The following is a 555387-nucleotide window of genomic DNA, read 5'->3' on the forward strand; positions in this document are numbered from 1 at the left end:
ACTAAATAACAGATGTGAGAGGCATAGAATGCGTAGACATGAGAAAGATTTGGTTGAGAATAAATACAAATACCACATAAATAATGATATATACCTAATTTTTTTTTACCCAAAAAACTCGGTTGGACTTGAGCCCAACCAATCGCTGCCTTAGATCCGTGCATGATTGTAATCAAAGTGCGACATTGATCTGCTAAAAAAAAGTACTATATTGATTTATAAGTGTGAGTACTTTTTTGATTTGTGAGTTTACTTTTTAGGCTAAATGTGTAAGATTCGTCTATGGTGCAGCGCTGCATACCATACATACTGAATCCAACAGTGGATAGAGGGTGTCTTAAAATGCACGTGGGGTCCGTGAGATGTATGAATGGTAGATTAGAAGCGTTGCACGCATGCAGCGCTGCACCATAGAATTTCCCAAATTTGTAAGTCATAAGAGGTAAGTTTTTCTATTGACTTTCAGTCGAGTTATTTTTGTATTGTTTGCTGAATTATCAATATCATATGACCTTCGAATCTATAGAAAAAATAAAATAAAAGAACAATTGACTAATTTTTAGTATTTGGTTGCGGCCGTACGAAGCCCGTACAATTCACCCCAACATTTTTACACATACTGACATACGTGATACATCCTTTTACAGTTTTACTTTATAGTGATATACTGAGAACGTTATGCCGTTGCCATAGTCCACAAGCAACATCGATCCGCATTCCATTTCTTTCTCTTTTCTTCCTACTCTGTTTGATCTGTATCCTGATAGAAAAAAAATAAAAAATAGTGACTAAGTGGCTCTCGCGTACATTCATATATGTGTTCTTGGTTTGCCTATATATCCTGGTGAGGTCACTCTGGGTGAGACTATATGTAAGTTCTTTTGCTACTCAATTTTTGGCTTTCTACTTTTACGTGTACACTCAAATGAAGATGAATTCTCTTTGTTACTTACCTTTTGAACTGCTTAGCTCAACAACCTGGCGTCTGATATGATGTAATACATGTACGTTTAAGGACATTTTTACTGCTTTGAAGGCTCCATTTGAATTATCGCTTTTGAACTCTTATGCGACCTCTGTAATAAAATGAAATTAACCTCCCTCATGCATGTACTTACAGATAATTGTTTGAATTCAAAGAAGGTTGGCTCTTTAAAATATTTTTCGAAATCTGATAAGAGTCTAGAATTTCTATCAATATGTTGAGTTCGTCCCCCCTTAGGACTACTCTATTTCGTCAAGGAGAAACGTCGACCGTGTTGTTAAAAGGGAGAGGTCAGCGTTCTTTGAGAAGACAAGAGAACGAATCCACGATATGATGAGGTCATTTTAATTTCACACACTTTTGGTCCCTTTTTCACATGACAAATTGACAATATATGAATCTTCCCCAAATTATGGTATTTATTTCATCGTTTCTGGTTTGGAAGCTTGCCTCGTACTAGCTTGGGATATATTCTATCTGAGTGAAGAATACTGGTAATATTGCCAAGTATCCTCATCATAATTTTAGAATTAAAAGTCCAAAAATTTGAAGTTGGCCGATTTCATCCGATAATTTTAATCGACACCATGTAGCTAGCTGGTTTATGGAAAGAATAATGTTTATTAAATGCTTTACTGTCTTGAATTATTGCATGGATAAGATAGATACGTAGCATGACCGGGTTTGAGTTATAATTAACATGCAGCACGTACTCATTTTAATTCTGCGCACACTGAAATTGCAATGTTATTTTTGCTACTTAAGGATATACGGGAGAGAGTCAACCACGCCCTTCGAACATAGGTGACTTGTTCTCAGAAGGGTCTCATGAATCCATATGCATTTGGTCAAGGTACGTAATTTGATTTTAACCACCATGCATTCTATACATGATTATACTTCATTTGTTAAAGTAATTAAGAACCAATTCTTCATTCAGATCTACCGTACGTCTAATTAACTTTGAATTGTATAACTCTATGGTGAAGATATATATGATTGTACGTAAATTGGTACGCTAACTTTTCTTTCTCAGGTTAGATGCATAGTCTTTCTGTGTAATCTTCAAGAAGAATATAAAGTACATATATACACTGTACTATACACTAAACATAAATCTCTATATATGATACCTCCTACAGTCCTACGTACTCTTCTGGTCTGGCCAATGTATACATCTTTGCTTCTCTTGTAAAGGGTTTGCCGTTTAGATTTGAAGCTTACCAAGTTATCATCAACGTTCATCTCGAGCGTAAAGGTTGATGTAATATTACTAAAGGCAGATTCAGTTTCCATTACATATGTTATAATGTTAAATATATAGGGCCTGCTAATTAATGTTCCAGCATTCTATAATCTGGTATATATTTTGATGTCTCTTCCTCGATCTCTTTGGTCTGATGATTTCACAACTATAGACAAATGATACGAGCTATAGTTTATGTTAAAGACTTACGGAAGACATGCTGATATATATAAAACAGTAGGCAATGCGCATTAAGCTTGGTTGTTGAGTTGAAGGATACCGACGTTACGTTTGATGTAAACCGCCACGATTCAATATGATGTCGTGATGTTGTTCATATTGTGCAACTGTTGTTTCAGGTTCAATAACTGACTCCAGTGACTCGTCCTCTGTCTTTCTTTCAGGTTGAGATTTCTTCATCAGCAGGTTTCCAGGGAAGTTCTACTATGAATGAGCACTCCAAACATAGTTGTACTATGTGAAGAAGACTAGCAATCAATTGATCGAAGTTTATGTTGTCACCATTTGGTCAAGTGATATGCGCATTAAAGTTAAAAATTACAATGTCATATTGGCCCTAAAAAGATCGAGGATTACCGACACCATTTTCACTGCATTATTTACGTTATTGAGACTTGTCGGAGTTAATTTCTGATACTCGGAGTTGATTTGTACGCGAGCTGTGTTAAGAGGCTAGTGATCGCGAAGAAGAACAATGTGGCCTTCACTCATTATAGGTTGAATAAGTCTAGGCCGAAGGCACAAAAAGTTGAAGCGGAAAAGGGACTTGAAAACTCTAAATGAGCGTCGTTGTCTTACAAAGACTTGCTTCTTAATTGACATGTTTCCGTGACACCCACCCCTAACCCACATGATGATTGCCACTAGGCGTTAAAAGGTCGCTCAGAGTTTTTGTTTCATATAGACGTGATATCAATTAATTTTCCAAACAACACGATACAATACCTTATGAGGCTCAAAATTACGTTGACGAACATAACTAGCTCGAACTCGGTAACTCACTTTATTTAGAAGAATGAGGTTTAGCAGGTATAATTTTTTTAAATAAAAAATTGGGCAATATATATTACTCCAAGCTATAAACTTATAATAAGAAACACCATATTAATTAACCGGCTAAAGTAACAATGAGCTTGTACAATTAAATAAGTGTTCCTCGATCTTAACTAGCAATGTAATTTTAGATTTATTTCTCATTATAGAATAGATATATGATGTCGATTCATTGTTGGACGTAGAGAGTTGTTTTTTATCCAATTCGTATGAACCAATAGAAATGACAAATGATCTCAGATGAACAAAGGTTGTGTTCAAATAGGAATTACCATGTTGATTCTAAAAGTCATCGGTGAGAAAGATAAAAACGCTCGCGGAGTCGTGCATTGATATCTCTTTCGATCATGTCTCCAATGACGTCAATTTTTTGGCAGATGGTGTCACGTATGTGGGTCATTTTCTTAGTTCCCAAACTCGTTAGAGCAATAGAGTTCCTCCTCAAGTCAATATGGCACACCTTTAATTATTAAAATAAAAAAATTGGTTCAAAAAGCAAAAATGATCTGTTATGGAGCCAAAAACACTCATTAATAAAATTAGAAAGTCATGTCATAATATAACTGAAACTGATCGAATTATCGCAAGCTAAACAGATGTGACTACATTTAAATTTTTACCTTAATTTTTTTTATTGAACTTTTACCTTAATTTTATATTTAAGCGAACCCTCATCTTTGCAATCTGTTGAAAATAACAAAAATATTATAACTCATGAGTTGAAAGCATTAGAAAAACAAGAGAGGGGTTTAGAAGCCTGAAGTTGGATGACGAATAAAAGTTGGATGACGAATAAACTCAACGCGGGAATGAACAGGTAAACGAATCATTTTCCCTAATCCGCGTGTAAAGATTACCTTGTGATTGTGACCCATTCATACCCATCAAATGTCCCCATAAGACTAGGTCTTTGATTAACCTATGTATCTCTACTTTAGTGATAATATACGGTAAGAATTAGTCGTATACCAAAATCTATATGGTTCTTTTTTATTCCGACAAGAAATCTATATAGTTCTTGCTTTTATGTCCCTTTCGATTTGATATTTGCTATGCCTTTCTATCTCGTTTGCGTCATGCTCATGGATTTAATGTTTTGTAGACGTGGTACAGGTGCTAGTTGTAACGTGTGCATTAGTAAATAATTAATAAGATGTGGACTAAAGTGGTGTGATGGCTATGTGCAAAATGAGTATACACTCGGTACTAGATGAAGTTCTAAAGTTTTGTAGTTTAATCTAGTTTAAATGTATCTTATCCGACCAAACAAGTGTTATTATATACGTTTAAGTACTCGGAGAAGTTGCTGTAAACAAGAAATTCGACTATATTATATTTTAACACCAAAATTGAAATACCAAGTCTCCAGTGATTATACAAATGTGTTCTCCTTGTTTTAGAATGACTTTATGGCCTCTCACCAATATCAAACATAATTGGCTCATTTGGTTTTGTTAGCTTCTGTAGTATGTACTATGTACAACACTTTGTCACCATCTTTTACTGATCGAATGGTCTCCAGTACTTGCTGGGGAAGGAGATAATTTAAGACCCGTTTAAAAGAAACACACCTTATTTATACCCAATAATTCATTAAGGTAAAACATTACTATTAGGCTATGAAGCACGGACACGCCATTTGGGTCGCGTGTCTGACACGGACATGGACATGGTCGGACACTCAAACTAACTTTGGATACGACTGGACACGCTGCAATACGTAATGGACACGCGAGTATCTGAATCGGACACGCGAGTATCCGCATAGGACATGTGGACACGCACCAACTCATGATAAAAGTGAAAGTGTTTAAGGTGAGATTCGAATCTTGGTCATCCAAGACACCCAACAATTCCAACAGATTCAGTTTTTGTTATATTTATGCACACTTTAATATATATAAGGAGAGAAACTCATGATAAAAATAAGAATGTTTGTGGTGAGATTTGAACCTTGGTTATCCAATATACTGATCAAGTCCTTAGCCATTTCAACAAGTTATGTTTTCTTCATTTTAATGCACAATTTGACATATATATACATCTAAATACTTTTAAATTTATAAATTTATTTTTAAATAATTATATATATTTAAAATAATATTTAATTAACGTATCAACCACGTGTTTGTGTCCAAAAAAATTTTATATGCCGTGTCCGTGTCTGTTTTTGTGCTACTTAATTACTGCCTGTTACTGCCTACTGGGAGAATGGGAGGTAGTGTTTCTCCGATCATAATTGACAAAATGTTTTTTTTTCTTCTAAAGGTGCTGTCAGAAAAGCTGTGGCTAGCTGGCCATAGTCGTTTTCTATTTTAGCATGATTATAATGAGAAAATATACTCGTACAATGTATGTGAAATGAGTACGTGAACAGTGTTCTAACCCTTCTAAGTTCTAACCCAGATCTCATGGCCCCGAGAGATCCCGATATTCTGATACAATAATTGGCTTGATTTTCTGGATGCAGATAATAAAAAAGAGTGACATTATGGCAATCTAAAATGAATAAGGAGCAATCATCTGACTGGTTCAAACGAGATTTTCAGGCTTTGTTATTGTGTGAGGTACTAAAGAGGCCAGCACAATCATCACTTCTAGGTACAAAAACTACAAATTTCCAACAAGCGCGTGGAAGTTTCCAGCAGCCTCAAACTCTTTCCAATTTTACTCCCCCTATAAATACCTCTTCCCTCCCAAAACATATCAAAACTAAAATTTTCATCTCACACATAAAAAACAAGTCTTGCAAATCTTTGCAAAAATGGATCAACAGCAACCCACCACAGGCTTTCGATTCTACCCAACTGAAGAAGAGCTCATCTCTTTCTACCTCCTCAACAAGCTCGAATCCAACCGCCAAGGCAGCATTCGTCGCGTCATTGCTGAGCTCGACATTTACAGCATCGAGCCATGGGAGCTCCCAAGTAAGCCCAGAACTCCATTTCACTGAAATTAATCCCACCAAAGCTTGGAATGAGCAGTATAGCTACTACTTAGTACATTCGTACTGAAACTAACTAACCAATTTCACTGTAGGATCTGCGGCGGAGTTGTGCCAGGGAGACACCGAGCAGTGGTTCTTCTTTACGCCGAGGCAGCAGCGAGAAGCGCAAGGAGGGCGACCTAACCGGACTACGGCTTCCGGCTACTGGAAGGCGACTGGCTCGCCGGGGTATGTTTACTCATCGGATAATCGGGTCATTGGAGTGAAGAAGACGATGGTTTTCTACAAAGGGAAAGCTCCGACGGGAAGAAAGACCAAGTGGAAGATGAATGAGTACAGAGCCATTGAAGGAGCAGCAGCAGCAGCAGCTCCCGCAGCTACCACTAGTAACATTTTCGCTACTTCTACCATTCCCAAGGTGTGTTTCTATCTTCCAATTTTACCCATCCCATTTTTTGAATGATTACCCATTTTGACTTCCTCTTCCTCCCATCATACAATTACTTACCCACTTTGGACAATTGTTTTACCTTCATTTTTGACTTAAGTCTCTTAACCCTTTTGCTTTCTTCCGTACATGTTTAGTGACGTTTTCTTGTGTTTTACTATCATTCAGTTGAGAAATGAGTTCCGGTTGTGCCGAGTATACATAGTCTCGGGGAGTTCTCGAGCATTTGATCGCCGCCCGTTAGAAGCAACCGGAGACGCATCACATCGACAAAGTGATTTCACGAGGGCTAGTGCAACTTCATCTCACCATGCAACGATGGTAATGGAGAAAACAAGCTCATCATCCGATACTCATTCAAATTCAGGAGACCGAGCTGATCTCATAGCAGAGATTAATTACTGGGAAATGAATGATGATTTCCAACAACCACTGTGGGAATGGGAGCAGCTAAACTTTCTTTGAAGCAAGTGAGAACTCAGTTAAAAAAAAATTTCAAGTTTATAGACATCTGAGTATATTTTAAGTCGGAAGAAATGTGTAATAGTTCGGATGTCTTGAGATTTAACTAAATATCAATTTGGAGAGAGCAAGTAATGATAGGCGTACTTAATTTAGGTGTAGTTAGGTACTTTTGTTGTAATTAAGTGTAGTTAAAATTCAATATTTTTAACACTTGTTATCTTCAAGTGATCGGTAAAAATAAATGTACTTTCACATGAAGCAAGTAAAGCCCTTACAAAAGTCAAGTAAATGTAAGAAAATGTGTGGACAGAATCTAAAGACGCGTACGTGTGCAATTCCCAGCCATCATATCTACAGAGAACATTTACTTGGGCTTTATTCACTTTGGAAATTCATTTCCCCCACTTTTTATGGGCCCATTTGTTAATCTGAAAAGGTCAACAAGAACTGTACGTCACTACGTCTGTACTCTTGACGCGGTCAGAAAAGATTTTTTTAAAAACAAAAAGATAAAAGGCAAAAAGCATAAAACGTTAGTTGGAAGATTACGTAACCAATCATTTTCCCGTAGAAAAAATAAACATCGATTAAACAAAGTTAACAGATCATTGGCAATTTCTCGACCTGACTCAACAGTATACTGTTTACTGTTTATAAAGTTCCGAAGTTATAGTGTTGTACGCGTTGGAAAATTCTATGAACATGTCATGGACGTAAATTATAGTTCTTAGTTTTTATTAGTGAGTCATTAACATAACTGAGAGTTGTTAAGAATTGAATAATGCTAAGTGAACTACCTTATAAGATATTAGAGTTCACGTTCAATGATCTAAATAACAGTTATCGGTATCGTATCAGTTTTGTAAAATAAGGATATAACGAGAATATATCGAAATATATCGAATTTATCGTTTTTACTAATTTTTAATTAAATTTAATATATTTATAAACATATACTTCAAAATATGTCAATAAACTTGAGAATTTAAAACTTATATTTCAAAATGTACCAAATAAACTTCATAAACAAAAAATATTTGATTTTTTGACAATTAAAATATATAAATAGTATTAATTAATAAAAATAGAGATAATCATTCATCATAAACTCTCACATCATCGAATGCTATCAACGAATTTTTCATTTTCTATAAATTATTTTTTCAAAACGACGTGGTTTAAAAAAAATAATAATAATAATAGCACCGATATATCGGGTCAAACTCGGTTTGACCCGATATTATTGCATTTTGATTTGATTTTTCGGGTTGACCGATATAATAGACCGATAAACAACTTATCGTATCGTTTTCTTAATATCGGTATCGAGGATATATCGTGATATTTAGAACATTGTTCACGTTATATGTCAGACTATATGACATATCAGTGTTTTATTAAATCATGTGATTGTGTCACATAAAATAACACATAGTATTTTTTTTTGTATAAGTCAATTTCATGGATGGATCCATTATAATTTCACAAAAAATTACAAGACATGCATGACTCGACCATGAGCTAATTAATCGTTCATATTAGAAATTAATCAAGGCATGACTTGTGAGCCAAGGCATGCCCCCCCCCCCCCCCCCCCCCGCCCTTCTTTTTAAGTATTTAATTCAAATAGATGGATAACATTTGTGATCGAGTTTATTTATGAACTAGCAAGATAACCTGGATATATGTCAAGGACATGAGCTTGTTGAATGACTTGAATCGCTTTTCCTCATTATTTGACGACTTGACTCCGAGATGATTTTAATTTGATAATATTCAAGTGATTGTATGGCTCAAAAACTGATATCGATATAGGAAGAGGTCAGCTCTCCAACCACAGCTGGCATTTTAAGGACTCTTTCATCATCCCAAAATGTAAGTTATGTACGTCTCCTATTTATATTAAAGTTCAACATGTTAACATTTTTCACCTAATCAAATTTTTTTTATCTAAACGAATATTTTCATTTTGGCGAAATCACTGTTGTCCTTGAAAGCAATAAACCTCGTTCTAATAAAGTAAAATAAACACATATGAAATATACAATTTTGACTAAATGTACATATGCAAGCAAAGAGAATTTTACGCAAATTTAAATATTTTTGCGACGCATTTAAGGACATCAGATAAAATTTATTTATTCAACATAATTACAAATACACAACCTATAGTCTTACTCTTAGGTAAACAGCTAAAGTAGTTTAACTACTCATAATTAAAATAAATACAAACTTACTTGTAATGAAAGCACTCCACACTATATGATTACAATTAAAAGATATTGTACACAGAATATGCACACTCACACTCAAACTATCTATTTCTTCACACTTTGTAATCTTACTATACTAGAACACTAGACTCTCTTCTTTTTCTGAAAGGTGATTTGAACTTCTTTCTTCGTTTTAATGTCCCTTCCCAAGGAAGTTCTTCCTCATTTTATAGCAATCAGACCCCAAGCGGAATTTAAAACCATCTCAAAAAACGGATGGCAGCGAGAGACATATTTATTTTTTGTACAGTAAAGTCAATTGTCTTCATGCATCGACAACCGCACCATAAAAGCGAAAAAAAAAATATTTTTTGCTTGGATGCGTCGGAAGTTCTTACTTTTCCATCATGTTCGTCACATTGTAATATTCCTTATTTGCACAATCATAATCTGCCAAAGAATCTTGGCTCTCATGGTTGTTTTCTTGCTCTATGTCCTCTTTCTCTTCACCATTAAATCTGAGTCATAGGGAAAAATCATGTATTATTTCTCTTTCTCCACTTTTTTTAGCCACGCTGTGGTTTCTAAAGTTCCATATATTTCATTTCTCATGATAGTAGAGAAGAAATCACAGACATCTAGTGGATGATGATTATAACATATTACTATGACCTTTTCTCCACTAGCCAAAAGGCTAAACTCATTATCTCTTCGGAACATATTTTTGAAACACATATGGACATGGCCTTCATCCATGAGATGTTGTTGGAATTACCATTTTTCCCTGAATTTCTTGAACTTCTGATATGACTTTGAATTATCCTCACATAATGATAAAGAGAGATGTAATTTTTGCGTCCGCCTACCATTTCCTATTATGGAGGAGTAGAAATAAATTTCAATGTCAAGATACATCCATCTGGTTGAATATTCTTGACTACTTGAATTATTATTTTTGGAAGATCATCCAAGTCATCATTAGACTTAGTCCAAAGATTATGCACAAATCCATTGTCTATGAGCCATAATATTTGCTTATGCGGATGTTCTGCTTGAACATCAACAAGATATCTTCTATAATAAGGGTAAGAAACTATTTCTAAGGTGGAAGGAAGCATTTTACCATCTCTAATCTTGTAATGAAATTCCCACTAAGATAATTCTTTTAGGGCTGAAATAGAAACTCGCGCGCTTTCAGTACTTTCCAAATACTTCACTGTTGCACTACTTTCTTTTAGAGTTTCTTTCTCTTTTTCTTTTGCATGGACTCCATACAATTCTTCAGTCAGTACATTGAGGCTTTGCAAACATATATTCTTCGTCTTCCCTGTAGAAAGCTTGGAGAACATTGTCTATGATGATCTTGTGTTTGAAGGCTAATAGCCTTTTTGTCTTAAACACTAGCTCTTTAAAAATCTTTAAAGAATAGCCATGAACAATTTTCTTTCCAGTGAGTTTAGAAATTTTTCCCCTAAAAGGGAGTTTTTCTGTTTTTTGGCAAAGCAACAGCCTTGAACGGACTTGAAATGCCTATATTGTTTACCATTTGAGCGGGCTAGCCGGTCTTTTACCATGAGACCAATCAGTTGAGGTTGTATATCTAAGATACAACAAATACTCTTTACAAAGATTTTCTTCTTCATTAGGATCTTCAGCATTTGACTCGGACTTTTGTTCCCATCCTCCTGGTTTAATTTTATCATAGGCCGTAGACAGGGTTGATTCTGCTGTTTCATAGGATACAATGAATCGATAACTTGGTCCGTCATGTAGAGGTCCAACAGTCTGGTCTCCACTTTTGTATATGTTCTAAATACTCTGTAGTTCAGATCTTTTGCTCCTAGGATTTCGCCTTTTATCTTCATCTCTATCTTCTCTTCTGAATGTTGCCATCTCTCATGTAAGAGCGTCTAGAAAAAAGTTTTTGTTACATGTAATCATTTCAACATCATACTCATACTGAGATAAAAACATTTGTTATCTCAATATTCTTCCTCTATCTACTGCATCAGTTAATTTATAGTTTTTTTTTATATTTTTAACTCTCTTGTTGTCTGTTCGAACTACAAATTTATTTCCTCAAAAGGACTCAACGTCTTTGATGCTTTTGATTAGAGCTAACACCTCTTTATCCCTAGTGGAATAGTTTAACTCTACCGCATTAAAATTTCCTGACAGGACTTATAAATCTTTTATTGATTTGTATTTGGGGTTATTGCCAGAACTACTCTTGCCCAGTAATAATCATGTACATCTGTCTACATGAGTGATTTGGTCTCCCTCTTCTGGTAGCTGCAAAAGGGGTAGACTTCTGGTTAACTCCTTGATCTTTCTAACAGTATTATTGTCATATTCTGTGAAACACCATTTCGTCTTAGAACTAGTCTTTGGTGAGAGTAAAGCAGTGAGGCCACTAACCTGAGGGATAAAATCCCTGGCAAAGTTGACAACTCCTAAAAACCTCTACAAAGATTTTGCATTAGGGATTTGATCTGGGAATTGGCTGATTTCTTGACAATGTGTTCTTGGAGACGAATCTCTCCATCTAACATGAATGCCTAAGAAGTCTATTTCTCATTTGATTAGATGTATTTTCTTTTTTTTCCCAAAATGATTCACTTCCGAACAATGAGCTTGCACACCTGCTCTAGATGCTTCAGATGTTCATCGATAGTTCTTGAGAAGACTAAGATGTCATATATATAAACTATACATAAATCTGAATAGGGCTTGAAAATGTTATCCACCTTCATTTGGAAAATAGACAAAGTCTGTTTGAGACCAAATGACATAACCAGCCATTTGTAATGCTCTTGTGGTGTGTTCCAAAAGCTATTAATGATATGGAATCTGGGTGCATTTTTACTTGCCAAAATCCTGATTTAGCGTCAAACTTGGAAAATATCTTACCTCCTTTAAGTCAATTGATGAGGACTCTCACTTGAGCTATCTGATAACCGTCTTTAACTGTTTTTTTATTGTTGACATCCTTATAGTCAATTACCATCTTAGTTTTTCCCCTAACTTGTTTTGCATAATTTCTTACTAGGAATGCTGGGGCATGATGCGGGCTATTTGAATGTCTAATTAACCTTTTCTCAAGCAGTTCTTGAATCTGACTATCCAATTCTTTCATATCTTTTTCCTTATTATGAGGGATATCTTTGACATGGAAGATGACATTAGCATCGTGCATTTTAAGCTACATTATACAGGGTGTCTGTCCCAGTATAGTTGAGGATCTTCACTAATTACTGGTTTCAGCAAATTCTCTATTTCTGCAAGTGTTGGCACCTTTTTCTGCTCGACTATGTTAGCGTACACCTTTAAGTTATGCTCTCTGATATATTCATCTTCTCCATCTGAGCTTTCTTGACCTAATGTACCTAAATCAGATCCATTAAAGTCATATTCTTCCCCTGACTCAGGGTTTTCTAATTCTATGTTTCGCACTAGCTCACTGTGATCTTTCGAATGGTCTTTTAACAACAAAATTGGCCCTAGAATTGGCTTATAATCACCGCTCTTTGCTGTCAATCTTTGATATTAATCTGTAAACCCTTTTCCGTTGATACTTACTATTTATTTAAGGTGAAATTCCCAAAAGAACTTGTGGTTTTTCTCAAATCTAATCATTTGTGGATTTGGATCATAGTTTGTTGGAGAAGGAAATCGTTTCCTTTTAAAACATTTGCTCCTTGACTTTCACATTGATAAATGACCTTGACGATGAAGTTCCCTCCACCGAGGGCAACCTTAACATTGCAATCCATAAGGTTCATCATTATCTCATGTTCTTGGAGCCTTTTCCCAATATTCATCGGGGATAACATATCTTTTTGCAAGAGTATACCTTGAGCCTCTCTCGATGAATACATGCAAGTGATATTTTTTATATTTGGGAAACTTTAATCATATGGTAATGTAGTTGCTGAATTTACTAGTCTGAACTTGTTTGATTTGTTCTTTTTATCTTTGTGCAACATGCAACTTCATGAAAGTATTAATTCTTTCAATGATAGGATTTTCGACAAGATGATCTATTGTACCCTTCTATAGTATTAAGAAACTTTGTTAACTTCTTTTTCTAACTTAATGAAGTTACTAACCTCATCCTTTTTAAGTCTTCAAGTCTGACATTTTTCAACTCTTCTTCTTGTTCTATTGAATCATAGAACTTTTTATATTTATGTTCTACAAGAATATGGACTTCCTTCACTCATGTTCTACGTCTTAACTCTACTATAAAGCACTCTTGATGATACATTTTCCTGTATCTTTACAATACATTAGAATAAACTCACTTTCTTGGATTGGGATGTAAATAACTGATGAATATCACTGGTGAATATTCTTGGATTGGGATGTAAATAACTGATAATATCAATATTCTTTTTCCAATTGAGAAGTTGTAACACAAAGATAGGACGATGTCCTGTATCGTCGTCTTCTTTTGAACTTTCTGAAGAATTACTTTCTTACTCATCATCTAATGGGTACTCAAAAGAACAGACTGAATCATTCTCTTCATCAGAATATGTAATCTCAAACCCCATTAGGTTTGCATACTCAATTGCTTCTTCATATTCTTCAATTAGGGCTCTTGATGATCTATTATCCTTTTTTGGACATTCATTTGTATAATGTCATTATGCTTTGCACAACTAACATCTACATTTCTTCACTTATCTGGAAGATCCTGAAAATTTGTTTTTCTTTTTGTTGAAAAATCTTTTTCGAGTAGTAGATTTTCCTCTTTCTCCTTCAGACCATCTTTTGAAGTTTTTCCGGAATTTATATTTTTTTCTAGAAGAGAAATTATTTCCTACTTTGTTGCTAGAGAACTTCTTTTTGTATTTTCTTTATGTGTGACATCCTCACTGCGTAGGAGTCTCCAATATCTTTGGAGACATATTTTCAACTCCTCTGAATTGTTTCTTCGTAGTTTTGGATTTTGTTCTCTACACATTGCTTCTTCAGGAGATCCTTGACTCTTTCTATAATTCCTCTTACCGTAAAGAATGGTAAGGGATTTTCTTTTAGAGATTGTGCTACTACATTATTTCATGATTCTGGTAATTTCTATAGTAGGTCCTTACTAGATCTTCATTATCCATGTTTCCAATAGTGTAGTAGTAAATCTGGAATTCATTTGTGTATTTTTCAAAATACCTCATGTTGCAGATGCTGAGTTTTTTAATATTTGCCTTAGCTCTTTCCTTTGACTGTTTGCTATGTCCCGTAACGTCTTCGCCAAATTATGCATAAATGAACATGTAAAGGCTAGAGGATTGTTGGTTTGAGCCAATTTAGCTGCCCAATCAGGCCATTGAGCGCTCATTTTGAAGGATTGATACCATTTTTGGACTATTCCGGTCAGGGTCGACTTGTAATATGCATGAGCTTCATGGTATTCGTATTTTGAAAATACTAGGGCTTGGATTACCCTCAAGCTAGCTACCCAATTATCTATGGCCTTTCTTTTATCTTCGACTTGATCGAGATCTAGGTATACTCCTCTTTCATATACTAACTGTCCCCATTTGGGTTCAGTAGGAATGAACTTTTGAGAACTCATTTCTCCAGGTTTTCCTGTAGGAGCTAATCATTTGGGAAACTTGATTTTATTTTCTCTGATGATTTCCGTGGGGTTGTTCGTGATATTCTACAATATGTCCTTGAGGAGTGTCTATATTTATGATAAAAGGTTCACCAGACTCTAGCTTAGCTTCTTGATAAGAAAGAATCTTTCTTTTGGGTTTTATTTTAACTTGAGAAATCTTTTTCATGATTTCTTCTAATTCTTCTACTGACTCATAAGTCTCTGCTCGTGCATAAAGCCTCTTTAGTTCTTCAAACCTGAGCATCTTCATAGGTCTCTTTGTATCTTCTTCCTCAAATGATTCTTTGAGGAATGTAGATGACTTGGTTCCCGAAATGCTTCCTTATTCATAACTAGAAACTGACTGTCTATGGAAATGTAGGCTTATCTTTCCTCCCATGTCTTCATAGATTGAAGCATTATTGTTCTCTACTTGCTTGACGAGAGGTGTCAGATTCCATTCTCTTGGAAATGTCACTTCATTCTATTTTGTGACATGCTTCTGCTATGTATGATTTCTTGGATTTGTGAGGATGGATGTAGTGATCCCGGGAATATTGAGAAACTTCGTATTAGGAGCTACATTAAAACTCATAAATGTATCATAGATTCGGTAATCTATGGCAAGCGCAATCATTCCTCTTTTCATAGAAATTTCATCTGTCTTGATTCTCAACTGAAGATAGTGTGGTGCATCTTTGAGGTGAGTGGTGAAGTTTGGAAAAAGTTACTTGATTGCATATGGAAGCTTCCACGGTTCCTAGCAGATTTTTCTTGAAGTCTGTTATCCTGTTATCTTGTAAGAAACATATATAGGATAGAGTAGTCTATCCTATCTCTGGCTATGAGTTTTATTCCTACTTTTATTGCTCCAATATGCATGTATGAATAACCCTTTCAAACTGTTTCACCAACCTCCTTTTGAGTTATTAGTCTGAGATCTGTTTCTTCACCTGTTGCTGGGACAGTTAGTTAAAGAATCTTGAACCTGTGAGAATCTAAAAGGAAAGAACCTTTTTTTATAGATCTCATTGAGTCTAAATTTAGGAACTGATGCGCTTAATTTTATCTCATTATACTCAAATTCTTGAGCATTGATGAGTTGTACAGTAATTGTGCTTCTGTTGCTTAATACTCTGCTTAATATCTTCATGTTCCTTTTTTCAGTGGAACTTGAGGATTTCCATATAAGAAGCTTAGGTTCACTAAACTCAATCTTGCTTATTCTCTTGACCAAGTTGGTATGATTACTTTACTATCTACATTTTGAGATATTTGTTCTTTATCGATTTTTTCTGTACCGGCTTCAACTTTAATCTTTTCTTCACTTTTTTTCTAAATTGTCCTTCAAGTTCTATACCTATCTCTTGAAGATATGTAATATTATAATTATGCTGGTGAATTACGACTTTTAAATTTTTAGCAAGAGCCTATGATATAGGGATATAGAAGCTTTTGGCTTCTTTGTTCCTTTCTCTAACCTTTACCTCAACCATTTGGTTCATTCGATTCGGATGATTAGACCTTCTAAATGCTCTTTCAGGATTTCCTGAGGGTCTTTTTTAGTTCGAACGTTTGCTCTTGAATGTTGTTAGTAAGAGTTTTTCGGACTAACTTCTTTTCAATATCTAGTAGATATTTTCTTTATGTAATCAAGTTTTATTTCAAGCCTTCCAATTCTTGAATTTATCTCTTCAAGTTGGTTGATCTTGAGATGAAATTTCTCAAGTTGTTCAAGCAGCTTTTCTACAGTCTTGTTCTTGGATAGATGTAACGACCCTAAATTCTAAACCATAAAATTTCAAAATAATCTCAATGTAATTGAAATTACAATACAACTGTTGAATATCAATTCTAAGTTCAAACAATTAACTCAGTTTACAAACTACATTTTACATTGTCACAACATGTACAAATGTAAATAAACACAGCTTGCAAATTCTCTCAATCCTCACCAAACAAAAAGGAAATGACAACAAGCAATAGACTGATATCACGCTGCTCAATTATTCAAATGCTACTATGTAAGACCTGCAGCGTTATCCCTACACCATTGATTGGTACACCGGAATTGCAAACACAACCCGGTCAACTTTATAGCTGGTATGAGTAAACTCTAAATAAAAATACTCAACAGATAAACAACAACAATTTATCTCTACGTATTTTGCAACAATAGCTATAAAATGATAACAGCAAGAATCCACAACAATGCAATCAACTCAACCTCACGTCACTACCCACAACCATCATAATGATATCACCTGCCACTTAAACACTGCAACAAACACACAAACGCAAACTATACCACTAGCATTCTCATAAGTGATAACAAACAATTGAGCCATTCACGAGTTCTGCACTTTGGCCCATGAATGATGCCCACACAAGAAAACTATTCATGAGTACACCCTGAATAGCTGACACACACTAGAAACTAATCACGAGTTCTGCACTTTGCCCCATGAATAGTTGACACTGCTACTTACACTTTGGCCACCACAAACCACGAAAGCACATCAACAACCAACTCCACACTTTCTACAAACTCACCACTCAACACACAACTCACAACCCACAATGCTCACTCACACCAGAAATTGAAGGAAGAAAACAGATAGTGAATCCTGCATGAAAGTATAGTTCAAGAATTCACACATAAAGAAGAAAATCACAGAAGAAAAATTACTGATTCCCGCATAAAAGCGTAGTTCGGAAATCACTTAAACACACATAGATATATAATGTATAAATCCCTATATGAATTTTAATTCAGGGAATTTCACGTTAAAAAAAACACATAGTAAAGTTTAGTGATTCCTGCATAAAAGCTTAGTTTATGAAATCACTAAAACACACATACACGACTATAAAATAGGAACTCACAAACATCGATTACACTGCAACTCAACGTTTAACATGACCCCTAACCATTAACCATTGAAACAATTTTAATTAAATCTTGTTTTACTTACCATGAACTGTAGTCGATCAAGTCTATATATTTTAAAAACAAAACATATTTGAAGAACAATTTTATTGGTTAATGATCCTAGGACTATGTTAATTCACCCAAGACTACACATCCACAACCATACCAACTCACCCACACCAAACAAACTCACTCACACCAAACCAACTCACTCACACTTTTCTTTTACCAACATGGCCGCCAATAAGGCAAAACAGTTTGGATTCAATGCACACCTCTTCACACACCACAACTCAATTCATTAATACTCAGCAATATTGCTGGAAGGTACATTTTATTCTCTAAGGGAGTCGGTGGAGAGAGAGAGAGAGAGAGAGAGAGAGAGAGAGAGAGGTGAGCGCGGGCTGAAAATGAAACTGAAATATCTAAGTGTATGGTTTCCATTTCTCTCTCCTCTCCTTTTATAGTTTCCTATTCGGAACTAATTTCCAATTATAAAAACTCTCTCATACCACTTCCGAAAGTGCCGCATGTCTACGAACTCGTATTGACGAGTTCTACAACTTTTGTGAATGAAGTTTTATGAAAATAGCGACGAATTAAAAGTCAACTTTTGAGTTGATTGAATTTAATCAATTAACGACTTATTGGTTCTCAAAACCAATTTCTACTTTGAACAAAGGCTAATCAAATGGCGTAGAGAAGATTATAACCAAAATGTAATTTCATTAATCTATAAGGAATTACAAGAAATGACAATAGAAATTTGGGTTATTATAATAGATGATTTAGGAATTCTACTAAACTTGGTCTTGATGGATCAAGTTCCTCGACTCCTAATTCTCGCTGCAGATGAGAAACTTCGTCGTAGAGTGTATTTAGTACTCTACACGCGTTGTAACGACCCTAAAATTTCAAGCTTAAAAACTCAAAATTTCAAGTCGTTAAACACTAAACAATTTCAATGAAATCGAATTCATTAAAATGCCACAGTGGATCATCTCTGAGTTCAAAATACAACTCAGTTAAATCGATTATTACAAACCAAATTATAATTCAACATTATAATAAATGGAAATGAATAATCCTCACAAGATAGTCACACAAAATTCCCACACAAGCTGGAGGTAAATAACTTCAAGTCCTCTGAGCGGTCCGTCAATTCCCGCTAATCCACACCTGCGGAGTTATCTACTACACCATCGAATTGGTGCACCGGGATTGTAAACACAAACCCGGTAAGCTTTACAGCTCGTATGAGTAAAATGAAAATATAATTCGCATATCAATATATATGAAAATCCAGAAATCAACAAATATAAATGCACTCATGAGTCAATGGACGGCCCATCTGGTCGTCCCAAGAAATATGAAATAAAACGCTCATGAGAAATTAAGTAACCCTTCTGGTTACCCAAATGCATTTATATTACGGGTATCAAGAACGCTGGTACACATCTGTTACCCCTCTCGTAATACACCGCCAATATTGGATAGCCACCCGCTACCCAACATCCAAAACAATCTGAGTACCTATGAGCAGATAACCACCCGTTACCTCACATGCAGTACTAAGGCAGACAGAGTAGAGCTCTAACTGTATCGTAACTTTCGCCTGGCCAAAGGCTAGGTTCCGACTTGCCAAACACGTACAATAATCTCACATCATATTGTACCAAATCACGTTCGAAGACAAATCAACATTTTAACAATCTCAATGTTAAAATCACGTACAATAATCTCACATCATATTGTACCATATATATATGTACATATTTACCATTTATACAATATATATATATATATATATAATCCATTATATCATATACATGTCCTATTTCATAAACACGTCCGAAGACAAAAACTCGTCCGAAGACAAAACTCATTCAAAAACAAAACTCGTCCGAAGACAAAACGTTTTAACAAACACCATGTTAAAACCACATACAATAATCACACCTCATATTGTACAAATTAAATCACATGCTCAATATTTAATTCTCGTCATCGAAATGACAAATCCAAATGAATTTATAACAGTGTATAATATAGCAAACTATATATATATATATATATATGTACTTATTACCATTTATACAATATATATATATAATCCACTATATCGTATACATGTTGTAATTCAATATTAAAAACTCTTGTAAAATCTTGAATCTCCGCAAGAGTAGATTCGTAAACATGTGAGATTTTACTCACATTATCGACTCGAGCGTGATTCCACAATTTCCGAAGATAATTCATTTCCTTGATTTATTGATCACCTTGAAAAGATAAGAAAAGAATTTAGAAACATTTCGTAAACCTTTAAATGCCGAAACAGTTATAAAATGTTACTATTCACGGGTACTGTTCATGTATTACTGTACAAATACACAAATAATACGTATTTCTGTATGTATACATATTGTTTACGTATTTCTGTATGTATACATACTGTTTACGTATTTCTGTACGTATACATACTATTCAAATGTAAATACAATCTCAGTAAATAAAATTTACTAAATTACCTTTTATAAATTACTGAAAGTAATTTATATTTATATTTACCGTACGTAAAATTTAATTTACATTTACCGTACGTAAATAAAATTTACATTTACATTTACCATACGTAAGTAAATTACTAAATTACGTACAGTGCCAAGCTTACTATAAGAAAATAATTTGGGGATATAATTAACTAGATGAAATATTAATTATACATATATTGCCTAGCTATCTAGCTGAAAAGATAGTACATAACTACATATGATCGGTTATGAGATTTAAGCTAGCATATTTTCATATTACACCTCACGAAATTGGCTGTACAACACAGCTTGTGCGTAATATAAAGTTTATCATCATAATTAATCCCACATATACTCCTATCGCAAGCTAGAGAGTACAAAGAGTTAACTGATCAGATAAAGAAAAACCCTATATGGTTGATATTATTGGTTTCAGAGATACACGTTCCTTGAAACTAATTAATTCACTCTAAGTGAAACTGGCCGACCTAGAATCAGTGACCGTCGCTAAGTCATCGGTCAGCGGATCAGAGCCAGAGAGCACCGGAGTGCTTGAGGAGAGGGACGAGGTTGCCGTTGATGTGGCAAGCCATGAGTGCCTCCACTCCTCCCAAGAACTTTCCCCCTATGAACACTGCCGGAACCGGCTGCTGCTGTCCCTGCTCATCCGCCAGCTTGCGGAGCACCTGCCTGATTTCCGGCCCCTCAACGTGGCGGTCCACCTCCACGGTTACTGTTCATGTATTACTGTACAAATACACAAATAATACGTATACATACTGTTTACATTTCTGTACGTATACATACTATTCAAATGTAAATACAATCTCAGTAAATAAAATTTACTAAATTACATTTGACAAATTACTTTTTACAATTACTGAAAGTAATTTATATTTATATTTACCGTACGTAAAATTTAATTTACATTTACCGTATGTAAATAAAATTTACATTTACATTTACCGTACGTAAATAAATTACTAAAATACCCTTCTGGAATACTGTTCACACCGCCGCACGTGGCGGCGCGTAGGGTGCACGCGCCACCTCTGGCAGGCCGCGCGTGGCGCTCACGCGCCACTCACTGTGGCATTGCGTGGAGCACACGCGCCGACACCAACCACGGCGAGCATCACGCCACCGCCGGGTCCAATCTCTTCTCCTCCTCCTCCTCTTCCTTCCTACAACTTCATACCCCTCCTACGCTAACCCACGCACTCCCACGCGCCGCCTCTAGGCGGCGGTAACCCCTCCTCCTCCTACACCTCCGATTTGCTCCAATCAATCCACAATTCATCAACAAACACAACCAACCCCTCAAATACAACAAATCATACCTTAATCGAAGCCAAGAACTCCAATTTGGCTTCGAAAGAGCTTGGATCGCCGACAGTTCTTCGATTCCTCGGGGAGGGTTCGAATCGTGGGGTTTTGTCCCTAAACCGATGGCAGAAGCTCCAAGGGCGTCGATCGGCGTTGTGATGTTCTCCTTCGTGCCCTCGCGTCGCCAAAGTGGTGCTTTTGTAATAACCCGAATTTTTAGAAACTAAATGTCGAGTATTTTTTTAAGTGTTAAACTTGTGAAATTAATTCAAGACGACAATTGGAGGTTTGCGACATTTCAAAACAAAAACGGAAACGTTCTCGGATCGTTTAATTAGAAAACGTAACGTTACCGCAACGTATAGATCGACTTTTATTCCGTCGCTCGGTTGCAAAAACTTCCTTCACGAAAGTCGTAGAGCTCATCGATACGAATTCGTGGACACATCATGCGTTCGAATCGGACGTCAGATGCAAAAGTTATTAACGTTGGAAGTTCGTTTCCGATTTTGGAAATAGTATAAAAGGAAGGAGAGGAGATTAAAAATCAGAAAATCAGATTTTTTCTAAAAATCAGATCGGGGTATTGTTCACCCGAGCTCGGGTACTGTTCACCCGACCCAAAAACCTTCTCCGGCCGATTTCTCCACCATCCGACGTCGCCTCGTGTCGTGCCACCTATCAAACTGACGGGCTTGACGAGCTCCATCTTTTGGGCTACGCCTTGCACTCCGGCGACAACCACACACGGTGTAGCAACCGCCGGAAGTTACTGCTGTGGCGGCGCCGCCTCCTCCGGCCACCATGGCTCGAGTATAAAAACTCAAAATTTCAAAGTCGTTAAACACCAAACAATCTCGATGAAATCGAAAGCATTTAAAATGCCACAGCGGATCATCTCTGAGTTCAAAATACAACTCAGTCAAACCGATTATTACAACCAAATTATAATTCAACATTATAACAAATGGAAATGTATAATCCTCACAACAACCTCACAAGATAGTCACACAAAATCCTCACATAAGCTGGAGATAAATAACTTCAAGTTCTCTGAGTGGTCCGTCAATTCCCGCTAATCCACACCTGCGGAGTTATCCACTACACCATCGAATTTGTGCACCGGGATTGTAAACACAAACCCGGTAAGCTTTACAGCTCGTATGAGTAAAATGAAAATATATAACTCGCATACCAATATATACGAAAATTCACAAATCAAACAAATATAAATGCACTCATGAGTCAGTGGACGGCCCATCTGGTTGTCCCAAAGAAATATGAAATAAAACGCTCATGAGAAATTAAGTAACCCTTCTGGTTACCCAAATGCATTTATATTACGGGTACCAAGAACGCTGGTACACATCTGTTACCCCTCTCGTAATACACCGCCGACGTTGGATAGCCACCCGCAACCCAACATCCAAAACAATCTGAGTACCCATGAGCAGATAACCACCCGTTACCTCACATGCAGTACTAAGGCAGACAGACTAGAGCTCTAACTGTATCGTAACTTTCGCCCGGCCAAAGGCTAGGTTCCGACTTGCCAAACACGTACAATAATCTCACATCATATTGTACCAATCACGTCCGAAGACAAATCAACATTTTAACAATCTCAATGTTAAAAATCACGTACAATAATCTCACATCATATTGTACCAAAAATCATGTCCGAAGAAAAATCAACATTTTAACAATCTCAATGTTAAAATCACGTACAATAATCTCACATCATATTGTACCAAAAATCATGTCCGAAGACAAATCAACATTTTAACAAACTCAATGTTAAAATCACGTACAATAATCTCACATCATATTGTACAAATCAAAATCACATGCTCGATATTTAAATCTCGTCATCGAAATGACATAAATCACGATAAAATCATAACAGTATATTATATAGCAAACTATATATATATATATGTACATATTTACCATTTATACAATATATATATAATTCATTATATCGTATACATGTCATATTTCATAAACACGTCCGAAGACAAAAACTCGTCCGAAGACAAAACTCGTCCGAAGACAAAACATTTTAACAAACTCATGTTAAAACCACGTACAATAATCACACCTCATATTGTACAAAAATCACATCACATGCTCAACATTTAATTCTCGTCATTCGAAATGACCAATTCCAATGAATTCATAACAGTATATAATATAGCAAACTATATATATATGTACTTATTACCATTTATACGATATATACGTAATCCACTATATTGTATACGTGTCGTAATTCAATATTAAAAACTCTTGCAAAAATCTTGGAATCACCGCAAGGGTAGATTCGTAAATAAGTGAGATTTTACTCACCTTCTTTCCTGCGTGCAACTTCCACGACCCTGAAAGTAATTTCCTCACTCGTTTCGTCAGTCACCTAATAGCACGATAAATGCTTAGAAAATGATACTTCAAATATCAGGTGACGAGTTCAGTACAGCTAAATGTTGTTCATAAAACATTGTTCACGGAACACTGTTCATGTTTACTAATCACTGTTTTTACTAAACCACTGTTCACAGTTACTGTTTTACCAAAACACTGTTCAAAGTTAATGTTGTACCATGACACTGTTCATGTTTACTGTTACAGATCACTATTCACAGTTACTGTTACAGAACACTATTCATGCGGATTTACTATTCACAGTTACTATTCATTCGGCGTTACTGTTCACCGACCGCCACCAATCATCACCAAATTTCACCACCACAACCTAAACAACATTTCCAACAACTTCCTAGTTGACACCAAGGTCTAAATCCGAGTCTAAACAGTCCAAACAACGAAGAACATGAAATCGGCACTATTCACAAACCCTAGAAATTGAAATTTTGATTCGGGTACTTACACTTCGATTTGGCTCGATTCCTTTTGTGGGAATGTTGCTGGGACTGAGACAAGCAAAACCCCCCAAGAATCTTGAGCCATGGTGGCCGGAGGAGGCGGCGCCGCCACAGCAGTAACTTCCGGCGGTTGCTACACCGTGTGTGGTTGTCGCCGGAGTGCAAGGCGTAGCCCAAAAGATGGAGCTCGTCGAGCCCGTCAGTTTGATAGGTGGCACGACACGAGGCGACGTCGGATGGTGGAGAAATCGGCCGGAGAAGGTTTTTGGGTCGGGTGAACAGTGCCCCGATCTGATTTTTAGAAAAAATCTGATTTTTTTGATTTTTAATCTCCTCTCCTTCCTTTTATACTATTTCCAAAATCGGAAACGAACTTCCGACGTTAATAACTTTTGCATCCGACGTCCGATTCGAACGCATGACGTGTCCACGAATTCGTATCGATGAGCTCTACGACTTTCGTGAAGGAAGTTTTTGCAACCGAGCGACGAAATAAAAGTCGATGTATACGTTGCGGTAACGTTACGTTTTCTAATTAAACGATCCGAGAACGTTTTCGTTTTTGTTTTGAAATGTCGAAAACCTCCAATTGTCGTCTTGAATTAATTTCACAAGTTTAATACTTAAAAAAAAACTCGACATTTAGTTTCTAAAAATTCGGGTTATTACATTTGCCACCTATTATAATCATTTTGTAATACAAAAGGACTCTTTTATTGGTTAAGAGAAGCCAACTTTGTGCCATAAGCCTTTTTGCCTACCTGCTCTTGAGCAAAGCAGAGTCTTATATCAGCTATGGCGGATCTAACCGATGCTTAAAATGTTTAGGGGTTTCTAATCTTCCTCGAAAACTTCTTCAAGAACTATGATATTTTCTCTAGTCTCGTAGAATGTACGTTGAACTCTATAAATAATATTCCAATCATTTGTGGTTTTTCTAGAAAGGTTATCTCTATATTTTATTAATTTTTTATATTATTTCTTTTATTCTTGGAGTTCTTTCAAAGAAATTTTTGCAAAAATTAAAAGCTAAAGTCTAGAAGCTATTGAGTTTGCAATAATTATAAGAAAGATAATTGTTTATATTCGAGTAGAGAATGAATTTATATATTTGTAGTATGTTAAATAAGCAAATTCAAAAATCAAGACCCACCATGCTCCGTCAAATTATTATTATTATTTTACTTAAATAGTACTTAAGATAAAATGCATAGGTGAATAGTATATGATGTATTGTATGCAGCGCTGCACTGTAGATGAATCCTTACATCAAATACTTTGATTTAATTTTCATTAGCTAGTCAAATTGGCCTCAGTTGTGCCGTTGTATCTCATTTTGAAATGATTTGGCATAGACGGAAGTTCTTTGGCATTTGATCTTTGCCGACATCGATCGGGCGTCATGACGAGAAGATCCGCTCAGCGCTACAGGCAAAATATGGTAACGAGAGCAGATATATGTACGTTCTGGCGAACTGGTGAGAAATAAACCGGCTAGCACCTTTATAATACCTAAACACAGTGCCCTAACTTGCTTGGCCTAAGTTACTTCTACAACTTTTTACGCGCTCCAGCGCTGTTTATATATCTTGATGTAAGTGTAGTATAGGAGGATGCCAATTAACTTCAATGATCCGAGGGGTCCGCTGCCTAGGCACCAAACCTCTTTATGTATTATGTAGAAACCATAGGTCATATGTCCATTTCAGCATTTGTGAGTTGTGACCGGTGGAATTCTCTCTCTCTCTCTCTCTCTCTACTTCATTGTTGTAAAAAGAATCTAGGAGATTGCATTCCTTTATGTGAAACAATCATCGAAGTTTCAGAGTTAGTTTTGAAATCTATTGCAATTCATGCTGTTTATGGTTTCACAGTTTCATTTATCAGAACTCGTGAAAATTGATATGATGATGAAAACATGCATGGTGGTAAACATTTAGTTTCATTTCGACCAAATCAGCAGCTCGAATGCAACATCCAGTTTCTTTTTGTGCCGAACTCAACATCTTCCTTTAATCAGACTAAACATTGGTGAATAAATTTTCTAGTTAGCTTCCAACTTAAAAGGAAAAACTCTGGTACTTGCAATCGAGCTGCTCATATTACCGGAGTATCTTACCTTCACGGCCATGAACATACACGGCCATTTGCAGCGCCTATAATTGGAATAATGAATGACGGTTTTAATCGATGGACGTTAACCACTACTTGAAAATAAAACAAAACGTAGTGATTAGTGAAAGAATGTTTTACTATATGCTAAACCGCTCTGAACGACCCTTCTCTCCTAACTCGACCAGTTTCCTCCTCTTGAATCACTACTTGAATCTAAGACTACTGGTTTCCTGTGAATTGGCATATTGTGATGGCGTACAGTGGAGGTGGATGTTACAGAGGATGCTTTGTGTTCCCAGCTTTACTTTTGCAGAATGAATTGAGATTTCGCAGCTACCGCACATGAGTCAGAAGGAGAAGCCACTTGATAGGTTTTAGTATAAGTGTCAGAATGTTTAAATTTTGGTGTGTATCATTGCTTTTAGAAGGGGATGATGCAGACCGCAACTGCAAGCTACCGAGGATTTGATTTGATCATGCTTGGTGGATAACTGGATTGTATTAGAGTGAACCACTCTTCGCCACTATTAATATATTGGTTCTTGATTCTATGCTATTACCATGCTTGTAACTGTAACTGTTGAGGCATATAGGTGTATAATCTGTATTCAATTATATCAAGGAAAATTCATTCGTTGCCCTTGAATGTATATTTCAAATCACATGAACATTGTATCCGAATGAAAATTGATTAACCGAGGTTGTAGTTACTGAAGTTTGGTGCCATTGAGTACTTTTGGCATCTTACTTGGAAGATATGCTTCCTCATCAGCAATTTTCTGCTGCCCGGAACTACGAAAACGGCATTTGCATTGTAAATCGAAACTAAAGGAGGTTTGATCCTCAATTGCCAGTGACAGCAAACATTAAGTGGGAAATTAGAATAGAAATCCAGCAAGCCTGACCGACAATTGATTATTTAAGAACTGTACTGACATTCAACATGAGCTTCATTGACCGTCATCAAGCTCAGGAACTGAAGTTCTTCAACTTCAGTAAGCGACTGTTCTATTCCTCAAATCAGCAAGGCACAGCAATCCAACTCTTGATTAAATGCTAAGTGAGCTCAAACTGAATAATGTTCTTCCCTTTTATAAAATGGATCTATTTGAGGCCTAAACCTCAATTCTTTAGAGAATAATTACATTTTCTATCTCACAAGAAGGTTTATTTTTGTGTTTAGGTTACAAGCAAAGCATAACTTTTGATTTATACTTCTTATTTTCATCAAGAATTCTTAATTTCTTGATAGTAGATGTTATTTACCATAGTGTCTATAATTCTTTCCGACCCTTATTTATTTTAGAGTAGTGCTAGAAATACCAAATTTTCATACCAAATTAGGATACCAAATATGCCACATCACTAGTTTGACTTATCTTATATTTATTGTAATTTATAAATTTTAGAAAAAAAAACTAAAAGTTCTAAAACCCTAGCCGGCATCAGATTAGCCATAAAACCTAGCTATGCCGCTTGCTTTTCTGAACGAAAGAATTCTTATATTTTCAGTAAATGTGAACCATTGGAGCAAGGTTAATTGGTATCATCTCGGCGATAATATCAATCGATAGCTTGAAAAGTATATGGGAAGGCATCTAATGGTGAAAGAAGAAAAGAGGTAGAAAAGAAAGAGCAAACGGAGGTGGAAGAGATACATAATTGGTGAACTCTAGCTAGCCCATAATTATGGTTATAATGATACTGTGAGAAATTGGATGATGAATTTATGCTCACGGGAAGGAAGAAATAAAATTAAACAAGGTTGGGAGATCTTAATTATGCAGCAATGAACTGTATTTGCAGGGAGATAAAAATGGAGAATGTGACTGATGGGGGTGAGACGATGAATGAGAGTTTTCTTGTTTCTTATTTCATATTCTAATAACTAATATTTAATAACTTCTCATAAAACATCAAAAATTATTTAGTAAAACAAGGTGGATATTGATTAGGGTTAAAATAATTCCATGTAGATTCTACATCATTTGGTATACACGTTTTGGTATAAAATTTTGAGGTCTTTAGCATTTTCCTTTATTTTATTAACAAACTACTAATAAGTGCCAGAAAACATTTTGGTTTTAAAAAAACTCACTTCTTAATTTAATAGAGCAAATTAGGATAAAAAGTTACAAATAAGGATCACATAATGACAAGTTGTCACACGTCATATGATATTTTATTTTTTTGCCCCTCTGTTCCCATCACATTTAAGAGAAATCAAAATTCATTCTCACTACCACATATCACACTACTTGTGTACCTGCTACTATCGACTAAGAAGATACCTGCTACTGTCGACTAAAACATTACTCGCTACTCTTGACTGTGAAACTAGCTGCCACAGTCGATTATGAAACTAACAACTACTATCTAATTAAGCAACATGCGATTGTCGAGTATGAAACTAGCTATTACTGCCGACTTGAAAGGTGCTACAGTCGGCTGGGAAGGTACCGCTACTGTTGACCATGAATCTAGCTGTTATTGTCGACTAGAAAATTAACTGTTATTGTGGTTTTAGGTGAGCAAAATTCGAAATTTCAAAGTTAAAAAAATGTAATATGGTACTTAAATGAAAGCCCATGACGTAAGGAACAACTTTATATATTGGCTCATTTGTAATTTGGTGGTTTGGCCGAAAAATTTAAAATTATTGGAAAAAATTAAAAAATGAGCAGATAAAAATTTGTTCGATCTGGGCATGACAACTTGGTGATTTTTGCGAAAATAGTGGTAGTTTGGACATTTCAGCATTAATTAATTAATCAGGTTTGAGTTCACTTATCTTTGTGCTTGACCTTATGTATTAATTTATATAAGAAATATGAAAAGTGAGTTTTTAGTTAATTTAAATGTTGTTTAATAATATTATGTAATTTTCTATTATTTTATTTTCTTGCATCAAATAAATTATATATGTTAGATAATTTACTCACCAGTACTAACAATATTTTTCTCTTATAATTTCAGTCAACAAGAAAAAAATTCAAATACACCGTATTTATGAATTCTGAATCCGGCTCACTTGTTCTCTGACAAGCCATATCTTAAAGGCTCTGATGCATACACCTGTCTCAAAAACATGCTGACAGAAGTATTAAGACCCCCGTATAAAACGCCGCGTGGAGCCGTGGACTCACCGGTGACAACAAACTTGATCATATTTCCTACTTTTTGTAGCTTAATATCAAACTTTTTAAATTTCCATTACTACTTGTTGCTGTAATATCCCAATTTTTTCTTTTTTAAAAAGAAAAATATAAATAGAGTGAGTCAATCGGAATTCAAATCTGCTCCGTGAGACTTCGATTCAATCCAGATCGGAGTAGAGAGCTGCCCAGAGCCCTCCTAGATGGCGATACTCTACGCCGTTGTTGCTCGCGGCACCGTCGTCCTTGCCGAGTTCAGCGCCGTCACCGGCAACACAGGCGCCGTCGCTCGCCGTATCCTAGAGAAGCTCCCGCCCAACGCCGATTCCAGGGTTTGCTTCTCTCAGGATCGCTACATCTTCCACATACTCACCCTCGACGGCCTCACCTTCCTCTGCATGGCCAACGACACCTTCGGCAGTGAGTTTTCCAGCTTCAATTCATGTCGTTTTTCAATTTCCGGCAATTCGAAATCGGCTAAACTGTGGTTGATTTTTTGGTGCAGGGAGGATTCCGTTTGCGTACTTGGAGGACGTGCATATGAGATTCATGAAGAATTACGGCAGAGTTGCGGCGTATGCGCCGGCGTATGCGATGAATGATGAGTTTTCGAGAGTGCTTCACCAGCAGATGGAGTTTTTCTCTAGTAATCCTAGTGCTGATACTCTCAATCGTGTGAGAGGCGAAGTCGGTGAGGCAAGTAGTGTTGTTCTTTTGTTTGATTTTTCGGTTTTGAGTTGTGGAATTATATGTGTTTGTTGAGAGTCACTTGCTGTTTAAGAAATGATATACATTGCAAAGGTTTTGTGTTTTTGTAAAGTGTTAGATTGAGCTAGTGTTGAAGCTGATATGTGACTGTAGATTTTTGGTTTAGGACTCTAATAATAAGGAAAAGTTTGCATTGAAAGCTGCAATTCGGTTTCAGTAAGTAATAGCGTAAGCTAGAGATGAAATTGACAATATGACATGTAGAGGTTTATTCCAAGAGTTGAAATGACAAGCAAATGCCAACACTACAAGCAGCAAATATTGATAACAGATGAAAACGACATGAGGAAAGAACATGTGGCGATTGTCTTTAGGTTCTGGAGCTAGTTTGCATTGGGAGAAAAGGATTTTGACTTTCTGATTCTGCTGTCTCTAGCATCTTCCTTTTATTGCTTTATGTGTGGTTGCTGACTGCACTTAGGATGCTTTGTTTATTCTAACACTCAGTTGGTTATGACATCCAGATACGAACTATAATGGTTGACAATATTGAGAAGATATTGGAGAGAGGCGACCGAATTGAACTTCTTGTTGACAAAACTGCAACTATGCAAGACAGTGCATTTCACTTCAAGAAACAGTCCAAACGCCTTCGTCAAGCACTATGGATGAAAAATGCCAAACTCTTGTAAGTACTTTCGATTTGCAAACATACCATAGACTTAAACTAATTGTAGGAGGTAGTTGTCGGATAAATATGAAATGATGTGCTTAAGAGACATGAAAAGACACCAGACTTTAACAGTAGCAAAAACTATCAAAAGAGAAATAGAGAAAAACACCATCAATGGGATAGTGCTAAAGAAAATGCTGTATAGTTTTCAGGTGTCTTCTAGACACTGTTCTTTTTGTTGGATCAAGCTTGTCCTTTTTTCTAAGGGATGTCCTTTCAGTCATAGATAATAAGGTTTATAGCATTCCTAAAAGTCAGTAATTAATATAATCTTGGTCTATATTTGGCATCTGTAAATTTATATAAGGATCGTTGTTACTGTCTGGAATCCAGTAATGAGATTGCAGGTGATTAATATCAAACAATCTTTCTCAAGTCTCAATTAATTCACTTGAACCCATGGTCTGATTCCAAGAAACCTTACCGCGTTGAGTCTTTCGTCTTTTTATTTATGTCCATAAGCTTTGTCACCAACACCCGTCCCCTAGACTTCACTTTATAAGACCTGAAAAACAGTAATGTCTAGGTATTCCTACATCACATCATTTCTTCGCTTCAGTAAGGAACTCAACTGGTTCAAGTATAGAGCCAGACCAAGGGTAGATTCATTCGCCCCAGTCTATTTTATCAGAAATGTCTTGTTTCCGACTGGAGCTTTGTGGAGGCAAAACTTAGGCAGAAGTTAAAATTCACAAATTTTATGTATCCCCAAAGTATTGTAATATTATAGCATGGTCTCACCAATTCTTATCAAATAACCAAGGTTTCCTCAGAAGAATATGACACACTTAGATGGGTATTTCATGCTTTATCATGTTTCATAGTGTCAACATTACCAATGCTGTTATAATTATTGGTGCTTGGTTTTCTTGACACACCCCCCCCCCCCCAAAAAAAAAAAGCTTATGTTTTTCCTCTTCCAGACATGTTATTTCTAAGCAATTTGAATGCCCTTTTCCAAGAAACTGATCGTTTGAAATAAAATTAACTGATTGATTGCCTTCATATTGCTTTTGCAATCTTGACAATCTAGAAAATGATAGATCTCCACTAGTATTTGTATTGTTGTAATTGATAGAAGAATTTTTGAAAAAGAGTATGAATTTTTTTTTTGCTCTCATACCAATTCGCTGTGACAAAGGAAGACTCTTTGTGACTTGTGAGTATGGTTATTAGGAGTTTAGAGATATAGAAATACCAGGAAAGAGAATAATTTTAAGAAAAGCCAGAAAAGCCAGGGAGAAATAGTGAATGAAGGGAAGAGAAGAGAGAACAAGGTAGAAGGGAAAATACCAAGGCATCAAACCTCCAATAATACTTTTTATTCATTACCAGTCTGCCTTGGGTGGCAGCCAATCGACTCATTTATAGTCTTTAACTACATCTTCCTTACACTTGTAGAAAATCCTAAGCAGTGAGACTAACAAGTGACCCATTTTTTGGGGTCTTTAGTTAATGAGTCTTTAATAACTAAAAGCGCATTAGTTTTGTACCAATAGCTTTTGTCTCCTGCTTCCATAGAGGGTTCTTCTCTTCTAACCGACTTTGTCTACAAGACAAATATAATGCTAAAACCGTTCCACTGTTAAAAAGGTAATTACAGATGTAAAGACTCATATTCCTAGAGGGGAAGAAATGAGCTCTTTTTTCTCCAAGATATGCACTCTGGAGAAGTTATTAGTGTAATGATGAACAGCTAGAAACCTTGAAAGCCTGCTATTTAATCAAGATTGGGAGGATCTAAATGAGTTTTAGGATTTAGAATGAGGTTAGGACTGGCTTTAAATTTAATCCTCTAAAGATAGGATGAGATGAGGTGTCTGTAGCAGTTATGTCATTTGGAAGCTTCCAACCTTATTCTTTTAAAACTTACTAGTGTTTTCACTGAAGCGAAAATTTTGTTACTGTTGTTTTGAATATATCAGGAATTTCTCCAAATCTTTTATGGAGAAATATTTGATTATGCTTTTCTATTAGTGCTTAGAACTCAAAATATCAATGACTGAACAGCCCAGAATCTGTGGAGGACACAACATCATTGAATAGGGGTCATCTATATTCTAATATTTTTCTATAAAGTATATTTTTATTCAGTTTTGTGGTGGAACAGCTTTGCGTAGAGTGGTTATTGTGTTTTGTGTTAGTGACAAAATTATGTTCTTTAGAATAAGAACATATATAACTATGGGTGGCGTGTCAAAACTCGATGCGTTTTGTTATGCTGAATTTTCCTGCTGGTAACAAACGTTTCTAGATGAAAGTGAATCTGTGACCGTTTCTGAACATTGAAAATTGAATTTGGACAGGGCTCTGTTGACATGCTTGATTGTTGTGTTCCTGTACATTATCATTGCTGCTTGTTGTGGAGGAATTACGTTACCGTCCTGCAGATCTTGATTAATTCATTTTGTGTATGTAACAAAGACTGTTAAGATGAACTCTGTCGGTCTTTAATCAAAGGGATTTATGTGCTTAAAAACATTTTCTTTTTTGAGGTGTATATGGAAGTAAATGATTTGTAGCTTGCAATAATTCTTTGCAACTTGGAGTGTCTGGTTTCTCAAAAGGCCTGTGCAGTTGTTCTTTCAGCGTGAAATTATAATATTATTTATGTATTTTTTAAACACAGGATACTTGATGAAGAGCTTCGCTTATTATAAATGAAAATCTTAAACTACCGGTAGCTGTATTTGATGATTCAAGTTTCAAGCCCATCCATCCCAGTCTCATTTTATTTTAACACTTTTGAAAAACCTTCCTTTACAATTGCTCATCTTGTATATGGTGAACCCAATTGATGCAGCATCTGATTTGAATGAACACAGTTGATGTAAAATTGAGGGTGTCAATTTCGCTCCCCTACCCCAAAAACACTACTACTCGCTTTATCAGCTTGGAGTTTTTTGGAATCTTGAGGACAATTGCCACAATCACAGGATGATTCCATTCGTATTTATCCACAATTGTTTTCTCTGTTTTTGTATTTTAGATTCAAGTAAAAACAACAACATCAAGCTAGACCAGAAAATGAAGAGTTTTTGCTTTCCCTTTCCATACCCACCCATGTGGTGGATCGGATTGATACCAGCTTACCAAATCAGGCGGCTTCAATGGTTTCTTTAACGCATATGAGTGCTCGACAAATGGCCCCGGCACGTTTTACCTTATTCAAAATTTTCCAACAAATGCTGCAGTACCGAAATTTTGAAGAAGAGCATCACTTTCATATTACCGCTTTAGATTCCCATTCTGTCTGTATCTCCTGTTCTATTATATAAATTCCGTGTTCTTCTCTTCTTTGCCATCTTCATTCCACTCTATAATGGCCGCTCTTGTCAGATTGTTTTCCCCGCCACCACCTCTACCAACCAAGATCAGTCAACTCTTCCATGCATCCACCCCTCCATTTGCTTTCCCAAAACCCCATCACACAAGAAAGAGACTTTCCAGAGTGCACAGCAGCAAGTATGGGAATTTCCTGGACTTGAAACCAGAGCCACAACCTGAAGTGTTGGATTTTGATCTGCCCCGGCTGGACCCGAGCAGCCGGTCTCGGGTGGATGTGATCGTCATCGGAACAGGGCCTGCTGGTCTTCGTTTAGCTGAGCAAGTGTCACAGTATGGAATCAAGGTATGTTGTGTTGATCCTTCACCTCTTTCTATGTGGCCAAATAACTATGGTGTTTGGGTTGATGAGTTTGAGAGTCTGGAGCTTGAAAGTTGCTTAGACAAAACGTGGCCTATGGCTTGTGTTCATATTAATGATAGTAAGACTAAGTATTTGGATCGTCCTTATGGTCGGGTCAGTAGGAAGAAGCTCAAGAAATTGTTGATGGAGAGGTGTCACTCCAATGGAGTCAAATTTCACAAGGCTAAGGTTTGGAAAATTGAGCACAAAGAGTTTGAGTCTTCGATTTTGTGTGATGATGGGAATGAGTTGAAGGCAAGCTTAGTTGTTGATGCTAGTGGTTTTGCCAGCAGTTTCATAGAGTATGATAAGCCAAGGAACCATGGCTATCAGATTGCTCATGGTATTTTGGCTGAAGTGGAGGGTCACCCTTTCGATTTGGATAAGATGGTTCTTATGGATTGGAGGGACTCCCATCTAGGAAATGAACCTTACTTGCGTACTGATAATTCTAGGTTCCCCACTTTTCTGTATGCAATGCCATTTGATTCCAACTTGGTATTCTTGGAAGAGACTTCACTGGTAAGTAGGCCGGTTTTATCTTACATGGAGATTAAGAAAAGAATGGTGGCAAGGCTAAGGTATTTGGGAATTAGAGTGAAAAGAGTGCTGGAGGTTGAGAAGTGTTTGATTCCGATGGGAGGTCCTCTTCCTCGGATACCTCAAAGCGTTATGGCAATCGGAGGCACGTCCGGGATTGTCCACCCTTCAACTGGTTACATGGTAGCTCGGACAATGGCGCTAGCACCAGTACTAGCTGAGGCCATCGTTGAGTGCCTTGGTTCGACTCGAATGATCAGAGGAAAGTCACTTCATGAACGAGCTTGGAATGGTTTGTGGACAAGTGAGAGGAAACGTGCAAGGCAATTCTACTCTTTTGGGATGGAGACTTTGTTGAAGCTTGATCTTAATGGAAGTAGAAGGTTTTTTGATGCTTTCTTTGACTTGGATCCTTATTACTGGCAAGGATTTCTCTCCTCAAGGTTGTCGCTTAGAGAGCTTGCCTTGTTGAGTTTATCTCTGTTTGGCCATGCCTCATTTCCGTCTAAGTTTGATATTGTATCCAAGTGTCCTGTGCCCTTGGTTAAAATGATTGGTAATATAGCACTAGAAACCATTTAACATTGTATGAGAGGAATTACCTGCATTTATGTTTTGTTCTCCTTTAAGCTTAAGTTCGATAGTAGTTTGGAACACTGTTGGTTTGATAACAATCTGTTGATAATTTAGAAGTAACATGCACAATCGATTTTGAATAAATTATACTACAACCAATTCGTGCACTTGCGAAGTTTATTATATTGGACAACAGGAATAATTGAGAATGTTGATTCAACAATTGACTAGAAATTCATCCGTCGTTGAGGACGGGATGGGTACCTAAAAAACAACTTATATGGTTGAATGACTCAATTTTTTGTAAGCGTGTTTTAGCGTAGATATTATTAAATATGCAATTCTTATTTCTTTCAAATACTACATAAAAAGATGAAGAAAATTCATCAACAGTCTATGAACTCATGTGGTAAGGACAATCTGATCTCTCACCTTTAAAAATGATCAAAGAGATAACTGAAGTCTTATTCTAATATCAATAAGGTACTTCTGTCAAAACTTTTGGAATATTCCGTTAAGATATTACTTTTTCTATTAATTTTGTCATTTTGTTAAATTTTTGACGGAGCATGGTGGACCTAATTCTTAAAATTTATTTATCTAAGCAGTTTACTAATCTTTAAATCTACCCTCTATACTCAAAGGTAAACATTTATTTTATCATCATAGCAATTATCATAGCTTCTAGACTTAGGCTTTTAGCGTTTGCTAAAATGTCTTTAAAATAACTGCAACAAGAAAAAGAAAAATATAAAAAACTAATAAGAAATAGAGAGAACCTTCCAAGAAATACCAAAAATTACTGGAATATTATTTACAGAATACAACATAGAATCTACGCATCCCAAGAAAATATCGAAGTTCTTCAAGAAATTTTTGAAGAATATCAAAAACCTTTTCACATTTTGAGCATCGGTTAGATCCGCCATAGCTGGTATCAGAGCTTGTTCGCTCAGAAACAAGTGAAGATCAGGCTTATGCCACAAAGTTGGTTTCTTTTATCCAATAAAAAAGAAGTCAAACCTAAAAATTACTAGTCTTTTTGTACTGAAAAAGCTGATAAGTGACAAATGTGCTTTCATTCAAAACATATTCAAGAAAGCCACCAAAGAAGAGTTCTACCCAATGCTTTATTTATGTCCTAGTTGATCATGATTCGACATTAGAAGTATATTGATTTTTCCCCAATAACCGAATACTTTTGTCTCATAGAATACGTTTGTAGAATATTAAATACCCTATACGACGAACATAGTCATCTCCAAAATGAGATTGGAGTAGCATATATTGATCCGTCAAGACCTAGCCTGATTGAATTTCTAGATTATCTATTTAGAGAAAAAAGGCAATAACAAAGTTGCAGAACAACTCGAAAGGTTTAATCTTCGATTAGATCAACTCAAAAAAATAAATTCCCAACTAACAAATAACAAAATGATAAAATTAACATAAAAAGTAATATCTTAACGGAATATTCTAAAAGTTTTAACAGAAGTACCTTATTGATATTAGAATAAGAGTTCAGAGATCTCTTTGATCATTTTTAAAGGTCAGGGATCAGATTGACCTTATCACATGAGTTCAGAGACTGTTGGTGAATTTTTCTCTAAAAAGATATGTATTTGACTTATCACAATTTTTAATGGATTTTTTCTACTCACTTAACTTTTGATTCGAGCAGGGGTGCTAGATTCACCACTGATGAGTATATGCGTTGGCTTGACTGCCGGCTTAGCACATGCGTAATCTTATTTATCAGCCCGTGACCATAATATTACGACAACTATCATTCTCACGTATTAGCTCACATGAGATGTCTCATTCTTTTGGACAAACTGAAGGGACTTATCCTAACATGCAAGATTGCAAGAAATGCAACAATAGTTTCAATGATATTTCCAAATGGTATTTGATATTTGTAACTTCGCTCGATTCTTATCAACCATAACCTACAAATGTCATCATACCTCAATAGCATTGCTTGATATGAACGTTGAAGAATTTGTTTAGCTATAATCAGAAAAATATAAAGTAATTTTCTTGAGAAAATTTGATATAAAAAAAAGGAAATAAAAAAGGTCTTAGAAGCTTGAAAACAAATTTCCAATATAACAACAAAAGAGGGTCAGACCAAAAAAAAAAAAAAAACAAAAGAGGGGCACTCTTTGGCTACAACTTGCCTCTTCTTCCTCCTCCTTTGGCAGTTGGCACCAATTCATTGTCAGTCTCTGCCCTCATATCTTCGTCTCAAGGTTTCTGTGAAGATCTAAAGTCTCTATTCTTATGAGGCCGATACGTCTTCCAGAGCCGCCCAGCCCCAAAATTGGGACGCCGGAAATCTTCGAAGGCGGTATCTCCGGCGTCATTCGCCGCGCCGTCGTTATCGGCAACGGCTTCCCTGGTTCCGAGAATCAGAGCATCGGCTTGGTGCGCGCTCTCGGCCTCGCTGATAAGCACGTCTTGTATGTAAGTTCTCGATCGTTAAAACCCTAAATCAATATTTAAAAAGGAATTAGTCTTTGAATTGCGCCAACTAAAGTTGTGTTGAATTGTTGTAATTTGAAGTTACTAGAGCATATTAAGTTGAATTTGATTATGAGTTAAGTGTTATTGTTAGCTTAATCGCCAAGTGATGTTCTTGTTTTGGTGTCTATGTTGGGAATTCAAATTTCGGAGACTTGAGTATGCTTGCATGTATGATTGGTTGCGTTTTTGTTATAAGAGGAGTGATGTGGATCAGTATTGTAGGTGTTAAAAAACTCCAGAAGCATCCAACCCAGATTCGATTTGGGTTTGCTTTAGATTAAAGTTTTGTTCTCTGTTCCTTTTAAGCAAGTCTGGGGTCTCTGCTAGTATTTAGTTTGTCTTGCCTGGTTTGGGCAAGGTCAATTATTGAGTTGCGTTATACCCATTAGAAATTTGATATCAGAAACGTTAGTGAAATGCATAAAACAAGGAGTCCTATTGAGTAGAAACGAGGTGTAATCGGGTAAAAGCACATGTATGCTTAGAAGGAAAGCTTATGCCTCTGAAAATAGGTCTGGTGTGTGCCTCTTACTGCGTTTGAAAGCTGATATGCTGGTGCTCTTGCAACCCTTGAATTTGCTTCTATATGCGTATATGGAAACCATCATCACCACAGTAGCCAAGTGCCACTAGATCTGTCACATATATCATGTTCAATGTTGACCATATTTTAAGTTTGAACTTCTATGAAAACTAGGTTTGATTTAGAATTGGATTTAACCAGAAGTAGCCTAACAAGTGTACAGCATTCCAAATTCTGAATAGTTTTTAAGATGTAGGAGATGCTATTGGTCAACTTGAGATAAGCTTTGGTGATCAGTTTTCACTCTTGCGTGTATTTGGTGTTAAGAAGGTGGTGCCAAGGCTATGTCAACTATAAAAATATTAATGTTTCTTTGGCAAGAGAATATATTAGATAAAGATTTTGTTTAGTTTTGTTATTCTCTGTGTGCAAATGCGCACTACCTCATCATGGATCTTGCTACAGTAATTTCTTGTACTATATGTATCAGGTGTTCATGTGCTTATAAGTTTTTGAATTTTTTTCTTTCAACTGCCCAGTCACCAGTGGCGGATCTTGGACGGGTGTTTAGGGGATGCTTGATCTAGAATTGTAATTTATGGAGGATTTGAAATTTGGCCGAAGGCAAAAATTTTTTTTGACAATGTACTCAAAATACTATGTGATTCACTTTTGAACTGATTGTTTTATATTATCTGCATCAAAATACCTCCAAACATATGTAACCGAGGGTGGATGGAAAGCAAACGAAGAAAGCCAGAAATCCCAAATGGAAAAATCCCCAATTCAATCATGACATCCAGTGCTCACTAGAGGAGTGGAGGCCGCGAAGTTAATCACTCTAATTTAAGAATTAGGCTTTAGTTTTTAGGGTTAGAGATTTAATTTTATAGAAAAAAAGAAGGGAGAAGAAGACACAAGAGATAAAAAGAAAAAAAAATTGGTGGTCCGTGTGAGATTAGAGAAGTTGGTGTGGGAGGAGATTGGGTGTGGGTGTGTGTATGTATAGGTGTTGGTGGAGGGATTGAGTGTGAGAGAGAGTAGGGGATGCTAGTCCTAATTAAAAAAAATTAATACCAATTTTTTTTGTCTTTCTAAGTGACTTGGGGATGCTTGAGCACCCTAAGCTTGTAATAAGATCCGCCCCTGCCAGTCACAATAACTTCTATGGTCTGATGTAAATGTACAACTTATTAACATAGCTATTCTGGTTCAAAGATCACTCTTTTCTGGTCCTTCAGTCTAGCAACAACTTTTCTCTATTTTTTGTGGCAACTGCAGTTTCAATTATATAGTTTCATTTTGTCTTTGAATTGTTGATGCAATGCAGCGAGTTACAAGGCCAAAAGGAGGGTTAAATGAGTGGCTTCACTGGCTTCCAGTTTCTGTTCACAAGAAGTTGGATTGCATCATAAGAAAGATGTGTATTATATTAATATATCGGGGGAAGAAAGTTGGGTCCCTACCTACAGAAAATGGTGGCGGTGTTGGTTTGAAATGTATTCTAGAAGCTGATGTCCAGGAGATTGTAACCATGGCTCGTCGGACATTTGAAAAGTAAATTTTGTATTCCTTTTCTTATAAATTGAGCTATCAGTAGTACGCTCTTTAATAGCTTGCTAATTAGTGTTGCCTGGAATTAATCATTTTTCTGTCCAGAATAAACTCTTCTCAGTATTAAATACATGGATCTCAACTTGTTAAATTTTCATTTTTGGAACTTATCCTCTTTCTTTATTAGGGATGGACCCATACTGGTGGTAGCTTGTGGCAGGGATACCATTTCCATTGCAAGTTCTATCAGACGACTAGCCTCTGAAAACGTCTTTGTTGTTCAGGTCTGTCAATGAAACCTTTATATTTTCACTTCTTATTTGTTGGCATCAGTGTGTGGTTAAAGTCTATAATATGCTCCGAAATGAGTTTTAGAATTTTTTTTATATCATATGACCTGAATAGATGCTTATCTAGCAAGAAATGGAATATTTCAAAAAATTGAGACTTACTTTAAACTATAAATTATACGTTAGACACTGATGCTAGAGCTCCATGGTAATTACTCTGCATGTCTTGACTGAAGTTTGATAAACTATTAATTATAAGTTGGGCAGTGGCGTAAGAGCTCCAATTATAACACGGTTACTTGTATTCTAATTTTAAGTTGTCAAAATTGGATTGCAAGTTTGAAAGAGGAATGCTATATTTTTTTCCTAACAATATATTTCTAAGTGCTGGCAAGTATTTAGTTTACTTATTTTTTTCTGGAATGTAATGGATTTGTCCCCTTTTTTTTTTTTTTAATTTGAACTTTGTGAGGTGATGGTTAATGTGCTCCATTAATATCTAGTGGCTGGTTTCTTGGCTCTATTATGCCTTCAAATTGTATATACTGATGACCAGTTACTGTTGTATGTGTCTTCTTGTTCTTGTGGTACTTGCTACTTTTTAGGAACTTAAGAATGGTTCTAAACTGTTACTGTTACTTTTTCATGCCTTTGGTAGGTTTTTGCTAAGATGTTGTTTCCTTTAAGCTTCTGAAATCAATTGTTATCTTTTATGGCCATATGATTAAACAGAATGGATCCATTTCAATATATGGAAATAGACTTTAAACATGAAAAATTGAACTTAAAATTGGCAAACCTTATGTTCTATATGTTTTGTTAGAGCTAATGCTTGGCTGTATCCGACTGCTTTAGATGCATTGTCCTTAATATACACCAAATGCAATTAGTATACTGAGACGAGGCCATGAAGAACTGCTTTTAAGTCAAGCAAAAAGGAATGTAGTTTAGTGGTTCGACACTTGACTTATAGATTTCTTCTCTACTTTTCAGACTGATGAGAAAGTTAGACTATGTGCCAGATCATGCTGAGAATACTGCGGATCTTAGATTATGTTTGACTAAAGAACAGTTCTAGTCTAATGATTTCACTATGTTCTTGTCTCAGCTAACTGATTGCTTTTGGTATAGTTCACGTAATTTGCTGCTGATGTTTCTGCATTAATTTCGTTTCCACTATTATCTTTGTCACCCTGTGTGATTAGTAAAGTTTTTGGGAAGTCATGTTTGGGCCGCTACATTGAGTGGTTTTTATGTTTTGATTCTATAATTTTCTGTTCATTATGTGCTAAGCTAAGAGAGGTCTTTCAACTGAGAGTCTCTTGATAGTTGATAAAGTTAGCTGCAAGAGATGATAACTCTAGAAGACTATTTTTATGTCCTGTTCCTTCATTGCTGCCTTTTGTAATGTTGTGGTTACAGTAGTTCACTTTGGAAATAAAATACTATAATTTTTCACAAATTTGGTATTCTTTGTTAGAATTTTACTCTCTTTCATTATAATGGTATAAATCTCGGGTTTACCTTTTGTAATGTTGTGGTTACAGTAGTTCACTTTGGAAATAAAATACTATAATTTTTCACAAATTTGGTATTCTTTGTTAGAATTTTACTCTCTTTCATTATAATGGTATAAATCTCGGGTTTACAATTTGATTAGAGCAATGTAAAGTTAACATTGGAAATGTAGTCTGAATTGTGTTTTTGTATCTCTAGAAGATTGTGACCAGGTCTATAATATTCAGTAGTGCATCCATTTGTTTTTCCTCATGTTTTGGCTCATCATTGATGTCTTATCATTTACACACCTACATATATATAGTTATATACACATGCTTGTTTATATATACAACATGGGTTCCTCATTATGCTCCTTCTTTCACAGATACAACATCCAAGGTTGCATCTCAATAGATTTGACTTGGTTATTACCCCTAAACACGATTACTATCCTTTGACTCCTGAAGCACAGAAGCAGGTTCCTCAATTTCTACGTGGGTGGATAACTCCCCGTGAACCTCCTGACAGGCATGTGGTATGTAGAATGGCCTCCAATGATAAACACTTGTTTGCTGTGTTTTAGAAGTATAAATCTTATTTTATATCAACACACAACCTAAGACATAGTCAAAACTTTTATTTTAGGTCCTCACTGTTGGAGCTTTGCACCAAATTGATGCTACATCCCTTCGTAATGCTGCCAGCGCATGGGGTGATGCATTTGCAGCTCTACCAAAGCCCTTACTTGTGGTAAACGTTGGTGGTCCTACAAGTAATTTTTCATACACTGAATCTTTTTTGCTTGTTACTCATAGGATTGGCATAGAAGTATATGATTACCATGCAGCTTGCTAGTTTCTGTTATCCTTTAATGATTTAAATGATTGCGTTCATGTTACGTCATTCAGCTCTTTCGAATGATATTAAACAATTAGTTGCTGTATAGGAAGAATCAGATTAGCAGTGACTCAATAAGGAAATTTTCATGGCACAGAGTAGGGATTGCCTTTCAAAAGGTTATTTCTACTACTGGCCTGTCAGAGAAAAGTAAAACATTTATCTTTAACTTTTATCCTAAGAGATTATGTTACTGAAGTTTTGGGAATATGTTTACAACATTGTTTGAGGGTAACTGCTTAAATGTTACAGTTTGCTAGAGGACATACTAACCAACATCCCTCAGGGAAGCCGACGCAGGTTGGAACTAGTTACAAAAATCAACATAAGAATTGTTGCATGTTTTGGGAAACAGTTATGAATTGGGTGGTCCATCACACTTTTTGATGATGTTTTCGACATGTGCTGTAGTAACAGATAATCAATATATTCTTTTGTGTTGTTCAGAGGTTTGATACATTTATTTAAATCATATATTGACCAGTTTTCAGTATGTCTGTGCTGTTCCTTCGCCTACCAATTTGATAGGATTTTAGTTTACCATCCAATATACAGTGTCAAGTTCCTAGAATTTTTTAATTCTCTTAGGCATGGTATAACATCTAGAGTTAACCTAAGAATTAATAATCAATACCATTTTGCAGACCGTTGATATCTGTGATCTTTAAGATGGTCAGACATCTTTCAAAAAGAAAAATGGTCAGACTAGAATTTAGCTATTGAAGAAAACAGACTTGGGTCGAAAATGTTTGCTTGCTGATTTGTATTAGGTTTGACTTTAGATCTCATAGTTGAAATCATAATGCCTAGTCTCACAATACAAGAATAAGTGATCACATGCCATACTGGGTTCAGGTCAAATCATGATTCTTATATTTGAAGAATATTATGTTATTTAATTTCGAGGGTCATGTTTTAATATTTTGAATTCTGAATTTTGTTGTTGTTATGAATATTCTATTTATGAGTCCACCCTTTCCCTTTGTAGGAAACTGTCGTTATGGTGTGGACCTTGCAAAGCAATTGGCAACCTACCTGCTTAGTGTTACTGTAAGCTGTGGAAGCATCAGAATATGTTTCTCTAGTAGAACACCAGAAAAGGTATTGAAACTATTGCCACAGGGCCAGAGACGGATACCGGTTTCTTAGAAATTAACTTTGTTACTTTTTTTGGCACTCATTATTTCCCCCCATTGGATTTCTTCTACAGGTATCCAATATTATAACAAAGGAGCTCGGAGGTAATCCAAAAGTTTACATCTGGGATGGTCAAGGTAATGTGTGAAATTCACTTCAAGCGGTTTTTTAGTTGAGGGTTATGGGTCAAATTCTGTATAGGGAATGAGTAAAACTTGTTAATGACTGACAAATCATTGTCATCTCCAGAGCCAAACCCACACATGGGCCATCTAGCGTGGGCCGATGCTTTTGTTGTCACTTCAGATTCTGTTAGCATGATAAGTGAGGTTTGCAGCACCGGGTATGGCTGAGATATCTGCAGGACTGATTACTTGTGAAGTTTGATTATAAAGTTAGTGTATATATGGATTTAATTGTGTCCACCTGTATTTCCAGGAAGCCTGTCTATCTAATGGGATCTGAGCGTTGTAAATGGAAGCTTTGCGATTTTCATAAATCACTCAAGGAGCGAGGAATGGTTCGACCATTTACAGGCTTGGAGAATGTAAGTAAGCTGAATAAAAAATTGATAAACATGTCTTAATGATGGCTTTTTAGAGATGAATGCTAGATATGCTGCTTTTTCTTGTAACAGAGATTACATAATATGACAGTTGTTGTTGCTTGTAAATCTTAGTTCAAGACCTTGTGGTCTGTTAAGAATTGTCCAGTGTTAAATGCCGCATCATGTTAAATGTAAAAAGCAGTGTGGCCATTGAGTCATTTTCCTCGTAATATTGCATATACAATAAATGCTTTTGAAATGAACCTGCATGACCAATTTCCATGTATTCCTGATTTCCATGTCATGATGTCCATTTGAATATGTTATGATCATTTGGATGCCAGCTTGACCCTTTGGTGGTCCATTCCTCTCTCATCCAGAACTTAGTTTATTTGTTCTGAAATTGATCCCATATTCAAGTAAATGAAACTAATTAATGGCTATTTTGTTTTGGTAGACTGTTGGTAACTTGGTATAAAGTAGAACCGTCTGATATGGTTGTGATGCATCCTGGCAATTATGTATATTAATGTTCTAGTTTGGAGACAAGTTATTCTGTTTCTGTGATCTCTTCAACTTCATGTGATTTATGGGCCATATAGAATGTTAAATGATTTTTAGTCTTGTAGTTTTTCAGTGGCATCAATACTGGTTAGGATGATATTTTTCTTGTGGAACTTTTATTAAGTTATATACTTGATTATTATATTTAGGAACTGGTTTCACACTCGATTTTTTTTTTTTGCTTGTATGCATATTGATTCTTTTCTTTAATTCCTTTCTATTCTATTTTACAGATATCAGAGAGCTGGAGTTATCCACCGCTGAATGAAACTGCAAAAGCAGCCAATCGAGTGCATGAAGCCCTTGCTGAGCGGGGATGGAGATTGCGGGTGTAGGCTGTTGATAATTCTTTCTTTGTAAACAATTTTCCATCTTTTGAACACCATGAAACAAAACAAGAAAAAGCTTTCATCAAAAGGTATTAGGGGTTTTCTGATATCATGTATAGAAATGACAGCTAAAGGGTATGATAGGTTATACATTTGATGCTTCTCCTTTAGGGGTCTTGAGATATGTAGAGCATGCGGCTTGTAAAATAGGAAAGAGGTTGAGCTCTTCTTTTGGCCGAGGGTGGGTTTGTTTTTGTGAAAATAATTCTTTTGTTGCAAAGGGAAGGAATGAAACTGAAAGAAGCATGGATAACTTATCTTGACCATGTAGTGCATTTGGATGAAACTCGTTACGTATTTCGTGACTGCCAATTTCAACTTCCAAAATATTTTGCTTGAATGATAGAAATGGCTTGGACATCGTCTGTAAGTGGAGTCATAAGTTTTTCATTCTATAATGAACATATACCAGATCTATTACCCGATCTGCTGACATATGGTCTTTAGGATTCTATACATCCATCATATTTACTCATTTCTCATTTGGTTGATGATTTCGACCAAAGTGGAGCAAATAGGCATCTATTTACAATTAGTATTTACGTCGCCATAGCAAATCACTATATACTGAGAACTATCCTGTTAACTTGATTCTCTTCTCCGGTCCTGAAGTATTTTATACCTGTGATACTGTCAACAATGTTCTCGACCCACCCAGCACTTCTGCTGGCACATGAATGCAAAGTAATGCCTTCAATAATTAGTGGTGGAGGTCTCCAGGCACATGAAAGGAAACAATTGAATTTTATCAGCGTCATTTGTAAGTTGCAACACTTCTACCCCAGTCTTTGTTTTCCAGTCTCAACTCAATGTAGATGCAGCCTATATATTCCACACTTTGTAGATTCAGAACTACAAGCATATGCACCTACACAATGGAGATCATTCGATTCTTCAGGCCTGTATTAATGTGTAGCTGTCTATTGTAATAGTATTTGTTGTGTACTGCCATGATGATTTGAGAAAGACTAGCTTGAAACCCTCGGATTATCGAAAGAAGGGATGAGATAATAAATGTCTTGCATGCGCATTTTCATTTCTTGAACATGAAGCCATGAATTGTACGTGGAAGTACTGGTCAGCGAATGAAAGTAATTGTATCTAATTTATTCATGAGTTTGTGATTCCAGTTCTGTGTTTCGACCAAAAAAGCTTAAGAATTCAGATAGATCATGGATAAATACGCTATTGAATATTCAGTATCATGTTTTAATTTCAAGTCAACTAATATTGTACAGCTATGTATTATTATTATATGCAATTATGCATGTTGACTAACATTATTACAGCTTCAGCTTCTGAAATTTATTAGTGATCCATTACCAGCAGCTTCGGGGGATTAGAGATTAAGAATCAAACTACTCTGTGGAACGTGGAACATAAAAAAAAAAGTATTTACTTAATCACAAGTGCAGATTTATCATCATCTTCTTCGGGAAATCGTAGAGAATGCCACCATTTGCTCCAGTCAAATCTGCTATCACATGAAACCAAACCAATTATCCCTTATTTCTTTCCTTTGATAATTAGTGTGGAGATCCCCAGCCACATGACGAAACAATTAGATCTAATAGTCCATCTCCTATATATCCGGTCATCGGGAAACAAACACGGCCATTGAATGGATAAACCTAGAAAGTAGAACCTGGTGCGCTTCATCAAGCCTAGCCAGCAGCAGACACTAATTCGTTGAATTTTGAACCTCTTGTCAGAATGTTCTACATTTCACCATATTGATATATGCCAGCAAGCTGCCGAGGAACTCATCTTTTCCCGGTTCCTTTTGCTTCAAAGTTCACACTGAATCACTGGTATGCACGGATTCCTTGATTCAGTTCATATATATATTGACACAACCATGTCCTTGTTTCTAGCAACGAAGAATATTAGTTATCCACCACTGTTGCCTATTCTGGATGGAGATCTCTTGACCCTTATATGCTAATGAATTATAATTAATGGAGACGTTTGGAGAACGCTTGGCAATTAGACCCGGCCTTTTTTGTTTTTAAACACGTACTGATTGAGATGAACTGATGAACATAGAGTTGTATCACTTGTATATATGATATTAATTATAGAATCAATCAGTTCGTCTCTTACCTTTAAAATGTGACAAGTTAACAGAACTAGTCCTATTCGATAATATATGTGCGAAGAAAACTTCACGGAATTAAACGAAAAATTCAATAACACTTTTGAAATACATGCATGGATGCAAGAAATTGGCAATTAGGCATATTAAAGATTATTAACGTGCTCTTAAAACTAGGTAGTGGCCAGGGAAAAATATACTGTATATCCAAATGATACAATTACGTGCAAGGTGTGAGGGTTTGTGTGTGAATTGTAATAACCCGATATTTTGGAACAATTTATTGGATTGTTTTTAAAGTTTGTGAAATTCATTAAACGACATTTGGTTGCTTTGCGACGTTGTGAAACGAAAACAGAAACGTTATCAGAACTTTTATTAAGAAAAACGTTACGTTTCCGCAACGTGAGAATCGACTTTTACTTCGTCGCTCGTTTGTGAAAACTTTCTTCACGAAAGTCGTAGAACTCGTCGATACGAGTTCGTGGATACATAAAGCGTTCTAATCGGACGTCGTACGTGAAAGTTGTTAACGATGGAAGTAGTTTCCGATTTTAGAAACAGGTATAAAAAGAAAATTAATGGAGCTAGGGTTTCTCTTTTTGGAAACCCTCACCCCCGCCTCCCTTTCTCCTTCTCTCTCTCCCTCCCCGAGCTCTCTCTCCCTCTCTCGAAATCGCCACCGGCGATCCATCCCTCCGGCCGTCTGTGTCTCTCACCGCCGGTCTAGGAAGCATCGCACGGCCCACTGCGACAAACCCCGAGGTCGAGACGTCCTCCCTCGCCGCCGTGAGTCCCCGCGCAGCAACCCGAGCCTGCGTTTTCCTTCCGCCGCTGTCGAGCTCACTCCGACGACTCTCCGGTGCTTCCACGACTTGAATTAGGTAAGGGTTGATCGATTTGAGTTGTTGTGATGTTTGTTGGTGTGATTTTGGATGAATTTTTGGAGGATTGGACGAGATCGGAGGAGGAGGGGGCGATGAGGGTACCGCCGCCTTAAGCGGCACGTGAGGGGAAGTGAGGTAGCCTAGAGGCGGTCTGAGACCGTAGGAGGGTAGAGGAGGAAGAGAGGAAGAGTTTTTGGGCGGCGGTGGCGTGCTACGCGCCGGTGTTAGAGTCGGCGCGTGGGCCCCACGCGCGGTCGTCGGAGGTGGCGCGTGAACCCCACGTGCGGCGGCGCGTGAATAGTGTTTTCAAAACAGTAAATTTGTAAAAATTTATTTTTACGTCGGTGAATGTAAAAAGTGATTTACGTACAGTAATTGTGAATTTCTTTTACATACGGTAAATGTAAATGTAAATTACGTTCAGTAAATGTAAATGTAAATTACGTTCAGTAAATGTGAAAGTAATTTCAGAAGGGTAAATTAGTCATTTTTATTTATTGGACAGTATTTACTGTGAATAGTACATGGATGTACAGAAATACGTAAATAGTATGTATACGTACAAAATACGTAAAGATTGTGTATTTGTACATGAATACGTATTTAATATGTATTGAATAGTAATTTCGTGAAATCAGAAATTGCTGAGCAGTAAAATAATATTACTATTTCGGCATTTAAAGTTTACGTAACGATTCTAAATTCTTTTCTTATCTTTTCAAGGTGATCGATAACTCAAGTAACGGATTTATTTTCGGAATCGTGGAATTACACTCGAGATTATAAGGTGAGTAAAATCTCACATTTATGAATCTACCCTTGCGAAGATTCAGGATTATGCTGAATTGTAAAGAATGAAATATGATATGTATATGATATAGTGGAATATATATTTGTATAAATGGTAAATAGGTACATATATATAGTTTGCTATATTATATACTGTCATGATTTCGTGGTGAATATGTTCATTTTGGTGATGAGATTTTATATATCGAGCATGTGAATTGATTTGTACAATATGACATAATGATTATTGTACGTGGTTTTAACATTGTGTTTTGTTAAAACGTGATCGTCTTCTGACGAGTTTATGTCTTCGGACGTGTTTTGTCTTCGGACGTGTTTATGTCTTCGGACGTGTTTGGCATGTCGGAACCTAGCCTTTGGCCGGCGAAAGTTACGATACAGTTAGAGCTCTAATCTGTCTGCCGGGGTACTGCATATGAGGTAACATATGAGTTATCGGCTTATGAGTATCCATATGTTTTTGATATTGGGTAACATGAGGTTATCCAATGTCGGCGGTGTACTACATGAGATGTAACAGAGGTGTACCAGCGCTCATGAGTACCCGTATTATAAATATCTTTGGGTAAACAGAGGAGTTGCCCAACTTCTCATGAGTATATATATTTTCACATTTTTAGACAACCAGATAGGCCGTCTAATGTGTCATGAGTGCATGTATTGTAACGACCCTAAAATTTCGAGCCTAAAAACTCAAAATTTTAAAGTCGTTAAACACTAAACAATTTCAATGAAATCGAAATCATTTAAAATGCACAGCGGATCATTACTGAGTTCATGATACAACTCAGACAAACCAATTATTACACCCCAAATTTATAATCCATATTACATAAAAATGAAAATGTAATAATCCTCACAATCTCTCACAAAACCATAAATAAATCCTCACAAGTTCTCACACAAATCCACAATAGAACCTCACCACAAGCAGAATAATGAATGACTTCAAGTCCCCAGAGATGTCCTTCGATTCCCACTAACACAAACCCGGTAAGCTTATAGCTCGTATGAGTAAAATGAAAATATAATTCGCATATCAAGATATACAAAAATCACAAATCAACAAATATAAATGCCCTCATGAGTCAACGGACGGCCCATCTGGTTGTCCCAAAAAAATATGAAATGAAACGCTCATGAGAAATTAAGTAACCCTTCTGATTACCCAAATGCATTTATAATACGGGTACCAAGAACGCTGGTACACATCTGTTACCCCTCTCGTAATACACCGCTGATATTGGATAGCCACCCTCTACCCAACATCCAAAACAATCAGAGTACCCATGAGCAGATAACCACCTGTTACCTCACATGCGGTACTACGGCAAACAGACTAGAGCTCTAACTGTATCGTAACTTTCGCCTGGCCAAAAGCTAGGTTTTGACTTGCCAAACACGTACAATAATTTCACATCATATTGTACAAATCAAAAACCATGCTCGATATATCTTGTCATCAAAATGACATCATCACAATAAATCATAACAGTATATTATATAGTAAAAAATATATATATATATGTATTTATTTACCATTTATACAATGCATATATATATAATCCACTATATCATATACATGTCATAATTTATAAACACGTCCGAAGACAAAACGTTTAACAAACCCCATATTAAAATCACATGCTCGTCATCGAAATGACCTATTTCAAATGAATTCATAACAGTATATATTATAGTAAACCATATATATATGTACTTATTACCATTTATACAATATATATAATCCACTATATTGTATACATGTCGTATTTCAACATTTAAAACTCTTGCAAAAATCTTGGAATCATCGCAAGGGTAGATTCGTAAATATGTGAGATTTTACTCACCTTATCGACTCGAGCGTAATTCCACAATTTCCGAAGATAATTCCTTTCCTCGATTTATCGATCACCTTAAAAAGATAAGAAAAGAATTTTAGAAACGTTTCGTAAACCTTAAAATGCCGAAACAGTAATAATCGGTTACTGTTCAGCAATTTTCGGTTTTATGAAATTGCTATTTACTGTACACTATTCACTATTTGTATATTACTGTACAAATACACATCCAATACGTATCTCTGTACGAGTACATAGTGTTTACATATTTTTGTACGTATAACTACTATTTAAATGTACGTACTGTTTCAGTAAATAATAATTACCGAATTACCCTTCCAAAATTACTTTTTACCTTTACTAAAGTAATTTAAATTTATAATTACCGTACGTAAATAAAATTTATAATTACCGTACGTAAATAAAATTTATATTTACCGTACGTAAATAAAATTTATATTTACCGTACGTAAATAAATTACAAAATTACCCTTCCAGAAAAACACTGTTCATGCCGCCGCACGTGGCGGCGCGTGCGGTACACGCGCCACCTCCGGCAGGCCGCGCGTGGGGTCCACGCGCCGACACCCCCAACGGCGCGTATCACGCCACCACCACCCCATTTCTCTCCTTTTCTTCCTCCTCTTCCTCCCCACGGCCTCACGCCGCCCCTAGACCCTCCCACGCCCTCACACGCGCCGCCTAAGGCGGCGGTACCTCTCCATCATCTCCAACCTCCGATCTCCACCAAAACATTACAACTCCACACAAAAATTCAACAACAAACCTAGGCTATCCTCACCTCGATTGGAGCTCGAAAACCACCGGAGGCGAGCTTAGATGCGGCGGTGAGAAAAACAGAAACTTGGAGACGTCCGAGCGGCTTCGCGACGGCGGGGCACGGGCTGGCGAGCTGGAGGGTGGCTGTGGGAGTCCTTGCGACGACGTTGGGCTGGGCGGTGCACGTCGCGGCGGCTCGGAGGGAGGCAGATCGGCGAGAGAATTTTCGGAGGGTGAGAGAAGGAGAATCGGGGAGAGAGAAAGAGGGAGGGAGGCGGAGAGAAGAGAGGGAATGGGTTTCCTGAAATGGAAACGCTAATCACCAAAATATCATATTTATACTTGTTTCCAAAATCGGAAACTAACTTCCGACGTTAATAACTTCCACGTCCGACGTTCGATTAGAACGCGTCACATGCTCACGAACTCGTATCGACGAGCTCTACAACTTTCGTGCAGAAAGTTTTCGCAACCGAGCGACGGAATGAAAGTCGATAAATTCGCTCGGAAACGTAATCGTTTTTCGAATTAAACGTTCCGAGAACGTTCTTGTTTCTCATTTCATAACGTCGCAACCACTCACAATCATTCTAATTAAATTTCACAATTTTATAGAATTCAAATCAAACTCAAATATTGTTTGAAAAAATTAGGGTTATTACATGTATAATTGATGTTTGTGGATTTTCGTATATATTTTTATGCGAGTTGTATTTGTTGTTTTACTCATACGAGCTGTAAAGCTTACCGGGCTTGTGTTTACAATCCCGGTGCACCTATTCGATGGTGTAGGGGATAACTCCGCAGGTGTGAATTAGCGGAAATCGACAGACCGCTCAGAGGACTTGAAGTTATTTATTCCCTTCTTGTGGTGAGGACTTTGTGTGGATTTTCTTGTGAGGATTTTGTGAGGATTATACATTTCCATTTGTTATAATGTTGAATTATAAATTTTGGTTTGTAATAATCGGCTTGACTGAGTTGTATTTTGAACTCAGAGATAATCCGCTGTGACATTTAAATGATTTCTATTCATTGAGATTGTTTTAGTGTTTTTCATGATTTCGAAATTTGAATTTCATACTCGAAATTTTAGGGTCGTGACAGTTCACGGCTGCCATCAAAATCATGATCTCAAGGTTCTTATGAAGTAATTTAGTCATACTCTAATAGGACAAAACATTATGTACGTATCACTTAATTGTATTCGCAGGTCATTTTGCTGGTCAAGCTGAATAAGATCAAGGTAATGTTTTTGAAAGACGCTGCCAGAGTTGGGGTGTTGAACCGTTCTCTTGTTTAACAAGGCTTTGCGGGCTACATTTCTATTGAATGTTACTGAATTCTGCACTACTGAAGTGTGGAGTCTGGACTGCACAGCCTCCCTATTATTACAATTAACATAGCTATAATTTGAAAGAGATAAATTATGCAACTGTCACGACCCCAAAATTTCGAGCATGAAACTCAAATTTCGAAGTCATGAAAAACACTAAAACAATCTCAATGAATCGAAATCATTTTAAATGCAACAGCGGATCATCTCCGAGTTCAAAATACAACTCAGTCAAATCGATTATTACAAACCAAATTATAATTCGACATTATAACAAATGAAAATGTATAATCCTCACAAAAACCTCACAAGAAAGTCACACAAAATCCTCACACAAGCTGGAACTAAATATCTTCAAGTCCTCTAAGCGGTCCGTTAATTCCCGCTAATCCACACCTGCGGAGTTATCCACTACACCATCGAATTGGTGCACCGGGATTGTAAACACAAACCCGGTAAGCTTTACAGCTCGTATGAGTAAAAACAACAATAAAACTCGCATATCAATATATACGGAAATCCACAAAAACATCAAATATAAATGCACTCATGAGTCAATGGACGACCCATCTGGTTGTCCAAAATATAAAAATGAAAGTGCTCATGAGAAATTGGGCAACCCCTCTGTTTACCCAAATGGATTAATGAACACTGGTACACCTCTGTTACCCCTCACGTAGTACACCGCCGACATTGGGCAACCTCCTGCTACCCAATGTCCAAAAATATGAGTACTCATGAGCCGATAACCCATCTGTTACCTCACATGCAGTACTCCGGCAGACAGACTAGAGCTCTAACTGTATCGTAACTTTCGCCCGGCCAAAGGCTAGGTTCCAACATGCCAAACACGTCCGAAGACATAAACACGTCCGAAGACAAAACTCGTCCGAAAACATCAAATCACGTCCGAAGACAAAATGTTTTAACAAACACTATTTTAAAACCACATACAATAATCATCACATCATATTGTACAATTTAAATCACATGCTCGATATATAAATCTCGTAATTCAAAATGACATAATCACAATAAGATCATAACAGTATATTATATAGCAAACTATATATATGTACCTATTTACCATTTATATAATATATATATAATCCACTATATCATATACATGTCATATTCCATTCTTAAAAATTCTGCAAAAATCTTGAATCTCCGCAAGGGTAGATTCGTAAATATGTGAGATTCTATTCACCTTATCAACTCGAGCGTAATTCTACAATTTCCGAAAGTAATTCATTTCCTTAATTTATCGATCACCTTAATAAGATAAGAAAAGAGTTTAGAATCGTTTCGTAAACCTTAAATGCCGAAACAGTAATAATCTGTTACTGTTCAGCAATTTTTCTGGTTTACAAATTTACTGTTCATTGAGTACTATTCAGTAAATACTATTCATGTATTACTGTACAAATACACATCAATTACGTAATCATGTACGTATACATACTGTTTATGTATTCCTGTATGTATACATACTATTCAAATGTAAATATTGTCTCAGTAAATAATAATTACTGAATTACCCTTCTGAATTTACTTTTTACATTTACTGAATGTAATTTATATTTACATTTACGGAACGTAAAATAAATTTATATTTACAGTATGTAAATCACTTTTTACATTCACCGACGTAAAAATAAATTTACAAAATTTCTGATTCGAAATCACTGTTCACGCGCCACAGCACGTGGCGGCGCGTGGGGTACACGTGCCACTCGCCGGCGACCGCGCGTGGCGCTCACGCGCCACTCATTGTGGCAGTGCGTGGGGTCCACGCGCCGACCCTAAGGCCGGCGCATAGCACGCCACCGCCGCCCTTTTTCTCTTCCTCTCCTTCTCCTCCACCTTCCCACAGCCTCATGCCGCCCCTAGCCTCCTCCACGCCACCACACGCGCCGCCTAATGCGGCGGTAACCTCCCCTCCTCCTACACCTCCAATCTTCCTCCAATTAAGCCAAAATACAACAACAATCACAACCAATCCATCAATTACATCAAATCATACCTTAACTGACGCTAAGAACTCCGATTTGGCACCGGTAGAGCTTGGATCGCCGGTGGTGTTCCAATTCCTCGAGAAGAACTCGGATCGATGCGGTTTGGCCCCCAGGTTAATGGCAGGGGGCACCAAGGCGAGGATCGACGTTGAGATGCCCTCCTCCGTGCCCTTGCGTCGCTGAAGATGATGGGTCGTGCAGCGGCGAGTTGCAGTAGCTTGGTATCATCGGAGGAGCTTCGGCATGGCGCACCCCGGCGTGTCGCGTCCAGGGGTGGCTGCAGGAGGTCGAGCGGCGCCCTTGGGATGGGCGGTGAGACTCACGGTGCCCGGAGAGACGAGATCGGCGCCGAAGGAAGAAAGGGCTCGGGGAGGGAGAATCGCGTGGGGAGAGAGAGAGAAAGGGAGGCGTGGGTGAGAGAAGAGAGGAGGGTTTCCAAAAATGGAAACCCTACTTCAGAACAATTTCCTTTTATACCCCTTTCTAAATCGGAAACTAACTTCCGTCATTAATAACTTTCACGTACGACGTTCGATTAGAACGCGTAACATGTCCACGAACTCGTATCAACGAGCTCTACAACTTCTGTGAAGGAAGTTTTCACAAACGAGTGACGAAATAAAAGTCGATATTCACGTCACGGAAACGTAACGTTTTTCTAAATAACGTTCCGATAACGGTTTCGTTTTCGATTTCCGACGTCACAAAGCGGAACGAACACGATTTAAAATTTTCGAAAACTTATAACTTTAGAAATAATCTATTAAATCGTCTCAAAAAATCGGGTTATTACAGCATCTTTCTCTAGCTTTTGGAAGATAGGCTGTCAACCCCTCATAATGTCATCAGAGAATACCCTGAATTGAATGGTTAGGTTTTGGCTTTACATTAGGTGATAATGAAAGAAATTTAACATTCAGTCATATTCAAGTTATTTAAACCCATTTCTGCTGACGATTATTCAATTTATAACACTTATTAACCTGATCCATCATGCAATGTACTAATGTATAGTCAGTGCGGATTCGATACATAAAACAGTTAATTACATAGTGGATTACGTCATACCTACACTTCATTCATATTTTGGTTCATAATTTTGCCCTAAGTGGAGCAAGTAATGTACCAACAACTCCTGTTCCTCAACATAATAACGATTATTGGAGTAAACTAACCCATTAACTGTATTTACTTCTCCATATCCTATAAATATTAAACATTTCATGCCAATTTTCTTCAATCTATCTCTCACATTCGAAACTACATCCTATCATGGACTCGAAAGAGAGTGAAAGTATAGCAGTTACTGATGCAAAGGCCGCAGCCAAAGGAAAGGCTGCAGAACGTGCTCCTTCGACTGCTGTGGTCGCCACGAAATCCAAACTACAGACTAGAAGAGGAACAAAAAGAGGTCTAGCAATCGTAGACTTGGTCATGAGGCTTGGTGCCAGTGCAGCTGCTTTTGCTGCTGCTTACACTACAGGCAATGCTGAGCAGATCCTTCCCTTCTTCACACAGTTCCTCCAGTTCCATGCTCAATACAATGATCTCCCTACTTTCACGTACGTATGCAAATTTTAGAGATTGCTTTGGCATTGCCTTTGAATTCTTGAAGCGATACTGTTAGCTAATAATGGTTAAAGATCGAGTATTGAATTACAGCTTTTATTGATAACTGCAGGTACTTTATTGTTGCAAATGCTATAGCTGTTGGCTATATAGGCTTCTCCATGCCCTTCTCCATTGTATGCATCATTCGACCACGAGCTACAGGACCAAGGCTTCTACTAGTTATCTTTGACACGGTAAGCTCTATATCCATGTATATGACCGGAAAAGTACTCAGAACAATTTATTTTTCCTCTTTCGAACCCTTTGGTTGAATATAATCAATATATTGCGCCTTGTTTTCAACTTTTCATGTTCTATTGCCTCACTGTCAATTTCATGCTTTCATCAGATATTTATATTGATCCCATTCCTCCAGGTGATGATTGCTCTATTGATATCTGATGCCGGAGCTTCAACTGCGATTGTCTACTTGCTTCATAACGGAAATTCGGACTCCAATTGGCTTGCTATTTGTTCGCAATATAGTGACTTTTGCCAGACACTTAGTGGGGCGGTTGTGGCTTCATTCGTCGCTGCGGCATTTTTCTTTTTGCTGGTTGTGAATTCTACATTTGCTCTAAAGAAGTAATGCATGAGAAGGGAGGCATCTTGTTGGGTATGATAAACCTTCAACAGAAAGAAAGAAGCCGTGGAGAAGACCCACCGTGAAAAGAGAAACAGCAAGAGTTCTTCTATGTTTCCGGCTTTCATATTATTACGTGTGGTGTGTTAAATCAATTGCATGGTATCCGAGTGATGTACATTATTAAAGTAATTTATGGGAAGACCACTAAACGCAGAAAAAAATATATCCAACATTAATGGGATATCTATATTGAATACGGACCTCCAATAATCACTCAAAAGACACCGGAAACAAGAAGCAACAAACTCACAAAACATGACAAATCCATACCTCAAATAAACTGATATTATACATAAAACATACACTCCCTTACAATAATTACAATATTCATATATATAGGGATTACAATACTTGGAATACAAGTAGACTAATAGAATATGGAAAGCCATTATAAGTAAATGCTACATAATTGTAATATATTCCTTAAGAATCGTAAATAATGAAATATTAAGGATTGTAAATCTATAATTAAATAGCTAAGTAATACCTTCATGTTGCCCCATAAATGCTTATGCATCAGACTCCTCTGGTTGGAAAGAATTCACCCTCCAATTCGCGCCATTGATTGATAGGCATCCTACAAAATCTTCCGGTGCTTCATATTAGCTTGTGATTGAATTCTTCCCTTCCAAATAAATAAATTCTTGGAATACTTTCCTTGTTTGCCCTTGAAAGATCTGCTCATCATAATTAACTTCGCCACCCTCCTCTCTTGATATGATTCACAACATTAATTAATATCTTTGGAATCTCAAAGAGGAATGAATTAACTCCAACGAAGTCGACATATTCATGCGTAATATTCTCCCACACAATAATATTGTTTGTGTCTTTATGGTCGTCCTCATCTTTAGTTCTTAACTTTCCATATGTGAAATCATCCTTCATTGAGCCGATCTGCTTGTTAAATGATTCTTGCTTTCCATTTGAATTTCCTTCCATAATGCACAAAACACTTTCGTTCCATGAGCATGGCCGGCTAGTGATTGACATGCAATTAGCAGGTATGTCATTTGAATCATAGTTAAGAAGAAAAACTAATTTATGAAGTGGTAAGTACTTGATCCTTTACGAACGCATAGCTTTCACCTTCTCGTTCAACACATTAATGGGGTATCGGTATCGAACACGGGTCTCTAATAATCACTCAAAAGACACCAGAAACAAGAAGCAACAAACTCAGAAAACAGGACAAATTCATGTCTCAAATAAACTAATATTATTCATAAAACATAGGCTCCCTTACAACAATTACAATACACATATGGATTATAATACTTGGAATACAAGTAGACTAATAGAATATGGAAATTAAAGCCATTATAAGTAAATGCTACATAATTGTAATATATTCCCTAAGAATCGTAAATAATGAAATATTAAGGATTGTAAATCTATAATTAAAATAGCTAAGTTATAACTTGATGTTGCCCCATAAATACTCCTGCATCAAACATCAACATGGCTATTGTAATAACCCTAAATTTCAATACATTGTTTGATTTAATTTGAATTCTATAAAGTTATGAATTTCAGTTTAAATGAATATAATTGTTTGCAACTTTACGGAACAGAAACGAAAACGTTCTCGGAACGTTTAATAAGAAAAACGTTAAGTTTCCGAACGAAATTATCGACTTTAATTCCGTCGCTCGGTTGCGAAAACTTTCTTCACGAAAGTTGTAGAGCTCGTCGATACGAGTTCGTGAGTACGTGACGCGTTCTAATCGGACGAGGTATGTAAAAGTTATTAACGTCGGAAGTTAGTTTCTGATTTGGAAACTAGTATAAATAGGTTAATTGTGTGTTAGGGTTTCCATATCAGGAAACCCACTCTCTCTCTCTTCTTTCCGCCTCCCTCATCTCTCTCTCCCCGATTCTCTTTTCTCTCTTCCTCCAAAAATCTCTCCCGCCGATCTGCCATCATCCAGCCTTCCGTGTCATACACCGCCACTTCCCCGACCCTCGCAAGCCTCACCGCGAGCAACCCTCGTGCACGACGCACCTCACCTCGCCGCCATAAGCTCCCACGCGACAACCCGAAGCCTCGCGATTCTTCCGTCACCCAAACACTCCACCGGGAGATCAGGGCATAGGGACTGCAACACCACCACCTCTCCTTGCCCCTAGTGCCTCCGGTGACAAGATCGTCGATCGAGAATCGCGCTAGACACCGCCGCATCTCAACTGCAACCGTCGGCATCTCGAGCTCATCGACGTCGATTTGACGATCCAAGGTCTGATTGAGGTGAGGATTAGTGTAGATTGATTGTGTGATTGGATTGTTGTTGTTTTTGGTTCGATTTGTGGTGATCGGAGGAGGGTGTGGAGGTGTTGAACACCGCCGCTTTAAGCGGCGCGTGTAGGTGCGTGGGGAAGTGTGGGGTGGCGTAGGACCGGAGGGAGGAAGAGGGGATAAAGGAGGATGGTTTTGGGGTGGTGGTGGCGCCACACGCGCCTTGGTTGGTGTCGGCGTGTGGGCCCCACGCACTGCCACAGTGAGTGGCGCGTGAGCGCCACGCGCGGCCTGCCGGAGGTGGCGCGTGCACCACACGCACCACCACGTGCGGCGGCGTGAACAGTATTTCCGAGAAAGGTATTTTGGTAATTTACTTACGTACGGTAAATGTAAATTTTTTTTACGTACGGTAAATGTAAATTAAATTTTACGTACGGTAAATGTAAATATAAATTACTTTCAGTAATTGTAAAAAAGTAATTTGTAAAAAGGTAATTTAGTAAATTTTATTTACTGAGATTGTATTTACATTTTGAATAGTATGTATACGTACAGAAATACTTAAACAGTATGTATACGTACAGAAATACTTAAACAGTATGTATACGTACAGAAATACTTAAACAGTATGTATACGTACAGAAATACGTAAAAAGTATGTATACGTACATAAATACGTATTATTTGTGTATTTGTACAGTAATACATGAACAGTAACCCTGAACAGTAACTTCGTAAAACCGAAAATTGCTGAACAGTAACCGATTATTACTGTTTCGGCATTTAAAGGTTTACGAAACGTTTCTAAATTCTTTTCTTATCTTTTCAAGGTGATCTATAAAGCGAGAAAATGAATTATCTTCAGAAATTGTGGGATTACGCTCGACTCGATAAGGTGAGTAAAATCTCACATATTTACGAATCTACCCTCGCGGTGATTCAAGATTTTTGCAAGAGTATTTAATAATGAATTACAACATGTATACAATCTAGTGGATTACATATATATTGTATAATGGTAATAAGTACATATATATATAGTTCATTATATTATATACTGTTATTAATTCATTAGAAATGGTCATTTTGATGACGGAAGATTGTGTATTGAGCATGTGTTGTGAAATATGACATGTATAAGGTATAGTGGACTATATATATATATATATTGTATAAATGGTAAATATGTACGAATATATATAGTTTGCTATATAATATACTGTTATGATTTTATTGTGATTATATTGAGCATGTGATTGAATTGTACAATATGATGTGAGATTATTGTACGTGATTTTTAACATTGAGATTGTTAAACTGTGAATTGTCTTCGGACCTGATGTTTGGTACAATATGATGTGAGATTATTGTACGTGTTTGGCAAGTCGGAACCTAGCCTTTGGCCGGGCGAAAGTTACGATACAGTTAGAGCTCTAGTCTGTCTGCCAGAGTCCTGCATGAGAGGTAACGGGTGGTTATCTGCTCATGAGTACTCCTGTTGTTTTGATATTGGGTAGCGGGTGGTTGCCCAATATTTGCGGTGTATTACGAGAGGGGTAACAGATGTGTACCAGCGTTCTTGGTAACCGTATTATAAATGCATTTGGGTAACCAGAAGGGTTACTTAATTTTCTCATGAGCGTTTCATTTCATATTCCTTTGGGACAACCAGATGGGCTGCCCATTGACTCATGAGGACATTTATATTTGTTGATTTGTGATTTTTCGTATATTTTGATATGCGAATTATGTTTTGATTTTACTCATACGAGCTATAAGCTTACCGGGTTTGTGTTTACAATCCCGGTGCACCAATTCGATGGTGTATGAGATAATTCCGCAGGTGCTGATTAGTGGAGATTGAGTGACGACTCCGGGGGCTCGAAGTCGTTCGTATCCTGCTTGTGGTGAGGTTTTCTAGCAAGGATTTGTGTGTGAGAATTGTTGTGGTTTTATTTGTAAGTTTTGTGAGAGATTTTGAGGATTATTACATTCCATCTTATGTAATGTTAAATTATAAATTTGGGTTGTAATAATTGGTTTTCTGAGTTGTATTGAGAACTCAGTGATGATCCGCTGTGCACTTAAATGATTTCGATTTCATTGAGATTATTTTGTGTTTAACGACTTTAGAATTTTGAGTTTCTAAGCTCGAAATTTTGGAGTCGTTACAGCTATCAAAAGCTCGAAACCGTTCTTGGCCTAGCAATCCCAACACTGTCATACAATGAAGCTTCAGTTACCCGGCTTGGAGGGAAATTAAAGAATTCAAAGTCCTCTGAGATATTCACTCTATCTTTAGCAAGCACCATATACATTACCCTCCCTATGAATATGCTTAACACTCAGAAACTCAAAGGTGCCTAGCTTTAGCTCTGATTCTTACACATCGACACAGTTACAGTTGACTGACATTCAGGGTAACAGCTTATTGTAGACAATGAAACAACCCACTGTCCCCAGCCTTCAGCTTGCAAAAATTCACCAAGCACCAGCATTTACCAAATTCATATGTTCAAATTCCACAATTATCTCTAATAACTAGTAGCGGATCTAGGATTGAAATGCCACTAGGGCTAACTTTTTATGCGAAATGTAAAATTACTTTAATTTGCGCAAAGCGCAAAAAAAAATTTCTCCTTAGGTATGTCGATATTTGTCATCAGAATTGAGTTGTTTTAAATTAATCTCTACACACCTCTGTTTTATCTTTCATTATGTATCTATCTCGCCTGATATTAATTAATAAACTTCACTACTTTGATTCTAATTTCCAAATAGGCAAATAAAATACTCAACAAGGCTACGGGCAATGACGAGTGGTGAGTGGTGACATGCCGGCTTGAACGAGAACTCGAGAAGATGATTAAAAGAAAAAGCTAGCAGATCAGCAGAAGTAGACGAGAAAGTCTTCAGAGATTGAAAGAAGAAGACACGAAAGTGTGAGAGACAGAGAGAGATCCGTGCTAATGTTTTAATTTTTTTTAATAGAGGATTGGGTTTTTTTTTCTGGGCTTCATTTTCACCTGGACTGGATCTGCCCCTGCTAATAACCCCTACCACCAGTCAATTCATTACTAGATCTCAAGCCGTTTATGACCTTGAAGCACCGCATACTATGATTGTAGCAAAATTCCATTTCAGCAGGCTACAAATAACATTCTTTCACTCATTAGTATAATTCAGGATAACCTCAAATCATATCAAGGCATCATAAATCAGGGTCGGGCTTAGTTGAAGACGCCATTATTGCAAGTTGATAGGATCAGAGCATATAATGCGACGTTCTTAATATGATATATCTCTCATTTATTTTAATTATTTTCTTAATAATGTCTATTTTAATTTACCTTATTGTTTTTAGGTATATTGGAGCAAAATAAGTGGAAGATGGATTGAAAGAAGCAAAAAGAGAAAATAAATCTGAAATCAGGAATCTGCCTCTGTAGAACAGTCAACTTCGACAAATCATAGCAGAAAATCTACTTCTGCATAATATATTAATGAAAATACCTATGAGTCTAGTTTTCAGAAAAGTTAGAATCGCAGAAATCGAATATTTCTAGAGAAAGTTAAGTGCGATTTAGTGACCAGAGGTCATACTGTCCGAGAAAACTGATATTGGACCGGTTTGTGTAACTGTAACCCAATTCACTTCTAAACAGGTTGTGCACGATTAAGGGAGGTCTCCTAGCCATAAAAGAAAGCTGATGTGGGTGTAGATTATGTTGGGATCTCTCTAAAGCAAATCCAGCCATCCAAAGTCATTTAATTTCAAGGGTTGTGATCTAATCTCTAACCCTGACTTCTCTCTATATATAGGGGCTGAAACCAATGAATTTGTATAAGTTCTTGCCGCATTCAAGATCAGAAAAACCATATTCTCTGTCTTTTCTCATCCCCTCGAGTCCAAGAAGCAAAACCCTAGTGTAGGCGACTTTAGGACTTCTCCAAGGTTGTCGTGCATCACCATCTTCTTTCTGGGGCTACTCTTTGATGTCTTCAAGTCCATGATCTTTAATTTATGTTTTTCTACGTTTGTTATTGGATTTCAAATTCATTGTATGAATGTTGTGATTGGTAGGATTTTTGATTAGGACAAGGATGGGTTAAATTTCATAACTTTTACTATATGATCTCGGGTTATTGATGATATAATTTCATGCTTGCTGGTTTTCTAGAGACTTTCATTAAGTACCATGCTTGTGTATAAGCAACTTCTTGTAATATGTTTGCATTTCGTTCTTATTAAGCCTAATGATTCATGTTGACATTATGTGGGTGCTCTTCAGTCTAAGTATGATGTTTGCATGGAATGACCTAGGTGATAGACTTCTCTAAAACCTAGGATAATTAAGAAGAACCTTTAAGTATATAAGCAACTTGCTTCGGGATTTGCTGTTGATAACTAGTTGCATTATATTCTATTGTTGAATTGAAATATATTGTTGACATGTTGGAACTGTTATGGTACTATGTTGTTGATTGTGAGAAGAAGTTGATTATGTGTATATATGTATAATTATTTTCTGTTTTGCATTCTTTTATATCGTAAAACTAAATCTCATTGTATGCATTCTCTTGTAAATATGTAAATATTTTTAAATATTACTTTTTGACTAACCTTCTTTCTTGCAAAATACTCTTTATCTCCGGCCTATAATAATACATTTTCTTACCACTATCTCAATCATAACGATACCCTTGTGAACATGTCACTTTTCTTCCTTGTCGCACCTGTACTCGTTAGTTTTTTCCTTGTTATTGTAAGTTCTGTGTACCAATACAGTTTAGACTTTATTTTTATTTTTATTTTTTGTAAGAACAGGTTTGCCTTCGGCAAGGACACAGTGAGTTTTCCATATGGAGAAATAACATTTGGAACTTTTTATTCTTTCGTTGTAAGTCCATTTTATTTGACAGTCCATGTTTCCTTGTCATATACTAGGAATTCTACTATTCAGTGTGCGTACCTAAAATGGAGTTCCATTTTTCTTCTCTTTCCTTGTCCTACTAGGACTCTTACTATTCAAAATACGTTACACTTAGTTACTAGTTATTCAAGCAATTAATTAAGAACTCCCATTTTGACTCTGTTTTCTTTTCCCATGTAGACTTCACTTCTCCCGTCGTTCATAGGTAGCCTATATAAGGCACGTCTTGGTTTCTCATTTCGTATTCACAGAAGCCAAAACTGAAGTGAGAGAAAAGAAATTGGATATTGAGAGCATGAACTCGTCTGGGTCGGAAAGTAAGAAAAAGATGATATTGGTGTCGTCCATCGCTGCCGGAGTGCAATTCGGGTGGGCATTGCATTGTCTTTGCTTACACTCTACGTGCAGCAACTGGGGGTCCCAAACAAATGGGCCTCCGTTGTCAGGTTGTGTGGGCCCATTTCCGGTTTACTAGTGCAACCTATCGTCGGTTACTATAGCGACCGTTGGAGTTCTAGTTTCAGTTGCCACCGACCATTTATAGTTGCGGGCGTTGCACTTGTTGCCATTCCCGTCTTTGTTATTGGATATGCCACCGATATAGGTGTAAGTTGTGGCAATTCGTTGTATGAACATATGAAGCCGCGAGCCGTCGTTGTGTTTGTGATCGGGTTTTAAATGTTGGACGTGGCCAACAACATGTCACAACTTGTCGAGCTCTTTTAGTCGACATCTTTGGTTCCGACACGAAACAGATGAGCACAGCCAATGCATGGTATTCATTTTTCATGGTTGTTGGAAATGTGCTTGGCTACGCCGCTGGATCGTTGAGAAGTCTCCACAAGATGCTCCCTTTCACCGTCACCAAAGCATGTGATATTTATTGTGCAAATCTTAAAAACTATTTCTTCATAGCTATTACTTTGTGGGTTAATCTACTATACATCAATGTATGCTATACATCCCACATCCGATGGTTGACAACGGATATTATTTTTCTAACCCCACTCACAAAACAATATCGACCGTCGGATATGAGATGTATAATATGCATTGATGTATATTAGAATTTTCCTTACTTTGCTTGGACTACTTACTATGTTGGCTTAGGTGCACGTACGTGAGGAAACAAATGATGATGATCATGGTACTGAAGAGAAAGGAGAGGGAGGAGTCTTGTTCTTGAAAGAAATTGTGAGTGCTTGTAAAGAGTTGAAGAAGCCGATGTGGATATTGCTTTTGGTCACTTGCTTGAACTAGATTACATGGTTCGACTTCTTACTATTCGACACAGATTGGATGGGAAACGAGGTGTACGAAGGTGAAGTCGGGAAAGGGAATTTGTATGGCATGGGAGTTAGCAGGGTCGGCCCTGAGATTTTTGGGGCTATAGGTGGAACGAAAAGATGAGGCTCCTTACCTTTAAATGTAATCACAATTTTTTTTTCTACAAACGCAAGATAGTGTGCGAATTGAATTTTACAGACAAGATATACCTACAAGTTGAATTCAATAGTGTTTGTATTCACAAAAAAGAAAAGAAACTACAAATGAGCCTCCCTAACACGACCGTTAAGAGATAAATCAAGCTGAATAGTTGAATTGAAATTGCTATTTCTCTATTGCCCAATTCCCAAATATGTTGGAAGCTAAAAGAAAAAAAAATCTTTCATGGAGGAGTAGAGGTGGCAAATGGGCCCGTTATTGTAGTGAGCCGGGGTGGGCCTAGATATTTTAGCCCCTGGGCCCAGCCTGTTTTGGGTGCAGTACGACCCGGACACCATAAATTTATAGGCTGGCCCGTTAAACACATAATTTTATATTATTTATATAAATATTTAAACAATTATAATAATGAGAATTTAATATTAGATCTTTTAAATATAAACCTCTTGATTATTTCATTATTTTAATTACATTATGTCACAAATATCATCAAAGTAATGATAAAAAAATCATAGTTTTGACATATGTAACATTTTAGAAATAAGATTATCAAATGTGTTGTAATATTTTATTAATTTTACTATTCTAAATCATTATATAAAATAAATATTCTAATTACACAATTTTTTATGTTAATTGTGTCTGATAATGCTAATAGGCCGGGTCGGCCCGCTTTTTGGCTCGGCACAGGCCCAAACTTGGCCTGACATGGGCTTGAGCCATGGACCGGGCTTAATATTTAAGCAAATAGATCGGTCCGAGCATGGCAGGGGCACGGTTTTAGCCCGCTTAAAATGGTCCAGGCCGGGCCGAACCGACTAGTTTGCCACCTTTAGATGATCAAATAACGAACAATTACAATAAGATAAAAATAATTATAGATATAGCCAACGAAATAGCAGAATCAAAAATATGACTGTATAAAATTGAAAAGAATTACCTAAAACTTACTGAATCGCAGCCGTAAAGGAAAATTTTTAACTAAAAAATATACATGCTTTTTTCTGGGTGCCTATCTGGGTTGGGGGCTCTAGGCGGCCGCCTGCTAGGCCTAGCCCCAGAGCCGGCCCTGGGAGTTAGGGCTGGTTCACTTGTTCTCATGCTCAACTCCGTCATGTTAGGAAATGTCTCTTGGGATAGTTTACTTGGTTCGCAGGGAAATGGCTTACCAACTTTGAGGAGTGGTAAACTTTGTGCTATTCATGACCGTACTGGTCACTAAGTTGGCCGAGAAGCATCGACATGGTGTTGTTGATAAGGTACTGCCTCCCCCTGCAGGTATCAAGGCCGGTGCATTGCTTATATTTGCTGTGTTGGGGATACCTTAGGCGGTGACCTACAACGTTCCCTTTACCATAGCCTCCATATTTTGCAGCAACTCTGGCGGAGGACAAAGGCTTTCGTTGGGAGTATTGAATATTGCAATTGCCGTACCACAAATGTCACTCTGACTCTCACTCGGACCTAATATATATATGTGGACTCTCACTTGGACCTAAATGCGAACGTCTGGACAGTCCGTACCGTGCGGATTCAGCGATTTGGCCACCGGCGATGCACAACGATGGCGCCAACCAACACAGCCGCACTTCCCTCCTCCCGGCGCTTCTGTTTGTGCCGACCGGAGCTGCAGCGTCGGCCAACGGCGGCCGGAATCTCAAAATCTCCGCACGGTGCCCAGAAACTTGAAATTTCGAGATTTCGGCCGCCGTGTGCCGGCACAGACAAGAGTGCCGGGAGGAAGGGAGTGCGGTTGTGCTGGTCGGCGCCGTCGTTGCGCGTCGCCGGTGACCAGAATCGCCAAATCCGCATGATGCGGACCGTCCGAACGTCCATAGCAGAGACGGACTGTATATATAATCCATGTTAGGAGCTAAAGCTTTAATAATAATGAACACACAACATTCATAAACACACATCGGAGCTGAGGTTGAAGTTGAGGTAGATGCATGAATTGAAAAGCTTTCAGCCTACTTTTGTGCTTGTAATCTCATATCTAATTCCTTAACAATATCGAGGACAACAACGACTGGCTGGCAGAAAGTCATTCAACTGATAAGATTCATGAAGTACGGGTCAAATTGAAATCTAACTTCAGTAGTAGCCTATCAATTTTATCTCATCTTGTTAGAGTTTGAAAATTTTGTTCGTGGGATTCAATGATTGCTATTGCCTGGTATGTGGGAACATATGTTCTTAATTAGTTCACATTGACCACTGAATTGGATCAATGGCAATAAAGCCAATACATGATCTACATATGTACATACAAAATGAGTTCAAGATGTTCTTTAGTGATGACTAATATTTCGGCAAACAGTCACAACCCACAAGCCAATGTTCCAAAAGGATCGTAATTTTGTAATCTACAATTTCTTTCGCACCTTTTTCTTAAACCACAGTTTACTGTATAGTACTCGACTGTAATGGTGTAAAATAGTTTTAGCACAACAGCAAGATCCAACTGCAACAGAAAGATCCCAGCCACAGTCAAGAACCACCTCTCACCGGCTGAAACAATGTGGACGGGAAGATTATGGCCACAAAAGTAACAGACATGATCCCAACCACGCCGGCAATTACCCATCAGAAAATTTCGAAGGGGACAATAAAAACACACTGCAAATCTGCAATTACACAAAGTAGCAATGTCAGCTAGCTACATCAAAATCTAATATATATTCTAGTACAAAGCCCCTTCACAAGGTAATGGCTCTTGTTAACTACAAATACGTTGGTGAATACCATGACTGAGTCTAAACTGAGACATATCCAAAATTCTTAGAAGTAATGGGATTACCATTAGCTTCGGCAATCTTAAAAACAATTAATAACTTTTCAACACAAAATTCAATATAAAGATTTTCTGGCCCATGTTTTCAAAATCTACATAAGTAATGGTAATATGGTACAGGCCTTGGGTGTTGGCACAAGCTTTTCGCAGACCTTTATTATAAAACATCTATCTGGCAACAGGTTCAATGAAAAAATACGTCCAAGGACTTACCAAAGCTGGTACAGACAAACAGGGAGTAGCCATACAGGCAAAACAGCTATACGAGACCTACTGCTGCCGAGAACTATTGAAGGATTTCATACAGCACCTCAGGAACAAGAACAATAGTTGAGGTAACCACATTAATGGCATATGCCCACTCTTGACTCTTGACTTGTGTGATAATGCCGGCTGCCACACATATTAGGATGGTGCATATCCAGAAGGTAAGTTCTGGTAAACGCCTGCTCTCCGAGCGCCGCTGTCAGATCTCCGGCTTTCGTTACCGCTGCTACCACTAAGGTCCATACCAGGAAATCATTTGATGTTGAGATCAGATGACACATGCAACTAATTATGGTGAATTATAACACACAGACAACCATTGGCTTATATATCAAAGCATAAGCATCAGAACAAGATACAGGTTTTCAAATTGTGTCTGCATCAAGAGTTACATGCCTCTAACATCACAGCAGATGAAAACCAAAACTGTAAAACAACAGTCATCTTATAATATCCTGGAAAAAAATTGTACCCAAAGAAGTCTGGATGAAGTTTCAAAACCCCTCACAAATGGCATTTCTAACTTTTCTCGTATGGTTTATCAGCTCTGAGGATTGGGAATAACCATACAGAATGGAAATGAAAATATGGAGAGCTGAATGATTCCAAACCTAACATTATCCCCTTTTAAGTTTGCATACCTAACATCTACTGTTTTTTAGTTCATCAGTCCACTAATGTTATTTAGTAATTTGAAACTGCTAATAAGTGGACTAACTTATTAGCAGTTACAAATTACTAAAATAACATCTTTTGGCTATGGTCTTGTTTACTCTCAGCAACACAACCTATAACAATTGCTACTAAAACAGTGATACAATCCAGACACGCTGCATATTATGAACACTTAGATCCCTTCACATTTCCCACTAGCCAACCTCGCATTCCTCGGCATCCATTAGTATCCACCTAATTCCGTATCCCATGTTTCCAAAATAATTAATCATTGTCCGTTTCAGTTTTCAGAAAGATTTTTTTCGCCAAATAATTAATCATACTCAAATTCGTACTCCTAAAACAGACAATGAAAATCAACCATCACATCATCCTTTGCACACTACAAAGCCAAACTTCCAAAGCCCTTAGGTACTGAATTGCATTACACAACTAAGAAAACTCTGAAACAATGTAGGAAAGTCGTATACAAAAGCAAATGCCTATTTAGGAAACAACACTAGGAGCAGTTCCTAGTAGAGATCTTCTGTTGTGCCTCAGATGGAGGAAATGTCTGAGGTGCGAATCTGCAAAGATTTAGATCAAACATAAATACCAATGCAAAATGATCTAATCTCGCATCCGAAAACTTAATACGTCACAAATGAGCTAGACTATAGGACAATGACCTCTTCTCATCATGGTTCAATAGCATACAATACCCCATTCACTCACAATAATGCTTATCCAATTGCTATACCTTGGCTACTGAAAAATTAAATCGCAAGCTAAAGACATAAGAAATAGAAGAGCTTCTGAACACAATTGGAAAACAAAAACTGGCTGTTTCTTTCTATATAAAATTAGATTTTGATTTCTTTTTCTTCAAATTCATGGAAAACAAACAAAAATTAAGCCGGAATGAAATTAGACCTTGGAATTTGACGGTGAGGTGGCCTGGATCTGGAACCGCCTGCAAAATCAGCTGAGATTGATCCTGAGGCGCTTTAGTTATCAATGCTAGTTCAATTTGATTAAGAGAGATCGATAATTCTTCTGATGCTTCACGTCTCAACCAGTTGTGAAGGAGGTGAGTGGAGATTGATAATCCTGTCCAGGGGCTTTCTCTTGTTTTCTAAGTGCATGTATGCTTTAACTATCGAGCAGTGTTAGATAAACTTTTAGTATCATTTCAATTCATTTCGTGACTTTTCTATATATCCTTGATGAGACAACCCCTAATCATTATTGTAGTTGCTAAGATACCAGTGAATAAACTGCTGTAGGCCAATATCAGTATGATCCTTAAGACATACTGCAGACCAAAACCAAATTGAGTTGCATACCAGCTCAGGAAAAAAAGATTGAGATTTTACTGTGCTATCCATTCAGTCAAAAGAAGCTCCAGTTGTCTATACATAACCACACAAAACCATTCATAGAAATGTTCACACAGAAAGATACTAAGAAAATGCTTTCAGTTCTATAATGTTATTTTACTAGCCATTAGGCATACTTTCTCAAGTGCTACATAACATCAGACAAGTAGCCAATTGTGGCCTTGTGGGTAAGATTAAAAAGAAATCTTCTGATAGATATTCTTTTTTTGCAGTGTAAAGTTGAGTTATGTTAGCTAGCAGGAAGGCAGGAATGATATGAACATACAAGACAGAGAACACACTCAAACAGATTACGCAGAAGATATGAATTTCTCCCAACAGAAATACAGGACACAATGAGACCATACAAAAGTAATACACATATTGTCTATCATAAAAATGGCAATCATAAGGTGAATAGTAAACTATAACATTCTACTACATATAATGGGTACTGGCATGAAGAATGTAAAAGAAGGTAGAAAATGGCATTGAAAGATGAAGGCTTGAACAAGATAGATCTATTTTCATTAGAGGCGGAACATGAAACTTGAAGGGTCAAGACAGATGAACTGAAACATGTTGAATAAATTAAACTAAACCTCAAGCCTCTCACTTCACTGCGGCCGCAGACAACTACAAAGGTAATACAAGCAAAGGGTTCAATTACTAACCACAACTAGTCAATAATGTGCCCCTGTATTTTTCTCTCTTTTTTTATTGAATGTAAGTCTACATTACTAATGTAATTGGTGAATTTCTTTCAAACTACAGCAACTAGTTAGCTAAAACATGGTGGTACCAGGGAAACCACTTCAAACCAGGCAGGACTTGAACACCATATGTGTATTATAATATTATCTATGTACACACATTAACAGTGAACATTGACCATCCACATGCAGTGCTACAGGTTCTCAACTTAAGTGATGACCAAAGAGGTTCTAAAACATAAATAATTGACGAGTTGGAAAGTCATTATAGAATACAGAAAACAGTACCGACTGACAAGAAGAACAATTACTGATTCACAAATTTCCATTCATACAGTACCATTATTTGAGAATTGAATTAGATAGCACGAAAGAATAATATGAACTTACAAGAATTCTTCTAAAGTTGAGTAATAATCAGGTCATCAATCTTCCAGCCATACATGGTAAAAAGAGTAGCAACTTCTTATACAATCTTCAAATCTCAGTGGATTACACAATGAGATTCACCATGATGTCTGAGATTGTCAGGCTAAATAAATGGCATCCTCATACTTCGATATTTAATGTCAAACTGATAAGATTGGAGTATAAGTATCTCAAATGTTAACTATTGGAACACTGCATGTCAAGGAAACTTTACTCTGCTCCATCTCAACTCAATGATTGTGTAATGGTCCGTAGAGTTCGGAAAGCTTCTTAGCAAAACTAAAACCCTCCGCTTCGAGCAGAAACTGTACTGTCCACTATAGTTTAGACGCAGCCAAAACAGATGTATCTCTCTATTCAAGTTTCACTACAGAAATTGACGTTCATAGCAGCCTAGCAATCCCAGTTTGTCCTCACTTAGGGATTTAATGAAAACAACTGAAAGCAAAGTAGCACCTCATGCAATACATCATTCATAATAGTGGCACATTCATCTTACTACATCCACTCAGCAATCCCATATAATTTAAACTGTGATCCTCATAAGTTGAGAGATATAATTCAAATCACATATGTATCCAACAACAGACAGTTGATACAACTCTTGAACTGAAGTCGGAGGACATGTACTGAATTACTCCCTGTTTACAAAATGCAAAGCATTTAACAATGCCTTGTACGTCTTTTCATTCATGGCTCTGTCCCTGCCCCTGAAATTCTCTAGTAGATCAAACGCCTCCTCTCCTTTTCCATCCCGGCACAATCCTTCCAATAATGTCTTATAAGTCAACAAATCAGGAGACATACAATTACTCAACGTATCAAACACGACATCACTCGCATCCTCATATCTCCGCTCCAAAGCAAGACTGCAAATCACAACCATAAAAGTACTACTACTCGGCACCAAACCCTTCCCTCTCATTTCCTTGTAAAACCCTAAACCCTGACCGACCCTCCCCTTCTCGCACAACCCTTTCGCAATATAACCATAGGTATAAGCATTCGGCTCACATCCGTACAGCCCCATTTCTCGAAACACCTGAAGCGCCTCATCAACTTCCAAACATTTGGAATAAGCCTTGATGATCATATTCAACACGAAAGTATCTGGAATCACACCGGAGGCCTTCATCTGCTTGGACAATGACCTCACCGACCGCAAATACACATGACAAACAGTCCTGTTATTAAACCTCCTAAGCAAAGAATTCAAGAGCAATGCATATGTCTCCAATGTAGGCTTACAATTCTTAGAGTTGAACATTTTCTTATACACATCGAAAGCGCGATTAAAGAGCATCTTTCTACCACAACAGAATCTAATAATGGAGTTATAAAGAGGAACACTAATCTCACAAGCTCCGGCGACCACCTCCTCCAGTAGGGTTTCGGCGTGGCGGTAGCGGCGGCCGTTGATCAGGATCTTGATCATGGTGAGGTAGGTGGTGTGGCTGTGCTTGTAGTTGCGCTGCTGGGCGGTCCACCGGAAAATGTCGAGGGCGAGGTCGGGGTCCGATTGGGCTTTCAGGGCGGCGTCGACGTCGGGCGGGCCGAATCCGGGTTTGAGCTTGTGGATCCATGTCTCGAATTGCTTCTCGAGAGGGGTTCGGGTTCGGAATGAGTCCGGAGGGTTTCGGGCGGCGGAGGAGGAGGAGGAGAGGAGGCGGGGATAGAGTGACGAGTGGGTGGACGGAAATGGAGGGGAGGGGATGACGTGGCGGGAGGAGAGAGGAGGGAGGATAGTGGGGCATCTGAGAGCAGCGGTGAGAAGGCGGCGAAACAAAGTCGCCGGCATTGTCGGAGAGGGAGAGAGTGAGAGGATCACTTTTGAGTGGGTATTTATAGGGGTGGGTACGGGACGGGACGTGGGATGAGATCGGGACGGAATCGGTACGAGATCGAGACGGGAAAAGAGTTTTTAAGAATGCATCTCACCCGGGATTAATTCCGGTTGGGACGGGACGGAATCAGGATGAGACGAGACAAATCCCACATTCCTATGAAGTTAAATAAAAACCTATATTTTTATTTTTTTCATAAAAAAGTAACATTTAATAATGAAATTTTAACAAAAAAATGCATATTATATTCAAAATATTATAATTTTGTTCCGAGAGAATTACTATTTTACCCTTGTGTGTGTCTTAGCCTAATAGGTTTCCTGTTAGGAGATAGATTAGCATCTCCGTAATAAATTAGGACTCCGAATCCTACGGGATTGTGGTTTTGTAATGCCTATATATAAGCCCCCATATCATTCAATAATACACAATTATTTCATTCTGCATCACATTATCAGCACGTAGTTCTAACCCTGCGTTCCTAGGTCTAGAACCCTATTTCTAAAATATTCCTTGGCGGAGCTCTGCCTCCAATTGCAATTTTGGTTTCGCTCTCTGTAAAACTCATTCACTATGATGACGTCGTCATCGCTGAAGGAGCTCGATGACGAAACGGTGCGCAGCATGGCCATCGGCACCGTCTTCTCTGACTTCGGTGGGAAGATAAACTCACTCGATTTTCATCGGAAAGAGGATTTACTTGTTACTACTAGTGAGGATGACTTTGTGTGGATCTATGACATTGCAGCTGCTAAGTAGCTAAAGACCACATATCATAAGAAACATGGAGCTGATCGCATATGCTTTACTCATCACCCAAGTTTTAGGATATGCTCGTCAAGATATAATTTGGATTCTACCAGAGAATTACTGCGGTATTTGTCAATGTAAGATAATGGATGCCTTTGCCACTTCAAAGGCTAGAAAGAGAGAATTGTTTCCCTCTGAATGTCACCTATCAACGATAGCTTCATGTCTGGTTCATTGGATCAGAGTGTCCAAATATGGGATCTTTGTGTAAATACATGCCAGGGAATTTTACATCTACGTGGTAGACCTACAGTGGCCTATGACCAACAAGGAGATAAGCGATCCGGATTCGTCTTACCCCAAGCCGACCCGTCTCGGTTTGGGCCTATGGCCAGACGAGCCCGATAGCTCTTTAGGCCTTTAAACTATTTCTTTTTTTTTCCTTTTTCTTTTCCTATTTGCTTATTAAATCGTTTATTTGCACGTTTTTGTTTTCTAACTATGTTTCACGTGCTTGTATAGGAAAAGTGATCACTCGTCGTACTATGGTGATGACATTCATGCCGAGATGGACAATACTTTTATCATCTACATACGATTTTGATCGTATCCTCCCAAGATTTTTATGTCATCAGACGAAGATCGAAAATGAATTCATCAAGCAACTTCATGCATGACGATCGATTTGAAGAGCAATTTCATTATATGCTGCTTTTAAACATATATATATAAATTATCGGGCGCTATTAGCCTTTTTCATGTCTTTTTTCCGGCATTCTTATTACGCCGATGAGACCAAAGAGGGATATGATTCCCCTCTTGGTCGACGTTTTTCGTGTGACGGTCCCGGGGGAGTCACGTTATTATTTAAAGGGAAGAAATCGATTTCGTGTGGTCGCCTGAGTGCACCGCTGTTTTGGGTGCGATCATGTGAATCGCCGATATACATCGATTATTTTGTGACCATATACATCATAACCCTTCTAATTCCGGTTACATATTTGAATAGTTTCGATTATTCGAAACCTATACAACCCTCATTTCTTATGGATGCGTCGCCATCACGACTGTTATTTGAATGTTTGAGTTTTTTTAAACTCATGTCTATAAACGATAATCCCAAGGTCTACATACTCATTTATTTGAGTTGATTCATTACTCTGATGCAGCACTATTTGCTGACAAAAGATCCCAGAAATAACGAATTCTATGGGACACACTTAAAGTGATTTAATGAACGTCTATGACGTTGTATTATCAAAGTTGACCTTGATGCATACTCCACATCCAAGAAACGCATGCTATTTTTGGCACCTGTATCTATTTCTTGAGGGCATTTTGGAGATGGAAACGTAATATTCTTCCATTCTCAAGTAAGCACATTTTTGAGCCCCAGGCTAAGGCTCCGCCCAATCCGATATGCAAGATTTTGTTGCTACGGACTTTTGATTAGTCAATCTATTTTGACTATGTTTTCTGCTTACTATTTTTCAAGTATGACGTTGGCATTGTCATTATTATTGCTCGACTTTAGCTTAAGTCGTCTATTGGAATTGGAAGCTTGGTTGTCTTGTATTAAATATTGGCATATTCAATAAAATTTCTCGTATTTCTTGTTTACAAGATGGACTCGTGAGAATTTTATTTGTCTTGGCTTAGCATGCATGGTCAATGTTTGCAACTCACGTGGTTTTTAAATTGGCTGCTTTTGGGTTACATGGGACCCCAATAGCACTACATTGTGATTTTGGACCTTCAAATTTAGAAAACGGACCTCGGAACGTCAAAATTGACATCGTTTTTTCCCAGTTACTGTTCCGGCGTTTCCAGAACGTTTTCCGGCGTTTTACCGGCGTATTCGCCGCCTTCCGGCCATATTCCGGCGTTTCCGGCACCGCCACCCGGTTCCTATCGGCGTCCCCTGTCGGACCTGAAATTCTGACCGTCGCCGGCCGGTTTTCCGGCAATCGGTGCCGCTGGTTTCCGACGATTTTTTCGTCGTTTCTCGTCATTTTTCCGGCATATTTCTAGCCGTTTTTTCTGCCACGTTTTCCCTATCCAAATTTCACCCGGTTTTGAGTTCTTTTGACATGGTTTTCCGGTTAATTTTCCGGTTTTCTCCAAGTCGTTTCATCGCTCAAACGATTTTATTATTATTGGTGACCACCCGCACCAAATGGATGGTTTTCCACCCAAATTGTTTGGTATTCAACTGCTCCAATACCATGTTTTTCCAACTTTTAAGTTGAAGAATGTAGTTTTATTGTCATGTGATACACTCGATGGGATTACACATTTGTTTCAATCCCCCCTCTTACAATATCCTACGACGTATTGTCTAGAGAAGTTCACCGCGTCGTTGACTCTCTTAATCTTCATTTTGAGAATGTCCCGCCGTGAAATCGAGTGTCATGCTAATTGCATAACCACCCACACTGTCCTACGGCGCAGGTAGCTATTTTACGGATCTCGTGCGGAGATTGTTTTATATCTTCGTGCCTTGCTAAGTTTTAAAAGGCCATGTATGACAATGATACATTTTCATCTTGATATTTGTGTTAAGAATGGAGAGGAATAAATCAGTTAGATTTCATTGACAGTAGCTTTTTCAAGCTTAGACAGTAGCTTTAATAGCTTGCAGACATAGCTTTGCTTTCCTGCAGCAGTAGCTTTTGAATCATGGGTTCGGTTTTGTTGTTTCCTCGGTTTTGACATGATCATTTTTTTTGGTCATTCTGAACAAGATATGATGATTCGAGTTCTTTGAAATTCACATGATCATCTATTTTTCATGCTCACGAAGCGATTGGAGGACCACCTCACCCGTGCTCCACACGGTGAGGTCGTGCCTATCTGTGCCATGCACAGTGAGGCCGAGCCAGCCCCTCCCGGCGGCTCCATGGCATTGATTGGATACCGTTGGAGAGTTCAACTATGATCATCATCCTGAGGGCTCACCACCCTTCCTATCCTCTCAAATCTATTTGATTGGATACCGTTGGAGAGTTCAACTCCACGACTTTGATGATTTCATTTTGCATGTCTACTGGGATCGTCGTTGAACATATTATTCCTCATGTTCATTCACTGTACGATCTTGCAGAGCTCAGACTTGGTTATGGGTACTACCTGCCGATTTTTGCATAGAGATATGTAATGATGTTGCATGCAGCGACACTTATTCGTTTCAGACCCACAGCTTGCCAAGCGTTTAGTGCGTACCAGATGGTTACTGGATACAATCCCAACATTCTTTTCATTAAACGCCTATTTGGTTAAAGTTGTTTATGTGCATCTATTGTAGTTATCTCAATGGGTCTACTTGAAACGATTAAGTATTCTGGTTGGTTATGATTTATGAATCACCAACACTTGTCCGCTATTTCAAATCTACAATCGTTGATCTCATCTTGCGATATTAGCAGACGATCACTTTGATGAGACATACTTCCCGTCATTAGGGGGAGATATGGAATGCTCCCATTCCGTTTTTAACGCCAGGAGTTGACGTGGTGTGGCACTATGTCTCATTAAGATCTCGCACTACTCAAATTGAGCAAATGTGCAATGCATTATCGACCTCCAGAAAGTCAAAGATTCGATGCTCAATGACTTTACCGATATTGCGAAAGTGACGAGATCGCACAAAAAAACTGTGATGTGCCGGTAAGGTTGGAACTCTCAGAATATGAGAGAATTTCATATGACCTGGTCCTAGCATCGTTGGCACCATCCCTGACAGTGGGATGGCACCATCGTACGCTGTGGTGTTGTCGGCGCCCGTGGTATTGCACCACAAAACAAGGGCGGCAAACGCAAAGATGGACAAGTAAGGGTCATAGCTTTGGTGTTGGCTCCTACCTAAATGAGGGGGAGACCATTATTCTCTGGAATCAAAACCAGAAAGAAGCGAAGTGCGTAGGCACAAGTATTTCGCCCATCATCAAGAGATATTCTCTAAACATATGTATCAATTAAGTTTCGGTGGGACGCTACAGACTCCTTTTGTTGATGTTAGAGAAGAATAGAAATCTCACGAATTGATCGTATACAACGTGTACATGTGTTTAATGGATTGATCTCCCATGCTTGATGATGTATTCGCTTATTCTCTTATTCCGTTGTAAAGCATCAATGATGAGCAACTTGACTGAAGTGGAAAGAATCAATACAGGCTGAACTAGACTTGTTATGTTGGTCGTTGTTCGTAAGTGTAATGAGAAAGATGAAGTCATGCGATATATGCAGGACTTATGGCACAAAGATTGTCTCATTATCCTAGTATTGACTACGATGAGTTATATTCTCTTGTTATGGACATAATTGCTTTCCGCTACTTGATCAGTAGTAGTGTCCATTAAAACTGATTTGCAGCATATGATAGTGGTCATACAATATCTGTAAAGGGATCTTGACGCATATATGAGAGTGCCCGAGGGACTTTAAATACCTCTAGACTACGAAGAGCTTATGTAATCAGATTGCGACGTTTGAGAGAACGTAGTACAATCGGTTGCAAGAAATCATACCCATATGTGTTCATATTAAAGCTAATTCTTGATTCTCTATTCCGTCTAAGTATAGATGATGAAGAGATTCAATGAGCTATAGATTCATATATGTAAGTGTTGTTGGGACACTATTGCTTTCATTATGACGTGATTAACTCTGCGCCTTGCATTGTCATTGGACTTGCATTTCTTCTTTGACATGGGTTTAGTTCTATACTTAGTGAACCAACACAAATCCTATTCACACCAACGCCGCCAACAGCTCCAGCAACATCAACGTACGCCTTGGTGTAGCAGTCGACACTGGTAGCGTAGAGGATGCTACGGTTCCGTCTCGGACCCAAATCAATCATTCATTGGTCCATTCCGCCATTCTTTTTGCGAAAGACACATTGAATGTGACAAATCAGAATCTGTCCAGTTTCGTATGTCAACTTCAACGAGACCTATAGGACAGCTCGCTCAATGAAATATGAAGAAATTGATACCGTTATAAAGGTCTATGTGTCTACTTTCCAGGGACACCAACCATTTGTTCATAGCTATCATATTGAGTGAGTTATGGCTGTTTTAGCAAAGTAGGACAGTTCTGTTCGGAAATTTGTAAGTCAGTCAACTTCGACAGAGAACTGTGAACTGCTCCGATCGGATTAGGTTGTGAACTTTATGTCATTGGAAAGCCACGGGTATCTACTTTGCAAAACATTTTACGGTTCGCTGATACCTATTTAAGTGAGTGAATGTCATTCTATCCGAGAATTTGATCTTCATTGCAAACTCTTGTTTTGAGTTGTTATGCAATCTTGTTTCCTAAGATCTAAGTTTGGCTAAGTATAGCATCTATGATCTAAGGATGTGTGGCTAGATTAATGATTAATCATTAGCCCTAAATTGCGTTTGAGAAGCATGTAATGAACGTTGTATACGTTGTTTTTGTACTCCATGATTATGACACTAATCAGGGGGAGTTGTTTCGTAGACTTCAGGGGGAATCCACCTCACATGATGCTATCAAATGTAGACGGTGCGTTGTGCTCTTTTTCCCTTCGATCAAGCTTTTGTTTTTACTCAAGAGGTTTTTATTTTGCTTGACAAGGTTTTTACCGAGGCAACGATGTGTGCACCATGCAACCTAGGCATGCGACACAAGGGGGAGTGTTCCGGGAAAATTACTATTCTACCATTGTGTGTGTCTTAGCCTAATAGGTTTCCTGTTAGGAGATAGATTAGCATCTTCGTAATAGATTAGGACTCCGAATCCTACGTGATTGTGGTTTTGTAATGCCTATATATAGGCCCCCATATCATTCAATAATACACAATTTTTATCCTGCATCAAATTTACCATTATTATTTGAGTTGATATAATTTTGGAGTTATTAAGAACATAAATTAGTTTCATTTTGATACAAATATATAAGAATTTTTAAGTTTTCATTAATGGTGGGACATGACGAAACGAAGTGGGATAGAAATTATTCGTTCCACGTCTCATCCCACTATTATGAAGCGGGACGGAATCAGGACGGGACGAACGTTTTTAGACCTCCGTCCCGTCCCGTCCCTATATATTTCGGGACGGGATCAGATTTCCGTTTTTTAAGTCCACCCCTAGATATTTATATAAGCTTGAGAAGGAGGGAGGTTTTCCAATGCGGGTCAGTTTCCACGGGACAAAAAGGGACAACTTCACGACAGCCACTAGATTATTAATAAATTGATCAAATACACAAGAAGTCACTTTTCGAATTGATTTCTATGACTCTAGTTGATTCATCTTTGGGTAAGTTTTTTCAATCATATGTCCACTCATTGACCAAAAAAACAAAATTTGAAGATGGGAGACTGATGTTGAAAAGAGTCATGAAATTCCTAATGTGTTGTTCTAAATCTTAAAGGGATTAAAACCCGACATAAACTTTTTCATTTCCCATCTTTACTCAGTAATTAGGTTTTTAGAGAGAGAGATAACTTGAAACAATGTTGGTGTGAGATCACAAACTCTTGAGTTAAGAAAGGGGATCAATTTTGAATGAGTTTCTCTCTCAAGTTTAGACTTTGTTTATGGCTGTGTGATTTTTTTTTTCAAAAGGATTGTATATCGGGGTCGTACTCCTTTATAAGTCATCCATTCCGAGTGTTTGACAGCCTCCGTAGAGGGTTGACTCTCCCAACACATGGTGCTGCATCCACAAGGTTTCAAATTCGAGACATTGCTTAAGCCACAACAGTCTGTTAACACTACTGCATGCATCTGTTAGTCTTTATTTATAGCTGTGTGATTATTTTTTTTCAAAAGGATTTGGCGGCTGTGTGATTTGAATTAGTTGCAACAATTTTCTGTGAATATTTAGTCACTGTTATGGAAATATTTCGTTTTCAATTTCGATAGATATCTTGTTCTCAACTCTGTTTGACAGATTATAGGTACTAAGAAATTTGATCTTGAATCAAAAGCTTTTGTTTAAGATTGAGACATAGAGGAGAGAGATTTCTAGGTAGATAGACAGTAAAATGAGAAGAGGAGATAGAGGGTGGGACTCAAACGAAAATGTGTTTAATAGTATGGCTAGTACGTATGTTCCGTCCGCATTTTAGCTATTTCACGGACGTTTGATATCGGTATTAATTAAGCCAATAAGACTTATGAAAATGTCAAGCATCACTTGCCGCAAATGCCCTTCTTAATGCTAATTTTCCAAAAACGTGATTAAATAAAAAAATGATAAAACTGTAAAAAAGTATTACAAAAAAGATATCAGGTGGAATTTGAATTCCTAAAAATCAGCTGCTTGGCATTATCACACATGAAATGCATATATAATTTCTCCACCATCTTCTTCATGTCTTCAAAAACTTATCACCCCGTCCACCAAAAAAGAGAGCCACAGTGTGGAAGATTTTGGAGATTAAAATATTGCTCCTAAAGACGGGAACTGTAGTAAGACGATCAATTTCTTCGTCTCTTTTTTCTCATACTATGGTATGTGATTAAAATTTGTTAGTTGTTACATATGTTGAAAAATTTAGATTGAAATTTTTTAGTTTCCATGTTGAATAATATAGATATGAAGGGATATAGCATATGTCTTATTTGGATTTGGGTTTTCTTCTATGGAATTCGTTTACTTCGCTTATCTCTTCCAAGAGGGAGACAGAAATATAAAGAACAGAGAAGTACAGGGGAGGGCTCACAATACGCTCATAGATTTCAACTAAATTTTCCATAGTGCATCTAGGAGAGAAAGTGATCAGCTTTGTCCTGATTTATATAACATAGGGTTAGTATTTGTAGAATATTTCTAGGTTTAAAATTATGAAATGAAGTAGCATGCACCAAGATGGCATAAATCTTTTTCGTTATTTGTTCGTTTTTGTGTATACTCTTACATTCATTTTGTGAAAATGTGAATTAAAATATACGGCTAGTGTTTATTAAATTGACTCGTGATTTTTTGTATTTGGGTCTATTCGATGATACAATAGAACATGACGATATATCATGAGATTTTTTTTCTAAGATTAAAACCGTACAATTAGGGAAACAATTATATTGGATAGCCGAAGTTTAGACTAATTGGGTTTGAACTTCTAAAAGCCTAGATGGTCTATGTTTTGTGATATTTCTAATCCAATTTGAATCCTCATTCACCCAAACCTTATCCACCTAAAGACCTCATAGTGGTCTCCAATTCGTTTTCCAACAAGCTGTGCGATCCCAAATTATCCGTTTCTTGCGCTATCTTGATGTGAATGTTGTCGAAAACTTCATACCGACTAAACATAATCCTTTTAGGGCTTGATTGTGTTCATCTACATCGCAAAGGAACAAATTGTAGCGAAGTTACTTCTTCTCCAAGATAAGAATTCAAGAGGCACGTTAATCGTATTTTGAACTTGCTAAACCCTAAACCTAAAGGTTTACTCGCTCTAACAACATGGTGAATTCAAAAGCTCTAGATGTATTCCCTCTTGGCTTCCGGTTCCACCTATCAGAACATCAACTCCTCTCCAATAGTTGAACAAGAAATTCAACCCAGCTATACAGTAGGTAGAGGACCGAGCTTAGTTTAGAGATGTGAAATTCGTCCCGGCCCGCTAAAAGCCTACAAGACCAGTCCCGTAAAAAACCGCCAAGTAATAAAATATTATACATACATATTCTATTTTAGAATAAAACTATCGCATTATGAAGTGACTATATGAATGAAAGTTCTCAGGATCGATCGACACTATCCGATATGATTGGTATATATATTTAGTGACCCTATAAAAATTTCATCCAATTCGGACCTCGTCTGATCCTTAGAATTTCCTGTAAACCAAAAACACCACTAATATGCCCTAAGGGAAGACCCATTACCAAGATGCGAACACCGAAAGCCGTTTGCATATTTGAAATCACATAATTTTTGTCACTGATCGTGTGCGGTCACACCAAGGAAACTCATTTGACGAAGCCCCGGTCAATTGGGTTTTAATACGTCAAAATGCCTCTTTTTTTCTTGATCGTAGGTAAGAACGGTCATACCATGTCTAAAATAGACGAGAATTTTACGGGATCCCTAAATATATATATATATATATATCGATCACATCTGCTTATGTCGATCGACTATATTTTCGAACTAGAGCTTTCGATCGCCGAAATGTCCACTAATGTATCATAATCTTTATATTATATTAGGTTTAGAATAAAACTATCGCATTTTGAAGCGACTATATGAAGTAAACTTCTCGGGATCGATCGACACCATCGATGTGATCGGTATATATATTTAGTGACCCTATAAACATTTCATCAAATTCGAACATTGTCTGACCGTCGGAATTTCTGGTAAACTGAAAATACCACTAATATGTCCTAAGGAATGACCTATTACCAAGATGCGAACACCGAAAGCCGTTTGCACATCTAAAATCACCTAATATTTCAGCGATCGGGCACGGTCGCACTGAAGAAACCCATTTGGCGAAGGCTCGGTCAATGGGGTTTTAATATGTCAAAACGCCTTTTTTTTTGTTGACCATAAGTACGAACGGTCAAACCATGTCCAAAACAGATCAAATTTTTACAAGATCTTTAAATATATATACCGATCACATCTGCTGGTGTTAATCAACCATATTTCAAACTGGAGTTGTCGATCGCCGAAGTGTCCACTAATATATCATAACCCTCATATTAGGTTTACAATAAAACCTATCGCATTATGAAGCGACTATATGAAGCAAACTTCTCGGGATCAATCGACACCTGCCGATGTGATCGGTATATATATTTAGTGACCCTATAAAAATTTCATCCAATTTTGACCTCGTTTAACAGAATATTACTATTCACCATATTGTTCACATGAATTTATTTTTACAAATATAAAATATAGTACAAAATTAACACTTCACATAATTGAGATTTTCTCAATTCCTCGGCAACGTCGCCAAAATGATAGAGCGTTAATTAAAACGTCTATTATAAACCCTGTAAAACATCATCGTTAGTATAGAATAAGCAGAGATCGTTCAGTCAGGGAAATTGAAGGGGGGGGTTTGACATTGAATATTAACTACTAAAATAAAACCTAAATTATTATTTACATGATCGACTTCTCTTTAACAAACTTAAACCAAATTTTTCATTACACTACATAATTACAAGTTTGGTTTTATCATGCATTCTAATTCATCTAATTACATACTTTTAGACACCAATACAATTAGAGTCTTAGTGGAACATCTAATCCTGCAAGATTTCTATTGACGTTTAGGTTGACTTAGGGCCTCACCTAAATTGCATGCAATCAAGTTTAACAACACTTAGGTTAGAAATCAAACAAATTACATTTAAGCACCAAATCTTTGTTGGAGACATGTTTCATGTATGGCGTCACCTACCATGGTTTCACATGCAAATTTCCAGAATTTTTACCACTTTTAATCAACACAAACCGAACCTACTTAGGGCATGATTCGATTTGTGTCAATATGGTTGATGAATCTAGCACTCAAACACAATCTTGGGGACTGCATCTAAGCACTAAATTCATATGCCCATATCTGAAAATTATCTAAAAGTATGAGAAAGATGATCAGAACACAACAATAGAAATACAAACTTCAATAATTATAAGAACATAGATTCGGTATAGTCTCAAAAACATATCAAATTCAATCTGAAAATTCTAAAACAAATACAAACCAATACCAATATTTCCACATAAACAACAACTTACAATCTTCATAGACAAAGAATTGTAGATTAACACAAATAGACGAAGCCATGGAGATGAGTTGCGAGAATCACACATTGTAGGAACCTTAGAGGTACGGCTGCAATAAGTAAAACTCAGTGGATATGATGAAGGTTTTAGGGTGGACGGCTTGGCTAAGTTGTGAGGGAAGTTTATGGTGATGTTTTTGTAGAGTTTTGGCTCTTGAATACTAATAAGAAGTGATATTATTTGAGAGGTGAAACCATGTATATATAGAAGAAAGAGGGAAGGTAGGCTTGGTTTGAACTTGCCTCTTTCTTCCTATTATAATGTCATGTTTTATTCCCTAAATCATGTCATGTTTTATTCCCTAAATCATGTCATGTTTTATTCTTTTAATGATCATCTTCTAGCTTTTAGGTTGCATATGCATGGCTCAATCTCTCTTCTTTTCACTTAATTAATCTTCACATTTATTTCTTCATTCTTCTTTTATTCTTCCCACGGCAAGGACTCAATCTCTTAATTCTCTCCACTTTTTTTTCTTTTCTATTTAATTATTGCATGACTTGTTAATGATAGGACTCCATGTGCATGACTTCTCCTTGTTTTCCTCTAGTATTATCTTTTAAATCCAATCTGAAAATAAGAAAATAAAATCATAAGTAAGAGATAATTAGTTTTGAAACCTAACAAGGATTCCTAGTGCAAGAAGGACTCTCAAAATATCGTCAATGCGACCAAAATGTGGAAAGATGAAGACTCCTAATCCAACTAGGTTTCCTAGTCCTACAAGGATTGCTATTCAAACTAAGACTCTAGACCAATTCTGCGTTTTTAACTCATGTAAGCACAAAAATGCATCTAATACCGCCCAATACTCTTACTACAACTCAATGACTCAATAATATAACAATAAGGGCTAAGTAAAGTACAAATTGAGGTAAAAACATATTAAGAACGTCGCATAAAGTGCTCCCATCACTTACGCCAAAGGATTTGTAGATATATATATATATATATATATATATATATATATATGTATATGTATATGTATATGTATGTGTGTATATATAAAGGTCCTCGCTAGGACATCTTTATTTTAAATATTGAGGTTTTTTATTTCACAATAGTATATGACTAAATTTGATTATTTCATCCATTCATCATCAAAATTCTCATGTAAGAATGATGCCTACAAAAAATCGACCAATTATGTAATAATTTGGTAGTTTAAAATTGTGTAAAAAAATATAAACCATTCGATAAAATAAAAATAAAGGTTTTGCTAATCAAATTGTCAAACTTTTTCCACTATGACAGATATTTTGTATGATACATGTATATAAGTATCTAGTGAATGGTTGATACTTTTTTGTGTCTGTAACCATACAATCACCAAATCATCATTTCTTCCACTATAAATAAAATAGAAGAATGGAATAACATATATATAACAAAAATAAAAGGGTTAGGCTTTATATGATTTAAATTTATGGAATAAGGCATGTGCAAGGGACTTGTTATATATATATATATATATATATATATATATATATATATCCATATATGAGCAATGGAGACTTTTAGCTAATGTCCAGCAAATGAACAAAGTTCTCTTGCTTCATTGATTTTCCTTAGAACTCATTATTTAACTTATTTATCATTTACTCTAAATGAGAAGAAAATTTATTCCCATCTACAATCTTCCCTTGTCCTTCAACTGCATGCAACTACACCCAAAATTATGAAACTTAGTTAAAGACTGCAACTTTGTAAATCGAACTACATAATAAAAATAATGAAAAAGAACATTAATTACCTTGTAAATGGTGTCAAACCCTCCTAACCAATCTCGTTCCTCTGGCTGAAATTTTGTGTAGTATATTTTCATTGATTGAAGGTGACAAACTTCTCTAGACCTATATCTACTTTTGTTTTCCAGAAAATTTATTAGAGATGTAAGCTAAAGGGAACAAATATTCTTGAAAGAGTGAATAATTGTCAAATGTTGAACAACGATTTGATTAGCACAATTTTCGTTTATATTTTATCAAATAGTTTACATTTATTTGCACTATTTTGAACAACCAGATTATAAAATTAGTTGATTTTTTGTAGGCATCATTCTTGCATGAGAATTTAGATAATGAATTATCGAAATCATCAAATTACATCATGTACTAGTGTAGAATAAGTTTATGATAATATGTAAAAATAATATTGTGATGTAATACTTAACGTTTAGCGAATAGTTGTATTTTATATTAGCTTTTGTGGTTTGCTATTCTTCTCTTCTTCGCCCATTTGAATAGTTGTATTATAGATTAGTTTTTTGTTGTTGAAAAAATGGCTCATTTTGTGTTGGATCATGTTCTAGCCCTTGGGTATTTAGGGTTCCTCACATCCAAGTTTCTAGTTCTTGATGTAGTATTGGTTCACACCATGTTGTTTTATGCATTTGGATTTCAGGATAAACAACAAGATAACACCTATCACGGGAAAGACATTGACTTTTATGAAGATAGATATGTTGTTAGCGTTGTTGTCTTACAAGATTAATAAAATGTCAGCCTAATGATGTCTAGACACACAAGGAATATAAGACTTCTTAACTTAGAAAAACCCTATCAATGTAGTAAGAGTAAGTACGAGTTTTATCGTTCACAATCGAGGACTAAGGGTGCTCCAACATACTACCAACGATCATTCACTATACATAATATAAAATTTACAAGGTATAAAGATTTACAATTTGGTTTTGATCAACAACTAACTTTCACACAAAAGTTCATAGTAAAGATGGATGAGGAAGAAAGATGCAACTACGATCTATATACTCATGTTGATTATTCTTTACTTATAACATGTTTGACATACATATGCATAATATCATATTCAGTCAATATGAAAAGTGTAGTCTCGGTTAGGGGGCACTCAACTCTTTAAATCACCTCCAATGTTAGAAAACCTATCTCCCTAACCAGAATCTTCTATCAATCATGAATAGACTAAATGAATCGTGACTTCACTAACCTACACATAATCAACGTATAAAATACTTTGAAGTTAGACCGAATAACAGAGAACTCAATCTCTGATTTCTAAACCAATGCCTGATATTAAGACTCACTCTCGTGTTATCCTAATACTAGCTACAATACGCACCAACTAATCCCAACATGCATTATAGAATCACTAATATGTAGAGATAAATCATCCCCAGAAAATTTCAGTCATGTATGCATATGTCACATTACAAATCAAGAATCCTAAAACCTAAACATATAAAAATCGTAAAACCTGCATAATCCTACTTCATTCTAACATGAAATTGAAATAATCAAAGAACAAATTCTAAAAAAAATTATATTCTATAAAACTAAAAAGAATTCGATAAAAGCAAAAGATATGAGATTAGAACTTTGTAATTGAACATAAGAACAAAAGAGGTAAAAATCGATGGTGATGACCTCTTCTTGTTGAAAGGGCTTCTTGATCTCCTAGGGTTGAACGCATGGCTAGAACAAAAGGAAGGATGGCGTATGAGTTTGGTGTTTTTGAAAATTGTGATGTAAAACTCATCATTTTTGCCTTATATTATTGGGGATGACAAGCATAGGTTACCCCTTCTCCAAATTACTTCAACCAATCTCAACTCATAAGAGAGTAAAATCCAAATCCTAGAGGGAAACAACACCTTTTGTGTGTCATATCCTTATCCCCTTTCTTCTAGGACTTGATTCTCTCCCTATGCAATTAGGACTCCTTATATGCTTTGAATTCAACTTCTTGTTTTTTCTTTGCTAAGCCTTCATCAAATCCTAGTATGGTTTGGGCTTTATCCATCATCTTATGCACTGATAGTCTTGTGCAAGTCATGTGATCTTCTAGAATATCTCATACTCAATCTATAGCAAATCTGACACAAGAGAGCTTTTCTAGTCGATTCAAGATTCCTTCTTGGACTTGGATTTCATTCCCTGATTCGATTTGGACTTCACCTTCGAGATAGATTCATTCTCCTAGTTTCATTCACTTTACTGATTCAACTAGGAAAATATTTCCTAGCTACACTCAGACACAATTCTCCTTGCATGGCATCACCTTCTCCAGTCATCTCTCTTTGTCGATTCTTTTACTTAAGAAACCTAAAACACAAAAGTAAGTCAAATTGATAAAGATAAGGGAAGTAACATGCCAAAATGTAGAGCGTAATGTTCTAAAAACATAAACAAATTTACGTTGATCATAACCGATCCGACTTTACTTTTTGGGTTGAAACCTAACCCGGAGGTGCTGGCTTGAGTGCAGATTTCGAGTTGAATCCTATCTAAAGCTACTCACTACTCTTCACCTGGTCGGGGAGAGGGAATCTGAGGCCATTAAATTTTCAACGGAGTTAGAAGTAAAGTGGTTGTTAGAAGTAGAATGAAATGTAATTCAAATACTTCTCACACAAGATATTATTTTGGTAAATACATTCACTTGAAAATTCCCCAAAATGTAATTAAGTTGGTGGTATTAATGATTTAAGACATCAGTTTGAAAGATCTGCTTAAGAGAGATGTCAAAGTTCAACCTGGCCAAGTAGTTTATAGAGCTAAACGAAGAAGATGGTGGTGATCAATTGGGTTGTGGGGTTAATATGTCTCGATTTTTTTTCACCATTGGGGCTGGCTCTAACAAAATGTTTTCCTTTTCTCCTAAAAAAACCTCGACTAGACCTGAATTTCGTGATGAGACATAAATTGCATAAACCATTTTCTAGGAAATGAATGACCACATACTCTATATTCTTGGTCGAGTTCTCATTACTGGTTCAAATTTCGAGGCATTTTTCTATTAAATGAAACTAGATTGAGTTGCTAAAGCTTGCTTATCACTCGATTGGTTGCTATTTTTGTCCTCTAACAGATGGTGACGATATATTTTCTCTTGGGTCTTGCATCGAATCCTAATATCACCCGTTTTATCCTTACTAAAATGACATGGGAGATGTACTAAGACCCCGTTCTTTCTTTCACCATTGACCCACTCGCTTGAATCATCTATCTCATCTGTATATAAAAAACTCTATTATGCCTTCAACTAGTTGGAATCCAAAAAAAAAAATCCAATATTCAATACGTATACCACGTTTAGGTCAATCAGTTTTTCTTTTTCGTTTTTTTCTTTTCCTATATGAATATGTCTATTATGACCATTTAATCTATTTAAATAAGATTATGTGAAAAATAAAATATCGGGAATGTGTATTAAGAGATATATGATGTGTATTTAAAACCTGTCTACCATCTAATATGGGCATGCAGTGTAAGAAAAAGAGTAATGCTACCCACACCAAACCATTTTACGCAATGTAAATCCAAAATGATGTGACTTAAAAGCATGTTCTAATATATGTACTAACTCGCAATAAAGCCAAAACCAACTATATATGGTCGCAACGGACAACAACATCAATCCCTAACTGAGCCTTTAGCTAACGATTGTGAATGGGAATCAGAAGTTCAGAACATATAGCTAGTTCGCACTATAAACGACTATCACTATTTTGGATTCTTGAGCTGTTGTTGTTAACAAGAGAGAAAATACTCAAAATAGGAAGTGAGGATCTTTGTCCTCCACACGCGTGAAGAGAAGTAGACACGTGCGAATCCACAGGTGTCTGACTAGCCGTAGCTGGTGAAGTCCACGTCACGTGGCCGTCTCTCACCCCCCGTTAAAACGCATCCTCCCATTTTTTCTCTTCTTTTTCTTCGTCTTCCTCCTCTGATCCTCCTCTTTGGCTTTTTCCCCCAAATTCATCTAAACCCTAATTTCACCTCTTCCAATTTCCTTTCCCGATTCCAACTCCTAATTTCAAATTCGCTCCGCCCCGATCTCACACTCGCGCTCGCTTCAAGCTTCTCCTCTTTTGTCTTCGTTTCTCAGGTGAGTCTCCAACTCGTGCTGAGTCGACTCTAGGGTTTTCGACTGCAGTTGGAAAAATTGTATGCCTTTTTGGGACGGGGTGGTCTTTTTAATTTGATGCGAGAGCTTCTGGAAATCTTTAATTTGATTGAAGGTTGGGGAAGGGGAGCTAATTCAATTGAAAAAGTGAGCTGATTTGATTGATGTTTATGTGTTCCTCTGAATAAAGTAATCAGCTTTTATCTCAATTCCGCTTAGTTGGCTGTGTTGTTGATTTTCTTTGTTAGTTTTGTTGTGGGTTTTGTGAGAAGTCATGGAAAGATGTTGCCTTTTGTTTTATTTTGTTGATTCTATTTGGAAATGTATGGTGTTGCTTGCAGCTTGAGGGGTGAATTTTTTGGCAATTTTACGGGTATAAATTCGAGTAGCTTTAGAGGGTTTTCTTGTTTAAAGTTCGAGCTCTGGGTCTCATGAGAATTGTTAGGGGAATGCAGAGATTGTTTCGCGAGGAGCAGAACGTGTGTGGCTGGAAAATCTCCTTCAGCCAAGGGATTGGCGTCACTGTGCCCAAGGCCAGAACGCGAGACAAGCGTAGCTCAAAGTTTGGGGTTTTGTGAAGGAAGTTAGGTTAGAGTGTTTGTTGGAGAATAACAGAATTGAATGCAATGACTAGGATTCTGGTTCAGCGAGGTTCCTCCAGTGGTTCTTCTTCCATCCCAAGCCGCTCCTCTTCCTTGTCCGGTTCCTCCTCAGGATGGTCTCAGCCACAGATTAATAGTCCTCAGGTTCTTTCGGCTGTGAAAGATGAGGAGATTGAAGAGGAGCCACAGGAACAAGTTACGGTGGATGATCTCACAGAGAAATGCGGGATTAGTGACAATAATGGCGCGAAAAGTGATGATGTGTTGATGGAAAACACTCATAATGATCACACTCCAAGTTCAAGTGATGAACATTCTGAAGTTGAGGGAGCGACTAACAATGATATTGTCGGACCAGGGGAGTTGATGAAAGGTTTAGGTGGTTTAACCATATCCGAAAAGGTGAAAGCTCACAATGTGGACTCTGGTGGGGATAGTTTACAAAATGTGATTGGGAGTTCACAGCCACCACCTCCTCCTGTTCCTCCCCCGAAAATTACTTCACCAACCTCAAATTCAAGGAGAACTATTACTGGAAGTTCAAATGCGGTCCGGATAGGACCGTCTAGAAGAGCAGTTGCCTGGCCTGTTGTTTCAACTAGGACGTCACCAACAGGGTCACGGCCTTCTTCTCCCAGGTCTCATGGTGAATGTGAGGGGTACAATAGTGCTGATGAGCAAGGTCCTTGCTTTGTATCCTCCTATGGTGATATTGTAAGTATCTGATCATTATGAGATCTTCAGTAGATATCCTTTCTTTAGTGCTTTATCACAAAAATGCCCAGTGGGTTAGAATGAAGTGAAACCCGCTGCATCTCATTTGCTGTAATTGGATTTTTTATTTACTTGCATTCTAAATTGCCTCGGGTATATTTCAGGAAAGAGAACGACAGTTTGAAATTGATGTTAGACGTGCGAAAGGTTTTGAAGTGAAAAGAATGTTGGAGGATGGCAATTGTCTGTTCCGCGCTGTTGCAGATCAGGTTTATGGGGATTCGGAAGCGTATGACTTGACCAGACAAATGTGCATAGATTATATGGTAATGGCTTCCTACCTGCAATTCTCACTGATTTATGCTTTTAATGTCAATACTTAGGCGATGCGAAACACTATATACAAACAGATGTGTTATTTAGTAACTCTGTGAGAGTGAAGTATGTGGTTTCTTTGAAAATGCGGCTTTTCTTTCAAATGGCATAACAGCTTTACGGTTTTGTTCTGTAGAAATCCTAATAATGGCTTTGTTTTGCTGTTGCTGAATTGTATATCATCTCAACCATTTGTTTTCTGTTGATCAAAAGTTCTAAATAATGCATGAATAATGAGGAAATTAATGAGTGAAAGTATAGGAATTGTGAAGTACATCGATTAGTAGCGGCAATTTGTTTCACCAAGAAGAAGAAAAGGAAAGTAAGAAGGAAATTGCAATGTTTTTGGTTTTATTTAAATAAATTTTGGAATGTAAAATTATCCATTTTTTCTTTTGGAAAACAATGCCCCCATTAATTTTATAAAACAAAGACCATAGGAAGAAAGTCTTCTTCGTTGTCCAGTAACACATTTAGTTCTAAAAGTTGCACAATCACTTAAGTTCATGCTTAATGTTATAACCAATCATGATAGTCTGTGATCCTATGTGCCCAGGAGCGAGAGAGGGATCATTTTTCTCAATTTATTACAGAAGGTTTTACATCTTATTGCAAGAGGAAAAGAAGAGACAAGGTATGTAGTTCTAACATCTTTAACTGGCGGATGAGGGAAGGAGTATTTAGCCCCATAATTTTTGCCTATTGGCACTGTTTGTTCCTGTGATTTATCCTCAAAATGATGATGGCTTGGAAGTAAATGCTGATCCGAGATATTTGTTGGTTCCACCATCATGTTCCAATTTCTTTCCTAAATTTTATATTTTGTATTGCCATTTGCATAATTGGCCCAGTGATGAGGTAAATTTTTGCAGTATTAGAGGCCAAAGTTTCAGTTATGTCCCTTTGGTGCTTGTGCATGTTATGTAATTGAGTCAATTATGGGAGTGTCTGCATCGTCAAGACTAAATTTTTAGTATGTCTGCTCATTGATCAATATACTGTGCACGTACATTCTACTATAAAACGCATGTAAACTTGGAACAGATGGATAAGAAGGGAATGGCTTAACTGAGTAATATACTATGCACATACTTTCTACCATAAAACGCTTGCAGTAGAGTTGCAGTAGTGTCAGCATTTTCAATTAAGTCTTGACGATGGAACATGCCGATTGATTAAAAGGTTTTTAGCAATAGAGTGGGAATGTGAATCCAATGCCTTTCATGCAGGTTACCATTTGACATTCACTTTAAATTCCCAAAAATGTATGGAAGCACAGTTTGAGTTTTTGGTGTTAGATGTTTATACAATTATACGTTTATGATGTTATGCCAATACTTCTGGTGTGAAATGTGTGATAAATGATGCACGTCTTTCCAAGGATAGAGGACATACATATGTAGAGCATCAGTATGTCTGCTCATTGATCAATATACCATGCATGTACTATAAAATGCTTGCAGTAGAGTTGCCATATGTAAACTTGGAACAGATGGATAAGAAGGGAATGGCCTAACTGAGTAATAGACAATGAAATTGCACAAATGTGTTTTAAATAGTGTAGGAGCTAGTCTGTAGATTCACGTGGTTCATCAAGATGTAGGATCCATCCCAGGTCAATTGAACACTTCTCACCTTCAAATTGTAACTCTGCTTGTACTTGGAAGCTATTTTCATATTTAGCTTTGCATTCTCGTATGAGTTGTTTACATCTAGTTTTGCACCCTGTGAGAAAAAGCTGCCGTGACTGGCCAATTCATCTGGAGTATAACAGTGATCAGTCCCAGTGGAACTCATAGGCTAATTTTCTCATAGTTTTTATGCAAGTCTCTTGTAAAGTCTAGAAGCTGGATTATTGCACATTGATATTATGTGATTGGTGAAACATACCACTACCTAATGCTAAGGAACAAAGTCTTTTGGAACATAGATGTGTACATATTGACATGTGACTGTTGTGCTACCTACGGAGAATGATGCTTTAAAGACATTGAGCTCCGTAGTGTTATCCATGCATCACCATCCTAGTTAGGGGCGGAGTAAATTGCAATCTTAAGCTGACCAACTTTTGGTAATCCAAAGCCAAAAGCAGAGTTGATTTTGCGATTGCTTCTGCATCTAGGATGGAGAGCAGCCAAGTGTTAACTTGCCTATCAACTAATGCACTATCGTACCATCTGTAACTTTTATTGCCATACAATGTTTCTAGCTCTGTCCCTTATCCTGGTTAAACTTCTGTAGCCTCTGTATATTGTTGGCTTTGCAAAGTACTGGTGTACCAATTTTGTACCAGAATGAGTATGAGTCAACCTTATTGACTTCTCTCCATACTGATATCTTTGTTCATTTTTCAATTTAGGTCATGAATGTTGTTGTATTCACCTGTGTGTTCCTTTGATTATCAATTTCTACTACTGTGCAATATTAATTGTGTGATGGCTATTTCTATCCTTCTTGTCAGGTCTATGGAAATAATGTGGAGATTCAAGCCTTATCTGAAATGTATAATCGGCCCATCCATATTTATTCCTATAGCATAGGTACTGGTTCTTGGCAGAATAGCTATATTTGCTTTCTTCAAGTAACCTCTGTTGTTCTACTTCTACAATTTCTGACATGAAGAATGATGCAGAACCTATCAATATCTTCCATGGAAATTATAATACAGACACACCACCTGTACGGTTAAGCTACCACCATGGGAATCATTACAATTCTCTCGTTGATCCTCGTCGCTTGACCATTGGTGCAGGACTTGGGTTCAGCAGTCTTCGTGGGGTGCGTATATGTTCTTAACTAGTCTCTATTCTCATTTGGCTTCATTTTTGTTTACAATTTGACCACACATGTGGTTATGATAGGTCTGTTCTCTATTTTTTCTGGATAGGAACAGGCTATACAAGAAATAGGTTTGGACACTAATGATATTTCGAATAAGACAAAAAATGACAACCCCGGCATGGGGAAGTTTCCTCAGTAATCAATCTTGGACAGTTTTTTCGAATAAGAAATAGGTTTGGACAGTTTACTTCCTGAATATTTATGGTTCTTCCTCTGTTTCTACCCGTCAACTGATTATTTCTGTTCCCTGAACCTAGTTCTCCTAAATCTCTTCTGATTCACGTCTCTTCCCTCTTTATCTTTCCAAGATATTTATCACTGCTGCCAGAGCAGTTGGTGAATAATAGGCAGTCAATGTTTAGTAGCACCCAGAATGGGAAAATGTGTTAGGAAGTGCAACTCTAAGATGGTTATCACCATACCCCAGCGGCAACTTTCTCTTGCATGCATATTTAGTGGAATGAGCTGGTCGTGCTATGTGATTGTTTGCTCCATGTTTTTCTTGCTTCAACTGATGGTTGCCTCATCTTTTTCTTGTTTCAGACAAATGCTGACAAGGATCAGGTCAAGGCTGCCATTAAGGCTCAACAAGACCAACAAATTGATAATGTAAGCAGCTCAACTTTTCTAACAGTATGAAGTTCACTAATATCTGATAGATATCATCAAATAGTGATTAGATCTTGTGTCTTCCTCTTGTATGAGCAGGCACTTTTAGCTGAGGGGCGATTTTACTCGGATCTTGAGCTTACTGAGAAAGAAATTGAACGCATGGTGATGGAAGCTTCAAGGGCCGAGTATATTGCAGATGACACATTCAAGCAGCTTGGCCGTAGAGAATCTTCTACTTCAAGCTCTGAGCCTTCATCTTCTGGAGCTAGTGAGTAGATCCCCACTTCTTTTTGTTTCTCGTTCCACAAATGGTCTCATATACAGTGTATTGAGTTGATTTTGCATATTGTTTGGCATTGTTGTTGGAATTTGAGTTGGTTTTGTTGGTGGCTAATAGGATCATCAGGCAGTGAGACTAAGCCAGGGGGTAGAGACCAGGGTGGCCAGGATTGCACCTTAAGCAGTAGTATGCAAATAGTTCTGTCGATGGGGTTCAGTTACCTGCAGGCTATCGAAGCTTACAGCATATTTGGTGACGATGTAGATTCCATGGTTTGTTACTTGTTGGAAACTAGCAGCAGCAGCAGGCGCAAAGGCAAGGCAACAGAACGATGACGAAATAGAAACCATAAATGAAAAGAAGGAAACACTTGGGAATGCGCACGAGATTATGTTGGCTTTTCTGTTGGAACTAATGATTCAATTGAATGAGGCCTGTGAATCTTTAATATATTATCCAAGTTCAGTCAATAAGAATGGATTTACTTATTCCGTTTATACACTTTTGAGATTACCTCTGATCTTTGATAATCTGAGTACGTAGGCAATTTCGGGACCAGTACGGAGTAGCATACACTTTTGCATCGATACGTGTGAGAACTCTGAAGAGCAAGGGCTCACTGATATTGGTGTAAACTGTAAAGGCCAGTTGAAAAAGCGCTCATCAATCAGTCATCTCAAGTAGAACGAATGCAAAATCTAAATTTTCTTATTACGGCAAATTTCGAGTAAACGACAGCATTTTGCGACTAAAATGCACTAATACAGGGCTATATGAGCCTAGGTCTGGCTACTAATTCTGGCATGTCGGAAGTGTACTGCAATTAGTTCCTGAAGAAAACAAAATTGGACTTCACCAACTTTGCTTTGCTTAACTATGGAACTCGTAACGTGAATTCTCCTAGTTATTCCTAGACAGATTTAGATGTTTGTGATTACACATGGTTTTTGGAATATTTGCAAGTGCATAGCTTCTAAGTTGTTGGTCCTTGAGGTTCCATAGGCATTTATTATTAGCTGGGAAAATGTATAGGAAAAATCACATTAAACAAGAAAAATAATTCTAAAATGAGCTATTCCTTCCAAGAAACCAAACAAGAATGTCATTCCATTTTGACATATCCTTTTATTAAAACATGATATATACACGTTTAGAACCAATTTCTCATATATCAATCCACCAAAAGCTGTCAACTATACAAACCATAACATCACCCATACAACACAAAAAAACCAAAATCAACACAATTGACATCCATAAAGCACCTAACTTTTCCTATCATCATACAATTCACAGTAAAGCAAATTCTTTATGAAATTTTCTAAGCTAATCGAACAATGTGGCGAAACTTTTGACACGAAACTGGAAAATTTTAACCCTAATTTAACATAAAACTCAAAAATCTCAAGATTTCTAACCAGCTTGTATTGGTTTCTGTCGTACTGTAACACCTTGTAATGATGCCGCCGAGTTCTCCCCTTGCCGGACATCTTCACCATCTCCCCGATCGGCTTCGCCTCTAGCTCATCATCCTCCTCTTCTTCTCCTTCCTCCGACGCCGTTTCAGCCTCTTCGTCTTTAACTTTAACTTTAACTATAGCTTTTAGTAAAAGTCTCTCTCAGTACATTATAAGGTTTTTATTCTGGTGATTAATGTGTGCAAGTAAATGCTCTTAACCACTAAAATATTATTTTATCAAGTTCAATGAGTCACGACTAATTGAACCTTTCAATTTCACTCGTTAACAATTTGATTTCGATTGAAACTGAAGAAGTGAAGAACCAATAATTAAGGGAAATATTGTCTCTCATTCAAAATTTGATGTTCCGGGGTACACTGAGGTATCATGCCAATTACATAAAGAAAGGGATTGAAAGATCACTGATATTTTTCTTCTGCTCATTTCTTTCAGCGAGTTCCTTCAAGCTAGTCCATGACTTTCTCCTTCGCTTGTTTGTAGTGCTGGCGGAGTTATCTGCATTTTCTGGGGCAGCAAGACTGTTTTCGGGTTCAGCTTGTTTCTTGGAGGCCGATTTGTTTTTCCTTTTTCTCTTCGAGTCTAACAGAGTGATTACGGGCTTCACCATTGGAGTTGTGGGAATGTCCAAAATGGGATTCTCTTCTTCTAATGTTGAAGAAGTGGTGCACTTATTCACAGTAGAAACCTCTGCATCCACATTTGGAGTTTTGGTTTTCAATTTACCTACATTATCGTCACGTGCAGTGCTCTTCTTCTGGGTAACAAACGTCAGGAAAATAGATTTAGCAGGTTTGAAATCTGAAGTTTTTTTTTATCTTTGGAGGGCATATGGCTTCCATATGTCCGCGTGAAGTCCCTCTCTTGACATTCCGTTCAGAACATAAGTAACATGTATACACTACATTGTCCTGAGTGAAAGTAAAGTTAGCAGGCTTCTTACTTCTCCGCCGTGCCTTTGCTCTATTCTTTTCAATCCGAATAGTGCAGTTGAAGCTAGGCTGAAAGATTGTTTCACATCTGCAGACCAGTAAAATACTGATCAGTGTTGTGTGCTTAAAAAAAGTTGAAAAAATAATTCAGTTCCTACAGATCCGACAGGTAAATTACTGATGCGTCTATATAACATATCTGTTTCTACAACATTTGGATGCGGAATGATGGCCTATGCATCTTGCTAATAACTGGATCTACAAATTTTGAGACTAAAGGTATAAATGACATAACTTTATAGAAGCCTTGAAAAAACATCAACTGCTCCAAATATATGAACACCATATCAATAATGAAGCAAAAGCCACAACACAAGGCGAGCAAAAATGTCATAGAGTAAGAACTCTGTTAGCAATCGACAGTATCAAAGTAGATGCAACTAGTACAATATTTATATGTACAAGTTCGTAGGCATTTCAGATATTCGAATATTTATGAAGTTCTCGCAAGCTGTGATGCATGGATACGTGGGAAATTTCGAATGCCCGTATCGTACCCATATCAGATACGAGTACGGGATGGATATACTATATTTACATATCGTTGGTTGAAAATACGTACCCAAAATATGTAGTGTATAGTCAACTCACCAGATACGGTTAAAATACATTTTGGGGTATAATTGTCATTGCCACGTTAAAAAACTCAGAATACCTATATCTAATCCTCAGCCGTATTGTTTCCATTTCACAAAGAGGGAGTGAGGGTCTGAGGGATTGACGCCAAATCACCATCGTCTCCCGAGTTCCGACCTGCTAAGGTACATATGTATTACTACTTATTAGTTTGTTGACATGGAGTATCAGTTGCGTCTTGCACTTCTATGTACACTTGCTCTCCCACATTTCAGCCTTCTGCCTCTGATGACTTACATCATTTAACTTATCAATAAGCTTGGATTCATACTCCCTCTTCATGCTAGAATATCCCAGGACTTGTTGCCTCAGAAACTCGATTTATGTATCCTGTTTGGTATTGGTTTCCACAAATTTTCCAACTCTTTTCTACAACTCTTTAACATGAGCTATTGCTTCATCTCGCTCCTTGGAGACATCTTCTGTTTCCCTTAGCAACATAGAGAAATGGAGGCAAGACTAAATAATAATCATCAGATCAGTTGCAACTATTCAAACAAACACATAAAAGTAAACTGATAAAATTCTGGAGGACGATTACTTACAACAAGGGCATGGTAGGCTAAGTTCTGCTTCAGACCACCATCAGCATATGTTGATCAAACGTTCTAAATAATGCATGAATAATGAGGAAATTAATGAGTGAAGGTATAAGAAATAATGGTATCACTTAAGTAGGAGCTAGTCTGTAGATGACTAGATTCACGTGGTTCAAATCATAGCTTCTGCATGTCTAGGGGAATACCAAGAATCCAAGATCATGTTCTAGTCAAAGATTACAGTCTTTAAGGGAGTTGGAGACATTAGAAACAAAGTTATAATAACCTTCCTCTTGTAATCAAACCATACGTCTCTTGCAATGTATCACAATATATTTGATAATAATCCACATCCGGCAATCCCCGCCAAATCTTCCACCTTTGCACAGTTTTGTGCTAGTCAAATAGTACAGTCTTTAATGTTTGTTTCACTGCATGCCACTCTCTTGTTGATATAGTTTATTAAGTTTGTACCTTTATGTTTTTTTGGTATCCTCAATCCCTTGTTGTGTGTCTGTGTTTGTGTTGAGCTTTCTTAAAGTTATGTGATATGAGTTACCAACTGTAGTCTGCAGGTCTTCTTCTCTGGAACGAGACTAGGCAGCGTTGGGTAGGTAGCAAAAAGCAAAATGAGTGATCCGTCTAGTACCTCCCCTGTAGGTGAGAGTGAAGCCACATGGGATAATAGAAAGTATTCTCCCTTGTGAATTTATATATATATAATATATAATATATATATATATATATATTAAATATTATTTTACCAAACGTATTCAAAACACTATATTTTAGAAAATAACGTATCCGTACTCGTACTCGTGCATCATAGCTTGCAACCTGCAATACGAGCCTATCTATATTCAGAAAAGTTCCAATTCAGACAGATCATTCCACCTTTTTCTAATATATTAAGAAACTCACAGGCTAAGTTATTTGCTAAGTAGAAAAACTTGTTTCTGAAATATGTTCTACATGTATATCCAAAGAAGTTTCCCTGATTTTGGTTTTGCTACACACTCCTGTATCCAAAGGGAATTTTCATGACAGGGACAAGATGAGAGTGGAGAAAGCTATCCGCATGCGTTACAGTCGATTCTTTTACCGGTTTCCTAATGGGGAATCTGCAGCTGATGTTTATGACAGGATCACAGGTCTGGTTTCTCTGTATCTTATAAATCATTGTACTGATCACATTGGGTTTATTATGACAAATGGTTTCCAGACTTTGAAGCATTATACTGTTGTCATTGCAGGATTCAGAGAAACACTGAAATTGGATATCGATGTGGGACGGTTTCAGCCTCCGGGGCAGAGGAACCAAAACATCAGCCTGGTGTAGTCTCACATGGTCCAACTCTACGGGTACGTGTTTCTGATGAGATGGTACAAATGGACAGTGGAGCAGTTTGAGAGACTGAACAACTTTAGTAATGGAAGCATGGTGGTAATGGAAAGAGGCTATGGTGGAAGGTACTTATCTTCCTACTTTGGACTTGCCAAATATGCAGGATCCTCATCAGTAGTGCTACTTAACTAGGAAAGTAAATTTCAGGGAAAAAAAGTGCAGAAAGAAATTTGGGAATTAAATCAGGAATTGAACCCGACGTGAATCGAACACGCAACCTTCTGATCTGGAGTCAGACGCGCCACGGATCCCTTGATGGTAGTGTTGTCTTCTAAATATATTAATCTGCAAGTACAGCTTGTCCATGCACCACACAGAAGAAGAGCTAAGAGAGTTTGGATTGTCAGATGAAATGCTAACCGATCAGGAATGGTAGGTGACCCAGAAGCTAGTAGATGATTACTACAGCTTTGTTGCTCTCATTGTTCTAACTGTGTATGTGTTTCCTCTAAAGTTTCAATTAACTGATGGTTGTTTGTTTGTTGGGTTGTAAAAAAATGGTGTAGGCAAATATGCAAAACCTGGGGAGCTGAACTATGATTGTCCAAACGATCAATTCCTTCTTCACTCACTTCGGTGAAGATGATGATGGTGCATCCAAGGACCGGTACTAGTCAAAGTGTCAAACAACATACATATAGATTAGAACTTAGAAGTTTGTTTATACCATTGACTACTGAAGCAGACATCATATCTATCTAATTATTCTTTGTAGTTCTGTATGAACATCCAAATTCATTAACAATATATTACTGAAGAAAAGCCAGAAACCACAGCCCTAGAATCAATCACTTCTTTTCTACCTTGCGAATGACTGAATGCCGTGATTCCTGCAAACTCAATATGCACTGTATGTTTCAGTGTTTTGGAACGAAACATATTTTTCTACCGGTATGAAAAAGTAAAACAAAGCGAGCGCTCTACCATCTGAGCTACACCCCCATCTAATAGTTGCTTACAGATTGGAGTTTTTATACCAATATCAGGACACCACATAGTGTGTATACTTGTTGCAAAAGGAAATTAAATTTCTGCATAACTAGATATAAGAACTAGCTAGAGTATGGTCTTTTAAAAAAAAAAACACTAGCTAAAGTATGTTTTTTGATACGAGACGAGGTCTTGATCCCAAAAGAGAAGAAGAGCAATCTACGATGAGTGATCTGTGCTATATCTGCTTGGAAATCTTGAACTCGGAGGGGACAGCTTAATGAGCTTATTGTAAGCATAGGCTTCAGTGATTCATGTCCATTTTGCAGGAGGAGGGCGACTCCCACCACATTGCTGCCGCGGCAGGAGGAGTCTGCTGTATACCTTTCCTTAATTAAGCTTCTTCCTCATCCTTCTCGCGATCGCCCTTGTCATAATAGTACACATGTTAGAGTCTCAGGGGATTCATATGTTTTCGGGAGGTAGGGAAGCAACGATTCAACGTTATATTGTATGACTAGTTGAGGAATTTCCTTAATCCAATTTTTTTTTACTAATTATATGACTTATTTTATGTGTCGTGCATTAGTATTCTTCCAACTCTTCGTAGGATTTCTGCTTTACTTGTGGCAAGGCTAGCTTGCCTGTGCTGAATATGAGTATAAAAACAAGGCTACTGTTGGAACTTGGAACGTAAGGCAGCCACAAAATTGGTTTAGTGCTCTCTTTGGAGCCTCAGCTGGCTCTGCCCTCTAATGGCACTAGCACTTTTGCCGGTGGAACTTAAAGATTCAGAGATGTCTGATGAGAAGCGAAAACAATCCATGAGGATGATCTGGAACTGAGCAATAGAAGTTAGAATAGAAACACGCTTCTGTGAAGTGTGTGCAGGGAAAGAAGATAGACTGGTATATGCCACTGAGGCTTCACTCGTACAACTAATCAAGTTTATGCATTGGTTCAAGTTTATACTGCCCAACAGATAGGTATGCTAGTTTTGTGTGTGTATAAAGTCGAAGAAACGTCCTGGTGATAGTCAAATCCAATGAATGTAAGCTATTCTTTAGAGAAGATGAAAGGAAAGAGAGGCCCTATAATCAAGTTGAAACTAAGGATACAGGGGATGACACTTAGCCGGAGAAGGTGTAAGCATTCATTCTGGTAACTCGGAATTACAGGAATTTGAAAGACCTCAAGAGTCCTCACCAGTCTGTTAAAATCTAAAAAGTGCGAGCACCTCATAACCAATATCCCCAATAGAATCACCGTATATTAAATCCACAGAAAGCTCACACTCAAGTTGTTCAGCTAAATTACTAAAGAAAATTTAATTGCATTCCAACACCAAACACCAGCTCGGTTAGTATATTGGCAATAGTATTGTTCTTTGTCAACTTGATCTGAGACAAGCTGCAATAATCCAATATGAACCAGCAAGTTTTCTGATGACCGTGGAAGCACCAGAACACTTGTCTGTAGCTGATTTCCAAATCTCGGTCAAAATCCCAATTATTCTCTAGAGCTGCACAAATTTAAGGGAAATGTTAGATCTTAAACGTTGCAAGCTGCAACCGAATAATACAGTAACAGCCTCTATTCTCACTAACAAGGCTTTTCTTGCAACTACAGTTCCATGAGCTTATTGTTGCACAGTGAAAGAAAAAAGGGGGTTAATGAATGACACACAAACAAGATATACTTGGATCAAACTAAACATAATTGTAAGTAGGCAAACTCTGGTTTTATTAATGTGACAAAACTAAATGATACAAAGTACAAGCTTTTCCGTAGAATTGCAAAATATCGAAAGAAAAGCTCAAGAGATCAACAACAGTGTATGATGTGCATCCATGTATAGGGAATTAGGGATGTTCAACACCAACAAAAGAGCAACAACACAACATCTCCACAAGGGCAAGGTTTTTTTTTCCTCCCTTTAAATTGAACACACTACTTCAGCAAGGATACAGATTTACATCTCAAGAGACACGTCCACTGCCAACAACCAAATCAAACCATCTTTTTTGCACTTTTGAACAACATAACAGTGGTAACATTGCCAGAATCAGTTACGGAAACCAGGATATGACCAAATTACATGTTAAAATTATCAAAAACGGTATAGAAGCAGCAACTCCCCATGTAGAACCACCGGCCAAAAATCTCATCTCATTCAACATAAAATCACTATAATAAATCAGTCCCATACTTCCATATAACATGAACTAAGAAGATTCATACTTCCATCAAACTGGACTTAACTCTGAATTTGATCTCAAAACAGAACAAAAGTTGAACAAACATAACTTATGTCCCTATAGCCTTTTCCAACCTCACCCCGGGTCCATCCAATCAAACTAGAACTTCATCGGGGAATTCCCACCTTGGTTTAGACAGTAAGAAGACCACAATATCACCGCCTAAGATTAAATGAGACCAGTGAACAGGAGGAGGTAGAGAGAGAGAAAAACAGACAAGCAGATCAACATTTCCTGCATACTGGACTCTATTAACTTCTCTTACTTCTCAATGGTTGCAGCTGTGATTCGTAATGGTGGTGGTCTTTCCTGCTCCCCATTCCGATTCCAAAAGGACAGCCTCCACCAAAGTTCAAATCCTCTTCGAACCTTTCAATTTCACTCGTTAAAAATTTGATTTCGATTGAAGATGAAGAAGTGTAGAACCAAGAATAAAGGGAAATATTGTCTCTCATTCAAAATTTGATGTTCCGGGGTACACTGAGGTATCATGTCAATTACATAAAGAAAGGGATTGAAAGATCACTGATATATTTCTTCTGCTCATTTCTTTCAGCGAGTTCCTTCAAGCTAGTCCATGACTTTCTCCTTCGCTTGTTTGTAGTGCTGGCGGAGTTATCTGCATTTTCTGGGGCAGCAAGACTGTTTTCGGGTTCAGCTTGTTTCTTGGAGGCTGATTTGTTTTTCCTTTTTCTCTTCGAGTCTAACAGAGTGATTACGGGCTTCACCATTGGAGTTGTGGGACTGTCCAAAATGGGATTCTCTTCTTCTAATGTTGAAGAAGTGGTGCACTTATTCACAGTAGAAACCTCTGCATCCACAGTGGGAGTTCTGGTTTGCAATTTACCTACATTATTGTCACGTGCAGTGCTCTTCTTCGGGGTAACAAACGTCTGGGAAATGGATTTAGCAGGTTTGAAATCTGAAGCTTTTTTTATCTTTGGAGGGCATATGGCTTCCATATGTCCGCGTGAAGTCCCTCTCTTGACATTCCGTTCAGAACAGAAGTGACATGTATACACTACATTGTTCTGAGTGAAAGTAAAGTTAGCAGGCTTCTTACTTCTCCGCCGTGCCTTTGCTCTATTCTTTTCAATCCGAATAGTGCAGTTGAAGCCAGGCTGAAGGATTGTTTCACATCTGCAGAACAGTAAAATACTGATCAGTGTTGTGTGCTTAAAAAAAGTTGAAAAATAATTCAGTTCCTATAGATCCGACAGGTAAATTACTGATGCGTCTATATAACATATCTGTTTCTAAAACATTTGGATGCGCCATGATGGCCTACGCATCTTGCTAATAACTGGATCTACAGATTCTGAGACTAAAGGTATAAATGACATAACTTTATAGAAGCCTTGAAAAAACATCAACTGCTCCAAATATATGAACACCATATCAATAGTGAAACAAAAGCCAGAACACAAGGCGAGCAAAAATGTCAAAGACTTTGAGTAAGAACTCTGTTAGCAGTCGGCAGTATCAAAGTAGATGCAACTAGGACAATATTTATCCGTACAAGTTAGTAGACATTTCGGATATTCGAATATGTATGAAGTTCTTGCAACCTGTAATGCAAGCCTCTATATGCAGAAAAGTTCCAATTCAGACAGATCATTCCACCCTTTTTTTAATATACACTAAGCTCAATCAATATATCAAGATTACAATATATAAGAGCCACAGCGTGCCAAATATTTTTGTTTAATAATCAAATCCCAAGAACCACTCCTCATAAATTCATACAACCCTTTTGTCATACAACCTATCAAACAGAAACCAAAATCGAGCCAAAAAAAAAAAATCCTTAAATTCAAATGTGCTTTGCAAACAACACAAAATACACTCTTTTCAAGTATGTTATTTCTTCGGATCACATTTCATAGTGTTGCATAATGAATTGAAGGAAGCTAATGAAATGAACATATCTCTGGCAATGAAAGTGACACTCAATCCCAAGAACCACTCCTCACAAATTCTTATAACTAAAAACGATAATACATACAGCCCACTAAAACAGAGACTAAAACAACCCCAAAATACATATTTTCTCAGATTAAATTTCATGGGGTGTTTGATAAATAATTGAAGGAAGGTAAGAGATTGAACACACCTCTGACAAGAAACAAGAGAAGGGTCAGGGGGAACCTGCAGAGCCTCTTGAGTAGAAGCTAGCTTCTGCCCAAACAAGGCCCCCAGAGAAGGAATAGAAGCTTCCCCACCGCTCCATAAAGCTAGCCGCTGCAAGTGCTCGAGCTTCAATACTGCCTTCGGGTTGATTGTTGTGTTTGATGCACTCTTGGCGCCTCCTCGCTTGCTCATTCCTTTTGGGTTTTGCTGCAAGTCGATCGAAAGCTGTAAAGAGACAGAAGACACGGCTGTGCTTTCTTTTCTTTTGTCTTACCAGTTGGGCCTATTATGTATTTATACTCTCTCATTCTCTTACGAGCACAATATATCAGGAAATTAGTAATTCCAATCGCACCACCAACTAACATACTATAAACTACTACAATAGAACCTGTCATATATCAAGCTGTTTTGACAACGAGAACAACAACCATAATAATAAAGTATGGAGCTGCATTGCTACATGGCCATATTCATATTATTTTGTCAATACCAAAGATATAACCTAAAGGCAGTCATTAACTTAGTAATATAACAATAACAGATAACTTTTGTCACCCCTTATATCAGCTGAATGTTCTCAATGTAGCTCCAGATACAAAATGATTTTACATCAATAGACCCATTATTATAAACTACTATCAGCCGATTGAACAAAAACAAATATCTTTATTTGGTCATAATTTTGTATTTTGTTAGATTACAGTTTTAAAATTCAAAAGCTCAGGGACTAAAAAGGGATTGTTATTCACTGCCTATCAAAAGATTCAATCAGCAACATAAAAGTTTTATTAGTTTATTACTAAAGAAACCATTAGAAAATAGCAGGAGATTACAATGTCATTCAACTAATTCAATAGACACTCCTACCGTAGACCTTTCCCTAATAACAAGTTATCCAACTACAATAATCAGTCAAGCTAAACAGTGAGTCCCTCAAGAACCCAGCGGAAGCTGGGCCCGGTTCCTCTTAGATCAAACCCAGATTTTATAGACAAAGAATAATGATGGAGTTGAATGAATCAAGAACATTTACCGGAAAAAGAGGTCGGAAAAGAGTGACGGACGTCTCTGGGTTCGCGGTGGTTTTTCTGGGTTCTCCCAAGAACAACACTACAACTAAACGCGGCAAGCCAAAGAAGAAGAACGAGGATCAACGCAACCTCCTCGGCCTGGTCACCTCACTCGCCCACTCCTTCCTCTTCGCCATGGTTTTTCTGGGTTCACCTCCCTCAGTCTCTCTTCGAAGCAAAACGAAAGAGAGAAGCAGAATGAGATGCGGCTGATTAGTATAGGTTTTTCTGATTTTGGATGGTAAAATGACAATTTTCCACTAACGTATCCAGAATCGTATCCGGACAGTATCTTTTAGGTTGACTTTCCACTATATAGTTAAGATACGTTTTTCATCCATAAATGTATATACTGTGTATTCAGATCGTACCCGTATCCAACATACATACACAACTTTCCCGTATACATGCTATATAGATAGCTACGCCATTTTCATTGGCTACAACCGTTGTGTTCAGTATTTTAACATACTTAGAAGTTAGAACACTCAAAACACAGTAAAAGAAGTTCATTTTTAGCTGCACCCCTTTTCTGTTTACATCTCTTTGTTTGTTGTTGAAATCATATTCAGAACAAATTCCAGGAATACCTCAATTATATAAAATAACCTATGATTGCAAGTAGGGTTTCAGGCCAGATCTAGTTTCCACAACTCCAGAAAAGAGAAGGAAACAACACTTACACTAAAGAAGTTCACAAAGGCAGGATCATCAGGAATATCTGTGTCATTCGATGTAGTTGACGATGATGGCTCTAAAGGACCATCCGTGATCGGGACTGCTTCGAGTTCCTCAAACTCACTAAAATGAAAAGTTAATAAACATATTCTAACTTTAACTGTTATATCGAAGCTCATCACAGAAAACGAACATTCAGAAGGGAATGCAAAAGACTGTTAGTTATCTTGTCACATAAAATAAAGGAAAAATCTACTACACTGAGTTGAAGATGAGGAAGGACACACCAAAATTAAAATTTAAGCAACTCATGAGATTACTTAATCACATCAGTGGCTCCTCTTTTTGTTGTTGTTTTTGACTAATATCAGATCAGTGGTTCTATGAATATTTTTTGACCATAATTGCTGGTGCTTATGCAATTTCATTAAAAGAAGATCATAATCTGACTAAAGTGTATTGATGAATGAACCTTGCCACCATCTGCAAGAGACATAGAAGTAGTTTCTCTCATCTATTTTAACCAAGATGGTTTCTAGGTTTTGAGTAAATATAGAAATCTCATAATTCTTAAAGACTATCAATAACACTAAAGACGAAGATTTAATACAACGTCATGAACAAAGATTAAGGGGAAACAAATTGTAAGGTTTCAAAGGAAACAACGCAGTCGATAACAAGTATATATCGGTGTCCTATCATAGTGTTATTTCTTCGGTGCAAAGTATGAGTGAGCTAATTACCTCTTTGTAGTGGGTAATGTTGACTTTTGAGGCACCTTGGAATATGCACCAAGTATCCTGGAAATCGGAAACAAACCAATGAGAAAGTTATAGTATCTTGGAAAGTGTAATGGCTCATTGTTATGTGTATACAGTATAACAAGTATATTATGTGTATTGATAAATAATGTCCATTAACTACAAATGTAGCAAGCAGGTCCTATATTCTTATCAAAGTATCAATAAGGTTACATCGTACAATTTTTACATATAACAATAAGGTCCTATATTACCCGGTGAAAAGATTAGCCACCCCTTCACACTCAGCTGCATTGTAGAACCATATACCATTCACCTCTCGCGCCGCATTTCGATACAGCAGATAGGGAAGCTGGACTTGACATTCGAAATCTCCCAAAAGGTCCTCCACCAAATTTTCTGCACAAACTTACTTTTAACTCAAAATCAATTCAATGATTAATCCATCCTCTGATTCAAATACACTCCAATTCAGTTCGAGGCTGACCGGTGCTGAGGCGGTTCATGACAATGAACTGAAAGCGAGGCTGGGAGGTCCTCTTGACGACGAAGAGAGATCCCTCGACGTCCTTGCGGCTCCATTGGCTGGTGTTGCTGTCCAACTTGTACAAGGTGACGTGGGTACAGGTCATCAGGATTTCATCGACGCAAGGGTCGATTCGCTGGAGGACGGTGAGGCTGAGCTCCTTGGTCGTCTGCTGGTTCAGATTCGGCGTTAGCTTCCCGTTCTGATTCGACATTTTCCGATTTGGTTTTCAAGCCCAAATCACCGACGGCTTTATATTTATATATATATATATATTAGAGAGAGAGAGTAAAAAAAGATGACACACATAGAAGTGATCGTCACGACGTCGTTTGCTCAAACCTTTCCTCGTGAAAGTATTTGAATTATGACATCACACAAGTTTTACATACCGGGTCAAGTGACAATAAAATGGCTTCGTCTGTCGAGCACCGGACTTCCGAGAGCCTGGCCTTTTGTCTTATTACGTGTCAATCTGAGATTGGGCATTACTAATTCTTTTTCGATGGTTGAATATTATAGGTCTGTTTTGCCCTTCCAAGCTCTGTTGTTGTTCTCCGTTAGTTTCTGTCGTCCCAAACAAGATCATCAAGTTAATTTTCTTCACTTTCTTACGATCTTTATCTTCTTCAAGATCTTCAACCATGTTCACTTTGTTTCAGCAACTCCTCTCTGTTTCTCGCTCCTCCAATACCAACACCCAAGAGGATAAACCGACCCGCTATGACGACCCATCGATCATGTTTTCAAGCCCGAAGCTCACCAATTGGAGGTAGTTGCAGATTGATGCTTTGAAGGATTCCGCTATCGACTGAAGTTCTGATGACCTCTTTGTACAGGGCTCACTAATCCTCATCTCTTTTCTTCTATTCCATCTTCAATTTTCTAATTTGGAGTCAAGATGATCTTTCCCATTTTATGGGTCAACACCATCGCACTCCGCCATCAATTTTCTTTTCCAATGCGACGCCATGGAGCTCAAACAGCCTGGGTTTAGCATACGGTAATATGAAGCTTCAAATTACGGAGTCCTCTTCTGCCACTGCCATCGTCTCTTTGTCGAGCTCATGAGACTGATTCTTCAATCCCAATTACACAAACACCAAACCCCAAACTCATCTCTCTTACTCACAGTGGAAAATTCATGTGTAGGCCTGGATTTTATTGTTTCCCTTTGATTATCTAGATTAGCAGTAGGCAAGCTGCATCAAAATGGCTAAAAAAAGGGAAGAAGACGATATGCAGGTGTCAAAAACTCCAAACGGCGTCGTTTGACCTTTTGGTAAGGAGGCACCAAGCGACGTCGTTTGCATGTCCGCATGCATGCATGTCAAATTTATAAGGTGTGTTTAAAAAGAGAAATTATAGTGAAAGAAATGCCTAAAACAAATGCACTTTTTCTTTTTTAGAAAAGATGTCTACGTCATAGTCATAATAGGACTTTGACTAACAACCTCGCCCAAATATAGGACGCGCTTATTAGTTTGATTACAGTGTCAAGACCCTATACAATCGAATTATACAATTGACTTATTGGTGTGATATATATTCAACGGCCTACATTCAATTATGTTTCAAAAGCTAACACTATGCAATCAATTTATGCAATCGGATAAAGAGTTTATCTACAATCAAATTTTATGCTATATTCTAGCTATATATTATGCTATTGAACACCCACCGCACAGATTCATGAGTCATGAAGACACATTTTATTTTTATTAGATTTGATTAAAAGCTTTATTAATGTACAAACTTTAATGGACACTACATCGCACGACAACCCATGTTCGGATTACGTTCAATCGTCACCAGCTAATGTAATCGGTACATATTATTAGACATCTTAGTAAAAAAGTTGTTCAATTTGTACTCTGTTAGACAATAAGAAAATCTGATCAACCCAACACATATCTTTATCCATCACGAAACCACATTGACCAGCCCAGTCTTAATGTCCGACCCACAAGTTAGCTCCATTACGAGGTCTGGGATATGTAAAATAGTTTCAGCCTTAGCACCCCGGAAATAGGTCCACGTTAGGAAATATTGGTGGAGTTTTAGATTTACGACATGCCGATGGTGAAATGGTGTCCAAATTCAACGAAATTTTTAATGTGCCTAAATATATGTAAATAATAATATAATTGATGTCTAGACTGGCCTCCATGTAGTCAGTTCATATTGTGGACCATTTATATCTAACATAATATAAATGTTATGCTAATTTAGTGAATAATTCGGTGATCAAAAGCCTAAGTTATTGATATGGTCAATCAGACCGTCAAATGTGAAAGGTTCATATTTTTAGGCATCATGTCAAAATTTTATTAAGTTTGGATCTCGTATGACCATCCGAACATCCAGTCAACCGAATAATAGGCTTTTATCCATCACAAAACCGCATTGACATGACACCTCTTGAATAGGACTATGGATTACTCCTGATAAATACATGGTCTAAGATATGTAAAAGAGTTTCAGTCTTCACATACGAGGAATAGGTATACCCTGAGGGCGTATTTATAGTATTTTTTTTAGTTTTTACAACGTACGGATGGTCATACGATGTCCAAATTAGATGAAAATTGTACATGACACCTGAATATATATACCGTAGACATCTAAAGGTCCAATTGATGTCTAGACGTTGCCTTTATATAGTTGGTTCATAATGTGGCACCTTTATATCTAACCTAATATAAATGTTATGATACTATAATGGACAGTTCGATGATCTTTGTCTAAGTTACTGATATGGTCAATCCGATCGTCAGATGTGAGCAGTTCATATTTTTAAGCATCCTATCAAAATTTCTTTCAGTTTGGAACTCGTATGACCATCCGAACATTTGGTCAACAGAATAATAGTCGTTTATCCATCACAAACCACATTGACTGGACACCTTGTAAATATGACTACAGATTTTAAGCGCACAAGGTGACTCCTCATAATTAATTGGTATGTGGTATGAGAGATGTAAAAATGTTTCGGCCTTCGCATCCCAGGAATAGGTGTGTCCTTATGCGTTTTAGTGGTATTTTCGGTTTATATGACGTGCGGATGGTTATACAAAGTCTAAACGGAAATAAATTTTTTTAGGACGCCTAAATATATAGACCGGAAACATCTAACAGTCTGATCGATCATATTAGGAATTTAGACTATAAATCACTGAATTGTCAACTAAAATATTTTAACATTCATAAAAGGTCATATATAAAGGTGTCGCATTATGAACTGATTATATGGAGAAACCGTCTACACATCAATCACACCGTTCAATGTTTTCAATATATAGATTTAGGCGATATGTAAAATTTTCATCCAATTTAGACATTGTTTGACCGTTCTCACGTCATAAAAATCGAAAACACCACTAGTATGTCTTAGGTTGACCTATTCCTGAGATGTGAAGGCCAAAACTCTCTTATATCTCTCAGACCACGTAATTATGGGGAGTTAACTTGTGTAGTCAAAATTTGTAGCCCTATTTACAAGGTGCATGGTCAATGCAGTTTTGTGATGGATAAATGTCTATTAATCGGTTAACCTGATGTTCAAATGGTTATACAAGAACTAAATTGAATGAAATTTTAACAGGGTACCTAAACATATGAATTGATCACATCTGATGGTCAGATTGACCATATGAATAACTTAGGCTTTTAAATTATTATGTATATGATTTAAAAAATAAATTAAAAACTAATGCAAATATTAGGTGTAAAAAAGGGTCAGCCTTAAATATTTTTTTTATTTCTAAACTTTTCCTCGCCACATTTTAGGACTTAAGTTACTCAGCTTGCATGGTTAGTTACAAAAGAAAACTCAGCTGAATAATTGTGTGATTAAAATTAGTAAAAATAAAAAGGGGGGGGGGATTAGTCCAACCCGGGTTGCTTCACAACAATCTTATCACCTTTGCCACTTCACCCATCATGGATAAATACCTACGTCTGCCATATTAACAATTATAACTTGTTATCTGCGGCTTCTTCTTCAGCCTCAAGACCATCGTAATCTGGATTTTTTTAAGCCAATGATTTCTAGAAACTAAAAGGTAAAAACACAACCCCTTCAATACAAACTCCTCCTCATCATGAGTTCGGGAATTCGGCGTAATTCATATTCATCTCCTTCATATTGGTATATAGAATCACACGATTCATATTTCAATCAACCAATGGTGTACAAACCTTCTTCTACTCCTCCGTTGGTGGCTCCATCACTGTGCCCATCAGAATGGTTTTTCAAACACCTTACTAAACACCAAACCCAATCTCATCTCTCTTACCCAAATTCTAAACCCAGATCCCGTCACCTATCTTCCATCTCGTCATCGCCAATTCGCCATGACCACCTCCAAGCAGAAGAAACCTCAAATACCAGAATAAAACAGAACAAAGTGTTAGATTTCAGAACCACAGACCATTTTTAACACCGTCTATTTGGGTCGCTAGTGAGAGTGCAAGCTTGAAAGGGTAAGTACGGGAATTCGAACCTTCGGCTCTCGGAGATCCGGTGCATTCTAGAATGCTCCCAATAAAATTTACCAAAGCAGTTCCGAATCCCTAATGGCGAGTTCTGTTAAGCGCCTTCGCACCAAGAGCCCTAAAGTGAAATTGCTTATGTGTCCACTCGTGATAAGGCGCGTCATGTGACCCACCAAATGGCCCACCATTTGTGAGTTAACAGACGGACGGACGTGAGGAAAAAGAAGGACACACTGTAGGCACGTGATTCGTCTAAAGTGAATGGACGGGTAACTCAAGGGCACGGTTTAGTAAACCGTAATAGGATTAAAAGGGAATGGGATTGAAGAAGAATAGGAGAGAGGAGGAATGAAAGAGACGAGGAGTCATTCCATATCGTCTGTTTACTTGTTATTAGGAATCAGAATCAATCTAGGGGTTGATTCTTATTCATGTGTTTACTAACATATAGGAATTAGAATCATAAGAAAATGAATTACCGAAATGTCCTTACGTATAACATTGCTGTTGGGCTATATATTACTATATCTGAAAATATATGCCAATGTTATCACATTCTAGACAATTAACCTGCTCAGAAAATAAAGTTAACTGATATGCTATCTAAGAACCCCATATATTTTACTAGTAAGGTTACTAAATCCGTTGCTACATTTTATTTTTATCTTTCAAGTCATACACATCATGCTCAAATACACCTATAAATGAATGGATCTTACAACACTGTTAAGCAAAAGCTCAACATCTATAAATGAAGTTCAGAATTTACATTATTCTGAGCTGCCGAATTAGGATAGTGCAACATGAACTCTCATCTCAAGACCCTGCAATCCAGAGTGGCTGGTCGTTTTCTATCTTGTCTGTGAAATTTTCTATCAATTGTGCCTTCCATAAATCCATATATATGAATATGAGTTCACCAACTTTGAACAATGGACCTAAGTTTATCAATCATAATTTGGCAATGATAAGAGCAACCGTAAAACACCAAACCACCCCATAATACACAAATTTTGCGATCGCATTTGATGAAATCAGAAGTCTCCAGTCTAAATCAAATTGAATACAAATTAATCCACAACCACAACCCAACACATCAATTAAGGGTCACTCAATTGCATCAACACCATAACGCAAAACATAAACCAGAATTGAATAAACTAGAAATCTCAGCCATTGGGAAGTATATCTTGATCAAATCAAAGAAACCAGCTTGCGAGTCAGGCAAACTCCTACAAGTCAAAAGCTTGAGCAGGTATCCAAAATCATACCCACTATGGAAGGTAACCCAATGCACAACATCATTCATAACAATCCCTGAAGACATCAAGAGCTCGGCGGACCGGTTCACATCAATATCATTCTCGTTGTTCTTCTTAAAGTCAATGAAGAAACAGACGAACCAACATGGAGAGAAGAGAAATTTTATGAAAGAGAAGAAAGAACTACTAAAGAAGAAAACGAAAAAGAGAAAGAAAGAGCTTACCTAGGCAGACAGAAGAAGAGCATGAGGCAGACGAAGAAGAGCGGAGGTAAAGATGACAACATGAAGACCCTTCCATTTAGGTTTTTTTAAGTGGGGGTATTTTAGAATTATCGTTAAATTGTGAGGATATTTTGGGGATTAAAACTTTGTCCGGAATCAATACATACTCCTCCTTCCAGAATCATATTGGGGGAGTGATTAAGGATTTTCTAGTGGGACCCACGGCGTTTTCATTCCGAATGGGTTAGTAAACACATTTTTTAAGGGGAAACGGAATGAATCAGGAAGGAATGACTCCCTTTACTTGAAAGTAAACACGCCCCAAATGGGGTTGGGTAAGTTTGACTTCAACTTCTGTCTCAATTGACCACACGTGCGTAGCGTAGTCAATATATTTTAGGTTTAATTCGTTCCGTAGCTGGAAAATGGAATAGGAAGAATTTAGTTGGTGTCTCATAAGTATAGCCTGGCGGAGCAGCATGTTGTACCGAAAGTGGGCAGTTGTGATCCCGCCATCCATCTACCATTCAGGCAATCGGATTAGCCAGATCTGAAATGGATGAAGAGGTTAGTATGGTTAAAGATTATCTGTAGTCTTTTTGTAGTCATGTTGTGTTCTAAATTTAGGTGAAAATCTATAGATATACGAAATGAATTGCAGATTGGTACATAGAATTTTATAGTTATGGGGTTGCGGTTGAAAATCATTTTATTTTTGTTGTATATTGTAATGTTAACAGTATTGCGTGAGGTGATGTTGGAGGTGGGTGATGGAAGTCTTCGGTTCAATGAACAACCATACTAGAGTCCACATTTTTCCGACGATGAGGAGAATGATCTCAGAAATGTGGTGGAGGATGAGAATAGAGTTGTTTGGGGCGGAGGTCCAGGGAGCGAAGAAGATGATTCACCCGGAGATGATGGATTTAGTAGTGGTTCAGATGGTGATCATGGTGGAGATGATGTAAGTACATGTATGGAAGATAGTGACATTGTTAGGGAGAATGGAAATAGAAGCACCGAAAATGCAGACCACGAAAGATTTATCAGGGTTGACGATTCAGAAGAGTTGGAAGAATCGGGGCGTAAGCTTGCAAAAAGAGATTGCTGAATACCAAGTTGTCGTTTGAAGATATAGGCCCCCTGACTCCCGGTAGCCTGTGGTGTTCTAGTTTGAAAGGTAAGGATGTGAAGACCATCAATATAGGGGATTTTGATAACATAACCTTTCCGACCATGGAGGAGGTTGAAAAATTCTACTATTATTATGCATTCATGATTGGTTTCAGCGTGAAAAAGTTTAGAAAGAGATACGCGAAGTTCGAAACCGTATGGAGATCTGGAGGAGAACTTGGGCCTGCTCGAATGAGGAGTACTGCTACAGCAAGAAGGATCCAAATACTGATATTCCACATCCCATATTGTTCGGTTCAAATGGATGTACGGACCAGAATGGGCAATGTGGAGATCCTACAGTTGGAAAGAAAAAGAAGAGAAAGGGTGTGGCAAGGGGAATGAAGTACACAAGGACTGGTTGTAAAGCGAACTTCACCGTTAAGATGGATGAAGAAACTGGGCTTTACCATGTGTTCAGATTTGAAACAACCTACAACCACTGTGTTGCAGTCATATCATAGTGTCACTTTCTCCGTTCATTTAGGAAAGTGACACCAGAGGACTTGGTAGAGGTGCAGGCACTCGAGTCAGCAGGTTTGAGGGTTAGCAGTTCTTTATATTTTATGGCAAGGCAAAATGGAGGTGCCCTTTTGGTTAGATTTATGTTGAAGGACTTATACAACAAATTGGACAGTTATAGGAGACTTAATAGCGAACTTGGTGATGCAGAAGCAACCATGAACTGGTTACGCATAAAAAGATTGGAAGATCCTAATTTTTTTTGTAGGTATATCAGAGATGAAGATGGGAGATTAGCTGCTCTGTTTTGGAGGGACCATGCTTTATTCTTGGACTACCAAGCATTTGGGGATGTTTTGATCATAGATAGCACCTACAAAACAAACATCTATGGAATGCCATTGGTGTTGTTAGTCAGTACAAACAACCACCAAGCTAGTGTGGTATTTGGTTGTGCTCTCGTTCGTGATGAGAAGGAGGACACGTTCCATTGGTTGATTGAGCGATTCGTTTCTTCAATGGAGAACAAGGTCCCAATAACTGTTGTAACAGATGGGGATGAAAGGTTGCACGCTGCACTTCACACACACATGCCAAAAACAAGGTGTGTTCATGGCACATAGGGCGGAATGTAGGTCAAAATATAAAAGACGAAAAAGTTTAAAAAGTCTTCGGGAAGCTCATATATGGGTCATACAGTATAGAAGAATGGGACATGATGTGGGTGAAGATGATAGTGGAAAACGACTTGGGGGACAATGAATGTCTAAAGACACTCCATGATAGGCGTGAGCGATGGTCGAAGACATTTTTCAAGTAAATTTTCTAACCATTTCAGCATTTGGGCATTATGAGGCATTAGTGCGACATGTGTTTACCGTTGGAACAGGTTATATGCACATATTGGTACAACACATCTTTGTATATATTCTTGCGTTTGAGCATATTTATTACAATTCTTATGCTAATTTGTTAGATTTATTTACCTAAGTATTTTAAGTAGTGATGTTATTGTTTATGTTTTGTAATGAACTATGTTATTTAACTGAAATGTGAACTAGTGAAGTATGTTAGAATGAGTATACAGATTTCGGAAATGGTAATGTGAATGAATTTGTCAATTTAGATGGTCTTTATTTTGCAGAGGGACATCATTGTGGCGGAATTTGCAGCACACAATGGTGTGAGGGTATGAATAACAAGGTTAAGACAAAGGTGTGTGCTTACGTCAAGCTGGTTCAATTTGTACCAAGGTTGTACCACAATGTTGGGCGGTTGAGAGATCGGTATATGTTGGATGACTTTAAGTCCCGCAATTACCACATGAAATTTGAATTACCAATGAAGGCCGTTGAGGAACAAGTATTCAATATCTACACGGACGACATCTATTTAGTCATCAGGGGCCATATGGTGTTTGAGAATGCGTTTAATGTCTCCACCCGTGTTGATTACGAAGGATCCAAAAACCTGACATGCTACGTCACACAGTACGGTGTAGAAGATAAGTGTTGGTTAGTGACTTACGCAGCCGGCAACACCGAAGGGGAGGGGGATACTTATAGATGTTCCTGCCATCTGTTTGAGTCAGATGTGATACCATACTGCCACATTTTCTCTGTTTTAAACGGGAAAGTGTGAAGATCTACCCGAAATCTCTTAATGCCCGAGGTGGATAAAATACGCAGGTAAGAAGTCATGTGTTGATAAGGTGATAATTGACAATGGTTTTGGGGAATCTCAGGCCCGTCGTTATGCCAAGTTAATTGGTCTAGCTAAAAGAGCTTGATACAACATGTCACTGACCGATGAAGGATTTGAGAACGGCACAGTTGATTTGCACATGCTTTTAGGGAAATATCATGTGAGCCCCTGAAAATTTTCTTTACTTTTCCGGCATACTGACACGCTTACCGACATTTCTTTAAATAGTAAATTTTTTGTTTCTTATTTTTGTGTCAAACTACACGTTGTTATGAGTGCGGAGGTATTCGCAAAATATTTTTCCGACTCTCGGTTAATTTTCTACGCGTTTACGACTTCTAAATCATATTTTCAGAAATTCCTATTTTCCATTTTTATAAATCTTGACCGTCCATTTGAGCGAATTGATCTTGACCGTCTGATCAACCTATAAATAGCCAACTACAATACACACCCATGCATGAGAGCCGCTCTCTCTTCTTTTTCCTTCGGCTTCTCCTCTCTCCCTGAGAGTACCCAGAAAAGGCTGTAGCCTTCTCTTCCACCTAGCGCCGCCGTCCGGCTAACCCAGACGGCGAGACCACTAGCACGGTTACCGCCTCTCTCCTCTCACTTCAACCATATCCTCGCAATTGACATGCAACTTCGATCCGGTGAAATCGGATCTTGTGGCAGTGAGCTCCGACGTCGGGTTCCTCGACTCCGACAACCTCTCCTTTTCCTTTTGCTGGTAAAGCTCGGTCCTCTTCATTGATTTCTAGTTCAATTCTTCAAGACAAAGCTTGAACCTTTTTGTTTTCTTGGTTTTGTCTCCAGCGTGTCCCATGAACTCCGGTGATCTTGTTCTTGGTTTCTCGGATTGAGTTTTGGACTCTGGAAGAGGAGGTGAGCTCGAATCAGCAGCAACAAAATTTGGGAGGTGGACAATACGTCCTAGCAACTCGGATTAGGAGTGGAGGATTGCAACGGCGATGGAATTTCTTTTCCGTGCTTCATTGAGGTATCAATCGAACCCCAATTCTTTTGATTTTTTGGTGTTATTGTGTTCGTAACGTCGTTTCGATTCGTTTGGTATTATTGCATGTTGGTTTTGGTTGGTTTTGATCGAAGATTGTTGGTCGGAAATTGATCGGAGAAGATAGGGTGAAAAAGCCTGGTTTTACTATTACCGAGTTACCTTTCACTATTTTACTGCCAATATAAAATTACCAAAATACCCATGTTGACTTCAAGAATTACAGTCTTACCCCTAGTAGTAAATAAGTTGAAAATTTATTGTTTTACCCAAACCTAATTTACCTTCTACTTTCTTTTTTTAACTTTAAGATTTCTGATTTAAATCGGAATAAGGGATTTTAGTATTTTCTGCTAAAACGTATTCCTAGCTCTTCGATTAAACGTCGAACTTGATTTTCACCCGAATCAGAAATTGAGAAACTTTTAATCGTGAGAGATTTAAATGCCGGAATAGTAAATTAAACATTTCCATCTTTATCGGTAACCTCGCGTCATAAATCTAAGATATGAATATCTATAAAATAAATTTACACTCACGTTTGAAAAAAATCAACCGATCATCCCGATACCTCGACTCGGGTGGTCAAATTGGTCAACCGTCGATAATTTGTTAAACCAACTATAAGCACAGTAAACCTTATGCTCATTTTTCCATTACTCGTTGAGCTACGAGACGAACTCGAGGGACGTGGTTCTACGCATAGCACGAGGAGCGAGATCTGGAGCAAGAACTTCGGCACTGCAATCTCAAGTAAGGGGTGAGCCGCCCACTAGGGTAATCCGTTATCTTTCCGAGTTAGTGATATTTATCGTTATTCGTGCGGTTCTTTAGTCGACGTCTCGAGCACTTTACTCGAGTTAGACGGTAAATTTATTGAGATATTGTATTATCGGTGATTCTGTCGTCCTGATATTCGACACCGTGTCTTATTTAGTATTGGTGATCCGTTGTCCTGATGTCCGACATCATACTGTATTCTTGTTGATTCTGTCGTCTTGATATCCGGCACCGTGTCTCATTTAGTATTGGTGATTTCCTTATCCTGATGTCCGGCACCATATTGAATTATCGGTGATACCATCGTCCTGGTATCCGGTACCGATTATGTGTATGTATGGTGATTCTATTGTCATGATATCTGGCGTCGTATACTTTATTGTGAGTGGTACCGTTGTCCTGATTTCTGGTCCCGTGACTCATGAAAAGGGTAGTACTAGATGCATAGTTCACAATCACTCCACATTCTCACTTCCTACTTGAGCGCTCATTTATATGTTTTTACATTAACGCATTGCACCCTTATCATATTTACTTTCTTTTTCAAACCCTACCTCGGTAGGGTATCGGCCCTAAAATGAGTTAGCGAGGATGAGTGCTCAGCCTCTTGTTTTGCTGGTGCCTAGTGACGTTGGTTTGGAGGCTAGTGTCCGGTTTGTTAGCCTTCGGGTATCATTGGTTGCTTCTCATTCCCGAGGATCTTAATTCACAGTGTTTCAGCTTTCCGATCTCTGATGATTGCTCGATTACTCGACATCAATATTTAATCATGTAAGCATCGTAAGTAGTATAAAGCAAGAGGGTATCGTTCACAAACCAGGGATCCATCCAGGGCTTAGAATCACAAACAATTAACACGAATTCATAAAGATATAAAGGAGTTTGATATATATATATATATATATATAGGATCAGATTGAAAGATAAAAACAGAAAATAAAACCTAAGCTAATATATACATGTGATCAACAAACCAACACATAAGCAATCACAAAAAAATATCATACAAAGCTAATGAAAATCAGATTCTAGTCCTCCTTTAAGAGTCATGCCGAGAAACTATCATGAATAACTAAGGTTGGATCATGCAATTAAGGTCCCAAGCAGTAACCTAAACACATAGACACTTAACACATTCAATTCATTCCAAGCGGTTCTAATCGAAATCTAACATACTTATCCTACCATGCAACTTCAAAGCCACGCATATTGAATTCATTAAGCATGTCACTTACTTAACCAACAATCATGCAATTCTGAAAATCACAGAGAAAAGATAAACATATTCATAGCATAAATCTTTAATCTAACAACCTAAATATCATGCTACAAGCGTATATATGACACATAGATACTTTCGAAATCATTCTAGAATAGATCACGGCATAAACCAAAATTCATAGAACTAAAAACCTAAAATCGTAACTTTATATAATTTGAAACAAGTAAGTATCTCATAGATAAAATCGAAGCAACTTTACACTACACAAATCACATACACAACCAAGAATAAGAAAAACCAAAAACCGAATTAAACATAGAGAGAATCATGGTTACACTTTATCAATCAAGCGATCTCACAAAGTATAGTTGTGGCCATTTAAGGGGATGGAACTTCTTCTCAATCGTACTTTGAAGATATAGATTGGTGGAGAATGGTGGACTCGGTTTTAGGATTCCTTGGAAGGTTGAGGGATTGATTCGGCAGAGCTATGGCTTGTGCTTGTGTGCAAGGTTAATGGTGATTAAATGGGGAGGCCGAGCCTCTTTATATAGGATAAAATAAACCCTCTTTTCCGTCCCTTGTAGGAGATAGAATCCAATTGGGAAGCTGAAATCTTCTTTGTTATGGATTTTGATTCATGTACTCCAAATCCAACTTGATATAGGAAACCAAATCCAATAGGGAGAACACATATGGGCTGCACGGCATCTCTCCATGTTCAACTAGGAATAGCTAGGCCAGCCTCTTCTTCTCCTTCTTCAACTCGGACATGATTTTCTTGTCTCACTAGGAATGCATCACAGCATGACTACTCATTGTCCAAATATGATTTGTCTTTCCTGAAAAGAATCGACGATTAAGGAATAGGAAAGTAGAGTCCTAATCGAGTAAGGAATCCTAGCTCGATAAGGATTTATAACACTTAGCACAATTTCATCATCAATTAATCTAAATTCGACATAGCTCTACTTAGAACAAACAAATGACAAATATGAACCTAAAACAACTAAATAAGAAGTAACAAAGTATAAGAATATGACATATATACATTAAGAACGTCACACTTCGTGCTCAGAGTTACGTAAACAGGTAATATAGGTACGTGACCAGAGTTACGTAAATTCAATACAGATGATTTAGGTTCTTATGCATAATTGATCAGTAATTGTTTACTTGCTTTGGTCGCTTATAAGTGGAAGAAAGAATGGACTCTTGGACTAGAAGTAATGCATGTGGGGAACTTAAAAGATTATTATATCTATAATCCTACTTAGATCCAATAATGCTTGTCTTCTGGTGGGTGAAAACAACCCCTATTGTGTTATAGTGTGAGAATATGAGCTAATTAAATAATTTGTGTTGTGTTTATTGGTTTATAATTTCTGCTTGGAATATAGGATGTCTGATCATCATTCCAAAAAGTGATTGAAGACACTTTTTTCTTTTTATAAGAAAGATGTTGACAATCAAGCACCTACATTAGAGACACCTATGCCATGTAATGATTCTCCTAATTCTTTGCCTATAAATGAAATGGAAATTCCACCTGAAATGGAGACGGGTAACCCTCCAATCATAGTTGATGCTCCAAAAGAGTCTCCTATTCAAGCTGATCCTGGATTACGTCAGTTGATTTGTACATTTCCGGTGAACGAACAAGATCGTATTCGAATGGAGTATCTCCTTATGGGACCTCATCAACCAAAGTTAAATAATTATCCACAAACTTTTGATGGACGTGAGAGGCGTCGTTTTCAACATAGATGGTTTACACTATATTCTTGGTTGGAGTGTTCAGAAGTTATAGATAGAGTATTTTGCTTTCCTTGCTTCCTTTTTGAAAAAAAATCCACCAAGGTATCCTTTGTTCACTGTCAAATGGTGTTGCAATTGGGGTAGAATGTTGGCTGGGAAGAATGGAATTTGTGGACAGCATACAGGAAAATTAAATTCTACTCATCAAAAGAATGTTCAAAGTTTGGCTAATTTATTGAGAACTTCTCAACACATTGATAGAGTGATTGACAAACTTCCACCAGAAATTGTAAGACAGAATAGGTTGCGTTTAAAAACAACAATAGCAGCTGTGCAGTATCTTGGAAAAGAAGGCTTGCCTTTTAGAGGTCATGATGAGTCTTCTAACTCTAGTAGTAGAGGGCATTTCATTGAGATGATAAAGAGTTATGCAAGTATGAATGATGAGATTGCAAAAGTTGTTCTTGAAAATGTTCCCAAACATGCCATGTAAATTGCACCATCAATTCAGAAGGAGATTCTAGATATCATTGCTAAGAACATTCGGAATAAATTTCGTCAAGAAATTGGAGATGCGAAGTTTTGTATCCTAGTTGATGAATCACTTGATGTATCTCACAAGGAGCAAATAGCAATAATTCTAAGGTACGTTAATTCTTTTATTTTTTTTATTTTTTTTGTCATAACCCGAAATTTTATTGATACGTATATTCTGATTATTCTTAGGTTTGTTAATGAAGATGGGTTTCTTCAAGAGAGGTATTTTGAAATAGTAAGTGTTGAAGACACTACTTTTGCTAATCTCAAGAAACATATATGTGAAGTGCTTTCTACAAACAAACTCCAAGTGTAAAATATGGGTGGTCAAGGATACGATGGAGCTAGCAATATGCGTGGTCAATTTTATGGATTGAAGACATTATTCCTTCATGACTGCCCTTATGCCTATTATGTTCATTGCTTTGCTCATCGATTACAATTAGCTTTGAATGCATGTGCTAGAGATGTTCCTGATATGCAATTGTTTTTTCAAATGCTAAGCTCCATTGTTGCTTTTGTTGGCTCTTCATCAAAGCGTACAAATCAGTTAAAAGATATTCAAGAAACAGAACTTGTAGAAAGTTTAGCAGATATAGATCTTGAAACTGGAAAAGGTCTAGACCAAATTCATAGTTTAAAAAGAGCAGGTATGACTCGATGGGGTTCTCACTTTGCTTCGGTTACTACTTTGGTTCATGTGTTTAAAGAAGTTACTCAACTTCTTCAAAGTATGATGACTGATAAAGACCTCACTGGAAGTATAAGAGGTGATGCAAAAGGTTTCCTTAAGGCATTGAGGGCATTTGAATTTGTATTTTGCTTGTTGCTCACTAACAAAATTATTGGAATTACTGATTTACTCTCTCAAGGCTTGCAGAAGCAATCACAAGATATTGTTAATGCTATGAATTTTTTTTCAATTACAAAGACAATTCTTCAAGCATTGAGGGATGATGGTTGGGATAGTTTTTACCAAAATGTCCAGCAATTTGGTGAAGATCATGGTCTTGAAATGCCTAATATGGATGTAGCTTATTCAATGGGTACTGGTCGTGGTTGTCAACAACATGATGTTGTTACAAATGAACATTACTATCATTTTGATGTGTTTAATGTGATTATAGATGTTCAGATGATGGAGCTAAATGACAGGTTCACAGAGCAAAGAATAGAACTACTTACTTTAAGCTCTGCATTAGATCCTAAAAATCAGTTCAAAAAGTTTGATATGGAGAAGATTTGCAGACTTGCAGAGAAGTTCTATCCTGAAGACATTGATGCATCAGAGGTTAGAGCTTTAATGTTACAATTAGAGAATTATAAGTATCAAGTAGTTTCTGATAAAGATTTTCAAAAATTGTCTTCTCTTGCATAATTATGTAGACGATTAGTTGAAACAGACTTAGCGAAGCTTTTTTCCTTGGTTGATAGATTGATTCGTTTGGTCTTGACACTTCTGGTTTCCACTGCAACTACTGAACGTGCATTTTCGGCTATGAAAATTATAAAAACTAGGCTTAGAAACAAGATGGAAGATGGATACCTTTCAGGTTGTATGATGCTTCACATTGAAAACGAATATGTAGATGATATTGATTCAGAGGTAGTGATTGATCATTTCGAGTCTATTGGAGATCGTAAAGCACAGTTCAGATAGAGCATCATACACTTGTAATGCTTCTTATGGTATTTTGATTTACAATTCTTGTATCTTTTTTGATCGATTCTTGATGAATACTATGTAAGAATTGTGTTTTAACTTATCAAGAATTCTTACCGGTTATTGATAAATTTTTTTCCGCTCACCTAAGTTTTAAACATTGAATCCGCCACTGATATTTTGTAGGATAATCAATTCATTGACATAGTCCATCTTGCACTTCTTAAAGCACACCACTCATAATCCATAATGAGAAGCGCCGAGCGCGGTAGTTGGCCGAGCAGCTGGACCCTACAATTTACAGAGATGAATTGTTTGTGTATCATATAGTTTCTACTTCGCTTTTTCAGATAACATGAATGTAGAGTATCTCTTCTGGTCCTCTAAAAAAAAAAGAGCTCTCATTCTTATGAGCTCACTCGATATATGATATACAATTTTCTGTAGCTTTTACCATGTTTAAAAGGTCCTCTCGAGATTCCATCTTTAAGATCAGCGACCCATTAGAAGAAGAATGAATACTAATATACGCAGATGGCCTACAGAGTTGGATTTGTTGATTTTCTAGGATTTCCTTCACTTCTTCAGATTGTTCGAAACGTACAGAATCTATACCCTAATTCTTACGAGAGATCCGAGTTTCTTATCTTATATCAGCTGTTTAACCCAGCGAGGAAGTAGACATTGCATCTTTCATTTCGGGTGTGACGGCTATAGGACTATTGACATTCAAAGACGAGTGTGTGGTTCATAGGAAGTTAACATACAACAGCTGAGTTGTAGACTTGATAAAAGAAATATGCATGATTAGGTATTTAGGTAGGTAAGCCTCAGGCTCAGGATTAGGTGAATCATGTGTAGACGTAGCTCTATACAATGTACGCTTGCTTATGAAGGGCGCGCTGCAAGTGATATACTTTAAGAGACTGCATTCTAGTAAGCGACTGCAACATATAGTTGTATATAGAGTCATGCCTGCATCAAGTCTCAGGTGAACAAATCCATTTGAGTATCATCGAAACTTAACGAAGATAGAGCCACGATTAGATTTCAAGTGGAGCCTTCACAAGTAAAGTGACAAAGCAAAAAAAATTTAAAAAAATACATTGTACAAGCTAAAGCTGAAGAAGAAAACATCAGGCAAACAAGAAATGAAAACAACATCATTGATTAAAACGATCGAAACGAGTTTTAGGTAACTCGGCATAATTAACCAGAAAAATGACCTGCGAACATTATTAAATTAGTGCGACTCCAAATTACTTCATAAGAACATTGAGACCATTATTTTGATGGCAGCCGTATTTATAAGTTTCTACACCTGGAGCTCTAGCTTTTCTATCTGTTCCATGAACCAGGAGTTAAAACATTTCTCCAAAATTAAGATTGCTCAAACATGCAAAACCGTGGGTTGACAATAGTGTAGCCTCCGTCTATTACAAGATTATGCCCGCTAACATACTTAGACTCATCACTTCCCAAGTATAGAACAGCCTCCGCCACATCTTCAGCCTTCAGCTCCGCCCCTTTAAGGTTGGAGTAAACTTCAACGACACTCCCGTCGTCGAGCTTGAAGAATTTTGCGACCAACGGCGTCTTCACCACAAATGGCGACACACAATTCACACGTATCCCGTACTGCCCGAGCTCCACCGCCGTGTTCTTCGTGAGCCCCTCCACTCCATGCTTCGAACTCGTGTAAGCATGCGTGGCGGCGCCCCCTATCACAGAGCAAACGCTAGCTGTATTGATAATGGTTCCTCTTCGAGCTCCCATCATCACCCTGGCCGCGTGCTTGGTCCCCAAAAACACACCAACCAGATTCACTCCGAGGATCTTCTCGAACTCGGCCTTGTCGTTGTGAAGGATGTTCGGCTTGGCCGCTTCAACGATGCCGACGTTGTTGAACATGATGTCTAGCTTTCCATACTTGGCGGTGGCCCTGTTCACGGCGTTTTCGACGTCTTTTTCGTTGGTCACGTCGCAATGGACGAAGGTAGTGGAGGAAGGGTTGAGTTCTTTGCAAACGGATCGGCCCAAGTCGTCTTGCACGTCGGCGATCACAACTTTAGCTCCGTGTTTGGAGAAGAGTCGGGCCGTGGATTCTCCAATGCCGCTGGCGCCGCCGGTTATCAGTGCTACCTTACCTTCAAGCCTACGTACAATATTATTCCACAAACAAGTTTAGATTTCGTCTAATATGGCGCCAAAAAATATAATCTCTATTAGCTAGAACTAATAACCACATGATAATGTATACCTTCTTGCAGCAGCGGAGAGTAAAGAGAACCCCGCCATGTAGTGCTCAAGTATTTGAAAACTCTCTTTGCTGTAGTAATGATCTGATCGATGGTACTAAAGCCTATAGCAGCTATGTATATACACACACACACCCTCACACCTGCCTTGTGCCTAATTGTATCTATTCGATAACTTGTACGCGTATGTAATCGCCAGCTAGTTTTCAGAACATAGAATTGCATGCATGGATTTCACAATTTCACATACCGCGTGTTTTCCTTCAAGTTTTCTTACTGTCATCGAATACGACTAGCTAGTTCTATAAACTTGTCAGGTTTTGAAGGTAGGAGATGCACTAATCGATTCAATATATTATTCTATAAACTCCATGTTCATCTCAGTGTTTTGAAAAACAAATATTGCCGGCCGGTCTGGTGCTTAGCGGTCTCCAAACGTCTATGATTAAAAATCATATATTAGCATAAAAGGGTCAAGAGAGCGCGCTGGATGGATTAGGCAACGTACAGTTGTGAATAATATTCTTCGTTACTAGCTAGATAGAAGGACATGGTCGTGTCAAGGTCATGTCAATATGGACTGAATAATCAAGGGGAACACATGCATGGTGATACCAGTTTGGACTTTGAAGTGAAAGGAACCAGGAAAATATGAAAGTTGAAGCTTTCGATCCTCCGCAGCTAGCCGACATAATCAATAAAGATGGTGTAATATATATATAGACCATGTTGACAAAAGGTTCAAAATTCAACGAAAGTGTCTGTTGCTGGCTAGGCTTGATGAAGCAGGTTTATCCCTATGGAAGAGAATTCATGTCAAGGAGCCAGGCACTAGAATGAAACAAATTTGTGGCTCATTCTTACCGTGCCTACTTTATACCCAACTCACAAATAATTACAAGTGTCTCTTATAATAACCATACTTATAAATTTATTGAGAAAAATAGTACTTAATATTTTTTTGTGAGGTGGGCATGAAGTGGGCACGATAAGGGTGAGCGAAAATTTACTTCCGTATTGGAAGATCAAGATTTTTTTTATCGAATATAGATATGTACGGGAGCATGATATGACTCCAAGAATGATAAATGCCAAGAGATTTTGGAAGATCAACATCTACATAGTTTTCACAGTTAATTTGCTTCCGCGATTGAGATCTATGTCATAACAAAGTTTAAAATCCTAAACTCAACAGATTATGATGATTTTTTTCTTTTTTGTTAATTGTTAAGGCCAGAGATCTAGAAATGAAGGATTGAGAGAGAGGAAGAGAGGAAATGAGGGAGACAGAAAAGATAGAAGCTGATATATTCATTCATTTCCAAAATAAGAGATACATAGCAGCATATATGTTGTCTATGATTAAGGCCACGTTACCCGAACACAGTCCCTTAGCTGAAGATTTCGACTTAATTAAACATACTTAATTAAAACACTAACTTCCTAGTGAGACTCGAGGAGATCATAACATCCCTGCCACCTTCAGAAATAGCTTGTCCTCAAGCTAGTCTTTGAAATCAGGGAACCGCTTAAACACTTCATCTGCATCCATCTAAGTTGCTTCTTCCAAAGCTGAACCAAGCCATTGAACCAGCCACTTCACCCATGATGCATTACCCTTCTTGTATAGCTGTCTGTCCAGTATTTTGGCAGGATACCACCTTGGATTGTGAGGTAGATATGCAGCTACCACAACAGCATCACCAATCTTCTTTTTTAGCAAAGACACATGAAATACTAGATGTACCTTGGAGCTGGGTGGTAGTCTTAGCCGATATGCAACCTTGCCAATCCTCTTCTCAACTTGGAAAGGTCCATAATAACGTGGAGCAAGCTTATGAAACCTTCTTTTTTTTCCACATAATGTTGCATGTAGAGTTGTAATTTGAGATACACCCAATCCCCCACTACAAACGCCCTCTTAGTGTGATTTTTGTCATAGAACACTTTCATACGATCTTGTGCCAGCAACGATCATCTACTGCAGCTACATCAGTATCTCCAACTTCATAAGGTCTAATGGCAGGTGGTTCATACCCATATAGAGTTTTAAATGGTGTCATACCAAGAGCACTGTGATATGCAGTGTTATAGCAATATTCAGCCCAAGGAAGTGTTTCCACCCATGCATGTGGTTTCTCCCCCACTACACACCTCAGATATTGCTCTAATGTTCTATTCAAATTTTCAATTTGACCATCACTCTGTGAATGATAAGCTAAGCTGCGATTCAAAGTAGTACCCTGAGACTTGAAGAATTCTTGCCAAAAGTTGCTCATGAAGATTGGATCTCTATCCGAGATTATGGAATTAGGCATACCATGAAGGTTGAAGATGTGGTGAATAAATAGTTGAACAATTGTTGAAGCAGTATAAGGGTGAGCGAGAGGGATAAAGTGTGCAAACTTAGTGAAACGATCAATCACTACCATGATTACACTCTTACCTTCAGCTTTAGGCAAACCCTCTATGAAATCCATTCAATTGTCACACCAAACTCTCTTTGGGATGATATTAGGCTATAAAAAATCAGGAGGCTTAATGGTCTCATAGTGTCTCTGTTGATACTTGTGACAAGAAGCAACAAAAGTTTGCACATCCTTAGCAATGCAAGGCCATGCAAATGATCTGGACACTCTTTTTTTGTCCTCAACGTACCAGCATGCCCTCCATTATAACCATCATGGAACTCACTGATGATTTTTGCTCTCCAACCACCCGATTCAGGATCAAACATCTTACCCTTATACATGAGCTGAGAATTAGTCAAATTGAACCATGCATGGGCTGCACTGCCACTAGCAAACTAATCCATTTTGTTTCTTGTTTCCACTTCATCTAGAAAAGCTTGATGTATGCCTGCAACATAAGAATGCACAGGGGAAGAGATTCCAGTTGCCATAGACAATGAAGCATAATTGGTGATCACATCACTGTGAACCAAATCCTCCCTTCTAGACAAAGCATATGAAGTAGCATTGTTTTTGCCTGGCTTGTAATGACTTGTGTAATTTTACCCTATTAGCTTAAGTAGCCACTTCTGTTGAGCTAGGGTAGTGATCTTCTGGTCCAAGAAATGTTGTATGGTTATGTGATCAGTAAATATCCTAAAATGCCTGCCTAACAAGTATGGTTTTCAATGTTGTACTGCAAATACCACAACTAACATTTCCTTGTCATATACTGAAAGTGCTACATGTTTTGGTGCCAAGGCTTTGCTTAGAAAAGCAATAGGATGGCCATTTTGAGACAACACTGCCCCAATACCATTACCAGACACATCACATTCAACATCAAACTCTTTTGTAAAATCTGGCAAAGCTAGAACATCAGTGCTCATCAATGCTTGTTTCAAATTTTCAAAAGCCTCTTTTGCCTTAGTCGACCAGTGAAATCCCCTAATCTTTAACATATCAGTGAATGGTTTAGCTATTATCCCAAAATTTCTCACATACTTCCTACAATATCCAGCTAATCCCAAGAACCCTCGCAGCTCCTTCACAGTGCTAGGTTTCTTCCAACTCTTAATGCAAGCAATCTTGTTAGGATCCACTGCAACCCCCTTTCCACTGACAATATGACCTAAGTACTCTACTTGATACACTCCAAAGCAACACTTACTCTCTTTAATCTTCAAATAATTCTCAGCCAATTTCTGAAACACTTTCTCTAAGTCTTCCACATGTTGCTCCATTGTGGGACTGTAGATCAGAATGTCATCAAAGAAAACTAATGTATTCTTTCTCAACAGCTCACGCAAAACATCGTTCATCTCTAACTGGAATGTGGATGACGCATTTGTAAGACCAAATGGCATTACTAAGAATTCGTAATGACCATTGTGTGTCCTGAATGTCGTTTTGCACACATCTGAGGGTTGCATCCTTATTTGATGATATCCTGAGCGTAAGTCCAACTTTGTAAAGATTGTGGCTCCATGAGTCTCATCTAACAACTCATCCACCATAGGAATAAGGTACTTGTCCTTGATTGTAACTGCATATAAGGCTCGATAATCAACACACATGCACCATGTCCTAGCTTTCTTCTTCACTAGCAACACATGAGAAGTGAAAGGGCTAACACTTGGTCTATTGACACCACTTTCAAGTAGTTCTTTCACAATCTTCTCTATTTTTGCTTTATGAAAATGTGGATAACAATATGGCCTCACACTCACAGGAGGGGTATTTGGCAATAATTCAATTTTATGATCACACTTCCGAAAAGGTGGGAGACCAGTTGGTGCTTCAAACAACTCTTTGTACTTGTTCAACAATGGTTGAAGTGGTCTAGCTTGAGAGCTAACTACTCTTTCAGTGGTCACTGGTTCAACTTGCACCAACATTGCATCTTTCTCCTTCTTGAGTAGCTTAGTCATAGGTTTACAAGTCATTATAGTGGTCTTAGGTCTAGTCTCTCCCTTAAGATGACACTGAGCTCCCTGAACATGAAACCACATATTCATAATCTCAAAATTCCAAGTAATAGTACCTAAAGATTTGAGCTATTTAGTGCCTAACACAATGCCACAACCAGTGACTCGTAGAATATAAAAGTTGTCCTCGAATTCATATCCCTGCAACTTCAAGTACACTATGGTTTCACCACTAGTCTTCATTTTTGCCCCACTTGCAAGGAGCACATTGAGTGAAGAAATTTGATCAATATGTGCTTTAGTACCCTTGATTAGCTGAGGGTGAATGAAATTGTGTGTAGCTCTAGTGTTAATTGTTATTAAACTTGCCCTTTAGCTGCATAGTAGAAGAATCCTCCCCATGTATAGATTGTAACATGATTCGAGGCTCATTGATGTTAGTGATTGGTGGTACTTCTTTCCCTTCCTCAGGTTCATCGAGCTCTTGCTCATCCTCATTGCGCTGCACGATCATTATCAAGTAATATTTCAAGACACATGAGTTGTCCCTTCTTCGTAACACATTTGTGCCCTACAAAAAATGCACCACCAAAAAACCAACACTGCTTATTCTGCCTTCGAGTCTCAAATTCTGAGTCAATAAGAGTCACTCGAGATGTAGAGTCTTGTGTAGGTCTAGTTGATAGTTGAGGGGAACTGACAGCTCGTGGTCTAGACTGTTGCATAGATTTTGGACCATGTTGATGCACCACATTAAACCGAGAAGTGTTGTTGTTTGGTTTAGCATAATGCCTTCTATTGTCATTATTGGTTTCAAACAACCGTGCAAGGTCACAAGCTTCATAGAGTGACCAAGGTTTAAAGGCCTGCACATATGTTCTCAGGTTCTTATGTAACCCACCAATGAAAAAAGATACTAACATGTCTTGAGGAAGGTCAGGACAATGCCTTGACAATTTTGTAAATCTTTCCATAAAGTCCTCAACACTTCTCGTCTAATTCATCCTTGCCAACGTTGTATGGTAGTCAGCCCTATTGTAACTACTGAACCCCCTCATTAAAAGATCAGCAAGGCCTTTCCAAGTATGAGGGAATTCATGCATAAACATATACCAACGATATGATGTTTTATCAGTTAAGTGCATAGAAGCAATAGAGAGTTTATTATCCTCTGGAATCTGATAGAACTCGAAATACTGATCACACTTATTAAGCCACTCAACCGGATTGCCACCACCAAACGTGCTAAACTCCAATCTCATTTGTCGCATAGTAGGCAAATTGCTCTCAGAATAGTCATTGTGACCATTGTTATTGCCTGGTCCCGTTGAAAAATATTGTTGATGTTGTTGGTGGTTATTGTTGGGGCTAAGTGGAGGTGATGAATGTGAAGTATTCACCATAGTCGTATACGTAGGGCCTGCAGTGGCAAATTGATGCGCTTGCGACACATTAAGGTTCATGGCTGAGGCCGTGTAGGCACCATAATAGCTCATAGAACATAAGTCATTACCACCTTTGTTGTAGAAGGAGGAAGCTGCATGTGTGTTCACATATGTACCAAACAGTGGAAGATGACCCAAAATAGAACTCGAACTAGGGCCCGGAACAGGTTGGTCCGTACCAAACACAAGTAGAGACATGCTCGTAGAGCCCCCTATGGCACCAACAGTCGTAGTAGCAGGCATAAAATTCATACTGGAATGAAATAGTGAGCTAGTAACATCACAACCATTGAGAAGGAGTGAAGTGGTATTACCCTCTAATTTACCCATCGTCGACGAGGACCCACTGCGCGGCGAAGTCAACGGCGACGAGTTCGTAGAAACCGCACCGACTCCGATGTGTTGCTGGAACTTATCCATAAGAGACTCTTGGAATTTCAGCAAGGAAGTCTCCATAGAAGCATGTAACGAGGATTCCAGCGATTTGTGCAGCGTGGCCTGCATCTCTTGAATACGCCCCTGAGTTTCCTCACGGTGAGCCTGCATCTCCTCCTCAAGGAAGGTCAAATTACCCGAGACCAACACTGGTGGTTCCGTCGGCCGCTTGCCAGATGCCCCAGTCCCTCGGCCTCTCCCCGTCATGATCGAAAAGGCTCTTGATACCAGATGTTAAGGCCAGAGATCTAGAAATGAAGGATTGAGAGAGAAGAAGAGAGGAAATGAGGGGGAGAGAAAAGATAGAAGTTGATATATTCATTCATTTCCAAAATAAGAGATACACAACAACATATATGTTGTCTATGGTTAAGGCCACGTCACCCACACACAGTCTCATTCTTAACAAACCTTAGCTGAAGATTAGGACTTAATTAAACATACTTCATTGAAACACTAACTCCCTAGTGAGACTAGGAGAGATCATAACATTAATGGTAAAAGAATCAAAGTAAATAACATTATAAACTGAGGACCATAGGGCAATCATATCAACCCAAGAAGATCGAGGACGTGGTGTGGCTATACTGGCTATCTAGGTTAGCGATATATTGTAGACGTATGTAGCTTCATACAATTAATGTACGCTTATATATGAAGGGCACTGCAAGTGATATACTTCAAGAGACGTACTGCAAGCTACAACCGACTGCAACATATATAGTGACATATAGAGCGATACAGCCCATACCTAGTATCATCGAAACTTACAGAGATCTGATTTGATTTCAAGTGGAGGCGTGGAGCCTTCACAAGTAAAGTTAACACAACTTAGCTAAGAAAAAAAAAAAGTATTTTGTTCTTGTAAATAATTAACCAGCAGCATACAAGCTAAAGCAACATATATTATTGGGGCGTGAAAAGGTATTCTGATCCGTACTGTAGCTCAAGCTCTACCTAGCTATGCCATGAGTCAAAAAAATTTTGTGAAGACCTAGAGCAGATGTGTGCACGTTTCTGGTGGGGGATCGGAGCACGTTGGAGCAGCGTAAGATACATTGAAAAGATGAAATGTTCTCTGTAACCCCAAAGAAACCGGAGGCTTGGGTTTTAGAAGCTTGTCAGATTTTAATACGGCTATCGGGCTATGCTTGCAAAGCAAGCCTGGCGTATTCTAGATGAGCCAAGGTCATTGATTGCTCGAGTTTATAAGGCTTGGTACTTTCCGAGTTGTTCTTTTTGGGAGGCACCATATCATTCCTCGCCTTCATTCTATTGGAGGAGCATATTTTTCTACGAGGGAACAGTTGAGGCCTAATGTTTACTGGTAGATTGGAGAAGAACGAATGTGAGCATTTGTTCTGATAACTGGTTGCTTGGGCACGAGTTACATCACCCAGCCCCTGACCTTAAGATTAATCAAGAGGTTGAGCTGGTTAGTGACTTAATTGAGGACGTTGGACAGTGGAATGTGCCCAAGGTTAGAAGTTTGTTCTCTCCCTCTGATGCTTCATTAATTTTGAATCTACCTCTCAGCCGTAGAGTAGTCCCTCATAGGCTATGTTGGAAATTGGCAAAGGATACTAGGTTTTCGGTGAAGTCATTGTACAGGTACATCGTTCTGAACTCCCCTAGCTACTCTCTTGTTGATCACATGGTTGGGGATAAGTTCTAGAAATCTCCTTGGAAAACGAAGATTCCAAACAAAGGTGTACGTGTGGAGGGTTTGTATCGATTTTTTACCTTCTTTAGAGCTAGCTTGGCGGCTCGACATATTGATGTTGATAGCAAAAAAAAGTGCTGGGTTCAATGACGGATCTATAATTGAAATTCCATTAGGACTAATTTTATGTGAAGTGTAAAAAAAAATTCTCCTTATATTTTAAGTATGTCGATATTTGTCATATAATGAAGCTGTTTTAAATTAATTTCTACACACTTCTGTTTTATCTTTCATTATGTATCTATCTCGTCCAATGTTAATTAATAAACTTCACTACTTTGATTCTAATTCCCAAATAGGCAAATAAAATACTCAATCTCTGATCAATCACTACTCATTCTGTAACAGACAATAGATACTAACACCCAATTTCGATTCCAAATTTCAAATCATTCTATATCAATACTTTAACCAATAAACCAAATACCCAAAATTCCAAATCATTCCAAATCAAATCAATCATTCCATATGCTAAAATATGATTCAATTTTGAAAGAGATTAGAGGAAAAGAGCTAAACTTGTGGACTGGTCCAGAGTTTCAGCGGCGTGTGCGGGGAAGTGGAGAACGGCGACGGGTAATGCCAAGTGATGAGTGGTGACATGTAGGCTTGAACGAGGACTCGAGAAAATGATTAGAAGAAAAGGCTGAAGAGCAGATTAGCAGAAACATATGAGAAAGTCTTCAGAGATTGAAAGAAGAAGACGCGAAAGTGCGAGAGACAGAGAGAGACCCATTCTGATGTTTTCAATTTTTTTTTAATAGAGAGTTGAATTTTTTTTCTGAGCTTCATTTTCACCTAGGCTGAATCCGCCCCTGACTGGGGTTTCATCCGATTTGTGTGGTTTTGATGGTGAGTCTACTTTGCATGTCCGACCTGATTGTCCTTTTACAAAAAAAGTGCTGGGTTTTCATCCGATTTTGAAGTCTATATGTTCTAGATGGGGTACTACACATTTAGATACTTTATCTTGGCTGGTTCAGTGCTCTACGGATCTCTCTCTTTACTATTATTGGGAGTTGCCTTTTACTTTATGGCATGCATATTTGGAAAGAGATAAACGAGAGGGTGTGGAATCAAAAAAGCAAAGAGGCTGTTGATATTCAACTAGAACTGTGTAGTCACCTTCAGTCAATGGTTTAAATAGCGGTTATTGTCATCGTATCGGTTTCATAAAATAAGAATATAACGGGAATATATCGAGATATATCGGATTTATCGTTTTTGTTAATTTTTAATTTAAAATTAATATATTTATAAACATATACTTCAAAATATTCAAAATATAGCAAATAATATTAACTACTAAGTACTAATTGAACAAAAACAGGTGCACAAAAGATAGATTGAGATATTGATTATGCACTCATGCATTATAAACTCTCTCATCATCAGAATCAAAGTCAAACTCATCTTCTCCATTATCTTCATCCTCATCTTCATAAATCACCTTCTGCCTATTTACGTTGAAATTCCTCAAAACGACATCGTCTTCTTAAAAAAAAAATCACCGAAAAAAAAGTAACAAGAAAAAAAAAGTCAACAAAAAAGTCACCGAAAAAAAAGGTCAACAAAAAAATCATCGAAAACAAAATCCACCGAAAAAAAGTCTTCTGAAATATCGGGTCAAACTGATATATTGACCGATATATCGCATGTTGACCCGATATTTTGAGTTGACCGATATATTGAGGCGATATGACATTTATCCTATCGGTTTCTAAATATCACCGATATATCGCCGATATATCCCGATATTTAGAACCCTAAGTATAGGCGTCATGCTACTAATTAAGCATGTGGTTCCACACTTCCATGTGCTCCTAAAGACCTTTTTTGTTGGAAGGTGCTCCTGTGGGGTTTTCAAAGTGAATATTAATGGAGCATATCACCATGCTACTGGTAAGGTACTTTGAGGGCGGAGATTCTTCCCTCCACCTAGTGGAGGATCACTTAACATTATGTTAACTGACGGACTTGACCAGGTAAAGAAAAAGACAGTATATTTATAGTTTTTTTTTCCAATAGGATGGCATTCAACTCTGCCTCAGAATTCCAGAAACCATGTCTACTTGCTGAAGCCTCTTAATTTCTGCTATCTGAAAGATCAAGTTTCGAAAGAAATAATTTGAATCAAGGTGGCTCATATAGATAAGCAGGTATTAAGTATGGGATCATTCTATATCAGAACATAAGATCATTTCAATTCTAACATAAGGAAGTAATTCAAGTATATCACAATATAAAAGGATAGGAAATTTGGATTTGGAAATTGAATACTGAACATGAGGAAGCATGTTAGGTATATTCCAACTACACAGAAACCCAACCACTTTCCTAATCGATCTAGCATCATAAACATGAACTCATGTTCTGCAATTATCAATGACTCCAAATTAACTCAAGGACTTGACTAAATGACATTCAAGACACCACCACCACCATCACTCATGTTGCGGCAGACCACTACCCAAAACTCAGATCCTCAATATCTTCAATCCTCAACCGAATAGAAACCCAATCGTACACAGAAAACCCAATTATATACAACAACCCGTCTCTGATCCCTCAAATCCCTCCTTTCTCATCCTCGCCCCGCTTTTCTCGCCACCGAGATCGAGAAGGTGGCGGTCTTCGATTTTGTCTTCCCGATCCAAGCCATCACTTCGTCAAATAGGTCCGGCTGGCATCAGATCTTGGTCTACTAGAGAGGAGAATTGTTCACCATGCCTTCAAGGCTTCAACAAGCAAAAATAAATGAATTAGTTATGGAAGCTTTCGTTGATTTCACCAACCCTTTTTACCAATAGTTTTTTTTTCACCTTCCACTTGTATTCAAAAATACGTTAACAAACCAACGTCAGATTTAGTGTTTTCAGAAGATGTGGCTGTAATTGTGCCACGTAAGGCAAGGTGAAGATTCACCATGTGAATGGAAGAATTTTCGCTTTGAGGGGGGAGATGACATTTAATGGGGTTTTCAAAATCTCTCGGGATAAGTCCTTTGTTTGGCTAAAAAATACGACGGAACTTTAAAAAACCGGGACTTTAACACAGGAATATTAGGGGGAATTTGTATTAAGCCGAATCCCTCCTCCAAATTACACCTCTTCAGGGGGAACCTTGAAATTCCAACGCAGCGTCGATTTCTCGCTATTTTTTCCGGCTCCATCGCTCATCTCTAGGTTTTCTCCACTCCATGGGCTTTCATTTCTCATTGAATTTATAGGGTTGAATTTGGGTTTTCCGACTTTCAATTTGGGGATTCAGTTATACTTTTTTTGTTCTTCATTTGCTTTGTGATTTCTCAAACAAATTTGATATCAACTATCGGCTTGCATTCATTCAATCCGAGGGATGTTGATTGTTTGCAGTGTTTTGAGTTATGAGTTTCAAACATGTGAGTAAACAATGTGCTCAATATTCATCATTTGATCTTCTAAAGCCCGGGTTGTAAGTTTCAATATTATAAAGCTCAGTCACAATTTTATGAAAGGTTGCCTCTGATACTCCTCTTAGCCATAGCCTTCAAGGTTAAACTAAACCAGAAGCAATTGTTCTGCTTTGGTTAACGTGGACATCATTATCTCAAAAGCAGTTGTGTCTTTGCTTAAGGGTTTATGCCCCACTAGGTTTCGGAGAATGGTAAGGTAATGATGATCATGGAAATGGATAGAGGGGGGCTTAAGGATGTGGCTATATATAATCCCCAGGGAAACACGTTAACAAATCACAACTACTGATTACAAGAGAAATCAAATGTTCCTTCTAATAATCTAGAGTTATTCACAGGTTAAACAAAATTACTACAATCTGATTTTCTCTTTCGAATTGCTATCGTTATTGTGGTGTAGTTTTGCTGAATTATGTGTTTTCTGGTGTGTTATGACGATGTGTTGTTGGTGGCTTAATATATAAAGCTTTCTGCTGGTTTGAGTTTGAAAATTTAAAAGTAGTGAATGTATAATAGAAAACTGGACTGAACATACACAAGCATTTTGATACAATTCAATACTGACTAATAGGATTAGTGAAGTAGTGCAGATGAAAATAGTGAAGTAGCTTGTGCAAATGAAATTCTACTCATCTGTTGTCAGTCATGCTTGGTGCAACTTCCTTGTATAAAGTTAAAGAGTTGTTACAATTTTATCAACTACAATATTCAATTGTTTCGGAATTTAGTATGTATAGTTTGGCATATGATTTCTTCCTCACTAGTAAATTTTACATAGAATTAGTCATTCTTTGAATCAATTATTTAGAAACTAGAGGGTCGGTAGGGGTACCCTCCTTGTGCATGCATTTGTACTTATAACCCTATCAAATTATTAGTAGAGTTAGGAGACATCTGTGAATGGCAGTCTAGGAAGAATTCAACCTTTGTACTTTATAACATTGTTTTCATATTTCTAGTGCGTAGTTAGATGTGTTTTTTTTTAATCTATTGGCATAGTTGTGATTTTAAATCATTTTTCCTTCACCATTTCAGTCATTCTTTATTTGATTGAAGTTTTGTTCTTGTGGGCGTAGTCGTGCAGGTCCTAGAAAATTTATGATGGTCTTTGTCATAAGCGTGCTAGAGAAGAGTATGAGGAGGAGGAGGAGGAGGATGGGGGGATAGTCCAGAGCATATGAAAGCATTTTTGGTTGATGTAACTGAATTTGTAGCAGCAATAGTAGGTTGGTATCGTTGTAGGTCACTCACTAAAGAGCCATTGCCTGATTGGGATGTACATAGACGATTCTATATGAATCGATTATGTGGAACTGAAGTTGAGTGTATGGAAAACTTGAGGGTTAGCAAGTATGGTTTTTCACGACTTTGTCAAGTATTGTATGACAAAGGTGGATTATGAAGAACAAAGCATGTATCTATTGAAGAATCGATAGCTATGTTTCTAAATATCCTTGGACATAATGTGAAGTATAGATCCATTCATCTGAACTTTTATCGTTCAAAAGAGACAATAAGTCGACTCTTTAATAGAGTGTTGCAAGCAATATTGAAAATGAGTAAGGAATATCTAAGGTCTCATGATTGTATTCTTCATGGAGATGACTTGATAAGATGGAGATGGTTTGAGGTATTACATCTAAAAAAATTCTTGAGTTTATCTTATTTTCACCTACTATAATAACTCACTAGTTGTGTATGGTTTCAGAATTGTCTTGGAGCTATAGATGGAACCTATGAAGCATTAAATTTCATTTTCAATATCATTTTGATGTTCAATTTCGATTTGATTTTCAATCTATGGATGGATTTGAATGGATTTGAGATCTAGTTCATTTTAAGATCTAGTTCATAGTTGCAGGAATGGTGATTTGTAACTAGATGAAGTAATTATCCTTACCTGTACCTAGATGAAGTCATTATCCTAATCATGAAAAGTATCTAAAAGTATATGCTCAAATATAAATATCTAAAATTATTGATATTAGTATGGCACTTTGATATCAGTATTCATCTCTCACTGATGAATACACTTATGAACTGCTGTTATGAGTTTATGGTGATAACGATCTATAATCTTAACCTGCTAGTTTCATAGGCTTCTTTTGTTTTTTTTTTTTGCCAATGTTGGTATTCCAATGTAAAGGTCACAACGTGATAGCTCCTACTTCATAGGCTTCTCTCTCTGTTGGTTTTGCACTCCTACTTCATTATAATGTGATAGCTCTTGGTATAAGATGAAATTATAAACAGTCTTGACGTGTAACATATGCTAAGATATTATAAGTATAAGTATATATCAGACACACCTTGTTATGCTATTGTTTAATACATTGTTAGTGATGCGAGTTATGCGAATTTTATTTTGAAAACGCTTGGATATTATAATTAAGTATATATTAGTAATTTTTCTTAAATTCGGAAGTTATTTGGTTACGAGATGCCAGTGGACTGGGAAAAATATACAAATCAGTCTCATGTCATATTTGGTTCCTTTTCCTGATTGCATCTCTGGTTTTGATGTTCTTCCTTCACTCTCTTATGTTTTGAGACATTTTCATTTTCTCCATGTGTTGGTTTGTACTGTAACTCCATGTTCAGTATTAATTATGGTTAATTGTTTATCAGCCTTCCCTGTAGTAGTTTCTTTTGTACTCCACATCTCACATATTACCACAACTGACTGGTGTTATAGTACTGAATAATTGAATGGGGAACAGTGGAACACAAATAATAATATTAACAATATTTGGTATTATTTCTAAGTAACTAGGGAACACAAATAATTGAACAGATTTCAGTATCTTTACGTTAAAGAAACTATATTGGCATATAATCAAAGTCCAGCTTTTTCGAAAAGTGAGTGGCTAATGCAAAATTAACTCAGTCTGGATCATGGGATTAATTTGTGGATTTTGCGTGCCGTGTAAGGAAGTTTGGGTTTACTATTAATCTAGTATCTCAGTATGGATCATGGGATTAATTTGTTGATTTAAATTAAACAAATATGCATTTAAGAAGAAGGAAGAAGAACAAGAGTTTTAGAATCCTAGATCTGGAGCTCTAGCTTCTTTATTTGTTCCATGAACCAGGAGTTGAAAATTTTCTCCGAAATTAAGATTGCTCAAACATGCAAAACCGTGGGTTGACAATACTGTAGCCTCCGTCTATTACGAGATTATGCCCACTAACGTACTTGGACTCATCACTTCCCAAGTATAGAACAGCCTCCGCCACATCTTCAGCCTTCAGCTCCGCCCCTTTAAGGTTGGAGTAAATTTCACCGACACTCCCGTCGTCGAGCTTGAAGAAGTCTTTGGCCAATGGCGTCTTCACCAAATATGGGGACACACAGTTCACACGTATCCCGTACTGTCCGAGCTCCACCGCCGTGTTCTTCGTGAGGCCCACCGCTCCATGCTTCGAACTCGTGTAAGCATGCGTGGCGCAGCCCCCTATCACTGAGCAAACGCTAGCTGTGTTGATAATGGCTCCTCTTCGAGCTTCCATCATCCCCTGGCCGCGTGCTTGGTCCCTAAAAACACACCAATCAGGTTCACTCCGAGGACCTTCTCGAACTCGGTCTTGTCGTTGTCGAGGATGTTCGGCTTGGGCAGTTCGACGATGCCGGCGTTGTTGAACATGATGTCTAGCTTTCCATACTTGGCGGTGGCCGTGTTCACGGCGTTTTCGACGTCTTTTTCGTTGGTCACGTCGCAATGGACGAAGGTAGTGGAGGAAGGGTTCAGGTCTTTGCAAATTGATCGACCCAAGTCGTCTTGCACGTCTGCGATCACGACTTTAGCTCCGTGTTTGGAGAAGAGTCGGGCCGTGGATTCTCCAATGCCGCTGGCTCCGCCTGTGATCAGTGCTACCTTACCTTCAAGCCTACAATATAAATCCACAAACAAGTTAGGATTTTGTCTCCATATGTATAACAAAAGAATGGCGCCAAAGTTGTAATCTCGATTAGCTAGAACTAACCACCTGATATAGATAGTGTATACCTTGTTGCAGCAGCAGAGAGTAAAGAGAAGCCTGCCATGTGGTGCTTAATTTCTTGAAAGCTCTCTTGTTATAGTAATGATTCGATTGAGGGTACTTATTGAAGTTGAAGTTAATGCCTAACAGCTCTATAATATATACACACACACAAACCCTCACACCTTGCACATAATTATTTGTATATATTTGTCCACTGGCTTGTTTTAAGAGCACGTGAATAATCTTTAAATGCCACATTAATTACCAATTTCTTGCTTGCATGCATGCATTTCACATTTTCATGTACCACGTGATTTGAAGTTTTCTTAATTCCATCAAGCTTTCTTCCCACATTTGTTATCGAATAGGACTAGTTCTATTAACTTGTCACATTTTAAAGGTAAGAGGCGAACTGATTGATTGTATGAAATCTAGTCTCTATGTTCATCTCGATTTAAAAAAAAAAACACAAATAAGGTATGTCATGACAAAGTCTAAACCCTAAACTTATAATAATGATAAGCTAAAGCTCCTAGGACAACCAACACTGCTTATAATATGGTGCAGAAAAGCTCTCGAAGAAGCCTTGGATACCCTAACATCCCAAGAAAACAACAGTGTGGCCAAAGTTTGCGATATATAAGCATCAACCACAATATTGACAACTGTATAACCAAATCGAAGGAAACGCCGAGCCCTAGAAACCCAAATAGCGATGAACCAGATCCTAACCAGATTCTGTCATCCCAGCGAAGCGGATCCCTTGACCCTGGCAGGGGGGCTTCAGCCTCATCCTCACCACCGCGCTTGAAGAAGCCCTATTCACCACCGCGCTTGGAGGACTTGGTTCAGGAGTTGATAGGGAACCCACCGCCCTATTATTCACTCGTGGTACTATTTCGTCCCACATGGGGAGACGAAAAGAAGTAATTTGGCTAGAGTGAATTCATTCGATCATGAACGTGAATACATATACAAGGACTGATGATAACCTATAAGGACACTACCTTTACAATACTAACTAAAATAGGAAAAGATATATGCAGCTAATAAGATTCCTAATATGGAAGATATACAAAGTCAATTTTCTAACACTTTCCCTTAAGTTGGAGAGTGAATGTCTTAAACTCCCAACTTGCGAACCATAGATTGAAAATGTCTTTGCCCAAGGCCTTGGTGAAAATGTCTGCCAATTGATGTCTAGAACTCACAAACTTTGTGACGACAGATCCATCTTGGACCTTATCCCTTATATAGTGACAACCCATCTCAATGTGCCATGTTCGCTCATGAAAACAGGATTTGTTACAATATGCAATGCTGCTCTATTATCACAGTTTAGGTATGTGATTCCATGGTGCTTGACGACTCACTCGTGTCCCAGTTCGCTAGCACTCTTGCAAAGACAGAGGCACGATCTTCACAGCGCAAGTCGTTCCCACCGCTACGCCGCACCAAGTCCAAGTAGTTAGCCTCCAATTCACTTGTCCACGACCAGGAGGATGACGACGCGGACCAACTTCCTTCTGCAGACACGGAATCGCTGTCAGTTAGTATATTTATCCTAGGCATTACGCCGCAGCAAGCAACACCGAAGTCAAAGGCAAACAACCTAGAACTAAAAGTCAGAAAGTCAGTCAGATCTATCCTACGAACCTCGCAAGAACGAGTTTGAAGAACATGAAGAACACGAAGAACATGAAGAACATCAAACCCAGTTAACGGCGAAAACCCATCCGCACCGCCCGTACAAACACCCCACTTTGCCGGAAAACACCCATCCGAAGATTAAATAGACCCAAAACCCACAAATCTGCCGGAAAAACCCAAACCCAAAACCACTGATTTACCCTATAAACACAAATCTACCAACAAACAACCAAAGCCACAAGCCGTATAAAGGAGATTCAGATCATAAACATACCTCGAAAAACCGATTCACACAAAAATCCCGATGAGTTTCTTCCAAACGTGAAGGGGAGCAAACGAGAGCAAAAGAGAGGGAACGAGAGAATTTAGATTTCGAAAACTCGGATATGTCGATAGTGACAGCCATTCTATCCCTTTCACCCTTTTATAGTAAAATCCATCTAACATCTCGCCTGTTGATTTCTCAAAAGCATTCCTTAGCCGTCAGATCTAGAAAACCGTTACTCACATCTTAGTCGTCGACCCAAGAGACATCGCTCCAGATCTCGCCACGTGGCATGAGTTAGCGAGGCAACGTTTCGGTTACACACGCCTTAATTACATGCAATAACTGTCTTCTCGGATAACGTCACCCCACGAAATTGAATCGTTCATGAAACATCCGCTCAATGCATGTACGACACGTGCTGCCCACAGCGCGAATGGCGCTGCTCTCAACCTACAAACATTATGCTCAAAGATAGCGATAAAAGACGTCCTACGCGTAAGAATTTACTACGCTATGACAGGCGCACTATGCTCAAAGATAGCGATAAAAGACGTCCTACGCGTAAGAACTTACTACGCTATAACGGACGCATTATGTTCAAAGATAGCGATGAAAGACGTCCTACGCGTAAGAATTTACTACGCTATGACGGACGCACTACGCTCACAGAGCGATAAAAGACGTCCTACGCGTAAGAACTTACTACGCTATGACAGGTGCATTACGCTCAAAGATAGCGATGAAAGATGTCCTACGCGTAAGAACTTACTACGCCATGACGGACGCGCTACGCTCAAAAATAGCGATGAAAAGTGTAAAAATTTACTACGCTATAACGGACGCATTACGCTTAAAGATAGCGATGAAAGACATCCTACGCGTAAAAATTTACTACGCTATAACGGACACATTATGCTCAAAGATAGCGATGAAAGACGTCCCACACGTAAGAATTCACTACGCTATGACGGACGCACTACACTCAAAGAGAGTGATCAAACGTACTACACAAAACACAACTTGGCATTCCTTAACCGGGGAGTGGGGGGACTACGAGAGGGTCAGTGAGACCCATTGCTGATTATGGCAAAACACTCAAATATTAACTCCCCAGTCAAGAAATTATCTCCCTAGACTGGGAACTTGGGGGGACTTGTTGGCATAGGCTTATGTCCGCCATAATCAGCACAACTATCAGTGCATTAAGGCTAATGTATAGCACAGTCTTACAATTCTGACAGCAAGTCAGCCGCACTAGCTACGCAATGGGCCTCCCCGCGGTCCAAACTGACTACGGACGCGCCCTCACGCGCGTCTCAAAGAAGACTCCAGAGAACACCTTAATCGGACGTCGTCCCACATCGAAAGAAATGTAAACGATCTACCTCAACTCAACAATAAAAGGTCAAACTCTTGACCTCATAAGGTAAGTACACTAAATCTCCTACTGTAACTCTACGTAAATTACCACCATCCTAACTTAAGCGTCGGAGAGTTGAAGACCACGCCGCCGTGGTCTCTACTTTGACGACGTGTGCCACTTGTGACAAGAAAAAGACAAGGAGTACGGCGTATCACATCCACAAGGAATACGGCGTACTAAACCGAGTGTAATCACAACATTAACATGGGGCATTTTTTGTGGAATGATGCTAGCTGTAGACATATGAATATGATTCAATGGGTTGGTAGACACCTTGAGGAGTTTCAGAAGTACCGCCCGAAAGCTGTGCAGAAGAAGAAGAGACCTATGACAAAGTGGGAGTATCCTCCGCGTGGCAGGCTGAAAATTAATGTTGATGGAGCTTTCAACAATGATAGTGGGAATGGAGGTGTTGGAGTAGTGGTTAGAGATGCAAGTGGCTTGGGTATCGCCGCATTAGTTAGGCATATTACGCATGCACACTCGATTCTAAATATGGAAGCGGAGGCATACAGAGTTGGCTTGAACTTTGGGATTCGCCAAGGATTGTCAGATATTGATATTAAGAGCGATTCAGCCATTCTAGTTGCTTCTCTACACAGGGAGACGGAAGATTATTCAGATATAAGTCGGGTTATTGATGATTGCAAAAGTTATCTGAAGATTTTTCATTTTGTTAGAATTCGGCATATATACTGTGAAGTAAACGGTGTTGAGATAGATTAGTACACACTGCTTGTATGTCTTATATTGATGATGTTTGGTTAAAAAATACTCTTGCTATCATTCAGGATGTACTCTACAAGGATATATCGCATATTTCTGCTGTAGCACGGGGTTTATACTCTATCCCCCCCCACCCCGATGCAAAATATATCTATTAATATAATAAATAGAACCATGCGTGTGGATGGTTCCAAACCTCTTTAAAAATATTAAAAAAAATAAATGACGTCAATTGATCTTCATCATTTTCATTATTAAAAAAATATTGAATTTTTGTTATAACATACTATGGAATTCCATGCAATTTTATTAGAAATTTTTTGGTATTTAGATATATATATATATATATATATTTATTTATTTATCGATATAGGTGGGGCACTATTTTTTTCGCACATAGCATTGAATCTTTCAGGACCGGCCCTGCCACATACCAAACACACTTGACAAGGGCCACTGCCGGGTGGCCACTCAAGCTCAAGTGAGGATTCAAACCCATACCTTCTGATTAACAAGACAGAGTTTTCCACCACACCATTTCCCAGGTAGTTCCAAACACTACTAATTAACTTAATGAACCTAAGCTAAATTAATTAACTGGTTATATTTTTTTTTTGGTAATGAAAATATTCATTAAGGGAACAAGCCCTAAATTAACTGGTTATATAATATAAAAGAAACGAGGACATGGTCCTGATGGTCGTGTCAATATATATTATGGACGGCATCACGGGGAACACATATGCTGCTATGATATGCATACCTGTGAGGCAGTGATACTAGTTTGAAGGCAGTGATACCAGTTTGAACGTTGAACCGAAAGGAACCGGAAAAAGATGAAATTGAAGCTTTCTCGGCAGCTGGGAGCTGGCCGACGTCAATATGGCGGAATACAGACCATGTTGACAAAAAGCTCCAAGTTCTACGTAAGTCTGTTGCTGGTTTGGCTTCATGAAGCACACTAGTTTCTAGGTTTATCCATTCAACATGTTTATCCCCGTCAAAAGAGTATTTACGTTAAGGAGCCAGGTTGGAAGACTCAATAAATTTTTTGATCTAAATGTAGATCGATTTTGTACGGGAACATGATATGCCTCGTCCGCCTCGAGAATGATATCTCGGATATGCTAGCTGATCAAAAGTTTATTTACTAAATGGACATGTATTTTGTTTACAAAGCTTGGTTCCATCAGTTCCATGATTGGGATTCTATGTCATGACAAAGTCTAAACCCTAAACTATCATTATTAAATAGTAAAGCTCCTAGGACAACCAACACTTATAATATGGTACAGAAAAGCTCTCGAAGAAGCCTTGGACACCCTAACATCCCAAGAAACAACAGTGTGGCCAAAGTTTGCGATATATAAGCATCAACCACAACATTGACTTCTCTAATGATATGAGTGAATAGGTAATACACTAAAAGCTACTAGTAACACATTTAATATCCTTCATCTAGTTTTTCAATCGCCAAAGTGGCTGCATAACGCCTAAAAATAATGATGGTTGGTCGAGCCAGTTTATACTTTATACCAATTTGTACCTCGCTCCATACAAGCTGAAATACGGAGAACAATAATATCACATCCGATTATCAAAAAAGAGACGCAGCCAAAGAAATAACAGTGGTTCAGTTATTCCTTGTATCTCCGTGCCACACTTTCTGAAGTCGTTCGAATTAAAACATAATGGAAATCGACACCGGTGAACATAATAGAACATAACAGAAAAGCGTAACATAGGTTCAATAATGAAAATTAACCGGAGAATCAGGCTTGTACAAGTCATAAAGTACAACGTATCACCTTAAGTAGTTCATATAGAACATGAGCTGGATCTGCTACTCTGCTATGCCACTGCGCCACTCCGCCAACGAGAGGGCTGAGAAGGCAGAGGCAATGATCGCGTTGCCATTGGTCACAAATCCAACTGATCGGAGACCATGGTTACAGGTAACGAAAAAGTCACCGGCTCCGGAGTCCCTTTGGCCCCTTGGTAGCCAGTTTTAAAAGGTCACCAATAAGTAGAAGCAGAAATCATGTCCAAAAAAAAATTAGAAGCAGAAATGATCAATAGCCAACAGAGGGTTCGGGACAACATGCGTTCAACAAAGAGGACGGACCCAAAGTGTTGATTCACACTAATTCGAAGTGTTGAGAAATAGTAATACCGTGACACACTACGGACCAAAAGTGTTATTCGAACTATTTAAAATTCCGCATTATACACACTTCAATAGGGTCAGAAGCTTAGGAACGAAGACAAGAAAGACTAATCTGCTCATACTAAAAAGATCACTCCGTAAATTGGCTACTCATAACCGTGCTACTGCAGACGAAATAATTTAACAGCTAAAAACTGCATTCATTGCTACATCTCGGTCATGTAACTAGTAGAACTGTGAAAAATCATTCTATCTTCCACCATTTGACCATCTTTTTGGTTGGTGTTACATCGTCATGCACAAACCTTAATAGTAACTTCAACGAAATATATCTCAACAAAAATGTCCTCGTGGTGTAGATGGTTCACCTTGAGTTCTCAGTTTGGTTCAACCGGTCATAAATTGTAAGCCTCTTCCCTAGTACCAACAGCTGGATGATCCCTCATAACTTAAGCTAACCAATACAACAAGAATGGAAGCCTCTCCCTAATACCAACAGCTGGATGATCCTCATAACTTAAGCTAACCAAAACATCAAGAATGAAACTACTAACGACTCAGCAATCGAAATCTATGCCATATAGACCCTTCAGTCTTCAATGCCAAAAAGAAAAGAGCAAAGTTCTGACATATCTCTGCTTTTGCTAATCAAGCTGTTTTCACTTTGCGTGAGGGAGGTCGTCGAAACAAACTGATTAGATCATCAAGACCCTGCAGAAGCAATCACAACTTATCCACCTAGTCTCTTGCAAAGTACTACAAATAAATGAGTGGCATTGAACATGTTATAATTTCAGGATTAGAAATAATACCCTAGTTGTGATGACAAGAAAACTGAAGAGCACTATCAGATACGATCCCAATACTAGAAGCAACAGCAAGTCGAATGTCACACTGGCCACCTAAAACACAGACGGTTGAAAAGAGATTGTGACATAGATAAGTAAGTCTGAACATAAAAGATATTCGAAAGGGAGTTACAATTAAGCATGAAGATTATCATATTATGGCTTGTTCAGAAATAAAATAGTTAGAAGAGCAGCAAAAAGTTCACCATCATTAAATAATTACCAACAAGGTACATTCAAACACAGAATTCACAGTTACTAATATGGAATGATTGGATTCTATCGGTAAGATCCGAAGATGAATTTTCATCTAGAAATGTAGCTAGTGGCGAACACATAACAACAAATGAAAAGTAATAACATGAAAAAGTAACCTCAACTACACTATTAAAGCAACCACACTGATTTCGTATATAACATTGACACCTTTCTTCTCCTCATAATATTGAAAGTAGTACCTGATATACATTAAGGTTGGCCCTGGTTGAATCATAGAATGTAAAGATTCCATCAAGAACCTCATGCTGCACATTCACCTCATCAGTATGATCTTCCAATTCCTGTGAATAAGAATAAACAATCTGATGAGAAGCATTACAATATCGCAGATTTAATTAACATCAAAAATTTAAGTTTTCATGCTTTTATCAGTCTTGCATACAATGTGCCATTGCCAGCACATTGCTAGCTTTTCCTACTCCCCAAATTCTTTTATTTATTTCTGGTTTAACGAGATAAACAAAGTTTAGCAACAGATAATATAGGGGGCAAGGTGTCCACCTTTCACCTCTAAGAAAATCTAAACCATCTGAGGAAACAGAAGGAGGTGTTCATATAAAAGAGCCAAATAGCACAAAAAGCTTCAGTATAAAAGAACACCAAATTCCAATTAGATTAGACGATCTATCTCTATATGACGTCCAAGGGAACAAAAATATATTGAACACTATTCCACAGGTAATCTACCTCCACACCCCTAGCTCCTGAAAGATCTCCCAGTTCTGTTCTCTGCAAGCCACCTGAGAACCCAACACTGCACATCCTCCGAGCACAAATTTGATCTTCCTTCCTCCGAGAAACTTATATGTTTCACACAATAAGGCCATACAAGTAACAGGGAGTACCATCTCACATTACACTCCATAAACTAGTTATGTCATAACACAACTGCAATTGAGCAATGATGCTGAGATGGCCATCCTTGTCCATATCAATATCAAAGATGACACCTGAGGAGGTGATATCTTAGGAGGCACATCAGCTTTCTAAGTTCCAAGAGAAGACAGCAAAGAGTTGTCCATTTATTGCAAGCATGCTAACTTCCCCCTCTTTGATCAAGTCAATTTGGAACCAGTGAACTTGGAAAAGACAGCAAACTGAGCAAAGAGTTGTCCATTAATTGTTAGCATGCCAACATCCCCTTTTTCTGATCCAGCCAATTTGGAACCAGCAAAGTATCTTCTAAACGAACCAGTAACTGGCCGCAATTGAGCAATGATGCTGAGATGGCCATCCTTGTCCATATCAATATCAAAGATGGCACCTGAGGAGGTGATATCTTAGGAGGCACATCAGCTTTCCAAGTTCCAAGAGAAGACAGCAAAGAGTTGTCCATTTATTGCAAGCATGTTAACTTCCCCCTCTTTGATCAAGTCAATTTGGAACCAGTGAACTTGGAAAAGACAGCAAACTGAGCAAAGAGTTGTCCATTAATTGTTAGCATGCCAACATCCCCTTTTTCTGATCCAACCAATTTGGAACCAGCAAAGTATCTTCTAAACTAACCAGTAACTGGGTCAATTCCCCATCTATAATCATTTTAACCTATGATTTTTTTAAAGTTTTGGCATGCTTGAAGTTTAGCCATAGCAGCACACAAAGTTTGAATATCAGAAAAGCTAATCCATCCTAAAATAAGCCAAAGAGTAATTATTTGTTACATAAGTCTCATGCAAGTTATTCGTAGAGGATGCTGCAACCTTCTGCAGGTTGTATGCAGAACATTGTCATCAACCGTATAGCTACATGTTAAATTTGCAACAACTAGTTTTTTTCATACATATAAGTGTGTGTGTGTGTGTGTGTGTGTGTGTGTGTGCGCATCATGATATACATCCACCAAGTGAACTTTGTAAATAGAGCCACATCATACCAGTGGTGTATCACAAGACTCAAAAGGTACAAATAGTGTGGTTTAACAAGAGTACACTCTTCAGAATCAACTTTAGATCAGACCTACACACACAGCGACATATATGTATATATATGTGTTTTGCTCGGGTGTGTGTGTATCACATATATACAGTGTGCTAAACTTGTTTTCCACACACTAAGAATTAAAAAAAAATTCACACACCACATGCCAAACATAAGGAAAAAAACACAATGATGATAAATGGATCGAAGTAGACCTTTTTCAACGCCAAGATAAATGGATCATTCTTTGATAAAAATGGTGCCACTCGAGGTGTTTGCGACAATAGATCCAACCATGATTTTATGTATGAAGGATTAACCGCCAAGCTGCTGTTTTCTGCAAATATTTGAATGTCCTTTCCTTTGTGACCATAGATATGCCTCTGCATATGGTAAGAGAAAAACAATGTGTTAAAGACTGCAAACAACTAAGCTGGACAGCTGGACATTCAGTTTTAGGGCATATATTAGCAATTTTTGTATTTAGGAATTCATCGGTCGCTTAATTCTCGTTCTGAAAACTACTTTTGTTCATGCGTACACATGCACTTTCCATGTACAAGAAATAGCAAGTCTTTAAATGTCTTAATGCAAAAGCTTCTAATGACATGATACCCCACTTTCGATTGCACTAAAAGCAAGTCACCCGTAGACTTCACAATTCATTATGTATCTTCAGACGTATCAGCCCTAGCTATCTAGCAGATAGAATATTCCAAATAAATCTGACGTCCTCTATAATTCAGGATTTCACTTGGTATAAATATAAAAATCTACCTCCGTAAATATAATTTAACAAAAAATAATAAGATATTAAATTACATCATATACAACCGAGATGAGGTACACCACTCAAAAGCAAAATTGTACCAAAAATATATATATTCTAACAATAAAACCTTACCGCAAGGCTCTCAGCAACTAACTTGACACTTTTAATAACTGCAGTTTCATTAACAAATAGCCTGCAGAGAATCAAAATTTCAACAAAATACTCTTATAGTATCACTAGTATGAAAAGTGGGTTCAACAATAAATAACCTGCCATCAAGCAGACTACCAGTGCTTTCTAACAGCTCAGGAGCAACTGAGAGTTCTGAAAGTGTGGCAGCGGTAACTCTCAGCCGTGAAAATTGCTCATGTTCCCAAGCTACCTACAATAGGTATAATAATTTACCACCTTGTTATACACTCTGGAGTGTAGGCGGACAACAAAGAAACATGTATGGTCCAGGTTCACAAAAAGACAAAAAGATTGACAAGCACAAGGGAAGCAAACACCACATAGGTTTATGTTGTTGCCAGAACCAGAGATTACCAACAAATAGTTTTGAAAAACAGATGAGCAATATTCCAACTACAAGAATATAAACCAACCCAGCAACCAGGGATAGAAAAACAAGTTCATGACCTAGACAACAATTTATTATTGCCAGTCTTGAGATAAATATTCACTATTCTAAAGAAAGAAAATGGAAATTCAATCAAAAAAAAAATACTGGAACTGATTGGACATTTATAGGTTATCCAAATTGAGGCTTTCAGCATGAATTTTAAGCATAGAAATCCCTGTTATAGAACATATTATTCTTATTTTGTTCACCACTAATATGGTATAACACTATAAATGGTACTTTATTATCAACTTACTCGAGAATTTGAAATATTTATTTTCTTGTGCTTCAGACCAACTGTAATGCCCAACTCTTCTGCTACATCTGAGAAACCCTACATAAATAACATAAAATGTTGAGCAATGCTCTCAATTTCAACAAATAAATGTTCTCATCCTGAAAAATGATGTTAGCTTACTTCAAAAATTTGCTTTATGTACGCATTTTCTGGAGGCTTAGACACATGAAGCCACAAATCTTTGTCCCATGAGCCAACACTGTTCAAGCAAATGGCGTAGTCAACACTTTCACGCAGCCGTTGATCAAAGCTCCGGAGCCACTGTAAAATGCAGGCAGCTTAGAAAAGTAAGGACAAGAGATAAAACCTCTTCAGTAAAAGAGAAAATAAAAAAAGAGAGAGAGCGAGCGAGAACTGGAAGTTAAAAGAAAATAGTAAATCTTCAGCAACCTTATTAGTTCCATTGTAGTTGTACGGTCCTCCAGATGTCAACCCGAAAAGCAAATTGTACCCGCCTCTCGTCTTGGGATTTGAGTAAAGAACAGAAAATAACCTAGCAATTTCAAGCAGGGCGACAACACCGCTTCCATTGCTATCACTTCCCACTGATAATGACTACAAAAAAAAATTCATAAGCTTGATACCACCTGATTTTTCTTTGAGATTTGTCACTACATGTACTTACAGGAGCTGCCCCAAATGTGTCATATGATGCTACAATAGCAATAGTTGGAAGTTGATTTGTGTCTCCATCACTTTTCAACCCTGACAACCATCCCTGATTCAAAAGAAACATTACACTTTTAAATGAGACGAAGCCAACTAAACTCTATCAGTTGCACCTTAAGTCTCCCAGAGAAAAGTTCTAATTTAAAATAATGCACAAATTCAAGACCTTATTACTACTTCTCACAAAATATTAACTAAAAACAATATCGTATGCCCGATTATCATTACAGTGCCACATACTGTTAAATATTGAGATCTGACATGGATTGACAAGTAGCTCATACAAGTTAATATGTATAATAATATGTGGATCCTATGGGCCAGATTATTGCTATTAAGAAATGCTTAAAACTTCATGGTGCAGAAGGAAGTCCAAAACTATATCCTCAAATACTAAATTGACAGTACCACATACAATCGGAAACTGAGATCTGATGTGGACTGACAAGTAGCTCCTACAAATTAATGTGTAGTTACTATGGAGCTCCCGTGGCCCTGATTATTCCTAATACCAAAGGTTTAAAACTTCACTTGGTGCAAAAAAAAAATATATATATATATATATATTTTTTTTTTTTTCTCAAATCCTAAATTAACTAATAGGAAGATAATTACGTTAACGTTCAAGGTAACCACTTAACATCATGAAGTCAGTTACTAAGATAATCAATTAAATATTAATAGCCTTAATTTAAGAAGCTAAGTCAAACATAAAATTAAGAGTATTAACTATAAAACTTCTGCAGCTCACAGGTACCCAATAAGAAAACTTGTTAAAAGAGATGACCTTTGTTGATAAACACGAGAAAATGCAGAATAACACATAACCTTGGAGAAATGCCAAAATATGAAAAAACACAAAAAAAAAATTACAAAATTGCAAATTTTTTAAAAAATATATATTTGTGCAACCAGGTGCATGAGGGCTGTCAAACCATTGCCAAAGGACATCCTAAAGGTCTTTCAGAACCTTGGAATTTAATGGATCCTATTATGATGATTCAAGAACAGATGGAAAATTAATACCATGACACTATCATTTAATCACAAATAATCAAGATATCCAACTCAACAAAAGCTGCCAAACAGTAGAAAAAGGATGAAGGAAATAAGAAGCAATAGAATTTTTTGAATCAGCACCTGAATGTTTGTTATGGTGGGTGACACACGTTTCTTAGGTTCTGGAACTGAAACAACCAGCTTGTATCTGCAATATATCATCACAAAAGGGATAAGAGGTTTAAAGTTCTACCAACTATACACAATCATCACAACAAGCTCATTCCAACCTGGATATACAAATGTGTTGTTGGCAAGTCCAAAAGCTCATAAACATTGCCATTCAGCCATTAAATATTAACAATTCTACTTTTTAGGATTTACTCCAAGCACAATAAAGATCATTTAAGAGGATCAACAACAGCTAAGGCATCATATCATATTTAATTGGTTATGGTGACATGAACAGATGAACAATGAGTTTGACTATAACCAGTGTGATGATTATAATACTAGATGATGAAATACAAGAAACAAATAGGATAAACCAATCAAAATGTTCTACAGTTCTAGCATCCAGCCTCCACAGTGGATGGAGACGTCTATCAATCAAAATTCTGAAGTTGCAGACTGAAAGCTTCTCAACATAACAATCTACTGTAAACCAAAGGATGCCTACTTTGATGATTACATCCACAGATACATTCACAAATAACTCATATACAAGGTAAGTAGCAGACTGAAAGAGAACAACAACAAAAACTCCAATAAACGCCCCTACCACTCCAAACACACTTAACAACCAATTAAAACTGTCCTACTGAAACTGCAAATTTGAACAATTATCAGATATCTCTTTGTGATGATTACAAGTATAACTCCTCCTCTGGGCCATATCCAAAGTCCACCAGGGAAAGATTCTACTTTTCTCGGTTTATAGTTTTCCAAATCAACTTATTCAGTCGTAATAAAAATCCAATCAGTTACTTATCCTTTAAAAATTTGGCAACACTTATAGGTCCACAGCCATTGTTATGCTGGAACTACATTTTCAATGAGTTCCTATAGAAATATGAAATTCATCTCATCATAGATAATTTTCATATTGTCTATAAAGCTGTTTGTTTAAAGACAAGATCTACAGTCACACACATAACTATTTACTTACCCTCCAGTAGTGGCAGTAGCAGGCTGTCCAGTGGCATCATTCCTCTTCACATCAGCCAACACAGCCATAATATTATCATCTTCAAAAGCAAAATATACAGGATACTGTAACAGAACATACCACCAAAAAATGCTCTTAGACAAACAGACTTTAGATACACAAATGAAAAATTATCGAAAATAATTAAATAAATAACTAAGAATAGTTATATCAGTTTGACTTACAGGTATCTTGGAATGTATAAGTAGCTTTTCAAGTTCACCCAAAACATTCTTTAATAGACCATCTCCACCAATATCATGACTACTTTTTGTCGATTCAATATTATCTGGCCTAAACGTTTGAGGAACCAAAATCAGCAAGCCTCCCAGAGGCTGCTTCTGCGTAATATAATCTGCACACGATCAACCATCTCAATCAGAAACTAGCAACTGGACGGTCAATACATATTATCCAACAAACAACGGCACTAAAGTCACAGTTCAAGAATTAATTGGATCACATCTTCATGACATTCATCATTGAACCTGAGATATCCCAGTGAGTAACTAATAAGCATTTGTTTACTAACGAAAACTTGCTCATTTCACCTACGCAAGCCGCCTGTATAAGAAATCAAAGGCTCCGAGAGTACATGTACTAACTCGAAACTCCACATCTAGTGAGTGAAAGTATTAAGCTTTAAGCACTTCTACTAATCATTTGATTCATTCTAAATACATAGGGCTTCTCGGCTGCAGACGTCCGCAACGTCCATACGGTGCGGATTCGGCAATTCCGGCGCAGACCAGCACAGCCGCACTCCGGCCAGCACAGACAGGAGCGCCGGGAGGAGGGGAGTGCGGCTGTGCTGGTCGGCGCGCAACGCAGGTGGCCGGAATCGCCAAATCCGCACCGTTCGGATGGTGCGGACGTCCGCAGCTGAGAATTTTGATATATATATATATATATATATATATATATATATCATTCCAGCATACACATCCAAGTCAATCCTCACTCCGAAACAAACCAGAAATTAATACATACATACATGTTTCTACTGAACTAATCATCCTTCCGTATTTCTAAATAGCACTCTAAGCACTTCAAAAAGAAGCACTTCTCAGTTTCGCTTCGTTTCGAAAACAATAATCCACACGAGAACCTAATCACACTAAGAAATTGAGATTGATGAGAGCAATAGTAACCTTTGACGAAGGTGATGTTGAGCTCACGCAAGGGGATGACGAGGACCGTGCGCGAGAGATCAGAGCCAGGCGGCGAGTGAAGAGAGCCGGCGTGGTGGTTCAGATTGGCGAGGCGAGATCCGAACTGAGCACCCGACATGTCGTATTGGATCAGGCGGAAGACGTCGACGACCGTCGCGGCGTCACCGAGCTCGACGCAGGCGACGAGGATGAAGAAGAGCGCTATCACCGAGTAGACCGACTCCAATACTTGGCGCGGGCCGGGCTTGTTCCCATGGCCTCCTCCTCCCATTGATAACGATCTGCTCTCTCTCACTAAGCTCTCTTACGGTTTGGGATCGGAAGAGAGAGAGAGAAGGAGAGCGATGTGGGAGAGAAATCAAGGAGAGTGAAAGTTTAGGGTGGGCCACTGGGCTGACTCTCACTGCAACTCCGCTACTCTTGCTTCTTCTACTTATCTCGTGATTAATTATAATTTGTATATTAGGATTTTTATTTTTCAATTTACCTCTATTATTATTATTATTAATTCATTTTTCATAACAATTATATCTGATTTTTTTAAATACGAAAATAACAATTATATCTTATGAGTGTGAGTTTCATCGAGTCTATCGTCTTGATTACAGTTTTCTATTGGTCACTGGTGTTGAAAAAATGGTCGTCCATAAGCGAGATCAGTGGGCTTGTAATCCATTTTGGAGAACGTGTTATTGGTTTGGGCTTAACCCGAATTTTATTATATCTTTAATTTAAGTAAGTGCAAAATAAAAGAATGATGAGTCTGAAGGAGCAAAATCTACATTTACAGAATAGTCAATTTTGATGAGCCATAGTGAGAAAATTATATAGAGGAAAATTATGAGTAATATATTGATGGAAAGTTCTATGAGTTTAGTTTCCAGAACCATTAAGCATGCATCAATATAATTCATTTACATGAAGTTATGCTTGATTTGATAAGTAAATGTCAGTTTGACCGAGAAAGCTAATATTAGACTGGCTTGTTTATTTGACACTCACTTCACTTCTAAATAGCTTATGAACAACTAAAGAATGTCTTCTAACCAGAAGTTGATGTAGGTGTGGATTATATTAGGGTCTCCTTAGAGCACAATACGGTTGTTCAAAGTCATTTAATCTCAATGGTTGTTATCTATTCTCAAACCCTAATTTCTTCTCTATGAATACAAGGCATCAATCGTGTATTGGACCTCCTTTTGCTGCACAACTCCTTCTGCCCTCTTCTGCCTTCTCTCTCTTATCCATCATAAAATTAGTTTGTATTTAGGTTTTCTTCTTTTTCTTGGCCGTGAGCCACAATTTGTAACTAGTTGGGAGTATCCTTGGACTTCTCCAAGCGTGTTTTAGAATATATCAAAGGTGTAATGGTAACTTAGTCTGTTATATGATTTCAGATTTTATATTTATGACTATTCTTATTCATTCTTCTATATTTCTGACCATGCAAGTTTTTTTTATAGGAAAGGAATTCATTCATCTCATCATAAAAACTTACAAACAGAGCAAAATTGGTCTCGTTAACTTTTCAAACAAAGAGGAAAATTACCACTCTAACTTATACAACTTCAAAGACTAGCATCAGAAATTAAAAATATGACTTAACCACTCAAGCTCCATCAACCACCAAATTGAAGGAAAAGGAAGAGATAGAGCCTCTTTAGCAACACAATGTGTTGCTTTATTACAACCTCTCGGGACATACATGATAGGACGCGCGAGCGTCACACAATTAACCCTATAAAATATCGTCGTTAGTATAGGATAAGCAGGAATCGTTCAGTCCAGGGAATTGAATGGAACTCTAAACTTTTAATATTACAAATAATGGGGGTTTGAGATTGATTGTTTTAACTACTAAAATAAAACCTAAACTACTATTTACATGATTATCTTCTATTTTACCAAACAAAACCAATTTACCAATGCACCACATAATTACAAGTTTGGTTCTAACATGCATTCTAACCCAACTAATTACATACTTTTAGACACCGATACAATTAGAGTCTTAGGGGAATATCTAATCATGCAAAATTTCTATTAACGTTTAGGTTGACTTAGGGTAGGGCCTCATCTAAATTGAAGGCAATCAAGTTTAAAAACACTAGAGTAGAAATCAAACAAGATCACATATAAACACCAAATCTTTGTCGGAGACATGCTTCACGGTAGCGTCACTCACCATGGAATACATGTAAATTTCCAGAATTTTCTACTTTAATTAACACAAACCGAATCTACTTAGGGTATGATTCGATTTGTGTCAATATGGTTAATGAAGATAGCACTAAAACATAATTTTAGGGATTGTATTCAAGCACTAAATTTGTATGCACAAATCTGAAAATTATCTAAAATCATGTCCATGAAAAGTATAACACAACAATAAAAAGACACAATAATTGTAAGAACAAAGGTTCGATATAGTCTAAAAAATATGTCAAGTATAATCTGAAAATTCTAAAGCAAATACAAAACCAATGATTCCACATAAACAACAAACTACATTCTTCATAGACAAATAATTTAGAATAACACAAATAAGCGAAGTCATGAAGATGAGTTGCTAGAATCACACGTTGTAGGAGCCTTAGAGGTATGGCTGCAATGGGTGAAACTCGGTGGAGATGGTGATGGTATTATGGTGGACGGCTTGTTGTTTTGTGTGGGGAGTTTATGGTGGTATTTTATGTGTGAATGATGTGTTATTTATAGAAGTGTTTTGGCTCCTTAATTATTATAGCTTAGACTTTTTCTCCTCAGTTTATGGGTTGCCGTTCTCTCTTTCTCTTATTTCTTCCTTTAGCTACATTTTCTCTCATGTGCACCTTTCTTTTTGTTTACTTAATCTCTCTTTTATCTCTTCTTTTTTTTCTCTCTTTTGCTTTCACTTATTTTTGTCATTGGTGGGTGCAATCTCGTTTAATCAATTCATTCTTTTTCTCCTTTAATTTGGTTGTCTCCTTGATTATTATAGCTTAGACTTTTTCTCCTCAGTTTGTGAGTTGTCGTTATCTCTTTCTCTTATTTATTCCTTTAGCTACACTTTTTCTCATATGCGCATTTCTTTTTGTTTACTTAATCCCTCCTTTATCTCTTCATTTTCTCCTTCTCTTTTTCTTTTACTTATTTTTGTCATTGGTTGGTGCAATCTCCTTTGATCAATTCATTCTTTTCAATCGTGTTCTCTCTCATTTCCCCTTAAAATATGCTCCATGGTTTCCTTATTTTAAGGGTAGCACATCTAGTCTTCTCTTCTTCTTTTTCTCTCTTTTATTTTGCACGACATTCTGTTCTTTCTCTATTGCATTATCTATTAATTCAAATATGGAAGTAAGAAGAAAAAAAAATTATAATACATTAAGATAAACTTGTTCTAATCTAGACAATTGTTGTCTTAAAAGACACATATGTAATAAATAAGCTCGTTTAGATTAGAAAAGTTTCCATTTTCACAATAGAGAACTTGCTCGATCAAGTAAGTTACTAGATTTGGAAAGTTCAATTTGGAAAGTTACGGAATAAGAGTTTTAGTTCAAGTATGTCTTTCCAAATTGGTACGATTCCTAGTCCCAAAGGGATTCCTGATGCAAAGAGGATTCTCAACTTACCACAAATGTTATAGAAATGTCGAATAATGAAGATTCTTAATCCAACTAGGTTTTCTAGTTCCACAACGAATCCTAGTATAAATAGAACTCTCGACAATTTCTGCGTTTTAAACCAATTTTATGCAATCAACGTCACCAAAGACTCCTAACTCGACTAAATGACTCAATACTATAACAATAAGAACTAAGCAAAGTACAAATGGAGGTAAAAATATGTTTAAAACATCGCACAAAATGCTCCTATCAATACTATCATGAGCAAAAGCACTTTGCCAACATTTTCGCCTCCTTCATTAAGCTTCCTACCATACTTAGATCTTCTTCATTATCAAGCCCAACAATATATATATATATATATATATATATATATATATATATATTTGCATCCCCTTCCACCAAGACATGGGAAAAACAAGCTTGAGCACAAAAGTGGAGACCATTAACCAGTGTTGTAGCCTCATAAATATCTACACTAACAAAACCAATTCCTGAAATTGCAAACACCCTCAAACACCCATCTCACATCATTTCAAACTACTGCCCATCTACCATACACTCCTCTATTTACAATCACGGCTATATCAATATTAACCTTAACAAATCCCGCGTTTGGTGTAAAGGCGTTGGGCCCGAATTTACTACCACATCATTATCACCTCCATAAGCTTTAAAATAACCCTCCCACCAAGCTCGAGCCTTCTCTAATAACTCATAAGCCATCATGCCCTCTTCTCCATGAATATGCTTGTTTCTAGTGTACCACAACCGGCATGCCACTACCCAAAACAATTATAGCTCCTTGCATTTAGCTACCAATGACACATAGAGGAATAAATAAATAAAAATCTCTCTCTTTCCAAATTGTACATACCTCTATTAGGAAGGAGATAGAGATTCCACACTTTGCAAGCTAGCTTGCTATCCCACAACTCATGAATGATGGATTTTTCAGCACACCCCCAAAAGCATCTACTATCATCACCGACTTTCCTTCTTTAAGCCAATGCACCAGGCAGTAAACCAATGCAAGCTCTCTAAAGGAACACTTTTATTTTATTTGGGAGTTTCAGAGCCCATAACCTCCATCACCATTTCATTTGCCTATTCTCGCCATGATACATGTTTCTAGAAACCACTAAAGTTCGTCTATCCGCGTCTTGTGCAGCCACCCAATACCTCGACTTGACAAAAAAAAATTTGTTCTTCTTATATTGCCACACCATCTTGTCAACGCCACCACTCCTTGCTAATGGGGTAGACAAAATACACCTAACTTCCTAATTTAAAAATTGACTTCAGACCAAATCAACATTCCATTCACCTGGACATTGTATGAAAGAAGTTACAGTAGCACTAGGTGGTAGTACATTTTGTGAAAACACCTTCAACTGGTAAGGCTAAGGCAACCACTTGTCCTACTTGATCCCTCCGCACCCGTGGCTTATAGTGTTAGCTACAACGTTCATTTAGATCATTTTTCTATTCCAATAACTGAAGTCACTGAAAATAAGGTTTTCATATGCTTTGAAAGTTAGCAACACTAGCTTTCTATTACCATTACCATTTATTACTTACTAATCTGAGACCACGTGCATACATTATCAGCCTACAATACAAGCTTTTAGATAACACACATGTGGAAGATTTTCTTATCTTTTTATCCTTATTTTGTTTTAGTACCTTTCTCTATGCTTTAATTTCTCTTCCATTACATCATGTATGCATGATTTAAGCTACAATGGGTGAAGGATTTACATGTTTGTTAATGTCAAAAAAAATTGTTTTAGTTTTTCCCTAATAATAATAGGTTGGCACTTGACACAAATTAAGATATGAGTCCTAAATCCTACTGGCACATGCATGGATGTAAATCATTAATAGTTTCAATATAGTCCCACCTAGAACGTGAGAGAACGCAAGACACAAGTGGTCAATCTTACTATTCTATATGGTATGTGACCACAAATTGTTTGATAGGTCCCTTTTTCATTTATATTTTTCTTAATAAATGAGCTAAACTATATATATATATATATAGTCACTTAAAAAGGATATTCACATCATTTATTTAGTTATGGGTCCGTGTCCACATGCATGTGGTTCATCAAAACGAAAATTGCCTGAACTTAAAGAGAGGCAAGCTTTTGGCTATTTAGGATTTTAAGCAAAATAGAGCTGCGTTTGTACATGTAGCTCTAGCACTTTATGTGACCTTTGTCCTTTAATTTTGTTTCTTTTTCGTTTAACACTTTGACTAAAGCCTAGATCAGTTAATCGGTGCCCCAGTTAACTATTAATATTTTATAGTTTTCAGGGTTTTAGTTTAGAAAGATATTGAAACAAATTGGTTTAGATCAACTCTTTACGTTTGTATCATATGAAATTGATGTCAACTCTTTACTTATAAATAAACCCCATATCGAGAAAAGATAAACCCGAGAACTTGAATAATAGGTTACATGTAAGCTAATTATATGGTAGAACAAGGTTTAACCCGAGAACATAAGTTGTTGGTCACACTGTGAGTCTTTTGCAGTGTCATAGATTTAAAATGATTAGCGTACAAATTAGAAATGGATGAGAGACACTCTCTTGAGGACAAAACTCAAGGCATATGGATGTGATATGTGAATCTATTATAGCTATTTAGGCAGTCTAAGTCGATCGTAAAAAGATTTTGGTTTTGTATTATGGACATTGCTAGTCCCAAGCACAAAATGATTGGCAATCTTTTAAAAAGTAACCAAATAGGTGCATTGTTGGATTTTCAAAATCAATAAAAAGTTGTGTAATCATTGTAATGTGCACAAGTTAATTTACTCTAATTTTTTAATAACCTGAATTTTCGATTTCATTTCTTTTAATTTCTCAGAAATTAAGGGAATGGTAATGTGATTCAATTCTCATTCTACGTCTTCCATTTAGCCTTGGAGTGAAGTAGAATTGAGTTTCGAGAGCCAAAAGCGTGTTTTCTCGATTTAAGTCACTTTGACAAACGAGTTGACTTTTAAACTGTAGTTCGTTTCAGAAAACTTCCTTCACGAAAATCATAGAGCTTGTCGATACAAATTCGTAGACACGTGACACATTTTATTTGGAGGTCGTATGAGAGAGTTGTTATAATTGAAGAGGAGAAAAGGGGGAAGGGGTGAAAATTGGAAACATTTTTGGGAAAATATCTCTTTTCCCACCTACTTATTTTTCTTTTTCTCTCTTTCTTCTTCTCTTCTTTCTCTCATTCTTTCTTTTGCTTTCTCTTCTATCAGCAGAAGCTCCCAGCTCCCATCGACTCTTCTCTTCTTTGTCTCCACAAATTCTTCTTCTCCTTTGATCTTCTCACCCAACGACCGTGTTGCTGCTACTGCTACTGCTACTGCTGCTGAACGAGACCAGCTGCTTGGGGAGTGTTGTTGCAACTATGGCCGGCGGGATGAGGCGTTGAGGCACTAGTGAAGCTGCTAGTTGTGTGCGCCAGTGGTTTGGTTGGTTGCTGCTGATTTTGGGCAGTGACTTAATGAGCTCAATCTTGGTAATTTCGATTTCCTTGGTCGTTATATAATCTTTCTATTTGGTGGGTGTTCTTAGTGGTAAGGGTGAGTTATTTGAATATTAAGAGGTATAAGTTTTGGTTAGTTGTTTGGCTTGTATTTGTGGTGAGGTGTGATTTTGCTGTTTTAGGTGAGGGTTTGTTCTTGTGATTCTGAAGGGTGATGGTGGTAGATGAGGCCGGAAGCACGGCCTTGGTGTGTTAAGAGGGTGTAGTAAGTTTTGAAGTACAAGAGAGGTTGGTTTTGGATGTGTGTTTAGAAGTGGTTAAGTCACTGTTTTGGTTAAGTCTTGGTTTGGAGGCCGAGAGGGTGTTTTGGGTGTCCTTAGTATTTTTGTGATTATTTGTAGTTTGTTTTGGTTCCTTTTTACTAAGTGGAACTTTGTTCAATTTATGTGTTTGAGTTAGAAACAAGTTTTCAACTTGTTGAGTTAGAAGTGAAAGCAAGCATTTAGGTGAGTAACCTCACATTTAAGCTAGTTACCCTTGGCAGTAACTAGACGTATTTCATTTTAAATACTTGTCGTTGTTTATTTGAGATTGTGATTATAATTGGATGATATATATATATATATATGGATATCTAATTGATAAAAGGATATATATATATTATAATTTATGATATTTATGGTTACGTTATGCTTATTTATCATTTTGAGATATTGTGCATTTTTGTTAGATTATATTGTGTGGCGGACATGATCAAGAATGAATAAAATATACCTCTCGGTAAATTGGAGGTTTGTGGATGGGATAACTGTATAGTCAAAGTATTTGTTTGCGTTTGTTTAACCGAGGGGGAGAAGAAAATGTACCTCTCGGGGTTATTGTTGTGAGTTGTGTGTGTCTGTAAGTTTTAGTGGTTGTTTATGTTGTTTGACCAGAAAGGAATAAAATATACATTCCGGAAATATTGTGGTATGTGGAGTGGTGTATACTGTGTCCAAACTGTTTTGCCTTAGAGGCGGCCATGTTGATAAAGGAAAAGTGTGGCTGTATTGGTTTGGTGAGAGTGAGTTGTTTTGGTGTGGTTGTGGTTGTGTCGATATTGCTATGTGGTTGTGTGTGTTATAGTATGTGTTGAGTGAGTTAACATAGTCCTAAGATCATTAATCTTTAAGATCGTTCTTAAAATATATGTTTTGTTTTTAAAATATATGGAGTTGATCGACCACGGTTTATGGGTAAGTAAAATGAGATTTTATTAAAAATAGTTTCAAGAGGTTAATGGTTAAGGACTATGTTAAAATGTTGAGTAGCAGTATTATTGATGGTTTTGGTTTCTTTTCATTAGTCTTGTATGCGTGTTTTAGTAATTTCCTGAACTACGCTTTTATGTAAGAATCACTAATCTTTATTTTATGCTTCTTTCTATGTGTAATCTCCTGAAGTAAAATCTATGCATGGATTATACTTCTTATATTTATTTGTTTTATGCATGAATCACTAATCGTTCTTCTATGATTTTCTTCTATATGTGTGAATTCCTGAACTATGCTTACATGCAAGATTCGCTAATTGTTTTCTTGATTTTTCTGGTATGAGTGAGTGTTGAGTTTGGTGGGGTGTGTTGTGAGACTAGTGACGTGATGTGATGTATCGTTTGTTGTGTGGGTTGGTTGACATGTTGCAATATATCATGGTTGGATTGATATGTTTGTTTCAATCACAATACACCATGGTTGGATTGATGTGTTAGTGTTAATTACATTATATCATAGTTGGATTGATATGTTGTAAGTGTGTTTCGCAGTTAGAGCTTTAGTCTTTATTGCCAAGCTATTTTTAGGGTGTAACTTAGAGTTGTTGTAAAGTCAGGAGTAGAATCCTTGTGAGTGGAATAGATGTTGATGATGTAAGTGTTGTCGTGGAGTGTGTTGTTGCGGTTGTTGATGTGATAGATGTTGTTCTTGTTGTGTGGTTATGTTGATAACACTGTTGTAAGATATTGTTGTTATATACATATGTTAAGTGTTGCTGAATATTGACATGTAGTTGAGTATTCATGTTTAGAGTTTACTCATGTTAGCTGTGAAGCTGACCGAGTTTGTGTTTGCAATCCTGGTGTACCAATCAATGGTGCAGGGGTAGTGCTGCAGGTAATACGTAACAATAATCAGAGAATTGGGCAGCTGGGCAGTAACTAGTTGTCTCGTAGCTGTTTATCTTTCAATTTTGACGAGGATAGTGAGACTATACAAATTATATTTGTTTACATTTGTTTTTGTAATGACAATGTAAATTTAGTTTGTGAACTGATTTGTTTGTTTATACTCAAGTTGGATGTTCAACTGCTGTAATATAATTTCAATTATATATTGAGGTTATTTTAGAGTTTTTCGCATCCTTGAATTTAGATTTTTACTATTCAAAATTCGGGGTTGTGACAAGTTTCTACAATGAATTAGCTAGTATTTTTACATATAATAATTGATCAACATTAATCTCATGTGTACGTACATAGTCAATCAAGCCACCTTCAAAAGGTTTTGATAAAAAAGAAGGAAAAACATTTATCATCAAAACTTGTCATTCATTAGTAAGTCCCCCATTTGGTTTCACAAATCACTTTTTATGATCTTCATAGCAGAAAATGATCTCTCCACAATGACAATTGCAACCGGAAGAATCGAGGACAATGTTATGAGTAAGTAAACTAAAGAATCAACCTAATATCTTTGTGTCTGAACAATATTTTCTCTAAGTTCACTAATTCCTTTTAGTTATGTAAACAAATCACGACTCTATATATCTAATATATAAGTGTCGAATTCATTTTCAAGAGCCAAGAGTGATACTACAAAAAAATCTTAAGAATAATATTAAGCAAGACGAATTTTCTTTGCTGAAAGCTAAGAATGAATTAGCTGGACTGAGATATGACATTCAAAGAAGTAGCTACGTAGTATTCTTTGTAAAATGATCATTCGGCTCTTAAAGTTGCATAATAATGACTATAGTGAATAATTCAACCCGATATCTATTCATATTAGTGACTTTTGGAGCTCTACACTGTGATTTTCTGGAATAAAGGGAACATCATCCATTTTAGAAATGTCAATCTCATACTTTTTCCAAAACTTGACCTAAAAGAGAATCTTATTCATTGTCTTTCATGTTTTGTAATTGCTTGTTGCAAACATTAGCTAACTCCATTACATTCATAATATATTGGTCTCTTATTTCCAATGCATGTGATGACATTTATCAAATGTAGACTAAATACAAAGTCAAATGATTCCAGTGGGTCTAACAACCTACTTTCATCTTGCTTCTAATCACTAGATGATCCATCCTTTTGAATTTCCTCAAACAATTCAATTAAAGAAGGAAATAAGTTGATAATACTTAACAAAGTACCATAATGAGAGCTCCATTTTGTATCACAAAGTAATTGTAGGATAGTTATTTATTCAAACCTCTCCCACTTGAAATAACATCGCTATTAAGTTCTTCAATTATCTTGGTCACTTGCTATCTAAAAGAGAATCAAGGCGTTTACATGAACTTCCAGCAATATTCACTAGCGTACCAATGAATATGAACTAAGAAGAGATCAGAGATTAAGATATGATTTTTTTGCGACAACCACTATAGCTAGCTGAAGTTTATGAGTAAAGCAATGAACATAAAACGTTGACGGGTTCTCCTTCAAAATAAGTGCTTAAAGACCATTAAATATTCATTTCATATTACTAGCTTCATCGTAACCTTGACCACAAATGCTAGATATGCTTAAGCTATTTTATGAAAAGAATTGATCAATGGTTGCCTTAATCGATACTAAAGTAGTATCGGTGACATGTTTTACACAAACAAAACGCAATATAATAGCTATTTGCTCTTTTCCTGATACAACATGAGACTCATCAACGAAAATAATGAAGAATGCATTACCTATGTCTCTAATTATGATATTGAGAGTTTCAATTGCAGTAGTCTTAACAAAATCATGTTGAATATCTGGTTATGTTATTTGATGATTTCTTGGAGCATTTTTCCCGACAAATTTTTTTATTTCATCAACTTTATTAGAATACCACTTCAAAAGCTCCTTAAATTTCCCTTGATTCTGTGAGTAATCAGATTCATCATGACCATAAAATGACAAATCGTGTCGTGGAAAAAAACGACCATAGTCAACTAATGCATTCAAACGAGTATGATACTTAATCTGATCTTGCTATGTTTGGTTCACCAAAATAGGGTCAACATGTTGTCGTTAATCTAATAAAACTTGACACAATCTTCTTGCATTGTTGTGAGCACTACTAGTCTCTAGGTCTGAGACCGGTTACAAAATACTAATGTTTCTCGGAACCGGAATCAAAAAAGAAAAAATGGTCCGGATTTAGCGCCATCTACTTCCGGAACTGGAATCAGAATCAAATCGCAAATATCGGGTCGGATTCCAGGTTTTTACGGTTCCAAAATTTTACTGTAATATATATTTATCTCCAAGCCTTAAATAATAACCATATAAAATACCAACTTCAAAAATGGAAATACAGAATGTCAACAACCTCTTTAGTATAATTACCTAATGATCAACAATTAACATACTCAATTATTTCAAAAAGAATGGAGATAGAGAGAGAGAGAGAGAGAGAGAGAGCGAGACTGCAAACCTAGACTAATTTGGATTTTAGGGAGTAATAAAATAATAGAGGAAGTCAGGGCGTCAGACAAGCCAAATATGTTTTTTTTAGTTTATATAGTGATTAGTTAGAGTCTAAGAAGTAAATAAAGAAAAGTGGTGAGGGATACGGCGACGAAATATGTTTCTTTTAATTGTGAATACTTAGTTCTAACGGTTCTAAAATTATTTTCAAAAATAGAAACCGGAATCGAATCAAATTGGTTGTTTCGATGCGGTTCCTTTAGGGTTAGTAATTTATTTATTTTGGAATCGAATCAAATCAACCATTTTGGTGCAGTTTTGACGACTCTAAACGGTTCTCGGGTTTAAGTCCAAGACTTACTAATCCTTCCCACATGGTCTTGAACCTTGTCCATTTTCTTCCAATTTTTAAACCTCATACCAGCAAATACATCACCACATGTTTGGTCTCCAATATTTGGTTTGAAAAGATAACAATGCAAACAATAGACAACATCCTTGTCTTTAATATACTCCAACCAACTCCAATATTTCTTGAATCATTTAGTGTCAAAGTTTCAGTTACATCGCCAAATTTTATTTGAGGAAACTTATAATTTTTCGGTTGATACGGACCTTGCAATAAATAATGTCGTCACACGCGATCTCGAACATTAAGATGATAATCTGAAATTTGAGTTCAAAGTCTTGGATCTCCAAGAAGGTCTTATATGTTAAACTCATTGGCTGATTTTTTTTATGTACCAATATCTTTAGATACATTACTTGTTAGATGAGCTTGAGAAGGTGCTGACTGATTTGTCAAGTTTAATTTGTCAGGATGATATTCTAAAGTTTCGTCATTGGATGTAACTCTGATCTTAGGAGATTCAAAAGGTGTTAACTGATTTGCTGTTTTTTTGTTATTAAATTTCTCAAATAAAACATTCATAACTTAAAATCTGTCAAGTATGTTTGAACTTGTTGGTAGTAGAGAAGAATATGAGAAGGAGAAGATAAAAGAAAATTTAGTCATATATATAGTGGAAAAAAATGAGCACCATTAAATCATAGTTTGATTAGGAAAATATATTTAAATCTTTAAGGATATTTTTTTTACCCACGTTTGAACAAAAGAGAAATATCAAACAATAATTATTAGTATGTAGTGACATATAATGACGTAATAAGAAAAAATGGTCTGGCTCCCTGTCCCAAATGGACAAGAATGCAATCTCATACTTTAATTATTTTAGAAAAAACTTATTGTTTTGATGACAGAGGGGTAAGTTGTTGTATCAAAGTAGACTATATCTAAATTTGACCAACCAATCACAACAAAGTTGCAAATTTCATAAGGGTCAATTGACCATTCTTGCCCCCACGTAGCTACATCTATGGCAACAACTAATTATTCAATTTCCTAACAACACAGCCAGAGACAGAGCCAAGAATTCAAAACAAACTGGGCTAAATTTCATTCTATAAAAATTTAGAAATATATGAATTAATCTCTTTAAAGTTTCCGTCTCCAAAAACTCCTTTTGTTCATAAATCAAATTAGTATTATTTGTAAACTCTAATTTAATTGGTAACCTCATATCCAAATTTAAAAAACATTCAAGTTGTAATTCCACCATCAAAATTCTAAAATAATATAATTTAAGAGAAAAACAAAATACATCTTGAAAATTTTTCGTTGACAATTGATATCAGGGTAGCCGACTTAATTGTTTAGAAATTGATAGTCCTTGTAGATGAAAACGAAAATAGAAATGTCTCTAACCTTTACCAATGATTATGAAAATTTTTTATCTTTGTTTTTTAGTGGGGTTGTAGGTGTTCTTAACGTAATCAAATAAATCAATTAAGCTTCCCGACATGAAAAATGTTTGGGCTAGAATACATAGGCTGGGTAGTATATTTAGTAAAATTAAACTTGTATAGATATGAATGAAGTTATAGAGACTTGTATTGAAATTAAACTTGTGTTGAAATTATAGAGACCCTAAGCTAGTTTTTAGTTTTAGAGGAATGAAGTTATTTTTTAATTTTAAATACAATCGAAATTCAACGCATTTTCCCCAAAGAGATGAGCTAATTTAATAAATAAGAAATACGTGCATTATTATTGCACACATTATATATAAAATAGATCAACATTAATTCTATTACAGCTTTACAATTAAACATCGATTTTTAAGCTTGAGATTTAGGGAACTAGCTTAAATGAACTCTTTTATATTTACAATTATGTACGTAGTTTCTAACTAAATTGTTGAAGCTTTAGCTATGAATTCCCATTTGAGCTCTACATGGAGATGTCATGATATTGATTTGAAAGAGCTACAGTCACCATGTCTCCCCTCCGTCATAAAACCTTGATTTCACACATTTGTATTCTCAAGAATTGAGAGCGAAGAAAAGCAATTCACTAAACACTATTTATCTCACCTCAAATGTACTATGTAATTAAGTTGTCCTTCTACAAATTCAATTTCCTTATTTTTCTGCAGATTTCTTTGTCTCATTTTATGTAGTCATATTGTCTCAATTATTCTTTGTTGTTAGCTTATTTGTTACTTTGTTTGGATTATAATTTTTATTTTTATTTTTGTGCTTCTGTGTTAAGATGAATGCTCAAAGATCCACGATTGCTTGAACAAATTTTTTCTTCTTTCACAATTACATTAAACCTCAACAAATAAAAAAGTCAAATAACATGAAAACTTCCCACAACTTGTGAACCATGAAATCACTGCTATTTTTCAAAAGCTCGAATGAAGGTTTATGTTATTTTTATATTATTCTGCTTGTTGTGAATTTTTTTAACCTGGTAATACTGTTTTTTTCTTTCTCTCTTGCTAGTTTTCGTCTGTGTCCGGCTTGATTAACGGTTATATACCAAGTGATTGCTTAAATGTTATCTCATATCCAAAAGTTAGACAAATTGTTATCTCTGCTTCTGCTTGTCAAGAGTTGTTTATATTTGGTAAAAATTTGTCTTCTTTTGCAGAGCATAGATGAATCAAGTCGATCATTCAATACAATTAGATTATAGAGTTCAGCCAAACATAGTATAAAAAGAAATTTTTTGCAAGTACGGAATGACCAAAATCAAAGATTTAGTTTTGCATAATCCAGAGTATCGACCCACATTTTTTTTTTCCAAATTTGTGACAAGAATGTGAGCTTTTGCACAACAAATTAATTGGAATTGTTAACAAGAATGTGCTCACCATCATTTGTTATTGAAGTAATAGTGATAGTAAGATAATCATCTTCATGGAAAAAGTGGCCAAGTCCCTTAACCAATGGTGTACCGGAAATGAATAATATTAATCTCCCTTGTGATGGTCTTGCTAAAGCCATGAGGTATGATATTTTCAGTTGGAGATATGTAAAACTCTTTATTGTTTCATTGTTTTAAGATACGAAACTTATTAGGTTTCTATTTGTAGAGGATTTCTAGCATGTATTATTCATACAAAGAAATCAGGAGGGCATGCACTGATCAACCTGGATGATAAGTTTTGTGTGGATGTTGTGCTGAAAGTTTTCATGCTCACAAGAACTTGTAGATTTGTTCTAGTTGTTCAATTTATACGATTGAGAAGCTGCTTGGAACTGACATCCCAAAGAATTTATATGCTTCTTCAAAGTTTTAGAGCTCCATTATATGGAGGATCAATAAGGTTTTAGTTAACTTTTTATTTAAATTTAATTATGAGTAAATATTAATGACTAACTAATTTCTATGTTCATCAACTTCCTAAACATCCATCATTATATAATGTGGATGATTTTTATTCAATAAAAAAACTGTTTAGATATAAATATTGAAACAAATAACAATTCTCATTTTATTGTCTAGACCTAAGTGCACGGACACGGAAAAAAGTGCCAAAGGAAAAAAGAAAGATGATGTGAGTGAATCCATGGTTTAAACTTTACTAGCTATATCTGAGAGTAATAAAGTTTCCAATGAGATTCTTAAAAAAAAAGAGAAGAGAATCATCATGCCGAAAGTGAAAGAATAATGACTTTTAAAGAGGTAAAAGAGGATGCAAGGATAATGAAATGCAAACTTATGATTGTTCTCTGGATTTAAAATAGTATTTCAAATATTGGAAGAGAAAGATAAGAAGGAAAACCGATGTTAATACAAATGCGGATTGTTATATGCCTCCTTTTTAGGAACAACAATCGCCACAATAGAGTGTTATCTTTTAATTGTATTTTTCTTAAATTGTTACGTTGATTCTATTTTGCATTATTCTATTTAATGAAATAAATGCACTGATTATTATGACTAATAATAGTGAAGTAATTTTCTTTTATTTAAATAAAACAACAAAGCATACATACAACATTATTGAAGTTTAATAACCGGTACATACACACATTGTTAATATGAATCACCAAATCATCTGATAACGCCTTATGAAGATAGGCAAAACGTAATTGGAAATTAGCATCTAAGAATGCAGGTAAGATTTCTCCCACCCTCAAAATCGGTTCATGGTGGATAACGTTATATTTCTCATCCACCGGTTATTCATAGACGTTTCCCAGTAACAGATGCAAGCTATCTTCTTCATAAGGCCCCTTAAATTCTTCATCGACAAAGTCATCTTCAACCAATGTAATGGCTTGAGCATGTTTGACTGAATCTACATGATGTGTTCTTCATCTTCTTTATCTTCTTTATCTTCTTCATCTCTCACTCTCAAATAATTTATTATATGATCCATGAGAAAAGTGAGAAGTGAAATAGATGAAAATATCTGAATCTAGAGAGTGGAGATGAGCTAGATGAATGTGTGAATATAGAATGAGTTTGAAGTTTATCTAATGACGTTTTTAGGAGACATTGTTATCGTCTACACACGTGGCATGTCGTGATTGGTTTCAAATCCAATTTGAAAATCGTCTCAATTATTTTGAAAGATAATGATATTTGAAGAAGACATGTATCGTATGTTCATTGGTATAACCTTATTGAAAATTTTAGATATTTATGAAAGATAACGATATTGATATGAACTCATATATTTCCAACATTGGCCTTTGATGTCTTGAAAATAATTCAAGCTTAATATACACACACATGTGAGCTATATAATGATTATTGAATATATGTAAAATTATATATATATATATATATATATTGTGTATAAATATATTATTAATGAATACAATAATAAAGTAAAAGACAATAATTATTTATTCATAAATAATTTAAAAAGTTGAATAGTAATTGGTTCTCATATTGGTCTCATTGTTGTATCATCAATCCAAAGAATAATGACTTATTTGAATGAATAGTGTATTAACCCGGATTGAGGATTAGTCTAACCCACCCAAAATGGGTGTATTTCCTCTCAGCAATGTTTCAAGCTTTGTTATTGTAATGGATTAGTTCAGTGGTTAATCACATTGCATTGATAAGTAAATTAACAAAAAAATATCGTGCATAGATATCTTGAATAGTTTTCCCAAGATTTGAAGATAAAATGCTTTTGTTCCCATTATGTTCCTTTTCTATTTTTTTTGGGGGGGGGGAAGGATGCGAGCTAAGCGCTTGTCTCTGTTATTTAATTTAATATAGAAGTATTTTTCTCCAGAGGGGACATAAACCTCATACTCTGTGCTATAAGATTAACATGACTAATATCCTTGTAGAGAGCATCCTGAATAATATGAGTCTCCTCAAATCAAACATCATCAAGAAAACTAACACTCGCTAGGTGAGCTAATATGTGAGCACCTCCTTTGTCTCTCTAAATATGTGTCACATATTGACGAATTGAAAAGTTTGCATGTATCCTCTACAATCCTCTAACACCCTCCTCACATCAAATAAACTAGCTTCTACTCTACGTAAAGCTGTAATAAGAGGATAGAGTCACTCTCAATGTCAATATAAGTCCAACCCCAGTGAACACCAAGCCATAACCTAGCCCTATAAGCTTCCATTTCCATGCATAAAGCTGAGTTGCCTTGTGAGAAGGGTCTAGTAACTACTGCAATTCCCACACCTTCTTAATTACGAGCAATGATGCCAATACCGCCACACCCCACACTTGAGCTAAATGCCCCATCAATATTAATTTTGAGACGACCACTCGGGGGACATTCCCTTTTTGTGGGGAACTCTCTTACGCTTGACAACAACTTTCGAATGATACTTCTGGTACTCCGAAAGATACCTATGCGCCCATTGTGCCGTAAACACTGGATCTCAAACCCTATATTGTCATATAATTTTATTCCTTACAGACCAAATTGACCAAAGCGACAAAAAAATAAATCTCGTGTACCTAAGTCAACGACGTCCAAAATGTCCCAACACCAATCCACCATCCACCATACTAGCAGCCGGAGTAGAGAGGGCCATACTTCCACTCATAGATGTTGTCCAGAACCCATGCATAGTCATGCATTCTTTAAATAAATGCAAGCTCGTCTCTGGTAGATCACCACACATCAAACAATTAACATCATCTATCTCCACTCTCTTTGCATTGAGAGCAGTACGTGTAGGAAAGCAATTCTTCAACACTTTCCACATGAAAACCTTCACTTTGGCTGGGACATTAGAACTCCACACCTTCTTTTTTTTCTAATAGTTACCCAACACACCACCCACCATCAAGCTAGAAGAAGAGGCCACCGTACCAATCTTTTGAGATTATTGGAAGACATAATACCTACTATTAACATTGTACACTCCTCTACAATCGAAATGACACACTAGACGATCAATAGAGAGACTAAATCATAGAGGAATGCGGACTATGGCCTCCACCTCCGAGGGTGAGAATTTCTCAATTTAAAGATCATACAACCATGTTCTATCATCAGGATCAATTAAGTCTTCTACTACAAGATCTTCAAAACCCTTAATTGGAGTAGAGAAAGGTTGAAAGGTATATGCAAAGGGAATCCATTTATCATACCATACAAAAATATCATTAGCTCTACCCACTTGAAATTTGATACCATTCTCTAAGACCTCTCTACCTGCCTATATATTCCGCCAGGTCTATGAAGCCCCAACCTTCACTTCATCCTTCCTAAAACTCGTCAAGGGGAACTACCGAGCCTTTAGGACTTGGGCAAGGAGAGCCTATGTCCTCTATAACAATCGCCAACATTGCTTCGCAAGAAGCGCAAGGTTGAAAACATGCAAGCCCCCATCTTTCTTTGAAAGACACAATTTTTCCCAAGCCCAATGAATCTTGCTCTTATTCTCTTTATCTCCCCACCATAACTGAGTCATAAGCCTATGCATCTTGCGACACAAATGAAGAGGAAGCTCAAAAAAATTCATGACGTACGAAGGAATAGACTGAACCACTGCCTTAATCAAAATCTCTTTCCCGACATTACTTAGCAACTTTTCTTCCTAACCCTCTCCACAAGATACCCAAAAGCTTCTTTCTTAGAGTAGTTCACCTCAATCAGAACACCGAGATACTTGTCATGCTTATCAACACGCCTTACACCGGACACACTAGCAAATCCCTCTTGCTCAAGAAGATTAACATTCTTACTAAATGGAGCCTTTTTGCAAATTAACTTGCTGCCCCGACTTCAACTCATAATAATAAATCACAGCCTTTAAGCTACCTACCTCTTCATTTTCCTCCAGGAAAAAAATAAAAGAGTTATCCGCCAAGAAAATGTGAGTAATACACGGAGCACTAGTACAAATTTCTACACTCCTCAAACCACCACCCATCTCAGCCCCCGAAATCAACCTAGAAAAGGCCTCCACACAAAACAAGAACATATATGGAGATATAGAATCGCCTTGTCTAAGACCTCTTCCTAGCCGAATATTCCCTCAAGGGACACCATTTAATAAGGACTAATAAATAGTACACATAGCCCATCACCCACTTTATCCACTACACATCAAACCCTATTTTCTTCATCACTGCCTCCAAGAAGGACCATTCAACCTTATCATACGCTTTAGCCATATCCAACTTTAGCGCACAATAACCCTTCTTAACACTCCGCCTTCGTTTCATAAAATGAGCAATAAAAACACCAACAAAGAGTTATTGGAAATAAGCCTACCTGACACAAAAGCTCCATGTTAAGGAGATATAATTGAATCCATGAGAGGCTTAACACAATTAGCAAGCACCTTCGACCCAAGCTTATAAAGAACATTGCACATGGAGATACGACAAAGTTGACTCATATGCTGCACTACATCAACTTTAGGAATCAATCTAACAAAAGTCTTGTTGATTAATCTTAACTTATTTCTCGACACAAGGAAACAACGAATCACCTTTACCACATCTTCCCCAACAACCTCCCAAAAGGACTGATAGAAACACAGAGAAAATCTGTCTGGTCATGTTGACTTTGCAAGTTGCATTTGATGAAGAACACACATAACTTCCTCATTAGAAACCTCCTATAAGAGTTGTCTATTAGCTTCATCAGAAATCAACGTGGGGACATCAATTATAATGCTATCAAAACCAGAGGGTTGAGAGATAACAACATGTGATATATATATGTGTATTCAATAAATTGGGATGTGTCAATCAAACGTCTCTTATAGAGAAATACCATTAGATTAATTAATAAGGCCTCATTTTTGTTTTGTTAAATATTATTTAGTGCTTGTAATTAAACATCCAAAACGGAAGGAGGGGCGAAAAATATGGATCAATGAGCATGATTCTTTGAATGCGAACTTATAGCATAACCTATGTTATGGTCTTCTTGCCATACTCAAGATATCTATTATACAGATGAAATTAGGATGATAAACATAACAATTTTGATTTATGAATAAGAGCCTATGTTTTGAGATACATACGCTCGATCTTCAGTTTTATCAGATATGGTAATCAGTCATTCTGAGCATTCTTAAGTCGTCTTTCTTAATCTCAAATGTTTTATTAATCTTGATTCAATTGGATTCTTGTTCAATTTCTGCATATTCATTTTGTCATACTGCTTAGTCGACAAGGAAAGGTGAGGCTCACCAAATGGTTTTCAACTTACTCACAAAAGGAACGATCTAAGGTACCTTCAAAATCACTCTAGTTAATAATCTTTATATTTTTTGTGTGTGCATACACACGTTTGTTCTTTTGACATGGCTGCTTGATCTATATATAAATGTTTCTTCTAAAAACAGGGACTATAATGATCAATCCCCACTTTTACCGCAATGTCATTTTTGAAGACATTTTATCAAACATGTTGTATATAGTAATCTTAAAACTCTAAGCAACAATGAAGGATAACTGTATATCCCCTCTTTTTGATAGTTATTAGCTTTTCGAAAGTTTCTATATTAGATCGTTTTATTTGGGTATATATAACAAAACAATATATTGGATCAAACATGTCAACTCTTGGTGGCTGGTATTTCATTGCTTGAAAACTTTTGAAATCAATTAATTGATAACACTAGTTATTCTACATCTAAGTTACATCCATCTATATATGCTTCTTAAATCTTTATGAGAGAGCAATTTGCATATCCTTGAAAATTTTGAAGAGCTAATCCAACTAATGTATTTCCTAGATGTACATACATTGCTTAGAAAGAAGTACTTGCTTTCTCAATGTCCCCTCGAGATGATTGTCAGCCTAAGAGGTTACACAACACCTTCAACCTATGGGTACTAGTGTAGTGTGGTGTAGATTTTCAAGTTTTTTCCTTGTTATTGTCAATTGTTCTAATTATAAACTCTTGTAAAAAACAAAAAGGTAATGCGTGAACTGAACGGAATAATACTCAATCGAGGACCCAAGCTATGCAACTTTATAGAGTGGAGAGGACTCAAAGTTGTCTATAAAAGGTGTTGCGCCTATATATTGTTGACCTCATTTTGAACTTTAACATTCTTGCTAAATTTAGTTGCTACTGTGTTGTTGCTTACTTCGTTTCACTTACCTCGTTTATCTGGTTTGTAATGCATTGAAAATACACTTGATCAGATACGCCAGCTTGTATTTCTGCATGTGTATTGACCAAGATGACAATGAACTGGAGATACTTCAACTAATTCACCACTATGTTGAGATACTCGATCGTTACTTTGGCTGTGTACGTGGATAAGTTTTCTTAATTAGATTTTCAAGCCTTTAAACAATTAAAAGGGAGCTATATATGCTTTTGTTAGAATTGATAATTGTGATATATTTTGATCTTTAATGGGTCCTGGTATAACAATTAGGTTTGTGAGCTGGATTTGATATTTCACTTCCATAAGGTATTCTTTTTTCTTTGTGCATCTTCATATATCTCTATTATCTAGTCTCTTATTTAGTTTTAAAAAAAGAAATAATTACTTCAAACTTATTGTAGGCTTACTATATATTGGATGAACTTCTACTTGCTGGCGAGCTTCAAGAGTCAAGCAAAAGAGTAGTAGGACGAATGGTAGCTATCCACGTAAGTATAGTCTTTTTTTGTTTTTTTTTACATTTTCTTTGCTCGAAGTTATATATTAAATGTACATAAAGATAATCATATGGTCTAAATCATGAAATTAAAGAAATAGAGCTATATTATGCCTGAGATATAGTTGTCATTTATTTACTTCCAACATATTATATTAAGTTTGAAAACCCTCAAATAATATATGACATAGATACATTGTTTTGATGGTTGGGTATACACATACAACTGTTTAGTTTCGATATAACCATAAAGATATAACAAAAAAGCTTAAATGAATCCAGGATCGATTTGTGGAGGCTGCTAAAGAGGAAGCTAGTTCAATTGGCAATATAATCTCACAAGTCACCAAGTAGAAACTTCATATCTCAAGGAGTGCTACATTTATTTGACTATTGCTTTTTACTAAAACCTTTTTCATCCTCCATCATTATTATATTTACCAATTGAATGGTTATTTTACCTTTTGAGTAATTAATGTACACCAAAGTAAACATTTGAGGTGTACATAGAGCTTTCTACTATGTATGGTTCGAAAGATAAACTAGACTTTTTTTTCTAAAGAATTATGAGTGATTGAATTTTTTAATGGAATGGTATAATATCATAAATCCCAAACACTGATTTTATTTTACTTTTTATGAAAGAAAGAAATCTATTAGATAGAGAATCCCCCATGGCATCCTGAGTTTACAATGTCAAAGAGCAAAGCTCTTGACGCCTCTCTTGGTACTTTCTCAACCCATTGATTCGAGGAGGAACATCCAATATTAGTCATAGCATCCACAACAAAATTTGTCTTTCTAAAGACATGCTTAAAGCTAATACAGCTGAATTTACGTAGCTAATGATCAGATACCATGAATAATTATCTGAATCCTCCAAGGAGGTTGAACAAAGCCATTAATAGAGTCAATAACCATATCAAAGTCTCCCTCCAATTTAATAGCATGGAAACCCTTATGAGCAGCCGCCTCCAGGCCATCTCTAAGCACTCAAGCTTTTGTAATCAAGGTAAAAGTGTTGCCAAAATTTATAGCAGCATCAACAATAGGTATCCTTCTTAATTTTGGATAATAAAACCTCCAGCAGCAGAGTTACATTGTATCCAACCATGAAAATTAATTTTAATATCTTCCTAGCAGAAGCATTCCACACAATAGTTGAAGGTTAGGTTGAGACTTGAGAGATTGGTGCCCCTTCAGATTTGTTGTCTAAGATAATAGCTGCATGTATGCTAATAGATAAATGATTAGGGGTAGAACCCCTGAAGATAAGATCATTTCTAGCCTTTCAAATAAGCCAGCAAATTGTGATAATTTTTTCAAAAAGTTTATTATCATAAGTGTTGGTTGCATCACGTAAGATTATTATATATGTTTATGTGTGAAGTTACTTATTTCCAAGATTAGGAGGTCAAGTTTTAGTATAAAAGAAAAAATTAAGAGTATCGTGCCCAAAAGATTGAGTAACTCCATCGTAACTAGATTACCGCGAATACAACCTAGAAAACACATGTAAGTCTACATTTTTACACTTTAGTGATGTAAGCCCTTTGGAAACAAACACCACCAAATGGTAATATTTACAATTGAGGGTAGTGAGACGGTTGTTGAATTTATTTTGACTAAACTAAAATATAATAAAAATAAGGCAACTAAACTAACAAGTGTAGAGAGTAGATCAGTGACAAGAGTAAAGACTTAGGCATAACACATACCCTTACTCATGCACAAATGTAACTCATAATTGATTGAAATATGTTTGACAAATTTCCCCTAGTGCTTTGGTGAAACTACCAAGAAACCAACTAATCATACAATTTAACAAAGTCTTTTGGGGCCAAGTTAAACCACACAACCTTAGTCATAATTATATTTCCTTATAATACAAGTAGGCTATGTACGACAAACATAATACCCCCTTAGAGTAATTACACTCATGACACAAGCATTAAGTTCAAAGTAAAAAATCTAAGCAACTTAATATTTCCCGTAAGAAACACTAAGCCACCAGCTAAGGGCTACTCATGCTACAGATTTAAGAAATTGTCAATTTCAAATTTCTGGTTCATTAGTTTAGTTAACATATTTTCAAGGTGACAAAGCTAGCTAACACATTTAGTAGCATTAAGTATAGAATCTAATAGATTCAAACATGCATCAACTAGAAATTAAATAGAAAATTACGTTGTTGCACATAAGTGTAGGTGAGACTAGCCTAGCCTCAACTCCACTACTCACAATACATAGATAAATACATAAAATCCATAATAAAGTAAGACATCATGAAAGCAAGATATGTGAAAAATAACCACAATACCCATGAGCTTCCTATATGTAAACTAAGAGGATGTGAAACATCAAAAAATAATATTTTCGGTTTCTCAAACCGAAAACACTATACAAATCTACATACACAAAAAAAAAAGATTAAGAACAAGGCTTCATGAATTTATCCACAATTGTAATTGATCAAGAGGTGTAGAATCTTAGGTTTTGGTTATCAACTCAAGATGCTATACCTCTCTCTACACAAGGGTTACACTAAGCTACATGAAAGATGAAGAACTATGATAAATGAAGAATATGGAGAGCGGAAGAGTTGAAAGTTTGGGATAAGAGAGTTTTTAGAGTTGCCATCCAAAATAAGAGATGAGTGTATAATAGGCCTAGAGTGAAGAATCGGGGGTGAGATGCAAAGAAATGAAGGATTAGATGTGATGGACAAATGTGGAAGCACACATAGTGGATCTAGTCTCATAACATGACCAAAAACCCTATATATATTTTGGTGGAGAAGGAAAAGAAAGAGTATGAGAGTAATTGGCTAAGGACAAAACCTAGATATGATCCCCTCACTTGTCTTCATCTAATTTGAATTTAAATCCACAATTTATGATTTACCAATGCATATTTGACTTGTTGACTTCAACCACCTTGCTATCACCTGACTTTGACCACCGTTGATCGGTGTTGACAGTTAATTTTGTCTTGTAATGACTTTTCTGCTTTTGCTCATTTGGTTCCGATTTTTCGCTCAATTCCGGAATATGCGCTAAATCCACTCATTTTGACATGTTTCTGATCATTTCTTCATTTTTCTAGCATGAATAGGAAACATAATAAAAAATAGATAAATATATAAAAAGATAAAACAAAAGAATACAAATAAGCAAGAATTACTAGGTTAATATTGACCTAACAATAATGTTTTCCAAAGTTCTGATCAGATCATCTTGATCAAATGAGCTAGTAGGTACTTTTGAGGCATCCCAAACATGTTTAACAAAGGAACACGCATAGAACAAGTGGTTAGCAGTCTCATTGTCTTCATAACACTGGTACTTTGTTGCTAAAGTAAATACATAACTATTCGAACTATCGTACAATTCCACTATTGTTTTCAAATGCGGAAAGATAAATACAAGGCAATCCCAAGTGAGTTTAGATTTTTCTTTCGATGATACAAAGAAAACATGAAAGAAGTGGTAGGTAGATGGTTCGTTAATGGTGAACTTGTAAGTAAGAGGCACAATTACACAGTCTAAAATGAAAGAACAATGCAAAAATTCAGTCATATAGAGACCTAAAATCATTATAGTCGAGAGATATACCATCATTTTAGTCGAGTCATGCCAAATGATAATTTTTAATGAGACAAGTTTTATAGATTGATAGAAAAATAGCCAAACCATCAAATTTACAACCGGTGGCATTGCCGGACTGACAATAGTGGATCTCATGTCTTGTGCGTGGTGGTGGTCATGGAGAATACTTCGTCGAAGTGCTAAAGGTGTGGGGGAGGATTTGTCAAGGCTGTGATGTGTAGTTTTATCAGAAAGACATATCAGATGATGCCAGAGTTGGAGGAGCCTTCTAGTTGCAACGTAATCCTAACAAGGATACCAAGGAGTTCGATGGCTAGATCGAATAGATGAGTTCTGGTACGTTTTTTGTTGCTTGGTTCTGATCTGGGTTTTGTGATTATCCAAAGCAGGATTGGAGGGATCAGTGATGAGGACATGGCCCGACTGGTGGGAAGGTGGAACGATGACGGGTGTGGTGGAAATCTGACAGCGGATTCGCGACTAGCAGAGGTTGGCTACATCACTTTAATCGCTGCCTCATGGTTCTTGGGCCGGGGCACTCTCTTTGGGACAATTTTATATACTTTGTTAATTATTTTCATGGTTTGTTATAACTCCCCGTATCCTTGAAATACATTCCTTAATTTAAGAACTTTAGGCATTAGTATTTTATTTTGATGTATCGTTAGATTAGCATTTCACTTTTATTTCTTACCTTAGTGTCAACAAAGATTGACTTTTATTCATCGACGTTCCGAGAAACTTTCCTTCATTAAAGATAGAGATTACCGAGTTCGTAGACATGTGACACACCTAGTTTTGGTATCATATGTGAAAGTTATGGTCTACCAAATTTTAAGTGTCGAAATTGGATTAAAGCTTTCGCACGGGCAAGAATGTATTTTCACAATGGGTACCTAATCTTTCTAATTTCTTTCTTCTTCTTTCTTCTTTGGTCAGAAGTCCCTTCTCCAGCCACCACTAGAGATTGCCACCACCATCATTGGATTCCCTGTCTAAAACTGAGCCTAGTCTTATAAGCATCAGATGCATGCAATAGCCTCTGCTACCTTCACCTTCACCAGCCGATCCACCACTGAGAGGTCTCCTCTTCCCGGTGATTCCTTGATACTACATCGTTGTCGCACAACTTCGAAGATGAAGAGGAGTGAAACCCAGAAGCTGGAGCATCCACCGAGGCCGAGAGGTCACACCAGGCGATGATAGAGCTCCGAGCTCTCAATTCTTCGATCTTCATCTTCTAACAACAATCGGGCCTTGCCATCACCAAATTCGGAGTCAGCACCTCTTGTTTATCAAAACCCCTACTCTTAACCTCTATTTCATGGCAGCTCTGTCGTGAGCGGCTGCTAGGTTTCCAAGAACGAATCCGAAAAGGTAATTCTTGCATCTTCTCTCATTTTGGAGCCTCTGTTTTATATTGGATTGAGTTCTAATACAATATTTTGAATTTCTAGATAAATTGTGAGGATTTTGTTTATGAGTTTAGAGAACCTGAGAAAGCTAGAAGAGTTTTGGAATCTGGAATGTTGTGTTCTGGTGAGGCAGGAGTTGCAGAGCTACTTTACATAAAATATGGATTAAGGTAAGGACAATAACGAAGGAATACGTAATCAATTAAGGGTTGACGTTGATATTTTGAATATCGGTTAGGTATTAGATAAGTTGTGGTGTTAAGCATCAAACAAGGAGAACCGATCACCATGAGTGCACATGTGTATGACCAGTTATTCCCTTCTCCCGCTCTGCTCTCAACATGATTGCATGACCAGTTGTTCGCCACACTGTCTATTTTGATTCAATCATTGTATGTGCATGACCAGTTTTAGTTTTGGGTACAAGTTTGATAATACTTTGAGTTTCCAAGTTATTTTTAGTGATCTTGTTTCCAAAAAGTATCACATATATCCTCAGCCTTGTCTTTCTAATGATAGTTTCTATTCATATTTTCGCTATGAGTTTACTAAATAATACAATTCTTGAAGACTTGAAGTATTTCACATGTTTTATAACTCAACGATATATCTTCCCTAGTAAAGTTTCATTACATGCAGACAAAAAAGTTTACGAAAGAGAAATGATTTTAAGAAAATTAAGACTTGTGAAAAGCAGTTTTATTATTAACTTATTTTTGTCATCTCACTGAGTTTATCTCACGTTTTCTATGTTTTCTTAGGGTTTTTTGGTTTTCTATTTTGCATTGTCATTGCGTTTATCTCACGCATTGTCAATAGATGGTGGTCTTGTCGACAACATATTGAGAAAACGGTCTTACTTGTTTTTTTGTTCTCTATAAGATTTAGTTTTCCTGTATGTTACTATTGTAACGTAAATTGAGTTGCCCAGATGTCTGCTATGTTAACATTTGCTAATTGGTGCATGTTTGAATACATTGGATTAATGGACTCTCTATGTCTTCCTCTCATTACTAATTATTCAGGATTTAGAGTTTACGTCTCCCATTGTATAATACAATAGGCAGCCACCTAGTCCGTTTTTAATAAAGACTTCGGGCAGCCGCATCCGCGCTTAGCTAGAAAGAAAATATATGTACACATAATATCCTTTACTAGATTCCCAAACCTAAACCGGCCGACCGGGATGAAGTAGTAAGCCCGCTAAGCCGGGCTGAAAATCTTTGCCGCCCCTCCAAAACCAACTGCAAAAGCAAAATAGCAAAGCAGAGCGTCTTAGAGAGCGAGGATGAAGCGGTTGAGCTTGGATCAGGTGCTCAAGGACAACAACACTCGCGACCCCAACTCCATTTCCTCTCTCGTCCTCACTCACCGCGCTCTCTCCGATGTACGACTCGTCGTCTTTCTCTATGTCTCCCTCTTCCCCTATTCTCTCTATTCTGACCTATATAGTTCTTGAACTTTGGGTATCACCAATGGCTAGGTTTCGTGTTTGAGCGAGCTCAAGAACTTGGAGCGGCTCGATCTCAGCTCCAACACCCTCACTTCACTCGAGGTAACTCGCTTGCCTCATCGTTGTTTCTGTTTGTGTAATTTGTGCGGGCTGTGAACTTGAATCTGTGCTGAATTCAGGGGTTGAAGTCATGCGTCAATTTGAAGTGGCTATCTGTATCTCAGAATAAGCTGGAAAGCCTCAAAGGAATTGAAGGACTTTCTAAGCTCACCGTAAGTAGTACTATACATTTCCTCTTTGTTCTTTGAGTTATCTTTATGCGTAGATGGATGTACAAGCACTGATGAGGGAGCAATGCAGCTAGTAAGTATACTAGATTCTATTTTGCGTAGACTAGTGAGTATCCAGGGCCCTAGTTCTCATGGGTCTTTACTTCAGAAGTATATCTTTTTAAGGATTACACTTGTATTGTTATTGTACTCGATATGTTTTTGAATGGAAGGCTCGTGAGTGCTGTGGCTGCGGAAGAATTTTAAGAAGGAAATGTGTTCGGTAGGAAAATTGTATGGTATTATACAAGTAGATTGAGAAGGAAAAGAAAATTTCATTTGTGTGCCTTGGAATTGTGCCATAATCCAGCAACCTACTAGGTGCGGTTGTTAAAGTTCATTATAAGCTCAAGATCATCTACATTCTTCCTAATTTACGGAAGTATTAAGTCGTAACTGTCAATAAGGGTTTGTTCAAGAGTGCTTCTTGCGTACTCACTTGAATGTGCCTCCTGAGGAAGCACCTGATATGTACTTCTCCGAGAAGCACTGCAAGTGCCATAGAGGAAACACACCGTTTACCCCTTCCACATTTTATAGAGTTCACTAATGTCTCTTCCGGTGTGGAAATCAAAAGCACTGCGCTAATTAAAGACTTGCAAACACTAACATGCGTGAAGATAGACATGAGAAGTTGTATTGAACAAAGAAGTGTGTGACTATAATCATATCAGTAGATGGTATGTTCAGAAATTTCTGTCTTGATTCTGGAAAAAGATCTAGAGTTTTCCCAGGTGTGGTTTTCATGTCTAGGGAATAAGTAGAGAGATGCCTTCTATACTTAGGACATTATAGTATCGAGTGCTTTTTCCATGTCTTCGAATCAATGCTTTACCGCTTTGTATTATGGGATACCGCGTCTACTGTTTCTATGGATCTGTTAGCAGTTGTATAATTGAGGCTTCTTTTGTGTCCTGGACGTTGTCACCATCCTGAATTGTTATCTTCTCTTAAAAAGAAAGGATCTTAACCAAAATAGTTAACAGCTGTCAGACCCAGTAAAAAAAAAAATTATAAACAACTCCTTGTATCTGCAAATCTTCTATTTTCTGTGAGCAGTATAAGGTGGCACCCTGATAGAAGTGCTTCTTACCATTTAATTTGTCTACTTCCTTGAAACACTGTTTTAGACGGGTTTTAACCTGCACATGCACTTGTATATATTTCTCGTGAGCCATTTGATTATTTATATTCCCTTTTTCCTTATTTAATTACTGTAACTCTAATTCCAAATCTTCCTGAATCTCTGTAAATCAGGTCTTGAATGCAGCCATGAATAAGCTTACAGTGATGGATGAGGTCAAGTCTGTTGTTAGTTTGCGTGCATTAATTTTAAATGGTGAGCTTTTATTTGAACAAGTTAATAGTAATCTATTTGCTTTCCTCTCTTTTTCTTCTTTCAGTGTTTCGTTTGTAAAATGTCATAATGGAAATGAGATACAGTAATGAGCAGTCAACAATTACTGTGGATAATTACACAAAATAAGAAATTAGTATGAGTGAAATTATAAGAGAATCTGCAAAGAGAATACCTAGGTCAGTTTAGAACAGTAAGGCAGATTAGAGGACTCTGATCATAAATTTTCAAGTATTCCCAAACCATTATCTTACAAGTATTTCCACACCAATATCATATTTTTCTGCTTTTAAAAGTGTGCTAAGTTTGCCTCACATTTATATAAAAATATTAGGCATGCATTACAAGTTTCCAGTTCTTGATTCTAGAAAATGCTGTGAGGTATAAATACTCATGATTTAGTGTTTAGTGTTTTCAAACAATTGCTCATTCAATTCCTTAATTTTGTCCTTTTGAATGGAGAAAGGCTGAGATTGGGAATAACATATGTCATGATTCGACGGAAAGATGCACACATAATTCCTACAACCTTAATACTCCTATGCAAAGCTAAAAAGAATCTGAGCTATTTGGTTACATGCCCTTCAAAGGCCTATACATGTATGCTAAAATTAGATCTGAATTTGATCTTCTAGACTGGGGCTGTGTTAAAGTACTAGATGAGTGTTGGTTTTATTTATATGTTTCTGCTGACATTTGAAAAAGTTATACATAAAATTAGTATCAATCAATTGAGGTGTTTGTGGTTGGCTAATATAGTATTGGTTGGCCGGAAATTAGAAAAAGACCCACTTAATCCTGCCTCTTAATATTATGATTATTCTTAGGCTGAAAATCATAGTATATGCCATGTTATACTTGCTGAGAGCTGTTCATTTCTTATGTTTTGTTTATTTATCATAACGATACTTAAAATTGAACCAAATTACTTTTTCGAGATTGATATGAATTTTCGATTCCTTAAAAGGATTCACTTCAAGAAGAGTTGCCAAGTCAGTTAAGTAGAAAGAAATATTATTAGCTAAAATATATATGTTCGTACAGCCCCATTCTGAAGCTGACAATTCAATAAGTACCTTTCAATTTAAGCAATGAGGTTTGTTTTGTTAGGTTCCCATGTTTGGATGTCCACGTCTAACACCCTCTTGCTGGTTGTATCTGTCTAGCTATTGACAATTTAAACCTCTTTTGCACAATGGTTGTATGGGTTGCACAATGGTTGTATGGTCTCTGTCCATTTGAAGTCATTATGCTGAGGTGTGTCTTACCGCATAGCAACTCATGTTGAACTTTTGTGGTTCCAAGTACACTATGCATTAATGTACAATGCGTTATAACTTGATAATTTATAATAACATCTGGCTTCTTATAAGTCTATCACTTATTATTCAGCTTGGTACACACTATTGGATTATTTTCTAGTACTATTGCCTTGAGTTGCAGGGCCCGTGATTATTAAACATGGTATCAAAGCATTGGCCGCAGGAGATCCAGGATTGAAGTCCCTCCAGGGCCCGATACTGTCTGTATGCATAGTCATGGCTCAGCAACTAAAGCAGGCTGATATTTACATCGTTATACATTTCCATATTATTTCCTTATAGCTTATGCTCTTAAGGTCACTTTCATCTAACAACACTAACCACCTCAGCGTGTTGACTTGGTAATATGTTTTAAGTGTCCCTCACAATGATTTCTCGTATCTGTTGACATGGCAATATGTTTTGATAGTCCCTCTCAATGATATCTCGTGTATCTTGACACGGTCAATTCTAGAGATGGAAAATAGAGAAGTATTAAACCCATGACCTCAACCATGTCAGTTAGGCTAGCTAACCAACCAGTCCACGGCTCACCAACAAGCATATGAACATATGATTGTGTGTGCACACATAATCATGTTTTTAAAATTTTTAGGGTTTGAGATATATTTTAGAATTTAACTACAGTGAGTATCATGTTCTCTTCAAAAGTTATGTTGCGTCAACTCTAGTTAGCATGGAGCAGATGGCAAGTTCTTTTGCCTTAAAAACTACTATTACTCAGTGGGTATGTTACGGATACACCAGTAGCTCATGCCCTAGAAATTTGGAATGCTATACTCTTGTTTATTTCACTAGGCTTGGGAAATTCTTTATGGTGCCGATACTACTAAATTGCTGATAATATCTGCCTATCCAGTTTGCATTAGCTCGTGTCATAATTTCTCTATTTCTATTTCCGCTCATATTTGAAGAACTGCTACTAATTGTTATAATTTCTTGGTTTGTAGACAATGAGATTGCTTCAATTTGCAGACTTGATCAGATGAAAGAGTTGAACACTCTGGGTATGATTTCTAAGTCTAATCTATTGTTTCATGAATTATATTATTAGACTATTAATTTCAATTGTGATCCAACTTGTAGTTTTCCTCTTTTTTTTATTGTATTACTATGTTTCTTTGTTTTTCTTTATTAATTTAGTTGAGATTGTTAGTTATTTAGTGCATCCTCAATGATTCTTCTAAACATTAGTATCAACTATGTATGAAAAGTTGTTGTGATTGGCTAAGAAGTCTTCCAGGCTTTTTCCCTTTGAGACTATAGAGAGATAAAGGTTTTTAGGTAGCTATACTATACTGATCCCCAGAGACCATGGTAAAATTTTGTCCACCAAGTACTTGTAATAAAGGGATTCTCTCATAGACCTCACCCTAGTTCCTTTAAGGCCACATCAGGGAGGCAGGAGATTTGCATCCAGGGCCTACAGTCTAGTATGGTTGGGTTGCCAGGAGCTTCAATATATACATTGACCTGATAAAATGAAAGTTTTGCATTTTCTTCATATGTTTTCTTTTATTCTTCACATGTACAGCTTTAGCATTGAAATAAAATAGAGTTTTGATTTGGGAAACATCAATTACTCATAACCTCTTGTATATTGTTTTTACTGTAGTTCTATCTAAAAATCCAATTTGTGAAATTGGTGATTCTCTGATGAATGTCAAATCTATCACAAAGGTAAGCATCTTTCTGGTTGTTGACTGTCTTTGGGTACTTTGACTTGATATCTGCTGAAAGATCTCAAATTTTTCTTTTCTTCCAGCTTTCTCTTTCTCACTGCCAACTTCGGAGTATAGATTCTTCGCTGAAGTCATGTGTTGAACTGAAAGAACTTCGGCTAGCTCACAATGCTATTGAGGTTTGTGCTGATTTATGTGCCTGTTGGAAAACATTCTTTGTAAAATGTAGATTGTATATAGAGCTTCTTTGTCGTAATTCTTCTTTTCTGCTTCGTCATTGCAATTACTCATTTTGCTTCCAAGAGTAGGCTTCCAACTGTTTTCAGTGATGATCACATGTTTATCTTTTCACTTTTATGCTGAAGCTTAGTTTGTTTGTTCGTTATGTGACTACTTTAAATGTAAATATATTTTGTTCAGGGTCTTCCTGCTGAGTTGGCTCAGAATAAGAGACTCCTGAATCTGGATCTGGGGAATAATGTGATCACCAGATGGTCTGAACTCAAGGTTAGAAGCATGAAACTGAACCTTTTAAATTTTTTAATTGGCTTCTTTATTTTTAATAGTCTTCTTAGTTCTTACCAAGGTTGTTTATTATATTCTGACTTTCTGAGGTAGGTGCTTGGTTCCTTGGCCAATCTGAAGAATCTCAGTCTCCAAGGAAACCCTGTTGCAGAAAAGGATAAATTAGCAAAGAAGGTAATAGTCAACATCTTGCTGTTTCCTTTTTGGATCTCTGTCAATTCCAGTTTGTTACACGTTCTCATGAAAACAATATATCTGCAGATTAAAAAGATGTTGCCGAACCTGCGTGTTTTCAATGCAAGACCAATAGATAGATACAACAAGAATGAGAAGGTTGCCCGGGTTGATGCAGTTGATGAAGAACAAAAACATAGAAACGTAAAACATCATGAGTTCAGTGAAACTAAGGATAGTAATCTTGATAGTGCTAAAGAATTGGATATGAAGAGGAAACGGAATATGGAGAAAGCAAATGAGAATGTCTCGGACCAGGAAGTTTTGGTCCGGGGGGATGAAGGGGATAGCATCAAGAAGAAAAGACATCAGGTTGTAAATGAAGATTTTAGTAATCTTAAAGATGCTGCTGATTTGGAGGAATCAAAGGGAAAGAAACTGAAAAAGAAAGGCCATAAAGACGACGACGGCAAGGTTAAAAAGAAACTGGATAAGACAAAGCAACAAAGTGAACTTGATATTATTGACGATGCAGACACTCCATTTTTGGAGCTCTTTTCGGATGACAAAGTGGTCGATGCTGTGGATGATGGAAACCAAAGTAAAGTCAAGGACAAGGCTAGTCAAGACACGAAATTATCAAGCGGCGTAGTAACCATCACTTCAAGTAAAGCCAAGAATCGGAGCACAGGATCCACTTTACCACTATTGCCTGTAGATGAAATTGGAGTTGGCGGTCCATCATCATGGGACGGATGTAATGTAAAATTTTGATTCACATTCATGTCTACAATGAGTTATTGGGTTTGGCTTTTATTCTGTAGCAAATCATAAGTTAAACTTAGATTCCACATTTCTTAAGTTCGGGTGATTTATTTCAAACTCGATGAATGAGTTTTGTTTGATCTCTGTTTGCTGTTGGTTAAGCAATTCTTATTGTGGCCTAACTTCAAGTTGCAAATGCTGCATGGTATTTATTTACCCAGCCTAATTTTGATTCCAATCCTGTGGGTAAACGGCTGAGATTTTGAGTCATCTCCTCACTTTTCATATGTAATCGACAAAAAAAAAAAAAATCTCATCTTCCATATCTATATTTATTTACCCAGCCTAATTCTGATTCCAATCTTGTGGGTAAACGGCCGAGATTTTGAGTCATCTTCTCGCTTTATGTATGTAGTCGACAAAAAAAAAATCTCATCTTCTATATCTATTTATTTCAACTACTATAATTAGAAGCCCTCCTTTGGTATGGTATTAACAACCTCACCAATCTCCGCTACTATAACTAAAAGCTCTATTTTGGTGTCAATAACTTCACCAATTTTTTAAACTCCCTATATTACCCATGAGAGATAAAATTTGACATAAAACAAAACAGATAAAGCATGTGTACTACCATAAAACGCAAACAAAAGTAAGTAACAGAATTATCCAAGAAATAAGGAGGAAATAAAAGGAATAGAATTACAACCCATCGCAAACTGCACGAACTCAACACAAAACTCGGACACTAATGGCAACATGGGAGGTTATTGGGTTTAGAAATTGCCGGAGTACATATAGCATCAAACTTCTAAGAGAAGCATGCATCTAGTATATTGATTTTTTTTTTTCGTTCAGTCTTATAATTGTATTGGATTTGCCAATTTGTGCTATGATGGTAATAAGGATCTGAGCTTCGTGGTTTGGATGGATATGTCAATTGATAGATTTTGGAGTTCTCAACTTCTTTCTTTCGTTATCTTTGAATAGAATCTTGCAGGTATCTCATGAGTGGTATAGTTCCAAATAACCTCTATCATCTACTCCTCAACTAATTAGGGTTTCCAATTGCACATTTTTTTTTCATTAATTAGTTCTCTTGGTTTGTATGCATAATCTCTTTTTTTCTTACGGTTGTTTTGAACTTTTGATCTCAGAAAGATTTATATGTCGTACGATTGTATTTTCCTACAAAATGGGAAAAAAAGTGAAATCCTGATTTCCCTATGAAGTTAGCAGACGCCCATGACCACTTTTCAAGGAAGAAGAAAGGAGTTACGTAAAATTAGTTACAGTACTACAAGTTCCACGTTCCAAAAAAGGAATTCAGAAAGTGGATAATTTAGGATTCAATTACAATGATTCATACGAATCTATTAATGAAATATAAATAAAATAGTTCAAATACAATGCGTTTTTGGAATAGTTATCGGGAGAGAATGAAATAGAAAATTGCATTAACACATCCTATGAGAATTTGATTTCGCACGCGCGAGAGTGCGGCTCTGCACGTGCAGGAAGGTTAATGTTATATTAAATCAACCAAATTTTGTTAACTAAAAGCTACGTGAAGTTACATATACATCATTTCATCATATGCTAATTCGAAAATTCTTTTTATAATGTAGGGGTAAAAAGATAAATAATAAAATCAAAATAGATTAAAATTTTAGATATTATTCACATTCTCTCTACATATAACTACCTATTAGGCTATTACTATTCTACCAGATCGGCTGATTGTCATTATCTTTTTAACAACTGCTCATTATCATTTTTTTTTCTAAATTTGTTTTTTTACTCTTACACATGCAAAGCACGTGTGTTATAACTAGTCATCTCCTTTAGTGTTAACAGCTTCACAAAAAAATATGTATGCCATAAATATCCATGTTAGAGAGAAGGATAAATTGAAGCAAAAAATGTGAAAAAGTAAAATAATAAAAGAAAAAGAGAAAAACAAAAATTACAAAAGATAAAAGACAAGAAGGTTAATTCGTGCAGTTGCACTAGTAGCATATATAATAGTTTTGCTAGTTGATCCCGAAGCACTGCGTGTGACGAAATTAAGTTTGGTTTCTTTTAAGTTTCGGGAGCAAATGAGTTTTACAACCTCATGTAAAAAAAAAAAAAAGAGTTTTACAACCCAACCGAACCAGCTTTGGAACCCAGCCGGTGAACATAGAAACCTTTGCAACCTGAGATGTCTTTTGTCGGAAAATCTCCATTGAAAGGGGGTAGAGTCTCCATCTTGATAAAAAATCTGGATTTTTATTTTCTTTCTTGTATAAGTAAATTTCATCTTCTTTTTATATATACTGGAATCCATGTTCTCTTACTAGAATGGCATCACAAGCCCTCTACGGACCTTAGAATTCGAAGCTCCATCCATAATCCAGATTTGGAGTCGGATAGGTATGACACTTTCTTACAATTTGATTCTGATTTTGAGTTTTTGTTTCTGGGTCTGGTTATAATAATAAGACAAATGCTAACAGTCAAATCATACATTTATTGTAGACGTTTAGAAATTACAGACTTTATTTAAATAATAATTAGATATATATGACATGATTATCTTTACAAAGTTTGTGCTTTCATATCAAAGCTTTGCTCATAGGAACGGATTGTTGTAGTACTTACTAAGAATATACATAGTCGTAGGTCAGTTAAGAAGTCAAGAACGTGTCGGGCAGTATCCGAATGGGCAAGTCTTCCCAAGGACATTCTCTTTTCGGTGTTGTGCAAGTTGTTCGAAGTTCGAACCCATTGACCATGTTCGTCTGGCTACTCTTTGCAAGCATTGGCAGAAAGTTTCCTAGGAGCATAATGATACAACTAACCTCTAGCGCAACCTACTTCCAATGCTCATGATCTCCCTTAGCAGCACTACAAACCCAATGGTTTATAGCATTTTCGTAGGCAAAACCTATACAAACATTCAATTATCGGTGCATCGCAGATGCGCGGGCGGGATGAGTTGAAGAAGTGCTACGACTACTACGTCCGTAAGGTTGTATTATCCGCCGACCCCTGTTTGAATCCGGATAATTATGTGGCTGTGGCAATCTATGACTATCATGGCTGGTTGGCTTTCATCAAAGCAGGACAAAGAGTTTGAACTTACATTTAGGAACCAACATGTTTGTGTTCTGATGCTATCTTTTACAGAAATGAAATTTATGCAGTTGGATGAGGAGGAATGATTATGTCAATTGATGTCAATAGTAGTAATGATCCTTCGCGCTCGCCAAAACCAATTAGACTGACACCCCTTAAACCAATGGTACACCAAGAAATAATCTGTTCAATTCAACCTAGAATTAGCCTATATAATGAAGTATAATCTGTAAGTGAATCACCAAGCAATAATCTGTTCAATTCAACCTATATCTAAAAGGATGAGTCTCAGCAGGAGAGTAGTCTTCAGGCACCGGCTGTCGTTTCCAGTCTCACTGTTCATGCTCGTTCTCTGGCACCATCTCTTCCACCAGCAGCTTCCGCTCCCCTTCACCGACAAGGACCACCACCAGGTTTTGGGAATCAGCCTCGTCCTCCTTGCTCTTATTGCCATGATTCCAACCATGCTCGTGCGACATGTTGGAAATTATATCCACACCTTAGGCCTAAGAGGCCTCATTATCGACCCCAGGCGAAAGCAGCTCTTCAATTAGTTCCGGAACTCGATATCTATGGTGTGGTTGGGCATGATTATCATACTGCTGGAGGAGCACCTACAGTCTCCATCGTTGGCCGCGGTCCAATTGGTATGTTTTTTAATATTTCTCACTCTGTTAGTTTTGATACATGGATTATTGATTCTGGTGCATCTGATCATATGACTTATGACAAATTTTATTTCACCGTATTGTCCCATCCACCCGTACCCTATGTTACTAATGCTAATGGTGAGGCATTCCCCGTGTTAGGGACAAGGTCCGTTCGTATTACTCCCACCATAGAGCTTCACAATGTCCTTTATGTACCTGCTTTATCCCATCATTTGATATCTGTTCCCCAATTGAACGCTGATGCTCAGTGCTCTGTGACCTTTTTTCCTATGTATGTGATATTTCAGGATCTTCTCACCGGACGGGCAATTGGTCGGGGGTATCTGAGGGGCCGGTTGTTTCATCTGGATCTGACATACGCAGGGAAAAAACCAGGGGGACAGTCTCGGACCGCTTTACTCTCCACTTCTGACAAGCTAAGTGAAGTTTGGTTATGGCATCGTCGCTTAGGGCATCCATTTTTTAGTATTATGAAAAAATCCATGCCTACTTTATTTCTTAGTGTGGACGAGTCTTGTTTATGTTGTGAGATATGTGTTTTAGGCAAGAGTCATCGATCTACCTATTCCCCTAGTACTTCTACTAAAAGTTCTCTTCCTTTTGAATTAATTCATTCTGATGTTTGGGGACCCTCTAAAGAGTCTACTGTGTCCGGAATGCGTTATTTTGTGTCCTTTATTGATGATTGCACACATATTTCCTGGATTGTTTTTCTTAAAAATAAAAATGAGGTTTTTCCAGCATTTCGTGCCTTCTATGCCAATGTCCAAACACAATATAATGCTACCATTCGAGTTCTTCGTTCTGATAATGAGGGGGGAATATGTGAATCATGACTTTCAGGAGTTCTTTAACGCACACGAGATTGTTCATCAAACAACATGTCCTTACACACCTGAGCAAAATGGGGTTTCTGAAAGGAAAAATCATCATTTACTTGATATGGCTCGGTGTATTCTTTTTAGTGCCCACATGCCTAAATACCTTTGGGGTGATGCTGTCATTGCTTCCGCCCACCTTATTAATCGTGCTCCATCTCGTGTTCTTCAAGGGAAAGTTCCATATGAGGTGCTTGCATCTCATGTCAAATTATCCTCTTTTCATAATCTTCCTGCCCGTGTTTTCGGTTGTGTTGCTTTTGTTCATCTTCCGCAACATCAGCGGGTCTAAATTAGATGCGGGGCAGTTAAATGTGTGTTTGTTGGGTACGGAGGCCATCAGAAATGGTACCGGTGCTACCATCCCCCTACTCGGAAGTACTATGTCACTATGGATGTTACCTTTTTTGAGGATATGAGTTATTTTTCCTCTTCTGATACTGCTCTTCAGGGGGAGAATTCCTATTTTGAAGAGCTCTATCATGGAGAGGGGGAGACAAGTAAGCCAGTCGATATGGTAACAAGTTCTGTTGAGATTACCAAAGTGTCAACCACACAGGCACCACCGGAGGTCGTCACTCAAGAGATTCAGGCACCGGAAGCTGACAACACAACTGCCCCTCATGTATCTCGTACTACTGTTTATACCCCTGATCAATGCTCTCCTGGTACAGAAGATCACTCATCTGAGGTTAGTCATTCTATTCAGGCTAATAGTAGACAATATGTTTTGCCAAATAGGTCTACTCGAGGTCAACCAACAAAAAAATATGAACCTACCCTTCAGACTAAAGCCAAGTATCCGGTGGTCAATTTTATATCTACCAAAAGATTATCTAAATCATATGAGTCATTTGTGAATCAAATATCTACTGTATCAATACCTAACAAAGTGCAGGATGCATTAGGCGATCCAAAATGGAGGAAAGCAATGGAAGAAGAGATGGAAGCATTACAAAATAACAATACTTGGGAGCTTGTACCTCCACCATATGGCAAGAAGACTGTAGGATGTCGATGGGTGTTTACAGTAAAGCATAATCCAGATGGGTCAATAAGCCGATATAAAGCACGCCTAGTAGCAAAAGGGTTCACCCAGACATATGGCATAGACTATGATGAGACATTTGCACCTGTTGCAAAGATAAACACTATCCGGGTATTGCTCTCTATCGCTGCTAACTTGAACTGGCCACTTAGGCAGTTTGATGTTAAGAATGCATTCCTTCATGGAGAACTAACAGAGGAAGTATACATGAATCTTCCGCCTGGATATGTGACCGCTTCTCCAAGTAACTCTGTATGCAGATTGAGAAAGTCTTTGTATGGTCTTAAACAGTCACCTCGTGCTTGGTTTGGAAGATTTTCACAATTCATGAGGAAAATTGGATACATGCAGAGTAATTCAGACCACACATTATTTCTCAAACACCAACAAGGGAAGGTAACAGCTCTAATCATATATGTTGACGATATGGTAGTTACTGGTAATGATACTATTGAGGTGGACATATTACAAAAGCAGCTAGCCACAGAGTTTGAGATGAAGGACCTAGGTACACTCAAGTACTTCTTGGGTATTGAGGTAGCCCGGGGAAGTGATGGTATCTATCTATGTCAGAGGAAGTACATCCTTGATCTACTAACAGAGACAGGCATGTTAGATTGCACTCCAATTGATACTCCTATTGAGCAGAACCATCGGTTAGCAGAGTATTCAGATCAAGTGCCCATTGACAAAACTCGTTATCAGAGGCTAGTTGGACGCCTGATTTATTTGTCACATACCAGGCCAGATGTTGCGTATGCAGTAAGTGTAGTGAGTCAGTTCATGCATAATCCGAGTGTGGATCATATAGATGCTGTTGTGAGGATTTTGAGATACTTGAAGTCCGCTCCAGGGAGAGGAGTAATGTTTTCTAATCACAACAATATCCTCGAGATTTGTGGCTTCACAGATGCAAACTGGACTGGAAATATTACCGATCGGAGGTCCACATCAGGGTACTTTACCTTTGTTGGAGGCAATCTTGTTACGTGGAGGAGTAAGAAACAAAATGTGGTAGCTCGATCTAGTGCTGAAGCAGAATACAGAGGTATGGCTCAGGGAGTGTGCGAATTATTATGGCTTAGAAGTTTGCTACAAGATTTGGGTATTAAGCCTGAATGTGCTATGCAGTTGTACTGTGACAACAAGGCAGCCATTGATATCTCCCATAATCCGGTGCAACATGATCGTACAAAACATGTGGAGGTTGATCGTCATTTTATAAAGGAGAAGCTAGAGGCGAAGATCATCAGTTTTCCTTTTGTTTCTACAGAAGAGCAACTTGTCGATATGCTCACAAAAGGAGTGTCTAAAAAGGTCTTTTATGATTCACTTAGCAAGTTGGGCATGGTTGATATGTATGCGCCAACTTGAGGGGGAGTGTCGGAGTTAGTGGAAATGCCAATGATTTGTGGAAATTAGTGGAATAGTTAGTGGAAGTTAGTGGAAATTAATAGGTAGAATAGTGCTAGAATTAGCCTATATAATGAAGTATAATCTGTAAATGAATAACCAAGCAATAATCTGTTCAATTCAACTCCTATGTTCCCAACCACAGCAATCTGGGCATATTTTGTTGAATTAACCAATGGCGAGTTGTTGCATGTTCGAAGGTTTTTGAAACCAAAAGAAGGTATATATTAATCAAAACCTGGGGGTTATCAATTTCGTGGTGTACAAGGTGTTGTTCAACGAGGACGATGGGAAAGTTGTGAAGCAGGATCCGGTAGACAGCATCGGGGATGATGCTTTGTTCTTAGGTCATAATTAATTAATCATTCAATGGCCGTTTTGGCTTCAAACTTTCCTAGGTGCCAACCAAATTCTATTTACTTCACAAGTTACACTGGATATGGTGGTTCGGGTATCTATAATATTGCAGACAAAACTGTCACACAACACTACCCGGCCTCCAGATCCTAGTGAGACCTGCATCCGACCCTTGATATGGATTCTGCTACCATTTAATGTTCTTGGCTAGCTTCTTCTCACATATTGCAATCTTGCTGCAGTCTTCAATTGTTGCTCACAGTTGTATGATATGGATGATATTAATATTGATTATAATTTTTTTTTCTCTTTTGAGACAAATAATAATGATCATTGTATGATATACTTTTTCTAGCATGCCTTCTATGTGCTTGTTCAGAGAAGTGTCGTCGTGTGAGTAGACATTCTTATGTCATGGTTCTGGTGCATTTACTTTTGAACAAGAAACATTTGTAACTTCTTACAGGCTGATTGCCCTCAGGATAGTGAACTGCATGGTATTCTGAACTTCTAATTACATTTTTTCTGTTCATTCTGCTCTAGATTTTGTTGATGATAAACAAAGAGTCATGACAAATTCTTCTCAATAGTATCAGAAAAGGAAATCGCTGCTAAGGAAGAGAGTTCACTAAAAGGGGAACATGCCCTTTCCTAAATCCCCCAACTTGGTGAATACCATGAGAAAGGCTCAGACTATATCTCACGGGAGAGGCTGTAACAGTTGTCCAGTTTCAGTAACTGTAATATGCAAAAACAATGTACATGAGACATACAGATCCTTCCACACAAACTCTGAGTTGGGTTCTTCTGTTGAACTGAAAGAGCTCCGGCTTGCTCACAATGTTATTGAGGTTGGTGCTGATTTTATATGCCTGTTAGAAAACATTCTTTGTAAAATGTAGATTGTATACGGAGCTGCTTTGTTGTTCTTCTTCTTTTTTGCTTGTCATTGCAATTACTCTTGTTGCTTAGTCTTGGCAGTTACTTTTTTTGCTTGTTTGCTATTCTAAGTACTGGCTTCCAACTGTTTTAGTGATAATCACATGTTTTTCTTTTCACTTCTATGCTGAAGCTTAGTTTGTTAATTATGTAAGTACTTTAACTGTAAATATGTTTTGTTCAGGATCTTCCTGATGAGTTGGCTCAGTATAGGGAACTCTAGAATCTGGATCTGGGGAATAATGTGATCACCAGCTAGTCTGAACTTAAGGTTAGAAGCAGGAAACTGAAGCGTTTTATATTTTTATAATTTGCTTTATTTAATAGTCTTCTTACCAAGGTTGTTTCTTATATTATGACTTTCTGGGGTAGGTACTTGGATCCTTGGCCAATCTGAAGAATCTCAATCTCCAAGGAAACCTGTTGCGGAAAAGGATAAATTAGCAAAGAAGATAATAGTTAACATCTTGCTGTTTTTTTTTTCTGGATCTCTGTCAATTCCAGTTTGTTACTGTAGACACATGAAATTTAATGAAGTAAATCATCTTCATTAAATTATTAAATCGACTAAAAGCCCGATAAAATTGCACACGTGGCCAAAAGTCAACAAAGTTTGTGTGGATCCGAATAAAATTTGTGTCAGTACATAAACAGATGATCGTAATCGAAGCTACGTGATTCCGACGTAAATCGGAAAATTGAATGTCATTAACGATTCGAAATGGTAATCGGACATTTGATTAAATTAATAAATTCTTTAACGGTTATAATTAAGTCAATTATTTTCTGTTTAATTTAGTTATGAGAATAACTAATTTTAAATTAATCGGAAAATACATATTGATTTAATTATACAATTAAAGAAATTTATTATTTTAGTGTCATTAAAATATTCTATAAAATAGAAACATTGACACTATAAATACCCCTTTCAACATGAAGAGAAGGGGGATTTTTAGACTTGAGGAGAAGAAGGGAGAACATCACTTGAGTAAGATCACTCTCGACAAATCCCGAAGTCTGTCAAATCCACGAAAAACCATCAAGCGGCCAAATCGCTCGTTCTTCATCAAATCCAAATCCAAACTCAAGTCCACGAAGAATCATCAAGCGGTCAAATCGCTCGTTCTTCATCAAATCCAAATCCAACCACAAGTCCACGAAGAATAATCAAGCGGCCAAATCGCTCGTTATTCATCAAATCCAAATCCAAATCCGAACTCAAGTCCACGAAGAATCATCAAGCGACAAAATCGCTCGTTCTTCATCAAATCTAAATCCAAATCAAACTGAAATTCTCAAGATCAAGTGCACGTCACCCTTGAGCCAAGTCATATACGGAGATAGAATCAGAGGAGTTCACAAAGATTGTAACCCCGCGCTTGATATTCAATAAATCACATTTTATTTGTACACGTGTCTGCATTCTCTTATTGGTTTTCAGATTCTCGTTCTACAAATTGGCACACCCAGTGGGACATTTTTGGCCTCTCATCTCCTTCTCCGAAGAAATCTTTCATTTGTGCGATGGCTTCCAAGAACAACCAAGCCGTTCCACTGAAGAAATATAAGTCCACAACCGCGAGGTCAAATGGAGAGGCCGAACCGGTGAAGAAATCCAAACGAGCATTCTCCAAATCAAAGAGTGAACTAATTGCCCTTGTCACCCGGAGCGTGGCTAGAGCTCAATCCACGACGTTTATGGCACTTGCTAGTAAGACTCGTCAACCAGTCATAACCTTGGAGATCTTGGGAGCAATAAATCATGCCTCTCAAAGTGGGAGGAAGCAAGTGTCAAAGGAGAATGATCCAAAGGAGCAATCTCCTCTATCCGTTCATGGTGATGGCCCTATCCTGGAAGACGTTTTCTCTGATGACGAATCAAGCACGGCATCATACCATGGAAGTCCCAAAGAAGATGGCGATAACTTTCATTCTATGACACATGAATCCTCTTCTGACAATACGCAAGTCTTGGTGACGGGGGCATCCACAGTCGAGGAGCAACTCTCCAATCTGTTGGAGATGGTTGAAAAGCTCACCCGAACGGTTGAAGAAAAGGATGTGCAAATCGCTGAGCTCTATAGCAAGTTGGAAGATCACAATGATGAGAACTCCACCAAAGGGTCGCCTGGCAGGAGCAAAGTAAATGAAAAGGGAGAAACGTCCAAGAACGATGGCGACGCGCTTGGTTCCTTATCACTCCAGCAATTGCAGGACATCATCACCAACTCAATTCAGGCTCAATATGGAGGTCCTTCTCGTGACTCCCTTACTTACTCTAAACCCTAGACGAAGAGGATCGACAGCTTAAGGATGACGCTGGGGTATCAGCCACCAAATTTCAACAATTTGAAGCTAAAGGGAACCCAAAGCAACACATCGCCCACTTTGTGGAGACTTGCAGTAACGCCGGGAGAAAATGTTGTGGACTTCATTACTGGAAGAATTATACAATGCTATGGTATACCGCGATGCATCATTACAGACAACGCCAAGTACTTCTCGAATACCGCAGCATGAAATTTGAGCAAGAAATTTAACTTCAGGCTTCACTTCTCTTTGATGTATAACGCTCCGGCAAATGGATTGGCAGAAGCATTCAATAAAACGCTATGTAACATTTTGAAGAAAACTATCAGCGAGAAGCAGAGGGATTGGGATGAGAAATTGGGCGAAGCTCTCTGGGCTTACAGAACGACGTATCGGACAGCCACAAATGCTACACCTTATTCTCTCGTCTATGGTGTCGAATTACCATTAGAGAAAGAAATCCCGTCATTAAGAATCGCTTTGCAAGAAGGTCTCACAAATGAAGAAAATGTCAAGTTGCGCCTGCAAGAGTTAGAAACTTTGGACAAGAAGAGGCTTGATGCACAACAACACCTGGAATGCTACCAAGCTCGGATGTCACACGTCTTCAACAAAAGTGTTCGAGCACGGTCATTTCAAGTTAATGATTTAGTCCTTGCTGTTCGAAGACCCATCATTATGACGCACAAGTCGGGCTCCAAATTCAAGTCAAAGTGGGATGGTCCCTACGTCGTCAGAGAAGTTTACACCAATGGAGCTTATAAAATTGTGGCGGAAGACGGTTTGAGGATCAGTCCCATCAACGGTAAGTTATTGAAGAAGTACCATGTTTGAAGACAAAAAAAATGCTCCAAGTCTGCACGAGCCTAAACTGCACAAGACACAAAAAAAAAACAAAAAAAAATGCTCCAAGTCTGCACGAGCCTAAACTGCACAAGACACAAAACAAAAACAAAAAAAAGCTCCAAGTCTGCACGAGCCTAAACTGCACAAGACAACACCATAAAAAAAACCCTTGAACTACATGATGACTTGATTCCTTCTTTGGAAAGATACGTAGGCATCTTGAGAATAACAATCTTAAGTTCAGTCACATAAAAAAAAAGGGTTTGATTGAAAAAAAAGAGAGAAGAGATGAGCAAATCCTGATCATTTAAGTCAGCTGTCACATCCAGATCAAACCCTTGAAGCTGATCCGACGTTCTTCAAAACTGGCTCGTAACTTCTTTGTCTCCTCAATCTTTATTGCAGTTAGTTCTGAAATCTCTCGGATTTGGCACTTTTTCTGTTCTAAATCAACAAGTCTTACATCGTGAAGAAAAAAAAAGTTTGCATCTAGCAAGTCCAACGTCTGCTCTAGAATCTATTGTTGTTCCTTCAAGTTCTCAAGGGAATCAAGCATAGACTGACGTCGATCAAAAGTATTTTTCCGAATTTCTTGGGTTGTCGTGATCAAGCGAAGCTCTACAAACGTCTGAACTTAGCACCTTGTCGCCTTACCTGGGCATTTGGTATCTGGCTACTTGACGATTCACAGCGTAAGTCCATTGCAAGACAGGAATTTAACTGCCATAGAATAAAGCTTTAAAAGCAAATGGCCTGGTAAAAGAGGGATATACGATTAAGGTGGCACCATCATGTTGCTCATCTTCGACATCGTCAAGGATAGTGATCATTCCGTCCTTGAAACTCTTGAAAGCGGCCATGGTGAATGTGATGTGTAAAGCCTAACACGCTTTTGTTGACTGTCGTCAAGTCTATGAAGTGAGAGCAGTCAAGCGATTAGGTCGTTTACGTTCTTCAAAATCTTGAAAGCCGCCATGGTGAATGTGATGCGTAAAGCCTAACACGCTTTTGTTGACTACCGTCAAGTCTATGAAGTGAGATCAGTCAAGCGATTAGGTCGTTTACGTTCTTCAAACTCTTGAAAGCCGCCATGGTGAATGTGATGCGTAAAGGCTAACACGCTTTTGTTGACTGCCGTCAAGTCTATGAAGTGAGAGCGGTCAAGCGATTAGGTCGTTTACGTTCTTCAAACTCTTGAAAGCCGCCATGGTGAATGTGATGCGTAAAGCCTAACACGATTTTGTTGATTGCCGTCAAGTCTATGAAGTGAGAGCAGTCAAGTGATTAGGTCGTTTACGTTCTTCAAACTCTTGAAAGCCGCCATGGTGAATGTGATGCGTAAAGCCTAACACGCTTTTTGTTGACTGCTGTCAAGTCTATGAAATGAGAGCAGTCAAACGATTAGGTCGTTTACGTTCTTCAAACTCTTGAAAGCCGCCTTGGTGAATGTGATGCGTAAAGCCTAACACGCTTTTGTTGACTGCCGTCAAGTCTATGAAGTGAGAGCAGTCAAGCGATTAGGTCGTTTACGTTCTTCAAACTCTTGAAAGCCGCCATGGTGAATGTGATGCGTAAAGCCTAACACGCTTTTGTTGACTGCTGTCAAGTCTATGAAGTGAGAGCAGTCAAGCGATTAGGTCGTTTACGTTCTTCAAACTCTTGAAAGCCGCCATGGTGAATGTGATGCGTAAAGCCTAACACGCTTTTGTTGACTGCTGTCAAGTCTATGAAGTGAGAGCAGTCAAGCGATTAGGTCGTTTACGTTCTTCAAACTCTTGAAAGCCGCCATGGTGAATGTGATACGTAAAGCCTTACACGCTTTTGTTGACTACTGTCAAGTCTATGAAATGAGAGCAGTCAAGCGATTAGGTCGTTTACGTTCTTCAAATCTGCCAAAAATCAACGCGTTTTGAAAGCAGTGAGATGGCTACATCGACTGCGACTCTCAAATTTGTCTTCAAAATCCTACAAAAACAAGGTAAAAAAAATCAGTCAAAAAAAAAATAAAAAAAATCAAACCATGTGCAAAAAAAAAAGGAGTCAAAAATCAGTCCATGACCAAAAAAAAATATCAAATAAAAAAATATCAAATCCTCAAACCGAGCCAAGCTGATGAGCTGAACCGAGATGAGGAGCCAAGCCGAGGAGCCGGGCCGAAACTTTAAAGATGCAATCATGACTCTCTATTTTTTTTTCTCCATTTTGTCTCCCCCTTTCGTTTTCCCTCCCTCTCTCTCTCCCTCTTTTTCTCTTTTTTTGTCTCCCAGTTCTGTCTCTCTCTCTCTCTCTCCTTTTTCCTTTCTTTTTCTCCCTCTTTCTTCTCATCTTCCAATTCCGTGTCTTTTTTTTCTTTTCTTTTTCTTTTTTTTCCCTCTCTCTCTCTCTCTCTCTCCCTCTCTCTCTCTCTCTCACGACATCTTCGTCTTCATCTTTTTCTTCTCATCTTCTTCTTTTCTCTGTCACTCTCGTTTCGATTTTCTCGAACAAAATGAGGAAGCAGAAAGGAGAAGGAGCTAGGAGCAAGCCCTGTCCTTCCAGGTTGGCGGCGTCGCTGCTGTCGTCCGGTTCTACTGCCTCGTTTGGCTTCGGTGGCTACGTCGACAACTCCCACCTCGGTGCTTCTTCCTCCTGCGGTGATGATTCTAGGCCTTATTTGGAGGTGGATAGTGTTCTGTCTCTACATTTGAAGAGGCCTACTTATTGGTGAACTAGGCAAGTGCGATGAGTGTATTACAAGCTGTTAATTAGATTGAGTGGCAGTCATGATTGCCCACTACTGATAAAGAATCATTTGAAAAAAAAAAGTGTGTTGTCGATGAAAAAAAATACTAATCAGATTGGTTGGCCTTCATCATTCCACTACTGAAAAGAAATTAAAAAAAACTGCAATTGATGAATATCTTATGTCTAATAGACTTGAAGAATTTCTTGATGATGCTGAGGAATACAAGTTGTCAAACATCCTATGGTAAAAGTGGAGATAAAAAGAATTACTGCGAAATTGGCGGAGCCTTGGAAGCTAGCTCCATAAATTTTCCAAATCAAAAGTGCATACTTCAAGATACGTCTTCGGTACGTGAATGACGACATACCTGCATCACGACTTGAAGTGGGGGCATTTGTAGACACATGAAATTTAATGAAGTAAATAATCTTCGTTAAATGATTAAATCGACCAAGAGCCCGACAATATTGCACACGTGGCCAAAAGTCAACAAAGTTGGTGTGGATCCGAATAAAACTCGTGTCAGTACATAAACGGATGATCGTAATCGAAGCTACGTGATTCCGATGTAAATCAGAAAATTGAATGTCATTGACGATTCGAAATGGTAATCGGACATTTGATTAAATTAATAAATTTTTTAACGGTTATAATTAAGTCAATTATTTTATGTTTAATTTAGTTATAAGAATAACTAATTTTAAATTAATCGGAAAATATATATTGAGTTAATTATACAATTAAAGAAATTAATTATTTTAGTGTCATTAAAATATTTTACAAAATAGAAACATTGACACTATAAATACTCCTTTCAACATGAAGAGAAGGGAGATTTTTAGACTTAAGGAGAAGAAGGGAAAAAATCACTTGAGTAAGATCACTTTCGACAAATCCCGAAGTCTGTCAAATCCACGAAGAACCATCAAGCGGCCAAATCGCTCGTTCTTCATCAAATCTAAATCCAAACACAAGTCCACGAAGAATCATCAAGCGGCCAAATCGCTTGTTCTTCATCAAATCCAAATCCAACCTCAAGTCCACGAAGAATCATCAAGCGGCCAAATCGCTCGTTCTTCATCAAATCCAAATCCAAATCCGAACTCAAGTCCACGAAGAATCATCAAGCGGCCAAATTGCTCGTTCTTCATCAAATCTAAATCTAAATCAAACTCAAATTCTCAAGATCAAGTGCACGTCACCCTTGAGCCAAGTCATATACAGAGATAGAATCAGAGAAGTTTACAAAGATTGTAACCCCGCACTTGATATTTAATAAATCACATTTTATTTGTACACGTGTCTGCATTCTCTTATTGGTTTTCAGATTCTCGTTCTACAGTTACACGTTCTCATGAAAACCATATATATGTAGATTAAAAAGATGTTACCAAACCTGCATGTTTTCAATGAAAGACCAATATACAAATACACCAAGAATGAGAAGGTTTGCACGGGTTTATGCAGTTGCTGAAGAAGAACAAAAACAAGGCCCAAAACATCAAGGGTTTGGTAAAACTAAGGATAGTAATCTTGATGTTTGAGTCCAATTTAACAAAAGGTTAAATTCTAAGCGATTTAGTCCAAAGACCGATACTTGTGGTCTAAAATATTTTTATTATTTTTATTTAACAGGATTTGTGGAATCCTATAGAATCCTATGAAAATAGGGAAGTTGTTCGTTGAAATCATAAGTAATCATGAACTGTCAAAGTCGGCAAGAAAGTGAAAATCTTTGTTATAATCAGAATCTAACTCTCTATAGAAGTAAATCTATAATCCTTTAAGACGAAGAAATCGCTGAAATTTTAATCAAATCACTGTATAAAGCGGTGAAGAGCACATAAGAATACATAACTCTCAATATACAAATCAGCACATCTGCTAAACAAAACCCCTCGGGCAAACCTTATTCTCAAGACCTCTCTAAGGCAACTATTGAATTAGCTTCCAAACTGCTAAAGACCTCACGTTCTTAGCAACAACATCCACACCGCTAAAGACCTAACGTCCTTAGTAAGATTCTCCAATTTACTTATTAAAACTATGTTTACTCGCATCCCAGCGAGTAAGTATCGATAGAAACTCGTAGCGAGACGCGAAAGAAGACTTAGACATATCAGACGACCTTCACGTTGGACTGATTGAAGGAACGTTCTCAACCTTCATCACATTCGCCGACATTAGAAATCAAGACAACACAAGTCAAAATCAACGCATTCATTCTCGTACGCAAGTACTGGCACGCCTACGCATTAGCTCCAAATAGAGAACGTTCTACAACTCGAATCCACCAGCAGCTAGAACACTTGATAGTGCTAGAGAATTGAATATGAAGAGGAAAGGGAATAGGGAGATAGCCAACAAGAATGTCTCGGACCAGGAAGTTTTGGTCCAGGGGGATGAAGAAGGGGATAGCATCAAGAAGAAGAAGAGACATCAGGCTGTAAATGAAGAATTTAGTAATCTTAAAGATGCTGCTGATTTGGAGCAATCAAAGGGAAAGAAGGTGGTGAGGAGTCCCTATGCCATCACTTCAAGTAAAGCTAAGAAGCGGAGCACAGGATCCACTTTACCACTATTGCCAGTAGATGAAATAGGAGTTGGCGGTCCATCAACATGGGACTGATGTAATGTAAAATTTTGACACATAATAATTTGCTCCATGTCAAGAACCCTATAGATATGTGGGATAAGTTTTAACCATTGGCATGCAGGCTACAATGAGTAATTGGTTTTGGCTGTTATTCTGTAGCAAACTAAATTATACTTGGGTTCCACATTTCTTAAGTTTTGTTTGATGTACTGTTTGCTGTTAATTAAGCAATAAGATATTGTGGGTTAACTTTCCAGGAAAGCAGTTAGGCTGAGGACAATATCTTGTTTCTTAGTTGTGCTGATTCCAAGTTTGATTGACTAATTAGTTAATGTATACCTGCAGAGAGGACTAACTAAACATGTTAGGATTCTTTCAATCTTTCAGGTCAACTTTGGAGATTGCTAACCTTTTCATTGCCTTTGAATCCAAGTATGAAATCGCCATTCATTATCTTTTTAAGAAATGGGTTTCTCTGACCTTTTTAGTTTCTCATAAGATTATTTAGTGTTTAGTACCAGCAGAGTTTGGTGGTGAGTGCGACTTTCTATGGTCCTACATGTGGATACTTTGAGAATTTGAGGCAAAGTTCACACTGTAGCCAAAACCAGACAAAGTCATAGTCTGAGACTCAGGAGTGTTAAGAATCTAGTTACAAACGTGCTGGGCATGTTAAGCAATTTATTTTTTGTTATTGCTTTGCTCGATAGTATATTACACTTTGTTAATCACAAGTTGGGTCTATCAAATAAAAATGTTATTAACGGACAAAAAGTAGAAAAAAATATATACTTATCCAGGGAAGATGATGATATATTAATACATTGAAGGTAAACATAATAGCCTGATTCGATAAGTAAACAAACTGTCTTAAACTCAAAAACGAAAAAAGGTCAATATCAAAACTGTTCAACTAAACCTATAGGTGGAAAATTGGCCCAATGCCGGCCCGAGCTCATTAGCGGCCCGGTCTGAGTCCATTATTATAATGGACCGGGTCGGATTGAGATATTTTGATCCATGAGTCCGGCACGGCTTTAGTTCGTTTTTAACCCGGTATGGTCTGGGCATGATAAATTCATGGGCCGGCCCGTTAAATACATAATTTTATATTATTTATATAAATATTTAAACAATTATCATTATTAGACATGAATATTAGACTTTTTTAATTAAAATCTCTTAATTATTTCAACTATAATATTTCACAAATATTATCAAAACAGTGAAAAAAAACGTCATTGTTTTGACATACGTAACGTTTTAGAAATAAGAAATGAAAGATGTTGTAGTATTTTATTTATTTTTTTTACTATTCTAAATAGTTATATAAACAAATATTCTAAGTGCATAATATTTTTGTATTTTAATTGTGTCATATAATGCTAATGGGTCGGGTCGACCCGACATAAGCTTGGGCCGTGGCCGGGCTTAATATTTAACCAAATGAGCCGGCCCAAACCCGGCATAATAAATAAATGTGCCGGCCCGAGTACGGCATAAGCACGGTTTTGGCTATTTTAAAATGGGTCGGCCGGCCAGACCCGGCTCGTTTGCCACCTCTAACTCAACCTTAATCGGGTAAATTTATGATGAATGGTTGTTAATGACAACGTAACTCAAAAATCTATTCAAAGGTCAGGTTGGAATTGGATTTATTAACAAACTCGAAAATTCCATAGATGCTGCTACTATATGTGGGAGATCAACTTTGGTTTGCAACTAAAATCTCTAATAAATTAGTGTGTATTAGTTGTTTTGTAGTATTTTTCTTATATATACAAAAGAAAATTAACAAATGGTAGTCAAGAAATGCAATCTAAATTGCGGCTTTGACGTAGAATTATCAAAGAAAAAGTCTAGGATGAGGGCACATACAGGCTCATTCATATGATGCGATGTCATGCACTTTGATTGAAGAGGAAAGCTCCTACTACATGATGATATTGAAACAAATTCATCAATTCGAAGGCAAAAACAATCACGGTTACTTCGATCATGATTATCGCAATTTAATTTCCAAATTGGTAGGCTACTGCTTGAACGTACTATTAAAGCAAGCCGGCGCCACAAGCTCGATCTCAATCCATATCAAATGTACGTTGATAATTCTCATGTCCATCTACAAAGTCTGCTAGAAATCTCACCATCCCATCAAAGGAAAATGCAAATTAATAACGCGATTCTAAACTGAAAAACACATGACATGCGTGACACAAACAACGCACATATATAGATTTAGATAAAACTTATAAGTTGGCTAATATTCTATGATCCACAATCAGGTCAATAGAGAATGTCTTTCCCAGACTTAGCCTCTGGTTTGCATGCTTTATCTTCTCGGTTAGATGTAGAAGTCGCTGTGCAACCCACAATTAGTCTGTTGTCTGCATGTTTCATATGCAGATTTCATAGATCATCCATATTCAAAGATATCGATGTCAATCGACTTTGTAGTCGTTAAGCTAGCTTCATTCGATTAAGATATTTATAGTAATTTATAACATAGTTATGTGCATATGTAGATAAGCAGTTAAGCACCACACTGCGTTTAAGATAGAACCAACTTAATTTAATGATGGAGATATGTTAGCACAATTTAGTCAGTATGCATCTAATGTTACATACTTAGATCGTGGAACATTACGCTGTAATGCATGAAAAAAAAATTGTAATCATGTCTTGATATATAATTTGATCCGTCTTTTGTTATTAGATAGTGATCTTTGTGGTCGGGTAGCTAGGTACTAATTAATTAGTAAGCTTTTCTCCAAATCAAACCCAAATATGTCTTTGAAATGTTCATATGTGCTTGCCTTTATGGCAAATCTAATAAAAATTTATGGATTTCCATCGGACTTGCTTTCTCATTGTATTATTAGTCTGTGATCATGACTTGGAAGCCGACTGAATCAAATTTGTCCCTAATACGAACTGCTCTTTGGTATCTTTCTCCTCACAATATTGATTTGATAAACCACCGGCCTAAGCCGGGAATGTTTGGTGAATCATATGCTAAGACATACTAACCGACACATTTCTAATTTCCCTTCTTGACAGCTAATGAGGTAAATTGGCCTGTGCTTAGGCGGACGTCAATCTCATAAAATGCTTGTATTGGTTTTTGATATAAAATCGATTTATTGTACGCCTCGAATTACACAGATTAGCTGACGTCCGAATAGTAAATGTACACTAGTAAACTATGTACACAGATCGAGCTAGCTCATACTCGATTATATTCTATCCAAATCTAACACCCCACTCTGACTTGGATACAAAGATTTCTTTCTTTACCAACGTACGAAAACACCTTAGTTTCCCACTTTCCCCTGCTTAACTATGATATCCCACAAACAAATTAAAGAGCACTCATTTGAATAATGACTTTACTTTCTTGGGACACAAACAAACTGCATGTCTTTAATTTCAATTAAAAAACAAAACAAAACAATCTAGTCTGAATTGGCGGATAGACATGGGAAGCAAATCAACTCATCCATACTTATCCTATGCACAGTCCATATTTCAAAATGAAGCTGAACTTGTTGATACTGCTTCAAAGAGAGTCAGCCAGGCGTCACTGCCGTCTATTAATGTATGCATTAGTCATTAGTAGTCTATCATCTTAGAACATATAAAGCAACTACAGTCTACAGTGCATATATAAGTGTATGCCAAACTAGTATTGATTTCTCACACTTTGACTATTCCATCCACGAGAGTCAAGTAAGTGCAGACAACCAAATTAGACCAACCACCCGTTCGTTATGACTTGGGCAACTCGCGTCATCCAATCTGTGATAACGGTCTACATTAGATTAGGGCTCAAGTTCTAGTCAATCTAGCTTTCACAAAGCTAATTTTTTTCAATATTGGCCGGGTATATTACGTACTAATTAAGTATGGTAAAGTAATTAATCGGTGAACTATTTACCACACTGATTGTCACATAGGTATGAATGTGTTAAGAAAAACATAGACAATTATATTACAGGGTTTAATGTTTACCATACTAATTGTCACAGGCATGCTAATTATGCACGCAAAATTAGGATTGTTTTCATGTAGACAAAGCAATTCTTTTTTGCGTGGAAAACCAAACACAAAGCTAGATCAGTATAATTATCATCGAGTTTGGTGGCTAGTTTTGTTGCTGACCTAGTCAATAACAACTACTCCTACTTGGTAACTAATAATTGATTCACTCATGAACTTTAAAAATAAGAGGTACGTACTTTGTTTTTTTTTTTTTGGATAATGAAGAGGTACGTACTTGGCTTCGCCCCCCGACTGAAAGGGACCAAACAATCTAAGCTATATCATACACAAAATAAAAAGAGTCAGTCTCAGTCCCCAAATTAAAAACCAAAATAAAAAGTGTGGGGTATTTATTTAAATAGCTAAAGGATTTGATTAATACACGATTGAAAATGGAGAGGATATGAAACACGCTTGCGTTCCAACCTCCAAATAAAATATAAAATTCGAAAACGAAGTTCGGAGGAGATTTGCCTGCACCTTCACTCCAACAAGTTTAGATTAAACTAAACTTGGAAGCCGTTGTTGACTCTCTTCCACCAAAGACCACCCTCCCCACTATATATCAAACCCTCCAACCCTCTCTTTGTCATCACTCCTTCAAACTCCAAGCTTGCCTCTCAGATTAACACAGAGCTAGAGATCAAAGAGGAACGAGAAAAATACTTCTACAATAGTTGATATACAAATGGCTTCTTTCACAGCCCCGATAGTCGAACAGGGCAGCGACGCTTCCATCTCCTCCCTCCACTCCGACATAATCACCTCCCACATCCTCACTCGTCTCGACGGCCCCACCCTCGCTGCCGCCTCTTGTGCTTCATCGGAACTGCACGCACTCTCGGCTGATCAGACACTCTGGAAGGACATATGTGACGCCACGTGGCCTTCCGTCTCCGATGAACGTGTGGAAGGTATCATTTCCACGTTCCCGTCCGGCCACCGTTCTTTTTTCTCAGATTCCTTCCCGCTTCTTGATCACTCGTCCTCGTGTGATCCCAGCCTTTTGGCTCGGTCGTCGGAGCTGATCTCCGCCGTGGATATATTCTACAAGGGAGAGCTGGTTTTCTCCAAGGTTCAAGAGACCGAGACTGAGACCGGGTGGTTCTTATGCTCACCCTTCAGAATCGACTTGCTTGAACCCAAGGAAACCGTCCCAACTCCTATAAGACACATCGGAGACACCAACGAGTCCCTTAAGCACCTGGAAGAGAACTTAACATTGAGCTGGATCGTGATCGACCTAGCGCAAAAGCGCGCGGCAAATCTCTCCAGCCGGAAGCCAGTGTCGGTCACCCGGCACTGGCTCACCGGCGAGGTACAGCTCCATTTCGCAACAATTATGCCGGGGTATCGTCGCGGGGAGTTTGTGCAGTGCGGAATGGTGGTTACGTGCAAGGGGAGCGACGGAGGGGAGCTTCACGTGAGGGAGGTGAGCATGCAGATGGAAGCCATGGAAGGAAACCACCTGAACGGGAAGGAGAGTTTGATAATTCTGCAAGGGGCGATTAAGGGAGGGGAGAGGAAGAGGGAGACGGAGGATGGAAGTGAAGGGAAGGCGAAGTTTGGGGAGTTTCTGGAGATGAAGAGAGAGAGGAAGGAGAGGACGCAGAGGAGAGAAAGGGCGTTGGATATGATCTGCATTGCTACCGGGGTTACTTTGTTCATGGCTTTTTGGTCCTTCGTCTTGTTTCGTTAGAGATCGAGTTACAGCCAATAGAGTTTCATCAGAGTAGTTCATACAAAAGGATCGAGTACAGAATTCGATACTAGCTAATTACGATTGTTTCATTTCATTTTTTTATACACATGTGAATATGAAGCTGTGTACACAGTTATACACCATTTGATTGGTCACAAGTTCTCCAAATCAATGAAAGCTGTATTTTAGCCATTTGTCTGTTCCATTTTTGCGTCTTTTTTCTATGATGATCATCATCTTTCAAGCGAAATGCAGGTATTATTAAGAATATAATTAAGAATAGAAATCAATTTTATTACACATTATGAAGAATAAAGTTAACGATTCATGCATTTCTCTTCATCGGAAAAAGAAAAATATAGTATGTACTTCGTCAAGTAAGATATCAATGATCTGATCGACTTGATTTGTTAACTAATTAAAAGACAATATGTGAATATCGATCGCAACATCTCTGTATAGAGTATACGATTGGACTTGGCATTGATTTCCTGGTTTCTCAAGAATTATGATAGGTTGCACTTGCACTTGTTGTAACATAGTTTTTGTTATATTAATTCTCCATCGTGGGATGATAAGTAATTTTTGTACAGCTTTGCTTCCGATCAGCTAGTATGCAAATCATCATTATGTAATGCATCTGAGATGTGAAAATTAATTGTTGAAGCATTACGTTGAATTATATAAGCATGCATTATTTGAGGAAGCAAATTTGCGGACAACCGTTCGTTTGCACACTCTTTTAAACTCATGAGATGTGTCTTTTCTCAACTCATATTTAGATAATAATTGAACAATTTAACATATGTCATGAGTTTATAAAGATAAACACAAGAATGATAGTCAGCAAATTTATTTTCATTATTTGACTAATTCATGTCAAACTAAATTTTTTTAGCTCGATAACAAGATGTTAAATAGTTTCTTCACTTAGCTCATTGGTTTTTAGAATTTGATAAGCTTATTTCCACTTATAGGAATACGCTAAGTTTTGGTTATGTGCGTATTGAGTTTTGTTTCTTTTGAGTTTATTACTTTAGTACAACGGTGAGGAAAAGTCAAAGAGGTCAGACAAAGGAGCCGCCAGTGCATTCATTTGACTTTGAAGTTTGAACTCTAATATTGGCTTCGTGGCAATCATTTCCTCTCTCTCTCTCTCTGCATGTTTCTTTTTTCGCTCATGCCTCGCGTCTTTAACTAAAGTAAAGAACTTGGGCCCGTACGGATTTTGACTTAATTATTGATTTAGGGCAGAGCCGGGTCAATGCTTCAAAATAGGGGTGTGCACCGGACGAGATGGGACGGGACGGGATTCATCCCACGTCCCGTCCCACTCATTTGAATTGGGACGGGATCGGGACGGGACGAGGGTTTTTAAGAATGTATCCCATTCGGGATTAATCCCGGTTGGGACGGGACAAATCTCGCTTTCCTATAAAGTTAAATAAAAACCTATATTTTTATTTTTTCATTAACAAAGTAACATTCAATAATTAAATTTTAACAAAAAATGCATATTATGTTCAAAATATTATAATTTGCCATTATTATTTGAGTTGATATAATTTTGGCGTTATTAAGAACATAAAGTAGTTTCATTTTGATACAAATATATAAGAATTTTTAAGTTTTCATTAAAGGTGGAACGGGACGGGACGAAGCGGGATATAAATTATTCGTCCCACGTCCCATCCCACTATTATGAAAAAGGACGGGATCGGGACGGGACAAACGTTTTTAGACATCCGTCACGTCCCGTCCCGTCCCTATGAATTTCGGGACGAGATCAGGATTTCCGTTTTTTATGCCCACCCCTACTTCAAAATATGCAAGTCTCACCCGTTTTAGAGGACCATTCTACAAGACTCGGGCCGGGCCAGCCTAAAAAATTAGGACCAGGCCAGACTTTTATTTAATTCTAAATCAATAATTTCTCAAAATTATCTCTTTTAATAAAAACATAAAGAAGAATAGAAGAATGAATGAAGCGGCGGGTGAAGTACTGGATGTTAGATGAAGTATTGGGGTAGATACCTAGGGTAAGTCTCATCATTTAGCCCGCGGAGGCCCGCAAGCCCGACGGGCTTTTACCTGGCCCAGCCCGCGAGAAAGCCCGTCAAAAGCCGCTTCTGTGGGTAGAGAGTCGGACTTAAATTAGAGGTGTGAAACCGGGTTAGGCCCGTCAAAAGCCCGTATGAGCCGTAAGGCCCGCCCCGCCAAAAGCCCGCAAGGCTGGGCCCGTAAAAACCCGCCAAATAATAAAATATTATACATACATATTTTATTAGGTTTATAATAAAACTATCGCATTATGAAGCAACTATATGAACGAAACTTCTCGTGATCGATCGACACCAGTCGATATGATCGGTATATATATTTAGTGACCATGTAAAAATTTCATCAAATTCGGACTTTGTTTGACCGTCGGAATTTCCGGTAAACCGAAAACAACACTAATATATTATAAGGGAAAACCCATTACCAAAATGCGAACACCGAAAGTCGTTTGCATATCTGAAATCGCCTAATTTTTGTCACCAATTGTGTGCGGTCACACCAAGGAAACTCATTTAGCAAATCCCCGGTCAATGAGGATTTTAATATGTCAAAACGCATTTTTTTTGTTGACCGTAGGTACGGACAGTCAAACAATATCCAAAACGAACAGAATTTTTACGGGTTCCCTAAATATATATACTGATCACATCTGCTATTGTCGATCGACCATATTTCGGACTACAGTTATTGATCGCTGAAGCATCCACTAATGTATCATAACCCTTATATTAGGTTTATAATAAAACTATCGCACTATGAAGCGACTATATGAAAAAAACTTCTCAGGATCGATCGACACCAGACGATGTGATTGGTATATATATAGTGACTCTGTAAAAATTTCATCCAATTCGGACTTCGTTTGACCGTCGAAATTTTCGGTAAATCGAAAACACCACTAATATGCTCTGAGGGAGGACCTATTACAAATATGTGAAAGCCAAAAGCCGTTTGCATATCTGAAATCCCATAATTTTCGTTACCTATTGTGTGCGGTCTCATTGAAGATATCTATTTGGCAAAGCCCCGGTCAATGGGGTTTCAATATGTCAAAACGCCTATTTTTTAGTTAACCGTTGGTACGAACGGTCAAATCATGTCCAAAACAGACGAAATTTTTACGGGTTCCCTAAATATATATACCGATCACATCTACTGGTGTCGATCGACCATATTTTGAATTAGAGTTGTCGATCGCCGAAGTGTCCACTAATGTATTATAACCTTTATATTAGGTTTATAATAAAACTATCACATTATGAAGCGACTATATGAAGGAAACTTCTCGGAATCGATCGACACCATCTGATGTGATTAGTATATATATATTTAATGATCATTTTAAAATTTCATCCAATTCGGACCTCGTTTAATCATCAGAATTTCTGGTAAATCAAAAACAACACTAATACGCCCTAAGAGGGGACCCATTACCAAGATACAAATGCGGAAAATTGTTTATATATTTGAAATCATCTAATTTTTGTAACCGATCGTGCATGGTCGCAACGAAAAAAACCATTTGGCAAAGCCCCGGTCAATAAGGTTTTATTATGTGAAAACGCATCTTTTTTTGTTGACTGAAAATTTCAACGGTCAAACGAGATCCGAATTGGATGAAATTTTTACGGGGTCCCTAAATATATATATCGATCACATCTATTGGTATCAATCGACAATATTTCGAAACTAGAATTTATTTTTGACTTTTTTTTAGAATGTTTTCTAATAATTCTTTTATTGTTTCAAACCCTTAAATTAAAGTATTATATTTTTTCTAATACAAGCCCGCAAGGCCCCTTTTAAGTGGGCGGGCTTGGATATTCGTATTTGTGAAAATAGCCGGCCCACCATTATTTAAATTTATTAAGACCCGGCCCGGCCCGGCCCGTTGACGAGCCCTAACCTAGGGCTAGAGTTTTGACAAAGTCCACTACGACAATGTTGGCTAAAATGGGCCTCATATATTAATTGGGATGAGTTCATTAACATTACCTAAATGACCAATAGCCTAATATTGTCACTGCCCCATAATACTATGTGATATGATGTCTGTAATAAATAATAACCAAATCTAAAAATAAATTAAAAATTATAGGAGAAAATTAGTGATACACCCATTTTCAATCACTCTTTTGAGTCAAACCCACACTCAATTTCTTTTTCAATTCACACCCAATACTTATTGCAACCTTTCTAAAATAATTAACATATTTCAATTTTTTGTTTTGGTATACATTTTTACCCTTCTAGTTGAAAAAAGAAAATAAATGCATAAATATAGCTATCATAATTTATGAAATGCAATACTCTAATTTTATATCAAACATTAATGTATGCATAATTTTTGTATTGATTTGCTGAATTAATAGATAAATTTATGTAAAAGAATAGTCAAACGAATGAAAAATGCAACTTTTTTTGTCTTAATTATAGAGAAAATCGTATATAACTTTTTCCTCTTCCTTAGGTATGTTAGATTTTGTTATTTGTTTTATCAAATGTTGACAAATAATCTTCATAAGGTATATATGAAATTATTTTTTGGGTTTATATTCTAGGATATAAGTGTATAATTCGTCCAAATATATCCATCTTCTATAATAGAAAATGTGTGTTTGTGGCAGGTGAGTTAAGTAATATCCTAAAGTTTTCATAAAACCTTGTTAGTTCTCTACCATCATTGATAATGTTCATGTAATGTCTACATTTGAGAACTGTAATAAATATTTACCACAAGAATAAACACGAGATGCACACTTCTTAACAATAGGTATAAACAATACACACATTTCATACCTTACAAGTATATCCTTCTTATAGAGCCAACATGTATAAACATTAGACACATTTCACCTCACATATATATTCTTCCTATAAAGCAGGACGAAAACCACCACCCCCACCTATATGAGAAAAACACTACACTCATTCTAATAACAACCTGATACACATACGTTACCTATTCCGCAGGAAATAAACCACTACAAGTGCATAAATTACCTATCATATAAACCTAGCATCCTACCACAAAGGTAAAATATTCGAATTCATAGGTAATACCAACATGATAAATAGGATTCAATCTAAAGCACATCGTACGTACCTATTCACCAGAATATAAATAAGAGGCATACATATGGCTCAGAAGACACACCACAAATCTAGACCACAATACGAATAATTTTTTTATACCTAACGATTAGAAGAAGTAGAAGTTGTGTCGACGATGCAATGCAAATCACTCTTTAATAAGTTGATCAATTTATATCAATAAAAAAAATAACATATATATATCATGATAAAAACTGATGATTTCGAAATTAAAAACCTCCAAATCTCCTCGTATTGATTTCTATTGCTTTGATCGTGGATGAGATTTGCATCAATATTAGATACTACAATCAATGACCCAATTGTATATCAATTGATTTATGAATGAGTTTCGAAACACATAAGCTTCAATTAAGCTAAATCATGGATCTGGATTTTGTATTAGTTGGGTGGTATGTTTAGTAAATATCTATAACATAAGGTTCTGTTATTTAAATATGATATATATTATTTTAATAAATAATTAACCTATAAATAAGTTTGGGTATAAATCTAAGAGGTTGGTGTAATCTTAATCATGTATACATTTTTGGGTCTCTATCTAAATCCCCCAAATTATAGCGTTGGGTAGGGCTATTAGGGTCGGGCTGAGGTTGACCCTAAAAAGCTCAATAGGACTGGGTTTGGGTTTTAGGATAGGGCTGGGCTCTATTTGTATAACCCTTATCATGTCTTAATGAAAAAAGGCTTGGGCCGGCCCTTGCATTAGGACGGGCCGAACTGGGTTGGGCTTAGCCTTTTAGGATCGGGCAAGCTTTAGGGCAGGTCGGGGCCTTAGGACCGGATGATGAGACCTAACTGAACTGTATGCTACATTCGATGAAGATTCCCAGCAGTATATATAAAATCTATGAGGATAAGATATCGGTATAAAATAAACCAAAAGTAACTAGACCTATGTATTCTGTTGCTCTATTATTAGAAATTCTGAAGCAGCCATGAAAACTTGCAGGTGGCGTCTGCAAGTTCATTAAAATTAAGGGGTATTTTAATGTATACCCAATTTTTAGAAGCTCTTTTAAAAGAAACCCACTTATTTTTTTCTTCATTATGTACTCAATTATAACCATTTGTTTAAATCTAAATTACAAAATGCCACTATTAAAATTTGATAAAAATTAGTGAATAGTCAATCAATAAATTGTGTTCTCATTAACTGCCTTAATTATGTTGAATATTTATATTAATATGCATGTTTCTATCTATTAGGTAACAACATAGAGTGAAAAAATATGAAGGTTGAAACCTATAACAAAATTACTACACGAAAAATATTCATGGTACAATGATACGAAAAGAAAAGATTTGAGAAAACACATATATATATATATATAATGGATAACATACGTACCTTATTGATAAATTCAAAATATTGAAAAAAAATGACGAATAATACAAGTACACAACAAGCTTTGTGTTCTCTCGTACGATCTATAAAAGCTGGAGTAGTGTTTGTATTCTGAAACTCTCATATGAGCTATATAAAGAATTTTTTCTCAACAAAAAAATTGAAATCAAATATTTCAACAATTTAAAGTAATGAAAAATCAATGGTATGATTTAAACATGTATAATAAATAGATGCTACGATTAAGGAAAGTAAAATGCTCAAAAGGGCAAAATAGGGTTGTAGAAAAACAAATTTGGGTTTAGATTGAAAAAATATTTAGGTGTGGGTTTGATTTAAAAGAGGGACTCCAATATTGGGTATATCTTTGATTTTCTCTAAAATTAATCATCTATTTGGACAATTGGAATGAGATAATTATTCTTATATATTAATAGCCTGAGCGACCCTTTTCCTTGCATAAAAATGAAGTTGCTAGACCATATATGATATATCTCTTACGCTCATATACAACTTTATAGATCGACGAGGGCAGCTATACTTTAGAATTAGATTCAACATGTTATTCACTCGATATATTTTACTTCTCTTGTTATAGTTCGTCAGGGTATTTATGTATACAGTTAACAATACGAGATTTTGATTAATTTTGATGGGGTTGTTACGTATCCAATTTTTTCTGTTAGTACAATTGTGTACATTATAGGAGTGCATGATCGAGGAGATAAGTAATAAGAACGAGGGTTTTATCATTCAACAATTATATATGGCGTTTATGCACCTGAAGCATACATGGCTCGAAGAGGGTGGTGAAGTCGTGAAGAGTTGGAGGGAGCATGCTCTGGTTATCCATGAACAAGCTCCCCCTGGATCTGTGAAACTGAATGTTGATGGTGCTCGATGACTAATGGTCACATTGCTGCTGGTGGAGTCCTAACATGGATTGGATATGCGGTTTTCAAGCTAACTTAGGAATTGGTCAAATAATGATGGGATAACATCTACTTGCAACATCCCGCTTGGTGCTATCCTTAAGAGTTGAAGACACCAGCTTCCCCAGTTGATGTTGTTTGAACGTCATTCATATATTAAGAGAGTACTGTAACACCACTGCGGATTGTCTCGCTAATATACGGTGGTGTTGAGTTTGACTCCTTCCCCACAGTGTTTATACTGCTTTCCATTGAAGATCTGTGCAGTTTTTTGATTTAAGTCCTCGATCTGTTAGACCTGTAACTTAGGTTTTTTTTTTCTTTTTTTCGTTGCAGACTGCCACCTCACAGATCTATTCTTTTTGTTGCTGGCTATGGGTCAGAAAAGACCTCTTGTAAACCAAAAAAAGGAAAAACACCGCTTGTATTGCAGTCATCGAAGTATGCTGTCTACCTAAAGAGTAAATATGAGTCCAAGTTGTCAATGGCAGAATGTGTCATTGCATATGTGTGACGGATTTAGCAGAGATCAATAATTCCAACATCACCAGGGTTTTGAGAATTTGGTTCTGTTGCCTCATTGTTGTTACCTCAGAAACTTGCATGTTTTTTTTATCCTCCATCTCGGAGTTTTTCCTTGTTGAGATTTCAAAAATTTTGATACAATATCTCACTCGCTAATTAATTGCCTACGTACTTCAACTTATTCAAGTCGACCGCGGCCCCATCAGAGAACCAGACATGCCGGAACCAATTTACTACTCAAATAGCGTGGTTTGCTCCGTTCACCCCTTTTATTCATCCTTGCTTATAGTTACAGTAGAATCGAGATACTATAAGTCTTGAATGAGTAGAATCCGGTGTTGGAATCGGAATTGATCTTTTATTGTTTGTGTTATGTTTGAAATAACTCCTATATTAAGGTATGCAGATAGGATTTGACTCATTCCTATAATCGTGTACTACGTACGTGCGTTGCGTGGGTTACTTTTGTTTTTCAGTTAAATCTTGTAGGGTTATATATGCATGTTCTGCACTTCTGCTTAAAATGAATACAGAGCGTGTCGTATTTCTGCATCAGAGCCCATCAAGAGAGTAAGAAACCACAGTGGAACCTTATAATTACGTCCAGAGGAGGAAATCAATTATTCGTGCAGCCTTCCATACCTAGTTGGTCTATGCTTTGGAAAACGTCACTTGATTCAATGATTACTGGGATTACATTGAGATCGGGATCTCGATGTAGCCACAAGGAACACCCATGGTTTCAATGGAGTTGCATGGAGCATCCACACCGACAACTTTCTCTTCAGTGGTATCAGGAGGAGGGCAACCTTATGAAATACAGAGCAAATAGATAGTGAATCAGCGCAAGGCGTTTAAAGAGTGCAAATTAAAGGATTTGAAGGTGAAAAACTATTTGTTCCAGGCAATTGATCGAACAATTATGGAGACGATTTTGAATAAGGAGACGGTAAGACTATGAGACAGTTACAAGGGTTCCACTAAGGGAGTTTGAGATATGGGAAGCATTTATTTAAGACGATCCTAAAGTTACACTACAAACAAATGAACTTTCAGAACACAAACGAGCTGCTGGGGGGGGGGGGGGGAGTGGTGGTGAGAGTTTCACATCACCCCTAACATCCAGCTATTGCAACTCTAATAATCTTTTAAAAATATTATATAGCAGCAGCATTATATAACCATGAAAGAACCATATCACGTCCATAAAATTGCATCTGAGCTTAATCATATCCATCAGTCTGCCCACTTTCTAAAAAGCATGAAGGAAAAAATGGAATGTAAAACCATCAAGAAGGCAACAGTGACTTCTCGATTAGTTCAAACTATATCATATCTATCTATAAGACTGATAAGATAAGTAAATAAGATAAGTAAATGAGTGTGCTACATATCCGATTCCCAGATATGAAACCCAACGTACTAAACCTTGTTCAACTAGATTCTTGTGAGAGAATTGAGCCCAAGAATTCATCAATATACTCCTAGAGTTCTAGTTGTTGTCAGAAACTGACTTCATATCATCAACATGCATGCCATGTCCGTAAACACGAACAAGAGCCGCGTAGATGTCAACAATTGGTTGAATCGCATCAATTAACATGAGCTTGCAAGTGCGCAAGAGTACTAAGGTAAGTCAGGTTGGCTGCAGTTTCACACAACCTTGTACAATATACTATAAGTTTGGCAAAACATGAAGACGCAAATGAAATTCAGCTATGATATGGACACGATATCTAACCAAACTACTAAATGATATCGAAATTGTATCTGGACAACTCAACTTTAATCAATTAACAACAACAAATTGTTAACTGTGGACCATCAAGCATGAAAGCACTACACCAAGCATTCAAGTTGCAATTATATTGCAACTAGCAACTGAGTTTCACTTATAAGGGTTTGGCATCTCATTGTTTCATATTAGAAACATTTCAGACCTAAACATGCAAAAATGAAGACTTACAAAAAAACTCAACCATAATATAGGCAGGATATCAAACCAAACAACTCTAAGTTGTATCAGAACAACTCTACATTAATTAATCAACAAGTGTTAATTGTGGAACATTAAACATGATAGCACTGAATCAAGCATTCAAGTTGCAAAAATATTGCAACCACTAACTTTGTTTCACTTATAAGCTTGGCATCTTATTGTTTCATATTAGAAACATTTCAAGCCTAAACATGCAAAAATGAAGACGTAGAACAAACTCAACTATTATATGGGTAGGATATCAAACCAAACTAGAGTCTTAGAATACAGTCACTATTGTATTTGGGAAATTCTACATTAGTCAATCAACAACAAGAATTGTGAACTATGGAACATTAAGACTAAAAGCACTGAATCAAGCATTCAAGTTGCAAAAATATTGCAACTACTAATTGAGTTTCATTGATATACACCTATTTACAAAAACAAAGTTGGACGTAATAAAACTCGAGAAGCCTTAATTCATAAAAAATATAATCCACAAGCATTTAATTTGGCCACCAAACCACCTGATCCTAGTCTCTGGATTTAAGTTATCAAGCTCCTATTGTCAAAGGGTTGATTATCACCCTCTATATGTTTCACTTGATTATCACCCTCTGTCGCACTTCCCCAGGAGCATATATAATAACAGAATAGTTAAATATATATTTAAAAAAAAAAAGCATGAAATTTATTCTCACACCCATTGGCATTTTGGCCCATGTATGTTTTCTAACTTCAGCCTACCTAAGGGACTTTCAAACGACAGACTAAACCACCAAAACGGATAAACCGCCTTTTTTCTTAGGTACTACAAACTAGGGCTGGGCATATATCGGTTCGGGTCGGTTTTAGGCCCAAACCGAATCCAAACTATTTCAAACGGTTTCCTAATTTTCCAAACCGATCACCGAATTTGAATGGGTCGGGCCGAATATTTCAGTTTAACCAAATTTTCAGTTCGGGTCGGTTTCAGTCCACATTGGAATGCAAAACATTTTTGCAATTTGCAAGAGGTAGGATTCGATCTCCCAACCTCTTAGGTGCGTCGCAAGAGGTAGGATTCGATCTCCCAACCTCTTAGGTGCGTCGCAACACCCAAACCACTACAACAAACATATATTTTGTTAATATTTATGTATAGTGTGTATATTTAGATCAAACAAATATATGAAATAAACTATTAAAATGCGAAAACTAATATTCGAACCCATAACTAAATATATATCAACCTCCTTGCGCCCTACCTATGTGCTAGAAGACATTTTTAGATGTATTTTGTTTACTAATAGTATATATCTAGTATTTGTTAATAATTAATTTAAATTCGGTCAGTTCGGTTTTTAAGCGGTCGGTTCAACCACCTAAACCATATTCAAACCATTTTACCCGGTTTCGGTTCGGTTTTTGTCATTTTCCAAACTATATTACTTCGGTTCGGTTATCCAAACTATATTTTCAGTTCAGTTCGGTAGGTTTTTCTTGTCAAATCAGTTTTATACCCACCCCTACTACAAACTACTTCCCTACACTAACAAAATAAATAAAATAAGAGATTTCTTACGATGCCAAATATAAAGCTAGACAAATGGCAAGCTATTAAAATGTTGTCCAACTTCTGACCATTCAGCTGGAAATTCACATTTCCAGATTTCAAGATATAGTTCTTAAACATTATGAACATAGTAGCATCTAATCAATCTTGTGCCTAAATTACAATGGTTAAAGGATAACTTAATATGTGAGTCAAGATTTAAGCAATTGTAATAGTAGAAAAAACATAAAATTCCAGATGACAGAAACTAGATAATCTTGGCATTCTCGAAGAATTATATAGAACAGACCTATGTTGTGGGCGTGCGGTTAGGGTTATGGCTGTGAGAGTAAACCATTATCAGTCCATACTCAATAGGCAGCCACCAGTAGTCCAGTAGACCAAACAAAAAGTAGGGTTGTCGTATATTAATCTTCTAGCTAGATCATTACTAAACAATTATAATATCTCTCAAACCTTCATATGTACAAGTATCAATGCAATAGAACCCTCTACTAAACCCAACACAGCAGCTTAGTGGCACCAATCAAATTAATGTTAAAAAATTTATTCTCTGAACACCCTTAGTTTAGTGAGTAAAATTGTTAACCCCACCTCATATGAGGATTCGATAGAGAAATATAGAAACTTAATTAGTGGGTATATGCATAAATATGGAAACTAAATGTAGGAAAATTTCAAATACTGAACCATTCACAGAAGCCAAAAGTAAGGAAAATGCATTTTCCAGTAACTAGGTTTGAAGCCTCTCAGCAAAATCACTCATGCCTTGATGAATAATAATGAGAGCCAATCTAATGAACTTACACGACGATTATCTCAGCAGTTTTTCCTACACTATTGCATCTATCCTGATTGCTTGAAAGGTGACATTCGAAGGATTTTAATTTTTGTAGATTGCTTGAAAGATCAATCCCCAGTGGTCTTTTAAGCTCACTGCTTTAGACACTTTGTATCTCTCCAATAATAGATTCTCAAGACTTTGGATTCAATTAGTACCCTTCACAATCCCTAAGAAATTGTGGAACTCATGAAAAAGGAATCCCTCAGATAATGTTACTTTTTCATCATTAGGATATGCATTACAAACATCACATTATCTCTACAGCATACAAAGACTGTAAATTTATTTTCTATCAAACAGACGGATTGCAGGCTGAGTAGAATATATATTCCTAACACAATTTATCTCACAGATTCATAAGTAGCTAGGTCACAGACTTACAAACTTAACCTATCAGATCGTAAACCATTCAGGTGATAGTGAAACAAGTAAGCCACTTCTTACTTGTTAGAGGACTTATTTTCCAAATAGTAGGGCTGTATGAAAGGCAATGGATCCTTATCTTTGATTCCATATAATTCCTTTCTTGACTACATTTCCACAAAAATAAGAGACAGGTTATCAGACTGACTAAGAGCTTTCTGTATTCACATAATTTTAGCTAAAAGTTTTTTATTCTACTTGAAAATACAACCAAATGTAGATTTTTTCCACTAAATCCTTAGACAACCCATTTAGATTTTATCGATCAGGGCATTACCATGAATATTTCTCCAAGTATTGAAGATAAATTCAATATAAAAACTGTGGTGCGTCTACAAAGCATAAAATCGAAAAAATGCGACATCCAAACACTATCATGTTTACTCTTTTGGATGGGATCAACCAGCAAGCTTGGCACAATTCTTATACTGCAACAAGCAGAAATTGCAAGAATGATGAAGAAAAATAAATCCCTCAGATTCTGGCCTGGACAACATGCTATCATTACATGTTTAAATTGATTTTTTCTGTCAAATTCAATATATCATGTTAATGTACTCAATGAGGCAGACATAAAGACAGAACCATCTCAAATATATTACATCATCCAAAGTTATAAACATATTTTCTCCTAAGCAAAGACAAAGCCAAGGGTCTAATCCAGATTGATAATCATAAGCCAAACGCATTTCCCCAAATTCAATATATCATGTAAAAAATGTAGTCTCTATGCAGACACAAAGTAATAACACTTTAATTCATTATATCATGTCAACATATTCTCTTATAAGCAGAGACAAGACAAGGGTCTAAACCAGATTGGTGATCATATGACAATTGTACTCCTCAAATTCAATATATCATGTAAATGCACTTTCTAGGAGGAAGACACAAAGCAAAGGCACCTCAAATTCATTATATCATGCAAGAATATTGTCTAGTCTTGGGTCTAAGAAATAAATGGTATCTCTTTACTCAAGCCACAAAAAACACTCATGCTAAGTACCATGGTGCATCTGAGTATCTGAGTAGAAAGATACATCAAAATCAAAAAGGGTTTTAGTTCTTAATGAAGTATCTGAGTAGAAAGATACATCAAAAGAGGACAATGGTCCCAGGCATTCTTGGCAGATGAAAACCTTGTGCTTCGCAACCTCCAGACACTATCACAGAAACATCTGGCTACTCTTTCCTTACAAGGCAACAATGAGATTTTTAAAATCTTAAACCGGAATCGAAAGGCAACAGTGTGAGTAGTATCACAATAGCTTGAACCTCAAGTTGGGCAAAAAAATCACTTGAGTGGTTCCAAGAAAGGCAACATGTTTTGCAACTTGCTTTTCTTTTTTTCTTTTTTAATCTCAGAGGCAACATTTGATGGACCAATTGCGACTAAATCGCTTTAAAAGTTCCGATTGGATCAAAGGGCAACCTTGATAAAATTCTTACTTGGTAACAATAATCGTGGGACTAACCCCTCAGAATACGAATGAAACCCAATTCAAAAATGGCTCCTCAACCCCAAAATAAGAGGGAGCACCAATACTTTGGATTGAGATTTCACCCATCATTCTCTCATGTCACTGGGGTAAATTTACCGAGCCAAATCCAAGGGTCAAATCGAGAAATACAGATTACCGAAAGGTCATATTTACCTAGAAAAATCGAGGCAACCACTGAACATCTAAAACCCACACCATCCGAAACCCACCGCCTCAAATAGAAATCTGCAATTGAATCAAGAAAAACAAATTTCAAACCCTAGAAAATCGAAGTGAAGGGAATCAATCAAAGATTGTTAAGTAGAATTTAAAACTGACAGCATCGAACAACAGGGGGAAAAGGGGATTCTTTTACCTTGAGGACGTGAACCGGAGAAACAACGAGCCACAGCGGCGGTGACGGCACCGGAGCGGCTCTGGGAAATCCAAATCATTTTTGAATTTCAAATTGAAATGAGAGACCCATAGAGCATTTGAAAGTCGGGTCTCGTCTACTTATTTCAACCCTGAATGTAACGCCGTACCTACAACGTAATGGTTGCTTTGGGTTCAAGTCCCTCTCAACGAATCAGACTGCGCCATCTGTCTCTCTGGTTACTCAAAACACACGTGTTAACCCAACTACTAATCTCATGTATGAGTACAACTTAAAAGCAAATTAAAATCACATGTGCTTTTAATTCAGACTTTATAAAACTTTTTTTTTTTTGGCATTTAGACTTTATGCAGTTAAAAACAGTGCTTTCATCTCCTCTGCTCCCTCTGAGTTCACAAGCTTCTCAGTTATGGTATCCTCTTCCTTAGTTGCACTCTCTCCTATAACATTTTCTTCCTTCTTTGCTTGAGATACTGCTGCAGTTGGACCCATTATTATTCCCAAAACAGAATCAGTTTGCTTTGACAGATCACTTGTTGCTTCCTTTATATATCTGCAAATTAATGAAGACTGCATAATGTTAAGCGGAAGTGATCCTGCTGCTTTATCATTGTCAACATCTAACACTTCTGGAGTTGCAAGCCCCGATTCAACATAAGTTGCTTATGCTATTTTTCGTGACTGCAATCCAACTCTGTCTACCAAATCAGACACTTCTTGAGATAAGATTTTTCCAAGGGTAAAGCATTATATTGAATGACTTTTGACTGTCCAAACGCATATTCCGCAAACTGATGTGCTTGCACAGTGTCAGAGCCTACACACTTTTTCAGAACAGGCTAAAAACCATTACTACGAGGAAAGTCGGAAACAATGAAGACCTTTATCCACCACTTTTTCCCCTCATCAATTTCTTCAAAAGTTTCATACTTAACCTGAAAATTCAACACCAGCAATTATAATTCATATAAACACTAAATTAAAAGCCAAAATTTCTACGAAAATGAAGGCCACAACAGTAGATATGTAAGACTATGTTTGAAGTTAACAATTAAATGAAAATACCAGTGGTTATAAACAACAACAATATTCATATGAAAGAAGATTCCCAGTAAACTAAACATTAATAAATGTACACGGAGACTTTAACAGAACGGGGATAAGAACAAAAAGAACCATATAGCATAACAGAATGGGGATAAGAACCCAGATATTGTCACAACTGCATTAAATAAGGAGAATTTAACAGACTAAATCCATTGAGACTTTTTTTGCTTTCAAATTTCTCATTTTCTCTGAGAGGTAAAAGGTTACTCAAGCTTTTAATTACTGAGTCAAAACAAGAAGGAGAAAGCAAATAAGTTTAGAATGAAGGCGTTTCAAGATGAGGAACAATCTATATTTTCCCAGAAACCTCAGTACACATCTCAGATATTTGAGGGGCATTGATGGTACTTAATCATGTTTTAGACTTGAATTGGCGTATGGCATATATCGAGATATCACTAACTACATTAAGTTTTCTATGAGATCTGAAATTTGAAAAGGTTCATAGTTACCAGATGTAACTATTTCAAGCTTCCTTCTTTAACGCACTATCCAACTTAATCAAAATTTCATTTCATCACGAACTCACCTCTAAAAAGAAATTCCCACCTCCTCCCATTCCTTCCAATTCCACTAGTACTTTATTCAAATTCCCTACAAAAGCACATGTATGTTATTAGCTGGAAAAAAAATTAGAGCATCACTCCAAGATTAATTCCGCTAACACTAGTAATATTGTTTCTACTGGAGATCCTACAAGCTTTTACTACAACAAGGTGTGTAATTCCATACTAGCAGCAACAGCTCGTAACAACAAAACCACATGATGGGTTCATTTTAGTAGTATAACAACTTAACAAGCAGGATTTATTCGTAACAAAAATGTACTAAAAAGTCAACCCAGTTCAACAATCTGACAAGAAAATGATCTATTATTGCAAGACACATAGACATACAAGTAACTTAGCCAATTTTTACCCTCACAAAGGCAGTCTAGGCTGACGCCTACATTCCCCATGCGCTTACGTCTGTTTCAATCCCAAGCAGCAACCTTTTTTCTTTCGGTGATGAAACACTTCATTAGGGACAAGCCCAAATACAGCAACCTAAAATGTGAAGCCAGATATCAGAAAATTCAGAGCTGTTTGATAACTTAAAAGTACTCCAACAACTATGGCATAACAACAAAACTTCAAATTGAAAATCTGAAGTACACTTTCATTCATTGAATTCTAGTAACAGAAAAAGTACTCCCATTGTAACATATCGATAGATTCAAGCTTCTAATGTGCAGTGAACAAAGCAATTTCCAGAAGCAGAATTTTCATGCACGAACTAGGTCCTCATTACACAGAGAAAATACATGAATAGACGCAAGAGAATTTTGTAAGCAAATACACCAGTACAATTTCAGTATATGTTAACCTGAAGATTTTATGTTGGAGGCTGCTTGATATTAAAATTGAAGTCCTCATTCCGTGTTGGCTCTTTCGTCCTGCCAGAAATTAATTATTCGTAAACAAAATCACTTATGGTTGAAATGAGGAACAAGTCCATAAATTTATGGATTCATCGAATTTCTGACCAATGATATTTATGCAGCAAAACATGAATACAACTGAAAAGTCTCACATTTTTCAAGATCCTACGCTCCTTTCCAGTATAAGGTAACAATGGAAACCAAACAATTTCACAATCAGCAAAGAATATGTGAAGTTCCATCATCATATCATATAAAACTTAACCCCATTTAATCTTGCTCTTGACAACTTGACCATCTATTTGCATGATCACATATGGATCACTTGTTCCCTAAACACGCACCAAATATCAAAACAGATCGGCAAAAATGCAAGAAGATTGATAGCACAACTCATCACAGTAACTAATCATTGTAAAACACTAATGCAGCAGGAGGACTGATACTGATAACCAACCCAAGGATCTAGGGCAGGAAGATCGACGTCTTACTTCAACTTAACTGGTAGTCGATTAAATCTAGGATCTTCAAATCAAATCTTTTAATACTTGAAGGTAAGGAATACACTACATCTCATTCTAACAGAGAATAGGTTCCCACTGATTGAAGAGAATGTGAAGGAATGGAAAAGACACGGCACACCCCAAAGGTCACTTAAAACCAGTAAAAGAGACAAGGTGATGGCAATGGGAATAGCAGAAGACTTCATATACCTCAACTGCAACTCATCCACAGCATTGAGGTAAGCTTAGAATTTTACATAAATAACAGCAATAATATTACTAAGCTGCAAAAGTCATAAGCTAACTCTACAAATTCAGATATGGCTAAGAAAGGGCACAACAAAAAGTGGGGAGAATTTAAGCAAATAGCCGGATCACAAGAATCCTCACAGCCAACGACATTATCTTATCTTATGTTGTACTGAGGCGGGGCTAATCAAGGTTTTTTCATTACGCAAAGTCTCAAACAAACATCTAACACCTCAACAAATACTGCTGCATTCTAAATTCCAAGGGTAGACTCCAAACCATATACCAAAAGATGACTATTTAGCAATATACATAATGATTATACAATATTATAAATCCTGATTTTCCAGATAATTTGAAACTAAAACAGGGATGGATCCCCCTGTAGCACCAAGTTTCAACAACCAGCTCAATCAGCAGGAGCAAACACAGATGGCTATGTGCCTATGTGTAATCTAAAATTTATAAACTTTTGCTACTGGGCCAATACAGAAATGAGATTATTTGTATATACCAATGCCATGTTACTCTATCTAAAATGGAGTATTGCGATTTGATCATGATTCCTAAATAGCTTCAAATAAACAGATCACAGTCCTTTTTTACAATCCGAATCTCTCATACTAATCCGCCTCTGTAAATGCAAAGAGGATGAACAACGCTGTTGCACCACCCAAGTTGTGCAGGGGCAAATAAGTAAACAGCCTCAAGTTCATACAATAGGATACTAGTTTGACAATGCAATCCAGCCTTCAACACATACCAAACAACAAGAAAGAACCGTTGTGAAAACATGAAATATATCATGTATGAAATTATTGGTTGAAACTAGTTTATCATATGCATTGCAATTATCTACATGCGGACTAAGAGACCCTTTTAAAATCAAGTCAACAATGATTGTCACACAAAATCTGTCAATGGTGTTAAAAAAAATGAAGTGCAGCGCTGATTTAAGGTCTGTAACCTTAGATTGGATTTAGTATCATGAATACTAAAAGAGCCGCAATAACTTATAAAAAAGTTGAAAAGTAGTAATTTTAGAGTCTGTTATCTATAAAAATGCTGCGGGAATTAACTTTTAGTCTACTTGTCCTTTATGTATTCCTGGATCCTCACATTACAGTAGAAAATGAAAGATAATAATGCAATACGGAGGTCAAATGAAGGTTGAGCTTCAGACAAGAAGTCAAGAAGTGACCCAGGTAGCATACCTCAGACATGGCTGCTTCCTGCTTTCAGTTTACTTGTTCTTCTGTATTAGTTTTCACTTCATATTGGTGAAAAATTACCTACAATGTCATGAAGTAAGTGTCAGGTGGTGGAGGGGAATAAACCATGAGTGAATCAGATCATATCAGGAAGCAAAATTCAACGGTTGAACTACTACTAGTGCAACCACCAAGTAAATAAACATTAACATCTACTTTCTCACTGCTGGTACTGCATTTATAATGTACAGGGAAGCGAATGTGGCATCATTCATGAAAATACTATGAGTAAAACTCCAATAGAATATTTCGTGAATTTTTGGAATGTTCATTACATTTGTTGTTTTCTGCATCCTTTGCAAGCTCTTCTACATATAAGGTGTCTACTTAATGAAACTGGGGATTTTTGAAACAGAAACGAATCACTCAGACCAGTGAATTTCAAAAAGAGTTCACTGTCGTTCATTTAGGAAATCATGAAGTTCCTATATACTGTGGTTTTTTTACTTTTAAGTTTGTGATCCAATATATAAGCACTATTACATTGGAGATGACCTCTGTGATCTTAGATTACAGACTAAATTGTGAGTCACTAATACCTTCTACACCATATGAAGCACAATTACTCATTTAAACCAGAAAGTAAGTCTCACTGTAGCAAGCTATGTGAAATATTATTTCAGTTATTTGGGATTTTCATGAATATTTGCAGTTTAACAGAACAAGAAACTTATGTAACCAGCCTCTGATGCGTGACACAGAGAAATAGCAAATAGCTCAATTGAATAATAATGGTAACAAACTTGATTTTGAAATCAAAGCAAAGCACAGATACAGAGAGAAGAACCGATCCAACATAGGAGTGTGTATAACCCATTAACTGGTTTCCTTAAGAATGAAAAAAACAATGTACAGAAATGTACATAGAGTAAAACATAATAAGCTATCTAACTTCAGACTATGAACAGATTATGCAATAATTGGTTTCTAGCTTCAGACTATTCATTTAGACCAGCAACTGAGAAGGAAGACTCTGATCATCATTAGTATTATGTTCATGCATTGAGCAAAAGATACAAAAACTCACTACTTTCCTCCAGACCAGAATGATCATTATCACTGGATACCAAGTTGAAGTTATTGCTGTCGTAGCAAGTTGGAGTCTGTCCAAGCAGTTCATCAACAGTAGAGAAATCAGGATTATTGTCAACATATAGCTCAGGGTAAAACTCAGGATAATAACAATCTTGATCAACTTGAAACTGATTGGGGGCCGACACTTCTTGAAGCAACGGATGATCTTGATCCCACTCGAAATCGATCTGTTCCATTTTGGGTTGTTCCATATTAGGCTCATCATCAACACTGCTGTCATCTTCTTCCTCCTGGACACAACTCTGTTCCCTTCTACGCCTCTTTGGTTTAGGCTGATCCAGAACAGCTTTCCCCTTCTTTCCATTAATCCTGGTCTTTCTCTTCCGAGCAGTTGAGGTTGGTGTCGCCTTTCTAGGGCTCTTCCTTAAAGAACATACCACAATATCACAATCATCGTCAACAGTCTGGTATTCCTGCATCAACCAAGCGTTGTTTTGCTTCTCGTCACAACCCTCCTCGTACCTAAACTCCCTCCTTATCCCAATGACAAGACCATCAGCGACAATATCCCTGGGATGTTGGCCGCTCCAGGTTCCCGAGCCCACTTTCCTATCGAACCTCTTGGCGGTTGGACTCAGCCTTTTTCGACGGGTGAAGAAATAGAGACTATGTTGTTCATCCTCGCACTCATTGCCGCCGTACATGTCCCATACAACCCAGGGCTCATTTTGGCCGAAGAAATCAGCACAATCGTGGATGAAGTCGGACTGGAACTCGTCGCCGTTAGCAATCCGGTTGTGGAGATAGTAATCGACGATTTCCTGTTCGGTAGGGTGGAACCTCAACCCCACTGCGATACCCAATTTGCTTGTTGATGACCGTCGAGGTCGAGTCTTGGGCTCTTGTTTCTTGTTGGAGGGGATTGGAGGCCTGGATCTGGATCTTAAGGTCACCATATTCAGAAACAGAGGAATTGATTTCTTCTCTCCGAATTAGGGTTTCGAGGAGAATTGAGAGAAAATGAGAAACAGAGAAAACTAATTGAGTGAGGAGTGGGGAGTGGGGAGTGGGGAGTATTTATAGAAGTAGGGAAATCCTAAACGGAAACGGAATTACCAAAACTCCTTAACCCGCTGACACGCGGTTTTGCATCTGTCAACGGATAGGAGAGAAGTCCTAGACTCATTGGGTTTCCCATTGAAAGGAGAAAAAAACGACAATAGTTTTCTACTTTTCTTTAGTAAATGGGAAGTCACACATAGAAGCTTCTTCTTTAGTCCAGGATTGATTCTAGATAATTACTCAATATACGAAATTATTATTACTCAATATATTAAAGCAATAGACAACCAATTAAGTGGGCTGATAGACGTGGAAGCATATAAACATAACATATGGAGACTACGAAATTATTATTACTCAATATATTAAAGCAATAGACAACCAATTAAGTGGGCTGATAGACGTGGAAGCATATAAACATAACATATGGAGACTTGACCCGCTCAACTAAAACACATAACCCAGCAAAAAAGGCTCATCACTGTAGCATCAAATTGTTGTAGTTAAAGCACTTCACAGTATATGGTAAGTCCATGTATAATGACGGTTATACTCTTAGTTATGTATATATCTTTGGAGGCCTAGATCTAGATCTTCATGCCACCATGTTTGTAGAAACAGAGCAAATTGCTTCGGGAGAGAAAAAAATTAGGTTTTGAACAAAGAAAGTGGAGTGGAGAATCGAGAGAAATATATAAAATTGGAATGGGGTGACTGACGAGTGAAGACTTAAGATGAATTTATAAAGCAAAGCGATTTACCCTAATCCTAAACGGAAGATTTAACTAAACACGCATTTGGGAGTTCGGATACGGTTTTGCATCTATCAACATACATCCTAACATAAGTAAGAAGGTTTCCTTATATTAAAAGGAGAAAATAAAAAAAAAATTTAAGAAGAAGGGATTGTATTCCATCGACAAGTGTCATCACGACCAACATTGATAGTTCAAACATGGAGCAAAAGCTTCTACATGAAACTCTATGAGGGTTCAACACGACTACAATCGAATAATGAAAAACAAAAATTTAAAATCCAAAAGGTGTCCAAAAACAACGTTGACAACTAAACTCTAAAACCAAAAGAGAAAATGCAGAAAGATAACTACACAAACCTAATTATCCCCGTCTATTTTGAGTAGCTTGGGGCCTATGGACATGAGCGGTTGTTAGGGTCATTTTGTAAACAGGTAGCTTGATGGCCTGATTTCCTCTTTCTACCCCTTCTGAGTTCGGGACTGGGTCTAAAGCTTCAAAACAGCTTTGTTGTGTTTCCCCAAATCTCCCATGCAGTAGAATTAAGTTGCTGTGGTGGCATGATATGTATTGGCAGGAACTTCATATGGATTTGATAATGAACAAAAAACATGAAGGGGCATGCAAGAAGGCATGTGGCATGGGAGTTAAAGTACATGATTTGCAAAAGACGAGATGCTTGCTACTATAAATGGTTGTTGAGGTTAATCTGGTGTAGGGAAGATAGAAGAAATTTGAGGTGCATGGTTAAGCTTATGGCTGTCTAGAGCTTGAAAATAGTTTTGGGTTGGAATGCTTTGCTTGTTGCTTGAAGTTTGCTTATTGGATCTGGATGTATTGCTTGAGGTTATTGCTTGGGGGAGTTCTGTGTTTTTCTGCTAGGAAGTTTTGTCCGATTGCAACAACTATAAGCCTCATGGTGTAAAACTTCTGGACATCAAAGGGAATCATAATGTTCTAAATATCCAAACAAGGCAATAACCACATGGCTTAGAGCTGCTTTATTGTACTGTTAGGTGGAGTATGAAATTGGAGCAACATATTTCTAGATAATGGCTACTATGTGGTCACAATCTTGATGTTGGTACAATTGGAAGGGCTTGTAACATGGTAATACTGATAATAGATATAAGAGGAAGTCAAATGTGGGTTTTATATCTGATGCATAAGAATGTGGGTTATTGTAGGGTAATTGTGAGCATAATTAATGGTACTGCTGGGAAAACTAATTGTTTTGTGGTAGCACTTGTAATTGTGTTTAAGCATGTGGGCTTGAATTTCTAATCTTTGCATGCCCATGTAAAGATTAAGATTATTGGGCTCGATTTTGGTCCTAAGTCTAAAATCGGCAATAATCGATATCTAAAATGGGCCTCATGTACTCCCATGACCTTCCACACCACATCCAAACTTATAGCCCCAAGAGCGTGATTGTGGCTTAGGTCCACGTGCGTGGCATGCCGGATTGAGAAACTATGTAATATTTTGGCTTCCCGGATGTAATTATGCATGTGTAGATTTTTATTGTGTTTAGAGTATGTATACGGCATATTTGTGCTTTTTTGGGTATAGACAACGGTGTTCGTCAGCTCATCAAAGCAGTAGACACGCAGCTTCAGATTAGGGGCATGAGGTGCCAAAGTTGTGCATGCCCATATCATTTGAGCTAGTCTCATTGTAAATGAGAGTTCGTGTTCAACTCACAACAGGCACATTGTAGCATATATGTTGCTCTTGATTCTTGAAAATTAATGAAACTGAAATTAAATACACACAAAACTAACCCTGACTTAGATTTCCAAGCAAAATGAGGCTTAGATTTTGAACACCGATGACAAGCTTAATGATGCCTATTAATTAAAAGGTTAGTGAAAATGGTAAATATTTTACCATGTGAATACAATTCTCCCGAGTTATTTCACAGTCACATTGACCGTTCAAAAAGTATGGGTAAATCTACAGCTCAAATCATTTCTATCTCAAACTTATACTAAATGTCTAAACTACTCTGGTGGTATTTTCAGTCGTCTGCTTAATTGTATAGAGAGACTTGATTATATACGCAACATAGCAGAGATGATGTAGGTAGATTTTACAATTTGTTTTTTAATTGATAATTAATCTTCATTTGAGGATGACTACTCCCACATTTTAACTTGTCATCCCATTAACATGGCCAATCCAAAGTATTAGAGGGTATGGTGCGGAAAAAAATCAGACCTTTCGTATTTATGAAAAATAATAGTAATTATAAATATCAATATTACAAAGAAAGTTGCATATATTATGCTTGTAAACAAACTTTGTAAGATTCATGGTAATTCAAAACTTAACTACGTCAACAAGGAAAAATAACTATTTCAATTAGCTAAAAAATTGACCTCCTTGCACTTTATCTGCAAATTCATCAATCAATTTTTCATAATCAATTTCTTCTAGGACTTCACTCTCAATTGAAATCAAAGATAAAGTATTCAATCTAGTTTTGGACATATTCGATCTCAAAGTGGTATCTACAACAATATATAAACCAAACAGGTCTCCCTCTACAAAAATAACAACAAATTCCTTTCTTCTTTTCTTCAAGAGAAAAACACTTACTAAGTTCGCTAGAATTCAAGGTCTAGTGCTAGACTCTTGGATTATTGATAGTTGTATCCTGATAATCAGAAGCCTAACGAACTACAAGCACTGAGTAAGGGCAAAATTCTGTCTAAAGGACATTGCCAATTTCCAAGCCTCTATCAGAACCTTGCTCATGTTGTGAATGAAGAAGTTCCCAAGGCAGAAGGAGATTATCCTGGGGAACAATTAAATGGAATTGATGCATGGAAACATTGTGAGTTCCTCTTTGTAGAAACTATATCCTAAATGGTCTGGATGATGCATTGTATGATGTGTATAGGTCATACAATATTGCAAAGGAACTTTGGGAATCTTTGGAGAAAAAAATACAAAGTAGATGATGTTGGTTCAAAGAAATTCATCATAGAAATTTATGAATTATAAGATGGTGGACATCAAAATTGTTGTTAGTCAAGTTGGTGAACTCCAAGTGATCATTCATGAACTTTATGATGAAGGTATGGTTATTTATGAAAGCTTTCAAGTTGGTTCTATTACAGAGAAATCACCACCTTCTTGGAAATATTTTAAAGTCCATTTGAAGCATAAGAATAGTGAAATGTTAATGGAGAATTTGGTTCTAAAATTGAGAGTGCAAGAAGATCATTTGAACAGTGAGAAACATGATGATGACACTGGATTTGAAGCCAAGGCTAATATGGTTGAGGGAGAAACTTCCAAGCCGAATTCAAGGGTCAAAAACTCAAAAGCAATAAACATGTTATCAAGTTTGCACCAAAGACCAAGAATTTCAAGAAAATTAAAGGTAGTTGTTGGGTGTGTGGAAAACTTAGACATGAGGCACAAGAATGTCGTCACAAGAAAGATGAGACTGCTTCTAATGCGAATAACAATAACCAAGCGAATGTGGATGTAGATATGGATAATTTTGTGGTTGTTGTACATTTATGAAGTTTACTTGGTGAATGACAACAAAGATTGGTGGATTGATACTGGTGCGATAAGGCATATAAGTGGAGTTAGAAATATGTTTACCACATATCAACCACTTAATGGTGAAGATCAATTGTTCATGGGAAATGCATCTGCATCAAGTGTTGTTGGGAAGGGAAATGTGGTTTTGACATTGACTGCTGGGAAAAACTCACTCTTATTAATGTGCTACATGTTCCTGAAATTAGAAAAAAAATCTTGTGTCTGGACATTTTGTTGAGCAATAAAGATTTTAAAGCTTGTTTTTTGAATCTGACAAGTTCTTCTCACTAAGGGAGAGACTTTTGTAGGAAAGAGCAACCTTGTAGAAGGGCTCTTTAAACTCAATCTGTATGTATATGATGGTGCTAATAATAATATAAATACGTATTATACCTACTTGCTTGAGTCTTCTAATGTTTGGCATGATAGATGTGCAGGTCGTAATAGATCGACTATCATGCTAGTTCTTGCTCCAGCATGAGAGTTCCATTTCAAGGAAGGACGACGTACCATGATACTTTTTGTTTTTTTTTGTTTATTATGGTAGTTCAAAGGCACTCTTCCTAATCTGAGTTGAGATAGAATAAGACCCAGACATAGAGTCCGCCGGAAGGGGTTTTTTCCATTGATTTTTTTACTCCCTTCTGGCCGGTTCTTCTCTTTCCCCACGACCACGAGTAAAAAGCCCCTTCCAGATGGAGTAGTGCATTTATGTCTTGAAAGCCAGATAGAAGTTTTGATCTCTAGTTATGACATATTAATTTTAGATCTTTGCATAGAATGATTAATCTTGGCCTGCTGCCAAAATGTACAATTGATGCTGCACATAAATATGAAACTTGCACATATTCAAAATTTGCAAGGCAAATTTCTAAAGTAGTTTTTGGCAAATCAAATGAGGTGTTATGATTAATTCATAGTGACTTATGTGGCTATCAATCCACAGCAAGTCATGTTGGAAAGAACTAATATGTTACTTTCATAGATGATTACATCTATATTGTTATGTCTATCTATTGCACAGTAAAGATAAAACATTGAATTTGTTTAAGAAATATAAAGTTGAGGCTGAGAATCAATTTAATAAGAAAATTAAGATCATACGATCTGATAGAGGTGATTATGAGTCAAATGCATTTGCTCAATTTTGTGTTTTACATGTCATCATTCATCAAACAACTGCACCATATTCCCCATAGCAAAACGTAGTGGCTGAAAAAGAAACAAACATTTAAAGGTATGATAAACTCCATGTTAAATATTTCTAGACTTCCTCACAGTATGTGGGGTGAAGCATTGCTTACTGCTATTGCAATCTTAAACAAAATCTCTCAAAAGGCAACTACTACGTCTCCATATGAATTATGGAAATGGAGATTGCCTACATACAAACCGTTGAAAGTGTGGGGGTGCCTAGCTAAGGTTCAAATCCCTTTACCAAAGAGGACAAAACTAGGACCTAAAACAATTGACTATGTGTTTATTGGATTTGCCGATAATAGTGCTGCATATAGAATCTACGTATTTAAATCAGAAGTTGATGGTATAAATGCAAATACTATCATAGAGTCTGTAGATGCATAATTTTTTGAAGACACATACAAAACTAGAAAATTTTCAAATAAAATAATGAAGCATGATTCAAGTCATGTTGACAAGTCTAGATCATCTATAGTCAAGGTAAGGACTTGGAATCAAGAAGAAGCAACATAACCAAAATTACAAAAAGACTATGGACCTAATTTTCTTACTTATATAATTGAGTAGAACCACAAACATACAAGATGCAATGACATCTCCAGATGCTCCTTTTTGGAAGGAAGCAATATACAGTGAAGTGGAATCCATTTTACATAATAATACTTGGGAATTGGTTGAGTTACCTTCCGGTAATAAGCCGATTGGATACAAATGGATCTTCAAAAAGAAAATAAAACTATATGGTACCATAGACGAGTATAAAGCTTGTCTAATTGCAAAATGATATTGTCAAAAGGAATGGTTGGATTTCTTCTAGAATTACATCTATAAGAATGCTAATTGCAATTATATCGGTGTATTACCTGGAAATTCACCAAATGGATGTTAAAACAGCATTCTTCAATGGTGAATTGGATAAATCAATATATATGGAATAACCGGAAGAATTTATTGTAAAAGGACAAGAAAAGAAAATCTATAGACTTGTTAAATCCTTATAAGGGCTGAGACAAGCTCCTAAACAATGGCATGAAAAGTTTGATCACACAATGCTTACACATGGTTTTAAGATCAATAAATGTGATAAATGTGTATACATAAAGAGTTTTAAAAATTCGTGTGTCATTGTATGTTTATTTGTCTATGATATGCTCATCTTAGAATCTAACTTAGATGTTGAATTCTCAATTCAATATGAAAAATATGGGAATAGCAAACGTTATTCTTGGCATTCGTATTCAAAAGAGCGAAGAAGGATATGTTTTAACTCAATCCCATTATGTAGAGAAAGTACTAAATAAATTTGGTCAGTTTGATATCAATCCTGTTGTAACTCATTTTGATGCCAACAGTTGGGTAAAGAAACATATTGGTGAAGGTGTATCGCAATTGGAGTACTCTCAAGTAATTGAATGTTTGATGTACATTAAAAACTATACTTGTCCAGATATAGCTTATTCCATATGTAGGCTCAGAAGATACACCAACAACTTAGGAAAAGATCATTGGGAGGCTTTAATACGAGTATTAAGGTACCTAAAATATACCATTGATTATGGGGTGCATTACACAAGATATCCTCTTGTGTTGGAAGGTTACACTGATGCTAATTAGATTTCTTATAGTAATGAATCTAAATCCACAAGTGGATATGTCTTCACACTTACATGAGCCGTAGTATTTTGGAAATCATCGAAGTAAACGTGTATAGCACGATCTACAATGGAATCTAAATTCGTAGCTATAGATAAAGCTAGAGAAGAAGCAGAATGGCTTCGTAATTTTTTAGATAACATTCCATTATAACCTAAGCCTTTTACTACTATTTGCATGTATTGTCATTGCATGTCAGAAATAGATAAAGCAAAAAAGGCCATATATACAATGGAAAATTGAGGCACATAAGACGTAGGCATAATACAATCAAAGAAATGATTAAAAATGGAACTATTTCCATTGATTATGTTATATCAAAAGAGAATATTGCATATCCTCTTATAAAGGGTATACCTAGAGATCAAGTGAAGTATACATCAAGGGGAATGGGTTTAAAGTGAATCCATTGAATTAAACTTGGCAGAACCGTAAACTAGTTGATGATGCCATGGTCTAAGTTCAATAGGCAAACAAGTTGAGTAAGATTCATAACATTGAACACACAACATAACTCATTCCTAAGATGGGAAGTGTGTTACCTGTGATGAAGAGAAAGGTTGAATTCTAGTCTTAATGACACTAATCTCTTAAATTTCAGGAGGAATATAGCAGGGTATTCATATATTAGGTGTCGCGCCCCGGTTTTTAAAGGAATTTTTTTTTCGATCCGGTGTGTAAGCTAAAAAGAAAAAAAATAAACTAAACAACATAAAAATAACACATTTTAAAGAAATTGACTTCTTATTCTAGTACAAAGTTACAAACAGTCTACTAAGTAGTCACTTCCTAAACGATGCTATTACATAATTAAAGGTTCAACCAACTCTAACTGCTCTCTCTCACTAAACATTGTAGTTCTCGATCTAATCCTGCAAAACTGTAGAGGGAGTGAGCTATACCTGTGGCTCAGTAGGAGTTATTCCTCTCAAACAAATATATTTAAGCAATTAATATATGATACATGTATGTATGCATGTTCTACTCCAGTTAATCCACATAGAAGAATACATTGAGCCTATATGTCACATGCCATGTATTTTACCAAAAATGTGACTTAGGGCACTCAACCACATGAACTCACTTCCACCAAATATCAATCTCCTAGTCATCTTTTTCTAGTAATCTTGTCCATTCCCCTTTCTCTAGCCCCGACTTACATTTTCACATCATATACTAATTGCGCAATAATCGTGGGCATACATGGATGCATGGTTACTGCTGAGGTTACATACTCAACTACGCAAAAGATAAATACCATACTACCTTCACCACCATTATCCTTCATATATCATTGCATAATGATGCATCACTATATAATTCAAAAGTGTATGCATCAAAATATTCAATCAAACAAGCAACAAGCATCAAACATGTCAACGAACACATATTCACACAATACAAGTGAGTAGAGATTCCCCAAATTCCCCTACATTTGCCAAGTAATTGAAAATGCACATGCTCCTAAACTCTTTTCCCTTTCTCCACTGCTTAAACACCCTCTCCCTCTTGGGTACTTAACAGATTCTATGAAAAACATGTAACTCGTCATATTTATATGTTTTGGGGAAGAAGCTAAAACGTGGACTCCAAGTTTGAAGAAGCAAAATCAAATATTTTAATCAGATTTCTATCCACTTAAAGATCTCTTCCATTCCATCTCTTGCTAGATAAGCTTTGACGATTCAACGACTTAAACTTGATCACCACAAAATATGACACGTCCTACTTGTCTATGGCGGTTTCTAATCGGTCAAAGATGGCTGCTAGGTTTCTAAGGTGGTAGGAATTCATTTTCAGACTGTAATGGAAAAACACGGGAAGAAGAAGGCGGTGAAGAAAAAGGGGGATCAAGAAGAACGATGAAGAAGAATGTCAAACGACAAACTTTTATGTTCTACGACAAAGAAGATTTAAATTTGGGCTTGGGTTCTTTTTTCTGGTACTGGATCATGGTCTTGTCTAAAATTTCTACTAAACCCAAAACAGAAATACAACAATAAAAAAAACTATATACACATATATATATAAACATAAATACATATATATATTGATAAATGTATTTAAAATTCCAGGATGTTACATTTATGAGAATTACATGGGTAAGTTCTCTAAAGCTCTCATGAATCCGGGATTTGTTCATCATGACCAAAATGAACACAAATATATGAACTGAAAAAGCGTCAGAAGAGATACGTGTGATGCATATTCTCTTGGCTTACTACAACGGTGAACAATTCAAGATTTCATATCCACTGCGTCACCAAGGATGTCTGATAAGTACTTACTAGGGTAGGTTCAACTCCAAACGACACCTCTCTCGATGCGTATTAATTCTAAATTTCTCTCGATATATTTCCATACAATTCTACAAAATTTCCTATCTTTATATATTTATTCAAATGTGGGTGATTGTTAAAATAGAACTCAATTATTCAGATTAAACTCAAAAGGACAAGTCTGATCAACTTACCTTTTGATTTTGAATGAGAGAGATTACTGAAAGGATAAGAATAACCAACTCACCTCTTCAATTAAAAAGTAAAGCGGTACGTACAACAATATATAAACCAAACATGTCCCCATCTCCAAATATAACAACGATTCCTTTCTTCTTTTCTTCCAGAGAATAAAAAACACTTACTCAGTTCACTAGAATTCAAGGTTTGGTGTTAGGGCCTTGAATTATTGATAGTTGTATCCTGGTAGTCAGAAGCCTAACGAACTACAAGCACTGAGTAGGGGAAAAATTATGTCTAAAGGACATTGCCAATTTCCAAGCCTCTATCAGAAAACAAGTCAGTACTCTTCCATTTACAATTCATTTGTTTCATCTTTGTAATTGTGTACTGTAATCTATATACTACTGTATAGACAATATTTGTCTTACTATAAGTTTATATTTCAATTCATTGATTATATTCCAATACAACTAAATTCCAAACCAATAGACAGGTCAGGATAAAAATACGTTATGCGTAAATCGGAGCTAAGCATCCCAAAATCTTAGGATTTGCAGCAGGTGGCACTAGGCTACGGTCATTGCTGCAGGATCTCCGGTGCGTTAGCTTGTTGGTGACTGTTTTCTTTCGAAGGATGGAGGCTATGTTTTCCAGGGAGAGGTGGTCGCCGAACTGAGCTGGTGGCTAAAGCCTCTATGGTGGTCGAAAATCAGATCTACTGATGAGAGAGGAAAATGGGTGATGGGCTGTGGACCTGGTCTTCTGGGCAGCGATTGTGGTTTGATGGGTTTGGGCCTAATGCACCCATCCTTATCTTTCACTTTTATTGTTTTGGATCTAGTTTTTGGCCTCCAATGGGGGTGAAAAGATCATTTCTATCATTTGCCTTGTTTTCTTTCTTCTGGTGTAGGGTATACAATTGATGCCTTACACCTGATCTGGTTGAGGGTTACTTGGTTTGGGATAGATAGTTATTATGTTTTAGCTTTGGTTCAATTGTTTTTTATGAACTTTAGTATTGAATAAGCGCGTTTGTGCACCGTTATTTACCTAGTTTAGCATGCATTTAGAGTGGTTATGTCACTCTATCTGTTTGGTCCTTATGGCCGTACATGACTGCTACTAAATGAAGTCATTCATTACCCTAAAAAATAAATATAAAAATCTAAACTCCAAACCAAAAGATAAAATGCGGGAGATAACCACACAATCTCAATTCTCCACATCTAAAAATTAGTAGTTTGCGGCCTATAGACCTAAACGGTGTACATGTTAGCGCACTAAATCAGTAAACGTGCGACTTCAAACTAAGTGGCTTGTTTATCAATTTAACCAAATCTCCTTCAAATATATTTGGCGTGAGGCTAATTTTGCTACAGATGCAGTTGCAAACCTGGGACATTCTCTATGTCTCGCTAGCTGGAGCTCTAGTTTTCCGAATGATAATACAAAAGCAATCTCCTTTGATATGTCTGGTGTAGGTTGTAATAGGGGCTTTAAGCTCTAGTGTTTGTTTTTCTTCTTTTCTAAAACAATCACTACCAAAAAAAGTAACTTAGGTGACAACCACGAAAAATCTTCGTCACCTAAGAAAAGGTAAGATGACGAAATTGGTTTCACCACCTAAGTAAAACAAATTGTCATCTTAGTGGAACTCAAATGACGAAAACTAGTATCGTCATCTAAGTGAGCACACTAAGATGACGATATTGGTTTTCGTCGTCTAAGATGGTAACTAAGTCGACGACATAATTTTTTGTCATCTAAACACAACACTTAGATGCCACACTATTACTTCGTCGTTTTAATGATACTTACGTGACAAGTTGGTTTTCTTAGATGACAAACTTATTATTACAATTTAATAATACCTTACATACCTACATTGGTCAATATATGGTAATTAAGGTATTATGACCAAAATTTCAATTTACTTAGCATAATATAATAATAATAATAATAATTAAGACTGATACTATTTTCAAATTTCAAGGCTATGGATTATTATGATTGATACTGGTGAATTTTAGTTCATTCATTTCATTGAAGATTTATGGATGATTAAAACTAATTTTAAAAACTTGCAATTAATAGTACGTGTAAATATTGTCTCATTCCATTAAGAAGATTTCTTAAAGTACTTAATATAAATGGAGAAGTTTAATTGTATATTTCGAGTAAGAAGATATGTCAGTAGATTCAGTAAATTGATAAAGAGCCACGATAGCATATTATATTTATTTTAATTATATTGTGGTTCGTAAGTGCGTTTATTTTTATTGATGCTGAAGGACAATTAATTAAGATTCCATTAAAAATACAATTAATTAAGATAAATTTATAGTAAACAATTTAATACAATTTAAAACAAGCTAATAAATTTTTTTTTGTAATATTAATTAATGAAAGATTTTATTTTGTATTGATATTTATTAAATTTAAAATTTAGTGTATTAATTAAGATTATTAGTCTTAATTGTCCTTAATCACCGCCACCTATGCTATCACATCAACGTCGTTGAAACCACGACCACCACCACCATCAAACAAAAACCACTGCGTGCTACCTCGTCACCGTATCTTATATTTGAAATCAAAATATGACCACCACCAAAGCCACGAACTCACCCTAAAATAACACCACTACCAAGATCGACGACCACCCCAGATCGAGCAAAATATCATATCTGAAGCCAAACCAAATCCCAATTAAAACTTTTAATGAATGGTCTATCACCTATGCCACGAACTCACCCCAAGACCACACCACCACCGAGATCGATGACTACCCACATTAAACAAACCTTCAGATCTAAAACTTCCCAGTAATGGTGAGGGAGGTCTATACTGTGGCCGTGCTAGATCTTGATGATATGATGATGGATCTTAATTAGATTCGGAATAGAGGAGTTTTAGGGATCAAAATCGAGAAAAGAGTGGGAAAAAAAATGGAGAGAATAGATCTTAATTGATGATATCATAATTATGAATGATCTTGGGTTGTATTTGGAAGAGAGGGGTTTTAGGATTACTGGGTATAAAAGAGGTTTCGATGAAGGATAGATCTTGATGAATTAATTGATCAAAATCGATTATAATAGAGAGATAGAGAGAGAGAGAGAGAATGAAATAGTTGAGTGGAGTCTGGAGTGAATATGGATCTCGTTAGATGTAGATTTATCCAACGGCAACAAAGTCGATCTACACCATGGTTTTTAATTGGACAGTTTTTACAACTGATCCACGTCTTCATTAATCTTCTAATCGTCAACGACAATGATGAAATTTTATTCTATATTTTTGAAGTACAATAGTGGAAGCAAATAATTGAGCTTACTCTATTAGTAAATATATATTATATATATATAATTACTACAAATATTATCAAAATTCCTTACCTTATTTATCTATTTCTATATAGTATTAAATTGTCTATTATAAATTTAGTTAATTAATGAAATCTTAATTAATTGTCCTTCAACATCAATAGAATTTAACGCACTTACCACCCACAATATAATTAAAATAAATATAATTTGCTATCGCGGCTCTTTATCAATTTAATGAATCTACCAACCTATCTTCTTACTTGAAATATACAATTAAACTTCTCAATTTATATTAAGTACTTTAGGAAAGCTTCCTTAATGGAATGAGATAATATTTACACGTACTATTAATTGCAAGTTTTCAAAATTGGTTTTAATCATCCATAAATCTTCAATGAAATGAATGAACTAAAATTCACCAGTATCAATCATAATAATCCATAGCCTTCAAATTTGAAAATAGTATCAGTCTTAATTATTATTATTATTATTATTATATGCTAAGTAAATTGAAATTTTGGTCATAATACCTTAATTACCATATATTGACCGATGTATGTACGTAAGGTATTATTAAATTGTAATAATAAGTTCGTCATCTAAGAAAACCAACTTCTCACATAAGTATTATTAAAATGACGAAGTAAAAATGTGTCATCTAAGTGTTGTGTTTAGATGACAAAACATTAATTTGTCGACTTAGTTACCATCTTAGACGACGAAAACTAACATCGTCATCTTAGTGTGCTCACTTAGATGACGATAACAATTTTCGTCATCTAAGTTCTAATAAGATGACAATTTATTTTACTTAGGTGGTGAAATCAATTTCGTGGTCTTACTTTTTCTTAGGTGACGAAGATTTTTTGCAGTTGTAGCATATATGTTACTTTTTCTGGTAGTATAAAGTCGTGCAAACCCAATATCATTTAGTATAGTAACATAAGTCTCTCATTGTAAATGAGAAGTCATGAGCTCAATTTGCAATAGACTCATTGTAGCATATATATTGTTGTATTTGATAAAAACAAAAAGTCAATTTTTATGTAATATTTTTCTCTCTTTGCATAGTTAAAAATATCCATGTTGTCGACTTGATTATTTTTAATCATTGGTTACTTTAAATTATTGTTATGTCCATTGAATTTAGTTTTATTAATCACATTATTTAATTGATAGATAAATGCTAGATATAGCACTAGGGATAGGTATGTTGTCAAACCCTCTTTTTCCACTCCTTTTCTTTCGTCTCATGGGTGTTGTTAAATATACGCAGCAAAGTTTTAAGTAAACACAACATCTAATAATTTATTATTTGATTTCTTAAATAACCTTGGTTCCAGAAACCCAAATCCAGCCAATTTGTTCCGCAATCAACCATCTCTATTTCTCTCATTGGCCAATTCGAGCAACACCTAGCTTACTACAAACAAATACATGTAGTTCAACGACATATCAAGAATTGTATAGAAGTTTATAAATCTGGAGAGAATGATGGACAATTATGGATGGTCTTTGAAGAACCCATAAACTGACACTTATTAGTGAAGACCGAAGAGGATGAAATCATGTTATTATAGAAACAACATTATTCCTCCCCAATATCCTTTAATTATTTGCCGGTAAACATCATTCAGCATGCTTGATTAAATTAAATTTTAATGAGCGACACAATGTTAGGGTAAATGTAATGTACATAACTATCAATACTTTTGAGAAGTTCTCGTCTTATCCTCATTTATCACATCCAGGGGCGGACTCATGTGAAGGGTCGCTTGGGCTGCAGCCCATAGAAGATTTTGGCAAAGAAATCCCTAGTATATATATACATATCAGTCCATACAAAAAAACCCATATGTAGATTGGTAGTGTTAGTGAGCAAAACCCAGAACCAAATTATCACCAAGACCCATGTTTTGATTTGCAACAGCAGCAAAACAAGAGGTACGCATTCTTTCTACAGCCTCGTTTCATTCTCAGCCCTCCAATTCAACCAGATCTACTAAAAACCTCGAATCCCAGAGTCTGATGATATCCATCGTACCCTAAACGTCTTTCATGAATTACTCTATGTCTATCCTCTTCCTTCTGCTCACTATTTCAATCTGATTTTGGCTCAGATTGCCAGATAAATAATTGGTTCGTGAGTTAAGAAAAACACACCTAGTTGAGACATTATCGTATGGTTCATCTGCATTTTGTTCAATCCTTCCACATAAATAATTGGTTTTGTGAAACAAAGCGAGCTTTATTTCACTCTCACCTTCTAAACGCACACCACTATTCGATGAAATTCCCCACAGAAACTACATCAACTTGCTCATCAAGCACAATCACAACGGCTGCAACCATGAAGCAGTCAACCTCTTTTTGGCTGTTTTCCGGGCCGGTTTACCGGTCACTATGCTGGTTCTGACGTTAGTTGTCAAGGCTTGCGGAAGCCTGTGTGATCAAGTCGGTGGTAGATAGTTGCATTGTCAGTGTGTCAAGTCTGGGCTTGGTGAAGATCTGAGTGTTGGGACATCGCAACTAACCTAGACAATTTTTGGATCCTGGATCCGCCTCTGATCACATATGTACAATTCTATGATCATTCAGCATGCTTGATTAACTTAAATTTGAACGAATGACGCAACGTTAGGGTAAGTGTAATGTACATAACTATCAATACTTTGGAGAAGCTCTCGTCTTATCCTCATTTATCACATCTGTACAATTCTATCATGTTTGAATATGAGCGTTTTTGAAATAGCTCCTTGAAGGTATTTGACATTCCTAGTCAACCTAAGAGATCTCAAGTTGATGACAAAGCCAACCTACAAATTGAAAACGAGAAAATCGAATTAGATGTCATGGATGTCACAATCTCTCAAATATGTACATCTCTATTTGCATTCATAGTTATTGACATAATTGTGTTTATAATTGAAGATGTAATTAGCTTTAGAGTTATGGTTTGATTTGGTACAATCTTTTCTTAATAAATTGTCACTGAGAGCACTATCATCGATATCTTATCGAAAAAAAAAAAACAAGTGTTACCTAATGATCCATGACATTTACTAGCTATATAGTATATATATACTAGTTATATATATGCTTATGTTCCTCAGAAAAGAATGGTACAAATTGTCTCTGAATCATAAACTCATAGAGTTCTAAGATCTAATGTATAATTAATTAGACAAACATTGCAATTCCAAATACTTCTTAATCCATCATCTTTAGATACAAAGATGGAGATTTAATTCCTAATCCATCTGAACTATAACCTAGAAGATGTGGTTGGCCGGACTTCTGTCGGATCTTCTAATTTTCTCTTACTTTTTCCGGCTGATATCACAAATATCTATCTAAGCAGTTATTTGCAAATGTATGGCTTATCATGTTACGACCCGAATCTTTTACGATTCGTGGCGATAATAGTTTAATCTTTTACTCGGAACGAGAGTCGTACTAAGTGTAACGACTCTAAAAGTTGACTTTTCGATGCGTAAGTTTTTCGGGAAAACCTCCTTCATGAAAGTCGTTGAGCTCGCCGATGCGATTTTGTAGACATGAGGCATGCCCAAATCAGAGTTCGTACGAAAAAGTTACGATGTGATCTGAGTCATCGATTTTGATCGATTAAATCTCAGCCCTTGGATTAATAAGTGGGCTGGTGATATGTATAAGGAGATGGGGAAAAAAAAGAGGAGGAAAACAGATCGAGTCTTCGCGACTCGACCCAGCTCTTCGCGACCCAGAGCATCGCACGCGTCGCCGCGTCGTTCGCCGCCGTCAGGCCGTCTCCGGCCGGCGCACCGACAGCATCGTGACCGCCTCCTCGTCTCCGTCCTCCCTATGGTCGTGCCTTGACCAATCGCCGCCGGAGGAGAGAGAATCGAGGGAGAGAAAGGCCGACTGTTCTTGGTTTCTCCAGCGATTTTGCAGCTCCTCCCTATGGTGGTGGTTTTGTCCTATTGTCTCCGGAGGTAGGAGAATCAAGGAAGGGAAGACCGGCCGCCATGGATTTTTCCCGTGAACCTTGCAGCTTTTTCCGGCGAGTCCGGCTATGGTTTGGGATCCTCCTGGTAATCATCTTTATCTCCACTTCTTAGTCTACCATTTTGTGCCATTAGCTTGTCAATTTGATTAAAATCTGACAAGTTGCATTTCTGGGTTGTGCTGCTCCTTTTCGACGCCAACATTCTTGCGTTTTGGCTGTGTTCTGAGATGATTAGTAGTTGATACCGAGTTGAATGAATTAAGAGAAGCTATGAAGAATATCCTGCTTACGGAGTTGGAACTTATTCATGGTGTTAATTTTGTTATTTTGGAGTAATGGTGAATGAAGCCAAGAGAGGCTGAGAGGGCTTCTGTGTTACCAACTTCATCAGAAAATATTCTGGTATTGTGAAAGGTAATAGCTAGTATTGAATTTGAACTATTACCTTGATCATTGTTACCTGGGAATTTAGTTGATCGGAATTGGAACCAAAGTTGGTATTAATCAAGTTTTGAAATTTAATTGCTTGGTGATTCCATTGGGCTGCCACCAACTATGCATGATATCGAATTTACAAGTTGGTTCCATTGTATTGATTGAAATGCCTCCTGTGGATATATGTTTAAGTTGACGTTGGTAAACAGTTACAGAAGAAAAGGTTGTTGGAGTGAAGGTTGTATTATGTCCAATTTGGTTAAAATAGAACATTTTGGTTAAGGAGGTTGTGTTCTTTGATATTGACTTTGGTTATTGTAATTGAAGATTTCAATTCCGGTTATTGTAGTGCTTTCAAGGTTAGTTCAATTGAAAGTGAGGTATTGGAAATATTGAATTTCACGTCAGAAATAAAATGGTGACTTATTGAATTTGTACGTGTAATTATTGATTTGAAGTCTTACTATAAATGGATGAGATTATGATCAGAAACTTGATCATAGAACCTTTCAAGGATGTATACTGTACTGATGAGAAGAAATTGATGTAGTTGTTGGGTGTCCATAGTAATAGGGCACATCCTTCTAAAGGGAAATTATATGGGTGTCCATAGTAAATTACTATGCGACGGAAATTCAAAGTATATGCATGTTGGCCTTGCATTATCAGTTGGTATTCCATGACTGGAACTAGTCTTGTAATTGATGGATGTTTAGATTGGTTGTGACATGGTCGAGTATGTGATCAATATTGAAGATAAAAGTAAATAATTGAGTATCCGCCGATATTACATTATCAAGTGGTATTCGTTGAAAGCGTGTTTTCGCTTTGATTTAGTCAATTCTCGGATTAGATGATTATTAGTCGTCGTGATTGTTTATGACCGTGGTCAAGTCATTAATGACTATTAAATGAACTACGAATGACTTGATCCCTTGTAAAGGGTACGTAGGCAGCCCAATCAAGGTTTGAGTGCAGCCACAATTATTTTAGATTAGATTTCAGTTTGTTGGTTTTAATTTAATTTTGAGTGCGTAATTAGGTTAATTTTGGGACAGTCTTCTCATATCACGGATCAGTCACAGGTCACAAAACTTTCGAGCATGAGGTTACTGATGTAGCACTACTTGTGGTATTTGATGAACGTGTCCCTACTTTATCCATGAACTCCAAGGTGGCATAAGCTCATTGAAGCACAACGCATCCATACCATCATGCAAATCCAACCCATCTTCCACAAAATCTCTATCTGAAAGAGCTGACAAAACCCTACCCCTTCGAGTTCCCAAACCACCTCCACCTACGCTTAGAATTCCTTATTCTGACTCGACCACATTCCGAAAACTCAGAGAGAGAGAGAGAGAGAGAGAGAGAGAGAGAGAGAGAGAGAGAGAGATGGCGACAAGCTTCGCAACCGCTTCAACCGTCGTTGGCCTCGGCAGCTCGCTCTCAAAGAGGGCATGCCTCTCTTCAGGTACTTATTAACCATATCGATCAATCAACGTACTCTTAACTTGGGCTGCACGCCCTCTCTGAAATGTGCCATGCTCTAATGCTTACCTTTTGATAATAACAGACTTTGTGAAGCCTGTCATGGTTAGGAGCTCTCTGAGGCAAGCACAAGCTTCTAAAGGAAGGTTCACCTGGTAAGTTACTCTGTTTAAACAAAACGATGAGTAAATGAGTTACATGTTTGATGTTGTGTTACTATGTGTATCTGATGGTCAAATGCATATGCATGAATAAACATTATAGCATGAGCTTCCAGAGTGATTGGTTGAGGAGGGATTTGAATGTGATCGGATTTGGGTTGATCGGTTGGTTGGTGCCATCGAGCGTTCCGGTGATCGACGGCAAGAGTTTGACCGGGCTCTTCTTTGACAGCATTGGAACCGAGCTCGCTCACTTCCCCACACCTCCAGCTCTCACTTCCCAGTTCTGGTCAGTAACACTAGTCTACACTACTCACTCTATTGTAACGTACCTTCACTTTAATTTTTTTTTGTAGCTTATTAGGTTTATACAAAAATAAAAATAAAAGTAGTAATTGCTTACCACTGTAAATGGTCAATTTGAAGGAAATAATAAAAAATTAAAAACAGGTCCCACTGAGATTTGAAATCGGGTTAATGGATTCAGAGTCCAATGTCCTGACCACTAGACCATGGCACCAATGTTGTTCAACTATTTTTTAACAGACAGAAATGTCACTAGAAAGGGGAAAAAAAACAAATCTTAGGCTCACATGATGCATGCGTTGTGTTTGGTTGTTTCTAATTTACTTCAATTAAACTTGTTATATATTTGTACCAGGAATTCAATCTAAATTCTTTGTTTTGAGCAGGTTGTGGTTGGTCTGTTGGCACTTGGGGCTTTTCATCACCCTTACCTTCGGGCAGATTGGTTTCAAGGGAAGGACTGACAAGTACTTTTGAATTCCATCCTTCTTGATTTGGTTATGTAAAATCTGTGTTTAATGTCAATTTTCTTTATTTCTCCCAACTATCTGCTCCACTTAATAGCCAAACTTATTATTTCTTGCCTTATTATGTATTCATGTAAATAATGAGAGACTTTTCACGTTCTTGAATATATGTCGAGAGTGGTTAGATTTTAAAAACTCTAAAACAGTAACCGAGCTCATTAAAATTGGGACCAAGTCTTGTAGGGGTGTTAATTGAAAACTGAAAACCGAAAAATAACCGAACCATAATAAAAAAAAACCGAAGAAAAAAAACCGCACCAAACCGCAAAAAAACCGCACCAAACCGAAACTTTTGGTGTGGTTTTGGTTTGGGATGTTTGAAAACCGAAACCGAACTGAAAAAACCGAATATATATATATATATATATATATATTATAAAAAAATTATATTATTTATAGATATATTTAATATACATAATTAAATATGTTATCGATCGAGACCCAAACTTTATCAAAATTCGGTGAATTTTTTACCATATCTGTATTTATATATGCTAATTACATCTGACGGTCGAAATTTAATAATTTGAATTTTAGATATTGGAACCACAACATGTCTACTAATGTGGTATAACTTGTTTAGTGGTCTTTTTGCAAATGTATGCATTTGTGAAGCAACTATATCTTATAAATAGAATTTTGCAAATCTGTCCGCATGATGCGTTACGTATAGTGAAATATGGTTATGGTAAAATTCGATAACGTTTGTGTCCCGATCGAGGCGGTCAACCCTTTTTACGCTTATTATTCCCTATGGGTAGCCTTATCCCTGGAAGGTAAAATTTTTTGAAAATTTTACACGAGCTGCTACATCACATATATATGAGAGTGTGTGCGTGAAAGAATCCACCAAAACTAGTCAAGAAGGAGGGGGTAAGAACGAATTCACACTTAATTATATGAAATTAAGTTAATGTTGACCACATCGATCGAGACCCAAATTTTATCAAAATTAGATTAATTTTTTACCATATCCGTATTTAAATATGCTGATCACATCTGACGATCAAAATTTAATATTTTGAATTTTAGACATTGGAACCACAACATGCCTACTAATGTGGTATAACTTGTTTAGTGGCTTTTTGCAAATGTATGCATTTGTGAAGCAACTATATATTATAAATAGAATTTTGTAAATTTGTCCGCATGATGCATTACGTATAGTGAACTATGGTTATGGTAAAAAAATCACATATTTTCGATAACGTTTGTGTCCCGATCGAGGCGGTCAACCCTTTTTACGCTTATTATCCCCTATGGGTAGCCTTATCCCTGGACGGTAAAATTTTTGAAAATTTTACACGAGCTGCTACATCACATATATATGAGAGTGTGTGCGTGAAAGAATCCACCAAAACTAATCAAGAAGAAGGGGGTAAGAACGAATTCACACTTAATTATATGAAATTAAGTTAATGTTGACCACATCGATCGAGACCCAAATTTTATCAAAATTAGATTAATTTTTTACCATATCCGTATTTAAATATGCTGATCACATCTGACGATCAAAATTTAATATTTTGAATTTTAGACATTGGAACCACAACATGCCTACTAATGTGGTATAACTTGTTTAGTGGCTTTTTGCAAATGTATGCATTTGTGAAGCAACTATATTTTATAAATAGAATTTTGCAAATTTGTCCGCATGATGCGTTACGTATAGTGAAATATGGTTATGGTAAAAAAATCACATATTTTCGATAACGTTTGTGTTCCGATCAAGGCGGTCAACCCTTTTTACGTTTATTATCCCCTATGGGCCTATGGGTAGCCCTATCCCTGGAAGGTAAAATTTTTGAAAATTTTACACGAGCTGCTACATCACATATATGTGAGATTGTGTGCGTGAAAGAATCCATCAAAACTAGTCAAGAATGAGGGGGTAAGAACGAATGCACACTTAATTATATGAAATTAAGTTAATGTTGACCACATCGATCGAGACCCAAATTTTATCAAAATTAGATTAATTTTTTACCATATCCGTATTTAAATATGCTGATCACATCTGACGGTCAAAATTTAATATTTTGAATTTTAGACATTGGAACCACAACATGCCTACTAATGTGGTATAACTTGTTTAGTGGCTTTTTGTAAATGTATGCATTTGTGAAGCGACTATATATTATAAATGGAATTTTGCAAATTTGTCCGCATGATGCATTACGTATAGTGAAATATGGTTATGGTAAAAAAATCACATATTTTCGATAACGTTTGTGTCCCGATCGAGGCGGTCAACCCTTTTTACGCTTATTTTCCCCTATGGGTAGCCTTATCCCTGGAAGGTAAAATTTTTGAAAATTTTACACGAGCTGCTACATCACATATATATGAGAGTGTGTGTGTGAAAGAATCCACCAAGACTAGTCAAGAAGAAGGGGGTAAGAACGAATTCACACTTAATTATATGAAATTAAGCTAATGTTGACCACATCGATCGAGACCCAAATTTTATCAAAATTAGATTAATTTTTTATCATATCCGTATTTAAATATGCTGATCACATCTGACGGTCAAAATTTAATATTTTGAATTTTAGACATTGGAACCACAACATGCCTACTAATGTGGTATAACTTGTTTAGTGACTTTTTGCAAATGTATGCATTTGTGAAGCAACTATATATTATAAATAGAATTTTCTTTACAAAAAAACCGATATAAACTAGAGAAAAACTAAACCAAACCAAACGGAACACAATTGGTTTTTGAAAAAAGAGTGAAAAACGAAACCGAATCAAACCGAATAAATAGAACGGTTTGGTGTTCGGTATCACCTATAAACCGCACCTTTCACACCGATTAACACCCTTAAAGTCTTGTAATTGCTCATCTTTTTAATCTTTTTTTAATCGAAAAAGAAAGGCAAAGTTTCACGAGAGTACCCCGACGTTTACAACATTAAAAACTACGGCTCCAACCGCAGCATAAGACACACTATCAAACTAGTGTGTATTACGTACCTAGTTAATGACCTATGTTTTGATAGAGCGTTGGTTAAAACGTCTATAATAAACCCTGTAAAACATCATCGTTAGTATAGAATAAGCAGGGATCGTTCTTTCCGGGGAATTGAAAGGAACTCTAAACTTTTAGTGTTAACAAATAATGGGGGGTTTGAGATTGATTATTAACTACTAAAATAAAACCTAAATTACTATTTACATGATCGACTTCTCTTTAACAAACTTAAACAAAATTTACCATTACACCACATAATTACAAGTTCGAACCTATCATGCATTCTAATTCGACCAATTACATACTTTTTAGACACCAATACAATTAGAGCCTTATGGGATCATCTAATCATGCAAGATTTCAATTAACATTTAGATTGACTTAGGGCCTAATCTAAATTTGCATGCAATCGAATTCAATAACACTTAGAGTAGAAATCAAACAAGATTACATTTAAGCACCAAATCTTTGTTGGAGACATGTTTCATGTGTGGCGTCACCCACCATGGTTTCACATGCAAATTTCCAGAATTTTTACCACTTTTAATCAACACAAACCGAACCTACTTAGGGCATGATTCGATTTGTGTTAATATGGTTGATGAATCTAGCACTCAAACACAATCTTAGGGATTGCATCCAACCACTAAATTCATATGCACATATCTAAAAATTATCTAAAAGTATGAGAAAGATGATTAGAACACAACAATAGAAATACAAACTCATTAATTATAAGAACATAGATTCAGCATAGTCTCAAAAAAAATATCAAATACAATTTGAAAATTCTAAAACAAATACAAAACCAATATTTCCACATAAATAACAACTTACAATCTTCATAGATAAAGAATTGTAGATTAACACAAATAGACGAAGCCATGGAGATGAGTTGCGAGAATCACACGTTGTAGGAACCTTGGAGGTGTGTCTTCAATAGTGAAACTCGGTGGAGATGATGATAGTTTTAGGGTGGACGGCTTGGCTAATTTGTGAGGGAAATTTATAGTGGTGTTTTAGTAGAGTTTTGGCTCTTGAATGCTAATGAGAAGTGATCCTATTTGAGAAGTGAAGCCATGTATATATAGAGGAAAGATTGAGGGTTTGAAATTGCTTCTTTCTTCCTATAAACATGCCATGCTTTAATCCCTAAAACATGGAAAGTTTTATTCCCTAAAACATGTCATGCTTTAATCCCTAAAACATGTCATGTTTTAATCCCTAAAACATGCCATGTTTTATGCCTTTAATGATCATCTTCTATTTAATTGTTGCATGACTTGGCTCCATCTTTTTTCTTTAATTATCTCTTCAATCCAATCTGAAAATAAGAAAATAAAATCATAAGTAAGAGATAATTAGTTTCAAAACCTAACAAGGATTCCTAGTCAAACTAGGACTCTAAACCAATTATGCGTTTTAACTCATGTAAGCACAAAAATGCATCCAATACCGCTCAAGACTCTTACTACGACTCAATGACTCAATAGTACAACAATAAGGGCTAAGCAAAGTACAAATTGAGGTAAAAACATGTTAAGAACGTCGCACAAAGTGCTCCTATCAACTACCCCACACTTGGCTTTTGCTAGTCCCTTAGCAAAACAAAACTAAATGAGACACTATTGCCCCTAAATGATTGTCTCAGAATCTCAAAACACATAGTTTTCAAGTTTAAGCATTTGAATGTAAGAACATAAATTCCAAGTTTCATAAACATGCTTTATAGTATGAATTAGTCAGATACGAGACAATAAACATTTAACATGTTTAGTCAATTCAATCCTCATCATAATGCATACTCTCTTCTTTTCACTCAGATTCATGGTTATCATTCACACATAAGTATATGCAAGAGAAAAGATATTAAGGCATCAAATAACTTGCATATTTCAACAAATGAAAGCACTTTGTGAATAACATAGGAAAACCTCATTTAACAACTAAGTGCACAAATGGACCAAAACCATATGCTCAACTCTTGTGATCATCCCCACAAACCAAGATTTGCTCATTTTAAGAATCATTAGGATCATTAGATAAGGTAAATGTTTAGGCGTAGCTAAAGACATGGAATATCAAGGAATCACAAAGGTAATCCTATAGACTTAGAAGAATAAACATCATTCTTATGACACCACACACCATTAGGGGCCGAATATAACAAGTATGGCACAATCATCATTCTAACCACAAAGTGAACATGGACAAAGGTCAAGTAAAAATGTTTAGACCTTCAATTACAACTCAACTCCAAATCACAAATGGAAGACAACATAACATTTTTTCTTGAGGGAATTTTGGAGATGGAAACGTAACATTCTTCCATTCTCAAGTAAGCACATTTTTTAGCCTCAGGCTAAGGCTCCGCCCAATCCGATATGTAAAATTGTTTTGCTACAGACTTTTGATTAGTCAATCTATTTGCCTATGTTTTCTGCTTACTATTTTTCAAGTATGACGTTGGCATTGCCATGATTCTTGCTCGACTTTAGCTTAAGTCGTCTATTGGAATTGGAAGCTTGTTTGTGTTGTATTAAATATTGGCATATTTAATAAAATTTCTCGTAATTCTTAGATGAACTCGTGAGAATTTTATTTGTCTTAAACCTAGCATGAATAATCAACGTTTGCAACTCACGTGGTTTTTAAATTGGCCGCTTTTGGGTTACATGAGACCCTAATAGTACTACATTGTGAATTTGGACATTAAAATTTGGAAAACGGACATCGGAACGTCAAAATTGACGTCGTTTTCCCCAGTTACTGTTCCGGCGTTTTTCCGGCGTATTCGCCGCCTTCCGGCCATTTTCCGGCGTTTCCGACACCGCCATCCGGTTCCTGCCGTCGTCCCCTATCGGACTGCAGTTCCGGCCTCCATACCGGCCAGCTCCGGCCACCGCTGGCCGATTTTTCCGGCAATCGGTGCCGCCGTTTTCCGGCAAGTTTTTCTGACGATTTTTTTGTCATTTCTCGTCATATTTCTAGCAATCTTTGCTGTCACGTTTTCCTATTCGAAATTTCACCCGGTTTTGAGTTATTTTGACATGGTTTTTCGGTTAATTTTCCGGTTTTCTCCAAGTCGTTTCATAGCTCAAACGATTTTATTATTATTGGTGACCACCCGCACCAAATGGATGGTTTCCACCCTAATTGTTTGGTATTCAACTGCTCCAATACCATGTTTTTCCAACTTTTAAGTTGAAGAATGTAGTTCTATTGCCATGTGATACACTCGATAGGATTGCACATTTGTTTCAATTCCCCCTCTTATAATATCCTACGGCATATTGTCTAGAGAAGTTCAACGTGTCGTTGACCCACACTGTCCTACGGCGCAGGTAGTTGTTTTACGGATCTCGTGCGGAGATTGTGTTGTATATTTTCGTGCCTTGCTAAGTTTTAAAGGCCATTCATGCCAATGATGGATTTTCATCTTGATATTTGTGTTAAGAATGGAGAGGAATAAATCTGTCTGATTTCATTGACAGTATCTTTTTCAAGCTTAGACAGTAGCTTTGTTAGCCTACAGACATAGCTTTGCTTGCCTGCAGCAGTAGCTTTATGTAACTCAAGATTCTTTGAATCATGGGTTCGATTTTGCTGTCTCCTCGGTTTTGACATGATCATTTTTTGGTCATTTTGAACAAAATATGATGATTCGAGTTCTTTGCAATTCACATGATCATCTATTTTTCATGTTCACGAAGCGATTGGAGGACCACCTCACCCATGCTCCACACGGTGAGGCCGTGCCTATCCGTGCCATGCACGGTGAGGCAGAGCCTGCCTCTTTCGGCGGCTCCATGGCATTAAGGCCGTCGGTGGCGGAATCCCCTTCTTCATAGGAGCTTGTGATATATCCTGTGTTTTCTAATGCCTTCATGGCAATCTCTGATGCCCATCGCTCATTTTACAAAGCTTGTTCTTTTGCTCGATTTCAAGGAAGTCCTTACTTGCTAAGGCTCCAACCGAGAACATTCCATTCTTACAAAGTATTTAAGGTGACATTAGTGGACCTTATCCAACCGAATGAAAATATTTTTCGGTTTTTTTTTTATGGTATAGGTTAAGAGCATCAACGCGTTGGTCACACGTCGCTTTGCTTTCCACAAGGAACGCTGCATTTGCTAAGTTTTTAGCTATGATAATCATAATAAGGGCTCACCACCCTTCCCATCATCTCAAATCTATTTGATTGGATACTATTGGAGAGTTCACCTCCACGACTTTGATGATTTCGTTTTGCATATCTACTGGGATCGTCGTTGAACATATTATTCCTCATGTTCATTCACTGCACGATCTAGCAGAGCTCAGACTTCTTTTCATTAAACGCCTATTTGGTTAAAGTTGTTTATGTGCCTCTATTGTAGTTATCTCAATGGGTCTACTTGAAACGATTAAGTATTCTGGTTGGTTATAATTTATGAATCACCAACACTTGTCCGCTATTTCCAATCTACAACCGTTGATCTCTATCCTGCGATATTAGTAGACGGTCACTTTGATGAGACATACTTCCCGTCGTTAGGGGGAGATATGGAATGCTTCCATTCCGGTTTTAACGCCAGGAATTGACGTGGTGTGGCACTATGTCTCATTAAGATCCGATACTAGTCAAAGTGAGCAAATGTGCAACGCATTATCTACCTCCAGAAAGTCAAAGATTTGATGCTCAATGACTTTACCGATATTGCGAAAGTGACGAGATCGCACATAAATGCTGTGACAGTGGGAAAGAAGCCGGCGATGGCACCATCGTACACTGTGGTGTTGTCGGCGCCCATGGTATTGCACCACAAAACAAGGGCGGAAAACGCAAAGATGGACTAATAAGGGTCATAGCTTCAGTCTTGGCTCCTACCTAGATGAGGGGGAGACCATTATTCTTTGGAATCAAAACCAGAAAGAAGCGAAGTGCGTAGGCACAAGTATTTCGCCCATCATCAAGAGATATTCTCTAAACATGTGTATCAACAAAGTTTCTATGGGACGTTACAGACTCTTTTTGTTGATGTTAGAGAAGAATAGAATTCTCACAAATTAATCATATACAGCGCGCGCGTGTGTTTAATGGATCGATCTTCCATGATTGATGATGTATTCGCTTATGCTCTTATTCCCTTGTAAAGTATCAACGATGAGCAACTTGATAGAAGTGGAAAGAATCAATACAGGCTGAACTAGACTTGTTATGTTGGTCGTTGTTCGTAAGTGTAATATGAAAGATGAAGTCATGCGATATATACAGGACTTATGACGCAAAGATTGTTTCATTACCCTACTATTGACTACGATGAGTTATATTTTCTCGTTATGGACATAATTGTTTTTCGCTACTTGATCAGTAGTAGTGTCTAAGAAAACTGATTTGCAGCATATGATAGTGGTCATACAATATCTGTAAAGGGATCTTAACGCAGATATGAGAGTGCCTGAGGGACTTTAAATGCCTCCAGACCACGGAGAGCTTATGTAATCAGATTGTGACGTTTGAGAAAACGTAGTACAATCGGTTGCAAGAACTCATACCCATATGTGTTCATATGAAAGCTAATTCTTGATTCTCTATTCCGACTTAGTAAAGATGATAAAGAGATTCAATGAGCTATAGATTCATATATGTAAATGTTGTTGGGACATTATTGCTTTCATTATGACGTGATTAACTCTGCGCCTATGCATCATCATTGGACTTGCATTGCTCCCTTGGTATGGGTTTAGTTCTACACTTAGTGAACCAACACAAATCATATCCACACCAACCGCCAGCAGCTCCAACAACATCAATGTACGCCTTGGTGTAGCAGTCGACACTGGTAGCGTAAAGGATACGTACGGTTCCATCTCGGACCAAAATCAGTCATTCATTGGTCCATTCCCCCATTCTTTTTGCGAAAGACACATTGAATGTGACAAATCAGAATCTGTCCAATTTTGTAGGTCAACTTCAACGAGACCTACAAGACATCTCACTCAATGAAATATGGTGAAATTGGTACCGTTGGAAAGGTCTATGTGTCTACTTTTCAGGGACACCAACCATTTGTTCATAGCTATCATATTGAGTGAGTTATGGCCGTTTTAGAAAAGTAGGACAGTTCTGTCTAGAAATTTGCAAGTCAGTCAACTTCGATAGAGCACTGTGAACTGCTCCGATCGGATTCGGTTGTGAACTTTATGTCATTGGAAATCCACGGGTGTCTAATTTCCATAACATTTTACGGTTCACTGATACCTATTTTGACGAAGAAGTTATGGCCGTTTAAGTGAGTGAAGGTCGTTCTATCCGAGAATCTGATTTTCATTGCAAACTCTTGTTTTGAGTTGTTATGCAATCTTGTTTTCTAAGATCTAAGTTTGGCTAAGTATAGCATGTATAATCTAGATTAATGATTAGTCATTAGCCCATGACTACTTTTGAGAAGCATGTAATAAACGTTGTATACGTTATTCTTTGTACTCCATGATTATGCACTAATCAGGGGGAGTTGTTTCATAAACATCAGGGGGAGTCTACCTCACATAATGCTATCAAATGTAATCGGTGTGTTGTGCTCTTTTTCTCCTTCTATCAAGCTTTTATTTTTATCCAAGAGGTTTTTATTTTGCTTGACAAGGTTTTTATTGAGGCAACGTTATGTGCACCTGGACTAAGGATGTGTGGCTAGATTAATGATTACTAATTAGCCCAAGACTACGTTTGAGAAGCATGTAATGAACGTTGTATACGTTACTCTTTATACTCCATGATTATGCCACTAATCACGGGGAGATGTTCGTAGACTTCAGGGGGAGTCTACCTCGCATGATGCTATCAAATGTAGACGGTGCGTTGTGCTCTTTTTCCCTTCGATCAAGCTTTTGTTTTTACCCAAGAGGTTTTTATTTTGCTTGACAAGGTTTTTACCGAGGCAACGATGTGTACACCATGCAACCTAGGCATGCGACACAAGGGGGAGTGTTCTGGGAGAATTACTATTCTACCCTTATGTGTGTCTTAGCCTGATAGGTTTCCTGTTAGGAGATGGATTAGGACTCCGAATCTTACGGGATTGTGGTTTTGTAATGCATATATATATATACCCTATTATCATTCAATAAAACACAATTATTTCATCCTGAAACAAAATTAATTATTTCAACCTTATTTATAGGTTTTGTTTCTATAATATATATTTGTTCATTTTGAATGGTTTCATTTTTTTTACCCTTCTGGTAGAAAAACTGAAACAATTCCTTACAATTACCTCTATTTACTTTCGAATTTAGTTAACATATAATTGATTCCACCATAAAATGAAAATTGCAATTTTAGTTTGGAGAAACTTAAGAAAATGGGGTATCAATATTAATTTAGAGTAATTATAGAATACACAAGAGTGAAACAAAAGTATAATTGAATAAATTCTGATTTTTTTTAATTAAAGCGAATAATGATTTGAATTTGTCATAAATGAGCCTTATATTGGGCCCTTAGAATCTATTCCTCCATCTCTTGAGGTCTGTTTAGTCTCCTATCATTTTATGTTCCCATCAACGATTTTTTTCATATACCTGAAATCTTCTTTTCATTCTCCCACCTATTCAGCAAATTGAAAACATCTATACCTCATGAACCAAAACAAACCTACACACTATAATCTAAAAAATATAATGAAGGCCCGATAACTACCTCATCCCAACACTACAGATGCAATTCTCACTACCTACTAAATAATTATCCACTCTACATATACTTGTTAAACATATGCAAATCATATACATACTAAGTAGATTCTAATGGCCAGTATAATAGAAATTCTTACCTCAACTTTAGACACACAACAAAACCACACCTAATCTATAAATACAAATCCCAACCAAATTATGGCACCCATCTTTTCAACAAAATTATGAAGCCTACAAATCCCAACCAACATACAAATAATCATATTAACCCTCCCACATATTTAACAGATTTAAGGAAAAACATATATAATTCGTAAAATCACATACCCTATTTAACAATAAGGATTGAGCTCTTTTGTCGACTACAGAGGTTCTTCAACCTTAGTACGCACAAATTTTTTTTGTGATCCAAGGTGTGAGCTAAAAGAAAATAAACTAAATAAATTGAAAATAGAATGACACATTCTTAAAGAAATTGACTTCTTATTTTATTATAAGGATACAAAGGTACATAAAACTCAAAAGTACTAAGGGTGTTTACACATCTACAACGTACACCAACTAACTCTAATTCTTTCAACCACTTATCTTCACAGTTCTCAGCTTAAACCTACAAAACTGTAGAGGGGTGAGCTCAACCTGCAGCTCAGTATGGAGTTATTCATCTAAAACAAAGATATTTAAATAATCAATAAATGATAGATGTATGTATGCATGTTCTACTTCATTTAATCCACATAGAAGAATACACTCAGCTTACATGTCTCATACCATGTATTTTACTAAGAAGGTGACTTAGGACACTCAACATGAACTAACTTCCACCAAATAGCAATTTCCTAGCCGTCTTTTGCTAGTCATCTTATCCATTTTCCTTTCTCTAGCCCCGAATTATCCTTTCACATCTTATACTAATTGCGCAATAATCATGGACATACATGGGTGTATGGTACCTGTTGAGGTTATGAACACAATTACGGAAAAAATCAATTTCATATTTCCTTCACCACCCCTATACTTCACATGCCTTTGCATAATGATGCATCACTTGATAATAAATAATTCAAAATGTATGCATCAAATATTCAACCAAACAAGCAACAAACAACAAGCATGTCAACCAATATATATCCACACAATACAAATGAGTAGCAATTCCCCCGATCCCCCTACCTGGATTCCAAGCTATTGCATAAATATATGTTCCTATATAAAAAGAAATATATATCTTAGCAAGCACATATCAGATTTCACATATCCAATCTATAAGTACACATTACACAAGCTTTAGATGAATAATAAAAAATGGTGCCACATGCCTAATTGGAAAACTAAGAATGTCTCAATACAAGTTGTGATCAAATTAAACGAGTTTGATGAAGAGAAGCTACTAAGATCAAATGGAACAAATCAGTAACTTAGTAACAATTGCAGACTTTCTTAATGAATACCAACAAATTCGAAAAATCATAATTTATTCTACAAGAATCTTTTTTATGAGATTTCAGTCCTCACATGATCTTTCAGATGCCTACTACAATTTCTGTGAAGACAACAACTACAAATACACAACCAAAACATACAAGTTTTAGTAAAAAGGTGACTGGTTCTAAAACTGATATGCATCATTACTGATGCAGACCTTTAACTTCCAAAATTCATAACTTGACATAGAAAAATCCATTTCAAATGATTCCAACTTTGAGATGATCTCAATTAATAACTATAACTGTTATGAAGACAACAATTTCAAATGCCCAACTAAAATATGTAGCTTTTTAGAAACAAAGTTACAGGGTACAAAACTCAAAATAACTAACCTGCATAATTTCCTGATCCAGATGCTTAACTCTAAAAAATCATAACTAAATCTAGGAAAGCCCTTTTTAAGTGATTCCAACTCTAAATGATCATTGGCATGCCTACTACAAATTCTATGATGACAATGACTTCAAATAACCAACATAATTATACCTAAATCAAGTTGACATGAAACTGGCTGTAAAACTCAGAAACTGTTTTGCAGAATGCAGAAGCTGAACTTTGAAAAATCATAACTTGATCTAGAAAGCTCCTTTTCACAAGATTTCAACTCTCAAATGATACTTAACATGTATGCTAAAACTTTCATGAAGAAAATAACTTCAAATTCTGATCCTAAATACACAGGTTTTTAATTATAAGTTGCTGAGTTCAAAACAAGAAAACTGATGTGCATAATGCATAACCATTTTTGACACAAACTTGACCAATGAATTTCAAAATGAAATTGCATTAAACCACACAGAATCAATCAACATATATATAAGCTTTCAATCATGCAAATGGTTACTGAAACAAATACCAAAATCAAAGTATATGGTTTGCTCAAGATCAAATGATTATGGAACAGAAATTTCCCAAATGAATGTTGCATCAGTTCACACCAAGTTTATGGTTCTTAATCTACAATATGGACATATAATTGATCATATAGCTAGGGTCCCTGGTCACTCTAAAGTCTAAACTCTTATTCTATTAAATGAAGAATCATAAGCTAACAATAACCTTAGAATTGATCAGGACACCCAGATTTATATAACAATGTTACTGAATGATCGTAATATGTTTCTATGCTTACAATATATATAGGAAACATGTAAGATATTAACTGGATAGAAGCATGAGCTAATTTATACAATTACTAGGCTAAACATAACAGCAAATATAAGATTTAAAATAGCTGCTTGGAGGATTGAATTCACCTTTGAATCCCAAACCTTATGGATTCTGTTTCTGATTCTAATTTTGATTTTCTTCTGACCTCTATCTTCTATCTCAATTCTTCTGCAATTACCTCTTTTCTCTCCCCACACTCAATCTCACTCTCGTTCTATTTCTATTGTTCTATTGCAGAGTGTAAAAGAAACATATATGCAGCTGCTATTTATACTAGACATGACCATCAAGGTAAAGAATTCTGGAAATTCTTGGCCATCAAGTAAAACAAACTGGTCAAACCTTATCACCTTGATTGGTGATCAAGCAAGCACTGAAAACTCATGCAATCTTATCTCCTAGTAAAGCCTTCACCAGCAAGCCCTATTTCAGAGATATGTATGTAGGTTCTTACCTAGAAATCGGACACCTCCTGCTTGCCCATGACTTTTCAACGTTTCTGAGGCGGTTACTAGCTTTCTCAAGGCAGTTGGGAGTTCTTTTCAGATTAGGGATCGGAATACCGGAGGAAAAAGGCGGTGTAGAAAATGCTCAAGAAGGCAAGTCGAATGACAACAGTTTCTATGACAAAGAAGCTTTAAGTTTGGGTTTGGGTTACTGGTATTGGATCATGGTCCCAGGCTCGTGTAAAACTCATACTTAACCCAGAACAGAAATACAACCAAAATAATAAGTGTACACACACATAGACAAACAAATTTATTCATAAGTATATATTTATTTATCAAAATTTCGGGATATTACAAAGGCACTACTCGAGTAAGAGATTTGGAGGTGCCAAGAGATCTCAAGATGGAAGGGATACAGATTATGAAGTGATGGGATATTAAATCGAAGCTATAATTAAGCAATTCAAATATATATCAAATGTATTTATACTAGTGATACTCATATCCAATTTTAATTACGTCATCATACCCGCATCAATTCCCGTTAAAAAATAATGGGTATTCTCCGTCCCCATATCCGTTGGGGATTTGTTTTCCATACTTGTCTCAATATCTGTTAATGATATTTTGTCATATTATATAAAAATTCATATGAAGTATAGAAAAAATGTAAAAATCTAAAATGAAAATTAAATATCATGATGAAAATAGTTTTTTACATTAATCCAACTTAAACTAATACAAGTCTAGTTCAAAATAAAATAATAACTATAAAAACGTTTTTATTTACATAAATTAATTAATTAATATTAAAACATATATAATATATTTCTTATTGGGTGGGGATGGAGATGTGGATCAAAATATCATCACCGCCCGTTACCTGATTTCATATTTCGAATATAGAGGATCCACATACCCGTTCTCCGTTTTTACCCATCACATAGTCTCATTAGGATCGAATACCCGTGAATACCCTACCCGATGGGTAATATTAACATCCCTAACTAGTGACAAAGAAAGTAATTTTTGTCAAGAACATATTTTGTGTCTTATAGAAAATAATTTTTTATTATTTCTTGTTCAACTTAACCAAAAGAGTCTTAAGAGTGAGATTAAAAAAATGTTTTGATTTTTGGGTCTATAATCAATTACCCCTTTTTAGTGTCGCTCATATGGGCATTTTTCCTGTTCGTCTATATAACTCTTGTTAAATCAGTTTTGTACGTAAACCATGTGTATCACACTTCACAAATTTCATGATGAACTTATTGAAATTAGAACTAAGTTTTTCTTCTCTTAAATCTTAGCTAAAAGGCCGAGAAAGGTATTAGTCGTATTACACAAGTTTCTCAGATGTACTCATGTAAGACATTATGTAAACACCATGATACCTATATGTTAGTAATTAGACTACTAGTAGGTGGAGCCGTGGAGGCAAGTGGAGGTAAGAGTCTTGTCTCATCCCGATCATATAACTCATTTTGAGATGAGGATTAAGCATCATATATACATGTATCTCCCATTTTAAGATTGAGCTCTACAACACCCATGAAATTTGCAACTATTTTGGAGATAAACGCTCTCAATTTGAGACTGTGAGAAGCCTGTAATTAGCCAAATGTATGAGACTGTATTGGAGGTTTTCTTATGCGTGACTACTGGTAGTTGTAGGCTTTGAGCTTATAGGCGATTTGCTCGATGAAATATATTTCATTTTTTCTAATTAAATAAAGAGACAATAAAACATATATTTTTTTTATTTCCAGTTTTAAGACAAATCTTATGTGGGGCCCAAAGATAAATCTAGTAAGGAAAACCTTCAATGCTCCACAGTGCTACACCGTTGCATACCGAAGCGGATGAGCCAATCCAGAAACCAGACATACCTTCGACCGTGGGACTAATCCTTGACATAAATATATATATATATATATATAACGGAACATATTGTTTTTACTTTGGTTTCATAAACTTCATAAAAGTATGTAGATATGACATCACAATTAGAACATCATACTAAGTAAAACGATTTACATAAAATTTATAGAAAAGTAAATATCTAAGAAATAACATATTTTTTTTTAAATATGGTGAGTGGGTCAACTGATTAGCTATGCCATGACTCCATGAGTGCGGTAGTGGCTGCAGACATGATGGTGGTATTAGGGGTGGGCATAAAAAACGGAAATTCCGATCCCGTCCCAAAATTCGTAGGGACGGGACGAGACGGAGGTCTAAAAACGTTCGTCCCGTCCCGATCCCGTCCCATTTCATAATAGTGGGATGGGACGTGGGACGAATAATTTATATCCCGCTTCGTCCCGTCCCGTCCCACCTTTAATGAAAACTTAAGAATTCTTATATATTTGTATCAAAATGAAACTAATTTATGTTCTTAATAATTCCAAAATTATATCAATTCAAATAATAATGGTAAATTATAATATTTTGAACATAATATGTATTTTTTGGTTAAATTTTCATTATTAAAGGTTATTTTGTTAATGAAAAAGTAAAAATATAGGTTTTTATTAATTTTATAGGAAGGTGGGATTTGTCTCGTCCCGTCCCAACCGGGATTAATCCCGGGTGGGATTCATTCTTAAAAACCCTCGTCCCGTCCCGATCTCGTCCCGATTCAAAAAAGTGGGACGAGACGTGGGATGAGCCATGTCCCGTCCCATCCCGTCCCGTGCCCACCCCTAGGTGGTTTGCTGATATTGGACATAACACGGAACTTGACTCAAGTTTGAGAACTCTTGTGCCCACATCGTTTGTACACTTTGATTTTGCACTGTAGTGAAGTCTGCATTGTAATTCAGTATGATTCGAATTCCATCTAAAATTATAAACTCGTAATAATAAAATCATAACATTAACATAATTTCAACTGCTTATCAAATTTATTCAATGATAATCAATCACGAGATGGAAATAACTCTCTCTGTCTCTCTTATTTAATTGAAACCATACGATAAACGAATTTTTCAGCAAGTACATTCACAATGTCTAAATCCTCCACATTTCTTAGGGTTGCCCCCTTTTGGGCAGGCGTCTTTGCATTGTCTGTAGCATACAGTCCACGACTAGATTTGGCGCTAGTGTAATCTTACTAGGAACACAGTATATCTGTTAGTCTTCACTATCGGCAAGCCTACGCAAAATGAATCAATTATCATATCAATATTATCTTAGTCTATGAAGCACCGATACACACTAGCGTCTGTATTCAACACAATACGATACGAGGACACGATAAATAATTTTTTTTTGATACGGACATGTGGTGGACACGTTAATTAACTATAACTTTTTAGTTTTTTTTTAATTTATATATATAGACACACATATTTGAATAAAAAACTGAAAACATATAATCTATGAAGCACGGACACGGCTTCTAGGGTCCGTATTGCGTGTCTGTCACTCGGATACATGAACTCAATTTGGACACTGCCCGGACACGCGAGTGTCTGAATCGGACACACGGACACGCACCAACTCATGATAAAAATGAAAGTTCTTATGATGAGAGTCGAACCTTAGTCATCCAAATCATCCAATAACTCCTCAACCATTTCGACAGATTCAGTTTTTGTTATATTTATGCACACTTTAATATATATAAGGAGATAAACTCATGATAAAAATAAGAATGTTTGTGGTGTGATTCGATCCTTGGTCATCCAAAGCACTCAATAACTACTCAACAATTCCAACAAATTCAGTTTTTGTTATATTTATGCACACTTTAATATATATACATCTAAATACTTTCAAAATTTTAAATTAATTTTTAATATATATATATATATATATATATTAAAATAATTTTAATTGACGTGTCCACCACGTGTCCGTGTCCAAAAAATTTCTATATACCGTGTCTACGTATCGAATCGTGTCCGTGTCTGTGCTACATAACATATAATGCAAAACTTTGAAAATCTCTAGTTTGCTTCAGTCTCTGCCTTTCTCTCTTTTTTCACCATTCTTTCTCACATCCCCCTCATCCATATTTTTTTTTTAATGAAACCACTTAGTTTATAAAAAAGATGATCAAGGCTAGAATAACTATTACATATTCCTCCACTACAAGAAGTTGTGAGCATACTCACATGATATGTAGCATATGTCTACTCATTCTAAATTAAACACGACTTATTCATCCTACAACTATGAGCAAACATAATTATAAAACATTATTCAAAATAAACAAAAACCTTAAATTTGATCATTACCATTAACACCCCTCATCCATCTCTATTCTAAATCTGGTGGCTTTTTAGTTTCCACGCCATCCAACAAAGAAATAGAGCACCCACATATATATATATATATATATATATATATATATAATCCCTATCCAGAATGAAGCTTCACTCTGGAATTTCAGAGTGAAGTTTCAATTTTGACACACTTTTCGGTCAAATGTTTTCACCATAAGCGATTCAATATTTAGGTATGCTATTCAAGATCATCTTTACAAAATTTCATCTAATTCGGACATCGTTAAGGTATTGAAATTAGATTAAATCAATGAATGAATTAAAACTGTTCAACATGAACCGTTTGTGTAAATATCAATTTTGAAAGCTCAAACTATTGTCAAATTGGATGAAATTTTGTAGAGATGATCTTGAATAGCATACCTAAATATTGAATCGCTTATAGTGAAAAAATTTGACCGAAAAATGTGTCAAAATTGGAACTTCACTCTGAAATTACAGAGTGAAGTTTCGCTCTGGATATGGACTATATATATATATATATCAATCTCATGATAATTACCTTCTTCTTCCCTTTCCTACCCACCTTCTCCCTAGATTCACCTACAAATCTCACAATCAATCAAAGACCCGCAACCACAAAGCCTCTGAACTCAAACACACATGTCCTAACCCAATAAACCCCAATTTAAATAAATACCCAGCAAACCCAGAACAAACCCGACGCAAGCTTTGATCCAAGTCTCCAACCCAATTAAAGTAAGGATCTCTCACCACTAGAGGACTACGTGAAAGGCGGCAATTGCAAATCAAAGATTAGAGAGAACGAGGTTCACCACTGGTTTGTATTTCGTTTTTATTTTAATTGCATGTCCACAACAAATCCGTATCCAAATAAAGTACACATGTCCATGCGTGTCTACATGTATTGAAATGTATCTTAGGCGTGTCCATGTCGGACACGTGATACGTGAACAAAATGACGTGTCCGTACTTCTTAGCTCTTAGACATCATTTACCATAATATGATTACCATATATACTTTCAAAACAAATATTGTTACTATCAACAATAATCAACTATGTTGGTGTATATGAATCCCTATTATATAAATTTGAAATCTTAACTTTCGGCTCGAACACATATAATCATTAACATATTTATAAACACTCATCATGACATGTAGGCACTTTCAAATTGATTGTTTTATCCATTTCTATCTGTTTGGTTTGTAAATCTATTGTTATTAATTGATCATATATATTTAGTACGTGGTTGTTTTAAGATGATTTAGTGGTTCTAATTCAAATTTTGAAACAAAATGTCAAAAAAAAATGAAAATTTTCATGAATATAGTAGGTACCATAAATGTAATGTTTCCATACACCAAAAGCCTATTTTGATGGGTTGTCGAATTTTTAAAAACCAACAATCCATTCAATAAATTAACTAGAATATCAATATGGGCAAAATTTAATGAAAAGTACATGAACTATCTTTCACTGAGAATTAAGGTTAATCAATTTTTAAAACTATCACCTAAGTACATGTATTGGTGAATTAGACACAGTTTTAATACACCCCGTCAAAATTGTGTTACTTTTCATACGTCTCGTTATTTTTGTAGGGACAATTTTGTCTTCTCAAGGAGAATAAAACATTTCATCTCTCTCTTTCTCGCGATTTCCAGCAATGACTTATGTATGAGGTCTAACACTTGACGATTGTCATGCTCTATGTGTTGACATAATTGAGTTTTGAGTTCACAACGAAAATTGAAGGAATGAGTTGATGATTTGGGTATCGCCAACCTTGATCGAGGTTAGTTTATGTTGGCATGGGCTCATGCCTAACCACAATCAGCACTGCGAACAATACAAGTAGGCCTAAGTACAACCCAAGTCTGCTACGCAAGCCTCAAACCAACCTCGTCAGCTACGTGACAGGTCACGCCGCGACCCAAACCCAGTGCAGATGCGTCCGCACACGCATCCCAAAGAAAGCTCCAGAGAGCACATTAAAAGTGGATCAAATCCCACAATAGAAAATGGATATATGCATTTGCTTTGCTCGGCTATTAAAGGGCTAAGCCCCTTACTACTTAAGGTAAGTGACCTGAACCCCATACTATTACCACTTATCTGACTTAGGCATCAAATAGTTGAAGACCACATCGTCGTGGTCTTCGCTCTGATGAGCTATTATTGCTTATGACAGGAAGGATTACGAGAACACGTGGCGAATATCACATTCTAATAGTGGAGTGTATTAATAATGTGAAATTTTAATTAAAACTCGCAAGTGCACGAATCGTCGTTAGTATAGTGTGCAAGTATGTGGTCGTTCCAACTAGGGATTGAGAATTGATTTAATCCTAACTTAATTGCTCTAAACGAAGAACATAGATTTTAGGTTTTCAAATAATAAATTACAAAAGAAACAAACAAGATAGAACCTAGGATATCATAATCAACCACTATCAATCACCATTACTTCAGGTACAACAATATTGCAATTCACAACTCTTAATCACAAGAATTTAAGTTGAATTATATTGTAGGTACGCCTCAAATTCATCTTCTAATTACTAGATGTAAAGCCCTAAGGTGATCAATCAAATAACTTAAACATAAAACAACAATTCAAATAGTGACTAAGAATTCATCATAAAGAAACTATAAATCGATCTATCAATTAAAACATCAAATTACATAAACAATTATATAGGGAATCATCCTAACCCTAGAAAAAAGTTTAACAAACTACGACTAAGGAAAACATAACAAAAACAATAAAAGAATGGAATGGGAAAGATGGATGGATGGTCTCTGCTCATTTGGCGTCTACATTGTGCTCTCGAGACCTCTCCTCATATAAAATTGGTGCTCCCTTATATAGAGAAGATTCTTGTTATCTCTGACTTCAGTTTCCTTGTAAGACTTAATTTCAGACTCCTAACTTAATATGGAATGGGAAAACCTTGAATTATCGCTTGTAGATTTAGGAATAAGCTCATCATTGAGTCCACATCTGAATCAACTTCCTTGGAGCATTAGAATTTGATGATCTTGTGCCACATAACTTGAAAACTCCATGAATGTCAGCAAATCCGAGCAGATTACTGCACCGACCTTCCTTCACTCAAACGATTATAACTTTCTCTCAAACTATCGAAATCAGGATCCGTAAAATCCTACAGAAAATAGACTTCTGCATCTTTCCAATGGTATAAAGCTTGTGGTCTGATTTGACATGTAACTCTCTCAGGACGTCGGCAACGGCAAAGTTTGATGTTCTGTACAGGCAGATTTTGACGATGAATAATATAATTGTCATTTAATATTTGTTAATTCATTTTAGTTTATTTTCTTATCTCTTTGACAAAAATCTACAAAGACACTAAAATAACATAAATCAATCATAAATTGGAGAACTAAATATATAAACCAAGAATATGATGCATAGAAAAATTGAATAATACAAGTACATCAATTAATCAGTGGCAGTACACAACATTAATAGTTTCCTTTTGTTTTATGATGGATCTTGCCACAATTGGAGATAATTGAGGTAAAACACTAACTATATTCATCCAGTTTTACACGATTATAAGATTGTAATTGACATTGTTGAAATTTGGAAAAGTTGATTATCTGGGTTTTGGGTGAGCAAAACAAGATTATAATAGAACTTGTGCTTGAGCATGCCACAATTAACTTTAATTTTCAATTGGTTGCCTATTTACTATACTCATACTGTTCTAGTTTGTATGGGCTAATTGTATGGTTGAAGCAAGGAGTAAATAAGATTCAGTTTGAGTTCCATCACTTCCATGGTTTGGTGACCCCGATCTTGGAGAGACGAAGGGAAGCTTGAGGTTAGAAGTGATGTTTGTGTCCAAATACAGCTCTAGGAGCGATTGCATTTGCTGGGTTTGGTACCTAGCGAAAGACGAACTCTGTTCTTCAAGGAGGGCAGGAGAAGCCATGCTATGATTAAGAAGAATAAGAACTATATGGATGAGGCGGCCGGTAGGGGTGATAAGCTGGTCTTAGCCTGGGTATAGCATGCAAAAGACCATTTTGCACCCTTCATTTAGAATGTACGGAAAGTGGGTCGATATAATAGATGTACTTATGCGATAGTTTTGGAAATTAACCGATTTTAATTCTTAGTGAATGATAGTTCATGTATTGTTCTTAAAATTTTGCCTATTATCGATATATACGTGAGTAACTGAAAAACAGAGAGTTACTTACAACAAACAATGAGTACGAGGGTTGTCATCACCGTGAAAATTGATCTAAGTGCAATGTTTTCCATCTGATTCTATATAACCAAGTAAAACTGTAAGGAGTGTTGTATATCAAGAAGTAAGAGAATGAACCTCATATACTAGTGCACAACTTAATAATAATAATTATTTTGTAGAAATTTTACCTATTAGCTAACAAATCTATCATGAGATTAAGATATAGATTTTTTTTAATGAATTACATGGCTCCACTACTCCTTTTTCATCTAGGATTTATCTTTCCTGAAAAGAAATCGATAATTAAAGAATATGAAAGAATGAAAATAGAAAAGTAGAATCCTAGTCAAATGAGGAATCATAGCTCAATACACTTAGCACAATTTCATCATCAAAACACCCAAATTCGGTATAGCTCTTCCTAACATACTAAAAAGTATGTAATTATATTAAGTTCTCTCACCAACTAAAGTCTGAATTCTAAAAATTTTAAGCAATATTTTATGCTCATTGACAAGCAAGTTTTGCTATACGACTGTACATGTAATTTAAGGTCTGACATTATGATTTTCACTTATTATTAATATATAAAATGGTGTTTGTTGTAAATTTAAGATTTTATAAATTTTGATCGAGTTATTTTACTACATATATAATTTATTTAAAAAAAGTGGCCATATATATGAGTGTCACGGGCCTCATTCTACAGCTCGTCGTGAGCCCTTGAAATCTGAGGGCCGGCACATATATACTAATATACTGATATTCTCTCCTAAGAGCTAACTCAAAATTTCAAAATATCCTTTAGCCTTATAATTGGCTTCAGTAACCAAGATTGACTAAAAGGGTCATGATAATTGTCTAATCTTATAGATTTGTATTAGTGAATCTTCTGCGTCAATTTTCTATCCTCCCCACCACCACATGTGGTGATACATGCATGTGCATCAAGCCATGAACCCTACCCATATATTTGGTTTTAATTCAATTCACTAGTGTTGCTAGGCAGTTCAAGAACATGGTTCTTTGATTGTAGCATCTATGCTTCTGCTGCCTCCATCCTTCTCAACACACCTTATGCCATGGTAGCTTCACTTGGATTTCTTTTATTCAAAATTCGAACCAGGAAGCCTCCAAGGACCACAAACAAGACCATAAATGATATGATTAAATTGGGAAAAAGAGGACATGATCATATGGGGGTACAGACTTGAGGGCCCTGGAAGTAGCAATATTATGTGGATGTTTTTATTAAGACTTTGTTTTTCTGGTAAAGCTCCAAATGCACAGCAAGGAAACTCCAACGATTCCAATACACATTGAGCCGTTAGTTGGGCACCACCTTCTTGGCGGCTCTCTTGGTCGATTTTTTATTTATCTTAAGAACATTTCTTAGGGGCTTCGTTATTGTTTTGATTGATTGAAAGAGATCATGTGAGCTGTACTGGGTTTGATGATAAGATGTTGCGAATTATTAAGTTGAGAATATGTATTAGTTTAGTTAACTCAAGATTTTGCCCTATTGGTTTCGTCAAGCTTCTAAGTTCATGATTTGTTGGAACTTCTATCTTACTTTTCATAGTTCTATCTTTGACTTACTTTGCATTTTGGAAGATTTACACACATCGGGATGTAATCATCTTCCTTTTTATTATTTGATCTTTTGTTGAGAATTAAACATAACTAACATAAGTAAAATTACACATTCGACTGTAACAAAAAAATTACACATTACAATGACTGCAAAGTCCATTACTAACGTACTTTAAGTAAATAATTAATGTTCGGATTTCTCTATTGAATTCACCGGGTTAGGAGTCTAACGATTAACTTGTTGCTCCCTTGCCAATAGGAAAAGTCTCATAATAGTCTCCCTACGATAATTAGAGTATGACCAAAGCAATATGACGTTTCACCTAACACTTAAAAGTTTTTCATTGAAGCACTAAAATTTGATAAGCATTTAGTCATCTTCAATCTTTGCTATTACCACAAGAATCTACTTCCAAATCGATTGAAAAACTTCATAACAAGCGCTTTTGGAAATACACACAAAGAAGTAAAATGTTTCCCAGGGAGAAATAATCAATATGATCTTTGGCAGCCATGTTATTAAGGCCTGTTATGAAAATGCATGAAAATGTGACATATCAAGCAATTGGAATGTAATCTATCCTATGTCCCAAATTGAACATTATGTTTTATACACCAATCAGTTTCTTGATATCATCATTACAATGCCATTCTTTTCCTGATTAATGTTTTAAATTTAGAGTTTACTAGAATGAAAAATCAGGTAAAAATTTACAGAACAATAATGGAAAAAAAAATACTGCGGAAAATTTGTGAGCAGAGGTTGCAAGATCCAAGAGGAATGAGGCAGGAAAATGAAGAACATTCCAGCAGAGAGAGAGAGAGAGAGAGGAAAGAGACAAATGTAAATGGAAATGCTCAGAACCTAGTCAATGTTTGTGGCCCTTCCATACTTCACACTTACACATGCACCACCCTGATTGAATTGCCCTCACATGTTCCCACATCATCTTCCATTTTTTATTTTTTCAAATATTAATCAAATTTTTTTAAGAAAATGAATGAGAAAAGAAGAACCCAAAACTCCAACCACGAGAGGGGCAGTGAGGTAGAAAATCATGTCTGCCGTTTGAATCCTTGCACTAGCTTGGGTGGCCAGCCGGGGTGGTTCTTAGTGTGTGTAGCATGTGAACATCACATCACATCATTAGTCAGACTCTACTGGGATAACTAAATGGGTGTGGGTTACCTAATTTAACTAAGACTAATCCCTAATAAAAAAACAAACAAAAAACCCAAACTCCCAATATCAGAACCCAAAACTCCCCCATGTCCCACAACAACTATCACTCTCTTCTTCTTTTCCCCCAATTTTTTCCCTCTCAACAAAATTAGAGACTTTAAAGCTTCCATTTTTATCAAACACAGACAGACAGACACACAAAGACACAACCTTTGACACCTTTCCAAGCTTCCCCCTTGATCTTCTTTAAGACCACATACCCTCACCCTCTTCTGAACTCTTCTTCCTCCTCCCAGAATCTTTGACAGTCTTCCCACACTTTTCCAATCACTGAATTCAAGGCTGGCACTTTTGTTATGGAAAGCAAAATCAAATGGGATATCAACTGACAACCTCCTCACCAATGTACTTCTTCTTTCCCAAATATTCTCGCTCAAAATCTTGAAGAGAGATTCTCAACTGGGTCAAAGCCATCATTGCCCCTCCAAGATCAAAACCGATTCCCCATATGTCTTTGCTGAACCGCCACGATTTGATCGAGAGGCAATGCAAGATCAGGAAGCGAGGCTGTTCGTCTTCGTCGTCGTCTTCGTTGGTGCGTAGGTACAGACTGAAGCGGGCCATTCTCGTCGGGAAGCGTGCCGGGTCGAGTACTCCGGTGCCTACTTGGAAGACTTCGACCAGCCCCAGATCGCCGGCTAACTTTGCCGCCATGCCGAAGAAGCAAAAGGGTCTTCTTCAGCAGCAGCAGCAGCAGCATTCTTCCAAAGATGATGGGAAGGGGAAGGAGGTGATGTCAGTGTCGGCGAGGAAGCTTGCGGCTACGTTGTGGGAGATCAATGAAGTTTCTGTCTTGAAAAGTAAAGAGTCTAAGAGAGAGGAGGGTGTTGCTCCAATGCCGCCGAAGTTGGCAGATCCATCTTATTCTCCTATTTCAGAGGTAGTTTATTCTGCCTTCTTTCTTTTTTTAATGTTAATATGATCGACATTTATGTGAGAATTTTGATGAACTTAATTTGTGTTTGTATCTGCTTGTTAGAAGGTAACAACTAACAAAGATTCATATTTGTTGAGTTCTGTTTCGTGTTGATTATCCGTTATCGAAGGTTTAGTTGTTACTTTGTTATGATCTGAGAATATTTATATTTGTGTTGGTGTTGCCATTTTTGGATAGTAACACAAATTGTATGTTCTTTAGCTGAAAGAGGGTGCAGTATGGAACTCCATTATTTATTCTTGGGTCTGCAGATATGAAATTTCTTTAGTTTCTCTAGCTGGGAAGAGTTATGTTCATGATGATATCTGATGATTGAATGATACTAATTTTTATTTACTTTGATTTTGGTAACTTTGTAGAGGAAAGCTGGATCTGGAGGTGGACACCAGAGAAGATTGTCGGCTGTTTCTCATAGAATACAACTGACTGATCACTATTTGGGAGAGTTTGAGACGCATAGCAATCGAAGTGTAATTGAGGTAAACCGATCACTTTATCACATAATAGTTAGGAGAGAAATTTGTTAAAAACATGGACCAAGTGTGACCAATTTTTTTAATAAAATGACAAGAAGATGTTGGCAGTGAATTATAGATATTGGTCCCCCAGAGATTTGTTTGATAATAGCTATCTCATTAAGATTCAAAATCAGTTTTTATCATTGGTCATTTTCAAGGACTAGTACAAGTTTTCGATAGTTCATACCTATCAGTCTCATGTACTCTCATAGTTTTCACTGTTAAAACGGTCAATTTTTCGTGGAGTATGGACCAAACAAATTCTTAATGTTTTACTTATTTTTCTCTTGCTGTTGTCAGACTCATTCTTGGCTCTTCAAAGGACCAATTATGTACATTTTTCTGATATATTGAGGCACAGACGTTATTGATCTAGATTTTTTCTTTTTGAGTTCGGCAACATAAGTTTTGAAACTTTGGATATGTTAAAGCTACAGTTGATTGCCGAAGCACACATGTTGATTTCATATCATAATCTGCAGGTCAAAGATCAATCACATGGAAAAACTGATCGAAAATGCCTCAATACCTGCTTGAAGGAGGTCGGCAATGGCCTTACTACATCAAAGGAGCTCGTAAAAATTCTAACTCGTGTTTGCTGTCTTGAAGAACAGAAAAATTCCTTATATATGCCCTTGCTGACAGCTTTACAAGCCGAACTCGATCGAGCACGTGTCCAGGTTCATCAATTTATCCGAGAACAGAGGTCAAACTGCAAAGAAATTGAGTACCTGATGAAGCATTTTGCAGAAGAAAAGGCAGCCTGGAAAAGCAAGGAGCGAGAGAAAGTACGTGCTGCTGTAGCATGTATAGCAGAAGAACTTGAAGTAGAGAAGAAGCTGAGAAAACAAACGGAACGGTTGAACAAAAAGCTTGGCAAAGAACTGGAAGATAAAAATGTAGCTCTGTCAAAGGCAACAAAAGAACTTGAGAGGGAGAAGAGAGCAAAGGAGATTTTTGAGCAAGTTTGTGATGAGTTAGCTGTAGGTATGGGGGAAGATAGGGCCCATGTTGAAGAACTAAAGAGGGAGTCGGAAAGGGTGCGGGAAGAGGTGGAAAAGGAGAGAGAAATGCTGCAGCTAGCAGATGTGTTGCGTGAGGAGAGAGTTCAGATGAAGCTCTCAGAAGCAAAGTACCATTTTGAAGAGAAAAATGCAGCTGTCGAGCAACTGAAGAATGAGCTAGAGGGCTACTTGAGATCTCATAAGGGTGAAGGCAGTGGTTACTCACCAGACATCAAAAGAATCAAGGAACTTGAGGCTTACTTGAAGAAAATAAATTTTGGGTCATTTCAGACCATAAAGGAAAGAGATCATAAGAAGGAAGTTGCATTCAGAGAAGAGTGTGATGAAGAAGATTCAGGTGATGATTGTCATTCCATAGAACTAAACATGGACAATAGTAATAGGATGTACAAGTGGAGCTATGCTTTTGGAGACGATGCTGAAGATGATTCGAAAAGGAGTTCAGTTGATAAACAATTTAAAGGAAGAAGGTCTCTATCTGAAAAGATACAATGGGAAAACATATGCTTAAACAAAAGTTCCACAGGCACTGATTGGGGATTTGGCTCAAAAACAGAAGAACACGAAGATGGGGATCACACACAAGAACGTGAGACTGAAACAAGACAAACGGATCATCTATGTGTATCATAGACCACATTTTATGTGATTCAAAAGTATGACCAGTTTTAAAGATTTGCCACAACTTGCTGTTATCAGTGCTTGCCTACGAAGGATCTGCGAGTATGAAGTCATTAAAAGAGGAAGTTGTACGGCCTTGCCAAAGAGTGTTTCAATGCGTAACATACAACTGCCAAGGTCAAGTTAACATAAATGTCTTTTTGTTGTATAGTTTCTCTGAGTAATGCTTCTCTTGTTTTCTTTCTTCAAAGCTTTATACAACCTAAATTGCTTGCATCAATCAAATTCAATGTTACAGATAGATCAATTGTATATACAATTTTATACGATGCTATATGTATTCAATATAGTTTATTTTGTAGAATTTGGTCTTTACTAAAGAGAATGTTATAGGAGTTCGTAGATACTGATAATTTGCGTTAGTCATAAGTCATAACTGATAATTAAGTGTTTGGGCGAAGTAAGAATGCATTTTCTTCTTCTGATCCATTCGATGGCCACCTTACTCCAACTCAATATCTCTATTGTTCTTCAAAAATCCTCTCAAGCATATCGGGTTTCAGTTAGCAGAGCTTATCACCTTCCTCACTGTCTCTCTGATTTCCTCGTTAATGCATGTTAAAGCTCTAATAAGTTCTTGAACTATTCTGGAACATAAAACTGTAAGATGTCCTTTTCTGTAGCATCATGAAGACATGAATATAAATCTAGTCGTTCTCAATGCTCTCAAATCAAGCCTGGTCTCTCCCTGTAACTGATGATCCTATGCGTCCGATGTGCTTAAAGATTAACTCTACAAGCCGGTTGTTACATGCAGTGCACATATGTTTGGAAATCCTAATCCTTTTGCAGTTCTTGGTGAAGCATGTGGAAGAGAAGGGTTAACAGCCATGAAAGAAACATACTGGAGGCGAAAGTGGTGGCCTGAGGATGGGGACGAAATACAACTGCCTTCCATTGTCTTCAACACGAAAGCAGAGAACTACATTACTGGCTACTAAAAGTTGTTTTGAGCAATCATGCGAGTCTTATTCTCAAAGTGAAGACTCCAATTGATATGACATTAAGTTCTGACCTATAGCACTATGCAGTTTGATATTCAAGATTTGCTCGAAAGTTTTGCGAATAGGTTGAAGCAAGTCTCGAGTTCTATTGCACACCAACGCTTTGGTGACAATTGGAGTTACGATCATTGATGTCCTTACTACACTTTTTTTTAAAGCAATTTGGTATGATTATCACATCTCAAAGAGTTTTTTTTTTAAATCACATCCCAAAGAGTTTCAGTGTAATATTTTGCTACTACATCTAACAAATCATTGTGACCAAGTGATGCAGCGTGGAGTGTTGCTACTGCACCACTAAAGTGTTTTCCCAACTTCTATTAGATCAAACAAATCCATACATTTGCTACTGTATCGAGAAATATCGAACCACAAAAATACCGAATTATCATGCATACTTCAATCTGCCTTGAGTTTTATTCTTTAGATGAAGCTCGAGCAGTTGCTATGCGTGCAGGGAAGAGCTTCAACTCCTCCCATACGCCGGAGCTTCACCAAAAGCAGTAGCACCATACACATTGCCTTTAACCTTGAAAAACCAAGTCGTTGCCGGAGCTCTTTGTAGCCTACCTCGTTTTGTGAATTCTCACCCACCCCGGCTTTGTATAAAACAAGAAGCAAATCAAGTTCGCAAACAACATTGCATTGTTCAAGGCCGTATGACAACTATTTGCAAAGCCAATTTATAGATGGGCATCTCTAATGCTGTGCAATTCAGTTCAAGTGCCTCGATTTGGCTTGTTTAACAACGAAACCTGCACGCTTAATGTGTAAATTCTTAACGAGTCATTACTAGGAAATGAGTCCTGCACAATTTAGACATTTATACAAGATGTCTTGCACAAATTTGCTTCCCGGTGTTACTCACCTGATGTGACATACCCGCAAATTCAAGTTCCAAATAGTCTTAAAATCTACCCACACGAAGAAATTTCAAACCTAGACTTGATTGTAATATGAAGCGAGTACATAAGCCCATAAATGAGTACAATACACGTTTGATCAAATTCAGAAGCACGACATAGCCGGGCTAAAACAAAGATACAACAAAAGCACAGAAATATCTACAAACGATCATCAGTGAACAAGCTTACATTTTGATTCAATTAGGATTTTTCCAAGTCTTCAGTCTTTGTGGAGGCTGATGTAAAAGTAACTGGCTTTGCTGGATGGTCCCTCACAATCAAGCTTAGCACTTCAGGCCGTGCATAGTGTCCTACCACATCGAAATCAAACTTCGCTCTTGCTACATCTCCAAGATCTAAGCACCATTTTAGCCAGTAACAAAATCAGATATCACAAAGAATCCAAATCAAAAAGGAACTATATCTAAGATTCAGAGATCCATTCTGATTTTTCACTCTTCATTCATATTGATAATTTTAGCAGAAATGAACACCCATGCTCTATATATTTGATTATACATACTTCAATGAATAAAAAAAAGAAATTTTAATATTCACTATGTTAAGGTCCTAATGCTAAAGTAATTTTTGTTGGAATTTATGCTATTTTGTTATAGATTGCTTTTGAGGTGGTGTTATGGGAACAATATCTTAGAGCAGGTCATATATATAACTATCAAAGAAAAGACACTTGTACTAGTCAAAAAAAGATACCTCACAAAAATCAGTAGAGCCATATTATCAATCAGACCAATTACTTCAAAAATCACACATCTAAAAGCATGAGGCTAGGAATACACTGTTAGTATAACACAAATTTCGTGCACTGAAAAGATAGACATTCTACTGTATTCAAAAACAAGATTTAGATTCCCTCCTAATTCTGAATAAAGGGAAGAATCTTATGAATTCATGGGGACTGTCTCTTGGCTTGCGGTCAGCACTATGTTGTGGGTAAGAGTTGACTTAGTTACTGTTGTTGAGCTGATCTGCAAATATATGCCCTCCTTTTCATGCTGATGAGCATGGCTTTTAGGCTGCCTTTGTACTTTGTACTTTGTACTTTGTACCCAAACTCCCAAAGAGTGCAAGCTTTAAGGCTCTGAGAGCAAGTGCAAGCTTACCCATTTCTAAAAGAGAGAAACTATGCAACTAATATACTTGCTAATTATTGGCTCTCTTTGGACCCTAGATGTATCTCTGGGCTCTACTCCTAGTTGTGCTTCACTTTCATTATTAGGGATATTATCAGGGTACCTGGGTGTCATGAGGTCCTTAGTTTAATCTATTATGTGAGGCTTCTATTTCCGTTACAGCAAAATTGAATATACAACGATCCAATTTGTAATAGAGAAACTCATAGAAATTAATTTCTTCATAGCACAGATAGCTGATAAACAATTGGAGAGCATATAAAAAAAATGGCATACCAAGATCAGCTGATATGAGTGCCTCCCCGTCATAATTTGGCCCAGCAAGTATACTCCCCGATGGTGACATGATGACACTGCCTCCAGCACAGACAACAGAATCAGGAGTAAGCTCCTCTTCTGTGCCTGAAAATATATAATCTGGTGGAGGGGGATAGTCTTTCCTTCGACAGAATTGGTTAGCTGATAATACAAAGCACCCACCTTCTAAAGCAATATGGGTCATTGATGCTTGCCATAGATCCCTAGAATCAGCTGTAGGAGCACAATATATTTCAATGCCTACAAAACAAATGAAATAGTGTACATCAAAACCAAAAAAACAATAATTGTATAAAGAGAAGGAACCAAGACCACATTTATACTCAACCCAGCAATAGCTCGTAATCAGGTTCATTTATGTGGAAACGTCAAACCTTGGAAATGGTATCCAGTCAAATTGAAAATGCCAATCAGAATGAATGCATAGTAATGGCAAGTACTTGAGCGAGATAATGCCACATACATTGAAAGAAAGGCGACATACTGTTATTGGTATAAAAAAAATGTATCCAGAAGTAAACATACTATACTTCAGAAGTTCAAATATCCAAAACGTACTAAAACGCTGCTCAGTGCAAAATCAATATTACAAAATAGTACTTTAGCAACCACCCAGTTGCCCCTATTAATCTATCAATCTAGGGTGGTAGCGCATTCCATTTTCGGCAAAGTATTAACATTTTCACTCCATTTCTAAATAGTTGAAGGTGGCATTTCCAAACACTGCCCTTAATATATACCAGATGATATAAACTCTAATTGGATTTAAAACATGGACATAAGGCAAAGAAATTTGAAGGTCTCAATCACCGTTAAAAGCAAGAAGAAAAGTGATTATGCCTTCTTGTGACTCTCCTGAGAAAAGCTATTCTTTACCTTATTACACTGAACTATATCATCAGTATATGAAACTTAACTATATCACTATATGAAACTTAAATTATTACACTAGATTATATAAAACTTAAACCTAGAAGAAAGGAGAAAGTTCAGCAGAGCTGGATTAAATCAACATATTTAGCAAAAAGAGTTGAGACAGTTAAATTAAGTACTGCTTCTTAAGATTATCAAGAGACATGGCTAACCTTTAGCATACATTGCTGTCCTTAAAAGTGGCATCTTATTTTCCCAACAAATGGCGGCACCTATTTTTCCAATTGGAGTATCAAACACAGGAATTGTGGATCCATCTCCAAATCCCCAAATTATTCTCTCCAATGCTGTTGGCATTATTTTTCGGTGCTTGCCTAGGTAGCATCCTTGAGAATCAAAAAACACAACAGTACAATAAAGAGTATACCCTTCTTTCTCTATCACACCCATTACCAAGAACACCTTATATTTTCCAGCCATTGATGCCAATCGGTCAACTTCAGGACCTGCATAAGTTAATAGATTCTGTGAATATACAAATTCATGATGTTTCCTCATAAAAAAATAACAAACCACTAAAATCATGCAGCTTCAAAACTGAAGCATTTGACAATAATTGTTATAGCACACAATACAATAGAATGAAAACAATACAATATGTTCGTAAGATATAAATTGTCGCGCCAGAAGGCACTTGGAAAAGAAACATACAATATGTAGTAAGCTATAGAGAACTACTTGCATTAAAGTCAATCTACCTCGCCTTGATCAAAAGACTTCTTCAAACCTTCCAATCTCTTATCAACATTCTCAAACACATGATTATGAGACAAAGCACACTTATGTACAGTCCTTTAACTTCAAGAACTTATGAAACCCAGAATCAACAAGAAAAAGTTTATATCATTTATAAATGTTTCAAATTCTTGTTTGAATACCACCATACTTGTATACATACAGTAATTCTTCTTTTATCGAAGTAAGAAACTAATAGCAACGAATAGTTTAGTTTCCAGACATTGTAATTCAAACCAGCACTGAGTTAATCTCTCACTCTAATGCATCAGAAACTAACCAACAAGAAACAGAAGAGTAGTTTGTACCAGGTACATCAATGGCGGCGGCATGGTACTTCCGGAACTCTTCTTTGCCCTTGTCGGTTCTGTTCCCAATGGCAACTCCGAAATTGGAGCCACGCGGATAGCCCCCAACAAATGCTTCAGGAAACACAACCAGCTGCGACCCATACCCAGCTGCTTCGGCCAACAACCTCTCAGCCTTGTCCAGAGTGGCAGGAGTGTCGTAGAAGATGGTGGAGGCTTGGACGACGGTGGCGCGTACGGTGGGGGCGGAGGAGCCGTCGCCCATGTCAACCTCGGCGAAGACCGGAGTCTCCTTCACTGATACCAAAGCCATGTTTTGTTAGTCTGATCGTTTGTTTTAGCAGCTTCTCCCTCACTTCACCACCATTCGATTTTCTGATTTGTCCTTTCGTTTTCACTTTGGCTGATTTGGAACTGGCAAGGTTCGGTTTCTCTTTCCTGTTTTTTTTTTAGTGATTTTTGAATATTTCTGATTTATCATTCTTTATAGATAGAAGGAAAGTATTATGACAAAAATCAGAAGTACCAGGGGTTTCTAGTGTGGCCAGTGATGTCACAAAGTCATTTAACAAATATCGACCGAGAAAAATTACTTATTGGTATTAGATTATATTTAAATTAATTCAAAATTCACTTTTTATATTTGTTATATAAATTAAGACATAAACTCAAGTCTAAAGAAGAGTTTTTTTCACCAACAGTCCCTCAACTCTGGTGTACCTACCAATGTGATACCTCAACTCTTAATCGTACCAATGTGATACCCAGACTCTAGTATTGCTATCATTGAAGTACTTCCGTTAGTTTTTTTTTAACTTTTCCGTTATCTTGGTGACGTGGCAGTTACGTGAGGCCCACAAAGAGGGTTAAAAGACAAAATTAACCTCATCTGAGAGGAGCAATGTTTTTCCCGCCCTTTACCTTGAGAAAGACACCCAACAATTCCAATTTTGGCGCCAATTTTCCCTCCCTACTCCTTAATTTGTGTCTCTTATCTAAACTAAAGAACTACCGCCAACCAGTCGACCACAATCTGATAAAACCTAGATCAATCTCATTTTCTATTTTTACCCTAGCACTTGTTAAACTAACAGAATAAATATAGAAATGTATATGGAACATCTCATTTCCACAATCTCATAAGAATAAAAACACATAACTTAACGAAATTCAAATACATGTTTAAGTACCATTTGTTGCCACCTTTTATGTTGATCTGCCATGATTTTTACTTGTAAGAACTAATGGTACATGTAGTTGAATTTCGTTAAGCCAGAGGGAATAATACCAGCAGATAAAGCATTGTACTAATGGTACTTAAAAGTTCTTACAAGCAAAAATCATGGCAGATCAACATAAAATGTGGCAACTAATGGTACTTAAACATGTATTTGAATTTCGTTAAGTTATGTGTTTTTATATTCTTATGAGATTGTGGAAATGAAATGTTCCATATAAATTTTTATATTTATTCTGTTAGTTTAACAAGTGCTAGGGTAAAAATAGAAAATGAGATTGATCTAGGTTTTATCAGATTGTGGTCGACTGGTTGGCGGTAGTTCTTTAGTTTAGATAAGAGACACAAATTAAGGAGTAGGGAGAGAAAATTGGCGCCAAAATTGGAATTGTTGGGTGTCTTTCTCAAGGTAAAGGGCGGGAAAACCATTGCTCCTCTCAGATGAGGTTAATTTTGTCTTTTAACCCTCTTTGTGGGCCTCACGTAACTGCCACGTCACCAAGATAACGGAAAAGTTAAAAAAAACTAACGGAAGTACTTCAATGATAGCAATACTAGAGTCTGGGTATCACATTGGTACGATTAAGAGTTGAGGTATCACATTGGTAGGTACACCAGAGTTGAGGGACTGTTGGTGAAAAAAACTCTCTAAAGAATAAGTATAACAAAACTATCAAATGTCACTCCTACATTATTAATGCAAAAATATCCAAAATATCCTTATTTTCATGAAAATTATCAAATGTCACTCCTAAATCTAACTAATTTCTCTCTCCTCATTTTTTTAATTTTTTTTTCCGTTAAATTTAAGTTTTCTAGCCAAATCACCGGCAATTTGGAGATGAGCCAATATATAAAGTTGTTCCTTATGTCATGGGCTTTCATTTAAATACCATATTGCATATGTTTTAAGAAATTTTGAAATTTCAAATTTTACTCATCAAAAATCACAGTACCAGTTTGTTTCTTAGTCGACAGTAGCAGCTAGATTTATAGTTGACAGTAGCAGGTACCTTCCAAGTCGACAGTAGCAGTTAGATTTATAGTTGACAGTAGCATGTACATTCAAAGTCGACAGTAGCAGGTGTCTTCCAAGTCAACAGTAGTAGTTGGTTTTTCATTTGACAGTAACAGTTAGTTTTTATAGTCGACAATAGCAGTTAGTTTTTATAATCGACAGTAGCAGTTAGTTTTTATAATCGACAATAGCAGATAACTTCTTCATTGATGGTAGCAAACATTATAGGTCAAAGAGGGGTAAAAAAAAAAATTTATGACATGTGGCAACTTACCATCATTTGGTCATTATTTATAAATTTTTGTCCTCATTTGCTCTATCAAATTAAGTAGTGAGTTATTTGTAAACTAAATTGTTATCTGGTACTTTTGAGTAATTTTTTAATTAATTTATGCGTGACCCTTTTTCGATAAATGTTTTTTACCAGTTATGGTTCAAAACATGATTCTAAAAAACCCCGTTTAGGCCCAACTAATCCCCGCTTAGGCGATAGGCGGTGCCTCAGCGTTTGGATTATGACATAGTCCCCGAAGCTAAGCGTTAGGCTAAAAATCGACCGCTTAATCCATCTAATCGACCAACTAGTCTGCCTAATTGACCGACTTGTCCGCATATTTGACACCTAAGTTGTCGGCCGATTATAGACTATGCCTTATATTTTTATGTTTACTACCTTCTAAGCTCTAAGAATTCGATGTTTCATTACTGTTAAGCATTTCATATATTTTTTAAGTATATTAACTATTTTCGAACATTATAATACTTCTAATATTTATTAGTATATATAATTTTATGTATTATAAATTAAAAGAATAAGAAAATATAAAACCGCCTAGTCCCCGTCTAGTCCCCCGACTAGTCCTCTAGGCGCTAGTCTCTGGCTTTCCGCCCGACTAGCGCCTACCATTTTTTAGAACCTTGGTTCAAACTAAAAACTTTTTATTACTATGAGAATTAATTTTGCAATATGTGCCCCACTTATAACTTAGCATAATTTCGATATTTCCAATAAATTTAAATTTTGTGTACCTTTTAATATAGTTTTCTATATAATTAAATTCAATTTCACTACCTTCTTAGTTACACCTTTCATGATTATTATTGTATTTTTCATTCTTCATGTCTTATTGGGTCATGGATTAAATAAATAAAGTAGATTATTATTAATTAATTCTCAAATGTTAAGTATGTATCATATCATGTTAACTTATAATGCAACTCACTATAACTATAAATTAATGTTTATACCAGATTCTCTATGTGGTATGAGATTCTAATAATTAAACTTTTGTACAAAGTCCTAATAATTAAAATTTTCCTTTAAGTTGTTCTAAATCACTCATGCAATTTCATGCTCAATGTATCATAGTCATATGTATATAATATGTGATGGTCTATCATCCCTTTGGGTTCGCAGTCATAAAAAAATAGATGTTTAAACTTTACAGTGTCAATTTTTTAAAATTCTCGATGACTATTTCACCTTACTACAATTCATTATAGACTAATAGTTTTACAATATTCTCTTATGAAATATAGTAGATAATTGATCAAAGAAACATCTTTCAAAATTTCAATCAAAATTTTCATGTTTTTATTCAAATTTCCATCAATTTTGTCAATTATTTTTCAAGATTGATATTTCTCCGAACTTTCCGTCTAAATTTCCAATTTTTAGACCCTCTATATTTCCAATTTTTAGACCCTCTATATTTCTGTAATTGCTGAAATTTTATTCCTTGGTCTCAACATTAGCAGTATTCATAGTTGACAGTAGCAAGAATTGTGAGCCCCTGAAAAATTCTTTTATCTTTCCAGCATTGTTGTCACGCAAACCGACATTTTTCTAAGATGTCAAAAATATAGTTTAATATTTTTGTATTAAACTACGCATCATAACGAGCGCGGGAGTGTTTGCGGGATATTTTCAAACGTTCGTTTATATTTCTACGAATTTCTATAGTTCTGCTTTGTTTGAAATAGTGTTACATAAAGTACATCTAGGTTTTCTTTTGGTTTTGGGTCTGGAAGAGGCCCAAACCCGAGTTCGGGCCCGAGCCCATCCTTTTCTTTTTCTTCTACTTCTCCTTTTCTTCCTCTCTCTCTCTCTCTCTCTCTCTCTCTCTCTCTCTCTCTCTCTCTCTCTCTCTCTCTCCTTCCTTTATCTTTCTTTCCCTTTTTTCGTTCTTCTCTCTCCCTCACGTTTCTCTCTTCTCTCTGTTTGAAATAGAGAAATCCAGAAAGGCCGATTGCTTCACTTCCACCTAGCGTCGTCGTTCGGCCGCCGTTGGCCGGCACACCACCACCCCTTTCTTCATTTCAACGAGATCTTCAAGACCCAGTCCATGCATGCAAGATTAAAGCATCTCTCCAACGAAATCGAAAATCAAGGCAGTGACACCGACGAACTTCTCGGCGACGTTTCCCCCCTCCTTTCTGGTAAATTTGAGTCCCTCCTTCCTCACCTTCTAGTCTCCATCAATTTGTGATTAAACCAAGCTTTAACCCCATTGTTTTCTTGGTTTTTGTCTCCGGCCAATTCCGATGACCTTTTTCTCCGATTCTAGAGGCAAGCTTCGGACTCCGGGAGCTTTGGGGATCTTAGAGAGGCAGCATGAACGTCTGGGAGACGGAAGCAAAGCCGCAACAGCTCAAATCAGAGGTGTTGCAGCTTGGAGGCGACGGGAGCGAGTTCGGGACTTCGTGGAGGTTGTTAAACTCAAAGCACTAAAACTCTCTGAATGGGAGAATGAAACTGTATTATTGAATGATGAAAAACAGGCTTATATATCAAGCCTTTACAACTGGAAACAAAACATGAACAACCCACGTTTACCACTCCTAGAAACGTGGTTTAGTGAACAAGGAATAAATCAAACCTAATCTCTTAATCCTAAAAACTAGGACTTATTTAACAGAAGACAGTAAATTAAATTAGTTCCATCAATTCCTCCCTTAAACTGCATTGCTGCTATCAAGCAGTTTAGCCACTTGGTACCTCACATATACCCAGCAAGCCACGCAGCTTCTCAAATGCATCCATTTTCAATGCTTTTGTCATAATGTCTGCAACTTGATCTTGAGAATTGCAATACCTCAACTCAATTACATTTTGTTTGCAAAGATCACGCAGAAAATGAAACCTGACCTCTATGTGCTTGCTTCTGCCATGCATAACTGGATTCTTTGCCAACTTAATGGTAGACATATTATCACAATATATGACAGTAGGTTTACCTTGCTTGCAGTCTAGCTTTTCGAGCACCCTTCTCATCCAAACTGCCTGACAAGCACAATGAGCTGCTGAAATGAACTCAGCTTCGGTTGTTGAAAGTGAAACCACTGGTTGTTTTTTCGAACTCCAAGAAACTGCTCCACCACTTAACATAAACACATAACCAGAGGTGCTTCTTCTATCATCAAGATCACCAGCATAGTCACTATCAGAATAAGCTATCAACATCTCATCACTTGCAACTCCCTTCTTGTAGCAAATTCCTAAATCCACATACCCCTTCACATACCTTAAAATTCTCTTAATGGCCTGCATATGCAAACTTGTAGGCCTCTCCATGTATCTGCTGACCAAGCTAACTACAAACATAAGATCTGGCCTCGTCACTGATAAGTACATCAAGCTACCCACCATCTGTTTGTATTCTGTCATGTCCACACGTTTTCCATCTTCATTCTTCATAAGCTTACTTCCCGGCACCATTGGATTACGTACGGAGTTTGCATCATCCAAGCCAAACCTCTCTAAAATTTCCTGAGCATACTTTTTCTGGCTTAGATATATCCCTTCATCATTTTGTATAATCTCTACTCCAAGGAAGAATTTCATCTTGCCTAAATCAGTCATATCAAATTCCTGTCTCATTGAAGCTTTAAAAACTTCAAACATCTCTTCATCACTTCCAGTAAACACCAAGTCGTCCACGTACAAGCTCACCACCAAGATCTTCCCTTCTCCTTGAGTTTTGACAAACAGAGTATGCTCACTTGGACATCGAACAAATCCTTCCCTCATGAAATATGACTCAATCTTACTAAACCAGGCTCTTGGTGCTTGCTTTAAACCGTACAAAGCTTTCTTCAATTTGAATACCTTGTATTCCTCTTCCTTCTTCTCATAACCAAGAGGCTGCTCTACATACACATCTTCCTCCAAATCTCCATGAAGAAATGCACTTTTTACATCTAGCTGAAAAACACACCATCTTCTTTGTGCAGCCATAGCTAGAATCATCCGAATCGTATCCCATCTTGCTACTGGTGCAAAAACCTCAGTGTAGTCAATTCCATGTTGTTGTGCATACCCCTTTGCCACAAGTCTAGCCTTGTATTTATCAACTTCACCCTTTTCATTGAGCTTTGTCTTGTATATCCACTTTACTCCAATCTTTCTTGCACCCTTTGGTAATTCAGTTAGTTGCCACGTACAATTTTTTTCTATTGCTGAAATTTCATTATCCATGGCTTCTCTCCATTTCTGATTTTTTGAAGCTTCCTCATAGGTATATGGATCTCCAGCTGAAGTATAGAGTACCATATTTTGAGCTTCCTCTGCCTCAGATAGTCCTTCACCTATAACATAATCCTTAGTCCAATATGGTGGTCTTCGATTTCTAGCACCAAGTTGGTTTGGCTCATTGCTTCCAACTAAACTTGATGAAGACGGACTGATTGCTCCGACTGCTTCATTTTGCCTGCTTCCGACTGAACTTGATGAAGAGGGACTGATTTCTTTGGCTACCTCATTTTGCTCTTGCTCCCAATCTTCATCTTCATTTTCTTCAAACACCTCTTTGGTTGCACTCTCATTATCACCCCACTCAAGGAACACACTTTTATCACTTTCTTTGTTTTTAGCTCAATCCCAGCTTTCATTCTCCTCAAAGACTACATCACGGCTAATTATCAGCTTCTTTGTGATTGGATTGTACATTCTGTAGCCCTTGGTTTCTTCACTTACTCCCAGCAAGACACACTTCAAACTTTTTGGATCTAGCTTTGTTCTCTTTTTGTCTGGAACATGTACATGTCCAATGCAACCAAATATTCGGAAGTACTCTACTGAAGGTTTCACTCCACTCCATGCTTCTTCAGGTGTGATATCTTTAACCACCAATGTAGGACTTCTATTTAGCACATGCACACACCAGTTCACTGCCTCCGGCCATAATTCTCTAGGAATGTGCTTTTCAAATAACATGCTTCTAACTAAATTCATGATTGTTCGGTTCTTCCTCTCAGCAACTCCATTTTGTTGTGGAGTATATGCTGCAGTCAACTGTCTTTTGATCCCATTCTCACTACAATAATCATTAAACTCTTTAGAAGTAAATTCACCACCTCTATCAGTTCGTAAACAGAACAACAATGAACCGGCCTCTTTCTCAACTAGACTTTTAAACTTTTTAAACATACTAAGAGCTTCCGATTTTTCTGACATAAAGTAAACCCAACACTTTCTACTAAAATCATCAATGAAAGTGATTAGGTACCTCTTTCCGCTGTTAGATTCAGGATTCATAGGCCCACATATGTCTGAGTGAACAAGTTGCAACTTGAATGATGCTCTCCAGTTGCTTTTCTTTGGGATTTTTTCTCTGTGTTGCTTTCCGGCTAAGCAGTCAGTACATACCTTCATAGGAGCGTTGAGTGATGGCAACCCTTCAACCATTTTCTTGTGGTACAATGTTCTTAAGCCCTTGAAGCTAAGATGAGCAAACCGACTGTGCCATAGTTGTGCTTCACTCTCTTCACAAACCTGAAAACAATCTGATTCCTTTGGGGGCAATGTTGCTAGCATAGCAAACATCTTGTTTGTGGTCATGTTTGTCTCCATAATGAGGCCTTTAGTTGGGTGAAATATCTTGCATGCATTGTTCTGAATGAGTATTGCTAGGCCTTTCTCTTGTAATTGACCTATACTCAACAAGTTGTTCTTCAACTCAGGGATGTAATAAACTCCACCAATCTGCCGCATTACTCTAGCTATATTCAGCTTCACACAACCCTTTCCCATTACCATCATTCTCGAATTGTTGCCTAGCTTAACTGTGTGCCTGAACCCTTCATCTAACTCAGTAAACCACAACTTATTCCCACTCATATGATTACTGCAACCAGAGTCTAAAAACCATACCTCCTCTCTGGTGGATTTATGAACCTCCACGTGTGCCATAAGCAACATCTCATCTTCCTCATCCAATTTTGCATAGTTGACAACCTTTTCCCAACTAGGACACTCATAGGAGAAATGCCCCAATTTGTGACACTGATAGCACTCAATGATGGCTTTGTTGAAGGGTTGTCTTCCCCTGCCTCTACCTCTGCCTCTGAAGCCTCCACGACCTCTGCCTCTGAAGCCAAATCCATCATCCTCCCTTGCTCCAGACCTTTCTCCATTGGAAACCTTGAGAGCTTGCTCTTCCTCTGTATACCCTTTCATTCTTTGCTCATGCACAAGCAAACTGCTCTGAAGTTCATCAATGGACAATGTGGCAACATTATTTGATTCCTCAATGGAGCATACAACATAATCAAACTTTGCCGTCATAGATCTCAAAATCTTCTCCACAATGACAGTTTGCTCCATACATTCATCATAAGCTTTCATCTTGTTAACAATAGCAAGGGTTCTTCCAAAGTAATCATTGACACTTTCACCTTCTTTCATTCCAAGGAGCTCAAATTCCCTTCGTGATGCCTGTAGTTGAGCCCGCTTCACCTTGGTAGATCCTTGGTACTTCAGCCGCATGGAGTCCCATATGCTTTTTGCAGACTCTGTGTTCAAGATTGTCTCCATAATGGAACGATCAATGGCTATGAACAAGTAACTTTTGACTTTAAGATCATTTAGTTTCTGCTCTTCTACTTGCTTCCTTTGATCTTCCATCCGTTTTTGTTGCATTTCAGTTTGTTGTGATGGTTGTGTCGCCTCCACAGCTGCCAAGTAGCTTCTTGCGACTTCTGGAACCTGTTCAACCCCTTGAATCTCTTGTACACCATGCTCAATCAACCCCCAACACCGCTTTGATCTGATGAAATTCTCCATTGTCATCGCCCAGTGATTATAGTGTTGACCATCAAACTTGGGAATTGCCAGATGATGATCATCATCTGCCATTGCTACGATCTCAACTTCTTCGTTCTTTTCACTCTCTCAATTTTCTACCACAAGAACACTGCAGGTTCTTTCACTCTCTTGATCAGGCCCCAATGAAGGGGCTCTGATACCAATTTGTTAAACTCAAAGCACTAAAACTCTCTGAATGGGAGAATGAAACTGTATTATTGAATGATGAAAAACAGGCTTATATATCAAGCCTTTACAACTGGAAACAAAACATGAACAACCCACGTTTACCACTCCTAGAAACGTGGTTTAGTGAACAAGGAATAAATCAAACCTAATCTCTTAATCCTAAAAACTAGGACTTATTTAACAGAAGACAGTAAATTAAATTAGTTCCATCAGAGGTATCAAACAAACTCAATTCCTCTTATTTTTGGTATGGTTGTATTGGAAATCTTGTTTTGATACTCGTAGTGTAATTGCATGCCGAATTTGGTTGATTTGGATGAAGAAAACCGCCGAAAAACCAGTCGGAGATTATGGGATAAAAACCCTGGTTTTTACTGTTACAGTTTCACAATTGTACTATTTTACTGCCCCTATGAAATGACCTATCTACCCCTATTGACTTTCAATAATTACGGTCTTGCCCAAGTAGAAAATAAGTTGAAAAGTTACTGTTTTACCCAAACAGTAATTAATTTAGTTTTTACTTAAATCTCATTTCAATCTTTTGACCTTTAGGTTTCTCGATTTAAATCGGATTAAGGAAATTTAGTAATCTTTCGCTAAAACCTAATTTTAGCTTTATGGTTAAACCTTAAACTCGATATCAGCCCAAATCGGAAATTGAGAAACTCTTAAGAGTGAGAGATTTAAATGCAGGAAAAATAAATTTTAGATTTCCAATTATCGATCATTCGTATCTTAAATCTAAGATACGAATATCTATAAAATAAATTCACACTCACCTTTAGAAAAGTCAACTAATCATCCCGAGACCTCGACTCGGGTAGTCAAACTAGTCAAATCGACAATCAATAACTAAATCGACTAAAAACGTTGTGACCCTTACTTATCACTTTTCGTTATTTGTTTAGCTATTAGACTTGCTTGCGGGACGCAATTCTACGCGGAGCACGAGGAGCGTGACTTAGGGCGCAGACTTCAACACTACTATGTTAAGTATGGTGAGCCGCCCACCAGGGTAAGCCGGTACCTTCTGGGTTAGTGGTTTTCTATATATAAAATGTATATGTTATACGTCTTCATTGCATGTTGCATTCATTGGCACTTTACTTTGGTCATATTGTCTCAAGGCTGACTCTTTTATTTTATATATGATTATAAGTCGGTGATTCAGTATACTGATGTCTAGTACCGCTGTTTTATTATTATATAATGAATCTCGCGTTCTAATGTCCGAGCACCATGATTTATTCATGGTGAATCTGTTGTCTTGATATCCGGCACCGTGTGGTTAATTACTATGGTGATAACCATGTCCTGATGTCGGGCACCGTAGTACATTATTGGCTCTCGGTTCGTCCGAAAGCGAACCTTAGAGCCAGTCGGGCTTGATATACCCCATCGACACATTTGATATTTTGAGCCAAGTCGCATATTTTACCTATGTATGATTTTACTTGACTTGCCATAAACCTTGCGAGACTTGTTATAGTCTCGGTTGGACTTTCGTTACTGTTATATATATATATATAAAAATGGTTTTCAAACGTAACTACGGTTGGGTCGTCTCACCCGCATCGGGTTAGAGAGGACGAGTGCTCACCCCTACTTTTCAGGTACCTGGAAGCCGGTTTGCGAGGACTTGGACTAAGTGCTAGTGGCGTCGCATCGCTCATGGTTCACTTTCAATATCGAGGAGCCAACTTCCGGTGTGACTTCTTATTTACTCGATCTCCGTTTCTACTTCAACAATCGCATGACGCGTACTCTGTTACTTTTCATTTCAGTCGTGCAATTATTTCCTTTGGCCCATATTTATTATGATGATGCACATTTCTCATGTCATACTTGAACATTCATTTTATTTGCTATCTTTCGCTTATTTGTATTTATTCAGTAAATTGAGCTTCTTTTGTTTTTAACCCAAATTTACTATTATTTAATTATCCCCATAGCCTTGTAGTCGTAAGTTGGCATTGTCAATTCGTATGATCCTGTATCGATTGGTACTAACTTAGGACTACGGCGATTACTGCTGCATTTCGGAACCAGGAATTGTCCCGGGGTGTGACAAGTATCTTTCAAGTGACAGTAACAGCTCTCTTCCAAGTCGACAGTAGCAACTAGCTGCTAGTATCATAATTGACAATAATAGGTGGCTTTCAAGTCGATAGAAGCAACTAGTTTCATAAACTACCGTTGCAGATAACATCTCAGTCGACAGTAGCAGCTAATTTCACAGTCGACAATAGTAAGTAACTCTCAGTCAACAATAACACATTTCAAGTTGGTAGTAGCAATAACTCGGAACCATATATATAGATGTGACATGTCGTAGTGAAAATGAATTTTGAATCATGTTAGATGTGATAGGACAAAGAGGTGTATAAAAGTAAAATATCATATGACATGTGGCAACTTACCATCATATTCTCCTTATTTGTAATTTTTTTTAATTTGCTCTATCAAATTAAGAAGTGAGTTTTTTATAAACTAAATTGTTGTTTGACACTTATTAGTGGTTTGTTAAATTATATACAGTGTGGGGTTCATGTATTTGAACTTTTATGATTGAAAAGCTTTGCTAATACTCTTCTCATACGCATCATCACAATTTATTTTCATTTTCATGTGGGTGTACTGTGTATGAGCAATTCACCTAATCATCTCTTTATCATGAATAATTAAAGGAAAAATGACTTATTCATACAAATTTGGACCATTTATTGACTATTTGAATGACAAAATTAAAAAATGTGACCATTCACTCCAAGAGTATTTACAAATATTTGATCAAATAGTATAAAAACTATGATCTTGTATATTTTTGAGACTATTTTACCCTCATCTATCTAAATACTTATAGAGAGAAAGTTGATGAGAGAAATCACTTTGCTAGAACATTGTCGGACTCCGGTCCTCGATAGTCTGAATAAATTACTAACCCCAGTAACCTACAATTATAAATTCCTGACCCTGAGTAATCATGTTACTGACCCTCAGTAACCTATAATAATAAATTACTAATTCCTAGTAATTATATTACTGACCCTTAGTAATCACGTTACTGATCCCAGTAACTATAACATTTAGTCAAGTTGTTTCACATTGAACACCATCGATAACCAAAGCCCCAAAATCACACCCAAATTCAGCTTCTTCTTATCTTGATCTTCCTCCTCTTTAAACCTACGAACCCCTCGCCTTTGATTCCAACCTGTCTCGAGTACTCTGAGGAGCCGTTGTAGCACCACGGACACCCACCACTTCAAATTCTTCATCAACCAATTGTGAGACGGCGACAATGAAGAGGAGAGTGGACTCCGCGGCATCGTGGCTCGGTAGCACAAATTGGAATGGAACTCACCTCATTCTCTTGATCGAAATCATCGATCCCAATGACCAATCGAGATCTTTCGCACCATATCTAAGCTGCCACACCAGACCAAACCTCGTTGGAACAAGCTCACCTCACCGAGGGAAGAGGGAAGAGAGAGAGAGAGTGAGGGTGTCGTCGAACGTCCAAGCTTCGTCAAGATTGCAGTTCAATTACAGATTTCACATCTGATGAAATCGATTTGTCGGACGTCGAGGTATCGGCAAGAACGTCATTGTCATCATTTGTAAGGCCGGGTCATCGTGGTCGGGGAGTTATCATTGCCAGCGTCAAGTGTATATTTGGATAAGAGAGAGGGAGTTGGAGAGAGAGAGAGAGAGAGAGAGAGAGAGAGAGAGAGAGAGAGAGAGAGAGAGAGAGAGAGAGAGAGAGAGAGAGAGAGAGTAAGTGGAAGCGGTGGCGTGTCACCGTCTTCACCGAGGCCGCATCTTGGAGGAGAGAGAGGTGTCGGCGGTGCTGAGGTAGAAGAGAGATGAGAATTCTCTGTTTCAGATGAGGATGGTTCTGAGGGGTTATTCTTGTCATTATGAAAAAATTATTGGAATTGACACACACATTTGAAAGGGGTAAATTTTGAGCTGTTTCTGTTGATTTGGTCATTATCCCTTTATTAAAAGAGAGTTTTTATTTATACCTCTCAAAAAAGCCATTGGAACTCCTCCCATTTACTTTTATAAAATATTAAAATGCTATTTTGACCAGCATATTTTCTCAAAATGTCCATAGTTTAATTAGAGGAGATTTTATTTAAAAATTTGTAAAGAAAATTAGTAATTACTTCTCTTTCAATTTTACAAGCCCCAATAGGCCTCATCAAATAGCCCTTGGGCCCTAAAGCTCGCCTTACCCGGTAGGGGCGAAGCCCGGTCCGACCCTCCATTAGGGCGGGTCAGCCCGAGCCTCTTTCGAATAGGATAGGATAAGGGTCGAGCAAATGAAACCCGGCCCTATTGAGCCCTATAGGCTCATGCCCGGCCCTAAAAGCCTGTCCTAGCCGGCTCTTTTAGGCGCCTTAATAATTAAGTTTTTAAATATATTTCTCATATTTTATATACAATACACCTTACTATGTTTTGTAATTGATTCTATATGCTTTATTTCTTCTATGTCTTTTTGTTGTGAAAAATAATAATTGATTTTAAGTGATTTATAGAGTTAATATATAAATATAACCAATTAAACATATACTTATAAAAGTATAAAGTTGAATTTAATGTCTATATATATGCAAAATATAAACATATAAATAAAAAAAGTCTTGTACTACTTGTTTCAACCCATATAAACTAAATCATGAGGTAAAAAATCATATCAATTGTTTTTTTGTTAATTAAAAAAAAGGTCATGTTCGGCCCTATTTAGCCCTATTCGGAGGGCGGGCCCGACCTGCCCTCTTAGCCCTAAAGGCCCATTTAGGACCTTTAGGGAGGGTAAGGGTTTGAAAATCGAAGCCCTAACCCGGCCCTATTTATTGTTGACTTAGTCAAATTCCGACTTGACCCTACTCTAAGCCCTAAATTTAGGGTAGGGCTTGACCTAAAGGCCTAATGAGGCCTAGCCCCAAACACACCATATGGGTGTGAAAAGTGAAAAATAAAATTCATCACTTAACTGAACGTGTTAAGTTATACACGTGTGACCATCTCGTAATGGTTAGGAAGGTAAGTAAAAAAACTATCTGAATCCTAAAATTCATGGTCATGCTAAGGAGAATCTTGGGTGGGCTGAGCAGTGGCGTTTTTCGAGATTGTCAAGGTCTATATAATTTGTTTTCTCAGCTCATGAGTATAATTATCATGATAGAATTGCAATTTCGAGTGGGATAGCAGTGTATAGCTTGAATATGACTTTACATGTGTGGTAAAATACTTTTTTAAGCCACATTTGTTCCCATTGTAGTTATGCATCCTGTGATTTTTAATTAGAATTCGTGCCAGATAGATTTTGAAGTTTAATAAATAATGATATTTTTTATTAGAAAGTTAAAAAAAAAACAGGTAAATTCCTTCTGAGTGTCACATAAAATCTAATTTCAGGTAGCAAAGTGTTCTCTTTAAAACATTAGGTACCAAAGTGTGTAATTGACCATACCTTTTTTTAGGGGAATAAATTTACTTCATTGATCAACGATCATTACAGTCAGATGTTATAATCTCATCCACATACGGAGGGATTACATTAGAAAAAACTAAACTAAATTTTGAAACTAAACCTAATTTAGCTAAAGAATGAGAAAACCAACTAAGCACATACTTAAACGAAGATCCTCAATAAGAAAACCAAACTCTGAGAGATCTAACGTACTTATCTGAACAACATCTACCAGAACCTGACAGTCAGACTCAATACCAGAGGAGTACGGGCATATTGCCTAACAAGCCTTAATCCCTCCATTACAGCAAGGAGCTCAAGATACAAAGGAGACTGGGCACGGTGCCCATACAACGTGAACAGTCCCAAATCAGAAGTGTCATCAAAAAGTTGAAAGGCAATATCAACATTCAATTTGAGAATACCAACCCGAGGAGGTTTCCAATGGAGGCAAACCTGAACTCTAGTATCACGTGGAATTGTATTCACCTATTTATACTCATTCCACCACCTAATAATCGAAGGCATCAAAATAAAAGCAGCTTTAGCATCATCATCCCAAACCTGCGAGTTCATGTTACTCCATATAGCCCATAAACTCATCAACAAGAGAGGAAATCCATGTGGGTTAGTAGCCTGACAATTCACTAACCAATCATACACACGTGACTCCTGGCCCATAGCCACAATATGTGCCTCTTGTAGACAAGAAACTGCATGAGTACAATCTTTAAGAGCATGCACCATGGATTCTACTTCCTCATCACAAAATGGGTACTGGGTATCAATATCAATACCTCTTTCATTGAGCCTACTCCGGGTGGGGAGAATATTAGAAGCCGCCTTCCACACACATATCTTCACCTTCTTTGGAACATAAGCCTTCCAGATTTATTCCACAACAAAGAACTCGGATTGGGAGAGGAAGGTTCCTCCAGGATCCTACGCCAAGCCAAATGATAAGTAGTGTTAACTGTAAATTGACATTTCCTATCAGCACCCCAAATCCAATGATCTCTATGAGACCGAACACTAATAGGAAAGAGCAAGGATCTTGCTGACAATATATGCCGGAAACAACTCCGTCAATAATACATAATTCCATATACCAAGTTAGGAAAACATAGAATGAATTTTTTACCCTTAACAAAGCCATTCAACTCTCCTTCTCTTAGGATTACGTTACTTCACTTATTTGAATGACAATTGTTATAAATTAAAAAACAACAAATACTTGAAATCATGATGTATATACTATATATCAGTTGCACATTGACTCACAGTCAAAATCACTATCTGCATCTTGGGGAATCGAAACATGATACGAACGATTGCATCTTCTTACTTTGCTCGCAACACAAGAGGTATGCCTCATCGTCTCCACTCTTCTCCCCTTGTTTTTGTCAACAATTACTTTGCCTCTTTTCATTCTCAGCCCTCAAAACCATTCAAATATAGACCCAACAATTGAGAAACCTCGAACGAATATTAGATCGGTTTATTTTCGACCAAATGCTTCATAGACATCCCCAGCCTTTGCTTCTCCATTTCATCCACATACTAGGTGAAATTGCCAAATTGAAACATTATTCCAAAGGTGTCTCTGTTTGTAGCCAAATGAGTCTATTGGGAATGGACCCTAATGTTTGTACTCTGCACATTCTCATTAATTCCTTCTATTGTTTGAGTCAAATGGGGTCAAGTTTAGCTGTCTTAGGTAGTTTCTATAAGCTTGGTTTTGAACCCAATGTGAGGACATACACATCTTTGATCAATGGTTTTGTTCCCCAGAACCCAAAATCGAATGGCTAAGGCTATAAGGTGTTGCTGAAAAATGGCCAAGGCGGGTTGTGTGCCTAATTACATTTGGTACATTTATTAAAGCCTTTTGCAGAATTGGGAACACTAGTGTGGCTATTCAGTTGCTTAGGACTATGGAACAAGAAGCTTGTAGGCCTACCATTGTTGTTTATAGCACAATTATTGACGATCTTTGTAAGGATAGTTTGATTGTCGACGATCATCTGTGCACCTCAAACTTTCTCTCATAGAAATACTTTGGACAAGATATCCGTTTCAACTCCTAACAGAGCTCTACCATCCTTAATTACCAATTTTTAAATCTTGCTCCACTAAGTTGCATACAGCCTTATAAGTCCCAACTTCATATCTAGACCGAATGCTCTCTCCTCCCAAACATGTCAAATAGTTATCAGTCTACTTTCTAAATTTCACCTATCAGTCACTTCACACCTCTGATTTAAAATAATTTTCAGTTTCAAATTTTAACATCAATGAACTCTTAATACATTGTTGCTATCTAACTAAGGTGTACATGTTTGTGGTCTTATTATCAGTAGTCGGTCCATGTTCGACAACCTTGCCAGTAATCTCATGCCCAACAACACAAGGCTAGCAAACAGAAGCTCACCCTTTATAACATGGAGATCAGAATGGCAGACTCCACAGGCTACAAACCAAAATCATAGAATCTGAAACAAAACAATGTCAGAGACCACACCAAGAACACTAGATGAATCAATCAGATTAAAATGCAGCACCCGAATGAGAAAATAAAGGGAAATGACGGGCTGAACAATAGTCAACATACCCTTGGTTTTGATGAGATTTCACAAGAATTGGGGCAAGGGATGTGGAACTCTTCAATGGTGAGAAGCTTGTTTGGTTCCTAGAAGATAGCTGCTCTCATGTAAGAAGGAAGCCCAATGGGTGATGAGGTGGTGCTGCTACTCTTGCTCCTGCTCTTCTGAAACCCATGGAGTGTTTGATCAACAAAGCTTGAAGAATAGCATAGGTAAACAAAAACGCCTTCACCTACTATGGTACAAGTGAGCTGTGCTAAACTAATAAGGCTTACGTTTTTTTAGGAAAATAAAACAAATTCATTGGCGACAATGCCATGCGACCACAAGGGTCAACTTATCTAAAAAAAGTAAATAATGGCGCATGTAGCGCATAAACAAACTAAGAAGAAAGCTTAGTTACACTCCACTACACATAGAGTTCTACAAATCAAGCAAAATATTGAGCCAAACATCAATTGTGTCGGCCATGTTTAATTCGAGAAAGCAAGATTTAGGGGAGGATCTTTCTAACAAAGCTAGAATACTAAATGCAGACAATAGAACCTTAATTCTCCACAAACAGCTTCAAATTAGGACTGCGGGTAGCTTAACTTGTGCATGGCCAAGTGGAATAGATGAAGCAAAGGAAATGACCAACAAAAGGACAAAATGTCCAATCGATTAGCCCATCCTAAGCCCACCCAACCACCTAGGGCCAGTTGTATGATAAAGCCATCTAGGTTTAAAGAGGATTTGCATAAAGATAGAAAAGTAAATGAAAGGGAGTTCAAATATTTTCATTGATTGATTGTTAGATCAGCCAAGTACAATATATGAAGCTAAAAGGGTGGATAGATGCCACAACAAAGTACAAAAGGATCCTACATCCTAGGAGGCCAAAAGAGTACAGCTAGACTTTGTCTTGAAATAGACATTGTAGATGAAGGAGACAAATCAAATTAGCAAGTGCTTAAGGAGGGCTTTTATTCCAGATAATGAGTGTGGTCATAACAAGTCCCACCCCTTAAGAGAGTGCTTGCCCTCAAGCACCAAAGTTGGGGTACTTATCAACAAAAGTGCTGGCATTCTCCCAGGTTGCATCTTCCTCAGGTAGGCCGAGCCATTTCCCCAGCCACATAATCACTGATTTGTTCTTGGAGCAGTGTATTGCTATGCCAAGAACCTTGTCGGGTGTCCACAGTAATTCACCTTGGTCATCAAAAGGAGGTAAAGTGGTGAAAACAAATTCACCATCGCCAACACGCCACTTGAGCAACGATACAGGGAAGGGGGGATGGATATTTTAGCATGGGGGCAGAGCTAAACAATATGCAACAGTTCCAACCTTAGCAAGGATGCAGAATGGACCATAAAACCGCGGAGCAAGCTTGTGGGAAGGCCTCTTAACCAACGATTGTTTCTGGTAAGGGTGTAATTTTAAGAAAACCCAGTCACCTTCTTCAAACACACACTTTGTCCTCTACTTATCAATTTGTTGCTTCATGTGATTGCGAACTAGTTCCAAATTTAGTTTCTGTAGAAAGAGCAATTTATCACAGTTCCGAAGAGTAACATCCATGGCATTAACCGAAGTAGAACCTGGTAAGTATCGTGTTATTGATGGAGGGGGCTTCGCATACAAGGCTTCAAAGGGTGTCATACGGATTGAAGCTTGAAAAGTGGTAATATACCACCAGTCAGGCCATGAAGAAGGTTTATCCGCACCATATCAACGCAAATAATGCTCCAATGAGCGATTGACCACTTTGGTTTGGCCATCCAATTATGGGTGATAGGCTGAGCTATGGCATAACTTCGTGCCCTACAATTGATGAAAAGTCTTCCAAAATTGGCTAATAAAGATGGGATCATGATCACTTACAATTTGTTTAGGCATCCCATGTAAACGAAAGATTTCTTTTGTTGAAGATGGAAGTAATATCGGCCACTGAATACAGATGAGAAACCGAAATGAAGTGTGCATATTTCGAAAGCTGATCAACTACAACCATGAGAGCATTATGGTTTTGAGATTGGGGCAAACCATCAATAAAATCCATGAAATGTCTGTGAAAACCTTTTTTGGAATTGGTAAGGACTGAAGTAAGCACGGTGGTCTGATGGTTTCATAGGATTGCCTTTGACACTGATCATAAGTAGCGATTAATTCTTCAATATGCCATTGCATTCCAAGCTAAGCAAAGCTGCGTGTAACCCTTACAAAGGTACACAAATAGCCAGAGTGACTAGCCTGGGGAGAAGCATGAAGGTCTAACAACAATTGCGAACGAAATTCAAAGGAAGCCGAAACAAAAGGTCAGTTTTTATAGTGAAGCCGATCATTGAATAAAGTAGACCCAGCCTTGGTCGGAGAACCCTTCTTCAGGGCCTGAATAATGGTCTGAGCCTCCTCATCCCGAGAAAACGTTTGGTCTAATTGATGGATATAATCAAATACAGAGATTGAAAAAGTAGTGATGACACAAACCTCAAATTGCAGTTAGAGAGCATCTGACATTGTATTTTGCACTTCGACATGATATTCTATCACATAATCATAACCCAATAGCTTGGATAACCAATTATGTTGTGATGGTGTAGAAATTCGTTGATTGAGGAGATGCCGAAGAGTTTGGTGATCTGTGAGAATAGTGAACTGCCTACCTAATAGATAATGACGTCATTTGTTCACCTCATAGATGATAGCCATCATCTCCTTATCATACGTTGATAGTTTCTGATGAAAAGAAGAGAGGGCTTTGCTGAGCTAGGCAACCGGTCTCTTCTCCTGAGACAGCACGACACCGATTCTGTTACTAGATGCATCAGTTTCTACAATGAAGATCTTGGTGAAATCGTGCAAGAACCGGTGTCCAATGGAACTGATTGGGTTTGAGCATTTCAGTGAGGGGTTTGGCGATTAAGCCAAAGTTGTGTACAAGACCACGGCAGTAGCATGCCAAGCCGAGAAAACCCCTCAATGCTTTAAGTGATGTGGGTTTGGGCCATGACTGTAAACAGCTAACCTTGTCCGGGATGGTAGCCACATCTGAACCTGAAATTACATGGCCCAGATAATTGACTATGGGGTGCGCAAACACACACTTGGACTCTTTTAGTATAAACTCATTAGCTTGTAGAAGAGAAAAACCGTCTCAAGATGTTGGAGAAGAGAAACCAAGTCTTTGCTATAGACCAATATATCATCAAAAAACACCAAGACACACTTATGCAAAAGCGGCTTTAGCATGGAGTTCATGGCAGCTTGGAAGGTCGAAGAAGCATTAGCAAGACTAAATGACATAACCACAAATTCATAGTGCCCCTCTTGAGTGCCGAAGGTCATTTTGAGGAATGTCACCCTCATGCATACGAATTTGATGATAACCGAAACGAAGATCAAACATTGTAAAATAAGTAGCATCGTGAAGCTCATCAAGCAATTCATCCACAACCGGAATAGGAAACCGGTCCTTGATAGTCACAACATTGAGTGCCCGGTAATCGATGCAAAAATGCCAAGTGCCTTCTTTCTTCTTAACTAGCAAGACCAGAGATGAAAAAAGACTTCGACTAGGCCGGATGAGTCCTTGTGAAAGCATGTCTCGAACTTGAGCCTCAAGTTCCTCCTTTTGAGAATGAGCTTAATGATAAGGTCGGACATTTTGACCGGTGGAGAATTAGGTTGTAAAAGTATACAATGATCGAAAGCACGATGTGGAGGCAACCCCATGGGTGTAGAGAAGAATTCGATGAAGGCCATAAGTAGTGCTTGGACCTTAGGGTCATGGGATTGGACATTGTTGACTGTGGACCGAGTGGGCAGGTTAAGACTGTCCAATTGCTCGGAAGACAACACAACGCACAAAGCATTCTGATCAAAGCTCTGCTTCTTGTTTGTAATACCTTGGAGAACATGAAAACGACCTTTAACTGTGAAAGCTATAACCTTTTCGACAAAGTTCAATCCAATGAAGCCAAGGGTATCAAGCCATTAAACGCCCAACAAGAGATCACAATCTTCAACATGTAAGCAATAAGGAATTAGATAACTCATACCCTTGCATAGGTACTTTCACATTCTCAGACGTGCCGGAAGGATAAACTAGTTGACCAGTGATACACCGGAATTTGAGGGGCCCTAACGGCGGCTATCGCTGGGTTTAGGAAGCTGATTGCAAAACCGCAGTCAACAAAGATGCGAATTAGGTGGTCATTGACTGTGCCATGGAATTGCATCATATCATGGATTTTGGTTGTAGCAATTGCATAAATTGGGAGTGGTTCCTTTTGGTTTGGTGGAGGTGCCTCTTCCTCATGGTCTTGCTTGACAAAAGAGTTACAAGAGCCATGACAAGTCATTTACACACATGGTTATCTGACAATTTTTGTCATAATGGAGGCATAAACCTTAGGGTTTGCAGTCTCGTTGGTGGTTGGAGGACGAATGACAAAAATTAGTGCCCACTGGTGGCCAAGGAGCTGAAGGTGATGGTTGAGATTGTGGGTAAGTGTTTGGGGTTTGGGATTGGGTAGTGTGGGATGTGTTTGAGCTTGAAGTAGTATTGGAAAGGGATATGGTAGGGGAAAGTTGATTTTGGCGGTGTTTGTTTTGCCAAGGAAAATGACGGTACGGGCGGTGCAGATTTTTGTCTTGGAGCTTCAACTCAAATCGCTAAGCCAATCGTTGGGCATGTGCCAAGGTTGCTGGATCGAATAAACAAACTTCATGTTGGATTTCCAGCTTCAAGCCGCCAAGGAAAGCTGAGAGGAAGTTATCGTTAGACCACTCCGAAATCCGGCAGGCTAAGAGTGTGAACTCAGAGATGAAAGCATCGATGGAGGACTTTTGCTATTTTGTAATATGTCAGAGTACCACCACAAAAATGAGCGAGAAAAGCTTCTACACATTTTTCCCAAGTTGCATTGGGTTGCCTATGTTGAAGAAGTTCATCCAAAGTGATGGATTTGGCCCAAAATTGGCTGCCACAGCGGCCACGTGCTCCTCCGACATAATATGTTGAGGATTGATGTATCGCTTGGCCATGGCGAGCTAGCCCACAACGTCGTCGCCCCTGAAGCGAGGTAAGTCGATATTTGGTGGTCTGCAAAACTGTTGGTGTTGTTGCAAATTAGGTTGGTGGTGATGGATTTGTGGTACTTGTGGATGAGGTTGTGGGAGCGAAGGCAGAGGATTGAGGTTTGGTTGATAGGGTATGTGTTGATAACCCAAAGTTTGGGAAATGGAGAATGGAGGTAGTGAGGTAGTGGTGGAATTGATTGCAGCAGCAGTGGAGTAGCTAGGGGTGTTCGTAGGGCGGCGGAGGGTTGTAGTGGGAGCTGGAGTAGTGGGTGTAACCATGCTTATTGAAGAGAAAGTGCCAAATGTAATGCCTAGATCGGGAGAAGATGGGCTCACTGGGGGTTGTTGAAGGATTATGGATTAGGATGAAAGAGATTGGAAGATGTTGGCTTGAAAGAGCTCTATATTGGCTGCCATCCGCTCTTCAAAATCCATGCAGCGATCGACGGCATTGTCAAGGCCTTGGTGAAGCTCATCACGAAGCATCTACATTGCTTGCCAGAGCTCATTGAGCTAGGGTTGGGATACTTCATCATGTTGAAAAGATGAAGAGAGAATGCGATTGGTACGGTTTTAGTGGAGGTGGGAAGAGGCGGAACGTGAGCAGTGGGGAGAGGGGTGGTGGAGGGTATTGAAACTTGAACGTTTCTTACCTGAGCCATACCGGCTCTGATACCAGATAATAGAGCCACCTGGGTTTAAAGAGGATTTGCAGAAAGGTAAAAAAGTAAATGAAAGGGAGTTCAAAGTATTTTCATTGATTGATTGCTAGATCAGCCAAGTACAATATATGAAGCTAAAAGGGTGGGCAGATGCCACAACAAAGTACAAAAGGATCCTACATCTTAGGAGGCCAAAAGAGAACAAAAGAGTACAGCTTGACTTAGTCTTCAAAGGGACATTATAGATGAAGAAGACAGATTAGATTAACAAGTGCTTAAAGAGATCTTGTATTCCATGTAATGAGTGTGGTCCTAACACCGTATGGCCTAGTAGAAAAATACTCCGCCGACCATCAATGCTGCCGGTCGACTTCAAGTGGTCTGACCCGACCCTTCACCATTGAGCGGAATCACCGCCTACTCACCAAACCAGTCGATGAAGATTGATCAGTGTTCCCCAAGGTCCTCGAGATGTGAGTCGCCACTTCTTGGAAACAGATGAGAGGAGATCTGGGCAGCAACCCTAAAACATAAAAGCAACAGATAAATGAGACTGCGAACTATCTTCATTATAAGTTGATAAGAAACAAAGTGAAGCAATCACACCAATATAAGCATCTTAAAAATAAAGGATATACACCAAAACACTACGATAAAACTTTGACAAACTTATAAGGAAATGGATACCTGGAAGTGATGTCTCATACTCACAAACACAAACACGTATCATACCCAAGAGAATACCATTCATGTAAACAAAATTTTAATGCAATAAGACTGTAAGAATATAAAAATGCACCAAATGTGTACTAGTGACTTCATTTAGAAACTTTACTAGGGTGCAGCCTCTGTTAGGAGTACTGAAAAAGATTCCAGAAAAAATGCAGCCTTTATGTTTGAAATGTGAAACTACGTCTACACAATTTCCATTGAATTCAAGCTTGAACAATTACAGTTTTTATTTTCTCAGTCCAAAGCCAGAAAGCATCATGCCCTACAAAGAATGTAGCATTGTCAGACTTGCTCACCTTACAATCAATTTGATCGGAGTGGGAAATTGAGGATTTGATCTTCAGACCCTCGGCAACAACAATGATTACTTCCCTTCATGTATCTGAATCAATCCCAACAACTAGATTTTATAACGCAAACACATACCTCAATCTCCAAGCACAGAGACAATAACACAAGAAGCAGCTCAAAGAGAGAATATTGTGTAGCATTTGAGTGGCCATAGGAGAAAATGAAGAACAAGTAACTATTTCCTAAAAGCTAGCATGCAAAACCAGATCAGAGAATAGAAGATGGTACATTTATGCTTTAACTACACCAATTCAAGAAAATCAACTTTAGATTCAAAGCTATAATTCTACCTTCAAATTTCCCAAATGGCAGAAGCTTCCTCACGAATTTGGTGAAGCAAAATCCGTCAAGGTAAAGTCGAATAATTAAATCAGCTTCTTGATACCTCACCAAGCTGCATACGAAGCCTAATGAATCCTAGAATTGACATAAGAGTCTCCAATTTTTTAAGAACAACACCGAGCAGTAAACCCAGAAAAATTCAAAATCGAATTAGTGAAGAAATCAATCAAGATAAATCACCAGGATGATGAAGACGACGAGATGAATGATTTCCATACCAAATTAAATTGAATTGGTGGCTGCAAACGCAGGTGCCACCTTGATGTTTGACACTGTTCAAGGCGATTTCTCCTTCTACGATCGCCAATCGGAAAAGTGAAAGCCGGAAACGCGTCGGCGACATCGAAATAGGTTGAACAGAGGCGGTGCAGCGGCCGGAGCGAAGCGGAAGGCGTAGGAAGGACGGTGGTTTGGCGCGTCGGTGTCAAGTCGCGAAGAGGGAGGTTGGTTCGAGAGCTCGATCTGTTTGCTCTTAATTACTCTCCAATACACATACATAGTCTAAATGATCCAATGGCTGAAATAATTAACCAATTTCTACGGCCAAGAATGCACCGTAACCATTTTCTGATTTTCCAAATAATTCCTTTAAATTTCCCAACTTTAGAAAAATCATATAAATAGCTCGCTAATTCTTAACATTCTTGTGTACTCGACGTGATGTATACGACTTTTAATTCAAGAGAGTCTTATCTGAATAACTCTGAAAAATATTTTTGAGCATTTATTTTAATTAATCACCGCGATCGTAAATAATTACTAACGATCTCAACGTAAATCGTTAATAACTTCGGAGCCCACATCCACTCTTGGTCTGGGTATTCTACTAACAACGAGAAGAACAAGAATCGTGTGTTGGAGAAATGTTTTGTCAAAAATATCGATAGATCTAGGTGAGAATGAACATAGATAAGGTAATGAGTTAATCTAATGGCGCCCGAGGGTTTCTATATGTCGTAGTATTTCATAGATAAAATAAAGAATCTTAAGAGAGTGTTCTACTATTTGTCTTGGAGAAGCAATGGTATTTTACCAACAAAATATACATTTGGTGTAGTTTAGGGACATATATAAGTCTCTAAACATGAGTGTGGATATACCTAAAGTGTTTAGAGACACATAAGTGTGTCTTTTGCATATATAGGGACACATGATTTGTGCCAAATATATATTGAGGGACACAAGCTAACATATGTCCCCAAAATACAAGAATATAGGAACACTTGTTTATTTGTTCCTAAAATAAATGTCCCCTGACCCTTAATTTTCTAGTAGTGTATTTAGTTATAAATGGTGAGATTCCCTAACAAATTAAAACCCGGATAAAGCTTTGTTATTGTCTGCATGCACCTGATGCAGTGTCTTTTCAACATCCCGATTAAATTAGAGTAGGGCTCATCAACGGGCCGGGCCGAGTATTTTCTCAAATATCAAGATCCAAGTCCGTCCACGTAAAGAGGGGCTTAGGCTTTTGCGGGCCGGGCGTTGCGGGATTGTATTAGAAAAAAAAGGGTGAACATCCATTTAGTCCCTAGGGTCTTAGGTCAATATTCGTTTAGTCCCTTAGTTTTTGTTCTAATATGTTTAGTTCCTGAACTTACATTTCCTTCTCTAAATAGTATTTATGTTAAAATTTTCTGTCAATTGTTTAAATCAACTGTAATTTGACCATTTGACCCCTAGTTGAATTTTAAGAGTGTAAGAAAAAAAAGGTAAATCAGTACTTTAGTTAAAAAATAACGGAGAGTTAATGGAGAATTAACGGTTTAGAGTGTTTAGGTTACGTTTTGAAAGTTTAAGGACTATAAATTACAACTGAAGTTGAAGGACTAAATAGATCAAGGTTGCAAACCTTAGGGACTATACAGATTTTTACCCAAAAAAAAAACATAATACTTTTATTTAATGGTTGATCAATAAAAGAATTATTAAAAAATATTTTAAAAAAAGTCACAAAAAAATTATAGTTTCGAAATATTGTTAATCGACACCGATAGATGTGATCGATATATATATATTTAGGGACCGTGTAAAAATTCCGTCCGTTTTAAACATGGTTTGACCGTCCGAACCTACGGTCAACCAAAAAAGAGCCGTTTTGACATAATAAAACCTTATTGACCGGAGCTTTACCAAATAGGTTTCCTCGTTACGATCACGCAAAATTGGTGATAAAAATTAGGTGATTTCAAATATGTAAACAGCTTTCGGCATTCGCATCTTGGTAAAGGGTCATCCCTTAAGGCATATTAGTGGTGTTTTGGGTTTACCGGAAATTCCAACAATAAAACGAGATCCGAATTGGATGAAATTTTTACAGGGTCACTAAATAAGTACCGATCACATCGGCTGGTGTCAATTAATCCTGAGAAGTTTCCTTCATATAGTCACTACATAATGCGATAGTTTTATTTTAAACATAGTATAAAAGGTTATGATACATTCGTGGACACTTCGGTGATCGAAAACTCCGGTAATACAGTCGGTCGACACCAACAAATGTGATCGGTATAGATATATATATATAGACCTCGTAAAAATTTTGTTCGTTTTAGACATAGTTTGACCGTCCGTACCTACGGTCAACAAAAAAAGTGGCATTTTGACATATTAAAACCTCATTGACTAGGGCTTTACCAAATGAGTTTCCTCGACTGACCGCGCACGATCGGTGATAAAAACGAGATGATTTCATATATGCAAACTGATAGAGCGTTCGTTTAGAACGTCTATAAAATACCCTGAAAAACATCATCGTTAGTATAGAATAAGCAGGGATCGTTCAGTCCGGGGAATCAAAAGGGCCTCAAAACTTATCATGTTATTGGGGGATTTGAGTTGGATTCTAAAACTACTACTTAAACTAAATCCTAAATTACTTATATACAATTGATCAACCATTCATCACATAACCAAAACACGAATTCAACTCAAGAAACATGTATGACACGCATAGAACAACATATATGCAGCAAATTATTTCGATTCTTCTTAAGTCCATTTCAATTCCAATTCTAATTAGAGTCCGAAGCGGTTCATCTAATCGTTAAGACTTCTTAATTATTTAGAATCAACGAAGCGTTCAATCCTAAACATATGCTAAAGAGAGTTCAACATAACGAAGTGTTCTAGTTAAACAACAAAGTAGCACATAAGCACATTAAGTCGAATTGAAGACATGTTACACAAGCATGGCGTCACTCATCTTGATTAAACATGCAAATTCCTAGAACTATCACAGCCATATATAAGTATCCATAATTGAAACACGAAGCGCATATTCAATCAATGAACACTTTGGTGAATGAAATCGCAACCTTAGGAGAACCATGGCATTGGCTTCCTCAAGCATTGATTTAGATGCACAAATTCAAGGAATTAATTGACATAAAACCTAAATAAAAATCGGAAATCCTACTGCCCATAGATGCTACACACGACATAAACACATATTCAAGAGTTCATACAATCAAAACATAAAACCAAAGAAGTCTGAATTTATGTTCTTCATATATAAAACCGAAAATAACATCCAATGATTCATACAATGAATTCGAAATTTGCAGAAAATAAAAAGAAAGATTACAAGCCATGGATGAATCACACATTAGAAAACCTTGAAGGATGGAGGAAGATGAATTCGAATTGGTGAAGGAGGAAGATGAGCACGGCTTGGTGATGATAGATGAAGGTTTTTGACTTGAATTTTCTGGATGTATTTAGGCAGCAATTCGGCTTTGTTTGTAAGAGAATGGAGATGGTGAATTGTGAGGGAGGCCATGCCTTTTATAGAGGAAGGAGGAGAGGAGGGGCTGCTAGGGCTTTGAATGGGCTGATCCATGTATTTCCTTTTTTTTCTTTTCTTTCCTTCTCGATTGAATGATGATCATCTTTGTTAGTCACATGCATTCTCCCTTCTTTTAGACCACATGCATTCTTCAGAATTATCTCTTTGTTCTCTCCTTCATTTTTCTTCTTTTGTTTCCTTCTTTTTTTATTCTTTCCATTTAATGGCCGGATGAACTTTCCCTCCTTTGAGGCTGCATACTTATTCCTTTTCATCTTATTCAGAAACTAAATTACTTGTTTCTTTTTTTCTCCTTTTGTTTCCTTCTTCTCCTCTTTCTTTCCATAATTTCCAAGTCATTATCTCACATTTAATTCTGAAATAAGGAAAGGAAATAATAAATATAAATCACAAATGTTACAGAAATGTCGAATAATAAAAATCCTAACTCAATTAGGTTTCCTAGTTTGATAAGGAATACTACTCTATGTACTCTTGACAATTTCTGTATTTTACACTCGTTTTAGCACCAAAAGGGAACGAACGTCACTAAAGACTCCTAACTCGACTTAATGACTCTATACTACAATAATAAGAGCTAAGCAAAGTACAAATGTAAGTAAAAATATGTTAAGAACGTCGCACAAAGTGCGCCTATCACAAACGGCTTTCGACGTTCGAATCTTGGTAATAGGTCATCTTTTAGGGCATATTAGTAGTGTTTTCACTTTACCGGAAATTCTGACTGTCAGACGAGGTCCGGATTAGATGAAGTTTTAACATGGTCCCTAAATATTAGTACCGATAACATGAGCCGGTGTCGATTAATCCCGAGAAGTTTACTTCATATAATTACTTCATAATGCTACAATTTTATTTTAAAATTAGTATAAAGTAATAATATAAAGAACTAAAAATTTTAAATCTTGTATTATTAACATATATAATATTTTATGTATAATTATTACAAAAAAGACATATAATTGATATATGTATAATATATTATATGTATGTATAATATTTTATTTTTTTGGCAGGCTTTTGGCGGGGCGGGCTCACGGCTGGGCCGAGTTCACACTTCTAAACTAAGTTCGGCCCTCTACCCACGGAAGTTGGTTTTGACGAGCTTTCTCGCTTGTCGGGCCGGGTAAAAACCCATCGGGCTTGCGCCTCTCTGCGGACTTTTTGAATCCGCAAGCTAAATGATGAGGCCTAAATTAGAGCTTAATTATCATCATCAACATATTCGATTAATGATGAAATATCAATCTCAAGACAAATCACAATTTTCTCAACTATAGGTGGCTAAAGAAAAGTAATGAATATATATATATATATATAATATATATATATATATAATATATATATATATATATATATATATATACACCTGTGTACTATAGCTAGGCCGGCGCGGCTAGTCCTTAGATGTTACGCAATTTGTTCATCGATCTAACATCTGGCTGGTGTACCTATTCAAAGTGGATGGCAATAATCATGGCATGGGAATTGAAAGATACAAGATGGAACAGTATTCGATCTATTAAACTTAACAAATTTGCTAAACACTACTCAAATATATATCATCTTTTAATAGACTGTTGAAAGATAACGTAATTGAGAAAAATGTTAATTGACAATATTTCATTATTCAGATCATAGGTGGTTAGAAAATTCGATAAGCTCGATTGATCATAGACATCAGACTAAATATACAATTATTCAGAATAAACTAAAGCGGACAATTACGTCTGCTTAAAAATTGTCCGCTTAAACTCAATCAAAGATGCTCGAAAGTTTATATATAATTCATGTTGAAGCGTTCTGGAATGTTATCCTCTTACTCATTTGTATCAATCCATATAGAACTATACAAGCCAAACGCCATGATTATCTAGCTTGTAGGCGTGCTCAAAATTCAAATGCATTTGTGATTCATTTCATTCTCATGAGTCATGAATCAGCCAGACTCCATTCCACGGTTTCCCTAATAGGAGAAATTTTCTTCTTTTTCTATTTTTCAGGTCAAACTTAGTCACCTACGTTATTGTTCATTTATAACTAATCAGTCTAATTGATTATATCGGTCAAGAGTAACACGAAAGCTAAGTAGTAAGTACCCCCTAATTATAACTATTAACGTCAATATATCTGAGTTGGGTGACACCATCAAAGCCATGTAACTTATATTATTACACTACTGCACGTAGCCTAGTTACTCAGCTCCTCTCAATTATGAAAACGCGTTTCTCCCTCTGCTCTCTATTCTATGGCGCCGGCCCTCTTTCTCTCTTTTGGTGTCTCTTTGTTCTTTAATCTCCTCTTCAATCTTCATCAAACTATTGTAGTATAAATACTACTACCCACCCAACCCACTCAAGACTCAACTCTCTCTCTCTCTCTCTCATGGCTTCCTTCTTGTTCTTGTTCTTCTGCTCCCTTTTTCCTCTCTCCCTCTCCGCCACCACCCATCTCTCACTTTCTTTCCCTCTGTTCACTCCAGACTCTCGACCCCCAAGCACCACTGCTACCAACTCTCTCCATGACTCCCTTATTTCTAGACCCAACAAAGGTGGCGCCCCCTCCTACAACTACAAGCTTCCGTTCAAGTACTCCATGGCTCCCATCGTCTCCCTCCCCATAGGAACACCTCCCCAGACGCAGCAGCTGGTTCTCGACACCGGAAGTCAGCTTTCCTGGATTCAGTGCCACAAGAAGAAGCCCGTCGTCCGGACTTCTCCTCCGGCAACCATGTTCGACCCTTCTCTCTCCTCCACCTTCTCCAACCTCCCTTGCAACCACCCCATCTGCAAGCCCCGAGTTCCCGACTTCACCCTCCCCACCACCTGCGACCAGAACCGCCTCTGCCACTACTCCTACTTCTACGCCGACGGCACCCTCGCCGAGGGCAATCTCGTCAGAGAAAAATTCACATTCTCCAGGGCCACCAGCACCCCGCCCCTCACTCTCGGCTGCGCCCAGGACACCAGTGACACCAAGGGAATTTTGGGCATGAATCTTGGCCGCTTGTCCTTTCCTTCCCAAGCCAAAATTACCAAATTCTCATACTGCATACCCTCCCGCCCAGTTCAAACCGGGACATTTTACCTCGGTAATAATCCCAATTCCCCTAATTTTCAATACGTTGACCTTTTGACTTTTGGTCAACGTCAACGCATGCCGAATTTGGACCCTGTGGCCTACACGGTGGCGATGCTTGGGGTGAGACTAGGCGGCAAGAGGCTGAGCATTCCGCCTTCAGTGTTCCGGCCCGACGGGGGCGGGGCGGGTCAGACCATGGTCGACTCCGGATCCGAGTTGACATATTTTGTGGACGAAGCGTATAAAGAAGTGAAAGAAGAGATTGTGAGATTGGTCGGGGCAAAGTTAAAGAAGGGGTACACGTACGGAAACGTCGCCGATATGTGTTTCGATAGTAACATCGGAGCATTGATAGGTGACATGGTGTTAGAGTTTGATAAAGGAGCCGAGATTATGATACCAAAAGAGCAAATTTTACACAATGTGGAGGGCAAAGTGTGGTGCGTGGCGATCGGGCGTTCTGACATGATCGGCGCGGCGAGTAACATAATCGGCAACGTTCATCAACGGAATCATTGGGTAGAGTTTGATTTGGCAAATCGTAGAGTAGGGTTTGGCAAGGCGGATTGTAGCAGATCGGTGTGAAAAGTGTGAAGAAGCAAGAGCCAGAAATATCATGCACAGTGGTGGACAAATGAAGTCGTTTTCGTGATGATTTTACATAAGAGGCATATAGAGGAGGCCAACTCAACTAGCTAGTTGCCAGGCAATAAGTAGTGATATCAATGATTGGACTATTTCAAGAAAACAACAAAGCTAGATTGAGACTAATGTAAATACTAAATACAAAGAATGTGTGGGATATCTTATTTTGCTTCCAAAAATTGATCCTTTTTTTTTATTAAACATCTTTATATATTCGTTCAATCAAAAATTCCCAATTTCATGGTTGCAAACAACAAACTTTTTAGCTGACCAGGACAACACTCCGTATGTGTGGAACCAGAGAACGCGTTCTACAACAAAAAGAAGAAAATGACAACAGAAGAATTTCATATTGGCAAAATGCAAGTGACTTGTGATGCTTTTGTGGGTTCTGTATCTAACAACAAACACAAAAACACAAAACACAAGTCACATAAAATGATAAAGCAAAGGAAGCAAATATGTGTTTGATCATTGAAAAAAGAAAAGAAAAAGGGGAAGCAAATATGTGGGTTCAGGTGGATCAAGTGTTGACCAAATAGGCGGATGCTCGGTTACGTTATATTTGACTATTTGGGGCATCTGGCTAGACAGAGTCAGAGATTATTAGGACAAGGTTGGGACTAATTCTAACCAAGAGCATTCATGCAGGGAAGTTTTGAGGTTTCCAGAACAATGATCATCTTGAAGGAATTTATACACATACGACACGTTTATGATCAACTTGGAATAGAGTTCAGTGACTTAGCTTATTGAACTCATGATGAAAACTGGGACAGGTGTAAAACAAAAGATGAATACCTCATGTATCTCGGTCCCTATCATGCATGGTGTCTCTCCAAGAGCTGTCACATTTTGCAAGCCCTACCGTCTGTTTCTTCTCATCTACAATCTCTTCAACAACACTACTCTTTCTAAGATCCCCCAAAATCTCTTTATTTGCCGATAGAATCTCCAAAATTATCATATGTATACAGGGAAGGAGACTCATACACATAGCTTGATAGGAATATGTTCTGATACTAAACAGATCGAGACCAAGTTACACTGTTTTCTTGATATAATAAGTGACATCTTCTATTATTCTAGACGATAAAAAAAAGCAGATATTAATTTATATGATTCAAAATTTTCAACTTCTAATATACATTTTCCCAGTAAATGAACAACCTAACAAATTAGCCAAAATGCTAAACTTGAGGAGTAGCTATACACACCTGAAAGGATAGAAGCTGATTCCAAAGCAATTAGAGCCTGCAAGATGTTTGTGAAAGACACTTTAATGTCATAAACTCTGTAGTAACATACAATATTCCTTGCGAAGAGATTTCTTGAAAAGTTAAACAAATGTAAACTTGGTACTGGACGATTAAAGCAAAAAGTAAACGTGGATTGGATATTGGGAATTATAATTTTCGAACCGGAAAGCCTGTGAAAATAACTTTTAACAAAATTCTTGTGCACTAGACCAGATTGGGGTTCACTACTGTTTTTGTTGTAATATATATTCTGAATTTCGGTAAATTGATATGGATCTTTATTGTTATTTTTGACTATTACATCTTCAAAATATAGATGTACTGATTTAGTTTCTTGCAATTATCTATGAGGTAAAAGAGATGGATATACAGACAAATACCTCGCGTACAGGCTGCCTTGCGTGCTTAGTAACTCTCCAGGTTATGTCACAGTTTGGAAGCCTCCCGACTGTTTCTTCTCACAGAAAATCTCTTTACTGGCAGGCCTCTTTATACTGAAGATCCTCAATTCCTCATCATTTTGTCTCTTAATTGTTATCAACCAAAAACCCATCCTTCTTGAGTTTACTTTGTTTGCCAAGAGAGTCTCCAAAACCATCAATTGTATCCAATGAAGGAGACTCGTATGCACAGCTTGAACACCAGTTTATGATGACCGTTGGCTCCGATTTAAAACCACATACATATCAATGATTTCATAACAGCAATCCTGGATATTTACCAAATCAGAGAATCATATGCAAAGGATTGCATCGCTTATTCTCAATAGACAAGCATTTCAGTGAAATGGGGAAAACAACAACCACATAAATGATGACTGCTCGATTACTCGACATCAATATTTAACCCTGAACACATCATAGTAGTATAAAGCAAGAGGGTATCGTTCACAAACCGGGGATCCAGCCAGGGCTTAGGATCATAACACTTACACGAATTCATAAAGGTTTTAAGGTTTGATATAGTTTCGGATTGAATCATAAAAACAGTAAATAAACCCTAAACTAATATATACATGTGATTAACCAACCAACACATAAACAATCACCAAAACATCTCATACAAAGGAAATCGAACCAAGCTCTATGTCTTTCTTGCATCATGCCGAAACCATATATATTGAACAACTAAGGTTGGATCATGCAATCTAAGTTCCAAATCAGTAACCTATATGCATAGACACTTAACACATTCAAGTCTTGCCACTCGGCTTCATTGAAATCTAACATGTTCATCTTACCACATAATCCCAAAGCCATGCATATCGAATTCATTAAGTATGTCACCTACTTAACCCCCAATCATGCAATTTCGAAAATCATATAGAAAAGAATAAACATGTTCATAGCATAAGTCTTTAATCCAACAATCCTAAATATCATGCTACAATCGTACACATAACACTTAGAAATCAAAATTGATCAAGAACAAGGTTCGGCAGAAACCAAAAAAAACAGAAATTCCATAAAACCAAAACATAATTTCGAATCCTCTACATAAGTTGAATCAAGTAGCTATTTCATAGACAAAATTGATACAAGATTACTCTACACAAATCGCAACTCATCCAAGAACAAGAATAAAACCAAAAACCGAATTGAAATAAAGAGAGAATCATGGTTACACTTTATCAATCAATCGATCCTACAAGGTGTAGCCAAGACTTCTATGGATGAAACCTCTTCTCAATCGTGCTTCAAGGCTATAGATAAAGGTGGAGAATGGTGGAATCGGTTTTAGGATTTCTTGGAAGGATGAAGGATGGATTCGGCAAAGCTAGGCTTGTGTTTATGTGTAGGGCTGATGATGTTGCTGAATGGAGAGGCCGGCCTCTATATATAGAGGTGTAGGAAGCCTTCTTGCTGTGCCAAAAGGAAATAGAATCCAATTGGGAAACTGAAATCCTCTTTGTTATGGATTTGATTTATGTACTCCATATCCAACTTGATGTAGGAAACCAAGTCCAATAGGGAGATCTCTTTAAGGGCTGCACGGCAATCTCTTGGTCCAACTAGGAGTAGCTAGGCCGACCTCCTCTTCTCCTTCTTCAACTCGAATATGATTTCCTTGTTCAACTAGGAATGCAACTCGGCAACTTTCCTTTCTTTCCAAATATGATTTGTCTTTCCTGAAAAGAAATCGTCGATTAAGGAATAGGAAAGAATGAAAATAGGAAAGTAGAGTCCTAGTCGAGTAAGGAATCCTAGCTCAATCAGGAGTTCTAACACTTAGCACAATTTCATCATCAATTCATCTCAATTCGAAATAGCTCTACTTAGAACATACATATGACAAATATGAACCTAAAGCAACTAAATAAGAAGTAACAAAGCATAAGAATAGGGCATATAAACATTAAGAACGTCACACTTTGTGTTCCTATCAACAACCCCACACTTAGACTTTGCTAGTCCCTTAGCAAACACTAAAAAGGAAAATCACAACAGAAAACAAAATCAAAACAACAATACTAACGACACAACACTAATGCCTTCAACATTTTGTCTCAGAGATCTTCAAACTCATAGCATCAAGAATAACACTCAATCGAAATAGATAGGATGAATTCAATGGTTAATAAACATGAAATTTCGTTTAACAAGTAAGACATGGCAGAAACAAAGATGAAATTAAGCTCGACATGTTCAAAACAAGTTCAAATTCAACTCACATAGGATATGCACTCCAATCTTTTCTCTCAAGAACATGACATATGCTTAAAAGCTTTTCACACACAAGAGTTATGAACATAGTGAAAAATCGAAAACCTCATGAAAGATACCAATCATATGCACAAATGAACCCAAACCATATGCTTACTTATGAAACAAACTCCACAAATCAAGAGCTACTCATTTTAAGAATCATGCGGATCTTTAGAAAAGGGATAGTTAGGCTCGGCATGGGTATTATTTTCAAGGTAAAAGGAATCACAAAGGTCATCCTCAAGACTTAGCAGAGCAAAACATCCACCTTATGTCGCCATACTTCATAAAACAAGGGCCAAATATCATCATGTTGGACCCATTCTTCACTTTAAACATAGTGAAAACGAACAAAGGCTGAAGTATAACATTATTGAGCCTTCAACAAATACATCACAACTCCAAATTCACCAAAGACAACATGTATGCCGAGATCTTTTCATCATTCTTTCTTTCATTTTTTTCCTTTTCTTGCCGTGCACATACTTTTCTTCTTTCTTTTCTCACGGCTTCAATACATTTTTCTTTCTTTTCATTCTCTTTTCACAGCATAACATACATACAATAGTGTAACCCCACACTTGAATCAAATCATCACTCCATATTAACATCCAAAATCGGCTCTGCCAAGCCTCAAAGACAAGGTAGAGATATAACTACACTAAGCAAGGATATAACATGTTGGTAACGAAAGAAAAGGCTTAACGTAGGCTCAAAGGGTTAACACTAAGGTGTCCCAAGCAGGGCTCAAAATAGGGATATACGGCTTTTTGGCTTAAAGTGGTGGAAATCCTAAAAAGATCCAACAATCCTTTTCAAAATCAGAGTATATTATGACATAAAGCTTCGAAAGTTTCACAAAGTAAGTTCTAGCATTCTCTAGTTCATTGCAATTCTATGGCATATGAATTGATCAAAATAGATGTAATGAGGTTATAAAGCCAAGAAACGATAGAATAACTCTCCAAAGAAAGGCACAAGTATATGGCTCGAATCTCACATAGGTTACATGAATTCAAACAAGTAAGGAACATGCTCATTCTGTACCTAAGTTTCAAAATCCTCATCTACTACATGTTCGTACAAAATCTACACATCGATTAACCATCAAATAACAATTAAGTTCATTCCAATATCATGCTCATCTATCAACCATAAATTCAAAGATCAACTCATCCTAGACAGTCAAAGGCATACCTAGGACTCAAAACAAAAACAAAACAACTTAAAAATCGAAAAACAGAACCAAATTGACACTAAAATTCGAAAATCAAAACACAAAATTGAAACACATAAGCATCAAACAATAGAATTCAACGAATGATGTATACCCCACCCCACACTTAAAACTTACATTGCCCTCAATGTACAATATGATAAGCAACGAAAATTAGAAAGAGTTAAGGGGTAAGAAAATGCAAACACTCGTTGATGGCTCCTTCATTGGCTTAAGTTTAGAGTCTATAGCCTAGACTATCTTCAAAGCATCACTTGCTTGCCATAGGATCAAGGAGAGACGTCTCCTCCACGTTATGTGCCACAAAATTCTCATAGTACGGCTTCAAGCGATGTCCATTGACCGTGAATTCCTTATCAATCACAACACCTTTAATCCTGATAGCACCAGAAGGAAAAATATTAGTAACAACAAACGGTCCAAGCCACCTAGAACGGAGCTTGCCCGTAAACAATCTAAGTCGAGAATTAAACAAAAGAACTTTCTGCCCAACGACAAAGTGTTTCTTCCTAATCATGCGGTCATGGAATGTCTTAGTCTTCTCCTTGTAAACCATTGCCGAATCATAGGCCTCATTTCGAATCTCTTCAAGCTCATGCAATTGTAGCTTCCTATGTAATCCGGCCTCATCAATATCCATGTTAAAATTCTTCACAGCCCACCATGCACGATGTTCAAGCTCCACGGGAAGATGACACGCCTTGCCATAGACTAGTCGAAATGGTGACATGCCTAGGGGAGTCTTGTATGCCGTCCTATAGGCCCAAAGAGCATCATCCAATCGTTGAGACCAATCCTTGCGTGATGGTCCAACAGATTTCTCCAAAATTCTCTTGATCTCACGATTAGATAGCTCCACTTGTCCACTTGTTTGGGGGTGATAAGGCGTAGCAACCTTATGCTTGATCCCATACTTCTTCAACAACGCCTCAATGGTACGGTTACAAAAGTGAGATCCTCCATCACTAATGATAACTCTCGGCATACCAAACCTAGAGAAAATGTTAGAACGAAGGAAATCTGCAACAACTCGAGAATCATTAGTCCGGGTGGCCTTTGCTTCCACCCATTTCGAAACATAGTCAACACAAACGAGTATGTATAAGTAACCATTTGAGCTAGGAAAAGGTCTCATGAAATCAAGACCCCAACAATCAAAAATTTTGACATATATAATCGGTGTCATAGGCATTTGATCTCTAGATCCTAAGTTTCCCATGCGTTGGCATCTATCACAAGTCATGCAAAAATGATATGCATCTTTAAAAATCGTAGGCCAAAAGAAACCACATTCTAACACCTTAAGAGCAGTCCTACGTGAACCAAAATGTCCTCCACAAGATTCAGAATGGCAAAAAGTAAGTATAGAATGATGTTCATGTTCAGGGACACACCTCCTAATGATTTGATCAACACAATGTTTCCACAAGTATGGTTCATCCCAAACATAGTACTTAGCTAATGCTTAAGTCTATTCTTTTGTGCATGCGATAAAGTATCCGGAAATTGCTTAGAAACAAGATAATTGACAATATCTGCACACCATGGCTCACTTACCTCAACTCGAAAGAGTTGCTCATCCGGAAAGCTCTCTTGGATGGCCAAGGGCTCGGCATCTCTTACCAAACGACTCAAATGATCCGCCACAACATTGTCACTTCCCTTCTTGTCCTTGATCTCGAGATCAAACTCTTGGAGTAGAAGAATCCATCGAATCAATCTCGGTTTGGCATCTTTCTTTGTCATTAAATACTTCAAAGCTGCATGATCAGTGTAAACAATAACTTTAGATTGAAGTAAGTAAGAACGAAACTTATCTAGAGCAAAGATCACGGCAAGAAGTTCTTTTTCAGTGGTGGTGTAGTTTTGTTGAGCATCATTGAGTGTTCGTGACGCATAGTAGATGGCGTAGGGCTGCTTGTCCTTCCTCTGCCCTAGCACGGCTCCAACTGCATAGTCGGAGGCATCACACATCAACTCGAATGGCAAGGACCAATCCGGCTGTGCCATGATCGGTGCTGAAGTTCGGAGCTTCTTCAAGGTCTCGAATGCATGTTTGCAATCATCATCAAAGTTGAATGGGACGTCTTTTTGAAGCAATGAACTCATTGGTCTCGCAATCTTGGAAAAATCCTTGATAAACCTACGATAAAAACCTGCATGTCCAAGAAACGATCGAACATCCCTCACACTTGTGGGGAGGGGTAAGTGACGCACAAGATCTATTTTAGACTTACCAACCTCAATTCCTCTAGATGAAACAATATGACCTAAGACAATGCCTTGCGTGACCATAAAGTGACATTTTTCCCAATTCAAAACCAAGTTAGTTTCCTCACAACGTTTGAGCACAAGTTCAACATTTTCTAAACAAGTTTCGAAATCTTCACCATAGACAGAAAAATCATCCATGAGAACTTCAATTTTAGAACCAATATACTCGGAGAAAATATGATACATACAACGTTGAAACGTACCTGGGGCGTTGCATAAACCAAAAGGCATGCGACGATAAGCAAACGTACCAAAAGGGCATGTGAACGTAGTCTTCTCTTGATCTTCTTCCGCAACACTTATTTGGTTGTATCCACTATATCCATCAAGGAAACAATAGAAAGAGTGACCAGCTAACCTCTCAAGCATTTGATCAATGAATGGCAATGGCATGTGGTCCTTCCTTGTTGTCGCATTGAGCTTCCTATAGTCAATACATACCCTATGTCCGGTCACTGTCCTTTGAGGGACCAACTCGTTGTCCTTGTTCTTCACCACCGTGATGCCTGACTTCTTTGGCACAACTTGAATGGGAGAGATCCACCTACTATCCGAGATGGGGTAGATCACGCCACAATCGTGCAACTTAGTGATTTCATCCTTTACAACTTGCATCATTGGTGGATGAAGGCGTCTCTGACCTTCCTTAGTTGGTTTGGCACCATCTTCTAGCAATATTCGATGCACACACATGGTAGGGCTGATCCCCTTGATGTCGGCTAAGGTCCATCCTATTGCCGTCTTGTGTCTCTTCAACACTTCAATCAATCTCTCTTCTTGCTCCTCATTTAGTGCAGATGAAATGATCACGGGCAATGTATCCTCTTCTCCTAGAAACGCATACTTCAAGTGGTCCGGAAGAACCTTAAGATCAAGCTTTGGAGCTTGCACCACAGAAGGAAGATTCTTGTTAGTAGTTAAGAGAATTGGACTAGGAGAGACAAAGCTTACCTCACGTGCAACCTCAAGAGAGGTCATGGTTTCGTGAATGAAGGATGGCACGGCCTCCTTAGCTTCTAGCACCGAAATGTTTGAGCTATCACTTGTAAATCCGGCCCCTTGGGCAATGGTGAGTGCCAACTCGTCATTTGTCAAAGTATCAAGATAGTTATCTGCAAGGGAATCAAGTATGTCAACTGAAAAACAATCACTTAACTCCGAAAGAGGATACCTCATAGCTTCAAAGATGTTGAAGCTAATCACTTCACCATCGAACTCAAAGGTGAGTGATCCACTAAACACATCTATTTTCGTTCGTGCAGTCTTCATGTAGGGGCGGCCTAACAAGATAGGAACCTCCTTGTCATCTGCCTCCGTTGGCTCCATGTCTATGACATAGAAGTCGGCAGGAAAGATCAAGCTCGAAACCTGCACAAGAACATCTTCAACATAGCCCAAAGGGACTTTGTTGGAACAATCAGCCAATCGAATCACAACATTATCACGTTTCAAATCACCTAGACCTAGGTTCTCATAGATATAGTGCGGCATTACATTAATAGATGCACCTAAGTCTAACATTATCTTTTCAAATGTCATGTTTCCGATTGTACAAGGGATAGAAAAACTCCTTGGATCCTTAAGCTTTGGTGGTAGCTTCCTTTAGAGCACGGCAGAAACCGTCTCACTCATTGTAACAACCTCCTTCTCTCGAGTCATCCTCTTATTGGTGCACAATTCTTTCAAAAACTTAGCATACTTAGGATTTTGTTGTATGCATTCAATAAGAGGCATGTTCACTTCCACCTTCTTGAAAATGTTGAGCATGGCTTGATCAGAGTCATCCTTCTTTTGCTTTGCAAATCTACTAGGGAAGGGAACACGAGGAAGATCATTAGTTGAAACCAAACCACTAGAGTTGGGATCCTTACCTTTGTCATGCACAGCATGATCTTCTTTTGGTAGAGGCACGGCACCATTGGCTTTAGAGGAGGCAGGGTCCTTCTCTAAGTCTTTGACATTGTAATTCTCGGCCTCTTGTCCTTTAGAAGGCACGGCCTTCTTGTGTTGCTGCATTGGAGCATCCAAGGTCCTCCCACTTCGTGTCACCATGGCCTTTACGTTCGGATTAGGCTCAGTTTGGCTCGGCAACTTCCCTCCTTCATGGATTTTGCCCATGAAATCGATCACTTGTCCCATCTGCTTCTTAAGCTCGGTTATGTCCTTAGAATGAGCTTGTTGACCTGTAACTAAAGCTTGAGTAGCAGAGTTTAGATTTTGTTGCCCTTGAGCAAGAGACTTCAAAAGTTCATCATAGTTAGGTGAAGATGCATTATTTGAACCATGAACATTAGAGTTAAAGGGAGCAGAACCTTGAGGTACCTGAGGCCTCACAAACAAACCTGAAGGACGAGGTCCTTGACCTTGAGCATTGGATGGTTGAGCATTGTTGCTCCAACGAAAATTTGGATGATCTCTAAGTCCAGGGTTGTATGTGTTCGAGTATGGATCGTACCTAGGCCTTTGTTGCCCCATAAAGTTCAACTCTTCTTCAGTCATTGCACCATTTGGACAATTGTCAGTAGTGTGATCCTTGAAAGAACAAATGCCGCATGCTTGAGGGTTGATGCTCGAACCATTGAATGCCTTGACTAGCACGTCAAGCTTCCTTTCTAAAGTCGCCATCTGGTTCCTTGCATCAACATCATACACCCCACGGCTCTTGCTTCCTCTCTTCTCCTTGGAACTAAATTGGCGATTGTTGTCAGCCAAGTCATCAATCAAGGTATAAGCTTCTTGACCGGTCTTGTTCATGAAGGTGCAGCCACATGCCGAGTCCACCATGCTCTTATTGGTGGTGTCGAGTCCTTCATAGAAGAATTGCACCAAGTCATCCAACGAAATACCATGGTGAGGGCACTTCCTTTGTAGTTCCTGAAATTCCTCCCAAGCTTCATAGAGTGAATCACCATCTTTTTGAGTGAAGTTCTGAATCTCCCTCCGAAGTCTTTTCGTTAGTTGAGCAGGGAAGAATTGCTTCAAGAATCTCCTAGTCATTTCGTCCCATGTAGTGATAATTCCTGCAGGCAAAGAATACAACCAACGTTTAGCATCATCCTTAAGGGTAAATGGAAACAAAAGCAACCTCAAGCCTTCTTGAGACAGGTGATGAATCGATTGGAGCTTGCAAATGTCCAAGAACTCCCTAAGGTGAACATTAGGGTCTTCCATTGAAGAACCAGAGTACTTAGGCAGCTGCCCAAGCAATTGAACAGGAATGGAGAAGTTAGCTTCATCAGGTGGAGTGAAAGCAATGCATGAAGGTGATTCCGGGGTGGTAGGTATGAATGCATTCTTGAGTGCCATTGGAGCACCAACAGGAATTATGTCACGGTCCGCAATTGTGTCTAAGTCTGAATTGAAGACGAAGGGAAATGACAGATCTTTCTCTTCTTCTGATCTAGGTGAAGAGTTTAAGATTGAATTGCTTGGAGATGTTTCGAAATTCAAAGGTCTACTTATGAAAGAGTTGTTCAAATCTCTAAGTGCTTGAATTCGATCCTTGAGCTCTTGTGTCTTCTTAGAAAATTCGGACTGCTCGATTACTCGACATCAATATTTAACCCTGAACACATCATAGTAGTATAAAGCAAGAGGGTATCGTTCACAAACCGGGGATCCAGCCAGGGCTTAGGATCATAACACTTACACGAATTCATAAAGGTTTTAAGGTTTGATATAGTTTCGGATTGAATCATAAAAACAGTAAATAAACCCTAAACTAATATATACATGTGATCAACCAACCAACACATAAATAATCACCAAAACATCTCATACAAAGGAAATCGAACCAAGCTCTATGTCTTTCTTGCATCATGCCGAAACCATATATATTGAACAACTAAGGTTGGATCATGCAATCTAAGTTCCAAATCAGTAACCTATATGCATAGACACTTAACACATTCAAGTCTTGCCACTCGGCTTCATTGAAATCTAACATGTTCATCTTACCACATAATCCCAAAGCCATGCATATCGAATTCATTAAGTATGTCACCTACTTAACCCCCAATCATGCAATTTCGAAAATCATATAGAAAAGAATAAACATGTTCATAGCATAAGTCTTTAATCCAACAATCCTAAATATCATGCTACAATCGTACACATAACACTTAGAAATCAAAATTGATCAAGAACAAGGTTCGGCAGAAACCAAAAAAAACAGAAATTCCATAAAACCAAAACATAATTTCGAATCCTCTACATAAGTTGAATCAAGTAGCTATTTCATAGACAAAATTGATACAAGATTACTCTACACAAATCGCAACTCATCCAAGAACAAGAATAAAACCAAAAACCGAATTGAAATAAAGAGAGAATCATGGTTACACTTTATCAATCAATCGATCCTACAAGGTGTAGCCAAGACTTCTATGGATGAAACCTCTTCTCAATCGTGCTTCAAGGCTATAGATAAAGGTGGAGAATGGTGGAATCGGTTTTAGGATTTCTTGGAAGGATGAAGGATGGATTCGGCAAAGCTAGGCTTGTGTTTATGTGTAGGGCTGATGATGTTGCTGAATGGAGAGGCCGGCCTCTATATATAGAGTGTAGGAAGCCTTCTTGCTGTGCCAAAAGGAAATAGAATCCAATTGGGAAACTGAAATCCTCTTTGTTATGGATTTGATTTATGTACTCCATATCCAACTTGATGTAGGAAACCAAGTCCAATAGGGAGATCTCTTTAAGGGCTGCACGGCAATCTCTTGGTCCAACTAGGAATAGCTAGGCCGGCCTCCTCTTCTCCTTCTTCAACTCGAATATGATTTCCTTGTTCAACTAGGAATGCAACTCGGCAACTTTCCTTTCTTTCCAAATATGATTTGTCTTTCCTGAAAAGAAATCGTCGATTAAGGAATAGGAAAGAATGAAAATAGGAAAGTAGAGTCCTAGTCGAGTAAGGAATCCTAGCTCAATCAGGAGTTCTAACACTTAGCACAATTTCATCATCAATTCATCTCAATTCGAAATAGCTCTACTTAGAACATACATATGACAAATATGAACCTAAAGCAACTAAATAAGAAGTAACAAAGCATAAGAATAGGGCATATAAACATTAAGAACGTCACACTTTGTGTTCCTATCAATAAATAAGTAAGACATACCTGAAAGGGACGAAGGTGACTCCGAAGAACCTGAAATCTAAATAAGTACATTTCGCCAAATGTTAGAAGTTGCTCATCACTACTTTCCAACACGACGTTGAAATCCAATTCAGAACCACAATAATGAAAAAGCATCTCATTATATTCCACAATAATTATAACCCATAAATCAATAGAGGACAAGAAGCAAGACCACCTTACTTAAACATTGGTCTTGTGAAAAGCTGCATGTTAACAGCACCCCATGAATGAGGTGATCTTTGGCTTAATCTCTTCCTATTCCAGCCACATGACCGGTGACCATAGACCTAGAAGGCCCAACAGACAAACAAACTGATCCGGTAGCCTCTCTACTTGCTCGGGTATCGCCATTAAAGCCACCCACGTTGGCTCGCCTAAATGATAGATGCTATGTGCTGGCACACATTCCCACATTGAAGGAAGAGCCAGTCACATTTCTCAATACACCTATAAATAGGCTGCTTAAACTACCTAAAAGAAGTAATGTATTTCTAAGTCTTTAACTCTTCAACTTACTCCGTACTAGACACTAACTTAAACTTTAGAGGGTAAAAAATCGGTGCACTGCTGTCCCTTTGACTTATGTTGTATGTATGTCTAACTAAACCGACACATCAGAATACAAGAGTACGAGAAACTAGATCCCCCGGATTTGGCTCTCGTAACATTTGGCACTAGAAGGAGGGTTCTCGTCAGCAAGACTTTTCTAGCTTTACCCAATGGTGATTCCAAATGAACAAGAGAATCCATTGTCACCTCGCTAGTCCACTCCCCGGGAGGCGGACACAGCTCTTTCCCTAAGATTGTTCCCAGCACCGTAGCACAGGGCCGGGGGGCCATTCCCCGACTCCTAGACTACGGCCGGGGGGTCGTCCTAAGTAACCTTCACGGATCCCCAAGCCGCATTAGAATTGGCACTCCAAGATTACAAGAGGCTACAAGCCGAGATGGAGTTAAGGCGCCACGCTACATGTGCCCCGTAACACACTTAGCTACGCTAAAGAAAGAACAACAATTCATTCGGACCGCTCTTGAAGACCGAATAAATGCTGACAAAGCTTCAGATGAAGTAGAGGGGCGATGAGAAACTCCGGGATTTTGTATCCCGTGGTAGACCACCACGGCGCGGTGCCATGACATGGATTATGTTCTCGCCGTGGCGGTGTTCCGACAGGCCCTGAGGCTGGGAGATTTCCTCCACAAGATCAATGAAAATGCTCCCAAATCTTATAAAGAGTTGATAGAAACGGCGACATGGTGGGCGAAGGCCGAGTACCGCACTTTTTGAATCCTAATGAGGTAGGTTCATCCACGTAAACCAATGCCCGGGACGGTGGTCGCCGGTCTGTGTGGGAGAGGTTAGACCAACCCCAAGGCGATAGCAGGCAAGACACCCTGGATGGGGGTAGAGGCAACAGACGCTGAGACGATCAGGGAAGACACGGTCGAGCTGACCCGTATCCCACCCATGGTCGTGGTGCCGTAGCGGGGTATAGGCAACATGGGGCTCCCCAGACGAATTCTTCACGAGCCTCACCGTGTCTTACGCCGACATATATGAGCACCACAAAAATCTCCTGCCAATGCCTCAAGCATCGGTATGACAAAAGGCCAACGAGGAGCACGGGAAAATACTACGTTTACCACGATGACTTGGGACATGACACATATGTCTGTTATACGTTGAAATCAGCCATTAAGGAACTGGTCAGAGCCGGTAAGCTGGACCGATACAGGTCCCAGGTGATAAACGCCAATGCCATACAAATCCATGGACAAATAGCAACCCTGCACGGCGGGGCGATCCAGCCCCCGCCCCAAAGAAAAAGACAGCAGACATTGGAGCTCTATGAGCTCAGCCAGGGTGTTACAGCCGCACCAGCTACCTGGGACACGATCCAATTCTCCAGGGAGGAAGCACCCATCCAGACCTCGCAGACCGACCCGTTGCTGATAACGGCACATGTCGACCATTATTCGTATATAATGGTGTTAGTGGACACCGTAGCGACGGTAGTGTTATGTCCGCCGACTGTTATCGCAAGCTCAAGCGGGACCGTGCAAAACATTACAGTAATCATGACCCGTTAGTTAGCTTTTCTGAAGAGGTTGTGCAACCCCTTAACTCTGACCGTATGACTCTATTGCTTGGTTCAGGGTTGACGCAAACAAGGATAACCACCCGGTTCCTAATAGTGGACTGTCCATCCTCCTATAACATCATCCTGGGCCGGGATGTGCTGTGGGGCCTCCAGTATATAATTTCCAGGCCCATGTTTATGCTAAAGGTGCCGACCCCAGGCAGTATCCTGACAATTAGAGGAGATGAGATTGATACGCTTCACAACCATCTCGACCTCATATCGGCGGGACAGAGACCGTATGAGATGCTACCGGTGGCTCCAGCGGAGGCCATTGATGACCCGCGGGATGAGGCCCCAATGGAGCGAGAGCTCTCCAATACAGAAGAATAAGACCCACGGGCACATCCGGAAGCATTCGAAGAGACCGAATGGATAGGTCTATCGGACGCGCATCCGGACCAAAGGATTCGTATCAGATCGGGTTTGTGACCAAATATCCGGGACTAGCTGGTGACGTACCTCCGGGAACATCAACACATCTTCGCCTGATCATATGCGGACATGCCCGAAGTTAAATGTCTTAGAAGGGACAAGGCCGGTGCGCCAGAAGCGCCAGACCTTTGATCAAGAGAAATATCAGGCAATTCAGGTTGAGATCAGGCGGCTCCGGGACATCAAATTCATCCAGGAAGTCGACTACCCCAAATCGGTCTCTAATGTGGTGATGGTTAAGAAGCCAAATAGCTCATGGCGGATGTGTGTAGATTACACAAACTAGAATCAGGTTTGCTCGATCGATAGCTTCCCACTCCCTCGAATAGACCAGCTAGTGGTCATGACGACCGGTTTTGGGCTCTTGAGTTTCTTGGACGCCTACTCGGGCTACAACCAAATCAAGATGCACCTAGACGACCAAGAGGACATTGCTTTCGTGACTGATAAAGGTTTGTATTGCTATCAGATCATGCCTTTCGGATTGAAAAACGCAGGGGCAACTTATCATAGGGCGGTCACTCGGATGTTTGAGAAAGAAATAGGTGAGACCGTGGAGGTATATGTGGATGACATGGTCTTCAAGAGCAAAACATCAGAGGGACATGTCGTCAACCTTGACAAGATCTTATCGATTCTTCTCCACTACGGCATGACGTTACATTTGTTTAGACTTCATGGTGAGTGAAAGGGGCATAGATGCCAACCCCGAAAAGGTCCGAGCAATAATCGACATGAAATCGCCATCGACCAAGAATGAAGTCGAGTGCCTCGCCGACGAATGGTGGCCCTCCCCCGCTTTATCTCCTGCCTAACGGATAGGTGTGCACCAATTTTCCATTTGTTTCAGACCTAGCACAAGAGAGATATCACATGGGGCCCGAAACATGAGGCGGCTTTTTTTCCGGATTAGGGAATATCTAGGGTCGGTCCCGACGTTCTCGACCCTGGTGCCTGGGGAAATTTTATTCCTATACTTGGCACTTTCTCAAACAGTGGTAAGCTCTACCTTAGTCAAACAGGAGGATAGCAAGGAGCTCCTGGTATATTACAGCGGTAAAGGTCTAAATGGCCCCAAGACCAGGTACCCCGAGATCGACAAACCCGACTTGGCACTGATCACCACCGCCCGACGACTGTGACAATACTTTTAGGCCCATACTATCCATGTATTAACTAACCAACCACTGTGCCAGGTACTTCTGAAGTCGGAGACCTCCGGGCGATTAGTAAAGTGGGCGGTTGAGCTGGGAGAATTTGACATTTAGTTCAAGCCCCAGACATCATTGAAAGGGCAGGCCGCGACCGATTTCATCGTTGAATTTATCCCAATAGGATCTATGCATACAAACACAGTTGCAGCTGCATCGGTGCCGGTTTGGGAACTATATGTGGATGGTTCAGCCAACAAGAACTGATGCGGTACAGGTGTAATCATCAATTACTCGGAGGGGAATGAATACCCCTACGCGCTCTGGTTCCGATTTGTTGGCATAGGCTTATGCCCGCCATAATCAGCACAACTACCAGCGCATTAAAGCTAACGTATAGCACAATCTTACAATACTAATAGCAAGTCAGCCGCGCTAACTACACAACGGGCCTCCCCACGGCCCAAACTGACTACGGACGTGCCCTCACGCGCATCTCAAAGAAGGCTCCAGAGAGCACCTTAATCGGACATCGTCCCACATCGAATGGCAAGTAAACGATCCACTTCAACTCAACAATAAAAGGTCAGACTCTTGACCTTACAAGGTAAGTACACTAAACTTCCTACCCTTACTCTGCACGAATTATCATTGCCCTGACTTAAGCGTCGGAGAGTCGAAGACCACGCCGCCGTGGTCTCTACTCTAACGACGTGTGTTACCCGTGGCAGGAAAGTGACCGGGAGTACGGCGTACTATATATACGTGGAGCACGGCGTACTGAATCAAGTATAATCACCGCATTAACATTGGCGCCGTCTGTGGGAAACCGCAACAAAAAGTCAAACAAAAAAAACATCCCATGCAACACCTAGCCAAACAACTACACTTCGACATGGGCACTACGAATCCGTCCCCCTCTACTCCGGCAGGCGGTCACATCGAAGACGTCACAGACCTTAGCCTCAACCACCCTCTACCCTCCGCCAACGACCCTTTCATCCTCACACCTACACCCGGAACAGTCGTTAGTACCAATGCGACTACAGATCCGGCAACCGCCGCAAGAATGGAAAGCATGGCTCGCGATCTAGCCGATTGCCAGCAGCGCGAGGTACTGGAACGCGAGAAAGCAGCAGCTCTTCAGAGCGAACATGACAGGATACAGACACACCTCGAACGGGCTGAGCGCAGTCATTTACATGGGGAGTCAAATCGCGAGGGCAGCGCGCAAACAAGAGGACGAGAACAAGTTCGCTTAAGCATCAGCATGACCCCCTCCGAACTCGCCAAGAAACGGCCACCATCACCACGGCGTATCCATAACCGTGAGGAAGGAAGCACAAGCGTCACCTCCCGTTCCAGACCCCACACAGCTGCTCACAACAGCGAGTCTGCCACGCTAGCCCTGATCTTGCAGCGACTAACAGCGATAGAACAACGGGATGCCAATCCACGGTGCCAACCAGTGTTCGCAGCCAGGCCAGGCCCATTCACTACGAGAATAATGAACACCGTGCGTCCTTCTCAATCCAAGAGCCCAAAAATCACGCCGTACACAGGTGAAGGCGATCCATTCCGGCACATTGATAACTTCAAAAAAGTCACTGCCAGTAGAGAATTCGACGACGCCACCTTATGCCACCTATTCAGCGAAACATTAGATGGGGATGCCATGAATTGGTTCTTTGAACAACAAGCGAACTCCATGGATTCTTTCGCGCAGTTAACCACAGCATTTCTTAATCGGTTTATACTCATGGCCGGGGCCGCCCACACAACTGATGACCTATTTCAAGTAAAACAAGAGAGCAGGGAAACATTGGGCACCTTCGTCATGCGATGGCAGACTGCAGCATCCAGATGTCGGAACCTGAACAAAACGCTCGCCTTGGCTGCTTTTAAGGAAGGACTACGGTCAGAGAACTTCTTGTTCCACATTAATGTGGACCCTCGAATGCGCGGCGCCACATACGATGACATCATGACTGAAGCAGTACGATACGCTCAGGCAGAATACGTTACATACGGAGAGAAGCGGACCCCAGTACCATCAGACAAAACTACTATGACGCAGACATCTACACACACAGTCCCCCTCCAGCGCGAGCTCTTCCCAAACACAAAAGACCATAGCAAAGGCAGGAAGAGAGAGTGGCATCAAGCCAATCACCGTGATGCGCGTAACAACGATCGGCACAGGGGCCGGGACAAGAACAGAAGACTTGGCCAGGAATGTCGCGACAACAGAGACCCCCGCCAAGTTAACGCGATGGGACGCCGTAGTGACCACACACTGCCTAGGGAAGAGACCCTGGAGGACTTTTTCCACGCACATCAGGGCACGTTGAGGAAACCAGCAAGACCGCTACGCCCCCAAACCGAAGCAGAAACTGGTAAATGGTGCAGATTCCACGAAAATGGAAGTCATAACACGAATGATTGCCGCACCCTCCGCATATTAAGAGCCAATGGCGACACGGGAGTTCGCCCGGCGCAACAGAGGGTACAGCAGAATGTGGTTGCCGCAGTCGAGACCCTACGCCGCATCAACGTTATAGAGGGAGGAGCCCCGAAGACCAACTTGTCCAACCGAGCAAAAAAGCTCTTTGACCGCAATAATCACCCAAGGCAGGTGTATGCCATCACAGGAGGAAACGTTAAACGACAGAAAGAAGGATGGAAACCGATCACCTTCACTGAGGACGAGGAAATTGGCATCTCCTTACCCAATGACGACGCTTTCCTCATAGACGCAATCTTGGGCGGACAATGGGATGTAGGGAAGATGATGATCGACACGGGATCTGCAGTCAACGTCGTATTCAAGGGCTGCTACGAAAAAATGGAGCGTAGCGGCAAGAAATTGGTACAAGACCACGAACCGCTAGTCAGCTTCTCTGGTGACATAACCCAACCCCTAGGTTCGGATTATATGACAGTACGCATTGGGACCGCACCATGCACAGTTTGCGTCGAAGCTGAGTTCATCATAGTCGATGCCTACAGCTCATACAACGGGATCATCGGCCGACCTACACTTAACCGGATGCGAACTTTTATCGCCGGACACATAATGCTCATGAAATTCCCAACTCCGCACAGAACAGGACAGGTCCGGGGTTCACAATCCGTGGCAAAAGATTGCCAGACACGCGCAATTCGACAAACGCGCAACCGACACGAAATCCTGGCAGTACACGCCACAGTAAACTTAACCGACAAAGTTGTCGACGCACGAGATGGCGAAACGTCGAAGGGAAAGAGCAAGCAGAAGGCTACGCCATACGAGACAAAAATTCCGGCAAACCCCGAATCCTCATTGAAAAGCATTACGCCATTCGCAAGTCATCCGGAGCGCAAGATCAAAATCGGGGCAACTCTCAATCCCACTGTTGAGAGAGATTTAACAAGTTTCTTGGGCGACAACATGGAAGTCTTCACATGGTCTTATGAAGACATGCCTGGCATCTCGCCCGACATCATCATGCATGAATTGCACATCAAACCTTCCGCACACCCAATTAAGCAAAAGCGCCGAAGCTTCGACGATGAAAAGAGCACGGCGATACGCCAGGAAGTTGACAAATTGAGAGGCATGAAGTTCGTCCGGGAGGTACAGTACCCTGAGTGGATCTCAAACTGTGTTATGGTACGTAAAGCCAACGGTAAATGGCGTATGTGTGTGGATTACAAGAACGTAAACAAAGCATGCCCAAAGGACAGTTTCCCCCTACCCAGAATTGACCAGCTCATTGATGCCACGGCAGGTCACGAGTTGCTCAGTATGATGGACGCCTACTCCGGGTACAATCAGATACGCATGAACCCAGCGGATCAAGAAGCTACGACCTTCGTCACTGATAGGGGCCTGTACTGTTATAACGTAATGCCCTTCGGATTAAAAAATGCGGGTGCTACGTATGTGCGTTGCGTCACACAAATGTTTGACCAACACATCGGTCGGGAAATCGAGGTGTACGTCGATGACATACTGGCCAAAAGCATAAAAGCAGAAGACCATGTAACCAACCTCCGAACCATCTTCAATGTGCTCAAAAAGTACAAGATGAGATTAAACCCGGAGAAATGTTTTTTCGGCGTAACAACAAGCAAGTTCCTGGGCTACATCGTCAGTCAACGCGGCATAGAGGCAAATCCCGAAAAGATACAAGCCATCCTAGATATGGCGCAGCCAATACTCAAGAAGGATGTAGAAGCCCTCCAAGGCAGACTCGTGGAATTATCTAGATTCATATCAAGACTGACTGACAAGTGTGAGCCGTTCTTCAGATTGTTAAGGCGCTCTAAGAGTAAACTGATCGAATGGACACCAGACTGCCAAGAGGCCTTTCAGGGATTAAAAGATTACCTCGCCGCAGTCCCATTACTGTCAACCCCACAGCCGGGTGAACCCCTGTACCTTTACCTCGCAGTGTCCACAACCGCGGTCAGCAGTGCCTTAGTTCGCCGTGATGGAACTAAAGAACTGCCAGTTTTTTACGCAGGACGAGCCATGAACGGCCCAGAGACAAGATACCCAACATTGGAGCAATTAGCCCTCGCGCTCATCGTAGCAGCCAGACGACTGCGCCACTATTTCCAAGCTCACAGCATCCACGTACTCACAAATCAGCCTCTCAAACAAGTACTACAGAATCCAGAACACTCCGGGCGACTCAGCAAATGGGCTATCGAGCTGACAGAATTCGACATCGAATACAGGCCACGACCCGCCGTAAAAGGACAGGCCGTAGCCGATTTCATAGCAGAAATGATCCTCCGAAATACGACAGAAGTGGAACCAGGTAATGTCATCAACCCCGTCAGTATTTCGCCATGGAACTTGCACGTAGATGGCTCTAGCTGCGCAAAATCTAGCGGAGCGGGGATCATCTTGAGCGGACCGGGGGGACTCGAACTCGAGTATGCTTTAAAATTCAACTTTGCCGCCTCCAACAATGTAGCGGAGTACGAAGCACTGATTGCAGGACTACAATTGGCCCTAAGCACGGGTGCCACTAGTATTAATGTGTTCAGTGATTCTCAGCTCGTAGTCAATCAAATCACCGGGTCCTTCACTGCTAAGGATGAGCAACTAGCAGCCTACCTGGCGTATGCCACAACATTATTAAAGCGGTTCGAATTCTACCACATCAATCAAATACCGAGGGCCAATAACGCAAGAGCGGACTCCTTAGCAAGACTCGCCACGGCGCAACCCCACCAATGCCACAAGGATACCAGGGTCGAAATTCTCCACCATCCCTCCATTCACCAGACCTTGCAACAGATATGCCAGATAGAGCGCGACCAAGCCTCGTGGATGGATGAGATAGTAGCATTCAAGTGCAACGGCAAGCTACCAGAAGACGAGACCATGGCAAAACAACTAAGGAGACGGGCGGTAAGATATTACCTGCGGAACAACACACTCTATCGCCAAGGTCTGCTGAATGCTGACCTCAAGTGCGTCACAACCAAAGAAGGCAAGCAGATCTTGAACGAAATCCACAGCGGTGATTGTGGCAACCATTACGGCAGCCGCGCATTGGCCGCAAAAACACTCCGCACAGGATATTATTGCCCCACATTAGCCTCCGATGCACAGGAGCTCGCCAGGTCTTGCCACAAATGCCAAATCCATGGACCCATACCACGCCTACCCTCCGAACCACTATCCTACATAGTCAGCCCGTGGATCAACTGCCTTTGGGGAATGGATCTGATTGGCCCATTACCCGTCGGGAAATGTCAATTCAAGTGGGTCATTGTATGTATCGATTATCATTCCAAATGGATTGAAGCTGCGCCCCTGACGGCCATAACAACCGAGAAGGTTCAAAACTTCCTGCAACGCAACATCTTCTACCGTCACGGTACGCCGGAGTCTATCATCACAGATAATGGCACGCAATTCAACAACGAGTACCTCATCACTTGGTGCAAGGCAAGAGGAACTAAGCTCAAATTCGCATCCGTAGCACATCCAAAAACCAATGGGCAAGTAGAAGCCGCCAACAAATTGATTAAAAGCCTTCTTCGGAAAAAGCTGGGTGAAGCTAAAGGACTTTGGCCAGAAAAACTCGACGAGGTAGTATGGGCAATCCGTACCACACCAACAGAAGCCACGGGCGAAACTCCTTTTTGCTTAATGTATGGCACGGAAGCAGTTCTACCCATCGAAGTAATTCAGCCAACACAACGGGTTTCACTATTTGACCCCGAAACCAATTCAGACAGTATACACCTTGATAAATATCTCTTGGAAGAGAAACGCATCACAGCGCATCGCCATAACATCCAGAACAAACAGCGCGTGGCACGCTTCTATAACTCGAGAGTCAAGAGCAGGACACTACAATTAGGCGACTGGGTCCTAAAGAAGATCCAAACAAAGGTCACTGGACTACGCCCGAGATGGGATGGACCGTATAAAGTCGTCCAAATCATAGCACCAAACACGTACTGCCTAGAAGACAAGTACGGAGAAAAATTAGCCCATCCTTGGAACATGGAACAACTCAAGTACTATTACAAGTAGGAGTCCATCCGTAGCACAAGGACCAACTGTTTGAGTGCTTTTGGCGCACTGCTTTAGCTATCTTTGTACAACACGGCTACGGCCAGGCTATCAATGAAATGAGGAATTTTTCAAACCATTGATCCTTACTACGCTAGCGTACTATGGCAATTAAATTCCTTCGACAGACAATTTCATTGTGCGCACAACGAAGATAGAATTAAGCATACAGCCAAAAGCACAAAACAACAACCACAATATTGCTACGGCAATAATACAAAAACAACACGAATCAAAAGAACTATTCATCAAACGATAACAAGTTCGGCACAAAGGCCGTTACAAAAAAAAAATTTTTTTTTTACAGAAACATAAAGGCTACGGCGACAGGAGACGCATTACAATCATCTTATCCTACTCCTCCCCCGCAACTTGGTACGCCAGCGTTGCTCAGACCGCATCGCCGGTACCCGCAGCTTCTAGCCCCGCCGCTTCCCCCGATTCGCCTTGCGGCGGTTGTGCATCCTGATGCTCTGAGAAGGAGGAGTAGGAGAGGGAGTCTCCGGATTAGAATCAGACCTGTCATTATCACAAGAAAAACCAGACGAAGAAGAGTTAGAAATTTCCTTACCACCTTCGGCCTCCGCAGTAGAAGTAGGCTGCGAAAAGGGCGGAGTCACTTCATGTGGCATGGGCGGCGGTTCCAAACCCTTCTCCGACAGCCGGACCTCGTAGTCCGCGGGATCCAGCATCTCCAACTCCTGGAACTGCGCTATCATGTCACCCACGGCCGTGACATAGTACCCTTCCAAGTACTTAGTCATCTCCATGGATGATTTGAAGGCAGTCACGGCGCTAGACGCAGCCTCCTCTGCTACGCGGGCCCTCTCATCTTCCGCCTCCTCGCTCATCCGTCTAACGAGCTCCTCTGCATCCGCAAGGGCAGACTGCGCCGCATCCCTCTCCGCCGCCGCTTCTCGGGCAAGTGACTCCGCTACCTCTCGACGGGCAACCTCCTGCCGAAGGTCCTCCTGGAGGTTCGCCGCATTTTCCAACTTGGCCCTAGCATTGGCCAAGTCATTTTCCAGCAACAACACCCTTGTCGCATGGGTGCTGTCCCGTTCAACCACTTCGGCGAGATGGCGCTGCGCCTCCAGAGCATCCCGCTCCGCATCAAGCAAATTAAAAACCATCTTTGCTGCCCTCGTGGCAGCAAGACCGAGGGGACTCCGCAGGTCCAGACCAGATCCTTCAGGTCGCCTCAAACCCCCGAGCCCGGCGCGCTGGCTTAGCAACACCAACTTCTCCAGTTCCGAAGCTCCTAGCTGGCTCAGAGGACTGCGGTCCAAGGCGGACAGATCCTCGAAAACCCGAGACTCCGTGAAGGTGAGTGGCGCCAGCTGCGTAGTCCTCTGTCTTTTAGGAGGCGGAGCCTCCACTGTCGCATCCTCCACATCCTCGGGAGCAACAGATGACTTTGCTCTTTTCGAAGACGCGCCCGCCTTCTGCAGCTTCTTCTTCCTGCCAGTCTCAAGCGACACCGCCGGATCAGCCAGATGCGGATCGGCATCGAGACGGCCCACTCCTTCCGCATCACTGCGGCGCGGTAATCCCTGCTCATTTGGCAGGTTCGCGTGCAGGGGAATGGACAGGTCCACAACCGCGGACGAATCCTCGACTCGCTGCGCTGCGACATTTACTTTCTTTGTAGAGGCTGCCGCCTTCTTAGACATGACGCGTCGCAACATCGTGATCGCTAGCCCTTCAGTATCCGGCGTAACGTCAGGATCTTCCTGCTGCAGAAACCGGGCGTAGCAGATGCGCTCTGATTTCTCGAAATTCCTGTTCACCGAGAGCGTCGTAGCTGCACATATAACAACAGATTAATACGCCACAAACAAAACAAAGAGGGAAGAACAGAGCGCTGCTACTTACGATGACGACAGAGTAATCCTTGCTCGAACAGGAGGTACGGGTTCGTCAATACCTTTAAATCGTGAACCAAGTCTTCACCTTGACACCTCCAAAGATAAGTTACACGATTCACCTTGTCAACCTCTCGCTCAGACAAAACAAATCTCCTTCCAGCTACACAAACAAAAACAGAGCGAAGGTAGCATCAGCAAACTATCATTCCGTAGTAACAAAATTTAGTAAAGCATTGAAACCTACAGTTAATAGCCCGGAACCGCGAGGGAATACGTTTCCTTGGGATATACTCTACCCCGTTAATGCGCCCATACTCCCACCCATCCTCCACCACGAAGCTGTTTTTTCTCCAGTTCGCCTCCGAAGTGGGCCAGTTCTCTAAAACCTGGTACTCACTGCGCTCATCCCGCCTCACAAACCGCGCGGTCCCCCCATTACCATTACGCTGGTTGTAGTCCACTTTGAAGAAATGGAGTACCTCCGCCGCAGTAGGAGCCGAACACCCCGACAGGTAGAATAATGAACAGAGACCGAGAAGAACCCGCCACATGTTATAACTCACTTGGCCAAAGGCCAAGCCAAACTCCGCCACAAGACATTGCAGACGAGGATCTAACGGCAACTCCACCCCAAGTCGTAATACGGAGGGACTCACCAACGCATGCCCGTTTGGCAACATTGAACCAAATTCATCACGCCGAATCACACGGGCGAGGATAGTCCCAGGTAACTTAAATTCCTCCACATAACCACTCACTGCGGCGGAGTCGGCTCCATGTGCCTCCTCCACTTCCGACCTCTGCACACCACCATCTAACCAGCGCCTTACAGGCGCTGGGCTCAGCGTTGGGCCTGAAGTGCTAGTCCCCGAAGCACTTATAATACGCTCAGATACTCCTTCACTTTCTCCAGTCTCTTCACGTTGCGACTCCATGGTGCTTGACGACTCACTCGTGTCCCAGTTCGCTAACACTCTAGCAAAGACAGTAGAACGATCTTCGCGATGCAAATCGTTTCCACCACTACGCCGCACCAAGTCCAAGTAGTTGGTCTCTAATTCACTTGTCCACGACCAAGCGGATGACGACGCGGACCAACTTCCTTCTGCAGACGCGGAATCGCTATCAGTTAGTATAATTATCTTAGACATTACGCCGCAGCAAGCAACACCGAAGTCAAAGGCGAACAACCTAAAACTAGAAGTCAAAAAGTAAGTCAGATCTATCCTACGAACCTCGCAAGAACGAGTTTGAAGAACATGAAGAACACGAAGAACATGAAGAACACCAAGCCCAGTTAACGGCGAAAACCCATCCGCACCGCCTATACAAACACCCCACCTTGCCGGAAAACAATCATCTAAAGATCAAATGGACCCAAAACCCACATATCTGCCGGAAAGACCCAAAACCCAAAACCACCGATTTACCCTACAAACACAAATCTACCAACAAACAACAAGCCACAAACCGAATAAAGAAGGCTCCGACCAGAAAACATACCTCAAAAAGCCGATTCACGCAAAAATCCCGATGAGTTTACGCTTGGAAGAAAAGGGAGCAGACAAGAGCAAAAGAGAGGGAATGAGAGAATTTGGATTTCGAAAACTTGGGTCTGTCGATAATGACAGCCATTCTGTCCCTTTCACCCTTTTGTAGTAAACTCCACCTCACATCCAGCCCGTTGATCCCTCAGAAGCGATCCTTAACCGTCAGATTCAGAAAACCGTTACTCGCATCCTAGTCGTCGACCCAAGAGGCATCGCCCCAGATCTCGCCACGTGGCCTGAGTTACCGAGGCAACGTTTCGGTTACACACGCCTTAATTACACGCAATAACTGTCTTCTCAGATAACGTCACCCCACGAATTTGAAACGTTCACGAAACATCCGCCCAATGCATGTATGACACGTGCTCCCCAAAGCACGAATGGCGCTGTTCCCAACCTACACGCACCACGCTCAAAGACAGCATTAAGACGTCCTACGCGTAAGCACTTACTACGCTATGATAGACGCACTACGCTCAAAGACAGCGATAAGACGTCCTACGCGTAAGAACTTACTACGCTATGACGGACGCACTACGCTCAAATACAGCGATAAGACGTCCTACGCGTAAGAACTTACTACGCTATGACGGACGCACTACGTTCAAAGACAGCGATAAGACGTCCTACGCGTAAGAACTTACTACGCTATGAACGGACGCACTACGCTCAAAGACAGCGATAAGACGTCCTACGCGTAAGAACTTACTACGCTATGACGGACGCACTACGCTCAAAGACAGCGATAAGACGTGCTACGCGTAAGAACTTACTACGCTATGACGGACGCACTACGCTCAAAGACAGCGATAAGACGTCCTACGCGTAAGAACTTACTACGCTATGACGGACGCACTACGCTCAAATACAGCAATAAGACGTCCTACGCGTAAGAACTTACTACGCTATGACGGACGCACTACGCTCAAAGACAGCGATAAGACGTCCTACGCGTAAGAACTTACTACGCTATGACGGACGCACTACGCTCAAATACAGCGATAAGACGTTCTACGCGTAAGAACTTACTACGCTATGATCGACGCACTACGCTCAAAGGTAGCGATATAAGACGTCCTACGCGTAAGAACTTACTACGCCATGATAGACGCACTACGCTCAAAAGTAGCGACATAAGACGTCCTACGCGTAAGAACTTACTACGCTATGTCGGACGCACCACAGAGAGAAGCAATCAAACGTACTACACAACAAAAACTCGGCATTCCTTAACCGGGGAGTGGGGGGACTACGAGAGGGTCCGCAAGACCCATTGCTGATTATGGCAAGACGCTCAGTTATTAACTCCCCAGTCAAGAAATTACCTCCCTAGACTGGGAACTTGGGGGGACTTGTTGGCATAGGCTTATGCCCGCCATAATCAGCACAACTACCAGCGCATTAAAGCTAACGTATAGCACAATCTTACAATACTAATAGCAAGTCAGCCGCGCTAACTACACAACGGGCCTCCCCACGGCCCAAACTGACTACGGACGTGCCCTCACGCGCATCTCAAAGAAGGCTCCAGAGAGCACCTTAATCGGACATCGTCCCACATCGAATGGCAAGTAAACGATCCACTTCAACTCAACAATAAAAGGTCAGACTCTTGACCTTACAAGGTAAGTACACTAAACTTCCTACCCTTACTCTGCACGAATTATCATTGCCCTGACTTAAGCGTCGGAGAGTCGAAGACCACGCCGCCGTGGTCTCTACTTTAACGACGTGTGTTACCCGTGGCAGGAAAGTGACCGGGAGTACGGCGTACTATATATACGTGGAGCACGGCGTACTGAATCAAGTATAATCACCGCATTAACACGGTTCGAGGCCTCCAACAACACAGCCGAGTGTGAGGTGCTGATCGCGGGGATCCAATAGTGTTGAGAGTAGGAGGCCGCCAACGTTCGGATTTATAGCTAATCCCAATTGGTGGTCAACCAGGTTTATGGAAACTATCAATCCAACCTGCCCCGGCTCACCTTATACCAGAATTTGGCTGGGTCACTACTCCGGAAGTTCAACCACTTTGAAATTAAATAGATCGTCCGAGTTAAGAATGCTAGAGCGGACACACTCGCCCGACTAGCTACCTCTGAGCCGGAGGTGGCGATGCCCGGCGTACATCTGGAAACACTGGAAAATCCAAGCATCTCCCGACCTTATTCGGAGATTTTCTCCATCGAGCAAGCTCCACCGCCATAGTAGATGGACCCCTTTGTCACATTCTTGACAACTGGAAAGTTGTCGATCGATGAAACCGAAGAGAAGCGTCTACGACATCTCCCGCCCTCTAAGGCATGATACACCCCGAATCTTTTACAATTCATTACGATTATAGTTTTTATCTTTTACTCGGAACAAGAGTCGTACTACGTGTGACGACTCTAAAAGTTGATTTTTCGATGCTTAAGTTTTCAGAGGAAACTTATTTCACGAAAGTTATAGGGCTCGTAGATACGAATTCGTGGACATGCGACACACTTAAATCGGAGTTCGTCTGAATAAGTTACAAATCAAGAAGTTTATTCGGCATTTTTGGAATTTAGTATAAATAGGGGGTTAAATAAAAAAATGGAAAAAAGTCAAAAAATCTGATTTCGAGCCACTGTTCACCCGATTTTCCCCGTACATTTCTCCAGCGTCGTTCTCCTCCGTCCGGCCTCCTATCGAGGCGCCACTGATCCCATTTGGACCGCCTCGTCATTCTCCGTCGATTGGTGTAAGTCTCGACGCATGTCGGCCGCTGGAACGACCGCAAAATCCGGCAGAAGTCAACACCGCCGTGCGGCCTCTTTCCGGCGACACCGGAGTTCGGGCTGCTGCAGATTAGCTTGTCTTTTCCCTCTGGGCTCGAATCGATTGGTTTGGAGCATTGAATCGAGCTAGATCATGATTTGGATTTCGGTGCACTGTTCTGAAATTCCCTTACGTTTCCAGCCACTTCCCGGCCGATTTGGGTTTTGACGCCATCGTGAAAAATGTTTGTGTTCTAGTGATCTATAACTTTTATGTTGGAGTCGAGTTGATTAGGAGAGGTTGGAGATTGGTGGCGCGTGGGGCCCATGTATAGCTAATGTGTCGGTGCGTGCTGCCATTTTTAGAGTAGTGAGTCACTCTATCGTGTAATATACGTCGATACGAACTTATTGATGTCTTAACTATTGAATTTGGTTATCGTATAAGGTTGTGGATTTAGATTATCATTATAAAGAATAATGTGTTATTGTCGTATGGTTTCAGTTAATTTATAGTTGGCTGTGATGTGATTATCGTGATTGATAATGGATGTGGTGTTATGTGTTTGATGGGTGATGGTTATGATATTAATTGTGTGTGTGTCGGTTGTGATGTTGTGTTTGTGATACGAATCAGAATGGTTATGAGGTCGCATTGTTATGGTGAATAGTTGAACTACGAGTGGCTTGATCCATTTCAAAAGGGTACGTAGGCAGCCCGAACAATATCGTTCTTTAATGATCTAACTTGGGTTATATAATACATATCGTTCTTTAATGATCTAACTTGGGTTTCGAAACGTAAACACAAGTTGGGTTATCATAGTGGTATCAACAACGTACTAGTGGAATGTGGTGTTTAAATGTTTAGTTAGTTGTTTATGAACATGATGATGCTTTTGACTGTATATTTGTTTACGAGTAAGACTCGGGGTTATGTTATGGGACTTGTGTCAAATACTTTGAGGAGAGTAGGTAGAACCGAGAAGAGAGGGCATGAACCGGTAGAACTGAGAGAGAGGGGATGAACTGGTAGAACCGAGAAGAGAAGGGATGAACCGGTAGAACCGAGAGAGAGGGGATTAACCGGTAGAACCGAGAAAAGAGGAGATTAACCGGTAGAACCGAGAAAAGAGGAGATTAACCGGTAGAACCGAGAAGAGAGGGGATGTACTAGTAGACTCCCAATAAAGGTTTAGAAAGGAGAGGACGAGTAACCCATCGAGTGTTGGGTGGTCTCATGTTTGATTTCCGAGGGGATGTGTTTTTTAACATAATTTACTCGATTCGATATTTTTAGAATATTGTGTGATTGTCATTGGACCCATCGTCTCAGTGGGTTGGGAGGTTGAGGTATAAGACGAGCTACGAACTTCAGGGGTCCAATGAGATTAGGTAACAAATATTATATACTTAGTCAGGTATTTTGAATTATATTTATGATTTGTGTTGGTGGAGGTTGTGAAATTGTGGGGAGCACGAAGGCTCCAGGTATTGAGGTTGGATTTGAGATATTAGGAGTGTTATTTTGTGCAGGGAGGGTTTGCTACTTTCAAATGAGACTATGCCGAACTTTTTGGTATATCTCATTCAATAGTGGTCGCCACATGATCTGCCTCGATATTAGGGTAAATTTTGGGGCGAGTCGTGTCAGTAAACTTTATTGGCAGGGTCAGTCTTTCCCCCAGCTCAAATGTTTAGTTCCGGAGCAGGGCCGACGGGTTTTAAATGAATTGCATATACCAAAATTTTTGGTATACATCCTTGAATAGTCGGTAATATTTGGGGTGGGTCGTGTCACTTACGATGGCGGAGAGGGCACGCTGTTGTTGTTGCTGTTAAAAGACCGACGTGTATCAAAGAAAATGCATGGGGTTCCTAAAGCACATTTATGGGTGCCCAGAGTAGAGTTCCATCTCCAAATCCAAATTAACCGCCGGTCTTAAACCCTTCCCCGACGTCGAAGCTTTTCAAGACCGTTGAGAATTCCTATCTTTTTGTCGTTAAGAATCACATCACATGTCACACTATCCATCACAGAACAATGTTAGTGTGATGGGTAGCGTGGCTGGTAGTGTTACAATCAGTTTACCCATCACTCTACCTGTTACACTACCAGCCACACTAACTCTGTGATGTACTAGGCAGTGTGATAGGTAGTATGACATGCAGTGTGTTGTGACAAGCAGTGTGATTGATGGTGTTATGTACGACAACATGAGTGTCGATATTTGGATCGTATCAGTTGATTTGAGAAGTTCAAGATCACATAACAATAAACAAATGTTCATTAGTTCTAGTCATTTTCTTCGTCGTCTTCTTCTTCTTCTTCTTCTTGTCACAATATAGTCACATAAAAATTGTGTAATAGATAGTGTGATAGGTAGTGTGATAGGTAGTGTGACATGTGGTGTGTCATATGGTGTGACAACATGTGTGATATGTAGTATGACAGGGGTTGTGACATGTATTGTGACAGGGAGTGACAATGGGTGTGATAAGGGTTGTGACAGTTAGTGTGACAGGTAAGCAGGTATGATAGGTCTAGGTCGTGTGACAGGGGTTGTGATAGGTAGTGTGATATGTAATGTGACATGCCAAGAAGAAATGTCTAAATATGCGAAATGATGTTAAAATTCAAAGGAGATTGGTATGAGTATGCTCAGATGGAAGGGAACAACTATAATTAGGGAGCCTTAAGCTCCGATTTGGTTGGAATAGTTTGGAGCATCATGATGAAAATGTGGAATGCGGCAGCCCCTTGCGAGGATGTCTGCGCCTTGTACAGTGGTCGGTTCAGAGTGGATATGGTATCAAATGAAAGAGATGAAAGAGATATTTCCAATGGTTCCAACCATGCTCAAATCCATTGTCGGACGGTAAAGTTATGGTCGAAATTAGAAGAAAAAAGAAAAAGAAGATGATTAAGAAAATGTAAAACAGTATCGAAAATATTTAAAAAGTGACTATTTTCTAATTTTGTTCTAAACTTGTTCACTATTTTCTAATTTCTAATCAATTGAGATGATATTTTTATAATTGAGAAATTGGTGGTGATATTTTTATAATTTATGATGGAAAATTGTACTATTTTATAATTTGTCCATGATTTTTCGACAACATGATAGCATTGAAAATAAATTTTCATGTGAATTTTCTTGGCAGAAAATACGTTCTGGATCTATGTGTTACACTTTACAAATGCTCACCGCAGGTTCCTCCTTTGCATTGCCTTTTGCTGGCCGAAGGTCAATGATGAGATTTCCGGATTCCGGCTTGGTTTAGTGCGACTTAGAATAGGAAGAGTATCATATTCCATGTTACATAACACAAAGACAAATCAGATTGACTTGGGTAACCTTATTGTCATCTAAAACTGAACATTTATTTTCTCCTCACTGGCAAGTAGGAGAAATTATTAATAGCTCTAGGCCAATAATTAGTAGAGAACAGAAGATGAGCTGTGCCAGCAGAGCAGTATACCCTAGTCTTTATGTATCTGAAAAAATATGGTCCTGCATAAATGTGTCTTTATGTGCGTCTTAATTAGATAAGTGAAGGTAACCTTACTAAGGTTAGAGCTTAGCAACCTCATTGCTTTAGTCTTAAACGAGTCATAATGGTTGATATCGATACTTATTAGTGTGATTTTCGGGAGACTATATGTTTTGTCCTTGATGCTTTCTTGTTATGAGTATCTGGTGATCCGAGTTGTAATTTTTGGAACTTTGGGTGGAAGAGGGTGATGACTTTATGTGAGAAATTCACAAACTCGAAAAAACTGTCTTATACTGTTAATAACCAAAGCAGGGTTTGTCGATCAAAACGCTTGTGAAATTATATTGACACCCTCGCACTATTGGTTGATTTGAAATTTCTTTTAATAATTCAAGAGTAAAAAGATAAATGATAAAATTAAATTAGAATAAAATTTTGGACATTATCTATTTTTTCTGCAGATAACCATCTACTATCACTTTACCAAACTGCTATTATCTAATTGATAACCGCCTATTATTTTTTTTCCTGAATTTTTTGTATTTAACAAATTATTCTTACACATGCATGACATGTGTTTATGACTAGTTATGGTTTCAACTACTCACCTACACGTACAGTTATATTGATCAAGTAAAGTAAACTAAGCTTTGCCCTTTTCTTCTTAAAGGGTAGAGGACCATTACAAGAAAAGAGGCTTATCACATTCTTCATACATTTTAATCATACATTTTTCAATCAAATTTGAGAAATATGCATTAAAGGTTATATTATGCCATCGTTAAATCGCGCCAAAATAAGCGAGGAAGAGTAACACTATGACGAAACTTAAAACCGAACTATCTTTACTCATATGCTATAATTTAATCCTATCTAACAAGTCACATTAGCGTAAAAAGAAAAAATTAGACGCCTCTCTCATGCACAACGTCAACCTCATCGTTTAACTTGCAGGGTAAGTATGAGATTCATGATGGAATTGACAAGGAAAGTGTGCTTACTCCCATAAGGTCAAAAGCCACGACCAATTCGGGCGGGTAACCCATTTGGCATGGAAACAAATTTGCCGACCACCATTTTTGTGCCTACCTTGTGCCCACTCTTTTAACTCATGACATGTATCTTTTCCCAACTCATATTTAGATAATAATTGAACAATTGGACACATATCATGAGTTTAAAACATTTGGCACAAGGTGGGCACAAGAATAGTATCGGCAAATTTGTTTCCGTTTTGGCATAGTCAAGAGGTGAAAACAATGAAATACAAAGGCAAAAATATTTATCGAAAGATATTATCCATTTTCAATTGAAATTTAAGGCCTGGCATAACTGCAATGACATGTAATTTAATAAAGAAGAGCGTTCAAGAATTGTAATATGGCGGGTCCGGATTCCGGGTCGGGTCTACCCGTGGGGAACATAGATCATCTTCATTTTTTCTGTTTTTTTTAATAAAAAAAACTATTAACAAAAAATAACCAAAGCTTAATGAGGTCCAGGAAGACCATCCGCCAACAAAATGTTCATGAGAGAAGTTGGGGGAGAAACATCCCAATCCATAGAACACAACTTCGAATATGCGAGCTTAGTAGCAGCATCCGCCAAGCTGTTTGCATCACGAGGAACCTAATTCCAAGTGACAGAAGTAAAAAAGGGGAGTAGGAGTTAGCTTTTCTAACCAATGTAGAGATTTTGCACTTGAGCACACAGAGGGATTAGCAAAGGCATTGATGATCTCCTTACAGTCTCCCTATATGATTATATTTCTGAAATTTTTACCCATTGCAAGATTCAAACCTTTAAGCACGGAACCCGCTTCCGATTCCACAACAGAATTAAAAGAACCCAGAGAATATGAGCCAACTATAGAATGGCCAAGACAATCCCTAGCGCAAACGCCGAGACCTGCCAAAGAACTTCCGTTCTTCCAAAAAGCATCAATATTAACTTTCAAAAAAATTGCAGGGGGAGGGGACCAGCTCTTGTTAAGTATCAGGGTAGTAATAAGACCTTCACTGAGGTCCTCGGAGGAGGAAACAACCTCAAGCCATTTAGAAAAAAACTCAAATTGATACTCTGAGTTGTTGCGAGAGGATTAGGGGAGACACAATTCATCATAGCTTTACATCTCTCCTCCAAATTCCCAAAAGACACAATTCATCATAGCTTCATTCCTCTTCAGCGACATAAGCCAACAATCCAGCGTGGAAATGTTTTCCTTCGCAATGGCATAGCCTAGGGAACCATACCAAACAGCTCGGGTCCAAGGACAGGTGAGAAGACAGTGCTCGACCGATTCAACCTCCTCACCGCATAGAGCATAAGTAGGGATCGAACATGTGATTAAAGTAGACCAAATAGCCATTTGAACTAGCTGTTATGTTTGATCACTAATGGCGTATATCTACTTTTTAGACTGGATAGCCCACCATGTAAATCCGTCCCTGTCGGTGGCACGTACCTTTCTATCTGCCTTCTCCATTATTACATCAATCCATTTAATTTCCTTAAATGTGCTATATCCGCCTTCCTTGTGTTTGCAATGATGCATGTTCTGTATATATATAATGCTTGTATGTGTGTGTAAATTTGGTCAACAAGGCTGAGGAGGAGTTGGGGATGGGGTTGTTCAAGAGGGAAGCTCGTGTGGTTTACGAGCCAGCTAGTGAAGTTGATCTCGGTTCCGGCAGCTCTGAGGTCTACTTGCGAGCCAATGTCAAAGGTTTGGTCATTTCCTTCTACTTCTCTCGACTTTCATTTTCTGTGGGAATGCTCACTATGTTACTTGGGTTTTCATGGATCGATTTAGAATGCCGAGTGATCATTGAGATGTTTTCGGTTGAGTTACTCTTGTGAATGAAAAATTTTCGGTATTATTGAGATCGATCAGTTATTAATGTTATCAACATGAAAAGTTAAATATACAGGGGATTTGGTTACTTTTGACTGTTAATGTTTCGTTACAGATTTACAATTTGTCTCATTGATCTCCACGCCAATGATCAATTTAGAAACAATGCAACCGGAATTTTACAGTCTGTTGGCTGTTTTAGTGTTTTTGTGTACCTGGTTTTGTTCAATCTGTACTGTGGAATTCTTCATATGTATTACCATGTTATGTAAGAGTACTAATTCTTTGGTTTTTAGCTCCTCGTATGGCTGGATTTCTGGTCAAATTGTTCGCCTGGTTTCTGGAATTGCGGATCTTTGGGACCATGTTGTTGGATATGTTGAAAAAAGATAACTTGTTTCATAAGGTATGCACATGCTTTGTCTTTATATCTCATTCAGTGTTATGATCAAGAACGAACTTTTTTCTCAAACTGGCTCAAACTAAGTTTCTTCGATCCTTTTGAGATACAAAGGTGGACAATCTACTATGTTAAATGGTTATCAATTGAAATTCAATGATGCCATCCTGTGTCAAATATTAGTATCAATTGTATGTAACTACCTCCAGCTTGGAGAATTTATAGTATGCTCAGGTCTGCATATACGGTTGGGACTTGGGACTTAGGAGGATAGAATTAGTTACAGTAACTATTTTAACTATTATGTAGACAAATAACAGAGAAGTCCGTAAGGTAATTAAAAGCAATAACGGTGAATGTACTTGGGGTGATACTCAATCTGGATAAATTCATGGCTTCTGACAATGAATCTAAGCAGCAGATTGGAATACTTCCTAGTTGTATCAACAGTTAGCAACTGAAGTATATTATCTAAAATGTCTTGCTCAGATATTTCTAATTCAGTGAAAAAAAAATGTCAGCGTTCCAGCTAAATTTCCTAGCATTCTATCAAGACTAACTCGAGAGTGTAGTCCATAGTTCAACCAACATACATTTGACTCATAGCATAGCGGATACTTACTATATGCTTACAACATACTAGGAATGTGAGTACACGCATATAAATAAGCAGTTGTAAGATAGGGTGACAGTATCTTGGAAATACAGGTTTAGGAGCCTTCCATTGTTATTTTTTTTTTTTGAAGAAATAGATGATTTGTGTAACTGATCATTTCAGTCCCATCATTCAATTGCTGAAAATCGAATTGAATCTGCAGCTGGTTAGAAATGCTGAGCTCAAGGAATCACCGGCCTATGCTCCCTTGCATCCTTTCGATGGTATGCATTTTTTACAGATATATGGAGAAATGACTCAACTTTTTATTGAAACTCTGTCATTGAACCTCAGAAGTGACATCTCAACTCCATTTCTAATCTGTTTTGTCCGGCTGGACTTTGCATGTCAAATCTTAATTTGTTATGTATTTGTTCCTCGTTGTGAAATTTACAGTGAGGTACATACTTGATCTGAACTTCCATATGTTTATCAATGCAGAGATTGAAGAAAAAAATGTAAAACATGTAGGATCTGACTTGTTACCACCTGAAATGGTTCAACAGGCAATTGAATGTCTTCCTTTATCCGTGCATAAGGAATTAAATGGTTCAAATTCTTCTTTCCGTTATTGGACAATATCAGATTATTCAAGAGCATATACCTCTAGAGAAATAACACCTAAATTGGTATGTCATGTTCTTTTACTCTGTGTTTGGATGAACAATTACATACACCCCCCGTTGCCTAGAGTAAATTGTATTCGGACTGAAGTTTTGCTAATTTAAAAGGATAACATCAGGGGTAACTTGTAGGTTTCGGTTTCCATAGCCTCACCTGACATTTTCATATCCTTTTACTTCAGGTTGCGGAGCGTCTCATAGCTGCCATCCACGAATCATCTAATCCACCATTTAAGATGTCATTCTTTATTAATTACAACACTGAAGACATTCTAAACCAAGCAACTGAATCAACTCTGCGGTATGAACAAGGTACATGCAAAGATAGAGACTAACATATACTCCAAAACAGAAACAATGCGCTAGCATTCAAAATTGAATTGACAATATTTCGCTGCTCCCCGGTAATGGTAAAATAGTCAAATAAGACGTAATTAGGAGAATGAATTTTTGATATCTATTCATTTCACACCGGATGCTATATATAGAGTTTACACATACAGAAGAGATAAGTACTAACTATATGATGTACATCTCTAATTACATTCTATGACTCACGTTGATACTTCCTCTCTAGTTGGCGCATACACATCAACCATGCCCAACTTGCTAAGTAAGTCACAAAACATCTTCTTAGAAATTCTTTTAGTGAGTATATCTGCAAGCTGCTCTTCAGTAGGGACAAAAGAGAAGCTAATAATCTTTGCATCTAGCTTCTCTTTTATGAAGAGACGATCCACCTCTACGTGTTTAGTACGATCATGTTGTACTTGATTTTGTGATATATTAATTGCTGCTTTGTTTTCACTGTTAACAAATCAAGTATGTACTTCATCTGGCACAAGTAAATACCATCTCTCCTCCTTGCTACATCAATCCCTAAGTATTTCAGATCACCCAAATCCTTCATCTCAAACTCAGAGGACAACTGTATCTGCAACCGATCATCTTTACAGTATCATTGTTAGTAATAATCATATCATCAACGTATATAATTAAGGCCACAACCTTCCCTTGCTGGTGTTTAAGAAACAGAGTATGATTTGAATTACTCTATTTGTAACCAATCTTCTGCATAAACTGTGAAAACCTCCCAAACAGGCACGGGGTGACTGTTTAAGACCATATAAAGACTTTCTCAATTTGCACACAAAAACATCAAAAGAGGTAGTGACGTACCCTGGAGGAAGACCCATATACACCTCTGTAGCTAAATCTCCATGAAGAAATGCATTTTTGACATTAAACTGTCGGAGTAGCCAATTCAAACTAGCAGCAAATGAAAGGAGAACTCGAATATCGTTCATCTTTGTAACATGAGCAAAAGTCTCATCATAATCAATACCATATGTCTAAATATACCCCTTTGCAATAAGTCGTGCTTTATACCGGCTTATTGATCCATCCGCATTATGTTTCACAGTGAACATCCAACGACACCCTATAGCTTTCTTGTCATGTGGTGGAGGCACAAGTTCCCAAGTATCATTTTTTTGCAATGCCTCCATCTCTTCCTCCATTGCTTTCCTCAACTTTGGATCCCCCAATGCATCATACACTTTTTTAGGTACTGATACAATAGATATTTGATTCATAAAAGATTCATATAACTTTGATAATCTTCTAGTAGACATATAATTAGCTACTAGATATTTTGATTTGGCTTGTAAACTAGGTTCATATATTTTGGGGAGTTGACTTCTAGTAGACCTGTTTGGTAACACATTGCCCACTATCAGACTCATCACTAGTAACAGTGGATGGACATACCTCAGATGAGTGATCTTCTACACCAGGAAGTTGTTGGTCACGGGTATGAGTGATGGCGGGAAGGGCATATGTGCTCTCAACTATTGGTTCTCCTTTTGGAACCTGGATGTCTGATGCTTCTACCTCTGATGAAGCTCTTCCTAATACTGCTGGTACCTGGTTATTTGAGGTATCTACCTCATAATAAGCTCATGCTACTGTTGGTACCTGATTATCTGAAGTTTCCACCTCAGAATGAGTTTCTACTACTGGAGTCAAAGTATCTCTGGCAATGACTATTTCTGATCCCTCCCCCTTGCCACCATGATACAGCTCTTCAAAAAATGAATCCTCCCCTGAAGGGCTGTATTAGAAGAGGTAAAAGAACTCATGTCCTCAAATAAAGTAACATCCATAGTGACGTAGTACTTTCTGGTGGGTGGATGATAACACTTGTATCTCTTATGACTGCTGCCATAACCAACAAACACGCACTTAATCGCCCGAGGATCCAACTTAAACTTTATGTGACTTTTAGGAACATGAATAAAAAAAGCCACACAACAAAAAACATGGGCATGGATATTGTGAAAGGAGGGAATGGGGACATGGAATGCATGAACCTGAACGAGAATGTGTCTTTGAAGGACACTAGATGGAAGATGATTGATAAGATAAGCTGAAGCCTCAATAACATGACCCTAGAGATACTTAGGCATATGGGCACTAAAGATAATGTAACGAGCCATTTCAAGGAGATGACGGTTTTTTCTTTCGGACACTCCAATTTTCTTTGATGTTTGTGGACATGTGGTTTGGTGAACAATCCCATGATTTTTACAAAACTGTTGAAAAGACACGATTGCCATACTCCCCCCATTATCAGAACAAAGAACTCTAATGGTGCTATTATACTGGGTTTGGATAAGAGTATGAAAATTTTGAAAAGCAGAAAAAACGTCATCTTTGGTCTGAAGGAGAGAAATTCATGACACTCTAGTGCAATCATCAATAAACGACACATTGTACCTTATACCCATGGATGTAGGCTCTCTGGAAGGTCCATAAACATCAGAATAAATTAATTCAAAAGGGACAGAACTCTTAGAACAACTCGAATAATAGGTAGAACAATGACTCTTAGCAAGGACACATGTTTCACAACGCAAAGATGACTCATTCACACCAATAAACAAACACGACATGCTTTTTTCATAATATGGAAAGATAAATGCCCCAATCGACGATGCCACAACCAAATTTCACTTAGCTAATTAGAACTTGATGTCAGAGCGGTCGGTGGCTGTGCTCTTGGTTTTTGTCTTGCGTATGTCAGATTTAGGTGAAACAATATGTCGCTCAAATCCCCCCGACCGAGTATCTCTCTGGTGAGAAGATCTTGAAAAATCACATACATGAGGAAAAATGTTACAGAGCATCGAGACTCATTGTTCAATTGGGGAACAAATAACAAGTGATGTGATAAATCAGGTACATATAGAACATTATGAAGTTCTAAAGTACGTGTGATACGAACTGACCTTCTCCCCAACACTAGAAAAACCTCACCATTAGCATTAGTGACATAAGGCACTAGCGGAGAAGACAACTCAGTAATAAAGTAAGATTCATCATAAGACATATTATCAGTGGCACCAGAATCAATAATCCAAGTATTAGAACTAACATAGTTAGAAACTTTTAAAGTCATACCAATCTTACCACCTGTTCAAGGCTTTGCAGTTATAGAAATGTTACCATTTGTGTAGTATTGGCCCAAAGCAGGTCTAGTGTCGTGTGAGAAGTCAACTCTCCAATCATTCTTACCATCAAACTTTCTAATAGCATTCTCAGCATCTCTCATGTGGACAAAATCAATGAAAACATAATTCGGTGGTCTCCTTGCAACCCATATTATGCTGATCATTTCGAAGTTACGAAACTCAATGTCAAGCTCTCCTTCGGAAACCTAATAACCTAAATTGCTAATATACACACGAGATATTTTTTTTTGTCAAGTGTACTGATCAAATATGTGGATAATAAGTTGGGCCGGATCTTACAGAATTGAGTTGGGTCGGATCGGACAGAAAAGGGTCCGATCAATCTGAAGCAGATCAACAGATTTGTGAGACGAAACGAAGGGCCACGCTTGGAAAAAGATCGTCGATGATCTAGAGACAGAACTGGCCTGAGAGAACAATGAATGGCAGTTGCTCAAGATTTGGCAGAACCGGTCAGACTGGTCAGTGGGTACAATCGGAGGTAGTGGTAGCAATCAGACTGATCTGTGAGTAAAGACGGCAGCAATCGTCGCCGGCTGGTAATGAGATCATGACTATGGATGACGCCTGATTATGGTCAATAATTGGAGATCTGGTGGACTGAAAAACGTTGTGCGGGTGGGACAAAAGCATGAGAACGGCGGAGTGGCAGGAGAATGAACTGGAGACGATCTGATTGGATGCCTAAAGCAAATTTCTTACTGTAGAAGACGACAGACGACATTGACGTTCGACCAAACTGAGAGGAAGTAAAACCCTAACAATGGGGTTCAATTCCATGAATAAATTGCAGCCAAAAAACAAAGAGACAAAGTCCTTTCGAATCTTTGCTATGATACCAATTCAAATAAGACGTAATTAGGAGAATGAATTTATGATATATATTCATCTCATACCGGAGGCTATATATAGAGTTTACATTGTACTACAACCTTATGTACTACGTACTACCATATACAAAATAGGTAAGTACTAACTACATTCTATGACTCACGCTGACAAAAATAGAGTTAGAACTGCCATGTCTACATCTACCATTTAATATATAGTCGTGAAGATTCTAATGCATCTATGTCAGTCATGTTTTTAAACATCAATTTTCAATTGATCAAGTAAAGGATCAGCCTATCTCTCTCATGTTGGTCTTCCATTTTGTCTTCAACGCCATTTAAGTATCCTAATGTCAGTCTCTCATTTACGATATTACATTTACTATTGTTATACACTCACATAATTGTTCGCCTCCAGGTGTGCCTATTTCAGCCCTGGATGGGGTCCCAATTGCTGTCAAGGATGAAATAGACTGCAGACCGTATCCAACCACAGGTAACTTTTTTGTTTTTGAAAAGAAATTGCTGTAACTTACAATGCAGGGTTTCTTTGATAGAGTTGTTTATGCCTGTCAACCCACTGTTCATATTTAGAATCATAACTACAAATTTCTTAATAGAAAAATGTGCTTTTGTAGGTGGGACGAAGTGGCTTCACAAATTTAGACCTTGTACAGATGACGCATGCTGTGTCAAGTGCCTCAGACAGTGTGGTGCCATGCTAATTGGGAAAACCAATATGCATGAACTTGGAGCTGGTACAAGTGGGATAAATCCGCACTACGGGTAAGAAAAGGCCATATTGTTTTTCCAAAACTGAATCACCTTCTCCTGAATTTGAGGTTGATCATTCATATACATTTCATATTCTTTTGCTACTCTGACTGAATATGAAAGGAGTTATTAGGCTATATGGTCTATATTGCAGCAACATTTTCCTTATCATTTTCTTTGTTCAAATCAATTTTGTTATCTCTATGACTGCAAGCATGCTTATTCTGTAATATCATACTTTAGGGCAACTAGAAATCCACATGACCCGGGCAGAATCTCTGGGGGTTCTTCTAGTGGATCGGCTGCGGTGGTCGCCTCTGGATTATGCCCTGTTGCTCTTGGTGTTGACGGAGGAGGTATTTTTTATGTTCCATGGAAAAAGCGCATGTTATAATCTATTATTCATATGTAGTCTGTACTCCTCTACCAGGCTTGCTTGTTTTTAACCAATCAAACATTATTGTGTGTTTGATTTAAACATAATGTTGCATGTGACTGAAAGATGTATTTCGGTTGGGGATGTATGACTAGGATCTGTGCGGATGCCTGCAGCTCTTTGTGGTGTTGTCGGTTTAAAACCTACCTTTGCCCGGGTATCTCATTTGGGGTAAATTATTCAATATTTTTTTTGCAATTAATCCTCTGCATGTTTCATATTCTTGAGAGCTTATTACTATTTTACTACTATGATTTCGGTTACTCTTTAGTGTTCTTCCTCTGAATTGGACGGTCGGAATGGTTGGAATACTAGCAGGAACTGTTGAGGATGCTCTGATAGTGTTAGTGTTTCTTTACAAATGGTCTTGTTCATTCTGTTATGCATGTTCCTTCTTTGTGCATACGTTATAGCTTTTACCCCAATTTCTACAGTTATGCAGCAATCATCGGCCGAATTCCATCAAGTCAACCCACAATATCTGTAAGTATGACACCATTTCAGCAAATTGTTACCTGAAAATTGTTTTAAATATTTTCATTTTCGGAGTCTGTATTATCTGTTGCACAAGTATAAGTCTGCTCTTGTCTAAGAATCCAATAATGTGGAAAATCAGTAGATCAAAATTCTTTTTCCACATGATGTTTGATTAAGATTTGCATGTAGAATTTATCAAGCCAGGTGTTCCCATTTTTACCTTGGTTTCATTTCTCTGTTTTCTCCTTCTAAAATTTTCAGCCCGAAGTATATTTTCCTCTACTGAACTCAACAAAACCTATATCGGATATCAAATTTGCAAAGTATGGAGAGGTCAGTCAAAACATTCCCAACCTAGCTAATGAGTACTTGTAAAATTGTAACTGCACTGTTAATGCTTAATAAGAATTCATTATTTGTATCAATTCAGCTCCTCTCGATATTCATACATTTGTCAACCACTAATTGGTTCAATTAGTGGTTTAATGATTGCAGTGATGACATCAGAGAATGCTGTACCAATGCCCTGGACAGGCTTCACAAGCATTATGGTTGGAAGGTAATTAGTCAGTTTCTTATTCCATAAGGATGTTATAGTGCGTAATCTATACCACCAGTTCCTTGATTGTAGGTTACTAATCTGAATCATATCAAGAAACCAAGTACTTGCAAGTTTCAACTACTATAACGGGATCATGATTTGATTCAGCCAATACAATAGTCAGTATATATTACGTTCTGAATTTGCTTCTCTTCATCTGTAAGACTGTAGAGGTGACCATACCAGAGATAGAAGTGATGCGCTTGGCACATTATTTAACAATTGGATCAGAGTGTACCACATCGCTTGGTCCTCATTTTGAAAAGCTGTATGTTGTTGACGACTGTTAATTTCTTCTAGTAATCATCTTGACATAAATAAGTACTTTAAATGCTGACATTTCAATCTCATCAAGATAGGGATTTCAAAGAAATAGGGTGGGATGTAAGGGTAGCACTTGCTGTGTATGCTTCTTTCAGCAGTAAAGAGTATATACAGGCTCAGAGAATTAGGTAAGTACTTCTTGACACTATAACGGTACCATTATGTTATGTGTGAATTTACCGTCAGTTATGACATAATGATCTACCACTGTATCTCTAGAATACTCAAAATACTGATCTAAAACAAGATTTAAAGACCTCCAGTGATATCATATTGTGTTTTTGACTGACCTAAGTTTAGAATTGGAGAAAGGTCCAAAACAACTTTTGAGTTTTTGACTGAAAATCACATCTTACTGATGCAGCTATAACTTTCGAATATAAAATCAGTGGTCCATGGGCAATTTCTGCATTTTTTTGCATATACAAGGTGCTATACATAGTTCGCATACATAGCAGAAGCTCTGTTGAATTTTGATGCTGTTGTGAAATCTACCAATGTCAAATGAAACATTAAATAACAAGTTCTTAACATTCCCACATATACAAGGCATAAAATCAGCTCTTTTATCAATTACTTTTAGTTTGGAAAATCACACCTGTTATCAATATTATATTGAGGGTCTTTTTTTTTAAATATATCTTAACCACGTGAACGTGTTTATATATCTACAGGAACCGGCAGATACAATTTCACAAGAATTTGTTTTCTCACGCAGATATCATTGTTTCCCCAACAGCAGGGTATTATTTTCCACTTCAGTTGTAATTCTGCAATGTACTGACATGATTTTCTTGTCAAAATTAAGTTGGGGGTATGAGCCAGTTACAGAATTAGAAATACAGTGTAGGACTAGAACCTTTAGGTAGCATCTCAAGGGAAGGATTTTCATAGTAGAACTTCTTACGTTTTCTTAAGTTTTAGTCAAAACTTTATCATCAGCATGTTTAATGGTACACATAACAGGGTAACTGCATACCCGATTTTGGATGATGCTCTCGAAACCGGGGAACTTGACTATATAAACGGAGGTAATGAATTTTCTAATTACAGTTTAACACATCTTTTACTGATTTGTAATTATTTGTGTCAACCTACATCATTGAACTAACCAATTTTCTGCTTTTAAAGCTGCACTTGTTCGATACTCCATATCCGGAAACTTTTTGGGACTACCAGCAGTGACTATTCCAGTATGATCTTTATCACTAAACTGTAGTGCTAACATTGTAGTACAGAGTTAGAAGTTAATATGCATCTTGCTCTTGGTAGGTTGGATACGATAAACGTGGTCTGCCGATTGGTCTTCAGTTGATTGGAAAACCATGGTCTGAAGCAACACTAATTCATGTAGCTTTCGCAGTGCAGGTAGATTCTTTTTTGCTCGAGTTGATATATAAATGAGATCTTATCAGCTCCAAAAATGAGAATCAATTTAGAGCTTTGCTCGCTTTAAAGTTTGAACTAGAACAAGTTGTACCAATAGACAATAGTATTACCAATGTGAAATTATTAGTTACTGTACGAACTGATCACAACTAACAGTCTGATATTGTACAGAACCTCTATGTTGCTGAACGCAGAAAGCCTCAGGTTTACTATAATTTTCTCAATACAAATCCAGTTGGCTGAGGAAGTTCAAGACAAAATAATGTTACAAGTTAACGTTTGGTTGTATGGTGCATAGCATGCCATATATAAAGTGTCTATTACTCGAGAATAAGAACATTCCATATGAAATAATGGAGTCAATTCTTAGTTAGGGTCCTAATGAATATGTTAATATTAATATTGTGAACCATTTATATTTAAAATTTGTGTTGCTGCATTTGAAGATTCCGCACCTGAAAATCTCCCTACAGAAAAAAAAAATAGAGCACCCTAGAAGGACAGTTAGAATCCATGGATTGTGTTTTGCGAATGAAGGTCTAGTGGAAATGTATATCAGTCTCTAAAGGGAATTTGGAAGAAGATCGAGATTCAAGACCATAGCGATTGCAATATGAACTTCTAAATACCAATATAGCTAGGTTGTTTGATCATTGTTTTATACATATTAAGTTAATATCTTGTTATTTTTATAATTTTAGAATTAATAACATGTTCACTCGGGGTCAACGATCAATTATTGGATGTAACTAGAGTTAGAGATTTGTTATAAAACGTTACTGGGGTCAGTAATATATTCTGATGACTGACAACCAGTAGACACAGTCCGGCGATCGATGATAGAAGTCCATTGGTCGGTGATGTAATAACCCTAACTTTTAAACAACATTTGAGTGGATTTGAATTCTATAAAATTGTGAAATTTAAATTAGAATGGAGGTGATTGGTTACGACATTATGAAACGAGTAACGGATACGTTATCGGAACGTTTAATTCGAAAAACGTTACGTTTCCGCAACTTATATATCGACTTTTATTCCGTCGATCGGTTGCGAAAACTTCCTTCACGAAAGTTGTAGAGCTCGTCGATACGAGTTCGAGAGTATGTGACGTGTTCTAATAGGACGACGTACGTAAAAGTTATTAATGTCGGAAGTTAGTTTCCGATTTTTGAAACGAGTATAAATAGACATTTTCAGATTAGGGTTTCCATTATTGGAAACCCTTCTCTCTCTCTTTGTTTCGCCGCCTCCCCTCTTCTCTTTCTTCTCTCTCGGCTTCTCTCTCTCTCCCACCCCGAAACCTCACTCTCTCTTTCCCTCAATCTCACCTCTCCCTCTCGACCCCGAGTTCCTCCCTTCCCTCTTCTCTTCTCTCTCTCTCGAGGTCCTCTCTCTTCCTCTCGAACCCGAGTTCCTCCCTCTCGCCTCTTCCCCGATCCCACGCGACAGATTGAAGCTTGGGGACTTCATCGCCGTGCTTCCCCATCGTCGACGAGCTCGGGCAAGCTCGCCACCACCCCATCTCACCCTCGCACCCGCGCCAATGGGTTCAGCCTCTAGTTGCCGTCTACCTCCACTGCTGCTCGATCTCCTCCACTTTCATCGTCGATTCAAGAGCTCTACTGTGAGATTCAAGGTAAGGATTAATGATATTGATGTTGTGTGTGGATTTTGGATGATTTTGGGTTGGATGTGTGGAGATCGGAGGGGGGTTGGAGGAGGTTGGAAGGAGAGGTTACCGCCGCCTAGAGGCGGCGCGTGTGAGTGCGTGGAGTAGCCTAGGGGCGGCGTGAGGCCGTGGGAAGGGCGGAGGAAGGAAGGGGAGAGTTTTGGTGCGGCGGTGGTGCAACACGCGCTGTTGAGAGTGTCGGCGCGTGGGCCCCACGCGCGGCCCGCCGGAGGTGGCGCGTGTGCCACACGCGCCGCCACGTGCGGCGGTGGGACAGTTTTGACAGAAGGGTATTTTGGTAATTTACTGTGTACGGTAAATGTAAATGTAATTTTTATTTACTACGGTAAATGTAATTAAGTTTTACCTTCGGTAAATGTAAATATAAATTACTTTCAGTAAATGTAAAAAGTAATTTGTAAAAGGTAATTAGTAAATTTTATTTACTGAGATTGTATTTACCTTTAAACAGAAATACGTATATAATATTTATACGTACAGAAATACGTATATAGTATTTATACGTACAGAAATACGTATATAATATTTATACGTACAGAAATACGTATATAGTACTTATACGTACAGAAATACGTATATAGTACTTATACGTACAGAAATACATATTAATTGAGTATTGTACAGTAACCGTGAACAGTGAACAGTGAACAGTGAACAGTAACTTCGTATAAACCAAAATTGCTGAACAGTAACCGTTTATTACTGTTTTGGCATTTAAAGGTTTAACGAAACGATCCTAAATTCCTTTCTTATCTTTTCAAGGTGATCTATAAGCGAGGGAAGGAAATTAGCATCAGGAAGTGTGGAAATTACGCTCAAGTCAATAAGGTGAGTAAAATCTCACTGAATTACGAATCTACCCTCGTGGTGATTCAACATTTTTGCAAGTGTGTTTATTTAATGAATTACAACATGTATATAACTTAGTGGACTACGTATATACAGTATAATGGTAATAAATACATATATATATATAGTTCATTAAATTACATACTGTTATTAATTCATTAAAAATAGTCATTTCGGTGACAGAAAAATTGTGCATGTGTGATTTTAATGGTACGATATGATGTGAGATTATCGTACGTAATTTTTCAGGTGTTTATGAAATATGACATGTATAGGATATAGTGGACTGTGTATATATTGTACAAATGGTAAATAAATACGAATATATATAGTTTGCTATATAATATACTGTTATGATTTTTATTGTGGATATATCGTGAAAGTTTTAAAACGTACAATATGATGTGTGATTATTGTACATGATTTTATCACGAAGAATGTGAAATATTGTGATTTGTCTTCGGACGTGATGTGTGGTACAATATGATGTGAGATTATTGTACATGTTCGGCAAGTCGGAACCTAGCCTTTGGCCGGGCGAAAGTTACGATACAGTTAGAGCTCTAGTCTGTCTGCCTTAGTACTGCATGAAGGTAACGGGTGGTTATCTGCTCATGGGTACTCAGCTTGTTGTGGATGTTGGGTGGCGGGTGGTTACCCAACATCAGCGGTATACTAAGTGAGGGGTAACAGATGTGTACCAGCGCTCATTAGTTACCATTTTGTGAAAGTGTTAGAGTAACCAGATGGGTTGCTCGTTTTCTCATGATTTTCATTATACTGTGTTGATGTGGAGTTGTGTCTTTTATGAGACGAGAGTTATTTTAATATTTTACTCATACGAGCTGTAAAGCTTACCGGGTTTGTGTTGCAATCCCGGTACACCAATATCAATGATGTAGGGGATACTTCCGCAGGTGCTGAGTAGTGGTGATTGAGTGACGACTCCGAAGACTCGAAGTCGATCGCATCCAGTCGTGGTGAGGTTCCAGCGTGGATTGTGTGTGAGATTTGGTGTGATTTTATTTGTGAGGTTGTTGTGAGGATTATACAATTCCATTTGTTATATGTTGAATTATCATTTGGGTTTGTAATAATCGGCTTGACTGAGTTATATTTTAAACTCAGATGTGATCCGCTGCGACATTAAAATGATTTCGATTTCATTGAGATTATTTTTGTGTTTAACGATTTTAAGATTTTGAGTTTTGAATCTCGAAATTTTGGGGTCGTTACAGTTGGTATCAGAGCCTAAGTGTGTATTTGGCGATTATCAATATCGTCCGGGAGCGATGATCCGACTGCAGGCGGGCACCCATCACATGCTCCTCGGTATTGATATGTCGCCGGGTACGCGAGAGTGTTAGGAGCCATACCTTATGGTTTGGTCCTGTAGAGAGTATTGTGATGATACTTCGATGATTCATCTGATTTTGGAACGTCATGTTATAATCTTTGGATCTGTTTTGGCTGAGTTCGAGATTTCTTGAGTATTGACTAAGTATATTGTTTTTGAAGGTGATGAACGGTGACAAGGGCCGAGGACAGGGCCGAGGACGGGCGAGAGGCCGAGGTCGAGGTAGGACCACAGGCCGAGTCCGCAACGTGGAGAACCTTTATGAGGAGGCTGTTCCACAGGTAGAGCAGGTAGGCCGAGGTCGAGGTAGGGCCACAGGTCGAGTCCGCAACGTGGAGAACCTCTATGAGGAGGCTGCTCCGCAGGAGGAGCAGGATGAGCCAGCTCCTGCGGTTAGAGATGACGGTCGAGTGTTGAAGCTGATCAAGGATATTAGTGCACTGTCAGCTCCGACCTTTCATGGGGGACTAGATCATATGGTAGCTGACCATTGGATCGAGGGTATGGAGACATATTTTGAGATGATAGAGTGCACAGAGATTGAGAAGAGAAAGATAGCTACATTCTTTCTCAAGGGTTATGCTCTAGATTGGTGGAAGAGCATGAGACAGACGGTGGATGTGTCTACATTCACATGGGGAGGTTTCACCACCATATTCCGAGAGAAGTATTTTCCAGCCTCAGTACAGGAGGAATTAGAGTTGTAGTTCCTGGCATTGGTACAGGGAGACATGACCATTAGAGAGTATGATGCACGATTCTCGCAGCTGTATCGGTATGTCAGGCCTATGGGTACGACTGCTGTAGCTCAGAAGTATCTACGTGGGCTGAAACAAGAGTACAAGACCATGATATCAGTCCTTTGCCTGACTTCACGGGAGCAGATATTTGAGAGTGCTATGAGTTTGGAGCAAGCAGAGAAGACTCAAGCAGGTGATGTGGGGAACAGAGATGCAAAGGGGAAAGGCAAGGCAATCTATACAGGCAGAGAACACTCAGGGCCGAAGGATAGGTCATGGAAGAGGCCAAGACCCCACTATCAGGCCCCGATAAGGGCACCACCCCTAGCTATCAGGGCAACACCAGTCAGACCATTAGCAGCAGTGAGGTGTTATGGCTGCAATGAGATGGGACATTACGCCTCAGCATGTCCGAAACCGAAGAGAGGAGGGTGCCACCGGTGCGGGCAGGTGGGGCACATAGCTCGAGATTGTACCCGACCACTTCCGAGTAGACAGGAACGGCCGCAGAGACAGCTACCAGCAGGCCAAGCTAGAGTGTTCGCAGTGGTTCAGCGAGACACAGGAGTGGAAGGTACATTATCACTTTTTGACTACCTTGCTAGAGTGTTGTTTGATACGGGAGCATCGCATTCATTCATTGCTAGTTCAGTAGTGGAGATGCTAGGATTGATTCCTACACCTCTCGGGGACGCCTTATGTGTCACTTCACCCCTTGGAGTGTCACTTGAGTTAGAGACAATCTGCAAAGCTTGTCCGATCTTGATTGAAAGTAGAGAGTTCTCTGCTTCGTTGATTGTGATTCCGGATCACACCTATGATGTGATCTTGGGTATTGATTGGTTGAGACCACAGCATGCTGTGATTGATTGTTTTGACATGGTGGTGTCATTTCATAGACCTGGGGAGCCAGTGTTTCGTTATCGTTGCCTCAGGTCAGATAACGCCATGAGATCAGGAGTTTTAGCACACGTGGAGTCGGTGGATCAGAAAGTGACTATCGCAGACATTGTGGTGGTATCTGAGTTCGGTGAAGTGTTCCAAGAGATACCGGGACTACCTCCTCGAAGAGTGGTAGATTTCTGCATTGATGTAGTACCCGGTACGGCACCTGTGTCAAAGGCGCCCTATAGAATGAGACAGAATGAACTTAAGGAGCTGAAGGTGCAGATCGATGAGCTATTAGACCAAGGGTTCATTAGACCTAGTGTTTCACCTTGGGGAGCACCGGTGTTATTCGTGAAGAAGAAAGATGGTTCTCTACGGTTATGTGTAGACTACAGAGAACTGAACAAGGTGACCATCAAGAATCGGTACCCCTTACCTAGGATTGATGACTTGTTCGATCAGCTCAAGGGTGCTACTGTGTTCTCTAAGATTGATTTGAGATCCGGTTATCATCAGCTCAGAGTGAGGGAAGAAGATATATCGAAGACAGCTTTCAGGACCCGGTATGGACATTATGAGTTTGTTGTCATGCCATTTGGTCTAACAAATGCACCAGCTGTCTTTATGAGCCTGATGAACCAAGTATTTAGCCCTTACTTGGATGAGTTTGTCGTGGTGTTTGTGGATGACATTCTGATATACTCTAAGACCGAGGAAGAACATGTGGTGCATCTGAGGACGGTGCTGCAGACCTTGAAGGAGGCGAGACTGTATGCCAAGCTAGAGAAGTGTGAATTCTGGCAAGAAGAGGTCAAATTCCTTGGTCATGTTGTCTCGAAAGATGGAGTGCTAGTGGACCCATCCAAAGTAGAGGCAGTAAAGAATTGGAGTCGTCCAAAGAACCCTACAGAGATACGTAGTTTCCTCGGGTTGGCAGGTTACTACAGGAGGTTTATCGAGGGGTTTTCTAGTATTGCATCTTCATTGACCAAGTTGACCAAGAAAGATACTCCGTTCGTGTGGACGGATGCATGTGAGGAAGCATTCAGCAAACTAAAGACTAAACTGACCACAGCTCCAGTGTTGACAATTCCTTCTAGTGGTGGTGGTTATGTCATTTACAGTGATGCTTCGCTCCAAGGGTTGGGTTGTGTGTTGATGCAGCATGGAGGAGTCGTTGCTTATGGCTCGAGACAATTGAAGATTCATGAGAGGAATTATCCGACACACGACTTAGAGCTTGCGGCAGTTGTATTTGCCCTGAAGATTTGGAGACATTACTTGTATGGTGAGAAATTTCAACTCTTTTCAGATCATAAGAGTTTGAAGTACTTGTTCTCACAGAAGGAGCTGAATATGAGGCAGAGGAGATGGATGGAACTCCTCAAGGACTATGACTTCACATTAGAGTACCACCCGGGGAAGGCAAATGTGGTGGCTGATGCCTTGAGTAGAAAACCGAGAGGCGTGGTAGCTTCACTTATGGTCCAGGAATGGTTCATGCTCTGAAGCTGCATCAGAGTTTGATTTGGTACCATCGGGAGGAGAACCGAGGGTCTTTCTTGGTAGTGTCACAGTGCAACCCACATTGATCACGAGGATCATACAGGGTCAGGCGCAGGATAGACTCTCACGAGCTAAGTTGGCGGATCTTGTAGTTGATACGCTTGATGGGTGTCCTTCTGAGTGGCGAGTTGGACCCGATGGAGGGTTGAGGTTTGGGGCAAGATTGTGTGTCCCAGATTATGGTGATCTCCGGGAAGAGGTTCTTCGTACGGCACATCGTTCACGCTATACCGTCCATCCACGGAACACCAAAATGTACAAGGACCTATGCAGACAATTCTGGTGGAACGGTATGAAGAAAGATGTAGCAGAGTTTGTATCGAAGTGCCTTACATGTCAGCAAGTGAAAGCAGAACATCAACGACCAGCTGGCATGTTGAAACCACTGACTATTCCTCTTTGGAAGTGGGAGCAGATATCCATGGATTTTGTGACCGGATTGCCTAGATCGAAGAAAGGTCACGATGTCATATGGGTGATTGTCGATCGATTGACGAAGTCGGCTCATTTTCTCCCAGTGTCGACGAAGTACTCAGTGGACGTGCTTGGGAAACTATATGTGGATGAGGTAGTGAGACTTCATGGTGCTCCAGTTTCTATTGTTTCCGATAGAGATGCACGTTTCACTTCGAAGTTCTGGGGTGGTTTGCAGAAGGCGATGGGCACTACCTTGGATATGAGTACAGCTTTTCACCCTCAGACGGATGGACAGATAGAGAGGGTGAATCAGGTGATGGAAGACATGTTGAGAGCATGTGTGCTGGATTTCAAGGGTAGCTGGGAAGATCATTTGAGATTGATTGAGTTTGCCTACAACAACAGCTACCATTCTAGCATTGGTATGGCACCGTATGAGGCACTTTATGGTAGGCCATGTCGATCTCCGATCTGTTGGGCCGAAGTTGGTGATGGGGCACTGATGGGCCCAGAGGTGGTCCAGGAAACCACTGAGAAGATCTCGATCATTCGGGATAGAATCCGGACCGCTCAGAGTAGACAGAAGAGCTATGCAGACCTGAAGAGGAGACATGTGGAGTTTGAGATAGGTGATCATGTGTTCTTGAAAGTTTCTCCTATGAGGGGTGTAGTGAGATTTGGCAAGAAGGGAAAGTTGGCTCCGAGGTACGTTGGACCCTTTGAGATACTTGAGAAGGTGGGCGAACTAGCTTATCGACTAGCCTTGCCTACTAGCATGTCGGGCGTACACAACGTCTTCCACATTTCCATGCTGAGGAAGTATGTACCAGATAAGTCTCATGTGATCGACCATAGCACCATTGAAGTGAAAGAAAATGCCACGTTTGTGGTCGAGCCGGTTCGTATCCTGGATAGATCCACAAAGAAGCTTCGGAGGAGATAAGTTGAGCTAGTCAAGGTGCTGTGGAGTCACCATGATGAGGGTGACGCATCTTGGGAGCTAGAGTCAGATATGATGACCAGATATCCACAGTTGTTTGTTGAGTAAGTTTGAATTTCGGGACGAAATTCCTTTAAGGGGGGTAGATTGTAATAACCCTAACTTTTAAACAACATTTGAGTGGATTTGAATTCTATAAAATTGTGAAATTTAAATTAGAATGGAGGTGATTGGTTACGACATTATGAAACGAGTAACGGATACGTTATCGGAACGTTTAATTCGAAAAACGTTACGTTTCCGCAACTTATATATCGACTTTTATTCCGTCGATCGGTTGCGAAAACGTCCTTCACGAAAGTTGTAGAGCTCGTCGATACGAGTTTGAGAGTATGTGACGTGTTCTAATCGGACGACGTACGTAAAAGTTATTAACGTCGGAAGTTAATTTCCGATTTTTGAAACGAGTATAAATAGACATTTTCAGATTAGGGTTTCCATTATTGGAAACCCTTCTCTCTCTCTTTGTTTCGCCGCCTCCCCTCTTCTCTTTCTTCTCTCTTGGCTTCTCTCTCTCTCCCACCCCGAAACCTCACTCTCTCTTTCCCTCAATCTCACCTCTCCCTCTCGACCCCGAGTTCCTCCCTTCCCTCTTCTCTTCACTCTCTCTCGAGGTCCTCTCTCTTCCTCTCGAACCCGAGTTCCTCCCTCTCGCCTCTTCCCCGATCCCACGCGACAGATTGAAGCTTGGGGACCTAATCGCCGTGCTTCCCCATCGTCGACGAGCTCGGGCAAGCTCGCCACCACCCCATCTCACCCTCGCACCCGCGCCAATGGGTTGAGCCTCTAGTTGCCGTCTACCTCCACTGCTGCTCGATCTCCTCCACTTTCATCGTCGATTCAAGAGCTCTACTGTGAGATTCAAGGTAAGGATTGATGATATTGATGTTGTGTGTGGATTTTGGATGATTTTGGGTTGGATGTGTGGAGATCGGAGGGGGGTTGGAGGAGGTTGGAAGGAGAGGTTACCGCCGCCTAGAGGCGGCGCGTGTGAGTGCGTGGAGTAGCCTAGGGGCGGCGTGAGGCCGTGGGAAGGGCGGAGGAAGGAAGGGGAGAGTTTTGGTGCGGCGGTGGTGCGACACGCGCTGTTGAGAGTGTCGGCGCGTGGGCCCCACGCGCGGCCCGCCGGAGGTGGCGCGTGTGCCACACGCGCCGCCACGTGCGGCGGTGGGACAGTTTTGACAGAAGGGTATTTTGGTAATTTACTGTGTACGGTAAATGTAAATGTAATTTTTATTTACTACGGTAAATGTAATTAAGTTTTACCTTCGGTAAATGTAAATATAAATTACTTTCAGCAAATGTAAAAAGTAATTTGTAAAAGGTAATTAGTAAATTTTATTTACTGAGATTGTATTTACCTTTAAACAGAAATACGTATATAATATTTATACGTACAGAAATACGTATATAATATTTATACGTATAGAAATACGTATATAGTATTTATACGTACAGAAATACGTATATAGTATTTATACGTACAGAAATACGTATATAGTACTTATACGTACAGAAATACGTATATAGTACTTATACGTACAGAAATACATATTAATTGAGTATTGTACAGTAACCGTGAATAGTGAACAGTGAACAGTAACTTCGTATAAACCAAAATTGCTGAACAGTAACCGTTTATTACTGTTTTGGCATTTAAAGGTTTAACGAAACGATCCTAAATTCCTTTCTTATCTTTTCAAGGTGATCTATAAGCGAGGGAAGGAAATTAGCATCAGGAAGTGTGGAAATTACGCTCAAGTCAATAAGGTGAGTAAAATCTCACTGAATTACGAATCTACCCTCGTGGTGATTCAACATTTTTGCAAGTGTGTTTATTTAATGAATTACAACATGTATATAACTTAGTGGACTACGTATATACAGTATAATGGTAATAAATACATATATATATATATATATATAGTTCATTAAATTACATACTGTTATTAATTCATTAAAAATAGTCATTTCGGTGACAGAAAAATTGTGCATGTGTGATTTTAATGGTACGATATGATGTGAGATTATCGTACGTAATTTTTCAGGTGTTTATGAAATATGACATGTATAGGATATAGTGGACTGTGTATATATTGTACAAATGGTAAATAAATACGAATATATATAGTTTGCTATATAATATACTGTTATGATTTTTATTGTGGATATATCGTGAAAGTTTTAAAACGTACAATATGATGTGTGATTATTGTACATGATTTTATCACGAAGAATGTGAAATATTGTGATTTGTCTTCGGACGTGATGTGTGGTACAATATGATGTGAGATTATTGTACATGTTCGGCAAGTCGGAACCTAGCCTTTGGCCGGGCGAAAGTTACGATACAGTTAGAGCTCTAGTCTGTCTGCCTTAGTACTGCATGAAGGTAACGGGTGGTTATCTGCTCATGGGTACTCAGCTTGTTGTGGATGTTGGGTGGCGGGTGGTTACCCAACATCAGCGGTATACTAAGTGAGGGGTAACAGATGTGTACCAGCGCTCATTAGTTACCATTTTGTGAAAGTGTTAGAGTAACCAGATGGGTTGCTCGTTTTCTCATGATTTTCATTATACTGTGTTGATGTGGAGTTGTGTCTTTTATGAGACGAGAGTTATTTTAATATTTTACTCATACGAGCTGTAAAGCTTACCGGGTTTGTGTTGCAATCCCGGTACACCAATATCAATGGTGTAGGGGATACTTCCGCAGGTGCTGAGTAGTGGTGATTGAGTGACGACTCCGAAGACTCGAAGTCGATCGCATCCAGTCGTGGTGAGGTTCCAGCGTGGATTGTGTGTGAGATTTGGTGTGATTTTATTTGTGAGGTTGTTGTGAGGATTATACAATTCCATTTGTTATATGTTGAATTATCATTTGGGTTTGTAATAATCGGCTTGACTGAGTTATATTTTAAACTCAGATGTGATCCGCTGCGACATTAAAATGATTTCGATTTCATTGAGATTATTTTTGTGTTTAACGATTTTAAGATTTTGAGTTTTAAAGCTCGAAATTTTGGGGTCGTTACAGGTGAGCAGTCATTGGAGTCTGACAATGGCCGCATTCTTATAATTTCATTCGTGTTGGAGATCGAGTCGTGTTGCCGTCCCAAGTGCAATCTCACCACAAGGTTGTCAAAATCAAAAAATGACTTCCGAATTGGGCTAGATCGGGCGAAATTATTCATCCCACTAAACTTAATAAATGGTGAAGAGATGACACGAAAAAAATAAACAAATTGAGAGTTATAAAAATCCAGAGGTGAAGAAAACTGAAGAGAGGGAATATAACGACGTCGTTTTCCTTCTAAAACGTCCCATATATAACCACCAGCCCGTTCGAGAAAGAACACAAACCAAACCCCCCCCCCCCCCAAACACCATGAACTTGATTGTAACGACCCCAAAATTTCGAGCTTAAAAACTCAAAATTCTAAAGTCGTTAAACACCAAATAATCTCAAATAAATCGAAATCATTAAAGTGTAACAGCGGATCAATTCTGAGTTCTCAATACAACTCAGTCAACCAATTATTACAACCCAAATTTATAATCCATACATAAAAATGGAAATGTAATAATCCTCACAAATCACTCACAAATCTCACAAATGAAATTACACAACTTCTCACACACAAACCCAAGCTAAAACCTCACCACAAGTAGGATAAGAACGACTTCAAGCCTCTGTAGTCGTCACTCAACCCCCACTAATCAGCACCTGCAGAATTATCCCCTACACCATCGAATTGGTGCACCGGGATTGTAAACACAAACCCGGTAAGCTTATAGCTCGTATGAGTAAAATCAAAATATAATTCGCATATCAAAATATACGAAAGATCACAAACAACAAATATAAATGCCCCCATGAGCCAATGGTCAGCCCATCTGGTTGACCCAAAGAAATATGAAATAAAAAGCTCATGAGGAAATTAAGTAACCCTTCTGGTTACCCAATGCATTTATAATACGGGTACCAAGAACGCTGGTACACATCTGTTACCCCTCTCGTAATACACCGTTGATATTGGATAGCCACCCGCTACCCAACATCCAAAATACACCGAGTACCCATGAGCAGATAACCACCCGTTACCTCGCATGCAGTACTAAGGCAGACAGACTAGAGCTCTAACTGTATCGTAACTTTCGCCCGGCCAAAGGCTAGGTTTCGACTTGCCAAACACGTACAATAATCTCACATCATATTGTACCAAAAATCAGGTCCGAAGACAACTCATATTTTAACAATCTCAATGTTAAAAATCACGTACAATAATCTCACATCATATTGTACACTTCAAATCACATGCTCAATAGAATCACAATAAAATCATAACAGTATATTATATAGCAAACTATATATATTCGTACTTATTTACCATTTATACAATATATATATAGTCCACTATATCTTATACATGTCATATTTCACCACACATGCTCAATTCACAAACTTCCGTCATAGAAATGACTATTTTTAATGAATTAATAACAGTACGTAATTTAATGAACTATATATATATATATATGTACTTATTACCATTATACTGTATATATATAGTCCACTAAATTATATACATGTTGTAATTCATTCGATAAACACACTTGCAAAAATGTCGAATCACCACGAGAGTAGATTCGTAATTCAGTGAGATTTTACTCACCTTAATGACTCGAGCGTAATTCCACAATTCCCGATGATAATTCCTTTCCTCGATTTAACGGTCACCTTGAAAAGATAAGAAAAGAATTTAGAATCGTTTCGTAAACCTTTAAATGCCGAAACAGTAATAATCGGTCACTGTTCAGCAAATTTCGGTTTTACGAAGTTACTGTTCACTGTTCACTATTCACGATTACTGTACAATACTCAATTAATACATATTTCTGTACGTATAAGTACTATATACGTATTTCTGTACGTATAAGTACTATATACGTATTTCTGTACGTATAATTATTATATACGTATTTCTGTACGTATAAATATTAAATACGTATTTCTGTACGTATAAATAATAATACGTATTTCTGTACGTATAAATAATAATACGTATTTCTGTACGTATAAATAATAATACGTATTTCTGTACGTATAAATATTAATACGTATTTCTGTACGTATACGTACGATTTAAATGTAAATACAATCTCAGTAAATAAAATTTACTATTTACCTTTTACAAATTACTTTTTACATTTACTGAAAGTAATTTATATTTACATTTACCGTAGTAAATAAAAATTACATTTACATTTACCGTACATAGTAAATTACCAAAATACCCTTTCAGTCGAAACTAATCACACCGCCTCACACGCGCCACCTCCGGCGGGCCGCGCGTGGGGCCCACGCGCCGAGGCTAGCCACGGCGCGTATCACGCCACCGCCGCCTCCAAACTCTCCTCCTTTCTCCCCTCTTCCTTCCTCCGCTCCTAGGCAGCCCCTACGCCACCCCACGCCTCCACACGCGCCGCCTAAGGCGGCGGTATCCCTAAAATTCCTCCTCCTCCGATTCTCACTCCACAATCATTCTAAACTATCCCAAATTCAACATCAAACACTCAAAACCAAACAACACATCCATTAATACCTTGATCGAAGTTTGAATCTCCGATTTGGTCTCGGAAGGGCTTGGATCGTCGATGGTCTCCAAGATGAAGGCAGAGAGCACCAAGCGAGGATCGGCGTAGAGAAGTCCTCCTCCGTGCTCGTGCTTCGTCGGGGGTGCGCTTAGGATGCGGACGTCTCTTCTGCCGAGTCCAGAGGTCGGGTGGAGCTCCGGCGCTGTGTGGAACGGCGTGTCGAGCTTGGGGTCGGTAGTGAAGGGTCGCGTGATGCTTCCTAGATAGGCGGTGGGCGACACGGTGGAGCGGTGAGGGAGATCGGAGTGGCGTTTTCTGAGGAGGGGAGGGTGAGTCGGGGAAGGAGAGAAAAACCCGAGAGAGGGAGAGAGAAGAGAGAGCGGCGGGGTGAGAGGGTGAAAGGGTTTCCAATTATGGGAACCCTAGTTGCAACATTTTCTTATATACCCCCTCCCAAAATCGGAAACCAACTTCCGTCGTTAATAACTTTCACGTATGACGTCCGATTCGAATGCGTCACATACTCACGAACTCGTATCGACGAGCTCTACAACTTTCATGAAGGAAGTTTTCGCAAACGAGCGACGGAATAAAAGTCGATAAATTCGTTCGGAAACGTAACGTTTTCTTATTAAACGTTCTCATAACGTATCCGTTACTCGTTTCATAACGTCGTAACCAATCACATCCATTCTAATTAAATTTCAAAATTTTAAAGAATTCAAATCCACTCAAATGTTGTTTGAAATTTAGGGTTATTACATGGATCCTCTCATCTCAAAACCTCAAATCTTGTTTTCCTCTTTAGAAGGTAGGTGATCTCCTACAAGGCCCTCTCTCACCCTCCCACCTCCTCCAAATCCACGCCCAAGTTTTCCTCCTCGACGCCTACCAACACGACCTTATCAACCACTCCCCATCTCCCACATTGCTCTCCGCATCCTCCATTCCCTCCAAAACCCCAATCTCCTCCCTTTCAACGCTGCCATCAGACTCTCCGCCGAACACGCCCTCCTACAACCCCACCCCCCCCCCCCCCCCCCCCCCCGCCCAATGGCTTCACCTTCTCTTTCCTCCTCAATATATCTCATTTCATGAAACACCCTCCGTGCAGACCCCAAATCCCTCACTCCCTTCCCATACACAGAAACCAAAACCAAACCACTACAAACAAAAGGATCACGAAGAAACCCCGTCTTGACAACAATGGTGTGGCTTTGCCTGAGAAGAATGTGGTGTGCTGCTGGACGTCTTTGATCGATGGATATGCAAAGGCGGGCAAGGCCAATGAGGCTTTGAGGGTCTTTGTGAGGATGGTGGAGGGGAATTTGCAGCCAGAAGATGGTACATTGGTCGGTGTGTTGTCGGCTTGTTCGAGTCTTGACATGGCAAAGATTGAAAAATGGGTTTCGGTTTTGGCGCGAGTGTGTGACAATGTTGTTGGGTTGGACTCTGTTAAGACTGTGCTGGTGTATTTGTATGGGAAATGGGGGAAGATTGAGGAGAGTAGGGAGATGTTTGATGGGGTTTCGGAGAGTGGGAAGCAAAGTGTGCTACCGTGAAATGTTGTTGTCGGCGCGTGTGTTCAGAATGGTTGTCCTCTGGAGTGTTTGGGTGTTTTCTGATTGATGGTGGGAGATCCCAGTTGTAAGCCTAACCATGTTATTATGGTGAGTGTGCTTTCGGCTTGTGCTCAAGTTGGCGATTTAGAGCTTGGTAGGTGGGTTCATGAGCACTTGAAAAAGTAAAGGAAACAGAGGTGTAATTGGATCAAATAAGATTCTGGCCACTGCATTGATTGACATGTATTCCAAATGTGGGAGTTTGGAGAAGGCAAAAGAGGTTCTTGATCAGATGGTGTCGAAATACATTGTTTCTTTCAATGCTATGATCATGGGTCTTGCAGTTAACGGTGAAGGACATGAGGCCCTCAGACTGTTCACGAAAATCCAAGATTTCGATTTACAACCCAATGCTGGTACCTTCCTTGGTGCTTTATGTGCATGCAACCACTCAGGTTTATCAGAGAAAGGGTGTCAAATATTTAATGATATGACCTCCAGCTTTTCCATTTTACCTAATATAGAACATTATGCTTGCTATATTGATCTCCTTGCTCGAGTAGGCTTACTTGAAGAAGCTCTCGAGGTTGTGACTTCCATGCCTTTTGAGCCTAATAGTATAGTGTGGCGTGCTTTGCTTGGTGGTTGTCTGTTCCACTCTAGACTGGACTATGCTGAATGTGTTTCTGGTAAACTTGTCCTACCCCAACAATACTGGTGGTTATGTCATGCTGGCTAACGTGTTTGCATCTGACCATCGATGGGGTGATGTCTCTTCTCTGAGGCTGTTTATGAGGGAAAAGTGTTGTGTAGACTCCCATGGATCTTTTACTAGGTACTTTACGATATAAGTAAAGCTAACAGATGAACTTGAAAACAGATGCATAGCACACACAACAATTTATAGAGGTTCGGCAATGCCTACGTCCTCTGTGTGATCTCTCGGGAGAATCACTAGCACTATGGAGAATAACAACTTGATTACAAGTACTTATTGGAATCCCTATGCTACTCCCAACCCCTTGCTAGATTTTTCTATCACCCTTAGCTCCCGGTTTTCTGTGCTCCTTAGAAAACCTCTTGGAGCTCCTATTTATATCAATAGGGGTTGCTGATACAACATGGTTTTGGACTCCTAAACCTAATAGACCAAGCCTATTATACAAATCCTAAAAGATCAACTTTCCTAGAGCTTATAGAAAAGTTGCAGTGTTGTCCTCTTTCTATTCTAAACTCATATTTGCTTAATGAATCCTACAGTTTCAAATTGTATCAATGAGCTAAAAACACAACAATCTCCACCTTGGTGAATTGATACCAAATGATCACTGCAACATTCAGGATGTCTTTTATCTCTTGAAGTAACCCTGAACAAACCTCCAAGAGCCTTCACCTTAGCAGTACTCGTTTTGCCTCATCGCACCTCAAGTGAGGAGGTGCTCCACCTCAATCTCAACATGCTGTAAGATTGAGCAAGTTCAAGCAACACTTGAACTTCTCCATGGCAATAGTCCTAGTCAAACAATCTGAGACATTCCCCCTTCAATGAACTTCCTCAGTTGTTCCCTCCTCTGAGCCAACCCAACACTTGTTGTAATGACCCTAAACATCAACACGTTTCATCTCTGCTTGAAACACATGATTCCTTGTCAAATTGATGACACCATCCTTCACCACAACTCCTTGTTGAATCCCAAACTCACTCATTAATCCATTAAGCCATAACGCCTCTGCGGAAGCTTCTTTTAGTGTCATGCAATCTTCTTTGAAGGTAGACAATGTTGTAGTTGATTTCAAAGTTGCCCTACAACTCTTTGCACCTTCACCGCAAGTAAATACATTACTTATTGCAGCTCTACCTTTGTCAAAATCTCCTGCCAAATTTGAACCCTATGACCAGCATCGCATGTTTGTTCTTGTTGTCTTTCAAACTGAAATACACGCTCATTGGTGTCCCTCAAGTAATACAAAACCTACTCCACTGCTTGCCAGTGTCGCCTACTTGGATTCGCCATATACTTTGACACAATGCTCAATACTTGAGCCATACCTGGTCTTGTACAGATTCTAGCACACATCAGATTTCCTACCACTTTTGCATAAGACACATCCATCATCTCATCCAACCCTCGTGTAGATGATCTTTGCACACACAACTGAAAGTGTGCTACTGCTGGAGCAAACATGGGTTCTGACAACAACCATGTGTTTCGCACTTTTTTGTCTCTCCTTGTCTTTACTCCTAGGATCCGAATACACCTTCTCAAGATAATCCCAAGTTTCTTTAATGCTCATATTCTCACCGCCACTAGCCAATATATCAAGCAACACATCATCAGCTAGTTGTAGCTCTATAAAGCTCCTTGCCCTCTCGTCCATCTTCTGCCAAACCTTGTCTGCCATATCACTGGCCTTATTCTCTGACCCGAGAGTAGCCTTGTACAGACCTTGTTGAATTAGGACACGTTTCATCTTCCTCTGCCAAAGTATGAATTCGTCTTTGCCATTGAAGGGCTCAATTGACGTACTCACATCTTCTGCTTCGACCAAGCCTTTGTTGTTCTCCATTGCAAAGTTACCTTAAACCGCTCTAGTACCATGTGTTGTGTAGACTTCTCTGGATCTTTTACTAGGTACTTTACGATATAAGAAAGCTAACATATGAACTTGAAAACAAAAACACAACACACATCAATTTATAGAGGTTTGGCAATGCCTACGTCCTTTGTGTGATCTCTATTGAGAATCACTAGCACTATGGAGAATAACAACTTGATTACAAGCACTTATTGGAATCTCTATGTTACTCTCAGCCCCTTGCTAGATTTCTCTATCACCCTTAGCTCCCGGTTTTCTGTGCTCTCTGCCTTATCCTTAGAAAACCTCTTGCCACTCCTATTTATATCAATAGGGGTTGCTGATACAACATGATTTTGGACTCCTAAACCTAATAGACCAAGTCTATTATACAAATCCTAATAGAATCCTAAAAGACCAACTTTCCTAGAGCTTATAGAAAAATTGCAGTGTTGTCATTTTTCTATTCTAAACTCAGATTTGCTTAATGAATCCTACAGTTTCAAATTGTATCAATGAGCCAAAAACACAACAAAAAGGGAGTGACCAAGAAGCCCGGCTGTAGTTGGATCAGCAATAATGGTGTTGTGCATGAGTTTCTTGTGGGATGCTCATCACATCCTCAAAGTGAAATTATATGTAACACGCTAAATGGATTGGTGAAACAAATGAAGATAGCAGTTGACATACTATGAGACATCTGTGGTATGTATGTTATTTGTTTTCTTTACTAACCGATACCAATAATTTTTTTTGGAGGTTTCTTGAACATAGTATGGTTTTTCTTCTTTTGCCACAGTTATACACCAAAGGGAGTGCCATATGCGGGCTTTGCCTTAGATCACAGTTTTCACATTTGTGAAGGGAAAAAAAGTTGACGCATAAACCTCAAAAACATCTGAAGTTGACCTACAGACGATGTTGCCTAAAAGTGTAAAAGAAAAGATTAACCCAAAGATGGAGTTGTTACTAAATACCCATTGGAGTTCTGGTGATTCAATGCCTGGGTAAAAGTGCACGGAGGCTCAATATTTTTCCTATCCTCAGTTATCTTCTCTCAAACAGGTATCCCCTAGCAACTCTGTCATCTTCATCTGTAGGAAAATTGGATTTAATTATATAACTCTATTGAATTTATAGTTCATTCAGGTTATCAAAGTCCTGTTTTTTTTTTTCTTTCTGTGAACACTATTCCGCGTTTCCAAATTACTATAATGTTTTTCTTATCCTTTTTTCTTGATAATAAAAATAAAGATAAAGCTAAGTAATCCCACTTCCAAATGATTAAAAAATTGCATTTAGAGATTTATCTGTTTACAAATTCAAGTGGACGGGTGAAAAGTTTGTCTGCAAAATAGGGTCTCAAAGCTAATCTGTTTCTTTTTTTTCATCCGATGTTTTGCGATTGCCTCACCTTAATATACACTTCTTTTTTTCTTAATATAGGACTTGATGTGAATTTTAGTAAGTGATTTCTAAGTGAAGGTGAGAGTCAATTGACCAGAATCGTCCTATTTGGTTGGGAATTTTCTTTCTCATTGTTCAGACTTTAGAAACTCATTTTCAATGGAAAATAATCTATTGTTATGATTGATCGAACCTTTTTCTATATTTGGATTCCAATTTATTTCGAACAAAAGGGTTTAAATGATAAAATCTGATGTGGCATGTCCTGCTTGTCAATAGTGGTTCATGCTTTTATGATAAAGTGGTCATGCAGGTGAAGTCTCAGAGGGGGCTTACTGAGATGCCATGTTTGCCTTGTGATTGATTGGATTCCTGAGTTATGTAGTCACTGTGTTGTCCATATCTTAGATCGGACCATTGCCTTACAAATAATGCCCTTCTTCCTATTCTCACAGATTGTCACTTGTGCATTCAACTTGAATGTTCATAATATGTTTTAATAACTGGTTGACTGAAAGCAGTCTATGAGGATAAATAACCGTCCTTTTGTAACAACCCCAAAATTTCGAGCTTAAAAACTCAAAATTTTAAAGTCGTTAAACACCAAATAATCTCAAATAAATCGAAATCATTAAAGCGTAACAGCGGATCATCTCTGAGTTCCAAATACAACTCAGTCAAACCGATTATTACAAACCAACTTTATAATTTGACATTACAATATGATGGAAAATGTAATAATCCTCACAAATCACTCACATATCTCACAAATGAAATTACACAACTTCTCACACACAAACCCACGCTAAAACCTCACCACAAGTAGGATAAGAACGACTTCGAGCCTCCGTAGTCGTCACTCAACCCCCACTAATCAGCACCTGCAGAATTATCCCCTACACCATCGAATTGGTGCACCGGGATTGTAAACACAAACCCGGTAAGCTTTACAGCTCGTATGAGTAAAATATTAAAATAACTCTCGTCTCATAAAAGACACAACTCCACATCAACACAGGATAATGACAATCATGAGCAAACGAGCAACCCATCTGGTTACTCTAATACTTTCACAAAATGGTAACTAATGAGCGCTGGTACACATCTGTTACCCCTCACTTAGTATACCGCTGATGTTGGGTAACCACCCGCCACCCAACATCCACAACAAGCTGAGTACCCATGAGCAGATAACCACCCGTTACCTTCATGCAGTACTATGGCAGACAGACTAGAGCTCTAACTGTATCGTAACTTTCGCCCGGCCAAAGGCTAGGTTCCGACTTGCCGAACATGTACAATAATCTCACATCATATTGTACCACACATCACGTCCGAAGACAAATCACAATATTTCACATTCTTCATGATAAAATCATGTACAATAATCACACATCATATTGTACGTTTTAAAACTTTCACGATATATCCACAATAAAAATCATAACAGTATATTATATAGCAAACTATATATATTCGTATTTATTACCATTTATACAATATATACATAGTCCACTATATCCTATACATGTCATATTTCATAAACACCTGAAGAATTACGTACAATATTCTCACATCATATTGTACCATTCAAATCACATACTCATGCACAATTTTCCGTCACCGAAATGACTATTGTTAATGAATTAATAACAGTACGTAATTTAATGAACTATATATATATATGTACTTATTACCATTATACTGTATATATGTGGTCCACTAAATTATATACATGTTGTAATTCATTTGGTAAACACACTTGCAAAAATGTTGAATCACCACGAGGGTAGATTCGTAATTCAGTGAGATTTTACTCACCTTATCGACTCGAGCGTAATTCCACAATTCCTGATGATAATTCCTTTCCTCGATTTAACGATCACCTTGAAAAGATAAGAAAAGAATTTTAGAATCGTTTCGTAAACCTTTAAATGCCGAAACAGTAATAATCGATTACTGTTCAGCAATTTTTTGGATTTTACGAAGTTACTGTTCACTATTCACTATTCACGGTTACTGTACAATACTCAATTAATACGTATTTCTGTACGTATAAGTACTATATACGTATTTCTGTACGTATAAATACTATATACGTATTTCTGTACGTATAAATAATATATACGTATTTCTGTACGTATAAATAATATATACGTATTTCTGTACGTATAAATAATAATACGTATTTCTGTACGTATAAATATTATTACGTATTTCTGTACGTATAAATAATAATACGTATTTCTGTACGTATAAATATTATTACGTATTTCTGTACGTATAAATATTAATACGTATTTCTGTACGTATAAATATTAATACGTATTTCTGTACGTATACGTACGATTTAAATGTAAATACAATCTCAGTAAATAAAATTTACTATTTACCTTTTACAAATTACTTTTTACATTTACTGAAAGTAATTTATATTTACATTTACCGACACAGTAAATTACCAAAATACCCTTCTGTCAAAAATGTTCCCACCGCCCTACGTGGCGGCGCGTGTGGCACACGCGCCACCTCCGGCGGGCCGCGCGTGGGACCCACGCGCCGAGCCCAAAACCGGCGCGTGTGATATCACCACCGCCCCAAAATTCCCTCTTTTCTCCCCCTCTGCCCTCCCCACGGCCATGACCGCCCCTACACTAACCCACTCTCTCACACGCGCTGCCTAAGGCAGCGGCGCTCAACCCTCACCACCTACACAGCCGATCTCCTCCATCATCCTCCACTCGATCAGAAATCTCCCAAATCGATCCCCAAACATCCAACAAACACAACATCAATTCAATTACATCAATATTTACCTAGATTACTCGGTGGAGCTTCGGTTCGAGGTCGGTGTGAGATGAGTCACCGATCGTGTCGATTTCGACGAGGAGGTGTCGGCGCGTCCCTTCCCTCGAGCGTAGGTGTAGCAGGATGGAGGTGCACCTGCTCTACACCCTAGCTTCGTCGGAGAGAGGCTTGAACAGTGGCGAGTTGTTGCGGGGGCAGAGGAGTTAGGCGTCGCTCCTCGGTGACGAGAGGAGTCGAGTCTTGCTCGGAAGGAGAAGGAGTCGAGCTCGTGGGTGCGTGGAGGCCGGCGGTGAGAGACACGGAGGTCGGGGGAGAGAGCGATTCAGAAGGGAGAGAGGGAGAGAAGGTCGGGTGGGAGAGAGAGAGAAGAAAGGAGGCGGGGAGAAAGGAGAGAGGGAGGGTTTCTGATTAAGGAAACCCTAATCCCATAATTATCTATTTATACTAGTTTCCAAATCGGAAACTAACTTCCGACGTTAATAACTTTTACGTATGTCGTCCGATTAGAACGCGTCACATATCCACGAACTCGTATCGACGAGCTCTACAACTTTCGTGAAGGAAGTTTTCACAACCGAGCAACGGAATAAAAGTCGATAAAATCGTTCGGAAACGTAACGTTTTTCTTAATAGACGTTCCGAAAACGTTTCCGTTTTTCGTTTCAAAACATCGCAAACAATAAGTTTCATTTTATTTGAAATTCCAAAACTTAATAGAATTCAAAACAATTCACATATTGTTTTAAAATCTAGGGTTATTACACCTTTTGCCCTTTCATTCACATGCAACATGGGTTGTTGTATCTTCCCTTGGATGACTTTTTCTCCTAAACATCTTCTTTAGCTTTGTCTCCCTATAAATGAGGATTCAGAAAGTTCTCTTTTTTATAGATTCTCTAAATTTTTAACCGTAAAGGTAACTTAAAAACACTTATTTTGATGTTTAAATTTACCCTTATTTTGTCACCCTGCAAGGGAGTGGTACAACAGGTGTGTTGGGGAGGATTTTGTACATAATTGGGTTAAAGGAAGTAGGAAACCAACTGTCTGTAGGGTAACCATTTTGGTTGAGACTCTTGTTGTGTGTCTACTCATGTTGCCAAACATAACCCACCCCACATTTTTTTTCAGGACCAAGAAAATGGGATCCAAAGTTGCATGTCTGGAAATGTGAACTGGGAATATCTCCCCCTTATTTGCGTTTTTTACAAGATTATCAAAAAAATTGGCATAGGATGAGGAGAAGTGGAGGGTAAAAATTATGTGGTGCGAGTGCACTCAATCAAACAAAGGCTGGAGTATTTGCATTGGATCTTACTCATATAATTAATGCCTCTACTATTTGAAAGAGGTTTATTTACTATTTAAGTTATTCTATCTGTTTCTCTTGAAGGCCTTATGGAATGATCTTGGAGTCTTGGTGATTTTTTATTTTGAAGTTCATTTTCAATTGGTATTCATTGAGATTTTCTCCATTTTGTCAACAGCAGATGCTGAAAGGATGTCTACATCCTAGTCTTCCCTTTCCTGAAGATTTTAGATGATGTCAAAAGGAAAAGTGCTGCTCTTCAAATGCAACGCTTGGAGGAAGGAAAGAATGAGTTGCTGGACCATTTGAGGTCGATTACTACAAAGATTAAAGGTCAGGTTTTCTGATGAGATCAAAGAAAAGATTTACCAAATATGGAGACGTATGTCTCTCACTGTGATTCACCTTAATATTTTGTCCTTGGGGGTTTGGACTTCGTTTCATTTTCCTTTACTTGTTGGCAACTCGGTTGGCTTGGCATCCAAAAACGTGGATTATAGCATGCCTCCAAATCTTGATAATCTGTTTGCTTCCTCATCTCTCTCTCTCCCTGCCAAAATTGTCTTTCTCTGTGACTTGTCCCCATTTCAATTTCATTGTTTGTGACTTTGTGTAACAATGTAATTCACCACATTTGAGCCCCCATTTCATATCTTTTTTACTTCCCCCACATTCTTTAACTCCAGTAGAAATTCAAGCAGGAATTATTTGTTACTTTTACAACCCATCAGTAAATTCACATTTCAGTCCCTTTATTTTTACAGTTTACAGAAACACCAATTGAAAGTAACACAATTTTTTCTCTATGTGACAGTTGACCACTCCGACAGCTAAATTCGTAAATGTATACCTCCGGTGAACCGTGACATGTTGGAGGTCGTGCATAGGAGTTTATATTAATGGCTACCAATACCAACGAACAAGCCAGTAGTTGGTTTTCTTATGTGACATGTTGGACTCACTCAAACTAACACCAGACAAAAGAAGAATAAAAAGGTCACAATATTACTGAATATGAAAAAAAAGGGGATGAAATGAAAATAGACTAATGATGGGGAATTGATATGGGGAGGGATTGACCAAAAAAAAAGATATGGGGAGGGAGAACATGAGGCTGGCGATAGTTCCAATATAAGCCAATCATCAGAAGTTCAGACCCAAAGGAATGAATGAGCTGCCTTAATTTGTTGCCTTGTCAAATGGAAGTGAATAATATTACCGTCTGTCTTGCAAACAAAACCAAGAACAAGAACCAGCATCAACCCTCCAGCTACTTCTTCCTTAGACAGAACAAGCAGCTAGCCTTTCCTGGACGCTTGCACATTTCCAAGTAAACTCCTCTATTTCTTGTTTGTTTCCATGCACATTCAGCTCGAATTTGAGCTAAATGTTTCAGTGGAAGTTAACAGAATTGTGTTGAACTTACAGGTTGAGATGAGCAGAAGAAGATTTGGATCGGTTCGATCGGCGAACAGTCTAGTATATGGAGATAAAACCTTTGAAGGAAGTCCTTCTCCTTTGCTCAAGAAACACAATGCCCAGTTAGATAGCCCAGAGGTATTTTCGTGTTTTTTTTTTCGAGTTAATTTGAGTTTCCTTGATGTACTAGTTGCTGTATTGTAAATGTAATCATGCCTTGCCTAATGTACTTAGACCATTTGCATCCTTTTGTCTACAAATAAAGTCTCCTTCTAGAGCAAGAGAACTCCATATGGCAAGGAGGGACATAGTTCGGTACAGAGAAACCAGAACAGACACAGACTTGGTCAAAGAACAGGCACAGATTGAGCTATATGATGCAAAGAAGATAGCCAAAGACTTGTCTTCGGTAATTGAGGAATCAAACACTGTGACCAGAGCGCACACAAGAGAGATTGAAGCACTGAGGAAACCAAGAAGGCGTGGGGATAGTCGAGTATTAATGCCTGTTGGGGATAATCATGTGGAGAATAACAAAAATTTTGAACAAGTCATGAGAGAATTGCATCTCTTGAAGCAGGAGCTGAGCCTGCTCAAGCTAGATATGGCTAATGTTTTGGAAGAGAAGTCACAGGCAGAGAAGCAAGCAGAATCTGCAAATGAAAAGATGATGTTTTACACAAGCTCAGCTGAAGCTATCAGGAAGGAGATTGAAGAAGCTGATGAAGAGCAATTGCTAGTTGAGCTGTCTAAGATTGAAGCCTTGAAGGAATTTGGAGATATTGAAACTGAGAGACAAGAAGAAGCCAAGCATCTCTCATCTGTGGTGGAGGAAACCAGGAAAAAAGTGGAAGATATTACTCAAGAGATTGATCAGTCAGAGCAACTTGAAACCAGATTATCTGAAACATTGTCTAATGTGGAGGTGTTGCAGAATGAACTTGAGGTAGTTAAAGCGATGGACAAAAGTAGTAGTCCATTGACTGATAGCTTGCAGGTTTCAGAAGCCAGTTTCCAAAGAGAAGAGGAAGCTGAAGCTTCACCCTTGTTACAATCGATCACAGAAGAGTTAGAAGCGGCAAAGAAAGAACTAGCTGCAGTAAAGGAAGAAGGAATGCAATACATGGCCTCCATGAATGTAATAAGAAATGAGATGAAGCATATCACAGATGAGACAGCTCGGATAAAGAAGGCAGAAGATAAAGTGGATTTAACTGTTCAAAATATCAATTCAAAGCTTCTCAGAGCCAAAGCCAAGTTGGAAGCTGTATCTGCATCTGAAGAAAAAGGGCAATCAATTCTATCCAGTCTTTCTCTCACTCTTGAACAGCTTAAGGCGGATGCTGATGCTGCAAAGAAAGAGAAGGATCGGGCCAGTGAAGAGGCCGCAACCACTAAGTCAGAAATACTCAAGATTGAATCAGATATAGATGTTGCTGAGGACAAATTTGAGGCTGCAATGCAAGAGCTTGAAGCTATCAAATCTTCAGAGGCTATTGCTCTTGAAAATCTCAAAAATCTTATTGAGACTAGCATGAGAGCGAGAGCTTCTGCGGCTCAGAGTAGTTCTTCGATAACCATATCCAAGTTCGAATATGAATACTTGACAGGACGTGCACTTGTGGCCGAAGAAATTGCTGATAAAAAGGTAGCAGCAGCTCAGGCTTGGATTGAAGCTATAAAGGCCAGTGAGAAGGAAATATTGATAAAGATAGACTTAGCTGAGAGAGAGTTGAAAGAATCGATGGTGGAGGAGAAAGAGCAAGAGGCCTCTAGACCTGGAAGACAGTCTTCAGGACAGAGGATGCTTGAGGGACAAGAACTACAAAACTGGAAACAAAAGAGGGATAAAAATGCAGCATCTGGACACCGGCCTAGCTATGGAAATTTAACTCCATCAAGGCAGGCCAAGCTCCGAAAATCTGCGTCTCCTGGAGCTCGACAATTTAATAATTTCCCCATTCAGAAAAAGAAGAAGGTAATACCTAATCTGGGAAAATTGTTTGGGGGTAAGAAAATTGAAAAAGATGAGTGATCTGTTTCAAGTTTATGCAAAACTGAGTCCACTAGAAACTACACCTCTCAAATACTTTTAGCTTTAGGAGCTTCTCATAGCTCTGTTCTTTTGCAAATAACTGCTCCTCAATAAAGCTTTTGGTTTCCAAAAATGTGTAGTCTGAGTGATCTAGTAGTGTGTGCATGAGAGTATTCATGTACAATAATGCCATAGTTGTGAAGGATTCATGTCTGTTATAAAAGAGAGTAGAGTTGTAAGCATGCGAGTCATAATCGTACAACAAGCACCCTTTCTCAACCTCTAATTGTCTAGGTTTAATCACAGTATTAAACACATTAGCTAAGGCCCTGGAATATTACTGCTAGTTTGACTTGTTTCAGCATATCTACTCCATTACCTCTAACTTGCAACTTTTTGAGAGATATATTTCTGATCAACTTCATGAAATTCATGCTGATGAAGAAGTTTATTGATCTCATCAATCCGAAAACCCTCCTATTTTGCTGAGGCTGCCATTTGCTCACCTTACAGTCTTAAACTAAAAGACTACTTGGTCTAAGGACCACAGATAGATTTGTATTGCAGAAGTAGCTAAACTTGGTTGGAAACTCCTTACTTAACCTGATAATTAGTGGGTTAGTTATCATTTATTACTGCAATATATCTTAGCTGCCTGTTTACTCTTGACTGAAGAAAAGTCTACTTCTTGCAAATGTATTCTAGAAGCTAGAACTTTGCTAAAAAACAATTATAATTATAAGATGGATTATGGGTAGTGGAATTGACATGTGCTTCTGGAAGTTTAATTGGTTCTACTTCTGCCGTTCTTACTGATCACCAAAGATTTCAAATTTTACCTGAATAGGTAGTGTGTTTGTTATTAACGAGTGGTGCTTTGATTTTTCCTAATTTTTAGTCCAAAGCATTATCAATCTAGCTTGTTTTGTGCTGCAAAAGAATTGTTTTAGCCATGTCTATCGATGAATTCAGTGACAGCTACTAGAACATCATCGTGAGGGCTCCAATTGCATGGGTCCATTTTCTTCCTCTAGCTACAATCATTGTTGGTTCACTTGGTTGTATTAGAATACCAAATTAACACACTTCAATCATACAACATTGTAGTTTCTCAGGCTTCATCAAGCATATATAAGACATGGCTAGCAAATCTTGTCTTTAATAATCGAATACCACATTTTAGAAGATCGCCGATACTACAAGATTATGTCATATATGTAACATGTTGTCGACTACGGCACACTAATTATCCATAATTTAGAAAACTAGATTGATATGAAGATAGGCCAGCTTCATGATTGGTAGATTAGCGTCGAATATAACTTTCTCACTTCCAAAACATGACTCAAAATAATATGTCTACTCGAGCATGTTTCTGATACACAAATTTCCTCATAAACCATACCACACGGAAGCTCTTGCTGAAAATTTCACTAGTGAAACTGGCGTTTGCGTGACTCTTATGTGGTGGTCAAACTCATCACACCAAATATAACCAAATTGCACTTCCAGCGCAAATCAAGACATAAGCCTCGCCTCCAATTGCGTTCCAATGATTAGAATGGTCCCAACCAGACCAGATTTGACACCATTATAAGACTTCTTCATGCTAAACACCCGATTAAAGTGCCCTAGGTTTACATAATTGTCTTACTACATGCTTACTTATGAAACCAGTTCATATATTCAGGCTTATCTTAGAAGTATGCCTTTATACAAAAGGTGTAATTTAGCTTCATTAGAAGTTTCACTTGCATGTCATTGAAGAACCAGCAGCAAGTACAAGGCTCTCATATAATGTCAGTCTCTCCTTCCAATCTTCCATCTTCATCTTTATTCCAAACCCCATTTTCCACTTTGTCTCAAGCCATCAAGCTTGCCTAGCTATTTGTATTTTGCATCATGGTTTTGCAAGTTCTTCTCTTGGTTTTGCTTGTATCCAACTCTCTTGCATTTGTGAGCCGTGTTAATGAAGAAGGATTAGCACTGATTTCATTCAAGGAATCGTTAACTGAGTATGCTGAAGGCTCTTTGAATAACTGGAACTCGTCAGACCAAAGCCCATGTTCATGGGATGGAGTCACATGCAAGCAAGAAAAAGTTGTATCCCTCAGCCTTCCATACACAAACCTTGCTGGGATTTTGCCTCCTGCTCTTGGGAACCTCTCTGCTCTCCGCCGTCTAAATCTCAGGAACAACAGGCTCTTCGGAAGACTGCCTTCAGAGTTGTTCAATGCAAAGGAGCTCCAGAGTGTGGTATTATCAGGAAACTCATTATCTGGGTCTGTTCCGGATGAGATACAGATGCTGACTTACCTACAAACTCTAGATCTCTCACAAAATTCTTTCAATAACTCGATACCATTATCTATAGTTGGGTGCAGGAGACTGAAGAGTCTTGTCCTTGCTGGAAACCATTTTTCTGGTTCCCTCCCAGATGGCATCACAAGTTTGGTAAGTCTTCAAAAGCTCAACATTTCCTTCAACAGGTTCAGTGGTTCCATCCCCAAGGGCATTAGCAACTTGTCGAATTTGAGAGCAACTCTCGACATGTCTCACAACTTGTTTAATGGTGCTATCCCAGCAAGCCTAGGAAACCTTCCTAAGAGAGTTTATATTGATCTCAGTTACAACAATCTAAGTGGACCAATTCCACAGGTTGGCTCTCTAATCAATCAAGGACCAACAGCTTTTGTAGGCAATATTTTTCTCTGTGGACCGTCGATACAGATCTCATGTCATTCAAGCACTCCGGACTCAAATTTTCAATTCATGTTGTATAATCCGCCTCATAATTCAGGTTGGAGAAGCAACTCTAGTACATGTGCTGTGGTCTTTGTCATCGCAGGTATCATTCTTGGTATTTGTCTTTCTGCCCAATTGCTCTCCAAATGGTATAAGAAGATCTGTTCTTGTAAAGTCAGTCAACATTTTGAACAGACACTCATGCCCACGAAGGACTTGCTATGCTTTTCAAGACATGGTTCGGAGTCTCCGGAGCATTACCAATTTGTTCAATTGGACATGCATGTCAATTTAGATCTTGACAAACTGCTGAAAGCCTCTGCATTCCTTCTGGGTAAGAGTAAAGTTGGGATTGTTTATAAAGTTGTTCTAAAAGATGGACGAACCTTAGCAGTGAGAAGTCTTGGAGATGAAGCTTCGCAAATGTTCAAGGAATTTCAAACAGAAATTGAAGCAATTGGAAAGATGAGGCATCCAAATATCACCACTCTTCTGGCATATTATTGGTCAATTGACGAGAAGCTGCTTATATATGAATACATTCCGAACGGTGACCTTTCTACTGCAATTCATGGTAAATTGCTTAAACATAACTTTTCATTGTGATTATGAATGTTTATTCTAATACATGTGATATATGGTTTTGCTAGGAAAACCAGGCATGATATCCTTCAAACCTCTTTCTTGGCCTATACGTCTTAGAATCATGATAGGCATGGCAAAAGGTTTGGCTTATATTCATGAGCATAGTCCTAGAAAATATGTCCATGGAGATTTGAGGCCTAGAAATGTACTTCTTGGACCAAAGATGGATCCCCATATCTCCAATTTCAGACTAGGCCGCCTCGCCAAAGTAACTGAAGAATCTGAATCCTTTCAATTTGAACAACTCACAGCTAACACATCATCGCTTCAGAAATCTCCATATTTGCAGAGGGCTGCAAGCTCGATAGCTGCAGCAGAGCCTTGCTACAAAGCTCCTGAAGCCACCAAAGTTGCCAAATCTTCCCAGAAAGGCGATGTGTTCTCATTTGGGGTGATAATGATGGAAATGATTTCTGCCAAAAAGCCATATATCAGAGCTGGTTCTCTAGAAATTGATTTAGTTGAATGGTTTAAGACCAGCACAGAGGAACCAAAGGTCGTGTTTGATGTATTAGACCAGCTGTTAGCTCCAGATGTGGACATGGAAGAGGAAATTGTTGCAGTAATGAAGATTGCTCTTGCTTGTGTTGCTAAGGCCCCTGAAAGAAGGCCCTCAATGAGGTGTGTCTGTGATAACTTGGCCAGATTGGCCTAATTAACTATTTACATGGATGATTAAAAAACACTTTCGTACATGTACCGGTAAGAGCTATGCAATGTAATCCAGGCGATCATTTCATACCCATTTTATTCCTCTGTATGTGTAGGCTCAAAAGAACAGCATAAATAGAAAGAAAATATTTGCATCCGAACTAGTATATACGTTTGATTCCAAATTTTCTTTTACTTATATAATTCAGGCAACGCAAGTTCAAATTTTAGCCCTTTATGAACTAGTCAATAAATCACTTATGTAAAAAATTATTGAAATCAAATATCATTTACTCAGCGATTGTATTCATTTATATGACAACTGATTATGTTACTTGACATACATTTTTATTTTGGTAATCAAAGTGATAATTCTAGTTGAGCGGTTTTTCTTTGACGAAACGACGCCGTAGCCAACTCTGCTTTAAAGTAAAACGTCTTCTGGTCTTCTTCTTCTTCCTCACGTATCAACTAGTCGTAGCTCCAATCCGCCATTTTCATACCTCAAAGCTCTTCCGGATCTTCACACTCCATAGCTCTAGACTTTCCCAGCTGCCCACTTTAAGTCAGTCGCTGTGAATTATTAGTGAAATTTCGCCCAGAAAGTTAAAAGATTTGATTTTTTTTTTTGAATTTGAGGGCAGATCATGGAGACAAGGAGATGGTTGCTCATACTGGCACTACTTGCTTGCCTCTTTGCTTTTTCTGATGGGCGAGGTTCAATTTCAATCTATTCACTTAAAGTTTCTTCCTTTTTCTTTTTTTTTTCTGTTCCCAAATTTTGGAATTGCTAAGTTGAGGCAATCAAATTAGGGTGGCAAGGTTTCACTAGTGTAAATGTGTAAGACTGTAATTGATTAATTACTTGGGTTTACTTCACTGTTGATTTTGTTTAAAGAATGCTGGTGATTTTGGTGTGCTAGATAGTTGGAAAGGTCATTAAGTTTAATTTAGGAGAAGAGAGGTGTGGGGGATTGGATGTATTGCTGAGACTATGGAGTGAATCAATGGGTTTTTGGAGGGAAATATTGATGAAAATGGAATATTCAATGACACTGGACATGTGATATAGAAGCTCACATTGCTTCTGTTTGTGCTGCCAAGCTATCTGAAATCAAGTCTCTTTATGAAGCAAAAGTGAAGGAGGTCTTATATGGACCGGTGGAAGCGCTCCTTGATGGAGCTCATACCGAGATGTTTTGTCTATCTTAGTTGGTGCAAATAGTTTTGAAGGCATCAAATTTTTGAGTTAATGACGCATCACACATAGTAAGTGGGGGTGGGGGTGGGGGTGGGGGTGGGGGTGGGGGGTCTCTTTGCTGTGATGAAGCCCCATTTAATAGTATACACAGTCATGAGCTTTGGGTTTATGATATTGATGTCTGTTGTTTATATTGATTTGAAAAAAAAAATAGAGAAAGAGAGATGCGAGGGTTGTGAATTATGCCAATGTAGATGGGAAGAATGTAGATGACGGTATTTTGTGGGTGTTGGAATTCATATTCCAAATCTTTGTTATTTGAACTTCTAGTCCCATGTTTAACAGATAAGTTTTCTGTTTTCCAAACACAGGATGGAAGTACAAGCACAAAGTTCATAGCCGGGACACCATCTACAATCATACTCTTGCCACAATATTGGTTAGGTATGCTTCTACCGTAAGTTTCATGAGTATGTTCTATAAAGTTAGATTGTGTCTGTCATTCGGCATCGTAAATGTGATTGCAACAGATTAATTCTGCGGAGTATTTGATCTGTCTTTTGAAATGGGAAACAAAGCTTATGACATTTGCTGCTATGTGCTCTGTAGCAGTTGTAATTATACTCCTCTTCTCGTAGGTTTATTTGTCAGATTTGACGGAGCTGTTTTCTTGGACATGCGACAGATGTAATAGGTTGATTAAGATACTAAGATTCCGATGATCAAATATAGTTTCCATATCTTAACGTGTGGGACTTATTCCTTCATTCAATGGAAAAAGGACTTTCAAAGGATGGAGCTAATTGTGGACGTCCAGCATTGCTTACAGGTGCAGTTTCATACTTCCCTCTGGTTTGTACTGATACCGTTGATCTTTTAGCTGCCTCATTCTCACATCGTCATTACTATTTCAGGCATTTGTTGGAGTGGCAACAGATCCAAATGCTATTATAATTGCATTTAAAGGGACTCAGGGAAACAGGTAGAATACTTGACTTCTTATATCCTTCCTGCTTAATTATTATTGAGCCCAAGTTATTGACTGACCAGTAAAAGGGTGTATGCTGCTTAGTTGTGTGCTGGTCCATTGTGCCGAAAGAGAGGCCGTCTATAGAACTTAGCGAGCATTATATGTTGTGGGTTTTCTCGAATTATATGCATCTCCGCTGGCAACATATCTAATCTGTTCTTGGGCCAGAGTTGTTTGTTGATTGATAGTTGATTTTGTGTGTACAGCATACAAAATTGGTTTGAAGACTTATTTTGGAAACAACTTGATATAGATTACCCTGGCATGCCTGATGCAATGGTACTTATTCCAGTGAAGTTTCTCCACTTGTTTGCTTACTGTGAGGTTTTAATTTTCATTCTTTTTGCATTATTTCAGGTGCACCATGGGTTTTATAATGCTTACCACAACACAACCATACGACCTGGAATTCTAAATGCTGTTGTAAGAGCCAAAGAGTTCTATGGAGATCTTGGCATCATAGTAACAGGGCATTCTATGGGAGGTGCTATGGCTTCATTTTGTGCTCTTGATTTAAGGGTAATCATAATTCATAACCATGCCAGTCTCCATTACGCATGTTTCATCTTACATAACTTTCTTAATTTAGTCCATCATTTTTGTTTCATACTCCAAAGCATGATAATTTGATGGCAAATGGGCTCTCTTTTGGCTTGTTTGGGAGGGGAGTGTATTGGGTGACTAGTGTTATCTGTCTTTGATGGAGTAGTATGTGCACAACGTGATGGCCTAAGGCATAAATGTCCGCATGGTATATATAATGATAACTTGTAACAGTTCTTTAGGAGAAAATCTAGTTATACTATTCTAGTGTGCATGTAAATAGCAGTAATGTAAGTGGTAGTATGCATGATCTGTAGCGTAGTATGGTTATTATATCATGCCTGAGAAGGTTGTATCTTATGTCAAAATTAGTGATATAGGCCTTGATGAAAATATAGTAGGTTGTTTTTGAAGTTTTACTGATCAAGATATCTTCATGAGTCGAACAAATTTCTTGAAAGGGTAGAAGAGTGTAAACTTATACCAGAAGCCCACCTGACATAAAGTTTTGATTGTGTTATTTGCATCTCACTTCTTGTTGGTATTGTGTTCCTGATGCATACATGTTAGTTCTTTGAAAGTTAAATTTGGTTTGCACCATAAGCATTTTCTTCAATCCAGTGAAATTCTAACTAAGGATCCTTTTATCTCTTTTCTTTTCATTTTCCGAATTGCCAGGTTAATCAAAAAGAGAACAATGTTCAAGTTATGACATTTGGACAACCTCGAATCGGTAATGCAATATTTGCTACTTACTATACCGAAATTGTGCCAAACACTGTACGAGTAACAAATGGAAATGATGTTGTGCCTCATCTGCCTCCATACTACACTTATTTTCCTCAGAAGACATACCACCACTTCCCGAGAGAGGTATTGTTTAGGCCACTGAGGTGGATTACTTGTTTAAACTTTTAAGCCTTTTGTATCTCTTTGTGGCCAACCTTTTAATGCTTTTGTTCTTGATCATATGTGATTGTTTGTTTCTTTGTTTATTTGTTTATAACTTTTCGTCACAAGTAAAAGAACATATATGCTTTGTCCATGATCTTTCTCAAGAATACTTGTTAAACAACACTTATTAGTCTGGGACGTGTACTCCAGAAATCCACAGGGTTGATGTCATACCTGAGTTGAGTTGAGTTGGCACTTTAAGATGATTTTAGTTTATCTAATGATTGACTGACCGTTCTACACACCTGATAGGTGCCGTTTCCAGAAATTTTAAACAAAAGTTTTTCCCTCGTATCTTGGTCACTTTTACAGTTTTTTTATTTCGTAATCCCCAGGTATGATACCTTATAGCTTCACAGTTACAAGTCATTTTCTCATTACTTAAAGTGATTTAAATCAGTAAACAGTAATAATCCAAGCCAGCTGGTAAGATAAACCTGATGCACCCAATGTTGTATGTGGTGCCGTCCAATCTAAGAGAATTAGTACTTCTGGTTTTACAGAAAATTAGAATAGTTTATGAGTCCCAACTCTTTACATTGTCGGATGTAGTGGTGTAATGAAATGCACAATGGTGTCTTCTTACCTGCACCTCGTGAAAGCTTAATGTTAACATGTATGTTTATGATCATATCATAGCAAGTCTTTCTTTTTTCATACCATTGAGAGTGCCTTATTCTTATTGTAGGTGTGGCTTTATGACATTGGATTGCGAAGTCTTGTTTATCAGGTCGAGAAAATATGTGATGATTCTGGTGAGGACCTAACATGCAGCAGGTAATCCCTCTTGTATAGCAAAATCATGGAGATTTGTCGTCTCAATTTCATAATTTTATCATGTTCTGCTACATTCAGGCCCCTTGCAGTCTTAGATTAGTAAATAAGTTACATAAGGCAAAAGCTGGAAATAATTGTCTATTTTGATGTTACAAGTTTTGACACATCCATGCAGGTCAGTGATAGGGAACAGCATTTCAGACCATTTAATTTATTGTGGTGTCGACTTAAAGGACGAGACATGGAGACCTTGTCAAATTGTGACAGCTCCTGGTTTAGTTGATCATAGAAGAACAGATATGAAAGGAAATTTTGTTCTCTCCAGAGATCTTGGAACTCCTGTTCTTAAACTCAAATTACAATCAGATGCTGGGGAAACGCCTCTGTAGAATCAATAGAACGTCAGCTGTTGTTTCCTGCGGAATAACTGAGGAAGTGATCAATTCCGAGGTCCTGTCCTTGTGAAAAAGCTGCGTCTAAGAGCCTCTCTGATTTGGAAAAGCTATAGCTGATGAACTGAGGAAGGTATATGGGCTGCTGCTGCAAATGCCACTATTGTATATATGAATCTATATGTGTACATAGACAGTCATTGGATTACGAATACCGGCATTCTGTTGACTTGTGTAAATAAACTGAGACTGGTAGATCTTTTAATACCATTACGATCAGTTGCAAAGTTGTGCTCGAGTGCCATATTATCTTTCCTTTTGGGTTTTCCCGTGTCTGGTATATAAATTTTAACCTCCGATGAGATCATAAGGCATGTGGAGGGGAGCTGAAGAGATGCTGAAGCAGTAGTTGAAGTGATCGGAAAATAAGAGGGCAACCTCCGTCATGACTCATGAAGGTTTGAAGAAATCAGAGAGTTATTGATATGCTATTGTTGAATCATAACTCATGAGTTTAAGATTACCATAACAAATTGTATTTGGATTGCTTGTGACATTTTGAATGGTGTTGCTGGTTCCATGCATGTTGGGATTGTGTAGACATGATGCACAACAAAAGGCATGCGTGTGTTCAACACAAATACAAAATGTATTACTATTGAACTTGTGTTTTGAATTGCTGAAAAAAGTATAAACTGTTTCAAGAAGACGTCGTTCAAATGCTGAAATTTGAGACACTAAAGTGATTGATATTGATAAGCACATTAGCACACTTCTCAAACTTGCGCAGCGTACTCATGACTTGGATCGCAAGATCTCCTATGTTGTCAACCAATTCCGTTCGTCGTCCAACCCAGCGTCGCACTGGTCCTCGTCGAATCGATGACGGCTCTTTCGAGCCTCCCCGACGTTGCAAGCGACCTCGATCTCGACGAAGCCTCTAATGCCTCCACACCCGCGTAACAATGACCAACTGACTCGGGTCGTTCAACTCGGTCAACCGGAGCTGCAGCCCAATGTCGACAACGCTTTCCTTTCTAGAAACCGACTGCCCTTTTTCGAGCCTCCCGGCACTGCAGCTCGAGCTTGACATGTTTCCTTTGGGTCCGACCCAGTCTTGATCCGGTTTCCACTCCAAGCTGACCCATCTCGGATTTGGGCCTATGGCCTGACGAGCCCAACAGTCTACTTTGGCCTACCTCCCTATTTTTTTCCTATTTCTATACTTCATTGTTTCTTTGCACGTTTAGTTCCCAACTACTTTTCAGCACTCGTATAGGACAATTGATCAATCGTTGTAACATTGTGATGACATGCATACCAGAGATGGACATTCCTTAAGAGCAATTTATGACATCCGTACGAAGATTAAAAAGGACTTTAGGTAGCAGCTTTTCTGCATTTTTTTGTATGAATAATAATTGGAGACTATGTCAATTAAATGCGGTTTTATTTGAAAAACCAACAAATTTTTCTTAAAGTTGCTGCTTTTGAATATATATATATATATATATATATAGTATCAGGCGCTATTAGCCTTCTTCATGTATCTTTTTCCACTGTTATTATACCGTGGATGAGACCAGTGAGGGATATGACTCCCCCTCGTGTGATATGGAGAAATGTAATTTTTACATCCGTCCAACACTTCTCATTCCAGAGGGGTAGAAATGAATTTCAATATCAGGATACATCCATCTGGACGAATGTTCTTTATTGCTTGAATTATGATTCTTGGAAAACCTTCCAGGTTTTCGTTTGACTTAGTTCAAAGATTGATTCTCAATGAGCCATAACTTCTGCTTCTGAAGGTGTTCAACTTGAACATCTACATCTCTCATAATATGGGCCGGAAACTATAGCTAAGGTTGAAGGAAACATTTTACCATTTCTGATTTTGTAGTGAAATTCCCACCAAGCTATTTCCTTTAGGGCTGAAATAGGAACTTGTGCGCTTTCAGGACCCTCCAAATACTTGATCATTGCACCGCCTTCCTTTGAATTTTCTTTTTCTTTTTCTTTTGCATGGACTCCATACAATTCTTTCGTCAGGGCATTGTAGCTTCTTAACAGATGTTCTTCGTCTTCCTCATAGAAAGCTTGTAGAACATTATTCATAACGATCTTATGCTTGAAAGCCAATAGCTTCTCTATTTTGAATACTGGTTCTTTAAATATCTTTAAAGGATAGCCATGAACATTTTTCTTTCCAGTGACTTCAACCATTTTTCCCCCAAAATGGACTATTATGCTTTTTGGCAAAATAGCAGCCTTTAACACTTGGTATGCCTTTACCGTCTACCGTTTAAGACGGGCTAGCCGGTCTTTTACACTGAGACCGATCAGTTGACGTAGTATCCTTGGGACACAATGAATACTCTTTACCGAGTTTTTCTTATTCATCAGAACCCCCTTGGGACACAATGAATACTCAATACCTCTCTCGGACTTTTGATCCCAACCCCCTGGTTGAATCATGTCTTGAGTTTTAGCCGGAGTCGATGCAGCTGCTTCATAAGACACAATGAATTGATAGCCTGGTATGTCATGTAGAGGTCCAATAGTCTTGTCTCCTTTTTGTATTAGTTCCAAAGACTCTGTGGTTTCGATCTCCTGCTCTTAGGATTTTTCCTTTCATCTTCATCTCCCTCTTCTCTTCGAAATGTTGTCATTTCTCTCGTAAGAGCGTCAGGCAAGAAGTTCTTGTTACCTGCAATCATTTTCACATCATATTCATATTGGGATAAAAACATTTGTCACCTCAATACTCTCTCTCTATCTACTGCATCAGTTAATTTGTAGTTTTTAAAAATTTTAACTCTTTTGTTGTCAGTTCTAACTACAAATTTATTTCCTAGGAATGCTTCAGCGCCTTTGATGCTCTTGATCAGAGCTAACATCTCTTTATCCCCAGTGAAATATTTTAATTTTTCCGCATTAAACTTTCCTGATAGAAACTTACAAATCTTTCCTAATTGGGGTCTAGGGTCATGGCCAGAACTACTCCTGCCCAGTAATAATCATATGCATTTGTCAACAAGATGATTTAGTCTCCTTCTTCCGACAACTATCAGAGGGGTAGATTTTGGGTTAACTCCTTTGGAAAATAGACGGAGCGTTCTTGAGACCAAACGACATAATCAGCCATTCGTAATGCCCTTGCGGTGTTCCAAAATTTGTTAAGACTATGGAATCAGGGTGCATTTTCATTTTCCAAAAACCTGATTTAGCGTCAAACTTTGAGAGATCTTAGCTCATTTGAGTCGGTTTATGAGAACTCTCACTTGAACTATCTGATAACCGTCTTTAACGGTTTTCTTGTTGACATCTCTGTAGTCAATTACCATCCTAGCTTTTCCCCTTACTTGTTCAGCATGATTTCTTACTAGGAAGGCTAGAGCATGATGTGGAGTACTATTTGAAGATCTGATTAACCCTTTTTCAAGTAGTTCTTGAACCTGGATTTCCATTTCTTTCATATCTTCTTCCCTATAATGAGGGATGACCTTGACATGACAGATGACATTGGCATCATGCATTTAGAGCTGACAATATACCGGGTCTCTATCCCAGTATAATTGAGGATTTTCACTTATTACCGCTTTTAACAACCTTTCTATTTCTGCAATGGTTGGCACCCTTTTTTGCTCTACTTTGTTCGCATATACCTTCAGATTATGCTCTCTTATATATTATTCCTCTCCATCTGAGCTTCCTTCTAATGAATCTGAATCAGATCCTCTTTCAGGTAAATCGAACTCTTCTCCTGACTCAGAATTTTTTAGATTCTATGTTTGACACTATCTCACCTTGATCTTTCAAATGGTCTTTTAGCAGTAAAATGGGCTCCAAAATTAGCTTGTAATCACCACTCTTCGCTGAAGATCTCTGATATTGATCCGTAAATCTTTTTCCTATGACACTTATTGCTTCTGTAAGCCGAGATTCCCAAAAGAACTTATGGTTCTTCTCAAATTCAATCATTTGTGGGAATCACAGTGTGTTGGAGAATGAAATCATCTCCGATCAACACATCAGCTCATTGGCTTTCATATTGCCAGATGACCTTGCAGATAAAGCTTCCTCCGCCTAAAGAAATGTTAACATTGTGAGCCATAGTGTTTATGACTATTTCATGTTCCCCCATAGCAACTCTAGTGACTGATATTGGAGATTTTTCCCAATATTCGTCTAGGATGACATATCTTTTTGCGAGTGTGTACCTGGAGCCGCTATCCACGAACGCATGCAGGTGGTATTTCTTGTATTTGGGGAACTTCAATCTCATAGTGATGTAGTTGCTAAATCTACTAGTCTAAACTTGCTTAACTTGTTCTTTGATTTGTGCAACTTGCCGTTCCATGAAAGGATTAACTCTTTCAATGATATGATTCTTGATGAGATTTGATGTACCTCTGATAGTTTAACAGACTTTCTTAATCCTTTTTTCTGACTTGATGAAGTCACCAACTTCATTTTTTTTAAGTCTTCTTCTAACTTGACCTTTTTCAACTCCTCTTCTTGTTCCATTGAATCATGGAACTCTTTATATTCTTGTTCAACAAGAATATCGGCATCTTTTTATGCTGTTCTACGACCTAATTCTACTATGAAGCACTCTCGATGATAAGTTTCGCATGTACTTTCACAGTACATTGGGATTAACTCATTTTATGCACATTTATAGAAATCACAGGTGAATTTTTTTGGATTAGGGTAGAAATTGTTGATAATATCAAGGGTATTTTGTTTCCAATTGAGAAACTGCAACACAACAATAGGACGATATCCTTCATCGTTGTCTTCTACTTCTGAACTTTTTGAAGAGGCTTTCTTGAAATCATCTTCTGATGGGTACTCTAGAGAATAGACTAAATCATTCTCTTCATCAAAATATGCTATTTCGAACCCTTTTAAGTTTGCATACTCAATTGCTTCTTCATACTCTTCAATTAGGGCTCTTGATGATCTTTTATCCTTTTTGGACACTCATTCGCATAATGTTATTCTGCTTTGCACATCCAACATCTGCATTTCTTTACATCTCTAGTAGAACCAGGATTTGTTTTCTTTTTCTTGAAAAATCTTTTCCTATGAATAGATTTTCTTTTTTCGCCTTCAAGTCTTCTTTTGAAGTTTCTCTAGAAATTGTACTTCTTTTTAGAAGAGAAAATCTTCTTTCCGGCTTTGTTGGTAGATAACTTCTTCTTGTATTTTCTTTCCGTGTGACATCCCCACTGCGTATGAGTCTCCAATATCTTGGGATACATATTTTCAACTCCTCTTGGTTGTTTTTTGCAGTTTTGGACTTTCTATTCTCTAAGTGATAGAAGTGTTTTTAAATCTGGAGAGGATGTCCATTGTGATATCATCCGGTATATATGTGCTTTCACTTCACCATTCCAACACTTTCGGTTGTTTACTTATTGTGATATTAATTCATGCATAAATTTTCTTTTTATGTATCATTAAGATATGCGAGATAGGGATTGCATCGTATCAGTGTGTTGGCGGAAATGAAAGGAGAATCTGATCTCCACTGGCGGCTAGGGTCTTCTTTAGGGTCGGTCCTAGGGCTATGCTTAGCAGGCGGCCGCCTAGAGCCTCCAAACCAAGTAGGCCTTGAAAAAAAAGCTGTGTATATAATATTATTATATGTAAGGTTAAGGTGAAGTAAAGAGTTCTAGATTTTCTAAATTTTTCTTTGCGGATGTGACTCTACGAGTTCTAGTTAATTCTGATAGGCTTCATACAGTCATATTTTTATCTTGTTATTTCGTTGGCTATATCTATAATTATTTTTCTCATATTGTAATTGTTCGCCATTTGCTCGTCCATAAAAGATCAATTCTTTGATTTTTTTAGTTTCCAGCATATTTGGGAATTGGGCAATAGAGAAAGAACAATTTGAATTCAACTATTCAGCTTGATTTATCCCCTAACGGCCGTGTTAGGGGGGCTCATTTATAGGTTTTTTGTTTTTTGTAAAAAACTATTGAATTTAACTAGCTTGTGGGTAAGTTTTGTTTGCAAATTTTAATTCGCAAGCTCTTTTCAATTCGTAAACTATCTTGCGTTCGTTAAAAAATATTGTGACTACAATAAAAGATAAGAGGCCCCATCTTTTTGGTCCGCCTATATCCCCTAAAATCTCAAGGCCGACCCTAGTCTTGCTCACGGGATCAAGGTGCGGTGGCAGCTGCTGTTTGTATCTTGGCTAGGATTTGAGTTTGTTTGGTTCTGGATTTTGTTATGGGCCCAAACTTTGATAGAGCGTTTTGTTAGAACGTCTATAAAATACCCTGAAAAACATCATCGTTAGTATAGAATAAGCAGGGATCGTTCAGTCCGGGGAATCAAAAGGGCCTCAACACTTATCATGTTATTGGGGGATTTGATTTGGATTCTAAAACTACAACTTAAAATAAATCCTAAATTACTTATATACAATTGATCATCCATTCATCACATAACCAAAACACGAATTCTACTCAAGAAACATGTATAACACATATAGAACAACATATAGGCAGCGACTTAGTTTGATTAAATCTAAGTCCATTTCAATTCTAATTCTAATTAGAGTCTGAAGGGTTCATCTAATCGTTACGACTTCTTAATTATTTAGAACCAACGAAGCGTTCAATCCTAAACATATGCTACAAAGAGTTCAACATAACGAAGCGTACTAGTTAAACAACAAAGTAGCACATAAGCACATTAAGTCGAATTGGAGACATGTAAGCAAGCATGGCGTCACTCATCTTGATTAAGCATGCAAATTCCTAGAACTATCACAACCCTAAACAAGTATCAATAATTGAAACACGAAGCGCATATTCAATCAAAGAACACTTTGGTGAATTAAATCGCAACCCTAGGAGAACCATGGCCTTGGCTTCCTCAAGCATTGATTTAGATGTACGAATTCAAGGAATTAATTGAAATAAAACCTAAATTAATTTCGAAAATCCTACTGCCCTTAGCTATTATACACGGCTTAAACACATATTCAAGAGTTTATACAATCAAAACATAAAACCAAAGAAGTCTGAATTTATGTTCTTCACATATAAAACCGAAAATCACATCCAAGGATTCATACAATGAAATCGAAATTTGCAGAAAACCAAAAGAAAATTTACAAGCCATGGATGAATCACACATTAGAAACCTTGAAGGATGGAGGAAGATGAATTCGGTGGTGGAAGAGGCAAGATGATGACACGGCTTGGTGGTGATGGATGAAGGTTTTTGGCTTGAATTTTCTGGATGGATTTAGGCAGCAATTCGGCTAGCTTTGTGAGAGAATGGTGATGCCAAATATGAAGGGAGGCCGAGCTATATATAGAGGAAGGAGGAGAGGAGGCTGCTAGGGTTTGTTATGGGCTGGATCAATGAGATTACACGGCTGTGATCTTTTCTCTTTAATTGGATCGAATGGCTCTCCTTGTCTTCCTTGTAGAACAAGCTCTTCTCTCCTTGTTTCTCTCATGGGCTGCACACGACTGGACTCCTTCTCCTTGGCTGATTGCTAGGCACGGCAAGACTCCTATTTTCTCTCTAAAGCTTCACACACAAGGCTCCTTATTTATCTCATAATTTGCTGAATTATCCCATGCATCATCTCTTTATTTTCTGAATAAATACACGGCATTGGACTCCTTCTCCATTGTGGATTTGTATTCATGCCGTGAGGAGCTCTCCTTGTCCAACATGGATTCCTTGAATTATCTCTTCAAATCTGAAAATAAATAAAAAACCGAAATTAGTAAGAAGAGTTAATGCATTTCGAAACTTATGTCTTAATCTAGACATTTGTTGTCTTAAAAAGACACATGTAGTAGATGAGCTCAACTAGATTAGGAAAGTTTCTAATTTGCAAAAAGGAAACTTACTAGAATAAGTAAGTTACTAGAACAGGAAAGTTCATTTAGGAAAGTTTCGTAATAAGAGTTTGAGTTCAAGCAGGACTTTCTAAAATGGTAAGTTTTCTAGTCTAACAAGGATTCCTAATGCAAACATGACTCTCAAGATATCGCCAATGTGACCAAAACGTAGAAAGATAAAGACTCTTAATTCAACTAGGTTTCCTAGTCCTATAAGGATTCCTACTCAAACATGAACTCTAGACCAATTCTTCGTTTTTAACTCGTTTAAGCACAAATACACATCCATAACCGTCATAGACTCCTATTGTGACTCAATGACTCGATATTACAACAATAAGGGTTAAGCAAAGTACAAATGGAGGTAAAAATATATTAAGAACGTAGCACAAAGTGCTCCTATCAACTACCCCACACTTGGCTTTTGCTAGTCCCTTAGCAAAACAAAACAAAACTACACAAAACACTATTGCCCCTAAATAATTGCCTTAGAATCTCAAAACACATAGCTTTCAAGTTTAAGCATTTGAATGTAAGCACATAAATTCCAAGTTTCATAAACATGCTTCATAGTATGAATAAGTAAGAAATGAGACAATAGGCACAAAACATGTTTAGTCAATTCAATCCTCCTCACAAGGCATACTCTATTCTTTTCACTCAGATTCATGGTTATAATTCACACACAAGTATATGCAAGAGGAAGGATAATAAAGCATCAAATAGCTTGCATATTTCAACAAATGAAAGCACTTTGTGAATAACAAAAGGAAAACCTCATTTAACAACTAAGTGCACAAATGAACCAAAACCATATGCTCAACTCTTGTGATCATCTCCACAAACCAAGTTTTGCTCATTTTAAGAATCATTAGGATCATTAGATAAGGGTGAATGTTTCCTAGTCCTATAAGGATTCCTACTCAAACATGGACTCTAGACCAATTCTTCGTTTTTAACTCGTTTAAGCACAAATACACATCCATAACCGTCATAGACTCCTATTGTGACTCAATGACTCGATATTACAACAATAAGGGTTAAACAAAGTACAAATGGAGGTAAAAATATATTAAGAACGTAGCACAAAGTGCTCCTATCAAACTTATTTATTTAATTTTATTGTATTGTTTTTATTTTTAATAATGCTCATTTTCAATGAGTATGGTGAGTCTTGGCCCTGTATCGGTTGTCTTTAGGTGGCACATTTGTGTGCTTTCTATGGATCAAGTGTAATATGTAGTTTAGTTTTTTATTTTACCTAGTAGGTAATAATGCCGGCCTAGAGTGGATTGTCACTCTTTGCTTGATTTTTGTGATCGTATGAGCCTTGTGCTCGTATTGACTTATACTTCGTTTCATTCCCCTAAAAAAAAAGTGGTCCTTCCCAAATGGGGTCCGCTTAATATTACTTTCGTCGATCAAGTGGTTTCATATGGCTACTCATATTGACTTAACTTCTCCCATTTTCAAGCAGCTCTGTTACTTGACCATTTTCATTTTACGGGCATGAAAGGCGGACAACCAAACTAGCCACAGAAACCAAATTGTATGATATAATCAAAAAACAAATTGCTTTTAAGGATGGGTTTTTTAGAACCACCACACGAGCGAGGCTCGATCATTTCCACGCCCATTAATTATATATATGTATATATAGATATATAAAAGACAAATGTCTTGATCCGAACGAGATATAGAGCCTGAACTTCGATCACAAGCGTATGTACTAGAGTATTCTTCAGAGAGCACATCATGAAGGGAAGTAGGACTGTAGGAGCCGAGGTTCACCTACACACGTATATACTGATTAACTACACAATCCAAGCTACTGAAATGCGTCAATTCTATGGGAAACATACATTGTTTGCTTCACAATAAGTGTGTCGGTTAACAATAGCTAGCATCGAACTAGTGCACATAAGTTCTACAATATATCTTCACTGTCCGACTAAACTCAGTAACGACATTATTGATAGTGTTTAGAAGCTGATAGTGTCCCTGATATTTACCAAATTGTTAGATGTTTGTGTGTATATATTGGGTTAATCTAGTATACATCAATGTATGTTATACATCCTACATCCAACGGTTGATAACGGATATTATTTTTTTGACCCCACTCATAAAACAATATCGACCGTCGGATGTGGGATGTATAGCATACATTGATGTATACTAGAATTTTTCGTATATATTATTATATTCAAATAATAAAATAATTTGAATTTCCTATTTGTTTCGATTACATTGAAATTTCCTACGAATTTGAATATATAGATAGTACTCTAGTAATTTTGATTATAACATTTTGAGAAGAAATTTCCAAGAAAGCATGAATCGTATTGTTAATTTTCGACTTACGCGTGGTTATTTGTATATATATTTGCCTAGTCAAAGCAGCCATGGACGGCTACACATTCGATGAATGAGCAGAACCATACTTGATAATAAACAACACAAAGTCCTCAGGTTTGACTAGCTAGCTTGCCCTGCAGGGTAATCTATGGATCCATCTCTATAAATAAGTGAACGACATCCCTGCTAGCTACCAACCCAAATATTTGAGCCTGCAGAAGCATATTTACCCTCTCAGTACTATTGTCTTTTGCTATATCGATCTTCTGTTCTGCCCATTCATTTCTGTGCTACTTGATAAGTTTCTGGATCAGCTAAACCAGTCACTACACTACCAATCAATGGCAAGTTTTTCAGCTCTCCTCAGTTGCTTCATGCCTTCATCATCGTCACAGGTTTCCGATGATGCAGGAAATGCTAATATTGCAAAAGCTTCTTCCTCAAAAGATTCCAGAAAGGGTAAATCGTCAAAGTCATCGTCATTGCGAGCTCCAATAGTAGTTTCTCACTTTCCCCATAACTCATATATCTCGCGCCTGTGATCAGTTCTTTGACTTCTTTCGAAAGAATAGAATATCGATCTGCACTTCAGAAGAAGGGTGTCATGCTTCTCTAATTAAGCTGTCTGATACTGCACGCTGTTCCTATCGTGATTTACGTATGGCTCTGATTAATTTACCACACAAGGCCGGCAGCCCTCTGGAGCTGGGCTAGATGCTGGTCTTGTTCGATTACCAGTCGCCACTGGCCAGTTCTCAAGACTTCAAGCCTGAAGACAAGAATCACAGCTTCGATAATTGTTGTTAAATTTACATCTATATATATATTTTTAAAAGTTCTTGGAAGTTTTGAAGTGATGTTGTAAAATAAAGGTAGTTATATATATTATTGTTTCATGATCTTTTCAAATGCATATACATGAGATAATGAAGATCAAATTTCCAAATCACACATCTAATTAGTTGTGGATATTCTTCTTCAGAAGAAGAAATGGACAATATATTATCCCTGTGACCTGTACGTAATGAAAACAAAATACTTCTTGTGACTCGATCATGACAATATATTGTTCAAGTAACGACGGGAAAAGATTGATTTAGAGCCGCCATACATTTTAAGTGGTCCAAAACGCTACATATGCTTTCCAACCACATTGGGCGTAATTTCTTGACGTCGATCCTCTCAATTTTATTTTCTATTACTCGATGTCTCGATCAGTTTCTGGGTGAGATAGCAAACGAAAGATAATTACTTAGGTACAAAGAGTCCATGGGATACTAGACTAATTGTCATTAATCTACTAATTATCTGGTCCATTAAAATGTGACATGCATAATGGCATAATACATGCATGAGGTAGGCAGGTAGCGCTAGGCTTCAACGTGGTTATATATATATATATATATATATATATATAACTGTCACGGGCCGACTTACTACGCAGCGAAATATGACCCGTGCGGCGTCAAGAATACTCTTAACCAAAGCCAGCCTAACTCAACATGCATCCATGATGCCAACTTTCTTTTCTTACTTGTGCGCCTCCCGTGTCATTCCGATCTTTCGCTCTTAATTCCTTTCTTGTGAGGTTCCACCAACGAAAGCTACTCACACATGAATATCACAACTTGTGACTTACCAATCGCTTCCTCGTATCATGGTACTCTCATGCCACTCGCTCAACCGATAGGCTTCCATGCCATCTGCTTACCGATCACTTCCTGGTGTCATGGTACTCCCATGACACTCTCCCAACCGATAGGCTTCGCCATCCGCTTACCGATCGCTTCATGGTGTCATGGTACTCCCATGACACTCGCCCAACTGATAGGCTTCCATGCCATCCCGGCTAGTGCTAACCCCTTACTAACAAGCGTGCACCTTGCACCTCGTAGCAAGCGGCATGACAGTAGGACGAGACCTTGGCGGTCCTCGCTTCCTTCTATCTGACAGTCCCTTGGAAGCATGCGCACGTTACTTGCCTCCTGAGCATCCATCATCATGTTCACTCGACATATAGGCATCCCTTGTCACACTTCACCCATGGGGGTAATCTTATGGCAACTCGGCCCCAGGGTGTTAACTTGTTGGGCAACTCGCCTCCACGGCTTGCGTCCCATATTCATCCCACATCGCATCATACATGCCAGCATACTCTTTCATAGGCCACTTGCCCGCATCTGCCCACTATAGGCTTCCCTCCTTCTAGCACGGTGTCGCCCTTTCGTGCTTGCTGGCAACTCTTTCCTTTGGTAAGGTCGAACCCTTAACCTATGCCCACGTCGCTTTACTCCGTGGCCATTGTGCACCACGGGGTTCCAACATGTATTCCTTCAGCCCACAAGTTCACCCATGCCGCTGGCATAAGCATCGCTCACGTACGAACCTCGCCACCCGCATGGACCCGCAATATCGGCATGCCAGCCAATACTGTCCATGAGACATCCTGACTCATGAAAATGCATGCCGCCACTCTTTGGCGACATCCGCCTGGCTCCTAGGTTTCCCAAAGTCCCCCAGGAGTGACTCGCTTAGTGCCCCATAAGGCCGGCACCGAGGGTGGTAGAGAGTCAGACACCAAGTACCCCCCCTATAGAGCATATTGGAGAAAACTAGACTTGGCAGGAGGAAACATCAAATATCTGAGGAGGGGCAACTTCCATAATTAATTCATACAAGCTCATAAAAATATGCCGTCAAGAGCATTCAACTCTTTTCGACGTCCTGGACATTTTTCGTGTTCATACTTTTCTCAAATTCCGAGCCTAAGTGCCTCGAACCTAGAAGTTCGTCTTAATTATGAAACTGCCACCTGGACATGCCACTGACAGCCAATCACCCTGCAAACAGCATGCATGCTTGTCGCTTGACACCCTCTCTTTAGCATAGCCCCTAGGAAGTGTCATGATGGCACAACCATTTGTGCAGCTCGTGACACCCTCCCCCACTTACAATGTCAATGCCCTTCATTGACAAACGCATGCACTAACTTTGAGTGCAGCGCGTGACATCCTCCCCCACTTAATGTCAATGTTCTTCATTGACGTGCACACAAATATGAAAGTTCATTTTTTTTGTGAAACTTTTGCTGATCGTTTTATACCCTAGTTATGCATGTGGGAAAATGAGTGGTTATTGAGTTTAGTGAGTGGGTAATTAGTGCTCTCCCACATTTTCCTCTCATATAGACAGATTTTTGTTTATTTGTTTTACCGTCATAGCCCTAATTTTTATTTGTCAAGTGAAGTAATAGATGGACAAATATGAAAGTTCATTTTTTTTGAAACTTTTGATTATCGTTTTATAGTAGTAGATATATATAGATATAGATATAGATATATATACAGTCTCTATCCAGAGTGAAGCTTCACTCTGAAATTTTAGTGTGAAGTTCCAATTTTGGCACACTTTTCGGTCAAATTTTTTCAGCATAAGCGATTCAATATTTAGGTATGCTATTCAAGATCATCTCTACAAAATTTCATCTAATTCGGATATCGTTAAGGTATTGAAATTAGATTAAATCAATGAATGAATTAAAACTGTTCAACGTGAACCGTTCGTGTAAATCTCAATTTTGAAAGCTCAAATCATTGTCAAATTGGACGAAACTTTGTAGAGATGATCTTGAATAACATATCTAAATATTGAATCGCTTATGCTGAAAATATTTGACCGAAAAGTGTGCTAAAATTGGAACTTCACTATGGATAGGGACTGTATATATATATATATATATATATATATATATAGGCCGTTCATAAGAGGACATCCACAAACCCCTAAAAAGTGTGGATTCGTCTCGTAATCATCTTCTATCCTCGATTTAGTGCCAATAATGTTGTTGTTGTTGCTGTAAGGAGACTAGACTTGAATCTTGAGGTTCATTATCGCCGGTGGACTCATCGATCAAGAGTTTACATCGGATCTTCATGTTGCGTGAAGTTTGTAGACTAAGCCTTCGACCTCAATCGAATTGGCTTTCATCTTCACGGAGACGTCTTCTGGGATGCCCATGGCCTCAATCCAACACGAAACATGCAGTTGTTGGCACCTGATACAACTGGGAGGAAAAAGGTCGGCACTTTTTTCTGGTTTGCAGACATCTATCTCCGAACGGCTCAGTGTATATATATACATATATACATATATATATATATATATATATATATATGTATATATATATATACACACTATAAAGCGAGCACACAAAGTACCACAAAAATACGTATTTCTGAAAACACTTTTTTCATATCTGACACTGACAAGTGATGATTTCTCGATTACTCGACATCAATATTTAACCCTGTAAGCATCGTAAGTAGTATAAAGCAAGAGGGTATCGTTCACAAACCGGGGATCCATCCAGGGCTTAGGATCACATCAATTAACACGAATTCATAAAGATATAAAAGATTTGAGATATAGGATCGGTTTGAATCATAAAAACAGTAAATAAAACCTAAACTACTATATACATGTGATCAACCAACCAACACATAAACAATCACCAAAACAAATCATACAAAGCTAACGAAAGTCAAGTTCTAGTCCTCCTTTAAGAGTCATGCCGAGACACTATCATGAATAACTAAGGTTGGATCATGCAATTAGGGTCCTAAGCAGTAACCTAAACACATAGACACTTGACACATTCGATTCATTCCAAGCGGTCTTAATCGAAATCTAACATACTTATCCTACCATGCAACTCCAAAGCCACGCATATTGAATTCATTAAGCATGTCACCTACTTAACCCCCAATCATGCAATTTCGAAAATCACATAGAAAAGATAAACATGTTCATAGCATAAGTCATAAATCCAACAATCTAAATATCATGCTACAAGCGTATACATAACATAAAGATATCGAAATCATTCAATAACAAGGCACGGCAGAAACTAAAATCATAGAACTAAAAACCTAAAATCGCAACTTTATATAATTTGAAACAAGTAACTATCTCATAGACAAAATTGAAACAAGTTTACTCTACACAAATCGCATACTCATCCAAGAACAAGAACAAAACCAAAACCGAATTAAACATAGAGAGAATCATGGTTACACTTTATAAATCAATCGATCCTACAAGGTGTAGCCAAGACTTCTATGGATGAAACCTCTTCTCAATCGTGTTTGAAGGCTATTGATAGGTGGGGAATGGTGGAATCGGTTTTAGGATTTCTTGGAAGGTGAATGATGAATTCGGCAGAGCTATGGCTTGTGTTTGTGTGTAGGGTTGATGATGTTGCTGAATGGAGAGGCCGGCCTCTATATATAGAGGTGTAGGAAGCCTTCTTGCCGTGCCATAAGGAAATAGAATCCAATTGAGAAACTGAAATCCTCTTTGTTATGGATTTGATTTATGCACTCCATATCCAACTTGATGTAGGAAACCAAGTCCAATAGGGAGATCTCTTTAAGGGCTGCACGACAATCTCTTGGTCCAACTAGGAGTAGCTAGGCCGGCCTCCTCTTCTCCTTCTTCAACTCGGACATGATTTCCTTGTTCAACTAGGAATGCAACTCGGCAACTCTCCTTTCTTTTCAAATATGATTTGTCTTTCCTGAAAAGAAATCGTCGATTAAGAAATAGGAAAGAATGAAGATAGGAAAGTAAAGTCCTAGTCGAGTAAGGAATCCTAGCTCAATCAGGAGTTCTAATACTTAGCAAAATTTCATCATCAAATCATCTAAATTCGGCATAGCTCTACCTAAAACATGCATATATCAAATATGAACCTAAAACAACTAAATAAGAAGTAACAAAGCATAAGAATAGGGCATATAAACATTAAGAACGTCACACTTTGTGCTCCTATCAACAAGCAAACAAACAAGAAAATCATAATCAAAACTTAAAAATATTTTCAAATATAAACGACCAACTTTTTCACATAGATAATGGGTTTTCACACGCCCATAGGGTGTACACAGTTATATATATATATATTCAAGGTTGTGGTATACAAGAATGTACATATGAACCAAAACCATGCATCAAGTAACAAGACATGTAATTATTCAGTTGATTAATTTTTCTATTAATCTCTTGTTGGTTTGATTAGTCAACTTGACTATCCAAAGAGGAAAAATTAGTCAAGCTAGCTTGAAACTTTGAACTTATTTTCTCTAAAAACGTGCTCAGCAAGCTCCATCAATCCAACATCTGGGACACCTTTTGAAGAAATTTCAAACACAGTTTTGTTTTTAGCGCGTACTTCGTCGGCTTGGTCAAAAGGTTGGCACATTTCCATAAATTCCATCTCCATCATCACAATTTTATAATCTTCCTAGCTTGGTCGCCAAGTCTCTCTTGTCCATATAATCATGAAGGCCACAAAGCCATATCAATAGCAACTCGGCCTTTACTCTCATCTTTTTTTTTCTTGCTATATCGTCCATTTCTACACTTTTCCGATCAGCTGCAGCTTCCACATCGATTTCGAAACCCTTTATTTCCGACTGCAACGATGGCCATTTTCTCAGCTATTCTCAATTGCTTCAAACCATCATCTCAGGTCTCCGATGATGCAAAAACACCTTACTCATCAAAGGGATCTAAAGTTAAGAGCAAATCTTCAAAGCCTTCGTCGTCCGGAGCTCCCATTGTTGTTTCCCACTTCCCCCATAATTCCTATATTTCTCGTTTGTGAATTATGATTACTTCATTTACTTGTACGTTTTAGTACCACCGTACTGGCCGTTTTCTCATGCGTACGTGGATCCCAACGAACATGATTCATGGTTGCATGGAGTACGGATTTCATTTCACGCCTCAAGCTGGTCTACTCAGCCTGCAGCTGAGTTTAGCTGGAGACGAAGATGCCAGGACTTAATCGCATAGAGTACTTTACTCGAATGTGAATATTGAATCTTCTATTTTCTTCAAATCTGTAGGGAGGTGTTGTTTAATGCATGTAGCTTTTTATATACATGCATCTCGCATTCTCGGTCAAGAAGCAGGGAAGTCCTATTGCTATAGCTATGTGGCTCTCATTTTTGCCTTTGTCATAGATTATTTAGTGAGGACGTACTGCCATCAAAGATCGATCAACGTACGCACAAACAATACTCCACAACCAAAATTGTCGGTCAAAAGGAATAAAGCTTCACTGGCTAACGATCGACTAGAAAATTAACTTGCAATTGGCATGTATAATAACCACGATGCCTAATCTACGTTGCACGGAATCGCGGGGAGAGTGCGTTTTCCGCTTCCGAAGTGGAACTACGCCGGAAACGGTCGGAAACGTACGAATTCGCGATTCCAGAAAAATGGGGTTTTGGAAACGAAAGCTTCCGAAATTGGAAGCGCGCGTTTTCGATAAATTAAGGGTTTGAATCAAACCTTGGCTCGGCGAATCAAACGAAAATAAGGTTTAGAAATAAAATGGAGACCGAGAGATTACAGTAAAGAAGAAGGAATCGCGCCGGAGTCCAAAACCTTGTCGGAGGCTCATCATCGTCGTACTGCTCGATTTCGAACTCGCCGGAAGGTGGCTCGAATCCGACATGTAAGGACTGGGCCTTGAAGAGCTCGAGAAGAGGAAGAAAATAAAGGTGTTGCGCCGGCCAGAGGTGGAAGGACAGCGTCGACGCGGCCGGTCAAAGGCGGAGGCGTTTCTGGGTTTCAGAGGAAGAAACAGAGAGAAGAAAAGAGTCGGGGAGAGAGAAAGTGAAGAGAAGAAAAGAAGAAGAGAAGAAAAGAAGAAGAAAGAAAAAGGAAAATGGGGTGAGTTCCTATTGGACCAACAGTCCAGATTAAATGATGGAAAATCAAATGCCACGATTTAAAAATAATAATTTAATTTTAGAAATAAATGTGAAATATTTTTTTGAATATATATATATATATATATATTATATTTTATTTTGACGTTTCTAATACGTCAACGCTTCTTAAAACATTTGAAAAAAAAAACGCTTCCACGTTTTCATACATTTTTCTTTCACGTACCCATACCCAATTTCATGTAACCTAATGCCTAATTACCCACAAAGATATATAGGGAAGTACGTACCGGATATATGAACTCAAAATTATTATATATGGTGCTTATTGCTAGCTTTTGCAAACTACGTACATGGTTTTATTTAGAGACTAGAATTATTATCTGAAATCTTGAACTGCAAGGAAAATATAGTAAGTTAATTGGATGAAACTGAAATGATGACCGAACGAACTAAACCAACAAATTAACTTTCTGATAGTAACTTATGATCCTTTTCCTAACACATATATAGACGATGTAAAACTTAATTAGATTAAGCAAGCTAGGTCTAGAATTCCATCATCCAGCTAGCAGATCGATCTTGTGACCCTCAACCTTGGGTCTAATTAACGACCATTTGCAATTGCTAGAGACATCAAATTTTTTTTTAGAAGAAAGGTTTCCATTAAACCAGGCCAAAGGGCTACATACATCACAGACTGAATTGTCCTAAAATATCAGTGGTGAACCTACGGCCACCTAGAACAAAAGAAATCAATGACAAATAACTCTAATTATAAAATAAGCAATAAAAAAATATAACTACTGAGGGTAAAAAAAAATTTCAATAGAACCCCTATAGAAGATATCACCGGAAGCCTAGAGACCTCAATTGGTATACGTTATAGGATTTATTGCCCGAATAGTTTAGGTACCCAAGCCGTATATCTATGTCTTGCTGTCTTTCATCTCCAGACCACAAAGGACTAGGGGTGGGCACGGGACGGGATGGGACGGGACGGGGCTCATCCCACTTCCCGTCCCACTCTTTTGAATCGGGACGAGGGTTTTTAAGAATGCATCTCACTCGGGATTTATCCCGATCGGGACGGGACGGGACAAATCCCACATTCCTATAAAGTTAAATAAAAACCTATATTTTTACTTTTTCATCAACAAAATAACATTTAATAATGAAATTTTAACCAAAAAATACATATTATGTTCAAAATATTATAATTTACCATTATTATTTGAATTGATATAATTTTGGAGTTATTAAGAACATAAATTAGTTTCATTTTGATACAAATATATAAGAATTTTTAAGTTTTCATTAAAGGTGGGACGGGACGGGACGGGACGGGACGAAGCGGGATATAAATTATTCGTCCCACGTCCCATTCCACTATTATGAAACGGGACGGAATCGGGACGGGACGAACGTTTTTAGACCTCTGTCCCGTCCTGTCCCTACGAATTTCGGGACGGGATCGGGATTTTTGTTTTTTATGCCCACCCCTACAAAGGACCCCCTCGACCTTGACCCAAGCCCATTGGGCACTAGAAACAAACTCTGAAAAATCAAGCCCAAACCCAGGCTTGAAAGCCCAGGCCCATACCCAACACACCAGCTTCCTAGATCGGAGATCCCTTGTCAGCGACGAGAGCCCTAGAACCTTAAAGACAACGACTCCAGAGCAGCCTCCACCATTGATCGCGACCACCATCGGCATGTGGGCCAGCTCCATACCCAACCCCGTCGAAACTAGACAGCGATTCAGATCTGACAAGATCCAACCTCGACCTTTCTTCGTCGGTGGTCAGCTAGGCACCAAAGCCAAACACACTGCAAAACCATCAACCCTGACTAACGCCACTGCAACGCCGTCGGAGCCCCATCAGCACGAACTAAGTGGCCACCAAAGTAAAGCTTCCCGCTGCCATCACGATTTCCGTTGAGAAGCTTCCCGGCGATGTCGCCATCCCGATCGCCACCCTACACAAAGGAAAGGTCACGCAGCTAAAAGAAACCTAGGTCTTTCAAGCCGAGAGCACTCCGAGAAAGACAACTCTCGCATCTCACTTTTTTTTTACTCACAATAAACCCAAAGACCCTTCATCTACTCCGTTCTTCTAGAGACACCAATTGACCAAACCAAGTGTTTATTTAGGGGGTGTATTGTATATAGATTTGTGTAGATTTATTTTAATTGACAGACTTTTTAGAAAGTCCATGAACTCTTTAAAAAGTACGCAGACTTTCATAGAATTATCAAAATCATTGATTTCAACCACAGACTTTAGACTGATATCTACAGACTTTTATTGATTCGTGAAATCTAAATAATTGATATTGATCGACTCTCATACATTTCTCAGTACTCATAAAAAATTGGAATGACTTTTTTTTTGTTAGTATGAAAATAATGCATGGTAACTGAATAATATGCATACCATGTCTTTAAACTACAAGCTCACGGTTCTATGATAATTTGCTTCATTTTCGGGTGCCAGGTGCGTCCTAAGTATCTAAGTTTGCCTTATGGGTTCTTTGACGCCTTGTGTGTGCAATTGGATGGAAATTAATGCATTCTAGAAAATTTTATACGGAATAATTTTTTTCTAAGCAAATTTATTGGTTGTGTCCATTAAAAAAATACAAAGTCATTATAATCTCAATTATTTAAGAAACTTTTAAGAAAAACCCTTCAAAATTAATCTATCGATAAATAGGTACTAAAGAAATGGAAGTAAATAAATTGTTCATAAAATTTCAAACTAAAGAAGTGGGTTGTTGATAGGAGCACAAAGTGTGACGTTCTTAATGTATATATGTCATATTCTTATACTTTATTACTTTTTATTTAGTTGTTTTATGTTCGTATTTGTCATTTATGTGTTTTAGTAGAGCTATGCCGAATTTGAGTGAATTGATGATGAAATTGTGATAAGTGTTAGAAATCCTTATTGAGCTAGGATTCCTTACTCGACTAGGACTTTACTTTCCTATTTTCATTCTTTCTTATTCCTTAATCGTCGATTTCAGGAAAAACAAATCTTATTTGGACAAGGAGTAGTGATGCAGTGATGCATTCGTAGTGAGAGAAGGAAGTCATGTTCGAGTTGGATGAGGAGAGGAGAGGCCGCCCTAGCTATTTCCTAGTTTGAGAGGGAGAGATGCCGTGCAGCTCCTATGTGCTTCCCAATTGGATTTGGAGTATATGAAACAAAGTCTATATCAAAGAAGATTTCAGCTTCCCAATCCGATTCTATCTCCTATTTGGGACGGCATGAAGGCTTTATTGACTCCTATATATAGAGGCACGGCCTCATTGTTATTCATCATCAACCTTGCGCACATACTAGCCAAAGCTCTACTGAATTTCATACTCACCCTTCAAAGAAATCATAAAACTGATTCCACCATTCTTCACCATCATCCTCAGCCTTCAAGCACGATTGTGAAGAGGTTTCATCCCCTTAGACGCCACGGGCTACACCTTGTAGGATCGATTGATTGATAAAATGTAACCATGATTCTCTCTATGTTTATTTCGGTTTTTGGTTTTTCTTGTTCTTGGTTATGTATGCGGTTTGGATATTGTAAACTTGTTTCGATTTTGTCAATGAAATAGCTACTTGATTCAATTTATATAAAATTGCGATTTCATGTTTTGGTTTTGTGAATTTCGGTTTCTGTCGTGCTTGGTTTTGAATGATTTTGATATCTCTATGTTATGTATGTGATTGTCGCATGATATTTAGGTTGTTGGGTTAAAGACTTATGCTATGAACATGTTTATTCTTTTCTATATGATTTTTAGAATTGCATGATTGAGGGTTAAGTAGGTGACATACTTAATGAATTCGATATGCATGACTTTAGAGTTGTATGGTAGGATAAACATGTTAGATTTCGATGAAGCCGATTGGTCAGACTTGAATGTGTTAAGTGCACGTTTGGTACACGGGAGTATTGTGTGCCTCACTATCGTTAAGACTGTCCTCCTCTCGTGAGAGTGGACTTAACTTCCATTAACTTTATACCATGTTTGGTGATGTCGAGTATAAATCAAAGGTTCACATAAAACATCTCTCTTCACTCCCCACCCACCCCCCCCCCCCCTTCTCTCTGCTTCATTTCTGTTCCTCATGCTGTACTGCAAGTTCGTCTCTCTTAGCTAACATTTTTCATCATTACAGTACAACAATACCAAATCAAGCTTTCATGAGACTCGACAATGCTCATGTGCCAACTAGAATGTCATAAGATGATGTATCCATCAAAAGTCATACATGCCTTTAAGCCTTTTGTCTCCCTTGTGAACCAAAAGAAGTCATGCCCAGATTATTGTGAACTCCATTAAACTCAGAATCCAAAAGATGAAGATCAAACCAATAACATCAAACCAAGCATATTCATAATATGTATAATTTCAAATATCCAATTTCAATGATGCAATATCCAGAACCGATCGTTCCATATTGCAAAATTCCATCGATTCAAATCGAATTTTACAATACCCAGATTCCCAATTACTTTCAATCTAAAATTGAAATGAAAAAAAAAAATGAAAGAAACCATTCTTTTCAGTATATGAACATACCCAGCAATTCTTACCGATTATGATGAATAATTATTGAGAGCTATGAGGAGATGAGGGAGTGAAGAACAGAGAAGGAGGGGACGACTGGACGAGAGAGAAGGGGTATTAGCTAAGGGTCAGCTTTTGCTGCATCTTAGATAAGGAGGTGAATTGGTGTTTCCGCACAAGATAAGGTCATTTATGTTAGCACCGCTCCGTAACAAACGCCGCACAAACTCTTTATTGGTTCTTATTTAAGGTACTGTGAGTTTATGCGGGGAAACAAACATACACTAAGTGTCTGCATATAAGTTACTGGTTTAGAACTTAATTGTATGATCCAACGTTAGTTGTTTAAGATTGTATCTCGGCATGATTCTAAAAAGAGAACTAGAACTTATTTTCAGTTTCTTTATATGATTTGTTTTGGTGATGTATTGTGTGTTGGTTGGTTGATCACATGTATATATTAGTTTAAGTTTTATTTTCTGTTTTTATATGAAGTCTGAACCTACATCTCGAATATTTATATCTTTGTGAATTCGTTGTTAAATGTTTGTGATTCTATGCCTTGGTTGGATCCCCAGTTTGTGAACAATACTCTCTTGTTTTATACTACTAACGATGCTTACATAGTTAATATTGATGTCGAGTAATCGAACCGATCAGATGTTCATGACACATTGATATGATTATTATTCTATTTTCTTCTTACGTACTTTTTTATCATTATTCTTTTTATTGTTAGCATTGAACATGTGTTAACATATGAGAATGCGGTTTTAATAAGTGTAAAGAAACAAGATAAGAACATAACATAAAGAAGAAGAAAAAACAATCATGGGATCATAGGAATAAGGTTGTAGGAAAAAAAAGGTAAAGAAAAGACAAAAAGAAAATAAAGAAAAATGGTGCAGAATGAACGTCTTTAAATACAATGATAAAGTCTATGAGAAAGTCCATGAAAATCTTTGGTTTAAAGAGGCTAGACAATTTTTGGATTGTGGTGTATATAATTAACACTACAAAGTCAATGAGATTCTATGAGTTTATAATTCTATAAGTATAAATAATACTTTGAATACCTACATAATTCTATTCATTTTTAAAAGTCCGGATTTAATACTCCCAGATTTTCATAGATTCCATAATGACTTAAAAATCCTAATTGAATACATCTAGACTTGTATTGATAATTAAAAGTCTATATTGAATACACATAGACTTTTAAATTCTATCGATTTCTTTAAAACTCCTGCTAATTTCATATACAATACACTCCCTTAACTAAACTAGACTGCTTCATAATCTTGTGTTCTTTAACACAATAGAAGTGTTCAACTTTTCATTTTTCCTCTTATATGACATATATAGATATGTAACCAAATAACAATTATTTCTAGCATGGTGAGCAAGTTGTTCTTAATTTCATTCCCATTTTTTCCTTCAATTACAATCCCACATTGGATTTTCCAACATTCCTAATATAAAACACCGATCTTCAATAACTATAGTAATATACTCAAACACTTGTTGAACAGGTGTCATCAGCTAAAACTAGAGGAAAGCATCTGCGAAACCCTCAACGTAACGTACACATAATGCCAGCATATATATATATATAGTCCCTATCCAGAATGAAGCTTCACTCTGAAATTTCAGAGTGAAGTTCTAATTTTGGCACACTTTTCGGTCAAATTTTTTCACCATAAGCGATTCAATATTTAGGTATGCTATTCAAGATCATCTATACAAAGTTTCATCCAATTTGACAATGGTTTGAGCTTTCAAAATTGAGATTTACACGAACGGTTCACGTTGAACAGTTTTAATTCATTCATTGATTTAATCTAATTTCAATACCTTAACGATGTCCGAATTAGGTGAAATTTTGTAGAGATGATCTTGAATATCATACCTAAATATTGAATCGCTTATGGTGAAAAAATTTGACCGAAAAGTGTGCCAAAATTGGAACTTCACTCTGAAATTTCAGAGTGAAGCTTCACTCTGGATAGGGACTATATATATATATATATATATTAGCTATCTGCTACGTACTGATTTGTTTGGGCTAATACATGTCGACACTCATATCTGTATTTTGTAGTATATACAAATAATTAGTCTAGGTAACCACGGGGGAAGGTGGACAGAGCTACGAAGCACGGAAGCTTCACCAGACCTCCGATTCCCGCTCCGGAATCGGAATCGGAAGCGGAAGCGCGAGGAAGCGCACGGAAGCGCGTTGGAAGCGCGATTCCGGAAAAATTGTTTTTAGAAGCGCCTCGGAAGCGCATGTTTCCAATTTGGAAGCGTGTTATTGAAATTAAAGAGGAAGCGTGAGGATAGTTTAGTAATTTTTTTCTTACTTAATTTCCAAACCCTATAATTCAACCACAAAACTGAGAGAAGTTCTCTTTCTCACTCTCTTACGCCTCCTTTAGTCCCCAAGTCTGAATATTCAGCCAATTTACCCAAATCCTATCAATGATCCACCAAAACCGAAGAACAATCTGCCATCAATCATGAAGAATTTCTTTATGAAGGTATGCTAGTCATTGTTTCTCATAATGTTGTTTTCTGGGCACTTTCTGCTTAGAATGATCTACAAACTTCAATACGGATGCGATTTTTCTGATTTGTTTACATGTTTTAGACGAGACAAGGGCGAACAAGGTTGCTGAACAATGTTTTTCGATTAGAGACTCCGATCAAGATGTTTTGAGGCTTGCAAGTTGACTGACGTGCAAAAAACTGAGGTACTAGTGATTTTTTGGTCTGTTTTTGTATTGATAGAGATGAATGTGGGTTTAGTTATGTTGTAAGAAAGCAATAGATTACCCAGTTAAGATGACTTTCCCCAAAATAAGGCTGAGCAGTTTTAGCTAGTCATTGTTTCTCTTTCTAGTTCTTAAATTCACATAATGTTGTTTTCTGGGAAGTTTCTGCTTAGAATGATCTAAAAACTTCAATACTGATGCGATTGTGCTGATATTTTGACATGTTTTAGACGAGACAAGGGCAATGAGAATGAAGATGATGTCCCTAATTTTTTAGTATAATTGTCTTTAATTATATTTGTGTTGTTTAAGATTAAATTATTTGCATTTAAGTTGTATGAGAGTATATGAGACTATTTCAATCTTAAACATAAAAGTATTGACATAATAACTTTGAATTTATTGTGATATTTCATATTTGTTAAATATATATTATATATATATTATTTTATTTAAACGCTTCCAATACGCACCCGCTTCCAAACTAAATCGAAAAAAAACGCTTTCGCGTTTCCAAACGCTTCGCTTCCACGTACCCGTACCCGATTCCATGCAGCTTAGGGACAGAGGCATCAGAGAAAAACATGACTATTACAATTATAAAATTAAATTACTCATACGCATCAAAATCTCTTAGCTTCCTAATCTCCCTATAAATAATGTAAATCTTAATTAGTCTTCATTCTCGCAAATCAATATATATATATCTAATTGATCAGTCATCAGCTACGCTTAAGTTATAGATAATTTTCTTGCAGAAATATACAGAAAATGGCCGTCTTCTCAGCTTTTCTCAACTGCTTCATGCCATCGTCACAGGTCTCGGATGATACAGCAGCAACAGCAACAACAACAAACAAATCCAAGAAAATCAAGTCATTGTCGTTGGGAGCTCCCATAGTTAATCATTTTCATCAAACTTTTAATGGTTCTCGCATGTAATATAATTCGTTTGAAATGTGACAAAGTACTCCTCGTGTTCCTAGCTTTGGGTTTTCCTTCCATTGATCAATCTTAAGATTTGAGAGGTTAATTTGTTATTGTTTTTGTTTTTATTTTTTGAAGAAATTATTGAAAATGGCTATTCAAGGTCAAAATATTTTAAAAAAATATCATTGTTTATCACTTAATTAAAAGTACCCTATCAGAAGTTGTTCCTAATAAAATTGTTTCTTATTTAAAAAATGATAAAAAAAATGGATGTTTTTCTCTTTTTCCATTACCATTATACCCTCATTTGTTAAACTTTGATCCATATTCATCTCTCTCTCTCTCTCAAACTAAATCCAAAAGAACAGAGAGACGAAGCGAGACCAACGATGGCCGACGCATCTACCGTGGAAATCGATGTCTCCTTCTTTTTTGACCGGACGACCTTTGTGAGCATCACCCCCACGTCATCCTCCTTCCCACCTCCATCAACTCCACTGCCCACGTTCTCTCCTCCTTCACCTCCAGGCTCCAGCACCTCCACTGCAACACCCTCTCCATCGATGTCCTTTCTGTCAGGAGTTCTCTAGGTCTCTTCTCCTTAAATTTATCTCCCTACGTACTTTGATCTCCTATGCATTCACCCAATGTTCGGCTCTGAAGAGCAAAAACCAATTGGAAATAGCATACTCCAATGGTGTATCAATATCAATTCCATTTAATTGGATTGGATGGAGGACTGACGTGGTTGAGGAAGTAAATCCTTTTGTGAAGTTAATTGGGTTAGAATAAAACTATCGCAATATGAAGCGACTATAAGAAGAAAACTTCTCGACATCGATCGACACCATATGATCGGTATATATATTTAGTACCCTATAAAAATTTCATCCAATTCAGACCTCGTCTGACCGTCGGAATTTCCGGTAAACCGAAAACACCAATAATATGCCATAAGGGAAGACCCATTACCAAGATGCGAATGCCGAAAGCCGTTTGCATATCTAAAATAACCTATTTTTTGTTACCAATTGTGCACAGTCGCACCGCGGAAACCCATTTGGCAAAGCCCTGATCAATGGGGTTTTAATATGTCAAAATGTCTCTTTTTTTGTTGACCATATGTATGAATAGTCAAACCATGTCCAAAACGAACAAAATTTTTACGGGATCCATAAATATATATACCGATCACATATTCTGGTGTCGATTGACCATATTTCGAAATGGAGTTGTCGATCGCCGAAATATCAACTAATGTATCATAATTTTTATATTAGGTTTAGAGTAAAACTATTGCATTATGAAATGACTATATGAAGGAAACTTATCGGGATCAATCGACACCAACCGATGTGTTTGATATATATATTTAGTGACCCTGTAAACATTTCATCTAATTCGAACCTCGTTTAACCATCAGAATTTCTGGTAAACCAAAAACACCACTAATATGCCCTAAGAGAGAACCCATTACTAGGATGCGAACACCGAAAAATCTAATTTTTATCACCGATCGTGCGCAGTCGCATTAAGGAAACTCATTTGGCAAACCCCAGTCAATGGGAGTTTTAATATGTCCAAACGCATCTTTTTTGGTTGACCGTATATACAGACAGTCAAACTATGTCCAAAATAGACGGAATTTTTACGAGATCCCTAAATATATATCGATCACATCTGCTATTGTCGATCGATCATATTTTGAATTGAAGTTGTTGATTGCCGAAGTGTCCACTAATATATCATAAGTTCATAACATTTATATTAGGTTTATAATAAACTATTGTATTATGAAGCGACTATATGAAGGAAATTTATCGGGATCGATCGACACCAGCCGATGTGATTGGTATATATATATTTTGTGACCCTATAAAAATTTCATCCAATTCGGACCTCATTTGACCGTCAGAATTTCCGGTAAATCAAAACACCACTAATATACCCTAAGGGAGGACCCATTACTAAGATGCGAATGCCGAAGACTTTTTACATATTTGAAATCACCTAATTTTTGTCACCGATCGTGCGCGATTGCACCGAGGGAAACCCATTTGGTAAAGTCTCGGTCAATGAAGTTTTAATATGTCAAAACGCCTATTTTTTTGTTGACCGTAGATACGGACGAGCTTGGATCTTCATATTTGTGAAAATACTCAGCCCGACCTGGACCGTCACTTTTCTAAATATTCTAAGGCATGGCCCGTTAACGAACCCAAAATGAAATACGTAAAATAGTACTAACTAATAAAATAAGGTGCCTAAATGATAGATTGAGGTGATTATTCATTATAAAATCTCTTATCATCGAAGGTATCGATAAATTTTTTTAATTGGTTTTTTCAAAACGCGACCGTTTAAAGAAAAAACACCGAAATATCGATCAAACCGATATATCGTCATTTAATTTGATTTGAGTTTGACCCAATATATCACTTAAACTTAATTTGTTCGGTTGATCGATATAATTAACCGATAATCATCTCCTCGTCTACTTTTGTAAAAATCATATTTAGAACATTGAATACAAGGACCAGCTCTACTATATATTCCTCACTTCTAAAAACATTTACCAACGTCTCCAATTCATAGAAAGATAGAAAGAATTATGATTGTGGGCAATGCAAATGGTTCCCTATACAAACTCATTCCCCAATCTCGTCGTCTATTTCGTCTAATCACCATCCCAATACCCAATCACACATCCCTCCACCACTCTCGTTTCGCCTCAATCTCCAAACCCGATACTCTCACCAACTCCAAAGACGTCGACTTCTTCTCATCTAACAAAAGAATCTCCCTTTTGATCCGAATGGGTCAGATAGAGCAAGCCAGGGAAGCATTCGACGAGATGAAGCAACGTAACATTGTGACCTGGAATTCAATGATTACTGGGTACGTTAAACGCCGAGAGATGGCCAAGGCCCGGAAGCTGTTCGACGAAATGCTTGAGAGAGATGTTGTGTCATGGAATTTAATGATATCTGGGTACGTTTCGTGCCGCGGAAGCAGGTATGTTGAAGAAGGGAGGAGTTTGTTTGATCAGATGCCGGCGAGGGACTGTGTTTCTTGGAACACAATGATCAGTGGGTATGCCAAGAATGGGAGGATGCGAGAGGCATTGCAGCTGTTTGATAGTATGCCGGAGAAGAGTGTTGTTTCTTGGAATGCAATGGTTAGTGGGTTTCTTCAGAATGGTAATGTTGCGCGTGCGGTTGAGTTTTTCGAGAGGATGCCGCTGAGGGATGGGGCTTCTGTTTCTGCACTTGTGTCGGGGCTGATTCAGAATGGTGAGCTGGATGATGCTGCGAGGGTTGTTGGTGAATGTAGGAAGAGGGGTGAGGGTGTGGAAAATTTGGTGAATGCCTATAATACTTTGGTTGTTGGTTATGGTCGGAGTGGGAGGGTTGAAGAAGCTCGGCGGCTGTTTGATCAAATACCTTTGCGTCGTGAGAAGGGGAGAGAGGAATGTAGGGGGTTTGAGAGGAATATCGTGTCATGGAATTCTATGATTATGTGCTATGTGAAGACGGGAAATATTGTTTCTGCTAGAGAACTTTTTGACCAAATGATAGAACGAGATACCTTTTCGTGGAATACCATGATCAGTGGTTATGTTAATATGTTAGATATGGAAGAGGCTGCCAAAATTTTTCATAGAATGCCAAATCCCGATGGACTGTCATGGAATACAATGATCACAGGGTATGCTCAGGTTGGTAGTTTGGAATTAGCTCAAGGTTTTTTCGAGAGGATGCCTGAAAAGAATCTAGTCTCTTGGAACTCCATGATAGCAGGGTATGAGAAAAATGAGGACTTTATAGGTGGTGTTAAGGTTTTTTCTCAGATGCAACTAGAAGGAGAGAAACCTGATAGGCACACTTTATCATCAGTTCTTAGTGTGAGTACTGGGTTAGTTGATCTGCATCTAGGCACTCAGATACATCAGTTGGTCACGAAGACAGTTATTGCGGATTTGCCAATAAACAACTCTCTTATAACTATGTATTCACGATGTGGTGCACTTAAAGAGGCTGAAACAATTTTTGATGAGATGAAACAACAGAAAGATGTGATCTCCTGGAATGCAATGATTGGGGGCTACGCATCTCATGGCTTTGCTGTAGAGGCTTTTGATCTTTTTAGTTTAATGAAGAGGTCAAAGGTGCAACCCACATATATAACTTTTATTGCAGTTTTAAATGCATGTGCTCATGCAGGATTAGTTGAAGAAGGACGAAGTCAGTTTAAATCCATGATTAGTGAATTTGGCATTGAGCCATGTATCGAACACTATGCCTCCCTTGTGGACATCATTGGTCGGCATGGACAGCTTGAGGAGGCTAGTGATTTGATCAAGAGTATGCCATTTGAACCTGATAAGGCTGTGTGGGGAGCATTATTAGGTGCTTGTAGAGTGCATAACAACGTAGAGTTGGCAAAAGTTGCAGCCGAAGCATTAACAAGACTTGAACCCAAAAGCTCAGCTCCGTATGTATTGTTGTACAATATGTATGCTGATGCTGAACTATGGGATGAAGCAGCAGCTGTGAGATCACTGATGGATGAAAACAGGATAACAAAACATGCTGCCTACAGCAGGGTAAATCGTTCGCATTGCTGAGATGTCAAACCTTTTTAATCACTGGAAAAAGAATTGGGCATTATTCCGCAGAGGGTTGGAGGTAATAAACAACTTGGAGATGCTTCTCTTTTGTTTTTAAGCATTTGCATTTCTTGGTCTAAACTGGTAACTAGCTATTACTGATCGTTATTTATGTAGGTATTTCTCTTCTGGTTGTTATAGAGCTTTTAAAAGGAAATCTTTTGCCTGAAGTGTAGGAATTTAATCGAGGTGGTGGGAAGGATTGAGCACCACTTATGGAAGGAAAAAGACTCGGCTGAGTCTGGACGAAAGGCACCCAATGTTATTAGAGTTGTTAGTCTCTTTCCTCATCTAGAGTTTTCATGTTCAAGCTTTATAACCTTCTCGAGCATATGCTTCTTTCTATGGTATGCAATAGTAGAGATTTTTAAAGTTCCCAAACAATGAGAAAAAGTTATAATTCTGTTTCCAGTCCTTCGCCTCATTATAGTTAAAATGACAGGTGCCTGATCTTCCCAATGAGAAAGAGGCTATATTTGGAGCATTGGGTGAATGGAATGCTTGGGAGATAGAGTTCCCACTGATTGCAGCAGTTATGGCTTTGAGAATTCTAAGGAAAAAGCGTCACTGGATGTGTATAATTCAAGTATGACACTCAGGTTGTTTGAAGTAGTTTATAATGCTTTCTTAAGATGGTGGAAATTTAATCATTGAAATAATTATATGTTAACACTGCCTGTGGTAAAACTATTAACCCCTTTCACTGAATCCTAATGCACAAAAATTCCAAATGCATATGGTTGACAAATTAGCCTGTTTCATATTGGTATATTGATTTTTCAATAGCTCTTAAAGGATGCCTTATTAGGGATTCTTATAGTTTAATAGCCTTCTAATAAGTTGCTGGGATCTCATTTTCATTTTGTTATGGATTTTCATTACACAGAAGTATTAATAGGGTATTGTAGGGGTTCTTTTCTCGGTCTGCACATTTGTGGTCAGAGGAGCAGGTTTCAGGTTGTCAAAGTCGGTGTGGTCTTTTTTCCTTGCTTCTCTGTCTTTATTCCTCTTTTCTAATTTTCAGGGTTCAGGTTGTCAAAGTCGGTGTGGTCTTTTCTGATTATTGTATTATCAGTAATTAATGACGACATTAAGAAAAATGGTAATGATGAAAATGGTATCATACAAGAGTACTGATGTGTTATATTCATTACCTCAGATTTATGTATATGAACTTCTGATTGAGTTCAAAAATCAACCAAAACAAGATGGTAAAATGGTGCAGCATATAAGGAATTAGTTATATATCTCATGGTCTTATGAGACTGATATTCAATGGATTGATTCTTATAATTGATGCATTCTCATGTGTAATGCTTGATTGGTGTTATTGGTATGGAATCCTGGGTATTGGGGTGTAGAGAGCTCATCAAATCCTCCTTTTTCTTTTGGGCTGTGTTTGGTTTCAATTTTAGTCTGACCTTTTTTGTGATTGCACGTCGTCATCTACCCAGAGATAGAGTGACTATTAAGAGTGGCGAGCATGAATTTGAGGAAAGACCTGTTTCTGAGGCTTTGGTAATCACTCTCCTGAAGAAATTCCCTTTGTTATCTTTTTATACAATATATTTGAGCTTCGTTTGGTCTCAGATTTGGTAAATATTGTGGTATTTTTCAGATGCGATCATTACAGGATCGGTTATTGAACTTATCGTGAAGAGATGAAGGTTTTGGTCTGGGTAGATTTTTGTAGGCTATAATTTTTTTTTCAGGCTCATCTGTGCACTTTTATAATATATGTTCTGTAATATATACTGTGCGATGCAGGACGCGGTTTAGTTTGTCATCAGGAAAAAGGAAAGGAATTCAGGGTTTCTAGGTTACAGGTATGGTTTTTGATTAGTAACCCAGTTTAATTCTTTTGAGTTGGTCTTTGATTATGTCATTATTTCATTTCCCTTAGTGTCAATAGAAGTAAAACCTGAATATGTGGTCTTTGCTGATACTGCTAAGGGAAAACCTGAACTTGTCGCTTTGATTGCCTGACTGGTTTGATGGGGCTCTGTCACCCCCTTTTGAGTCGACACAATAGTAGTAAAAGTCCATTAAAGTTTCACTGACTTTCTGTTTTAGGCTCTCAATTTCAGATTATTGACTTTGAACTTTGTATCCTTTGTTTCCTCGATTGATATGAAAAGCATGCATTCAAAGATGCATTCTCATAATTCAGGTGGTCGACTCCAGTTAAAGTCAAATATTTACAAGTTTATGATTGTTACTCTTCTACAGGGATGCATGTGATGATTAAGTTCACTTCTCTGATGTCAAGCGACTTTGGGTACTTTGCCAATAACAGGAGCTCAAAACTGAGAACAGGTTCAAGAACAGGAGTTTAAGTAGTGTGGTGAGCCCGATGTTAAGATTGCTAAATGACATAGTTCAAAACCAGTTCAATTGAGATAGGAGTATGCAAATAATGAAGACATATGGGGACGAGCAGAGGTGTTCAGTCCATTTAATAAATTGACTCAGGGTACAATCATCTTCTTGAATCCCATTGTATTTGGTGTTTATGATGTTTTTGACGTATCAAGATATTAGATATACCAATGAACTGTGCGGCATTGGCATCTATAGCATCACACTCGAAACAATTGACACGATCTATCCCCCAGAACTCCGACGTTATCTTTATCTGAGACCAAGTCCGGCGCTCAGTTTCTACTGCAGTGAGAGTCGAGATCCTAATCTATCCTTTCATTTGCTCCGTTTTCTTAACGGTTGATTCCTTTATAACTGCACCAAAATTCGATTTAAATAGGCCAGCTTCATGCATTGAAAAATACAGTTACCTACTTTTGAGTTTTACTTGATGCATGTTCCATAAGTGTACCGTAAAACTCATGAAATGCAACAATATCGAGTTGAAACTCTAATCACATCATGAAATGCACTACAAAAACATTATTTGATTGGGAAGTTGTAACACAATACTGGTAAATGTGATTTTTAATTGTAGCCTCTAGTATATATAGTCACTACAGTTCCATCACACTGACAATGGAATCATATTATTTGTATGGTTGGACCTTTTATAGCAGATAAATAATGTACACGTCCATATCTAGATATTACAGGAAGGAAATATCCATGTTCTGTGGTATAACCTAGTGTAGTTGCTCCTTGGTGATTGACAGCATTTCCAGAATTGTACAATTTGAATCAATGAAATATATAAGTAGGATGAAAGAGATGTCCAAACCATTAGTACATGTGTCTGCTGATACTGCTAATGGTGAAGCTTACGTGTACTCAAGTATGGCACCGGTGTGATTGAACCCCACATGATATCTGTAAAGCTTTCAATTTCTCCCCAAACTTAACGTGTGTAGGTTTTATATAGTCAACATCAGTTCCTTGACCCTGTATATGAGAAAAATCAATATTAGTTTAAATTTAACTAATCCAAGAAACACCTGATTTTTCTGGAACCAATCAAATGCCCTAAGCAAGATGTAACTCATAAAGAAGGGAATGCATTCATCGTAGCAAACAAAGAAGACAATAAATATACCTTTCGAAAAAGAACTAGGGAAAATGACCCAATTCAATGATTAAGGGTTGCGTTCTAGCAACTTTTTAAACACCTCACTTTTGGCCATTTAACCAATATGGGTAGGAAATACATTCTACTATGCAATGTTCAATGATACACGGGAAAGGCCAAACAAAATCATTGGTCATAGAAGATAGTTGACAGCAAGTATGAGCGAAAATTTACTAGTGTTTCCAGTTTCTCTCAATTCCATAATTAATTGATAACATTTACACAAGAAGCAAAACTCCAATGAGTGATTCAGAAATGATATAATTGACCACAAGAAACATAAATATAATATTTCATTCATCAATAAACAACCTCAAAAATGGAGATAAAGCTCAACATCTTCCAAAACCAACTGTAACATATCTACATACATGTAGATAAGAAAAATATCTGATAAACTGATTAGTGTAATGTCAAATTTAAGTTGTGTAATGATTACTGTCAGCAGCCAAAATGTTATCTAGAAACATGTACTGAAGGGACTTAAACACATTCGATTCATTTACTTTATCCAAAGCATACAATTCTAATGTAAAACAATCACAAAATGAACTTAAAAGAGGAACAAAATGATTTTCAAAAGAGAATACATAAGTGTTTTCATAAAGGTTGTTTTTTTCATAAAAAGAGTAGGACTGTTTTTACGCTGTTCCACGTTCACCAAGACATCCTAGGTTCTCACAAGTATTGTTCATCCAAAATTTGGTCTATACATGATAACCATGATGATTACACAGCCAAAAACCTAAGTAGCACGGACACGTGCTCATGGTCTGACACGGACACACTCGGACACGCGAATATCCGAATCGGACACGGCCTGGACACGCGAGTATTCGAATCGGACACGGCCTGGACACGCGAGTATCCGAATCGGACACGCGAATATCCGAATCGGACACGCGGACACGCACCAACTCATAATAAAAGTGAAAGTGCTTATGGTGAGAATCGAACCTTGGTCATCCAAGGCACTCAACAACTCCTCAACCATTCTAACAGATTCAGTGTTTGGTATATTTATGCACACTTTAATATATATATATATATATATATATATATATATATAAGGAGTGATAAAAATAAGAATGCTTGTGGTGGGATTCGAACCTTGGTTATCTAAGGTACTTATCAAGTCCTTAGCCATTCTAACAAGTTATGTTTTCATCATTTTAATGTACACTTTGACATATATATACATATAAAATTCTAAATACTTTCAAATTTATAAAATAATTTTTAAAATAAATAAATATATATATATTAAAAATAATATTTAATTAACGTGTCCACCACGTGTCCGTGTCCAAAAAATTTTCTATATGCCGTATCTACGTATCGAATCGTATCCAATACGGATACTCGTGTCCGTGTCCGTGCTACTTAGCCAAAAACTATATAGAAAAGCTGAATACAAACCAGTTGCCATCCAGAAGAATGTCCTTCAGAAAATGTTCCGTGCGAGCCTCCCCAACCCCATGTGAAGATATTGCCTTCAGTTATCAAACACAAGTTAACATAATTTAACTCCAGCTGATGAGAAAGAGAAATACTACTGCGTCAAATCGTGACAACAATGCATCACCATATAAACATCAAGCACATTTAATGAAATTCAGTACAGAATGTGGATGCAACATAGACACTGTACTGATTAATCATTCCGAAAAACCAAGAAAAAAAGAGAGCTATCTTCAGTAGATTGGTATATGATTGGCTTCTATGAATCAATGGTTGTGCTTGGATTGTTTTGGGATGTAAAGGTTCTGTAATGAAAGGGACAAGCTGTGACAAAACACAAAAATGGAGGAGCTTAATTTGGGTTGCTTAGGCCCTTTAAACATTTATATCATGGCTAAGCGACAAGGGAAAAATGCGGTCTTCAAAGGATCTACGACAGGATGACCCTTGTCTTGCCATCTCCACTAGTCCCACTTAAACAGGTAAACACAAGTGATAGTCTAAAGACTATGCCACATACTGTGTGTGATTGTCATGTCAATGGTCATGTGTCACGTATGAGAGTAGTCTCATTAACTTCATTATCCAGCCTTTTTATGTTAGAGGCTGAACATCTGCAAGTAGGCATGTATGTTGGGTTAACCCATAGTTAATTGCTTTTCTTTTCTCTAAGAAAAGTACACATTTTCAGGCAAAAGATAAGGTTGTAGACTTCTAGTGACCTGTGTGTGCTAATCTTTAACTTCTGGGTTTTTGGTTGAAGAAGAAACTAAACAATTTCTTTTAGAACTAAGGGAGAGCTAGAAAGGGAGGTTTAAGAGGGTAAAATTGTGAGCTTCACTTCAAAATGTAGCGACTCCATGGCACCTCTATTTGAAGAGCTGCAGTAACAAAGGTTTATCCTACTGTTAGGTAACATTCTCCATTCACTGAAACTAATAGGTTTGCACTAAAGACTAAACCATGACCATTTGTAGTTTTATACAGTGGATGCGTGGACTTTGGAGAATCCCTGTCCAACATGTATGTAGTTTTATATCATCCAAAAAACTTCTTGCTTAAGAAAATGTTAAATATTAAAGGTCATATGCTTTCTACATCACATGCTGATATCAACTATAAAAATGGTGCTTACCAGAAATTGCTTCAGTATGCTTCCAACCACAAGATACCTGTATATGCACATTTGTTGAGGCTATTAGATATAAATGATATGATGTAAGCATCTGTATACTGTGATAAACTTCTAATTCATACGAATCATATCTCAAGCTCCAAACTCAAAAAATAAGATCATCAGGAAATAAAATGTGTTCTATGCTATTCCTAAATGAGGAAAAGAAAACCTCTGCAAAGCTAAAAGGCCAACAGTCTGAATCAAGTTTAGTACAAACCTTTATAACAGCAGATTTCAAGAATGGAGCTTGAACTCTCTCAGGCAGATGACATACATCTGTACTACTGTAAAACAGAGCACAGTATCAAACCAATAAACCACCCAATCATACCATCAAAATTAAGCATTTTCCAACACCGTGACAGTAAACTAAGAGTCTAAGTGAGACCGTTAAAGCAGTAACTATATAAACTGTTATCAAGCGGACATACCCAGTACCAAGGCAACCATTTTCATTTGATCCCCAACTATAGAGTTCACCACCACCTATACAGAAGAAAGCAAAAATGGTGAAGATGGACAGAACACTTGCAGGTTGTAGTGTAAACTGATTATTTGAGTTGATAAAGGAAGCAATGATTTGGTAGAACAAATATATATGCGCATCAAGGCACACTCTTTAGGATTTATCATAGGATGCACATGACGGAAATCACCCCCTATTTTTACTAACTCAACATTTTTATAAATTAAAGTCAACTTCCATTATATAGGCAGACACAATTCATAGAACACCAGTCAGAACATTGTTCTACAAATTTTTTTCATAAGGATAACAATTGGCTTAGTTAATTAAAATCAGTGGAAAAGATAATTATTTGGAAAAGTAACCGGTAGCAACATAAATGTCCAAAGGAAAACTACGAGCTGAAAATCAGTATCCAAGGGTTCCTCAGAGTATGCAGTCTGATATAACTTCCATCACTCCTTTGAGCAGGAGCAGAATTATACAAAATTTTGAAAGAGAAAAAAACACATAGATTAACAGAGACAGTTGAATTCCAACAATTACAAATTGATCTGATCGTTCATATTATGTCGTCTCAGAGCACTTCTAGTTCATGCCATCACGATGATAATTACTTCATTCAAAGATGATAGAATGATAAATTACTTGTTAATTGTTATGATGCATGTGTGATAGCCACCACATGAGACTTCTTCCGAGCATGGCAGTCCGCTAATCATGGACGGTTCAGTGCCATTCTGTTCCATTGCTCTCCACTATTATTACATTAAAAATAATAATGACTACATTGGTAAAGAAATGATGAAAAACTACTCAGGAGACCAACATTGAAATCCTATTAAGAAGCAGAGCCATTGTGTAGGGAAACTACCCCTTTACAAGCTTTTAAAATATATTGGAACTTAATGGGCATCACGAGAATATAAATGAGTAAGTTCCATGAGCTAGCATTGCAAACAACATATTGTTCTGAAAATTAAACAGAATTTGATTACTCGCATACAGAAGCATGCGGGGTTTCTTTCCTGATTAAGAAAACTATTTTGGGTCACTCACTGAGATAGTAAGTATGGTGTTCGGCGACCAATATTGAAAAGCCATGTAACATCTTCTCTACATATAAAAAGAATTTCAAAACTGAACAAATATTCCATTATCAAAATTCCTCAGCACTCCTGTCTGTGTCGGTCAGAGCTGCAACGCTGGCGTGGGCTAGCCGGAATCTCGAAATTTCAAGTTTTTGGGCACCGTGCGTTGCCTGCCGGCACAGACAGGAGAGGGGGAGCACGGCAGACACCATCCGCGCCGTCGTTGCGCGTCGCCGGAATCATCGAATCCGCACCGTGCGGACGTCCGCAGCTGAGAATTTATGTACAAGTATATATATATATATGTGTGTGTATTTTTTTTTCAAATCCCTACAGTTCTTTCCAGAGCTTATTTTCCTTCAATTTTATGCTACCCACTAAAACCAACCAAATCCTATCTGCAACTTGGTGAACTTACCATTCTGTCGACTGCTCTTTCACCAAATACGAATACAGATCCATTTCCTGCAAAATATGGAAAAGAAAATGATTGAAAAAGTTAATTTAGGTACAGCGGCAAAGCATCCAGAGAATTTGATCATAACAAAGGCCAGAGGAATACCATCAACACATGCTGAATGCAGCATTCCAGCAGCAACTTTTATAACCTGTGCAACATTGAGGTATGACAAATTATATTAGTGGAAATATACTAAGGTACTCATGATATGAATCCAAAACTTAGAAGTTCAGCAAGTGTTCATATTTTAAGCCTTGGCATTCACTGTGCCCGAGAAAAAGAATTTACATGGCAAGGTAATTGTTACTTTTGATAAGTAAGATGACTTGAATGAGGTAATTATACTGCTTTATATTGATTGATATATGATCTGATACAAGGCTAGCTATTTATAGGAATTGATTTGAACATTAGCACTATCACTAATGATGAATCCTAGCTGTTCTATCACCATAAGTAACATGTTTGTTGCTTTACACAACTCACACACAGCTCACTTATGCTAACACTCCCCCTCAAGTTGGCGCATACACATCAACCATGCCCAACTTGCAAAGTGAGTCATAAAAAACATTCTTGGACACTCCTTTGGTGAGTATATATGCAAGTTGCTCTTCTGTAGGAACGAACGGAAAGCAAATGATCTTAGCGTCTAGCTTCTCTTTTATAAAGTGACGATCAACCTCTACATGTTTTGTACGATCATGCTGCACATGATTCTGTGAAATATTAATAGCTGTCTTGTTGTCACAGTACAGTTGTATAGCACACTTAGGTTTAACACCCAAATCTTGTAGCAAATTCCTAATCCACAACAACTCGCACACTCCCTGAGCCATACCTCTGTATTCTGCTTCAGCACTAGATCGAGCTACCACATTTTGTTTCTTACTCCTCCACGTAACAAGGTTACCTCCAACAAAGGTAAAATACCCTGATGTGGACCTTCGATCTGTAATATTTCCAGCCCAGTCTGCATCTGTGAAGCCACAAACATCAAAGATATTGTTGTGATTAGAAAACATTACTCCTCTCCCCGGAGCTGACTTCAAGTACCTCAAAATCCTTACAACAGCATCCATGTGGTCATCACTGGGGTTATGCATGAACTGACTTACTACACTTACTGCATACGCAACATCTGGTCTGGTGTGTGATAGATAAATCAGGCGCCCGACTAGCCTCTGGTAACGAGGTTTGTCAGTAGGGACTTGATCTGGATACTCTGCTAACCGATGGTTCTGCTCAATAGGAGTATCAATGGGAGTGCAGTCCAACATACCTGTCTCTGTTAGTAGATCAAGGATGTACTTCCTTTGACACAGATAGATACCATTGCTTCCTCGGGCTACTTCAATGCCTAAGAAGTATTTGAGTGTACCTAGGTCCTTCATCTCAAACTCTGTGGCAAGCTGTTTCTGCAATCTATCTACCTCAACAGTGTCATTCCCAGTAACTACCATATCATCAACATATATAATTAGGGCTGTTACCTTCCTTTGTTGATGTTTGAGAAATAATGTGTGGTCTGAATTACTTTGTTTGTAGCCAAGTTTTCTCATGAATTGTGAGAATCTTCCAAACCAAGCACGAGGTGACTGTTTAAGACCATACAAAGACTTTCTCAATCTGCATACAGAGTTACTTGGGGAAGCGGCCACATATCCAGGCGGAAGATCCATGTATACTTCCTCTGTTAGTTCTCCATGAAGGAATGCATTCTTGACATCAAACTGCCTAAGCGGCCAGTTCAAATTAGCAGCGACAGAGAGCAATACCCGGATAGTGTTCATCTTTGCAACAGGTGCAAATGTCTCATCATAGTCTATGCCATATGTCTGGGTGAACCCCTTTGCTACTAGACGTGCTTTATACCGGCTTACTGACCCATCTGGATTATGTTTCACTGTAAACACCCAACGACATCCTACAGTCTTCTTGCCATATGGTGAAGGTACAATCTCCCAAGTATTGTTCTTTTGTAGTGCTTCCATCTCTTCCTCCATTGCTTTCCTCCATTTTGGATCTCCCAATGCATCCTGCACTTTGTTAGGTACTGATACAGTAGATATTTGATTCACAAATGACTCATATGACTTAGATAATCTTTTGGTAGATATAAAATTGGCTACTGGATACTTGGCTTTAGTCTGAAGGGTAGGTTCATATTTTTTTGTTGGTTGTCCCCGATAGACCTATTTGGCAAAACATATTGTCTGTTATTAGCCCTAATAGAATGACTAACCTCATATGAATGATCTTCTGTACCAGGAGAGCATTGGTCAGGGGTATAAACAGTGGTAGGGGAGACATGAGGGGCAGTTGTGTTGTCAGCTTCTGGTGTCTCAATCTCTTGAGTGACGACCTTTGGTGGTGCCTGTGTTGCTGACACATTGGTAATTTCAACAGAACCTGTTACCATATCGACTGGCTCACTTGTATCTTCCTCTCCATGATACAGCTCTTCAAAATATGAATTCTCCCCCTGAAGAGCAGTATCAGAAGAGGAAAAATAACTCATGTCTTCAAAAAAGGTAACATCCATAGTGACATAGTACTTCCGAGTAGGGGGATGATAGCACCGGTACCCTTTCTGATGTCATCCGTACCCAACAAACACACACTTAACTGCCCGGGCATCCAACTTAGAACGGAGATGTTGCGGAAGATGTACAAAAGCAACACAACCAAAAACACGGGCAGGAAGATTATGAAAAGAGGGTAATGAGACATGAGATGCAAGTACCTCATAGGGAACTTTCCCCTGAAGGACACGAGATGGAAGACGATTAATAAGGTGGGCGGAAGTAATGACAGCATCACCCCAAAGATATTTAGGCATATGGGCACTAAATAGAATACATCGAGCCATATCAAGTAAATGACGATTTTTTCTTTCAGAAACCCCATTTTGCTCAGGTGTGTAAGGGCAGGTTGTTTGATGAACAATCCCGTGTGTGTTAAAGAACTCCTGAAAGACATGATTCACATATTCCCCCCCATTATCAGAACGAAGAACTCGAATGGTGGCATTGTATTGTGTTTGGACAGAGGTATGGAAGGCACGAAAAGCTGAAAAAACTTCATCTTTATTTTTAAGAAGAACAATCCATGAAAGACGTGTGCAATCATCAATAAATGACACAAAGTATCGCATTCCTGATACAGTAGACTCTTTAGAGGGTCCCCAAACATCAGAATGGATTAATTCAAAAGGAAGAAAATTTTTAGGAGAAGTACTAGGGGAATAAGTAGATCGATGACTCTTGCCTAAAACACATGTTTCACAACATAAAGAAGACTCGTCCACACTAATAAACAAAGTAGGCATGGATTTTTTCATAACACTAAAAGATGGATGCCCTAAGCGACGATGCCATAACCAAACTTCACTTAGCTTGTCAGAAGTGGAGAGTAAAGCGGTCCGAGGCTGTCCCCCTGGTTTGTCCCCTGCGTATGTCAGATCCAGATGAAACAAACGGCCCCTCAGATACCCCCGACCAATTACCCGTCCGGTGAGAAGATCCTGAAATATCCCATACATAGGAAAAAAGGTCACAGAGCACTGAGCGTCAGAGTTCAATTGGGGAACAGATATCAAATGATGAGATAAAGCAGGTACATAGAGTACATTGTGAAGTTCTATGGTGGGAGTAATACGAACAAACCCTGTCCCTAACACGGGAAATGCCTCACCATTAGCATTAGTCACATATGGTATGGGTGGAGGTGACAATACGGTAAAATAAGATTTTTCATAAGTCATATGATCAGATGCACCAGAATCAATAATCATGTATCAAAACTAACAGAGTGAGAAATATTGAAAGCCATACCAATTTTACCACGGCCAACGACGGAGGCTGTAGGTGTTCCTCCAGCAGTATGATGATCATGCCCAACCACACCATAGATATCAGGTTCCGGAACTAATTCAAGGGCTGCTTTAGCTCGGGGAAGATAAGTAGGCCTCTTAGGCCTAAGGTGTGGATATAATTTCCAGCAGGTTGCACGAGCATGGTTAGTATCATGGCAATAAGAACAAGGAGGACGAGGCTGATTCCCGAAGCCTGGTGGTAGTCCGCGTCGGTGAAGGGGAGCAGAAGGCGCTTGTGGAAGAGGTGGTGCCGGAGATCGAGCACGAACAGTGAGACTAGAAACGACAGCCGGTGCCTGAAGAATACTCTCCTGCTGAGACGCATCCTTGCGAATATAGTTGAAAGCGATGAGTAGACTAGGTGGTTCGGTCATTCGGAGTAATTCACCTTTCGCACTGGTATGCTTTGCATCAAGACCCTTTAGGAAATGGTGAACTCGTTCAAGCTCCTTCTCCTTGTGGTACCAAATAAGATCCTCTTGATTTTTTATCAAGCAAGGACGTTTCACATCAATCTTAGCCCAAATATTCTTTAGTTTGGTGAAATAGTGCGCCACCGGTTGCCCATCCTGATGTACTGTCAAAGCTGTGCACATTAACTCATGAACCTGTATGAAATCAGAATCATTAGTATATAAGCCGGCTAGTGTCTCCCATATTGCCTGCGCAGTTGTACATGCCTCCACCAGATCAACTATCTCATCATTCATAGCTTTCCACAAGACAGACATAACAAGACCATCATCGTCGTCCCATCTATTGTAGGCAATAACATCTTCAGGACTAGGAGCCTTAGTGACGCCGGTGACATGTCCCATCTTATGCATGCCTCGAAGGTGAGCAGTCATAAGTCGTTTCCATTTACGGAAATTAGTTCCGTTGAGTTTGGCGCCTCCAAAGGAACCACTGTCAGAACCTTTGACAGATACTTCAAAGGTCGGAACATCAGGAAGCTGTGAACCCTCCATTTCTTGTCCAGAACCCATGGAAAAAGAAACAATGTAAAAATCAAGGATTAGACCGCAAGAAAAGATACAAGAAATGGAGAACAATCTGTCGCCGGTGCACTTGCACTGTCGGTGAGCAGACACTGACTGAAGATAGCCGGACCGGGTCGGGTTGAATTGACGGGTCGGGTCGGATCCGGTTCAAATATGTTCGGGTTGGGTCGAGTTGACGGGTCGGATCCGAGTCAAATCTTTTCGGGTCGGGTCAAGTTGACGGGTCGGATCCGGGTCAAATCTGTTTGGGTCGGGTCGGAATGTTTGTGGGCCGGGTCGGATTGAAAATTTGACCCGGGTGGTATTATAGGGTTGAAAATCCCCAAAGCTCCGAAAAAACTTCCAAAAAACCCGAAAAATTTGTGAAATGGGGGGGGGGGGGCGGCGCGGTCGAATGGCGACGGCGGGGACAGCAGCGGCGGCAGAACGGCAACGGCGGGGACAGCAGCAGCGGCAGAACGGCGGCGGCGACCTCGGGTTGACTCCGGATCTATGAGCGTCAGAGTGCGGAGGGCAGCGACTTCGGGCCGAGCTGTGGTGACGACTCCGGGGAGGGCAGCGACGAACAGCGACGAACGAGGAGCAGGGGAAAGGCAGGCGGCCACGTTGAGAGATGCTGGAGTGCGGTGGTAAGCACGAGAGTGCGGCGGTGGCGATGAGGAGCAGCAGCGAGACAGCGGGTCGATGCGTAGGCAGCGGCTATGGAGGCGATGTCGAGAGGCGAGTCAGGAGGTATGCAGCGGTTTGGAAGAGAACCAGGGGACTGGAAGAGCACCGGAGCGGCGGTAACCGGCCGGAAAAAGGCGAGAAAGAAGAAAAAGAGCACGAAGGCTCTGATACCAACTTGAATGAGGTAATTATACTGCTTTATATTGATTGATATATGATCTGATACAAGGCTAGCTATTTATAGGAATTGATTTGAACATTAGCACTATCACTAATGATGAATCCTAGCTGTTCTATCACCATAAGTAACATGTTTGTTGCTTTACACAACTCACACACAGCTCACTTATGCTAACAAGATGGCCATGCATGAGCTATTACCAAAATAGGATAATTTATGCAATCAAAATTATGCTTTCACTATTATTTTCTTAAATAAAAAAAAAGAATTTCATTGGTATTGATACGATTAAAAGAGACAAGAAATCCACCACAGAGAAACACAACACAAATAAGCAAGGATGTGAGAAAGGCTATAGTTTATAAATTATATTGAAAAAGAAGCCCAAAGAGCAGACAAAAATTTTACTTTATCACAGGTGTTAACCACCAACCCAGCCTAAGATGCTAGTTGAGAAAACACATTGTACAAAACTATGGCGATACCTTCTCTCCTTAATATAACTTCCCTCCAACATTCCACAAGGACTGCTCAATATAGTGATGCCTACTTGTGATCATACAACTTCTCTGCCTCTATATTATCAGTCATAACTGTAGTAAATAGTATAATTATGTTAGTATAAGAAGATCAGATACTACTTAGCACATCTTACCAAATTTATATCTTTCTCTTTCAAAATTTTATTTTATTTCCCTACGAATAGTTTTTTTAGCCACAGCTGTTACCAGTATGGCTAGAGACCATGGTGCCTGATGCATCATGTTGGCCACAGAGAGATGGAGAGCAAAAAGAATGACAGTCATATTTCAATAGAGGAAAAATAATCACGGGCATGTTTCAATCTAAAAAAGCTAATATCAACAAGTTAGGGAAAACGGGCACTACAGATAACTGAGATAAGTACGGGTATACTGAGCAAGGTTTCATAGCAAACGAAATGATGATGTTTTTGGACCAGATTCATCCATTATTGGTTATTGCGGTCATTACTTATTGATAGATCAGAAAACATAACAGTGAGTTTGCATGTTAGTTTTGGTAGATACAAAAACTGAAATCCACATCCAGATACCATCACCCGAATGGTAATCTATAAAAACTGAAATGATTCAAGGATCATCCCTGCAAAAATAAACAACAACATTTCTCCACCAAGCTCATAGAATTGTCTTTGCACTAAACGGGAAAAAAAGATAAAAGAAAAACAGAAAAAAAAAAAACATTTCTCCACCAAGCTAAAGTTACACATCAAAGATAATCCCTCCACGATCTGTGCAACGAGTTTTGTACGCAGTCCAATGTCCACCATGAGTTGGATTTGCACAAGCGTAACTTTAATCACTAAACCTTTTTTCTTCTAACAAGAAGTTTATATTAACCACTAAACAACGCACAAACATAAAATTCGGGCTCACAACTTAATTTCCTAACCTAAACAGTACACGCCAAAGCAACAGATTTCGATTCAGTAATGCCTGTAACAGCACAAGAGTGATAATAACCAGCAGAAATTTGCACAACTTGCTTGTCGATTCCGGACACCTGCAATGCGTAACAAACAGAATTCAAACAGCAGAAATGCGCCTAGACTAACAACACAAACATGAACAATTGATGAATCTACATACAGTCCGAAACCATCAAGCCCGGTGGCGAAAACCCGGCCGCCTCGGGTCAAGAACAGAGTGTGAGCTCCGCCGCAGGCAATGGCTTCAAGGCTTTGGTCCGAAACGCAGAGCAGAGAAGAAGCGTGGGGGTCCGCTGCTGAGGAGACTATGAATTTAGGTTGGAAGCTTTGGGAGGTTCATAGGTCTCTCTAGGAAATGCTGAGAATTCTCTGGAAGTAACTAGAGCTTCAGAAGTAGTACAAGTAGAAGAAGGTGCCTCTTTCTTTTCTTTTTCCTTTTCACCGCAAGTGACGAACTGATCAGAGCGTCATTTCTTTCACTCATAGATTGCTAAATTTGATACTTACTGAAAATCAAATTACTTCAAATAATAGCTAAATATTCGATTCTCATATGTCAAACTACGATTTGATAAAACATACATTTAGCGTCTATTGCCGGAGCAACATTATTAAATTGATCGCTAAAACCAAAATTTTTAGTTATATAGCAAATTGATAGATGCTGTTATTAGACAGAATTTCAATTTACATCTGTAGTTCGTTTACTATAGTTCAGCACCATCTCTCATTACCCTTGTTCATGTTCCACCTCACTCTATGCATTGCTACTAGCTTGGAAGGAAATACTTCATACTCGGTCCCAAGTATTAATTAGCTCTTCATCTCTGCATACCACTTCTTGTTCATCCTCTGTAATTTTCTTACTCGACTTGCATTTTTGTTTTACAAAACTTTTAAGCGATGTACCCTTATCGCCAGTTTGTTCATCCTGAATATTAAATGGCTCTTGATCCATGCACACTAATGCTCGGTCATCCCCAGATCTGCGAGTTTTGCTTTTAACAGATGCCGCTTCTTTCCCATGTTCTAATTCAATACCCGGATCATTACATAACAAAGAGCTGCAACAAGAGAGTTAAATAAACAATTGTTACAGAAAGATGGAAATAACACAGAGGTTAAAGAATATGTCACGGCTCACATCACAAAACAAAGCTTACCTAAAACTTGATCTTCTGAAGCAGTTGCAATTTTATCATGTTCTCTCTTCACTTTGTTTAGCTCAGCTTTACGAGATGTTCTCAATGGGAAAGGATTATTAGGTACTGGGGTATTGATGGTTACCACAGATTCCTCTTCATTAGTGAGCACACAGAAAATGTGACGCCCGGTTCCGTATAGCATCTTTCTCCACTGCTTTGGACGTAATAAGCTGAGTATCAACAAAATGCAATTCTTGTGAGTCCATCATTCATAAAGGATGAATCATTATATAGATTTTTTACTTCTTGTTTAGAAGGAAACATCATCACAACAACATGGACAAGCTCAATCATATATTCCTCCCTCTCCATAATTTTACTATAAATATTTCGTTGAAAAACCTAATATAAACTGATTAATGTGTTCCTTTTGCCAATAATAGATTAATAGTGCTTATTTGGTGTTATTGTATATCTACAGATCAAAATTTCTTATTGGGCAATAAAAAGCAAAATTATTAGTCAAAATGTAAAATTTTATCAACCAAAAAGAAAAAAAAAATCTGATATCGTGATACCAGCGACACAAAGTCAAAAGCTCACCTAAAAGCGCAGAACAGTTTCATCTGCACCACACGACCATACCTAAAATTTTGATGAGGTGAAGATTTTTCAATTAGTATATATATATACAGAAATTCTCAGATGCGGACGTCTAGACAGTACCGTGCGGATTCGGCAATTCTGGCCACTGGCGACGCACAACGACGACACTGACCAGCACAGCCGTATTCCCCTCCTCCCAGCGCTCTAGTCTGTGTGGCGGCCGGAATCTCGAAATTTCAAATTTCTGGGTACCATGCGAAGATTTCGAGATTTCGGCCACCGTAGGCCGGCACAGACAGGAGCAACGGGGGGAGGGGAGTGCGGCTGTGCTGGTCGGTGTCGTCGTTGCGAATCGCCGAATCCACACCGTGCGGACGTCCGTAGCAGAGACGGATTGTATATATATATATATGAGATCGTCCGCTCCTGATCCTGTCTTTATATATATAAATATAAAGAAGTGAGAGGTTAAATAGATACATCACCCAAGTACATAAATTTAAAGTTATAATTCTTGATTTAAAATATCACATCAAATAACTTTGCACAAGTCCAACCTGTTAGTCTTGATACTTGAACACTCCATATAGCAAAAGGCAAACAAGCAAGATTGTGCAGGCCCTGTTGTTTTGGAGAATTATGTATAATATATCAATGAAAAGCTCTATGAGTCTACTTTCTAGAGCCATTGGAATCGCAGCAATATCTATTTTCTGGAGAATGTTATGATCGATTTAGTGAACGGGAGTCAGTCTGCGCGATTTTCTTATTGTGGATCAAAGTTTTATTTTAAGGCTCAAACCACTCCAAAAAGCCCATGGACGAATTGCTAGGGTTTCTTAACCCTAGTTATATCAGAAAAATAGGGGGGACATCCTGGAGAGAATGAAGGGAGGCAAGGAGGCAGAAAGAAAACAGAGAAGAGAAAAAGAAGAAAAGGGAGATTCGGGCAACCATACATCAGGAGATCTCCTACCTATCATCAAGTTCTACTTTGTCCTCCTTTAGTTCATCTCCCATGTATTATTTGAATAATCAAGATTATGTGTAACTAAACTCCTTAATAGTTAGGGGCTGATTAAAACCCTAAATACGTCTTTGATTTAAAATCCATATTCACTTTTTGATATTTTGTTTTCAGCAGTAGTTCTATTTTATTTATTTTTGTTCACCAATCAAATCAACTCCGAACACCCTCTTGTATATATGTGAATATTGTAGATAATCTTTTTACTAACACTCTATCTTTATCTTGTAGAGTACCCTCAATCCCCGGCCTATAACGATAACCCTTACTAACCACTATACTATCTTCTACAGGGTTTTATTGATGGCCTTAAAACGCTGCATCACACACAATCAATTGACTTATACCAACACTAAGATCATAGAGTACATTGGATGTGGAAGCCAATCCAGACTATATATGAACCTCAGTATATGATCAATGTCCCACATGGGACGGAATGAATCACTGCAACACCAAGAGTTATAGTTTTTAGTATGAAATGCAATTTCCATGGTCCATTGTTTGAAAATATTAAAAGAAAAGAGGAATGCCTCATTTCTAAGTGAAGCATATGACATCTATGTTGGTGCTTCTACATGAAAATATATACAAACAAACAAACACACACAAAATTTGAGGTAACTTTTCTCTCCTTAATTGTCAGTTGAACACCATTAAGCATGGTCTGCTTAGTCAATTTTTTTTAAATGGTAGAAATCTGGAGATAATTTAATGTGGGGCATCTTCCCACTTGATTTGTGTTATCCCTACGATAATATTTTAAGCTATAGGTAAAGGAGCAGCATTAAAAAATAACAGAAGGAAAAAGAAACTATAATACTTACCGTGGATCCCAAAATTTTAGGCCTCCATGTCCAGCAGTAGCTATTACATTTGCACTGTCTGAATTGCTGAAAGTTACAAAGTTGCTTTAATGAATGAGAAAACTAATAGAAGAATATGGCGTCTCGAAGTCATATATCAAAGTCATATATTTGACTACATGATAACATGTCCTCAATCTGAAAAATAAAATTACAGAGTATAACGGGCCGGCCAAAGAGAAAAACATAAAAACAAATTTGAGTTTGCTCACAGCTACCTTTGAACTGGAGCCCAAGAAAGCACCCTAATAGAATTCATATCTGCGCTGAAACTAAGTAAAGGCCTTGTATCTGCAAAAGAAGAATGCTGCCTGCTTTATTTACTTGTTTATCACTTTAATAGCATAAGTCCAAGTCATCTATATATTCTTTTTTTTTATATTCCAGAAAATAAAAGGAACGGGGTTCCACGTTAGCTACCTTGATGCCTTACTGGCTGAAAACTTCAACATAGCAACCTGAATTAATGATAGACTTAATTCTTTAGCTCTATGATATACAAAAATTGTTGAACATTGAGTCTCTATCATTTTATTGAAACCCTTTGTGAATTCAAACATCTATGCTTATTGGAATAAAAAAGCATGATATATATTCAATAAAAACATTTAAAAACAACGACAGGGGGAAGGAAGAGTCACCATTCCATCATGGCATCCAGCAATCAAATAATCGTGAGGTGGTGCAGTTGACCATTCCACAGTAAGGGGGATGCTGTTCAGTAAAACAATGGCCATTAAAATTGACAATGAAAGATATAACATTCATTACGTGGTAAGAGAGACCAGTGCAATGACAATTCAACAAGATTATGCCGCTGCATCAATTCCAGCCTAAAAAGATCTCCATTATATTATGCCTCTGGGAACCCCTTTTGATGATGTCCAGGAAGTTCTTGTATGATATCAGGAACTTGTAAATAATGTTTTTAATTGCAGGTCACCCCTTTTTCCCATATCAGTATGTTTCTAAATTTTTTACAAAATGTAGGACACATCCAGTAATCTGGTGTACCTTTTATTATCACCAGACTTCAACAGATAGCATCTAAATACTGGTGCCAATTTTAGAAAGCGAGGATAAGTGCCCTCTTCAGATGAAGAATAAATAACTTCAATTGCACGAGGAGCAGGAACTTCCCACCTGCAGTTGATCAGTTCAACATAAGTACTATCAGATAGCAGAACATGAAAACGATTGTCTGTATAGCAGGTATGAACTCCACAAATTATGAATGTCAACCATACTTTAAACTATATTTCTATATGTGTATAACATACTCCATCTTTCAATATATTTGTATATGTAGTCCAGAGTTACTATAGTCTTCATCGTAAGTAATATAACTTCATCCTCCCAATTCGCCCACGCCATATCAAAGTCCACCATCTAAAGGTCTAATAATAGTACCAAAACTCAGTCTTCATCTATTTCAGCAATTTCTTTATCAAGATAAGAGTAATGTCCATAAGTAGTTCTACACATTGACCATATGCATTGTTTCAAGACAACCTTAAGTTTTGGCTCTCACTTTGAAGCATCAACTGTAAAAGAAACTAGAAATTTGGCTCAGTACCCAAATGTTTACCTAATTCCTTCCATGTCAATCACTTCACACATTTACCAAACAAAACACTAACCACAAATCATTTGAAGATGCAAGAAAAATCACGTACATCATGCATTTTCAAGACCCATGTTACCAAGCAAATCACAAACCACAAAATCATCAGATTAGAGAAGATAGACATAAGCCAAAAGGTCTGAAGAATAATGGATAAAGGAAGCCAAGGTCTGGAAAGAAAGGGAAATCATGTTTGAAAAAATAAGCATATGTCTTACACTTCCAGAGACCCATTCCCTACAAAACAGCAAGGTAGCCCATTCGATGCTTGCATCTAGAATTATGTTCGTCATGGGGACGCCATTTCACATCCCAAGCAACTTTCCCATGGTGAGCTAGGCAGAAAACGATTCTTGGCAAAACCACATCATTCGGAACTGAATAAGTGGTTGAGCCAATTCCAGTAAATCCATTATTTGAAGCATTATTATTGGTTTGAGGACCCGGTCCAGAACTTTCTTGTATTCCATTTTGAGGTTCTGTACATCATGTTCCTGAGTTAATGAAGAAACATAATCCATAGCATAAAACACTGATGTTTCCTTCAGATATTGGACAGCAAGGACATCCGCATAATGGCTGCTCCCATCCAAGTTATCACCAGAATGTTCTACTGGCTTCCCTCCAGATTTCCCTCTAGAAACCTTTGCTCATGTCTCTTTGTACCTTTTTCTTTTCTTACCACTATCATCTTGTACCTCATCCCTTGAGTATCTGCAAGAAGAGAATCCGTAGAATGCAACTCCAGTGATTCCTTTTGGTATTCAATAGCAAGAACCTCAGAATTATTGTTGCTATCCCCGTCTAAATTATCAACAGAATCTTTTATTGGCTTCTTACTGGGTCTTCTTCTGGTCTTCGATCGAGTCTGCTTGTAGCTTAATTTCTTTTTTTGTGATCTTCTTGTACATCATTTCCTTGAGTACTTGCAGGAACACAATCCGTAGAATGCAACTCAGATGATTCCTTTAGAAAATCAATGGCAAGAATCTCAAAACTATTGGTTCTCCCATCCAAGTTGTCAACAGATTCTTCTATTGATCTCTTTCTAGGTCTTCCTCTAGGCCTCTTTGATTCAGTTGATTTTTCTTCCTTGGCCTCTTTGTCAATAGACTCTTCTATTGGCTTCTTTCTAGGTCTGCCTCTAGGCCTCTTTTGTTCAGTGCAATTTACTATGGTTACACTCCTTGTATTTCTTCCTCTTGGTTTCTCTCCTTCATGAACACCTTCCTTATTTACACTAGCATTTAGGAGACACCATATCTGAATGGCACCTCTGCCAATAAGTGGCTCACCTAACCTGTGATCCAGGGGGATGAGCAGCTATGGCAATAAACTGAACAGTGGAAGGCAGATTGTTTTGTTATGAATCAAAGAATAAATTTGTATGAAAAACTCTCAAACTAGTCCCACTACTATTTGGAATAAGATTCATGTTCAAGTATTTAAATGTCATACATAACCTGGTAAATGAACAAGTTAACCCTATTAGATAATACTTCCATTGGTGAAAGTAAACTAAATAAAAGCCATAGCTACTCGCACTATAAGGGAATATAAAATCATATACCTCGCATTTAGGATGATGAACATGACTTTCATGAACTCTAGGACACCAATCCAATGCCCAAACAGGCCCAACATTTCAAGGCACTCATCAACATAACTCAATTTTGTAAAAATTCTCATATGGCATCAGTTTGAGATCGAAATCTTATAAATTCCACGGGTCACAATAACCCACATAAAAAGAACCAGACAGAAAATAAGAACTGAACTTCATTGAGATCAGAGAGAAACAAGAAAATCAGTACAATGAGCCTTAATGCTAAGTACCTCAACTCCGGAGAGGATGTCTCCCCACCATCATTCTGCACCAAACATGTAAAACCAGTCTAGTTAAGATCAAAAGATTCGTTCCAAGTTTCCAACCCTTGATTCTAACAATGCCGAAAAGACCACTGTACAAAGTCCATCAAAGAAGTAACCTGTGGAAGGGTTGCAGATGAAAACTACCACAAGTTCACCCCACTGACAACATCCTCCCCATCAGGGCTTTCACTTGAAATCCGCCCACTCCCTTCAACAGTCCCAACAACCAAAGTACAATTCTTCACAACGTGATCATACAAATTAAAGAAAGATAAAAAAGGCGGTTCTTGTTTGTGTACCTGAGGAAAGTAGTGGAAGATTGTGAGCACTGAAGATCGATCTCCGGGATTGGCGCATCGTCTCCTTGGGCCTCGCCGCAAAGCCCAGAGATTTTGCGCATGGCTCCGAAGTGATTCTCGACCGAGTCATCGAACATGGAGACACTGACCCTAGGAGTTCGAACGGGGTCGGCATCGATTGGGATTGGTCGGGTTGGTTTTCCCGCGCTTTCGACCAAATGGGTTCTCAAGTGCAGGCTCTACTTCCTCTTCACTCATCTCCATCTATTGTTTCTTCCGAGCTACTTCAGAGATTGGGTTTTGGTTTTTGCCGATTAAATTATTTAGAATAAGGAAAATGGACAATTAATATAATTAGAGATTTAACGTTTAGAATTTAGGGTTCTCTTTTAAGATAAAATATTTTAGTTTTCAGAATAATTAGAGATTTACTGAATCCTTCATTCAGTGGGTGTAAAGATAGTGGGGGCCTGGGGGTGATTATAGGACTCTGCACATGGAAGTAATCTGGCAATTTTTTCTCAGGGTCTGGCAATTTTTTCAGTACAAGAATTCATCATAATAGATTCACAATTGGAGACACTTGTAGCAAATGATCTTCAGGCCAGAAACTAGATCCCCAGGAGTTGCACATAGAAAAGGAGAATGTCATCAGGAAATCTACATTAGGACAAGAAAGCACTACAAAAAATCTTGGCTAAGGGCAAGAAGAAATAATATAAATTTCATGTCTCTGAACGCCCGAGTATTAGACGCCTTTGTATGCATGCAAATCACTTGAGAATGAAGATATTTGAAATTGATACATACCCATTCTTATGGACATCGTATTAACTCAGGAAACAAGTCAGTCACAGCACAAGAAATTCACCAATCTAATTCACTCCAAGTTGTTTCATTAACATTTAAGAATTACAGTAATTCTACCAGATCATCATCTACGGTCAACTGGGGCCATACAAGCATCAAGGATTTCATAAGTTCCTTACAAATCACAAGGTACATTTTGAACCATTAGAGGTTTGAGAGTCAAGATCAAGCTTTTGACAGTAGTACATGATGGACAATCATCTGGAGGAAAAACAACTGGAATAACTCTTTCAGTTGAGCGAAAAAGAGTTGTATAATCCACATATTAATTCTCACTAAAACTGTTATTGCACTTGGTGCAAGTATAAAAAGTAGTTTGCCCCTCATCAGCGGATCTCATCTGTACAAAAAGATATCAAATAAATTACAATGTGATAACTAAGAAGATATAACAGAATAGAAAAGACTAAAGGGCAAAGAACGGTTACAGAAATATCTACCTGTCTAGAGAAATATGTGTGCTCATTGTGGCCACACTTTTCACATTTTTTCATGTCCGTCTGTTTTATAGAGAAAATAGTATTAGGAAACAATATAACACCTTATGAAAATTGAAAAATTGAAAATACCTTTGCTAATTCAGTCTTTTCCTCCTTAATATTTGATATACCTAGCTCCCTTTGGATATCCTGCGATAAGGACATACTAAGAATGAGAAAAATGCTATGAACTATGGTGCTATATTAATAATATTATACACTGACTCAGATACGAGATCTTAACCCGACAAAGTCAACATCCAGCCATACAGGATGAATTTACAGCATTGATAAGTATACCGGTGGATTAAACTTTCATCTATCTCAACATCTATATGAAGCTAAGCAGTATCATCTTATACGGAAAAGGGGATTGAATAAAGAGTGAGTGCAAAGGACTACTGAGACCAACAACAACCTCTATCATGGCGTGAACTTCTCACTACCAAAATCAGGTATCGTCTATCAGCTATCATCTATCATCTCTCTCTCTCTCTCTCTCATCTCATTTCTTCCGCAGTAAAAGGATATATATGTTGCATCGATATGTGATTAATATTTAAACGCAGCCACTATAAAAAACACATAAGCTTGTATCTAGATATAAGAAGATGGGCATCAGTGAGTACAAGCATACCTCTTTACTGACCGCGTACGATATTTGATATCTGGAGAGCTCTGAAACAATAATGTCCATATCAGAATGTTCTAAAACGTATCCATCACTTGTAATGATCAAGTATGCAAATAAATGCAATTTCAGCTGGCTATACCTTTTATAGGTCGCGAGAATTTGCACTTGGGGCATTGGCCGGGTTCAGCAAAAGGAGTATAAGTCATAGATAGCATAGTCCCACAGATGTTGCAGAACATGAAATCGCGGGAATTTGTCACAGAAGCCATTGCTGGTTAGCAAACCTGTAAGCATCCACAAAAAGTAAAATCCATGAGATATTAAATCAGTCCTATTCTCCTACATTAGCATCCACTCATTTAGATTGAACTACCTTATGGAGAGGGAGACGTAGCGCCGTCGGGAGATAGATAGAGAAAGGCCGGGAGGCGGCAACCCACGCGGTTCGCCGTGAGAGAAACAAGTTGAAGTAGTGAGAGACTCAACTCTCTGTTTTTTTAGGTATTTAGGATTTTATTTCCTTTTTTTAAATAGTAAAACGGCTGACGTGGCTGATAGTCATGTGAATTTCCAAATATACCCTCACCTGCACGTCTTACCATTCCTTTTCTGTCCTTCGTTTCCTTGTCTCAAACTCTCCAAAACTCTCAACCAAGAAGAGCAGACTCAATCCAGAAGAGAGATAAACAGGTCAGGCTTTCGATTTAGGTGTCTTTTTTTTTTTACATCTGATTCAGTAGAGAAGCAGGAATCAGTTCAATCTGAACTAGTTTCAGTTTTCTCGTGTTGGGTTCCGAACAAAGGACGCTCTTGTCTTGGTAAATCGGGTATGTAGAGTTTTGAAACCAATGAAACGTATAGAGTTTGAGTTGTATATATATACAGTTTTGTTGAATTGGGTATGGCTTGAAAATGCAAATTTGATTATGTTTGATGATCGGCTATTTTGACTTGCATAGACTGACCGGATCAAGTTGGAAGCAGCCGTTTTCCGGCAAGAAGACAGCCGTTAAGTCATTGCTGAGAGCTAAAACGAATGTCAGTCCTCTTCCCCAACATTTTCCAGTCTCCACCACCAGCTCTGCTGCCTCCAAGGCCACTTTCCATCTGCTGCTCAGCATCAGCATCCATGGACCCTCACCCAACAAAGTTCATGGAATTTCCCTACGTCTCAACCCCCACAAGAACCTCATGGTTCATCTTGTATCCACCGTTGAGACTCGCCTCGCCTCCCATCTCCTCCCTTCAACTCTCCCACCTGATGTACAGTACTATCAGAACGACGCCGCCACTAACCATGCGGCTCTTCACATCAGATCCGGCCGCCCCTCCTCACCTGTATGTAAATTCCTCTACTTCTCATTCTTTGCAAATTTGTCGAGTTACGACTTACAAGTGGTTTCTTTTGTATCAATAGGAATAGTTTGAATTGCTTTACATATATATACTCGTACCCTGTATGTCACATAAATTAAATTTGTTGAATCTAATCCATAGTTGCGTCTCAAATTCTCTCGCATATCTGACCAGAGAACATTAATCTATAACCGTATAACGTCTGTATATCACTACCATATCTAATGTTCATGCTTAGTTATGGACTTATTGTTGGAGAATTTCAAGGTAAAAATGAATTGTGGAGATGGAACAAGCAAACAAACGTGTCTTTTGGAATGAAAGGACACGACTTCTGGGTTTCAACTAAAGTGAATAGTCATACCCTTTCAAAGCATCACCAATCTTCTATATAAGGATGACAAATCAAAGCAGATGGTTAATTAATTAATTTTCTCCTCTCTCTTCTTTCCTCAATATTTCTGAGAAACACAAAGTAGAATTTGCCAGGAATTCAATTGAAGTGCTTCGATTGAATTCGATAGTTGTATCCTGCAAGACTGACGTCCAAAGATCTACAAGCACAAGTGTATGGGCGAATTTCTGTTTTAGGAGATTGCAACAAGCAAGCCTCTATCAAAATCAACAAGTCAATTTCTTTGTTTTTTCAATCTTTTTTATTTCAGTTTAATTGAAATTGATATTACTGTATTCATAGAATTGAAATTGTGTTCTTCAAATTCATTTTATAATTGTAATATTACTGTATTTATAGAATTGGAATTGGGTTCTTAAAACTCAATTTACTGCTGTAATTAGAAGTATAAATCAAAGGCTATTTTATACAACATCGTGTGTTGATTAAGTTGATTCCATTACTTACTGAACATGTGTTCTAACAATCTAAAACAGAAATTATATTTGTTGAAATGGATCAACCTGCTGCTGTTGGTGTTAAGAACCACATTGAGAAGCCTTTTGTGTTCAAAGGTGTGGATTTCAAAAGATGGCAGCAAAAGATGTTGTTTTATTTAACAACGTTGAACTTGGCACAAGTGATTACATCTGAGGCTCTTGAATTGCCAGCAGAGGGTGATATCCCTGATGCAACTATGAAAGCTGTTGAAGCTTGGGAGCACAACGAATTTATGTGTAAGAATTACATCCTGAATGCATTAGATGATTCTTTGTATGATGTTTATTCTACATTCAAAACTGCAAAAGAGCTGTGGGATTCTTTGGATAAGAAATACAAGTCTGAAGTTGCAAGTGCCAAGAAATTTGTTGTTGGAAAATTTATGAATTGTAAGATGAGTGATGTCAAGTCTGTGGTGAAGCAAGTGGAAGAACTCCAGATTACTGCTCATGAATTAGTTGCTGAAGGTATGGGACTCAATGAGACTTTTCTTGTTGTTTCCATTATTGAAAAGTTGCCTCCCTCTTGGAAGGATTTTAAGATTTATCTCAAGCACCTATCTGAAGAGATGAACCTTGAGCAATTGATTCTTAAGCTTCGTGTGGAGGAAGAGAATCGAAAGAATGAAAAATCTGATTGGTCCTCAATGGAAGCAAAAGCCAATGTGATTGAAGGCAATACTTCTAGGTCCAAGTTTTCTCACAATCAGAAGAAGGGAAAAGATAATGCCAAGAGATCACTTACTGCCCCAAAAGCTGTTATGTTCAAAAAGAAAATTCAAGGTGCATGTTGGGTGTGCGGGAAGCCTGGTCATAAAGCTATGGATTGTCGCCACAAGAAGGACAAGCTTGCTGAAAATAAAAATCAGGCAAACATGGCAGAAGACCAATTTATTGTTGTTGTATCTGAAGTAAATTTGATGACCAATAGCAATGATTGGTGGATTGACACAGGTGCATCAAGGCATGTGTGTGCTAAAAGGAGCATGTTTACAACATATGTGCAAGGATCTGGTGGAGAGAACCTTTATATGGGAAACTCTAGCACTGCTGCAATTGAGGGAAAAAGAAAAGTGATACTGAAACTCACTTCTGGAAAAGAACTTGCACTCACCAATGTGTTCCATGATCCTGAGATTAGAAAGAATCTAATTTCTGGTTCTCTTCTTATCAACAAAGGTTTTAAGTTAGTGTTTGAATCTGATAAATTTGTACTCACCAAGGGTGGGATGTATATAGGAAAATGTTATCTTTCTGAGGAGTTGTTCAAACTCAATGTAATTCATACTGCTGATATTAATAATAATAATAATAATAATAATGCAGGCAATAGCACTGCTTCTATTTACTTCCTTGATTCAGTTGATTTATGGCATGAAAGATTAGGGCATGTGAATTATCGTTCTCTAAACAGGATGATAAACTTGGGTTTGTTACCAAAATGCAAGCCTAAGTTAGAATGTATATCAAACAGCATAAATAATGCTGATAAGCATAAATGTGAAGTCTGTATTGAATCAAAATATGCAAGGCACTCTTACAGATCTGTTGAAAAATCCAATGAAGTGCTTGGACTGATTCATAGTGATCTTTGTGACTTCTAATCAACTTCAAGTAGATCTGGAAAGAATTATTATATTACTTTCATCGATGATTGTAGCAAATTTTGCTATGTCTATTTAATAACAAGTAAAGATGAAGCTTTAAGTATGTTTAAGATATATAAAGCTGAAGTTGAAAATCAATTAGACAAGAAGATAAAAATACTGAGATCAGATCGTGGTGGAGAATACATATCAAATGAATTCTCTGAATTTTGTTCTACACATGGAATTATTCATCAAACAACAGCACCCTACACTCCAATGCAAAATGGAGTTGCTGAGCGTAAGAACAGAACTCTCAAAGAAATGATGAATTCCATGTTGAACAGTTCAGGTGCTCCACAAAGTTTATGGGGTGAAGCTCTATTATATGCAAACTCAATATTGAATAAAATTCCTCTTAAAAGGAATGATCAGTCCCCATATGAAATCTGGAAAGGAAGGCCACATTCATATAAAACTATGAAAGTGTGGGGTTGTCTTGCAAAAGTGAGAGTTCCTCCTCTAAAAATGCAAACGGTTGGACCTAAAACAGTAGACTGTGTATATATTGGACCTGCAATTAATAGTGCAGCAAATAGATTTTTTAGTTCACAAATCTGGAAATGAAGAAGTGCATGTGAACACGATTCTTGAGTCCAATGAAGCTGAATTCTTTGAGGATATATTTCCATATAAAGATAGATTAAGTACTCCAAAGAAAAGAGTACATGAAGATTCAAATACACAGAAAAATAATAACAATGCTTCTACGTCAAAGGTTCAAAATCAAGAATTAGAACCAAGAAGAAGCAAAAGAGCAAGAGTTGCAAAAGACTTTGGTCCGGATTTTGTGGCTCTTACTGAACAAGAACCTCAAACATATAAGGCTGCAATAGCATCTGCAGAAGCACCTTATTGGAAGGAAGCAATCCAAAGTGAAGTGGAATCCATTATGAATAACCATACATGGAAATTGGTTGATTTACCACCTGGATGTAAACCAATTGGTTATAAATGGATATTCAAAAAGAAATTAAAACCAGATGGTTCCATAGATAAATATAAAGCAAGACTAGTCGCAAAAGGTTTTCGACAAAAAGAAGATCTTGATTTCTTTGACACCTATTCTCCGGTCACTCGAATTACTTCCATTCGAATGTTAATAGCAATTGCTGCTATATATGATCTTGAAATACACCAGATGGATGTCAAGACGGCATTCTTAAATAGAGAATTAGAGGAAGAAATCTATATGGAACAACCCGGAGGCTTCATTGTTAAAGGACAAGAGAAGAAAGTCTATAAACTTGTTAAATCGTTATATGGACTTAAACAAGCCCCAAAACAATGGCATGAGAAGTTTGATTATACAATGATGTCTGCTGGATTCAAAATAAATGAGTGTGATAAATGTGTTTATATCAAGCAAACTAAAAATGCTTGCATCATTGTATGTTTATACGTGGATGACATGTTGATAATGGGAACTAACAAGGACATTATCAACTCCACAAAGAAGATGCTTAGTTCCAAATTTGAAATGAACGATATGGGATTAGCAAATTTAATCCTTGGAGTGAGAATTAAAAGAGATAGTAATGGCTATACACTCACTCAATCTCATTATGTGGAGAAAGCACTAAAGAAATTTGGACACTATGATGATAAGACGATGATGACTCCATTTGATCCAACATGTAAGCTTGCAAAGAATAATGGTGAAAGTGTGTCTCAATTAGAATACACACAAATAATAGGAAGCTTGATGTACATTAAGAATTGTACAAGATCGGATTTGGCTTATTCTATAACTCGATTAAGTCGATATTCAAGCAATCCTAATAAAGACCATTGGCATGCTTTGATAAGAGTACTAAGGTACTTAAAGTATACAATGGACTGCGGTCTACATTATACAAAATATCCTCCTGTTTTGGAAGGATATAGTGATGCAAATTGGATTTCGGGTAGCACAGAAAGTAAGTCCACAAGTGGTTATGTGTTTACACTTGGTGGAGGAGCCGTGTCATGGAAGTCATCCAAACAAACTTGTATAGCACGATCTACAATGGAATCAGAATTCTTTGCCATGGATACAGCTGCCGAAGAAGCCGAATGGCTTAGAAATGTTTTTGAAGATATTCCATTGTGGCCTAAGCCTCTAACACCCCTTTGTATTCATTGTGATAATATGGCTGCCTTACATAGAGCTAAAAACAAAATATACAATGGGAAATCTAGGCATATAAGGCGAAGACATGCTACAATACGACAATTGCTCTCCAATGGAGTAATAGCATTGGACTACATCAAATCAAAGGAAAATTTAGCCGATCCTTTGACCAAAGGCCTACCTAAAGAGCAAGTCGTATTTACATCGAGGGGAATGGGTCTCAAGCCAATACAATGAATCATTACTTGGCGGAAACCTCACCTAGCAACATTGGAGATCCCATGGTCTAGGTTCAATAGGCAAACTGGTTAAGGAAGATTCAAAAGCATGACACATATGTGCCTATTCCTATGATGTAACAATGTGTGTAATCCGTTGACGATTAAGGGATGAATATTAATTTATTCTTAATAATGCTAATAACTTTCTAAAGTGGGATAGAACGGACTATTCTTAATTAGCATTACCTATGTGAGAGTGATGTGGGTCGCATCCATGAGAATTGATATGGCTAAATTCTCTAGAGCTCTCATGAAGTCGGGATTTGTTCAGGACCAAAATGAACACAACCGTATAAATTTGAAATGTGAAGATGATATATGTGTGATACTTGTTGTCTCGTATTACTACCATATAGTGAACAGTTCAAGATGAAAAATTTCACTGTTTCACTAGGTAATACCAATAAGTTATCACTAGGAATGGTTCAAGTCCAAAAGACACCACTTCCGACGCATATTGATTCTATTTTCTCTGAAATGACATTAAGTTACAACGATTAATATGTAGCTTATTTTCTATTCAAATGTGGGGTATTTTCTGATTTGAATAGAAAATGTGGGGTATTGTTGGAGAATTTCTGGGTAAAAATGAATTGTGGAGATGGAACAAGCAAACAAACGTGTCTTTTGGAATGAAATGACACGAATTATGGGTTTCAACTAAAGTGAATAGTCATACCCTTTCAAAGCATCACCAATCTTCTATATAAGGATGACAAACCAAAGCAGATGGTTAATTAATTAATTTTCTCCTCTCTCTTCTTTCCTAAATATTTCTGAGAAACACAAAGTAGAATTTGCCAGGAATTCAATTGAAGTGCTTCGATTGAATTCGATAGTTGTATCCTGCAAGACTGACGTCCAAAGATCTACAAGCACAAGTGTAGGGGCGAATTTCTGTTTTAGAAGATTGCAACAAGCAAGTCTCTATCAAAATAAACAAGTCAGTTTCTTTGTTTTTTCAATCTTTTTTATTTCAGTTTAATTGAAATTGATATTACTGTATTCATAGAATTGAAATTGTGTTCTTCAAATTCATTTTATAATTGTAATATTACTGTATTTATAGAATTGGAATTGGGTTCTTAAAACTCAATTTACTGCTGTAATTAGAAGTATAAATCAAAGGCTATTTTATACAACATCGTGTATTGATGAAGTTGATTCCATTACTTACTGAACATGTGTTCTAACACTTATGATTTAAGGAAATTGAATATCTTTCGACCTCTCAACCTCTGTGTTTCAGATTGATTTCATACTAGGAAGTTGGTTGCACTGTCAGCTACCAACAGGCGGAGCATTGAACATTACAAGTTTTTCATCCTATCTCAACCCATCCACAGATGCACCGAATTTCCTACTCGAGTTGATCCAGAGCAGCCCGACTTCACTAATACTCATCCTTGACTTGCCTCCTCGGAAAGACCTCGTTCTCCATCCAGACTACCTCAAAACATTTTATGAGGACACAAAGCTGGACACTTCAAGGCAAGAGCTTGAGAAACTAGCTGAGGCCAAACCTTACTTCTCTTCATCGCTTTACATCCGCAGTGTTGTGTCTCCTACCGCAATTTTAGTTCGTATTGATGCAGTAGAGGGAGGGCTGAGCTCAGAAGAAATCATAGAGAACCATGTTGGTCCGGTTGCAAAGGAAGTGTTAGGCATCTGGTTGGAACATTGCGCTTTTGGGAATAGAGAAGTAAGGGAGAATGAGAGATGTGAACTAAAGAAGAGGGATGATTTGGTAAAAAGAAAGACTATCGAGATTGATTTGGGATTGAACTTTCCCTGATTGTTTGGACCCAATGCTGCAGATCGAGTATTGGGAGCCATTCGTGAAGCTTATATGGTATGAACATATGGTGTACATGTATGTGTTAATTGATCACTGTAAAATAGTTACACTACTGATACCAGTCAATAATGATCAAATGATTCAATTGGAGTTGGGAAAGGAAAAATAAAGAAGATTATAGGAAAAACCATTCAACATATGAAATTCAGCATAAAATAAGTTTAATTTAAACTATCATGATTACCATTGATGACAGACAACATAGAATAGTGGTGTTTGAACTTTGAAGTGTTTCATAAAGAGTTGTTCGTCCTGGTTGGTACACAGATAGCTGCATATATCTTCCGGAACTGGGAACTAGTTTCTTGTGTTCCAATTGAGATTCAAGCAGTGGCATCTGCATATATCTTTTGATATAATAGTATTGGCTAGGGTTTTGCATGAGAACTTGGAATAGGGATGGAGAATTGTTGGGGATGGATCCAGAAGGTGCTATCATCGTACATAAATGTCGACGCTGTGTCTTGTGAAGCCCTCATTTTATGTCTGTGGAGTTAGCAGCTTAATTAGCATATATATCCATCATCGATCCATATATAGTGTATCTATGTCTTGTGTTTAAGAGATTCGAGTTATTGTAAGCCATTTTTCCTCTTACGTACAGATTGGAACAAGTTACATGGGTTCAAATAGGATATTGAATCTTTATCATAGATCTTTCGAATATTAAGAGAATATAGATGGTAAAAAAAAAAATTGGGACTGTACGTACGTGCTATTAATTCAACGTACAGGATCTTCCATCCCAAACAGCTGAAATGCAAAAGGAGCATCCCGGAGTGTCCTGTATATGTAGTAATTAACAGCACTTCTTGGTCTCCCACTACTACTATTTCGATTCCCCCATTAGTAGTAGTTATCTTCTTCTTCTTCTTTATCCAATGCATCAGTAATGTGGTCTAGACTCTAGATGTTTCAGCAGCTTTGCCAAATGAAAACTATGAGACTGGATGGTTGAATGTGCTTTCCTTGGTTTTTAATTAGGAAACCATGCATGTAAATAAAAATTACAAAAGTATATAAATAGGACATTCTGCTTCATGTTATTACTGCTTGATTTATCATGCTCAACTTCAGCGGCGCGCAAACAAAATAAGTAATAGATCTCGCTGTAAATTTTTCTGTTGTATTTCTAAGTTCTGACATTTGGCTATACGATGCTTTGATTGTCAGGATAAATCACTGCTAGCTTATGTTGTTTGGAGATGAATGAGTGTGCAGGTTCCATTGATATGTCCTTTTTCTTAAAATTGCTGTGGCTGTGAAGTGTGAACATATATTGTTCTTGTCGAGATTCCAGATCCTCCCAAGCTAAGTCATCTATGAAATCCAATACATTTTAGAGACAGATTTTGTTCTTGACAGAATTTGTGGAGAGTTTAGGAAAAATCCCGGTATGCAAATTATGTGCGTCTTAATTATATTATATGCTACGTAGGAAAATTGCAAAGTAAACATGTCAAATGGACTTATACCTTTTAGAGACAAGATGAAATCAAATTCCAACAGTTTCATTGCACATCTTAACTTGCTTCATTGCAAATAGTGGGTACATTCCTAACGGTTTAGTTTTCGACAACTAAGAAAAAAACAAATTATAAAGAGAAATTTCTTATTGTAACCTAATTGAGAGAAATCAAACTATAAGGCAGAGATTGCTGCATGTAAGGCGTTTGAAGTAGACCGCCATCTTACCTAAATATTAGACTATAGAGCGACCAAGATTAGCCAAAGTGATTGCTACAATTTTCAATTCAAGAAAAAAAAAACAGTTTGCCTCCACTAGAAGAAATAAGGGCTGGGAGGACATCCACTTTGGTATCTATAGGGATATATATGAGTCTCTATTGAGCTATATGAACACTTACCACATTTGTGCTTTTCGCTAGTGTTCATATTGCTAACTTGGACATTTAATTTATGTCCCTTTATGTAGGTCTCATAATTTCTCATACTAGAAAGTAGAGTACAAACACAATACATTTGTACAAATACACTTCACCAATTGGGGACACTATAGCTAATTGTCTCTATTGCTTGACTTTCTTAATTACTTTTGACTCCTCCCTAGGGACTAAATTGCAAACTCTACATCAGACTACCAACATACAGTAAAACCTCATTAAATTAATATCTGATTAATTAATAACATTACTAAAATAATAATTTGTGTTAGTCCCAACTTGGTATTAACGTGCTAAATTAATAATTCGTTAAATTTATAATACAAATTAAAATTCAATAATTCATATAGATTTCATCAAATATATAAATTAATAACGACATAGTTTATATAACAAATTTTACATTTATGAGGATTTTATTAAAAACTTTTGTTGATTTAATTATCATCAAATATAATAACATTATACATTAAACAATATAATATTTTTTACAATGTAATACATCGGAAAAATAGTATATCTAATTTAAAAATGTCACATCACTCACATAAACAAAATAAAAGTTTTTTTTTTCAAAAAACTAAAAGAAAATAACTATTATACCTTGATAAATTATTAAGTTATTAATTAATTGATAAATTAATAGATTATTAATTTATCGGTATATTAATATCTAACTAAAATAATAAATTTCATCGGTTTTGAAACTATTAATTTATAGAGGTTTTACTGTATATATTCTTTAAACATTAAAAAATGAAAAATTAAGGGTAGTGAATATACTTAGCACTGCAGCTTCCCATTTTTATCCTAAGTAACTACCGTACTATAAGCAATCAATTTCCTACTACCATCCAAAGCTACAGAATACTGAGCACCACTCTGTTCTTATATATCAATTTTTTTTTATGGTTAAACACACACACACACACAACAGTATGTAAAATAATGCAACACATGTATAAGATTGTACGATTTTCTCTTGTGATATCAACATAAATGTAACAGACCACAACCCAATTATGTATTTATGTCTAACACATGACAATGCAGATACAATGCTTAACTTGATTTCGGTGCAGCACAACAGTAACAGTTGCACGGCTTTCATATTCCCTTTGGCAACTTGGAGCTCTGTGATTACAACAACATATTAGATGCCAACTATGGGGAAAACAACTTGATAGTAGAAAATTAGGTAACATAACTTCCAAAAATTACCCCAAATCCCAACTTTTTATTGTTCCGTTCTCGGAACCTGAATACATCCAGTTCCCATCACATTGAAACCCACTGTCACATAATTAGTATGTGAACCCAATCTCTAAAACCCTGCATTTTTGTTGCAAAACATTCACAACCCAATATCACACATCTGAATTAGTCAAACTCATACACCATAAGTGCAACAATAAGCAAACCAAAGCTCACAGCAACATGAAAAGCAGCCACACACTCCTCTTACCTGTGAACTAGGGGTGGCACTTCCGACCGAAAAACTGAAAACCGAACCGAAAAAACCGAACCGAAGCCAAAAAAAACCGAACCGAACACAAACCGAACTAAAATTTAGAAAAACGAACCGAACCAAATCAATTAGTTTGGTTTCTGGTTTGGGCACATAAAAAACCGAACCGAACTATTCATAAAATAATGCCGTATATCTTACAGAATATTTGATTTGATTATTGTGATTTTAGGTTTATATCATATATAATTATATGTTTCTCTTTTGTAGTGTTATATATGTATATATAATCATCTATGTATATATATATATATATATGTATGCCTATATATGTATGTTTCAAATAAGTTTACTAAAACAAACATATATATATATAATTATTATATATAAGTAGATGTATAATTACTAAATCCGCCTCAATATGAAGCAACTATATGAATGAAACTTCTCGGGATCGATCGACACCAGTCGATATGATTGATATATATATATAGTGACCCTGTAAAAATATCATCCAATTCGGACCTCGTTTGACCGTCGGAATTTCCGGTAAACCGAAAACAACACTAATATGTCATAAGAGAAGACCCATTACCAAAATGCGAACACCAAAAGCCGTTTGCATATCTGAAATCACCTAATTTTTGTCACCAATTATGTGCGGTCGTACCAAAGAAACTCATTTGGAAAATCCCCGGTCAATGAGGATTTTAATATGTCAAACGCCTCTTTTTTAGTTGACCGTTGGTACGAACGGTTAACCCGTGTCCAAAATGAACGAAATTTTTACGGTGTACCTAAACATATATACCGATCGCCTAACTGCCAACTAATGTATTATAACCTTTATATTATGTTTAAAATAAAACTATTGCATTATGAAGCGGCTATATGAAGGAAATTTCTCAGGATCGATCGACACCAACCGATCTGATCGGTATATATATTTAGTGACCCTATAAATTTTTTATCAAATTCAGACCTCGTTTAACCGTCGGCATTTTCGGTAAATCGAAAACACCACTAATATGCCTAAAGGGATGACCTATTACAAATATTCGAACGTCAAAAGTCGTTTGCATATCTGAAATCACCTAATTATTATTAACTATTGTGCGTGGGCGCACTAAAGAAATTTATTTGGCAAAGCCCAGGTCAATGTGGTTTCAATTTGTCAAAACGTTTTTTTTTAGTTAACCATTAGTACAAACGGTCAAACCATATCCAAAACGGACGAAATTTTTACGGGTTCCCTAAATATATATATATCGATCACATCTACTAGTGTCGATCAACCATATTTCAAACTGGAGTTGTCGATCGCCGAAATGTCCACTAATGTACCATAACCTTTATATTAGGTTTATAATAAAACTATCACATTATGAAATGACTATATGAATGAAACTTCTCGGAATTGATCGACATCATCCGATATGATCAATATATATATTTAGTGATCATTTTAAAATTTCATCCAATTTGAACCTCGTTTAACCGTCAGAATTTCCGGTAAACCAAAAACAACACTAATATGCCCTAAGGGGGGACCCATTACCAAGATGCGAAACCGGAAAGTTGTTTACATATTTGAAATCACCTATTTTTTTTCATCGATCATGCGTAGTTGCAACGAGGAAACTCATTTGGCAAAACCCCGGTCAATGTGGTTTTATTATGTGAAAACACATGTTTTTTGGTTAACCGTTGGTACGGACGGTCACATGTTAAAAACGGATGAAATTTTTACATGGTCCCTAAATATATATATCAATCACATCTACAGGTGTCGATCGACCATATTTCGAACTGGAGTTGTCAATCGCCAAAGTATCTACTAATGTATCATAACTTTTATATTAGGTTTATAATAAAACTATCACATTATGAAGCGACTATATGAAGGAAACTTCTCAGAATTGATCGACACCATCCTATGTGATCAGTATATATATATTTAGTGATCATTTTAAAATTTCATTCAATTCGGATCTCGTTTGACCGTCGAAATTTCCGGTAAACAAAAAAAAACACTAATATGTCATAAGGGGTGACCCATTACCAAGATGCGAATGCGGAAAGTTTTTAACATATTTGAAATCACATAATTTTTGTCATCGATCGTGCGTGGTTGCAACGAGGAAACTCATTTGGCAAAACCCCGGTCAATGAGGTTTTATTATGTGAAAACGCATTTTTTTTGGTTAACCATTGGTACGGACGGTCAAACCATGTTTAAAATTGATGAAATTTTTACATGGTCCCTAGATATATATATATCGATCACATCTATTGGTGTCGATCAACAATATTTCGAAACTAAAATTTATTTGTGACTTTTTTTAGAATGTTTTATAATATTATTTTATTGTTTAAAACCCTTAAATTAGAGTATTATATTTTTTTTCCTATACAAGCCCGCAAGACCCGTTGACGAGCCCTAGATTCAGTCTGGTTTAAAAAAAATTCCAAAAAAAAATCGAAAAAATCAAACCGAACCGAAGTTTAATTTCAATTCGGTTTCCGGTTTGAACCCAAAACCGAACCGTTTGGACCTAATTCCACCCCTACTGTCAACATTGTAAAATAAACAAAGCCTCAATCAATTCATTGAAGTTTCTGCATAACTACTATACATATCCTACCAGCTAATTTATATATGATAGTTCAGATACCAAGTAGATACATTGACTCCCAATAATGTAGATCCTAATAAACAGACTGACAATTATTATGCATTTACATGCAATCTCAAGGACATTTCTATAGCAAAGTAAATTCTAGTTGGCATACCATTTTTTGGGATTTCATAAGCAATCCTCTTACAAATTGTACAAATAACTTTTATTTTCTTTTTACCATCAGGTACCTCATGTACACTTACTGAACCGATAATAACAAAAGAGAAAAAACAAAACAAAAAAAAGGGTTTACCATATATGTCTATATTGTTGCTATTGCAGTGACTCACCTGAATGACACTTATTGAGCTATTTGTAACCCAATAGACTAGACTTCCCCACAAAAACAAAATTATATATATATATATATAGAAGACAATTTCCAATACCACAATAGGGAACACTCACAGAATCCACTATAACAAAGTCTATTTTCACCTAATTTGATAAAAAAAATGAATGAGGTGTACCTAGGGAACATTGTAGCCTATAAAAAAATAGAAAGAATGTTAGGAAATCCAAATAAAGCTTGTAGTACTGCAGTAAGATAGAAAGATTTAATCAATTGTGTGAAAAAAATAATTATAGTTATCAAAATCATGTACTTTCAGTTAACGGCTTAAACATTCTAAAGATTTGACAAATCTATGCAAACTCACTTGAGCTAATATGCCAAACTCGCCCTTCATTGTATTGAGAGAATATGTCTTGAAAGAAATCTGTATGTCAAAGAAAAAAACATCAGCTACAAATGTAGCACCCACATGTGGGACAATGGAGCATTTTTACTTCAATTTTGAACGTTCTTTGAACATATTTGACAATATAATCATCTGCAAAGTTCATATCAGCTCAAAACAAAAAATAAATAAATAACTCAAATCAGACAGAGACGAGGTACATAAGCAAATTATCTGAATATTGGCATAGTGCAAACCAGCAATCAGGAGAAGAAAGATGGGACTTGTAACACCGTGAGGTAATTTAGTCAAATTCTGGAACCACAGGTGTACCACCCTGAAAATGAAATAACCGAAATCCATGTTCATTTGCTTTTGGAACAAAAATCCTTGAAAGCAGTATATCTTAGAAAAGCATTGCAAAAGACAGAAATAAATTAAGATATTCCAATAGCTGACAAATAAACTGCACATATGTTCTTAGCAATCAAAGCGAGGATGATTATCCAGTGACATTCTGCAAATGGTAGTCAACCACAGGAAAAACATGGAATTTGCAGACCTGCCTCAATAAATCCACAAATTATCCATAGACTCCAAAACTTTAAAAGATAACAATACTCGAACTAATCATCACTATGGATTACCTGAACAAAGGGGAATGCAAGAAACCACAAGTACAAGGGGCATCCAATTTCCTTTCTTTCCTTGTGCAAAACAAAAAAGTTGATTGATGAAACTCTTTCCTGAGAACATTGGTGGCAGTGGATCACGCATTATGAGAAATGCATACGAGTTAAACAATAAATTTAACAAAACCACACAGCTACTTTGAATACAAACACTCGAATCTCATAATCAAAAATGCACATAATTAACCAAACAGCTTCAGAATCAACAAAAGCAGAGCAATTTACGCTACGAATTGAAAACTCACATTTGGGGAAAAACTGAGAGATCCTCTTCAACTTGTCTAGCTGCAGAATAAGTAATGGAAGCAATGCAAATCTCATAGCCGCATTAGAGGAGCAATCACTATCCACCTGCATACAATCCTGTTAAAAACCCAGAAAGGGGATTTGCAACTCACCACCATGAAACCTCTTTTCTAGGTCAGGCACCAACCCAAGACGAGAAAGCAAAGACCGAAGGCAAGCAAAAAACGAGCGGCGATCGGCCGGGAGAAGAAAACTCACCTTTTCGTTTTTACTAGGCGCGTGTGTTTTTGTTGGTCTCACTAAATCTCTATAAATTAAAAGGCTCGGAACCGAAAAAATTTATTATATTAACAAAATATTAATATATCGATACATTAATAATTTATTAATTTATCGATTAATTAATAACTTATTAATTTTTCAAGGTATAATAAATATTTTCTTTTATTTTTTCAAAAAATTGTTTTTTTATACACCACATTGTTGGATTTATCACAGATATCGTTGTTTAAATTATTATATTGTCTGATGTATTGTATTATCTTATTTGATGACTGTTAATCAACCAAATTCTTCAATGAAATCCTCATAATGTAAAATTTATTATATAAATTATGTCATTATTAATATATATATATATATATATATATATATTCGATAGGGTCTATAAAAATTCTCAAATTTCTATTATATTACAAATTTAGCAAAATATTAATTTAGCACGTTAGTCCCGAATTAGAATCGACAAAAAAATATTATTTTAACGAGGTTATTAATTAATCGAGTTAATTTCACGAGGTTCTATTGTGTGTTTTTTTGCAAAGGTTTGGATTTTCTATATAGGATACCAATAATGTCGTAGAAAGCATGCTGGTGTTTTGTGTTTGTACATTTAAGCATCAATGGGGACACTTATATGTCCCTAAATTCATAATGGGGACACAATGACTTAAGTGTCTCAATTTGCTACTTAGTAGGCACAAATATATGTCTCTGTTCTAATTGTCCCTATATGGCATATTTCTAGTAGTGCTCGTTGCTTAGTAAGAGTATTGAGCCGAACGCTTTACATATACCTCTTTGATTATGGACTTTGCAAATTAGGGGTGTGGAGAGAAGTTGTAAATCTTTTGAATGAACTGGTGAGTAGAAAAATGTTTCCAATTGCGCGCAGCTTGAGTGTTTGTTTATACTCTTTGTAAGGAGGGGACGGTTGTAGAAGCCACCAACGTGCTTGCGATGACCCAGAGAGGCAAATTTTTCACAACCCCGAAATTCGAATGATAAAAATTCAAATTCGAAGCCAGGAAAACTCTAAACAAATCTCAAATATATTGAAATTGTTCCGGGAGAATTACTATTCTACCCTTGTGTGTGTCTTAGCCTAATAGGTTTCCTGTTAGGAGATAGATTAGCATCTCCGTAATAGATTAGGACTCCGAATTCTACGGGATTGTGGTTTTGTAATGCCTATATATAGGCCCCCATATCATTCAATAATACACAATTATTTCATCCTGAAACACGTTATCAGCACGTTGCTCTAAAACCCTGAACTTTTAGAGCCCTAGAAAATTTTTTCTCTTCTCCGCCACCGGCCACCGTCGTCTCTGGCCTCCGACATCTTCCCGTCAACGTTCCTCGTCGGCACAGCCCCTGCTCGCCGTCGCTGCAGCCCCCCCCCCCCCCCCCCCCGCTGCTGCCCCTGCAGCCCTGCGCGCAGCCCCTGCATGCTACCCCCGCAGCCCCGCACGCTGCCCTGCCCTGCAGCCCCCGCATCGCAACCCCTGCAGGCCCTGCACGCACGCACGCAGCCCCGCACGCAGATTATGTCCTGCAGCCCCTACGAACCCCCCTGCTGCCCTGCAGCCCCTACGAACCCCCCTGCTGCCCTGCAGCCCCTACACGCAGCCTCCGCAGCCCCGCAGGGTCTCTTCCGCATTCACTCCGCAAAAATATTTTTTTGCCCCGCAAGACCCCGCATAAGAGGATTCAAAATTGCTCCTCCCGCATATATACACAAGGAACGCGAACTGCACAAGCAAACTCTTTGCTCAAAAGAAGCTACTCCCGTCTTCTCTACCCTTTTGGGCCTATGACCTGACGAGCCCGATAGCCTTTTGGGCCTTTAAACTATTTCTCTTTTTTTCCTTTTTCTTTTCCTATTGCTTATTAAATCGTTTATTTGCACGTTTTCGTTTTCCAACTATGTTTCACGTGCTTCCATAGGAAAAGTGATCACTCGTCGTACTATGGTGATGACATTCATGCCGAGATGGACGATACTTTTGTCATCTACATATGATTTTGATCGTATCATCCCAAGATTTTTATGTCATCAGACGAAGATCGAAAAGGAATTCAACAAGCAACTTCATGCATGACGATCGATTTGCAGAGCAATTTACTTATATGCGGTCTAGTTGGCAGACCAACAAGTATGTTTTTTCTTAAAGTTGCTGCTTTTGAAGATATATATATAAATTATCGGGCGCTATTAGCCTTTTTCATGTCTTCTTTTCCGGCCTTTCTTATAACGCCGATGAGACCAAAGAGGGATATGATTCCCCTTTTGGTCGACGTTTTTCGTGTGACGGTCCTGGGGGAGTCACGTTATTATTTAAAAAGGAAGATATCGATTTCATGTGGTCGCCTGAGTGCACCGCTGTTTTGGGTGCGATCATGAGAATCACCGATATGCATCGATTATTTTGTGACCATATACATCACAACCCTTCTAATTCCGGTTACATACTTGAATAGTTTCGATAATTCGAAACCTATACAATCCTCGTTTTTTATAGATGCGTCGCCATCGCGACTGTTATTTGAATGCTTGAGTTTTCTTAAACTCATGTCTATAAACGATAATCCCAAGGTCTACGTACTCATTTATTTGAGTTGATTCATTACTCTGATGCAGCACTATTTGCTGACAAAAGATCCCAAAAATAAAGAATTCTATGGGACACACTTAAAGTGATTTAATAAACGTCTATGACGTTGTATTATCAGAGTTGACCTTGATGCATACTCCACATCCAAGAAACGCATGTCATTTTTGGCACCTGTATCTATTTCTTGAGGGAATTTTGGAGATGGAAAAGTAACATTCTTCCATTCTCAAGTAAGCAAACATTTTTGAGCCTCAGGCTAAGGCTCCGCCCCATCCGATATGCAAGATTTTGTTACTACAGACTTTTTATTAGTCAATCTATTTTGACTATGTTTTCTACTTACTATTTTTCAAGTATGACGTTGGCATTGCCATGTTTCTTGTTCGACTTTAGCTTAAGTCGTCTATTGGAATTGGAAGTTTGGTTGTGTTGTATTAAATATTGGCATATTCTATAAAATTTCTCGTCTTTCTTGGACTCGTGAGAATTTTATTTGCCTTGGCTTAGCATGCATGGTCAACGTTTGCAACTCACGTGGTTTTTAAATTGGCCGCTTTTGGGTTACATGGGACTCCAATAACACTACATTGTGATTTTGGACTTTGAAATTTGGAAAACGGACATCGGAACGTCAAAATTGACGTCGTTTTCCCGGTTACTGCTCTGGCGTTTCCGGAACGTTTTTTGACGTTTTACCGGCGTATTCGCCGCCTTCCGGCCATATTCCGGCGTTTCCGGCACCGCCATCCGGTTTCGGACGGCGTTCCCTGTCAGACCTGAAGTTATGGCCTCCATACCAGCCAGGTCCGGCCACCGCCGGCCACATTTCTGGCAATCGGTGTCGCCGACTTCCGACAAGTTTTTCCGACGTTTTTTTTTTGTCGTTTCTCCTCATTTTTCTGGCATATCTCAGCAGTTCTTGCTGCCATGTTTTGCTAGTCCAAAATTCACCCGGTTTTGAGTTAATTTGACATGGTTTTCCGGTTAATTTTCCGGTTTTCTCCAAGTCATTTCATAGCTCAAATGATTTTATTATTATTGGTGACCACCCGCACCAATTGGATGGTTTTTACCACCCAAATTGTTTGGTATTCAACTGCTCCAATACCATGTCTTTCCAACTCTTGAGTTAAAGAATGTAGTTCTATTGCCATGTGATACATTCGATGGGATTGTCATTTGTTTCAATCCCCTCTCTTACAATATCCTACGGAGTATTGTGTAGAGAAGTTCACCGCTTCGTTGACTCTCTTAATCTTCATTTTGAGAATGTCCCGCCGTGAAATCGAGTGTCTTGCTAATTGCGTAACCACCCACACTGTCCTACGGTGCAGGTAGTTGTTTTACGGATCTCGTGTGGAGATTGTGTTGTATATCTTCGTGCCTTGCTAAGTTTTAAAGGCCATTCATGCCAATGATGGATTTTCATCTTGATATTTGTGTTAAGAATGGAGAGGAATAAATCTGTCTGATTTCATTGACAGTATCTTTTTCAAGCTTCGACAGTAGCTTTGTTAGCTTGCAGACATAGTTTTGCTTGCCTACAGCATTAGTTTATGTAACTCAAGATTCTTTGAATCATGGGTTCGGTTTTACTGTATTCTCGGTTTGACATGATCGTTTTTTGGTCATTTTAAACAAGATATGATGATTCGAGTTCTTTGAAATTCACATTATCATGTATTTTTCATGTTCACGAAGCGATTGAAGGACCACCTCACCCGTGCTCTACACGGTGAGGCCGAGCCTGCCTATTTCGGTGGCTCCATGGCATTAAGGCCGTCGGTGGCGGCATCCCCTCCTTCATAGGAGCTTGTGATGCCTCCCGTGTCTTCTAATGCCTCCATGACAATCTCTGATGACAATCTCTGATGACAATCGCTCATTTTGCAAAGCTTGTTCTTTTGCTAGATTTCAAGTAAGTCTTTATTTGCTAAGGCTCCAACCGAGAACATTCCATTCTTACAAAGTATTTAAGGTGACATTAGTGGACCCTATCCAACCAAATACGGACATTTTTCGGTATTTTTATGGTATAGGTTAAGAGCATCGACAAGAAACGCTACATTCGCTAAAGTTTTTAGCTATGATCATCATACTAAGGGTTCACCACCTTTCCCATCCTCTCAAATCTATTTGATTGGATACCGTTGGAGAGTTCACCTCCATGACTTTGATGATTTCGTTTTGCATATCTACTGGGATCGTCGTTGAACATATTATTCCTCATGTTCATTCACTGCACGATCTAGCAGAGCTCGGACTTGGTTATGGGTACTAACCTGCCAATTTTTGCATGGAGATATGTAATGATGTTGCATGCAGCGACACTTATTCGTTTTAGACCCACAACTTGCCAAGCGTTTAGTGCGTACTAGATGGTCACTGGATACGGTCCCAACGTTTTTTTCACTAACGCCTATTTGGTTAAAGTTATTTATGTGCCTCTATTGTAGTTATCTCAATGGGTCTACTGGAAACGATTAAGTATTCTGATTGGTTATGATTTATGAATCACCAACAGTTGTCCGCTATTTCCAATCTACAACCGTTGATCTCTATCCTGCGATATTAGCAGACGGTCACTTTGATGAGACATACTTCCCGTCGTTAGGGGAAGATATGGTATGCTCCCATTCCGGTTTTAACGCCAGGAATTGACGTGGTGTGGCACTATGTCTCATTAAGGTCCCGCACTACTCAAAGTGAGCAAATGTGCAATGCATTATCGACCTCTAGAAAGTTAAAGATTCGATGCTCAATGACTTTACCGATATTGCAAAAGTGACGAGATCGCACATAAATGCTGTGATGTGCCGGTAAGGTTGGGACTCTCAGAATATGAGAGAATTTCATATGACCTGGTCCTAGCACCGTTGGCACCATCCCTGACAGTGGGAAGGAAGCCGGCGATGGCACCATCGTACGCTGTGGTGTTGTCGGCGCCCGTGGCATTGCACCACAAAACAAGGGCGGCAAACGCAAAGATGAACTAGTAAGGGTCATAGCTTCGGTCTTGGCTCCTACCTAGATGAGGGGGAGACCATTATTCTCTAGAATCAAAACTAGAAAGAAGCGAAGTGCGTAGGCACAAGTATTTCGCCCATCATCAAGAGATATTCTCTAAACATGTGTATCAACTAAGTTTCTGTGGGACGCTACAGACTCATTTTGTTGATGTTAGAGAAGAATAGAAATCTCACGGATTGATTGTATATAGCACGCGCGTGTGTTTAATGGATTGATCTCCCATGATTGATGATGTATTCGCTTATGCTCTTATTCCATTGTAAAGTATCAACGATGAGCAACTTGACCGAAGTGGAAAGAATCAATACAGGATGAACTAGACTTGTTATATTGGTCATTGTTCGTAAGTGTAATGAGAAAGATGAAGTCATGCGATATATGCAGGACTTATGGTGCAAAGATTGTCTCATTATCCTAGTATTGACTACGATGACTTATATTCTCTCGTTATGGACATAATTGCTTTCCGCTACTTGATCAGTAGTAGTGTCCATGAAAACTGATTTGCAGCATACGATAGTGGTCATAGAATATCTGTAAAGGGATCTTGACGCAGATATGAGAGTGCCCGAGGGACTTTAAATGCCTCCAGACCACTGAGAGCTTATGTAATCATATTGCGACGTTCGAGAGAACGTAGTACAATCGGTTGCAAGAACTCATACCCATATGTGTTCATATGAAGCTAATTCTTGATTCTCTATTCCGTCTAAGTATAGATGATGAAGAGATTTAATGAGCTATACATTCATACATGTTAGTGTTGTTGGGACACTATTGCTTTCATTATGACGTGATTAACTATGCACCTATGCATTGTCATTGGACTTGCATTGCTTCTTTGACATGGGTTTAGTTCTATACTTAGTGAACCAACACAAATCCTATCCACACCAACGCCGCCAGCAGCTCCAGCAACATCAACGTACGCCTTGGTGTAGCAGTCGACACTGGTAGCGTAGAGGATGCGTACGGTTCCGTCTTGGACCAAAATCAGTCCTTCATTGGTCTATTCCCCCATTCTTTTCGCGAAAGACACATTAAATGTGACAAATCAGAATCTGTCCAGTTTCGTAAGTCAACTTCAACGAGAACTACAGGACAGCTCGCTCGATGAAATATGGTGAAATTGGTACCGTTGGAAAGGTCTATGTGTCTGCTTTCCAGGGATACCAACCATTCATTCATAGCTATCATATTGAGTGAGTTATGGTCGTTTTAGCAAAGTAGGACAGTTCTGTCCGGAAATTTGCAAGTCAGTCAACTTCGACAGAGCATTGTGAACTGCTCCGATCGGATGAGGTTGCGAACCTTATGTCACTGGAAATCCACGGGTGCCTACTTTTCAGAACATTTTACGGTTCGCTGATACCTATTTTGACGAAGAAGTTATGGCCATTTAAGTGAGTGAAGGTCATTCTATCCGAAAATCTGATTTTCATTGCAAACTCTTGTTTTGAGTTGTTATGAAATCTTGTTTCCTAAGATCTAAGTTTGGCTAAGTATAGCATGTATGATCTAAGGATGTGTGGCTAGATTAATGATTAATCATTGGCCCAAGACTACGTTTGAGAAGCATGTAATGAACATTGTATACGTTGTTCTTTGTACTCCATGATTATGACACTAATCAGGGGGAGTTGTTTCGTAGACTTCAGGAGGAGTCTACCTCACATGATGCTATCAAATGTAAACGGTGCATTGTGCTCTTTTTCCCTTCGATCAAGCTTTTTTTTTTACCCAAGCGGTTTTTATTTTGCTTGACAAGGTTTTTACCGAGGCAACGATGTGTGCACCATGCAACCTAGGCATGCGACACAAGGGGGAGTGTTCCGGGAGAATTACTATTCTACCCTTGTGTGTGTCTTAGCCTAATAGGTTTCCTGTTAGGAGATAGATTAGCATCTCCGTAATAGATTAGGACTCCGAATCCTACGGGATTGTGGTTTTGTAATGCCTATATATAGGCCCCCATATCATTCAATAATACACAATTATTTCATCCTGAAACAGAAATCATCTTAGCATAACATTATATCGAAACAGAGTCCACAACATGACTTAGTCGACTTGAATAATATACAACCAATGGAAATGTAAAATTCACTCAATCCTCACCACAAGCAGCAGAAAGAAATCTTTGACAATCTTCAGAGAAAGCACTCTAATTCTGCTAATCCTGTAATAACCCGAATTTTCGAAACGATTTTTGGTTTGATTTAATTTTTATAAAGTTGTGAAATTTATTTAAAACGAAATTTGGTTGTTTGCGACGTTATGAAACAAGAACGAAAACGTTCTCAGAACGTTTATTTAGAAAAACGTTACGTTTCAGCGACGTGAATATCGAATTTTACTCCGTCGATCGTTTGTGAAAACTTCCTTCACGAAACTCGTAGAGCTCGTCGATATGAGTTAATGGACACATCACGCGTTCGAATCAGACGTCATACATAAAAGTTATTAACGATGGAAGTAGTTTCTAATTTTGGAAACAGGTATAAATAGATAATTAATGGAGCTAGGGTTTCCATTTCTGGAAACCCCCACCCCACGCCTCCCTCCTTCCTTTTCTCTCTTCCTCCCCGAGCTCTCTCTCTCTCTCTCTCTCTCCCTCACTGTCTTCGCCGACGATCTCCTTCACCGACAGCCTGTGTCACACACCGCCGGCCCAGAAGCACCGTGCGGCCCTCTGCAGTCGACCCCGACGACGGCGCACCCCCTTGTGTCGTCGTGAACCCTCGCACCCCGAGCCAAGCCTGTGCGACTTCTGTCACCGATTCTCCGGCGAAAATCTGACAGCTTCAAGGTTAAATCGAGGTAAGGTTAGCTTGGTTAGATTGTTTTGATGCTTGGTTGTTGATTTTGGATGAATTTGGTTTGAAATTGTGGAGATTGGAGGAGGAAGGTTACCGCCGCCTTAGGCAGCGCGTGTGGTAGCGTGGGGGAGGCTAGGGGCGGCGTGAGGCCGTGGGAAGGTAGAGGAGAAGGAGAGGAGGAGAAATAGGGCGGCGGTGGCGTGCTACGCGCCAGCCTTAGGCTCGGCGCGTGAACAGTGATTTCAAACAGTAATTGTAAAAAAAAAGTATTTTTACGACGGTGAATGTAAAAAGGTGAATTACGTATGGTAAATGTAAATTTATTTTACGTACGGTAAATATAAATGTAAATTACTTCTAGTAAATGTAAAAAGTAATTTCAGAAGGGTAATTCAGTAATTATTATTTACTAAGACAGTATTTACATTTGAATAGTATTCATACGTACAAAACTACGTAAACAGTATTACACGTACAAGAATACGTAATTGATGTGTATTTGTACATAAATATGTGAATAGTAATTTCGTGAACAGTAAATTCGTAAAACCAGAAATTGTTTAACAGTAACATATTATTACTGTTTCGGCATTTGAAGGTTTACGTAACGATTCTAAATTCTTTTCTTATCTTTTCAAGGTGATCGATAAATCAAGGAAAGAAATTACTTTCGGAACTTGTGGAATTACACACGAGATTATAAGGTGAGTAAAATCTCACACATTTATGAATCTACCCTTTCGGAGATTCAAGATTATGCAGAATTTTAAATAATGAAATATGACATGTATATGATATAGTGGAATATATATATAATTGTATAAATGGTAAATAGGTACATATATATATAGTTTGCTATATTATATACTGTTATGATTTCGTTGTGTATATCATTTTGATGACGAGATTATATATTGAGCATGTGATTTGATTTGTACAATATGACATGATGATTGTTGTATGTGGTTTTAACATGAAGATTGTTAAAACGTTTTTGTCTTCGGACGTGATTTTGTCTACGGACGTGTGATGTCTTCGAACGTGTTTTGTCTTCGGACGAGTTTTTTTGTCTTCGGACGTGATTGATGTCTTCAAACGAGTTTTGTCTTCGGACATGTTTATGTCTTCGAACCAGTCTTCGGACGTGTTTGGCATGTCAGAACCTAGCCTTTGGCCGGGCGAAAGTTACGATATAGTTAGAGCTCTAGTCTGTTTGTCGAGGTACTGCATATGAGGTAACATATGAGTTATCGGCTTATGAGTACCCATATATTTTTGATATTGGATGACAGATGGTTGTCCACTATCGGCGGTGTACTACTTGAGGGGTAACAGAGGTGTACCAGCGCTCATGAGTACCCGTATTATAAATGCATTTGGGTAAACAGAGGGGTTGCTCAATTCTCATGAGTTCATATATTTTTCACACTATTAGACAACCAGATGGGCCGTCTAATTTGTCATGAGTGCATTTATATTTGTTGATTCGTGGATTTTCGTATATATTGATATGTGTGTGGTGTTTGTCATTTTACTCATACGAGCTGTAAAGCTTACCAGGTTTGTGTTTACAATCCCGTTGCACCTATTTGATGGTGTAATGGATAATTCCGCATGTGTCAATTAGTGGAAATCAAAGGACAACTCTGAAGATTCGAAGTCGTTCATTTTCCATCTTGCGGTGAGGATTTATTTGTCGAGTTTTGTGAGAATTTGTGAGGATTATTACATTTCCATTTGATGTAATGTTGAATTATACATTTTGTTTATAATAATTGGTTTGTCTGAGTTGTATTGTGAACTCAGTAATGATCCACTGAGACATTGAAAACGATTTCGATTTATTGAGATTTGTTTTAGCGTTTTTCATGACTTCGAAATTAGAGTTTCATACTCGAAATTCCGGGGTCGTGACAAATCCACCCATGCAGAACTATACCCTACATCATCGAATAGGTGCACCATGATTGTAAACACAAACCCGGTAAGCTTTGCATCTCGTATGAGTAACAACAATAAAACTCGTAAATAAATACAGAAGAAAATACTGAAAACATTTAATTATAAATATACTCATGATTCATTGGACGACCCATCTGGTTGTCCAATAATATCTGAAAATATAAGTGCTCATGTGAAATCAGGCAACCCATCTGTTTACTCAAATACATTTATAATACAGGTACTCATGAGACCCAGGTACTCATCTGTTACCCCTCATGCAGTACGTCGTCAGACACTGGGCAACCCATATGTTACCAAATATCACAAAAATATAGGTACTCATAACATGTAACCCATCTATTACCCCTCATGCAGTACACCGGCACACAAACTAGAGCTCTAACTGAATCGTAATAGTCACCCGGCCAAGGCTTGGTTCTGATACTGCCAACACATCCGAAAACAGGTCTGAAGACAGAAAAACACGTCCGAAGACATAAAAAGTTTTAACAAGACTCAATGTTAAAACCCGTAAAATAACAATCTACCCCTATTATTGTATTACAATAAAGCGACTCTTGCTCAAATAAAATAAATATAGTGGCCGCAATATAATTCATTTGGAAATAAGAACGTAACAGTATATAATATAACAACCCATATATATGTATCGTATTTACCATTTTATACACATACACAACCCACTATATTATATACATGTAATAGTTCGATCTTTTTAAGAAAACGTAAATATGAGTCACTGCCAAGGGTAGACGTGTCATAGTGAGATTTACTCACATTCACCATAATCCATAATCACTAAAATATTTTTAAAATTATTTATTAAAATAGTGTTTCACTTACTCATGAACCGTAGACGATCAAGTTCACGTAATTTAAACCAAAACATATTTTAAAAATAATTTGTATAGACTAGTGATGCATCGACTATGGTGACAACTCAAACTAAATTCAATAATTATAACACTACTTCGATCATGATGATCATTGTGAGGCTTACTCACCTTATTTCCTGCGTGCAACTTCCACGACACCGAAAGCGATTCCCTCACTCGTTTCGTCGGTCACCTAATAGCATGATAAAATGCTTAGAAAATGATACGTAAAATATCAGGTGACGATTTCAGTACAGCTAAATGTTGTTCATAAAACACTGTTCATGTTTTTACTGTTTACTAAACACTATTTGGGTTTACTATTTTACAGAACATTGTTCATAGGTACTGTTCACGTGCCGCCACTATTTTCCGACCGCCACCAATGACCACCAAATTTTCCCACCACAATCTAAATGACATTCGTAACAACTTTCTAGTTCACAATATCAAAGCTTAAAACCTCTAATTTCAGAATTTTCAAAAAATCTCAAATCAAGAACCCTAGAATTGAAATTTCTTGGTTCGAGTTCTTACCCTTCGATTTAGCTCAAAACTTTTGCAGGGGTTGTTGACGACGTTGAGGCAAGGAGTTTGAGACCGGTGGTGAAGCATAAACTCGCCAGAGATCGCCGAAAAATTGAAGAACACAACACAACCGGGTCACCGTCGGGTTTCCGGGTTGACTTCCGGGCTTCGATGCGTGGAAACCGGCGTGCTACTCCACGATGCACCACCAAGGGAGGTGCGCAAGGAGGAGACGAAACTATCTGGGTTGGTTCGGTCACCTGAAACCACCGGAGTCAGCCGGAAAAGTCGGGTTGGGTCGGAACAAAAATTTCGCTTCTAAAGGCGCGGCTGCGGGGAGAGGGGGGAAAAATGAGGATATTACAAAATTTTCTAAGAAAGTCGTGTACAATTGGCTTGTGGGGGGTTACTGCATTAGAGGAGAGATGGATGGAGCGAAAAAAAATTTTGATCTGGTTGTGAGCAAGAGCTATGAGGTTGGTGCTGATTTTTATATGATATTTATCAATGTTTTCAAAGGCGACGCCGAGGCATTGCCGGTGCGCGCTTTGGTGTGGGCGGCAGCAAAACGCCTCGTTTGGGGTGAGTTGCAGGAAAGGCGAAGCAAAAAGCGTCGGGGCGGTCGTTTTTTGGAGAAGGAGATGGCTGATGCGGCGGGAGGCGGAAGGCAGAAGGAAAATTCTGGGTTTTCTTCTTTTTGCTAGTCAAACCGACTAGCTTTCTATCAAAACATGGGTTTTGGGCCAATTCAAACATGGATTTTGGCCAACACTTGAATATGTGGGTTTTTGTTGGGGCTGAGTTTTTTTCCCAATTTTCATTCAAATCACACCATATTTTTAATTAAAAAAACAATTTATATACATTAAGTTACATTTATATGTATTTAATTAAAATATTCATTGTTGGAATTCGTTGGCCTTATCGCCTTAGCGAGGTGACCCCTAGTCGTCTTCCCTTTCGTTTTTGAAAACATTGATATTGATTAATGGATATTGTAAGCATAAAAAGATCGGGTAAGGGACTTGTTCCTGATACCGTTACTTATACTTCTCTTATGGATGGTTTCTGCAAAATGGGGAGAATACAATGCGCACAGAAGTTGTTGTTTGAGATGCAAGCTTTTGGCCAACTTCCAGAAGTTCAAACTTATGCTGTTTTACTCAATGGCTTGTGTAACAATGGGCAATTACATGTGGCAATGGAAATTCTTAGAGAAATTGAAGCCAGCAAGGTGCATCTAAATATAGTAATTTACGGTATTATTTTGAAAGGTTTGTGCAATGCTGGAAAAGTGGAAGTTGCAAGGGAAGAATTTTGTGGCTTATTAACAAAAGGACTTCAACCTGACACTAAAACATATACAATAATGATCAACGTATTTTGTAAAGTGGTCCTAACTAGTGAAGCTGAAAAGTTACTTAGAGAGATGGAAGAGAGGGGCTGCTCTGCAGATGATTGGACATACAGCACAATGGTCCGAGGGTTTATCTATAATATTGAACCATTAAAGGCTATAGGACTTACTCATGAGATGATGAAGCAGGGTTTTTCTGCAGATGCTTCAACCATGGGTTTAATAGTTGAGTTATGTTCTAATTATAAAGTAGATCAGACTTTGTTGCCTATTTGAAGCTAATATGAAAGCTGGCAGGTCTCCTGCTGCTATCACCATGAAGTTTGAGATCATAAAACCATCACATATATGGATGTATTATCTAATCTATTGTTACTCTCTCATTTGAAATCACCATTTCAGTTTGTGATCGGGGTCCAGTGCCTATCATCTAAATATCTGCATTGCAAGTATCACAGAAACAAATGCATAACAATTATTCCTATCCGGGGATGCACAAGTATTGGCAGGTTTCACAGGTGTCTAAAATCTAGATTCATTATTTTGGCTTTTGCTTCCTCCTTTGTTGCTCTTTCAGGGTACCTGATGAAAATCACTTAGTTCTGTTATTATTCTTTGCCGCAGTAATGAGGCTGCAATTGATGTCTATAATCACTTGCTGCACTGGGAAAGATATCTTGATACGGATAAAAGTTGATGAGGTTGGAGCTTGATTCTTGCCTTGGTATCAATCTAATTCTTCATCTTGTTCAGTAATTGTTTCATGATGTGAAAAGAGTGATGGCTCTCCTTACTCTTATTAGTAGAACTCATGGCTCTAATAGCAGTTGGAATTATGCAAGTTAATTATAAGACTGTTACAAAGAAGGAAGACCCCCTTACGCAACAAACTGCCATCAGAGAATTCCATATTATAAGTTTGTTATACAATAAGTTTCGTTGTTATATGCTTTAGTTTCACTGCTTCTCTGAAGCACCTAAAGGATGTGATCCTCTTGCTTTTGCTTTGATTTCTTACAATAATTGAGCTCTTGTAGTAGGTTTTTATCCACTGACCCTATATTGTGCGAAGCATTTTAGTGCTATCTAAAGGCTAAGGTCTACAATGCTGCAATTCCTTGAAATTTTTCTTCAACAAACCAGTTTTAGTTCCTAGCTGACTTCCTTGGAAATTTATGTGCCGACTCTTGTGAGGGTGGGGCATCTAGGGAAAGAAATTGATGTTTTTATGGATTGAGCTAGATTGTCCCAACCCGAGAATTTTGAAGAATACAATTCAAAATCAATGTTGTGCACTACTCTAAAAAAAACTCAATTACATTGAAATCATCTTACAGTAACAGTGTATCAAAACTGAGTTCAAGTTAAACTCAATCAATAAGAATAATACATCACCAACGTTTACAAAAAACACAACATAATTGGGATAGTGTAAAATTCTCTCCATTCTCACCAAAACAAAAGGGGGGACTACTTAGCGATCCTCCAACAAAAGCTCCTCAAGCTTGCTAATCTCCACCTGCAGGTCTATCCCCTACACCATTGATTGGTGCACCGGGACTGTAAACACAAACATGTTAAGCTTTACAGCTCGTATGAGTAAATCAAACCAATTAACAGTTTCACAAAAATAATCACCATTAGTTCATTACAATTTCAAGACCCAAACATAAACCAAAAAATTTGGTTCTAGTCCCTCACAACAACAAAAATGAAGAAGAATAACCACACAATTCACAAAACTATATTCATGAGGTTACATCAACCCTCACCTCGCCCCCAAGAATAGATTGGCAAAATGACTAGAGTTCTAGCTAATCATCCCCACACCCGGACAAGGTGTGGTTCAAACATTGCCTATCGTCACTTTGGCAAAACAAATAGAAATTCACAATATGTCACTTTGGCAAAATCAATATAACTTCACAAATAAAAACAACACTCTACCGGAAAGTACATTTTTTCCCTACAGCCCAACACCACAACAATTCACAACAAATAACCCAATTTACCGGAAAGTACATTTTTTTCTTTTCCGGTCCCTTCTGCCAACATTAAACCACACTCAATAAATCAATCTACCGGAAGGTACATTTTCTTTCCTTCCGATCCCATCCTCCACAAAATAATCCCCAACAACAACAATATATTCCAAAATCAAATCAAATAACAATAGCATGATTTAATATATATGACATATATTTGTGTATTACATTTACCATTAAATACACACACACACATATATATATATCACTATTTATATATATTAACACAAGTTACTTATTTTCAAAGAAAACATTTTACTTAAATATAAATTGGTTATGCATTTAAAAAGTCACCGTCAAGGGTAACATTGACGTAGTAAGATTTACTCACCTTATCTCCCGTTTTGCAACTTCTACAACATCAAGTGAGGCTCTCACTTACTTCGTCAATTACCTAAGTGACATAAACTTCACTTTGTAATAAATTCAACCGAAGTAAATTCGACTAAAACATGTTCTCACGCTACTCTCCAAATAAAATGTCGAATTCCTAACTTCATTGGAACTCTCCTCAATCCTAATTGTCACTCGCATGCCAAGCTCACTTACATGTACTCCGACAATCACAACCCAATGAACTCAACTTATCACTAGCCATAAGTCACTTGGTTTACCAAGAATGTTGTAGTACCTCTACCTATCCAACAAAACACTGAACATAGCACACATTGAACCTCAAACTCAACTAATTAAGCATTCAAAACAGTGACCTTTACTGTCAGCCAATCACCACAACAAAACACCCTTAACACTGCAAATTCACCTCTTACTTCCTCAAACACTTTTAACTTGCAAAAATAGTGAGAGAATGAGTGTTCGTACCTTCAAGGACCGTTAAAAACCATTAGAAGGTTGTCGGAGCAAAATTGAGATTTCACATCGATGCAACAACTTCTGATTTGCGTTGGAGCCCTTAACGACCTCCAAGGCTTGTGCAGAACTGATTCAAGATACACTTGTGGTCAACTGAAACTAGCCCCGAACCCAGAAACTTGTCAGCGATAGAAACTGCGACGACGTCAAGGAAGAACGCAGAAACTTTGGGGCTGCAACAGTTGCCAAATGGTGAGGGGTGGTGTGCCACCACCACAGGTCAAAACGGCTTGACCTTGCGGTTCCAAAGAGTTCGACGATGACTGGAATGGTGGCCGAACAAGAGAGGTCGAAGGTGAGGGAGATCAGGATGATTTTGAGGACGAACAAAGTGAACAGTCGCGATCGCGCGGCTGTTTGCTAATTTTTTTACTTTTGGATTTTAGGGTTTCCAAAAATGCCCTTTTATACCCTTCAAAAATCGGAGACCAAATTTCTGTTGCTAACAACTTTCACATACGATATCCGAATAAAACGTGCCGCATGTCTACGAACTAGTATCAACGAGCTCTATGACTTTCATGAAGGAAGCTTTCAGAGATGAGCGATGGATTAAAAGTCAACTCTTGAATCAATAGAACTTATTCAGTTAACAAGTTTTTGGCTCCTGAAAGCAATTCCTACTTCGTATAAAGTTTATGCAAAGGGTGTAGAATACGAATTTCATATATCAATGTTCATTTGATTTCCGAGTAATGACAAAATTAATACACGAAAATTCGAGTTATTACATAGATAATGGAAATTTTTTTAGAAGTTATTCTTAAGCTAATAATTCTCCAAACCATGATCTCTTTTTTACCCTATTAGGTTGCGAATTGAAAGCGTAACCCTGGTCTTCTTTCTTGTCGTAAAGATATTAACAGACATAGCTAGCGTTTGGAGGAGCTTATAAGCTCCTTAGCTTATAAGATAAGGAGAAAGAGATGTTTGGTAAAGCCTGGGGAACTGACTTATCTTAAAAGCTTGAGTCAATTTGAGGGGATAAGCAAAAGTTAGCAAAACCTTCCTTAGGATTATAAGTTAGCGTGTTTCTGTTTTCGCGAATTAATGAACAATTTTTAATGACATTGGGTATCATTTGCAATGGCAGAAAATTACATAAGAACCAACACAAAACCTAAGCCAAACCCAACTTGCGTGAATCAATCTGTCTCCATTTCTCCTAGTGCTCCTCCATTCTCAATTCTCCCTTTTTTGGTTGAGGTCTGCAGCTACTGAAGAGGTAAACAACTCATTTCTCCCTTTTGTTCCTCAATTCTTCTCTTTTTGTTTCTCTTAAATTAAATTTCCTATGTGAATTTTGCTGGGTAATAGCTTAAACATTTTGCTGGGTAATTGAATTTCATATGAATTAAGGTTTCTGATCTCTCAGGAAATGAATGGTTTAGGGAGTTTTTGGATTGTAGTAATATTTTGATATATGAGATAATGATATATGCTACTTTTTTAGTCCATGATATTGATAGGAGATTACGGAAAAGAATCAGAGTGGTTATGATTAGGGAAATTACCTGTATGCTAGATGATGCTTTCTAGGTGTGTGATAGTTCTATGTATGGTTTTTTGGTTGTCTAAGAGAAGAGATACATTTGCACTGAACTTTATATTGAGTTTTTTGTATTGTCTTGGTTCTTAATTGGTAGTATTTAGCTTCTTGAAGTGCTTTCGAGCCTTTGTTTTGCATTGTTGCTTCACATAACATATGTGAAGACTTTTTTTTCCAATGCTTATGGAAATATAACTGATTTATAGTGTGGCAAGAGTTTCCAAAGTTGGAACTTCTTACGCATATTGGAACTTGTTTTGTTCTTAAGCTAGTGGTTGTCAAATGTGTGTGTTTTCTTTGTTTAAATTATAGAGCCTTGGGATGCATTTTGGTGCTCTATATTGTTAAATTTGTTACGACCCTCCTTGTGTACATGTATTGGATATTCTTGTTGCTTGTAATGAGTATGCACATCAAGTATTGTGAGTTGTTCTCATCAAGTAGATAGTTATCGGTGTTGCTCATATTATGATATGGTCTTTTTTTTAGCTCCAACATGCTGCTATTGTTTAGGAAGAATGGGAAGTATCTTTGGCAATTCAAAATGCCTAAGGAAAGAAGGGATCGTTCTGTGTCTCGGGAAAGGTACAAAGCATCTCCATATCAATGCAGCTCCAATCATACATAGCGTCCTACTCCCAAAACTTCGTCAGATGCCGAGGAAAATGTGAAAGAATTGGAAGAAGCTAGGTGTCCAGTTTGTTTGGAACACCCACACAATGCAGTTCTCCTCATATGTTCATCTTTTGAGAAGCGGTGCTGCCCTTACATTTGTGTCAATCCTCTCGTGTTTATATAGATGTCAGCTGTATGGAATCAAGTATTAGTTGGAGTAAAAGGGTGATTAACATACCAAATGATGAGATATGGATGTATGATGATGCAGAGGAGAATGAGTATGGTCATGATGCACGAGAAATGGAAGCAGTAAGAAATGAGATTACTTAAAGTTTGATGAGTGCGTGTGTAGCTTGAAATTACTTGAGCCAAATGAAAAATACATTTTGTCATGTGTTTTTGAGATTGGTTGAATGCGTTAAGATATTTTTAATATTATTGTGTGTTAATGAAAAATGTCTTTTGTTATTAATTAAGTATTGGGATACATAAAATTTCTATTTATTAATGTTATTTGAAGTCAATGAGAAAATAAAAGTTAAAATACTAATAAAAATACTTGAAATTATTTGATGTCTAAAATTGTCATTATACAAACACAAAACATAAGTCAGTTAAGTTTACCAAACACTTCACACAACTTATGCTGCTAAAAGACATCTATAATAAATCAGTTTACCAAACGGTCAGTTACTTCACTTATCAATAACTTATTCTCAAAAATAAGTATAAGTTAACTTATCTTATAAGTCACAGCTACGTCAAACATAACCACAATCTTCTATATGTTGTCATTCATGATAGTCTAATGGTTTTAGGAAGTTATGATCTCCTTGTGTCATCATATATCAGCCATTATTGTAAAAATTCATGTTTTCATTTTTATTTTATTTTTATTATCTTTTAAATGAAGTCATTTTATTTAGTTGGGTTAGTTTTCTTTCAAAAATTAATAATTAAAAGAAAGTGGATAGAGCCCTGATAGTGGGAAGTGTGATTTTGCCGATTAGCTTCAGGGGATAGGGAGAGCTCTAGCTAGAAGGAAGAAAGTTTAGGGTTTCTCCTTGAAGCAAAGGGTTAGAGCTGTTGAACTCTTAGCCCAGTGTTATTTGGCTTATAATTTCTTCATCTTTGCTTCTTTGTGGAGAACTGGAGATTGATCTGTAGAGCTAGTGGTTTGCCATTGATATGTCTATTTAAATTACCTTATGTATTTTGTTATTAGGAACTTCAAATATAGGAGAGCTCAATTGTATGTTGTATGATACCTGATGTCAGTTTAAATTTTGTTTCTTTGTTCTTTGGACGAAATTCCTGTTATTGGCGAAATTATGTCTTCTTTTTTATCCTCAAATCATGAACTGATTGCACAAAATTGACGGGCATTTTGAGTAGTATAAAATTGATATATTTTTTGCGTAATTTGATCAATTAAGGAAGTTATAGTGTTGTGAAGTTGTGATATTTTTTTTAAACAACCCAACTGACTTGAAGGACTTATTGGGTTCATTGAATCCCCAACTAGATAGAATACTCACATAGCATTGTAGAGGGTTTCATTACCTTTCCAAAGGATTACTAATCACCTAAAACAGATAAAAATTGAAATCTTGTAGAGGATTTTGAAGTTGAAGGGTAGCTTCAGATTTTATATTATGGAAGTCTGAATCATCTGGGTTCTAAATGGATGTTATTGGTGATGCTAGAGTGTTAAAGGCTGTTGCATAGCTTTATGACTTTGTGATATTGGTTTTGTCGTGGTTTTGTACATGTGACCTTATTTTTTAGTGTCTCTAAGTTCATACAATCTTTGTGCACTATCTTGCATCATGTTAGAAGCATCACTTTATGTGTAGGCAGGCCTGACATAATTTGCATTACTCATATCATTCTTTACTGATGTTATGTTTATTGAACTATTAGACTATTTTGTGTTGAACTATGTGATCAGGTTGCAATATTAACTTGTCTGTTGAATGTCTTGTGGTCTCATTGTTTCTTTTTATTGTTAGAAAGGATAAGGCCTCAATACTTTGTGTCTGTTGAATGGTGTGACTGATCCCATACTAAGCAAGAAGAGAACAAGGGGAGTCTCTAGGATGAAAAACCTCGATACAGTTTGTGCACTAGTCTGTCTACGAATACTTTATATGCATATAACATGGTTTGCATGATCCGTGTTAGTGCATGGCCCAACATGGTGTGTTGATCCTTGTAGGTGTCATGTTTGAGTGTCTTAAATGTGTTCTCAGATCTATACGTGTAATGTTCTGTGTGTGCCTTTCAATCAAAGTTGGAGATTGAGGCAAGATGGTTAGGTACGTTAATTTTGTATATATTGTGTGACCTATATATGATATATATAACTACAAATCTTGCGAAATGAATTATTTGTTAGCTGTTGTTATTCACAATTGTGACAACATATTCACAGTTGTCATGATTTATTTCTGAGTGTTGTTTATATGGAACTTCTTGTGTGGTACATTTTGCTCATACATGCTTCATAGCTTACCGGGTTTTTTTTTCATATTATGAACATGGTGCACCATTTCATGGTGTAAGGTTGGCTACACATAACAGTCTTGAAGGTTATCAAGGAGCAATTTGGATGAGGAAGCGGAACAAAGTGTTTTTCTTTCAAAAGAAAGATGAAAGTAGCCATATGGAATAACTTCAAAGTAGAAATGGCCTAGAGGGATGAGAAGCAGATCAAGAAGGTAATTCATAAGCATTGCGGCGGTTCTAACTGCAACGTCTTTAGATGGAACTATTTTTCTTGAATCTGGTATAAATGATTGAAGCGCAGTCAATAATTGAAGGTACATATGTTGGCTTCCATGGTGTTGATGGAGATACAAAGGAGTGGAGATCAAGTTAAGGGTGAGCATTGAAGGACTTTCCTAGTTGGTATAGGAATATCTCATGGCATGTTATTCCTTCCATAGAGGTGATTTAATTCAAGTTGATTATTCAAGGGTAGGTCAAGATATATTTGGGAATATGTTTTCAAATATATTTTATGTTAAAGGGTGATAGAGATAAATATAGAAAAGGGATATGGTTACATGGATGTATTCCATATGTATTTGGATTTTACTTTTTCTATTTAGAGATATAATAGGATGGTGTGAGGATAGATCCATCCCGAGGAGAAAACAAAGGACGGCTTATATATATGGTTACTCATGTGTAGTAGGGTTCGGGGGAGATACACATATATATATAGAGACCTAGAAAAACTGAGTGGCTGCCGCATACACAGTGAGTACAAGGTGAATTCAAAGAGAAAAGACATTCACCCAAAAAGAAGAGTTTAGTATTAGGAGATCTTAGTGACTTCATTGAAGACCTTAGTGACATCATTAACGTTCTTAGTGAGGTTGATCTTCCATGTGACTACAACGATTTCAGTGAGGTTGTATAGACACTTGAAGCAACGATCTTAGTGAGGTTATTTCATACTTGATTGCGACTATCAAGTAAGAAGTATTTTTACTTTTAAGAATAATATTATTATTGATTAAGGTGTAATCATTGTAATATCATTTATTCAATAGAAAATTAACATTCTTCTACATATTTAGTTGCTATTACTCGTTCTTGTTCTATCTTGTATTTTCAATAATAATATTTTGATGAGACTAATTCAGAGATTGAATTTGATAATGTGATGAGACTCATCGTCGAGGTTGAGCATCTCAGGTTGAGTATTTCGCATGCCAATACAAGCTTTCTTGAGGATTCAATGTTGTGTACCACCCTGGAGATTACTATTTTAATGAATGCCATGGTCATATGGACGGCAAGTAATCCAAAAAACAAGATTTCAGGCCATAACTTATTTTAAGATATATGTACATCATGAGGTGAATTTCAGCGTGGTTCCACTCTCTCGTCCTCTCTGTTCCCAGCATTTCATTTGAATATATACTCTAATAACCCGAACAGAGTTTGTGAACTAAAATATTATTTTTTAATAAAAAGTCTCTGATATATTAAAAGACTTTATAACCGTTCGAATCAATAGGGTTAAAATAGTAATTAATTAAATATAATAAAATAGAAAAATTAAATAAGTGCCGGTTATCTGAAAAACGTCCCCTACTATTTTGTAACTTTGATTCACACATGCTAATAATGAAGAACAAGGACACCCTTGAAGGATTTGTAGGACAGTAGTTTTTATTATATTTTATAATATGAAAATGGAAGTTACCTTCATTTTTGCAGGTGTTTAATTGGACAACACTCCTTTTACAGAGCAGATGAAGGAGACGATATACTCTAGTGTTTTTGTATTATTTTTCCCTCTCAAGTACCAAGCTATTTGGATTTATGAAGTTTTATCTCTTTGATGATATAGATGGCCATTGGACCCGAAAAAAAGAAGATGATATAGATGACTCACCACCCAGTCATCCTAGCAAAAATATCATCGATGGAGTTCTGAAACGAAACTCATGATCATCTCTCTTATAGTTTCCACGTGACGCCCTTAAACCCCGTAGTCGTACTGCCAGCAGACAAACAAACCCCAACACGCAAAACTACACTTTCAGAAGCAAAGCACCGAACAACAAAAACCCTAAACCCCAAAACAGGGAGATTGAGATTCTCATTCTCATTTCCAAGTCTCAGTTTTCCCCAACATTCCCTCAGTATCTCAAGACAGCATATCCCCCTTGATCAATCAAACCCATGAATTCCGGAGGAACAGAGAAAGAAGAAGAGAAGGAGATGGGTGGGATATCCAAGGAGGCTCAGCTATCTTTTGCTGCTTCTTCTATGTTTCCCGGGTTTCGGTTCTCGCCGACAGATGAGGAGTTGATCTCTTACTACCTTAAGAATAAGCTGGACAACCCCGAGAGGAGCGTTGAGGTTATCTCCGAGGTTGATATATGCACCTTCGAGCCCTGGGACTTACCAGGTTTGTTTTGTTGCTTCCTTCTTTGTCTCTCAGTTTTTGCTTTCTTTGGTTTGTTTGCGATTTGGGTTTTGTTTTCTGTAATCGTAGTTATTGGTTTTGTTACAACAAAAAATTGACATCTTTGAGTTGGGTCAATTGATATTTATAGTTTCTTTTACAAAAAAAGAAGAAGAAGAAATTTATAGATTATGAAGCAGAAATTTGCATGATTGGGGAGATGATAACGACAGAGCTTGATTTAATATGGGACTGACCAGGAGAGAACCAAATTGTATGAGTAGGGTCCTCTGTAGTTGTGTTATTTTGGTCGAAGAAGTGTGAGAATTTTACTGTAAGGCGGTGTTAAATGTTTATAAGGTTGTATATAAGAGATATTTTGTCCGGAAATCATCCAGAAGAAGCATTAATATTTGCAATCATGGAGTAGTGTGGTGTCTGTTTGGTTGTGACCGACTGTAACTTACATCTGATGTAGAGTTTCTGCCCAATTAAAAAAATTGTCTGATTAATGTTTGATTGCTGCTGGTGTGTCTGTAGCTAAAGCTGTCATTCAATCAGAGAATGAGTGGTTATTCTTTTCTCCACGGGGTAGAAAGTATCCAAATGGTTCACAGAGCAGGAGGGCGACTGAACTTGGCTATTGGAAAGCCACAGGCAAAGAACGTTATGTCAAGTCAAATTCTATTGTTATCGGTACCAAGAGGACACTTGTGTTCCACATCGGTCGTGCCCCGAAAGGTGAAAGGACAGAATGGATTATGCAAGAATACCGCATGGTGAATGATAAATCGCAGGTGATTTTACGCTGAAACAATACAAAATCTGTTCCTTGGTTTTACCTGTCACCATATAGATATATAGTTTGGCAAATGAATATTATAACACTTTATGCTGCTAAATTGGTCTGGAATGCACACAATTCATGGGTATATTACAGTTTTATTCTCTCAATCGGTAGAATTTGTTATTATTAAACATGCAATGTTGTAGAGAAGTTCAAAAATAGGGAGATAAGATAAAAAAATGCCTCGCATAATTGGATTTTTTTTTTCAATTTTATGTGATCTTCAATGTAATTAATGGCTAGTTTTCGATTCCGTCCTTGCCCTTTGTATTTTTTCCTGAGTATCTGCTTGCTTGTAGCTGCAGGATTCTATGGTTGTTTGCCGCCTCAGGAAGAATAGTGAATTCCGTCTGAATCATACCACAAATCGAGGTTCCACAAGTCAAAGCCCTTCATCAACTGTGCAAAATAATGAAAATGTTGTATCCGAAAACGGTACTAATCAAGGGGACAAGGCAACTGAATGCTACTCGAAGAAATCTGCTAGCAGTTATGATTCTCATTCTATTGAGCAAATGGATTCTGCATATGATTCCTATCAAAAACTAACACCAGAAGTGACACAAATAGAATCATCTGGGTGCCAAAAGGTAGGTTTTGTTGGTGACTCACAGCCTGTTATTCTTTCTTTTTAATTTTCATTATAGTTTCTAGAATCTTATATGGTTACAACTTACACGGTCCGGTTTAATTTTTAGTAACATTAAGATGCACATTACAAATATAGCGACTATCTATGTAATATTTGGTTGATGGACTTTGTGTTACACATGTAAGCATAACGGAGCAGGTCTGCTGATAAATTAAGTGCCCAACAGAGGTGGCCATGTCGCATCCTGTTTTCATCCTAAGCTTAAATATGAGTTGTTGTATTGGTTTACATATTGTTTGATGCTAAATCATGGAAGAACGTTTGAACTTATAATTAAGAACCATGATGTGTGGTATAATGGGTTCATTAAATCATGTGGAGCTATAGATAAAAGGAGAATATATGTTATACAATTAAAATTGATGCTATGATACTTCAGTTCCTTGTCACTTTCCCCCTGGTTTTTGAATCTATGTTTGTTTGTGACTTTGCAGGGTTTATCTGATGATGACTACTTCGCTGATATACTTAAAGATGATATAATCATGCTAGATGAATCTTCAGTCTTTGTTGCGAATAACAAACAACCAGTGGTTGCAAATAATTTGGAAGGCCAACAAGAATCGGTGCAAGCCATTGTGTCTCAGGACATTCCTTTCCAAGGTACTGCAAATCGAAGAATCAGATTAAGGGGAAAGTTGGAGTTATATTCACAAGCATCAATTGAACATACCTCGTCGGGCCAGTCTCTAAAAGTTTGGCAAATAGTCACGTCTTGATATATGTAATTTTGTGTTTTCTAGTATTGCTGGTTCTGTTTCTGTCAGATTTTTGTTTGCCTAAAATTTCTAGGTCTCTTCCATTTTATGTAGCGAGGTTTCTGCCTAGTGATAATATGAAGTCTGTAAAGTTTCTCGACAGATAATGTTGTACAAAGTTTCATCTGCTAAATGTAAATATAGACTTCTTGTACTTGCTGTAGACTTTCTTGAAGTTGTAGAGGTATTTCATGACTACCAAAAATTTAGGTTCTTATGATAATGTTTTGGATACTGATGTGGAGGAAGATGATTTTAATTTTACCTCAATGAAAAGCTTTACAGTTAATTTTATTGGTTTGAAGCAAAAAGTGCAGTAAACTACACAAAATCATAGAATAACATCTAGTGCAGCAGAAATAGGGAACCATAGTGTGATTAGGTGATGCACAATCTCCACTTTGCTCCCCAACTTTGGAGTAGATTCCAAAGAAAAAAAGGAGTCCAGTGGTTTTTAACATTATACAGAGCGTTACTGAGTCAAGGTTTTTGGCCATCCTAAGTGAGCAGACCTGCAAGGGAATATCTCAGATTGACCTGGCCAGTCGAATAGCATTAAAATAGCTTACCCGGAAGTTGCATCAAAAATTAGTTTAGAGTAATCTATCCTTTCCGAATTCAAAGTGAAATTTTTTTCTCATTCAAGAAGCCGTATCAAGATAATATATCCATACGACGGGACAATAAGATTTGCCTAGATTAAGTTCAAATTACATCCACATTTTCAAAATAGTTCATGCATATTACATGTAGAGAAGGCGCACAAGAAATGGACGTTTAGTTCGACGGTGCCATCAAGAACATATTTAGTCCACAGACGTATACTTGCATCAACATAAATGAATGATGAAATATCGAATTAATGAAGAATTTAATCTTCTTTTTTTTAACTCAAAAGTCATATTTATGATGAAGGAGACGTGTCAATGATGAAATATTATATTCATAGAGTCGAATATTAAAGGTGGGGGTGGTACCAATTGTATGTTGGCATTTGCGCTCATACTTTCAGTTTTGGTCGTATTTGCGCTCAGAACAAACACATCAAACCAAAGACACGAACAAGTAGAAACAGAAAAGCTTTCGTCTCCGACCCAACAACCAACATCATCAGAGCTCTACAATATTCAACTCCACAGGCTCATCATCAACTCACACGGTTCCGCAGTTCTGTAAGTCCTCCCTTCTCCCTCCCCATAAATAGTCAAAGCATGGATTTTTCCTGATGCAATTGTATTGGATTGCACAGGTTGAGGCAGAGTCTAATTTACAAATCAGTTCAACTGAATTGAATTGAAGTGAAATTCTTTCCCTTTGAACATTAGTGATAAGACCTCTTTCGTGTGAGTTGATCAGATAAGTGAGTTCTTGTGAGTTGTGTTGGTTTATTGTCTTAATGTGAATATGGTTTGTTTGGTGGATAAGAAACTAAGGAACATTGAAAAACGTTTGTAAAATCCTTGTTTGCATTCTAGTGATGATGGTTGTAAGTAGAAAGTGCTTCATGTTTCACTTTAATGTTCAGAGTTGAGACACATGGAGCCCGAGTTTGATCCTTTTGTTTCGTTAACGTATGCTAAATCAGTCTCCTCACAAAATGGATGATTCTTGTGAACAGGGGTTGGATGTGTCGAATGTGAAGCCTGATTTCTGATGCTAATTCTTCTCGTTTTAATTGTGAATGGGTTTCGTTTGATTATGAATGAAATGCCGGAGGTGTATTAGTTTTAGCTTTTGATTCTCAATATCACCATGCAGATTGAGTTAGAGCAACTACTGCAGCCTCACCTTCATCAAGTTCAAGTCACTCTCTACAGCAGAATCTGATCCCAAAGATGGAGGAGGCTATCAATATAGAAGGTAATGTTTAGCTTGCTTATTCGAATTATTCTTCTGTCTCCTGGACTGACCACTTTTCTTACTCCATGAATTTATTTGCTTAGCATTTTTTGTTTGTTTTTGTTTTTTATATGCACAGTTGTTTAAGCTATATACTATTATCGTGCTATTGATTACTTGAAGTCAAAGTTTTATGTCTTCTTCAGGTAGTTGTCTTTTATTATGGCACTACCGTAGTAAACTGCAAGCTCATATATTTTTCATTCTCTTTATTGCCGCCGATCCAAATAGAAACACACAATATATTTGTTCTTTGCTGTTGTTTAACCACTGAGCATGTGTTTCTTACCCAAATCATTTTGCTTTGTTGGAAGCCAAAGCAGGACTACTTAGTTTCTCTGATATCGAGTATCAACTTAGTTTCTCAGCATGTGACATCGTTGATAATAGGATTATGAATGCAGTGACAAACAAAAACATGTATATGGTTGAATCCAAGGGCGATCAGAGCCTATAAATATACGGTAGTTCAGGCCTCTCTTTGATGACCAGTTATATTGCCTTGGGAATTTGTAGCGAACATTAGACTTTTCTTGAAAGACATTGGAGATAATCTTTTTAATTGAAATAAGTTACTACACCTGGCTTGGGAAGTAGTTAAGTAGATATCATTTGGAAGATTCCTTGTGGCAGGGAGTTATAAGGAGTATGTAGTGTGTTTGCTTATAGCTAAAAAGTTAGGATTTGAGACTAAAGATTTGTAGATAACTTTCTTTCATTAAATGTAGAATGCCTCCTATTTTCCTTCTAGGGGGATGGTAAGAACTTGGCATTTAGAGAAAGCCTTTTAACAGTTATCCTTGCATATAATTTATTAATCAAATTTGGAATACAAAGGTTCCTCCCCTATGATTCAAATGCTCACTCGTTCATTATTTGAAAAAAAAAACCAAAGAAAGAAAGAAAAAACTGTTGTTCTTGCCTTAGTGTAGTGTAGTCCTTCCAAGCCAAGGGGATTGTGTTTCAGTTATAATCAAGGTTTTTTTGAAGGGTGCTGATGTTGGCTCATTCAAAAAGTGTGTTATGTTGCTACGCATATCGATTAAGGGTTTAGAAAAAGGAAAGAAAGACGAATTCCTTTGGCATGATGGTGGTTCTTCTGGGTTATATATATTTTGTGAAGTATGAAGAGGAGTATTCACGGATGGGGGTGGAAGAGCTCTAGATCAAGTCAGTTTTTACTCTAGTTCGTGGGCATCATGCATTGTAAAAATTCCGAAATTATTTCTTATCAACTTTGTTAGATTGGAAAGCTGCAGTTAGTGATAGTGTGTTATTACCTTGATAATATGTCCTATGAATAGTTATATTCTCTTAGGCTTATTAGAGCTTTTCTTTGCTCTTGTGCTGTCACCTCCTGTCCTCTAGTTCATTTTAATGTCATTTTTGGTGGTAAAGATTCAATTTCTTGTCAAAGGAAAAGGAAAATAACCCCAGACAAAGAAAAAAAAATTCAAGTAGTAGAAGAAGAAAACAATACTGAAACTGGTTTGCAAGAAAAAAGTTGATCACTACTCCCAAACTCTTCACTGAAATTGGTCATGTACCTATAATGATTGCACACACATCTCTTAATGAGTTGGATGGTTACAGTTGTGAAGAGTGAACTGTAGCTTTATCTGAAGATATTGTATAAGCTTGATATACATCGTATTAACAAAGCTGTAGGTGCAGGATTTTTGGGTTCAAGATTACATATTTGCAGGATGAGGCTGCATTTGTCGGGAAATATGAAATTAATAATTGTCTCCTGAAGTGGGATTTTAAAGTGTAGACTTTTAGTTTATTTTGAAACAGATCTAATGCTTATAGCTGTATCTTCTTTGGTTTGAGTCAATCTGTAGAAGTACCTCTGGAGTGTGTAATCACAGTTATCAACATAAATAAAATCCCGGAAATGTTCTGGAGTATTACTGTTTGGTGTTAATGTTGAAAATTGTTGTTGAGAATGATCCGATGCTTGTACAAGAGTACCGTATGAAAGATCCAATTGAAGTAAACAATATATCTATTTTTTTTTCCTTATTTCCTTGGCCATTCACATAAATACATGTATGCTCTTTTTCTGCAGTTTTCAATTCCTGAGCTGATGAGCCAAAGAAGTCACTGGAATTGAGACCCAGAAGGAGTTTAATTAATATCAACCGTGGGAATCTGATGCCCTTTGACCATCATCACCAAATCCCCCTTCACTACATCCTTCAGGAAAGACTTGCTGCTTAGTTCTCGTTTCTGATTTCAATTGGCATTCTGAATTGTCATGATTAAACACCAACTGAACTTCAAAGCCCTCCAAAGAATAAAGAGTTCTAGAGAGTTCGGGCCCGAGCGTTGTTCCCCAACAAAGAAAAAGAAGAGCATAGAAGTAATGGCACCCAGAGTTAGGTTGCAAGGTGTTGATGATAAAATGCAGAAGCTTCTGGATGCTAACATGGATGAAGCTCCGGCCAGAAGGAGAGCTCGTGAAGCTTTCAAGGACATTCAGCTTAGAATTGATCATATATTATTCAAGACACCAACTGATGGACTGAAGATGAAAGAGTCATACGAAGTGAACTCCAGGGGGCTGGAGATCTTCTCCAAGAGTTGGCTTCCAGAACCATCTCAGCCCAAAGCAATACTGTGTTACTGTCATGGTTATGGAGATACTTGCACTTTTTTCTTTGAAGGAATTGCTAGGAAGTTGGCATCAAATGGTTATGGAGTTTTTGCAATGGACTACCCTGGATTTGGTCTTTCAGAAGGTCTCCATTGCCATATTCCTAGCTTTGAAAGGCTCGTAGATGATGTCATTGAGCATTTTTCTAATGTCAAAAAGCAACCCGAGTTCAATAATCTCCCAAGCTTTCTCTTCGGGCAGTCCATGGGTGGAGCAGTAGCTCTTAAGATTCACTTAAAACAATCTAATGAATGGAATGGTGCTGTCCTAGTTGCACCTATGTGCAGAATTGCAGATGACATGGCCCCACCATGGCTACTAGCCCAAGTCCTAATTGGTGTTGCTAAATTCCTTCCAAAGCAGAAGTTGGTTCCACAAAAGAATCTGGCTGAGGCAGCCTTCAAAGAATTGAAGAAACGGGAACTGACAGCCTACAATGTTATTGCTTACAGGGATAAACCTCGCCTGCAGACTGCCGTAGAAATGCTCCGGACAACGCAAGAGATAGAAAACCGATTAGAGGAAGTCTCTCTTCCATTATTAATCCTTCATGGAGAAGCTGATATTGTGACTGACCCATCTGTAAGTAAGGCGCTCTACGAGAAAGCTAGCAGTTCCGACAAGAAGCTAATCATGTACGATGATGCATATCATTCCCTTCTGGAGGGTGAGCCAGATGATATGATACGTCAAGTTTTTGGGGACATCATATCATGGCTGGATGATCACAGCACAAAATTTACAGCCGATTAAACATACTACTCATTCAATTAGTTTTCTTTTTCAATATTTTTCTTTTCTGAGGGAAGAAAAGGTGCACTTATTACCTAATCTTAAGCAATTCTGTACTGAATATTGTGTTACATCATACCTACAATTGGCAATTTAATAAATGGTATGTTGCTTCTTTAATTATATTGGATGAGCAGAATTCTATGAAAAGAGAAGGTTCTTTATTTTCTCCAGTGCTGCAAAGCCTAAAGTTAATCCTTCGGTCAGGGCCGGCCTTGGGCAAAGAGCCAATAGGCCCAAGGGCTCGAATGTGAGAATAAATATGGAAAAAACTTGGGTCCATACCAGTATGGGTGGCTGCATTGAACCATTATAATTTTGACACGTACCATAAATTATGAAAAGTTCATTCCCACAATTGGTAGTTAAAGTTTCTCAAAAAATATATATGGAATTACTGAAATAGCCTTATATTTAAAGTTTATATTTATATTCATTAATACATATTTTTCTCAATGTTTTCCCTTTATTTTTTATAGATGTGAATGCCTTTAAACGAAACAATTTTTCCATTATTTATTTATATATGTACAATATAAAATGTAACATAAAATGAAAACCATAACTATTCTATAATTAATTGAAGAAAATAAAAGAAAATAGTACTCTAGGAGTATTTTAGTAATTACACATTATTTTTAATTGTCACCTCATCACTTTAATTGAAGGATTGACATAATGGATTTTTCAGATTAGAATTTGTAACTTTGAGGACTATTTAGATGAAAATAAAACTTTAAGGACTGAATAGATGACCAACCAAAAGTACAGAGACTAAATAAATGTTAGCCCTTTTAATTTAATTGTTTCTTTGCGTTGACCTACCAGTCGTCCTCCTCCTCTTCCATCCTTCCTAAGGGGAGGACCTTAACCCAGAATTCCAAACTCATGATGGGTCTCAATTTGAGACTCTCAAACCCACAGCTCACACCTATATTAACTTGAAAATTCTTAGATATTTAGAATTATTTCTACCAACCATGGATTTTGCTACCAAATCCAAAGCCGACCCTTTTACAATTTTATCAAGCTCAAATTAATTGATCACTATGGCGGAGACTAGCTTCAAGTTTTTATTGGTAAATATCGATGCAATTCTTCTTTTGTGATGCTCAAATGTTTGGATATCAAGTTGGTGGGTGTTTAGTTATATAAGTTGATTTTTTTCATTGTTAAATCTAAAGTTTTCCTTTGCTGGGTTCTAAATCCTTGTTGTAGATGTTGATAAATTAGGAAATAAATTTGCCGATCACTCTATTTGCACACTTTATGCTCACCCTTTTAAATTCATGATATGTGTCTTTTCCCAACTCATATTTAGATAATAATTGAGCAATTAGACACATAACATGAGTTTAAAAAGGTTGGCAAATAAATGGTGGTCGGCAAATTTGCTTCCGTCCGAAATTTGATATTTCGATAGATATATCAAAGATAATATCGAGAAACATAAAATTTCGAAATAGTTTATATCAAATTTGTAAATTTATCTTACCGAACATATATAAAGAATGTTCATATCATAACATAAATTCCCTCTAGCAAGTTTGTTTAAGGAGTTAATTTGGAATTTGGGTCTAGGGTTCGACTCCCCACGTTGTGCCTAAATTTTTGTTCAAATTTGATGAATTGAGCTAAAGTCAAGTCAAACTATCGCAGATTTCGCAAATTTTTTTGAGAAATTCCTAAAATATCACGAAATTTTGAATGTTTTGCACGATATTCTCTTTGTAGGGGAAGATATTATCGTTAGGTAAACAAATGATAAATTCAGTGATATACCAATCAAAGTATCACAACTTGAGTCAACCAAGGAAAACAGTTTAGTTCTTATAAAAAAAATGCCCACATAATGTTATCGTGTAAAAAAAATCACCCACATAATGATGGACTAGATAATTTCAGTCATGTGTAACTTCGCTGATTACAATTAGTCGAGACGTGTCAAAAAGTTCGTAGAAAGAAATCCTAAAATCTCTTCAAAATCACTTCAAGAGTTGTTTGGTAGAGCTCTGACCGTGTAGCTGATGAAATTTCAACCGCTATATCTGAATTGGTATACATCTTTTTTCAACTTAGGGATTTTGTCCGGATAGGGTTTAGGGTTTTTGATTGATTTTGTGCTCTGTGTTCTAGAGTGATGCAGGGACCAAGGCGAAGGAGGATGCCGTAGAGGTTAGGCGAACCGTGGATGCGTATTGATGAACTCTGTCTATTAGCATTGTTGTTTGTTTATTTGTTTTTAATTCATTTCTTTTGTGATCTTCTGAGGCAGTATCTTATGGATAAGATCCCGAAAATAATGACCAACTGTTAGAAGGCTGAGACTTCAGTTGAGGACACATGTGGGGACATAAAAAAAATGAGATTTGGCGAAGAAGAACATAACAACCACCATTACTGCTCTTCATCATCGGACACTACTAGGTTAGTTCTATATTCATTCTTTTAAATATTTATCCGAGCTTGAATAGCATGCAGCAATTTTAGAGTGGTATTCTTTTCATATCAAAGTTAGTTAGATTTAAGAGAGATATAATTGTGTAAAGTCAATCTACTCATGGTATTCTAATGTTGTAATATGGCAGTCTCTGCTGTTGATCAGCTTCAGGTGGCGGCTTCGAAAAAACAATATAAAGAGGTAGCTACGCAGTTGACTTGATTTGTACTCTACTTTTGCAACCAAATAATAAAAGGAGGACGAAAGAAAAGGATTATGCTCATTTTTGGTGATTGTTTAGTCGATTGGAGTGATCATGCCTCTGCTGCATATGATCATGAATTGTATCAACCTCAAACCCTAAACCTTTTTTTATCAGGCTGCCAATAGTGTTCTAAAAATCGCCGCCTAGGCGCTCGGACACCCTTGGCCGTCGCCGATTAATCCTCTGGGCGCTATTTTTTAGCTGTCCGCCCGATTACCGTCTAGCGTTTTTTAGAACATTGGCTGCCATACAGGAAAAAATTGTGAATTAGCTAGTAACATATGTTAGTAGCTTGGTACCCCGTACCTTAAGAAACATTTGTTAGTATAAGGCATACATATCATTATCAATCTATCAGATTGAGGACATGGACAATACAATTTTCAATTTCAAATTTTAAGGAACTCTTATAGAACCAAATGTTCAAAAGGAGGTCGGGGAAAATGTAATTATGAAATAGAGTTAATTAACAACCTCATCTTATAATTTCATGTGCTAACCTTGCACAAATAAAAATGTCATGCCTGCTAAAAACATCAATTGACACCCTTCCACAGCTACAATCAACATAACCATGAGAACATAAGATTTAATTAGTTTCCTCCAATACCTAAACTCAGACTATGTAAAGCCCAATCATACTGCAGTTTAATATATTAACAGCCAGGAACGCGCCTGGGTCGAGAGGTCGAGTTTCAGTCTCCTTTGGCGGCGAGCTCTATCGCCATCGTCAGACGGGCAATGTGGACTCCGCGTGGGTCTGGTGTGGGTCGGTCCCCTTGTTTCGAGGATGGATCAGATCGGTAGAGGTTGTTTGTAAGGGAGGGAGATCAGGTTGGGGCTTGTGTTTGTTTTCTTACCTTGCTAAGCCTTTTGTTGGATGGAAAGTTCTCTACTCGTACGATGACGGTGGCCTGGTTGTGCCGACTCCATGGTGGTGCGATATGATTTGGATCTTTTTTATCCAGTATAGGTTTTGCGATTTGAAATCGGTCAATGAGGAGCCTTATTTGCTTAGGGCGATGCATATGTTTGTGGCGGCAGGGATGGAGTCGCGACGATGGTGGCGGTCCAAGACAAGCACGTGGACAGTGCATGGAATGATTCGACGGCGACGACTGAGGCGGGTAGGGGACATGAGTGGCTGCCGGCGAGGTCTTCTGGTCTCTAAGAATAAGGTTTGGGTTTGGGCTTCCACTTTGGGGCCAATCCTATGTATTTTTATTTTGTTAATTCTATTGAGGTTATGTTAGTGTTTTAAGATATTAAGGTCCTATCATAGTTGTGTAGGTGATGTTGGGCTTCGTGTATGTGTGTGCACTTAGTGTGCCTTGTATGCTCTAGGTAAGCGGCGAGATTCTTGTTTTATCAAATGGTCGTTGCCGCCTAGTGGCAGGGCGAAACTTAGTGTCGTTAGATCTACTTTCCGGCGGCAATGTAGTGGGAAAGATGTTCAATTGGTAATTATGCTTCGCAGTAGTTGAGTTATCTTTTCGGTATGTCACCGCTATATTAAAACAAATAGAGTAGCTATCAGCGCATTCTTTGCTCGTTGGTGCCTCGTTGAGTATTTATTTGTAGAGATTTTTGATATTATTTTTCAGATCTTTGTAATCAGGAGTTCAGGCTTTACGTTCTTCCTTGTATTCGACAGTTTCATTTATTAAGGCTTGAGAGTAACCGCACAAGCCCTCTATTTCAAAAAAAAATAAACTCAGACTATGTATCGATAATTATAAAAAAAATGAAAATTTTAATAAGTAGCATTTTTGTTAAATTAATATGTGATTATAACATTGCAATGTATTTATATCCATCCATCAGGACCATCACACATGGCATACTAGTTAAGTTTAGGTTTGAGCAGTTCAAATGAAATGATCCAACACTTTCATCTTTTTTTCATGAGTTACGTTTTTGGTAACTCCTTACTCTTGGAATTGCAATAGAACAAACAACACAAAAAACAGTAGCTAAGGTTGTGAAATGAGTATGTGTCGTGAATATATGACGAAAATAATGAAGATTTCATGAAATTGGTCATGATCCAAGTATACCATGTTAGAAAAACAATGATATATTGTATATATAATTTAATAAACTGAATTATAAATAATTATAACACAACATTAAAATCTAATGACGAAGAACACAAAAGAAATTCAATATGAATTCAACTAGAATACCGAACGATTGATTATTGAAGAACTATTCGAAATGTGTGTGATACCACAATGTCCTTAAGACGTTTACGCCTACTCTACCGGTGCAAAGATACTTGGCGCTTGTCTCCCAAGATAAAACGATTAAACAATTCTAGGAAGTTGCACTAATAACTAGAACTCTCAATAAACTCGAAAAGTATCTCTTTCTATCATCAGTGAAAAACTAAGAACACTTTGAGAAAGGGAGAGCTGATTGTGTTTGGAATGATTTTACAATGAAAGGATTGTAGCTATTTATACAGTGAGGATTTGCAATCTGCAATGAATGAAATGGCTGTTATAGGAAATCAAAAGATCATAACATACATGAGTTATATATGTTACAAGCAATGATTTCAATCTGTTACAAACTTCTCCATAACACACAATAGCGTTTCAGTTATAGTTGTTACAAAAAAAAAAAGAATTTCAACAGTCAAGAGAAGTTGAAACGTCCAAAAAGAATTTTCGAAAATGCAAAAAATATCTGTGATTCGCACCCCCCTGTGCGTGCGCGAGAATGTATAAAGGGGCTTACACACTTTACAATCCATAAACAATAGATTACATATAAAGCCTTTTCAATATTTTTTTTTCCAATGTGAGACAAACACTTTCCCTCATTTTAAGTAACCATATTTGAGTGATAATTTCTTACTCAGCCACTAACCAAATTGCTCAAACAAACATATGACCTTATAGCCCTCATTATAGAGAACTCAAATCTATGTTCATCTTTAATTAATTTTAAGTTTAACTTAATTTAATTCATTAATTAATTAAAATTTAGTTTTAAATGGTTTATTTAACCATTTTTCCAACATACCAAACCTCAAACTCCGTTGCTTCTTGATTTTCTTCAAGGTTGTCCATGTTTTAAAAATGGAATCACACTTAGCACACAGAGAGCATGTCCTATCTCTTGCAGATTCAACACTCACAACCTCAACTTCGATTCCCCAATGTCTCTGGAGGCCATCCGATCTAGTTCTTTGATTTCATTTTCTGCACCAAAGAAATATGATTACGGAAAAGATTCATACGTATATGCACCATCTTAATGTTTTTCGTGTTATGTGTAGTAAAAACTCATTATTCACATCTCCATCTTATATGTGATAAGTAAATCTACCACCTATATATTGACTCTAGATAAAATAAACTAACTGGCAGATATCGTTACTTGTCAAGTATGCTGGCAAAAAATAATAAACTGGACAAAAACAAATACTATGATTGACACAACAATTCAGCCAATAATGTTAATAGGCCAAGCTAATGTCGTATGAAGTTGAGGCGGATCTTTGTCCATTTGGTGGAAGTAGGTCTATCATCCTAATGAATTGAAGATGTACGTGGACATGTTATTATGGTTTTGTAACTTAAGAGCAACTCAACCAGGTTTTCCATATTTTGATTTTTCTCTATTTTAGGATGCATATGTTGTTCTATTTTCTGCGCTCAATTTCAGTTGGCCCTAGGCCATCTGTCCATATGAAATAGGCATCTAGGCGACTAGCTAATGGAAAGGGAAACAAACCAATTAAGAAAGCACATCAAACATAACAAATTACAAAAGAAAACTGAATTAAATATCATGTGATATACATAATTAACAACTGCAATGGCGTTCCATATTTAAAGAAATTGTAAGCTGATCAAATGTAATAGAACATCTGTTGTAAACGATCCAATAAATTATGGCCAAATCAGTTGTAGGTTGTGCGATCAATAAGTTGATTATATTTCTAACCATCATATAAACAAATATATTGTCAGATGTGCACCAAGAAATGTTTTTCATCGGATTTTAGCTCGAGAGCATATAATACATCCCGAGGGAGGCTGGTGCACATGCAGTTGGAGAAGAGGAGACATTCAATATACCAACCAAAGTATCACAACTTGGATCAACCAAGGAAAACAGTTTAGGTCTTGTACAAAACGGCCACATATTATCATGTTAAATAGTTAAATCTCAATATATTCTTAATAGTCAGTAAGGCGTTCTCATGTGTGGGATGTATATTCTCATCACAAATCGAATTCTTACCTAACCATCTATGAGCTATTTAAGGAAGGCCTTGCGTAAACTGTAAAACTGTCAAAATTCAAGTTAAAAGGTAAAATAATGTTATTTGCTGAACCGCCGTAAACCGTAACAAACGGACCCCTATGGTAATTGGTAGGTAACTAAGTATGAAGTAAGAAATATCGAACTATCTCCGGCTAGGAACCCAAACCCCAACAAGGAGCCTGTGACTCTTTTCTGGTAAGTTAATCTCTTTCACTCAATCCCAATTCGAATCCTTCTTCAGTTATAAGTCTATAACCTTGTCAGTTATGACTTGAGGGTAAAAGACCCAATTTAAGGGTAAGCTCGCCAAAGTCAATTCCGTTGTAGCCAATTCCAAGTTTCAATTTCAAGCTTTGGGTTCAATAGATTCACATAACTAATCTTTTCTCAATTCAAATTTGTTGCCTAGCACCAATCGGTATGGCCTTCCCTTCCCTTTCAATTTCTTATCACTAGCTTGCTCGTAATCTATGAATCATTTCCGTGCCTACCCTGATTCTACTGCTTGTATTTGATTTAGATGGAAATTTCTGTTTCTTTTGTCTTGGGGTGAATTTATAGAATGTCTGTTCCGTTGGTAATTGGAGGGAGAGAGAGAGGAGTTGATTGTAGTTTATTCACAGACAAATGGGGCTCAAGTTTGATTGTGTATCTCATCCAAGATTAGACGCCCAAACAGGATATGATATGTATCATCGAATGTAAATAATGCTTTAACTGAAGATTGTTCTTTGGAATAAGGGATTTGTGTTTTGATTTACTTCTCTATCTCGTATGATGAATATACTATTTTTTCTTAGGAACTTAGGATGAGTACTAGGCTATTAGCAATTCCTCTTATCCTTAGAGCTGGGATATTAAATTTAGAAGGAGTTTGAATGACGTATAGCTTCTGGAGAATTTTGCTGGTCTCCTTAAAAAAAAAAAAAAGAGAATAGAAGGTGGATTTGGAGTGTTCAGCTTATTTGTGGTTTTGATGAATTTAATATCTTATGGGGCGGAGTTTGTTTATTTGCTTCTCTATGGCGCCAATTGCTTCAGCTTTCAGAAATAGTTAATTATTTTGCTATTTACAAAGCTGTGTTCTCCATTAGGTTAACTATTTGATCGATTCTTGTCTGATTGGGGTTGCTTGTCGCTACCAGTACTCTAGAGGTCTGTTCTGTGGATATCTTTTGTCCACTTTCTGTCATGGTATATTTCCTTGTTCAGTAAATTTTGTTTTATTTGCAAGAAATAAAATAAATCCAACTTTCCTGAGATCTATATGTCAAAATAATATTTATATGGTCGTATCCTTTATACCACTGTGGTGTTTTTCATCACAACTTCTTGTTTATATGTAAATTGTAGCGGAAGGATTTATAATGGTCATTCTGGCCTTATCTTTCTATTGATCACAATCTCTGAAATGCGTATTGAATTCAATATTACTTCCATGGGAATAAATTTACCTGTTGTAGCAGGTTATGCATTTTACATATCTTGTTCACCATGTTGCATTTCGTTTAAGCTATCCTTCAGAGTATAGCTTCGCATGCACCTGTTTCAAACTTAAAAAACGTTTTGTTGTTTTTTCTTTCTTTTGAAAGATCTAGAGTTTAAATATGCTTTAAAATAGAAATAATTGGTATAGGAAAGAAAGAGAAAATTTGTTGTCATACATCATAGGCTTAGGGTCTAAGCTTGAGCCCTGAGTGATTTCCTTTTTGAATGGTTTACTTATGGCCTGCCGAATTTAAGGGGTCAAACACCTGACACTCCTACTACTTTTTTCAGACATTGCTAGGGTAGTTCCTATAAAGAGTGTAGAGAGAGATGGCGAATCAAGGTGCAAAAAAGCGTAAGGAAGAGAATGCTCGGCACATGGAGAATATTCGTCGCCTGATTGTGGCCTGCAATGTAGGCTTTGGTTGAGTGTAGTTGGCATTATTGATGTATCTTAAATATTTTGTTAAGCAGGGTAATATTAAAGCTCGGTTGGTGAATTTATGTAGGTGATTTATGTGGTAATTAGGATGCTCATCTTCCATTCCACTTTTACCTGGAAAAACTGGGTGGCATTGCTGCTGACATCTGGAGCCTATTATATTCCCTATCAACAGCTTGCCCAAATGGCAAAACCTTCATACGCTGATAATGGCGAACTTCTAGATGGCGGATTTGATATGACTACTGGTGGAGTGTGTGGGTATGTTTGTCCGATCAATGATTTCTTATAATTTACTAGGCTTTATTATTCTTTGCATACACTGCTGTAGGAGGTTGGATAGGACCACAGAGTTAGATAAGCATACTCTTATTCTGTTAAGTCCTTCTTTCTTGTGGTTTCATTCATATATGGTAAGTGCTTAATTGAAAGTTAATTTACATTCAGCGGTGAGAGCAGGTAGTTTTTATTTTGATAGGATTTGTCGTTTGGCAATTGGATACAGTAATTCATTTGCATGTGTGAAAGGGATATTAGTAGATCATTTAAATCATTGTATTCTTATGCAACATCACTGATGTGCAATATTTAACAATTTAGGCACTTTCACAAGCTGTAGGAATGCAAACTATGCTGTGTGCTCATAAAATCATGCTTACTGGGTCATGTAATCAACTTGCACACAATTTATAGGGCACATGCAGGCTTATGCGCACACATAAATCTGGTTTATAAGAATCTTGACTTTTGGGTTGTCACACTCTTCCCTTTTCAGCTATCTGCATGACGTAATCTACATTACAAGCTTCGTGCAAATCATGTCTATAATCTCCGGAAAATTTTGGTACACTTATCTGCTGGTAAGATCTAATTATCATTTTTCTTTAGTCCTGCACTCACCTACTTCTGGACAATTTTGCTTGTATGTTTTTCAGAGATATGGCAGTCATTAACAGTATGTGAATTATGGTCTTCTTGCGAAAGGGACTTGGATAATAGATAGTAGTTGCTCTACATGGTCAACTTAACACAAAATTGATTGGTTTAGATGTTCTTATCTTCCCTGTTGCAGTCTCTTGGGCTTGGTGGGGTTGAATTTGTCCCTCAAAACGTGGGATGAAACGATTGTTGGATGACACTGATGTTTGTCCTTAGGAACTTTATTGTTCTAGGATGTGGAAGGTGTCCCTAGAACATTCTCATAGTTAGGAAGGATTGGTTGACAAAATATGAACTAAAGAGTATATACATAGGACATTTTGAAGTTTGGAGAAGGTTATACGCTTTGAGTATTGGAGAAGGTTATATACAATGTATCCGGTGTGGAAGTGTTCTGCTTCTAGCGGCATCATGCTATGGGAGGAGATTTTAGTTTTAAATAATATTTTTTTTTTTGAAATTTGGGCTATATGTTGATCATGGATTTTGGCAATGATGTCTTAGGACACACGCTGCTTATGGTTTTGCAGATACCAGGTTTTGGAGCATACAAATCATTTGGTTTCTTTAGAGGATTTATGTCACAAAGATCAGAGGTACCCTCTTTTGTTTTTGAATTTAGACATCGGTATAATCTATAGATTTGCTATTCTCTGTATGCTTTGGTAAAACACCTTTGTAATCAGGGAGGCCTGGAGGATGAAAAAACACGAAAGAAGAGGGAGAAGATGGAGAAGAAGGCTTCAAGAGGCCAGTTTGTCAAGACAAGAAGCAGATGAGTTTTCTTGAAATTTGATACAGCATGTTCAGACCCAGGGAAAGTTTGTCCCTTGACTGAAACACAATCATGGGAAATTGCACTTCTTGCCTGTTGATGTTATATGAGATACTTGGTTTTTGATTAAAACGTTACAAGTGAAGTGTAATGGAGTAGCACTAACAGTATGGTTAGACACCTTAATGATGATCCTATTTTTGTAACCTTTTTCGAGTATTTCATAAAAATTACTGTAGAACGATAATCTGAAAACCAATAAGAAAATGCAGACACGTGTATAAATAAATGTAATTTATTGAATATCAAGCGCGGGGTTACAATCTTTGTGAACTCCTCTGATTCTATCTCCGTATATGACTTGGCTCAAGGGTGACGTGCACTTGATCTTGAGAGTTTGAGTTTGATTTGGATTTAGATTTGATGAAGAACGAGCGATTTGGCCGCTTGATGATTCTTCGTGGACTTGAGTTTGGATTTGGATTTGGATTTTGATGAAAAACGAGCAATTTGGCCGCTTGATGATTCTTCGTGGACTTGAGGTTAGATTTGAATTTGATGAATAACGAGCGATTTGGCCGTTTGATGATTCTCCTGAGTTTGGATTTGGATTTGATGAAGAACGAGCGATTTGGTGGCTTAACGATTCTTCGTGGATTTGATGATCTTCGTGGACTTGATGATCTTCGGGATTTATCGAGAGTGATCTTGCTCAAGTGATTTTTCTCCTTCTTCTCCAAGTCTAAAAATCCCCTCCTCTTCATGTTGAAGGGGGTATTTATAGTGTCAAAGATTTTATTTTTTAGAATATTTTAATGACACTGAAATAATAAATTTCTTTAATTGTATAATTAAATCAATATGTATTTTCTAATTAATTTTAAATTAGTTATTCTCATAATTAAATTAAATAGAAAATAATTGACTTAATTATATCCGTTAAGGAATTTATTAATTTAATCAAATATCTGATTACCATTTCGAATCGTCAATGACATTTAATTTTCCGATTTACGTCGGAATCACGTAGCTTCAACTATGACCATCCGTTTATGTGCTGACATGAGTTTTATTCGGATCCGCACCAACTTTGTTGACTTTTTGGGCCACGTGTGCAATTTTATCGGACTCTTGGTCGATTTAATCATTTAACGAATATAATTTACTTCGTTAAATTTCATGTGTCTACAACTATATAGATTGAGTGGAACTTTGGCTTCACTTGATTAGTGTAATTTGCATCCACGGTCTGTGTGTTACAACAAGTAGCAGATGATTTTGTCACAGTTCATCAACCCTCTAAGGAAGGAATCGACGCAGCCGGACAGTCGATTGGGACCCTTCCCCCCAATTACTAATCTAACTCAACACCCAAATCTCACATCCTAAATTTTTAGGACTCAATATCAAAAGTAAAAGCAAATCTAATATTGGGAACTTTGTAAACTAATATTGTCACATAACTTAAAGTAGAGTTTTTGCAAGGTATATAAGCATGAGTTGAAATAGTAGCAGAAAGGAAAGACCTCATTCTCTCCAAGCAAATTCAAATTTCCGAAGTCCAACTACCCAATTCACAGCGACGATGGAGTCCAAGGGCCGATCATCATGAACTCAGGCTTTTGCTGCAAACGCCAATCTGTAAGTGAGTCGTCCCTTTCATTTCTGATTCTTGGTTTCTTGATGGCCGGATGTAGCGTTTCGATCATAGCCGACTTTGATTCAATTGGATTTAGATTGAACTCTTTCGAATTCATATTTGAATTTATCAGTACCTAATTCAACCCTACTTACAGAACAACTCATAATCTAATTGATTAATTCAATTATCCCAGGGTGGAATTGGTTATCTTCTGTTTTGGTGGTTGCTGTGGATTTATGTATGAGGTGATTTGGGTATCAAACAAAGTATTCTTAACAAATGACAGATTCTATTACGCAAATTTTTGTTTACAGTTGTTGCTTTATATGCCCTCTCTGCAGTTACTAGCACATTCGTCTGTCATATCACTCATATGTGGTCATACTTACTTTGTTATTTATTCAAGATCATCTCTACAAAATTTCATCAAATTCGGACAAGGTATCGAAATTAGATTAAATCAATAAATGAATTAAAACTGTTCAACGTGAACCGTTCATGTAAATCTCAATTTTGAAAGCTCAAACCATTATCAAATTGAAACCAGGTAGTCCTGACTAGGGCGGGTTCTAATCCTTTCTATATTTTGGGTCTTACAATGTCTCTCTTGTTTGGAAGAATAAATAATATGAAATGAAATACTTTGACAAATCGAGCTTAAGTTTGATTTCTGCATCTTCCCTGACATTTTTTAAATCAGTTAACATATGTAGTGGTGTAAAATGTAACCTATGTTTCTTTAATCAGACGTGCTTTGACTGAATACAAGGAGGGATGTAGTGAGTTCCAACTCTGATGTGTGTTGATTGTTTTTGTTTTACTTTGATTTGAAACAGGTTTGTAACTGTGAATGATGTCAAAACCGGTGTTGCTCGCCTTTCTGCTAGTTGTTCTTATAATCACTTCCCAGTTTGAGTGGAAGCAACAACTTGTACCTGACCTTGATGCAACTCCAAGTATCTCTCAATACCCAAGCCAGAGCTCGAAGAGGGAAGAAGTTGTAAAAGAGAAGGTAACAAGTGTTCTCTTTTACTATATTGTTTTGAATTGATGTTTTGATATGATTTGGTTTTAGAAATATTAAAGTTCATCATGCAAAGTCTTTCTCGTTGTTTATGATGAATTGTGTTTTCTTTTTAAAATCAATTTAGGTGTTTGGTCTTTAAACTACATGCTTGTCCTTAGAAGAAGAAGTAAACCACTTTATATTCTTCTGTACTATATGGACAGACCTAATTCTTGTCACTTGCTATCAGACTGGAGAATTTCCATTCTCTGGTGTTACTCTTCAAACAGGAAAGAATCATTTTTCAGACAAATAAAAAGATTTTTTTTAAAAAGGATGAGGACAACATTTATGCTTATTTCAGTTATATATAGATTTTCCTTATGAGGAAAACATTTACCCTTCATGCAGAATGATTAAAAATTTATGAGAGAAATCTTCATGAGGTTAGTTTTTTGTACAGTAAGCATGAAATATGAGCGCTTGCAAAGGAATTCAAATGTTGGACCTGCATCTGCTTTGAAATTTCTTGTATTGGCCTTCCTTTCTCTTAAACTTAGGTGGTTGTTGGTGTGAGTGGAGTGGTTAAAAAGAGCATCGGACATGCAACTGATAGAAACTGTGAAAGTAGGAAGGCAAGGAGTGTAGATTTGTCATTGATAGTTTGCCAATGATGCAATCTTTTTTCTTTCGAGGGCTGATCAGAATTTGTATAGTTTACTAATTGTGTTAATCGTTGTGCGTCTTCTTTGGAGAGAAAATAGATTAAGAAAATTGTTCATTACTCTGCTAGAGTTGAGACTGGAAGAGCTAAATATGTATTGGGATTGGTGAGGGAAATTTGTGAGAAAATTGTCCTAATTTCGAACAAGATTATACTATGGAAGGAAAGAATGGAGGGAGATAAAAATAGAAGCTTATGTTCACGTCAAAACAGTGGAAGTAGGTGGAAGTTACGCTAAACTTTTATATTTTGGCTGGTAAAGTTATGATATCCTCTCCATGTACAACTTTACAACGTTCAAGAAGCAATTGATTGGGCTTATTTCTTCTCCTTTCTCAGACCCAAAAAAATCTCTTCTCTTTTCACTTTTCTTCTGTTTTAATGAGTCTGCTTGGAATTTATGGATGTATATAAGTATGTTAATAGAAATTGCTCATGAGTCTTATGACAAATGTTATATTGGATTACTGGATTAGCCTGACTTTTATCTAATATATGACAGTGTTCATTTCAGTGAATTCACAGTACATATATCAGTAGCTTTTTCCATCACTTTTGAGTTTCTTTAGCTCCTGAAACTTCATGTTTCTTTCTGTAGATCATATTATTGCAAGAGAAGAACATTAGGAGACTCAATGAGGTTGTCAGTAGCCTCCGGGAACAGTTGAAACAATGTAAAAGCAAGAATCAAGGCAGCCAGTATGAGTTTCCTAACTGAACATGTTACAGAAATTGAACGAAATCAAATATTTGAGGAAGTATATGACTAATACTTGTAATATGTTTGACCTGTAAAACCTTGGTGGCCTTTGCTCTTGGCTAATTCTCACAGTGAAATTTCATCTTGGTTAAGTATAGAGTAGAATGTATAGTACTTATGGTCAGTTATCTTTCAAATGTAAAGCTATATCTGAAAGAAGCTTTGCCCCATTGTACTACTTCCAATGATTGAAAGAAAATGTCATGTCCGCAGCAATATATGTGCAAATAAAGCCGTGCATTGCTTAGGGAAGGGAGAAAAGAAAGTACTTAAACTGGGTTTTCTGGTGTCATTAGTCATATGATCACCTATGTCAGTCTCTTACATATCCTCATCATTGTCTCTTTACCCAAAAGTTGACCCGTCCGTCCCTCTTTGGTATTGGTATGAAGAAAAACAGCATATCAGTATATTTTGTGATGGTCTTGCTGGTCTCTGCTAAAAGGGAGCTATTTGAGGACGATGATCAGAATGAAATTTTTCCTGTTAGCGCAGTAGAAAATACATGACTTAAATTGTTCAATTACTAAATAAAAATTGAATTTCATGTAAATCATGTGGTGTTATACTGTACATCTGAAAGATTGCTGCTAAATCTCTAGGTTTGATACACCAGGTTGGTAATACTAAGATTTCATTTTGGCTTGTCTGCATATTATTGGGTAGCTCGTACGCATATAGAAAAGGAACCTCCGGCTATATTTCATTTCACAACTAATGTCCGTAGTATATATAGTAGAATCTTAGAATAATTGAGGTTCATTTACAAAAGAAACTAGGAAATAATCTTGTTCGGTAACGTTTTTTTAAAACACTTTCTAAAAATAAGTTTAAATATAAAATTAAGAAAATAGAAAAGTGAAAACGTCAAATTAAAAATTAATGCAATGTAAAATTGATGTTTTCACTTCTTATTTTTAAATTTTTTTATTGTGTGTTTTAAGATTTTTTTTTTTGGTACAAAAAATGGTGAACATGTGGGTCTACCACTCCGGACCTGGAGAGCAGATACGGTACATGTCCTCCTCAAGATGTGTTTTTCACATGCGGATGATCGAACTAGTGACCTCTTATTAGCAGGAGTATCACATCAGCATTCGCCCAACATGCAGATGCAGCCTGTATTACCACTACACCAAACTCCTTGAGTGTTTTAAAAAATATTTTAATGAACACATTTTCATCGTACTTTCATTTTTTAAAATGAAAACATGGATATCAAAATGTTAGCCAAGTTACCCAACTAGCCCCGGTGAGTTTTGCTTTTTGGGTATGATAATTGATATTAGGTGCATTGTAGAATACATTATTTTGTGCATATATTCTCTCTCTCTTCATAAAGAAGGCGTGAGGCGGTTTGAAAATCAAAATTGCATATTCCTCAAGTTGCGAGTCGTCGTGCCCCTACACGTTATTCTCCGCAGCCTTAAACAACTACGCCAAACCCTCCCTCTCTCTTCTCCGATCGGATTTCATGACGATTGGTTCTGCCGGATCTAGTATCGTCGGTACAATCCTCTTCACTTTGATTCTCGCTTCTTTTCTTTATTCGATTTCCTTTTTTCTTTTCTTTTTTTGGTTCTGTGAATTTCAGTTCAACTCGTTCGTTTCAAAAATTAATCAGCACCTGACTAGAGTCCTAATCTTGGATTGGATTTCGTTTATGAAAGCAGCAAGTAGTTGAATTTGATCTCAGATTGGATATGGAACTAGTATATGTCTGTAATTCGGGTTTATGTTGCACTGGTAGATTCAAGAGGAACTGGATTGCTTCAGCTGTGTACTTAGTCATGAGCTGAAACACATCAATTTCTTTTTGTTTTAGTTATTGTACATACTGATATACCTTTTAATCTGTTGAATCCGAGGAAGGAAGTTGATATGGTTACTTGCTAATCGATGTGTTAATCCAGGATCATAAGACGGATACTCATTTTTTGAACTTATTACAATATAATTAGTTACCGGTGTCTGAAAATTGAGAATAAGCCAGACAAGAGGTGAGTGTATTGGTATGAGGTGTTAATGTGGTCAGAATTTGTTTTAGTCTTCATCTTGCATTTAAGATCCGACATGTTCTAAGTTTCCTGTTCAATTCAGTCTTTTTATTACTATGTACTCATTGCATTGCGTTCAAATACATGTTTCCCCAATATAAATATTATTGCTTTAGTCTCAGTTTTCAGTCTATTACTATGAGAACAAGTATTGGTAGTGTTGAGTACACTATGCAAGTTTTGGATGCGTCTCATGTCTTTTGATTCTGTCCACTGCAGTGCCACGAAATTTCAGGTTGCTGGAGGAACTTGAACGTGGAGAGAAGGGAATTGGAGATGGTACTGTCAGTTATGGAATGGATGATGGAGATGACATATTCATGCGCTCCTGGACGGGTACTATAATTGGCCCACATAATGTAAGCAAGTGCGTCAGTACTTTTTCCCCTCCCAGATATTAACCCACCCCCCCCCCCCCCCTGCATAAATCATCCTTGTTTTCTATTAATTTATATCAAATGCTTTGATACATGATCAGATTTATGCAATTTGGGATCAATTAGTGTAGTATGAGTCTATCTATATCATCTCATATCCATAATTTCCATTCAGTTGGTTAGTAGGTAGTAACCAAGTGGAGCCTAAGAAAGAATGATACCAAGTTGTGGGTTGGTTCCATTGTTTTAATATAGTTCTGCACATTTTGCTGCCTGCTATTCTACTTGGCAATGGAATAAGCCTTCTCAAGGCATTCCTTGAGGCCCCGCCAGCTAACTAAATGATTCCTCGATGCCATCATCAGATACATGGAAGATGGCTAAGGCAACTTTTTCTGACAATAAGTTTCCTAAGACGATGCAAAGCCTGTTCAGATTGATAAGGCTATGGTAACTTTTGAGGGGAAATATGATTGTTCATTTACTAATAGTTTAACATATTTGTTTTGGTTGTCATGTCTAGTTAGGGTATTAGGTTTTTATGCTATAGAATTGTTGGATTGGTATCATAGTTAATTGAGTGTAGTTTATGAGGGGAATTCTTGTCTACATTCTGTGGTAAACTGGTAATCCTCTTCTTTTTACCTTCTCTACTTTCTTCCCTTTTCTGTCTGTTACCCATGCAGCACTATCAACATAACAGTTCTAACTATTTCTTGTATTCGCAAAAGTGGCATGCTTGAATCCCTAGGGTGGAACTGCCCTTGCAGAAAATTTTGGGGTGATGGGGGCTCAACAGCTTGTTTTCAGCTCTAGAGATTCTATTTTTATGACACTGATCTGCTCGCAGCCTGCTAGTGGTGTTGGCGGTGTCACAACATGTTGCCTTTATATATAAGGCCGGGTATCAACATGTGCTAGACTTGTTAAACAATTATTTCCACATCTATTTTTTTAACAAAAATGATTGATCAAATTTTATTATAGTCACCCAGTTGAGTGCCCAACGTGGTCAGAGATTATAAAAGTATTCTATCGGCATGAATGTCTAATTATCATGGCTTGTTTGGGTCCTTACCAACTTCCGTTCACTCTATCTTGTTACTCGTTCATGAAAACAACTTTGATTATATATTCAGTCAGATTGGTGGGCTGCACTTTCTGGTGTCATAATTCCAGTAGATATGAGCTTACAATGACGTATGATTTCGGTATGCACTTTTTTCAGCATGGTATGATAATCTTAGATATACAGGTGAAAAATCACAAGACCAGGGTTATATCTGAGCTTAATCTAGAGCAACTTTATAAGCAAGTATACTTAGCCGTACAAATGGGCCCACAGAAAATCATAAAATATGTTCCACTGTAGTGTAATTTTATCTTTTGATATTTTTATCTCAACTTTGTCCTTGAACTTTACTCCACATCTCATCTGAGTTAGTCTTCTTCTTTCCTTGAATTCAGTTAAGTACACTTAAACTGATTCTGGTCCAACTTCAAGGCCAGAGAAGAAACCAACTCCGGTTCCTGGATCTTCTCCTTGGCATGAAGAAATATAGAATATGCTACTTCCAGGAAGTAAAGTATCTTTGGGTGTTACTGGACTTTTTGCTGGAGCTTGAATTTACTGATAGTGCTGTAGTATGCCAAATTTTCTTTTAATTCTTTAGGTGGTTATGTTGTCCAATTTCATTTGATATTGCAATTTCTCACAGCCTGCTTGAAGTGATTGCGCTCTTTACAACATTTCTTTTTCGGATATTGTTGCTTGCAAATTAGTTCTGCATTGTTTTAAGGAAGTTGATATAGTGGCTTGTATTTCATGTTTCAAACCGAAATTGCTCATTTTGCCTGTTGTCATTGTTTCAGACTGTTCATGAGGGGCGCATATATCAACTAAAACTGTTCTGCGACAAAGATTATCCTGAGAAGCCACCTAGTGTACGATTCCATACACGCATCAAAATGACCTGTGTCAATCATGAAACTGGAGTGGTATGTTTTCTCACTACCTGCATTTTATTGGAAATTCAATTGCTTGTGCCGAACAATTATTGGCATAGCTCCTCATTTCGATATCTGTGCCACATTTTCATAAGTGCTTATCCCAAACCTTATAATAGAAACAGGTTGAGGAAATGATTTCAATGTTATTTGAAGATTAATCAAAGCTTATCACTATATCATATATTCATGTGATAAGAATTAGGAATTTAGACTGTCAGGAACTTTGAATTATATAGGTGTAATATGAAATGTAAGCTTCTGAGTTGAAGGCAGTTTTATTGAGCCATTGTCATATTCCATCTTGCTTTACAAATATAGATGAGTAGTTTTCCTCCATCTGTTCAAGAATTTCTGTTTTCCATCAGTGTTATTTAATTTAGTGTTTGGGACCAGGTTGACTCAAAAAAGTTTGGAATGCTGGCGAATTGGCAGCGGGATTTCACCATGGAAAATATATTGATGCAGCTGAAGAAGGAAATGACAACGTCACACAACCGGAAACTCGTCCAACCACCTGAAGGTACACATTTCTAACGGCAAGGTTACTTTGAAGATTGGCAGTGATCTATTGCAATGATGGATTGGCATAGACTGAATCTCAATAATACATGTAATATTTCCATTATTGACTACTTAAGATATTTCCACCATGAACTACTCTAAGGAGAAAAGAGATTGGTGGTACTTAAGCTCCGTAGTCACTGTGTTTTGGTTTTCTTATAAACATCTTTTGTTTAAACATTTTTTTATTTGGGAATTTTATAAAATGGTATTGAGTGAAGTGCAATTAATATCAGATTTGGAGCCAACTTTTCATCTGATACTTGTGTTATGGCGTTGCTTGAAGGCAGTTAATTGGTTTTCAACCTTAATAGCTTATCTCTTCTTGGTTTTTAAAATCTTGATAGGCATAGCTCACCCACCATTGTTATCAGCAACTACTAGACAAGATAGTAGTAAAGAATATTATCCTTATTTATATTCAAGCATAGACAGTTATTTCGTTAGGCTAAGCTACCCTTTAGGTTTAAAAAGTGTTGTTTGTAATTTCAAATGGAGACAACACTACCTGGTCATACTGAAATGGTTACTTTAAAGTTAGAATTGCACTCCGTCTAAAGTGGTTACAGAAGATAAGGTGTGCTTTATTATGCCTTTTGGACCGGCATCTCAAAAAATTGGATTCATGGTTCGTCTGATCTAATTTATAACGGTTGAAAATTACTATTTGTTAAATAAATAATCTGTAAAAATAAGAATGATGTCCCCTTCTTCAGATTGATGTTTGGGACACTGAAGCATACTAAAAGACTGGATTAGATCCAATGAAGAATGAACTTCTGCTCTTAGCACCCAAAATTTTGGTCTAGTGAGCTATCCCTGTTCTTACCTCGTGTTACTCATGTAGTGGTCATAATGAGTAGATTAAGAGCTGTAGTAGCTTCTACTGCATTGGACCTTTGGTAGTGTACCACCATGGTAGCTTCGTTATCTGGATGTGGTGTTAACTGTTAAGCATTGATCCCTTTTGTGTTGACTCCCATTTTCAGGGTGAAAGGGATCCAGTTTATTATCTCCAATAATCAAGTATAAAAGACACTAATTTCCGTAACCAAAAAAAAAAAAAACAAATACTGGTTTCAGAAGTTAGAAAATCCAAACGAGTATGGTTCAAGCATATTATTTCGAGTCTCGATTGACCTTTACTTTGATATTTCCCAGGTCAAAAGCAGTTGACGGTAAACTCTTGAGCTTCCTGGCTATTTCATTCCTTGACATTCTAAACATGATTATATGATTGTACATTTATACTAGATTGTTGTCTACTTTAATAATCTTTTGTCTATGATTATTAAATATAAGTTTATGCTTCATTCTACCATGCCTTTTGATATATATATCCCCAGTTGTCTATACCTTCCAAGTTTCAGAGCTAGTATGAAATCATCTTTTTTAAAATAATTATAGGATAGTTTTTTTTATAAATATATTAAGGTAAAATACTAGAACAAGAATTGGGAAAAATACCCAGCCGCTGAGTCTGCCGTTTTGATATCAGTGAATACTCCATATTGTTTAAATGGTTGTCATATAAACATTGTTAGACTGTCATTACCGAAGGGAACCAATTATTTAAGCTGAGACTCAGTAGAGCAATAACAGATTAACAGGTTGTCTACAAGAAATCATCCTAATCACAAAAACAAAAACTAACAATAGTGCTAAGTTGAACAAAGTTCTAGTCAGCTAGCATAGCACCTGTTCTGGTGAATGGTATTTAGTGTCAATAGTCTTGCTTTCTGGATGCTTAGCCTTGTTTCCCCTCTTTGAATCGTGGGACCTGATGAATGCTCGTACATGTGCCTTCATTTCCTTATCTGGTATTAACATGTCCGCAGTAAGATGAGAACGATTAAATGGATCGTTCTTAAAACTAAGAAGATCCCTCTGAATGACAGACCGGTCTATCGTGATTCTTGAAGAAGGTAGAATTACTGGATCCTTCATTAAAGTGTACTGAATTGGGTCTAGAAACTCTTTTTTTTTTGGTCAAAGGGTCTAGAAACTCATCTGGTATATCTCCAATAGCAGCTTCAGTGTTCAAGGCCTCCGAAGCAGCACCTTCAGCTTTTGAACCAAGCTCAACAAACTTTCTTATGACCTCCTCATCACCAATTGTCCTAAGGTTAAGGTAATTCGCAGCACAACTAAACAATTGTTCATTGTAAGACCTACCATCTTTAGAGATGGCAGCTGCGAAATTGTTGTCTTTATCGCCTCTTGCCATATGAACATATATGTCAACAATCTGTTTGATTAATAGCTTTCGGTCGAACTTGTACTTGGGGTCTTTCAGAATAAGAGAATTCCTTTTAGGACCTAATTGCAAGATAAAATAGTTCAGCATGCTCGCCACCCTTTCAACCAACTCCGGGAGTAGGAAAGGAGCTGTAATCTGTTCAGAAGTAAATGCAACATACTCAGATCTTCATTTGCCAACTCCATGTTTCGGATAATATTTTCCTGCGAGTGGAAGAGGCCAGTTTTCTCCTTCCTCTCTTGAGCAGGTCTACGCTTCCATTCTGCAGATTTTGGCATCTCGGCCTTTAGTTGTTTGTGTTCAACTATCGTCTGGAAACTTTCATCCAGAAGATACATGCGGTCATTCATTAAGCAGTTTAGGAAATTCAAATAGACGTGCTTCTCCTCTTTCTTAGCAACCTTTTTCCAAGTATTTCGATAACTAGGTACTTGCAACAGATACTTGAGAAGCTGCGCGATGTTATGGCGGATGGTATACTTGTCATAAACTGTGTGAGAGCCAGTGTACTCAATATCCACATATAGTTTGAAGAGATTCTTCACAAGATACTTCAGAGAAAGTTTGTTCCCTTCAAACAAGGTAGGAGGAGCAGGAGATGATCGATTTCCAACAGGCATCAAGCAGTTGAGGACTTCCACCATCTTCGATCTTAAATAAGGGTTTCTGATATATTCCGGACTTGCCATGAACATGACAATAAACTTCATAAAATCATCCAACAAGATTCCACTAACTGCTATTGGAAGTCGGGAAGCAACTATAAGCAACCCATGGCATCTTCCACAAAATGCTCTGGCATAGAAGCAAATTCTACTGGGCAAGGTGAGGGCAGAGGCATTTTGAATCCACCAACCAAGCCACCTAGCCACACGACCATCAATCGATAGAAAGAAATTGCCTGCTGTACAAGTTGTTCATCCTTTAGTATCTGAGCGTCGTAGCAATGCCTTTCTTGTTTTAATGACTATATTTCTCTTCAGCTGAGCTATACGAGTGTTCAACTGTGGCGTAAGTCGTTATCATAGCATTAAGCAGTTCTTCGTTTTCGCTAATTTCCTCTACTAATTCTCTATAATCAGAAAATGCTTTGAATAAACCCAGATTGAGCACTCTCGCATTCAGGAAGAAGCACTCGCAAACAAAAGAGTATTTACCGCTCTTCATATTATATTTACTAATCCATTCGGTAACAAAAGAGATATCCTGTCAATTTCCTTAAGTTCGCATCTAAAAGTGGCTTACAAAGCCTAAGCATGACAGCACTGAGACTGACAAACATCCCTGAACTTGAGCAAGAAGGATCCATTAGCATACGAGGTTGAGTTGAGATTGATAACCACAGCAAGGTACTCGAGCTAGAACTTTCTCTTTGGTGTCTGGATTTTTCAGTAATGTGCGGAGAACTTCTGTGAGGCCATCGTATAATTTGTTCATTTTTTCCTTAATCATTCGGTACGAAGAAGCTGTGTTAGAACCTTCTGAAAAGAACTCAGTTTTGGAAAAAAGGATGATCCGACAGAGCACTGATATGAAAGAAAGGACCTAAAAAACTAGAGTTTTCAATGTCACGCCCATTCATGTAAAGTCCTCTAGAGATCCACCTTGGGTGATTCACAAGAGACTTAGCACCAGCTGGGAAACTGACCAAAAACAACAATGCCCTCAATGGGGTCTCAAAGTTCCCATGCGCAGGAACATTGAGAACAAGCTCCCTAAGCTGCTCATACAACTCCTTCAAAATGGGGTCCAACATATTCAAAATCCGAGTCTTTAAAGAAGTCAATTCAAAAACCCTTTAAACCTTGGGCACGGCCTCCTTAAGCTTCCTCCAAATCCATCAACTGAATCTGAAACCTCTGCGAAAATGAGCCGCAACGTACAAAGGGGAGGTATCTACCGAGTTATTTGAATTCCCAACAGGACTAGAAAAAGTTTCCTGGCTGCCCAAGTGAATCCTACAACACGAAACCGCCAACTTCTTGGCTTGCTTAATCATAGATTTGAAATAAATCCTCAATTTCTTATCTTTGACAGAAGCAATTGTCTCACGCTCATCATGGTTAGAATGTAATACGGATTAAATAGGAAGAAGTATCATTTTTATTCATTGATAAGGAGACGTTATATATAAGTAATACATTGAGTATTCTATTAAATAAGAGATTATATAAAATTCTTTATCTAGACTAACTTATACTAATTAGGACAAGATACACCGGAAGATTACGGAGAGTAATTCTCCTACAACAGTCCCCCTTGTATCGCGATCATAATGTGTCATGGTGCATAATTGTTGCCTCGGTAAAAACCTTGCTAAACAAAAAAAAAACCTCTTGGGTAAAATAAAAAGCTTGGTCGAAGGGAAAAATAGCACAAAGCACCAACTACAGTTGAAGATAACATGTGGTATGCTCCCCCTGATCGATAACTCAAGCTCGGAGTTTAGATAAATAGCATACACGCACGCTCTTCACATTTTTTAAAAGTAGAAATGGGTCAATGATTTGAATATCAAATCTTGCCAAACATTCTCCAAAAGTACAACTGCATGCAATATTGCATATTCCAAACAATTATGGGTAAATTACTTATGCGTAACGAGGGACCTAGCTATAAACTACAACCGCTTAATTGTCACTCATGCTTATCTATTATGCAGAATGAACATGGGGTTACAAGATGTTCAACATCTATCCCGGCTATGTAATAAAAAGTCTTCGAAGTGAATTCTCCTACATTATCCAGTCAAAAAGATTTGATTGGATGGTCAAGGTGGTGAGCCTTGAGTTTTAAGCAATGAGCTTCGGGATTGCAACATTTGGCTCTTAGTTCATTAAGAGTCTATGACACTTCATTTTAATATATCTACCTTATTTAAATTATTGCGCTAAGTGGTCTAGAGACACTTGAATTAGGTTAAAACCAATCCATTCAGGATCTTTATTTACATCTCTTAACTTAGTCCCAACATAGATTATGTGTGACTACAAGCTGCAATTTTAGTTGTTTTGGAAAAGATCTAACTGATAAGGTATTATGAGGACAAACCGTCTCATATTTGATTCTAGGGCGTTTTGTCAGAGAGTTTGTTCCTTAAGGTAAGTCTAAACTCTTCTCTTTCTCACTACGCCTAACAAAGGTATAACCGATAGGATTTACATGTGTGGTGTTGGCATTACCTGAGGAATGACCTATCTCTTTGTTAAAACTAGATCCTACGACTTTCCAGGAGGCTGTGGCAGCGACACGGGTCGATCATCACCATCAATTCTTGCTGGATAACACTTTCCATATAGGCCAATCTACAATGTTGGAATTTTGCTTCAACAGAGTATGTATGGCTCGATATCAAACTCATTCAACATACATTCTTCAAGATCTCTCATTTGAATTAGTATTGACATTAAGGCTCCCCCAATGATAACCATCATCTAAGGAAACAGACGAGTGAGTATCATTGATCGTAGATCAAGTTGTGCCATAACTCGCATTCAGCAAGTAATCGAACCAAGTGGTCTTTCCACACTTACATGAGAGCCACGGCCGAGTGATACCATCTACCACATTTGTGGAGTCACCACGTCACTAACAGAGAGTGACTACATGTCCATCTGTCGGACATCAATCCTTACAGGCATAGTTGCAGCATGTATCTCTAATTTTGTCACTTCCATTTATAGGACTATTATGAACATGATCAAGCACAGTGGGACAAACCACGACAAAACCAAGTCGTTGAACTTGAACAAACTTGTTATTCTCTCCCCTTAACGACGGTGAGACTAGCTCATCAAAAGTGATTAAACAAGATCGCATATTAAAGTGTTTATAAGCGGACATAGATGGGAGTTCATGACTTATTCAAAGACAAAATTCAACATCAAATAACTTATCATTATGCGTTTGTGGAGGCGCAAATTGGCACATAAAATATGTGGACGATAAACCGTTAACATAATCCGTTAACAAACATACATATTGTTAGATTTGAAATACTAGCATACAAATCGTAACAACCGTAACGTCAATGATGGTGGTATCGATGGATACCGTAAAACAAGACACGCTACAAGGCGTAGCTTATGGTTTCAATTGTTGATTCGTTGGAAGCCTAGGAATATCAATAACCAATACCGAACCTCTGTTTTACACTTACCTGAATGGTTCACTGACTTTCTGAACCCCGAATGCTACGAAATTTTAGGAATCCAATGTCACCGGTCTCATTGCCGGAACCAGACGAAATATTCGCTGGAGGTCAGTGACCACTTGTGTCGAGTGGTTCACCATGTTCTAGGTCTCCAAATGGGATCACATTTTGTGAGTATGTAGCCGTGAGTGTTAGGAATCAGTGACGCAAGTATCAACTCAGTAGCCCACCTAAAAGTAGGTGAGCCGGTCCTCACAATGACAAGCTCGTAATTTTTAAATTTTGAAATTTTAGGCTTTTTCAACTTTTGTCATTGTTTTGGGTGCTCCATAACATCTAAGTGTTATGGTTTGAGTTTAACCATGATATATGTATCACCATAATATACTTTATCCTCAAAGTGAATCATGATAAGCCGATTTTGGATTCCATCTTATGTCACATTCTCTTTAGCGTATGAGGGTGTATGTCACTCCTAAATTTTGCTAAAAAATAGGCTTAGAGATTGAGCATAGTCAATGACATATCATAAAAGAGGCTTATGCACTTGTTAACGCATATATTACATCTCCATTACTTTGGAGGAATTATATTGATCCGTATAACATCTTTGCTCAAAAGAATAGCATATACAAGTCATTGATTCATTATTCTGAATCTTAGTATCGTGAAAGAATAGGATTCACACTATTTCGACTCATGAGATGCGCTACATCATTAGAAGTGATACATAAGAACTCTTTCACAATGATTGTGTAGGTGATAAATAATGTTGGCACAAGGATTGCCTTCAAGTAGCTTATCATCTCACCAATTTTTATGTATGGTATCGTTATGAATTCATCAACGTAGACAACTACTATGATAAAAACCATTTCATAGGTTCAAATGCTCTCTTGATGCATAAAAGCATGTGACTTGAATCATAACGTCACAAGGCATATAAACTTGAGCACTAAACCACTCTTTGATTATTTTGTGATGATCTCTTCATCGTAGACACAATTGATTAAAAACTAAATTTATTAACGTAGACAACTACTATGGCAAAAACCATTTCATAGGTTTAATTGCTCTCTTGATGCATAAAAGCATGTGACTTGAACTCATAACGCCATAAGACATATAAGCTTGAGCACTAAACCACTCTTTGATTCTTTTGTGATGATCTCGTCATCGTAGTCACAATGGATTAAAAACTAAATCCATTAATAGCTTTCATTTAGCTATGCACTCAACGTCTCTTTAACATATTCATAAACAAGAATATAGAGACAAATAGTCTTAGGTCAAGACATATAAATATCACAATATAAATCTCGGCAAGTGCACTGATATAGTCCCAAATGGCCGTGTAACGTTGCTTAAGGGTTTTAGACCCTCAAACATCATTCACGAGTGATTTTGACATGTAAATATCATGCATATACACCATAGATCCAAATACAAGGATAGGTGTTGCATAGGCCTACCCAACAGGGTTGTTGGCATCAACAAAAAAATAGAGTAAAAAAGGCTAGGACTTCGTGAGAAGGCCGTGCGAGGGGGCTGCGGAGGCCGTGCGGGGGTCCTGCATGGGGGGCTGCGGGGGGAGGGTGGGGGGCTGCAGGGGTCTTGACAGGGGGCCTGGAAGGCTACTAATGGCCTATGGGCCAAGCCAAGAGTTTGGCCAATTTTTGATGCCATTAAGGGTAAAACAGGGCGGCGGACGGAACATCTTGGCGATATTGCCAAGGCCGTAATTCGCGAACCTATTATAGTTTGTCACTCTCCTAATCTTGCACGAGCATTAATTCAATTCGAATTCTGTGAAAAACATCGCCATATTTTGAAACGGTGGGATATAAAGTGCATTACATGGCATGTAACACTACAAATCATCACCAAAATAAGGTGGAAACATGTCGTAACAAGACATCAATCAAGGCTTCATCATGCCAACGAGGCATAAATATGCTACAACAAGCATTGTCAGATCGAAATTAAACCGGGAGCAAATGCTCATGGCACGGAGTCCTTCGGTGTTTTACAATGCAAGCTTGCAAAGTTTTGATCAAAATCAATAGATGATGTATCCACCAAAGATTATGGAGAACTGAAACATATGTATAAGAATAACATCAAACATCATATAAGTGTGCATTGCACCACACAAAGATCGTGTAATCCCGACTTCTGTCACAATTAAAACCGTTGGCTTATGTAGGTGGTGTCATGTAGTATGTAATGCGTTACATTGCATTAATATATTGCTTTTGGTAATGAAACCATAATTACATCGAGACATTTTCGTATGTTCATTTAGTTGAACTAAATGAGAATTTTTAGCCAACAATTGGATTGAGATCTTAACCATGAATCAATTACTGATGCATCGACTAAGTAACATTAGTCACATAAACTTGGGAATAAACAGGTCATTCAGACTATTAACCGAAATGTTATGTTTCATTCTTTTCATTTAATAACCGCAATGTATAATTGTTTTAAAATCCGTAATAATGAGAAGATATTCTCATGTTCTTCCATATAATAAGTGTCTTATTTCAAGAACTTCTCATATCTCACTCTTGTATATTTTGACCATAATGTTTTTGTCTTTCAATGAAACGATGTTGCACCAAAAGAAATTAATCTGGACTAGGTGCATAAATACATCCAACATGAATATGGCAAATTTCAGACACATATTATGGTTAACAAGAGGGAAGATTCATTATGTATCAATATACGATACAACTTTCAAGTACTAAATTGGAGGTTAAGTCCCAAAGTATTGTAACTCAATTCAATAAACCGTAACAAATTCCGTCACAATGGTATAAGTGATAATTTCAGTCACAAACCGGTTGTATAAGCGACAATTTCTGTCGCAAACCAATGTTTGTCCATTTTTTTCAAACTTGTAGCTACACGCAACGGCTACAAATGGTAAAAACGACACTCCCAGCTGCTCCATCAGTACCAGGGGAATCATATCCTTGTATACCACTCAAGAAAAGAAACAATCGGGTTGAAAGGAAATGGATGTTGAAAGTCCCCGATGAAAGACAAAATTCAGAAGAATTGAAATTGCATGAAAGCATCAATGTTAATCAAAAACATACTTGGTTGTTTGCCAAATAATCAGTTTATAAGTGTTGCTCTTGCTTGATTTCCACGATCATGCTTGATTCCATATTTCCACGAATATACGATGAAGTAACTCTCACCATTGCATTTTGTATCGTTGCGCGGTTAATTTCATGGAAAACAAAATATGGTTAGTTACATAAACCATATAATAAATCAATAAAATTATAATTGAATTACTGAAATAAATTACTGATAATAAAACCACTTTTTACTCTGGATGCAAAGTTACCATGGCTCGTTATTTACCAATTTTTCCGAGGGGTAAAAATCATTTATTGTGGTCCAGTCAGAGAAGACCGATCGGGTCGGGTCGAGGGCTTGTGGCGCTGTTCTAGTATCGAAGTGTGCGGGTGACGATAGGGAGGCTCGACATATTGGTCGTCGAGATGCGTCAGAGATCTGGGTTTGACAAGGGTCGTCGTTTCTCGGAAGCAAGGGCCGTCGCAGGTTTGCCGGCGTGGAGTCGTCCATGGTTGGAATTTAAGCATCATCTTTATTCATTGAAAATGAGGCTTTATATATAGGCATTACATTGAGTATCTCGATGAATAAGAGATTATATATCCTTCCTTATCTAGACTAAATTATACTAATTAGGACAAGATACACATGAAGATTACAGACAATAATTCTCCTACAACACCTTTATTTTTTATTTTTTTACTTTTGTTCTTGAAAAAGAAAAACAAGGAACTTTCTTTCACATAGTCACTTCTAGGGGTGGACAAACTGACCCGAAAACCGAAAAAAACCGGACCCGAACCCAAACCGAATCCGAACAAACCGAAATCCGAATCAAACCGAACCGAAAATAAAAAAATCGAACCGAACCGATTCTATTTGGGTTGGGTTTTGGGTTCAGTCCCTTAGAAACCGAACCGACCCGAACAACCCGAAGTCAATGGTCAACGTTACAAAACGACATCATTTTGTCATATTTATAATTTTACATTATTATTATTTTTTAAATAAATAAATAGTGTGGTCGGCCTCACAGCCGCACATAATTTCTAACCTAATTGACCTAATGTATAAGAGGCGCATTATTTAGCCGTCTTGCTTCCTTCATAATGCGATAGTTTTATTTTAAACCTAATATCAATGTTATGATACATTAGTTGACACTTAGAAAATCGACAACTCTAATTCGAAATATGATCGATCGACACCAGCAGATATGATTGGTATATATATTTAGGGACCCCGTAAAAATTTCGTCCGTTTTGGACATGGTTTGACCTTTCGTACCTACGGTTAACTAAAAAAGAGGCGTTTTCACATATTGAAACCCTATTGACCGGGGATTTTCCAAATATATTTCTTTAGTGCGACCGCGCATGATAGGTAACAAAAATTAGGTGATTTCAGATATGCAAACGGCTTTCGGCGTTCGCATATTTGTAATAGGTCCTCCCTTATGGCATAATAGTGGTGTTTTTGATTTACCAAAAATTCTGACGGTTAAATGAGGTCCGAATTGGATGAAATTTTTATAGGATCACTAAATATATATACCGATCACATCGGCTGGTGTCGATCGATCCCTAGAAGTTTCCTTCATATAGTCGCTTCATAATGCGATAGTTTTATTTTAAACCTAATATAAAGGTTATGATACACTAGTTGACACTTAGGTGATCGTCAACTCTAATTCGAAATATGGTCGATCGACACCAGCAGATGTGATTGGTATATATATTTAGGGACCCCGTAAAAATTTCGTCAAGTTTGGACATGGTTTGACCATTCGTACCTACGGTTAACTAAAAAAGAGGCGTTTTCACATATTGAAACCCCATTGACCGGGGCTTTGCCAAATATATTTCTTTAGTGCGACTGCGCATGATAAGTAACAAAAATTAGGTGATTTCAGATATGTAAACGGCTTTCGGCGTTCGCATATTTGTAATAGGTCCTCCCTTATGGCATAATAGTGATGTTTTCGATTTACTAAAAATTTCGACGGTTAAATGAGGTCCGAATTGGATGAAATTTTTATAGGGTCACTAAATATATATAACGATCACATCGGCTGGTGTCGATCGATCCCTAGAAGTTTCCTTCATATAGTCGCTTCATAATGCGATAGTTTTATTTTAAACCTAATATAAAGGTTATGATACATTAGTTGACACTTAGGTGATCGTCAACTCTAATTCGAAATATGGTCGATCGACACCAGCAGATGTGATTGGTATATATATTTAGGGACCCCGTAAAAATTTCGTCCATTTTGGACATGGTTTGACCGTTCGTACCTACGGTAAACCAAAAAAGAGGCGTTTTCACATAATAAAACCTCATTGAACGGGGCTTTGCCAAATAGATTTCTTCAGTGCGACCGCGCATGATAAGTAACAAAAATTAGGTGATTTCAGATATGCAAACGGCTTTCGGCGTTCGCATATTTGTAATAGGTCCTCCCTTATGGCATAATAGTGATGTTTTCGATTTACCGAAAATTCCGACGGTTAAATGAGGTCCGAATTGGATGAAATTTTTATAAGGTCACTAAATATATATAACGATCACATTGGCTGGTGTTGATTGATCCCTAGAAGTTTCCTTCATATAGTCGTTTCATAATGCGATAGTTTTATTTTAAACTTAATATAAAGGTTATGATACATTAGTTGACACTTAGGTGATCGTCAACTCTAATTCGAAATATGGTTGATCGACACCAGCAGATGTGATTGGTATATATATTTAGGGACCCCGTAAAAATTTCGTCAATTTTGGACATGGTTTGACCGTTCGTACCTACGGTCAACCAAAAAAGAGGCGTTTTTACATAATAAAACCTCATTGACCGGGGCTTTGCCAAATAGATTTCTTCAGTGCGACCGCGGAAGATAGGTAACAAAAATTAGGTGACTTCAGATATGCAAACGGCTTTCAACGTTCGCATCTTTGTAATGGATTCTCCTTTAGGACAAATTAGTGGTGTTTTCAGTTTATCGGAAATTCTGACGGTCAAACTAGGTCCGAATAGGATAAAATTTTTTCATGGTCACTAAATATATATACTGATCACATCGGATGATGTCGATCGATCCCTAAAAGTTTCCTTCATATAGTCGCTTCATAATGTGATAGTTTTATTATAAATCTAATATAAAGGTATGATACATTAGTGGACACTTCAGCAATCGATAACTCCAGTTCGAAATATGGTCGAAATATAATATTACGTATTTTACATACGGGTAAAACCGAAAAAAAACCGAACCGAACCGAACCGTACGGGTTGGGTTGGGTTGTGGGTCACAGTCTCTAAAATAGAAAAACCGAACCGAACCGAACCGAATTTAAAATTTGGGTTGGGTTATGGGTTTTGTCCAAAACCGAACCGAATGGACCCGTGTCCACCCCTAGTCACTTCTTAATTCCTATACAAACATCAAATGTCATCAGATTTATGAGTTTCGTATGCTGGTATGGTATTTTTGTCTTTTTCTTTTAAGTTGCGGTATTTTTGTTATTGTTTCATGATTTTTTACAAAACAAAATTACATAGTTTCTATACATAAAAATACGAAGCCGTTTATAGGTACCATGGCATCATGTTGACCAAATGAACGGTCAAATCCCAAGAGCTCACTCCGAAAAACAGTAGCAATGGCTACACCAGTTAGCCTCGGCACCGATGTGCCGTCGCCAAATGGTCTTAGATTTAAGCCTCTTTTCCCGAAAGTGAAACCTAAAACTCCATCTCTTCCCCAATTGAAACTACTTTGTGAAGTTGGGTTCTCAGCTTCTTCTCCACACCAAACTGTATAACCTCGTACGCCCACCCGGCATAGTCAGCTTACTCTCTCAAGTTGGGTATGTATATTCTCTCTTCCTATCATCACTGGGTTCCATTCGGTAATCTGAGTCGAATAGTATACACAATTTTCTTATCGTCGAACAACGGTACGTAATGTTTGTTGGATTTTGTATATGGGTATTCTCAATTGGGTGTTTTACTATGTTTATTTGGGCATTTGATAATGAAGAAGGCTTGAATGCATAGTTGGGTTTATATGAAGTAAAGACTGAGAAGTGCGCATGTAGTAATTAAAAGGAAGTGGCCGAGAGGCATTAGCAGGGCCATAGAATAGATGAAGGCTTCTGGGTGCTTTGTAGAATAGCAGTTTCACTGTAATTCAGGATTAAACACTCTTTTCAGGGTTTCAATGTGTAAGTTCAGCAATTTAGTCAAACTTCAAAGCTTTAGAGCCAAGTTGTTTTCTATTTTACCAAGGAGTGGTTTTGATTTTGACTATGTTTTCGGCAGAGGGGTTTTACCAACTAGGTAGTACCGTGGGATCTGCATATTATATTCTATTCGTTTTATGGCATACTTTTCTGCATAATTGGTTTCAAGTTATGGACTTCAGTTGAGGTGTTTCGTTTTGTACCCGTATTGCTTGATAGGAGCCCTCTTCAGTTTTATTCTATGCCTTTTCACTAATCAATCTAAAATAATTTGCAAAGATGTATATTATTTGCACAATGTCCTTTTGAATCTGCTTAACATCTGTGTAAGCAACTCAGTGGAGCAGAATTTGTCTTCTTAGCTAGTCTTTGGAGAAGCACAAGAGATATGGCTCTCACCAACTTTATATACTTTTGAAATACTTGATTTTAACTGAAAAGTGAAGGACTTAGCCTCACTTTGATAGTTAACCAAAGATTTTTTGAAGTGTAGGGTCATTTGATAGAAAGATGAGTGCTGGTTCTGCATTTTTACAAGTCAGGCAATATCTTGATCTTATTAGGAGACACATCTTGATCATATGTGATCTGTCCTACAAATAGGTTAAACATGGCATCTTCGTACTAGCAATTATTTTACTAGTTTTGTTACAGTTGTATATTGAACCTCCTTTAAGTTCATTTGTTTTTGTCTTATAATTATCTACAACTCTGCAAGTGTTATTTGGTTGATTACAAGTAACACCAACCCTCAGAGTAATCGGTAAGATAGACAAAGCTGCTTTAGATCCAGAAGCACTTGCTGAGTTCTAGGCTCTTCTCTTAAATCAAGGGTTACTAGAAGCATTCCAGGTAATCTTCATCTTTTCTGTGTCTTTGATGTGGATCTGATATTGGACAGATATACAGAAGTTTTCCATTTTTCTTTTTTTAGCTGGTTTTATATATCATTTTATGTATTTTTTGAACGAAGCCTTATCCATTGTTGCAACAGTGTAGAAAGATGAGATTCATTTACAGCAAACTATATGATTATCAATTAAATTTCTGACCGCTATGTGTCCAACGCTTCCTTACATAATAAGCATGCCACCCTGTCTTCTTACCTATATATTATTAATTTTTATACGTTTACCAGATATTTTCATAATAGAGTTTATGTTCTTTTTATAAATTACTTTTTTTTTTGAGGGGGATAAATTACTTTCTTTTGAGGCCTGAACTTACTTATAGTTATGTTTTATTTTTGGTTTTGGCCTTTATGGATGTTTTTGTGTTGCAGTTTGATGCAAGCTCAATTTGTATGCAAATGCCTGTTTACTTTGGTTAATTGTTGAAGTCCTTCGTTTGATGGTAGTCATGGTGATTATTTAATAAACTATTTTTCTTGTCTATTTGACGTAGATATTCAGTCTGATTGCTTAGAATAGCGATGGACAAATCATGGATTGATTTACCAGATTGGGTTTCTCCACTCTATTATAATGCAATTGATCAGTTTTTGACTTTTACATACGTCAATAGAGATCCGGGTTCAAAAATATATTGTCCTTGTAGAAAGTGTCAAAATCGATATTTTCATGTAAGATCAGTTGTGCGGGAACATTTTCGTCAGTCTGGTTTCCTCAAGAAGTATAAGAAATGGTATAAGCATGGTGAGCTTGATGATTATGTTGATCCCTTGGAGAGCAATCTCCGACCTGTCCAAGAAGCTTTGGGAACTCCTAATGTAGGGGCACATGATCAAATTAATGAAGAAAACTCAACTAATCCTTCTTTAGGACAAAATGTGCCTACCAAGAGTTTCTTAAAGCTTGTTGAGGATGCAAACCTTCCATTATATCCTGGTTGTAAAAGACACACGGCTTTGTCATATACTGTTCGGTTGTTGCAAGCGAAGGAACTTCATGGATGGACAGATGAATCTTTCCAAACTTTTCTGAAAATATCAGAAGAATCTATGCCAGAAGGCGCGAAACTACCTAAGTCATACTATGAAGCCCAGAAGTTAACAGAACATCATGGATTCACTCAAAAAACAGTAGATGCATGCCCTAACAGTTGTATGCTGAATAGAAATGACATCAGTTTGAGTGAGAGCAGAATATGCAAAGGATCTCCATGGAAAGATAATGGTGGTAATTCAAATGCTGTTGTAGCACTTGGGAAACGAAAAGCAGCAGAACAAGCAACAAATTCTGGAGAACGAAGGGAGGAACTTGTGTACCCTGAGGATCTAATACAAAAAATAGCCGATTCTGTGTTAAAGAACATCCAGGCACCAAGTTCCATACAAAAAATAGCTGATTCTGTGTCAAAGCGCATCGATGATCAGTTTAATATGCTTCAAGCTCAACTGGATCATTTGGAGAACAAGAGGAGAGCCACATATCAAAATGAACAGGTTTGTCATCTAAATGATAATTGTTTGAATATGTAACAAATATTTGATCATTTTGATGTGCACAGTTTGATATATATTGAGAAACTGAGAGTTTGTTTTAGTTCTCTTGCATAACCGCACCAATTCCATTGGATCACATAAGTTCAAAGAATTATTGGTTAAAAAAACATGTTTATATAAAGTGTTGCTGATAAATTTATGCCGGCATCCTTTAGAATGTTGCTAATGTTCTTTTTTCTTTTTTTTCAAGTCTGAAACACTAGCTTTGTTGATATTAGCTTTGAATTTTCCTCCATACTACTGCCGTTCTTTTGTAATAGAATTATGAGGAAGGTGCTAACTGCTGCTGGAATTGGTTTTTGATGTTACATTGTTAATGATTTACAGACAAAGCCCCACATGATATATCCCTCTTTCTTCTCTTTTTTTTGATAACTTAGGTTTCAGATGGGACTAGTGGAAATCACATTAAGAGGGAGTCCATAGGAGAAGACGTCAATTCAGCTTGAAGCACTGATAGAGCAATGGATTGAGTTTCAATGTTATTGCACGTATCTTGATAGTTTAATATTGGAGTTATCGTTGTGTGGAACTTTTGGTAGTAATCTCCTTTTACTTATTTCAAGTATAACTATGTACTTGTCTTCTAATTACATAATCTTGTAGTGCAACTTAATGAAATATGAAGTTGTGATGAACAATGTGTTGTACATTGGTATTTTTATCCCTGTTTTTGGATGTTATGCAATGCAGCTTCTGTTTTTTTTTTCATTATGTGTTTGTCCAGTTCCAAAGGAGATTGACAAAATGTATTTTGTGACAAATTGGCAGGAGATATTTTAATTGACATAAAATTGATTATATACAACAGAAAGTCACCAGTTAGTGTGTAATGGGCTAATGGCTATAGCATAAGGAATAGCACAAACCTGTAAAAAGTGCATCTGTGCGACGCTCTTTTCCGTCGAAAGTCTAGTGCCAAGGCATTTTGCTGTATAAGTATTGGCGGAGCCACCACCGGAGGAGGAAGCATTGCCATTGCAGAGCTGTTGCCAAAGCTCTTTGGCGGATTCAATTTTTTCTCCTTCTTTAGTAGTTCCGGAGCAAGGGGGTTACACGCACGAGAAAGTGACCCTTATTCTGGTGTATGTCATCGTCAACCTCCTCGGATACAAACCAAAGCCTTCAAATATGTCCCCAAAACACATAATGGATAAAGCAACAATGCGAAAGCAGCATATATACCATGAAAAACCCATTACTTAGTTATATCCGCATGCATTATCTGCTCCACCGCAGCCAGAAGCGTCCGAAGAAGCCGACTCTTTAGTCAATCCAACCGTCATTTCCACGCAATAATTGGACACAGAAAGTTCAAAGAAACCTCGACCCTATCCTCCACAGTGAACATTTTCACGAGTAAACGTCACTTGCATATTGATATAAAAAAACAAAGAATAGAGTCAATGGATCAAAACTGCAATACAACAGAACCAAAAGTCCAACATACCCGAAACAGCAATTAAATAATTCATTCCGAGTCTTTCATTCCAATAATTGAAACAAGTAGAAGCCAGAAGGAATGATTCATCCGAACCAAGTAAACGAGAGTGACAAGTGAGGAAGATAGGAAGAAAGCTAAGAAGCCAACCTTGACCAGGTCAATTACACAGGTCAGTCAACCCAAACCCCCTACACTATTCAACACTTGACTCCATAACTCTATTACAATAATCCATACACGCACACATTTTCCTCATTTATCAAAACCCACCTTACGCACTTCCCAACTGCCCTCTTTTTCTCCGAACCATCCCCCCTCTTTCTTCTTCTCCTCGTATATAAACTCCACCACTTCCTCACTCGTCTCCAACCCAAGGCCTCCTCAAGCGACTCAAAAGTCTCACCATTATTCTTCTTCTACCTAAATTCGAGATCACACGGTTTCCTCACCTCGCCGAAATTGCATCGAGATCACTAGGAGTTTATCGAGATCGCATCGAGTTTTGATTAATTTATTAAATCTCCAGAGTCATGTATTGCAGCGAGGATCCCCCTCTAAATCCGAGCCCCATTGTAATCCGTGAAGTATGGGCCCACAACCTGGACGCGGAATTCGCGCTGATCCAGAACGTCATCGACGACTTCCCTTACATCTCCATGGACACCGAGTTTCCCGGCCTCGTCTTCCGCCCCCAGCTGGACCCCACCCGCCCCTACGGCAGGCAGCTCCGCCCCTCCGACCACTACAAGGTCCTCAAGTCCAACGTCGACGCGCTCAATCTCATTCAGGTGGGCCTCACGCTCTCCGACGCGAGTGGCAATCTCCCCGACCTCGGCAGCCGCGGCGCCACGCGCTTCATCTGGGAGTTCAACTTCAGCGACTTCGACGTGGCGCGTGACCCCCACGCTCCGGACTCCATAGAGCTCCTCCGCCGCCAGGGCATCGACTTCGACCGCAACCGCGACGAGGGAATTGACTCGGCGCGGTTCGCGGCGCACATGATGACGTCGGGGATGGTGTGCAACGACGCCGTGAGCTGGGTGACGTTCCACAGCGCGTACGACTTCGGTTACCTGGTGAAGATCCTCACGCGCCGGAACCTGCCGAGTTGCATTAAGGAGTTTCTGCAAGTCACCAGGGTGTTTTTCGGGAATAGGATTTACGACGTCAAGCACATGATGCGGTTCTGCAAGAGTTTGTATGGGGGGCTGGACCGGGTCGCCAGGACCTTGGAGGTGGACCGGGCGGTCGGCAAGTGCCACCAGGCCGGGTCAGACAGCTTGCTGACGTGGCATGCGTTTCAGAAGATGAGGGATGTGTATTTTGTAAATGACGGGCCGGAGCAACACGCCGGAGTGTTGTACGGTCTCGAGGTGTTTTGATATTGTACTGTACAAAACAAGAAAGAGAAATCATAATTTGTTCATTCTATTTATTCCTTTGTTTAAATGGAGATATTTGGTAATTAAGATAAACAGTTCTTGATGCAATGAGTGATTACATTCCACACGACAGAATTGACCAATTATTAAAAAAATGGCACAACAAACTTTTAAGAATGAATCTCAGACTATCCTTCCTCCTTCTTTTTTCATGGAATATTGCAGTCCATCATTCTGCAATATCCTAATGACCTAATGTGAGTATATCATGTTAATGCAATGTGGCAGAAAAATTGGTCTTAATCTAAATGTGCTTGATGTTGTTTGGAAGGACATTGTGTGTGGATGTCACAGACAAAGATCTTGATCAGCAAGACAATGTCGGAGCGCCTTCAGAGGAGAAGGATTGCAAACAAGAAGTCGGCTTCATCAGGGACTCAACACGCATTTCAGTTTCAATGCGCATGGGCTAGGCATCTACATTGCAGCACTGCGAAGATGAAGCATGCATGTAGAGCGGCACTGTTGTTGGCCTGCATAAGGGTTGGAAGATATTGAAGTGAATCAGACTAGCTAGTCCATTGTTGTGGCATCACTAAAGTGCTCATAGTTCGGAGGTTAATTAGCCGAATTCTTTCTTGATAATTGTAGGGTCTATATTCAAACCTTTGATTTTATTATGAATATGGAATATTTACAGAGAAGCTGATAGAATAGTAGGCGTTGCTAGTTTAGGTCATGATATATCTTGATGAGTCGTTTTGTGTGGTACTTAGTTTATACATGGCATTCTCTTAAAAGACACTTAATTGTAATGTGATCGATCACTAATACATGGGGTTAAAACATTACACCCCTCTCGTTGCATAACCTTTAATAATATATATGCACAATATATGCATATTGCATATGCTTTTAAAATAAATGTAATAGAAAACTATTGAAATCAGGAAGCAAGATTATGGCTACATGAAACGAGAGAGAATTACTCGATCACCATTCACTAATACCATTTGACCGTTCGTACCTACGGTTAACAAAAAAAGAGGCGTTTTGACATATTGAAACCTCATTGACCGGGACTTTGTTAAATGAGTTTCCTCAGTGTGACCATGCACGATAGGTAACAAAAATTAGGTGATTTCAGCTATGCAAACGGCTTTCGGCGTTCAGATATGTGTAATAGGTGCTCCCTTAGGGCATATTGATAGGAACACAAAGTGTGATGTTCTTAATGCGTTTATGCCCTATTCTTACTCTTTGTTACCTCTTATTTACTATATTTTAGTTTCTTTTATATGAATAAGTTTCTAGGTAGAACTTGTATCGATTATGAGTAAATTAATGATGAAATCGTGCTAAGTGTAAAAAATCTTTGTTGAGATATGATTCCTTTTTCGAGTAGGATTCATCATTTCCTATTGCTTTATTTCTAACGTACTTATTCTTATTAGGAAATACAAATCAATGTTGGAGAAGGAAAACAATCCTAGTTTCACAAGGAAAGAGAAGAAGATATGCACTTAAAACCCCAATCCATGCAAGAATCAAAATGATGTTAGGATTCGTATTCCAACTACGACGGGCTCCCCTGGATAGCTCCAATCAAATTAGAAGACGTATCATATATGGATAGAAAGCTTTGTGAGTCTAATTTCTGTAGGATTTGGAATCAAATCAATATCTTATTCCTACAAGGGGATATGACCGAATCATTACTCAGAGGTCTAGTGAGCTCGACAGAATTATCTCAGCCATTGATTTGTTTTTGATATAAGGGCTATGAGGAAAACTTGAGATCTTGTTTCTCATACATATAGAGCAAAAATCTATATCATAATCACCATAAATTCCTGCACCAAAAATGTCAAAGAAGGCATGCAGCAAATTAATGAGAAGAGGTAAGAAAGACAAAGAAGTCATGCATCAAATTAATGAGAAGAGGTAAGAAAAATCAAACATAGCTGCAACAATTAAGATTCTTGCTGACTCCCTAATTCAAAAAAAGAAATTTGTGCTAAAGAAATCAGGATTAAATGAGGAAGAAGATATGCAATTAATGTCCAATCCTTATAGAAATCAAAATTCTTGCAGTGCAGGTCATCTAACTTTGACGGGCTCCCCTGGACAGCTCACAATGACTCAGATAATGCATGATATATGGATGGAAAGATACGGAAGTCTAGTTGTAAATTCCAATTGGAATCATCTCAATATCTATTTTCTAGAGAAAGTTATGGCCACAACAAGGCACAAATGTCAGATCTGCCGAATTGAGAAAATCTAGGAAACCTCAACCAATTTGGTTTCAGTTTTGTGGACTTTATGGCCAGCCTCCCTTGGGTTTGTTCCTCTATATATAGCACCTCATTTTCACAGAAAAACATCATCAACCTTGCACACAAGTATAGAAAAAGTTTTGCCCAAACACTTTCATTCACACAGAACCATATAATCTGAATTCACCACCCTTCACCATATTTTATGTCCAAAGCTTAGGAGCTTAGGATACTATATTCTTGATGATTTCGTTCTACTTTTGTAAGGAACCTTAGGAGAAGAATTATAAAGTGTAACTCTATGATCTTCATGTTTAGTTTTCGGGTTTTTATGTTCTTGTTCTTGGATTATTTCTATTTAGGTTTTGTTAAAGTTATTTTTATTCTTGTCTATGAGATATTTGTAACTTTTGAATGACATGATGAATTATGGTTTTCTATTTTTATTCAATGATTTTAGGTTTTATGCAATGAGTTACTGTTTATTTATTTAAAGGATTTTCGGTGTTCTTACTTATGTGTGTGATTGATACCCGGAAGTTGGCGTTGCATGTGTAATAATCCAAAGTTATAAACGATTTTGATACTTGGGAGTTGACTAATTGTTTGTTCTTTGTCACCTTCACCGATTATTGCCTAGGTTCGGTTAGACTTGTGCATTTGAATATGTTAATTTCGTTATGTGACTGGGGTTGCATGATGGGTTAGTATGTTAGATTTCGAATGAGGCTGAGGCTGAGTTCGAATGTGTTAAATTGTCATTGAGTTAGGAACCTTGAGAGGAACTTAACTGCATAACCGATTCTAGGATGTATACTGAACCTTACATCATGAACTTAATTGAGATTAGATTTCGTTACCTCATCTTATCTTATTATTTGGTAATTGCTTATGTGTTGGTTGGTTAATCACATGTATATATTAGTTTAGGTTTATTTTCTGTTTGATCTAAAATATATCTCAAATCTTTTAAACTCTTATGCATTCGTTGTTAAATTTTTGTGATTCTTTACCTTGGTTGGATCCCCGGTTTGTGAACGATACCCTCTTGCTTTATGCTACTAACGATGCTTACATGGTTAATATTGATCTCGAGTAATCGAACCGATCAACGATATTTTTTTTTACAAGTTACTGTTCAATTGTTTTCATGCTTCAACATTCTTAAGTTGTTATTCGAATAATTAAATGATTGATTGATTCTAAGTTGTAAGCCAATGTGGACGTGCGACCTAAGTATGGATGCCTAGACACAAGTTTGAATCGTTGTTTCAGAAGGCCGGATAGCTAATTCAGAGATAGTGAACCTGGTAGGACTCATTTGTTGAACTACGGAGGGAAAGCCCCCTATCGACTCCATCACCAAGATGTATGTCAGTCAATAGTTCTCTGAGATACAATTTTGGTCTCATGCACTAGGGTATTTATAGAGCGTGCCCCTTACTCAGCTGGAAACAAACTTAGTTGTTAGACAAATCTCCAAGTGTTAATAAAAGCCGCCCTCAACCTCATGCAAAAACGTTTGAAGAAAACATGAGGGGTTAAGGCTAATATTAACAAAAAGGACTTTACCTATTCTGTTTGATTTACAACTTACAACAATCATTGATTCAATCATCAAAAATAACAATCTAAGAAAAATTACTATATGTTAGAACAATGTAAGAAAAGAATATACAAATTTACAATATGAACAGTGAATTCGTAATTAAAAGATTGGGATCCATAATGATAGATCCCCGGCAACGGCGCCATTTGATCGGTTCGATTACTCGAGATCAATATTAACCCTGTAAGTATCGTTAGTAGTATAAAGCAAATGAGTATCGTTCACAAACCGGGGATCCAACCAGGGTAAAAAATCACAAACATTTAACAACAAATTCATAAGAGTTTAAAAAATTGAGATATATTTTAGATCAAATAGAAAATAAACCTAAACTAATATGTATATGTGATCAACCAACCAACACATAAGCAATTACCAAACAATAACATAAGAACAAAGGTAACGAAATCTAATCTCAATTAAGTTCATGTCGTAAGGTTCATTATACATCCTAGAATCGGTTATGCAGTTAAGTTCCTCCCAAGGTTCCTAACTAAATGACACTTTAACACATTCGAACTCAGCCCCAGCCTCATTCGAAATCTAACATATTAACCCATCATGCAACCCCAGTTATATAAAGAAATTAACATATTCAAATGCACAAGTCTAACCGAACCTAGGCAATAATCGGTGAAGGTGACAAAGAACAAACAATTTATCAACTCCTAAATATCAAAATCGTTTATAACTTTGGATTATTACACATGCAACGTCAACTTTCGAGTATCAATCACACACATAAGTAAGAACACACCGAAAATTCTTTAAATAAATAAACATAAACTCATTGCATAAAACCTAAAATCATTGAATAAAAATCAAAAACCACATATTAGTAGTTTTTTTATTTATCAAAAATTCCGACGGTTAAACGAGGTCCGAATTAGATGAATTTTTATAGGGTCACTAAATATATATACCGATCACACCGGCTGGTGTCAATCGATCCCGAGAAGTTTCCTTCATATAGTCGCTTCATAATGCGATAGTTTTATTATAAACCTAATATAAAGGTTTTGATATATTAGTGGACACTTCGGCGATCGACAACTCCAGTTTGAAATATGGTTGATCGACACCAGTAGATTTGATCGGTATATATGTTTAGGGAACCCGTAAATATTTCATCCATTTGGACATGGTTTGACCATTCGTACCAACGGTCAACTAAAAAAGAGGTGTTTTGACATATTGAAACCCCATTGACCGGGGTTTTGCCAAATGGATTTCTTAAGTGCGACCACGCACGATTGGTAACAAAAATTAGCTGATTTCAGATATGCAAACGGCTTTCGGCGTTCGCATATTTGTAATAGGTCATCACTTAGGGCATATTAGTAGTCTTTTCGATTTACCGAAAATTCCAACGGTCAAACGAGGTCCGAGTTGGATGAAATATTTATAGGGTCAATAAATATATATACCGATCACATCGGCTGGTGTCGATCGATCCGGATAAGTTTATTTTATATAGTCGCTTCATAATGCGATAGTTTTATTCTAAACCTAATATAAAGGTTATGATACATTAGTGGACACTTAGGCGATCGCCAACTCCAGTTGGAAATATGGTCGATCGACACCAGCAAATGTGATCGGTATATATTAGGGATCCCGTAAAAATTTCACCCGTTTTGCACATGGTTTTACCGTTCGTACCTACGGTTAATAAAAAAAAGAGGCGTTTTGACATATTGAAACCTCATTGACCGGGGCTTTGCTAAATGAGTTTCCTCAGTGTGACCATGCACGATAGGTAATAAAAATTAGGTGATTTCAAATATGTGAACGTCTTTCGGCGTTCGCATCTTCGTAATGGGTCATCCCTTATGACATATTAGTGGTGTTTTCTGTTTACCGGAAATTCTGACAGTTAAACGAGATCCAAATTGGATGAAATTTTTACAGGGTGACTAAATATATTTTTCGATTACATCAACTGGTGTCGATCATTCCTGAGAAGTTTCCTTCATATAGTCACTTCATAATGCGATAGTTTATTATAAACCTAATATAAAGGTTATGTACATTAGTGGACACGTCGGCAATCGATAACTCCAGTTCGAAATATGGTCTATCAACACCAGCAGATGCGATCAGTATATATATTTAGGGAACCCGTAACAATTTCGTCCATTTTGGACATTGTTTAACCGTCCGTACCTACGGTCAACCAAAAAAGAGGCGTTATGAAATTAAAATCCTCATTGATCGAGGCTTTGTCAAATGGGTTTCCTTGGTGTGACCACACACACAAAATTTAGGTGATTTCATATATGCAAACGGCTTTCAGTGTGCATTTTGGTAATGAGTCTTCTTTTATGACATATTAGTGTAGTTTTCGGTTTACCAGAAATTCCAACGGTCAAATGATAGGAGCACAAAGTGTGATGTTGATGAATGCTCGATTACTCGACATCAATATTTAACCCTGAACACATCATTAGTAGTATAAAGCAAGAGGGTATCGTTCACAAACCGGGGATCCAGCCAGGGCTTAGGATCACATCAATTAACACGAATTCATAAAGATATAAAAAGTTGATATAGGTTTCGGATTGAATCATAAAAACAGTAAATAAAACCTAAACTAATATATACATGTGATCAACCAACCAACACATAAACAATCACCAAAACAAATCATATAAAGCTAACGAAAATCAGATTCTAGTCCTCCTTTAAGAGTCATGCCGAGACACTATCATGAATAACTAAGGATGGATCATGCAATTAGGGTCCTAAGCAGTAACCTAAACACATAGACACTTAACACATTCGATTCATTCCAAGCGGTCTTAATCGAAATCTAACATACCTATCCTACCATGCAATTCCAAAGCCACGCATATTGAATTCATTAAGCATGTCACCTACTTAACCTCCAATCATGCAATTTCGAAAATCACATAGAAAAGATAAACATGTTCTTAGCATAAGTCATAAATCCAACAACCTAAATATCATGCTACAAGCGTATACATAACATAAAGATATCGAAATCATTCAATAGTAGATCACGGCAGAAACCAAAATCATAGAACAAAAACCTAAAATCACAACCTTATATAATTTGAAACAAGTAACTATCTCATAGACAAAATCGAAACAAGTTTACTCTACACAAATCGCAACTCATCCAAGAACAAGAAAAACCAAAAACCGAATTGAAACAAAGAGTGAATCATGGTTACACTTTATAAATCAAACAATCCACAAGTGTAGCCGTGACTTCTATGGGATGAAACCTTCTTCACAAGCGTGCTTGAAGGCTATTGATTGGTCGGGAATGATTGAATCGGTTTTAGGATTTCTTGGAAGGGTGAAGGATGAATTCGGCAGAGCTAGGCTTGTGTTTGTGTGTAGGGCTGATGATGAACTGAATGGGGAGGCCGAGCCTCTATATATAGGAGTTTAGGAAGCCTCTTGCCATCCTATAAGGAAGTAGAATCCAATTGGGAAACTGAAATCCTCTTTGTTATGGATTTGATTCATGTACTCCATATCCAACTTGATGTAGGAAACCAAATCCAATAGGGAGACATATATTGGCTGCATGGCATCTCTCCTTGTCCAACTAGGAGTAGCTAGGCCGACCTCCTCTTCTCCTTCTTCAACTCGAACATGATTTCCTTGTTCAACTAGGAATGCATCTTAGCATCTTTACTTCCTTTCCAAATATGATTTGGCTTTCCTGAAAAGAAATCGACGATTAAGGAATAGGAAAGAATGAAA

General features: G+C 37.8%; 41 protein-coding genes, 2 long non-coding RNA genes, 1 other non-coding gene and 3 pseudogenes across 65 annotated transcripts; 33 read left to right on the plus strand and 14 right to left on the minus strand.

Annotated features, from left to right (window-relative positions):
• Positions 1-6021: 6021 nt before the first annotated feature.
• LOC126788996 (NAC domain-containing protein 90-like) lies at positions 6022-7390 on the plus strand. The gene is made up of 3 exons (XM_050515040.1): positions 6022-6232; positions 6345-6670; positions 6869-7390. Exons 1-3 carry the CDS (start codon positions 6070-6072, stop codon positions 7163-7165), a joined length of 786 nt encoding a protein of 261 aa, XP_050370997.1. The 5' UTR covers positions 6022-6069; the 3' UTR covers positions 7166-7390.
• A 15365-nt stretch (positions 7391-22755) lies between these two features.
• On the minus strand, positions 22756-24925 carry LOC126789017 (uncharacterized). The gene is made up of 3 exons (XR_007671461.1): positions 24657-24925; positions 24119-24182; positions 22756-22870 (listed from the first exon to the last, which is right to left on the minus strand). It is a non-coding gene; the product is annotated as an uncharacterized LOC126789017 (long non-coding RNA).
• Positions 24926-29966: 5041 nt separating this feature from the next.
• On the plus strand, positions 29967-33948 carry LOC126788999 (vesicle-associated membrane protein 714). Its single transcript, XM_050515042.1, has 4 exons — positions 29967-30341; positions 30427-30617; positions 31154-31317; positions 33669-33948. The coding sequence occupies exons 1-4, from the start codon at positions 30125-30127 to the stop codon at positions 33757-33759; spliced, it is 663 nt and encodes a 220-aa protein (XP_050370999.1). The 5' UTR covers positions 29967-30124; the 3' UTR covers positions 33760-33948.
• A 700-nt stretch (positions 33949-34648) lies between these two features.
• LOC126788980 (capsanthin/capsorubin synthase, chromoplastic-like) lies at positions 34649-36197 on the plus strand. The gene has a single exon (XM_050515023.1). It carries the CDS (start codon positions 34685-34687, stop codon positions 36170-36172), a length of 1488 nt encoding a protein of 495 aa, XP_050370980.1. The 5' UTR covers positions 34649-34684; the 3' UTR covers positions 36173-36197.
• A 2139-nt stretch (positions 36198-38336) lies between these two features.
• On the plus strand, positions 38337-46356 carry LOC126788984 (mitochondrial fission protein ELM1). Its single transcript, XM_050515029.1, has 10 exons — positions 38337-38632; positions 40546-40772; positions 40957-41053; positions 42945-43094; positions 43205-43331; positions 44445-44557; positions 44667-44730; positions 44843-44936; positions 45032-45140; positions 45938-46356. Exons 1-10 carry the CDS (start codon positions 38450-38452, stop codon positions 46037-46039), a joined length of 1266 nt encoding a protein of 421 aa, XP_050370986.1. The 5' UTR covers positions 38337-38449; the 3' UTR covers positions 46040-46356.
• A 10766-nt stretch (positions 46357-57122) lies between these two features.
• On the plus strand, positions 57123-58271 carry LOC126789002 (casparian strip membrane protein 2-like). Its single transcript, XM_050515044.1, has 3 exons — positions 57123-57422; positions 57542-57665; positions 57848-58271. Exons 1-3 carry the CDS (start codon positions 57133-57135, stop codon positions 58058-58060), a joined length of 627 nt encoding a protein of 208 aa, XP_050371001.1. The 5' UTR covers positions 57123-57132; the 3' UTR covers positions 58061-58271.
• A 7314-nt stretch (positions 58272-65585) lies between these two features.
• On the plus strand, positions 65586-68187 carry LOC126787187 (sucrose transport protein SUC2-like; annotated as a pseudogene).
• A 5322-nt stretch (positions 68188-73509) lies between these two features.
• On the minus strand, positions 73510-74770 carry LOC126788069 (pentatricopeptide repeat-containing protein At3g25210, mitochondrial). The gene has a single exon (XM_050514029.1). The coding sequence runs from the start codon at positions 74768-74770 to the stop codon at positions 73607-73609; it is 1164 nt and encodes a 387-aa protein (XP_050369986.1). The 3' UTR covers positions 73510-73606.
• A 17284-nt stretch (positions 74771-92054) lies between these two features.
• LOC126787732 (OVARIAN TUMOR DOMAIN-containing deubiquitinating enzyme 6) lies at positions 92055-98181 on the plus strand. Of its 3 annotated transcripts, none has more exons than XM_050513633.1 (9): positions 92055-92226; positions 92586-93560; positions 93725-93886; positions 94492-94569; positions 96397-96475; positions 96568-96713; positions 97320-97385; positions 97485-97656; positions 97786-98181. In XM_050513633.1, the coding sequence occupies exons 2-9, from the start codon at positions 92871-92873 to the stop codon at positions 98001-98003; spliced, it is 1611 nt and encodes a 536-aa protein (XP_050369590.1). In that variant the 5' UTR covers positions 92055-92226; positions 92586-92870; the 3' UTR covers positions 98004-98181. The 3 variants fall into 3 exon arrangements, with proteins under 3 accessions (XP_050369590.1, XP_050369592.1, XP_050369591.1); XM_050513635.1 differs by having other exon boundaries at positions 92690-93560; XM_050513634.1 differs by having other exon boundaries at positions 92700-93560.
• Positions 98182-99457: 1276 nt separating this feature from the next.
• LOC126787993 (uncharacterized) lies at positions 99458-109238 on the minus strand. 2 transcript variants are annotated; one of them, XM_050513930.1, is made up of 4 exons: positions 109073-109238; positions 108020-108243; positions 106754-107046; positions 99458-99872 (listed from the first exon to the last, which is right to left on the minus strand). In XM_050513930.1, exons 2-4 carry the CDS (start codon positions 108226-108228, stop codon positions 99523-99525), a joined length of 852 nt encoding a protein of 283 aa, XP_050369887.1. In that variant the 5' UTR covers positions 108229-108243; positions 109073-109238; the 3' UTR covers positions 99458-99522. The 2 variants fall into 2 exon arrangements, with proteins under 2 accessions (XP_050369887.1, XP_050369888.1); XM_050513931.1 differs by having other exon boundaries at positions 99458-99834; positions 106716-107046.
• A 500-nt stretch (positions 109239-109738) lies between these two features.
• Positions 109739-111298, minus strand: LOC126787188 (mRNA-decapping enzyme-like protein). Its single transcript, XM_050513109.1, has 4 exons — positions 111036-111298; positions 110803-110947; positions 110531-110587; positions 109739-109910 (listed from the first exon to the last, which is right to left on the minus strand). The coding sequence occupies exons 1-4, from the start codon at positions 111286-111288 to the stop codon at positions 109739-109741; spliced, it is 627 nt and encodes a 208-aa protein (XP_050369066.1). The 5' UTR covers positions 111289-111298.
• Positions 111299-118388: 7090 nt separating this feature from the next.
• LOC126787189 (protein FAR1-RELATED SEQUENCE 5-like) lies at positions 118389-120333 on the plus strand. The gene is made up of 4 exons (XM_050513110.1): positions 118389-118576; positions 118718-119296; positions 119392-119480; positions 119837-120333. Exons 1-4 carry the CDS (start codon positions 118389-118391, stop codon positions 120331-120333), a joined length of 1353 nt encoding a protein of 450 aa, XP_050369067.1.
• A 5694-nt stretch (positions 120334-126027) lies between these two features.
• LOC126787190 (uncharacterized) lies at positions 126028-127368 on the plus strand. Its single transcript, XM_050513111.1, has 2 exons — positions 126028-127013; positions 127095-127368. The coding sequence occupies exons 1-2, from the start codon at positions 126028-126030 to the stop codon at positions 127366-127368; spliced, it is 1260 nt and encodes a 419-aa protein (XP_050369068.1).
• Positions 127369-128685: 1317 nt separating this feature from the next.
• LOC126788416 (borneol dehydrogenase, mitochondrial-like) lies at positions 128686-129749 on the minus strand. Its single transcript, XM_050514406.1, has 2 exons — positions 129632-129749; positions 128686-129526 (listed from the first exon to the last, which is right to left on the minus strand). The coding sequence occupies exons 1-2, from the start codon at positions 129667-129669 to the stop codon at positions 128752-128754; spliced, it is 813 nt and encodes a 270-aa protein (XP_050370363.1). The 5' UTR covers positions 129670-129749; the 3' UTR covers positions 128686-128751.
• A 14429-nt stretch (positions 129750-144178) lies between these two features.
• Positions 144179-145139, minus strand: LOC126788359 (borneol dehydrogenase, mitochondrial-like). Its single transcript, XM_050514333.1, is given in 3 exon segments — positions 144179-144579; positions 144582-144952; positions 145072-145139. Coding segments are annotated over 3 exon segments (810 nt in total). The 5' UTR covers positions 145110-145139.
• Positions 145140-151302: 6163 nt separating this feature from the next.
• Positions 151303-160429, minus strand: LOC126785743 (uncharacterized). The gene is made up of 14 exons (XM_050511376.1): positions 160045-160429; positions 159079-159248; positions 158855-158958; positions 157828-157894; positions 156644-156736; positions 156409-156573; positions 156139-156279; positions 155977-156054; positions 155368-155480; positions 155231-155291; positions 154542-154709; positions 152589-152690; positions 152095-152184; positions 151303-151993 (listed from the first exon to the last, which is right to left on the minus strand). Exons 1-14 carry the CDS (start codon positions 160334-160336, stop codon positions 151931-151933), a joined length of 1707 nt encoding a protein of 568 aa, XP_050367333.1. The 5' UTR covers positions 160337-160429; the 3' UTR covers positions 151303-151930.
• Positions 160430-180799: 20370 nt separating this feature from the next.
• Positions 180800-182629, plus strand: LOC126787191 (AP-1 complex subunit sigma-1-like; the record flags this gene model as incomplete). Its single annotated transcript, XM_050513112.1, has 6 exons — positions 180800-180886; positions 181580-181671; positions 181811-181919; positions 182050-182085; positions 182181-182267; positions 182558-182629. Coding segments are annotated over 6 exons (483 nt in total), but the record flags the coding sequence as incomplete, so codon positions are not given.
• A 5830-nt stretch (positions 182630-188459) lies between these two features.
• Positions 188460-195070, plus strand: LOC126785904 (uncharacterized). Its single transcript, XM_050511582.1, has 11 exons — positions 188460-188496; positions 188527-188685; positions 188782-188853; positions 188931-189023; positions 190338-190419; positions 192710-192766; positions 193375-193439; positions 193525-193620; positions 193862-193948; positions 194060-194140; positions 194228-195070. The coding sequence occupies exons 2-11, from the start codon at positions 188587-188589 to the stop codon at positions 194912-194914; spliced, it is 1419 nt and encodes a 472-aa protein (XP_050367539.1). The 5' UTR covers positions 188460-188496; positions 188527-188586; the 3' UTR covers positions 194915-195070.
• Positions 195071-197108: 2038 nt separating this feature from the next.
• Positions 197109-202545, plus strand: LOC126787192 (uncharacterized). The gene is given in 6 exon segments (XM_050513113.1): positions 197109-197142; positions 197248-197320; positions 197570-197663; positions 197868-198020; positions 202304-202384; positions 202387-202545. Coding segments are annotated over 6 exon segments (594 nt in total).
• Positions 197121-462519, minus strand: LOC126788376 (DNA-directed RNA polymerase I subunit RPA12-like). 2 transcript variants are annotated; one of them, XM_050514364.1, is made up of 7 exons: positions 462418-462519; positions 462184-462328; positions 462048-462088; positions 461501-461560; positions 461372-461431; positions 461157-461271; positions 197121-197130 (listed from the first exon to the last, which is right to left on the minus strand). In XM_050514364.1, the coding sequence occupies exons 2-6, from the start codon at positions 462311-462313 to the stop codon at positions 461197-461199; spliced, it is 366 nt and encodes a 121-aa protein (XP_050370321.1). In that variant the 5' UTR covers positions 462314-462328; positions 462418-462519; the 3' UTR covers positions 197121-197130; positions 461157-461196. The 2 variants fall into 2 exon arrangements, with proteins under 2 accessions (XP_050370321.1, XP_050370320.1); XM_050514363.1 differs by lacking the exon at positions 197121-197130 and having other exon boundaries at positions 460918-461271.
• Positions 216461-217746, plus strand: LOC126788371 (F-box protein At2g27310-like). The gene has a single exon (XM_050514357.1). The coding sequence runs from the start codon at positions 216541-216543 to the stop codon at positions 217549-217551; it is 1011 nt and encodes a 336-aa protein (XP_050370314.1). The 5' UTR covers positions 216461-216540; the 3' UTR covers positions 217552-217746.
• Positions 236731-238756, minus strand: LOC126787193 (NAC domain-containing protein 41-like). The gene is made up of 2 exons (XM_050513114.1): positions 237793-238756; positions 236731-236786 (listed from the first exon to the last, which is right to left on the minus strand). The coding sequence occupies exons 1-2, from the start codon at positions 238754-238756 to the stop codon at positions 236767-236769; spliced, it is 984 nt and encodes a 327-aa protein (XP_050369071.1). The 3' UTR covers positions 236731-236766.
• Positions 257522-258788, plus strand: LOC126788375 (photosystem I subunit O). Its single transcript, XM_050514361.1, has 4 exons — positions 257522-257720; positions 257823-257892; positions 258002-258187; positions 258591-258788. The coding sequence occupies exons 1-4, from the start codon at positions 257642-257644 to the stop codon at positions 258679-258681; spliced, it is 426 nt and encodes a 141-aa protein (XP_050370318.1). The 5' UTR covers positions 257522-257641; the 3' UTR covers positions 258682-258788.
• Positions 283953-287230, plus strand: LOC126788369 (uncharacterized). The gene is made up of 3 exons (XM_050514355.1): positions 283953-284692; positions 285109-285228; positions 285750-287230. Exons 1-3 carry the CDS (start codon positions 284261-284263, stop codon positions 286923-286925), a joined length of 1728 nt encoding a protein of 575 aa, XP_050370312.1. The 5' UTR covers positions 283953-284260; the 3' UTR covers positions 286926-287230.
• Positions 288909-292745, minus strand: LOC126788370 (bifunctional nitrilase/nitrile hydratase NIT4A). The gene is made up of 4 exons (XM_050514356.1): positions 292331-292745; positions 291440-291733; positions 290313-290594; positions 288909-289238 (listed from the first exon to the last, which is right to left on the minus strand). Exons 1-4 carry the CDS (start codon positions 292641-292643, stop codon positions 289084-289086), a joined length of 1044 nt encoding a protein of 347 aa, XP_050370313.1. The 5' UTR covers positions 292644-292745; the 3' UTR covers positions 288909-289083.
• Positions 315763-317530, minus strand: LOC126788378 (uncharacterized). The gene is made up of 3 exons (XM_050514367.1): positions 317320-317530; positions 317050-317153; positions 315763-316199 (listed from the first exon to the last, which is right to left on the minus strand). The coding sequence occupies exons 1-3, from the start codon at positions 317442-317444 to the stop codon at positions 316087-316089; spliced, it is 342 nt and encodes a 113-aa protein (XP_050370324.1). The 5' UTR covers positions 317445-317530; the 3' UTR covers positions 315763-316086.
• LOC126788374 (aspartic proteinase PCS1-like) lies at positions 323277-324786 on the plus strand. The gene has a single exon (XM_050514360.1). It carries the CDS (start codon positions 323295-323297, stop codon positions 324573-324575), a length of 1281 nt encoding a protein of 426 aa, XP_050370317.1. The 5' UTR covers positions 323277-323294; the 3' UTR covers positions 324576-324786.
• LOC126789702 (small nucleolar RNA R71) lies at positions 334953-335059 on the plus strand. The gene has a single exon (XR_007671615.1). It is a non-coding gene; the product is annotated as a small nucleolar RNA R71 (small nucleolar RNA).
• LOC126787195 (uncharacterized) lies at positions 341874-347522 on the plus strand. The gene has a single exon (XM_050513116.1). The coding sequence runs from the start codon at positions 341874-341876 to the stop codon at positions 347520-347522; it is 5649 nt and encodes a 1882-aa protein (XP_050369073.1).
• LOC126788368 (fatty acid amide hydrolase-like) lies at positions 359814-370579 on the plus strand. The gene is made up of 20 exons (XM_050514354.1): positions 359814-359946; positions 360372-360481; positions 361294-361354; positions 361572-361759; positions 361936-362065; positions 366535-366612; positions 366755-366902; positions 367134-367246; positions 367422-367497; positions 367598-367669; positions 367761-367809; positions 368065-368136; positions 368282-368362; positions 368569-368672; positions 368764-368856; positions 369403-369471; positions 369695-369759; positions 369860-369921; positions 370001-370096; positions 370289-370579. Exons 1-20 carry the CDS (start codon positions 359844-359846, stop codon positions 370358-370360), a joined length of 1842 nt encoding a protein of 613 aa, XP_050370311.1. The 5' UTR covers positions 359814-359843; the 3' UTR covers positions 370361-370579.
• LOC126787199 (pentatricopeptide repeat-containing protein At2g29760, chloroplastic-like) lies at positions 384379-389067 on the plus strand (annotated as a pseudogene).
• Positions 394991-397591, plus strand: LOC126788367 (protein PLASTID MOVEMENT IMPAIRED 2-like). 2 transcript variants are annotated; one of them, XM_050514352.1, is made up of 3 exons: positions 394991-395218; positions 395317-395445; positions 395573-397591. In XM_050514352.1, exons 2-3 carry the CDS (start codon positions 395323-395325, stop codon positions 397340-397342), a joined length of 1893 nt encoding a protein of 630 aa, XP_050370309.1. In that variant the 5' UTR covers positions 394991-395218; positions 395317-395322; the 3' UTR covers positions 397343-397591. The 2 variants fall into 2 exon arrangements, with proteins under 2 accessions (XP_050370309.1, XP_050370310.1); XM_050514353.1 differs by lacking the exon at positions 394991-395218 and having other exon boundaries at positions 395345-395445; positions 395542-397591.
• Positions 399167-401477, plus strand: LOC126788365 (receptor protein kinase-like protein ZAR1). Of its 2 annotated transcripts, XM_050514340.1 has the most exons (3): positions 399167-399796; positions 400001-400661; positions 400738-401477. In XM_050514340.1, exons 1-3 carry the CDS (start codon positions 399245-399247, stop codon positions 401385-401387), a joined length of 1863 nt encoding a protein of 620 aa, XP_050370297.1. In that variant the 5' UTR covers positions 399167-399244; the 3' UTR covers positions 401388-401477. The 2 variants fall into 2 exon arrangements, with proteins under 2 accessions (XP_050370297.1, XP_050370295.1); XM_050514338.1 differs by having other exon boundaries at positions 399167-400661.
• Positions 401892-406666, plus strand: LOC126788373 (lipase-like). Of its 2 annotated transcripts, XM_050514358.1 has the most exons (9): positions 401892-402100; positions 402956-403028; positions 403223-403413; positions 403499-403566; positions 403821-403893; positions 403972-404133; positions 404836-405030; positions 405800-405888; positions 406064-406666. In XM_050514358.1, exons 3-9 carry the CDS (start codon positions 403303-403305, stop codon positions 406275-406277), a joined length of 912 nt encoding a protein of 303 aa, XP_050370315.1. In that variant the 5' UTR covers positions 401892-402100; positions 402956-403028; positions 403223-403302; the 3' UTR covers positions 406278-406666. The 2 variants fall into 2 exon arrangements, with proteins under 2 accessions (XP_050370315.1, XP_050370316.1); XM_050514359.1 differs by lacking the exon at positions 401892-402100 and having other exon boundaries at positions 402835-403028.
• LOC126788366 (pentatricopeptide repeat-containing protein At1g62260, mitochondrial) lies at positions 435146-439880 on the plus strand. Of its 10 annotated transcripts, none has more exons than XM_050514349.1 (6): positions 435146-437240; positions 437398-437568; positions 437664-438739; positions 438840-438900; positions 438989-439047; positions 439451-439880. In XM_050514349.1, exon 1 carries the CDS (start codon positions 435164-435166, stop codon positions 437177-437179), a length of 2016 nt encoding a protein of 671 aa, XP_050370306.1. In that variant the 5' UTR covers positions 435146-435163; the 3' UTR covers positions 437180-437240; positions 437398-437568; positions 437664-438739; positions 438840-438900; positions 438989-439047; positions 439451-439880. The 10 variants fall into 10 exon arrangements, with proteins under 10 accessions (XP_050370306.1, XP_050370308.1, XP_050370303.1 ...); XM_050514351.1 differs by having other exon boundaries at positions 438840-438888; XM_050514346.1 differs by having other exon boundaries at positions 437664-437820; positions 438676-438739; positions 438840-439047.
• LOC126788377 (uncharacterized) lies at positions 453363-458680 on the minus strand. 2 transcript variants are annotated; one of them, XM_050514365.1, is made up of 7 exons: positions 458109-458680; positions 457281-457409; positions 456908-456980; positions 456485-456557; positions 456228-456293; positions 453786-453997; positions 453363-453686 (listed from the first exon to the last, which is right to left on the minus strand). In XM_050514365.1, the coding sequence occupies exons 4-7, from the start codon at positions 456523-456525 to the stop codon at positions 453652-453654; spliced, it is 354 nt and encodes a 117-aa protein (XP_050370322.1). In that variant the 5' UTR covers positions 456526-456557; positions 456908-456980; positions 457281-457409; positions 458109-458680; the 3' UTR covers positions 453363-453651. The 2 variants fall into 2 exon arrangements, with proteins under 2 accessions (XP_050370322.1, XP_050370323.1); XM_050514366.1 differs by lacking the exons at positions 453363-453686; positions 453786-453997 and adding exons at positions 454756-454809; positions 456687-456724 and having other exon boundaries at positions 458109-458670.
• Positions 462520-462997: 478 nt separating the features above from the next.
• Positions 462998-470300, plus strand: LOC126788419 (red chlorophyll catabolite reductase, chloroplastic-like). The gene is given in 3 exon segments (XM_050514409.1): positions 462998-463216; positions 463219-463382; positions 469584-470300. Coding segments are annotated over 3 exon segments (846 nt in total). The 5' UTR covers positions 462998-463080; the 3' UTR covers positions 470130-470300.
• Positions 470301-476924: 6624 nt separating this feature from the next.
• LOC126788855 (uncharacterized) lies at positions 476925-478122 on the minus strand. Of its 2 annotated transcripts, XR_007671441.1 has the most exons (4): positions 478016-478122; positions 477863-477968; positions 477573-477671; positions 476925-477262 (listed from the first exon to the last, which is right to left on the minus strand). It is a non-coding gene; the product is annotated as an uncharacterized LOC126788855 (long non-coding RNA). The 2 variants fall into 2 exon arrangements; XR_007671440.1 differs by having other exon boundaries at positions 476925-477671.
• A 12843-nt stretch (positions 478123-490965) lies between these two features.
• On the plus strand, positions 490966-491610 carry LOC126787200 (pentatricopeptide repeat-containing protein At3g22470, mitochondrial-like). Its single transcript, XM_050513120.1, has one exon. The coding sequence runs from the start codon at positions 490966-490968 to the stop codon at positions 491608-491610; it is 645 nt and encodes a 214-aa protein (XP_050369077.1).
• A 9429-nt stretch (positions 491611-501039) lies between these two features.
• Positions 501040-503766, plus strand: LOC126785892 (NAC domain-containing protein 40-like). The gene is given in 5 exon segments (XM_050511566.1): positions 501040-501349; positions 501887-502143; positions 502499-502783; positions 503280-503532; positions 503535-503766. Coding segments are annotated over 5 exon segments (1200 nt in total). The 5' UTR covers positions 501040-501120; the 3' UTR covers positions 503711-503766.
• Positions 503767-504620: 854 nt separating this feature from the next.
• LOC126785893 (caffeoylshikimate esterase) lies at positions 504621-509072 on the plus strand. Its single transcript, XM_050511567.1, has 3 exons — positions 504621-504775; positions 505362-505463; positions 507574-509072. Exon 3 carries the CDS (start codon positions 507763-507765, stop codon positions 508912-508914), a length of 1152 nt encoding a protein of 383 aa, XP_050367524.1. The 5' UTR covers positions 504621-504775; positions 505362-505463; positions 507574-507762; the 3' UTR covers positions 508915-509072.
• A 7013-nt stretch (positions 509073-516085) lies between these two features.
• LOC126785894 (uncharacterized) lies at positions 516086-519916 on the plus strand. Of its 3 annotated transcripts, none has more exons than XM_050511568.1 (6): positions 516086-516134; positions 517719-517841; positions 517937-518130; positions 518645-518729; positions 519339-519404; positions 519495-519916. In XM_050511568.1, exons 2-6 carry the CDS (start codon positions 517758-517760, stop codon positions 519585-519587), a joined length of 522 nt encoding a protein of 173 aa, XP_050367525.1. In that variant the 5' UTR covers positions 516086-516134; positions 517719-517757; the 3' UTR covers positions 519588-519916. The 3 variants fall into 3 exon arrangements, with proteins under 3 accessions (XP_050367525.1, XP_050367527.1, XP_050367526.1); XM_050511570.1 differs by having other exon boundaries at positions 519339-519379; positions 519493-519916; XM_050511569.1 differs by lacking the exon at positions 516086-516134 and adding an exon at positions 516194-516357.
• A 1162-nt stretch (positions 519917-521078) lies between these two features.
• Positions 521079-523960, plus strand: LOC126785895 (uncharacterized). Of its 2 annotated transcripts, none has more exons than XM_050511571.1 (3): positions 521079-521224; positions 522062-522237; positions 523554-523958. In XM_050511571.1, the coding sequence occupies exons 2-3, from the start codon at positions 522076-522078 to the stop codon at positions 523671-523673; spliced, it is 282 nt and encodes a 93-aa protein (XP_050367528.1). In that variant the 5' UTR covers positions 521079-521224; positions 522062-522075; the 3' UTR covers positions 523674-523958. The 2 variants fall into 2 exon arrangements, with proteins under 2 accessions (XP_050367528.1, XP_050367529.1); XM_050511572.1 differs by having other exon boundaries at positions 521082-521228; positions 523554-523960.
• A 1094-nt stretch (positions 523961-525054) lies between these two features.
• LOC126789546 (ubiquitin-conjugating enzyme E2 variant 1D-like) lies at positions 525055-528955 on the plus strand. Its single transcript, XM_050515736.1, has 4 exons — positions 525055-525223; positions 525992-526131; positions 528022-528147; positions 528553-528955. Exons 1-4 carry the CDS (start codon positions 525190-525192, stop codon positions 528691-528693), a joined length of 441 nt encoding a protein of 146 aa, XP_050371693.1. The 5' UTR covers positions 525055-525189; the 3' UTR covers positions 528694-528955.
• A 1380-nt stretch (positions 528956-530335) lies between these two features.
• Positions 530336-534540, minus strand: LOC126787202 (probable ubiquitin conjugation factor E4; annotated as a pseudogene).
• Positions 534541-543711: 9171 nt separating this feature from the next.
• On the plus strand, positions 543712-545748 carry LOC126788633 (uncharacterized). The gene is made up of 2 exons (XM_050514642.1): positions 543712-544875; positions 545316-545748. Exons 1-2 carry the CDS (start codon positions 543904-543906, stop codon positions 545382-545384), a joined length of 1041 nt encoding a protein of 346 aa, XP_050370599.1. The 5' UTR covers positions 543712-543903; the 3' UTR covers positions 545385-545748.
• A 987-nt stretch (positions 545749-546735) lies between these two features.
• Positions 546736-547814, plus strand: LOC126786784 (probable CCR4-associated factor 1 homolog 11). Its single transcript, XM_050512706.1, has one exon. It carries the CDS (start codon positions 546910-546912, stop codon positions 547759-547761), a length of 852 nt encoding a protein of 283 aa, XP_050368663.1. The 5' UTR covers positions 546736-546909; the 3' UTR covers positions 547762-547814.
• The last annotated feature ends 7573 nt before the right edge of the window (positions 547815-555387 follow it).

This window comes from Argentina anserina, chromosome 3 (assembly GCF_933775445.1).
Source record: "Argentina anserina chromosome 3, drPotAnse1.1, whole genome shotgun sequence".
Lineage (NCBI taxonomy): Eukaryota > Viridiplantae > Streptophyta > Magnoliopsida > Rosales > Rosaceae > Argentina > Argentina anserina.

What these genes read in the sequence shown, in the direction of transcription:
- LOC126789546 (XM_050515736.1), top strand. Translation starts at nt 525,190, where the DNA reads ATGACGATTGGTTCTGCCGGATCTAGTATCGTCG. An exon ending in TGCCGGATCTAGTATCGTCG is followed by an intron (nt 525,224 to 525,991) that starts GTACAATCCTCT and finishes TGTCCACTGCAG; the next exon opens with TGCCACGAAATTTCAGGTTG. An exon ending in CTATAATTGGCCCACATAAT is followed by an intron (nt 526,132 to 528,021) that starts GTAAGCAAGTGC and finishes TCATTGTTTCAG; the next exon opens with ACTGTTCATGAGGGGCGCAT.
- LOC126789002 (XM_050515044.1), top strand. Translation starts at nt 57,133, where the DNA reads ATGGACTCGAAAGAGAGTGAAAGTATAGCAGTTACTGATGCAAAGGCC. An exon ending in AATGATCTCCCTACTTTCAC is followed by an intron (nt 57,423 to 57,541) that starts GTACGTATGCAA and finishes TGATAACTGCAG; the next exon opens with GTACTTTATTGTTGCAAATG. An exon ending in TACTAGTTATCTTTGACACG is followed by an intron (nt 57,666 to 57,847) that starts GTAAGCTCTATA and finishes CCATTCCTCCAG; the next exon opens with GTGATGATTGCTCTATTGAT.
- LOC126788374 (XM_050514360.1), top strand. Translation starts at nt 323,295, where the DNA reads ATGGCTTCCTTCTTGTTCTTGTTCTTCTGCTCCCTTTTTCCTCTCTCC.
- LOC126788069 (XM_050514029.1), bottom strand. Translation starts at nt 74,770, where the DNA reads ATGCCGGCGACTTTGTTTCGCCGCCTTCTCACCGCTGCTCTCAGATGC.
- LOC126788367 (XM_050514352.1), top strand. Translation starts at nt 395,323, where the DNA reads ATGAGCAGAAGAAGATTTGGATCGGTTCGATCGGCGAACAGTCTAGTA. An exon ending in CCCAGTTAGATAGCCCAGAG is followed by an intron (nt 395,446 to 395,572) that starts GTATTTTCGTGT and finishes CTACAAATAAAG; the next exon opens with TCTCCTTCTAGAGCAAGAGA.
- LOC126788373 (XM_050514358.1), top strand. Translation starts at nt 403,303, where the DNA reads ATGATCAAATATAGTTTCCATATCTTAACGTGTGGGACTTATTCCTTC. An exon ending in AAAGGGACTCAGGGAAACAG is followed by an intron (nt 403,567 to 403,820) that starts GTAGAATACTTG and finishes TTGTGTGTACAG; the next exon opens with CATACAAAATTGGTTTGAAG. An exon ending in ACCACCACTTCCCGAGAGAG is followed by an intron (nt 405,031 to 405,799) that starts GTATTGTTTAGG and finishes TTCTTATTGTAG; the next exon opens with GTGTGGCTTTATGACATTGG.
- LOC126785904 (XM_050511582.1), top strand. Translation starts at nt 188,587, where the DNA reads ATGAAGCGGTTGAGCTTGGATCAGGTGCTCAAGGACAACAACACTCGC. An exon ending in CTCACCGCGCTCTCTCCGAT is followed by an intron (nt 188,686 to 188,781) that starts GTACGACTCGTC and finishes ACCAATGGCTAG; the next exon opens with GTTTCGTGTTTGAGCGAGCT. An exon ending in ATGTCAAATCTATCACAAAG is followed by an intron (nt 193,440 to 193,524) that starts GTAAGCATCTTT and finishes CTTTTCTTCCAG; the next exon opens with CTTTCTCTTTCTCACTGCCA.
- LOC126787188 (XM_050513109.1), bottom strand. Translation starts at nt 111,288, where the DNA reads ATGTCGAATCAGAACGGGAAGCTAACGCCGAATCTGAACCAGCAGACG. An exon ending in CATGAACCGCCTCAGCACCG is followed by an intron (nt 110,948 to 111,035) that starts GTCAGCCTCGAA and finishes AAGTTTGTGCAG; the next exon opens with AAAATTTGGTGGAGGACCTT. An exon ending in GTGGCTAATCTTTTCACCGG is followed by an intron (nt 110,588 to 110,802) that starts GTAATATAGGAC and finishes TCCGATTTCCAG; the next exon opens with GATACTTGGTGCATATTCCA.
- LOC126788365 (XM_050514338.1), top strand. Translation starts at nt 399,245, where the DNA reads ATGGTTTTGCAAGTTCTTCTCTTGGTTTTGCTTGTATCCAACTCTCTT. An exon ending in CCTTTCTACTGCAATTCATG is followed by an intron (nt 400,662 to 400,737) that starts GTAAATTGCTTA and finishes TGGTTTTGCTAG; the next exon opens with GAAAACCAGGCATGATATCC.
- LOC126788633 (XM_050514642.1), top strand. Translation starts at nt 543,904, where the DNA reads ATGGACAAATCATGGATTGATTTACCAGATTGGGTTTCTCCACTCTAT. An exon ending in CCACATATCAAAATGAACAG is followed by an intron (nt 544,876 to 545,315) that starts GTTTGTCATCTA and finishes TTGATAACTTAG; the next exon opens with GTTTCAGATGGGACTAGTGG.
- LOC126787190 (XM_050513111.1), top strand. Translation starts at nt 126,028, where the DNA reads ATGGGTGGTCAAGGATACGATGGAGCTAGCAATATGCGTGGTCAATTT. An exon ending in TCAGAGGTTAGAGCTTTAAT is followed by an intron (nt 127,014 to 127,094) that starts GTTACAATTAGA and finishes ATAATTATGTAG; the next exon opens with ACGATTAGTTGAAACAGACT.
- LOC126788376 (XM_050514364.1), bottom strand. Translation starts at nt 462,313, where the DNA reads ATGGCTTCTGTGACAAATTCCCGCGATTTCATGTTCTGCAACATCTGT. An exon ending in CGTACGCGGTCAGTAAAGAG is followed by an intron (nt 461,561 to 462,047) that starts GTATGCTTGTAC and finishes TCCTTATCGCAG; the next exon opens with GATATCCAAAGGGAGCTAGG. An exon ending in AAAAGACTGAATTAGCAAAG is followed by an intron (nt 461,432 to 461,500) that starts GTATTTTCAATT and finishes TCTATAAAACAG; the next exon opens with ACGGACATGAAAAAATGTGA.
- LOC126787189 (XM_050513110.1), top strand. Translation starts at nt 118,389, where the DNA reads ATGGAGATCTGGAGGAGAACTTGGGCCTGCTCGAATGAGGAGTACTGC. An exon ending in ACACACATGCCAAAAACAAG is followed by an intron (nt 119,297 to 119,391) that starts GTGTGTTCATGG and finishes TGGGTCATACAG; the next exon opens with TATAGAAGAATGGGACATGA. An exon ending in AAAGACACTCCATGATAGGC is followed by an intron (nt 119,481 to 119,836) that starts GTGAGCGATGGT and finishes TTTATTTTGCAG; the next exon opens with AGGGACATCATTGTGGCGGA.
- LOC126788369 (XM_050514355.1), top strand. Translation starts at nt 284,261, where the DNA reads ATGTCTTTGCTGAACCGCCACGATTTGATCGAGAGGCAATGCAAGATC. An exon ending in CTTATTCTCCTATTTCAGAG is followed by an intron (nt 284,693 to 285,108) that starts GTAGTTTATTCT and finishes GTAACTTTGTAG; the next exon opens with AGGAAAGCTGGATCTGGAGG. An exon ending in GCAATCGAAGTGTAATTGAG is followed by an intron (nt 285,229 to 285,749) that starts GTAAACCGATCA and finishes CATAATCTGCAG; the next exon opens with GTCAAAGATCAATCACATGG.
- LOC126788378 (XM_050514367.1), bottom strand. Translation starts at nt 317,444, where the DNA reads ATGTCGCCGACGCGTTTCCGGCTTTCACTTTTCCGATTGGCGATCGTA. An exon ending in CACCAATTCAATTTAATTTG is followed by an intron (nt 317,154 to 317,319) that starts GTATGGAAATCA and finishes CTTCGTATGCAG; the next exon opens with CTTGGTGAGGTATCAAGAAG. An exon ending in GCCATTTGGGAAATTTGAAG is followed by an intron (nt 316,200 to 317,049) that starts GTAGAATTATAG and finishes TTTATGTTTTAG; the next exon opens with GGTTGCTGCCCAGATCTCCT.
- LOC126787732 (XM_050513633.1), top strand. Translation starts at nt 92,871, where the DNA reads ATGACTAGGATTCTGGTTCAGCGAGGTTCCTCCAGTGGTTCTTCTTCC. An exon ending in TATCCTCCTATGGTGATATT is followed by an intron (nt 93,561 to 93,724) that starts GTAAGTATCTGA and finishes GGTATATTTCAG; the next exon opens with GAAAGAGAACGACAGTTTGA. An exon ending in AGAGGAAAAGAAGAGACAAG is followed by an intron (nt 94,570 to 96,396) that starts GTATGTAGTTCT and finishes CCTTCTTGTCAG; the next exon opens with GTCTATGGAAATAATGTGGA.
- LOC126788996 (XM_050515040.1), top strand. Translation starts at nt 6,070, where the DNA reads ATGGATCAACAGCAACCCACCACAGGCTTTCGATTCTACCCAACTGAA. An exon ending in CGAGCCATGGGAGCTCCCAA is followed by an intron (nt 6,233 to 6,344) that starts GTAAGCCCAGAA and finishes ATTTCACTGTAG; the next exon opens with GATCTGCGGCGGAGTTGTGC. An exon ending in CTACTTCTACCATTCCCAAG is followed by an intron (nt 6,671 to 6,868) that starts GTGTGTTTCTAT and finishes ACTATCATTCAG; the next exon opens with TTGAGAAATGAGTTCCGGTT.
- LOC126788366 (XM_050514342.1), top strand. Translation starts at nt 435,164, where the DNA reads ATGATTGTGGGCAATGCAAATGGTTCCCTATACAAACTCATTCCCCAA.
- LOC126788370 (XM_050514356.1), bottom strand. Translation starts at nt 292,643, where the DNA reads ATGGCTTTGGTATCAGTGAAGGAGACTCCGGTCTTCGCCGAGGTTGAC. An exon ending in GACAGCAATGTATGCTAAAG is followed by an intron (nt 290,595 to 291,439) that starts GTTAGCCATGTC and finishes TTTGTTTTGTAG; the next exon opens with GCATTGAAATATATTGTGCT. An exon ending in ACTCATATCAGCTGATCTTG is followed by an intron (nt 289,239 to 290,312) that starts GTATGCCATTTT and finishes AATGGTGCTTAG; the next exon opens with ATCTTGGAGATGTAGCAAGA.
- LOC126786784 (XM_050512706.1), top strand. Translation starts at nt 546,910, where the DNA reads ATGTATTGCAGCGAGGATCCCCCTCTAAATCCGAGCCCCATTGTAATC.
- LOC126785895 (XM_050511571.1), top strand. Translation starts at nt 522,076, where the DNA reads ATGATGTCAAAACCGGTGTTGCTCGCCTTTCTGCTAGTTGTTCTTATA. An exon ending in AAGAAGTTGTAAAAGAGAAG is followed by an intron (nt 522,238 to 523,553) that starts GTAACAAGTGTT and finishes TTCTTTCTGTAG; the next exon opens with ATCATATTATTGCAAGAGAA.
- LOC126788368 (XM_050514354.1), top strand. Translation starts at nt 359,844, where the DNA reads ATGGGGTTGTTCAAGAGGGAAGCTCGTGTGGTTTACGAGCCAGCTAGT. An exon ending in AACTCTGCGGTATGAACAAG is followed by an intron (nt 362,066 to 366,534) that starts GTACATGCAAAG and finishes GTTCGCCTCCAG; the next exon opens with GTGTGCCTATTTCAGCCCTG. An exon ending in CAAGTCAACCCACAATATCT is followed by an intron (nt 367,810 to 368,064) that starts GTAAGTATGACA and finishes TAAAATTTTCAG; the next exon opens with CCCGAAGTATATTTTCCTCT.
- LOC126785894 (XM_050511568.1), top strand. Translation starts at nt 517,758, where the DNA reads ATGGCGAATCAAGGTGCAAAAAAGCGTAAGGAAGAGAATGCTCGGCAC. An exon ending in GCCTGATTGTGGCCTGCAAT is followed by an intron (nt 517,842 to 517,936) that starts GTAGGCTTTGGT and finishes GAATTTATGTAG; the next exon opens with GTGATTTATGTGGTAATTAG. An exon ending in TTATGTCACAAAGATCAGAG is followed by an intron (nt 519,405 to 519,494) that starts GTACCCTCTTTT and finishes CTTTGTAATCAG; the next exon opens with GGAGGCCTGGAGGATGAAAA.
- LOC126788984 (XM_050515029.1), top strand. Translation starts at nt 38,450, where the DNA reads ATGAGGCCGATACGTCTTCCAGAGCCGCCCAGCCCCAAAATTGGGACG. An exon ending in AACCTCCTGACAGGCATGTG is followed by an intron (nt 43,095 to 43,204) that starts GTATGTAGAATG and finishes CTTTTATTTTAG; the next exon opens with GTCCTCACTGTTGGAGCTTT. An exon ending in CTAGTAGAACACCAGAAAAG is followed by an intron (nt 44,558 to 44,666) that starts GTATTGAAACTA and finishes TTTCTTCTACAG; the next exon opens with GTATCCAATATTATAACAAA.
- LOC126788980 (XM_050515023.1), top strand. Translation starts at nt 34,685, where the DNA reads ATGGCCGCTCTTGTCAGATTGTTTTCCCCGCCACCACCTCTACCAACC.
- LOC126788375 (XM_050514361.1), top strand. Translation starts at nt 257,642, where the DNA reads ATGGCGACAAGCTTCGCAACCGCTTCAACCGTCGTTGGCCTCGGCAGC. An exon ending in TCTAAAGGAAGGTTCACCTG is followed by an intron (nt 257,893 to 258,001) that starts GTAAGTTACTCT and finishes TAAACATTATAG; the next exon opens with CATGAGCTTCCAGAGTGATT. An exon ending in GCTCTCACTTCCCAGTTCTG is followed by an intron (nt 258,188 to 258,590) that starts GTCAGTAACACT and finishes TGTTTTGAGCAG; the next exon opens with GTTGTGGTTGGTCTGTTGGC.
- LOC126785743 (XM_050511376.1), bottom strand. Translation starts at nt 160,336, where the DNA reads ATGGGAGGAGGAGGCCATGGGAACAAGCCCGGCCCGCGCCAAGTATTG. An exon ending in CAACATCACCTTCGTCAAAG is followed by an intron (nt 159,249 to 160,044) that starts GTTACTATTGCT and finishes GATCGTGTGCAG; the next exon opens with ATTATATTACGCAGAAGCAG. An exon ending in TAGTTGCTGAGAGCCTTGCG is followed by an intron (nt 154,710 to 155,230) that starts GTAAGGTTTTAT and finishes TACCATATGCAG; the next exon opens with AGGCATATCTATGGTCACAA.
- LOC126788999 (XM_050515042.1), top strand. Translation starts at nt 30,125, where the DNA reads ATGGCGATACTCTACGCCGTTGTTGCTCGCGGCACCGTCGTCCTTGCC. An exon ending in GGCCAACGACACCTTCGGCA is followed by an intron (nt 30,342 to 30,426) that starts GTGAGTTTTCCA and finishes TTTTTGGTGCAG; the next exon opens with GGAGGATTCCGTTTGCGTAC. An exon ending in TGAGAGGCGAAGTCGGTGAG is followed by an intron (nt 30,618 to 31,153) that starts GCAAGTAGTGTT and finishes TATGACATCCAG; the next exon opens with ATACGAACTATAATGGTTGA.
- LOC126788371 (XM_050514357.1), top strand. Translation starts at nt 216,541, where the DNA reads ATGGCTTCTTTCACAGCCCCGATAGTCGAACAGGGCAGCGACGCTTCC.
- LOC126788377 (XM_050514365.1), bottom strand. Translation starts at nt 456,525, where the DNA reads ATGAATTCTATTAGGGTGCTTTCTTGGGCTCCAGTTCAAAG. An exon ending in TCTTGGGCTCCAGTTCAAAG is followed by an intron (nt 456,294 to 456,484) that starts GTAGCTGTGAGC and finishes TGTAACTTTCAG; the next exon opens with CAATTCAGACAGTGCAAATG. An exon ending in CTAAAATTTTGGGATCCACG is followed by an intron (nt 453,998 to 456,227) that starts GTAAGTATTATA and finishes GTTGATACTCAG; the next exon opens with CTTATTACGTCCAAAGCAGT.
- LOC126785893 (XM_050511567.1), top strand. Translation starts at nt 507,763, where the DNA reads ATGATTAAACACCAACTGAACTTCAAAGCCCTCCAAAGAATAAAGAGT.
- LOC126787993 (XM_050513930.1), bottom strand. Translation starts at nt 108,228, where the DNA reads ATGAGCAAGCGAGGAGGCGCCAAGAGTGCATCAAACACAACAATCAAC. An exon ending in TCTCTTGTTTCTTGTCAGAG is followed by an intron (nt 107,047 to 108,019) that starts GTGTGTTCAATC and finishes ACTGTTCTGCAG; the next exon opens with ATGTGAAACAATCCTTCAGC. An exon ending in TGCACGTGACAATAATGTAG is followed by an intron (nt 99,873 to 106,753) that starts GTAAATTGCAAA and finishes ACGATAATGTAG; the next exon opens with GTAAATTGAAAACCAAAACT.
- LOC126788416 (XM_050514406.1), bottom strand. Translation starts at nt 129,669, where the DNA reads ATGGCGGGGTTCTCTTTACTCTCCGCTGCTGCAAGAAG. An exon ending in CTCTCCGCTGCTGCAAGAAG is followed by an intron (nt 129,527 to 129,631) that starts GTATACATTATC and finishes TATTGTACGTAG; the next exon opens with GCTTGAAGGTAAGGTAGCAC.
- LOC126787195 (XM_050513116.1), top strand. Translation starts at nt 341,874, where the DNA reads ATGGGCACTACGAATCCGTCCCCCTCTACTCCGGCAGGCGGTCACATC.
- LOC126787193 (XM_050513114.1), bottom strand. Translation starts at nt 238,756, where the DNA reads ATGGTGACCTTAAGATCCAGATCCAGGCCTCCAATCCCCTCCAACAAG. An exon ending in TTCTGGTCTGGAGGAAAGTA is followed by an intron (nt 236,787 to 237,792) that starts GTGAGTTTTTGT and finishes ATGACATTGTAG; the next exon opens with GTAATTTTTCACCAATATGA.
- LOC126787200 (XM_050513120.1), top strand. Translation starts at nt 490,966, where the DNA reads ATGGATATTGTAAGCATAAAAAGATCGGGTAAGGGACTTGTTCCTGAT.